A 563098-nucleotide genomic window follows, 5' to 3' on the forward strand; every position below is an offset into this window, starting at 1 on the left:
TTACAGATGTGTAGTACCTGTAAATGCTGTGAGATGAGCAACTCTATCCCTTGGGGTTAGGGTTAGGGTTTGTTGGGGTTATTTACGGCAGAAATAATCCATATAATGCCATTAGGAGAAAAATGTTCAACATAGTTGAATTGGATTTTGAATAATCTAATGGCCTCTTCAAGATCAAATTGTAGTTTTAACCTCAAAGATAAGATTACTGGCTATGGTTAATATTTACAGCTTTGGTAGGCATAAGTGTTCCAATTTTACCCAAATCCACCATTACATGAAAATTTTAACTACTTTAGCCTTTAATATACTACAGTACATTAACAACTATGTGACAGCTGTACCTGCATTAGTATTATCTTTCCTAACAGCCCCAAAACTTTATTAAATATAACTGTGAGATGACACATAATTTCTTATAGGTGCATTTATCGGCCCTAGATTAACTGAATGTATATTTTTGTTCTTAAGAAAATAAGGTGGTGGATGACCATTTCTTAAAGACCAGCATTTCTGGACTGCATGGCTTTAAGTGGTGACTGTGCAGATAGTAGGCCTATAGTCTGTACCTGTGTTTGGTCCAGCCCAGCAGCTCCAACTGACTGTAGGTTCACAGCTGGTTGCTGTTGTTACTGGATTAGACCTGAGTGATGGAGCTAGTGTGGGTGGAGCCTCACATTGCTCCTCACAAGTCCTATCCTGTCTGATGCTAGAACTGCTCATGTGACTTATTCCTTGCATGTAACATCATTCTAGTGCAAATCTGAGTGCCTATGGATGAAACAGTGGTCTTGATCAAGTTGACATTAGCACAGAAGTCATCTAAAGCCATTGTATAACATATTATCTTTTGTTTGACCTCAGCTATGCGTTCAGTGAGCAGTACTCTGCTCTTTCCAGTTCTGCTTCTCATGTGCAAAACTGTCGATCTGCAGACGCACTCCCTCATATTACATTATAGCAGGTTATATTTAACTCTTAACTCTTATTTAACATTCTCTTGAACACAATTAAAGCGTCTTCCAGAGAGTCCAGAATGTTTTTGTACAAGTAAAAAAAATTTTTTTTTACCATGTTCCAAAAAGAACCACTCTAGAATAGACTCACTGCTTGTGTAAATTGATATTTTTGAATATTTTAGTTAAACATAGTTTAAATGACCAGGGTCTCGTTCTTCGTATGTCAATTATTATATCCGTGATCAAATGAAAAAAATGCAAGATCATCTAATCGTGCTAACTATGTTCTGGCTAAATAGGTTCTTTGAAAACACTTGTGGATTTGATTAGTATAGCTGGATTGAGTTGTCTGAGATAATTGTGCATTCATGCGTTGCTTTAAAAGGATATATATATATATATATACTAGAAACCATGATCGGTAGCACTGCAATTGGCTGGTTACTACAATGACCAAAGAGCGAGCACAGTTTTTTACCACTGCAGAGCAAGAATTATTGCTTGATTTGAATAAAGAAAAGAAAAGAACTTCAAATCCTTATTAAAACACCAGGAACCACCTCAAAATCTGCCAAAACAAGGAGAGAGGGCTGGCAAAATGTTGCAGACAAAGTAAATGCATGTGTTCCCCCAATGTTGCATTTTTACTTTTTACAGTATTTTGTATCCTTTTTTTGTTCACTTTAATTTTTGTGTTTTGTTTTTTGACATTTTATTTTCTTAATGTCAGAGCCACTTCAGGACCCACTAGAACTTGAGAAGAAGTAAAAGTGAAATATAAGAACATTCTACAAAATTGTAACTCTTTACTCCTTATACTGTGCTTGAAATACCTTTTAAAATACACTTTATTAAATGGTGTTTTTGTCTGTTTGGAAACAGCAACCAAGGAAAAAAACAGAAAAAAGGGGTGGTGGTCCTGCACCCCCAAATTATACCCTGGCAGAAGAGCTGGTCCTTGGGCTTAATGTTAACCGACCCAGTGTGAAGGCATCCCTGGGGGCAGCTTTTCCACAGCCAGGGAGCAGTAGCAGCAATACCTTCATTACTAGTAAATGAGGTTTAGATTCTGTCCTTTTGTTAGTAGTTCATTACAAAGATGTATTTTTTACTTTTTTGCAGTTGTAGATAATAAACCAAAACTTCTACCGGTTCCCAAGCAAGTGGTGAATGAAGCATGTGTAGTAAGTAAACAATTTTTATTTTACTTTTACATCAAAAGGGGAAAAAGGGCACCTGTGTTTGACACCCATTCTATTGCATGACAGTGAAGAAACCCTCTCAGATGGCTGTCCTTTGGAAGAAGTATATGTAAGTGTTTAAATATCTTAAATTGCATATACTCATGTAACTGTAGTATTTCTCATAGTAAGACTGCAACAACAGTTGCAGTAGTCCCCATCAACAGAGAGGCCTACATCTGCTGCTGTGTCTGCACAGAAAAGTGGTACAGAGGTAAGGAAAATATTAGAAAGATTATTCCTTCCTTTTATTCTTGAGTAAATGTATTAATTTCTCCACAAAATACACAGTATGATGTCTGTTCCCTATATAAAAGGAGTCATCTGACAAAGATTGAATATATGGAACTTAAAACCAAAAAATCGTGCATGGGATTGAAAGGAACAACTTGAGGAAAACAAAATTTAAACTGGAGATAGAGTTTCGCCAGAAATAACTTGTGCTAAATCACTATTGCACACAGACTAATATTGTTGATTATACATAACAATATCTCTAATTGCATTGCCTTTGACTGGGAGTAAAGAGAAATAAAATATATATAGGCCAAAACATGTTTGTATCTTTTCTTTATTCAAAAAAGTCAATCAAAAATGTGTTCCACAATTCTATCCCATGCAGCTTTTCCACTAGTGTGGTCCAAGTGCTGGAGGTCATCATCAGGCTGCACCTCCACCACAGGGATCCTATCTTTTCCGATGGTGGCAATGTTGTGTAGTACAGAACATGCGACAATAATGTCACTGGCCCTGTTAGGTGCAACCTTCAAACTTTTCAGACACTGAAATCTTCCCTTCAGTTGCCCGAAGGTCATTTCAATGTGTGCCCTTGTCCTGGCTAGAGCTGCATTATGACAGGTTTGTGGACCCATTTGTAATATGAATTGTACTAGAGTAATATGCTGGTGTGCAATAATGTTTTAAAATCTTACCATGGCATAAATATGTAATTATGGATTGGCAGTCTACAGTATACATTTGAATCTTAGTATACATTTGAAAAAGAGGGGAAGAATGTTGGATATAGACAAAAGGTGTAGTCAGACAGGTGAAGTTCAGTATACAAGCACACAGGGCAGTGGAGACAACCCAGGAGCAGAGTTGTGAATAAATTAGATATCAAAGCATAGAATTGAACACTTATGCACAGGGCACAGAAATGTTCAAATGAATGGACAAAATCTTCAAAGGAGTGAGGTGAATGGAGTATGGATCAATGAATGGAGTTTGAGTAATGGGAATAAGGAAAAGGTGTGTGAATCAGCAGGAAGGTGAGTGGGACCATGACAAATTGGGAACCGATTCTGGGGGCAGGTGGATCTGGGTGTGACAGAAGGCCAGTTCTATGAGGAACCTATCCTATGAGGAACATTTTAATTCAGAATGGTCTGGGACAACTTGAGGTGGTTCAGTGTAGTTTCTGTAGTGTTTGAAGATTCCTAAAGTTCTTTTGCTTAAATTCAAACATAATTCAGGGTGTATTTTTTAAATTACACTACCTAACAATATTATTGTTGTTATTCCTGGGTAGTAAGTGTTATTTCCTAATCACTTATACCACAAAAGAAAATGGCTATTATTCCCCTCAGACATTGTTTTGTTACCAGGACACTGGTATTGTGAATTGAATATACCTATTTTCAAGGAGAAAATGGGTGAATTTGTATCTTTTCATCCACATAAAGTCAAATTTCAAAAAAAGTTTATGTGAACTGTTATAATAAAAAAAATCACTGGAAAGTTCTAGAAAGTTTTAGATGTCTGGAAGTGTTCTGGAAAATAGACCTGGAATGATCTGGAAAATAGATAAATTTCAAAATATGTTATTTTCCAGAACAATTCAGATATATTTTCCTGAACTTTTCCAGTCTTCTAGACCTTTCCAGTATTATAAATAGTAGTAGTATAAATACAAGGACTTTAAATACAGGGGCCTTAAGCCTTAAGAGCAGAAAAGTACTCCACGGAAGCATCTGCTAAGATCTGTGAGGCCTACAAGGCATATTTTGGCATGCCTTTGAAAAACTATGGTCACCTCATTTCACCTGCAAGCACTGCAAAAAACTCTGTAAGGTAAGACAGACGATTGACAGAGAGCAGTCATCTTCAAAAGTGAGCAGCAAGTCAGAGAGCGAGGAAGACATTGTAGATCCAGATAACATTTTCAGAGGTGAAGCTGAGGAGAGAAACCCATACTACCCCAACCAAGAAGACCTCAATGACTTGGTCAGAGATCCTGGGCTCACCAAGTCCAATGCCGAACATATGATGTCTAGGCTCAACCAGTGGAACTTGTCAGATGAAAGTGTGCAAGTCACAGGTCATAGGAAGCATCATCAAGCTTTTTCCATCTTCTTCACCTGTCAAGATGGGCTCTGCTTCTGCCAGACTGTGGCCAGTCTGTTCGAAGCAATCAGAATTGCCTGTAGCGCGAATGATTGGCGTCTCTTCATTGGCAGCTCATCCAGGAGCTTCAAAGCCCTGCTGCTCCAAAATGGGAACACGTACCCGTCTCTTCCCCAGCTCACTCGGTGTACCTCAAAGAGGATTACAACAGCATCAAGACACCTTGAAGTATGATAAGTACAACTAGGAGGTCATCAGAGACTTTAAAATGGTAGCAATCCTGATAGGTCTCCAAAGAGGTTTTACCAAGTTTCCCTGTTATCTTTGTCTTTGGGACAGCAGGGACACCAAGGCACACTACCAAAGGTGGGACTGGCCTCAATGAAAATAGGTATATATAAAACTTTTAATGGGGTGAATTTGTCTGTTTGTTTTATGTTTTATTAAATCACATTTATGTTGTCATTTGTGGCTGACACAGTCATTCACGACTGAAGTAAACAAAGTTCACTGCAGTCATGCAGACATGTGTCAGGGATTTCCCCATCATGCCGAGCGCTGCGCGCAGAAGAGCTCAACGCACGTAACAGCCCGCAAGGCTACAGCGCTCAGTTTCGTGTTGTCATGTGTTTTGTTTTATTTTGTTTATTTTGTTTATTTTTGTGTGTTTTATTTTGACTCATGTTCAGTCTCCACCTATGTTCCATCATTGGTTGTATCCCTCATGTCTCTTCATTATTCGCACCCGTTTTCAGTTTGCCCTCTAATTAGTTTGTGTATTTAAACCCTCATGCGTCTTTGTTCAAGGGCGAAGTATTGTTCAGTGTCTACCTGCCTGACTTTGCCAAGCCTTCTGTTTCTGTTTCTGTTTCTGAGTGTGATTCATGTTTTGGATTCGTCTGCCTGCCTTTCTAATAAAACTCCTAACTGCACTTGCACCTATCTCATCTCTCACTTCGTGACAACATGATGCTGAAATCAAGTAAACTACAAACTCAGGTAGCTTTGCTGTCTCCTAACAACAAAAAAATAGACAAATATTGATAAATGTTGCAGCCCTGAAGCGGCAGGGTGTGGACAGTTGGGAGATATATATTGTACCAAGGAGCTGTGAATCAATCACTGTGTATCCTTGTTCAACACTTCCATTATGTAGCTCGGAGTAACACAACATAATTAGCAGTAGCTTTATATTTGTGTTTATTCTGGTTACCCATGTTGGTGTAATTACCATATATGCATGTTTGCTGGACACTATAGCAGAACTTATTTGGACATGCTTTAAAAACCACATGGGTGTTGCTGTGCAGTCTTGATTGCTGAGAAGCACATATTGATTAATGCAAAAAAAAAAAACAGTTTTATAAGAAAGAGAGTATAGTTCATTTAAGATGTGCGTGCTGTATGTAAGTCATTTAAAGTAAATGTGTACACATCCTCTATTATTTATGACTTCTGGCTAACACTGATTAGAGGTTTGGTCTTGCTTTAAGTGCCTGATGTGACCAGTAGTGTGTCAGTGTACGTGAGTAGAGTTGTGTGGTACATCACTGGAATAAGGGCACTTGGGGGTTGTGATGGGGCATGAAAAGCAGGTCAGTAGTAGGTAATGTAGCCGGATTAAAGGTGCTAAAGTGAAAGCTGTGTTTGCCCACACTTTATCATAACCTAACACACTTACATTGTGTCAGAACCACAGTTCTAAAACCAGTGAATCAGTGCAAGCCTATGTGTCCTAACTAAAGATTCTTGCAAAGAAATGCAAGTTCAGCACGCTCCAGAATAAACTAATAAGAGGCATAGTTTGCAATATAGACAGTGACACTGTGAGCAAACAGTTACTGCATGAACAAAAACCTTACCCTTGACTCAGCTATCAACATCTACATGCTGCACGAACAATCCAAAAAGAGCACGAATGAGCTAAAAAAAAATAATAAAAAGCTGAAGAACCCCCATTGTACTAATTCCAATGGCCATCCCTCCCCAGAGAGAAGTAAATGCTATGCATACAACGAACACTGCAACACCTGTGGTAAATTAAATCACTTTGCCAGGTGCAGTAGATCTACACCAGCACAACCTTCTGGTGTCAGAATAACTAACAGACCACAAAAGCACCAGAGAGATAGAGTTCATGAGCTAAACACTCAAACAGAATGGACTGCTGATGACACTTTCTATTGTGTCCCAGTTGATCTAGACAATCAAAAGAGTGACGTATTCACAACACTGAAACAGATAAATGGCAAAGGGCAACTAAAGGTAAAAGTGGACACTGGGGCCAAATGCAAAGTGATATCCAAAAACATGCTGCACAACCTACAGTGGATATAAAAAGTCTACACACCCCTGTTAAAATGGCAGGTTTTTGTGACGTAATTAAACCAAGATAAATCATGTCAGTACTTTTTCCACCCTCAATGTTAAATTACAACATATTAAAATTAAGAGAAAAACGATCAGAAATATTTTAGTGAAAAATATAAAAAAAAACTTACAATAACCTGGTTGCATAAGTGTTCACACCCCTAAACTAATACATTGTTGAAGCACCTTTTGATTACATTATACCACACAGTCTTTTTGGCTAAGAGTCTATCAGCGTGGCACATCTTGACTTGGAAATATATTCTCACTCCTTCTTGCAAAAACATTCTAGATCCATCAAATTTTAAGGGCATCTCCTGTGTACAGCCCGCTTAAGGTCACCCCACAGATTTTTAGTTGGATTCAGGTCTGGGCTCTGGCTGGGCTATTCAAAAACACTGATCTTCTTTTGATTAAGCCATTCCTTTGCTGATTTTTATATTAGCTTTGGGTCGTTGTCATGCTAAAAGGGGAAAATCCTTTTTGTCTGCCAGTTTTAAAAATAAAGCATTTCAACCTGCAACTGTGACTGCAGTCGTGGCTGGAACAAACCCACTCTGAAAGCTGCCTACTGTCTGGGTCTGCACCAGTATATTCTCACTGAGCTAGTATGTCTTGATGACCAAGTATCCCTGGATTCACTCTTTGACCTCTCGATTTGTCAAACCATCTGCTACGGAACTGAGGGGAATGAAGAGCTAAGATGAATCCAGTCCAAGTGCCAAGTGCAATCAGAACCAAGTGCACCAGAGCCCATGCAACATGGACAGGCCAAGCTAACCTCTGTGGTATGCCACATCCACATGATAAATTCCACAATATTTCTCCATACCGGTTCAAATAAGGCACTCAGAAAGTATTTCTACTGTTTCAGCCCTAATCAACTCTGGAGCAGCTGGGAATGTCATCAACTGTGCTCACTGTCTCACACATTGACAACTAGCTGCAACTACTACTAGTTGTGAGCACTGAAACCAGCTCCAAGATGAAAATCACACTTGAGTATCAGGAGTTCAAGGAAGTGTTTAGTAAAGCTAAGGCCAGTGGCCTTCCTCCCCATTGTCCATATGACTGTGCCATTGAGCTCATGGCCACACCCCCTGCAACTGAATCTACTCTACCCCTTTCAGCCAGTGAAAGTCAGGCAATGGATAGGTACATTGAGAAAACCCTGAAGCAAGAATACCTTTGTCCCTCAACCTCTCCAGACTCTACAGGCTTCTTCTTTATGGTAGAAAAAAGTGGGTGGTCTCCAACCCTGCATTGACCACCATGGGCTTAAACAAGTCATGGTAAAGTACCGTTACCCGCTACCTCTGGTTCCACTGGCACTGGAACAGCTTTGCAATGCTAAGATTTTCATGAAACTGGACTTACACAGTGTTTGTAACTTGAGGGTGATGAGTGGAAGATGGCCTTCAGCACCACCTCTGGCCACTTCGAATACTGCATTATGCCATATGGGCTCTCTTGTGCTCCATCAGTGTTCTAGTGCCACAACACTATCTGGGACTTACTCGGGAGATTCGGCATTGCTTACATCAACATTTTAATTTATTCCCCATTCAAGGAAGCCCATGGCCTATGTCAGACAGGTTCTAGCATGTCTCTGGGAGAACCAGCTTTTTGTCAAGTTAGAGAAGTATGAATTTCATGTCTTCAGAATTTCATTCCTGTGGTACATAATCAGCCCTGCTAGAGTGCTCAAGGATGAGCGCAAGGTGGCCAGTTCCAACTACCATCAAGGAGCTGCAGCGGTTCCTGGGCCACAGACCAATCAACTCAAGAAAGCATTCACCACAGCCCCCATCTTGAATTCCTGACCCCTCCAAGCAATTCATCATCAAGGTAGATGCCTCTGAAACAGGAATATAGGCTGTGCTGTCACAGAGGTTTAGAGAGAAACCCAAGCTCCATCCAATGACTTTCTTTTCCAGAAAATTGTCTCCAGGAACTATGACCCTTACTAACAGGGAGCTTCTGGTAGTTAAGTTGGCCCTTGAGAAGTGGCATCACTGGCTGGAGGGGGGCTGCACACATTCATAATCTACACAGACCACAAGAAACTGGAATATATAAGGACTGCTCAAAGGCTGAACTCCTGACAAGCAAAGTTCGCACTATTCTTCACTAGGTTTCTGTTCACCCTCTAGTACTGCCTTGGCTCCAAGAATACTTAAGCTAACCTCTTCTTTTCCTTATAGCCTGCTCCTTCTAGGAAGCACAATGAGGAGATTATCTTGCCACACTCCTGTTTAGTAGGTGCTTTAACTTGGGAGGTGGACCAATATATTGACCACAACAAGTACCCTCTCAATATCCAGCAGCCAGAAAATGTGTACAACCATATCTTCAAGACAAGCTCACAATGCAAATGCTGGTGGCAGTATATGCCCTGCATTTTGGACTTGTCTCCCAATTTAAAAAAAAAAAAGCATTTAAACCTGCACCTTCAACCATCTCTGCCACCTATCATGTGCATTATGTATGCATGCAAAATAATCTTCCACAAGCATTATATGGTAACTCTAAGTGTGCATTTGTGTTTTTGTAAGAGTAGAAAAAAGTCTGCTCCTAAACAATCCTGTTCATGTTTTTTTTTTAGTCTTAACATTTATCCATTAAATGGCCTCTGATTCACAGGTTTTAGAATAAACCCCTTCACTGACCATCTTTGGTAGAAGTATAAAAACATATTTTAGAATATTTCATTAAAAACGCTGTAGTAAGTTCTATTCAAAGTAATACAGAATCATATCTGGGTAAACTAGGTAGCAGTTTTAAAAATTTAAAAGATTTAAATTCTGCATTCTCTATTAGGTCAGTTTTAAAATATGGTCATTTTAAAATGGAATCGCTGCAATTTATGTGTTATCTTGTCTTTCCCTCTCAGCCCTATTCATAACTCACTTTTAGTGGAATATAATGGGCAAGGTTGGTGGCTGCAGGTAGTAAACTTGCACACAGAGACTGATTTTCCCAGCATGATATTCTGACACCAGCACAAACAAAACTCTGAGAATAAAAGAGCTTTCCACAGAGATCAATGCTGGTGGAGCAGAGGAGAGATAGGTCTACTTCTTTTCTTCCTTTCCTTTCTGTGCTTGCTTCTGTGCTTGTCTTTAAGGGAGCTACCAAGCCATGCCCGTTGACAAATAGAGAAGGTTGAGAAGTGGCCATTTGGTGCCTGGTATCAGTGCCATCATGGTCTTCAGGCGGGGAGAGACACTTTTGCCAGTGGAGGGAAGCTTCCTCAAGGGGCCCGCAGGGCAAAACGGACCCCCATAAATCAGTCTGTTTGAAAGACCGGACCAGGGAGCTCTACTCACCATCCATCTCAGCCTTAATGTCCCAGAGGAGACAGAGTACAAGAGAATGAGATAGAGAGAGACAGAGAAAGAGCAGCAAAAAGAGCAAAGAGAGAGGCTTGCCTTGAATGAACAGCAAGCATGTTTGATGTGAGCAAACCAGATTGTAGCAGGAGTGTATATGTGTATTAAGAGAGAAAGAAAAAGTGCTATTAGTCAATGTTGCATATGTAATGCTGTACACCTACAAAGCAATGACACATTTATTAACATATAAAATCACTTTACTAATGCAGCCTCATTCATGCTTTTACAGGCTGTACTGTGTTGTGTGTTAAGCTGCAGTATATATTCATACAATTCAGTATGAAAGAAGAGTGATGTAAATATATGATTTATTCCTTATATGTCAGCTGCATTTAATAGGCACTATTGTTGTCTAATGTCTTTATGTAATAAAATACAGGAAATGTGCTTCTGTAATCAGATCTCCTAAAAGAAATGAATTAAAACGATAATCCTCTTATGTGTTATACTTGTGTGTGTGTGTGTGTGCGTTACCTGAGGCCGTGACATGAGGTGTTCAAACAGTAGTGTGGGGGTCTGTAAGCAGTACAGCTAGGGGCTCTGCAAAAAGAGATCCTGCTGTAGGGTCTCAGACAGCAGAGCCACATCTTCAAAGGTCCCAGACACTACCACAGGCAAACACAGCTAGGCTTAACACATCTGATCTTCCTCTGTCTTGTCTATACACATGCACACATGCTATTATAACTGACCTTCTAAATCAAGTGCTTCTCTTCATAACATAGATTCCAGCCTCACACCTTTTCTGACACATCATACACATGACACATTAATGCACTGGTGTTGATTTTTCTTCCTCTAGAGATCAAACTTGCAAATAGAGAAAGAGGCAAAGGGATGGATTTGGAGGCTGAAGAGATAACGACAGAGTGGGAGCAAAAAAACAGGCAAGCAGAAAGAGAGGGATTTCTAGAGGTTGATTTTTCATTCCCCATCACATGCAGTTGTGAATTTTGTATGGTAAAGTCTTCCCTAGAGCTTCAGTGGTGCCAAAAGCAAGCTGATAAATAACAGTCTCCATTCTTCAAATGAATGCTAATTTCATCTCTCTCTCCCTTTCTCTTGCTCTCTTTTTTCTCTCCCTCTCCTCAACTTTGCTCACATATTGATGTGCTCTGAAATCAACTTCAAATGGTGCCAAAGATATCACTGAGAAAGGGATCCCTGAATTCCCCATCTCACACCCCCCATCTTCAGTCATGCTCTGAATGGTGGTTTCATTAGCCAGCTGCTAATTAGCCTCCTTCTACTGATTTGCAAGTCGATGAAGGTGGCTGCAGGACAGCTTTGAGCCCCTTTCCCCCTCTGATCTTAGGGGTCCTCCCTTCCCCTCACCCCTTCACAGAGCACTGCAGCCATTGGACAATTAGTTCTAAAAAATTTACATTCTCCTCTACAGATTCATTATTCATATTGTCTCCATACTTAAATAAATCATAATGTTCTGGAGTGTTCAGCTGACTGTACCCATATCCATCTCCTCCCACCCTGTTGGGCCTGTAGAGAAGTTGTATAAAATGACCTTAGAACACACACAACCCTGTTTCTTTCAGAAACTCCCCAAAATGCTACAGCTTTACAGGAAAACTACAAAATGTCAGTGGCTCAATCCATACAACCTCTAAAAATTTAGATTTAATACTTACAAAACAAATGATTTCGATCAATGAAATATAAATGTTTCATATCTGACAGCTGAAGCTCTTCATCAGGATCACTCTGCATCATTGTTCATGTTCCCTTGTTCCATGATAAAGAGGTCAGCTAATTTTAGCCTTTACCAAAAACACTTCTTTACCAAAGGTCACTAGAGTTAAAGCTATTCCATCAATACAGCCTAAGGCAGAAGCCTGTGTGGTGAGTGGTTTCACATCTCTGGTCTTGATCAAGTATCTCGGCTTCTTTGGGAGCAGCGCTAACTGGACAGACATGCCACAGTCATTTCAATGATTTAGCAGCCTCACTTTGTGCTATTATTAATTTTTATCAAGGGAGACCAGCTCCAGCCAAGGGGCTTGCATGTTTTATAACTACTGGAGGGCGAAGCTAGTGTATTTTCCAACTCAGTACTGAATTTCAGAAGTAGAAGAAGAGACTCTTTTACACATGGAGGTATAAATATAAAAAAAACTAATGTGGCAAGGTTGGACATGTTCCAGCAGAGACAAAAAAAGGAGGTTTGGGGCTGTCACCACTGACAGTGGACTTCAGTTTATGACGCATTGCACTAGAGGTCCATCCATCCATGCATCCATCCATTTTTCATACCACTTATCCTATACAGGGTTGCTGGGGAGCCTGCAGCCTATTCCAGGGAATCTAGACAGGGTGCCAACCCATTGCAGGGCACAATCGCACACATGTTCACACACCACACACAATTTGGAAATGCCAAGCAGCCTTACAGTGCATATCTTTGGACTGGGGAGGGAACCAGAGTACCCAGAGGAAACCCCCCAAACATGGTGAGAACATGCAAACTCTGCACACACAGGGTGGAGGTGGGGTTCAAACCCCCAACCCCGGGGGTGCAAGGCAAACCATGCCCCCCTTGACTAGAGGCTGTAATTTGTAATTCTTGACCTCCAACCAGGAAAAAAAGAAAATGTCCCCTCAACTTGGAATTCCTACTTAGGAACTCAAGATGGTCTCCTCAGCTCTGAGTTCCTCCAAGTTCAGCAAGTGACATCAAATCAACAAGGTTGCATACCAAATCAGCAGTAAATAAAGTAGCATTTCTACCAATTAAATAAGTTATGCTCTATATATAAGTATTTGTTTCAGTCAACATACAGACATATTCACTTTTTAAATCTATAACACTGACTATACAGTTCACTGTTTTGAGCAGGAAAATATACATCACTTATCTCAGTTAGCTAGCCTGCTAGCTAGATGCTAACCAAAAAAAAAACACATGGAGGCATCCATGTTTTTTCTACTTTGTAAGTCGAATTTGCAGAGATTGAAAATGATATTACAATCTGCAAATTACCACATACCAGTTAATTCAAATGCAGCATCATTTGCAGCACCTTCTATATGTTGAATATCAACATTCTGGCACAAGCATACTTTGCAAAGCAACGTATCAAATTTCATTTGAATGTTCTGTATGCACGTTTTGGACCAACATATTGTAGCATGTCCTTTCCGGCACCCTAGTGGTGTAGACCCTAGTATCTACAATCTGACAACTGTGCAAAATTAGCTTTCATATAAAACAAATAGTGACAATATCAACAAAAGCTGCATTTCATCTTTCACCATAATAAATTATCTATACACATATGAAATTTGAGCTTTCTTTGGCTCTCTGTTGTGGAGCACTTAATAACCGAACAGACATGTTGCCTCAGGACTTCTTTACAGCCTGCTGGAGCTCCCGATATAATGTGGCTATTTAAAAGTAGTTGGGAAAAAAATCATGTTCCAATAAGGCTCTTGCAAAAAGGCAATGCTGTTGGATGGTTCTGTTAAAAGGTTCTGTTGTTTTTCTGACCTTTGTAAGTAAGGGATTTTATGTAACTAGTCTGTTACAAATTTTAGTTAATTTAATTTGAGTAAACATAATTTAATTTAAACTTACTATATTACTAATTAAGTTACTATTTTTAACAGGTGGTGGATAAAAGCAATGTGTATATCTTAGTTTATTTAGTTTATTCAGTAAAATTAAACATTTTAAAACCGTGATCTATAGTGGTACATGTGGGTTCTTTAATTTAAATTAATAATCACTGTGCAGTGTAGTGCAGTGCAGTGTTTAAATTTAGTAAAAAAAACAGGAAATTACCCTATTTTGCCCTTAACCATGCTAACCACTACCACTATGCTATCTGAATAATATTCATATGTAATCAATAGTTTTATCTCTTTTTTAGCTGTAGCTGTAGCTCACTTTGTGCCTGAACTGATCTTTCATTCAATATGTAGGTGTGCAATCTGTAATACCACTTTAAATGTAACTAGAATGTACATTTTCTGAAGAAAAGGTGAGTGGTGCTTGCACATGGAAAAATCAACACCGACATGCAGCTGCACGTGCCGCTCAGTAGGGGGAGCTACATGCATGTAAACATTTGTTGAAGCATAGCTAATTTGATTTATATCAGTAGCTGTAATGATGGTATTTAACTCAAGTTTTTAATATAATAGTCTTTATGGCAGTCCATTTGCATGCACTTGACATCATTACTAATTACTAATCATCACTAATTTCATCATCAAAATCATCAACCTGTATGCTAGATCCTTTACCTACTTGTTTCCTCAAACAGATAATTCCTGAAACAATCAAACCTCTTTTAAAGATAATCAATTCTTCCCTTAGCATTGGCTATGTACCTAAATCTTTTAAATTAGCAGTTATCAAGCCCCTGATTAAAAAACCTGACCTCAATCCCTGTCAACTGTCCAACTACAGGCCAATATCAAACCTCCCCTTTATTTCCAAGGTCCTTGAAAAGGTTGTAGCACAGCAGCTATGCTCATACTTACATAGGAATAACATTCATGAAATGTATCAGTCAGGATTTAGGCCTCATCATAGCACAGAGACAGCACTGGTAAAAGTTGTAAATGACTTACTACTGGCCTCTGATCAGGGTTGTGTCTCCTTGCTGGTGCTGCTTGACCTTAGTGCAGCTTTTGATACCATTGATCATGCTATTCTCCTCAATAGACTAGAAAATGTAGTAGGCATTAAGGGAACAGCCCTTTCCTGGCTCAGGTCTTATTTGACTGATCGTTATCAGTTTGTAAACGTAAATGGTGACTTCTCTTCTCATGCTAAGGTAAAGTTTGGTGTTCCGCAAGGCTCTGTTTTAGGCCCACTGCTCTTTTCTTTATATATGCTACCTCTGGGCAAAATTATTCGTAAGCATGGTATTAGCTTCCACTGTTACGCTGATGACACACAGTTGTATGTTTCAGCAAAGCCAGATGACAGACACCAGCTTAATAAAGTTGAGGAATGTGTAAAAGACATTAGAAATTAGATGCTTATTAACTTTCTCTTACTTAATTCTGACAAGACAGAAGTACTTGTACTAGGACCACATGCAGCTAGAAGTAAGCTTTCTGATTACATAATAACTCTGGATGACCTTTCTGTTTCATCATGTGCAGCAGTAAAAGACCTTGGTGTGATTATCGACTCTAGTCTTTCTTTTGAAGCTCATGTAGATAATATAACTAGGATTGCTTTCTTTCATCTCAGAAATATTGCTAAAATAAGAAATATATTGTCACTACACGATGCAGAAAAATTAGTTCATGCTTTTGTTACCTCTAGGTTGGATTATTGTAATGCCTTACTGTCTGGATGTTCCAGTAGATGCATAAACAAGCTCCAGTTAGTCCAGAATGCAGCAGCGAGAGTCCTTACTAGAACCAGAAGATATGACCACATCACCCCTATCTTATCCACACTGCATTGGCTCCCAATCAAATTCCGTATTGATTATAAAATACTACTATTGACCTATAAAGCACTAAATGGTCTCGCGCCACAGTACCTGAGCGAACTTTTGGTCTTTTATGATCCGTCACGCCTACTCAGATCAAAAGATGCAGGCTATTTGTTGGTACCTCGAATAATGCGGGCTACAGCTGGGGGTAGAGCTTTCTCATACAAAGCCCCACAGTTATGGAACAGCCTTCCACTTAGTGTTCGGGGCTCAGACACAGTCTCAGTGTTTAAGTCTAGGCTGAAAACATATTTGTTTAGTCAAGCCTTTTGTGAATAGTTTTCTTAGGTACAGGGGCAGGTCTGGAGGGTTTCACAGGCATAGAGTGTTGTGGTGAAATGGGATGTTTGGAAGCTGTCGCCCCCCCACTCTCACACGTTCACTCAGGTTTGTTGACGGTGGAGTGGCTGGCTGCCTTATGTCCCAGGGTGCCCTCATGTCTGTGTTAGCTTCTGGCTCTCCCTTTCAGTTATGCTGTCATAGCTAGTCTTGCCGGAGTCCCTGCTTGCACTCTGCATGCAAAGTACATCGTGCTTAACCATTAGAGGACAAAAGCTCACCTAACAATCTCTTCCTTTCTCTCCATCTCTCTCTCTCCCTCACTCTCTGTCGAGCTACACATGCTACTTCTGAGATGCCAGTGATGCCAGTGATCCTGACCCCTTCTGCTCCTCCTCGCTGCCTGACCCATCCTGATGCCCTACTTCTGGTTGGAGTTCTCATCGGTTGAGTTCGCTCGCTGCTGCTGGGGGTGGCCCCATATGGACTGCCTGAAGAACTGTTTGGATTGCTGGGGATGGTGCCACCTGGGGGCTGTGGAGATGGCTTGGGGATCACATATGGGGAGCTGTACTGTAATGGCTTGGGACTGCGATTGCTGTAGTGGCTTTGGGGCTGCAGTTGCCACGAGCAGCTTCGTACTCAGGACTCCATCAGTGGACAGTGGATAGATTTTAACCAGCCGGACCTCTTGCAAATACTGTGATGAATTTATTGGTTGCACAATTGCACTATTTGTCCATATAGTACACAATAGAAGGGATTTATTTATAATTGCACTATCCGTTGCACCCAGATGAGGATGGGTTCCCTTTTGAGCCTGGTTCCTCTCAAGGTTTCTTCCTCATATCATCTCGGGGAGTTTTTCCTTGCCACCGTCGCCACTGGCTTGCTCATTAGGGATAAATTCACAGTGATAAATTTAAATATTTACAATATATTTTTGTGAATCCATTTATTTCTGTAAAGCTGCTTTGTGACAATGTCCATTGTTAAAAGCGCTATACAAATAAAATTGAATTGAATTGAATTGAATTAGAATACCAATAATGCAATTATTTTTATTGGGCTGAGCATTCCAATGTATCACATGTCTATGTTGTGGTAGTTTTGTGATTCCACTTATTTCTGGGGTTTACATGGATGTGACGTGCACATGACGTCATTAAAATACCCATAACGCAATTTTCCTCAGGCAGCCAAGTGTTTTGGTCATGCTTCTGATTTCTCAATGACTGTTTATGGGGGAAATTGGATCAGGAATTTCACGACACTTACATGGGAATGGAGAGAAAAGTAATTGCACACACCTCCCGACTGATTTGAGGTATGATCCGTATCTGTGAGTCAAACAGTGCAAGACTAGTTAGGTGCCGAAGATTTCCTATGAAGATAGTAAATCTAAACAGTGTCTCTGTTTGCCTGTTTGCTCCTCTAGACTCATTTTACATTAGTGTGTATTGTGAATCCCAGTGAGAAATTCCATGCAACTTGCACGTTGGATCAATTCTCAAATGGGATTTCCTGATTCTCTGGACCAAGTTGAACACTTGGACACATCATTCATGTTTATGTCACTGACAGTGTGGGAATTAGGGGGGTCCAAAATTTTCCCATTATTGTCTACGAGGCCCCAATAACACCATTTTCCCGGACGTTTCTGAAAATTCCGAAACGCGACGTGTATATGCCAGTTCTACTCCCTAAGACTTATTAGAGGATATGTGATACGAGCATATCAGCTGAATGACATCTGAGCTGTGACACCTGTGTTTTACTCCCCATTCATTCTTTATAGGCCAAAAACCACCATTTTTGGCCATGTGCACGAAAAGTTCATGTGCACATGAGAATGCTGAGAAAAGTACATGTACATGTACATGTACATGTGTCCCAATGGGGGTGCAAGTTTTGAGGTACATTTCTTGACAGTGGGGCAAAAACTGAGGGACTATTTAAGTGCCAAAAAAAGTGTCAGAAACTAGAAGAAGAAGAAAAAGAAGAATTATATTAGTGATGCTTGCATTGCATAGCAAGCACCACTAATAGTAGCTATAGGTCCCAATTTGGTTTTGCACTATTATAGCTATGATCATGCTAATAAGTACTGTACTGAGATAAACAACTACAAAGTCTTCATGTGATAATAAAAGTGACCTAAAATGCTGTTGGCCTAGGCCTCTTCTAAAATGTAACAATGGTGTATTGTAATTATTCTAGAAAATTAATGAGGAATGTTTGTTAATGTGTGTTTTATACTATAAAGAAGAGTTGGTATTCAGCCAACATGTAAAATCTGTGAGTATGAGCATATCCACTAGCACTCTGTAGCACTTGGTGACTGCATCACTACTTACCAAAACATGATTTTGATGATCTAATCACGGATGATTAAGCGTTAAAAGATAACTGTTCACACTCAGTGTTTTGGCTGTAACGCGTTATTAGTTTCTATTTCCCTGTAAAAAGTAATGTAAGGGATTACTCATTATTTAGTAATTTAATTACAGTTACTTTTTAAATAAAATACAATACTTCCTTTAAATATAGAACAATATTAAACAATAAATAAGCAAATAATTATTAACTAACTAAATTTAAAGTACGATGATTGCGCTCCCTTTAAATTTAAGAGAGCGCGCTCTGCGTTCCTGTGAAAGGATGGCAGAAGCAGCGATTGGCTGTCTTGCTAAATGGAAATATAGACAGATATAAATAGAATTTATGACACGTTCAGACAAGAATATAACTTTAAAATGTAAGTTATGTCCTGGTGGAAAAGCTTTCAGACATTCAAGAACCTCTCTGAATAGCACCAGTATCTGATTAAAACACTTGTCACGGCAATATTGCCACATTAAACTTGAGCCGAATTCACCAACAGCGACGGATGAAACTGCTGCTGCAACCTTACCTAAACAGGCGAAGCTTGATTTTAAAAGTGATTGAAGCATATAGTGGAAGAGATGCTACCGCTGCGCACGGTGGAATCGCCGTCTTTTAGGCGCGTACTGAACAAGAAACCTGTGTATGGCAATTTACTGTATGATGTAATTAATAAGTAATTAGTTTGTGTTTTTTTTAGACAGAGTAATTACTACAGTAATTTGATTCCAGTTTTAAAAAGAAACTAGTAATTAGTAATTAATTACTTTTTGGAGTAACTTACCCAACACTGTTCAAACCATTCAGTCATGTTAGTTGTTTTTCTGACCTTTGTAACTAAGGGACTTTATGTTACTATTCTGTTACAAATTTTAGTTAATTTAATTTAAACATACTATATTATTATTTTTTAAGCTAAGAGATCATTCAAGCACGTTTGCCTCTCACCTCCAGGGCTGGGGGGTCGAATCCCGCCTTCACCCTGCAGGCAAGGAGTTTGCATGTGCTCCGCGTGCTTCAGGGGTTTCCTCTGGGTACTCTGCTTTCCTCCCCCAGTCCAAAGACATGCGTTGTAGGCTAATTGGCATTTCCAAATTGTCCGTTGTGTGTGTGTGTGTGTGTGTGTGTGTGATTGTGCCCTGCGATGGGCTGGCCTCCCGTCCAGGTTGCCCCCCTGCTTGTGCCCTGAGTCCCCTGGGAAAAGCTCCAGGCTACCCTGACCCTGTGTAGGATAAGCGGTACAGAAATGGGTGGATGGATAGGTGGATGTTAATTCATGGTTTAATAAACTTTTCTTTATAATCTCTCCTTGTGTTATTGAGGCTTTTACTTACCTTTAATGACGTTGGCACAATTATAGTTTCTTTGTTCACTGACTAAGATTAAGTTAATTTGTTTAAGTAAACATTTTGTTGGACAATCACAGCTTACAACTTATGTGTATATGCTAAATGTGCTTAGGTGCTATTATTGTGATACACATGTGTAAGTGTTACTTAAGTAGCAAATTACTGTATTTATTTACTGTATTAAATACAGGTATTAGTATGCTCAACTGTATATTTAAAATATATATTTGAAGTTCAGAACAGAATAGTACACATGGCCATTACTGAAATAGTAATGTCCATGTGTACTTAAAAGTATATTTGAGTTATATTTAGTTGTTTCTGAATTTATTTTAAGTATGTATTTTAAGTACACAAATGCATTTTTATATAAAATTTAGTGATATTGAAATATAATTTAAAGTGCACATAAGTATATGTTTATCAGTACTGTGTCTACAAATTACACTCTTAAATGTATTTGAATACAACATAGGTTGTTTAAAAAAAAATTTAAATACACTAAATGGAGTATGTGTGTATGTGTTAAAGTATGTATAAATTGTTAACTCTAAAAGCATGTAATTTTCATATCAAGTGTACTTTTTTCCAAACTAAATGTACACTTACATTCGGGTCCATAAGTATTTGGACAGTGACATAATATTTGTAATTTTGCCTGTGTAGACCACAATGGATTTGAAATGATGCAATCAAGATGTGATTGAAGTTTAGACTTTCAGCTTTAATTCAAGGGGTTCAAGAAAAATATAGCATTAACCATTCAGGAATTACGGCCCTTTTTACATAGTTCTTCCACTTTCACAGGCTCAAAAGTAATTGGACAACTGTTCCCTCATTCCAAATGTTGAATTTGCACTTGGTAGCTGTTCATGTGAACTCTCAATACATGGTCCAGAGAGGTGTTTGTGTGGTCCAAAGAAGTGTCTCCTAAATGGTTAATGCAATACATTTTGTTAAATCCCTTGAATTAAGGCTGAAAAACTACACTTCTATCGCTGTCCAAATACTTATGGACCCCACTATAAATACATTTTTCTTTTGCAAGGTACACTTACTATACTATACTACTATTAAATGTTAGTATTCTTAACCAAGGTGCCTTATCACATTAATGGACTGAGTGACTATAGATATAGTGAATGTTAGCTTAATGAAAATTTAAGACTACCTTTGCAATAGGAATAGCATGTGGAGATTCAAACTATCATTTGGGGAAAGAAAAAAAAAACATTAACAGCTAAATGTTTGGCACTTATAGAGATCTGAAGGCATTTGTGAACACTCTCCTGTCAGGATACAGGGGCAATATCAGGTAAAGCAATTAGCCTACTACCAGTGTGTTTATCTTCCACAATGACTGCCAAAAACTGCTCCCCCTTCAGCAGTCAGTTCAAGTTTTGTAAGACATTAGAGATTTTCAGTGGACTCATTTAGAGCAAGAAATAAGCAAATATGAATATGTGCCTTCATTTTTCTATCCAATTAGGATACTGTTTGTGCATTTTTTACATTTTTAAAGTGCTCCATATGCTTACATGTTTCATAACTGCTCTTTAGAGAGGGGCACAAACCCATTTTGGATGATTTGTAGCACAGATTGTCCAAGTCTTTGTGTGGGACAGAAGCACTGACTCAGTGAATCAGAGGTGAGGAGAATGGGGCACCCCACAGTTTTAACAAGTCTGCTGAATCTGTAATGAAAGGAGAAGGGGAGGGTGAAACTGATGAGGAGAGTGAGAAGAATGAAAATGAAAGTCAGGGGGGTAAGGCAGACAGAACAATACACACCATGTCATCTGAATCATTTAAGCCAGACCTAATTAAAGATGAAAACTGCGAGGGAAGCAAGTCATTTTTAAAGGTAACACTAATCAATGAGTGAGCTGACTGTAATCTGTCAGATAGACATGCCTTGGTTTGAGGGTCATTACATCTCTGCTCCCCAGTGTGTTACCACAAAAAGGCACAGAGAAAACAAAGGCTCCTGTGCCATCTGTATAATAGTCTACAACCACTCATTTGTTAGCTCTATTGCAAAGTAGACTATCCATTTTCAAGCTAATAAACATTACCTCTTACCTAAAATTCTTATGTTGGTTCTCTAACATACCTTGATATCACTTGACCACCTTTATAATTCCTTTCTTTATTCTCCTGCAATAGATAGTCATTTGCAGGAGTCTTTGAGAGCTGTCCAAGCCCATACACCATGTTGCCAACTGCTTTGAGATAGAGCTGGGTAGTGGGCTATCAATTCCCAATAAGTTGCACATGTAAAAGAAAGAATTCATAACTCTCAAAGCTGCCGAAAACAGGGATTATCGTCAACACCACTAACCTAGAGTTAGCAGTAGTGCTAACCCTTGCTCAACTGGTAACTAAAAGCCATTCTGCATATAAAAGCCATTCTGTACTGGTCTCGACCTGAAATTAGGGCAGTTTAGGGACCCTTCCATGCCCCACCCAGGGGAGATTGTGATATGTGTGGCAGGGGTCAGGGTGGCAGGACTGGCTTGGCTGACCATGGCTGGTTGCATAAAGCCCCAGTGTTCCCCCTCTGTTCCTGCTTGCCATCTGTCATGATGTTGGCGTGAGCTAGAGTTTCAAGAGCAATGCTGGCTCCACTGGCTGCATGCATGGCAGCTGGAGTCATCACACAGCATGTATCGGCAGGGGAGTACATTGATTTTCTGTCAGCACGTTTTTACATCTTATAACATGGGCCATATTTGCACCTGGCCATGTGGGCCTTTCCGTATTGTGATAATCTATCCATGTATGTTAGCTGAGAAGGATGGAGGAGATTGGTTGTGATTATAGAATCAGTTTTAAGCATGGCATTGCATGGGGAGGAGATTTCAAAGCCCCCGGGGCCTAATTAAAAAGAATTTTAAAAAGGCAGCCACAATGCTGTTATGTTTTGGTTTATATTAACAGCCTCAAACTGCTTTTGGTAATACTTACGAACATATCCAACTATGACCCTTTAATCCTCATTAGAAATACAATGCATATAACAAAAACTCAATGATGATTTTATTTAGTTATACATTTCATTGTACATATACAGTAGTTATACGTTATATAAATTTCAATGTTATACATTTTATTGATTTAGCTATCATTTGAAAATACAGTTCAGCCAATCTGCACTGATGATTTGTTTTTAACAATTTTTTCCCACCTAAAGAAAATACATTTTTAGCAAACAAAAATTACAGGAACTCCAAAAAAAAACTCAAATTGAGAGAGGGAAGTTGACAGAGAGAAATGACTGAGAGAAACCAAGAAAATTAGTTATAGCTTTAGGGTGTGTGATCGTGCAAAGAAATCTACAGCCTAGAACAGAAGTGTATTCCAGTTCCTATTGATCTGGTTCATTTTTCACATTCTGCTGCCCAGGCCTAGAGCCCATGTTATTATCCTGGCTATGGCTGGCATAGGCCAATGAAACATGAATATGAATATAAAATAGAAGACACATAGGGGATATGACTAAGATTCTACCAGAGAGAATAACAAAGATAAAACAGATAAAGATGTGGTTCTTAAGAATTATTTATTTGGAACCATAACTAAACTCTCTAAGCTTAAAATTACTTTCATAAATAGCAGAGAACAAGTAGGAGTCTATACAAGAATCTTTATTTCTCATATTATTATTTAGCTCCATAGTGCAATGTTGCATGGTTTGCTGTAAAAATCCATTTGTCCTTTGTCAGCACAAAACACTTGGATATGAATTTCCCACTCCTGAGTAAGCAGCAAATCTCCAGTGCAGACTCCTGAGATGTGTAAAGAGGTCCTTTCCCCTCTCTTCTTGTTCATCATCACCATAGATTCACCAGCTTTTATTAGTTATTCAAATCTGAGATGTAAAAGGTGTTGATAAAAACAAACAACAACAACAACAACAACAACAACACACTAAGAGTTAGCTGCCTGTCTTGACCAACACAAATATCTGCTCTAATAATGTTGTTGTGCATAAAAAAGGCCAGGACGTGCAACAACATTTCAAGATTAAGATTCATTTCTTGAGGCAGATGTTTTTATCTACAGAGAGAGCCTAGTCCAAGTATATAAGACGTTAAGTTTCCACCAACTTATCAGAAATAAATGCAGGATAGTTGTGGGAAAAACAGAGACAGCTATAACTAAATACAAGGGTTGGTGAAAGTGCAAGTTCTCAGGACTGCTACTAGTACATAAACCTAATATTTAAAATGACAAATCTCTATTCACAATTTAAAATACTTTAATAATTGGTCGGACATTTTTTTTAAAAATTATTTCTGATTCTCTGTGGCTGTACTTTATATTTCTTGCTGGATATTGCCTTATAATATCTTCTTTGACTACATTTTCTGTGTATTTTTTGCTTCCCTGTGTCCTTGTTGCTTGCTGGAGGTTTTGGCTCTATATCCAGTTACCTAAATGTTAGATGGTGAACATGATACTATAAAAGCACAACAAAAATAAGCTTTATGAAACAAGGAAATTCAAAGTGACTGGAAGACAAACCAGACACAAAAGGCACTATTAGTAACTCGAACATGTATGCTACAGAAGTGATGCATGCTCAGCTTTTTGAATGTCATAGTAAACACTATATTTCATTCTGTCAGTATAAACATTAGCTTTGGAGGCTTTGACAAGATTGTAATGAAAATAACAGCAAAAAAGTTTAAGGAGAAATTGCAAGTTATCCATATGCAGAACTGTCTAATTCATTTCATAATGAGACGTTTAAAGGGTCAAATTTGCATTTTAAATTTTAACCAAAAAAATAATAAAATTTATTTCCCTTTTCCTTCATAGTCAGGACAGCATATATACTAATTAACAAAGAAATGTCCTTCCAAAATTAACTAATCAACAAATAAGGTTAATATTTTAAGTCAATTGCCTGTCCAGAGGTGGAGAAGTCATTAAATAAGGTAAATATTTTAAGTCAATTGCCTGTCCAGAGGTGGAGAAGTCATTAATTCAGAGCAAGCAGATTGTGTGTCTATGGTATCAATTTAAATTTTTTAATTAATTGTCTATTACTAGAGGTATTAATTACAGTTGAGGATAAAAGATCACATACACCTAGACTAAATACATTCAAACTCAATTTTCCACACTTCCACACATTTCATGTTACCATACATTTCTTGTTAAGTCAATTAGGGTATCTACTTTGTTTTCAAAATAATAGCTAAGAGACAGATATATTTCAGCTTTTATTTATGATATCAGATTTTTAGTGGATCATTCCTCCTGAGAGAACTGATGTAACTCAGTCAAGTTTGTAAGCCTCCTTGTTTGGACACTCACTTTCACTGTAGTTTCACTTTGTTGTCTTTAAGCCATTTTGTTGCAACTTTGGAAGCATGCTTAGGGTCATTTTCCTGATGGAAGACCCAGTTGCAACCAAGTTTTAACTTTCTGGCTGATGTCCTGAGGTGTTGTTTTAGTATTTCTAGACAATCCTTCTTCCTCATGATGCCATCTGTTTTCTGAAGTGCACCAGTCCCTTTTCCAGCAAAACACCCCCACAAAGTGACACTGCCACCCCCATGCTGTACAGTTGGGATGGCATTCTTCAGAATAAAAGTCTCGCCCTTTTTCTATAGGTCTATATGAATAAAACTTTGCATTTTACATATTAATAGTGCTGTACTCAATGTCCTGGTGATTAACTGCAAAGTTCACTCTGGCTTTTTTTTAAAGCTGGTCGTGGAGTAGGGGCTTCTTGCTTGAACGCCATCAGCCCATGGTGATTCTCTTATTGGTGGATGTACATATTTTGGTACCTGATGCCACCAAATTCTTCACAAGTTTTTTTTATTGTCTTAGGATTCATTTGAATCTTTTGGCCCAAAGTTCATTCATCACTGGGAGTTAAATTGTGCCTCTTTCCTGAACAATATAGTACATGGTCTTGGCTGAGTTACTTGGAATTCCCCACGGTATCAAGGGCAAAAAAGGCACTGGCTCTAAAGGTAGGACCTTTTGCAGTCACCGGTACACTCCCAACTAACTCCGAATTATGACAATTGGGCAATCAGAAACTTCTAAAATTCACTACATCAATTTCTGGAATCTTCCAGTCTGTTTAAAGAGACAATCAACTTGGCATTTGTAAACTTTTGACACACTGAAATTCTGATATAGTGACTTAAAGCTGAAACTAAAACTGTTTATAATCAATTGTTTTTTAAATGGGCTCTGATGTGAACAAAGTAGATGACCTAATTGACTTGCCAAAAGAAATGCAAGTTGAAAATGTGAGTTTATTTGTGAAAATTTGAGTTTAATTGTCTTTAGCCTAGATGTATGTAAACGTTTGGCCTTTCTGGCTATCTAATTTAATATAATTTAATATATACATATATACACATTGCGCGGACAGGATAGCAGCACTGTCAGGTAAGACTTGTGGTAGTGGTCTGTGTGTTTACACCAACAGCTAACAGTGAAGGAATGCTGGAGTGGTCTCGGAGGTATTGTTTGTTGCTGGTGGTTTGTGACTGTAAAGTGCCAGCAACACTATCTGCCCAAAGAGTTTATCATCATGCTCATTGTCGTGCTGTACATTCCAACTGCTGATAATGCAAGGGAAGTGTTAAATGAACTCTATGGAGTTTTCAGTAAGCTATAGACAGCGTGCCCTGATGGATTTTTTCACACAAACCTGAAATGAGTGCTGCCAAAATTACACCAGATATCTCAAACTGTGGACTAAATACTCTAGAAATGTGGTTCTGGTTCAGCACTTCAGGACAGTTTTGAGCACACAGACTGGACATGTTCATCAAGGCGGCTATATACAACCACACCACAGCATAAATGATGTGATTTCCTTCAAGACCATCACCACACAAACCAGAAAGTGAATCCTGTGAATTGTGAATTGTGAATCTGGATCCCTGACATGTGTGGCAGGGAGTATACGAAAGAGTACACATCAGGCCTTGGTGGACTCAGGGTGTAACCAGAGCATTGTCTATGCATGCCTGATTCAGTGCAGGGTATTGTGTAATGCATGATTGGTAAAGGTGTGGTATATGCATGGGGATGTTCCTGAGTATCTGCTGGTACCAGTCATCATTAAATTCTGGGGGCAAAAGCATAGAGGTGGTGGTTAGTCCTTGCCTTACCCATCCACTAATTCTTTGACAAATTTGCCAGCGTTTCAGGCATTACTACAAGAAATATTTGTGAATAGGTTCTAGGAGGCACTCTTCTAAGTTATCTCCCATGTTGGGATCCCAAAAGAGATCCTGACTGACCAGGGCACATCTTTTATGTCACACACTCTTTATGAACTGTATGAATTATTAGGGATTAAATTGATTCGCAACAGTGTTTACTATCCACAAACAGATGGGCTTGTCGGGTAAGTGATAAGTGGCTGGGATAAGTGGCTCAAACCCCTGTTATTTGCAGTACGAGAGGTCCCACAAGCCTCCATGAGGTTCTTGGCATTCGAATTATTGTATGGGCAAAAACCTCATGGCATCTTAGACTTCATTAGGGAAAATTGGGATAAGGAGCCTTCTAACAGCAAAAACAAAATTCAGTAAATACTGGACCTGAAAGGAAAACACACCTTAAATCACCTAACACAGGAGAATTGTATGTCAGCCCAAAGAATGACAGTCTTGACTGTATGACAGGGGTTCTCGGCTATGTGAATTTGCACTGGGAGATGAGGTACTCATTTTACTACCCACATCAAGCACTAAATTACTTGCAGTTGCAAGGGCCCTTCAATGTCAGACAGATCAACTATGAGGTAAGGCAAATGGATAGAGGCAAAAACGGATAGAGACAATGCACTTCAAATATACGTCCTCAATCTCCCAAAACTATGGAAAGAGGTGGTTCCTGCGGCTCTAGCAATGGTTGTTCCCAAGATGGAGAAGCTGGGACTGGAGGTAAATCTAAAAGGTGTGGCCTAATTCACACAGGTCCCCTGTGGAGACCACCTCTAACCATCCTGGAGAGAACCAGTTGCAAGGGGAATTCTCCTATGTGTTTTAGCCTCTAACCAGTCACACGGACCTCATAGACCATCACATTGAGATTTCTCCAAGCATGTTTGGCTGCAGCCACCCCTTTTGTTTACCTGAATACAAAAAAATGGTCTGGGATGAACTCAAGGCTATGCTTAACGTGAGAGTAATTGAGGAGTCCCACAGTGATTGGAGCAGTCCAGTGGTCTTAGTATCCAAGGCTGACAAGTTAGTCTGTTTTTGGGTGGACTTTAGGAAAGTCAATACCATGTCTAAATTTGATGCATATTCAGTGCCATGTATTGATGAACTGCTTGATTGGTTAGGCATTGTTGACTGTTATTCAGCACTGGATTTAACCAAGGATTACTGATAGATTACCTTGACTCCAATATCTCAAGAAAAAACAACCTTTTTAACCTATTTGGGTTACATCAAATTGTCACCATTCCATTTGGTTTGTTTGGAGCTCTAGCAATGTTTCAATGTCTCATGGACAGAATACTCTGCCCACACAGTGCATATGCTGCTGCTTATTTAGATGATGTAATTATTTATAGTAATGATTGGCAGTAGCATTTACAACATCCTTTAGATGGGCAGGACTCACAGCAGTGGAAGTGTGCAATTGGGCAGGTGGAAGTACGGTATCTTGGCTTCCACTTGGGCAATGGGCAGGTGTGTCCCCAAATTGATAAGACAGCAGTAATTGTGGCCTGCCCAAGATCCAAGACCAAAAAGGGGATGAGGCAGTTCCTGGGGCTGGCTGACTATTATCGGAGGTTTGTACCTAATTTTTCAGATGTCAAGTCCAGTGGACTGAGCGGTTTTGTGTGGGGGCCTGCTGTTGCATTCTTCAGACTTTTCTCTCCCAATTGTTCTGCAAAGTGATGTGTTGGACAGAGTGCTGGGGGCCATTTTGTCCCAGGTGGTGGAGAGGGAGGAGCACCTCATGCTGTACATCAAACAGAAGTTCTCATTAAGACAGAGTAAGTACAGGATAATAAAGAAGGAGTGTCTGGTCATCAAGTGGGTGGTCCTCACCCTCTGGTACCACCTACTGGGATACCCCTTTACCCTCTGTTCTGAACACACACTGTTCCAATGGCTCCTACAACTACTTTCCAACCTAATGACAAAGCAGCCCTCTACAGCCCTCTATCAATCTGTCCCGGGCTATCATAGAGGCAAAGCACAACTACATACAAAGAAGCCAAGGCCACTTTCTATACACCAAGGACACAGGGCATATGTTGCAAGGTATTCAGGCCACCACAGACTACAAAGCTATACCACATATCTATGATGGTGAAGCCTCGCTCCCAGATGGACTGAACAATTTCTACTCACGGTTCGAAGCAAAGAACAACATGCCAGCAGGAAAGACCACCCCAACTCCCACTGAACACATGCTTTGTCTGTCTGCAGTAGACATCAGAAAGACTCTGTTCATAGTTAAACCACCGAAAGCTGCTGGTCCTGACAACATACCTGGCAGGGTGCCTAGGGAATGTCCTGATCAGCTTGCAGACATTTTCAGACCACTCCCTGAGACAAGCTGTTGTCCCTGTATGCTTCAAGACATTTTCCCTGTGCCAAAGAAATTGTCTGTGTCTTAAATGAATGACTACTGCCCGTTGCACTCACATTTATGCCTAATCTATTCTATCAAAGCATGTGTTCAGACCTAAAATGGATCATAAGATTTTGCACAAACTCGTGGAGTCCAAGTTGTTGTCAATAATATAGTTTGTAATGAAAATCATTAAATTAGAAAAGAATGCAAAATAGAAGTATTTTTACTAGTGGTCTCAGACATGTCATGAATATCATTATCTCATTACAGTGGCACCTGTCAAGGGGTGGGATATATTAGGCAGCAAGCGAACAGTCACTTCTCAAAGTTGATATGTTGGAAGCAGGAAAAATGAACAAGCATAAGGATCTGAGCAACTTTGACAAGGACCAAATTGTGATGGCTAGATGACTGGGTCAGAGCACCTCCAAAATGGCAGGTCTTGTGGGGTGTTCCCAGGACGCAGTGGTTAGTACCTACCAAGGAAGGACAACTGGTTATCCAGTGACAGGGTCATGGGCACCCAAGGCTCACTGATGCACATGAGGAATGAAGGCTAGCCCGTCTGTACCGATCCCACAGAAGAGCTACTTTAGAACAACTTGCTGAAAAAGTTCATGCTGGCTATGAAAGAAAGGTGTCAGAACACACAGTGCATCACAGCTTGCTACATATGGGGCTGCGTAGCCGCAGACCGGCCAGAGTTCCCATGCTGCCCCCTGTCCACCACCAAAAGTACATACAATGGGCATGTGAGCATCACAAGTGGACCATGGAGCAATAGAAGAAGGTGGCCTGGTCTGACAAATCACGTTTTTTTCTTTTCTTTTTTTTTTTTACTTCATGTGGATGGCCATGCGTGTGTGTCACTTACCTGGGGAAGAGTTGGCAACAGGATGCACTATGGGAAGCAGGCAAGCTGGCAGATATCACTGCACACCTTCAGGCTGTCAAACTGGGAGCCAAAGTTGGGAGAGACAACTCCCTGTGTTTTTACAAAGAAATGGCAATTATATAGAGGATGTTTTGTAAATAAAGTTATATGTTGCTAAAAAGTATTAATTTTCCCTATGTATGTAGATTATATATACTATACTATTTACTATACTATGTGGACCAAATTTGGCAGTATTTGCCAAAATCATGCTCCAGAAATGACAACATCAGGCCAAACCTCACCCAGAACTTAACCTGTACACTCAAAATACAGCTATCTGTACCAAAATTGAGCCAGAATTGAACATTTCAGCCACTAAATAGCCTAAACTGGGCCAGAATCATGCCTTCATTGTACCAGATCTAGTTCCAGTTTTGTTTCTGTCCAACTCAGTTTGATTTAATTCAAATATATTAGAAAAGGTTGTGTCTGCTCAATTATGCTCCTTCTTACAGGAAAACAATATCCTTGAAGAATTTCAGTCAGGTTTCAGGCCCCATCATAGCACAGAAACTGCGCTAGTAAAAATCACAAATGACTTGTTTTTAGCTTAGGACTAAGGCTGCATCTCAATATTAGTCTTACTTTATGGTGCTGCATTCGACACTATAGATCATAACATTCTCGTAGATCGCTTACAAAATCACATAGGTATTCAGGGACAGGCATTAAAATGGTTTAGATCCTACCTGTCTGATCGATACCATTTTGTAGATTTAAATGGAGAACTATCCAGTGTAATGCCAGTGAAATATGGGGTTCCACAACGATCAGTTTTAGGACCTCTGCTGTTCTCAATTTACATGCTTCCCTTGGGTAACATCATTAGAAGACATGGGATTAGTTTCCATTGTTATGCTGATGATACCCAGTTATGCATCTCATCAAAACCAGATGAAATAAATAAATTGTCTAGATTAACTGAGTGTGTTAACGATATAAAAGATTGAATGACTCATAATTTTCTATTACTAAATCCTGATAAGACAGGAATATTACCTATTGGTCCAAAAAACCAGTACACAAAAGCTCTCACAATTCAACTTGAATTTAGAAGGATGTACTATTACTACTAGCTCGACAGTGAAAGACCTGGGCATAATATTAGACAGCAGCTTGTCTTTTGAAAATCATATTTCCAATATTACTAAAACAGCCTTCTTCCACCTTAGAAACATTGCCAAGCTTAGGAACATTTTATCTGTATCTGATGCAGAAAAGCTAGTTCATGCATTCATGACCTCCAGACTGGACTATTGTAATGCATTGCTAGGTGGTTGTCCTGCATCTTCAATAAACGAGCTACAGTTAGTCCAGAATGCAGCCGCCAGAGTTCTTACTAGGTCAAGAAAAGATGATCACATAACCCCAATATTATCATCCCTGCACTGGCTACCTGTTAAGTTTAGAATTGATTATAAACTAGCACTACTTACATACAAGGCTGTAAATGGTTTAGCTCCCATGTATCTAGCCAGTCTTCTAACACGTCACAATCCACTACGCTCCTTAAGATCTCAAAACTCCGGACTTCTGGTAGTTCCCAGAATATCAAAATCTACAAAAGGGGGTAGAGCATTTTCGTATTTAGCTCCTAAACTTTGGAATAGCCTTCCTGACAGTGCTCGGGGCTCAGACACAGTCTCCCAGTTCAAACGTAGATTAAATACATATCTTTAGCCAGGCACACACTTAATACATACCATAACCTTGTACTTCAGTACATCTGATTAATTGCACATTATGTTTTAGTGCTTGCTAATATTATGATCAGCAGCTATGCTAATTCCTTTCCACTTGTTTCCCTTCTTCTACCCATCCCGAGGCACATAGAGATTGTGCCAGCTCCAGTAGACAGAGGCCAACCCTACAAGGATCCTGAGGCATCCAGAGATGGACCAGCTCCAGCTGGTTTCTGCCTCGAGAGGATTTGGGTATTCAAAGCAACGCTGCCAACCCTATGTGGACTTTGAGGAAGACAACAACCTCCAAATTAATATACACATAAAATTCTACATGACTATACATAAATGCAGAAAGGACATTGTTCATATCACACTCTCCAGTGTCACCAAAATGAGGATGGGTTCCCTTTTGAGTCTGGTTCCTCTCAAGGTTTCTTCCTCATATCATCTAAGGGAGTTTTTCCTTGCCACAGTCGCCTCAGTCGCCTCAGCCTTGCTCACTGGGGATAATTTTGTCTAACATCTAGGACTATTAGCATGTTTTTGTTTCTGTTTGCATGTTTTTTTTTGTTTCTTATGTTCTGTAAAGCTGCTTTGAGACAATGCTCATTGTTAAAAGCGCTATACAAATAAAATTGAATTGAATTGAATTGAATTGAATTGAATTGAATTGAATTACATCCAAATTGCTCTCTTAATTACTCTCTTAATGATTTTGGAAGTAGGAAGGGTGTACTTATTTTTTCCCACCTGGTTTCTGAATGTTGGTTTTCTTTTTGGGAAAAAATGTCTACATATTGAAATTTGTTAATTGTTATTTATTTATAGAAGTTGGTGATGACCACACAATTGCTATTAAGGATCTGATAAATAAAAACAGAATTGAAGGAGGGTGTACTTTCGCTTTCCCATGACTGTAAGTGAAATTAAAAGAGGACACTGATCAGGTCAATGATCGTTTCATTTAGAGTTTGAAATTTGAAAAAAAAAAAAAAAAAGACAAAAATAAGACGTAAAGCAACGTGTTCAGTGACTTCACTTTTATAGTCTGTTGGTAAAAGCATATGCATATTTGTAAATGGAATCTACACCAAACAATACATTTTCTAATAATGATTTATTATTCACGTTGAACAGTGTTTGTAGTTTAGCAACTCGCAGCTGAGGCAGGCAGAACGCAAACAAAAGACAGGCGAGATTAGTGTAAAATACACATGCTCTTTACTGACTTGAGAGGAAAATATGACGGAGTGAGGAGGCGTAGGTGAAGAAAGCGTGAGGCTGACAGTCTTCCCTGGGCCGAGGGCTGTGGAGTGGAGAAGGATCGCTGTTGACATGGTGCAGGGTTGCGAGCGGGCGGGAGGGAGGGAGGGAGAGAGAGAGAGAGAGAGTGGTTAAGCACGGTGATATTTAGAGAACTTGCTCACCTTTCTGCGCTCGTAGAGCCTTTTTATATTCTCTCTGCTTCTCCCAGAGGGTGAAGAGCTGCCTCTGTAATCAGTGGCCGCCACTTATTTCCCACTCCGCCTCGCAGCCATGCGCGCTCTTGCTGTTCAATACACCGGTGCTGAAGTGGCTCCGTCCCTTCAGCACCCTGGCGGTAGTCGCGTGAAGAGCGTGTAGAGGTTTATGTGCCAGGGCTGGAGGCTCGCCGCCACAGTAGCATCTAAACAAATAAAATATTTTATCAGGATTACTTCCACTGACTGAAACAAGGAGCAAACAATACAGGAAACCAAAGGAAACATTTTCAAATAAAGGATTAAAAGGAGATAATTGTCATGAAATAATAAATATAAAGGCTACATTAAACATTGGAGCAACTCGATGTGGAAAAAAAAGTGCTCTTTTATTCAGTTCAGTGAGAGTGAGAAAAGTGCAGAAAGTGGGTACATGGAACAGGAGTATCATGGACAGCATAGCATGGAGCTTGGTGAGCAGCACCAATGTGAGTCATTGGGGGTTCTTTCGGCCGTCAGGGCAAAGTCTCTTGAGCACACTTTGTAGCGTTGGCGCATGAGGGAGAACAACCGCATCAGTAATTACAGGAAAATCTAATAGATTCGCCTTACTGTGTCTGCAGCACCCTTTCATACTCCCATGGCTTCTCAAGGATGGTGAAGAGCTGCACTGCCATCAGTGTAGACCAGCCATGTGGAACTGTGCCTCCCCTCCCTGTGGCCATGTGCTCCTGCGCTATCCACAGCAATGGGGTGCTGAAGTGGTGCTGTCCTTTCAGCACCCGGGCGGCAGTCACGTGAAGAGCGTGTAGAGGGTGTAGAGGGTGCAGGCCCACCGTTACAACATATAGAAACATATACCGATATGTATTCCTGTTTTCGAATTGTTTTGCCTGGAGTTTCTTGCCTGCATCGGCGTCTTAACTATACTGTTACTTTCTTTTCTAAATCAATAATTTTGCGCTATCGTTTTCATCTGTTGTATTTTTCATGTTCTCTTCTACCGTATTTTCATTTTTCTTTCCCTCGAAGAGTGCTTTTGTATTTTGTCAAGACAGCGAGAGGAGGCCATCCACACCGGATCCACACCGTCTAAAATAATATCAACAAATCTTCGACTAAGGTGCGTTAAACAACATGTCTAACGTTCAGCTTATTCAGTGTGTTGAGTGCAGGATGTTTATTCACTCTTCCTACGTTGTTACTAATAGCTTTATTTGTGATAAATGCATGTTAGTTAGCTCTCTGACAGAGAAGATTGCAGCATTAGAGGTGCACATCCAGACTCTAGAGAGAGTTAGTGAGAGTGAGAGCAGTGTAGCTTCTGTAGGGGAAAGTCTGGATGCCTTAGGCGGAGTTAGCAATCCCCCAACTCCGGCATTAGAGCCCTCATAGCGGGGCGAATGGGTGACGACTCTGCAGCATAATCGCAAAGCCAAAGCTAACGCTAAGGCTCGCCCACGGGAGCACCACTCCTCTCCGCTTCACGTGTCCAACAGGTTTGCTCTCCTCAGTGAAGCACCAGCTGAGAAACCTGAAAGAGCTCTGGTTATAGGTGACTCTATCTTGCGGAACGTGAAATTAGCTAGGCCTTTAGGGGCACCAGCAGCTTTAGTTAGGTGTATACCGGGAGCCAGGGCGCCGGACATAACAGGTAATCTTAGGGTCTTAGGCAAGCACAGGTTTTCAAAGATAGTTATTCATGTAGGAGCTAATGATATACACCTTCGTCAGTCTGAGGTTACTAAGAGTAACATGGTAGAGGTGTGTAAATTACCAAAGGTGATGTCCAATGCTGTAATATGCTCTGGCACCATCCCAATGCGGCGTGGCGATGTAGCTTACAGCAGGTTATGGTCGCTGAACTGCTGGATGTCCAGGTGGTGCTCCAAAAACAATGTGGGCTTTATAGATAATTGGACTATCTTTGAGGGCAAGGCTGGCCTTTTAGGGCGGGACGGTGTCCATCCCACTCGGGAAGGTGCTGCTCTCATTTCTTGCAGCATAGCACATAGTCTCAGAACAGGCCTAGTTAATCTGTGACAATCCAGGGCCAAGGCCAGGGAGCAGACAAGCAGGCTAAACCGACCTTCTGCTAGCTGCACTGAGTCGTCACTTAGGTTCCACCGTATTGAGACTGTGTCTGTTCCCTGAGCTAAACAAAATTATAGACATACACAGACAGTTTGTTTTAGTAACCTAATTAACATAAAATTAAATCAAACCGAATGCATAGCCAGCACCGTTGATCTGAAGCTAGGACTGTTGAATATTAGATCTCTTGCGTCTAAAGCACTTATTGTTAATGAAACCATTACTGATGTTATTGGAGTTTGATGTGCTGTGTTTAACAGAAACGTGGATTAAACCAAACGACTTTGTAGCATTAAATGAAGCTAGTCCTCCCGGGTACAGTTACATACATCAGCCCCGTCTAACTGGCAAAGGAGGAGGCGTCGCTATAATGATAATCTAGGCATCACGCAAAAACCTAGTCATAAGTTCAACGCATTTGAAGTTCTTTATACTAACATAACATACGTAGCCACTAAAAATAAGTCTACCCAGGTGATTCCAGTAATTATTATTTACAGACCCCCAGGGCCATATTCGGAATTCCTATGTGAATTTGCGGATTTCATCTCTAACCTGGTTGTTTCTTTAGACAAAGCATTAATTGTTGGAGACTTTAATATTCATTTTGATAATCCAGAAGAGAACTTTGTTCCCTCTTTGTTCCCTCTGAGAACAGCAGCTGTGTCCATACTTGATTCAGTAGGGGTTAATCAGAATGTAATATGACCCACTCACAGTGATCATATCTTGATCACACTCTTGATTTAATACTAACATTCGGATTAAATATAGAAAATATAGTATTATTTCCACAGTCTGAAGTTATCTCAGATCATTACCTCATCTCATTTAAAATGTGTCTTAATCATAATATATGCAATAATCAAACTAAATTGGTAGTATTTCAAATAGCATGGAAGGAGAGCCTTTTGAGCTATAAGAAAGCTCTTAGTGCTGCTAGATCAGTGTATCTCTCCACCCTAATTGAAGATAACAGAAATAATCCTAGATTCTTATTTAATACTGTAGCAAAATTAACTAGGAATAAGACCACAATAGAAACACGCACACAATCATTATATAGCAGCGATGACTTCATGAATTTTTTCAATAGTAAAATTTAAAATATCAGGCAAGAAATTCAGACTATTAATTTAAACCGGACAGTTTTATAACTAACCCTGTAGATGATAATATAATAATATCAGATCAACAATTACAATGTTTTACTCCCCTTGAAGAGACTGAACTAATTTCACTAATTTCATCATCAAAATCATCAACCTGTATACTAGATCCTTTACCTACTTGTTTCCTCAAACAGATAATTCCTGAAACAATTAAACCTCTTTTAAAGATAATCAATTCTTCCCTTAGCATTGTCTATGTACCTAAATCTTTTAAATTAGCAGTTATCAAGCCCCTGATTAAAAAACCTGACCTTGACCCCTGTCAGGTGTCTAACTATAGACTAATATCAAACCTCCCCTTTATCTCCAAGGTCCTAGAAAAGGTTGTAGCACAGCAGCTGTGCTCATACTTACATATGAATAACATTCATGAAATGTATCAGTCAGGATTTAGGCCTCATCATAGCACAGAGACAGCACTGGTAAAGGTTGTAAATGACTTACTACTGGCCTCTGATCAGGGTTGTGTCTCCTTGCTTGTGCTGCTTGACCTTATTGCAGCTTTTGATACCATTGATCATGCTATTCTCCTCGATAGACTGGAAAATGTAGTAGGCATTAAGGGAACGGCCCTTTCCTGGCTCAGGTCTTATTTGACTAATCGTTATCAGTTTGTAAACGTAAATGGTGACTTCTCTTCTCATACTAAGATAAAGTTTGGTGTTCCACAAGGCTCTGTTTTAGGCCCATTGCTCTTTTCTTTATATATGCTACCTCTGGGCAAAATTATTCGTAAGCATGGTATTAGCTTCCACTGTTACGCTGATGACACACAGTTGTATGTTTCAGCAAAGCCAGATGACAGACACCAGCTTAATGAAGTTGAGGAATGTGTAAAAGACATTAGAAATTAGATGCTTATTAACTTTCTCTTACTTAATTCTGACAAGACAGAAGTACTTGTACTAGGACCACATGCAGCTAGAAGTAAGCTTTCTGATTACATAATAACTCTGGATGGCCTTTCTGTTTCATCATGTGCAGCAGTAAAAGACCTTGGTGTGATTATTGACTCTAATCTTTCTTTTGAAGCTCATGTATATATCACTAGGATTGCTTTCTTTCATCTCAGAAATGTTGCTAAAATAAGAAATATATTGTCACTACACGATGCAGAAAAATTAGTTTATGCTTTTGTTTCCTCTAGGTTGGATTATTGTAATGCCTTACTGTCTGGATGTTCCAGTAGGAGCATAAACAAGCTCCAATTAGTCCAGAATGCAGCAGTAAGAATCCTTACTAGAATCAGAAGATATGACCACATCACCCCTATCTTATCCATGCTGCATTGGCTCCCAATCAAATTTCGTATTGATTATAAAATACTACTATTGACCTATAAAGCACTAAATGGTCTCGCGCCACAGTACCTGAGTGAACTTTTGATCTTTTATGATCCGCCGCGCCTACTCAGATCAAAAGGTGCAGGCTATTTGTTGGTACCTCGAATAGTGCATGCTACAGCTGGGGGTAGAGCTTTCTCTTACAAAGCCCCACAGTTATGGAACAGCCTTCCACTTAGTGTACATTATCCTTATCCATTAGAGGACAAAAGCTTACCTAACAATCTCTCCCTCTCTCTCCATCTCTCTCTCTCCCCCTCGCTCTCTGTCGAGCTACACATGCTACTTCTGAGATCCCAGTGATCCTGACCCCTACTGCTCCTCCTCCCTGTCTGACCCATCCTGATGCCCCTTCTGCTCCTCTTCGCTGCTTGACTCACCCTGATGCCCTACTTCTGGTTGGAGTTATTGGTTGAGTTTTCTTGCTGCTGCTGGTGGTGGCCCCATATGGACGATCTGAAGAACCATTTGGTTTGCTGGTGATAGTCCCACCTGGGGGATGTGGAGATGGCTTGGGGATCACATATTGGGAGCTGTACTGTAATGGCCTGGGACTGCAATTGCTGTAGTGGCTTTGGGGCTGCGGTTGCCACAAACACCTTCGTACTCAGGACTCCGTCAGTGGACAGTGGATAGATTTTAACCAGCCAGACTTCTTCCAAAAACTGTGATGAATTTATTGGTTGCACAATTGCACTATTTGTCCATATAGTACACAAAAATAGAAGGGATTTATTTATAATTGCACTATCCGTCGCGCCCAGACGAGGATGGGTTCCCTTTTGAGCCTCGTTCCTCTCAAGGTTTCTTCCTCATATCATCTCAGGGAGTTTTTCCTTGCCACTGTCACCTCTGGCTTGCTCATTAGGGATAAATTCACATATTTACAATATATATTTTTTGTGAATCCATTTATTTCTGTAAAGCTGCTTTGTGACAATGTCCATTGTTAAAAGCGCTATACAAATAAAATTTAATTGAATAGAATGTATAAACATACTTAAAACATTGTAGCTTTTTAATAAGAATACAATATACAAATACTAAAACATGGATGTGCATGATTACTTTATCAAAACTCATCTTATTTTTTACTTATTTATGCTAGTTAATTAATCTTATAGGGTAGGGTAGTTTAGCCAAAAACTTGACTTAAATACTGCTAGCTAAAAATAAATCACCTAAGTAATTTCTAATAGCTTCTAGAGTGAGAATTAAAAATATATATGTCGAAATGACAACTCACTCTTTACGCATTACTAGCAGGATCAGATTTTTATTTCAGAGGTGATTGATGAAGTCTTATTTTGTACATACAGTAAAACATGTATTACTGTCAGGAGGTGTAGACGGAGATGGATGCATTTACTAGGAACTGGCAAACAGATCCAATATGTGAGGCAGAAGAGAGATAGCAGATACTCAGAAAAATACAAAAATCTGAAGACCAAGTAGCTTAGGCAAGATCAAAATCAGAATGTCTGAACACAGAATGCTTGGCTTAGTAAGTTTGGGTAGTGTTAACATGATTGTTATTTTGAAATAAGTAATAAGTAAGTAAATTCTATCGACATATAAATTAAAGGCACTTCACCCTACATGTTGCAATACTCAACAAATAAAACACCACCTTTAAACCTCAGAAAAAAATTAGCAGAAAGAATACAGCCAGTTGTCTAATCAGTTTGAAACTATTGTATCCTATTGCAGCACAGGATAAACCAATAAACCTTCATTGTTTTGAAGAACACAAATTATTTTCTTCTTTAGATATTAAATTTTTTAGACTATTATTTAAATGCAAATATTCAAACAGTAAAATGCCCATCCCTAATGTAAAAGCCTAGAACTTCAAAATCATATTATTACATTTCCAAATATGTAACAAGCTCTAAAAGATAACAGATAGCAATATAGTTCAGGCTTACTTCTTTTTGCCAAATCTGGCCAATGAGTATTTGTGTGTTCATTGTGTCCTGTGCTGTTCAGTGCGTATTTTAGTGTTTTGGAAACCTTAGACTTCTGCATTTGCAGGCTGTCTCCTCTTCCTCACACCTCCCAGTCACCAGCCAAATTAACTGAAACCAAGGCTGAGTAACATTCATCTCAGTGGCCTTTGCACAAAAGGAATTTCTTCTTACTGCATTGTGCTCTAAGATCTAGGATCACAGAAGAGTGTGAAGAGATTCATTCATACATTCAGGCAAATTACAGTATTTTACACTCCGTGCTGTGCAGAACTGCACAATCACTGGTGCACCAAGTTTTCTATCTATAAACATTACAAAATATTTATGCTCTATTGGGTAGTTCAGGCCCTGGAAAATTTTGGCTAGTACCCTGTATTTGATCATCTATAATGTTAACATGTTTACACTAATATGAGGGTGAACAGAGACATCCCTGCTTTATATTTACTAATCCACTGTAAGAACACAGAAATGAACAAAGCTATTAGCCTACCTGAGTGCAAACTTGACAGCCTCAGCCTCAGCATTTCGTACAGCTGACCTCTGATACATTAATTATATTCAGCGCAATAAAATAAATAAATCCTCTGCAATGTGAACCTCATCTCTGTTCCCGACCAAACAGATGAGAATCCTTGTCCTTTTCCCCATGTACTTTAACTACTGAAGGAGAGACTATGAGTAATAAAAACAGAAACACAGAAGTAAATGATTAGCTGTATTTAAAGGTGTGAGTACTACTGCAAAGGTGATTTCCGCTCTGTACGGGTTCCTGTACAATATCAGGTGATAAATGTGGCATTTATTTTAAAACTGACTACATTAGTCCATAAGCATGTTAACCAACTCATTAAGTAAAATAAGCAGCATGATTAATATAAAAATTCTCATGAACTAAGAAAACATAAAGATATTTCAGTTATGCTGATTATTTACGCAGCTTACAAACCATAGATGTTAGCTACCCTAGATTATTTTACAAAAACATATCCTGTTAGTTTTGTTACTGAGCTAATGTTGGCTAAATAGGTTTCCGTCAGTACCATATTTCAGTCATAGGCATGAGTGTATTGTAAAATGACAATTTAAAAAATTGGAAATGGGTCACCTAGCTAAGTAGATTAAGGATAGTTGGATGATAGATAACTAGCTGTAGGATAGAAATCAACCTTGTGGACTGATGTCTGTTGGCACCTTTTTCCCCTTTGGGTTAACCAGATTCATGCCAGACTTTAAATGTTCTTTTCAGGATGAATTCAGCATAAACTTGGCCCACATACCACTCAGCAATGCCAGAACTAAAGACTCAGAAGACCCAAATGTAAGCCAGACTCAGCCAGACTTTTAAGCCAGAACATCTAAAAAAGCCCCCCATGTTCTGGAATAAGATTCTTTGGACTGAGGAAACCAAGATTAACTTGTACCAGAATGATGGGAAGAGAAAAGTATGGTGAAAGAAAGGAACAGCTCATGATCCAAAGTATACCACATCATGTGTCAAACATGGTGGAGGCAGTGTTATGGCATGGGCATGTAATGGCTGCCAATGGAACGGGCTCACTGGTGTTTATTGATGATGTGCCAGCTGACAGAAGTAGCAAGATGAATTCTGAGGTGTATAGGGCTATACTCTCTGCTCACATTCAGCCAAATGCTACAAAACTGATAGGATGCCACTTCACAGTGCAAGTGGATAATGACCCTAAACATACTGCGAAAGCAACTCAAGACTTTTCGAAGGCAAAGAAATGGAATATTCTTTAATGGCCATGTCAGTCGTCTGATCTCAACTCAATAGAACATGTTTTCACTTACTGAAGACAAGACTGAAGGCAGAAAGAACCACAAACAAGCAGCAACTGAAGGTGGCTGCAGTGAAGGCCTGGCAAAGCATCTCCAGGGAGGAAACTCAGAATTTGAGTTTTGAGAACATGGGTTGCAGACTTCAGGCAGTCATTGACTGCAAAGGATTTTCATCCAAGTATTAAAATTATGGCTATATTTACAATTATGTCACTTTGTCCAAATACCTTTGAGCCCCTGAAAATAGAGGTACTTTGCTTAAAATGGCTGTAATTCCTAAATGGTAAATGTCATATTTTTGTGGAACCTCTTAAAATAAAGCTGAAAGTCTACTCTTTGATCACATCTTGATTGTTTTATTTCAAATCCATTGTGGTGGTGTATAAAGGCAAAATCACAAAAACTCTGTCATTGTCCAAATACTTCCAGACCTAACTGTATATAAAGATATTACTTTATAATCATAAGATGTACGTGTTGAACTAATTTCATGAAGTTCTGAAATTTCCATTAGCAATTATAGGCTTTTGGGCTTCCTTCATGCCCATATTTTTAAATGACCCTGTTATAGCCATCCAAAGAATAAAATTCAACATTTTTTCATAATTATTGACATAGGAACTCCAGAAAATTGTACTACAGTCAGAGAATTGTAATTGTTGAGGTTGAGTGTAAAACATAGTTCACAAAAGTAGTGTTTTTTTGAAAATGTGATAGCACCTTTTTTTGCACAGACCAGGCCACCAGGGACCTCTGGGGTCAAACAGATCCACTGACTTTTGTTCTGATCTGCCTCTGTGAAGCGTGTCTAATAACTCAAGTCATGATGTCTATGACATATACTAAGTTTCATCGGAACATGCCAAAGCGTTATGGAGATATAGCCTCAGGTCCATTTCAGTGTGCTCATAGCCAAATCCATTTGGGTGTTATTTAAAAACAGTTTGACTAATCAACTTGAATTGCAATTTTTTGTCAGCATGATATGCAGATATTCTGGGTCCATTTTGGTGAAAATCAGACGAACGGTCTAGGAGGAGTTCAGAAAAGAATGTTTTCAAAGCATTTCAAAACAACAAGTTTGGCCGACCATGGCATAACTGGTATCATTGTTCATGGCATGACCCAAGGAATCTATCAAGACTAGTCTCATGACAATAGGCAAAAGTAGTCAAAACATTATTAGCAGTTTTTGAAATTTTTGACCACAAGGAGGTGCTGTCAAGAAACTTTTTGAGTACCTTCAGGGCATGGTGCCGATGACATCAATTTTCACAACAACATGCCAACATGTTCGTAAAATACACTGAAGTTGACCTGTGCCAAATTTGGTGATACTTAGAAAAAAATTGAAGGAGGAGTAGCGAAAAAACAGATGTTAAGAAAATCCAATATAGCAGAAAATCTATTTAGGCAGAAGTTGATGTCTTAGGGTGCACTGAACTCATCTCAACCCAGGGGTGGCTTTTAATGGCTTTTAAATTTTGGACATATGGTTCAAAAGTTATGACCATAAACGTACTTCCAAATTAGTCCAAAATATGACCCGATGGTTGCGCTAAAGTTTTGGCAGCACTTAGCCCAAATTTCACAACTTTTTACCAGATGGTTCCATGAGCTGCCATAGACACCCTAGCCAGAAGAAGAAAAAGAAGAAAAAGAAAAGGTAGAATAACAATAGGATGCCTATGCACCTTCTGGATTGGCCCCATAATAATAATAATAATAATAATAATAATATAGCTGCAAGCATGAAAAACTTGATAGTTGCTGATTAGACCTCTGGGGCCAAGAGTCAAGCAAGTCCACCAAGTTTCATTCTGATCGGCCTTTGTTATCCTTGTCTAACAGCTGCTGAAAATTAATTAAGTGCTAATAATTTTTCATGGTGGAAATGAAACTGGAGGCTGTGATAAACGGTTCAAAGTTATGGCGAAGTGGAGTACTACCATCCCTCAAAGTTTCATGTCTCTAGGCCTTACGGTTTGGTCTGCACGATCAGTTTTAGCTCATAATAATAATAATAATAATAATAATAATAATCCTTACAAAAACAATAGAGTTTCAGTACTTCATGCTTGAACCCCTAATAATAATAAAAATCCTAAGAAAAATAGTAGGGTTTCAGCACTTCACACTTGAACCCCTAATAATTATAAGAAGAACACTAACGATTACAATAAGTGCCTACGCACCTTCGATGCTTGGCCTCTAAATATAATTGCAAGCATCAATTACTGAGCCAAGCACACAAACTGCAAAGAATTTGATTGAATATACCATAGTGGTGATGCTTTTAGGCTAGTGCTTAAAAATCCATCAATAGAATTATTCATAATGGTATAAAATTGCTTTTTATCTCATTTGGCCAATCATCATGAATTCCATAACGTTCTGTCTGCATGGACTGAAGATGATTTGATTTTCATGAAAATCGGACTAGCGGTCCAGGAGGAGTTTTTCAAAATTAAAACGGGTGGAAAATCTAGTTGGGTGGAAATTGAAACCTTGGTATGTATTTGACTTGGCAATGAGCAAGTTATTAGCATAAACATGAGTGCAACTTTGAGTTGTTGGCTGCGCTAGAGGGTTTGAGATAAAGATTCCAAATTGGCTACAAGGTGTATTCAAACTGTCCCCAACAAGTGCAAAATTTCATAACTTTCCCATAAGCGGTTCTATGGGCTGCCATAGACTCCAAGAGAGTAAGAAAAAGAGGAATAATAAGAACACTAATGATTACAACAGATGCCTACGCACCTTTGGTCCTTGACCCCTAATAAGAACGTTAACGATTACTATGTCCTAGAAGTACTGTCAGGGAAGAACATTCAAGCAGCCGGAACAGCCAGAGTTTGCCGCTTTGCAAACCCCCCACTCAAGGCAGACAAGGAGATGTCAAAGAAAGGGCGGGGGAGTCACGATGAAGTGAGAAGCAAGATGGGAAGGTGGTCCTGGTGAAATGGTTCGACAATCGATCTGTTGTGCTGGCCTCCAACTTTGTCGGCGTTGGAGAAGAAGACGAGATTGAGAGGTGGGAGCAGAAAGAGGGGGAGTTTGTTAAGATCAAACATCCAGAGGTAGTAAAATTGTACAATGAGGCCATGGGAGGGGTAGACATATTTGACCAGCTTATCAGCCTCTACAGGGCCACCATACGCTCCCGGAAATGGTCACTGCGCATGATTACTCATGCTTTTGATGTTGCTGTGGTGAACAGCTGGCTTGAGTACCGCCGGGACCAAGAACTCCAGGGCACTCAGCCAAAGCAAGTGATGGATCTTCTTGAATTCAAAATGACAGTGGCAGAAGCGGTTGTTCGCGTGGGGAAGACACAATCACTGAAAAAATGAGGGAGACCCAGCAGCTCCAATACACCCAGTCCTTGCATTAGCCCCACTCCCCAGCCACCAAATGAGCCACCAAAAAGGAGAGCAGCCATGGAAAGACGACCAATTGAGGACGTACAGGCTGACATGCTGGACCACATTCCTAATTATGATACAAAAAAAGAGGCAACAAGGTGCAAACTGGCAGGCTGTTCAGGAAAAACCCATGTCTACTGTGACAAGTGCAAGGTGCACTTCTGCTTTGTGTCGCAGAGAAACTGTTTCAAATATGCCCACAGAAAATGAACCTAAGCGACAGATTTGTGAGGATCTGAAGTTTTTTGTTGACTTGTTAGCTTTGTTGGTTTGTTTAAGCTGTTCAAAACCAGGTGACATGTGATGTCAATAAATGAATGCATGATGTCATATTTTCACAACTGTTCGGACCCGATGTCCATTAAGATGGACAAAAAAAATAACAATTAAAGAGTGTTGATAAAAAAAAAAATATTGATTGATTCTCATTATTGGTTGTATATGGATGGGAAAAAAGTGATTATTATATTTTTCACAACCTGGGAACATAATTCAGGTCTGAAGGGGTTAAGCCACGTTAAGCGTTTTCTTTACGTAAACGTGAAAATATTGTCTTTCCACTTGGACTACGGTGCTGTTGTCTTAGCAGTAGATAGTGTTTATGACAAGAGAAATGTGAGAGAAAAATGGTTTTCCCTGGTCATTGTTTTAGTACATTAGGTCCTTACGGTATAAAATTCAATAATTTTATTTAGATAAAGAATTTGAATTAAGTAGTAAATTAAAAGATTAATTAATATAATGATATATTTTAGAAGAGACAAGTACATAGTATTATGTAAACGTTGTTCAACGCTGAGCGTTTCATAGTATAGTCCAATTGGTGCAATGCAAAATGCGGGTTTGCGTGTCGCGATGCGTGTTAGTCTTACAAGAAGATTGCAGTGATGTCCGAAATTGCTGAGCTGGTGTTTAGTAACAAGCAAAAAAGAGATATGTTGTTGCCTGTTTAAATTGGGATAAGTGTTTTACAGCAAAGTAAAATGTTTTAAAACATACAATCTATGTTTTATTTGTAAATACTATTTGTTGTAAGGTGAACGTGAGAAAGCAAATGTTCGCGAGATTAATGTATGAAGACAGAGTAGCACGTGCGCTGTGAAAAGTGTTTAGACTGTCGTGTTTTAATGTTAGAATGTTATTTTTTAATGTATTGAGATATTAAATTAGTATCGTATGAATGGTGTATTAAGCATTAAGTTAATGTAAAGTCGTGGTGTTGATATTTGGAGTTCTCTGACTGAAAAAAAGATACTCAGACAATATAATGGTTTTATTTGTTGTAATGGTAGTTGTATTGGTTTTAATGCAAACTAATAGTTTTTGTGGTTGTCTACTGGTTATGTTATGTTCTACTGATGGCATGTATGCCACTAATCGAGAGTTTGAAATCTGTTATAGAAGCGAAGTATTGAATTGTAATAGAATATGGTGGAAAATGGGCTACATGATGGTAAATCGCTGATGGTTTGCATTGGTATTCGTTAGGGTTGCAATGGTATATGTATGAACGTACACAGGGCTTTCGGTATGGTACAGGAATGATCAAGTGACCTACATATCATGGTATGTGTGATAGAAGGAAAAAATCATTTTGGAGCAACACCGAAGATGTGTGCGCTACGGGTACTCGCAATTTGTTTCCTTATTTTTATACTGTCTTGCGGTTTATGAGTGCTGCACCGTCCGATAACGTGTCACACAAATAGCGCTATTAACATGGATTGCACGAGACGCAAGAAAGACGGAGGGTTCAGTCGGACACACATAGTATAATGGTACTCTTACTATTATAATAAAGTTTGTGGTATTTAAATTATCGTACACCTCCCTAGAATACTAGATGGTAGAATATCTATCATTCTGTTACCCCCGATAGCAACCGCTAACTGATATTAGACGGCTTATCCGGGTATTGTGAGTCAGCTTGAGGTAGTAGCCTAAAATATTTCAATTTAATAGTACTTACTGTGGCAAGTAGTCGTGTAATAAGTGGGATAACGTGCAATCAACTGGTTGTTATTGTACAATAAACCCCTTTAGGGTGATACACAACCTCTTCATGTCGCGTCCTGACTATGCTGTCAGGGTTTATTTTGTGATAAGAACCGGCTAATTGTACATTATCCTTTACATAGATAATCTTCTGTGACGGGACTGTTTGTTCTAAATATATACTAGAGTATGACAATATAAGATAATAATGAATGTAAGAATTTTTGCTGTTGTTTTCAGAGGAGTTTTGTTTTTGTTGTTGATTGTGAGAATGGAGAAAAAATCGAAATTAGAAGTGAAAAGATACCTCCATGAGGTGTCAGGATTTATGGAGGGAGGAGATTGTTACAAGTACTTCACAGCATTATTACAGGACGCAGAGAGGAGCAGTCGCGTTGTGGTAATCAACGATATGTTTTTCAGACTGCAGAGAAAGACAGTCTAATCTAAGTCTGATGTAGTATAAGGTAAGTCTGATATAGGTAATTGCTAAATGTGTTTATTTTTATTTTTTATTTTTTTGTTGTTAAATATTGGTTGTTGTGTGTCAGGTTCTAGGGTAAAAGTATAAATGGTAAATTATGTGGCTTTGCATTTTTTCTTAAGGAGTCCACTTAAGCTCTGTGATATCGTCTTTTCTCCTTTAAGTCAGAAGAAAGGTGAGATGGACATCGTGATGAATGCACCATCGTCACTGAGATGTGTGCGGCACCTGGAATATGCATTTGCATGAGGTTGTGCATGATGAGACATTGGAGCACATTTTGAATGAACCAAGGGAATATCAACAGGTAGGTTTCAGTGTAATGACATGTTCACATCGACCTGGATGTCTGTCATGAAAATTTGGTGTGAGAAACATTGTACTTTGAATTAACAGCTGTTAATGTGTTTGTTCAGACTGACACAAATATTCACATGTTGTGTGACTGATTTATGTTATGGAGAGGGGTTCCAGTATTTTTTACATTGCACTGCGAAGAAAATTGGTCAACCAATATGATTCGAATTTTTGGTCATGTGGCTGGAGGTGCTGCTGTTAAAAAAGTACCACTCATTCACAAAACTTAAATATTAAATAATTTTTGAAGATATTTGGTTGTCATAGAAAATACACTATATTACCAAAAGTATTCGGTCACCCATCCAAATGATCAGAATCAGGTGTCCTAATCACTTGTCCTGGCCACAGGTGTATAAAATCAAGCACTTACACATGCAGACTGTTTTTACAAACATTTGTGAAAGAATGAGCCACTCTCAGGAGCTCAGTGAATTCCAGCGTGGAACTGTCATAGGATGCCACCTGTGCAACAAATCCAGTCGTGAAATTTCCTCGCTCCTACATATTCCACAGTCAACTGTCAGCTTTATCATAACAAAATGGAAGAGTTTGGGAACAACAGCAACTCAGCCACGAAGTGGTAGGCCACGTAACCTGACGGAGAGGGGTCAGCGGATGCTGAAGCGCATAGTGCAAAGAGGTCGTCGACTTTCTTCACAGTCAATTGCTACAGAGCTCCAAACTTCATGTGACCTTCAGATTAGCCCAAGTACAGTACGCAGAGAGCTTCATGGAATGGGTTTCCATGGCCGAGCAGCTGCATCCAAGCCACACATCACCAAGTGCAATGCAAAGCGTCGGATGCAGTGGTGTAAAGCACGCCGCCACTGGACTCTAGAGCAGTGGAGACGCGTTCTCTGGAGTGATGAATCACGCTTTTCTGTCTGGCAATCTGCTGGACGAGTCTGGGTTTGGAGGTTGCCAGGAGAACGGTACATTTCGGACTGCATTGTGCCGAGTGTGAAATTTGGTGGAGTAGGAATTATGGTGTGGGGTTGTTTTTCAGGAGTTGGGCTTGGCCCCTTAGTTCCAGTGAAAGGAACTTTGAATGCTTCAGGATACCAAAACATTTTGGACAATTCCATGCTCCCAACCTTGTGGGAACAGTTTGGAGCGGGCCCCTTCCTCTTCCAACATGACTGCGCACCAGTGCACAAAGCAAGGTCCATAAAGACATGGATGACAGAGTCTGGTGTGGATGAACTTGACTGGCCTGCACAGAGTCCTGACCTGAACCCGATAGAACACCTTTGGGATGAATTAGAGCGGAGACTGAGAGCCAGGCCTTCTCGACCAACATCAGTGTGTGACCTCACCAATGCGCTTTTGGAAGAATGGTCAAAAATTCCTATAAACACACTCCTCAACCTTGTGGACAGCCTTCCCAGAAGAGTTGAAGCTGTAATAGCTGCAAAAGGTGGACCGACATCATATTGAACCCTATGGGTTAGGAATGGGATGGCACTTAAGTTCATATGTGAGTTAAGGCAGGTGACCGAATACTTTTGGTAATATAGTGTATATCATGCAATATTTTGTTAAATATAGTTTGGGGTTATCATTCATTGATTTTTAGTTTATCATAACATTTTTGTTTTGTTTTGTTTTTGTTTGTTTTTTGTTTGTTTGTTTTGTTTTGTTTTTTTTAAAGGTGAATGTGACTGTGAAAGTGGTGCAGTTGCCCGAAGATAGAGATCGTTTCACCCGCAGTCATCAGAGAATGCGAAGAAGATCCTGTGATGCTGCATACAAAACACGGAGCATCTCAATGACTGTGTGTGTGTGTGTGTGTGTGGTGGGGGGGTGATGTGTTAAAAATTGGAAAGTGGTACCAAATTACTAACACATCTGTCCGCCAGTTTAGTGTTAGCACTTGTTTATCCACAACTGCACAGTCTACTTTAAGCACTTTGCCAGATGTTGCATGTCATGTTGTACCAACAGTGGATAATTATAAGATGAAGGGAGGAGAGGTTGTCACAGATGAAGTCAAAGTAGATTATTGGTGTCCAAAACAACATCTCTTGTCCAGTGTCATTTCAGCCACTTTGAAGATAAGATGTCAGCAATGTGCAGTGTGCTGCTGAACTGCCAAAGTTTCATCTGTATTGCATGCAATGGTGACCATTCAGGACAGCAGTGGTAAAATGAACAATCTTGTGATTGATTATTATGTGAAAGTAGGTGGAGAAATTGCCAAAGGAGCAAATTCTTGTGAAGGAACTGGTGGACATCAGATGGCTAGTTGTACTAGCATTCAACAACCTACAGAAAACTAGGTGATGAGCTAATAAAGGTTTCTGAGTCACCAGAGTATCAGAATTTGAATTTTTCTATTTTACTCACATTTTCTGCTGGTTACTTTTGTGAAAAGTATTTTTTTAAAGGTTTGTTTTTTTTTAAAGGTTTGTTTAAAAAAACAGAAAATTGACCTTTATGCTGATTTTAAAGTGTTTGACTGTTTTCTATGGCATATAAAAGCAGACATTTTGAATATTTTGCATTTGGATACAGGTTTTTTCCATGAAGGTTCCTGGAAGCTGCCTTGAGGTTCAAGTGTGATAATTGAATAGAACATTTTTCTAAATTCCTTGTTATGTATTTTGTTAGAAGATTCATATGGCTTTGGTGAGATTTGCTGTGATTATTTTTTGTCTGATGAGGGAGTATAATTGATTGTGATGGTCAATTTTGAAAAATCATTTTACCCCAGATGTCAGTGTTAACTGTATAAGACTGAAGTATGAAAGATTACTCATGTCATTTATGAACTGTTAACGTTTTTTCACAAGTGAAAGGTTGTCGACATAGTAGTTGACATTGAAAGCTGAGGCTGTTTTTTGCTCTCAGTGTTAGTTGTTTAACGGCTGTAAGACATTCATATTTAAGTGTATTTTGCACAGAGGGTGTAAAATTAAGGTAAATGTGAAATGTTGGATGTTTCAAAATAGTTTTGAAACAGCATGTTTTGTTTATTCAAAATCGTCTAATATGTTTAATATGTACTAATTTTACATAAACATGTTATTTAGCAAAGTGAGCTACTTGGTTTATTTTAATTTATTTATTTATTTATATGTTTTTGCGTTGCTAGGAATACGGATGCAGTAAACTGTAAAGCTCAGAGTACAGTTCAAGTTTTACGCGTACACTAGAGTATGCGTACAGTGCACATGACGTTATTTTCGTCATCAGTACATGGATCGTGCGCAGCCCGAATTTCCTAAACGGACGTAGTCTATACGCGTAGTGTGCGCGTAAAAAGTATTATTAAAATAAAAAAGAAAAGGAAAAAAAAGATTAAGGATATGATCTCTATATATGACTGGATTGCTCACAGAGTTCCAAACTGCCAGCGGAACATGAACTCACCGGAAGTGTTCGAGCGGCCATATTAGTTTTCTGAACCTCCAGAGGGCGTCAGTGACTGTCAGCCGATAATTTGACTTAAAATGGGTTTATTACATCCTTAGTTTGTAATTTAATTGTTATAGTGGACGTCATATTTCGTTGCAGAGAAATATAGAAATCACTATACTGCATTTACATACTGCCGACACTGGTAATTGATGTAACACAAACTGAATTTCTGTATATGTGTAATTATGCATGAAATATTAAATATAAACACATATGTAAGATGTAAAAATAGATAGTACACAATAAATATAATAACAGCCTTATTTTGCAGTACTATATTATATTAAATTTCAAGGTTGTATATGCATCATCTTGTTCGGAGTGACTGTATAAATGTTTGGAAAAACATGTTTCACATCTGCAAATCCATTGGCAACAGCCAGCATTATTTCTTTGAATAAGTTATGATGTGCGTCTATTTATTTTCTGACGTCTATACGCTATAAAGTGCAAAATTTCCTGGGTTTTTCCTAGCATATCAGTTTGTACTGACATTAAATGTTATTTTTATATAATGTTTAATTAAATGGTAATTTCACCAAAGTCGTTATCTTGACTGCTGCCAAGACAAGCTGTTAATTCTTTTACGAAAACATTGCTGAATCATGTACATTACACATGATTTTAATAATGAAAACAATATTATCTGACACAGTTATCACAGTGAATAACTGTAAAAGGCAAATTAAATTGCATGTGCATACTTTACAAAGCATAAATCTGTATTCAAAATGAACAATATGACAATAACAATAATATATATGATTAGGTGCCTCGTGTGTCAGCTTATCTGCAGTAATGAAGATGAACATATTTTGCTTATACTTTTAATAAGCATGAATGTTTAATAAATTACCATTTACATGCTGTACAAGGATACCTCAGCTATAAATACGATGATTGAGTAATGTTTAGTTATTGAAATTATTTTAGATTATTATTATTTTTATTATTAATTCAATATAATGTAGGATATAACAATATGGTGGCGCGGTGGCTTCACAGTTGTGAAGTCATGAGGAATCCAATTGTATATTATAGATCAGTGTGTTGGTCATATTTCAGGGCTCTACAGTGCAACAATTTCAGTCCCATTTGCGACTTAAAATTACTGTGTGCCACTGTGAAAAAAAGCGGTGCGAGTCAGTCGACCGAAACTCATGAATAGTTGTATAATGCAATAATTGTAATTGTAATTGTATAATGCATCTCATAATGCATTTGCACTGTGCAGCATTTACGTTTGCACTGCGATTGACTGCTTTTCATGCCTTCGGTCAACCAAGCAAGCCCGTAAAACTTGTGTGCTACGCAGGTTTGCCACGGTATATGGTAATACCGGTTATACTGGTTATTACGGCGATATCGGTATGAAAAGTTTAAACGTTTATACTGGGGAACATTATGCATGAAACTTACTTGACAGCAATACTTCCTATTACTAAAATCCTAACAAATAGAATAGTATTGAATAAGGTCGCCTAAAGGGCATCTTAAACGGTACACGACGAGGTTTTCTTGTGACCTTGCCGGGTCTCGTGTGCAGATACTTTTCATACACGAGAAGCGCGTTCAACGCGGACGCCCAAGCGGTTGCCGTGGTAACGAATAATAATCCCTGCTTCAAAGCAGTGAAAATATCCTGTATCCGATGTTACTAAATATTGATATTAAAATGAGGAAAATCAGCAACAGTGCCTATTAAATATTTTTCTACAGGTTGTTTTTGACGACGCATAGTTACTCTTCTCTGTGAATGACCCACGTAGACACACCTGCTCAGTTACTCCATTTTTACACACAGGCAATGAACGCACTGCACGTGTCCTGCATTTTTGGTGGAACTAATCCTCTAAGTGTGTAAATTAATAATTTCATTTTCTTTATTTTTTCTGTTTTATTTCAATGTTTAATTAAAATAAGTAAAAAGTAAAAATTCAAAGTTTAGAATCCCACTACTTTACATTATTGTTTAGGCAACTGCGGAGCGAAAATGACCCCATAGCACCACCTAGCGTCCAAGTAGCGCTAATACCGGTGTAAGTAGTTGGAATGCGGATACTGTACCGGTGCACAAATTATGAAATCGTGGGAAATCTATTGAGGACTACATTTCAGACTGAACACTGTGTTTTTGTGTATTTATGTTTACAAGTTTAAACAGGTTTACATGAGCTGCTGTTGTTTTTGGCAGCCTGTCAAATTAACTGATAATATAAAATTTGGTTTATCAGAACTCCCTTGTCATGACTCATACTATGTTCCTGAATTCAGTAATAATTGATAAGCTCCGTTTTCTTATGCCTACTTGTGCACGGTAAATTGTGGCACAATAACAATAACATCTCTATTTAAACAAACCAAAAAAAAAAACAAAAAAAAAAAAACTGGACTTCAACTGTGTTAGTAACAAGTGCTCCTTAAAAATAATATAACCATAGAGCCCTGCATTTACGTCGACATTAGGCATGATGCACACTGTCAAGAACATTATAACTTGTTGGTTATAACAGTGTGCATTAATTCCCAAGATGTCAAGTACATTTTTTTAGGTTGATATCAAAGCTTAAAGGAAATATTTAATATTACATTTTGTACAAAAATTGTATCAATCTTCAATAAAACAAGTAATGTTTTTTTTTATTATTAAACATTGAATATTCTGTACGATTTCTGCTGTCTATATAAGCAGTTTGGTGAGGGTTAGCAGTTAATAAACGCATTCTTTTTTTCCAAAATTATCGAATAAATTGAATCATGTTTCGAATTATGAAAGTATCCAAAATGTGTTGTTCCAGAATTGGAAACACTGGTTTAAAGTAGCAAGTAAATACTTAAAGGTATAAAATACAAAAACATAATAATACCAGTTAATTGTAACAATTACTTGCAGTTTTGAGTGAAGGTATTTGTTGAGAAAAACATTAAATTCATTGGTGATAGTGTGTAGATAATAGTGATGTAGATCAATTCTTATCAATTTGCTTTCACTATATGGTTTATTGTAAAGTGTTTTTACAGAATAACAGTCTGGAAATATGAAAATTTCACTTTGTTGTAAATGCAATCAAGGTTAAATGTGGGTTGTTTTTTTAAATCTTGTCCAGATGCCATGCTAGAAGGGATTTCGACAGACCGAAGGGTCTGAGGGTTGGCCTGAACTCAAAAGAGCACAATGGTCAAATATGTCCAATATATGATGCAGACCTAAGAAATATTGCAAAACCTTTTGATGAGGCAGTGCAACAAGCACTGTATGATTATGATGTATGACCATTTGTGCAAACACCTGTGCACTTATCCAGCAGGGTTCTTGGTGTGCCATTGTTGATTCACATGCAACGAGTACAATTAATGGTGAACAGTACAAATCTGCAACATGCTTTGTTTATTATATATTTTTATTTATTATATAAACATTGAGTCCGTCAACAGATATTTTTTTAACTTTGTTCCATTTGAATTGACTGGTAATCAAGTACTTCTGCTTTGTCCTGAATGTGTAGTTGACCAAAGTAAAGTGGAATATGTTGACATAAAGTCAAAACCAGTAAAATATATACATAATTCTCAGACCATAAATATCTCAGAAAGTGACAAATTATTGTATGAAAATGGTCATCACCTGTTTAACATAATTGTTGAAAATGTACCATGTAACAGTAGTACTAATTTAGAAAATGCTGATGTATATAAGGAACAGGAGATTATTGTAGTCAGTGAATCACATAGTACTTTTCACTTTTGTCCTCTGACTACCCAGGATATGAAAAAAGTTGTGCTTAAAGTTAAACATAGTTCATGTTTCAGCAGACAATTTTAACACAAAAGAAGTATTTGAGATGGTTAAACAATGTCAATATACACCCCTTAGTAAGTGATGGCACCTGCTTTTTTAGGGCATTATCATTAGTGATAAGTGGAAGTAGTGTAATCACAAATGGAAAATTAGATTAGCAGTGGTTAAATATATGGAAGCAAATTCGGACATTTTTCTGTTTAGTCTGAGAGACGTATTCTTCTGTTTACAATTATATCAAGGAGTCAAGCATAAAATATGTTGGAACATGGGCAACAGAATTGTTTGGTATGCCTATATTTAGCTACAGTCAGAACAAGTAGTTCAAATATTGTACATCAAATATTAAGTATCAAGCAATAATCAAGCAATTTATTTGAACCATTGTGATGTGTCATTATGAGGTTGTTAAATGGGTAAAAACAATTCTGGAGTGTGTTTATGCTTGCAAATAATTGAACAATTGTGATATCTTCCTTCTCTCAACACATCATAAATGTGAAAGACAAAGGATCAAATAGAGAATGAATTATTCAAACAGGAAAAATTGGAGTAAAGCATTATCAAGGTGATGAAGGAAAAGTCAAACAAAAGCAGAGGTCAACTCTCTCAGGGGTGTCCTCTCTGTTTTGGGTGAAAGATGCATCACACTAAACTATTTGCATGTATGTAACACTGAATGTGAGGATAGTTGCCATTTTTAACTGGTAATCCAGCTTGTAAATTGTGGATTTGCTATACATGGAAACATGGAAAACACGGAAAATTGCCTGAAAAGAGTATTGCCAAAAATATGCATTTGGTGGACATTCCAAAAGAGCTAAAATGCCTGAACTCATTAGAAGAACATCTTATTGCAAACAATATTCCTTTTATGAAGTTGCTTTGTCTTCCCATGGAAAACAGAAAGGCGGCCATGAACCTGTATTGTGCATTCCTATAAATACCACAGATGTCTCACATATTCTTACATGTAATGAATGTGATGACCACATGATAAGAATAAAACTGAAACAAAAATTATCATATAAATGCCATTGTGAATATAAATATCTCCACACTGATTGTGTCAGAAATCTTATTTGTTGGCACACAATAAGTGGTATAATGATGTGGATTTTAATGAGCAGTGGGTAAACTCTTTGTTTGAACCTAATGATGTAGAGAATGATTATGATGATTATGAAGTGGAGGAACAAGATGTAGCAGATAAGAGTGAAGATGAGAAAGGAACTGAAGATCACCCAGAGGAAGATATAACATATATTAAAGAGCAAAGTGGTCTTTTGTCTGACACATCACTACAACCTGTTGATCTGGGTTTAGAAATAATTGACCCACATTTTCGTGATGTACTAAAATGTAGCCCCAGGTGAAGTTAACAGTCCTGTTAGGTTGTTATCAGATAAAACCAATGAGGCAAAGTGCTTACCTATTTTCTATCCTACTGGTGGCCCAACATTTCACGATGAACAAAGGGGGAAAAAATTACATTGTCATGATACCTGAATGCAAGAATACTAAATGCAGATGGAGGTTTTGCACAGAGCACAGATTTTATTTTTTTAAGCACAGTATATATCAGAGGTTGAACAAATTGTTTGTCAAAATGTCTCAACTGCATTATACAGAGGTTCTGAGAAAAGTTTCTTAACATATGTAACACCAGATATGCTTAACAAACTCTGATTCCCTGCAAAGAATACTGAATTATGATGAAGGATATAAGTTCTTAAGACCAACACAAGGGACACCTCCATACTGGCAGTCTACACAAAAAGATCTGTTTGCCCGGATTAGACAACTAGGCATTCCAATTTTCTTTCTCAATCTTTTAGTTCTGCTGATATGAGACGGCCTGAAATGATGAACACCATTGTTAAACAAGAGGGGAAACAAATAAATGTGGATGAACTTGACCGGTCTGAAAAATGTGGACTCATAAGAGGAAATCCTGTCACTGCAGAAAGGAGGTTTGATCATAGTTGGAATTGTTTTTCTGAAAGATGTAATTATCATCAGCGAAACCTATTGGTAAGATAAAAGACTACTTTTATGTTGAAATTCAACAGCGCAGTTCTCCTAACGTTCACTGTCTGTTTTGGGTGGAAAATGCTCCAATCTCAATGATCATGATGTAGACAATAATCCTGTGGTTGCTGAATTTATTGACACATGCATCACTTGTGAGACACCATCAGAAAATGAACTTTATGAAACAGTGAATAGTGTTCAGAAGCACAGTAAAAGACCGCAAGACAAATACAGTTTGTAGATTTAATTTTTCATGACCACCATCTAGCTGTACCTTTACTACAAGAGGAAGTAATGCAGATGAGTTGAAAATGAATTATGGGGATGCATTAAATTCTGCTGTAAGTTTTGATTGAGCCAACGCCTTCTTTTCATCTATTGGGATTAATCAAGCTATGTTTGAAAACGCATACAACAAAAAGAAAAGTATTATATTGAAAAGAAATCCAAAAGATGTTTGGGTAAACCAGTATAATAGAGATTTACTGTATGCATGGCAAGGGAATGTGGATATTCAATATGTTACAGATGCTTTTTCTGTAGTGGTCTATCTATATATATATATATATATATATATATATATATATATATATATAGTTACATCACAAAAGCAGAGCAAGAAATGGGACTGTTTCAGCATGCACAAAATGAAGCTACGAATGGAAATCTTGACGCTAAAGAATCATTAAAACAGTTGGGAAGTATCTACCTACACAACAGAGAAATTTCAGCTCAAGAGGCAGTGGCAGACAGTCATACATTTGAAGGAATGCTCTTGTAAAGTACAATATATACCAATAGGACAAAATCCTGTAAAAATGAGGTCCAGAAAAATTATCATTCATTGCTGTAGTTATTTTTTAAACCACATTACGATGACAGTCAGCTCAAGCCTAGCAACTATGACACATACGAGTTCTACAACAGTGGTCTCATAAAATGTGGTCGTGAACTGCTAAAAGTGAAATCAAATGGTGATGGCAATAGAAGATTTTTCAAAAAGGAAAGTGATAAAATAGAGCCAGCTAAACAGCTTTTGGAGCAGGATAGTGATTTAGAAGATGCCTGGGCTAATATATGCCCTGAAACAGAAAGAGAGCATCATGAATGTATAGAACTGATGAAAGAAAGTATTGCCTGATGAAGATCAAGAACTTATTCCAGATTTTACAGGAAACCCCAAACTGCTTGTACTATTGAAACAAACCACACTACAATGCTGTTACGAACCCCTATTTTAAATTAGCCAGAAAGGGGAACGCAACACAAAGAAGGACGCGTGAATCCTAGATGTCATGCAAAAGGAAAAACATTTATTTAAAGAACAAACCTAAACATAACACAAAGGAAACACGTATCAAAACAAAAACAAAGAAAAAACAAATGTTCCTAAAAGAACGTTCGAAAAATGAAAACCACAATCAAACCCCGGAACACCTCCAAAATATAAGGACAACGAAGATTAATCAACCAAAATTAAAAAAGAAAAATAAGGATCAAAAAACTTGTTTGCTGGTGGCTCTCCTTCCCCCTGCCATGCTCCACTTCAGCGTCCTTAATAGTTAATCAACACACATACCATGAGACGCAGCTGCACCAAGGGACCTAAACAATCAGACTTAAAGAGAAAGATTAGAAGAGACATGACGTCACATGAAGGAGAATACACACTCCAGGCATAGGCCGTAACAATGCCTAGAGATGTTACATTGCATTTACTAAGGTCAATAAATGAGGAACAATCTGCTGTGTTCTATAAAGACTGGTGTCCACAGAAAGTACTTGGAGAGAACCTTGCTCCATTTCGATTATTTGTTACGGGAAAAAGTCATCCATTTACTAGTAGAGTCCTAATGACATTACTGTGCTTTTAACAGCTTCGGCAAGAGTTGCTGACTATAACATTGGTGCTGCAACTATTCATAATACAATTGGTGCTGCAACTATTCATAATACAAAATACAATTTTCAATTGGTGCAAATGTCACATTGCCATATCAGCCTCTTACTGATCACAAAATAAATTCTTTACATACTGAAATGGGTATTTTGCAAATTTTGATCATTGATGAGGTGTCTGTAGTTGACCATCGTTTACTTTCTCTCTCTCTCTCTTTTGGAAAAATGAGCATGCTCTCTATGCTGATACAAAATGAGTGAAACTATGGGAGAATAACTTTGCACTTGCTGAATTAACTATAGTTGTTAGACAGCAAGATCCAGCTTTTGCTGAAATGTTAAATTGGCTGAGATCACCCTCCTGTTATGTTGCGGGTCAAATTGACCCATTTTAAAGTTAAAAAATCTAAAAATAATAGATAAAGTATTTTTTCAATATGAAACTTCTGCTTAGCTTAATAAAGTGTAAGTGTAATGAAAATGGTTCATTTCACATACTTGCACCCCCCCCTGCTTGTTTATATTACAAAGATACTGTTCGGGTCAATTTCACCCAGGAGTGAAAGTGGAGGCTAAAAGGGGCAGAAGTGTCAAATACTATTTGTTTCTTTGCAACTGTGAGACATTTTTTCACCCCAGTCTCTCTCTCTCACACACATACACACACACACACACTTCCACTATTCTCTTGACCTCATCTGTAAAGTGCGAGAATGCAGGTGTCATTATGACTTTTGACGGGAACCTTTTCTGTTCCCATGGGCAAACATAAAGATTCAAAACATATAAAGATTCTCTGCAAGGGAGTCCTACCAACATTACACTCTGCAGCTACATATGATATACTCTCTCTGTCAGAGCTTTACAAAATGAGCAGCAGAAGTAAACAGATGACAGACCTGGTGGCTCTGAAACTCATCCTTGATCATGAAAGTGAAATAGAGGAGGATGTGTCTGAAGATGAAGACCATCTGAGGTCAATTCTGAATCTGATGATTCTGATTATGAACCAAATGAGGAAACTGCTATTCATGATCCATCCATTCCTCCAAGCAAGACATTCACATCAAAAAATGGTGAAATACAGTGGTCTTCATTCCCAAATGCACATCAGGCAAAATTGTCTGCAGAAAACATAATAAAGACAGTGCCAGGGCCCACTAGGATGGCAGTGACTCGTGTGACAGACATCAAGTCAGCTTTTGAGCTGGTCATGCCCAGCTCAATACAGAAAATCATTCTTGAAATGACTAATTTAGAAGGAAAGCGTGTTTTCAGTGAGAAGTGGAAGGAGCTGGATAATGTGCATTTACATGCATATTTGGGGGTCCTCATCCTGGCTGGGGTCTATAAATCAAAGGATGAATCAACAGCCAGTCTGTGGGATGCAGAAACAGGCAGGGCTATACTTCGTGCCACAATGTCTCTTGAGACTTTTCATATTCTCTCCAGAGTAATCCGATTTGATAATTGAGAGACAAGGGCTGTCAGACGGGAGAGAGACAAGCTGGCAGCGATTAGGACAGTGTGGGACAAGTGGGTAGAGCAACTTCCACTACTCTATAACCCAGGCCCTAATGTCACAGTGGATGAAAGGCTAGTGGCATTCAGAGGTCGCTGCCCATTTAGGCAATATATGCCATCCAAACCAACTAAATACGGCATAAAAATCTGGGCAGCATGTGATGCAAACACCAGGTATGCATTGAACATGCAGGTTTACACTGGAAAGCCGGTTGGAGGAGCCCCAGAGAAGAATCAGGGTATGAGGGTCATGCTTGATATGGCACATGGTCTTAGGGGGCACAACATAACCTGTGACAATTTTTTCACAAGCTACAATTTGGGTCAGGAGCTTCTAAAGAGAAGGTCTGAAAAAACAGGGCTGAACTCCCTGCTGAGCTGCTGGTAACCAAGAACAGAGCCCCTCAGTCTTCCATGTTTGCCTTCACAGACACGACAGCCCTAGTGTCTTACTGCCCCAAAAAGGGGAAAAATGTTGTGCTCACGAGCACTTTGCACAAAAATGCTGAAATCAGCACACGAGAGGACCAGAAACCAAGTATGATTCTAGACTACAACGCCACCAAAGGGGGGTGGATAACTTGGACAAAGTCACAGGTTCCTACAGCACCAAGCGAATGACTGCGCGCTGGCCGCTGGTCATCTTTTTCAACATGATTGATGTATCAGCCTACAACTCATTCGTCATTAGGACGGAGATCTTTCCTGAGTGGAATGTGTCAAAGCTGTACAAGAGGCGCATCTTCCTTGAGGAGCTGGGGAAGGCACTTGTGGTACCACATATACAACGGATGCAGCACATACCAAGGACCCCAGCCACTGCAGCTACAGTGAGGGAGATCCAAGAGAGGACTTCACCTAGTACACCAGTACATGAGGTAAGTAAGTGTGTGTCTGTGTGAGAGTATGTTGTATGTGTCTTGGGATCAGCAAAAAAAACAGTAATCATCGTCCTCTTATTTCTAGGTTGCTGCTGGGGGAAAAGGAAGAGGAAGAGGTTCCAGGTCTGCAAGCCATCCGATGATGTCACAACGAGCATGACCTGTGTGAAAAGTGCAAAATTCATTTGCACAAAGCACACTGTGGTGACATGTCCCTCATGTGCTGTATAGATGCACACACATGCACCTTGTTAATTTCCACCTATTCATTTTAGTGTATTTCTGGTTCTAGTCATTGCATAGTGTTTACTATAACAATGTGATGACATGTCACTTGTGTGCTGTGGAGACTCACAGACACATACATACGTGTTCATATTGCTAATCTTATTTTGTTGTTTTGTTATTTTGTTCATTTCTGGTTCAAAAACAGTGCTTAAATAAAGGTTACTTTCAATACAAATTCTCATGACTCATTCGTCTTGATTTTAAGTCAGCGGGTCAATTTGACCCTGAACAGAAGAGGTGTCTCGTCTTAATTTATCTACATCACTCCATAAAAAGAAAAACTTTCAAAATGTAAAACAAAATTTTAAAAAATCAATGTCATGTAAAACTATTGTATTTTATATGTCGGTCTTTCCAATGTACATTAAAAAAAAGTTTTAACATTCATTTTTTATGAAAAACGAGTGAATTATCCTCATTAAACCATGATCTGTGAGAGGTAAAGAACACCATTGCACTAAATATTGATTGAAATGGTTAGTAATGGAGTTAATAATGAGATATAAATAATGTTGATTGAGAATTTTTGGTTTATGACACCTTTGGATATTTAAACATTTCCCGGGTCAAACTGACCCAGGAACATCATTGTTGTTCATGAGAAACGAACATAACAGGAGGGAGAAAATGAATGTCTTCCCACTACTGATATTGCCATGCTGAAAAAAATGTGCAACGGGAGAATTTTAATTATCTTCACTTATGAAAAATATTGGTGCTGCTGACGTTCTTGTCAACGGAGCTTTTGGTACAGTTGTTCCTGAACAAACATTTAAAAAAAAAAAAAACTAAAAAAATTACAATAAATCTCTGTGGAAGCGGGGGCGTGCTCGAGAGCCACTTTGTGACTGGAGACTGAAGCCGGAGAAAATGAGTGGTGTGGTGATCGGTTGTTGTTCCTTTTATTACCTGTAGGTGGCAATAGTGTGTAACATACAATAGGAGAGTACCTAAGAATGTAAAAGAAGACAGAGGCAGAGTAGAGAACAGTAGAATCAGTTAAAAATAAATAAATAAACAAACAAACAAAGAGGCTGCACGCAAGTTAAGATAATAAACACACTGAAAAGTGATGTAAGTAAACACCACATAGTACCAGGAGTGCTCTGTGCTGCGCTACAGCAGTAAAATGGATACTGTTAAACCACCTGAGTCCTTGAAACTTACCGGGAACGTCGACAGCAGCTGGTGGGCAGCAATTCACGCTATATATGCAAAGCAGTCGGGCTGGATAACAAGGGTCTCAAGCGATAGGAGTATACAATACTTTAACATTCGCAAGAGCAGACGACAGAGAAAAATTTGATGAAGTCATGAAGAAGTTTGATGGAGCACTGCTCACCCAAAAAAATGAAACGTACGAGAGGTATGTGTTCCGCTCTCGCATTCAGTTACAGGGAGAAAGCTTTGACTCTTTCTTAACTGATCTGAAACTAAAGGCAAAAACATGCAACTTCAGAATCTTGAATGATCAGAGATCAAATTGTCTTTGGAATTCATGAAAAGAAAGTAAGAGAAAGACTACTTAGAGAAATGGAGCTGACATTAGACAATGCTCTCAAGATTTACCATGCAAGCGAGCGAGCTTTGCTGCATTCTGAAACTTTCAGTGACAAAGAGGGCACTGCTGCTGCTGGCAGTCCAGTAGTCAGTGCTATCTCTCAGAGGGGGAAAAAAACTAAGTCCAAGATCACAGGTGCATTCATTTGTAAAGTATGTGGTTCAAAGCATCAACCCAAACAATGTCTGGCATATGGGAAGCGATGTGCAAAATCAAAAACAAATGCAAAATGTGCATGCTGTGGAAGAGACAGAATTATCAGAGATAATTTATTTGTGAGCATGATCAGTGGTGATACAGAAAGTGTTCAGCAAATATATGAGACAAAAAAGGAAATTACTCTGATGTGAGCAGTGTGTCCAAGGATAAATGGATCGTGTCGTTGCAAGTCAGTGGAACCATTGTGCCACTGAAACTTGACACAGGAGCTAAGGCCACTCTCATAAACATAAGTGACATAAACGAGATGAAAATCACGCCCCATATTCCAAAAAGTCCAGTGTCGCTTAACGCTTACAATGGATAGGACATAGAGACATAAGGTATGAGGGGCTGTATGTTGAAACTGGAGGAGACAGATTTTTTGTATAGAACTTCTCAGCAGTGCAGTAACAAAACAGCCATCAGTGTACATCAGAATGTGAATGTGAACATGGTTCGTTCTGAAATAAACAAATAAAACGACTCTGAGTATGTTAACATAAAGTAAATAGCATACACTCACATACAGATTAATACACATAGCTCTATTGGAACTGTAAAAAAAAATAATAATAATAATAATGCGCTGGATTTACTTAAAAATATAGTGCATCATTTTTGCAAGCCACTTTTTAAGCATATTCAACATGGAAGTTTAAGCAATATTATCTTTAAAAAAAAAAAAACCTTAGTTGGCAATGCCCAAATTTATGAGTTTCCCCACCAAAGTTTTTACTTAAAATACTGTCATGTCAACAAATACATGTAAGTTTTTTAAACCTAAAAATTTAGGTTTACTCCACTGTGCATTTTAAGCTCATTTAGATAAATTATTTTAAGTGCGATCAACCTCAAAGGTAGGTTTCCTAGGTAATGTTCCTTTACGACTAATTAACTTTAAATTAAAATGACTTGAAAATTAAGACAACTGGTGAATATCAAAGGTTTTTGTTGTTATCCTTTCATCATAAGATCTACACAGAGTTATTCGTGATGAGAAATATATCATAGCATAAGAAAAAAAAAAAGGTTCTGTTCGAATTACTGTGTAGCAATTAACATTAAGCCTCAATTTTATAACGTGTCTGTACCATTTGTTTAAATGTGTTAACAGTTTGGTATTAACGGTATCCGTGGATAAAATGCGTTGAGTTTGTTATATTTATGTTATTTGGGTTGTGTGTGTATTTTGGTATAGATAGATAGATAGATAGATAGATAGATAGATAGATAGATAGATAGACTTTATTGATCCCATGAGGGAAATTCTTGTGTTACAGCAGCATGGTCAGTAGCAAGATACAACACGTACACATACAAAATATAAAATATAATAAGTTAAATTAAATGTAGTAGTGCAAAGTGTAGTATGTGTTTGTATGTTGGAACATGTGTGTTTGTGTGCATGTTGTCTTTTTATGTGTGAGGTGTTTGTGGACTGTGCAGTGTTGTGTGCTATATTCTAGTGTTAAACAGGCATTTGACAAAAACAGTGGCTGGAAATAAATATCACAGCAGCCAAGCCAGCTTCTGAACAGGCAAATGTGTGTGAGAGAGAGATGTTCAATTAACTGTGGAACAATTAACAACATTAAGCATCATCTTGGCTGAAAAGTGTGTGTGTGTGTGTGTGTGTGTGTGATTGCGGCTAGTACGTTGGTGTGTGTGTGCATCACTATGTTTGATGCCTGTGGGTAGAGTGTTGAGTATGTTTTTTATGCATTGGTGCTATATGCGTGTATGCTAGCATATGTGTGTTTTTGTGGGCGTTGTAATGGTCTGTGCTATGGCATTTAGTATGATTTTACAATATCAACATCAGGAAATATGCATCAATGCAATTAACAACAAATAATGGCCAACAAATAAGAATCGTCTGCGCGCTTATGCGCCCCCTCCTCTTCCTGTCCAGTAAATCAGGACGACGCCCGAGGCACAGGATCCAGCGTCAACTTGGGCCGGGGTCCTTGGCGTCTCAAAAATGAGTGGCGTCTGGCTGAGCTGGAGCGCTGCGGAAGCTCAGGCTGTTGAGTAGGCTGAGCGGGAGCGCTGCGGAAGCTCAGGCTGTTGAGTAGGCTGAGCGGGCGCAGGCGCAGGTCTAGCCGGTTGCTGCGTTGGGGCGGGTTTAGGGCGATTGGTGGCACTCGCAGAGCTTGAACGCTTCGGCAAGAAGTGTCGCAGTGCCTAGGACGACTTCTGCGCAGCAGTAATGCACTCAGCAAACCCTTCGACGGCGGGTCCGAACAGCCCCGTGGGAGAAACTGGAGAATCGAGGAAAGGAACTTTGTCCGCCTCTTTAATCACCGTCAGGTTCAGCCACAAGTGGCGCTCCTACACCACTAAACTGGCCATTGAACTCCCGATGGCCTGAGCCGTCGCCTTCGTAGCTCGAAGGGCCATGTCCTTGAAGGCCGCAGGGTCGGGCCCCGACTCGTCCATAAATAGACTGTGGACACTTAAGTAATGTAACTAACCTTTTATTTTCTTTACATAATGTATTTTTTCACAGTAGGTTTTAAAAATATAAACACATTAATCTACAACAATTTAGCCTGCTTTACAATGTAAAGACAAACACTGAAATCATGTTGCCCTTTTACATGTCAAACCTACATAAAACAATCAGACTAACCTATTATCTAGTTACTTGATCATGGCCAAATAATTGATAGTTTCCCTATACTGAGAAGAGAAAGTGAAACTCACTTGATTAAAAGTAATAACTAGTAATGGAAGGACATTTATTAGGCAGTTAAACATTCATGAGCAACAGAATTTTATACAGCACTTTATAAATTGTTCAGTCAAAGGAATTTGTAAAGCAGGCTCCAATTCTGTATAATCTGGAAATGCTTTTTCAGCAGGAACATGTTATGGTTACGACATACCAATGTAGTCAGAGTATCTCAAAAAGTACACATGGAAGTTGAATAAAACTGCATTTTAACATCTGTTGTCATTAGGTATTTATGCATTCACAGTTTTGTGGTATCCATGTGCATTTGGGCAGAAACTGAGGTTCTTCTGACAGACTTTACCCTAGGTTGACTATGTTGGTAGCCCATAACTAGCCCGTAGCTTTACTCTGATAAAGTATTTAGATCTCGATAAGAAAACCTTATACTTTTATAGAGCTTTACATTTTTTTTGAAGGTTCGCTTTACACAACTTAAAAAAATTAATTCATGCGTTATGCAAAAATACAAGTTGCACAAACATTTATTAACTGCCCCAACAACTACCCTTAGACTTCTATTGTAAGTAAGCTTCAAGTAAGCAGGTTTTCTTTTCTCTGTACTAAGAAATGTGTCAAAATTCTTGTTTGGTAGGTAGTGATTATACAGAAAAACAACGAATATTCCTTTAAAACTCACACTCAAAATGTAATGTCATGATGGAAAGAAATATTATTTATCATTATGGTTTAAAATAGGTATTCTTCATTTACTGCAACATGTTCTTGCCAACTTTCATTTTAAGACATTTTATAGACCCTATACTTGCTTAGAAAAGCCTTACACAAAATGACTACACATTAGGTCAGATGTCTGATGTGATCTGGCTAAAAGATAAAAATAAAATAAAAAGATAAAAGCTCTTTAGCTAAATGTGTAGAGAAGGACTCACATTCCTATTCGGCATATACCACTGCTTATGAAAACAGCAGAAGGTACTGAAAAGCAAGTACTAGCCTTCACCCTCTGAAACTGATACCACTGTCATATGGTGGGGAGAAAGCATCTATGCTAAGACTTGCTAATTAAATTGGTAAGAGTGAAACTGTTAAATTGGCTATTGGTCAAATAATATCCAATAATGCACCACTATTGAGATGACACAGGAATTAATGTCAGTCTCTAGTTTTATTTCAGATTTTTGAGTTGGCGGTTGGTGGAGCTTATCTTGCCTTCCATAGAGTCCACTTTAGTTAGCAGAGAGTTCAGTGAGACATCATGATCATCAATCTCTGCTTGTAACCCCAGGCCCAAATTCTTCAGTCGACTCAGACCCTTGGACATCTCATCTTTATAGATATCACACACACACACACACACACACACACAAAACACACACACACACATACACACCATTTGAATGCACAAAATAGATAGCTTTGTTTGTTCATTCCTTATTTTATTTCTTAATTCATTTCTCACCTAAGTTATTGTCCAGATGCTCATGAGCAGCTTTCAAGTGTCTGTTCTTTGAGTATCCATTTTGAGATGATTCATTATCAAATGAAGCACCAAACCCTATTTGGCCAAACATACGACGTGAGCTTCATCTTGAACAAATAATTATGTTTCATTTTTTTTAAATGATTAAATTGTGTCTTTATTGACATACACACTGATGTATATTCACACAGAAAGATAGATATCACAGAATTTCAGTAAAGAATATCACTTGCTAAAAGACCAATTCCAGATATCCAGATAGTTAAGAACAAATAGCTCAAAAGATTAGAAGATTAGAAGAAATCATAGAGCCACCTCACATAAGAAGAAAAGGCGCTTACCAGATGTGTCCAGTTTCCTGAGGTTGGGATGGCTGGCCTCATATTTACCTTCATGCTCCTTGGTTTCTGCCAGTGCATTCTGTAATCTAACCATTAGTCCACAGTTTACAAATGCAAATGACATACAAAGACAAAAAAATCTTTTAGTAAATTAAGTCAGTGATATCTGAGTAGATTACTTGAGCAACAGGACTACTGCTGTTGCTTTTACTGTTTAGTCTTCATAGTGTTCAATATTGACTGTCTCCTAGCATTATATTACAGTGAGCTATACAGTTATAACATTTTCTAACATATATAACTTTGCTTGACCATAACGAACAAATGTATAGACTTTGTACCTGTTGTTGGCCTCATAGACTGGTGGCTGTTCCTTCTGTGGAGGCCTTGGCTCAGAATTTCCTTTGAAGTAGTTAACCAAACCTCCCCATACACTCTTAATAGAGTTTATGTGCTTTTGACTAGTCTTCATGTCCTGTGCCATATTATCAACCATTCTCTCTGTTCTCTTCAAGGCCTCACCCTGACGAATTAACTCCTGTTGAGACAAAAGGACAAATTACACATACATATACACTATATGACCAAAAGTATGTGGAAACCTGTTTAGCACACCCATATTTGGGCATTCCCCATACTGTTGCCACAAAGTTGTAATCACACAATTGTCTAGAATGTCTTTGCATGCTGCAGCTTTAAAATTACCTTTCACTGTAATTAAAGGGCCTACACCTGTTTTTAATCATAACAATGCCTCTGTGCAAAAAGTGACCTCCATAAAGACATGGATTTGCCAAGGTTGATGTAGAAGAACTCGAGTGGCCCGAGCCCTGACCTCAACCCCACTGAACACATTTGGGATGAATTGGAACGCCGACTGCTCACCAGGCCTTCTCGCTTGACATTGGTGCCCTATCTCACTCATGCTCTTGTGGCTGAATGAGCACAAATCCCAAAAGCCATATTCCAAAATCTACACACACACAGTTACACAATGTAAAAAAAATTTGACACAGGTTCCTCATATCGAGGCCACAAGACGAAGTGCCACCCAGGTCAATGTATCTGAAGTAATGAGAAAACTGAAGGGATATCAGGACATCAAACATACTCTCAAAATTAAAAATATCCATACTCCCTTCCACAAATTTGAACACTAATTCAACACAATTTATAAATCAATTCAAGTTCTCATAATAGAATACATACAGTATAAACAAAAACAATGAAGAAAGCACTAGAAGATTTGGGCCTAATGGATGTTTGGAGAGATTTCCCCTTTTAAAAAGGGTGAAATGAGCATGACAACAGAAGAAGAGTTCTAGAGTTCGAGGAAGGGTGTACTCTGATGGCAAGGCAAACATGACAACTATCATATCAAAACCAATAGATGTCACTGATTGCTTTGAGAAAGGATTATGTTTTGTGGGGCATTTTGAGTAGTCTATACTATTAGAATATTCCATAAAATTTGTGGGTTGCTGTCGGTGATAGTATAGTGCTGGAGCAGTATTGTGGTCAATAGGTAAGCTGGAGCAAGCCAGAAAAAGCAATGTTATTCCTCAGTAAAGAAATATTTTACAAAGATATCTACAAAGAAGGTATGTGCATGTAAATGTACATTTTAAATGTTATTGGTGTTAATTAATGCTGTCATGTACATGCATATGCTTTTTTATATTACTGTTGAACAACTGCTCTTCCTTAAGAAAAAAAATTCTCCTTATTGTTTTCACTTTCCTATCTTCCCAGTTACAAGCATTTTAAATTTTCAAAGCCCCATTCACTGCCCATTAAAAAAAAAAAAAAAAAAAAACTGTCACTGTCCAGTTGAAACACACTATTCTTCCCTACATTTTAAACTTATAGACATGATTACACAAAAAAAAAATCTACAAAAGCAGTACAAATGATGTGCAACTAATTGCTCTATAAACTCTACAAAAATAAAAGGAATATGGACCACATATGCCCACAAAAACCACATTACACTGTATAAAGCTTTAGGCCTTTGTCAAAGCTACAACAAAACAGTGGGCTCAATGGAAGAAGACCCAGGAGGACTCTACTGTTGAAAGAAAAACATAAAAATGCCAGACTAGAATTTTATTTTGACAAGTCACAATGCTTCTGGGAGAATGTCCTTTGGACAGATGAGACAAAACTGGAGCTTTCTGGCAAGTCACAACAGCTCTATGTTCACAGACAAAAAATGAAGCTTTCAAAGAAAAGAACACCACACCTACTATGAAACATGGAGGAGGCTTGGTTATGTTTTGGGTCTACTTTGCTGTGTCTGGCACAGGGTGCCTTGAATCTATGCAGGGCACAATGAAATCTCAAGACTATCAAGGTATTCTGGAGCGAAACCTACTCCCCAGTGTCAGAAAGCTCAGTCTCAGTCGCAGGTCATGAGTCCTCCCAACATGATCAAGACCCAAAACCCACAGTAAAAGCATCCAAGAATGGCTAAGAACAAAACAATGGACTATTCTGACGTGGCCTTCTATGAGCCCTGATCTGAATCCTATCGAACATCTATGGAATCTGTGGAGCTGAAACATGCAGTCTGGAGAAGGCACACTTTAAACCTGAGACAGATGGAGCAGTTTGCTCAGGAAGAGTGGGACAAACTACCTATTGACAGGTGCAGAATTCTCACAGAGAGCTACAGAAACTCTAAAAAAAATATTAGGTTAAGGGTCCCATCATTTTTGTCCATGCCATTTTCATTTGTTTTATCGTTTAAAATATTCTGTTGAATCAAAAATCAAAAGCAAAGTCTGATTTTTATTAAATATGGAATAAACAATGATGGATGCCAATTACTTTTGTCAGTTTCAAGTTCTTTCAAAGAAAATTGTGGGTTCTTCTTTTATTTGTGGAAGGGTACCAACAAAATTTTCCACGTCTGTACTTATGTTTGTGTGAAACACTGTGGTATATAAAACCATTTATGTGCATGAATTTATGTGCAACTTGATAGCGTCCCCCAGTGGCCGATTAGTTTCAAATTTCTCACAGACCCATGAAGCCAAAGAGTCAAACAAGTCCACAAAGTTTCGTTCCGATCGGCCTTTGTTAACCTTGTCTAATAGCTGCTGAAAATTAACTGGTCAATGGCATTTAAGTAAATAGCTATTTAAGTAAAAGTGGTTTCGTTCAAAGCAGACAAACAGCCTAGGACTAGTTCGCAAAAGTAGGTTTCGCAAAAAAATCCAACATGGCTGAAATTTTTCATGGCGGAAATGAAATCAAAGATACAGATTTTGTTCGGATTGTCCCAAGGATTCCAATGATATAAGACAATTGTGACAAACAGGTGAAAAGTTATGGCCATTTTTGTAAAACTTTTTGTTTTGATCATCGTAGCACCACCGTGTGGCCGACTGAGGCGAGACTTTGAGCAGGGGTAATCCCAAATGTCTTTGCACAATCCCAGATCCACTCCATTCACAAGAAGTTTGTGACCATATTAAAAAGTCTTTCTAGACAAAATAAATGTATACATATTAATGACCAAAGCAACTTATCCTCCCAACACATCAACACAGCCATATAATCTCCCACACAAGTCTAGCAGTACAACTCGCTATTTACTACCTGACTCCCTACTGACCACTAGTAGATGTAGTAGGCATATTCATTCAGTATTGAATGACAGTTACAAGATTTTAGCTTGACTGGACTTACAGGCCTGAGAAACAGTTATTTGAATCTAATTGAATTAATTAGAAAAATAACTTGACAAAGTTTTCAACTCTGACCAACAAAAAGCAGAACAAATTTTATTTTCCTATGTCAAATGGTTGAGCAGATGCATGCATTATTTTGTTATAGCTCCCCCTATAGGCTAATTTGTATGAAAATTGAGGGGTGGCCAGAAAGTTATGGGTGTCCTGATTATGCATTGTAAAGTTCATAAAAAGAGTATGTAATATAAGGCACGAACAAGACCATGTAAGGATAAGACATGGGGCGTTACTATATTAAAACATGATAATCAATGTAATAGGTCACCCAGTAAGATGATGAATTCTTTGTTCTCTACAACTTACATAATTCATGAATGTAACCATATATATTAATGTTTTTCATTTCAACCCTCGTAGCACTCTGAGGTAAGGTATGGTACGGTAGAGTAAGAGTGTGAGCAATTGCTGACTGAATAAAATATTTTCTTGAGCATATTCAAGTGTTGGCAGTGGTTTCCTCATTTTACAGGTAAATTTCCCACACATATTATTGGCATCCCTGGGTTATTTAATAAACTGACTGTTAAAGGTAGAGTAATTCCTTTTCTGGTAGATGAAGGAGAGAAGAACACATGTTCAGTGTTCAGTGCAGTTCCTAAACTAGGAACTACATCAATGAACTTTACTAAACTAGGAACTACAGTGCAAAAAAAAGTCTACACACCCCTTTTAAAATGGCAGGTTTTTGTGATGTAAAAAAAAAAAAATTAAATCAAGATAAATCATGTCAGAATTTTTTACACCTTCAATGTGAAATCACAGTGTATAAAAATTAAGTGGAAAACAATCAGAAACACTTAGGGGAAAAATAGGAAAAATAAAAAACTTACAATGACCTGGGTACAAAAGTGTGCACACCCTTTTATAATTAGGGATGTGGCTATGTTCAGAATGAACCAATCACATTCAATCTCACGTTCAAAAGTTATTATCATACAGCTGTCATCAGTGAAATTATTCCGATTAACCCCAAATAAAGACAAGCTGTTTCTGTAGGATTTTCCACTGCTGCCACTGCTGGGCCCTTGAGCAAGACCCTTAACCCTCAACTGCTCAGTTGCATAAATGAGGTAAATGTAAGTCGTCCTGGATAAGGGCGTCTGCCAACTGCCATACATGTAAAATATACTTGGATAGTTTTGGCAAAATGTCTTCCATATTAGAATTATTTACCGCTACTAGACAATGAAAGGGCAGTCAAGCAACAAAATTCATGACGATAATGCCAAGACAATTCAGAATTCTTGGCATCTTTCACAAAAATAAGACATATAAAATGAATAACACTTGACAAGACTGAGCTTAAATGTTTGAGGATATATACATTTTCTTTAAAACACAATACTTGCTCAAATATTTAAAAAATGGTTAGGTAAATTTTTTATGCAAAGAACTGGATTCCAAAACTACACCCCAAATTAATACTTGGCAAAGCCTTCCCTGGAGAGAATAACAGCAGTGAGCCTCTTCCTGTTTAACAAGGAGGGAGAACATCTGTAGAGACTCCTGCATGCAGAATATTTCAAGCTGTTATACAGATTGGTTGATGTGGATTACCCACAGTGTTTCAGCAGGATTCAAATCCAAAACTGAAATGGCTGTTGCAAAGCACTTATTTTGAGTTCCCACAAATATTTCTGTGCAACAAGTGCATAAATTAGGCCTAATCTGCACATGCCATTAACACAATCTTAACAATTCCAGTAGCTGATAAATATATCCGTCAACCATACATGCATGAAAAAAAAAAAAAAAATTAACTCCTCAAGTAATATTAGATTACAATTATTTGACAACTTCAAGTTTATGAAACTAAACAAGCCAAAATAAAAATAAAATTAGCTTTCTACCAAGTTACTGTCCTAGCGTGTCTGAAAAACTTTTAAAAAAAAATTTAAATACCATGTTGTTATATAATTTCCCTTATTGTATTTTTTCAGTGTACACACAAGTTCACACAAGTAAATGGACATTTACATTCACTGTTTGGTGTCTTAATAGAAAGAAAAATGTCAGCCATTGTCAATCAGCTACAGAAAACTGGCAGCTAGCACTGACAACTTTCAGTAAGTTGTTTCAATGAAGTCTTCTATCTCACTATTTTCAAGCATTTTTCATTATTCTTAAGTGTCTGTAAAATACACTATATGGCCAAAAGTATGTGGACACCTAACCATTACACCCATATGTGAACGTTCCAAAACCTGGGCATTAACACCAAGTTGGTTTCCCCTTTGCTGTTACAATACCCTCACCTCTTGGAAGGCTTTTGACTAGATTCTGGAACATGGCTATAGGGATTTGCCATTCAGCCACAAGAGCTTTAGTGAGGTCAGGCACTGGTGACAAGTGAGAAGGCCTGGCACACCTTCTGCATTCCAATTCATTCCAAAGGTGTTTAGTTGGTTTGAGGTCAAGGCTTAGGCAGCTCAAATACGTCCACATCAGCTTTGGCAAACCATGTCTTTATGGACCTCATTTTGTGAATAGGGGCACTGTCATAATGAAACAGGTCTGGACCCTTTAGTTTCAGTGAGGGGAAATTGTAATACTATTATGTACAAAAACATTCTATACAATTGTGTGCTTCCAACTTTGTGGCAACCATTTGGGGAAGGGCCACAGGTGTCCAATAGGTGTCCACATACTTTTGGCCATATAGTATACATCTTAATGAATTTTTACTCTAAAAATGATGCATTTATGTTTTTAATAAACTTATGCAAAGTGCCTTTTTCTGCCTTCCCAACATCACATTTTCACTCTAACCACCACCCAGTTATCAACATAATAAAGCAGACCCCCAATATTCAGTAACATAGTAGTTCACTCACAAAGCAGTGCAATGAATTTATACTACAGTTTAGCAGCAGTAGCTAGACAGGTAGTGTTACCAGTAAACCTGCTGATTGTATGCTTAATACAAGGAAAGCACTTCACATATCAACATACACAGTCAGCTTCTATGATATCAGTGTTTTGTAACCTGTTGTTCCAAAATGGGTTATTACCTTCTTTAAATAATATTTAAGAATATCAATAATTTTGACACATTTTTGAGAGAAAAATTAGTGTAAAAGTCCTCACAGTCTTTTAGCCTATTTATGTTAGAGGAAATGTAAGTACATGCAGAAAATTTGAATCACTGTATAAATGTTGATTTTATAACTCATTTTCCTAAAAGGTGTTGTTAATTTTGGAGTTTACTGTAATTGCTTTGTGAGTAATTTGGTCATGTAAAATTCTCTAACCTCTGCTGTCTCTGTTCCGATTTTCTCTGACTCATAGATGAGGCGGAGGGAGCGACTGCTGCTGTCCATGGCAGACTGAGCGGTGCACATCACCTCTTGTTCGAGCTGCCTCTGACGTCGATCTGCTGGATTCATTGTGCTTTCTTCTTCATCACCATCATCGAAATTAAAGCCTCTTCTTGCTGGTGAGGCATGCTCTTCATCATCATGTGCAAATGGGTTGTGGACGTTTGAATACATTGCCACCCTCAAGGCAAGGTTTGGATGATATCGAAGCCTATATCAAAAGGAATGGGAAATGGTAGAATACTCTCAAGTCTTTGCACGTGTAAACAAATACAATGTGTAAATAAGGCAACCAACCAATAACCGGTTATACATACATATATCTCACACACACATACACACACTCCGATCAACCATAACATTAAAACCACTGGCAGGTGAAGAGAATAACATGGATTATCTCATTACAGTGGCACCTGTCATGGGGTGGGATATATTAGGCAGCAAGTGAACAGTCACTTCTCGAATGATGTTTTGGAAGCAGGAAAAATAATCAAGTGTAAGGATCTGAGTGACTCTGACTAGTGCCAAACTGTGATGGCTAGATGACTGGGTCTCCAAAACAGCAGGTCTTGTGGGGTGCTCCCAGTATGCAATTGTTAGTAACTACCAAAAGTAGTCCAAGGAAGGACAAGCAGTGAACAGGGTCATGAGTGCCCAAGGCTCACTGATGAGCGAAGGCTAGCCATTCTGGTCCAATCCCACAGAAGAGCTACTGTAGCACAAATTGCTGGAAAGGTTAATGCTGGCTATGTCAGAACACAGTCCATCACAGCTTGCTGCGTATGGAGCTACATAGACACAGACCGGTCAGAATGCCAATGCTGACTCCTGTCCACCCCCAAAAGCACATACAATGGACATGTGAGCATCAGACCTGGACCATGGAGCAATGGAAGAAGGTGGCCTGGTCTGATGAATCACATTTTCTTTTACATCATGTGGATGGCTGGGTGCGTGTACATCGCTTACCTGGGGAAGAGATGGCACCAGGATGCACTATAGGAAGAAGGCAAATCAGCAGAGGCAATATGATGCTTTGGGCAATGTTCTTCTGGGAAACTTTGGGTCCTGGCATTCTTGTGGATGCTATTTTGACACAAACCACCTACCTAAACATTGTTGCAGACCAAATACACCCCTTCATGGCAACGGTGTATATATATATATATATATATATATATATATATATATATAGCTATGTAAATAAAAATGAATGCCAGGGCCCAAGATTTCCCAGCAGAACACTGCCCAGAGAATCACACTGCTTCTGCTTGCTTGCATTCTGGTGCCATCTTGTCCCCAGGTAAGCAACGCTGACTCACCCAGCCATCCACATGATGTAAAAGAAATCGTGGTTCATCAAACCAGGCCACCTTCTTCCATTGCTCTATGGTTCACTTCTGATGCTCACGTGCCCATTGTAAGTGCTTTCGGCGGTGGACAGGGGTCACCATAGCACCAATGCACTGTGTGTTCTGACACCTTTCTATCATAGCCAGCTTTAACTTTTCAGCAATTTGTGCTACAGTAGCTCTTCTGTGGGATTGGACCAGACGGGCTAGCCTTTGCTCCCAACGCGCATCAGTGAGCCTTGGGCGCCCATGACCCTGTCGCCGATTGTCCTTCCTTGGGTCAACCACTGCACAGCGGGAACACCCCAAAAGACCTTTTTGGAGATCCTCTTATCCAGTCATCACAATTTGGCCCTTGTCAAAGTTGCTTCTAGAACAGACTGTTCACTTGCTGCCTAATAATCAATGTTATTCACTTCACCTGTCAGTGGTTTTAATGTTAGGGTTGATAAATGTATAATTATAATGCATAATTATACCTGTAGCTGCCATTATAATGGCTCCTATAATCAGTCTCTGGGATTTAGCTTTCTTAATGACTTTATTTTCTTTCTCCTCCTGAAAATCCTTTGTCAGTTGGGATGTGTAGTCGAGGTTTTACCATCCAGACCAAATATATGGTTGAGTGTCTCTTCTGAAGTATCCATTTTTTTCGTTTAGTATCTAGTGTTTAGTATCTGGGGAGGGTAACTGATATGCGTGCTACAAGATTAAATATGGCAAGTATCATCTTTTTTTTCCCAACGCGAGGCGATATCTGCATAGAAAATCACAGACGTGTTTCTGGATGGGACGAAAATGATCAGAAGACCGCTGAGTTTGGTGAATAACAGAAGGAAATTCAGAAGGATAGATAAAACCACTTTCATGACCGATCCTAAATAAAATAACAGAGTAACACCTGTAAAATAGTTAATTATCCCTGGATCCCAGGTAAACTTAATTCCGTCCGAACAGGCCTTTTGGAAGTCTTTGGCAATGAAAGAACTACATATCAAGCTGACTTGGCGGACCCCAGTAGTTTCGGTATAATTGGATGTAAATTAATTTGCTTTCACACCTTGTAGTCAGCACGCCTAATAGTTTTTTAGATCACTGACTGAAAACAAACTGAGCCTAAAAATAGTTGCGACATCAGTGTATAATTGCACACGTATATCTTGTTGGGATAACTGAAAGCGGAATTCGACTCCTACTAACGAGGGAAAGGCAGAAAACAACGGCGACAGTCCCTGTCCCTGTCGACAACCTCATGATTTACACCTCACGTAGCGACTTTTCCGTGACATTTTTCCGACACCAGCTTCAAGAAACATACTATTACAGTAATTAAACAAAGAACCTACCCCTTATCGCTGAAGGTAATGGTTTCAGTGCTGCCAGAGTGTCCACAACACTTCCTGTCTCGGCGTTGACGTCAAAAGGCGTGTTCGAAGCAACTACCGCTACATTCTCCCCTCAACCCGGAACTGCTATTCGGGAACTCGGGATTTTTTTTATTTATTAATTTATTTTTTAAATTATTATTTAATACAAACCTTTATGACATATTTCTACAGTCAAATGTACGGTGTTGGCGTTGACACAGTGTTCAAAAGAACAGAGACGAAACAAACAAAAAGGGGGTGGAGTGGCTGGGAAGTGAGGGTCATTCTAGTAACATAAACAAGTGCAAAACTTAGAGAAGTTTCAGGGTGTTTCTGTTCGTCATGTAATGGAGAGACTTTGCAAATAGCCTGAGTTCATTCTTCCATCCGTTGATATGGGGCTTAACCTTCAAACATTTATGAATAAAGTGTTTACCCAATAGAATCAAGTTGTTTATCAAAAAGTCTAGGTTCTCCTTCAGAAATACTCCAACTTTAATCGAGGTCACATTTAAAGGCTGTATTGATATACTTCTAGATTGAAGTTAGCTTTGCAATGCAAGCCAAAATTCCTGTACAAGTTCACATTGGAAGAAAATATGTTCTACAGTTTCAATGTCTCTCTCACAGAATCCACAAGACTTGGTCTCCCACTTAAGTTTTTCATGTAAGAAGTGACTGGATGGATAAATGTCATTCAAAATTTGAAAGGTCACCTCTTTGGCCTTAGGAAGGGTCGGATAGGATAAATATTGCTTCCTTATTTTCTTTGCCTCTTCTTCACTGTATTCTTGAAGAACATATTTTCTTTTCAATTGATTAGGGTAGTATTGTGTGGATAACACATTTGTGTTAAAATGCGAAAACGTCCTTTTCAGTGGTTCTAATATCCTTGCACTCTACTCTATTTATCAGTAAACTTGACACTGCCTTATTTTCCTGTCTTCTCTTCTCTAGATTGCTGAAATACAAGGTGTTCTTTTCTCCTTCCTCTATCTACTTTGCTCTCAATCTCACAAATGCACATTGGGCTCTCTTGTGGTATATAATTTGGATTGTAATATCTCTAGCTTTTCTTTATCTTCACTATTTAATTCTGCTTTACCACAGCCTTTACTAATTTCCTGAAAAAAGTTAGTTTCTTCCTTTCTTTTTTCCTTGGTAATCTCCTTACTGAATTTTATGGAACTCTCTGTAATTCTACATTTTATAAATTCCAATTTATTACAGAAATTGTCTGTGGTCTCAGTATTTTCGATTTCAGTTAATATTTCTTTTATCACTGTACAATATTCCTTAATTTTTAACAGATTGGAGTTGAATTTCCAATAGCCTTTGTTTTTCCTTATTCTATCAATGGAATTTAATTTAATTTCTATTACACCGGGATATGTTAATGGGCTTTGGAGATTAAGATGTCTGAGACAAATTCTCTAATTGAATCAACAGCAAGCCAATAATCAATACTGGATTTGCAGGTCCCATTAGGTTTACAACAGGATTGTTTTATTCCTGGATTTAAACTTCTCCATATATCTACCAGGCAATTTCTATTAATAAATTCCCCAGTTGTATGGTTAAAGTGGTAAGTGTCAAATTTAGTGGGCCATTTATCTTCCCATTCCTCAGGTGTCATATTCCATTCGTCTCCCGTTAGAATAAAGTCTGTAGGATAGAGCATTTTGAGCTCTGATACAGCGTTAGTGATATCTGCATTTGTTTATTTTGGGCATTATGCCCATACACATTAGTTAAAATGAGAAGATAACTTTCAACTTTTAAAACAACTATTAACTAGTGACCTTGCCCATCTACCCTGTATGTAATAATATCACTTGGAAACCTGTTGAAACAAATTGCAACACCATTGGTTAGTCCAAAAGTTTTAAAGTTTCTTGTAATAAACGACATTGTGGTTTTCGCCCTTTGCAAAATAAGAATAATGCCTTTCTTCTGACCAACACAGCAAATGAAATAGAACAGCTGAAGATTTCTGATCATTGGAAATGGATTGAAAAACCAACAAAAGAACTTAGTGCAAAGCTTATTTATGCAATAATTATTTATGCAAGTAGATCAAACCTTTCTCCTGGTTAGCCAATCCGCTGACCCTTTATGTAGCCTAGTGGTCCATGTAGGTTCGTTTTCCATCCCGACAGGCCTGTTCAGTCAGCAGTGATAGTTATTTCCTTGCCTCCCTATCTTCCAGCGGTAGCATCTCGGCAAGGCGGAGGCCTTTCGTTGTGCACACTGGGGAATCCATGCAGCAACGCCATATCTCCTCCTTGACAAGTCTCCAGACAAATAAGACAACTATATGTCTTTCGGCTGATCCTGTGCACAATGTTGATGGCTTCATCAAGCTGTCGCTCTTCCATGTCGGGGGCAATCTTATTAAAGAGTTGTATGATGTCTGCTCTGATATTTTCATCACTTTTCTCTGTTAGATGTTAAAGTTTCAGGCACCATTGCATCTTATATCTTTCCTGCTCCCTGATTTTCTCTTTAAGCTCCTTTTCTTTATACCGGTGTTCATTGTGCTTTTCCAGCTCACAGATTTTTTTCCTTGACTTCGTCAGCAGTAAACTGTACTGCTTTAGTTAGGTTAGCAATCATGCAGCTACTCTGTTTGGCTTGCTCTCTAAGTTGCACCAGTTGTGCAGTTCAGCTCCTGAAGTTTGCAGATGACACCACAGTCATTGGCCTCATCCAGGATGGTGATGAGTCTGCATACAGAAAGGAGGTTGAGCAGCTGGCTGTCTGGTGCAGTCAAAACAACCTGGAGCTGAACACGCTGAGAACAGTGGAGATGATAGTGGACTTCAGGAGGAACCCCCGGCACTGCCCACACTCACCATCCTGGACAGCACTGTCGCCACCTTGGAGTCCTTCAGGTTCCTGGGCTCTACCATCTCACAGGACCTGAAGTGGGAGACCCACATAGACTTCATCTTGAAAAAGGCCCAGCAGATTTTACTTCCTTTGCCAATTGAGGAAGTTCAATGTGCCATAGGAGCTGCTGACCCAGTTCTACCAAATCAGCAGCTACCAAATCAGATATAAGAAGACTTCAACGGACAGTCCGAACTGCTGAGAGGATTTCTGGTGCTCCCCTGCCCACCCTACAGGACCTATACTCATCCAGAGTGAGGAAACGGGCAGGTAAAATCATTTCAGACACCTCACACCCAGGCCACAATTTCTTTTGTCCTCCGGCTGGCGCCTCAGAGCACTGACCACTAGAACAACCAGGCACAAGAACAGCTTTTTCCAACAAGCCATTTCCCTCATGAACAGTTAACTGACTTCTAGGTCCTTCTTAGCATAATACCTCTCTGTAGATAAATTTTTTTGTGCAATATGTAAATTCATTCTTTTACTATATTACCTGTACACATATCCTTAATGCTTCTCCCATTGCCTTCACCTTGCATTATTATTTGTCATTTTTATTATTATATGTCTCGCTGTCGGAGCTTCATACCAAGTCAAATTCCTTGTGTGTGAGCACACTTGGCAATAAAAGCTCTTTCTTTTCTTTCTTCTTTGTTCATTAAAATTCTTTTTTTAATGCTTTAAATGGCTTCCACTATGGTCAGGTTCAAGATCTCACTCTCTTTTGTTGCAATTTTGCTTTTCTTCCCGGCTGGAATCTTACTCAAATTTGTTGGCACAGAGTCTTTTCTTTTGTTAGCTATGCTAACATCCATGGCGTAGTCATGGTCTTCAGTCTGTTCTAGAACCTTAACCTCCTTAAAACTCATCCTAGCCTGGGTCTTTATACTTTCCCCATCTTTAATTTTCAGGCTAGCAGGTTTGATCGTACTTTGTTTTTCTTTTTAAGTAGATTTGGGACAAATATGCTGTTGCCTCTGATGCAAATTGTTGCTTAACACACCATCTTGCCACTCCCAGGAACTCAGGATGGTCTCCTCAACCCCAAGTTGTATCGTCAAATCAGCATCAATTCAAATCACCGTCATTCCGGGCACCAACTTCCCACTTCCGAAGTAGACTTTCAGCATGTGAAATGTCTTTGGAGACCACTGTGAATATGGGCAGCAAGGATGTGATATGATGCACCAAGGCGTTGTGGTTTTTTTTTATCCACACATCATCGATTCCAACACGCTTATTCGTTTCAGCGTTAAAATATACCAACTATTCCTGTATGCAGCAACACCACAATCCAGACAGCTTCTCTTTTGATGTTGATTTTATATTCTTTTGAAGCTGTATAAAATGAGATGGTGCCACACCACTATAATCCTATTTTCTGAAGAGGTCATGCCATGATGTGTCAATCTTCTATTGGTCAGATGTCTTCATGTGATACGAATTTGCAGGTCAGAGTTCACCAAATTTGAACTTTGGAATGCAGCGAAATCCAAAACTTCTTTGCATGAGCTTACGTTTCCGGTCTCCAGCATTTGCATGCGTATGAATAGAAGTCAATGGGAGGCGCACTAGATGAGGGTGACTGGTGAGGAGGTAGTGTTGAGGAGCTGAGGATTAAAGTTTGTTCCTTTGCCTTAAATTGTACTTTTTGATAAAAAATTTGACCAATATTGACATCTAAATGTAAGAGCTCATAACTGATCACCAGAAGTTGCAAAAAGTCGAGAGTCCTAACATTTTCTTCAACTTTGCAACTGGCCGATTTGCAACCTAATGAGCTTCCATAGGGGAGAAACGGAAAGAGAGGGAATATAAGGTCAAAGAAAAGGACCTAACAAAACCGCTAACAAAGAGGAAAGGCAAAGATGACAAAATGATCATTTGCATCACTGACATTCATGCATTGCACTCATATTCAAGATTCGACCCCGAGCACACCTGAGCTGAAGAAAGGTAAACACCAACCGTCCTTATCTGAACTTCAAGAAAACATCGTAGGATGCATAAATGAGAGAGTCAATGGACTAGAGGAATTTTTAAAGGAAAATACAGTGAGCATTGAAGCTTTGAAGAAAACAACAGAATTCCTCTTCAATTAAGTAAAAGATGTCAAAGAAGATGTGAACAATGTAAAGAAGGAAGTGAAGACAGTTCGTGAGCAGTGCACATGGTAAAAAAAAATGTTGGAGATTGAATTTAGGCTCAGTGAGGTAGAACAATACAAAAGAAAATGGAATCTGAGGCTTTATGGATTGGTGAAACAAGCAGGCAAAGACATAAAGGCACAAATGGTGGACATCTGTTGCGCTGTTCTGCCAGATTTTACCAGCAAACTACAACAAGAGATAGACATCATACACCGGCTTGGAAGAAAGTTTGAAGGAAATGCTGTGAAAGCAAGAACCGTTATCATCCAGTTCATGTCTAGATCTACACAAGACTTGCTTTGGAAGGCTGTGAAAACAAGCACCTATCTGAAGACAAGGGAGTTATGATTTGGAGAGGATTTAATGAATATAGACAAGGCCATATGAAAGCAATTATGGCCAAAATTGGAGTACAAGCCTTTGTAGATGGAAAAGAGATAAGAATGGATAATTTGCCTAATGACTGGATCTGATCAATCGTGCATATATTTTGAATAAGAAATGCATACAGTAACACATACAGTTATTACCTGAGGACAGATTATGTTGTGGACAGAAATGTTCTATTAATCTGTTTTGGGAGTATATAATCAAGATGCTCATCTGTTGCTTTGAGTTAAGTATTATTAAAGACAAATTCAGGTAAGAGTTATGTTATTGAGGTGATGGGAACATGTTTTGTTTTTGTTTTGGTAAGGTATTGCTAATATTACACATTGGTATCCTTGTCATTTTGTTCTTTAAATGTCAGTGGAATTCATGATTTGCTTTAAAAGAAAGCAGTTTTTTTATTTTGCAGGAAATTTAAATGTGATTCCTAAGAAACACGTGCCTCTTTGTCAGATTATAATTTTTAGAAGAATCAGTGGGGGGATGTTTTATGGATGTCATATGGGAACATTCGATCAGCAGGTGTTGCAGTCTTAAAAGGTACATTTAAGGGAAAAATAATCCAAACCAAATTACATGACTCAGGTAGATGGATGACATTGGTAATAGAAAATAACACTGAATTTTTTATTTTGGGGAATGTCTATGCAACCAAATTTACTACACAAAATAAAGCTTTATTTTTAAACTTTGGAGACCAGATTAAAAAAATAGTACACAAGATTAACAATGCCAAAGTATTAATTGGAGGGGATTTTAATACAATATGGGATCCTGAAAAGGATTGTTTTCCTAATAAAAAATTATTATAGAATGTTGGAATGAGGCAAATTCAACAAATAATTTCGGTATAAATTGTGAATTAATGAAATACAAAATTAGAAGTTTAGCCATAAAAAAAGGAAACGAAATTGCAAAATATAAAAGAGAAAATGAAGAAAAAATTATCTGTGAAATCATAAATCTCTCTGGAAATTGCAGTTTCCAAGAAGGAAAAAATTAATTATTACAATTACAGTTAGATTTGGATAGAATTTATGAATATAAAGCAAAGGGTGCCTTTATTAGATTAAGGAGGATATGGTTAGAGGAAGGACAGAAAATTACAGAATTACAGGTAGAACTCATATCTATGGTTAAATTGAGTATTAATGGAAAATTCACAGAAAATGCTATGGAAATATATAGATATGTGGCAAAATTGTATGAGAAATTATATTCATGCGATGACAAATTGAGTAATGCGCAGTCATTTTTAGATTCTTTTAAAAAAGATGCTAAAAAGATAAGTGATAAGTCTTCTATGAAAACGTGTGACCAAGAGATATCTTTAAATGAAGTACTTTCTTGTATTATCAAACCTAAAGACAATAAGTAATATAAGTAATAAGTAATGAAGGAATGAGGGTTTAATTAGTGAATTTTATAAATCTTTTCAAAATGAATTGTCACCATTCTTGTTAGCGGTATTTGGAGAGGCTATTCATTGTGGTTATTAACCTAATTCACTGAGACAAAGTTTGATAACCCAAAAAGGACTCGTTACTTTTAAAAATATTGGCACCCAATTACATTAATTAATAATGATGCAAAAATTTAAGCACATGTATTTTCTGAAAGGCTAACGGAGTGTCTTGATTCCATTATTGATGAATGTCAATCAGGATTTATGAAAGGTTGACACATTTGTAACAATATAAGGCTTGTTTTGGATTTAATTGATTACAACGGGTTTATTAAAGATAACAGTTTTATTTTGTCTGTTGATTTCTTTAAAGCATTTGATACTATTGATCATAATTTTATGTTGGAAACCATAAATCTTTTTGGTTTTGGACAGTTTTTTAAATGAGATATTCAAATGCTGTATAAAGACTATAACAGCTCAACAAAGTTGCCATATGGAACAACATCACAGTTTAAGATCAATAGAGTCTGCCCAATCTCACTGTTTCTCTTTTTATTAGTGACACAGACTATGGCCATACATATCAAAAGAGATAGATTTCATGATATTCAACTTTTGGCCGAAGAACTGAAATGCAGAATTAAGAAAGCAATTGACTGGCTTCACAGTTTTTCATCTATATCTGGTTTGTTTTTAAACATTAAAAATGTGTTTTGTTTCCTTTGAAAACATGTATCCTTAATAATTTACATGGGATACCAGTGAAGGAGGTGTAGATTATTTAGGTATCAAGAACTGTAAAGATTAAAAAGAGAAATAATTTAAATTTTATGCCAATTATTGGGAAAATTAAACAAAAATTTAATTAATGATTAACAAGAGATCTATCATTGAATGGTAGAGTATTATTATCCAAAACTGAAGGGTTATCGTGCTTGGTGTATACATCTCTTGCATTACACTTTCCACAATCCATCATAAAACAGACAGCTACTGTTTAACTTCATCTGGAAGAACAGACCGCACTATATTAAAAAGACTATTCTATGCAATCAAATAGAAGAACCTGATTTAAATGTGTGTGATTTCAATACTTTGAACTGTGTATTAAAGAATAAATGTATGGAATGAAATGGAAAGAGGTCTGGAAATACCTAGTAAATACTGTCTCACTAAAAAAGTTAACGAAGTCACTTATAGTCTTTTCATCTCAGAAATATTGCTAAGATAAGAAACATACACATTTAGTATACAGTCAGGTCTGGAGGTATTTAGACACACGTCTCACATTACCTGGTGAGACAAGTAGTCTCAAGCTTTTTTAGAGACATGGAGACTACATGTGTTCTCTGTAATTTAGAGGAAGAATCCATAAAACATTTATTCTTTGAATGTGTGTATACCCAATTTTTTTGGACTGACATTGAGTATGTAATATTTAAACACACAAAAGTAAAGATTCGGTTAACTGGTAAAGATATCTTTTTATTGTTTAAGAACAAGAGCTTGAAACTTCAAATTTGGTGATTAATTTGTTAATTATGTATAGGAAGTACCATATACACAAACAAAAATGGGCAAACGATAAACCTAACATCCTGCAATATAAAACTAAACCGATGCAATATCTTGAGACTCTAAAAGATTAAAAAGCAAAATGATTGTATAGAATACAACCTTTTCTCTTTTTAATTCATTTTATTTATTCCCCTGATTATGTATTTGGTTCATTTTTGTATTTTTCTTTCTTTACTTTCTGTTTATTTCCTTTGGCATTAGGACTGTAACAGTGGGTACATTTTATAAATCCTCTGTATGTATATTTCTTTGTGAGTGTTCTTGCTCTGCAATAAAAAAAAAAATGTAGTGTGACCGCCCCTTAAGTTGAATGCAACAATACATCATTCATCACAGTTAGCTGCCTAGCTTGTTGCTAACAAAATACGAATATGGAGGCACCCATGTTTTTTTCTCCCCCCACTTTGTAGCATGAACGCACTGAGATCAAAATTGTTGCATTCGACTCACCTTGGAGGTGGTAATTCGCTGTTCGGTACTGCGTCATTTTCGACCTTGGCATGTCCAGATGAAGTGGAAAAAATATGGACACTTCCATGTTTGTACTTTTATTAGCAACAATCTAGCTAGCTAACTGTGATGAGTGTATATTTTCCTCCTCAACCAGCAAACTGTATAGTGTATATATATATCCAATCATCCATATACAGAATATGTATGTACAAGCAAATACTTGTATATATACTACATAACTCATTTAAAGGGATGAAGTGCTAATTTTGTTATTGATACTTATTACACATACAAAAGATGAATCTATGTTAATATAGGGGTAAATTACAGCATAAAAAATGGAATCAAAAATGAAAAGAATAAGGGCATATTCACATACATGTAATCAATAAGAGATATACTGTACAATGCTTTGTTTAAATTATATAAATTTAAAGTCTTAATAGCTTTCTTGTTCTCAGTCCATGCAGTGTTTTAAAATAAAGATCCTATAACAAATAAAAAAAGATTCTATAATAAATTCTTCTTACCTCAGTTACATTTATGAATATAGTATTTTTCATATACACTAGGAAGATACTAAATACACTTATCAGCATCACTTCCACAATATTTAAATATAATATCCTTTTACTTACTTTAAAAAAAAGATTATTTAAAAAAAAAAAAAAAATCAATATCTAGCCAAAATATTTTGGTATACATGCAATCATAGAAAAGGCAAGAAACATATTCCAGAATAAATTTACAAAATGTACACACTGAATGTCCATCTTAAACCTTAGAATCACCTGTTTTTTGTGTAAATTAAGTGAATAATTTTTAATGAAACATCTTTAAATTTGTTTATACATCCAAATTCAATAATCCATTGCTGTTTGGCAAGGGGGACAGTGCATTCATGACAAATCTTCCTAAGCCATTTATTCAAGCATTTTATTTCCCTATGTATCAGTTATAAGATTTGTATCAAAATTGTGATAATTATCAAGAGAAACCTGGCCATGTAAAAGCCTTAGAAGACCTAATGGTAAGGTCTTAGTTTTTAATTTATTTAAATCATAAATACATTTGACTAGAAATTCAACACCCCCAATTCTGTTGAAACTTACGTTTGGATTGTGAAACCACAATTTTTTTTATATAATTATGTAGCCACCTCTTTTTAAGAATTGCATTGGACAACCTAAACTTGATCATATCCAGTCCTCCTTCTGTCACTGAGTTATATATTTATTCAAAAAATATTTATTTTATATTTTAAATATTTTAAATATTTATTTTTCTCTTTTTTTGACCATTTAGTGATAGGTTTCTGGACAACTATAAGTTACTTTTTTTTTTTATTTTGTCCTATTAAGGGGTTGAAATTAAATTCTGTAATGACATGTTGATTATTGCTCATTTTGATAACAAAGTACGTTATACTGTCAGGTCCAGAAGTATTTGGACAATGACGCAGTTTTTGTGATTTTGCCTTTATACACCACCACAGTGGATTTGAAATAAAACAATCAACATGTGTAGACTTTCAGCTTTATTTTAAGAGGTTCCACAAAAATATGGCATTTACCATTTAGGAATTACAGCCATTTTCAACAAGTTACCTCCATTTTCAGGGGCTCAAAGATATTTGGACAATTGACTGACAAGAAGTTAATTGACCAGGTGCGGTACATTCCCTCGTTACTTCAAGACAAATGAAGCAGATAAAAGGTCTGGAGTTGATATCAGGTACTGAGTTGGCATTTGCCAGCTATTCGACTGGAGCTACCAATATGAAGTCCAAGGAGATCTTAATGCAAGTGAAGCAGGCCATCATTAGGCTGAAAAAACAACATAAATCTATAAGAGAGATAGCAAAAACCTTAGGTGTGGCCAAATCAACAGTTGGGTACATTCTTAAAAAGAAAGAAAGCACTGGTGAGCTCAACAACATCGAAAGGCTTGGAAGACCACGGAAGACAACTAAAGTGGATGATCGCAGAATCCTTTCCTTGGTGAAGAAAAACCCCTTCACAACATCAACAGAAGTCAAGAATACTCTGGAGAAGGTAGGCGTATCATTCTCAAAATCTACAATCAAGAGACGTCTTCATGAATGTAAATAGTGAGGGTTTACAACAAGGTGCAAACCACTGGTAACATTCAAGAACAGGAAAGCCAGATTAGACTTTGCCAGAAAACATCTAAAAAAGCCTCCCATGTTCTGGAATAAGATTCTTTGGACTGATGAAACCAAGATTAACTTGTACCAGAATGATGGGAAGAGAAAAGTATGATGAAAGAAAGGAACAGCTCATGATCCAAAGTATACTACATCATGTGTCAAACATGGTGGAGGCAGTGTTATGGCATGGGCATGTATGGCTGCCAATGGAACGGGCTCACTGGTGTTTATTGATGATGTGACTGCTGACAGAAGTAGCAAGATGAATTCTGAGGTGTTACAGGGCTATACTCTCTGCTCACATTCAGCCAAATGCTACAAAACTGATAGGATGCCGCTTCACAGTGCAGGTGGATAATGACCCTAAACATACTGCGAAAGCAACTCAAGACTTTTTGAAGGCAAAGAAATGGAATATTCTTTAATGGCCAAGTCAGTCGCCTGATCTCAACCCAACAGAGCATGCTTTTTTCACTTAGTAAAGACAAGACTGAAGGTAGAAAGACCCACAAACAAGCAGCAACTGAAAGGTGGCTGCAGTGAAGGCCTGGCAAAGCATCTCCAGGGAGGAAACTCAGAATTTGAGTTTTGAGAACATGAGTTACTATGTAATCAGAAAGATTACTTCTAGCTGCATGTGGTCCTATTACAAGTACTTCTTTCTTGTCAGAATTAAGTAGAAGGAAGTTACTAAGCATCCAGTGTCTAATGTCCTTTACACACTCCTCAACTTTATTAAGCTGGTGTCTCTCATCTGGTTTTCCTGAAACATCCAACTGTGTGTCATCAGCACGACTATGGAAGCTAATACAATGTTATAAATAATTTTACCCAGAGGTAAAATTGAGAGCAGCACCTTCCCGAGCAGGATGGATACCGTCCAACCGTAAGATTGTGTCTCCTATAGCCAGAGCTCTTTCAGGTTTCTCAGTGGGTATTTCACTGAGGAGAGCAAACCTGTTAGACATGTGAAGTTGAAAACAGCGGTGCTCCCATGGGCGAGCCTTAGTGTTAGCTTTGGCTGTGATTATGCCGTCAAGATGTTAGCCATTCACCCAATTGTGAATGCAAAGAGAAAAAAGCAGAAGAGAAGAAACAGATCCAAAATCCCAAAATCCCAAATTAATGCTAGGCTAATTCGTTGTATTTAGTCAATTTATCTGCTTTCTTTGTTCTGCTTGTTGATGTAATTGAAATGGAAGAAGTTAGTAACTAAGTAGCTAGTTAGTATCTAGAGTAAGAAATGCTAACACATGTTCTGCTAGCTCATTATTAGTACCTTTGACAACAATAGTCTGTTGAATTTAAAGATAATCACTGCTCAGGTGGTCGAAACGTCAGTCTCCTACAGTTCTTTTCAGAACTACAGTAACTCAGACAATCACAACCAGTGAAGAAATTATTTTTGTTAGTTCCAACCTCGTACATGTCAACCTTCTGTTCATTCTTGCACATAAAATGTAGGAGGAGGTAAGCTGAGTAAATTGTTGCTTGGGGCACCCAGATGTTCAGAAACAGCCATAAGACAGAAGCAGTCTGTCCAATCCAAAAGATTTTTATTTTTTGGACAAGACTACATTTATCCAAGGAGTTAGGAGATGCACAGCAGACTATCGACCAAAATCTGGACTGTATAAGGGCTCAATTAAGCTGTAATGTATGACTTTATATGCACAGACTTGCGTAAACATTATGTTATATTAACATAACTTTGTGTGAGGTGTTTGCTTGTATGATCATTTTTGTAGGGCTGTGCTATTATTTTACTGTATGCTGTAGTCTTCATTAAATGAGAATATGGTTAACACTGCTGTGTGGAATTAGCTTTTTCCATGGATGCTGCTTACAATATACAATTACACTTTTATTTAATTACAATTAAACTTAACTTGCATGAGCAGTAATTATTTCATTCAAAGTAATATCACCATCAGCAATCTTGAGAAAAGGTTTCCATCTGTAATCTTTCGGTCCCCTGGTGACCGTTTAAAAGGGCCACCACACTAATTCCATTAGCGTTTTCCCTGCGAAGTCCTTGCGTAGGTTTCTGCACTTATGAATGGACCACACCAAGTGATCTAGTGCTGAGAATCTCACTTCCCTGGTGCGACTTTGAAGAAGAAGCAGCTACATGGTGTGCACTTACATGACCAGTTCAGTCTCCCCTCACAAACCCCACCATACTACCCCGTCCCCAACCCCCACAAAAAATCATCTTTGCGACCTCTGCACAACATCTCTGTTGTGATCTGGAAGACATCTTGTTTAGGGAGTTTGCTAATTTTCAATACATCTCTAATATGTCTCCCATGGATCGCTCAGCAATGTTTAGCAGATACACTCACGATGTCCATGTCCATGTAAATCTGAACTTTTTAAGATGTTTATAAGATGTTCATACTTCCGAGCTATGTCTGATTTACATAAGCCAGACATCAACATTTTATTTAATTATTCTCCTCTCCTATCATCCTAAAATATTGCTATTGCTTGTAACATAACTACACTAACAAATAAATATGAATATATTTGTAGACAAATCACTTGAAGGCTCATAATATAAAAAATATTAGTTATAATATAATATAATATAATATAATAGATACCGATCAGCCATAACATTAATACCACCTGTTTAATATTGTGTAGGCGCCCCTTGTGCCACTAAAACAGTTCTGACCCACTAAGGCATGAACTCCACAAGACCTCTGAAGGTGTTCTGTGGTAGAGATCTGGGGAATTTGTAGGCCAAGTCAACACCTTGAACCCTTTGTCATGTTCCTCATACCATTCCTGAACAATTTTTGCAGTGTGGCAGGGTGCATTATCCTGCTGAAAGAGGACACTGCCATTAGGGAACACCATTGCCATGAGGGGGTGTACTTGGTCTGCAACAATGTTTAGTTAGGTGGTACATGTCAAAGTAACATCCACAAGAATGCAAGGACCCAGGGTTTCCCAGAAGAACATTGCCCAGAGCATCAAACTTCCTCCTCCGGCTTGCCTTCTTCCCATAGTGCATCCTGGTGCCATTTTTTCCCTACGTAAGCAGCCCACATGCACCATCTATTGATCCATAGTCTAGTTTTGATGCTCACGTGCCCATTGTAGGCACTTTTGGCGGTGGACAGGGGTTGGCATGGGCACTCTGAAAGGTCTGTGTCTATGTAGCCCCATACGCAGTGAGCTGCGATGAACTGTGTGTACTGACACCTTTCTACCATAGCCAGCAGTTTTTCAGCAGTTTGTGCTAGAGTAGCTCTTCTGTGGGATTGGACCAGACGGGCTAGCCTTCACTCCCCACCCGCATCAGTGAGCCTTGGGCGCCCATGACCCTGTTCACCGGTTGTCCTCCCTTGCACCACTTTTGGTAAGTACTACCCACTGCATATCGGGAACACCCCACAAGACCTGCTGCTTTGGAGATGCTCTCACCCAGTCACCTAGCCATCACAACTTGGCCTTTATTAAAGTCGCTCAGATCCTTACACTTGCCCATTTTTCCTGCTTCCAATGCATCACCTTCAACAACTGACAGTTCACATGCTGCCTAAAATATATCCTTTAAAGGTGCCATTGTAACGAGATAATCAATGTTATTCACAGTGGTTTTATTGTTATGGCTGATCGGTATGTTTTTTATATATATATTTATATATTATGTGAATATATTTATATTTATACTTATATTAATGTATATTTAGATTATAAAATGTCTTTTAACTCCCCTGTTAAAATGGCAGGTTTTTGTGATGTAAAAAAATTAAACCAACATTAATCATGTCAGAACATTTTCCAGCCACCTTTTTGAGTAAGTTCTGACATGATTTATCTTGGTTTCTTTTTTTTATATTACAAAAATAATTTTAACAGACTTTTTATATCCACTGTTTGTGTGTGTGTTTGAGTGATGTCAAATCATCATGGCTGTGTACACTGAGAACATTAAGTACCCCTTCTCTACCTTTAAATTAGTTTATAGCAATATTGGCTTCAAATCAGTTAATATACAGACACAGTACTTAAATCTATAACACCGGCTATATTAATTGCTGTTTTGATAAGGTAATCATCAATGTTAGAGTTATCACCTACGTTAGCCGGCTACCTTATTGCTAAGCTACTTGATATTGTCTGCTGGCTACCTTGTTGCTAAGCTACTTGCTATTGTCCACTGTTGTTGCTATACTGCAATTTCAGTCTGAAACGTTGCATCAATGTTTGAAGTTCACTATAGTAGAACAGTACCTATGTCCACTCAGGCCTCTAACTGTAAAAGTGCGGTATGCTCTTTACGTACTCTGACAGCACAAACAAAAGAAACACTTTCATAGAGGCGTCCGTGTTTTTTTTTTTCCACGTCGCACAATGAGCGTCCTGAGGTGGGAAATGATGTTATTACAGCTTGCAAATTACCACTTACATGGCACCTCAAACACAGTGTTAGGTTCCCTATATGTATGTGTGTAGCAGGCTGGAGATCCTGTACAGAGAGAAGCCAATCAAGTGTGCTCATTAAAATATTAGGCCATGTTCTGATAGTTTTTGGCTTGAGCTGTTCAGTGAGTTCAAAATAAACATTTTTTTCATTTTATACTGTGTGAAAAAGCAGGCCAAAAGTTGCAAAACACTGCCCTATTTAAATACTGATAAGTAACTCAGAATATATGGATAACAAATTATATTAAATAATACACCAATGTTAACATCAGACAACTTAAAATAATAATCTGCAATGATTTTGATTCAGTTGCTTCTTTGTTCCATTAAACCTTGCAGAAGCCTACAGAGCAAATCATTTGTACATCTGAACTTAGTGTTTCACTTGCTCTCTCCACATCTTAGCTCTTAACGTGCTCAAAGTAACTAAATAGCTCAGTTCAGAAGTATGTAATAAGTTAGAATGTTGTTGTACAGTTTGCTGTTCAGCCACAAACAGTAGGCATGCAGAGCAATAATGCCGGTAAATGATGATTCAAGTTACTTTCTCTCAGCTCCTGCAACACTAACATAGGAATGACTAACATAGGAGCCTATAAGCCTTTATAAACCGTCTTTACACATGATGTTTTGCTTGTGCTGTAACAACTGTAGTACAATAAAATAAACTGTTAATATATTAGGTATATTTATTGTAGAGTTAGCTACCCAAAATACAACACAAATAGCAGATGTTTCTGATCTCACATTGATCAGTGATGGTGCATGATGGTGCATGATGGTCTCACCTCCACACATGCAACCCTCCAGCCCTTAAAGAGACAGAGAGAGAGAGAGAGAGAGAGAGAGACTGATTGATTACTGGGCAAACGCTAATGTTACGAAAACACTGTTATTGACAAATTAGCAAAATTAACTAGTTAGCAATGCGATATTAGTTAGCTAACACTACCTTGCTAAGATACCGACTAGCTAATATTTGTGTAACTTATAAAATATTATCTCAATATTAATATGATCTATTAATATGATCTACCGCACGGCTGCCCCTGTCGCTTTAAATCGTTGCCATGGAGAAGCATTTGGTTGGTCTCTGCGTCATCAAGCTGCGTGTGTGTGCTGCCGAGCCTAAGAACGGTTGACTAAAAGGTAAAATGTTTTTATTAATTATGAAGATATTCTTTGATTGCTTGGTCCTATACTTTTAAACGAACGAGTGTTTATGGTAAACCTGTACTGCAAAAACTACCGCATTGAAGCCCATAACAACACGATTTCAAGCGTTCAAAACACTTTGTGATACTAAAGATATCATTAAATAATCATTTATCAATGGCAGATTTAGAATTATAATATAACTAAATGCTACAAAAGTCCTGTTTTCTGTCTGATCGGAACTGCGTGGTCACCCGTGGCAACGTAAACAATTCATCGCACTGTTCATGCTAGAAAAGCGTGAAGCAATGATAGGGTGGCGCTTCCACAGCACTTAGGCATGAGTCATGAACGTTGCGTGGTGTGTTGATGTATTTTGTACATATTTCTTGTAAACATTTCTTTTAAACACCAAATTTTTAAAGACCAAAATGTCTTTGAGGCCCTCTAGTGGCTGGCTGCAGTACAATTTTAACCTCACCCATTCCCATGTTAGTGAATGGAACACAAGGAAACTTACATTTTAAGTTACATCTCCACAAATTAGAAGCTTCTGTTTGGCCAACTGTCATAACTAGGAGTTAATGGGAGCTGTTGTTAAAGATGTGGTCCTATTAACCCCTAGTTATGACAATGACACAAAACAACGTTCTGTTGTTGTAAAAGGGCCTACTTTTAGAGTGCCTTTTTCCCTTAATACCATGGGAAAATCCAAGCAACTCATCTAAGACCTCAGAAAAAAATTGTGGACCTCCACAAGTCCGGTTCCTGCTTAGGAGCAATTTCCAAACAATGGAAGGTACCATGAGCATCTGTACAAACAATTGCATGCAAATATAAAAATTCCAAGGATGAACGAACTTTGGTCCAAAAGGTTCAGTTGAACCCCAAGACAACAACAACGTAACTGGTGAAGGAGTTGGAGGCATTAGGTACATTAGGCTAATGTACATTAGGTACAGGTATATGTTCATCCACTATTAAGACAGTCCATAAAAATCCAAACTTTAGTTTGCATGTGATCACCAGCCTTTTGTAGGAGTGTTCTCTGGTCAGATGAAACAGAAATGTAACTGTTTACCCATAATGAACAGCCCTAAGTATGCAGGAAAAAGGGAGAGGCTTTTAATCCGAAGAACATAATCCCAACTGTGAAGCATGAGGATGGCAGTATCATGTTGTGGGGGTGTTTTGCTGGAACACGGACTGGTGCTCTTCAAAAAATATATGGCATCAGGCGGAAGGAGGATTATTTAGAACAGGCATCAATAAATGGTGGACCATGGTTCGGACCTTGACCAAGTGACAGTTTTAATAGGACCATGACACATTTCTGATAAATTCACAAGAATGAATAATTATATTCATGAAGCATCAAAACCATGGGCGCAGAACAATCATTTGTGTCTGCTTCACTCAACTGAGTCAATCAGTCAGTGTTTACAGTACTAAATGTGGACTGTAAATAACTTGGATTATACTGGATCTATTAAGAGAATACATATGTACTAAAATCATTTCCAGCATCACATAGCAACAAATATGGACAAAAGGTGTTTTCACATTAAATCCCCCTCCTTCACGAAGAATGATTTCGCACTATGTCATGGTGTAACGTCACAATGTGCATGGAAGACAGACGAAAACATACGAAAAATACAGAGGTGGCTGGGAAGCATGACAGCATAGCTTTCTCCAAAATAAGAAAAGTGGATGCAGAAAATCAAAGATGAATGTTCATTCTTCCTGCAGCAAGTACTGAACCATTTTGTCTCATGTTATGAAACCATGGCAGTAATAAAAAGCGGCAATGTGAAATGCCATTATGAGACACAGCACAGATCTTTTGATCAAACCACAGTAGTCTGAGGTAAGGACACGCAAAACAACCAAACTGAGAACCCAGTATGACAGGTCCACCAGAGTCCTCTCCCATTCCTTTATGGCCCAGCAACACACAAATGAAAGTTCAGGTGTCACGAATATCCAACATAAAAAGCTGTATACTGATGGGACAGTTGTGAAAGAGTGCTTGAATGCTGTTTAGACTGAGTAACGGCAGAGTGTTGGAATGCTTTTGTTCCATTTGATCCAGGAAATAACATCAAAAGACACCACAGTTTTCAAGATGAGAGCAAAATGGATATTGTTGATTTTTTGGTAGACATCCTGTCACACCTAAATTAACTCAATTTAAAGTTGCTAGGCAAGAACAGTTCAGTTTGTGGACGTGTTCTAGGAAGATATTTAAAGAGAGTGTCTGCATTTCCCAAAAGTACAGGAACGATTCAGGTTAAGAGAGATGTAGCTCCTTATGTTGTCTTCTGATTGAGAACTTCAGTAGTGAAAACTTCATGGTTTGACAGCATCAATATTGGACTGCATTTCCTCCTGCACATCCTGAATCCATTTCTCATCAGAGATGTCATAGAATTTGCAAAAGAGGGGACACAGACTTTCAAATGGGATAATGCTGGCTCTCTAAGGATAGAACTGATTGATCTGCAAGCAAATGTTGCACTAAAGGAGCATTTTGCAGTAATCAACCCTGCTACTTTCTGGCTGTGCATGAGACGTTTTTCCCTGGTCTAAGCAAATTCAAACTCTACGCATTGACCACATTTGGACCCACTTACAGCTGTCCGCTTTCTCAACAATGAATATTATTAAAACTAAATATCATTCCAGACTACCATTGAGAACATACATATGTGCATGAGAATGGCACTCCACTGAAACTGACAAACAAAACCCGATTGCCACAGAAAAATTGTAGACTGAACTGAGAAAGCATGTTTGAGCAAGGAGGCCCACAAACCTGACTGAGTTACAGCAAATAAAGTACACACTTTAAATGACTTAACAACGAAAATGTATGGTAACATGAAATGTGTGGAGTTGTGAAAAATTGAGTTTGAATGTTTTTAGCCTAGGTGTATGTAAACTTTTGGCCTCAACTGTAACTTGGTGGCTAATCACAAGGAGTGCACAAAATGAACCACTTCCAAAAGTCAAAGGCTTGCTTGTCTGCAGATACTGGTGGATGTTGAAACTGAAGAATTAATTGCAGCAAGACTCAACTCCAAACCCAGTTTATTGTTAGAAATCCAGCTAACATAGTAGGCTAGTTATGAGCAATGTCTCAACATGCTAGCAGTGATTAGCCAAAGGACCGCTGGTTGGCTAGGTGGCAAGCCATAGGAATATACAGACCTGCCAAACTTTACACATTTTGCATTTTAATATCAGAGTATGCTATTATAAGTTATCACTCAAAAATACAGCAAAAAGTCTTCATTTTCCTTAGTAAAAATGTCAAATGAGCCAATCAACACATGGAAAGATTGACAGCTGCGTACATTTTTTGAACTCTCCAATATTAACTGATACCACTGGAAGTCCAGATCCATTTCCAGCACCTCACATTAGTAATGTTTTTCCCAATGCTCTCATCTCAATTTGATTTTACCAATTTTGAAGGCTGCTGAGTCCGTGCCCTCACTTTCTTTAAATGGTGTATTTTTCGAGGTCATTAATGTGAAATTAATGCATGTTTGATATTAGCTATCATTAGCTAACATTAGACAAGTGTGTAGTTAACATCAAATAACTAATTTAGCGCAGTGTGTCTGGCTAATGTAGCAAGCTTAAAAGCAGACAGGAGTGGTATATTGAGGGAGACCATTTTAGGTAGGCTTAGCCACAGACCCATAGTCAGGAAACGCCGATGGCTTTGGGACTGAGCTGAAGTGCTATGGGAGGCCCCATTCACTGGGGATACAGGGGAATGGAAGGAAAGCTAATTTCAACCCCTGTATGCATTTTACCAGAGTCCAGCCAAGTCTGCAAGCAAAGTGGTGGACAGCATTACATTACTGCATAAACACCCACCATCCACCTGAGTTTTCATGATGGCTGCTGCCAAAGAATTCTGACTGCACAGATGGTAATATTATTGTGCCACTTCCCTGCACTCCTTAAACCTGAAATGGTGGTTCTGGTCAATTAAACTATTTACCTCAATTTTTAAAAAATCATAAATTGTGAGCAAGGATAAATCAATATCACTCTAGCCTAGTGTTGAGGGAAGACTAAAGGGTGAGTGTCATACTGAGCAACAGAACTGATCATAACTCACAGACAGTGAAGGAGTGATAGATAACAAGGCTAGCAAAATAATGAAGGAACGTAACTCAAGTTAGTAGCCACAGTATTTTGAATGGCCCCAAAAAGTGCAAAATACACCCACTACAGCCTGAAGAGATTAAATGAGATGATAGGAGTCTATCACTTGCTTTGGAGGACTGGGTACCTGTAGGACCTTTAGCACAAGCTATGCATAAGTTATAAGTTATAAGTTATGCATAAGTTATAAGTTATGCATGTTGCTCCAAAGTGCACATCAAGCCTGACATATGTAAGTGTAGAAGAAGAAAAGGAACAATGACCATATGACAATTTGACATGATATAACATTTGTGTGAAAGTCTCTATGTGTACCCACATGCACAAGAATGTAATCAGGTGATTCCCAATGCCCCTGGTGGTTATCCAGTGTTTGTAGAACCACAGTTACATACATAAGTGTTTGTAACACCTGCCAAAATTATGTAACCTGTCTGTCTTCTTTTCACTGTTCTTTATGAAAAAGCATTAATGTTTATGAGCTGTCACCCACTGCCAAATAGTTTCCAATGTGCTTTCATATCCTTTTTCAGTGCAGTCATGTCTGAAGGACTATCTATGATCTCTGGTCCCATTCCACCAGATCCAACACTTTTCCCTGAGTGCTACATACGACCTACCTCTGGTAGGGGCTTGCAAATGATTGTATTAACATAACCAATGTAAATCTTGATAAGCTATGTAGTCCTTCATGCTGTTGTAAAATTGAATTATTAATATGCTTCACTTCTTTATTCTCTTCCTCTCTTCCTTTATCTCCTATGATTTCCTTATGAAGCTCGGGGTCACCTGGAAGGAAATTCTAAAGTTAAATGTTCAACCTTGCTGAATGGACCCTTAGCTCCAGATCCTGCATTGTACCCTGAGTGTTATAGTGCCCATGCTCCTCGTCCTCCTTGTGTTGGCCCTAACGCAATACATATTCTTGAAAGAAACCTGAAAGGAGAGGTGGGAGCCATCCTTAAACTACAGGGTATCTTACTGAACCCCACCCCCATTCAACAAAGTAAGATTATAGTTAAATATTAAATGATAATTCACATCATTTCAAATCCTGCTGCACCTTGACATTCCTAACCCTAACCCTCTTTGATGGGTTAGTCCTATTTTAGCTCAACAAATTATTAATTGCTCCTGCATCTTTAACTTGTCCTGTTGTTCCTTTACTCTTACCATCCTCTCATTCTCAGAACCTGCAGTTCGTGATTACAACAAAGAGAATGTGCGCAGACTGAGGGAGATCCAGAAACAGTTCCATGAACAAAAGGCACAGAAAGAGCGTGCAAAACCGGTGCCTGTTAAAGCCCTGCAGACCTCTCACAAATACAAGCACGTCCCCTCTAGGGTCATGGCCCATTTACAAGTAAATGTGTTAGGCCTTTTGTCTTCATATCTACACTAAAGCTCTTCATCTGCTTCGAAATATTGACAACAAGTGTCTGCACTGGTTTGACTATAAATAGAAAATGTAAAATATTTATGTAATTTTTTTCTAAATACAAATTTATAGAGAAGATAATTTGGACCAAAAAAGGACATCAGGTTTCCAACACAGATTTTTCGACTCAATCTACATGCAACATATTTATTATTGGTGACTCAGACTAAGAAATATATCACATTTGGCTATTAGTCCAAGATGATGACAAAACTATGTTTATTTATATGTGTCAACTCTCCTGCCTATTTTTAGGAGAAAAACCAACCAAAGAAGCCAGAGTGCCAGAACTTTCTGAAGGCTCACTCTCTCTGTGGTTCTGGTGGTCAGCCTCAGTCTCGTCAGTCTCTTTCTGGAGTGAGCCCAAACTCTCACATAGAAGACTCAGATTCTGAGGCACGACAATCCCACATCAATCATCGTAACTACAATTAATGCAATTACATACAGCGTATGACATAATTATAGATAACCTTTATGAAAATGGGCAAAAATTAATATATAAAATGAATAACACAGGCTATGAGATTAATGTTGATTTCATCTCACCACAAAACGATTCCATTTGTCATGTGCACTATGGCACTACTGGTAGCTGTAAGGTTAATTGTAATTCCAACACAAATCTGCATCTGTCTACCTACTTCACACTGCAATAAATGATAGCGAGGGAAAATATCATAAATATGGGCAAATCTAATATTTCTTATGAGATTATAATAAACCAAATATATGATGATAAAACCTATTTCTAGGCATTTTTTCAGTCATTTCAGGCAATGCCATAGACACAGTATAATATTCACTGCTGACCAGGTGAAGAAAGAGCTGGGGAAACTCAGACTGGGCAAAGCTGGAGGACCAGATGGCATTGAAAATAAGGTTCTGAAGCTGTGTGTGAGCAACTGAGTGGAATTCTATAGTGCATCTCCAAACTGAGCTGCAGTTTGGAAAGGGTTCCTGTCATATGGAAAATGTCACGTGAGGTCCAAGTGCCCAAGAAGGGGCAATCAAAAGTCACAAATGACATTCAATTGGTGGCCTTAAAATCACACATAATAAAGACCTTCGAGAGACTGATATTAGCTCATCTTCAACCACTCATCAGAGTTGCACAAGACCCACTGCAGTTTGCCTACCAGGATGGTATTGATCTGGATGATACCATTATCTGACTGCTGAACAGGGCATGCTCCTATCTGGACACATCAGACAGCACTATGAGGATCAAGTTCTTTGAATTCTCCAGTGTTTTCAACACCATACAATCTTAGCTGTTGGGGGAGAAACTCTAGCTGATGCAGATGGATGAATACATGAGCTTATGGATAATGCACTACCTAACTGGCAGACCACAGTTTGTACGACTCCATGGCAGTGTGTCAGATATGGCTATGTGCTGCACTGGGGCCCCTCAAGAGACCATATTGGTTCCCTTCCTGTTCAGTCTTCAGACTTCTGATTTTATGTACAACCCATAGTCATGTCATCTGCAGAAGTTCTCTGATGACACAGCCATCGTGGGGGTGCATCAAAGGCAGGCGGGAGGTTGAGTACAAGGTCTTGGTGGAGACCTTTGCTGAATGGTGCAATGTTAACTGCAGCTAAACATTAGCAAGACGAAAGAGATGCTGGTGGACTTCAGGAGGTCCAGGGCCCACCTATCACCTGTCACCATTGACAGAAAGCATATTGTGGTAGTGAGCACCTATAAGTACCGGGGCATTCATTTGGATGACAGACTATCAATATAGACACTGTGTACAAAAAAGGCCAAAGTCGGCTCTACTTACTGAGGATGTTGTAGTCCTTCGATGTATGCACATCACTCCTGTGGGTGTTCTACCAGTCAGATGTAGCAGTGCACTTTTCTATGCTGCTGTGTTCTAGGGAAATGACATCAGTGCAAAGGCTGCAAAAAACTAAACAAACTGATTAGGAAGGCCGGCTCTGTTATAGGAGTCCTGTTGGAGCCACTGGAGGCAGTTTGTGAACAAAGGACACTCAGCAAACTGATTATGGACAATAACACTCATCCCCTGCATCACACTCTGGATAAAAAGAGAAGCACCTTCAGTTACAGACTGATATACCTGCACTGTACTAAGGAGCATCATGATAAATCATTACTATCCACAGCAGTTAGACTGTATAATGAGACACCTTATTGTCAGACAGAACCAGGACGAGAGCCTACTATTATTATTATTAGTAGTAGTAGTAGTAGTAGTAGTACTAGTACTAGTAGTAGTAATAGAACTACCTCATGGCGTATTTTAACTGGCACCTTTACACTTTCATGCACATTTGCACAGCAAATAAATGCACTGTTTACAGAATTTGTTTACATATTTTTTTGTATAGAGATAAACTCCCTCTCCTTAATTTTGATTGTATATTTTTGCACTGTGCTTCTTTACTGCATTTGTTAATCTGTAAATGTTTGTCATTATCACTACTGTAATGCTGCAATTTCCCTCGAGATCCATAAAGTATCTATCTATCTATCTATCTATCTATCTATCTTATATTTGATTTATAATAATCTCATAACAATAAATATTACATAACTTTGCCCATATTCAAGATATTTTCACTTGCTAAGATTTTTTTTGCTGTGCAGTTCCTTCCTTTTAATGACTGTGTATGTACATTATCCATACAACCTTCTGAACACTGAACAAACTTTGACACAACCAACATGGTTGGCTCTATATCGAAAAAATGTATGTAATGCAGTGGGAATTAATGCTGCATTCAATTTGAGACTCATCCATTGAGTTGCACAGACTAATAATTCCAGTCATTCCTTGAAATGTATTTAACTAAATTCAGCAGTTGTTTAGGTTTGTGAATGTTCTTTGAACTCGATAAAAAATATAAAAGTATTGTTTACTCTTCTGGTCTTTGCAGCAATAATAGTAAATTTTGGTGAAGGATTCCTTTCAGAACAGGTTAAAAACCCTATTAATGTGTCATGATATTGTGATCTGTGCTTGTGTAGGTCCAAGTGAGAAGACACAAGGTCAACTTTGTGTTGCATAATGCTCATGCTGCAGGAAAAACCACACTGAGGTCTCAGTCTCTACAGAACCAGTGTGACAAGCCACTAAGTGCATTAAAGGGCTGTGTGCCAAAGTAGTGAGTGATTATGTGAATCTTTCACACATAGTAACACAAAAATGCCTTTAGATTAAGATGACTTTTTTTTCTATTTCATAACACCATATTTGATCTACATCTACATACATGTTATTAAATATTTTCTCTATCAGTGCCAGTAATTGGTTATTGTACACTTGGGTCTCTCTTCAACCATTTAAGTTTGGAGGAAAGAAAGAAGCAGTGGCACCGAGAGGCAGAGGAAAGGAAACAGAACATACCTGATCCTTCCATACCTGCTGGACACACTCAGATGTCAGATAGAGAGAGACAGGAAACTTTCCAGTCCCTCAAAGAAAGTATGGCTTCTTTTATCCACCATTTTTGAAGTGTATTTCCAAATACTTTGAAGAGTTTTAAAAGATAATGGAAATCTCTCTCTTTTTTCTGTGTTTCCATCTCACTCTCTCTCTCTCTCTCTCTCTCAAAATTTGTCCATGTAACTTGTGTAGCCCACAGGTCTCTAGTGAGTGAGCTGCTCTGTCTACCAGTTAGGGCTGATACACTAAGTGTGCGTTCTCGACGTGAAGAGCTTGACCGCCGTCTCTCTGAAATCGAGGAGGCCATCAAGATATTCTCCCGCAATAAAGTCTATATCAGAAATGACTCCCGACCATGACTCCTGTGACCATGCCAAACCTTTGTTATTTGTCCATCTTGAGCATAGCCTACTTCATGCTGCCAATTTTGTCTTGTCTAATTTATACCAGTTTGCCAGGGCATCCCAGCTAGGATGTATTCCTCAGCACACTTCTAAAAAGAAAATCACGCCCACAGAAAGACATTATGATCTTGGCAACAGGGAGCTGCTAGCAATAAAACTGGCACAGAAAAGAGTGACGATGTTGACTGAAGGGAAATGAACACCCTCTTCACACCTTGTTTGAACCTTGTATAGGTGACATTACTAGGACAACTTTTTTTCATTTCAGAAACATTACTAAATAAAGAAATATAATATTGGTACACAATGTGGAAAAACTAGTTAATGCTTTTGTTACCTCTAAGGTGGTCCCGATTTTTCCACACTCCAAGTAAAATTTGGAATTGATTTCAAAATTCTAATGATATATAATCTATAAAGCACTAATGATCTACTCCCACAGTACTTCAGAGAATTATGATCTATCACACTTGATTCAACTGCAGGTTTTTTAGTAATATCTAGAATAATGAAAAGTGCAATAGGGGGCAGAGCTTTTTCCATCACAGAAAGTTTTGATAAACTGGGATGTTTTGATGTTGTCAGCCCACTCTCTGTTTGTTGACAGTGTAGTAATGGGGCACTTTATCTCTCAGGGTGCCCTTGTGCCTGTGTTACCTACTGACTTTCCCTTTTAGTTATGTGTCAGACCTTGACCTGCCAGAGTCCCTACTTACTAAAGAATAAGAGCATACCTAATAAGCATACCTCTTCTACAGGTATATACTGTTGTTATGTGTCAGTGTGCTTGCATTTGTGTGCTCCCTCTCTGCTCCTTTTTCCACTGTTTGTTTGGTGTATAGCTGGATCCCTGTGGCAATCACCATTAACTGGTTGACAAAACTTGACCAATGGGAAGGCAAGAACTCAACCAAAAGAGTTGGAGCTATCGGTTTAAAAGCAGCACATTGACAAATACAGCCTAGTGTGGTCCATTTTTTGTTATGTTCATTCCTTTGGCTCCATACATGTTCTCTCTCCTAAGTGAGACTAGTTTCCCTGTTGTCCTGGTTTCATGATTGTCCTGTTCTTACTGTCTGTAAATGCCAGTCCTGCTGTTGTGTGTTGGAAATAAAAGCTATAACCATACCACCAACCTCCTGTCCTACTCCTGTCCACTATCACTATCATCCAATCAACCTGCAATCTTAAATTGTTGTTGTTCTTGCAATCGCCCTAGGCCTTTGCCTTCTGTGGGAATGTAACAAGTGGGGGCTTGTCCGGGATGTAATGATGTAATAACTGTAATGATTTATAATCTATCATTACAGTTACCATTACCACTATCCTATGTTGCCAAGAAGAGGGTGGGTTCCCTTTTGAGTTGAGTTTCTTCCTGATTTTTCCTTGCTACTGTCAAAGTACATTTGTTGCTTTTCAATGTTGAACAAGTGCGGTACAAAAGCTCATAAAAGCAATCAATTTGGCTATAGGCTCACTGCACAAACTCATCTGAATTCCTCTTATTTACCTCTTATTTACTTACTAATTTATGCAGTTATCTAATCAGCCAATCATGTGGCAGAAGCACAATGCAACAGGAATAGCTTCAGTATTATAAATCTGAAATGTGTCAGATGACTGAAGTAATCGATTTGGGTGGAACTATCGGATGCCACATCTACAAAGAAAATATTCTCTGCTTTTTCTTATTAACTGCTATGGTTGAGTGAATAAATGCAGATTTTCTGAGTACTTGTAATTACAAAACATATCTACTCTCTGTCATGTACATGGTGCCAACCCATCGCAGGGCATAATCGCGCACACACACACTCACACTACGGACAATTTGGAAATGCCAATCAGCCTACAATGCATGTCTTTGGACTGGGGAGAACATGCAATTGGGAATTGAACCCCTAACCCTGGAGGTGTGAGGCAACAGTGCTAAACACTAAGCCACCATCCTCCCCACAAATCACTATAAATCACTTCGGGTTATATGTTCATTAATACTGCTGTGAGAGAACACTTAATTTTGGGGCTATACAAGAATTACATCACAAAAAATTAATGTTTAATTACATTTTGCATATAGTCACCATTTAAATAAACATAAATAAAAAAGTCAACAGACCTATGAATGCAACAAACAACCAAGAAAAAGAAACCTTTCTGCTAACAAAAAATATTACTTTATGACAAGGCTGCTAATAACACTTAATTTATCTTTGTTTTAACTAGACTGAAATGTATTTAAAGAAGCACCCAACCATTACATTGCAAAGCATATTCTCAAATGACTCTTCTGCATCTGTGCAGCTGGACCAAGATCATATGTCTCCACGACCTTAACATTTTCAATTCAATTCAATCTTATTTGTACAGCGCATTTAACAATGGACATTGCCACAAAGCAGCTTTACAGAAATAAATAGATTCAAATTAAATTAAACCAAAATAAACTGTAAATATGTGAATTTAACATTTTCCTCACTGTATTGATTAGGCTGATCAGAATCGCCTGCTTTTAAGAAGAAATTTTTAAGGGTCAACTGTTTTGCCATTGTCTATTTAACTGCGCAATTGTACAGTGACTATTTGCAGATAGGTCTTAGCATCAGCCTCCTTGAGTTCCAAAAGGAAGAGGAAATTTGAACTTTGGAAAGTACAGGGTGTCCCAAAAGTCTCCATACATAAGGGAAATTAACACTTTTTAGCAATATGTAACTTTATTTACAAAACATCCTCTACATGATTTCTTTGTAAACACACCCTGTAGTAGCTGACTGGGTAAGAGAAAATTCCAGTTTTGGACTTGAATATCGTGTACAGTGCCACTACAGTCCGTCAACCCTTTACAATTTTCTGTATTTCTGCCTAAATTTGACCGGAAATGTGATCAGGTCTTCATCTAAGTCCTAAAACTAGACAAAGAGAACCCAATTAAATAAATGATCCTAAAACATTATAGTTTTTACATTTATTTATTGATCAAAATTATCCAACATCAAATAACTTTTTATAGAAAAAAAGACTAGAAAAAGTATGTGAACCACTAGGATTATGAGAAAATTTGAAAGGGCAATTAAAGTCATATGTTTCAAGCAAGTGGTTAGCAGACAGGCGTGAGTTTATCAGGCCTTCCCATGTTTCAAGAACATAAACTTGGGTCTTCATTATCAAAGGGGGTTCAAATGCCAACATTCTCAATCTGCCACTGCTGGGCCTTTGAGCAAGGCTCTTAAACCTACCTGCTCCAAGGGCACTGTATCATGGCTGACCCTGCACTCTGACCCCAACTCCTAAGAAGCTGGGATATGAAAAGAATTTTGCTGTACTGTAATGTATATGTGACAAATAAAGACTTTCTCTTCTATATGTTATTCACTAATCAGTACAACAGCGTGAGTGTGACATTGCTTTTATACAACAATTCTATAAACAATTAATTAATATTATTAATACTTATTAATAGAAATTAATACTGAGTGATATTTCAGACACAGTATGGACAAATATTTTGTTTATTTTTGATCAGTCAACAAAAATAGTCCTCAAAGGAGCCACAGCTGGATAGAGCGTTGGGTGTTGTCATGCAACACACAGACTGACAGCCCACAGAAAAATTTTATGTAGCAAAAACAGACAAGCAGAGTGATACAAACAGTAACATGTACCAGTGCTGTTGTACTCAATACTCTTGCAATGCCTCTTGTGCAAACCAATTAGTGGACTGGAACTGTTGTATAATAACACAATATTGTTACACCCCAGTACCGACTACACAGGACTAAATAAGACTACAAAGACATACAGTGGGGCAAAAAAGTATTTAGTCAGCCACCAATTGTGCAAGTTCTCCCACTTAAAAAGATGAGAGAGGCCTGTAATTTTCATCATAGGTACACTTCAACTATGAGAGACAGAATGGGGGGAAAGAATCCAGGAAATCACATTGTAGGATTTTTAATGAATTAATTGGTAAATTCCTTAGTAAAATAAGTATTTGTTCACCTACAAACAAGCAAGATTTCTGGCTCTCACAGACCTGTAACTTCTTCTTTAAGAGGCTCCTCTGTCCTCCACTCGTTACCTGTTTTAATGGCACCTGTTTGAACTCATTATCAGTATAAAAGACACCTGTCCACAACCTCAAACAGTCACACTCCAAACTCCACTATGGCCAAGACCAAAAAGCTGTCAAAGGACACCAGAAACAAAATTGTAGACCTGCACCAGGCTGGGAAGACTGAATCTGCAATAGGTAAGCAGCTTGGTGTGAAGAAATCAACTGTGGGAGCAATTATTAGAAAATGGAAGACCACTGATAATCTCCCTCGATCTGGGGCTCCACGCAAGATCTCACCCCGTGGGGTCAAAATGATCACAAGAACGGTGAGCAAAAATCCCAGAACCACACGGGAGGACCTAGTGAATGACCTGCAGAGAGCTGGGACCAAAGTAACAAAGGCTACCATCAGTAACATACTACACCGCCAGGGACTCAAATCCTGCAGTGCCAGACGTGTCCCCCTGCTTAAGCCAGTACATATCCAGGCCCGTCTGAAGTTTGCTAGAGAGCATTTGGATGATCCAGAAGAGGATTGGGAGAATGTCATATGGTCAGATGAAACCAAAATAGAACTTTTTCATAAAAACTCAACTTGTCGTGTTTGGAGGAGAAAGAATGCTGAGTTGCATCCAAAGAACACCATACATACTGTGAAGCATGGGGGTGGAAACATCATGCTTTGGGGCTGTTTTTCTGCAAAGGGGCCAGGACGACTGATCCGTGTAAAGGAAAGAATGAATGGGGCCATGTATCGTGAGATTTTGAGTGAAAACCTCCTTCCATCAGCAAGGGCATTGAAGATGAGACGTGGTTGGATCTTTCAGCATGACAATTATTCCAAACACACCACCCGGGCAACGAAGGAGTGGCTTTGTAAGAAGCATTTCAAGGTCCTGGAGTGGCCTAGCCAGTCTCCAGATCTCAACCCAATAGAAAATCTTTGGAGGGAGCTGAAAGTCCGCGTTGCCCAGCGACAGCCCCAAAACATCACTGCTCTAGTGGAGATCTGCATGGAGGAATGGGCCAAAATACCAGCAACAGTGTGTGAAAACCTTGTGAAGACTTACAGAAAACGTTTGACCTCTGTCATTGCCAACAAAGGGTATATAACAAAGTATTGAGATGAACTTTTGTTATTGATCAAATACTTATTTTCCACCATAATTTGTAAATAAATTCTTTAAAAATTCTACAATGTGATTTCCTGGATTCTTTCCCCCATTCTGTCTCTCATAGCTGAAGTGTACCTATGATGAAAATTACAGGCCTCTCTCATCTTTTTAAGTGGGAGAACTTGCACAATTGGTGGCTGACTAAATACTTTTTTGCCCCACTGTACACAGGACTACATAAAGTGCACATGTGCAAACGTGTGCAACAGTGCAAGACAGTACAATTACTATTTAAAACTGCTGCATAATGTTGCATTTTATACCTATGTGTGTAATTAATTGTGTGGTCTTTTGCTCACGAATCCCAACGAGGTCACCGTTTCATGCCACGTCATCACGTGCCGACGTGGTTGTTTGCAGAAGTGAATATAAGCCAGAAAAGAGACAATGGAGGAAAGCATGCTCAGCTGTTTACAACAAAATTACCATCACGCTTACCCATGATCACTGCTGAGGAACACTGGTGGGACTATTTTTCCTTTTTTCCTTTTTTGGATGATGGAGGCATTCGCCAGTGGGATTATTTGGCCCAGGGGGTTCAGAGGATCGTTCACCATGACAGAGACACTGGTGAGGATGATCCTTTGAGACAGTAATCATTTGTATATACTTTTACAACAGGACTTTTACACAGCGAGAAAGACTGTGGGTGCATGGGATTATTGTAAATACTTGGTTGCTATCTTTTGCATAATACAATACAAACTAATGAAATTATTTGGTGTTTGTTTGTAATTGCTCTTCAACCGCACACTGCTAGAGTCCGGACTAATTGTAACCAGTGCCTCTCAGGGGCAAGTTGTTACAGAGTGGTGGCCTGGGTAGGGAATTTTTTAGTGTGTGTTGTTATAAAGAAAAAAATGGAGTTCACAACTAAGCACAATGTAAACAGTAACACTGTTGACAGGAGTGCCAAGGGTAATACCTTGGATCCTGCAGTGGATTTTACGGTAGGCCCGTGTGTAACTAGGCGCAGTCCCACCGCTGAAATGACATCAGTGCTTAGTTCACTGTATATCTCTGATGATGATGAAGAATCTGATGTGAATGTCCTATTACTGATGTATGTACAATGGAAACACTTCAGACAGAGTTTAAACATGTAAAAGGTGATTTATTTGCCTTAAAAACACACGTTGAAACTCTGGAGGTGGGTCAGAGACATTCAGTTGACAGCACTCTTAATAGGGAGGCCGCTTTAAGGGATGCAATGGGGCTAGCTTGTAGATGCTGAAGGATTCTTTCCAGCAATCCTTGTAAAAACTCGAGAGGGAGGTTTTAGATTGTTTCTTCAGGAGGAATGCTAAGTGGGAGAGTCAGATTAAGAAGGTTAGGCAAACCAGTACCCCTACATTTTCTAGATTACATGCTCATTCCCCAGCTACACCTCATATTCCCATTATACACCATCAATATCCCACAATGATAACTCTCATGCATGTGTTCGACCTCCTACAACTCTGAGCAGTACATACACAGAAAGCCAAACCATATATACCCAGCCACCCACCACCTTACCCTCTCATGTCTTGTCTGGTGCTTCCTCATTCTGTGGGAGACCTGCCATATGCCTAGACTTCCCCTCCTTCAGCGACTCCACTGAAACCTCTGATGTCCTCAGCTTTCTGGAACAGTGTGAGAACTTCCTCTGCTTGAAATGGAAGGCAGATATCATGGAAGAGGAATTGGTAGGCTGCATCCTTAGTAACTGGCTGCCTAAGAGGGCCAGTGATGACAGTGGAATAGCTGGTCAAGATGGGCTCCAGGGTAGAAAAGAGCTGTATTGGAGCAAAGGACTTTTGGTAAAAGGTTGGTATGCAGAACTCCAAAGAAAAGAGTAGCAAGAAACCACCTGGAAGTTGAGGTCCCAGAGATATTGCCGGGGTGTCCTTCACACAGCCATATGACTCCAGTCTCATTACACCCTCCCTACTCAAGGTACCGCTGATGGTTGGTGGGAAGGAAGTAAAAGCGATCCCGCATACAGGCAGCAGTTATACCCTGATGCAGCAGAGTCTGTGGAGACAACTGGAAGAAGATATGTCCAGCATTAACATACACCTCCAGCAAAAATTCATTATGGCAGATGCGAAAGTGCATCGCTCCAGAGCTAAGAGACCTATCCCATATGAATTGGACACTTCCACTTGGACATTAGACACCTACAGTCAGGCCCGGAAGTATTTGGACAATGACGCAGTTTTTGTGATTTTGCCTTTATACACCACCACAGTGGATTTGAAATAAAATAATCAAGATGTGATCGAAGTGTTGACTTTCAGCTTTAAGAGGTTCCACAAAAATATGGCATTTACCATTTAGGAATTACAGCCATTTTAAGCAAAGTACTTCCATTTTCAGGGGCTCAAAGATATTTGGACAATTGACTGACAAGAAGTTAATTGACCAGGTGCGGTACATTCCCTCGTTACTTCAAGACAAATGAAGCAGATAAAAGGTCTGGAGTTGATATCAGGTACTGAGTTGGCATTTGCCAGCTATTCGACTGGAGCTACCAATATGAAGTCCAAGGAGATCTTAATGCAAGTGAAGCAGGCCATCATTAGGCTGAAAAAACAACATAAATCTATAAGAGAGATAGCAAAAACCTTAGGTGTGGCCAAATCAACAGTTGGGTACATTCTTAAAAAGAAAGAAAGCACTGGTGAGCTCAACAACATCGAAAGGCTTGGAATACCACAGAAGACAACTAAAGTGGATGATCGCAGAATCCTTTCCTTGGTGAAAAAAAAACCCTTCACAACATCAACAGAAGTCAAGAATACTCTGGAGAAGGTAGGGGTATCATTCTCAAAATCTACAATCAAGAGACGCCTTCATGAATGTAAATACAGAGAGTTTACAACAAGGTGCAAACCACTGGTAACATTCAAGAACAGGAAAGCCAGATTAGACTTTGCCAGAAAACTTCTAAAATAGCCTCCCATGTTCTGGAATAAGATTCTTTGGACTGATGAAACCAAGATTAACTTGTACCAGAATGATGGAAAGAGAAAAGTATGGTGAAAGAAAGGAACAGCTCATGATTCAGAGTATACCACATCATGTGTCAAACATGGTGTAGGAGGTGTTATGTCATGGGCATGTAATGGCTGCCAATGGAACAGGCTCACTGATTTTTTATTGATGATGTGACTGCTGACAGAAGTAGCAAGATGAATTCTGAGGTGTATAGGGCTATACTCTCTGCTCACATTCAGCCAAATGCTACAAAACTGATAGGAAGCCACTTCACGGTGCACGTGGATAATGACCCTAAACATACTGCGAAAGCAACTCAAGACTTTTTGAAGGCAAAGAAATGGAATATTCTTTAATGGCGAAGTCAGTCGCCTGATCTCAACCCAATAGAGCATGCTTTTCAATTACTGAAGACAAGACTGAAGGCAGAAAGACCCACAAACAAGCAGCAACTGAAAGGTGGCTGCAATGAAGGCCTGGCAAAGCATCTCCAAGGAGGAAACTCAGAATTTGAGTTTTGAGAATATGGGCTCCAGACTTCAGGCAGTCATTGACTGCAAAGGATTTTCATCCAAGTATTAAAATTATGGTTATATTTACAATTATGTCACTTTGTCCAAATACCTTTGAGCCCCTGAAAATGGAGGTACTTTGCTCAGAATGGCTGTAATTCCTAAATGGTAAATGCCATATTTTTGTGGAACCTCTTAAAATAAAGCTGAATCACATGTTGATTGTTTTATTTCAAATCCATTGTGGTGGAGTATAAAGGCAAAATCACAAAAACTCTGTCATTGTCCAAACACTTCCGGACCTAACTGTATATATGTATATGTGTGTGTATATACAGTCAGGTCCATAAATATTGGGACAGTGACACAGTTTTGGTAATTTTGCCTCTGTACACCACCACAGTGGATTCGAAATGAAGCAGTCAAGATGTGACTGAAGCGTAGACTTTCAGCTTTAATTCAAGGGGTTTAACAAAAATATTGCATTAACCGTTTAGGAATTACAGCCATTTTTTACAGAGTTACTCCATTTTCACAGGCTCAAAAGTAATGGGACAATTGCCTGATAAGCAGTTTCATGGCCAGCTGTGGCCTGTTTCCTCCTTATATCATGATAAATTAAGGAGATAAAAGGTCTGGAGCTGATTCCAAGTGTTGAATTTGCATTTGGTAGCTGTTCATGGGAACTCTCAATATGCCGTCCAAAGAGGTGTTGATGCAAGTGAAGGAGGCCATCATTAGGCTGAAAAACCAAAACAGACCCATCAGAGAGATAGCAGAAACTTTAGGAGGGCCAAATCAACAATTTGGTACATTCTTAAAAAGAAGGAATGCACTGGCAAGCTCAGCAACACCAAAAGGCCTGGGAGACCACAGAAAACAACTAAAGTGGATGATTGCAGAATTCTTTTCTTATTGAAGAACAACCCCTTCACAACATCTAGCCAAGTCAGGAACACTCTGGAGGAGGTAGGCCTATCATTGTCAAAGTCTACAATCAAGAGCCACCTTCATGAATGTAAATACAGACGGTTTACCTCAAGATGCAAACCACCGGTAACACTCAAGAACACAAAGGCCAGATTAGACTTTGCTAAAAAAAACTCTAAAAAAAGGCTGACCAGTTCTGATGCAAGATTAACTTGTACCAGAATGATGGGAAAACAAAAGTATTGAGAAGGAAAGGAAGGGCTCATGATCCAAAGCATACCACATCATCCGTCAAACATGTGGAGGCAGTGTTATGGCATGGGCATGTTTGGCTGCCAATGGAACTGGGTCACTGGGGTTTATTGATAATGTGACTGTTGATAGAAGTAGCAGGATGAATTCTGAAGTGTACAGAGCTATACTTTCTGCTCAGATTCAGTCAAATGCTGCAAAACTGATAGGACAGCGCTTCACAGTACAGATGGATAACAACCCAAAACATACTGTGAAAGCAGACCAAGAGCTTGGAAATTAAATGTTCTTAAATGGCCGAGTCAGTCACCTGACCTCAACCCAACTGAGCTGCTTTTCACTTACTGAAGACAAATATGAAGGCAGAATGACCCACAAACAAGCAGCAACTGAAGATGGCTGCAGTAAAGACCTGGAAAATCATCTCAAGGGAGGAAACTCAGCATTTGGTGATGTCCATGGGGTCCAGACTTCAGGTAGTCATTGACTGCAAAGGATTTACCTCCAAGTAATAAAAATAATCGTAATATTTATGATTATATTAGTTTGTCCCATTACTTTTGAGCCTGTGAAAATGGAGGAACTCTGTAAAAAAAATGGCTGTAATTCCTAAACGGTTAATGCAGTATTTTTGTTAAACCCCTTGAATTAAAGCTGAAAGTCTACGCTTCAGTCACATCTTGACTGCTTCATTTCAAATCCACTGTGGTGGTGTACAGAGGCAAAATTACCAAAACTGTGTCACTGTCCCAATATTTATGGACCTGACTGTATATGTAATTCATCTTCTAAGAGTTGCTCTGACTGCTCATTCAGATAAGCTCTGCTCAGTGTGTCTGCAATCTGTAATTCCTTACCAGGCTTGTAGTTGACATGCAAATCATAAGGGTGCAATTTCATTAATATTCTTTGGAGTCTTGGAGGTGCCTTGTGTAGTGTCTTCTTGAACACTGTCTCAAGACGTTTGTGATCTGTCTCCACTTACACTGCCTTACCGTAGATGTACTGGTGGAATTTTTCACATTCACACACTATTGCTAAGCACTCTTTCTCTATCTGTGCATATCTCTTCTAACAATCAGTAAGAGCTCTTGAGCCATATGCCACTGGCTGACCCTCTTGCATTACAACTGCTCCCAAGCCTTGGGAACTTGCATCCACGTTACTTCTTTTCTAACATCATAGTGTTTGAGTACTGGGTCATTACTTACAAGTTGCTTCAGTTTTTCAAAGCTCTGCTGTTGTTTTGACTCCCAGTGCCATGCAACTTCACTTTCCAAAAGCTTCCTTAGAGGCGCACTAGCATCAAAGAGGTTTGGGACAAACTTTGCCAAATACTGAACCAAGCCAAGAAATCTCATCAGTGCCACTTTGTCTTCTGGCGCAGGGATATTCAATATCACTAGTACCTTTTCTTTTCCAACATAGCGAATTTCTGTCAGTCTGATTTTGCATTTTTCTTTGTTCAATTTCAGATTGATCTTCTGACTTGGGCTAACAGGAATCTCAGTCTCTTATCATGTTGTTCCACGTTTTCACCTCAGACCAAGATGTCATCTACTATGTTCACAACTCCTTCCAAGCCTTCCAGTCTTTGGGCAATACACTTTTGGAAAACTTCTGGAGCTGAGAAGACACAAAAATGAAGTCGATACCTTCAGAATGGGGTATTAAATGTGCATAGCCTGGAGCTCTCTTCATCTAACTGCACTTGCCAGAACCTATGATTGGCATCTAAAACTGAAAAGACATTAGCATTTGGCATTTCTACCCCAGTCTCTTCCACTGTACGTAATGGGTAGTGTTCTCTCTTGATTGCCCCGATAAGATCTTTTAAGTCGATGCAGATTCAGATTTTGTTAGGTTTTACCACTATGACCATACTATTTACCCATTCCGTAGTGTCTGACTCCTTCACTATGACTCCAAGGTCTTCCATTCTTTTCAGTTAAGTTTTGACCCATTCTTTCAATATCACAGGCACTTTCCTTGGTGAGTTAATGACTGGAACAACATCTGGATTGAGCTGTATATGGTGTTATCCTGGTACACAACCTAGTCCAGTAAACACATCTTTGTTTTCACTTATTATATCAGTGTTTCCATTGTTCTCCACTTTGTACACTCGTTTTATCAGACGTAACTTCGAGCATGCTTCTCTGCCTAGAATTGCTTGTGAGTCTTACTCTATGATCTGAAATTTTATTCTCTCATGCAATGCTTTCATGTGGCTTTGTTTTGCTTTGTTAGCACGACAGATATCTACAGCTTTTGCCAAGGTTAAATTGGGTTCTCTAAGTAGCCTAGCTCTGATGTTGTCACAGTTCACACCACATACAATGCGATCTTTGATTAGCTCCTCCGTTAACTGCGCAAACTCACACTCTTTGGCTTTATTTTTTGGGTCAGTCACATATGCATCAATCTTTTCGTTCTGTCCCTGTGTTCTTGTGAAAAACATGTGCCTCAAATACATAATGTTCTTACGTGGTTCACAGTGACGTCTAAACTTTTCCTTGAGCACATCCAATGTATCCTCACCATCACCAAAGTCCATGGTATTAAATACCTTTATAGCTTCTTCGCCAGCTACATGAAAGAAAATTGCTCTCTTTATCTTCTTACTTTTCTGGGCAATGCCAGTTGCCGTGAGACAGAGCTCAAACTTTTGAATCCATGTTCTCCAGTTTTCCACTAGATTTCCTTCAAAGCACAAACTGTTCGGAGGCCTTAGCTGCTCCATTTTTGTTTACTTCTGACACCATGTAATGTCTCTGTGAACTCTGTCATATATTGGTAATAGATGAGACACAGACTACAGGCTGAACTACTCCATAACCATGTCTTTACTCTCTTTTTGGTCTTTTCTGCCTTCAGGTTAATGCAGGAACACGGGAAATAAGAAGTATTACATACACATTCTAGCATATCTCACAGTTTATAGGTTTTTAAGGAATAGCTTGTAAAAGAACAAATTTACTTCCAGAAAAAAAAACAACAACAAAAACGCGGAAATAAACTAAAACAGCGACAGGATCATTGACTCAGGAGATGAACTCGAGACCCAAATCAGTTAACTGTATGTCAGTAATAACAAACAATGCACTTCGGATATTCTGACAGCTTCATACGAACTAACTTCAGAATCATAGCACAAAATAGGGAACATATACCACCTTTTCTGTTGAAAAACTGGGTGACTAGCAGTCTTCTCCGTCTTGCTCTCTCCTCTTTTTCCCATTTTTGTTTCCTCTTTTGATATCCCGATTTTGGCTGCGCCATCTCTTGCCATCTCCGTGCGCGTATCGAGTCACAACCGTGAAGTGCTGCGTTTCGGAATAAACCACACACACACACACACATACACTCTGCAGTCCGAGGGCAGTCACTATAGCGTGCTCCTTAATAGCTTACTTATACGGAGAGACCATTTAAATACCAAACGGGGAAAGTATGGAGGTCCCCTAGGCCCCCTTTCTGACCAGAGCCGTTAGAATGAGTGGCGCCCTTACTGTACGCAGAACACGCATACTGCCTACTCTACCGTCACCCATATTTCAATTTTATAACGTCATTTCTAAATCATGAAAGGCGATGTGTGTAATTTTCTGGATGACAAAATACACTGGAAAAAATGACACATAAAATACACTAAATAAAAATACATCGAAAAAAATTACAGACCGGATAAAATGCGGGGAAACCTATCAAATTCTGGCTGAACCAATGGCGTGAGTTTGGGGTGGGACAATCTGTTTGCTTAATCAATTAAAGACGAAGACGGGGCGGTATGAGTTTTAGACAAACCTGTTAGGAAACAATAATTATTTTTGAAAAATGTGATTGACGAGACCCTTGTCATGTTTGTCTTTTCCGCGATTTAAGGAGTTTTCGTGACAGTCTCTCATGCCTGTCTCCACTGCTTCTGCAGAGCGCACGTTCAGCTGTTTAAGACGTTTAAAAACACACTCAAGAAACAGCATGACGGAGACCCGGCTCGCAGGAACATTCACAGAGACTCTGACATAAACACAGGGCGAGTACTGAATGAATCTGACGCATCAGGGTCCAGGAGGTTGAACTTTTCCTTGTAAGGTAGATGTTAGTTTTTTCACGCTACCAAAAAATGTAAGACGCATTGTTGGTATCGTAATGAAGATATAATTGACTAAGATCTTGTACATGACAAATGCTGGTATAAACGAATTGTGCCAGTTAAAGAGGTTTTAATGCAGTTTTTTTTTTTTTTTTTTTTTTACAAATTTTAATTAAAATTTAATTAAAGTATTTGGTTTAAATGTAAAAAAAAAGTGGGGGCGTTTCTTCCGAGGAGGCAAGGGAGGCAGTGTCTCCTCAAAAAATTGGATGAGAAAATAATCGATATTGCAACTCGACGCAAATATTACTAAAAATGACATTAAAAGTATAATGTAAAAAGTCACTCGTTTTTATAAAGTAACACTGTCCAACAGCGACACCCGCAGGTAAAGTTACAGCGGAGGCTTGCCTCCCCTCAGCCCATTGACTATAACAGAGACGCCATAACGTGGCGTGGGTTTAGTTGGGGTAATTGAGAATGAATGGGGGAAAGTCACGTGAGAGGAGGCAACGCCTCCATCGCGCTATAATTGGATATGATAAAGTTATGATTGGATGTGATAGGTTATGATTGGATATGATCGGTTATGATTGGATGTGATAGGTTCGTTCGATAAATCCCGCCTCTTGTTTTCGTGCGAGCTCTCGGCCTGAATGGACAAAATGATAGCGTTACTGACTAATTATAAAGTAAGTAAACAACTCACCCTCTTAGATATCACTGCTTTGTGTCACGTCAAAAATGAAAACTTGAAGTGGCCTGAAAACGTGATGACTGTTAGTTTTTAGTGAGCATTCAGTTTGATGAAATGAAAGATATCTTCGTGTCTTACAGTTTGTGTTTACAGAGCTTTTATGACGATGACCTGAAAATAAGTTGACTTAAAAAGAATAGCTGAACATCAGTTCACAAATAAAAAAATATTAGTAACCCTTTACAATAAGGTGTCATTTGTTAACATCAGTTAATGTGTTAACTAACATGAACAAACAATGAACATTTATTACAGTATTTATTAATCTTTGTTAACGTTAGTTAATAAAAATACAGCTGTTCATTGTTAGTTCATGTTAGTTCACAGTGCATTAACTAATGTTAACAAACACGTTTGATTTTAATAATGCATTAGTAAATATATATATATATATATATATATATATATATATATATATATATATATATATATATATATATATATATATATATATATATACTGCCTCCTCATTTTAAAACACCACCGCACACCACTATATATATATATAGTATATATATATAGTGGTGTGCGGTGGTGTTTTAAATTTTTATGCATTTTTACATTTATTCCAAAATAATAACTAAAGTAACAATTATTGTTAACAATTATTGTTACTATATATATATATATATATATATATAAAACATAAAAAAGAGAGGACAAATATAATTATATTTTGTATTTTATTATTATTTTTTCTATTTAATATTTTAAATACTAATTATACATTTCATAGTATTTTATGCATTTTTACATTTATTCCAAAATAATAACTAAAGTAACAATTATTGCAGTAACAATTTGAACAATATTTTATATATAATATATATATTAATTGGAGAATACTATGCCGGAAGATTTTAGCGGAAATACGTAAGCAGTAAGCCGGGCATAGAGTCCATTGCATCTTATACTATGCAGTCGAGTCATCGACGGCATTAGTGACGTCTTATTGTCGCGACGAGCTGTGAGAAATCGCTTTGTTTTCAGGCTTTAAGCCTCGTCTGACTCATTTGTCTGACATTGATTAAATAAAAACACTCCTAAGTGATTCGTTACTGAACGTCAAGAACAGCGATGAGTAAACGGAAAGCGCCGCAAGAAACTTTAAATGAGGGAATCACGGACTTTCTTGTTGGTAAGCGTAGGGTTGCCTTGACAGTCCAAACAGCTAGTACAGATAGCTGGGTAATTAGCTGAACAGTATTGTGTGAATGTGGGTAGCCAGCTGTCTGCGCCGGTTGGCTAATGTTGTTTCCCGCTGCGGTCTGTGCATTTTAATGACACTGCTGACTTGTATTAAATGTATCGAATACATTTAGCTTTAATCCATCTTTAAACAGTTGCACCTTTATCTGGTTGGGTAGCTGCATTTTAGTTAGCTGGCGTGGGTAACGATAAAGGTGAGGTGTTTTGATAGGGCTATCCCAGACTTCTAAATTTCACAAGCTTTCGCTTTTTAATCGGTTACTCATTCATTCCAGCGCAAGGGATAAAATCAGCTACAGGTCGAGTACTTCAGTTAATCTTTAAATCAAAGATCAGAATGGTTGTTGGTGCCAGAAGGGCTGGTTTGAGTATTTCAGAAACTGCTGATCTCCTGGGATTTTCAAGCACAAGGGTCTCTACAGTTTACAGAGAATGGTGCGAAAAGCAAGCAAACAAACAAACATGCAGTGAGAGGCAGTTCCTCGGGTGGAAACCCCGAGGTTGATGAGAGGTAAGAGGAAAATGACCATACCAGTTTTGAGCTGACAGGAAGGCTACCTTGAAGCAGACCCTTGAGGCAGATGGGCTACAACAACAGAATCAGGTTCACAATCAGGTTCCACTGCTGTCAGCCAGGAACAGGGATCTGAGGCTATATTAGGCACAGTCTATTCATAGAAACTGGGCAATTGATGAAAACAGTGAAAAACGTTGCCTGCTAATATGGATCACTACATGCTTTTTAGCAAGAGGGTAACTGTAAAAGAGAGCCATATGGCAGCTGACAAAATACTTTTTGAATAATGTGATAATTGTGAATTTTTCAATTTATTTATGAATATGTTAATCCCATATTTATTATATCTTTATGAAAACAAAATGGTACCAAAGAAAATGTCATAACCAGAGAATAGTCTTTAGAATAGCCATCTAGTACTTCTTACTCTGTTCACACTGAAATGTACTGCAGTGGCCATTTCATATTTGGTTTCATGAATATATGATTTTTAGACTTTGTGTGCTAAAACAAGTAGGTTTTTTAAATAACTTAATAAAAATGAATTAATTTCCTATTTTAGCTAAGGAAAAAAAACAGTGTTTCCTTGTTTTTCCATTTTCATTTCAGAATGAAAACCAATGAATACAGACTGGCTATACTAAGTGTTAAGGAGCAGTGCTTTTACAAGCAGAATGATGCTAGTTGTAAAAGCATGTTAATAAAAAGCATGCATAGTTAATGTAATGACCAAAGCATATGGTAAATGTAATTTGTGTGTTTGTGTGTAAGAGAAAATGAAAATGTTTTTCTTTAATGTTGCTCCTCTTTGCCCTAATCTACATTTCTGAACTGCCACTTTTTCTTCTCTTTTGTTTTAGAACTGGCCAATTATGAAAAAAATGTAAACAGGGCCATCCATAAGTACAATGCATACAGGTAAATCAACATTAGTCACTTATTCAGACAAAATTATTATTTGCTGCATTTTCAGTGTTAGCTAGTTTTGGCTAAACTATTTGTATATCGGATTAGGTTACTGGTAAAAGTACTTGAATGGTGATACTTGAATAAATTGCAGATGTGACCTACACTGTGTTCATGCATTCTTTTCAGAAAAGCTGCTTCTGTGATTGCTAAGTACCCACATAAAATCAAAAGTGGCACTGAAGCCAAGAAACTGGTAAGTAAGCAGTGTTTCCTTATTATTTATTATTTAATATGGTCTGTTGATATTTGTTGAAATTAAAAATAAGGGCATTGTCACCTGTAGAATTGTAACCTGTAAAAAAAATTCTCTTATGCCTTTAGGATGGAGTTGGTGCAAAGATTGCTGAGAAAATTGATGAGTATTTAACCACAGGGAAACTCCGCAAACTGGAAAAGGTCTTATTTATTTGGCAGACAGGTTTATCCAAATAGGACTGAGCAGTTGAGCGTTAATGGCCTTGTGCATGGGTCTGAACATTAAAGTAATGCTTACGCTCTTGTAAGGACCACTTGTATTTATCATTCTTGTCATATACACATACATCTTTATAGCTGGCATATATTTGCCTCAAATGAGCAGAGAGGTAGGGAAAAAAAAAAAAACTGCAAGTGTTGTCTTACTGGTGTCTTATTTTATCACTTGTAGATTCGCAATGATGACACCAGCTCCTCTATCAACTTTTTAACTAGAGTGACTGGAATAGGGTAGGTTCATTTTGGTTTACATAACAACTATTTTTGTATAATCTACCAGTTATACTAATTCTCTTTCATCCATTCTCTGTTTAGCCCGGCTGCTGCAAGGAAGTTCTATGATGAAGGTGTCAGGACCCTAGATGGTTTGTCTTCTGTATTTTCTCTACATTCATTTCTGTTGAATTGTTTACCTCCGTGGCCACAGCCCTGCTTTTTCATTGGCCTGCTTTTCAGATCTGAAGAAGATTGAACATAAGCTGAATCATCATCAACAGATTGGCCTAAAGTAAGTGTGTAATCTGTCAGATTAAGCCAGTGATATAGATTGATGATTTTTGTATATATATTTATATATTAGTGATAGCTAAGTGAATTATTTTCATTGGTGGTATTTTATTTATGTACTTTTTATAAAGATATTTTGAAGAATTTGAGAAGAGAATTCCCCGCTCAGAGATGGAGAAAATGGAGGTAGTTTATGTTAATAAAGTCTCATCAGTTCAGCATTTTGAAATCTAAATAAATTACCATATTATTGTATCTGGATGTTTTTTTCCAGGCTTTGATATTACATGAGTTGGAGCAGCTTGACCCACAGTACATTGGCACCATCTGTGGCAGCTACAGGCGAGGTTAACTACTCTGTAGTTACAAATCATTCTGTAGCCATTACTATACTTTTTAATTGCTAGTTCACAGCTCTTCTACAATATAAAGAACAATCTCTTCTCCACACACTGTGTATGAGGATAAACACATTGAATATAATCTCTATGGCATCTTCAGGAGCAGAGTCGAGTGGAGATATTGATATACTGCTGACTCACCCAGACTTTACCTCCCAATCCCAAAAACAAGTAAGTTCTCAATTATACACGAGCCATTTTTCTACAGAGCTGCCAAACTTCTGAATAGGAACTCTACATTGGAGTACGCTGCTACGAGTTATCACTCATAAATACACGGTAAAACCCGGTGTGTAAGGGTGCAGAGGAAGACTCAGGAGGCAGGCGGCATTTTAGTAGATCTCTGGGCTTGTCAGCTATACCACAAAGAAACACACATAAGTATACTGGTGGTAATGAGACGCACGTGAGAATCATCACGCATTACCCACCGATTCAACCCACCTCCTCTCTGTCTGCAGCTGATGCTTGACCACGCCCCCGCTGCCACATACCCAAGAATAGCAGTCTTCTTTTTTTTCTTTCTGTGAATGTGGAATGATTGACAATTATACAGGTGTTTTGATCTCTCCAATATTAACGGACATCCTCAAAGCCCTGCCCCCTTTCCCCATCTTATTAGTCTTGTCTCCTGTCTCTCGATTTTCCTGCTTGAAAGATGCTTTCTGTCAAGGTAAATGGAGAATGTTTTGAGTTCATTTACGTGAAAAAAAATCTATCAATGTATATATGGCTAACAAGAGGGTAAAATCAATGTTGCAAATAATTTTAATGCTAATGATAGAAAGTTATTAAAAATATAGTTTGCTGTCCTGCATCGGTCAGACATTTAAACGGCATCGTCAAGCCTGTTGAGGTAGAAAGTGGAGTGTGCGTATATAAAGGGTCTACACAGAATCTACACAAAACAGCCCATAATATTGAAGTGGGAGGGGTCACAACTTGTACATTTTTTAATTTGTAAACCATATTGATTTTTCTCCCACTTCAATATTAGCCCCATTAGGGCTATTTTGTGTAAATTTATGACATACACTGTAATAAAGTTCACTCTTGATAACTTGGTTAAAAGTGTGATCACTGTGGGGCATCGATTAGAATGCATTAGAAAAATGGTTCCCATTTTACTTCTTTATTTCAGAATTCGTCTTAACATGTGGATCAAGGTGTGGTTACTATAGAAAGAAAAATAACAATATTGAAATCTCAGCTGTAATTATACAAAGAACATTAAGCAGTAATATGCTTTTGCTGCAATTATAACAGGCACAATTATGCTCCTTAACAGATAAATAAGTGCAAATAATTACAGAGGTTCCAATAATAATTCTAAACCAGAATGCCTGATAACAGCAACTAACATCAATATCTATAAACATATACAACAATATAACAATATATATTATTGGTGTAATATCACTTCAGATAATGTTCACATCAAACATCAGAATGGGATCTCATTCACTTTAACCATGGCATGGTTGTTGGTGCCAGATGGGTTGGATTGAGTATTTCAGAAACTGCTAATCACCTGGGATTTTCATAACAATCTCTAGCGTTTACACAGAATTTAGAGAAAAACAAAAAACATCCTCGTGCAGAGGGTCTTCAGGCTGAAACACCTTGTTGATGAGAGAGATCAGAGAAGAATGACTGGTCTGGCTGACCCGAAGTCAGTAGTAACTCAAATTAGCACTCTTTACAACTGTGGTGAGCAGAAAAGCATCTCAGAATGCACAACACATCAAACTTTGAGCTGAATGGGCTACAACAGCAGAAGACCACATCAGGTTCCACTCCTGTCACCCAAGAACAAGACGGGCACAGACACACTGAAACTGGACAATTGAACACTGGAAAAAGACCAGGTGATTTTTTTTTTTTTTTTTTTTTTGCCCCTAATCTTCAGCTGTTCAGTTTGGGTGAGCCTGTGCCCAAGATAGCCTTGAACCTGGCCATTTCCTCTGACCTCTCATCTTATATTTTGCACCATTCTTTGTAAACTGTAGAGACTGTTGTGTGTGAAAATCCCAGGAAATCAGCCGTTTCTGAAATACTCAAACCAGTCCATCTAGTACTTACAGCCATGCCACAGTTAAAGTGACAGATCGCTCTTTTTCCCCATTCTGATGTTTGATGCCACATGATTGGCTGATTGGATAACTACATAAAGTAGCAGGTGTTCCTATTAAAGTGGACAGTGAGTGTATTATCCTAGCTAATTCCATTTCAGTTCTGGGTTGTAATACTACAAAATGTGGAAAAAATTGAGGGGTTAGGGGTGGAGTGCCTTGTTTTTCACCTTTCACCTTCTTATTCTCTTTTTTTCTAGCCCAGGCTGCTCCGTGCAGTGGTGGAGCACCTTGAGTCTATTGGCTTTGTCACTGATACATTGTCCAAAGGAGAAACAAAGTTCATGGTGAGAGCAGTTCCTATTCTCTTTCTCTCATTGTCTCTCTCTTTTTCACTCTAATAGAACTCTATGCTTGTCTTACTTCAGGGTGTATGCCAGCTGCAAAGAGGAGTTGAGGAAGAGAAGGATCATGATCATCGCCGTATTGATATCAGGTGTATAATAATCACTAAGAGGCCATTTTGTGCTCATTATACTTCTGCTGAATAGGCTGTGCCAAGAACCTTTCCTATTTTTCAAAACATATAATTATGCTTTGAAAAATAGGAGAAGTTCTTGACACAACCTATTCAGCTGAAGTATAATGATTAATTAAACATAAAATACAACCCCTGGCAAAAATTATGGAATCACCACACTTATAGGATGTTCACCCAGCTTTTTTACTTTACAGCAAACAAACAAATCACAGATATGACACAAAAAAAGGTTTTGTTCAATAGCTTAACATTCTGGCTTGTGAAATATACATAAAAAAAATTCAAGGACATTTTTTTTATTAATGGCATATCTTTTTCCAAATCAAGTAGAGGAAAAAAATTATGGAATCACTCAATGTTGAGGAAAAAATTATGGAATCAATTTTTAACTTCCATTTCTAAAACAAATACTGGGACAAGTCTAAAAATGCTAATAAGTCAGCAGTTAAAAGGGAGTGCTTACACACTTTAATGGGCTGTTGGACTTGGCTAATTGAAAGGAAACATGGCTCCAATGAGAGAGTTGTCAGTTGAAACAATGGAAAGGATTATAAAACTCCTTCAACAAGGAATTTCAACATGGAGTGTGGCCAAAGAGGTTGGTTGCTCCCAGTCAGCTGTGTCTAAAATTTGTTGCAAGTATAAACTTAATGGGAAGGTTATGAAAGGTAGATATACAGGCAGACTAAGGAAGATGTCAAAGCATCAGGATAGAAAACTCAAAGCACTATGCCCTGAAAACAGAAAATGCACAACAAAACAAATGAAAAACAAATGGGCGGAAACAGGAGTCAATGTTTGTGACAGAACTGTTAGAAACCGGCTGAATGAAATGAGATTTATATATAGAAAAGCCAAAAGAAAACCAGCACTAAAACAGAAGAAAACAAGGTTACAGTGGGCTAAGGAGAAGCAATCATGGAGTGTGGATGATTGGATGAAAGTGAAATTCAGTGATGAATCATGAATCTGCATTGGCCAAGGAGATGATGCTGGAACTTTTGTCTGGTGCCGTTCTAACAAAACATAAAGATGACTGCCTGAATCAATCAAATTTCCCAACTCATTTATGATATTGGGTTGCATGTCAGGTAAAGGACCAGGGGAGATGGCAGTCATTACCTCAGCAGTCAATGCACAGTTATACAGTGAAATTTTGGACATTTTCTCATTCCATCCATAGAAAATAGGTTTGGTGATGATGAAATAATTTTTCAGGATGACAATGCATCTTGCCACAGAGCAAACAGTTTTAAAGCTTTTTTTCAGGAAAGGCATATCAACTCAATGACATGGCCAGCAAACAGTCCGGATCTCAATCCAATTGAAAATTTATGGTGGAAAGTAAAAAAACTGGTCCATGTTAAGGCTCCACCCTGCAAAGCTGATCTGTCAACTGCTATTAGAGAAAGTTGGAACCAGATTGATGGGGAATATTGTTTTTCATTAGTGAGGTCTATGCCTCAAAGAATAAAAGCCAGAGGAGGAGCAACAAAGTATTAATTGTGGGTTTTTTTTGTTGATGATTCCATAATTTTTTCCTCAACATTGAGTGATTCCATACTTTTGTCCTCTACTTGATTTGGAAAAAGACATGCCATTAATAAAAAAAATGTCAGTAATTTTTTTATGTATGTTCCACAAAGCCAGAATGTTAAGCTATTAAACAAAATCTTTTTGTGTCATATCTGTGATTTGTTTGCTATAAAGTAAAAAAGCTGGGTAAACATCCTCTATGTGTGGTGATTCCATAATTTTTGCCAGGGGTTGTATTATTCAGTTAAGCCATATTTTTGGTGTTGGGAATCACAACCCAGTGGTGGAAATCACAATCCACATTATCAAAGTTATTATATTTAGGGGTCTAAGCATCAAAGTCAGCTCAGACCTAATATGTTCTATTGGTGGAAAGCTCAGGAATAGAAAGCTCTATGGCTTCAAAAAATATTACTTGGAAAAATTTAAATAATATTCAAGAAATAAAGCTGTGGTTGAAAGGTTTTGTGCTTTCACCTGGTACTCAGTAACTGATGTAGCCACAGTGATGTACACAAAGTTGTTTTATTCTTATCACTTCAGTAATACTGTATATCATATTAACTAGTGTGTCACTATACCACTGGTGACTTTATTTATTATTTAGGTATACTACTTTGTGTGCATTGTGCAGTCGTGAGATTAATGTGTGCAGTGGAGCACAACCCACATTATAAAATGATCCTCTCCAAGAAGCTTGTAATAGCATTTTTTCTACCAGAGAATTTTTTTTTTACATTTTGTATTATTGTATTGTATTAAAATATAAAATTTTTTACATCCTGTACCTTTAAAATAAAACAATTTTTAGCTGTATAAGAAATTGCAGTAGGAAATTGAAATACATTTGAATGTCCTGTTTTGCACAGTACTTGCTTTGTTTCTTTTTTGCTGCTGTGTTGCAAGAGTAAATAGTATAATTGTTTAAAGATGTATCCCTTTTTATGGATGATATAAAAAGTCATATTAGTGAACTCAGACTTTTTAAATTTTAATGTGAATACACTGAATATTCTCATTATCCTATCATTATCTTGTCTTATATCTACAGGCTCATTCCTAAGGATCAATATTACTGTGGTGTGCTCTACTTCACTGGGAGTGATATATTCAATAAGAATATGAGAACCCATGCTCTTGAAAAAGGCTTCACCCTTAATGAGTACACTATTCGTCCACTAGGAGTCACTGGTGAGAAAATATAAATAAGGAAAGAAATAATTCTTGTTTTGAGATTGAGATTGCAAATGACTGTGTTCACATGGCAGGTTTTGCTTTTTGCTGCCTTTTTTTTTATCTGTTTTGATGCTTTTGACAGATATTGGATAAACAGTGACAGATATTGGATAAACAGGCAATTATGTTGAAATGACAGCAAATTTGCAAATATATTTTTACCCCATGCTGTGTTTTAGGTGTGCCTGGAGAGCCCTTGTTGGTGGACAGTGAGAAGGACATATTTGACTACATCCACATGAAATACAGAGAGCCAAAAGAACGCAGCGAATAAAATAAAAAAAAAAAAGAAAGGTTTTGTTAGCAAACTTGTTGATGCCTCAGTAAAATTGCCTTCAAGTGACATAGTACAAGAAAGTGTCGTGTGTGTGTAAAGTAGCAAGAATATTATGTAGTGGGTAGGATAGGTTTTTGTGTTTTTAATGTGTTTTTAGTGTGTGTGTGTGTTTTCTTTTTTTTTTCTTTTTTTTTTTTTTTTTTATAAAGTTTAACCATATCAGCAATAAGTTGGTATAATTTAAATTCTTTTATTTTTTTTTTGTCATTTGTTCAATATTTTGTTTAGGAAAGTGCTTTTTGAAACTATTGTTATTTTAACAATTGCCATTCTTTATTAAGGTGCTTTAATGAGGAGGACAAGTACATTTCCAACAAACTGTTACTGATAGACACATCAACTTATGTGTCAAAGTCTACTCATGTATTATTGCAGCTGGTTTTAGTATTCATTAATGTTTATCTTGACTATTTAGTGTTCATGTGATTGGATTGTTGGTTTTTGCAACATTTGATTTGATTATTAAACACCACAACCATAATGGATGCTTTGCTTAAAGCTTGTTGAAAACAGTGCTGTGGAAATAGTTTCAGTTAGTATTTTACACCTGACACTTATTGAAGTACAGTGCTTGTGCTGCTATTCTACAATGGATATAAAAAGTATACACAGCCCTTTTAAAATTGAAGGTTTTTGTTATGTAAAAAATTAAACCAGGATAAGTCATCCACCTTTAATGTGATCTAGCAACCAACAAAATAAATTTTTTTAATTTAACAAAAATAAATTGAAACATTTTAGTGGGAAAAAAAAGAAAAAACAACTTTAAAATTTTGTTAAATCGCTTTTTGTTTGTAATACAACATTGAGTGTTTTGGGTAAGAGTCTACCAACCACATCTAGATTTGGCCTTTTTTTTCCCCACTCGTCCTTGCAAAAATGCTCTAGATCTATCAAAGTGAGAGGAGATCTCCTCTGGACAGCTGTCTTCAAGTCATTCCACAGGTTTTTGATAGGATTTAGATCTGTGCCATTTCAAAATGTTGATCTTCTGAAGCCATACCTTTGTTGACTTGGATTTATCCTTTGGGTGGTTATTGTGCTGGAAGGTGATATATTGCTTCATCTTCAGCTGTCTAACAGAGATGTGCAGGTTTTGTGCATAAATAGATTGATAGATGGAATCATGGATAGCTCCAAATATCTTGACTAGGGCCGCAGCCCCATAGCGTGATGCTGCCACCACCATGCTTCCATAAATATCCAAGATGTGAAGAATATGAGAGATTGTCACATGCAAGGAGTGACCAATCCTGGCCAGATATTCCATTAATGTTGCCGTAGGTCTCGTGGCAGCCTCCCTGATAAGTTTTCCTCATGTTCCATGGTATATCTAATGTTTTGGAAATTCTTTGGTACTTTTGTCTGAGCAATACTTTTTGAACTGAGATCCTGTACATGCTTTGTTTCTTTGATGTCCAGAAAATCCTACAGTAGCAGCTGATCTTTATTTGGGGTTAATCAGGATCATTACATTGATGACAAGTGTATGATAATTACTTTGAACATGAGTTTAAATGTGATTGGTTAGTTCTGTGCACCGTCATGCACACTTAGCAACCAGGTTATTGTAAGTTTTTTATTTTTCATTTTTTGCCTAAAATAATTCTGTTTGTTTTTCACTTGAATTTTGTTGGTTGCTATATTACATTAAAGGTGGGAAAAGATCTGACACGCTTTATCTTGGTTACAGTTTTAGGTCACAAAAACCTGCAATTTTAACAGGAGTAGACTTTTTATGTCCACTGTATCTTTGCGTGCTCCATAGTGTACATAGGACCAAGTCTGTGTAACTTGTTTGAAACGTATGAAAAGTTTTGAAAAGTTTTATCCTTTTTGCAGTCTTCAAATGTAAAACCCAGGGCTCAAACCAAAGCTGTGTCCAAAATCGCATACTGTGACAGTACCTTTTGCATTTGATTCAGTACCTACTGCTTGGCTGTTGATACAGTATGTACTGACCAGTATATGTGTTGAGTATGAATACAATCCGGACATACTACTTGTGCCATGTTGGCATTGTCATGTGACATATGGCATCATAGTAACTGTAAAAACTCAAAGAGCCCACCAGATTAGAGCAACTGTTTTTTCTTGTTCAACAAATTAACAGTTTACTCAGGTGTTGTTAAACAAATATGGTTTATCCACAAGGAACAAAGAACAATATTTTATACCTATAGCACTTGCACTTAAAAAGAGCCGACGCGCTGCCTTCCGCCATAGCACAGTGTCCATTGTTTCCATACTGCAGAATCTCGGTCATCAGTTTAGTTTTGTTCAAGTCACTGGCATCTTCATCAACTGTTGTTTTACTAAATAACACTACAGATTTGACACTGTACCTCCCCTGAATGTGGAATGAAATTTTGTCATTGTTCTGAAAGTTGTTGTTGTAATCCTTTCTACAACCTGTGTAAGAAAAAAGATGACATCTTCCAACACAAGTCTTTATTACAGTAAAAAGCAGTGACAAAGCATGAAAAAGCACTCTGGGATCAGCAGAGTCAGACTGAACCCTGAAAATCCACAAAACCCCACAATATATAGCACTGAAATTGTTGCTTCCCATGCAAATGATGCCAGGTGGCCCCACTCCTGCTGTTCTTGGAGGTGATGCCAAGATATCTTAAGGTCAAGTCAGAATGTTGCCTCCTTAAAGTAAATGAGTTATTTTTTGTCTCCTTTTGGCTGTAATGGTTCCTGAACTCTCATGCCCAGACTTTCCAGCATTGCTGACTATTTATCTCACACCCCATCTATGGCTGCCTCCCTGGGAAGGGCCCTTTCTTATTATAAGTATGCAATTGAATGCAAGCATTAAGACAATGACCTTTTGGGGCCACCATTGTAATATCTTACACCTGCAATATATCATATTAGTGAGGAAAGGTGCAGTTTTGATCTAATATACACTATATGGCCAAAAGCTTGTGGGCACCTAACTATCACACCTATATGTGGGCTTTGACCAAACTGTTGTCACAAAGTTGGAAGCACACAATTTTATAGGATGTCCTAGCCCAAACATCTTCCAGCATGACAATGCCCCTGTGCACAAAGCAAGGTTTATGAAGACATGGTCTGCCAAGGTTGTAGTGGAAGAACTTGAGTGTCCTGCACAGAGCCATGACTTCAAAACCACAGAAAACCTTTGGGATGAACTGGAATGCCGACTGTGCCCCAGGCCTCCTCACCTGACATCAGTGCCTGACCTCACTAATGCTCTTGAGGTTGAATGGGCAAATCCACACAGCAACATTCCAAAATCTAGTGGAAAGCCTTCCAAGAAGAGTGGAGGTTATTATAATAGCAAAGGTGGACTACATCTGGAATGGGATGTTCAAAAACAAACTTGTGCACGAACTTTTGGCCACACAGTGTTAAGAAACTGAAACTGCACAGAAAGTGCAACTGGTATAGATTTGGTTAAAAACACCTATTTTAGCAGATTTCATAATTCATCTGCTAATAATTCATTTTAGCAGATGTCATAAATCATAATATCTGCTATATTTATTGAAATCTGCAATAAATATTTTTTGTATTTGTCCATTACAGGATTGACATATCATGTAGTTGATTCACAGCTGTCTTGTAGTTACAAAATAAAACATGTTTTAGCTTGACATGAATGTTTCTTGGGAAAAAAAGTTATGAGATCCCAAAAGCACCCCATACTGCTATTGATCCAAATGTATTTATATATGTGTGGCTGTTTTAAAGTTAATTTAATTATATAATAATATTATGAAAAATAATACTTTTTTTCACTATTGATTGCTAACTCTGAAGGCTTAAAGCAATCGCCTGTGATGCACATGCTAAGGTCTGTACTTTAGTTACTGTAAATAGCTGTGTGCATTCTAATTCATTTAATTTCCAGACTAGTCAATGAGTAGCTTGTTGATAATTCTCTGTAAAATGATGACCTATGTTGGTGTATTATGTTACCACGATATTTAACAGTTCAGATTCTTGAGAAATACAATAATATAAAAATTCTTTTATATGAAGAATCCTGCTGAATAAAAGACTCTTTTATGGCTACAGAAGATGAAATGCAGACCAATGTTAATACAGCCCTAAAATTGTTGATACTCTGCCATTGCTTCCATCAAATGAAATCGACAATTTTAGGGATGAGTAGCAAATGGAAGCAGATGCCTGTTCAATGGAGTATTGTCAGGTTAGTGACGTGTAAGAGGTCCTGGCCAGAGACAAATTAATGCAGAGTGACTTTGGCAGGGCCAAACCAAAAATTATCTATTCAACCAATACCCTCAGTATCCCAGTAACCCCAGTGTAAACCCGGTTAAATATTTAAATATGTAACTGATTTAATGGTCTCCAAACACACTTTTGTATTCTGTTAAAAGAACTCAGTTCAATTCAATTCAATTTTATTTGTATAGCGCTTTTAACAATGGACATTGTCACAAAGCAGCTTTACAGAAATAAATGGATTCACAAAAATATATTGTAAATATTTGAATTTATCACTGTGAATTTATCCCTAATGAGCAAGCCAGTGGCGACGGTGGCAAGGAAAAACTCCCCGAGATGATATGAGGAAGAAACCTTGAGAGGAACCAGGCTCAAAAAGGGAACCCATCCTCATCTGGGTGCAACGGATAGTGCGATTGTAAATAAATCCCTTCTATTGTGTACTATATGGACAAATAGTGCAACTGTGTATATTCTTTTCTTTTCCTGCTTGGTTGCGGCATGTCAACACAACTTGCAGTCTGTAAAATTTAGGATCTGTTCATACATGAGTTTAATTCCTAATACAAGCTGTATTCATCATACCTAATTGCCTGTCTCAGATGAATTCAAAATTAAAATTTAATCAAATTTTTATGTCATGTAATATTTGGCTTTTGGTATTATCTATAATTAATGGTATTAAAATTGGTCTGCATTTCATTTTCTGTAGCTATAAAAGAGTCTTTTATTCAGCAGTATTCTCCATATAAATAAATCTTTATATTATTGTATTTCTCAAGCATTTGAATTGTTATATACCATGGTAACATATTACACCAAAATAGGTCATCATTTCACACAGAATTGTCTACTGACTACTCATTGACCAATCTAGAAACTAAAAACATAATTCTTAATAGAATGACCACAGCAAATTACAGTAATTAAAGTACAGACCTTACAAAGTAAGCATGTGCATCACAGACTTTAAGACTACATGGGAAGTGCGGCCTCACCTAAAATTTGTCTTCATTATTCATCAATCTTGGTGAAACTCAATATTTTACTAATTAAAATATCAAATATCTCACTGCAATATCAGATTATTTATTCCTTTTGTTCATTCAAGTTTTTTTTTTTTTTTGGTGGACAATGTAACCTGTGTGAAAATGTCCACAGAAGCCGTAGATGCATCCCCAATAGAACTCCACTGATGCACAGCTTCAATTCGATCCTATGACAGATTCAAGTATACTTTGTTTTAATGGAGCAAAAAGTTCAGGCTTTTACAACATCATTTTGGGTCCCATCTGGATGTTGTGCTTTACTGGGAGTCAATGGGTGCATCATGGGTGGTTTTCGCATAGAAAAAAAATACATTTATTGGAGAGTGCTCTCTTTGTAAATGAATTTTTCACATGGCTTCTCTATATGGTGATTGTGAGACCTCTCAAAGAGACTGGACATTGTTACAATGTATATTTCATCTTCTGTGTGAGTTATTTCCCATATAATATTGATGATTGAAAATAATTATGTTTTTTCTTTATAGTTCTTCTTACGTTTTGATATTGTTAATTTTAGTCTTATTAAGTTCCAGAAAGTGGTGAGAGTTGCAAGGAATAAATATTTCTCCGATATCATTACAAAAAAATGGTCATAAACCAAGGTTTCCTTTTTTCAACCATCAATCCTTCTGCTTTTGCCTTCTCAGATCTGTCTTCAGTAACGTGAAATCTTTCTTAAAATTTTTGTTACAAAAACTGCAAATGCTACATTGCACACTGTATTGCCTAATCAGATTGCTATTGATTTACCTATGTGTGAAGCTGTTTGGAGGGAGTTTGAGCCTATCTCTCTCTTCTAACTTTATATTATTGGTCATCTAAAGCCTACTACTTCCCCTCAATATATCTTTCCCATCTACTTTCTTAAACAGATTGTAGATACTGTTGGACGTAGCATTCTTTCTATTATAAACAAATACCTTACTACAGGAACTATACCTGACCACTTGAAACATGCTATAGTTGTGCCCTATCTCAAAAAATGAAATCGTGACCCCGCTGTCTTAGCTAATTTTAGACTTATATTGAATCTGCCTTTCATCGCAAAACTTTTGGACAAAACTGTTTTTTATGCAACTGCAAGAATTTTCCAGCACTAACTCTATTTTGAAACATTTCAGTCCAGTTTTAAAGTCTGTCATAGTATGGAAAGTGCCCCGCTCAGAGTCCTAAATGAGACCTACTTATCTGTTGAGTCTGGTAACTCTGTGATTCTTATTATTTAGACCTTACTTCAGTGTTTGATATGGTTAATCATTCCATTCTCATTACTCGTTTGGAGCATTGTGTGGGAATGTGGGGAAATGTTCTTAAATGGTTTAAATCTTATTTGACTAATAGAAGCTTTTCAATTAGCAGTGCGAATTTTACCTCTTCCTCAGCGCATCTCACCTATAGAGTGCTGCAGGCTTCCATTTTTGCCCCAGTTTTATTTTCCCTTTATATGCTCCCAACAGGTGCCATCTTTAAGAGACACAGGGTGTCATTTCACCGTTATGCTGAGGATAAATCCACTTGCCACTGAAACTTGGAGACTCAAATGCTCTTGAACCACTTTTGACTTGCCTAAAATAATTAACATCATGGCTGTCTTCGAATTTCCAACATTTAAATGAGAGTAAGACTGAGATTACTATTTTTAACCCAACACTTAACTTGGATCAATTTGCATTTTATATAAAACCAAACATAAAAAATTTGGCCTTTGTATTGGATAGTGATCTCAAACTTGACAAGCAGATTAATGCAGTTTTTAGATCAAGCTTTTTCCAACTTCTGCTTTTAGCTAAGGTCAAGTCCTTTCTAACTTTTAAAGCTCTTCAAAAACTGACTCATGCTTTTATCTCTTCTCTTCTGGATTATTGCAACTCTTTCTATATTGGAATTAATCAGACATCTATGGCCCAACTACAATTATTCCAGAATGCTGCTGCCAGACTCTTAACGGGGACACGGAGCCATGAGCACATTACCCCTATTCTTGCTTCACAACAACAATCTCTGAACAATTTAGCTCCATCATACCGTACGGCGCTTCTATTTGCTCACAATCCCTCTAGAACTCTTCCCTGATCTAGATTGAAGCTTAAAGGTGATCAGAGAGGTGCTTTCACCGTAGCAGGCCCTAAGCTTTGAAATAGCCTACCTCTACGCTTTAGAACTGCTCCTACCCTAACTATTTTCAAATCCAAGTTAAAAAACGTACTTCTTTTCCTTGGCATTTGACCAGTCATTTTATATTTGCGATATGATTGTTGTATATATATTTTTTATATTCTGGTTTTTTGTATTTATTGTTGTAAAGCACTTTGGTCCACCTATGTTGTTTTTAATGGTGCTAAATAAATACATTTGACATTGACATTTGACATTATTAGAATAGTATGGAATTTAATTTTCAGACATACTGGAGCATGTTAAACATTTCTCAAGACTCATGTGTTCATGAAAACCTCCTCACTGTGCACAGGAATGTGTTTACCAGGGCCTAGGCAACAGTTTTAGCTTTGTTATGACTTTGGGGTAGCTAATCCTAGGTAAGATGTTTTGGGAAGGGTTTTTTGGTATGTAGGCAGTTGAGGACTGAACCTTCAAGGAACAACACCTGTGTATGTACATGAAGCTTCAATAAAACTATTCCTCTTCTCCAAGTTTGTGCCTGTAAAAATACATTCATAATGACAACAAATACTAACTTACAGCTCATCCAATACAAAATCATTCATAGAATACATTATCACTCAATATAAAAAATACAAAATGGGATTAGTCGATACAGACATCTGCTCACAGTGTACCATGGGCATCACAAATAATTATTTATATGCAATTTGGGCGTGTTGACCAGTTCAAAAATTTTGGTTGTCAGTCATACAAAAACTTTGGGCTATCATGAGCTGTGAAATCCCCCCATCTCACTGTCTCCTTGGAGACCTCACACTGATCAACATACCAGCCAAATAAGGATAGTTTGCTGATTTCTTTAGCCATCGCCAAGAAAGGAATTCTTCAAAACTGGAAGTCTTAGAGCTTACTCAATTTAAATCAGTGGAATAATCTATTAATAGAGTATATATCAATGGCAAAAATCACAGCTCTCCATAAAAGCTCCATGCTGCCCCATGAAAACTGGAAATCATTCCCAAACAATTTCAAACTTAAAATAAATACAGATTGATGCCACGTACATCCCTATTTATTTAATTTAATTTAATTTTTTCTTTCCAAATAATAGGATATTATATTGCTTCATTATTTTTCTTATTTGTTCATGTGTTCACCTCCTTAATTATTATTGATGTTATCAATATTACTATTATTGTTACAGAGGCTGCTGCTGCTGTGCCTATCATGGTTATTAACATTGTTATTATGATATTTAGTTATTATTATAAGCCTATGACTCTAATTTCATTTTTTTTTCTTTTTAAATATGCAAGTTGACGCCTTGATGCCTTAAGGCTCATTAAGCAAATCTTTTGGCCTAGCATTGTATCTCTGGTGGGCTGCAGTGGGCTGCAGTGGGCTGCAGTGGGTGGTGCTCTGCCTGGGATCTGGCAACTGGTGGGGGTGAGGATGATGGGCATGCTCTAGGCCTGGCAGCATCTTTTTGTGACCTGTTCCTCATGGGGCCTGTCTTGCTGAGGCCATGGGGAGATGTGCGGCAGTCCATCAGAATTTTTTTTTTTCCCTCCCCATTCAATTGTAATAGCTATGGCTATTTTTACTGCCCCTTTTTCATGCAGATATCCTTATACTTGCCCTCACTTACATACATACATACACACACACACACACACACACACACACACACACACTCCCTGAACCATTAACTACAATTATTAAATGCATACAAACTACACATTAACACTTTTTAACAACTACAATCATAACGAAATTATTGTCTCATCTTTTGTCTTTTCTATACTCTGTCACTTGCTGATTCTCCATCTCCCTCAGTGTAACATGAGTATTAAAAAAAGTGACATTGCAAAAGACATAATTTGGATTATGTATGTAAATGAGTAGTGAGATACTGCTCAGAAGGAAGTCAGAAGAGCTCTAAGTCAGAAGGCGGCCTTGAAAGTGAATTCTTGCAGAAACATAAAAAGTGTGTCGACATGCTTATGTCTACATTTATGTCTATGTTTCTGTACTATTTTATTTTACTATTTTCAACTGTGTGTGAATGAAGACGTCTGAAGTGTGTGAGTTAGCCTTGTGAACTAGTGTGAATTGACTATCCCATTTCTACCCCTTAGCCCTTCCCCTTTCCCCTGTCTTGATTCTCTTTTGGTTGGAGGGGTAGGGGTAAGGGGAAGGGCCAGATAGCCCTTCAAAAGAAGATTTTTCGGGACCACACTTCAGACGAAGGGGTATGAATTATCTCAGCGTAAACTGGCTACAGCGGCAACATGGCTGCCCGAGCGAACAAAAAGACCCACAAATGTAAGCATTATTGATGTTAATAAAGATTTTTATTAACATAAATCATTTGTTTTATGTTACATTCAATCGTGTGTTCATATTTACGGTGATGTTATTCAAAGAAATGTTTGCAAAAAAGTTTGCTAACGTCATATCATTACAGACTTCACGATAGTGCCACAAAATATTTTCATGTCTGATCAGGGCTGTAACCACCAAAGACATTGAGGGGGGCTAGTCCCCCAATAATTAGAAATCGCTAAACTTTTTACTCAAATATTGCCAATTCGAGAGAGAGAATTAGGACCTAGATGACGTATGATGACGTGTAACGTTATAGTAGTGGAGTCCCAATTCTTAGGGGAATATTTTCATATTTTATAATATTTTATAAAATTTTATAAGGTAGAACACAATTCATAGCTTTACATACCATTTAATTTTTGTGATGATTGGCAAATGCCTGTCATATGTCTGTTGAAATCTGATTGGCTGAGAGCAGCCATATGTTTTTCAATTACCAAGTCTTCCTTAAAACCCCACTTACAGCCTAGCTCAAAGAATCAGCATGCAAAATTTTGAAAATTGAAAGATCACCTCAAAATCATCCAAGGCACAAAGGCACTAGTGATCTAAGTAAGTGATCATGATTTTTAGCCATCTTAATTAAGATCCAACCCTGAATGGATGGATTGGAATGTGGCAGGCATATTGCTTAATTTTAAGTTTGAACCAAGGAATCTACAGAACCAAGAATTTTACCTTATTGTACAGGAGTTATGGGCTAAAATGTAAAAGCTTGTACTATAGTGCCATCATCAAACCTAACTGGGTTCCTGCACTTGCTTGATTAGGGGGGGCATACTGCACCTTTCCTCCAAATTTGGTGCTCTGACTCAAATTTGGTGGACTCCTTCATAAAAATCCTAACAAAAACAGTAGAGTTCTAACAGCTTTGGTGATTGGACCCCTAATAAAAATCCTAACTATACAATAGAGTTACAAACATCTAAGAAGAATCACTAGATCACTAGAGAAGTCATTTGATTATTTCTTTTGCCAGTTTATTTAAGTAATTGCAGTAAATGCAAGCAAGTCATTACAGTTACTAAAAATTAAACTTTATAATAACTATTATGTGTACTCAACTTCTACACTGTTAAAGTAAAGGTAAATAGGGGTAAATTATAATGCATATATCTACAGTATATATGTTTATGGGTGGAATATTGAGAGTGAGTGATCCTAACTAATTATGTCAGAGTATGGATATTGTATACATGTCTGCGTGTATTTTGGTGTGTTACAGGTGTACAGGATGTGTGAGGTAGGTGGTGTGTTTAGCCTGACTCCTGCTGTCAATCAGCAGAAGGGGGTTATCCTTGTGATGAGAAATTATCTCCTGCAGACTGCTAAAAAGCTGAGAGACAGACAGATAGACAAACATGACAAACAGAATTTTGTTTAATATACTGTACTTTTCATAATTCGTATTAACTAGAAAGACAGAATGACACAAGTCAATTAAATTCAAACAAATACTATTGTAAAAGAGAACATTGTAAAAGAGAACAGTGAAAGGTAATAAAATACATTATAGGAAACACAACAAAGTATTTAAGCTTTACCTCCTCACATTTCTTCCCCTCTTTGCCCAGGGCATAGCTGCACGAGTCCTTGAGAAAGCGCACAGGAATGTTGTAGACTTTCTGATTAAAAAGCACGACTAGAGTAAAAGGTTGTCGTGCGTTCTGAGCCGTGCTGCACCTAACCATGAAGGAGCCATCCTGGGCCAGACAAAAATTATACAAAACATATTCACAAAATGTTTAATCATAATGAGAACTCTTACTCAGTGAGCACAGAATATACAAAGAATTTAGATCTTAAAAGTTATGAAACATTTTGTAGTCCTGATATTTTTTAAAATAAGTTGTACATTAACACATTGCTTTTAAATATGTTGAAAATATACACTTTCTGGCCGCTTTACCAGGAACACCTGTACCCCTGCTCATTAATGCCTTTATCCAATCAGCCAATCATTTGACAGGAATGCAATGCATAAAATCACACAGATACATGTGTCTGGCACCAAAAACTATGTCATGGTTAAAGGGGTACAAGTGTTTCGATTAAAGTGGCCAGAGTGTGTGTTCGGCGTTGGGTGGTTGGGGTTCCAGTAAGGAAGTGAAGCACATCTAAAACCTACTACACACTTGCACCAACTTATATTTTTTAAATGCGAAAGACCACTGAGCCAGTAGCAACAGCTCCCAAGCAAATCAGTGGTCATTGTAATATACACTATGAGGCCAAAATTTTTTGTAGACCCCTGGCCATCACACTTGGCCATATAGTGTATTTATTTTAATTCCATTTACTTGCTACTTTGTGGAAAATTACATAAACAACTCCTCATAACCAGCAACAGTGAAGTTATGTAGTAGCGCAGTAGTTTTCTCTATTTATATTTTCATGTTGCCTAGTCTTTAATTTTGCCGTCATTGTATGTGTGAAAATGAGGTTCTACTTCTTGCTCCTAATATCCAGAGGAAGTTTATTAACACCTGGATGCCTTCCTGCGTGTATTTGCGCACATGTGCAATGGCTATCTGTCCCTTTTATTCTTCTTACATCATACATGTCAGACCTTGGAGCTATCTGTTTAACAGCTTGTGACTTCAGTCAGAACTCCAAGTAATACCTGTCCTCCAAAGCTGGCAACTGACTCCTGTCAATCAGACCAGTAGATTCTTATGTCTTATGTTATGTTCTTAAGTGGCATGGGTATAATTATTTTTAATTCTGCCATCAGACCAGCCTTGGACCTGGCCAAGTTTCAATTTCAAGTGTTCCATGAAATTAGTTTTATCTGGAAAGAGACACAATTGTCAACGCAGACCCCATGATCAGACATGCTTCAATTTAGCTCTACTTCATATACTTCTTAGTTCAAAAGAACTAAAGTTTCTTGCTCCCCAAGACTCAGACAAGGGATCTCCTCTTCATGTCAGAGTACCTTAAGACCTCTCTATATGGACCCGTAGGGGATGCTGTTTCAGAATGTGCACCATGATAGACAGCTTTTTGTGCTAGCAGTCACCGCAGCAAAAGGATGGGAGCTCACCCTGCATGCACTGGTGAAACCCAGGATTCCAACCTATGGTTATATATCTCAATTTTGTGTACCTGGTGATTGACCTAACAGTGCTCTAAGAATATTAAACTGCAGAACATTTTATCTTTTGTCAGTAACATGCCTCATGGCATGTGCCAATCAAATGCCATTCTCTACGGAGTTTTTCATCCTAATGGGCACTACTGAGAGACATGCCACTCCAGGAGGTCTGCACTGCAGCCACCTGAATGTCACCCTTTACCTCTCAGGTCAGCATCACCCCTCCCAGTGTTGTGAGGGTGGTGGTCATATCTGAACACACCTCCAGTCAGTTCAAGAGTGAATCGGTTCCTTGTGATATTGTGGTATTGGTTATCCAGGTGTTAAAACACTGCCTCTGACAGTTAGGAGGGGTGAAATAGAAAGCTACTTACAGTAAGTAAGGAACTACGGTACTGTGAACGATAGAAACAGGGAGCACATACACACAGCACTCATTTACATACACCAAGTAAAACTTAAAACCAGCTGTGACATCAAACATCTCTTATCTCAGCCCTTACTGTCATTACACCTCCTATTTCTTGTTCACTTGCACGTTACATAAGCACTTTGCATATCTTAACTGGTGATAACTGACAGGGTTCCCTGTTCCATGATCCACTGCTGACCACTTCATATTACACTTCATATTAATTCACCCAAAAAAGCTTCTTCCTGTCTATCATCATGTGAGGCCTCTAAAACTGAGTGGACCAACACTGACACGTTTTTACTTCTAAAGAAAAATCTAAAGGAAAAGCTATTCCATATTAACCATATTAATTCATATTAACATATGCTGAATGTTCATTCATTCTTTACCTGTTTAACTTATTATTCATTGCTGAATTAAAAATACTAAATTCCATGCACTTTTTACTTAGCCCACTCTGGTAAACTTGAGTGGGGGAGTAAGTAAGTAAGTAAGTAAGTAAGTAAATAAATAAATAAATGTGCATGGAAATTACAAGTCAAAATGTTCCTTTTGTTTTAAAAAATTATTGGCAGCTTTATGCGTTGTCATAATCATGTTTAAATATCTAATATCAGATCAAACAATCTGGCACTCTATTTCGAAACCTGCCTCACTAGTTAGTGGACAAAAATGTATATATATATATATTGAAAATGAAAATGAAGAGGTGGCACTATCAGTCTGGTGCAGGGAAGAGGAAAAAGAGGAAATAAGATGAGGAAAGAAAGGAGCAAGATAAGGGTAAGTGTTGAATTTTGACAAGATATAGATCTGTTGAAATGCCGGTTGCATTGTATCTTGTCGATTTAACTCAGCATTTCGCGCTGCGCGAGCACTGTGATTTGAAGACGCTGTGCCAATGTAACAGCAGAGTCACCTTTTAAAAATGCTTCTTAATTTTGGACAGACAGTGGCTCTGTGTGAGTGGTGTAATGCTTGGATGAGGAGCTCTTTTTGGGGAAGGCGGGGAGCTGATGGGAGGAGGAAGGGAGAAAGTATAAGGTGTTTAATTGCACTAACTGTACTGTGCCTGGCTGCATCTCTATATATTGTAATAAAATACATAATACTTTATTAATCTTTGTTAATGTTAGATAATAAAAATACAGTTCTTGATCAAATTTGATGTTGGCTTGACAGAGCCCACTAAACACACCAAAAGAGTCAAACAATATTACAGTGTTTTGTCGTCATTGAAACTTTAAAAACTTAAAATGTTTAACAGTTAAGCATGTCAAGGCTCAATGTTTCTAGTATGTAAAGGGTAACATAGTAAAAATGCTGAAACAAGTTTAAAAGTTAGGAATGGTAAAACACTGCTATGATATTCCACGTGGTTGCTAGGTGGTTGATAGGCTAACTCAGTTGGTAGCAAGGGCATTGCTAGGTCATTGATACGCTAACCATTTTGGTTGGTAGAGTGTTCCTAAGTGGTTGCTATGCTATCCCAGCTGGTTGCTATGGTGTTGCTAGGTGGCTGTTATGGGGTCCCAGGTGGTTGATATGGTGTTACAAGGAGGCTTCAGTATGATCCCAGTTGGTTGCAAGGTTGTAGCTAGTCAGTTGCTAAGGAAACTCAGCTGGTTGCTAGTTGATGGTTATGGGGTCCCAGCTGGCTGCTGTGGTGTTACTAGGTGGTTTCAATTTGATCCCAGTTGGTTGCAAGGCTGTACCTAGTCAGTTGCAAAGGAAACACAGCTGGTTTCTAGGATTTTGCTAGGTGGCTGTTATGGGGTCCCATGTGTAATTGCTAATAAGGCTAATAAGTAAAATAGTTTGTTATTGTTGAAGAAAAGGTCAATTTAAAAAAAAAAAAAGTTTAAGAATATAAAGCAAACAAAAAATACATAATATATACTGAAGGTCTTTGTAGTGATCATGAGTATGTTTGTGAATAAATTTCTGTGGGTGAATGTACAGAGTATACTATATGGGGGATTGATAGGCAGTTGGTAGAATGTGAATGGTAATCTATTGGAGGAACGAGAGATAAATAAATGACAAATTGTAGAGTGCAGGTCAGAATGACTTTGAATCAGTGCCTAGTGGCCTTTGGACAGTACAAGTGAAACGTTTTTTTGTGGTCAAAACAGCAGTACATTACATTTGTATTGTTGCAAAGGAATTTGGAGTAAATGGCAAAATGGAGGGATGAAAAATAAAAAAACAGAGGAGTGTGGGACACTGTGGCTATGAATAATTGGTTGGCAGCCCGCCTTGAGGTAGTATACAGAATACCGTTTCTGTCAGTCAAACAAAAATACATGGGTGCTGTAAAAATGAATGGGAATACATGTGAAAATAGAGGGATTGAATACAAAGAGAGGGTTGATCAGTGTTATCAGTCTGGAATTCAAAAAGATAATATAAATTAGCAGTCAAAGGTCAATTATATTTGGGGGGATATTTATTTTGGGGTCTTGTGGCAGTTAGCACGTATAGTGGTAGCAGCATTGGCTAAAAGTTTATAATATGTAAAGGGTAAAATGTTAAAAATGTCAATACATGTTTACAAGGTTATAGTTTTAAAATGCTAAAAAGCTGCTATGCTAACCCAGTTGGTTGCTAGGGTGTATCTACTTGGTTGCTCTGAACAGTTGAGCATGTAAAGGTTAAAAGGCTAAAGGCTATGTTAAAGTACTAAATGTTAAAACATTGAGTTTATGTATTTTGGGTTTTATGGCAATTAGCAGGCATAGTGGTATTTTGATGTATTTTGATTTTTCAACTTTGATGTTGGCTTGAAAGAGCTTGGTAAACAAGCTAAAAGATTCAAATCATATTACAGTGTTTTGTTTTCATTGATTTTAAAATGTTAACAGGTTTAACAGCTAAGCATGTAAAGATTAAAAGGCTAAATGTTTTTAATATGTAAAGAGTAAAATGTTAAATACACTGAAACATTTTTAAAGGGTGTAAATGCTAAAATGCTACTATGATATTCCAGGTGGTTGCTAAAGCATTGCTAGGTGGTTGTTACACTAACCCACTTGATTGTTATGAACAGTTAAGCATGTAAAGGTTAAAAGGCTATAGGCTATGTTAAAGCATTAAAATGTTCCTAGCAAAGAGACCTTTGATGAACATAATTATCAAATTTTGTGATGATAGCTCAATGTTACTTGTGTGAAATGCCTGCTGGAAACTGATTGCCTGAAGGCAGCCATGTTTTTGAAGTAATTCAGTCATGATTAATCTAGTTACAAATGATGCAACACACCAAATTTCAGCTCAGTTGGGCTTTTGGTTCCTTATCTGAACTTAGCTCTGCCCCCTATCAATGACCATACCTCAGGATTTGCCCATAGCATCAGAACATTACACTGAACTTGTCTTTCAAGTTTGGTTCAAATTCATATGGCCAATCATGAATTACAGCTATTTGATTAAACCATCTCTGCCTCCATTTAAGTGATGTGTGGAGGCCATATTGTTTAATAATCTCAACATGTTTTTGACAATTATTGAGGTTCACAAGTAGTTTGCCATCAGTCTTGGGAAGACTGGCAAAAAAATCCTAGGACTAGTTCACAAAAATAGGTTTCGCATATTACACAAATTATCACAAATTTGAGTGGGGCAGTTTTATGTGATTTCAGCAAAAAAAAATCAAGCTAGAAAGAACTGTACACCTTATGTTCCATCGCAAGAGATATGCTTGGTTTTGTGTGCACAAACACAAATAGTGCCCCCAGTGGCCAATCTGAATGAGATGTTGTTTGTAGGGCTCGATGTTCATGAGACATGGACCAAAAGGTAAAAGCTTACATTACAGAACCACCATTAGGCCAATTGGGCCCATCTTGCTTGCCTGAGTAGAGCCAGAATTCCTGCCACTATCTTAAGCTGTGAATCTTGCCACCTAAACTCAGGCCCCTCACGCTGCTGTCCTCATTCACCAAGGTTCTGCCACATCACTGAGCTCAACCACCTCCACAGCCTGCCTCTATCCTTGAGTCTTCTGCTGAACTCAACACCACTGCTCTTCTCCCCCTCAAGGCTCTTCTGTCTTTCTCTCTCTCTCTCTCCTCTTCTCCCCCTCAAGGCTCTTCTGTCTGTCTCTCTCTCTCTCTCCTCCTGCACACACACCAGCCCACCTCCCTTTTCCACTTTAATTAAAATAAACACAACTCCTGGGGTTTTGAACTGTCAAAAATGTCTGCGTGTCTGCATTCTGCCCCACTCTGGCACAAGATTCCACACTAAGATATCATTGCAATGGTAAAGTGCATGTTAATATGTGGTATCACTGTGTAAAGGCTGGTTACCTTATTAACTTTCAGTAAGGTGTCCTCTGCAGTTTTGCGTCCACATATCCCAGCAAACCACTCTCTGTCCTGCAGCCCCATCTCCTGGGAAATACACATTACGTTATAATGACATCCTTCAGTAAAGTTGGCAGAAATGATTGAAAAATTAAACATTGCACACACTGCACAAAAAATAGTGGAGAAATGGGAACTGCGGTTGATGACATATTCTTCCTTGGCACTAAAGTTTGGGAAATTGGTTAGGGCCAATCAGGTGTAAAATAAAATCCAGGTGTAAATCAGTGCCTTGCTCACTTGCTTGGAGCTGTATTGGAAATGTTGCCAGGTGTGTGATTTTCCTGCAGAATTGAGCTACATGAACTGTCAGCGTGTTTTTTTTTTATTATTTTATTTTATTCATTCAGGTGGTAATTATAATTGGACAGTTATTTAAAATGCTGTTTATTTGCTTTGCTCTCCTGTACTGCAGTCACTTCATCTACGCAGGGATTTTGAGAAAATGGGTCCCTGGACCCGGAACCAAAAAAGGCCCATCCCCAGTGTAGAAGGGCAAGATGTTAAAAGAGACTGAATTTTAAATGCACAACTCCCTGTATGAAACAAAGTAGAGGTTTAAGTTTGCACCCTTAACCTGGTAAACAGTATAAACAAATAAAATAAAATAAAATATATTAATTAAATCACGTGTCAGACTCAAGTTCTGCAAGCCAAATATGGCCCACTGTCTAAATTTATTTGGTGTGAACTTGAAAAAAATAAGGTTGAAGCAGCCCACAGTGTGTACTACTCTACATTTTCACACTATCTACAATTCTCACTGCAGTGTAGTGCGCTCTCATCAGTGTTGAAACACTGCTGAAAATCAATGCCTGTCTGTTGCATTTGATGTAAGTTGCACTCAAATCCAAAACAATTTGGAAACATGTTGGATGCAAGGAGTGGCATAAACAGGAATTACTTTCAGTGCGATGAGGACAAATGCAAAATTAAATCATGATTGTGTGATCATTTTAAGGTACAATCTACCATCAAACAATCTTGCCATATTAATAATGTTGCCATAAATTACCTTTATGACAGTTCCACTGAAATTAAAGGTAAATTAAAATACTGTTAATAATAGGGGAACATCATGGCTTTTCTTATAAATCCTGATCTACATTCTTTTCCTACTGCAGTAAACTTCTAGCAGGCTACTTAATCAGCTCTCCCCTTGATATCTCTATGCGTACAGTGGAGTATTCTGTCTTTCAGACAGAAATGAAAGCCAGAGGGAAAAACTCATTATCTCAATTGGTCAATCCTGTTTCTTACTGTAGCACCTGGTAGTCATTAAAAAAGAAATGCATTCATTAAAAAAATTAACTAAATAAATAAATAAATACAAGCAAACAAATAAATAAATGAACACATGGGTTTGAGATCAAAAGATGAATATGAGATGATAGATCAGAAATTCAGCTTCCATTTCCTGATATTTACATAGATGTGTTAAACAACTTAGAACATGGCACCTTTGGTGGCAGACCACCCAATATTTAGGTGGGCAAAATTATTGGTATAGATTGTCTTAAAGTAAATTAAAGTAAATAAAATCTCATATTTGGTTGAATATGCCTTGCTTGCAATAACTGTATCATGCTGGTGACCTACTGATATCATCAAACTATTGCATTCTTTTCCAGGCTTGTACTGCAGCTTCTTTCAGTTGTTATTTGTTTTGGGGGGTTTCTCCCTTCAGTCTCCTCTTCTGGAGGTGAGTTGCATGCTCAGTTGGGTTAAGGTCTGGTGATTGACTTAGGCAGTCTAAAACATTCCACTTTTTCCCTTGATGAAGTCCTTCGTTGTGTAGGCAGTGTGTTTTGGGTCATTGTCTTGCTGCATGATGAAGTTCCTACCAATTAGATTGGATGCATTTCTCTGTAAATTGGCAGACAGTATGTTTCTGTAGACTTCTGAATTGATTCTGCTGCTGCCATGACACCACGTTATCCATGCTTGACCAGTGAGCTCGTATGTTTTGTTTCATGAGCAGATCCTTTCTTTCTCCACACTTTGGCCTTCCCATCAATTTGGTAAAGGTTAATCTTGGTTCCAGAACTTTTGTACTCTGTATTTCAGAACTCTGTATTTCTTTGTGAATTCAAATCTTGATTTCTAATTCTTAGTGCTGTTGAGTGGTTTGCATCTTGTGGTATGACCTCTATTTCCGCTCTTGAAGTCTTCTTTTTACGGTGGATTGTGATACCTTCACCCCTGCCCTCTGGAGGTTGTTGGTGATGTTACTGACTGTTGTTTTTGTTTTTTGTTTTTTTCACAGCTTTTTTGTCTTTTGTTAGTACACTAGTGGTTTCTTTCAATTTCAAGACATTCCAAATTGTTGTATTGGCTATACCCAATGCTTGTGCAATGGCTCTGATTGATTTCTCCCTCTTTTTTCTGCTTCAAAATGGCTTGCTTTCCTCCCATAGACAGATCGCTGGTCTTTGTATTGTTTTATCCTATTTAACAACAAATGCAGTCTACACATGTGAAACCCAGGGCTCAAACCAAGAGTAGTTATGCAGAACTATTAATTGTTTAAACAATCAATCTAACAGGGCACACGTGGGCAACAAGAAACACCTGTCAGTCATATGTTCCAATATTTTTGATCTCTTGAAAAATGGGTGGGATCAAATAAATGATGTCATGCTCCAAGTTGTTTAACACAACTAGATGTAAATATCAAGAAATGAAAGCTGAAATTCTGATTTATCATCTCATTCATCTTCTGATCTCAAACCCAAATGTCTTCCATGTATAGCAAAAACAAAATTGGCCTTGCCATTCCAATACTTTTGGAGGGGACTGTACATACAGTACAATCATTGGGTGGGACCACAAAGCTCAAATCTACCCTACCCAGCATCACGTGTGCTTGTCTTTTTTTCATGCAAGATTATTTTCACTTTTAATGGTAAGCGAAACAACCATTTTTAAATTCGTTGAACAGCCAGACCTCCTTCAGTTTATTAAGCCTGCTAAACTTTACCAGAACTGCATTCATGACAGATCAAAATGCAAACTGCATGTGTGCACGAAAACAAGCTGTTTTAAATGCGACATCACCGATGATTCAGAAGTACCACAACAGAGCAATCTATGTGAGGACAAAGCATGTAAATGTTGCATCACCATTCATCAATTCAAACAGACTCACTACAATCTGAAACAACTCCAAGTATATAACCTCTCACTCTTTTATCTCTTTCTTATCTGTAATCTATCTATATCTATATCCATCTGTATCTATATGCGATCTCACTCTTCTACTAACGTTCTCTCAGCCAGTGATCTCTGTTTATCCAAGGAAGAATAAGCGTCAAACTCCGGAGTGGTATTCCCCTTAATGTTAGTGCACTTTGAATTTATTTTGTTATTGGAACATTCATTAAAATTCATATCGGTGACATACCAATGTGCCATATTTACATATCCCTGCTATTTTTCTCCCTATTGTTCTGCTGTTTTACATATCAGGAGCCACAGCTATGTATCTCACGTGGTAATTCATTTTCATAAGCTCAGCACAAATGCACACACGGACACGCGAAGGCAGAGCACACATCCACACACAGACACTCTCTCTCTCTCTCTCTCTGTTTTACACACACACTCCCCTTTCTCTCTGACACAAATGACTTCTTTTGATCCTCTCCCTCTACTTAGGATTTCTTAGTTAAGAAGTTTAATTGGTGTTACTTTTCTCTGCATTTCAATAAATCCCATGATCCCATTCATGCTTTGCAATCTCTTTGAAGACCATAGCTTACCCAGTCAGATGAAACCAAGATGTTAAGATTCTACAGAAACAGCTGATCTATATTTGGGGTTAATCCAAATCACTTAATTGATGACAGGTGTAGGATAATTACTTTTGAACATGAGATTGAATGTGATTGGGTAATTCTGAGCAGAATCATGTGCCCCATTATAAAAGAGTGTACACATTTTTGCAACAAGGTTGTTTTTTTATTTTTCCCCCCAACATATTTCTATGTGTTTTTCAGTTGAATTTTGTTGGTTGCTATATCACATTAAATGTGATAAAAGATATGATTTATCTTGGTTTCTTTTTTTAGATCACAAAAATCTGCAATTTTAACTGGGGTGTTTTATACCCCACTTTTTAATCTCTCAGGAAAGCCTTCCATGAGCATTGGTCAGAAGGCCTCCTTCTCCAACTTGACAGCTTCCCTCACCACTGATGTCCACTAGTGTGTCCTAGGGTTATAGCACTGTCAGGCACCAACAGCCTTCTAGAAGACTCTCCTAGTAAATCTGGTCAGTGCCTTCTGTGACAAGTGATCAGTTGACAGCTCTTGCCATCTCTTTATCTGAGAGAACAAAACATATGGCCTCTGTTGATCTGATGATAAGTCTGATGATCTGATAAAAAGAAAATAGCTCAATCGACCCCTGCAATATCAGAGTCTGTGCGTGATACTTTATTTGGATGATTGTCTATCCTAATAGACAATCCTAATAGGTAATGAGCTAAACAAATGTCCTGATTTTACAAGTTGAAGCAATAGGACTAAAGACAATGCAGGTTTTCATAAGGTCATAAAGCTGTGATTTATTTATTAATGCTATTATTTGCAAAACTGAGTGTGTTGCACCACAGACCATTTTGATATAGGCTGAATGGCATCTGTCAGCCATATCACAAAGGCAGCTATAGGTAGTAGTGTGGGAAACCTGAGTGATGCAATGAGATACGAAAGCAAAAAGAAAGTTGGAAAAATGAGTCTTACCATCCACATATTAACATGGGCAAAAATGAAAGCAGTGTGGTTAGTGCTGCAACATTTTCAAGAACCCCTGAAAGTGCAAATTTACATCACTTTCATGATGCGTAAGTGCGCATGTACAGCAGCTATGTTACGTACATCTGGAGGATTAAAAGCAGTGTACACTAGATGGCACATCTGAGCCAAAAGATTTCTGTCCATTAGGATGGCAGTCCATGAAGCGAGCTAACACAATAAGTCAGGCTTGTTTTCATTTTCGGTCCTGGAAATGAAGGTAATCGTAAGCCCTGCTGACTTATAATGACAACATATGCTTTTGGTCAAACCCGGTCGATTTCGAGTTGTGAAGCTTAGCTTAGCTTGATGAATTCTACTGGCCAAGGCTTGTGCTTTCCTAGTCCCTTTGGGCAGAAACAATACTCAGGAACAATTGTTCCACCGTTATGCACTCCGAAAAAAGTGAATATACTGTATGGTCTGTCACATTTAAGAGAAAATATATAGTTAACATATATATGTATATATATTTAGTTTCTCATCAAAATGTGATTTCTTTGCTTATAGTAAATTTAATTTAAACAAATATCTAATCTACTAGTCAGAATTATGTAGATGTAAAATCAATTGGCATACTCTTAACATGATTGAAACGACTAATGTTAAATTAATTTGTAGTGTAACCACCGCACAGCTCCAAGGTTCTGGGTGTGTGTGTAGTGGTTCATTTTATTCCAGAGCTTTGAAAATACATGATCAAATTATGTTCCACACCTGGATTTTGCTAACCAGTGTTCTGTGTTTCAGTGAGCAGCGGCAAGGATAAAGAGGGGAGAGATGAGAGCCACAGGAGAGAGAGCTGACTGTGCCCCACATCACACTGTCTAAGATGGGACCCTCGGGAAATTTTAATCCAGGTGGCTCACCAGAATCTGATGGTGGGCCATTTAGGTCAGGACAAAACACTAAACCATCTCATGGCCTGCTTCTATTGGCCTGGCATTCACGGCAATGTTCAGAGGTGGTGTGCAGCATGTCACAAATGTCAGCTGGTGAATCTGCCAGCCACCCCAAAACAGCCATTTTGCCCCTTCCATTAATCGAGGTCCCCATCGAAATAATTGGTATGGACCTCACCGGGCCATTGGAAGGACTGCACAAGGGCAACGTTTTTTTGTTGGTCCTGGTGGATTATGCAATGCGATACCCCAAAGCCATGCCTCTTTGCAAGATCTCAGCACGCAGTGGAGGCACTCTTAGAAATTATCTCCTGGGTTTGGATCCCGAAAGAGATCTTGACTGATCAAGGCACCACATTTATGTCATGCACCCTTCACAAACTATATGAACTCGTAGGAAGTAAATCAATTCTCATCAGCATTTACCATCCTCAGGTGGCCTGATCAAGCAGTTTAATGAAACTCTTAAAATATGATTTAGAGGTTCGTTCAGGAGGGCGCTTGGAATTGGGGTGAGTGGCTCAAACCCCTAATAGTCACAGTGCGAGAGGTCTCCCTGTTTGAATTACTATATGGGCACAAGCCTTGCGGTGTCTTAGAAGTCATCAGACAAAATTAGGAGGAGAGAACTTTGCAGAGCAAAAGTAAAATTCAGTATGTTCTTGACCTGAGAGCAAAACTCCACACATTAAGGCAATTATCATGGGAGAATTTTCTATAGGCGCAACATCAATCCCTGCTGTATAATAGGGGCACTCTGATATGTAAGTTTTCAATTGGAGATAAAGTGCTCATATTATTACCCACATCAAGCTCCAAATTACTCGCCAAGTGACAAGGGCTCTTTGAGGTCACATGGCGAGGCTGGGATGTTGACTATGAGGTGAAGCGGACAGATAGAGGCGGGGCACAGCAGATATACCATTTCAATCTCCTTAAACCATGGAGAGCGGTGGTCCCCGTGCCTTTGGTGATGGTCATTCCAGAAAGGGAGGAGCTAGGACTGGAGCTGGATCTAAAAACAGCGGCTAAATTCACCCTAGGCCCTTATGGAGACCACCTCTCACTGTCCCAAATCACGGAGGTTGCCAAGTTTCAGACGGAATTTTCCAGCGTGTTTTCACCTCTACCCGGTCACCCTAATCTCAAAGAACACCACATTGAGATGCCTCCAGGGGTCATGGTACGCAGCCGCCCTAAGTGGTGTGGGAGGCGTTCATGGCCATGGGGGTAATTGAGGAGTCCCACAGTGATTGAACCAGTCCAGGTAGACGGCAGACGGTTCGATCCGGTTCTGTGTGGACTTTAGTCAATGTGGTGTCTAAATTTGATGTGTATCCAATGCCCTGCATTGACAAACTGCTCATGTTTGTCAACAGTTAGGTGCGGCTCACTTTTTTTATCACACTTTTATCACACTGGATTTGACAAAGGAATATTGCCAGATCCCCTTGACTCCCATATCATGTGAGAAAATGGCCTTTTCCACTCCATCCACATGCTGCCATTGATAGCTGGATGACATTATTATTTATAGTAATGAAGGACTCACAGCAAACCCAAAGAAGTGTGTGATTGGACGGGTGGAAGTACGGTATCTGGGCTGCCACTTGGGCCATGGGCAGGTATGGAGGCAGGGGCGCAGCCACTTGGGCCGTGGTATGGAGGCAGGGGCGTGGTCAAGCGCCGGTTTGTGAATGGAGGGCGGAGCCGTAAAAGGTGAGCGATAAAAATCTACACCAAATGGGATTCTTCTAACAAGTGTTCTGTGTTTCAGTGAGCGGTGAGTGTGTGTCTGGATAATTTGTTCTGCAAAATAAAATCGCTGAAAAGCGAAGAACATCATAAACAAAAATAAAGAGCCCCTTTTGAGTTGTCCCAAGCCTGCTTCCCGTCGCCTCATTTCCGAACCAACCTGTAAGAGTGTCACAATCCTGTTTAAATTGTCTTTTATATTATTTCTATGTTTGTTTTAATTATATGTTCTTACACATTATTCTGTTGTATATTTTCTGCACTGCTGCTTTTAGACCATTGTTAATTGTCAAGGTATTACTTTTATTTGCAATAATGGTTTTATACTCGTCGTATAATTTAATTATAAGTCTATGCTCAGCTAGAGAGAAAAGTGTCTCTCTCATTCGCTGCCATATCGCTACATCTTCACTCAAATGCTAGGGCTGCTTGTACATCGTGTATACATGCAGGAGCCTCAATTGGCTAATTCCAGCCTGAATGAGTGGAAATAAGTTGCAACTGAACTTCATTGATGGAACGCACTGAGCCTGCATTGACTAAATATGTTAAATCAAGCGGGGCTATTTCAAATAAGCCCCATTTTTATTAGCTCGCTTCATGGAATGCTCCCCCACCCAAACCCACAGTTTCCAAATCGAACTGTAATGTTTAGCATGTTCAGTGTCACATGGTGCTATAATGCCTCCACAATTTATGCTGGTAATGCACCACACAGATGCATAACATTAATTTCTAAGGACTTGCACAAGCACCGCGTCAAATGACTGCAGGATATGTGTGTACATGATATCTTGTGAATGCGTACACACAGTTAACAGCAACTATAAATCAGCCTTAAGGTGGCCACTCAATGCTTACATCAACCACCAAGGGGACACAAAATCTCAGGCGATGTTCATTTCTCCCCTGTCACAGCTTCACTATGATGTGAAACACTAGGCATATAGTGCAAAAAATACCATAGCAAGTAATAAAGCTTATGATAAAACAAATATATAAGATAATAATATAAGATTGTTAAGCCTATTTCTAGACATTTTTTACTAATTACAATACTGATAATTTTGCTTCTTTCTAGAAATAAATGCTTGGAATAAGCAAATTTTATTAAATTAAAATCTGCCAATAAAAAAAGACTATTTAAGCTTGAAATTGTCAACATCAGCATCACACTACAGTTCCTATGATGCAACCTACAAACGTGGCTGCGGTGCATGTACAAACATGACCAGGACAGCGCTCCACAGAACACACCCTCACTACCACATTAAATGTCACCAGACTTCTAATCACATACCTGTACGAAATCAACTCCACACCTATAAAACACTGGTTTTTGCCTTGTCTAGCTTGTCTGCTGATCGCCTGACCTTTCTTGACTGTTTTTTTTTTTTTTTTTTTTTAAACTTTGCTCTTGTCTCTTGATTTGGAACTGTTGCCTGTCTTTTTAATAAAGCCTGTATCTGCAACTGCATCTGTCTCTGCTGCCTTACAGTATACATCGCCATCCTCATGGGTGCAGCAGGTATTTTTGACTAGCAACAAGCACTAGCTGTTCAAGGCCAGCTAGTAGGGGAGCAGCAACAGCAGCAAGCCATGCTAGATGCTAAGCTCATGCAGCCAACCAACATGCTGACACCTTAACTAGCTGCATTGGCAGCACCATCTCATCACACTCCCTCACTCATCTCATGCCCAGAGAAATATGACAGGGACCCAGCCTACGGAAGAGTTTCATGCTACAATGCTCCCTCTACTTTTCTGGTCAGGAAGGAACATCCAAGTATCAAAAAAATCCATCAATTCCTCAACCTCCTCACAGACAAAGCATTAACCTGAGCTACAGTGGTCTAGTCTATCATATGACCACTTCATTGAGCTCTTTCAATGCTCTTCATTGAGCTCATTCTCCACAGGACAAAGACATTGGGGAACAACCGCTTTCTATCAAGCAGGGCAAGTGACGCTGCTGAGTTTGCGAAAAAGAGGTCAGAATACTCACTGCTGGCATTGGATGGAACAAGCCGGCAGCCAAAGCAGCCTACCAAAAAGGCTTGAAGCAGAGCTCACGTGTCATGATGACCAAGTATCTCTGGACTCACTCATTAACCTCTCCATTCGCCTAGACCAATGCTTGCGAAACCAAAATGGAAAAAGTACTGGGTGGGCTCCAGTCCAAGACTCAAGCTCCATGGAACCGATGCAAATAGGCCAAGCCAAGCTCACCACTGTGGAACTTGTAAAAGGGAGAGACTCTTCTGCACTTAAGCAAGGCTAAATTTGTCCATCTCCTGCATCTGGGGGATTCTTTTTTGTGGAGAAAAAGAGGAGTGGACTTCATTCCTGCACTGACTGTAATCTGTTTGTCTTTGACAGTCAGGTATCGTTACCCTCTGCTACTGGTTCCATCAACTTTGGAACAACCCCTAAATGCCCATATTTTCACAAAGCTTGACTTGTGCAGTGCATATAACCTAATATGAATCAAAGAAGGAGATAAGTGGAACATGGCTTTAAGCACCACCTCTGGCCACATCAAGTATTACATAATGCCACATGGGCTCCCTTCTGTGCCCTCTGTGTTCCAATATCTGATCAAAAATATCCACAAGAACATGCTTGGAAAATTTGTTATCGCTTACATTGACAATATTTTGATCTATTCCCCTTCCACAGAAAGCCATGTTGATCATGTCAATAGGTTATAACCAGCCTTTTCCAAAAATTCTATATCAAGGGAGAGAAGTGTGAATTAAATGTATCTAAGGTGTCATTCCTGGGTGTGGCACTGGGGCATGGTCGAGCGTCAGCTGTGGACGGAGAGGAGGCGGGTCAAACCGGCAGGTAAAGCGTGATGATTCTCACTTGGGTTTTGTTACTGCCAGTCTACTTATTTGTGTCTCATTGTGCTTTTGGTGACTCCCTTAACCGGCAAAAGAGAGAGTGTGATATGTATGGAGTATGGAGTAACAGTGTGATGTGTGCCACAGTAACTGAGCGAGCCTTTGGTCTTGTATGATCCACCATGACTACTTAGATCAAAAGGTGCAGGCTATTTGTTGGTACTTCGAATAGTGCGGGCTACAGCTGGGGGTAGAGCTTTCTCTTACAAAGCCCCACAGTTATGGAACAGCCTTAGTGTTCAGGGCTCAGACACAGTCTCAGTGTTTAAGTCTAGGCTGAAAACATATTTGTTTAGTCAAGCCTTTTGTGAATAGCTTTTTCTCCAGGTCTGGAGGGTTCACAGGCATAGAGTGTTGTGGTGAACTGGGATGTTTGGATGCATTCACTCAGGTTTGTCAACGGTGGAGTGGCTGGCTGTGAGTGTAATTCTGACCCTCAACAAAACATTAGCCTATTGGTGATAAGAACTGTAAGTAATTCCTATCATAAATAGTGTACAGTAACAAAATATTTAGTCATTCTTAATAGAAAGCAGGATCGTAGCCTCTGAATGATTCCTGACCTCAGTAGAAAGCACAATAAGCATTTTGAGTTATTCTTAACCACAAAGGACAGGATCAGCATGTAACTGATTCTCTTGTTCAATAAAAACAGTATCAGCATTTTACTGATTCTCATCTTCAGTAGGGAGCAATATCAACACTATGTAATCCTCAATTAAGTGTAGTATCAGTACTATTTATGAGTGCTGTCTATTATTGTCTGCCAAGGTGCATCATCAGGACGTGTTATACACCCCAATAACCACTGATCAATGGCCTCCACTAGTTCCAAAAGAAATAGCCCTGGCAGGGCCACCTAGGTCACTTGAGATGACAAGAACAGTTAGGGGATAAGTAAGATATAGGGACTTTTTTAATAGGCTACCCTATGGGGTCACGGTTCAGAGGTAATGACTTTGCTAGTAGTGCTTGGCAGGTTCTAAATACTGCAGAGTATACTATTGACATTAAATGAGTGGAAGTTGCTACCCATGCATAGAGGATTTTTACCTGTTCTCCAGGATGCGTCACTGGTGCTGTGAGAGAGAGTAGGAGTGAATGGTGAGTGAGACAGGCTAAAAAGCAAATGTATTAGGAAAGCAGAGATGAAGAAAGAGGGAAATAGATGAACTACAGAAGAGGAAATATAATCTCACCACTACTGTCTACTGCAGGAGAAGTGGGTGAGCTAAAAAAAAGATAGATTGTTGTGAGTCAATTTGTGTGCATATATGTTTATATGTCAGAGATGTGGTGTTAAATGTAACAAACAAAACATCCAGCTGTGTATTAATTTCCTTAGTTTTGGCTATATAAATAATACCTGGAGAATAACTGCTCTGTTGGAAGTAAATTCTCTGTTATAAGTAAAGTCTCATGGATATTTAACTTTTCTGTAAAAACAGTGTTCTGAGCTTCTAGCTGCTGTATATTCCTGTGTGCTACTGTGTGTGCGTGTGCATGTGCATTTTTACCTGGGCTTGGCATCTTTTATGGCCTCAATGGCAAGAGGAGGTCTGACGTTTTGGATTGGTGATGGTACATGGGCAGGAATAGTGTGGATCTTCACATCTGGCAGTGATACTATTTTGACATGGAGAGAAATCCACCATTTTTACTATTGCATAGGTAAAGGTGCATCATTACCTTGGCAAGCTATAATGATTTTAAGGTAGGTTGGCTGTGTTTAGAGTTCACCTGACATACCAAGCCTTGTTTAGCGTGAATGCTATATCTGGTTTCTGATCTTGTTCTGGTTTTCTGCTTTTTGGATTCTGGTTTTTGCCATGTCTAGTCTGTCTGCTGATTGCCTGACCTTTTTGCCTGACTTTGACTTTGCTGTTGTCTCATGATTTGGAACTGTTTGCCTGCCTTTTTAATAAAGCCTGTATCTGCAACTGCATCCATCTCTACAACCAAACAGAAATTAGTAAAAAAATATATAGAAATAGGTTTACTAATCTTATAATCTTTATCATAATTAAGGTAGATTGGTCTTGCTTGGTCCCTTGTCTTTAATTAACCTGCCCTTATCAATCCCTGGTAACATTAGGTGCATGTAGGTGTGTGTGTGTGTTTGGGTGGGTGTGCATAAGCTGTCTCAGGTATAAATATACGTGTTGAGTAGATATAAATAAATTGCTCCCCTGAAGAGAGTATTCTGTTTACCTGCTCGAAGCCACTGCCGTTAAGATTTCCAGCAGGGTCCAGAGTTTGTACTTTGTCCAGCCCCAACATTAGAAGTTTGTTTTATATTATAGATGAACCACATTCAGGACCATGGTACATAACTATATAACATGTGAGAAGGCCACCATATAAGTCACCCTTACCCTCATCACAATAGCATATCCTAACACAAGTGACTCCAAAGCCATCTCCCCAAACAAAACAAGCCACATGCCCCAAGGCAGAGTGAAACAACTACTGTTGGGCAGTTCACATTCACTCATCCTGGCTGGGAGTTCATTTGTGGTGAATGAATGGAGCAACAAATGTTGTACTTAAAAGTTACTGCCACAAGAAGCCCACCCTCCAGCCTCATATGAACTCCACCACATTCCTACTCCCTGCATCTCCCTGAAAATGCATATTTGGGCTGTCATCATCTGGAGCTGAATCTAATATTGTGTCTCAAGTGTCTGTGTTCAGGTTAGTCTACTAACCGCAACCACACTGGTGGATAAAATGAACACAGTCTTTTTGGGAGCACTGGCTGTACAATTGGATTAACTTTGATATTCATCCACTGTGTTTATTTGTGTGTGCACTCAGATTACCCTCATGTGTCCAGTGATGCAGAAGCACTTTAGAGCAACTATTGGCAATGACAAAGCTAGCAAAAAGCCTTAAGAGTGGAGAGAGTATACAGCAAGCTCCCAGCAGAGCTTACCATGACAGATCCTGCATCAAACATGCCATCCAGATGAGTAGATTGCCACTCAAGTAGTAGCTTCATAGGAAGAGTCTATGCCCACAGACTTTGCTCCTCTGCCTTCACAGGAAGGAAATCCTGGCTGGCAAGTTATAGGCTACATGGAGGTAACCCAGAGTTAGCCCTAAGGGAAGGAACTCCAATGCAGCAATGTCCTACTTGGTTCCTGTGGCCCCACAAAAATCCAAAGAAGAGGAAGTACAGAAAATGCTATCCATGAAAGCATTTGAAAAGTAGGAGGCTGTTTTTAAGCTGAATTTATCACCCTCTTCATGCCATGGGTAGAAAAACTCATCAAGCATGTAAGACGTTTACCTCTCCACCCTGAGCACATCAAATTAGTATGTTCTCTTTCAAGATGACAATCCCCCCATCCACAGGGCATGGGGGCTGACTGAATGTTTTGATTTGAATGAAAATGATGTAAATCATATGCTATGACCTTTTCAGTCATCAGATTTCAACCCAGTTAAACGTCTATATAATCAATTTCTTCATAGCAAAGGAAGTTCACTATATTATTCTTGGTTTGGATTATCAGTGGATCAGGTGTGTATATGACAACTTGAGGTTGCACAAATCATAAAATGGATAAAATATACAAGCAATTAAAAAAACACTAAGCACAATCTGGGCTATAAAGAAAGTTTTAAAAGGAAGGAGTAGTTTGAATTTGGAAGAGGACATATGAACATATCTTACCCTACACAGTGGAGAGGATGGTAATGGAGGCAGAAAAAACTCAAATATCACAGTTTGAGATCAATGTTTTTCCCTGACCAGGACGACCAATATCTTTGTGTGAGACTGTATCTCAAACTCTCAGGCATAACAAAGACATTTCTCTCTTTTCTGGATAAGAGAGTTTTTTTCTGTGGCAGGTAGACAGGTTTTGAATCATTTCTACTTCCTAAATACAAAGGCATAATTTTGTTTGTTTATGTGGATGGCTGACTGTCACCCGCCATATGTGGGTCCTCCCCAAACAGTTTCCACAAAGTTGAAAGCACACAATTGTCTACAATTGTCCCTTTTACTGGAACTAAGGGGCCCAAACCTTACACTGTCCCTGTGCACAAAGGTCGGTGTGAAAGAACTCGGGTGGCCTACACAGAACCCTGATCTCAACACTTCTGGGAGAAATTGGAACACTGACTGCATGCCAGGCCTTCTTGTCTGACCTCACTAATGCTCTTGTGGCTGAATGGGCACAAATCCCCACAGCCACGTTCCAAAATCTTGTGGAAAGCCTTCCCAGAAGAGTTGATGTTATTATAACAGCAAAGGGGGACTAAATTTATAATGAGATGTTTAACAAGCACATATGGTTGTTATTGGTCAGGTGTTCACATATTTATGGCCATATAGTGTACCAGATTCAATGTGTCATAAATGTGTTATCAATGTGTCTAAAAAGCACAGTTAATTCAATGTTTGTACATTTTAGATTGCCCCAAATAGAATGAATAGATACTCACATGCTGTGTGAGCTAGTGGCATTACATCACTATTGTAGCCTATTGTAATATTATTGTATTGCATTGTAGAATTTACACCGGACACATTATGTAAACACTGTGACTGTGTTGCAGGAGTGATTGTGCTGCAACCATACATTCTATCCACACTGCACACACTAGTGGTATGACAGTAGTGCATGCAGTGTGGGTTGTGATATTAAAAGCTCTATTTAAAAACGTAAAATAAAGTCTTGCAAGCACAAAAATTTTAAGACAGAGACTGACTGACCTGCTTTCACTGAGTCGCTGGTGATGAGAGAGTTCTAAGGAAAACCACAAGAAATACTCTTTTTAATATGCAGATGTGTGCAAGTGCATATGCATGTGGCTGGCTGTAGACAAACATTAGGATGTAACCAAATACAAAAACAATATTTGTACAAAATATGAACATCGGGCTGTCCATTTTCCCATTTTGCATGTCGAACATGCCGAGGTTGAAAATGAAGTAATTCCGACTGGCGAATTACAGCTTAGGATGTAATGCAGCATTATATTTTACATAAACTTGTTCATCTGATTATTCAAACCTGTACCAATTGCATATCCCTGAAGTGATATTTGAACCTTTCTTTGCTATGAACTTAGTCCTCTGTGAAGTGTAGCCTGTTTATTTTGCCGTTTTTTTGTTTGTTTGTTTGTTTGTTTTTTAAGTCTACTTCTGGTTTAAGTCATAATACGAAAACAGATACAGATAATGGCACTGCATTACAACCCTAATGTACATGCACATGCTTATTTGTTTGTAGACTATACTTACGGATTTGGCTCTAGGGACAGGTGGTTTCATACTGGAAGGACAACAGAAAAAGCAATAAACAAACTAGCATAATATGGAGCCATTAAATGTAAGAAAAAGTCTTATTTTTCCAAATTACACTTGAGGACATTTAGCCCTCACAGGGGTAGCAGTACCAGTGAACATAGCAACACAGAAATGTACACTTACACAGGTAGAGGAAGATCTCTCGCTATTGTTTTGGGTGGAAGCATGCGAACACCACCACGGGGTACAGGGGGGCATGCTGAACAACAATCAAATAAGTAATCAAGTAAACAAAAGCTGTACTTGGTTGATTGCATAAATTAACTGTTACTGTCAGATCAGATAATAATTGACTCTAGAATTACTGGAACACTTTGGGCAAAAATAAATGTATTAAATCCACATTACACAAAATGATTTAAAGTCTCCATTTGAACAATTTGAGAAACTACTAACCTTTCCTCCAACAAAATTTTTTTATTAAAATATATATTGAAAATTATATTTTAAAGCATGTTCCCTTGAAAAGGTAGTTGTTGCCCTGCTTTAAATATAACAGAGGAAAATGGTTAATGACCTGTATAAGTTACAAACAAATGAATATTTACCAGTACCTACAAAAAGCATAATTGGAAATACAACTGCAATCATGTTTTGACCATGCTTGGCACAAAATGGAATATAAAGAAAAGTACCCATTGAAAAAATAGTGGTGGATTATTTGTGTTTTTAGGCTGCTTTGGGGCTGATTTGCAACTAGTGGTTCAGGGGCTCTTAGGAAACCGATGACCTCAAGAATTCAGAATATTTTTAGCCTATAACTTGGTTGCCTCTGCCAGGAGGTTAATACTTGGTCATGTATGGATCTTTCAACACTACAATAACCCCAAAGAGAGCCGGGAGTATTCCCGGTGGGTCATGAGTTGGCGGCACAATAAATTTAATGTTAACATTTTAACTTAGATCTACTTGTCGCAGCGCATACACCAATGCATACGCACACCCACATACTGGTAGCCTATCAATCACGCCCCTGCAGGAGATGATGTAACAATGAGATCTCCATACAGGAGATGATGTAACAATGAGAGCGGCCCTTCAAGACCCTACTTGGTCGACTGATTCCAGGCTGGTCAAATGAAAACGTACAGGTTTACAGTTAGACCAAAGAGCCCTCTTCTGGTCTTTAATCAATATGGAAACCAAAAAAGAAAAGGGGAGTAGAAAAGGCCAGATTAATGAGAAAGGCATTAGAGGAGGACATAAGTAAATGAGCCAAATTTACAGACTTGATTGCAACAGCAACAAGCCCAGATGATAGCGATACAGCTGCAGAGACAGCTATCTGTGGTGCACACAGTGTAGCATTGCATAATACATGCTGCTCTAGCAATGACTGTTGTGAGGTCTCAGTGCAATCTGAGTGCAAATAATATAAATGCAAATTACCTACAGAGAAAAAGTAACAGTGGATACTGCTTTAAATCATGAGATGCTTATAGCTTGACAAGTTAGGTAGCCCATCTTTCCAACATCTTCAAGCAATTGTCAGTTTAGTGTTTAGTCATTTCAATGTCAAGGAATTTTCAAAGCATTGCTCAGATATTTATGAATGATTTGGTAGTTTCAAAATTATGTGGCCATCTAAGTGTGAAAGATATTTGATATTTTTGTAGTCTCTGAGAAGCCCTATTCATATTTGCATTATTAATGGGTACTGTGTATGTTTATCAATAGAGTAGTAAATATCCAACATTTCAGCTGAAAGGAAACAGGGTGAAAATAAAGCAAGAGTGCCTGTTTAAGCATAAAAATTAAAGTCAGAATTGTCTTAGTCAAAATATTATTTTGATCATGTGGTCATTTGAAATTAGCAAATTTATAAATTTATATTTATTTTAGGCCTGTTAATTTTTTTGTTTGCATATATTTATTTCATTTGTGTTGTAGTTGGTGCCTACTGTCCAATATCTTTGAAAATAAATAGTCAGAAGAGTTTAAACTGTGGATTTGTCATTGTGGACATCCCAAGTGAGTGTGTGGGCCACTTATATGACATTCCTGGGCTGGCCCTTCCTACGAATATAAAGGACCTTGACATGTTTTACATGGCGGAGTCCATTATCCCTCTACTTGTTTTCTCCATCCTTGTTAGATATTACAGGAAGTAATGTCCAAAACCTTTTATGCTTGAAAAAACATGGTTAACATATTTAGATTTGCTCAGTTTTTTGAAGGTTTCCAACAATTCTGCAGTTGACCATATATAGATCAGATCACAGTTAAAGGTGTAGCAGGTTTTTTAAATTCATACACATTACTATTATACCTGTTGGGGATTTCTGCCAAAGTAATGTAACTTTGGTGCATTTCACTTTCTGAATTTATGTAGCTTCTTGATTTAAATAAGAGCTGTTTATGACCAAAAACAAAACACATACTGTATAAAATTAATATTGTCTCGGTACCATGTACACTCACCATCCACTTAATTAGGCACACCTGCACACTCATGCAGTTATCTAATCAACCAATCATGTGGCAGCAGCAGAAAAAAATCATGCGGTTAAAGGTCAAGAGCTTCAGTTAAAGTTCACATCAAACATCAGAATGAAGAAAAAGTCTGATCTCTGTGACTTTAACTGTGGCATGGATGTTGGTACCAAATGGGCTGGTTTGGGCATTTCATAAACTGCTAATCTCCTGGGAATTTCACACACAACAGTCTCTAGAGTTTACACAGAATTTAGTGAAAAACAAAAAAAAATCCTGTGTGTGGAGGGTCTGCAGGCTGAAACACCTTGTTGATGAGAGAGATCAGAGGAGAATGACCAAACTGGTCTGAGCTGCCAGGAAGTCTATAGCAACTCAAATAAGCACTCCTTACAATCATGGTGAGCAGAAAAGCATCTCAGAACAGCTTAAGGTGGATGGGCTACAACAGCAAAAGACCACATCAGGTTCCACTCCTGTCAGCCAAGAACAAGAATCTGAGGGTATCATGGGCACAGACTCACCAAAACTAGATAGTTAAAGACTGGAAGAAGACCAGGTGGTTTTTTTTCTTTTTTTCTTAGTTTTGGAATGGCAAGGCCAGTTCTTTTGTTTTGCTATATGCTGAAGAGATTTGGGTTTTAGATTTTTTAAAAAATGAAAATGAGACTATACATCAGATCATATAGATCATTTCAGCTTTCATTTCCTGATATTTATATCTAGATGTGTTAAACAACTTGGAATATGGCACCTTTTGTTTGAACCCACCCATTTTTCAAGTAATCAAAAAATACTGAAACATGTGTCTGACAGGTGTTTCTTAATGCCCAGGTGTGCCCTGTTAAAGTGACTGGTTAAAGAATTAATAGCACTGAATGTCTAGCCTTGGTTTGAGCCCCAGATTTATATTTATGGCATTTGGCAGACACCCTTATCCAGAGCCACTTATAGAAGTGCTTTGAAGTCTCTATTAATAAATACATCCTGATACTGGTTCACTAGGCCATGGACTAAGAATACTACTAAGTCTAAAAACTCTGCTGGGGAGGTAATATAGTAAGAAAAGCATGCAGACAACCCTTTTTTTATTAAAGTGTTAATTTAAGTGCTTCAGGAAGAGGTGGGTCTTCAGATGTCATTTGAAGACTGCCAGTGACTCAGCTGTTCAGACATCTAGGGGAAGTTCATTCCACCAACTAGGTGCCAGAACAGAGAAGAGTCTTAATGCATGCCTTACTTGTACCCTGAAAGATGGTGGGACCAGTCGAGCAGTGCTGGAGGATTGGAGGGAGCATGGTGCAGAGCGGGGAGCAAGTGCTTCATTGTAGGTGGGTACTGTTCAGTTTTTGGCTTTGTAGGCAAGCATCAGGAAGCCAGTGGAGGGAATATAGCAATGGGGTGGTGTGGGAGAACTTAGGAAGGTTGAAAACAAGTGCAGCTGCATTCTGGATCAGTTGCAGAGGTCGAATGGAACTCAGAGGCAGCCCTGCTAGGATGGAGTTGCAAAAGTCCCGTCTCGAAATGACAAGGGACTGAACAAGTACCTGAGTGACCTGTGTGAATAGACGCATCCTTCTGATGTTGTAAAGGAGAAATCGGCATAAGCATGTCAGATTAACCATGAACCTTGCATGAACCTTGAACCTTGAGATTAGCAATGTGAAAGGGAAAAGACAGTTGATTGTCCATGGTTACCACAAGGTTGTGTGCAGTGACCAAAAGTGAGATCTGAGAGTTGTCCAGGGAGATCACAAGATCCTGACATGGGGATGAGTCACCTGAGATGAACAGCAGTTCAGTTTTGCTGGGATTAAATTTCATCTGATGAACTGCCATCCATGATGAGATGTCTGCCAGACATGCTGAGATCTGAGCAGAAACATGAGTGTCTGAATGATAGAAGGACAGGATGAGTTGAGCATCATCCGCATAGCAGTGGTATGAAAACCCATGTGAGAAAGTGACCTCACCAAGAAATTGAGTAGAGAGGGCGAATAGAAGATTACCAAGTACTAAGACTAGTGTGGAACAGTGTGGAGATTCTGTGTGGAGCAGACATGGTTCCCCTCCATGTCACCTGATATGACCGACCCTCCAGGCAGGAAGCAAACCATGCTGTGCCACAATTTCCAAGAATCATGAGGATGGAAAAAGAGCATTGTGGTTGACCGTGTGAAACGCTGCTGAAAGGTCAAGGAGGATGAGGACTGATGACAGTTTGGCTGATCTGGCATGGAGCTTCTCAGTGACAGCCCAAGGGCAGTTTCAGTAGAATGAAGACTGTGAAGGCTGGTTTTGTTGGTGAAAATGATAAACCAACATGAAAACCAGAGCACTGTCTATGGGAGAAAAGTAAGCCAAAAAAGAGGAGAAATCAGAGCCATTGCACAAGAATTGGGCATAGTCAATGCAACAATATGGAATGTCCTGCAAAAGACAAACACTGCTGTACGGACATCAACATCAACAGTTTGGCCAAGGAAAACAACAGCAGGTGATGATAGAAACATTGTGAGAGCTGTGAAGAAAAACCAAAAACAACAGTGAGTGACATCAACAACAACCTCCACAAAGCAGAGGTGAAGATATCATAATCCACCATTCAAAGAAGACTTCGAGAGCAAAAATATAGTGGCCATACCACAAGATGTGAACCACTCATCAGCAGTAAGATTCAGATGACCAGATTAGAATTCAACAAAAGTTCTCGAATTTGAATGACTTGGATACTTTTGCATTCAAGTATTAAAAATAATCTTATATTTATAATTATTTACTTATGACTCATAAGAAAATAGAAAAAAGTCTGAAATAAAGCACTCCATGTACATGATGCACTGATTTTTTTTTTGGGGGGGGTATTAACTCTTGTTATTAAATCTTACCCACTACACCTTTAATGTGGTCAGTAATATCCAATAAAGCTTAAGCTGAATTAGAGTAAATTAGGTTTTAGAATGACCTGTTGTAGGTTCCACATATATATCATGTACAGGTTCTCTTTCACTCTGAAACAAATCAAACACAGTATTAATACAAAACATTACACTCACTTTTTACATTAAGCTCACTAAAATTCTTATTGTGCTCTCTGAAGAAATATAGTAGTAATTGCATCCAATTACTGACGTGATTTTTTTGGCAAGAATATTTCCTTATTCTTTAAATTCTTTAAATATTCATCATATATATTACCTGTCCTTCATTTGGATCCAGGTAAACATCTGAAAGGTTAAATTTTGATTACTCATAACATACAGCCTTTAATTTTTATGCCACCATAAAAATGTATTTGAAAGAAAGACCTTCTTCTAGGTTTGGAGCAGGTATTGCAGGAGGGCTCTTCCTAGGGGCCAACTTCTTCCCAGCCCAATCTTTATGGGAGACTTCAGGACCTTCAATAAATTAAAAAAAAAGACAGGAATAAATAAGTTAAACAAGTTTTGTGTACTGTATGGCCTTTAACTGAGAAGGCTGCAAATCTTCTGCTTTGTCATTGTCAATTCTAGGCCCTATCTCACTCATTCTCTCATTTTCATAACGGCATTATCCTGTTCAGGGATGTGGTGGATCAGGAAACCATTCCAGGAACACTGGGCGTGAGGCGGAAACATGGGATTCCACTCTGTCACAAGGCACCATACACATACTTTCACACACTCATTCACAACTAGGGGCAATTTATCTTAGCCAATCCACCTGTCATGTTTTTGAGAGGTGGGGGAAACCAGAGAACCTGGAGGAAACCCACATGCACAGAAACTCTGCACAGAGCTCAGGACCCAGTGAGACGGCAACGCTGTACCACTTCGCCACTTGTATAAACCCTATCTCCTTTCAGATTTTTTTAGTCAATCTTTCTCTAACTCAATTAATGTTCCTATACATAATTTCATATAATCCTTATAGTATTATAATTTATATAATTTCTATATTACCCTATTGCCTATTAATCTCTTTCTCTGAGAATGATAGTTAACAAAAGCAGCAGTAAACAATCCACAAACAATTGTCATACTCCAGCCCTTCATTTTGCAATTGCTTGTTCTGAACCAAACCAAAATGTCTAGCACAAATCTTTGCTTACTAGCTTGCCAGGCAGTGATGCATGATTCATTCTCTCTCTCTCGCTCTGCTAGCTGCTGGTAGATGTTTCCTGATGTTTAAATGGATTTGGCTATGCTTCACTCATTGACTGTCTCAACCACGTATAGAACAAATCTCTGCGTTTTGAATATACCTGAGGCAGTGAAGAGGGCAAAGACCCAAAACAGTTCATAGCAGGCATTTTAATAGAAGGTATGGGAAGCAACACATTTAAGGGTAAACTACTCACTAGCTCTAAAGCCTAAACAGGGTTGGCCCCCTGAAATGGTTTATTGTGTGCTCCCACAGGTATAAGGAACAGGAACAAGTACTGTGCTGGGCAACATGATGTGGTCTATCAAGGTAGCAGTCTGAGAGTATACACTGATTTGAGTGTGGTACTCAAGAGAAAAGGAGCCTTGTGCAAGGGGATTAAACACACTCTGTATCAGGCTGCTGTATGTTTCCAGTTGCTATACCTAACCAGACTCCAAATATACTTTAATAATGAGGCTTTCATCTTTGATGATGACTTTTGACCTTAAAGTCTTAAATGCAGAAATTGTATTTTTACAAGAAACACATTTACATAACTCCAACCATTTAAGACTTATGAAACAAATCAGCCAAATCTATCACTTTAAATTAAATGAGAAACACAGGGCACTGTCATTCTGATTCACAAAAAAATGCAGTTCTCTACTCAGAGAATTATACCCAATCCCTATTTATTATCATTTCCAGCTTCCTTTTCCAAATTCCAGTACTGTTCATCAATGTCTATGCTCCCATTTGGGATGACATTAATTTTGCATACAAGATAATATTCTCTCATACCAGATACTAATTCACATCATTTGATTTTTGGGGGAGAACTGAACTACGTGATGAACTCTGAGCTAGATAATTTAAACCCTAAGACTTCAGCATCTTCTAAATTCACCCAGACCTAACTGTTTTTTTTTTCACAAATCACAAATCAGTGCATTGATCTATGGCAATTTCTGTTTCTTGATAAGAAAGCTCACACATACACCACCTTATTCAAGGATAGATTATTTTTTTGTGGATAAAACGCTCCTCCCTTCCTATAAGGTAGTGAAATATTTGACTATAGATCATGCATCCGTATCTCTTGACCTAGCACTCTCTCCTCAAGACAACAACGCTGTGGATTGCATTCATGAGTTGCGAATGTAGTTTGGACAGTCAGGTAAACTGAAGGATACACTGAAGGGCATTGCAAAGTATGAGGAGGGGTCATTTCAAGCCATCAGACCTCCTTGTCCCATTCTGCCTAGATTTTTATATTTGTTTCAAGTTCTTCCATTTTTGCATAGATTTTTCTTTAATTTACTCAATAATTTGGTTATGTGTTTTGTTTGGAAGGGAAACCCCCCCCCTGGAATTCATAGAAACCTTCTTTATAGACAATGAGGTGAAGGTGGTTTTGCACTCCCTAATTTTATGTTTGTTTGTTTTTTTTTTTACTGGGCAGCTAATGTACAAAGATATACTTTGGTTCCAATCATCAGGTCTTAGCTGGTGCTTCATGGAAGCAGGCTCTTGTCTTTTATCTTCACTCCCTGCTTTGAGCACTACTGAGTTGCTCCTACCCATTTCACAGTATACATCTTGCCCTGTTGTCTCCTTCACCTTTCAGATGTGGTGTCACTTTCAACATCACTTTTGTTTCACAAAATGTCCTAAGCTGGGGCCCAATTTGCAAATCATCTATTTCCCCCTTCCAAATTGGAAGGAGGGAAACAGCCTTTCAGCTTCCACCTTTATGAATTGGTATAAAAATGGCATTTCCAAAATTCAGCAAATTATACATTTGTTTCCTTTTCTGCTCTCTCCACCAATTCAATTTATAATTGTCCATAGGATACATTATAGTAAGGCCAAACTATGGCCAAAAATTTAGTGGATAAGCTTTGTGATCAGTGATGCCTTGCTGAGGCGCATCTGGCTTATATGTTGAAATGTCCAACCTTGTTAGTGTTTTGGTCTGAAGTTGATAAATTTCTTTCTGAGGCATTTAACTTGAAGATAGTGTTAACCCATGAGTTTACTATATTTGGAGTACTAGGCATGGATGCTCTAATACCAAAAAGAATCAAAGAAGCTCTAGTTTTCACTTTCCTCCTCACCTGTAGAAGAGTATTGTTAAAATGGAAATCTGCCCAAAGTATGGGCCTCAAGGTAGCTTGGGGATCCTTTTTTTAATTGGAAAAGATTAAATTCTCTACTAGATGTTCTCTCCGGAAATTTTATACAATGTTTGACCCCATGATCTCGCATTTTGAGAGGCTAAACTGCCTCTCTTCCTCTCTTCAAGTTTAATTGAATTCTTTCTAATGAAAACCACTGATTCATAATATTGAACTATATTAGGTTGAAAACCACACACCTCTATTTATTTATCTCGAATTATCCTCCTTGAAATTCAAACTAGTTTTTTTTTTCCCCAAGTGTTCAAAGATTCATATTTTAAATAAAATATGCAAAGAAAAAAAGCAAAAAGTAAAAATATTCACTTATGTGAAGCGGTGTCATATTTACTGAACCACTGATTTATTTTTTTTTTCTGAGTGTATGCATCCTCTTTCAGCTCGCTTTGACACAAACACGCACATGCTCAGAGAGAGAGAGCGAGTATAACAACCTCAAAGAGGCATGCGGTGTGCCGTGCCACTTTACAATTCGCTCATTCCCCCACACTCACATTGCAGACACCCATGACAGTATAATAACTATAAACACATGACAGGTAAAAGACAAATGACCACGATTGTATGCAATTAAATTTGTGCCAGAAGTGTTGAACTTTTCAAGAAACGAAAAAAACTCGGGCAGCGCATTCATACAGCATTATTAGCGAAAAGGAAGCTTAGAAAACTGCTAACAAAGAATCCTGTTTATTTGAAGACCATGTTAAATTTTTGCTACTTAGTTCATTGTTTTCAGTTTTAGAGTGTTTTTTTTTTTCTTTCTCATTGTAGCTATATTTTTGTTTCTTTAAAAGTTATGTTCAATACTTAAATGGCACAAATTTAATTCCATACAATTACCTTCGCAGCGTGAGATCGTGAGAGAGACATGCACGCTAGCATGGGGGGTGCGGGTGTCCGCGCTTATACAGAAACATGATTCTTAACTGATTGATGAAGCTTAATTAAAAAATTTTTAAAAAAACTCCAGCGCAGGAGTTCTCTGTATCGAACACATATACGTATTGGACAAGTTAGAATGACTGAACGATCCCCCAAACAATCATGGTCACCATGGTCAAAGAACATTAAGTCTGTAGGCACCGCGGTTAAACCAGCCGCTCTTCCTGAAACCGCGGTTCAGAAAGAGCTGCACGTAAATTTTAGGGGTACGGCTTTTAGACACTTGGCAGTAATAACGCCGGAAACGGAAAGTGAGCGTCCGCACACTCCCGCACACCCAAAGCAACTTGATTTCTTCTTCTTCCTCCTCTTTTTCTTTTCTTCTTCTTTTTTTTTATTGCAAAATTAAAAAATTACAATAGCTAAGAAGTAACAGGGGGCATGTAGTTTAAAACCCTTTTAAAGACACCGTACAACAGACTTAAGAATGTTAAATGTTTTAGAAGCCTTTGAGTTCAAAGGTTTAGACACATTCTTAAAAGAAGTAAAAATAGACTTTAAATCAGATGAAAACATTGTAAAGTTAGGTTTACAATGAATGGTTCTGGCTTTATGAAGGTGAAATTTACCCAGAAGACAAAGCAATAATACAGTATGTTCAAGATTACTGTCTTTAGAATGAAAATCTGACAAAAAAAAAAAAAATTTTGTTATTCATTTTGTTACAGCAGAAAGAAATTAACACAGTAACTTCTGACCAAAAAAACTTGGAGAATGGGCAATGACAAAACAGATGTCGAATAGATTCTTCATCAGTATTACAAAATGAGCACAATGAAGATATATTCTCAGAAAACCTGCTTAAGAATAAATTACAAGTGTAGTATCTATGAACAGTTTTGAAATGGAGTTGTTTAACTTTACTTGGAATAAAAAGTCTGTGAGGAAAGGGCCATAAGTTTTTCAAATCAGAGTCCGGATAACAGATCCTCCATTTAGATTGTTCTTTAGAGGGGCATCCTGGAGTTGAAGAGAGAGCATTTCTGATAAAGAAGTTATTGCATTTTTTATCTAATACATAAACTCCATTGAATGCAAGTGTAGGAAAATGGTTGTTTACACAGCCATAACATAAATGCACTTTAAACAAAGTTTTTAAACTGACAGGGATACTTTTAATCACCTTATTAAACTCCCTTAGTGAAATTGCTGCACCTTTTAAAGACACAAAATCAGGAAAGGAAAGAAGGTCCCAGTGAGCGTTGAATAAATCAGAAACAAAAAAAAATATTTTGATTCACCCATTCAATGAAAAAAATTGATTTGTTACCAGACAATATATTTTCATTGTTCCAAATAATACATACGTGTGTGGGGAGAAATTATGTTTAAAAGCAATCTTCCAGGATTCTAGGGCTTGCTTATGAAAATTTGAGAGTTTGATAGGTAACTTACTACACTTAAAGTTACAGGACAATAAAAAAATGTAAGGCCACCACAACATTTGAAGATTAGGTTAGGGATCCAAAACCAGGGTAACTCATTATATAAACAATTCTTAATCCAGTTAATTTTGAAAGTCTGGTTAATGGTTTTAAAATCTAACATGTTAAGACCACCCTCCTTATAATTTCTAATCATAGATTTCCTTTGAACACATTCTGTCTTATTTTTCCAAATAAAGCGGAATAGCAAAGAGTTAATAGATTTGATAGTTTTTTGATCAACTTAAAGGGAAAAAGCAGGATAAACTAGGCATGATATGCCCTCAGCCTTAGTCAACAGGACTCTCCCATAAATTGTCAAGTCTCGCTGCAGCCAGCAACATAAAAGTTTTTTAATATTATCTAGCCTTGGCTGAAAATTTTGATGGAGACGGTCTGAATCTGATCTGCAGATATCAACCCCTAGATATTTTACATGACATTTAACTTGAATCATGTACATATAAAATTTCACTTTTGTTGGAATTTACTACTAATCCTGAAGCTTTGGAGAAAAGATTAAATTCATTTAAGGCAACAGAAACTTGTGAATCATTTTTAAGAAAAAGACAACTATCATCAGCTAACTGATTAATGATCAATGTATTCCCTCCAATATTTATACCCTCAATATTGGAGTGCTTTATATGCAAACTTTATAGCTCGGCGGCCAATAGAAAAAGAAAAGGAGAGATGGGGCATCCCTGGCGAATACCTCGGCCCACAGAAAATTGGGGGGAGGTGCCGGAAGCTAAGGAAACACAACTGTTAACATCGTTATATAGAGTTCGAATCGCGTTACTAAAGGATCTACCAAAACCAAACTTAGAAAGGGCTTCAAAAATAAAGAAATGCTCAGCTGTATCGAAAGCTTTATAAAAATTGATAAACAAAATTAATACCTCTTTATTTATGAATTCTGAATAATCTAAGATATCTATAATTAATCTAATATTGATAGAAATATGTCTACCTTTTAGAAATCCAGATTGAATGTTAGAAATGATGTTTGCTAAGCAAGGTTTGATCTTGTCAGCATATACAGAAGTTAATATTTTATAAATATTCAAAAGGGTGATCGGGCGCCAATTATCCTAAAGACTGGAATCCTTATTAGGCTTAGGAATAAGACAAATGAGACCTTGTTCCATTGATTCTGCCAATTCACCATTGTTTAAACACTCAACAAGGGCTTTGTAAAGAAGAAACTTAATGTAGTCCCAAAAGACTTCAAAATTCAAATGGTAAGCCATCCGGCCCTGGAGATTTATTGTTTGGCATTCTTTTTACTACATTAAAAAGACCCTCTATATTAAAGGGTTCCTCACAAAGTTCTCTATTTTGGTCATTAATTTTAGGAATCACAGAATCAATCTCATGAAAAATCCTCCTCTTTTTCATATGAAGTTTTGTGGCACTTGGCAAACCAGCTTCCGGTGTATTACCGCCATCGACTGGACTGGAGTGTGGAGCATCAATAAGCAGTAGGAAAAAAATTCTTTTCAATTATTTTATTTTAAATTCTTATTTTAAATTTTAGCCCAGAATGTCCTATTCGGATGCGAGTAATAATTGAATCTTCCTTCCTGTTATTATATACTTTCCTCCCTCTGTTTACTTGCTGCTGAATGTTATACAATTATCTGCTCTTAGTTTCTCTATTCCATACTTCTTGCCATTCATTATTAACAAATTCTTTAATTTTCCCTTTAATCTCTTCCTTGCTGAGTGCCATGTATGGCATGTAAATCACTGGATTCGTCAATGTAATTGTGCCAGGAGGCACATTTTTAATGCATTATAAAATTGACACTTCAAATTGGTAGATGATCAAACTACTTATATCAGTTCAGAGTGAGCTCCTCTATGTTCACAATAAAGATTAATTACTTTTATTCTAGAAACTTAGATATTTTAACAAGTTTAAAAGATCAATTAATCGAACTGAGCCAAGACAAGTTTAATTTACTACAGAATGCTCATTTCAAATTGATAGACCATCATACCAAAACATCTTGTTTAAAATCTTTATTGCATCAGCAGTGAAAATTTAATAGGTTATTATAAACAGTAAAAATGTTGCTAAATTGCATATGAAATTTAGGCTATTTTGATGCATAATAAAACATTCAAATTGATAAAACTTATTTCAGTTCATAGTGACTTACGCTATGCTCAGAATAAAGATTATTTAATTTTACTGTAGAATTTTAAAGTAATTGCTCTTCAAGTTCACAAGATCTGTCAGTGTAATAGAACAGGTAGTCTATTGTCACGTATTTCCCCCTCATGCTGAGCGCTATGAGCAGAGGTGCTCAGCGCTCATAAGCAGTCTGCAGCACTCCGACACACTTCTCCGAACTGTCATGTTTGTTTATGTTGCCATATGTGTTTTCGTTTTGGTTCATGTCTTATCTCCACCCATGTCCCGTCATTGGCTGTCTCCCTCATGTGTCTCTATTACTCACTCATTGTATATTTAAACCCTTGTTTTTCTGTGTTCAGTGCGAAGTATTGTTCAATGTTTACCTGCCTGTCATTTCTGAGCCTTTGTTCTGTGTTCAGGGCCCTGCTGCGCCCTGCTCCTGCCCAAGGCCAACGGTGTGGCCTCCATCACCATGCTCATGCCCGAGGCCAATGGCGCCGCCTCCTATATCCACCCCGGCCAGAACACCATGGCTCTGCCACCTGATTCCAACGAGGATGTCACCAAAACACCACCTGCTTCTTGCCAGTATGCCCCTTGTCTACTCCCCAGCTCGTCTCAGAGAAATCAACATGCTGGACAAGGCCTGTCTCAGGTCCGGGGGTATTGCTTAGTTATTTTTCCCAGAGGTGCAGGACTGCTGGTGGAGCGTTTGAAGGCACTGAAGGAGCAAAGCCCTCGAGGAGGGAATCTGTCATGTATTTCCCCCTCGCTCAGCGCACATAAGCAGCCCACAGCGCTCTGGCACCCTTCTCCGAACTGTCATGTACATTTATGTTGCCACGTATATTTTTTTCTCTATATTTTTTTCTCTATCTGTTGGACAGATTTCAGCAGGGACATGTTCTTCTTGCTCTTTTTCTTGCCTTAGAGTCTACAGATGTCTTGGAGACTCTAAATGTTTCCCTTCAGAGCAGAACACAGACTATATGCTTTCTGCTGTTGCCTGTGTGGAAGACACTTTCTCAGAAAAAAAAAACACCAAAGCATCATATATGTGTGAAACACTTGGTCTAACTTCCATTGTATGTCCACATGTCCAGAGGCCACCTTAGTGTTTTACAGACCCTGCTCCTGTGGATATACATGAATCCTCCTCTGAGTATTACAGAACAGAAGTCTGTGATGTTGTGGATCTGCAGTTTAGACAAGGTTTCAAGCAGGAACGGTCCTCTTGACTGGAGAGGTACATGATGTTGTGCAACAGTACCCAGAACTCAAACTAGAATGCCTGAAGATACAACTAGCTATGTTCAGAACCAATTATAATTTCCAGTCAAGCAGTTACGTTGTTTGTATTCTTCGAGGAATGTGTTCAGAGGACTGTGGCCTGTCTGATCATGTTCAAACACTTGTCAGATTGCTTCTTGTTGTTCCTCTGTCATCACCTGAAGCTTTCAATGAAAGAGGTTTCAATGAAAGAGGTTTCAATGGTCTCAGAAGGTTGAAAACATGGCTCCATAGTACTCTGTCACAAACGCATCTTAATAGTGTAGCAATGATTCATGTACAAAAGGAAAAGCTGGACAAGTTGGACAGTAAAATGGTTGCTAAATAATTTGTTTCTTGTAAAGATAAAGGAAAGAGTACTTTGGTTAAATAGTGGGTATGGCCAGGAGTAATTTGGACAACATAGTTCAATGTTATTGTCAATACATATGAGCAAGGATTTTTTTTTTTTGTTTGTTTGTTTATTTTTTTCTGCTGTAAAGTCAGCCAACTTCCATTGGCTACTGAAAAAGTCCAACTAGCTTTAAACTGTGGCCTCACTACATTTAATATGATCTTGTATGTAATTGATATTTTCTGATATATTGTCAGAAATTATCATTTTTCAACTTCTTTTTTTGTAAAAATACCTGCTTGAAATGCATGCTTGAAAATTAATCATAAAATTTTTATTTTTGATATTTAGTGTATAAAATGTGTCTTTATTTACACATGCAAAAAGGTTGAAGTTTCTGTCTATGTTCCTAGTCAGGTGTGACACTTCATTATATGTTTTGAATGTGATATTATTTAGTACTATACTATACTACATACTATTGTGATGAAGTGTAGGCAATTTTTTTTTTCTAGGGAAATTACTTACCACTTATCCTCAGTAAACCCCCCTCCCACACACACACACACACACACACACACACACACACACACACACACTTTTAAAATGATTATGACACGCCTGCATGCACGCTTCTGAGAGGTGGAGGCGTTTGATGTCAAGGGATGCAAGATGGCACAAAACATTCCAGACTCAATTGCCTTTGCCTACTTCTGAGTAGCCCGAATGTTAAACTTGAATTAGTTTGTCTTGTATTTTGCAGCCTGACTTTTAATGGTTGGATTTGAGCACTGAAATTAACAACCTCAATACAGGATTTTGAATATCTGAAAACTGCATTATTTAAACTGAATTTGTGAACTCTGAATAAAAACCTTTAATATAGATACTTGATTTTTTTTAAAAACCTGAATTTTAAAAAGTTAGTCTCTGAACATGAAGAAAAGGTTCATTTCAAGGAGGTTAATTGAAAATAAATTAATAAATACAAATATGTTGGTTTTCAACCTAATATATTTCAATATTATGAATTCAATGGTCTTTCATTTTCATTATTAAAATTTCAATGGCTTTTAAAATTCTAATTTTTTTAAGCAAATCTTTGCCACTTTTTTGCTTTAATAATGAATGAGCATTCACCTGTGTGTGATTAACAGTGCTATATTTCTATCGTGTGTGTTGCAGGTAAAGTCTGAAAAAAAAAAAGAATGAGAGAGTTGGTGCAGAGTTTCTGAGAGCATTTTCTGACACATACAGCTGTGTGTGTTTGAGTGGGCCATGCCATGCAGCCAGGCTTATGTCGGTAGACCTGCTTCCATTGGTCCAGAACATAGGTGTTTCTTGAGGTTTGCCTATATTTACATTTATGGCATTTTGGCCCAGCAGTGGCAGATTGGTGGTGCTGGGATTTGAACTCTCAACCTTCCAAGCAGAAGTCCAACATGTTAACCACTGAGCTACAACTTCCCTATATGGGACAGGTGTACCAGTTCAAAGTTCCAACCTTTGGGCTGTCTCCAGCCTGTGGGTGTTCTCAACATGCATGCAGGCTGCCTGCTTGTTACCTCCAATGGAAGAAGGGTCCGGGTTCTTACATACCGAATGACTGGCTTCTCTGTGCCTCCACCAGAGGAACAGGCCTTCCTCATGAATGGTGTACTTTTAGGGGCAGTTCCCTGCAGGAGAGAGACAATCACCATGGATGCCTCCTTCACTGGGAGGGGAGCAGTGTAGTGCAACAGAGGCAAAGGAGGCACATGGGACCACAATGTGAAGTAGGAATCAACCTACTACAACAGAGAGCAGTCTTGATAGCCCTCAGGTTTTTCCTACCACTGCTGAGACACCACCACATCCTAATCTGTTAAACAACATGGTGATGGTCAGGTACTGTATATAAACCACCAGAGCACCACAAAGTTCAGAAACGACCTCCACCTCACAAGGGAACTTCTCAAATGGGCTCACCCACGGCTAACTTCACTGAGGGTGATTCACCTTCCCATTCAGCACAATGGAGTGGTAGGCATGCTATCCAGACAATGCACACATTCAGGAGAGTGGCGCTTGCACCCAGAGATGGTGCAGCAGAACTGGGAAAAGGGCTTTTTGTAGGCACCGTTTCTGTTAGGTGGGAGTATTTCAAAAGCGGTATGCACCCTGGCTGGACCCAGTGTGCTGGAGACAGATGATCCCTTAAGTCCTTTCTCTACAAGCCCAATCAAGAGGTTGATCTGAAAGGGGTATCATTGAAGACTGCCTTCCTTCTGGCAATCAGTAAGAAGGGTAGGAGAGTCGCATGCCTAATAAGCATGACAGCTATTCACTCATCAGACCAGCTAATCATTGGTCATGGTGTGATGTCATGGGGTTCTCCCCTGTCTAAGCAAAGACTGGCTACCTGGGCATCAACATACGCTTTTTTTTTTTTCCAGAGTTTACCACACCAGCTATGACTGCATATTTCATGATATATAGTGTAGAAGTTTACACATACACATACACAAAAGTGTGTACACATGAAACCGACTGTTATTTCCACATTGTTTGCACATCATACTTGGGGGTCCCCTAAGGGTTAAACTCTAGAATTGATCTTGCACATAGTACCACTAATAAAGCAGAGAGCAATAAATGAACTATTACTTAGACTCCCTATATTTCAATAGTATTTTATTCAGCTGAAAGAATGAGACCTTTGGCTCATCGGAGTTATTGACAGAATGTTTGGTATGAACTGAATATTTATTGAAAGAGTATGCACCTGTGTGTGTGTAAGTCTCCCCTCAACGCCAGAAGCAGCATCACACTACAATCCCCAAATGCATCGCGGCCTACAAAGCCGGAGACTGTAAACCACAACTCCCAACCTGCTTTGCGGCTAACAGAAATGACCACCACAGTCTACAACACCCAACACACACAAACACTGTCACGTTCTCAGTCGCCATCATACTAATCACACACACCTGGGCTTAATCATAAACGATCCTATATAAACTCACACAAATCTACAGTTCTTTACAAAGTATCCATGCAGTGTGTTTTTTTTGCCTGATGTTACCAAGCTTTATGTCCCATGTGTTTTTGGTATCCTGGTAAGTGAGCTGATTTCTGGTTTCCTGGTTTTTGATTCTCGTGCCTTGCCTGATTCTGTCTGTTTTTACATCGCCTGAATCTTGTTGGTTTTGTGACTACAACCTTGCTGTACATTTTGGATTTGTTTGCCAGGTCTTAAATAAAGCATTCTTCCTGCAATTGCCATGCAGTAGTGGGCTACTTTTATAACCACTAGCTATTCTGATTACATCACCTTACAGTTCCCTGATTTATCACAAAAAAAACATCCACAAATGGTAAACAGCTACTTGTGAAAAGTAAGTCTTGTCATTTGAAGGTTAAAATAAGTGCTCACATTTTCTGTTGTTGGAATCAACGTAGAACTCCTCTTGATCAGGTAGCGGCTTAGGGGATTTCTAGAAAAGAGAAAGCTTTCCTGTCACTTTTAGGTGTTATAACCTTGGCTTTCCTATGCATATAACACTCTTTTATAGAAGCAGGTGCATTTTTGTTTCTTAGACAATATAACACTATTGTCTACTGCAGAACAGGTACATTTTTCTTAATATTTAACAATTACCATTTTAGGTGTGATCTTGGCTGGTCGTGGTGGTGGCGCTGCCTGTCTTTGGGGATTTATGGGGTATGGAGGCCTCTCAGGGTAGCCTACACATATAAAACAATGAGATAAAAAATAATGCTTTTAATACATTCATACATTTTTTTTGTACATTTACTAAACAGCCACTAAGAAAATTCTGGGAGGATGTGCTTTAAAAAAACTGAAAAACTGAACTTCAGAAAATCTGTGTAATGCAATTAAATAGAGTTAGCAAGAAGTACCAAGGTATACATTCTCTTCTACATGCCGATGCTGAACTTTGATGGTAGGACGCTCACAAGGAGGAGCTTCATACGTATCACCATCTTCCTCATCCTACAGAAACACCCACAGAAACAAACAGAAAACTTGATTGTTGGCAGACAATTTATTCTAAGGTTTTTCATAGTTGCAGCCATAGACACCATCTAGTATATTAAAAAAACACCCTCTATAGTATTCATGTATTAGGCACATAAGGCAAATATGTTCCATCATATATATTTTTGAGCCATTAAAAAGCTGTTTTTGAACCATTTCAATTAATGAACTTGCTAACCACAGAGCTTAACTACATACTTTTTATTATTATTATTATTATTATTATTATTATTATTATTAGGGATTAAGGGTAAAGTTTTTCTGCCATTTTGAGTTTTTTGAGAAACTTTTAAAAGTTTTCACAGCCCACAAATTCTGTTCAATCTTTACCAAATTTGGCTGAGATGATCTTGAGACTAATCTCCACAAAAGTTATAAGAAGGGTTTTTTTAATATTCAAAAGCATTCGCCTGTAACATGCAAATGTAATTGTCAGCAATGACATTGGCTTGATGGATCGACATAAAACTTGAAAATATTTACTTGGAGGGCACCCCAGGGGCCCCAAAACTTTTAGCACTGGGGGTCACTAAAACATGAAAACCTATGTTTTTGCTATTTACTCTCGAACCATTTGGAATAAGTTGTCATCTGATTTCTGACATGATGTCCAGTCTTGGTCACTGCAAACATTTTCCATCCACCATTTGTAAATTTCTGCCATTACACAAAACAGGAAGTTTAGCTATATCTCAGCAATGCTCTTACATTTTCACACCAAACTTGGCAGACACCTCAAGAATGATGTCTCGAAAGACCCTGTCAAATTTTCTCTCATTTGACCACTAGCTGGCACTATAATAAGGAAAACTTTTTCCCATTACTTTTGAAGTGTTTGGTTTAGCATTTTGATTCTTGTTTTCCCTGATTCCTTGGACATTTCTAAGGTCAGTTGATTTAAAAATTTCCATAGCCACCTTTGTATTTTATGAACAATTTGGAATTTATCGAAAATTATACACAGCTTTCAGTTTTTGCTAAGGAAGTGAGGTCATATTTTGAAAACACACGTGTGAATTCACAAAACTATGTAAAAAAGATGACATTTACTCATCAAACCACATCCAATATTATATCATACATGCTTGTAGACCCATGACAAGTTGAAAAATGCAATGTTGAGGCCTACCATGTGTGCACAGCATACAAAGACTTTCCTGGTAGAATATTTAAAAAAACAAAGGACATCGGGCTCTGAACAATATTTTAACAGATGTCTCACCTCATTTGGACTTTAGAAGAAATTGTGCAATTTTATTATATATATATATATATATATATATTTTTTTTTTTTTTATTTATATTTTATTGTATATTTAAAGACATGTATTGCTTTTGAAATCTGTCCTGTATTATTTCAGACATTGACGAAATAGGTGGTGCTATATAGTGCTTGACCCCTCAGTAGCTGCTTGCAGTCTTATTTATTATTATTCTATGCTGTAAGTCTAAGGCAGGCCCTAGGACTGTATGGTACAAAGTTGCGAAATTTGGCACACTGTGCCAATAGTTATTTCACCAATTTTGGGCTCCGCTCCGCAATGCCTGTAATGTCACTATTGGGTCAAAACTCAAGGTACATTTTTGCATATAACTTTTGAACTGTTTGACAGCCAAACAGGATGTGAGGCCATATGTAGAAAACGGCTTGATGGATCAACATGAAACTTGAGAATACTTATTGGGACAACACCCCCAGGGGGCAGAAAATTTTTCAAATGTCATTTGAGCATGAGGGGGTGCTAAAACATGAAAAGATATGTTTTTTCTATTTTTAAGAGACATTGGATGAACATACTTATGAAGAATTGTAATCATAGTTCAGTGCTAGCTGTGTAAATGTCTGCTGAAATGTGATTGGCTGAAGGCAGCTATGTTTTTGAAGTAATTATGTGATGAAAAATCCAGTTATAGATTAGCAAAACAATGCAGCACACCAAATTTCAGCTTAAATAGACTTAATTTAAGAAACAGTTATTTGAACTCCAGCCCCTTTCAGTGACCATGCTCCAACCTTTGCAGACATCCTCAGAACATTGTACTGAACACGTCAGTCAAGTTTTGTTCAAGTCCCTATTGCCAATCATGAATTATAACATCTTCAATGCTTGGAGCCCTAACGTCTGATTGGAAGGCCGTGAGTTCAAATCCCAACCCTGCCAAACTGCCACTACTGGGCCATTGAGCAAAGTCTTTAACCCTCAACTGCTCAGCTGTATAAATGAGATAACTGTAAGTCACTCAAGATAAAGGCAATCTGCCAAATGCAGTAAATGTAAATGTACCAAATTTCAGCTTGACTGGACTTACAGTTCCTGAAAAACACTCTTTTTGGCCACATCCTTAACTGTGTAAATGATGCCAAAATCTTGTCCTGTGTATGCCTTTCAACTTTGGTGCAAATGCATGCAAGCCTTCATGGATTACAGGGGTTTGCATAAATTAGGCTCCACCTCCTTTTAATTGAGTGACATATGGTGGTCATGCTGTTTATAAATGTCAACATGTTTATGTTAATTATTGAGAGTGACAATCTCCTGAGTATTTTTTTTTTACATACCATTCAAGTTTTGTGAAAATAGCTCAGTGGCTACCTTGTCACATGTCTGCTGAAATTTGATTGGCCAAAGGCAGCCATGTTTTTGAAGTAATGAAATGATGATTAAAAATCCAGTTAAAGATTAGCAGAGTGATGCACCACATTGAATTTCAGTTCAAAAGCATTTTTGGTTCCTGAGAAAAAGTTATTTGAACCTAACTCTGGCCCTTTCAATGACCACACCACTTCTTTGCATTGTACTGAACATGTATTTCAACTTTGGTTCAAATCTATATAACCAATCATAAATTTCAACTGTTTGAGCAAACCAGCTCTGCCTCCTTAAAATTGACTGATGTACGGTGGCCAAATTCTTTATGCATGTCAAGATTATTAATATTTTTGAAAATTAGTCATACTCTAGTAGATTGATTCCACAATTGTGAAGATAGGCCAAAAATCCTAGGACTAGTTCGCAAAAGTAGGTTTTGCATATATTACGCAAATTATCACAAATTTAAGTGGGCAGAGCTAAATGGTCCAAAAGGCTGATTGGCTAATGGTGGCCATGTTTTTTAGGTGATTAAGTCATTGTCAAAATTCTACTTACAGATTAGCACATAGATGCACCATACCAAATTTCAGCTTAATTGGTTCCTGAGGAACAGCTATCTGACCTTAGCCCCACCGGCTTTACATAACCCCAAACTATGCAGACATTCTTAGAACCTTGTATTGAACTTGTCTGTCAGGTTCAGTCTAAATCCATATGACCAATCATGAATTACAGATATCTGAGTAAACCAGCTCCACCTCCTTAAAACTGATTGACATATGTGGGTCCTTGCCAATGTACATAGAACAATAAAGAGACCATACATGAAAATACTTGTGAAGTTTTGTGACAATAGCTCAATGCTAGTTGTGTGAAATGCCTGAAAGCTGACTGGCTGAAGGCAGCTATGTTTTTTAAGTAATTAAATGGTGATTAAAAATCCAGTTACAGATTAGTAAATTGATGTAGCCCCCCAAATTTAAGCATGATCTGACTTTCAGTTTCTGAGAAGAGCTATTTCAGCTTAGCCTTTCGGTGGTTATGCTCTAATCTTTGTATATTACCTCAGAATTCTTTGCCATATATGCATTTCAAGTTTTGTGTAATTCAATGGTTTGAGTAAACCAGCTCAACCCTACTTGGGATGATTGGCATGTGGCAGATGTATCTTTTACAAATTTCAACAAGCCAGGGAATCAGGATGATCAGGATCATGATGATAGGTCAGTGTTAACCCTGTCAAATACCTGCTGAAAGCAGACTAATTGGCTGATGGTGGCCATGTTTTTAATTAGGTCATCATCAAAATTTCAATTACAAATTATTACAATGATGCAACATTGTACAACCAAATTTCAGCTCGATCGGACTCACAGTTCTTGAGAAACAGTTATTTGACCTTAGCTCTGCTCTTTATGCATGACCACACCCCAGTTTTTCAAGTTTGGTTCATATCCATATGATCAATTATGAATTTCAGCTATTTGAGTAATCCATCTCCGCCTCCTTAAAATTGATTGACGTATATTGTTTACATATGTCAACATGTTTTTGATAATTATTGAGATTCACACTCTGCTGAGTAGTTTGACTCCTATGACTAGTTCAAAAAAGTTTTGCATATTATGTAAATTATCACAAATTAAAGTTGGCAGAGCTAAAGGGTTCAATTCAGAGCTAAAGAGGGGGCAGTTTCACAGAGTTTGTGCAAACAAATTAAGCTGAAGAAGAATTTTGACTGTACTTTTCACTTATTTTCCAAGAGATATGCTTGCTTTTGTGTGCACAAACATGAATAGCAGCCCCCAGTGGCCAGTTTATGTGAGATTACATCACATAGTAGTGCGACCCGACCCAAATCTAACATTCAGCTTTCACGACATCGATATCTCAATGTTTACCCTTGTCAAATGCTGCCTGAATCCTGATTGGCCGATGGCAGTCATGTTTTTTAAGTAATTAGATCATCATCCAAAATCCATCATCAGCCAAATGTCAGCGCAACTGGACTTGCAGTTCCTGAGAAACTGTTATTTGACCTTAACTCCACCCCTTTGCATGACCATGCCCCACTCTTTGCACATGACCTCAGAATCTTGTCCTGTATATGGCTTTCAAGTTTTATGCAAATCCACTTAAGGACTCATGAGTTACAGCTGTTTGAGTAAATTAGGCTCTGCCCCATCAGAATTGATTGATGTATGATGGCTATACTGTTTAGAAATGTCAACATGTTTTTGGCCAGCAGCCAGTTTCAATGAGAATGCATCACCTAGCGGTGGGTTCATACCTAAATCTTCCATTCAAGTCTCATGATGATAGCTGTTAACCTGGTCAAATGCCTGCTGGAATTGGCTGATTGATTGGCTGAAGGCAGCCATGTTTTTTAAGTAATTAGGTCAACATCAAAAATCCACTTACAGATTAGCACATAGATGCACACTACCAAATTTCAGCTTGATCGGAGTCACGACTGCTGAGAAATTGTTATCTAACCTTAGCTTTGTATAACTGCATCCCAAACTTTGCATATGACTTCAGAATATTCCTAATTATTCAGAATATTGATAATTATTGAGGGTCACACTCTGCTGAGTAGTTCGACTCCAAGATAGTACAAAAATCCTAGGACAAGTTCTCAAAAGTAGGTTTTGAATATTATGCAAATTAGCTAAAAATCTAAATAGGCATAAATGGTTCTTAAGGCTTTTTTGTTTGGGAGATCCCAAGGAATAAGAAGCAAAAAGAATTTTCACTTTTGGACTTATGGTATTTGAGATATGAGCCAAATATGAGCCATTAGGCTGATCAGGCTCATTTCTCTTGCTTGAGTAGCAGGAGTGAGTACTACCTACTGACCAAGTTTCATGTCTGTAGGACCTGTGGCTTGGTCTGCCTGATCAGTTTTATCAGAGAAGAAGAAGAAGAAGAACAACAACAACAACAACAACAACAAGAAAAATCCAAACAAAAACAATAGGGTTCCAAGCATGCAATTGGCCCCCTAATAAGAGGAAGAAAAAGAAGAAGAACAAGAAGAAGAACAAGCACAAGAAAACATACAATTACAGAAGGGTGCCTTTGCACTTTCGGTGCTTGGCCCCCTAAATAACATAACTAAATGACTTGCCTTGGGCCAACAAATGAATGCAAAAAGCCTTTGTTTTTGCAAACACTATACTTACTAATTCATCCTCGGACCAACCACATCCTGCATTGATATCTAAAAAAAAAAAAAAAGTGAGTACCAACAACATGGTAATAGAGATGGACATGTGCATCATTGTGTTATTTACCCTCTAACATATATTTATAATCCTAGAAATCCTGGAATAATTATGCATACTTTGAAAAATCTGTTCTCAGTGATACTACCGCAATTATATGAACAGTCCTATATGTGTACACAGCAAATCAATTTAATTTCAGTGTAAAACAGTAAAATATACAGATGTTTTTAATCAGAGTTCTATTTCACCCCTTCTAACCACCAGAGACAGTGTTTGTTACCAGGATGTGCTCTGGTGTGCACGCCATACTTAGACCTTCAACAAAGTCATGAAGTGATAGTGATGATGTATTTGCTATAAATACTTTTACACCATTTCATGTTCAACCTTATTCTCTACTCACTGAGCCCATGTCAGACTATATGTTGATATTGAAGACACCCTTTTTTGCTGGCAATCACTTCAGTAAAATGGTGGGAGTACTGCATGCCTTAGCAATAAGTTTGAGCTGCATGCACTGTTGACCAGAAGATTCCAGAGTGAGCTTGTGGCCAAACCCTGGGTTCCAGCCTAAGGTTATTTCACCCAAATTTTTGAACCAGGTGATTGACCTTGCAGCATTCTATGAAGATCAATGTCCTCTCCACTGACTAAGCAGAGGTTGGCCCACTGGGTGATAGAGGTCATCACCACGGCCTAGTAACAGGCTGGACACTCAGCCCCTACTGTGACATGTCATTACATGGGTAATAGTGAGAGGAATACCACTCCAGGACATCTGTGCTGCAGCTACCTCTCTAGATTCAAGGTCAACATCACTCTTCCAATCATCTCTGAACACCTTCCCAGTAGGCCCCTGGTGTTTAGAAGGGGGATATAGAATGCTAGTTACAGATGTATAGTGCCAAAAAAATATTTGCCCCCCCTCCTGATTTACTTTATTTATTATGGGGTTTCATATCCTCATACAAAATGTAGTATAATACAATAAGAACATGAGGAAACACCATCATCATTTCATTTATTGAAGGAAAAAGGTTATGCAACACTTAGATTTCAGGAAAGAAATGACATGGTGTGAAGGCATTTAGAGCAAATACTAGATCACTGTCACTTTGTGACTTTGTTGAAGATCTCAGCATGGTGTGGATGCGGGTGAAAGCATATTCAGGTGTTAAACACTAACTCTGGTGGTTATCCATTGTTCAAAGAACCACAGTTACATCCATAACAACCAAAATGTATACAGTAGTACTTGCTTTGATGTTTTACAAATTCCTATCCATTCCTTTGAATTGGACCAACTACAGTACACCTCACACATTGACTGTCAAATATGTTAATAACGACAAATAACCATGACTTTAATCATTGAGTTATTAATTTATCATAAAATAATTAGAGTATAAATGCACTGTACCTATTCTTTTGGGTGGAGCAGGAGGTCCACAGTGTCTGCACAAGAGATATTTAAGAATAGCATAACTCTCAAAAACATGATATAGAATATGAATAGTAGAATATGATCAAATAGTAGCTGAAGGAAGCATGTAATTTTCAAATACTTACAGGTTTTTCAGCTTTTCAAAGAAACTCTGAAAAAAAGGATATGTGCATAATTTGTGAATACAATTTGAAAAAGGTTATATGTGCATAATATGTGAACGCTGCTGAATTCTCAAATCTGATTGGTCAGAAGGTTTTAATTTTTTATAATAGTGGTGCTGGCTGCAAGGCAAATCCCAGGTTTATATTAATGCGCTCGTTCAGGTCCACAAATATTTGAACATTGACAAAGTTATTGTTATTTTAGCTGTCTAGCACAAATATATTGGAGTTGAAATGAAATAATATGGCCAATATAATTATATAAGCTCAAAGGGCAAGACTTACAGATTTAATTTAAGAGTATTTACAAATTGGGTGAATGGTGTAGGAATTACAAGAATTACAATTTTTATATGTGTTCCCCCCCCCCTTTTTAAGGAACCAAAGGTAATTGGACAATTGGTTGCTCAGCTGTTCCATGGCCAGGTGTATGTTATTTCCTCATTATTTCACTTACAAGTAAAGAGATATACTGCAAAAACTGACATCTTAGCAAGAAAAAAATATCTTGAATATAATCAAATTTATCTAGTATAAGATTATAAGATTATTAAATCTTTTGAGACATTTTTACTCATTGTAAGCTTTAAATTTTCTTATTTTATTGGCAGATAATTTTGCATCTTTCTAGAAATAAATGCTTAAGATGAGCAAAATTATCTGCCAATAGAATAAGACTATTTCATTTTTTAAATTAGTAAAAAAAAAAAGGAAAAAAGAAATACGTTTAATAATCTTGTATTTGGTTTATGGTAATCTTATAATAGGAAATACTAGATAAATTTGACTATATTCAAGATATTTTCACTTGCTGTCATATTTTTTGTAGTGTAAATGGTCTGGAGTTGACTTCAAGTGTTGCATTTGCATTTGGAATCGCTGGAATTGCTGTTAACTATTAAAATGTAGTCAAAAAAGCTGTCACTGCTAGTGAGCAAGCAATCATTAGGATGAAAAATCAAAGCAAACCTATAAGAGAAACAGTGAAAACATTAAGTGTGACCAATTCAACTATTTGGTACATTCTTGAAAAGAAAGTATGCACTGATTAGCTCAGGAACACCAAAAGGCCATGCAAAACAGCTGTTGTGAATGACAGAAGAATTTCTTCCCTGATGAAGATTACAAACAGCTTCAAGCAGCAAGGCATATCTGTGTCAAAGTCAACAATCAAGAGAATGGTTCATACATGGTTATATACAAATAGCAAAACACCCCAAGAACAAGCAAGAACTGAGAAAGTAGCAATAAAGGCATGGCAGAGCATCACCATGGAAGAAACCCAGCATTTGGAGATTTCTATGGGGGCCAGACTTCAGGGTCTCATTGACAGCAAAGCATTTGCAACCAAGTATTAAAAATGATCATTTAATTTAAGATTGTTAGTTTGTCCAATTACTTTTGGCCCCTTAAAAAGGAGGAACCACAAATAAAAAGAGTTTTTATTCCTCCACTGCTGTCAGGAAGGCTTCTTTCTTTGGCATGCTTTTTTATATCTTGGTGGAGACTAAGTGTCTCCACAAGAATACAAATATCTCACAGTTTTGACCTTGGGGACATTTGACTGGTCCCCATTAGGACAGCATTAGTTTACATACTATATTTCCATGTTCTGTGAACTCTGGAGAACCACCACAGATGGTGTTTTTACACCTGGATACCATCATGTATACATGCACACATACGTATGTCGAGACCTTTGACGCAAAGTCACATGGTGACCAGACAACACTATAAAATGTGATCATTATTGGCTGAATGGCCTCCATTCCCTTTGAAACATTCTCACCAATTCTGTCTTAGGGTCCAATTGACCAGTAACACTAGTGTTTACTGGACATTCATAGAACATAGTTACATAACCTAAATTTCTCTTTCATTCCTCCTAACTGTTAGGGGTGGTGATTTAACACAAGGAACTGATTCACCCTCAAACTGATGGAAAGGCTTTGGACATGATCACTGCACTCACTCTACTGGGGACAACATTGATCTAATAAGATCTGGAGATGTGCATAGCAATGCCCAAGAAGCTGCTATAAGCTTAAAAGGTCCCAGTATAGAAGGCCCCTGTTCTAGCACTCCTCAAGTGTTATGACATAGCCACCATGCTGACTACTGTATCAAGATACCAAATCCATGGGTGCAGAGAACCTGGCTGGGGCTGCTGCACTATTCCAGTCATAGAAAATAAAGGGGTTCCCCAGTAGGCAGTATCAGTTGCTGTACTTGCTCTCCCTCATAGAGAGCTTCCAGCTGATGTACAGCACAGGGCACTCCTCCCCCTCAACCACCTGGGACAAAAGATCAGTCAGTGGACTGGTGACATCTGAAAAATCAGGTACAAACCTCTGATAGTAGCCAGCCAGCCTGCCTCACCCCCTTTTCGGTCTTGGGTCTTGGGCAGGCCACAATCGCTGCAGTCTTATCAATTTTGGGACGCACCTGCCCATGGCCCAAGTGAAAGTCCAGATACCATACTTCCACCCATCCAATTACACATTTCTTTGGATTTCCTGTGAGTCCCACCCATCTCAAGGATCTCAGGACAGCTCTCAGCTCACTGCCAATCATTACTATAAATGATCATCTAAATAACCTGTGTGAGCTGAGTATTCTACCCATGAGATGAAACGTCCAAACGGAGTGGAAAGGGCAGTTGTTTCTCGGGATATTGGAGTGTCAAATAAAAGCAAACTGTGGCATTGGATGTGCATCAAATTTAGAGACCGTGTTGACTTTTCTAAACTCCACACAAAAACGTACCAACTTCTTAGCCTTGGGCACTGTAGAACATAAGTGTTCTGTTGCTTTAAATTCTCGGTTCCTAAGCTTGCCTCTATGCATGTTCGGGTGTTATCGTAGAGAAGTTTTCGTGTATGTCGACGAACTCCTGCATCTCATGTAAAGATACACTTGTTAACTGTTCCCTTGTCTCACGGCTCGTCATCTAACATGGTGTCAGAAGTGGTCTGCACAGAATCGTGACGACGGTGAAAAGATAAAGAAAAATCTCGATCAAGCATCCACACAGTAAGCTGGCAGAGATTGTCGCATGATAGATTATGGCTGAAGGCTTCCACAGACCCGATCGGCTTGTCTTTGATGGCAATATCGCCGAAAATTGGCGTGTTTTTGAACAGGAATTCGATATATTCATTGCTGCGGCACACTCGGAGAAAGAGCCTTGCACAAAAGCATTCATACTGCTTAACCTGACCAGCTTGGAAGCCATTGAAAGCGAACGAACGTTCGTGTTTGCACCTGCAGTGTATACGGCTCAGGGAGAAGACCGATGAATAATTACCCCGGCTGAATCACGCGAAGACCAGGATTGTTTAAAATGCAAATTCCGCGAACTTTGTAGTCCACAAACAAATATAACGATGGAGAGACACAAATTTAATTCAAGAAACCAAAAGCCAGGTGAGACAATTGAGGCATATGTGAGTGACTTAAGAAACAGAGCACAGAGTTGCAGGTTTGGAGATTTACAAGAGGAATTGATTAGGGATCGACTTGTGTGTGGGATACTTAATGATGGAATGAGAACGCTCCTGTTGCGTGACAATGAGTTGACATTAGCAAAGGCTATTGAAATATGTCAGATACATGAACTAACAGATCAGCACACCAAAACACTAGCTGGACCAAAACACAACTTGGCAAATGTGGACAGTGTTCAACAAATGGTAAAAAGGAAGCCGTTTCGTACTCCCAAACCCAGGCTAGACAAGTTTGCCCCACAGCAAATTCATAATTGCAGCAATTGTGGAAGCAACCACGAAGCCAAACGGGAAAGATGTCTTGCATATGGCCAGCAATGTCACAGGTACAACAGATGGAAACACTTCCAAAAATGCTGCAAATCGACTAAAGTTCATCGCACAAGAAATCTAAAAAAGACTGTGAATCAAATTGATGTTGCCAATGTCATAGCAGTGAAGACTCATTCTTTATAGATGGAGTTGCTTTGAACCATCAAAATGTTATCAAACTTGACTCAAAACAGCCAGAGAAAACTGCCATATCTTGCACAGTTCAGATCAACGGGAAAACAACTGAACTAAAGATTGACACAGGAGCCTCATGCAACATCATGTCCTTGCAGACATTTGCACAAGTAAAGCAAGACGAGAATCTTCAGGTGTCAAGCCACGAAAAGCTTGTTGCTTATGGTGGAAAGGAGAGGATCCACTGTGTTACCTTGCCATCTGAATGGTCATATCTACACTGTACAGTTCTATGTGGTCCAAAGGGATGTACAGCCATTGCTTGGGCTCTCGGACTGTCTTCGGATGGGCCTCATTTCTCTCAATAAAGCAGTACACCAGGTCAGTCTAAAAGAAACATTAAGTTTTGCTCAACAGATCAACACACAATATGCAGATCTTTTCCAAGATGAAATAGGGAGACTTCCCGTGACATACTGAATTGCTTTAAACCCCAATAATTCTTACAGTTCTCGAAGGGTGCGTTACATAAAAGATGTGCCCATATCAGTCAGGATTTCTTTCAGGAGATAACACAGAAGAGTGCCTCTGCACTGAGATGTCACAAAGAGCCACTGCTTACATGTATTGCACTGCGTACTCCACCAAAACTAGCACAAAGTGATGCCCTTGTCCATTCTAATGGCCCGACAAGGTCCATGCCAATTCTTTTGAATGGGGAACTCAACCAGTGGTCCCTTTTGGGTTGGCTGGCAGATTCACTGGCTGACATTCCTGACACGCCGTACACCACCTGTGAACATCACCATGAATAGAAACGTCTCCCTTTTCTTCCCGTCATTTCCCATTTCTCGTAATAATGCCTGAAACCATGGCCAATTTGTCCTAAGAATTAGTGGATGGATGAGGGGGGGGAATAACCACTTTTGCCCCAGAATTTAATAATGAATGGAACCAGTGGATACTCATGAACATCCCTGTACACACACCTCATCTTCAACACTCATGCATTTCCCAGTGCCCGATACTGAATCAGGCTTTGATGGACGCTGGTCTGGTTACATGCCTTGTATGCTCACTGACATGCAGTACATTCCTGATTGATTGGGGGAGGCCTGCGGGAGATATGGGGATATGAGAGCCGCCTGCTGCAGCCTATGATCCTCTGCTAGCTGGATGGTTTCCTACAGGGACACTGATCAACAGCACTGGAACCACTCTGCTGTTCCTTCTGGAAGCTGCGTGATGAAGCACCCTGCGCCTCAGCCAGCATCCAACAGGAATCTTTAAGCTGCTGCGTGAAGATGAATGGATGGCAGACCTCCACAAGTTTCAGGTCCCGGAAGCATCATCGATGTTCCTCCAGGGACCTGCTGATCCATAACAGCACCGCCTTCCTCATGGTCTGGTACACCAGCTGTGCCTGAGCCAGCAGCTGCTGGGTGGCAAGCTGGGCTTCCTCCAACAGCAAGGGAAGGAGGCGTAGGGCCCACTGATCCTTGGGCTATCCCCATGCAGCTGAGGCTCAGAGATCTCTGTGAAGACCTCCAGATTATCCATGGCTGACATCTTTGTGAGCGTCACAGCCAGGTTGGAGCAGCCGCAAATCGAGGTCCTGACATAAGTAACTTCGCCAAGATTACACACAAATGAGAATCCTCATGCGTTACCTGCCGGTCTGACCCGCCTCCCCTCCGTTCACAGCTGACACAAGACCACGCCCCCTGCTGCCACATACAGGTAAGCCATTAGCTAGTTAACTTTTGATGTTTTTACAGGATGAAACTTTTTTTAAACTTAAGATGTCATTAAGATGTACAGTTGTGATTGCTTGTTGTGTTAAATACTATATATTTAAGCGCTGCTACAGCCTATACGTAGAAATCAGAATGTGTAAGGGGCATTTTTCCTAGCTAGCTAATTATGTAGGTAGAAACTTATTAATTAAAATGAGCTAGATGTTTAGCTAACAAATTTAGCAACCTACAGAAACCCCAACAGCATTTGGCTAAGTTAGATAACCAGCTAAGTTACATTTCTTTATATACTGCTGATAGTCACAGTGGTGTTCACATCAGGATAGTTTACTTAACTAGTTAACATAATTGCATTCCAAGATATAGAATATTTTTGACATCTGAAAAAGTAATTACTCTTACTCTTACCTGAGTAATTTTTCTTGATCAATACATTTACTTTTACTCAAGTGAATTATTACTACAATAGTAGTACTGTAATTCAGATCAGTGTGTTTTTTACTCTTTCCAATACTGAAAGACACATCTAAGGTGATATTGGTGTATCTGTCTGTTGATTATACAGAAAGCCAATTCACTGATGTATTTCTTAAAAGGCTTTTTTTCCCTCTGTGGGAAACTTAATTTCCTCCAAATAACCTTGTGACACTGACTTTATTTTTCACACAGGTTTGTTCTCACATCTCCACTTCCTGGTACAAGGGGTTAGAAAATATACAAATAAGGAGGAAGCAGGAAGAACAGAAAGGATAGTTGGCAATGGAACATCTGACTATGTATTATTAACTCAATGGTAGGTGATCTAACTTCATAGTATAGAAGGCCTTAGCCAGTGTGCCAACAGTGCTTTCACATTATCCCAAATATAAACTTATATACCCAACACACGATGTAAATGAAATCTTTTTGCACCCTAAGTACCCTGGACAAATAACATCAACCAATTCTATTATATCTTTCTGCAATGGTTCCTGAAAGCCAACATTTATGGACAATATTCATGTTAGTCAGCCCATGTTAAAGAAGAAGTTATTTTGAAGAATGTTCTACTCTTTAGAGAACCAATACTGTGATATAATGTAAAAGCAAATTAAGGATCTAAAATGTATAGAAGACATAAATTACAAACAAAGTTTGTCATTGTGATAATTGATGTTAATGATACCAAATTTTAAAAGAAAAGCATTTTTGCTCATTCCTGATTTATCATATAAAGTGGCAATAAGCACACTTGGTTTTGCGTTATATATTGACATTACTTCATTAATACAGAGACCACTTTATTCAACTTTCTGTTTTGGACAGACACAAAGCACCAAAAAATAGCAGTGGCACAAATAATTTGAGTGAGTTTAGTGATTTTGCATACATTTCTCAACAAAATGTAACATATAACTAACATTTATGGAGAATATTCATGATACGCACATAATATTTTAAAATGGCATATTACAATTTAAAAAATAAATCTTTGAGAAAGCTCATTGACACGGCTTCAGTGCAATATGATATGCTGTAAGCTACCTAAATGTGTAATTGTTGACTGTTCAACGGCATAGCCATACAAATTTCCATGGTACTGAAGTTTAAGGTGCAGAATTCCCAAAGATCCTACCATAAACCTATACATAAATCTCTATGATCACAAAATTATTAAACTTGGTTATTTTTACACTTAATTTTACTCAGTGCTGTTGAATTCTCTAATCAGAAGGTGCTGATTAATTTTGTATATTAGCGTGGCCCTGACAATAGTTCCGAAAGTAACATAAGTGATAGGTTTTAAATTAAAGTGCTTATTTTAATACATTATCTTTCTTATAGTAACAGCTCAGTCATCTACTATGGCTGATGTTCTACATAAACTAAGGCTACTAATAAACAGATTTAATCTCAGTAACATGACAAGCTGCATTTTTTTACCTAAAAAGAAAGAAAAAAGAAAGACTGGTGTATTTTTGGAATTGCTGTTTATAGCTCCTATAACGTAAGTTACAGCAGAAACTTCTTTTCTCAGACATTCTACAACATTAAATGTAACTGTATATGGTTAAAAAGCACAATGTTTCATTCATTAATAAACTAATAGAAATTGCTATCAATGCCAAATCGCTGTTATAAGCAGGATAACACACCTCAGGCTGTGCTGTTATAGGAAAATAATCCTATATTTTTATAAGATCTTAAATTTCATATTTATATTTTCCAATAACAACTCGGCCCATCTTACTGTTATTCCTTTCTTAAGAGATGTATTCAAACGCATAACTGCAACAGTTTGAATTCATTTTTAACAAATCATTTATGTAATCATACCCGTATACCCATATAGGCTACAGTTATTTTTTCATCTTACAACTCAAAACAATTGTACATTACCATGTTCATGGTGCTTTCCCCCTTCCACTCATAAGGAACTTGTGTTGTGCAGCTTGGATGCATACACATAAATATGACTGTGTAATGGGAATGTACTCTGTCTGCCTAGGCTATTTGCATATACCTGCTCCATGGGTGTCATTTGCGTGCCACTCGTTGCTTATCAACTAAAATGATCTGAAAAAGCATTTTGTTTCACGTTGTAACCTTAGTGTAGGCTCAGGCTCATTATCAGGATAATGTATCAAGCCCCAAGCAGTCATTAGCCAAATTAATAATAGATTATAATTAGTGATTATAAAATTATAGTGTTTAGGTCCAAGTACATTTTAATAGTTTGTTTCTTTCATTAAATCAGTATATAGCTGGAACAAGAAAATTGATTCTTTTTTTGTTTGTAAAATTATTTACAAATTAAAAACATAAAAGTTGTGATTGCACAAGTATTCACCCTGTTACTAAACCCCTAAATTATTTCTTTTGAGATGTGGTTTTCATCTTGCTAAAATTAACGGAATTTAATATGTATATATATATATATATATATATATATATATATATATATATATATATATATATATATATATATATATTATTTGTCATGGTATGTAGTATTCTGTTGCATGGGATTGTATCACTTACTCTTAACAAACATGTCTAATTTATATTGATTTAACAAAACTTGTTACTTTCAGTGTAACAATGTTCTTGATTTTGTACTCATTAAACAAAATATAATGTGCCCACAAACAGCAAAGTTTAAGCATTAAGAGACTTTATGTTTCATTTATTATGACTACGTTCATTACTCTCTAGTATAAATGCTAAGAGTTTGTATGAGATATGTATAAACTTATATGTCTGGTCATTGCAGGCTAGACCACCACTTAGTACCATTTAGCTACTGACAGGATGCCAAACCATAAGATTCTTCTAGAATTACACCATTTGTTACTTTAGCCAAATAGCACTCCCTGTCTTTTAGCGGTAATCCATGTTAAAGTAGGTAGCATTTAGCTAATATTAATCCAATTCCTAAATAAAATTTTTGTTAAATTCTTCAGTCAGATTATAACCAAGTAGCTCAGTTGCTAGGCAAATCATGTCTATTTCCAAACAGAGGTTATTCCACGAAGTGATCTAACTTGGTAAGCCAGGTTTATTTCAAAAAGCCTGGCTAATTTCTATCATTTTTGGTTCCACAAATGAAGCTAATTCTAAGCCCTGCTAAGTTACTATGGCTTTCGGACAAATCTGCTCCATGTCTGTTTAATTATAGGAGTTTTACAATAATATTGTATTAACTGTTTAGGAATTGCAGCCATTTTTTACATAGTACCTCCATTTTCACAGGATCAAAAGTACTTAGTAGTTTCATGGTCAGATAAGGCCTGTTTCCTCATTATTTCATGACAATTTAAGGAGATAGAATGTCTGGAGTTAATTCCAAGTGTTGAATTTGCATTTAGATGCTGTTCATGGGAATTTTCAATATAGAGTCCAAAGAGGTGTCGATGCAAATGAAGGAGGCCATCATTAGACTGAAAAAAACAGACCTATCAGAGAGATAGCAGAAACTTTAAGAGTGGCCAAATCAACAATTTCAACGACACATTCTTAAAAAAAAAAAAAAAAAAAAAAAAAAAAAAAGGGAATGCACTGGCAAGCTCAGCAACACCAAAAGGCCTGGAAGACCACAGAAGACAACAGAAGTGAATGATTGCAGAATTCATTCCTTGGTGAAGAAAAACCCCTTCACAACCTCTAGCCAAGTCAAGAACACTCTCGAGGAGGTAAGCGTATCATTATCAAAGTCTGCAATCAAGAAACGCCTTCATAAATGTAAATACAAGTGGTTTACCTCAAGATGCAAACTACTGGTAACACTCAAGAACAGAAAGGCCAGAAAGGCTAGACTTTGCTAGAAAACATCTAAAAAAAAAAAAGTCTGCCAAGTTCTTGAACAAGATTCTTTGCACAGATGAAACCAAGATTAACTTCTACCAGAATGATGGGAAAAGAAGAGCATGGAGAAAGAAAGGAAGGGCTCATGATCCAAAGCATACCACATCATCTGGAAACATGGTGGAGTCAGTGTTATAGCATGGGCATATATGGCTGACAATGGAACTGGGTCATTGGTGATTAATGATGATGTGACTGCTGGCAGAAGTAGCAGGATGAATTCTGAAGCATATAGAGCTATAATTTCTGCTCAGATTCAGTCAAATGCTGCAAAACTGATAGGACAGAGCTTCACAGTACAGATGGATAATGAACTAAAACATACCATGAAAGCAACCCAAGAACTTCTTAACCAAAGAAATGGAATGCTCTTAAATGGCCGAGTCAGTCACCTGACTTCAACCCGAAGCTTTCACTTTCTGAAGCCAGAAGTGAAAGCAGAAAGACCCACAAACAAGCAGCAACTGAAAGTGGCTGCAGTAAAGGCCTGGCAGAGCATCTCAAGGGAGGAAACTCATCTTTTAGTGAAGTCCATGGTTTCCAGACTTCAGGCAGTCAATCAGTACAAAGGATTTTCATGCAAGTATTAATAATAATCCTTCAATTTATAATTATATTAGTTTACATTACCTGTATTTTACTGGCAAATTAAGATCCTACCAGACAGTGTCTGGTAAAAATATTAACTTAAAGGACCTACAAATTTTAAAGTAAATAAAGTACATATAATTTTTAAAGTAAGTAAAGATCTTTTCTACACATCCTTTTATTCAGTAATTCATGTCTCTTTAAAGAATATAGATGATATGCAAAAGAAAAAAATGTTTGGTGCTTCCCTAAATACATTTCAAACTAGTTAAAACAAAGATAAATAAAATGTTATTAGTAGCCATGTCATAAATTGATATTTTTCATTAGCGGAAAGTTTTCTTGTTCTCGACTATTTGTTGCATTCATTTGTTGCATTCATTTGTTGCATTAAATGTTGACTGCAAGAATTTCAGCTTTCATTTCCTGATATCTACATCTAGATGTGTTAAACAACTTAGAACATGGCACACCAAAAAAATACCAGTGTGAAATCTACTCAAGAAAATTGTGGTAATTTCCACACAAAAAATTTTAGTAAATTTAACTAAGCTTATTTTTCAAGATTCAAGATTTTTATTTGTAACATACACAGTTATATACAGCATATAACTTGGAGTGAAATGATAACCTGGCCTACTCCTCGTACTCGACTGTGCATTTAAATAACTAAATTTAAAATAAGAAATGAATACGAAAAAAGAAACTATAAGAAATAATTAAAAAATAAGAACTGTTTGTACGGGATTGTGCAAAAATAGTAATGTTAAAAATATGCCGTTTTGTTAAGTGTAGTAACAATACAAAGTGCAGTGTGTGGAGTGACAGTGGAGTACAAGTGATAAGAGAGTCTTTACGGAGTCCGGATCTATATGGTGGATGATGGTACCCGAAGCTACTAACTCTCTCCACAGGAGTCCCGCCAATCTTGAGTTTCATGTTGAAGAGTCTGACGGCCTATGAGAATAAGCTCTTCCTGAGCCTCTAAGTTTTGGCCATCAGACTACAGAAGCACTTGCCTGACTGCAGCAGGCTGACAGACAGTTACTGAGGTAGGTGGAGTCTCTGAAGATTTTAGCAGTTATTGTACTGAATCACCTGGTGTATCTGTCGTGCAGAAAGGGGAGAGCAGACCTGGAGATGCGTTCAGTTAGCGCGCCACTATCTGCAGGGCTTTGCGGTCCTGGGTTGAACAGTTTCCTTACTATGCTGAGATGCACTGAGACAGTAAGCTTTATATAGCCCCAGTGTAGAACATTTTCAGGATCACTAGGGAGACCCTGAATTTCTTTAACAGTCTCAGATGGTACAACCGTTGTCTGGCTTTGTTCACCTGAGCTTGGATGTGATGAGTCCTGGACAGGTCCTCAGAGATGTGTACTCCAAGGCATCTGAAGCTGCTCACTCTGCAGCCACTGCTGCCTCTTCCTGAAGTCCACAACCAGCTCCTTGGTTTTGCTGACGTTCAGTGAGAGACAGTTAGCCTGGCACCGAGCTATTAGTTTCTCCACCTCATCAAAATAGATGGACTTGTTGTGGTTGTTGATGAGGCCCATAAAAACTGTCATCAGCAAGCTTGATGATAGAAGTTGAGCTGTGAGAGGACACACAGTCATGTGTGTGGAGCAGGGGGCTCAGGACACAACCTTGTGGGGCTCCAGTGCTCAGGGTGATGGTCTTAAACTGGTAAATTCTTGCTACCTGGGGTCTGCCTGTGTGGAAGTCTAGGACCCAGTCACAGAGGGGCCATTAAGTCTGAGGTCCTTGAGTTTTCAGGCCAACTTGTGTACGACTATGGTGTTGAAGGCTGAGCTGTAGTCTATAAACAGCAGCCTCACATAGTTCCCTTTGTTGCTGTTGGTGTGGGTGAGGGTGGTGTGTGAGAGATGGCATTCTCTGTAGACCTATTGGGGCCTATTCAATTTTGCATTCCCAGTCACCAGAATACTGATCACACACACATTGATTTAATTACTACTCACCTATATAAGCACCCTACATATACTCACTCTTTGTGAATTATCTGCTCAGCTCTGTATTTTTGCATCGGATGTACCAAGCCTTTTTATCAGTGTTCTCGTTCATGGTTTTATAATCTGGTCTGTTTTCCTGTTTTCTGTGATTTTTTTTGTTTTTTGATCCTAGCCTGAGATTAAGCCAAGCGTTCTGCCGCCTGACAGTTGATTAGTGAAGAATGATTGGAATGGAGAAAATGAATCTTCAATTGAATATAGTGAACAGACATTGTAAAGATAAGGACTGGGATTTGGATAATAGCAGGTATTAAGTATGTGACAACACTAGCAGAGTGTCAGTAGAGTAACAGAAGATTATTATTATTTCATATTGTTGTCACTAAACTTATTAACCTGATACGACTGACAAAAGTTATTAAGAAACTGGGAAATATTGCTGTATCTGTGGTGGGGCCACGTGGTGCTGCCTACCTGGGCTGTGAAGCATAAAAATGAGAATCATAAGCTGTCAGGTATAAAAACTTTACATATACTAATAACCCCTATTATTCTACAGAGGCCCATGAAAGTGCAGCCATTAAGTTTCTGTTGTTTAAGGCCTAATATAATCTCCTGACATTTTTCCATCACTTGCATAAAGTTAATATGAGGGCTATAGGTCTGTAGTTTTCTGCTATTGAAGCATTTTGACCTTCTAACAATATTTTATCAAGTTTGTTGCTTACTATTAGCATTGTTATAACTGTGTATGTTACGTCTTCCATTCCAGATGGAGTCTGTTTACTGAATCCATTTTTAACTATATTTACGTGAAGATTATTCTTATCCATCCAAACAGCCTGTCTTGGACCTGATTACAGTTGGGTACAACAAACAATCTGTCTAAGCATGCTCATGTCACTGACAGTAATATATGTCTTTTATAAAATGTGTATAAAGTATGAGGAAATATAGAAATAAATAAAGGCACAATGTTACAAACACAGCACAGATTAACAATACTGTGTTTGTACAGTTTAGTAGTTAATGTCATGTGCTGTTATATACAGATATTTTTCCAGCGTGATTAGGATTGGTTGTGATTAGATGTGGTCTTGAGTGATGAATCCTGTCTTTGTTTTCATTCACTTAATAACTTGAGAAATTAATAGCACAAATGACAAATTTGGCACAAATTTTGGTGCAGTTTGGATGGTGATATGCTGTTGAGTGATGTCATCAGCCATAAAAGTGTGTTTCTCAAAAACATTTCTGACATTACTGATTCAGTCTTAAAATATTACAAATATATTAAAGTAATACATAAAATATATATATATATATATATATATATATATATATATATATATATATATATATGAAAACCTTGACCTTTGGGAATAAACAGTATTTTAATGTCATCAAAGTGTAAAGTTTTTTAGACTTTAATGTCATCACACAACTGAAAAAATAGGAAGGAAGACTAACATGCATTGTGAATGGAGAAGATGGGCTAAACACGGGTCATCAGTGAATAATTGATGGAGCGAGTCTACAAGTGTAACTGTCTTACAAACTCAGCCTTGTGCCTAAGACAGGACACAGCTTTTCTAATATTGATATGTTCACATACTGATACTCATACTGTATATAATATGTACTACTTTAATAAATAAGTTTAATAAATATATTTATATTGAATATTAATATTTATTATATTGAAAGATGAATGTGTGCATAATGTACTATATCTTGACTGGTAGTGACAACCTTAAGAAGGACCTTATGCACCTATTTATATTTATTTCTCAATTTAGTATAAAGTGGCTAACTGAATATATGTATTTGTTAAAGGTTATATGAAATGGTTAACCACACACAAAATCAACTGGTGCAGGATCAGAGTTTTGAGAAAAGCAACAAAAAAAGATGTACAAGTCAATAACTACTTTGTAACTTTATGTCCATATTTTTAATTCATATTAGAACACTTATTAAAAAAAAAACATAGAATGCATTTGCTTCATTTAAATGGAATGGAACAGCATTTCCCTGTGGCTCTTCAGTACCAACAATTAGGTCATCTCTTCCTTGGGTTGAGCGTTCTGCATCACTCACATATAACCTATCCTTAATAACTGAAAAATGCAGGTGGGATAGAGAAAAATTAGGCTAAATTTGCTGACCATCTAAATGTGCTGACTAGCCACAGCTGCACATATTTTACACAGTGCCTTGCTACTGCAGGACTAATCCACATACATTTCTTGTACCACTGCCTGAAACCTTGGCCAATTTGTCCCAAGATTTGGTGGATGGGTGAAGTGAAGACTTACCACTACCTCTACTCTATGCTTTTGCCCCCGGAATTTAATAATAACTGGTACCAGCAGATAGTCGTGAACAACCCCATGCACACACCTCACTTTCAAAAATCATGCATTTCCCAATGCCTCACACTGAATCAGGCATTGATGCATGGTGGTCTGGTTACACTCCGAGTCCACCAAGGCCTGATGTGTACTCCCTTGTACAGTCAAGGTACTGTTGCTAATGGTGGTTCTACGTTACTGAATTATAGGGTGTACTTATTTTTTCCCTTCTGGTTTCCGAATGTTGGTTTACTTTTGAGGAAAAAATGACTACATATTGAAATCTGTTGTGTATTTTTTTGTCACCTAAGGTTATTTGTTTGTTTACAGATGCTGGTGAGGAAATAACAATTGTTGTTTAGGCCCAGATGAATAAAAACATAGAATTGAATGTGGCTGTACTTTCTTTTTGCCATAACTGTATATTCACTGACACATGGTATGTTCCTACTCGACTGGGGGAGGGCTGTGGTGCATCACGGATCTGGAACTGTGTTCCATGAGGAACCACCAAAACTGTGCCAACCGTTTGTGCTCGGTTTGGCGTTTGAAATATTAAACATTAATTTCTTGGCTTTATGACGTCACTCTCCACCCTGTGTCTCTCAAATCTCGCCAAAGTGGCGCCGTTCATATGCGCTCGGTTTATGCCTGTTTGTGCCGTTAAAACATGGGCCCATGAGGGAATGATGGTCCTGGAAATGCCCACCTTCCCCACTGCACCAGCAAACCTGCCCAGGCTTTGCCCCAGTCCTGGTGGGCATGGAAGATTCTACCTGTGTGGAGAGAGAGGGAGCTGGGGGAGACATTAGAGAGGATGGTGAGAAATGAAAGGGAAATCAGGGAGACAACTGGGTCTGAGGTGTTGGTTTTGGTGCACTGGCACCTCAGTCCTGGGGAGCTGGAGCTGTAAGGGGAGAAAGGGAGGAAGAGGCAGAGAGAGAGAGAAAGAAGAGCAACCTGCCTCCACGGATGCTGCCATGTGATCCTCAGTAGCTGGATGGATATGTTGAGAGATGACTTTCAGTGACGCTGGACCCACTCTGCTGTTCCTGCTGGACGTCACAAGATGAACTGCTCCAGCACCACTAGTTTGTGGATTCCTTCAGTGTCCCACTCCTCAGCCAGCATCCACAGCAGAAGTCCTTTAGCTGCTATGCGAAGATGAAAGGGCAACCAACCTCTCTTCCTCAGGCCAGCCCCATGCAGCTGCCGCATGCTCTAAGAGGTCCATGAAGGCCTACAGATCGCTTGTGGAGGACATCATAATGAGCGTCATGGCCAGGCTTGCGTGAGTGGCCACTGATGGAGCTGCAGCTGGTTGTGGGGCTGGTTGCAGCAGCATCTGGAGCACCCTTCTGCTACTTTTTTTGTATATTTTTCGTCTATTTTCAAAATATTATGTAAAATTGGAAGATTAATGCTTTGATTAATGTATATGATCTAATGCTGTTTTAACAATTAATACTATTTCTTGTCAAACAGAAAGTTAGCAAAGACACTGTATAGTATGGTCAAAACGTTATGCTGTAATGTGTTACTGTCAAAGCATCAAACATGTCAAAGCATCAAACATACTGCACATTTTGTAATGTTTTCCATCTAACTCTACTTAGGAATAAACTATAAACTGATTGCTTTAAACAAATATTTTAATAAATCAGCATTTTTTTCACGTGGGCTTAAATCATATTGTTTTTGTTTGGATTTGTCTTATTATTAAGGGTCTGAGCACACTGCTTGTAGGATTTTTTTCTTCTTCTTCTTCTTCTTCTTCTTATTATTATTATTAGGGGTCCAAGCATAAAGTGCTGGAACCCTATTGTTTTTAATGCAGATTATTATTATTATTATTATTATTATTATTATTATTATCCGCCACTAAAATTAATTGTGCAGCCAAAATGATAAAGCATATTGAGATCAAACTTTGAAGGTAGGTGCAGTATCTCAACCATTATTCTGAAAAATTAAGTAATTGCGTTACACCTCTTGCTATAGCACAAACCTTTACTTGTTTTTTTTTTTTTGCTAATTTGCATAATATGCAAAACCTACTTTTAACATCTCCTCTTAGGAATTTTGGACTGTCTTCTCTAATTCGATGCCAAACTACTCAGTGGAGTCTGCTTTTCTAAAGTTCTTAAAAGTATAAAATTTTAAAAACTATGGCCTTCACATGCCAATCAAGTCATGTGAGACAGAGCCTAATTTACTCAAACAGCTGTAACACTAATTTGTAATGACTGTGTGGATTCGCACTAAACTTGAAAAAGTGATATACAGGACAAGCTTCTGGGATGATATGCCAAGTTTGGGGCGTGATCTTACACAGGGGGTGGAGCTAAGGTGAGAGAGCTGTTTTTCAAGAACCATAAGTTCGATTTGGTATGCTGCAGCTACAGTATGTGCTAAGCTGTTAATGAACTTTTGCTGATGACTTCATTACTTTAAAAACCTGGCCACCATTGGCTAATCAGATGTCAGCAGGCATTTGACAGGGTTCTCATTGAGCTATAATCACAAAACTGAAATGGTACGTTTGGGTAAGGATCCACTACAGTCTGATGCAATTTCACTGAAATTGGCCACTGTGGGGTGCTATTCATGTTTTTGCCCCCCAAAACAAGGATTTCACTTAAATAAGGCATACAGTTAAATGTCTTATTGATCTTGATTCTTTTACAGAAACCCTACAAAACTGTTTTTGGATCATATAGCCATGCCAACTCAAATTAATGATAATTTGCGTAATATGCAAAACCTCCTTTTGCTAACTAGTTCTAGGCATTCTACACAGTGGAGTCTGTTTTTCAAAATTTATTCATCATTTTGAGATGTGTAAAAAATATGGCTGCCTTTACTCAATTGGTTGTAACTCGTGATAAGATAAATGTCTTTGCACAAACCATAGAAGTTGTGTTAAGGACAAGATTGAGAGGAAGTCTGCAAGGTTTGGGGCATGGTCATCATTAGGGGGCTGGCTTAATTTCTAATAACAGTTTCTCAAGGTCAGTAAATTGAATTTGCAAATTCAAAGATACATATATTCGGTAAATTAGAATGTGCAATCTAATATCTTTCAAGTCCCGATTCATTGTATCATGGCCTAAAAATCTGCCTTCACAGCATTTAGTCCTGCCCACTCACATCAAAGATAATTTACATAATATGCAAAACCTACTTTTGCAAAATATTTTTAGAATTCTGGGCCTACCTACACAAATTTGGTGTCAAAATACTCATGGCAGACTGAAACCTAATATTTTTCTAAGACGTATTAAAATTTCTAAGCAATATGGCTGTCACATCCCAATCAATCCTAGAGGGGTGGAACTTCATTTACTCAGAAAGCTGTAATTCAGGACTGCTTTGATACATCTGAATGAAAGTTTAAGGGCATGTTTACCACAAAGTTGTGAGAATATCAGCCAAGATTGGTGCATGCTCACCCATAGGTGCCTGAGTTAAGTTGCACTGATGATGCACTGATTACAGCCATAATGTTTTTTTTTTTTGGTTGTTTTTTTTTTGCCAATTTATGTAATATACAAGGGATAATTTGCAAGCTAGTCCTAGGATTTTGGCCTATCTTCACAAAATTTACATCGAACTACCCAGGAGAGTGTGAGCCTCAATAATTATCAAAAACATATTTGTAAATAATATGGCCGCAACACACCAATCAATTCTAAGGAGGCATAGCCTAATTTACTCAAACAGCTCTAATTTATTTTAGCTTGTATCAATTTGGATGAGACTTGAAAGGCATAGACAGGAAAAGATTCTGAATATGAATAAGTAAATGCATGTCATACACAGGGGGCAAAGCTAAGCTCAGATTCTCAGGAACTATAAGTCCGATTGAGCTGTAATTTGGTAGGCTGCATCAATTTGCTCTTCTGTAAATGGCTTTTTTGATGATGACCCGACTGCTTGAAGAACATCACCATCAACATCGGCTAAACAGTTTTCATTTGATTGGCTTACCAGTGACATATCGTTATGAAATTTGTTCATCTCTTACTTATTTATTGTTTTTTATAAATTGGCATACACTGGGCACTTTGGTGAGCTAATTGCAAAGTTTGCTTGTAACCCACAGATCGCCACTTGCAGCACTATTTATTATTCTTGTTAAGGGCCCCAACTCTATTGTTTTTGTTATGATTTTTCTCCTTCTTCTTCTTCTACTCATTATTATTATTATTAGGGGTCCAAGCAAATTATTATTATTATTATTAATATTATTAGTAGGAGTCCAGGAATATAGTGCTGGAACCCTATTGTAATTAACAAGATTTTTTCTTCTTTTTCCTTCTTCCTCTCCTTCATTTTCCATAAGATGAATGATGCAGACCAAACTTGGTCATTAGGTAGTACTCCCTCCCGGTACTCAGGCAAGAAAGATGGGCACTATCGGCCTAATGGTGCTGCTGCAGTGCAGAGTTATATATTTTGGTCCATATCTCATGAACCATGAGACCGACAATCAAAATTCTTTTTCCCCACTGATTCCATTGGTGCTCCTAAACAAAATAGCCTCAAGAATCATTTAGCTCTGTTGCCTAGATTTTTTTTTTTTTTTGCTAATTTGCATAATATGCAAAATCTACTTTTGCAAACTTGTCCTAGGATCTTTGGCCTATCTTCACAAACTTCTCAGCAAAGTGTGACCTTCAATAATTATCAGAAACAAACTTCTGCAAAGTCTGGGGTATGGTCATGCATAAGGAGTGGAGCTAAGGTGTAGTGAAGTATTAAGTATTATGTAATTTGGGAATTAGGTCTAGGTTAACAGCGAGTTTTCCACTCAGAGTTCAGCAGAGTAGAGGTAGTTGTCCTAGCCAGATTCTGCTTGTGCACGTGTTTGACTTCTGAAAAATAAAGAGACATTATTTGCAGTCCCTGCCTCCGTATTCTACTGCTTTACAGGATATTACATAAGGTCAGATAACTGTTTCTCAAGAATGTCCGATCTAATTTGCAAGTGGACGTTTGACGATGACACGGTTACTTAAAAAACATGGCCACCATTGGCCAATCAACTTTCAGTAGGCATTTGGCAGGGTAAACACTGAGCTACTGTCACGAAACATGAAAGTATAGTCCCTCTAAGGACCCCCTAATGATTGATACAGTCTCACTCAATCTGGCCTCTGGGTGGCACTAGTCATGTGTTTTGTAAAATAAGGGATACAGCGAAATCTGCTTTGTCTCCTTACACCCTAAAAATGTGGCTTTTGCACCATTTAGCTCTGTCCACTCACAGTTTTGATAATTTGCTTAATATGCAAAATCTACTTTTGAGAACATGTCCTAGGATTTTTGTCCTACCTTCACAATTTTGGTGTCAAACTACTCAGTAGAGTGTCATCCTCAATAATTATCAAAAACACATTGACATTTATAAACAGTATGGCCACCATGTCAAACAGTTATTATAAGGTGGAAACTAATTTACTTAAAACAGCTATAAGCAGGGATATCATTGAAGTATTCCTACCAAATTTGGTTGTTAGGTCCCATATCCCACCCCCTACTCAGGCAAATGAAATGACCCATACCCTCCAGAAGTGGACGCAATAATAAATGAATTTACCTTTTGGTTTACATTGGTACAACTGTAGGAAATAGAGTAAAACTTGATATATCAGCAGAATCCTTCTGCATCTTTTAACCACATAGTTTAATTACCTTTGGCTGATATCCTTTCTGCTATTTTTATTTTTCAGAAAAACATTTTTCAAAGTACTCCTAGGCCATCCATTTGGTCAGCATAAAATATGAAATGTAACAAGTAGAGAGTTTGCTTACAAAAACATATCAAACTAATTTTGAGTGGTCAAATCTTTTGGCTGCTACAGGTCAATGAATTTTAGGCCATTGCATGAATGTACTAAAAGAGCCAGGCTTCTGAATTGCAAGGTCAAATTTCTATTAACTTTCAATAGGACACACTCTAGCCACCCCTCAAATTTCATAACAATGGGCCCATCGGGGGTGCTATAACTAAAAATGCATATATCTCCTCAATTGTTTGACATACGAAGATGAAATTTGCTCTGTGTGACACTTGTCCTGGTCAGGACAGGAATGATGACATGGGAGGCAGACTTTCAACAACTCAAAAGTGGCTTTATTCTTTGTCATTTACTTTCTCTTTTTAGTGCTTTTTTTTATTAGAGTCCTGCCCATCTCAGCGATCTCAGAACAGCCCTCAGGTACTGCATGTGCCACTGCGAATCACTACTGTAGATAATAATGTCATCTAAATAGGTAGCGGTAGGATTCTGTCCATGAGTCGCTGGAACATCGGGGGGCCCAGAACAACCCAAAAGGACAGGTCACCAATTGGTGTAACCCAAACAAAGTGGAAAGGCTTTTTTCTCATGAGATATTGGAGTCAAGGGGATCTGCCAATATCCCTTTGTCAAATCTAGTGTTGAATAAAAGCGAGCCTAACCGATCGAGAAGCTCGTCAATGCGAGGCATTGGGTATGCATCAAATTTAGACACCGCATTGACTTTTCTAAAGTCTACACAAAACCTGACCGACCCATCCATTTTGGGAACCAAAACTACCGGGCTGGACCAGTCACTGTGGGACTCCTCGATTACTCCCATATCGAGCATGGCCTTGAACTCATCCCGAACTACCTGTTTTTTATGCTCAGGCAGACGATAGGGGCGGCTGCCTACCACCACCCCTGGGAGTGTCTCTATGTGCTGCTCTATGAGATTAGTGTGACCGAGTAGAGGTGAGAACACGTCGGAAATTTCCACCTGCAACTTGGCAACGTCCATGATTTGGGATGGAGAGAGGTGGTCTCCATAAGGAATCGGGGTGCACTGAGCCGTTTTTAGATTCACCTCCGGTCCTAGCTCTTCCCTCTCTGGAACAACTGTCGCCAAAGCCACGGGAACTGCCTCCCTTCATGGTTTGAGGAGGTTAAGGTGGTAAACCTGATGCTGCCCCGCGCCTCTATGCATTTGCCTTACAGCATAGTCGACATCCCCAGCTCGCTGTGTGACCTCAAAGGGTCCTTGCCAGTTGGCAAGTAATTTAGAGCTCAATGTGGGTAGTAAAATGAGCACTTTATCTCCCAGTGTGAACTCACGTAGCTGAGTACCCCTGTTATACAGCTGGGACTGACATTCTTGCACCTGACTGCTGTGTTATTTGACTTAAGGTGTGGTGTTTTGCTCTCAGGTCAAGAATGTACTGAATTTCATTTTTACTGTTAGAAGGTCCCTCCTCCCAATTTTCCCAAATGCTGCGAGGCTTCTGCCCATACAATAATTTGAGCGGGGAAAACCCCTTGGAGGACCTTCGTACTGCAAATAACAGGGGCTCAAGCCATTTATCCCAATTTCATGCATCATCATGCATGAACTTACAAATCATGTTTTTAAGCATCTGATTAAACCATTCGGCCAGCCCATCTGTCTGTGAATGGTAAATGCTAGTGCGAATCGGTTTAATCCCCAAAAATTCCTAAAGCTTGTGTTGTATTCGTGACATGGAAGACATGCCCTGGTCAGTCAGGATCTCTTTTGAGATCCTGACCCAGGAGATAGTGTGGAAGAGTGCCTCTGCAACACTGAGTGTGGAGATGTCGCACAGAGGCACTGTTTCGGGGTATCACGTTGCGTAGTCCACTAGAACTATCCCAAAGTCATGCCCTCGTGCAGTCCGATCCAATGGCCCGATGAGGTCCATGCCAATTCTTTCGAAGGGGAACAGTGGGAGCGGGGACAAATGCGCCCTCGGGGTGGCCTGCAGATTTACCAGCTGAGATTACTGACATTCTGCATACCTCCTGCGAACATTGCCGTGAATGCCCGACCAACAGAAGCGGGCCAGGAGGCGGTTCAGTGTATTATCCTGTCCTAACTACCCCGTCATTGGATTATGGTGAGCTGCCTGGAATGACCCTTCCCAACGGCTTTTCGGAACCAACAATTGGGTCGTTTCTTCCTGCGTTTTAGTGTCCTGCATCACTTAATATAACCTATCCTTAATAATCGAGAAACAGGGGTGGGAGAGAGCAAAATTAGGTTCTATTGGCTGACCATCGATTACTCTCACTTGGTCGAAGGCGTGCCTAAGGGTCTCATCACATGACTGCTCCAAGGGGAAATCCCCGACGGAGATCCCTGCTCTCGATGTCTCCCTGACATGGAGCTAATGTCGACGGCCCCGGCACAGCCTCCCCAGCCAAAGCTGCGCACATTCCACACTGTTTTTCACTACTGCAGGACCCATCCACAAACTTTTCTCTCACTAATGCTCGAAACTCCAGCCAATTTGTCCCTAGAATTAGTGGATGGGTGAGGTGAGGACTAACCGCAGCCTCCACTTTATATTTTTGCCCCCGAAAATGATGACAGGCATCAGTGTATATTCGTGAACATCCCTGTGCACACACCTCACCTTCACCACACGTGCATTCTCCAATGCCTCACCTTTAACCAGGCCTTGGTGAATTGAGGTCTGGTTACAGCCTGAATCCACCAAGGTGTGGTATGTACCCCCTTCGACACTCAGCGGTATGCGGTACATCCTAGTTCGATTGGAACAGGCTGTGGATCCGGACAACTCCCCACCTCCATCATGTGACATTGGCCCTGGAAATGCCCGGGTTTCCCACAACGATAGCAGACCGGCCCAGGCCTTACTCCCACACCTGTGGCTCCAGAGTCACCAACCTGAGTGGTCCTCAGCCAGCTGGACCGTCTCATCCAGCGACGCCTGTCGGTGGCACTAGACCCATTCCGCCGTCCCCTCTGGTAGACGGGCAATGAACTGAACAATGTCGATGACTCCTTCTGCACCACGCTCCTCTGCCAGCAGCCATGGTCAGGCAGAGTGCTAGAGCTCTTGGACGAATGCAAATGGGCAGCCGCTCTCGCTGTAGCACAGGTCCAGATACTCCAGCAGATTCACCACCAGAAGCTGTTGGGCCATGAGCTAGGGTTCCCTGGAGAGTGTTGGCAGCACGCGGCCCGCCCATCGACATCGGGCCAGCCCCATGCTGTGGCTGTGCACTTGAACAACCCAAGGAAGGCTTCTGGTTCATTCTGTGGTCCCTTCTTGGCCAGTGTGATGTGGGCCGGGCTGGAGGTGGTAGCTGGGGCCACTGCTGGAGCACCAGCTGGCTTTAGATTTTTTTCAAAATATTCTAATCGAGATTGTATATGTTTTTATATATGCATATTTAATTTTTAATTAAAACATCCATAAATGCTAATTTAAAGTTTAAACCAATACGAAGGAAAAAAAAAAACCAGCCTTCTTAACTTGATAAACACCTCCTACAGCCTGTGGTACTCCCAAACACTACGTTGTTGTGGGGCAACATTATTACCCACTGCACTATACTTATAGTCATACATGAATTTAAATCACACTCACGCTACATAATTTAAACTAGTAGATCAGAAGATTAGTAGACTAAATTAAATTTAGTTTAAGCAATGAAATCACATTTCGAAGAGAAACTTAATATTTTATGTAAACTATACATAATTTTTCTCTTAATTTTGACTGAGCATAGTCTTTTTTTTCAGTGTACTTATGAGATAACAGGACTCTTTTTCGTTTGCTTAAAAGCACTGGTGCTTCAAACTTCAGAAAGTTACCCAACTTAAAATATGAAATACTATTGAACCAATCCAAAAGTAAAACTTTAACACAAATTGCAAAATTGCTGAATCTAGATACCTGTATTTAGCTTTATAAATAACTTTATGTCTCAGTCTGTGTAGTCTACTCCTATGGTTGTCGCAGCTAACCTAGCTAGCTAGAAATTACCATAGCTATCATAAACCAGCATGACTCTAAAGCTTTAGCTAGCTAGGTAACAACAGCTAGTGTAAACATAATGCCACACAAAGTCTAAGTTAATATGAATGATTCTATACAATGCTCTGAAACATCAAAACTGCTTGCATTTAGACAAATGTCTTTATATAAGCGTGTTTCATATTATTACTCTGTCCTAACTAGCTAGCTAGTAACCACAGTCCCCATAACACAAAACAGCATGGTTCTTAAACTGTGGCTAGCATTATTACAGCAAACGTAAACTAGGTTGGCTAAAGTTACCTATGTTACTACTTAGCTAGCTAAGATGTCATGTAGCATGTAAGGGACATGATCTAAAACACAAAGGTTACCTAGATAGGTGTCAAAATCTCTCTACAGTCTTCAAATGTTGGATGTAAAAAATTGCAGAGCCAGATAATGGAACACGAAAGAAGTGTAGCCGCAATGCTCAAATTCAATATGTGCAGACCAATCAGAAAACGTCTCCAGGTTACGTATGTAACCATGGTTCCCCGAGGGAACGAGACGCTGCATCACGAAACGCTATGGGAACGCCCCTGCGTGACCGCACTCTGAATCACGTGTCTAATCCGTCCAATGGATGGGCGAGACTTCACGGGCGGGGTGACGTAGCGACCCAGAAGCATAAAAGCCCGAGCGGCGAGCCCCATGTTAGCTTACTGGAAAATGAAGCAAGCGCCACAGGGACGCCGGAAGTGTGGCACCGAGATGCAGGGTCTCGTTCCCTCGGGGAACCATGGTTACATACGTAACCTGGAGACGTTCCCCTTCAGGAACTCGAGCTGTGTCACGAAACGCTATGGGAACGAATATAGCCACGCCGCCAGACTTACAAGTCCCTGCCTCCAGGAGGAGGCAAGCCTAAGGCACAAGGACAGAGGAGCCGGGAGTGGCTCGCGTATCCAGGTCATAAAACCTGGCAAAGATCAGGGGCGTGGACCATCCCGCCGCATTGCAGATGTCCTGTAAAGACACACCTGCCAGAAAGGCCTTAGAGGCTGCCACCGCTCGAGTAGAGTGAGCCTTGACCCCCAGGGGACTGGGGAGACCAGAGGACTCGAAAGCCAGAGAAATGGATTCTACAATCCACTGGCTGAGGGTCTGCTTAGAAGCAGGAAAACCCCTCTTAGGGGGACCAAAGCACACAAGCAATTGGCCCGCCTTTCTCCACAGGGCAGTTCTGTGGACGTACTGGACACGTACAATTGAGCTTCCGATGGTCGGGCTCCCTGAAGGGAGGAGGACAGAAAGCCTGCAGCACGACCGGCCGTGGTGACGAGGAGGGGACTTTCGGTACGTACCCCGCTCGGGGGTACGAGAACTTTTTGGCCAACCCAGGCGCAAAGTCTAAATAGGAAGGGGCCACAGAGAGGGCCTGAAGATCCCCCACTCTCCTAAGAGAGGAAATTGCCAAGAGAAAGGCAGTTTTCAACGTCAGAAGACGGTCTGAAATCTCCTCAATGGGCTCAAAGGGCCCGGCCAGAACGGGGCTACTAACAGTAGGCGAATTCCGTCCCGGCGCACTCTCTCCAGAACTCCCGGGAGCAGAGCGACCAGAAGAAAGGCGTACAGACGCAGCCTCGGCCACGGCTGTACCATGGCATCCAGTCCAAGAGGAGCTGGATGAGTCAGAGAGAACCAAAGGGGACAGTGCGACGTCTCCTGCGTCGCAAACAGATCCACCTGGGCTCTGCCAAACATACGCCATATGAGCTCGACCACCTCGTGGTGGAGTCTCCATTCCCCAGGCACCGGCCCCTGCCTCGACAGGAGTCCGCTCCCACGTTGAGATAACCAGGGATGTAGGCTGCTCTCAATGAGAGGAGCTTCCCTTGGGACCACACAAGGATCTGGCGCGCCAGCCTGTAAAGGGGGCATAATGTTGATGTAAGAGACCACCGTCGTGTTGTGAGTGCGCACCAACACGTGGTGGCCTCTTAGGTCTGGGAGAAAGTGTTTCAGAGCCAGAAATATGGCCAGCATCTCCAGGCAGTTGATGTGCCAAGTGAGATGGTGGCCGCTCCACAGATCACGGGCAGGACGGCCACTCATGACCGCTCCCCATTCGGTGAGGGACGCATCCGTCGCTAGCACTACGCGACCGCTGTGAGGACCGACTCGATCCGAGCAGGAGACAAACGTGCCTGCATCGTGGTCGAATCCCACACTACGCCTAGATAAGCGGTTCTCTGAGCTGGAGAAAGCACGCTTTTCTTGGCGTTTAGTCTTAACCCCAGTTCCTTCATATGGGCAAGAACGACATCTCGATGCCGAGCCGCCATCTGCTCTGAATGAGCTAAAATCAACCAGTCGTCGATGTAATTCAGCATGCGGATGCCCTGTAGTCGCATAGGAGCCAAGGCAGCATCCACGCACTTTGTGAAGGTGCGGGGTGAGAGTGCTAGGCCGAAGGGAAGAACCCGATACTGGTAAGCTTCGCCCCCGAAAGCGAACCTCAGGAACTTCCTGTGTGGGGGAAGGATGGAGATGTGGAAATACGCATCTTTTAGGTCGATCGTGACAAACCAGTCCTAGGACCTGATCTGAGACACGACCTGAGTGACCGTAAGCATCCTGAACTTCAGTCGTGCGACTGAGAGGTTCAATTGCCGCAAGTCCAAAATGAGACGCAGCCCTCCCCCCTTCTTGGGAACAATGAAGTACCGGCTGTAGAACCCAGACTCTCTGTCTTGAGGAGGGACCACCTCGATGGCCTCCTTCCTCAGGAGAGTGTGTACTTCCTGCTCCAATACCAGAGCCTGCTCGGGACCCACTACAGTGGGAAGAACCCCAGAAAAACGAGGCGGAGGCGAGCCGAACTGAATTCGGTAGCCTCTTTCTACAGTACGCAGGACCCAATGAGACACATTCGGCAGAAGTTTCCACGCTGCCAGAAAGCTCACTAAGGGAATCAGTCTCTCGAGACTGACCTCTGGTGCAATAGAAGCGGTTAGCTAGGTGCCCTGAGGCAGCGAACCGACAGGGGGTAAATGAACTAACCGCTGCGAAGGCCTCAGAAGAGGCCGCGAGCCTCCCAGACCCGCTACGTTGCCGGCCGAGAACTGGGAGAGGCGCTCGCCGGGGACCGCTGCGCCCTGAAGCACCATAGGTGGCAGGGTTGGCAGATCGACCTCCTGAGGGCACTGGGGGGACCCGGGCACCGTGAGATGAGGTGTACGCCGCGTACAGCGTCGCCAAACAGGCCCGAGGGAGTAAGCGGGGCGTCCATGAGCACGACCCTGTCCTTCTCTTTCATATCGGACAGGGACAGCCAGAGATGCCTCTCCGTCGCCACCAGGATTGCCATAGACCGACCGATAGCACGGGCGGTCTCCTTGGTAGCGCGGAGGGACAGATCAGCAGCCCGCCTGAGCTCCGCTACCTGCTCAGATGTCATCTTCCCGTGCTCATCCAGCTCTTTAAGCAGGTCGGCCTGGTACGCCTGTAACACCGCCATGGTGTGCAGACACGCACCAGCCTGACCTGCTGCCGTGTACGCCTTGCCTACCAGCGCTGAGGTGGTCTGCAGTGGCTTGGTAGGCAACGCCGGAGCCTTCAGGGACGATGCAGCAGCAGGGGACAGATAGCTGGCTAGCGTCTGTTCAACCCTGGGCATCGCCCTGTAACCGGAGTAGTCCAGCCCCACCACATTAGCATAATGGGAGGAAGTGGGACTGAACAACCAGGCTGAAAAGGGCCTATTCCAGGACCTCCACACCTCAGTGTGGAGGTCTGGAAAAAAGGGCAGGCTCCGGGGCGGAGGTGGCGGCCTACTGCGCAAAAAGCGCTCATCTAGCTTGGAGTACTGAGGCTCAGGCCGTGTCTCAGCGGGCCAGTCAATGCTCAGCTTAGCGACTGCCCGCGTAACCACCTCGAGCAGCTCCTCGTATTGAGGAGACTGCGGCTCTGGGTCGACGCTCTCCACATCGACCTCCTCGGAGGACGATAGGCGGAGCGCCGAGTCTGCTCCCCGGGGGGAAGAAACCGCAGAGCGTGCTTCCGAACCCAGGGAGGGGAAAGTGGACCTGGAGGGTGAGGAAGGAGAAAGGGACGGGCCCGTCTCCATTCCCTCCGCCAGGTCCATCTGCGAGCCCCACGAGCGCAACCGCCGCTCTGCCTCGGCAGAAGCGGGGCCGGCACCGCGAGGCGCGCTAGTGAGGGCTCCCTCCTCAAAGAGAGCCCAACGGGAGCGGAGAGTACGCAGCGGTAAACGCTCACAATGTGCGCAGCCGGCTCCCTCGAGAGCCGACTGAGTGTGCTCCGCTCCCAAACAGGCAACGCACAGACTGTGTGTATCCCCGCCCGTAATATATCGCGGACAGGGAGGAACACACAGCCTGAAGCACTGCCCGCTCTCGCCCTTAGATTTGTCTTTGGCTTTTGGCATGCCGCCGACAAAACACAAAATAGACAGACAATAGACAAACAATAGACATAGAGCGCTTGCTGAAAACAGGAAGCTAACGCAGGGCTTGCCGCTCGGGCTTTTATGCTTCCGGGTCGCCACGTCACCCTGCCCGTGACGTCTCGCCCATCCATTGGACGAATTAGACACGTGATTCAGAGCGCGGTCACGCGGGGGCGTTCCCATAGCGTTTCGTGACGCAGCTCGAGTTCCTGAAGGGGAACAGCATTTTTTTATATATATATATATATATATATATATATATATATATATATATATACATACATAAACAAGAAACTAAAGTGATTTATTGAATGAAAGCACAGAAACGCAGAAACGTTTGAACAACCAATTTAGAAAATGGGCACCAGCAAAGTCTTAAAAGTTTTTATGTGCTAGTGTTTAATGTTTAAAGTTAGCTATCATTTGTAAAATGAATGACATCAGAAAATAACCCCATTCAAAACACACCCATTGCGACATATCAGAAAACTAAAATTGAATTTTTAGGTTATACAGATGTCTTATGTGAATCATAAGTACTGTAGAAAAGCAAATGAACTTAAATTTCTGAATCTGATAACAGCAATTGGCAGGGTTTTTTATTTTTCATTTACCCTTAATTGCTGTAGTTCTACAGGTCAGACATTTTCTGTAGTTCTACATGTATTTTCCAATTAAAAAAAAAAAAAAAAAAAAAAAAATCATGTAAGATGTACAGCATTTTGACTGTGAAAGCACTTTTTTTTTTTTTTAATAATTTTGTAGCTAAATAAACATGACCACTACCACGATCTTACTGGTGAAACTAATGTTAGGTTTAAGTGTAATTAAGTAATTAGGCATATTAGTAATTTACTATGATTTGTGATGGTTTAATTTTTTCATCTTTTTTTTTTTTTTTTTTGTATCTCAGGAACAGACAGAATCTACTAAAAAGGGCGACAGAGGCGAACACAGAGGCGACCAAATGAGACGGTCTAACCTGCCCGAAGACGCGGAAGTAGATCGAGGATCCTAAAAAGATGTTGCCAAAATAAATACATGCGCGTGCGCGCCGCACACACCGAGCACTACGCTCTTCCGTTTAATAAAGGTATTTTAATTAACATCACCTTGTCTGTCTTTTTAAAATTAATTTAAATAATCTCAGAACTGTTACCAAAAAAGTATTGTACACAAGACATGAAAAATTATAGAACACTTCAAAAAAAAAAAAAAAAAACGACCAATAGGATAAAATATCACTGGAAGAAACAAAAAGACATTAGCTGCCATTGTGAACATGACTACAGCAGACAGGACATTCTAAAACGCCTAACGTGGCTTAATGTACTAAAACAACGACCAGGGAAAACCATTTTTCTCTCACATTTCTCTTGTCATAAACACTATCTACTGCTAAGACAACAGCATCGTAATACAAGGTGAAAGACAATATTTTCACGTTAAGCTCCCCCATAGAAAACCGTGATAAAGAAATGTACAAGCAAGCAGATGAACCCAGAATCTGAACGCAACGCGCTCAATTGCACATTAAACGCTTTCTTTATAACGATGTTTTATGGGAGAAAAACACTTAACGTCAAACTTTGCGCGTTGCGTTCATCTGGGCTCATCTGCTTAGTATGTTTTATTAATAAGGTGTATATTGAATTTGGTCTTTTAATAGCACTGTCTTAATCCATAAAGCCACATTAAGCGTTTTCTTTATAACGGTTTTCTATGGGAAAACGCTTAACGTGAAAATATTGTCTATGTTAAGCGTTTTTCACATTAAGCGTTTGCAGACAGTAGGATTTAAGTGGTAATTTTGCATGTTAACTGTTCAGTACAGTTGTAGTTTGTACAGTAGTTGTTACAAAAAAGAAAACAAACAAAAAAGACATTTTCTCACATGCCGTCCATTTCTTTCCCGACCAAAACCAACTGAACACACACACACACACACACACACTACGTCGTAAACTTCCGTGGAGGACTAGATGGTAACTTTAACATGGAACGCTGACCAATCCAAAAGCGCGTCTGCGGAACGGCGCATGCGCAGTGTGCGTTCTCCCTGCTCCTCTGGTTTCTCCTTCAGTGTGTCCTCTCACCACCGTCCAGAAGGGAAGCGCGAAGTAGGAGCGGTACAACGGAATATACGGTGAGCTATCTCGCCTTTGCATGCATGTCACTTGGGACATTTGTTTGTGTTAATATGTGTGTGTTAATAGCCCAATGCTTCTCTCAAGATTTGTGATTAAGTGTACAGGTGCAGAATGTAAATCAGTGCAGGCTGTGTTGCAGGCAGGCAGTGCAGGCTGTGTTGGGTGCTGATAGCGAAGGCCGCACCTTTCCCATAACATTTCAAGCTGTGCGTACTTGAAATCTTTCGCTGCAGTCGAGCTGTCTGTTGGTACAGTAAGGTGATTTACACAAAGCACAGTTAAGACAATTCATCACCGTGGGCTGGACTTTATTATTTAAGTGCATTTTGCCTCTGAGACATGATTAGAAGCGTATATTGTGTGCTTAATGTCAAGGCCTGGAAGAGCTGTTGTGCACACTGCAGTCGGGAATTTCTGCACCTCTGCACCAGCGGTTAACGGAGTCCCTCGCTTTCTGATGTGTGCATTACTGAGCATATAAACACAGCGTATCTTGAGAACTGAAGTTAGGCTTGTGTTATGTAACTATATTAGTAAGAATGGAGTAACTGCACATCCAATGCAATTTGTTTATACATTCTTAATTTCTTTGTGTCCATTACTACTCCTGTGTATCGTTCACCTATTCTACAATTCTGTACTTTTACCAGTAGATGGCATGCGAGTGTTCTAATTAGTAGTTAAACTTGGGTAGCAGAAAAATCATAGCTGCCATTCACTTCCATTGTGCGGTTTTAAAGGCTTTTTTTGGGGGGGGGGGAGGGGGGGGTTGAAATGGGAGTTGCCATCTTGTAAATCTGGAGCCAGCGTCTGCGCAGTAGGGGGAAGAAAAATATAATATGTGTGGGCGAGAGGTGGACCCACTGTCCATGCGGCCGTGTCTGCAGCGCATAAGGAAAAATATAGGGGGATATCAGGGTCAACTGAACTTGTAAAACTTGCCATCTGTACCTTACAGTAAGAGGAGAGTGGGTGGGGATAAAAACTGTACTGCAGCCAGCCACTAGAGGGTCTCAGAGACATTTTGGCTTCACTTTTGAATCCCTGTAATGACGTCCACGCGTATATTCAGTCATTGGATTTGCAACACTACTTCCAAGTATTGCCCAGCAATGCTGTTTTTCATAGCTGGCAGAACGGCAACGTTGCATTTAGTCAGTGAATAACAATTATTCTAGCACTAATGGTGATTTTCTTGTAGAATCTATGTAAAAAGTCTATTCCTGATACTATTATGATCACATTGTGTCATCCAGAGCAAGTATGGCAAGGGAGCGTCAGTGGCCTTTAAGTTTCCTTGGTATGAGTGTGCCTTCAGAACTAGCTAGCTAGGTTAGCAGTGTCAGGGAAAGTAACCTTTACTGTGAGATATGAGCACATATGATTTATTTGGCAGTTAGGCAGTGATGTTACATTATACCATTCCTTGTGTAACAGAGTTATGAATATACAGTTGAGGTCAAATGTTTATATAGATCTAGGCTAAAGACATTGAAACTTATTTCCACAACTCCACACATTTCATGTTACTATATGCTTCCTGTGTTAAGTCAACTAGGGTATTTATTTTCCTAAGAGGCAATTTCAAAATAACAGTTAAGAGTTACTTAAACTTTTATTAATCATATCAGCTTTTCAGTGGGTGATATGTTTGTTAGTATGTGGGGGCATTGCCATGTAATTGCTCGACTTGACTCAAGCACTTGGGATAGCCTCCCACAAGCTTCTCACAATACTTTGCCAGAATTTTCGCCCATTCCTCCTGACAGAACTGGTGTAACTCAGTCAGGTTTTTTGGCCTCCTGAGATTTAGTTTTTCAGTTCAGTTCACAAATGCTCTGTGGGGAGTCAGGTCAGGGCTTTGTGATGGCCACTCATATACATTCACTTTGTTGCCTTTAAGCCATTTTGTTACAATTTTGGGCCCAGTTATGACCACATTTAAATTTTTTGACCTAAGTCTTGATCTGTATTCAGCATTTCTAGATAATCCTCTTTCTTCATGAAAGAAAATTATCTATTTCTATTTTCTGAAGTGCACCAGTCCCTTTTCCAGGAAAAGACCCCCACAGCATGATGCAGTCAACTCCTTGCTTCACAGGTTGGATCATGTTTGTAGGAGTAAAAGCCTCACCTTTTTTCCTCCATACATATTGCCGATCATTATGGTCAAACAGTTACATTTTTGTTTTGTGTGACCAGACAGCACTCCTCCAAAAGGCTAGGTCTTTGTCCTGCTAACCACCTGCAAACTTTACTCTAGCTTTTTTATGCCGGTCTTGGAGTAGGGGCTACTACCTTGCATGACAGACTTTCAGGATGTGGCAGTGTAGTGGATGTATATAATTTGGTACTTGATGCTTCCAACACCAGTTCCTTTGTTGTTGTGCAAGTCAGTTGAACCTTTTAGGCTAAAGTTCATTCATCCCTGCGAGTTAATTTGTGCCTCCTTCATGGACGATGAAGTGTCTATGTGGTACAGATGTTCGTGGTACCTTCAGTTGTTTGGACATTGCTCCTTGGGATGAACCAGACTTTTGGGGGTCCACAAGGTTAGCTGAGTTGCTTGGATTCTCCTATGGCATCAAGGGCAAAATATCACTGATTCTAAAAATAGGACCTTAAACACAGCTACATGTGCCCTCCCAGTTAAATTCTAATTATGACAATTGGCCAATCAGAGGCTTCTAAAAGTGATTATGTAAATTTATGGAATCTTCCAGACTTTAAAGAGACAGTCAACTTCGTGTACATTTTTGACCCCCTGGAATTCTGATATAATAAATTAAAGATGAAATAAATCTGTCGCTAATCATTGGTTTTACATTACCTTTGCTGTGAACAACATACTGTAGATGCCCTAATTGACTTGCCAAAAGAAATGAATGGAGACATGAAATGTGTGGAGTTTTGAAAAAAATAATATAGTTTATCTTTACCCTAGGCATATGTAAACTTTGGCTCAAATAAACTTTTTTTCAGATGTTTGTATAATTACACATAATGTCACGTGTCAATGTGAGCCTGATGAGTTGCTGCATATGCCATCTTATTGTGATGCCTGATTCTCCTCCTGCTCCTTTATATCCTCCCCCCGACCCCCAAATGTACATAAGTACACTTGTAGGTTGAATATTATATTCAATTCAATTGAATTCTGCTAGAGCTGGTAGCAGGCAGGCATTTAGGCATGTTCAGCATCAAAAACATGCCTAGGTAATTAAATTTTTATACCAGAGTAATCAAATTTTACATGTTCATATCTTCTTGTCAGATCCAGTCTGCTACTTAATTTAGCAAATTCACTCAAAACTTAATGTGAATGTCCCTATTTTTTCATAAAACTTCCACTGACTTCATGCCATTCATTAATTCTGATTTGGCCCCATGCAGCTTATAACTCGTACCTTGAAATAGGCTTATACATTTTTTCCCTGCTGATGATAAATGATTTATTCATCCAGTACTGTTAGCCTAAAAAAGACAAGAAAACGAGCATTTCAATGTCAGCAAAGTAGGGGAGGGCATAATTATATTACCAGCTCTGCAGTCGGAAACTGCAGCAATTGCAAAAATTCAGGTGGATGTGGGGTTTCGAAGTGACTCTGTGATGCAGTAGTGTTCAGTAAACAGTTTAGATATTGATATGTTTGATATAATCTTTTTACAACTTCATTGCCTAATGTACACATGGCTGACATTTTCGAAGTTGATCTGCTGCTCAGTGTCACCGTTAAAGTAAGAAGTAGTGGATTTAATCATTTTCTAATTGCTATTTATATTATTTAAGTGTTCGACACTTGATTTGACACTTTCTTGTAGGTCTGGTAATATAATGTAATTGGCGATAAAACGTCCCTGGAAAGCATAGTGTAGGTCCATGCATCCACAGATAGGGGTCGCACCTTTATTATAGGTACATTTACAGCAACCAGAACTACGTAAGACGAGTATACATCACCCCTGCGAAAAATCAAAAGGACTTCACCAGCCTTTGTTGACACTCTCTGGGCCCAGCAGGCAATTTTAATGGTAAGTGAAACCACTGCTTTCAACCACTGCTCCTTGAGTTATAAAGCCGACTGAACTTGATCAGGAAGTGAATCCACGGAAGGATCAACCTGCAAAATGCATGTGAAGACAAACTAAAACATGCTGCATCACCATTCATCAGCACCTAACACTGCACTAGGACAACTCCTTCAAAGGCCGCAATCAGCGTTCATTCACACAGATGCTTCAACAGCTCGAGTTGCATTCTTCTCATGCTCATGACGAACTAAAAACAACTCCTAGACTGTACATCTGTACTGTACATTTTAGGATAGTGTTCACTATAATTTCTTTCACAGTTTTATTGTGGTGAATCTGCAAACTGTTTGTTAAAATCAGTAGTCTTTTAAACAATGGGAATCGTGCGATACGAATCTCCTTCCTTCTCTCTTTGATCTCTCTCTCTCTTATCTTTGCATTTGAGCTCACTCTGTGCTTACTAACATGGTCACGCAGTCAGTGAACTCCGTTTATGTCAAGTAAAAATAAGATCCAGATTCTGTAGCGTTATTACCATTAGTGCACTTTGGAACTTACTTTGTCATCGGAAATATTTTTATAGTTTCTATCACTGGCCATCCACCATGTGCATGTTTTTTAAAGTCCCTGCCATATTTCTATTCCCTGTTGTTGTCCTTGTTTCATATACCAGGAAGCGTGGCCATGTATCTCACATGGTTCATGTTTATAAGCAGAGTACGAATGCACACACAGACGCTTAAGCTCTAGAGCAGAGTGCATATCCACACACACACACACACAGACACACGCTCTCTCTTTCCCTTATGCACATACATGCACATATTCCTTTGTCTGTCTCTATTTAGAATTAGGTTCATGGTTAATAGTTAATTGGTGTTTATTGTTTTCTGTTTCAATAATTGCTATATTATTGAACATCTCATTGCCTTGTTGTGGCTATTACTTTGATACTGCGAGAAGCCAAACTATTCAGAACTAGGCCTTCAGAAACCAAGTCATTGATTTTTATTGTTCTCAACTAAAACTGAGGTTTTAATAATTTTGACTTTTATTTAACGGTTTGTAATTTTTAATTTTGAATTAAAATTCTAAACATGAAAAGGGGATATTCTATGAGACTGATTAACTAAGGAGACTGATTTAATGAGGCTGATCATTTCATGAGACTGAATAATTAAATTTACAGTGAAGCACTACACTCACTGAGCACTTTATTGCACACACCATTCTGAGTAAACTCTAGAGACTTTTGTGTGAGAAAATCCCAGGACAGTTATGGAAGTTATAGAAATACTCAAATCAACCAAACTCAGCCTAGAGATGACAAAAGAATGAACTAGTTTTTCTGCATCTTGTAGTGATATATTTTTTTTTATCTTGGCATTATTTCTGAGATGGAAGAAGATTATCCTAGTAATATTATCTACATGAGCTTCAAATGAGAGACTGGAGTCAATAATCACACCAAGGCCTTTTACTCTTTCACATGATACAACTGAAAGGCCATCCAGAGCTACTCTATAATCACAAAGCTTGCTTATAGCTTATTGCCTGAGGTCCTAGTTGAAATACTTCTGTCCTTTTAGCATTAAATAGGAGGAAGTTATTCAACATATGTCTAATATCCTTTACACAATCCTCAACTTTATTAAGCTGGTGTCTTGTCATCTGGCTTTGCTGAAAAATATAGCTGTGTGTCATCAGTATAGCAGTGGAAACTAATACCATGTTTATGAATAATTGTACCTAGGGGTAGCATAGAGAGAGCCATTGGCTTATAGTTAGACAGCAGACAAAGGTCAAGGTCAGGTTTTTTTTTTAAATTAAGGGTTTGTTAACTGCTACTTTAAAGGATTTAGGTACATAACCAATGTTTGAGGAAATGTATAGGTAGGGGCCCTAGTACACAAGTTGATGATTTTGAAAAGGAAATTAGCAAAGTTACTTTAGTCTGCCGGATGGGAGCAAAAGATTCTAATTGCTCTGTTGACGTGGTTAAATTGTTTTCTGCATAGTTATCAAATTGTCTCACTTTAAATTAGTATTCAATTTTTGCCTGATATTTTCAATTTTGTCAACTTTGTTAACTTATTTATCTTTCTATTAAATAAGAATCTAGGATTATTTTTGTTATCTTGTATTAGAATGGAGAGATATGCTGATCTAGCAGCACTAAGAGCCTTTCTGTAGCTAAGAAGGCTCTCTTTCCATACAATTTTGAATACTACCAATGTAGTTTGGTGCCATTTATGTTCCAAGTTTTGAGTGTGATCATTATACCAGTGTGCTACTCTTTTCTCTGTAATTATTTTTCTTATAGGTTACATTATTTAAAGTGTAGTGGAAAATTGACTCTAAGCATTCAGTCGCCTGATCGGGTTCTGTGGCGTCAGACGGTGAACCAATCCCTGGAAGATTTTCAATAAAACTATGTATAGTAGTTGACGTGATTGTATGCATAACATAGTAGTGAAGTGCCTATATTATGATTAAAACACATTTTAAATGAGATGAGGTAATGATATGCGATTGCTTCAGTCTGGAGAACTGTGACTGTATTTTCTATATTTAATCCAAATATCAGTATTAAATCAAGAGTGTGTTTGCCAAATTGAGTGGGTCCTATTATGTTCTGATTAACCCCTACTGAGTCTAGAATGGACACAAACGCTCAGAGTATCTTAGAGATTATCAAATTGAATATAAAAGTCTTCACCCATTTGCTTTGTCTATAGATACAACTAGGTTTGAGATGAAATCAGCAAATTGATATAGAAATTCAGAATACGGCCCACACCCCTAGGGGGCCTTTAATTTTCGAGAGCTCACACTAAATATGTTAAACAAAGTACGTCTGAGTTCATTTTAAATCCACCTCTGTCCAGTTGAATGCTTGCACAATAAATATCTCTGACATTAGGAGGTCTCATAGCTAAAATGGCATATTAAATCAGTCTTGTTGTCATGAAGACCAAGGAACTACTCATGAAGCTTTGAGATGAAGATGTTAGGATGAAAAAAGATTAAAGAGAAGGTTATTAAACTTCTGCAAAGTTCTGAAACTTATTAGGCGCACTGTGAAATTCATTATAACAAAATGTGGAAAAAACATGGCACAACCCAAACACTACCAAGATCAGGCTAATTTGAAGGGGTTACAGAGCTCCCTGACTGAAATAGGAGAACCTTTGCACACATCAACAATATCATCAGCTAGGCCTGTGGCGATAATTATTGCCCATTGTGTTTATATGTGTGTTTGTTTACATAAGGATGAATGTCACCAACATTTTAGCCATTCACGCTGCTTCTGTTCTCTCGTCTGCACTAGGGCTGTCAAATTAAAATTTAAGCTTTGAAAATTTTTTAATTTAAGATAAAAATGCACATTCGAATACAAAAACTGTGTATGCGACTTTAAGATGTGTAGCAAGCACTAGCACTGATATTAATTAAAGCATACTGTTGAAATAATGACACAAAAGATATTAACAATGCGCTAACTATGTTTTCTGAAGAAGAAAAATCTAGAGGATAGTTTCAAAATGTGTTTCAAATAACCCAGTCATAATCAATAATGTTTTGGATTGACCAGCTTAAGCTGCGTGAGCTGAAGTTGAACAGTGTATGAACCGCGATAAACTGAAGCGCTTTACTAGTAGGGTAATTAACTCACCTAAATGCATCATATACTCATAAGAGATTAATCAGACATATAAACTTAAGCGTAATATTACAACTTGCTTCTGCACAAGATGATGCAAATTCAACAAAGTGAACTTGAACTCAAGTAACGCACTAGGTAGAATGGTAAATCATGCTGTGAATACGCTCTTTCTGTAACAGCACAACAAAACACAGACAATAAATAACTACAGCATAAAGAAAGTTTCCAAACAAGTGCTTTGTGTTATGTCCAGAGACACTCTAAAAGGAAGAGTCCTAAACTGACTTTGTCAAACACATTATTTTGTTCTGCTAGTGTGTTAATTGTTACTTATAGCTAATATGTTGTTGCTTTTCACTTTTTGTTAACAAAGGACCTAACCATTGAGAAACTGGATTGGCAATATATTGCCTGTTAAGGAATGAAAGACTCTATACTTCTGTGCGAAATGTTTAATATTTAGTGTAATTTTTTTAATGGGGCCCAAAAGTCCATTTTATTTTTTGTTTTGGTTGTGTGGGTTTTATTTATTTATTTATTTATTCAGGATATACATTTTTTTTTTTTGACATTCCAATTCCAATGTCTGAATATTCTTAAGAATTAAAAAGTTCAGTGCTCTTTGAAAGGGTGTACTTGCATTATTATGCTATTATATTATTGTTATATTGTTATATTGTTATATATGGAATAAAATGGTCTTAAAGTGGCAGTATCATTTATCGCAATTATTTCTGGGATGATATATCATCCAACTAAAGTAGTTATCGTGACAGGCCTATCATCAGCTCTTCACTGATCTGGCCTCTGTGGGAGGGTGGCCAGAAGGAAGGAAAATCTGAGAACTTTTGGAAAACAATTTTGTGGTCTGAAGAGATAAAGTTGAGCCATTTGGTCTAAAGGCAAAGCATAATGTTTGACGCAAACCAATACAACCCAATACACAGATAACACCGTTCCTGTGAACAGCCATGGTGGTAGTATCATGCTCTAGGGTTGCTTTTCAGCAAGAGGAACTGGCAAGCTTGTTGCCATCACAGGCAATATGAATGGATCCAAATATAAGCAAAATGTTGAGGTGAACATATGAGAGAGCTGGACATGGCTGTAGAAGATCCTTAACCCATCAGCAGGACCGGTATCTGCTCTTTTGTGTAAGGAGGAACAGGATAAGCACTGCCAGAGCCCTACAAAATGACCTCCAGCAGGCCACTGGTGTGAATGCCTCTGACCAAACTATTAGAAACAGACTTCATGAGGGTGGCCTGAGGGCCCGACGTCCACTCCCTGTGCTCACTGCCCGGCACTGTGGAGCTCGATTGGGATTTGCCATTGAACACCAGAATTGGCAAGTCCGCCACTGGCGCCCTGTGCTTTTCACAGATTAGAGCAGGTTCACCCTGAGCACATGTGACAGACGTGAAAGGGTCTGGAGAAGCCGTGGAGAACGTTATGCTGCCTGTAACATCATTCAGCATGACCGGTTTGGTGGTGGGTCAGTGATGGTCTGGGGAGGCATATCCTTGGAGGGACGCACAGACCTCTACAGGCTAGACAGTGGCACCCTGACTGGGTATCGGGATGAAATCCTTGGACCCATTTTCAGACCCTACGCTGGTGCAGTGGGTCCTGGGTTCCTCCTAGTGCACAACAATGCCCGGCCTCATGTGGCGAGAGTATGCAGGCAGTTCCTGGAGGATGAAGGAATTGATACCATTGAATGGCCCCATGCTCACCTGACCTAAATCCAATAGAACACCTCTGGGATATTATGTTTCGGTCCACAAAGCACAAGGAAAAAACTATAAAGGAATGGCTTGAAATCCAAAACAACTCAAATCTGGAACTGCTGCAGAAGGACTGTTCACACTGAGGGTGGTGAATACTTATCAGTTAAGGTGTTTTTAGACTTTTTTATTTTGAAATAATTATGAAGACATCTAAATACTTTATTGTTTCTGTAAAGAATCACTTTAAAAGGAACAGAAAAACTCCAATTCTGATGTGCTTAAATCTGATGTTGCAATGCAGCAAAAAAGGGGAAATAATCATTGGGAGTGAATACTTTCTGGAGACACTGTAAATCTAATGCATTAGTACTTCCTGTTAATCATAACACAGTAGATTTGACAAACCTTGCCTTGGGAAATACTTCCTGTGTTTGCAGTTATGTAATAGGTAAGTTAAGGTGTGTGTTAATGCTTGAGTGGTATGGGTATGGACCAAATAAGTGTCCTTTCTTTTTTTTCCTCTCTCTCTAGCTGGCATGGCAGTCCCCCCTGCATACTCTGACCTCGGGAAAGCCGCCAAAGATATATTTAGCAAAGGCTATGGTAATTGCAATTACACAAGCATGCACACATTTCACTGTAATGGTCCTAGACTGTAATCTCTGGAATCGCTGTGTACGTGAACTTTGTTCCCAGCCATACTCTTCCATTCATGTCTTTTTTGTTTGTTTGTTTGTTTGTTTGTTTTAATTCTTCAGGCTTTGGAACAGTTAAACTGGACCTCAAGACCAAGTCCCAGAGTGGAGTTGTGAGTTTCACTTCTGCCATCTTTCATTTTTATGTTATTTCTTTTTTGCACTGTTTTCATGCAATTCAGGAAAAGAGCAAGTACCTGCTACTTGTTCTACAAAATATTTTTATTACCCAAAACAAGACATGTTTTCTGTTCTAATCTAATGCATTTCCAGACATATAATCAATTAGTTTAGTGACTCATAGACTTTGGTCTGAAATGAATGTAAAAGAGAATGTGATTATCCTAGCTTGTTTCCCACTGCTGTATATTAGTGTTTTTATATATGATTATTCTATTTCCAGTCTTTTTCTTGTCTGTGTAAGTTAAGGTCATATTAAATCTAAGAAGGAGTGTTCAGTGTAATGCTGTCTCTCTTTGTGCTGCAAAGCTTTTAGGAATGTCAGTCCAGATTGTTTGTCTTCATGTGCATAGCTATGCTTCACCTGTATTCTAACTTTTAATATCTAATCTGCTTTTGTCCTGCTTGCTTTTTGGACATCACTGTCAGATGGTAAGACTGTGTTTACTCACTGGTACTATTGGGTTTATGTGACAGTACGTACATTCACCAACCACTTTATTAGGAACACCTGTACCCCTTTATCATTCATGCAATTATCCAATCAGCAAGTCATGTAGAAGCAGCGCAATGCACTTCACAATGTAGATACAGGTCAGGAGCTATAGTTAATGTACACATCAACATCAGAATGTGTAAAAATGTGATCTCAACCAGATTTAACTAATAGAAATGTAATTAATATAATTGTGGCGGCGGGGGATGGTCAAGTGCCAGTTTGTGAATGGAAGGTGGCGTCGTTAACATGAGTGGTAATGATGAGCCTGCACCTATGGATGATTGACTAACGAGGGCTCTGTGTTTGAGTGAGCGGCAGCGAGGAGATAAAGGAGAGAGACGAGAGCCACAAGAGAGAGAGCTGTGCTGAGCTGAACTGTGTCTGTTGATGTTGGTGTGTCTCGGGGTGAGACCGTAGGACAGAAAGCGCTGAAAATACACCAACAATGATGATATAAGCCCCTTTGAGTTGTCCCAAGCCTACCTCCCACGTCCTCATTCACACACAAACACGAGAGTGCCACACTGGAGCTGAAACCTGGGAGCACAAGAAACTGGGAGGTAGGCTTGGGGCAAAGCAAAAGGGCATTTATTGTTGCTTTTCTTCCCGGGCACACTTTTCAGCGCTTTCTATTCTACAGTCTCACCCCGAGACACACCAACATAAACACACACAATACAGTACGGTATAGTTCAGCTTAGCTCAGCTCTCTAATATGCGGCACTCATCTTTCTCCTTCATCTCTTCACCGCCACTCGCTAGAACACAGAGTTAGTGAATCATCGACGGGGCAGACTCATCCTTACCACTCACACTCCCGACTCCACCCTCCCTTCACAAACCGGCACTTGACTACGCCCTGCTGCTACAATAATATTTACAAAACGGACAATCCATGGACAAAAAAACATCAAACTGTTCCTTTTCAGACACAACAGCAAGGCTGGGTTTTCAAAAGTAGCTAGATTCCACCTGATAACTGTCAGCTTGGCATCACTGGTCCCACAATGTTGTCCAGGATGCATTTTAATGTTGTCATATGCGTCTCTGACCACCTCCGAAAGTGGTTTGAAGGATCAGATCACGGTTGAAGACCAGGTGATCTTCATTTGTCTTCAACTGTCCAGTTTTGATGAGGCTGTGCCCATGATAGCCTCAGATTCCTGTTTTTGGTTGGCAGAAGTGGAATCCAGTTTGGTCTTTTGCTGTTGTAGCCCATCCACCTCAAGGTTCAATGTTTTGTGCAAGCTGATGCTTTTCTGCTCACCATGGTTGTAAATAGTGAGTATTTGCGTTACTATATCTTTCCTGGCAGCTCCGACCATTCTGGCCATTTTCAGCAAAAACAGTCAGTGTTTTTTGTTTTTTGCACCATTCTGTGTAAACTCTAGAGACTGTTGTGTGTGAAAATCTTAAATCAGCAGTTTCTGAAATAATCAAACCAGCCCTTCTGGTGCCAACATCCATGCCACAATCAAAGTCCCAGAGATCACACTTTTTCCCCATTCTGATGTTTGATGTAAATATTACCTGAAGGTCATGACTTGTATCTGCATGATTTTTTACATCGAGCTGCTGCCACATGATTGGCTGCTTAGATAACTGCATGAATGTGCAGTTATACAGCTGTTCCTAATAAAGTGGACGTTGAGTGTATATGGTTTTCATTGTTTTCACCTGAACACTACAATACCCAGGATGCAATACACCAATACATAATTTGAGCATTGAGAATCCCTACTATGATCCAGACCTTTGAGTGAGACACGTGACATCTCCTGAACACAGCGGTATAGTATTGTCAACATAGCGGGACTTTAGTGATTCTTAAATGCAAGCCAGAATTTGTTTTCTAAAACATCAGGTTGTGCATACTGTCGACCCGAACACGTTTCCAAGTCAACAGAAGTTTTTACAGGAAATTTGGAGGGATAATTCTATTCCAAGTTGCTCCATCTTTGCAGTGCCCATTTCATCTCAGCTAAGTAGCTAACTGTGAGTAAAATTGGCATGATAACTAAGGACTTAACATGCTTAGCATGCTAGTTAACCACCATGCCTTATATATAATTCTTTAACAAATCTGTATGTATTGATGTATCTCTGCATCAGTTGCGTTCTTACTGAGGAGTTGCCTGTAATGGACATTTCAATATTTAAATTTGTTCAGCTTACTAAATAGTTTATTGCATCTGTTTGGGCAGCACCTCAGCTTTCAGTGAAACGACGTCACTGATGTTATAATTGTAAAACAAAATGTAACGTGCCCACCAACAAAATTGTAAGCATCACGAGACTTGTATGCTTACATTAATTTCTCTCTAGCGTAAATGCTCAGAATTTCTATGAGATACACCGATTAGCCATAACATTAAAACCACTGACAGCTGCAGTGAATAACATTGATTATCTCATTACAGTGGCACTTGTCAAGGAGTGGGATGTATTAGGCAGCACGTGAACAGTCAGTTCTTGAAGTTGATTTGTTGGAAACATGGGCAAGCATGAGGATCTGAGCGAAGGGCCAAATTGTGATCCTGATATGCAGTGGTTAGTTACTTTCAAAAGTGGTCCAAGGAAGGACAACTGGTGAACTGGCACCCAAGGCTCATTGATGTGTGTGGGGAGCGAAGGCTAGCCCATCTGGTCCAATCGCACAGAAGAGCTACTGTAGCACAAATTGCTGAAAAAGTTAATGCTGGCTATGATAGAAAGGTGTCAGAACACACAGTGCATTGCAGCTGCGTCACTGAGGAGCCATGTGGGTCAGGCGGTATCTGCTGACGCAGGGATCCTTACAGTCTGGAACATGCAGCTGAAGGTACCTTGAAGGGAAAAAGCGAAAGCTTAACCTTAATTGTACCGTTGCCTCTCTCCTTGTCAGGCCAGCGATTCAGGACAGTTGTTTCTGTTAATGTCTTCTACCTCATGGGCCGAAGACTCAGAACATGATGTTTCTGTTAATGTCTCTTTCCTAGTCAGGTTAAAAACTCAGAACAAGGAGGTACCGATCGCGGAGGTACCTTTATCCCTTTCTCATAAGGAGGAGATTGTAATCTGGTTCCTTTCCATTCCAGCAACGTGATTGGCTATTGAGGCCAGAAGTGGCCACAGTGTAGCCTACCCTAGTGTGGAACTCATTTGCATATTGTAAAGTACACAGTTGGAGAAGTGTCTTTAAAGTTTGTCTATGCATTATTTCTTTTCCAAACCTCTTTCAGAATATTATAGGCCTTGGGCCTTGAGTCCAAACATGATAAGAAATGGTTGAACTATCACCTATGCATTCATTTCTGTGTTAGTAGGTCAGCTCATATGAGCTGTTGTCAACAATCATGTTTCAGTAACATAAACTGTTACATGAATGAAGTGGATGCGTCACAGTTTGTCACTTTTAAGGACTCAGAACATATTTATGAATGGATATGGATGGGTCTTTGTGGCCTTTCTTTGTTTTAGCCACTGCTGCTGCATCCAGAGGTCCTAAGGAATTTTTATGGCAGTGCTGGCCTAAACCTTAGGAATGAGTTGGGTGGTTAGTGTCAACCTGTTGTCCAATGAGGAGTCCTTCTTCATGCAGATGTGGGTGATGGGGGTCTCCTTCCCTGCCCTGCATGAGGTGTCTGGCAGTTGTCTTAGCAGCTTATATGATGATGTCAGGCATTTGTTTATGTTCATTCACTAAGATCCAATCACAATATGGCAAACCTTTCTCCACCCTGGCAGATAGAAAGGGGCCTTGTTATAAACTGGGCCCTGGAATGCCATCTTATGTTCACTACACACCATTTGAAAGTGTTGCTTTAGTGGAATAGCGCTGCCTGTCTTTTAGTGTTAATTCGTAATAATAAGTTGATAATGGATTTTAGCTAATATCAGTGCAATTCCTCAGATATATACCAAGTCAGATTATACCCTGTAGCACATTTCCTATGCGAATCACATCTCTTTCTAACCAGGTTAGAAATCTCTTTTTGTTTAGAAACACAAAAGTGGCTTCTACACCACCAACATTTTTTTTTTTTTTTTTTGGATATATAAGAGTGTGCAATGAGCAGTACAAACTGGAGGACTATAAAAGAGATTTGAAAGTGGAGTTACTGGGTCTTCTGCCAGAAAGTTTCTAAAGAAAATGGCAATTCTGTCTGTATTCAATGCAAAATGGACAAGCTCCATACCTGGAACAAAAGGAGCCAGATTGAGGTAGGAGAACTAGTTAATGTCTGCTAGCAAATGCATATCTTCACCTACGTACTAGCAAGATGTAAGTAAGGTAACTAACACAAAGGTAAAAAATCATGTAACATTGCTAGCTAACCCTTTGTGTTGTTGCTAACTTCAGTTATTTGGCTCAGTGTAATTTTGAAGGACCTCCATTTGCTCTCTGCTTACCTCATGTTGCTGTTCTCACTAGCACAGTTCTTCTGTATATTCTGGCTCGAACATGTATGGATCGCCAATTCTTAATTTATTAAGGCAAAACAAAGTCATTGTTTATTAGCAGTAGCCAGCTAGCTATCTCGCTTCCCTGAATATACCATTATCTAGCCCGAATCATATTAAATTAAAAACCTCCGGCTTCACTTGCGCAACATTATTTTTCCTGTACACAGACTCTAGTCTCAAATACATACCCTTTCTGTGTAAATAAACAACAAAAAAAGTGAATAATGTGCTTCCTTTTCATATCTGTATTCGTATTTGTTTAAGACGCATTATCTGTTCAATCTGAATAACATGTTCGTATTCAGGTTACATCTCTAGTGCCTGTACTTGTTTACACAAATGTTATCTCTTACTTGTTCACCTATAGGAGTTCTCAACTGGTGGATACAGTAGTACAGATACAGGAAAAAGTTCTGGTAATCTGGAGACTAAGTACAAAGTGAAGGAGCTAGGCCTGACCTTCAACCAGAAATGGAACACTGACAACACACTGACCACCGAGGTCACCTTGGAAGATCAGGTGAATTCCTCCTACATACAGGTCATTACAGCCCACACATAGCTCTCGAGTAAATGTTTATTACATATGGTACTTTTTTTGCTTGTCTCTGTGAAGCTGGCTAAGGGACTGAAGTTGGCTTTGGACACCTCCTTTGTGCCCAACACTGGGTGAGCTGGCATCTCATTTAACCATGCAATTTATGCTATTTAATACTGAACAACTTAATCTTGTCTAAAGTTAGTATTTTGCACTGAAAGTTAATTTTCTCCCAAATTGATCTCACTTCCTCACCAACACACACTATTCTACTTTCCTATAGGAAAAAGAGTGCTAAACTGAAGACAGGATATAAGCATGACTTTGTAAATGTGGGCTGCGATATTGATTTTGACCTTGCTGGGCCCACAATTCATGCAGCAGCAGTGGTTGGCTATGAGGGCTGGCTAGCTGGCTATCAGATGGCTTTCGACACTGCCAAGTCCAAACTGGCTCAGAATAACTTTGCTCTGGGATACAAAGCTGGTGACTTTCAGCTGCACACCAATGTGTGAGGAAACTGAAACATATTCATTCTAATACCACAATTAAAACATTTCATCTACTGGAACATATTTGTACTTTATAAATTGCCTACATGTACATACAATAAAAAAAAGATATAATCTAACTGTATTGCAGTAATGATGGTACTGAGTTTGGTGGCTCCATCTATCAGAAAGTGAATGACCAATTGGAGACGGCAGTAAATCTGGCCTGGACAGCAGGCAGCAACAACACCCGCTTTGGCATTGCTGCTAAATATCAACTGGACAAGGATGTGTCTATCTCTGTAAGACCTAAAATGCATCTGTTCCCTAAATACAGCAATCATTCTTACTAAATACAGCAGTACAGACCTTTTAGCCCCCACCATAAATCATTTTATATGCTTGTTGAGAAAATGTCTGTTTGCCGTAGATGTTAACTTGATTTAAATGATCCTCTGCAGGTGAAAGTAAACAATGCCAGTCTGGTTGGAGCTGGATACACACAGACTCTGCGGCCAGGTATGCTGTTCTGCAGTGTATGTCTAGGTGAAACCGACCTTTTCTGATGTCTTCACTAAGTTCACTCAGTTCGATACATTCTTTCTATCCCTGTTTCATCACTCTCCCACTAAGGTGTGAAGCTCACTCTCTCAGCCCTGATTGATGCAAAGAACTTAAATGCTGGTGGACACAAGGTGGGCCTGGGCTTTGAGCTGGAGGTATAACGATAAAGAGAGGAACAAGAAGACAAGGGGCATAGATTGAAACTAACAGCTGACAACATGACTGCCAGTGCCACAGGTGCGCCAAAATAAAAAAAAAAATGCTTCACCTCATTCCACTGGTTCTGTGCAAATTTGTTTAGTTTTTAAGGTTTTGCTACTTTGTCAGTATTCATCCTTTAATAAACAGGATTAGCACTCATGTGACCAATGCTGGTCCTGTGTTTCCATCGTGCCATCTCTTCTGTAAACAGGTATCACTCAGTGGACAGACATTGTTTTTAATTTCTTTTCATCCTTCCTTTTCAGAGTAAAGGTCCTAGGAGCAATTTTAAAACTACTTTTTTTTCACTGCACTGGGTTGTAAATCCTTCTGTTTCCCTTTTGAATAGAATTTCAATTTTCTGCAAATTCAAACTGTGATTAGTACTCCAAATTTTACTGGATCAGTCTCAAAATGTGATTTGCTGGTAAAAACTCTTACTGCTGGAAAAGGGATCAAGTAAGTTGTGAATATCATCTCCTCATTGTGTTGTGTGGAAAGTCAACTTATGGAGATGACAACAGATGCCTCTGTCCTTTTTCACTCACATTTATATAAATTACTTTGATTTAATTGCCATCAGACAGATAACTCTGTAATATCTGTATTTTTGTAGGAATTACAGACAAAGGATTCATTTGCTGTCTTTACCTTTTCTCACAGTTGCTTTACTCTGACTGTGCTGTGGTGAATGACTAGACTAAAAAATTAATAAAATTGGAGATTCCAATAAAAAGGTGTGTTGGTTCAAATCTCTGGACTGGTCGTCATCATAGAAAATAATAACCATTATAACCATGACCACAATCATTTGAATTTAACAGTTTAAAATATTAAGTATTAAAAAAATTAAGTATTAAAAAGTATTTTTAAAAATTATGGCCAGATAAAAGGTACCACATTCCCATAACTGATGTGTACAGAATATGCACATAAATCTGATTTTTACATAATAATCATGTGTAATATAAAGTATAGTTACAAAATCTGCTGTTGCCTACACTGAGTACAGTTTTCTACTCCTCACTACACACACATTTATATATACTGCTGGAACTGAAGCTGAAGCTGTATAATATCATGAGAGATCCTGGCTTCCATTCAACCATGTCCATTCCTGCAGCACCTGAAAGAACAAATGAGATGATAAAAATTAATGGACAGTCTGCATTTATTATGGATTATGTCCACAACCATGGAGTTGTGAGTTTACCTGCATGTTTATTTCTGTCTCCTTAATTGTCTCCTGTACCAAACACTGCAATCTGCTCTCAAATGTCTTGCTTTCTTCAATTACTATCATGGATTCTTCCCTATGTGCACACACACAAAAAATATATATATATACAATATATAAATATATCACAGTGTGCACTCAAGCTGGCAGACTCCTCAAGCTTTTTTCACTGTTGGGTTTTTTTTTTTTTTTTTTTTTTTTGTGTGAAATACTTATGATCCATTTTAAATCAAGTCCATTGGTGGTCATCTGAACACATGCTTCAATAGAAGAGATTAGGCATGAAGAAAATCTGACTGTACAAAGCAGTTAACATGGCAAATATCACAAATTTGCTTACATTTAAATAGGGACCTAGAAATGGTGCAGACGCTTGAATATTAAATATTGAACATTTACTTTCTTTGTTTTTAATATATATATATATATATATATATATATATGTAAGTTGAGAGGAATTTAAACTCTTTGTCATGTTCCTCAATCCATTCCTCAAACCTGAACATGTTTCCAAGTCAACAGAAGATGGTTGTTTTTACAGGAAATTTGGAGGGATAATTCTATTCCAAGTTGCTCCATCTTTGCAGTGCCCATTTCATCTCAGCTAAGTAGCTAACTATGAGTAAAACTGGCATGATAACTAAGGACTTAACATGCTTAGCTTGCTAGTTAACCAACATGCCAGATTTATATTGCTTTAACCATTCCATATGTATTGAAGAAGGTGGCCTGGTCTGAGAATCATGTTTTCTTTTACATCATGGGGACAGCCAGGTGCATGTGTATTGCTTACCTGGGGAAGAGATGGCACCAGGATGCACTATGGGAAGAAACCAAGCCAGCAGAGGGAGTGTGATGCTCTGGGCAATGTTCTGCTTGAAAACCTTGGGTCCTGGCATTCATGTGGATATTACTTTGACACATACCACCTACCTAAACATTGGTGCAGACGAAGTACACCCCTTCATGGCAACTATATTCCTTAATGGCAGTGTCCTCTTTCAGCAGGATAAGGTGCCCTGGCACACTGCAAAAATTGTTTAAGAATGATTTAAGGAACATGACAAAGAGTTCAAGGTGTTGAGTTGGCCTCCAAATTCCCTAGATCTCAATTTGATTGAGCATCTGTGGGATGTGCTAGACAAATAAGTCTGAGCCACGAATGCTCCACCTTGCAACTTACAGGACTTTAAAGGATCTGCTTAGGCAGGTGGTTTCTATGTTATGGCTGATTGGAGTTGGACAAGAGCATACCTAATAATCTGCTCTCGCTTTCTCTCTCTCTCTCTCTCTCTCACTCTTTGTTGACTTACTCTTTACTCCTGCTGCCTGATGAGATTACTGCCTAACCCTAACCATTTACTTGGGAATCAGTTGCTGCTGCTGACGATGGCCCTGCATGGATAGCCTTAAGATTGTTGTAGTCACAGCCAGTTGCTTTAAGACTACATGGAAAGCCCAGGCTCCCCTAAAATTTCATTAAAATGCAGCAGTGAAATGTTTACCAATGTGTCTATATTATTCATCACTCTTGGTTCTTAATGTAGTGAAAATAAACTCTTAGTTTAGCAAATAAAAGAATCAAATATCTCATTTCACTATCACACTGTTTGTTCATTTAATGCAAACTGTTTTTGGTGGACAGCACAACTTGTGTGAAAATCTCTTTTGAAGCCAGTAGAGGCACTGCTGATGGAACTTCACTGACATGGCTTCAATGGGATCTTTAAATGCATCAATTTGGGTCCCTCCTGGATGCACAGCTTCACTTGGAGTCAATGAGTGTATGGGTGGGTAGGTTTTGCATAGAAAAAAAAAATCTCTATGTTTATTGAACAGTTTTGTTTGTCCCACCCAGACATGTGGCTTCTCCATATAATGACTGGGAGACCGCTCAAAGGGGCTGAACTTTAATCAACTTGCCAGTCAGTGAAATGGTAATGAACACTGCTGACATCTCAAACTTAAACATATCGGCATCAGTCAGACTCATAAGTGCTCGGACCTGCAGTAGTGGTCAGAAGCCTAATCCATAACAGTTTACCACAACTAGTCTGTGTTATTTTAGTTATTTAATTTAAAGTTGCGTTTGATTATTTGCATTTGTTTCAGAATTTTTTGTTAATTTATCTTAGCTGATTTAAAGTGAAAAAATCTACTGCAATCAAAAAGGCCCTGATTCTCATAATGAACATCCTTTCAACATACACCGTACTGTCTGAATTTATAGCATACAGCTGTTGAAGAGTAATGATTTATACTCCCACTATCTGATGTCTCCCAGAAGAGGATGGCTTTCCTTTTTTGAGTCTAGTTCCTCTCAAGGTTTCTTCCTCATGTTGTCTCAGAAAATTTTTCCTTGCCACTGACACCTCTGGCTTGCTCATTAGAGATTTAAATCTACATCAGATTTCTATAAAGCTGCTTTGTGAAAATGTCCATTGTTAAAAGTATCCACTGAAAAAATAATGAAGTTTTGGAAGAATTAAAATTTTTACAGCATCAATTCTATGGCTAAAACTCAGGAGTAAGATAGTATTCCATCTCTGTATATCAGATTGACTTTTTATTCCAAGGGCCATAACTGATCTCTGCCATACCAGAGATTTCCATTGGTAGCTATAAACCTAAGTATTTCAACAAGTTTTGATTTCATTTCACATGGAATCATTTATCTAATAATTGTTTTGAGATGTACAGTTAAAGATAAAAAAGAAAAAACTTTTGAACATTTAATTTATAACCTTTATAATTTGTCAGCAAAAGTATCTAAATGCTTTTATCAATTCTGGAAATGAATTGGAGGGATGTCCTAAGTGTATTAAAATGTTGTGGCAGCAGGGGCGTGGTCGAGCGTCAGCTGCAGACGGAGAGGAGGCGGGTTGAACCTGCAGGTAGTACATGATGATTCTCACCTGTGTCTTGTTACCGCCAGTCTACTTATTTGTGTTTCTTTGTGCGTTAAGTGACGGTTGTAACCAAAGAGAGAGAATGAGTGATCGAACTGGCAACACACACGCATGCCTGAGGAGCGTGAACGTGAATTTGAACGGAGCGAAAGCCGTGAGTCCGTGACCGTGAGTTTCAGTTGGTTTGTTTCTTTTGATTAAATTTTTGAAACGGCACTGAAAAGCTCGGTGTGAATAAATGCTATCCCGGAGCTCTGCTAGAATTCTGCCTGCCTCCCGAGTCTTCCTCAGCACCCTCAGCACCTGCATACAGCGCAACCTTGAGTTGATTATTATTTATTTCATAGAATTAAGGTTTTAATTTCCAGCTCCTTTAGCTGACTTCCCCTGTGAAACACAGAGAAGCTTGGAAAACTAAACATAGTTTCAAAGTTTCCTTGCTCTTAACACACTTGATCTAACTAAAGGCATTTCTCAGAGCTAGACTTAGGGGAGCCTGTTCTAGTGCACTACATACACAAAACATTTTTTTAAACTTCTCACTTATATTAAGAAAAATGTTTGTTACATTCGACATAAATCTCAAAATATAAAAAAAATTTAGTTTCAGTTTAAGGAAAGCCATATTGGCTTTCAATACACTTGTAGAAAGTATGTTCACACGTCCTGCATTTACAGTCATGCGAATGGATATCTTGCATATTTAAGAGAGAAATAAATAAGAATGATATTGATATTGCGTGATATTTACACTATTCTTCATTAAACCTTTGTAAAACTGAAACATTTAATATGCATTTTTACTACTTAACTCATGAACGTGCATTGCATACTCACGGTTGGTGGAGAATAACAAGGCTGTTTGGATGAGGAGGTCTGTGCTGTAGCAGTGGAGGACCAGAGGAAGTTGGGGTTCGCCCTCCATCAGGACTCCCACTGACAGGACTCCGAACCTTGCTCTGGAAATCCCATATATAATTTAGTGGACCGTAGAAATGTAGATAGTAGATATTCTTAGTGATACGTAGTTAAATGTGGTTGTGCTTGTAGTGTAGGGCTGGTTAAGGGTCTGGGCTAGTGATTGATTATTAAGTTCAAATGCCACAAGTGCAGAGACCCACTATTGTGTGACTGAGCAAGAACATTATATGTCGACTTTTTAGCTGTAAGTTTTGACTGTATCCTCTTTGGATATACAGTAGTGGCCAAAAGGGATATTTGCGCAATATTTGCTTTTAATGACCCTACAGGTTCAATTAAACCATCAAAACGTGAGGAGTATGTTATACTGGGAAGAAGAAAACACTAAAATTGGTTAAGTTGTTTAATTGACAAAATTATTTTGGGGAAAAAAGGAAAACTACAGTGTATCATGGAATATGGGTTTTATTCTAATATGCAAAAATGCACAGAAAAACAAAAAAATCATGGGAAATAAAGCATACATTGACTTGGTCATCCCTTGTTTTTGATTACAGCAGCCACTCTCCTGGGCACTGACTCAATAAGCTTTGTGCTTATTCATAAAAAAATAAAATAATAAATCTTTAATAATATGTTTGAATAAAAGGCAAAGACATCAATTTTAAAATGTATATGCAGGACCTCCAAAACTGCTCACAAACTATTAAAGGTTAAAACACCAAAAACTTCATTTGTGGAATCTTTTCCAAGGTTTGACTTTTACATATATTAATACACTATTGTGTATGAGTGTGTGTAACTCACACAGGCCACTTTAAGCAAGTTCCACAACTCCTTCTGTCTTTTTTCTTGCATACAACGCAGTTCCTGTTCACACTGAGCCATGCTGCTCACCATGCCCTCCACCCGAGGCAGCAACTCCATCACCCTCTGTCGGCACACCACTGTCTTGCTGCAAACAAACAAGGGTGTGAAAGCATGGAATCAAGCTTGAAACCATGGAATCGAAATTGTTAAAGCTAAAAACATACACTGTCATAAGAAAATACAAGCACAGAAATGCAAACAGACCTGAGGTGTGTGTAAAATTCTTTAAGTTTTTTCTCATAGAACTGAATTGCCTGGACCACCAGCTTCACCACCTCCTGACAATCACCTGTACCCCTCTGATCTGAAGGCAGATACAAAAGAATTGAGGCAACAGTAATATCATATTTACTGTATGGCCAAATGTATGTGGACACCTGACCATCACACCCATATATGGGCCTTCTCCAAACTGTTCCCATAAAGTTAGAAGCACAGAATCACCTATAAAGTCTATGTATGCTGTTGCATAAAGATTTACCTTCACTGGAATTAAGGGGCCTAGCCCAAAACTCTTCCAATATGACAATGCCCAGTACACAATACTGGCATGGTTTGCCAAGGCTGGTGGGGAAGAAATTAAGTGATCTGCACAGAGCCCTAAACCCAACTGAACACCTTTGGGATGAGCTGGAACTGCACTCCTCGCTTGACATCAGTGCCCAACCTCACTAATATGCTTGTAACTAAATGGGCAAATCCCCCCAGCCACACGCCAAAATCTAGTGGAAAACCTTCCCTGAAGAGTGGAGGTTAAAGGGAGGCTAAAATTGGAATGGGATGTTCAACAAGCATATAGGGGTATGATTGGTCAGGTGTCCACATACTTTTAGCCATATAGTGTACATATACACAGTAGATATCTGAATCATTTGCAATAATCCTTGTACAATACATCTTCCTTGGTCTGTTTTTCTGAAAATGAGGCAAGTACACAAATAGGCAAGCAAGTACACAAATTTTACTAAGAAATGCATGTTGCACAGAATCACCATGATTCAATATTATGCCTGCAAGAGACCTGTCATTGTAAGTATGCCATTTATGCCTGTATGCTGTCTTACCCCTGGGTTTCTCTCTGAGCTTGCGGAATAAGTCCATTGCCTTCCCCTCACTGAAAAAAACCAAACCAACATGCAAGAGTATTAATGACTAATGTGTGTCAGTGTATACTCACCATCCACTTTAATACGAACACCTGCTCATTTATGCAGCTATCCCATCAGATCACACCATTCTCTGTAAACTCAGGAAATCAGCAGTTTCTGAAATACTCAAACTAGCCCTTCTGGTACTGTGACTTTGATCGTGGCATGGTTGTTGGTAAACAACCATGCCACGATCAAAGTCACAGAGATCACAGTTTTTCCTCATTCTGATGTTTGATTTGAACAATAACTGAAGGTCTTGACCTGTATCTGCATGATTTTATGCATTGTGCTGCTGCCACATGATTGGCTGATTGGATAACTTCATGAATGTGCAGGTGCACAGGTTTTTCTATTAAAGTGGATGGTGAGTGTATGTTGTCTGTGTGCTTGAGCTCACAGAGACTCCAGAGCTTCTCCACTCCTCCAAGGGTGTCTCTGGAGGTCTACTATATCAGTCTGTAATTTCATCATCTCTTCCTCCAACATTGTCACATCATCTGTCTGATACACAGAGAAATGCATACACAGACAATAAGCAAATATCTAGCATAGTTATATCTGCTCCTGTGTAATACTGTAGAATGACAGAAACACTCACCTGGCCATGGCTGAGTGCAGCTTGCTCCATCTCTCGCCAGACACTCAGTAACTTCTCTGAAGCTGTAACAACATGATTGTTTCTGAAGAATCACCAGTGACAGCTATTATGAAACCATTAAGATTGAGCCTTATAGCATGGCATCTCATTGTAGACACATGCATAAAACTATAATGCACACACACAACTATTACACGTACAACACACACAATCATTAAAAGACAGACAGGCAGCATAATTTATAAATTTTTTAAATGAAGTTTTGTTTTTTTTTGTTTTTTTTTATTTATTTATTTTTTATCATGCCATGTCTCTTCTGAATAGCAAGTCTGGTAAACAGCAAGACTAGGCTCATTATTTGCCAGCTCTTTTGTAAAAAACCAAGGTATACAAAACTTATGCTTCTGTCATTTGTCTCTTTGCGTAATTTGTACTTTGATTAGACCATATGCACTTTTACTATTGTCTCCTAGCTTCTTCTCCAATGTCATTTTTAAGTTATCCACCATGGTCATGTGTATTACACGCACTATTTCATGTGTCTTCTCAGTTACAGTTGAGGTGTTTTGGATGTGTCAGTAAACCAGGCTTAAATAAATTTGCTCCAGTGGGGGGGATTTTGACCATGTGTAATCACTTGTTATGACTGTCAATGAGGCTATATGACATCAGCCCAAGCCTATATTTTATATGTGTCTTCTGTGTATATATATTTTTGCCTTTAACCCCTGGTGGTGCTATTGCTTTTGGTATTAATTTTGTTTGACTGAAAAATTGAGCCTTGCTCTTACCAGAACACAACAATTGTGTACGTGTCTGCATATGTGTGTGTTTTACCAATGCCAGTGGCTCTCTGCTCCTGGTATTTGTCCATGTCGATGTGCAGACTGGTAGTGAAGAATTCAAGCGTAGCTTTGAGTCTCTGGTGCACAGAGACCATCTCATTCTTCTGCTTGGACAACAAGCCATTATGCCTCAGCAGGCTCATACTGGGACAGTCAGACAGAATCATTATGTGCATTTGACAATGCAATTCCAGAAAATGCACTGACACCAATACCAGTATTCTACAAAGACAAAACTTTAAAAAAGCATAACATATACACATACATATAATTATCCACTGAGCAAAAGTGGAATATGGCAATTATATCAGTATACTGTAGACTTATTACTTAGACTTAGTACAGTATGCTGTGAAACAATGGTAAGAGCTAGTGACTTTGTAACATGCATGTTTGATCTCTCTTCCATTTGAAGTCATCTTTCTAATGTTTGTAATGTGCAGCTTACATGGCTGCCTTCTGGCCCTGCTGCAACTTCAGCCAGTCCTCCTTCAGTGCTCTTATGGTGTGCCAGGCTTGGCCATATGTGCGTCTTTGAGCACTGTAGGGCAACATGCGCTTTGGTTCTGTCTCTAATTGACAAATATACAAATAAACCCACATTAGGTTTTGCATTTATTGATTTACTTAGAAACCAAAACAAAACAAAAAACTTCTGAAGAAGAAAGAGAGATGGAGTATGTCAGACTGACTCACGAATGAATTGAATGTTTTCAGGGAGAATTCGAGGGATGAACTGAGGTTCATAGCTGCAGCATGAACGGTTGAAAAGAAAGACTAGCGGCATATCAGCCCGACGACCATCAACCAACTAATAAGCACACAACCAGAAATACCACAACTTACATAAAATCCCAGAAACATATGGAGTAACTGATTTCTTAATTTTTTTTTTTTAATTAAGTGTTCTTGGGCCCCTTACTCACAGTGTAATCTATAGCACACTGCATGATCTCATGATGAGGCTCCAGAGCAAGGCCTGCCTCCAACAGCAGCTCCTGACTAGCTGGAGGAATGTGTGTAGCTTGTGCAATTCGTGTCTGCAGGGATGCAACAGTCTCTCCATGCTGCACTGAGTATGTATAAATCTCTGCTGAGGTCATATTCAGCACATGGACTAGCTAGAGATATGTGATGAAAAACAATACAGCTTTTTAGTTGTCACATTAAATGATATTAACTTGCCTACAGATTTGTTGTCTTAGTCATGAACAAGACAAGAAAGAAACACAACCTTCAGATCTAGGATTTGGTCTAATTCCTCAAAGCAGATAGTGGATCCACTCTGTGGGTCTCTCCCTCCTTCCTCAGATTTCTTGCTCTTCTCCTCAGATTCTGTCCCATCCGGACTTTCTTTAGGGATCTGCTTAGTGTCTTTTCCTCTGGATTGAGGAGACCACCTCAGCATTAACTGCAGCCAACGCTCCAGCCTGCCAGCTAACAAACTAAACCACACACCCACCCACCCACCCACACACACACACACACACACACACACACACACACACACACACACACACACACACATAAGCATAATGCATAACAGCTTGTGACAGAAATGTGCAGTTTTACATCAAATCAAATCCGCACATTATGCAATGTGAACAGACAGTGGTAGTTTGGTATATTCTCCTGAAAGATATAAAGTTTGCTGATATCAGTGTCAGTACTGTATACTTTAGTAAAAAGTTAATATTAAAAGTTGGTTGAAAGTAAATCATACACTTAATTTGTTTTGTAAGCATATCAGTGCAACTGCTTTCCTACTCACGTGTTGAGGTTGTGGGGCCGTGGCAGGTGTTTGGAGAAATGCACCTCGCCGGCCAAATCCTCATAGACCACAACATCATCCTCATGCTTCTGCTTCAGCTTGTTGTGCCTAGACAGCAAATGTATGATATCATTTTAGCTAGAATTCTTAATATATACACTCACCATCAACTTTAATAGGAACACCTGTACACCTGCTCCTTTATGCAGTTATCCAATTAGCCAATCATGTGGCAACAAATCATGCAGATACAGGTCAAGAACTTCAGTTAATGTTCACATCAAAAATAAGAATGGGGAAAAAGCGTGATCTCTGTGACTTTAACCATGGCATGGTAGGCTGATGGGCTAGTTTGAGTATTTCAGAAACTGTTGATCTCCTGAGATTTTCACACACAACAGTCTCTAAAGAATGGTGCAAAAACAAAAAAACAATCAGTAAGCAACAGTACTGGGTGGAAACGACTTGTTGATAAGAAAGGACAGAGGAAAATGGCCAGATTGGTTTGAGCTGCCAGGAAGGATATAGTAACTCATATAACTTTACAACTTTACAACTGTGGTGAGCAGAAAAGCATCTCAGCATGCAAAAAAACATCAAACCTTGAGGTGGACGGGATACAATAGCAGAAGACCTTTATAACAGCTTTTAATGTCTTTCATATCTGAACAATGGTCATATACTGCTTTTTTCAAAAAAGGACTAGAGAGTCATAGCAAAACTTTGAATTCTATTTGGCTCTTTTCAAACTATTTTTCTGTCGATTTCATTTATGATTTTGTTTCTTGTCTTACTGCAGGATTCACATATCATTTGTAAATCGGTGGAATACTTTATTTTTTTGTAGATACGTTGTAAAACAGAGGTAAATTTTCTTACTTCTCCACTCAGAAACCAAGAGAGAAGCAAATATTTGTACTTAACTATAGTTAGAAATTCACTATTTAAAATACTGACGCACACTGCAAACATATTGAACTTTGAAAAAATTTTTTGCACATTTTGTAGTGTTACAACTTGTAAATAAAATGGACTTAACTGCATTTATATGCCATGAATATACACAAAATACCCCATTCTATATATGGAGCTCACCCCATACTGTGGGGGTGAAAATCAATATAGTTTGCAAAAATTATTAAATCCATTATTAAGAAACCATGAGGAGGTGGTCCATTAAAATCAGTCACAGAGATGGAGGGAATTAGTCAGAAAAGCAACCAAGAGGCCAAGAGTAACTTTGAGGGAGCTGGAGAGATCCACAGCTTAGACGGGCAACCACAGCATTAACACTCCAGAGAGCAGGCTTTACTGAAGATCGGCAAGAAGATATCCAGTACTGAAAAAAAACCCATACTAACTCCCATGTTTGCCAAAAGGCATACTGGAGACTCAGGTCTGTCTCTGGTCTGAGGCACCTCTAAAAAATTAACTAAGTGCTACATGCAGCAGAAACCAAATGTGATGGTAACATCATGTTGTGAGGTTGATTTCAATCACAAGGAACTGAGAACCTGGTGAGGGCTGAGGTCAAGGCTAGAGCCAAATACAGGGTCATCCTAGAAGCCTGTTCCAGTCTGCAAGAGACGTCATGGGTATTACTTTGGCCAAGTCAAAGCACAGACCTCAATCCATTTGAGATTCTATGGCAAGACTTTACAAATGTTCAACACTGGCCTCTGTTCATGTGTGCATTTTGTTTAATTAACCTTTGTGCCACAATAAAAAAAAAAACTGTAAACCGTAACGTTAGACATATTGTGTAAATCAAACAGTAAAAATTAAGTCCATGTCAGTTCCAGGCTGTAATACTACGTACTACTAATAAAACTAATGTACTGTACCAAAAATACTTATACAATTTAGTTAGCATAATGATATCACATATGTCACAAAATCAGGATTTGCAAAGAATATTATCTTAACCAAAAGAATCGTGAAATGCATATTTCTTGAAATGCAATATCTTGAATTTGCTTCCTTGAGTGTTTTCTGTTTGTCAAACTATTTGAAAAGTAATACCTTTAATTTGATATAAGATCCTAACAGAACAGTTCACAGACCTCTTTAGGCATAAAGCTTAAGCTTTGAGGCAAACTGGAAAAAATTCGTAAAACTAGTTAAAGCATTCTAGAATAATTGTTACCAGGGTACAGGCTGCCAGGTTGGCAGAAAAGGTCTGAAACCAGTGATGCACTCGAACACAAGAGTCCCAAAACTCCAATAATCCACTGTCACTGTGTACTTCTGCTGCTCCAACAACTCAGGTGCCTGAGGAGAAAGTGAAAGAATTTAGAGAATGTTCCACCTATCCAGAGGTCACTGAGTTCCTGCTCACATCCAGACTGCACTACAACCTGAGACCTAGGAGCTCCCTCTCTAGGGGTCTGCAAGGATCCTAATGTTCAATTTCTTATTTTTAAGACCTTCTCAATGACAAATAAAATCTGATTTATGACTGACCAAATTTGCAGTGGTGACATAGCAGACATAAAAATAAAAATAACACACATCAGGTCTATAGAATTCACAGCATTGAAGTATACTCAAAAATATGGAATGCAGTGAACATCAGAGCCCTTGGTCAACACAGGTTTTAACCAGCAAAAGCACTTGCTGTTCTCCAACCACTTTTGTTTAACGTTTTTTACATAACATATAAATATGCCTGTAGCCTAAAATCTAAGACCATGTAAATTTGAATTTAAGAAAATGTAATTTATTATGCCCTTTAATAACCATGAATTTATATTTCATATAAACTCATGATTTCACATGAGACCAGTAATTTAACAGTAATTTTGTGTGATAACTCCCAAATTGTCTACTTCCTTCACAGCAGGAGAGGAATTTCCACACTTGTTTGGTTACTGGGGGCTAAGGCACTGATGCTTGTAAAGCTGCTTTGAGACAATTTCTGTTGTAAAAAGTGCTGTAACAATTTAATTCTATTCTATTCCATTCTATTCTATACTCTGATCAATTCTTAAATTAAAACCAAATGAGAAAGAAAGACACCCACCAGATACTGCAGAGTCCCTACAAATGATGTGCACAGACTGCTCTGGTCTAGCTCTTTAGCATAGCCCAAGTCAATGATCTTATGAATTAACTGAAAGAGAAAAGTTGGGGGTAAGCTGGGAGAAACCTTTAGATGACAAAAATAAATTTAGATGGCATATATTTTTAGGTTAAAAAAATCTTCTAATACTTCAATTCTAACTCAAATACATGCATACACACATGCATACACACACCCATAACTAACCCTTTTCTCTCCCTGTTGGAGCACAATGTTCTCTGGTTTGAGATCTCTGTGAATTATCCTCTTCTTATGAAGGTATGTGAGGGCAGAGGCTGAAAAGAAATACCAAACAGGTCATTTAAAACCAGCCTGCACATGTACTCACCCACCGTTCTAAAACTGTACATTAAACTGGTTTCTTTTTTCCCAGGAAAATTCCATTAAGATAGAAGATTTCATTTTCAAATTTTACCTTTAAATATTAATGGTCATCATGATTATGAAACCTGTGATGTCACTACTTCTGTTATGTGTAACAGGAAGACCAATTAAATGACTTTAAGCTGTATTAAATACCAATCCATAACTCTGACTGACTAACACACAACTTCATTTTTTAACTTGTCAGGTTAGCCGCTCTTATAGCATATTTCCCATAGCATAACTTAAACATAGTTCAATATATTAAACAAAGCAACTTTTGACCTTCTCTGGATAACTTTTATGTAACTTTATCCTTTTATATAACTTTTATGCACCTTGAAATCATACCTTATTACTGGAATATAAAGTTACATTTTACTTCCCAAAACCCCTGAGAATTTGTGAAAATAGTCATGCTTCATTGTGCCTGTCCATATGTGAGGAATCAGAGAGAAAGGAAAGGGTAGCACAAGGTTTAATGATGACATGTAGTCAGTTTCTCAATTGTATTACACATCCTCTGAGTGAGGTCACTGTTTTGTTCTTGGTCCAGCAACGTATGCTGTAATGCATGTGTGTATGCTAGAGAGAAAGAGAGAGAGAGAGCTATAGCAGCTGTATCTTATTTCTGCACACTCTCAACCAGAAGGAAGTGTTACGGGATGATGACTAATCATCCGCAGTGACTAACGTGATGGGTCAATGAGAAATAGAAAAGTGACTGTGTGTGTGCGTGTGTGTGTGCGTGTGTGTGGTGTGAGGATGGGGATGGGGGTTAGTTGGGTGTGTGCGCAGTTGGGAGTGGAGTATACTATGTGTCATATACCTCACCATTAACCTCAATCCTTTAGGAGCTAAATCATTCTTCCTGGATATTGGCAGCGGAACATACAAAAAGATACATGATGTAATGCTAGTTAATTAGTCAACGTAAGTGTAGAGAGACCTACAGTATGCTGGCCATTCTTTTGAAAGAGGGCTAATGTGTTATCTCTCATGAGTCTAACATAGGAAGACAATAAAGACAATGAACTAAAATGGTTAGTACCAGTGACTGCTGGTCATGATATTGAATGGGAAGACTAACAAAAAATTCTACAACCATCCAGTAACTTGCTGCTACTATTACCATTAGAAATTAGCCTTACAAAATGCCATCTCTTTGTGGACTTAAACTATTCTACAGAAACAGATTCGGAGCAGCATTTGTGGGCACACAAAATGTACAATCCCCTCCAAAAGGGATCTCCAAAATATTGGAATGGCAAGGCCAATTCTTTTGTTTTTGCTATACACTGAAGATATTTCAGTTAAAATCAAAAGGTGAATATGAGAAGGTAGATGAGAATTTCAGGTTGTATTTCCTGCTATTTACATCTAGATGTGTTAAACAACTTAGAACATGGCACCTTTTGTTTGAACCCACCCACCCCATCAAATTTCTCCGGAGAGGGCAGGTGGGGTTGAAGTCTGACACTCACCCTACTGCAAACAAAACAAAAACAGAAAGGTTCGTGAAAATGTAAACCAAAGGTGGAACTAAAGGCGTAAACTTAATCAGGAGTTTAAAGTCTTTTGCCAGAAACAAAGACTGAGCACATGAGAGCCACTTTAGTAGCCATGAGTCCAGGTGTAGCTCATTGCTCCTGATTACTTTGGAGCGGTTCTGTGCCTTCCTCTGGTGGCCAAAGACACAGCCCCAGGCTGGGCTGTTATATATACATAATGAATTCTATTTACTCCTAGTTTCTCTTCTAAAGGCAGAAAATTAATTATGCCTGCTATTTCACATGTCTTTTAAATTACTACTAACGATGTGTTATAGATGTGTCAGTGAAGCAGGTTTAAATAAATTAGCTCCAATGGACACTAAGTCTAGAGGGCATTTGACCATGTGTAATCACTTGACCCGACTCTCACTGATAGGCTGCATGAATCTATAGACTGGGCTTGAAAAACACCAGCCTCTACTTTATACTTGTACTGGTGCAATTGTTTTTGGTTCCACAAAACTAAGCAATTTCTTAACAGCAAATAATAACATGGATGGCAAGGGTGGACCCTTATTCTTTTTTTCTTGAAAGCGCAGGAGAACTAAGCTCTACTAGCTTATTTATACTAGCCAGCTCTAGTTATTACAATGTCACTAATCAGCAGTTTCATTATGTGTGTTTTTTTTCTCTTTGTATACCCACATATATCTCGCAGCAGGATCAGAACGGAGCCTTCTCTCATTCCACAGCAGTTTTCCAGTAGGTTGAGATACTATACATGCATAAAAAAGAAGTTACAAAGGCAGAGTCTTAAAGGCATACATATTGCATCACACATTATACATTAATGCACCTTGCGAAGGTCTCCTCCTTGGCAGTACTCCATGGCCAGCAGAGGCAGGTCATTAGTGGCTAATTTCTGCAACTCCTCAGGGACCTCTCTTGCTGCCACCACATTTACATGATCCAACCTGAGAAAGGAGTCAATTAATTGGTAATAGGTTATTCGACCATAACTAATAATAAGATCATAGTAACCTCAGTGGTTCAGATCATCAGTTGCAAAACCATGTATTAATAAACATTAATTACCCAAATTTGGCTGGGCCTGACTTAGATTAATATCCAAAAACAAAAAAGGGACAAATTAAATTAAAGGTTAATAGACACCAAACTGGCCAAAAGAGACCAGCTTTGGGAAAACCTTGCCACACACAGGAATGATGTCTTCCAAATACTTATGTTATCACTGTTATCATAATACCCTACTGTACATGTAAGGCCTAAGTGCATCATAGCCACATGTAAAGCTCCAAAAACTTCCTTTCACATTGTCACTGGCAGTTTCAGCTATTATGTTTAACTGCTTAGCCTTCATGAAGTTTTCAATGTTCTTCCATTGCTGACATTGAAGGTGTTTTATGGGAAAATATTTTTAGGTATTTTTTTTTATAAACAAACATTTTATTAGTTAAAAATACTACTGAAAATTTACTGAAAATTATTTTAGGAAAACCTGGAATGTAAACAACATCAACATTTATTTTTAATGCATTAATTGTTTGCTTTTTCTTCTTGGTATCTTGCATTTTTCTATTCATGTGCGTTTGCTGCGAACAAAAATGTGGGGAAAAAAACTGTGTGTGTGTGTGTGTTTTGAGATGAGTTGCCACTTTGGGTGTGGAAAAATATTTGGATCTAGAGTGTGGATTTATGTGCAGTGGAATAACTTGTGGTTATACTGGTGCTTGTATTTTTGTGTATGTGGGTGTGACTTTGAATCTGTGGTTTTAAAACAATTCTATGGCAAATAGCTATAACAAACTAACATGAAAATGTTATATAATGTTATAATAGGAAGGTACTGGCTACAGCTGGTTAGTGCAACTGCATACGTGTGAGGAAAACCTCAGTAGGATCTGTTTTTTTTTTTAATCTATCTTATAGTTTTTTGCATAACTATAAAATTAAGAAACAAAAATCAAAACATACAATAAAAAGGAACCATATGACACAGGCACTGTATCAAAGATATAGCTTAAATCCTTTCCACTTTGTTTTCTTCCATGATTAGACAGAAAACAAAATAATGAGCCTTATAAAATCCTGAATATGGTGGCTTCCAACATTTACAGCCAGCTTTGTTGGGTGTTTTCAACAGTGGTGGGACCTGTAAATTTGATCCTCTTAATTTTTTCCCTTTCCCTCTGCTCCTAAATCACATATATAGCTGATAAACAACTGAAGTTTTACATGGGTTCACAAAAGTAGAATTCATTATAGTGATATTTATATATGCAAGGTAAATATAGAAACACTTATTGTTTATATGATGGCAAAACAGCCATTGGGAAATCTGTCCATAAAATTGACATCTCAAAGCCAGATTTACTTTACAGGACAATAGGTGCTGATGAAATAATCAGAAGGTTACAAACTCAAGAAAATGTCACTGTTGTAGATTATTAATGAGTGTACTTAAAAGGCTTTCTGCTGTAGTAACAACATTAAAGTCTTAACTGAGAGCATATTCATACTCACAGATACATGAAGACACAAATATTCTCACCGCTTCATAATCTGGATCTCCAAACACCATCTTTCCTTATTCTTAGCACTCAGTTCTTGACGACACTGCTTTATAGCAATCTGATCACCTGTGTCCTGCACAAGCATTCATAAACAAACACACATACACAGAAGCAAAGAGAAACAAAAAAGAGAGAGAAATTTCTTACAAAATATACACCAACCATATAAAAGATTTATAGGTCATGAAACTGTCTAGGGAGAATAATATAAGCACAGTTTAAAAAATAAGTTTTAATTAGTATCACTGTTGTATCTGTTTCTGACAACAGCAACATGATGTTGCCTGAACTCTGAAAAGACATATATGCATTAGTTGCTTGGTATAATTCAGTGTTCAATAAATATAAATTTATTCCAGAATAAGTTTCTCTAAATAACTCTACTAGTGATGTACTGGAATGAGAATTCAAGACCCAAAATCAAAATTCAAAACGCTATATGCCACAACTAAACAACTAAAACTAATGTAGCAGATGTTCTAAATGTGTTAACTGCCCTCTTGCACATACACATTTTCTCATTTCTGTGATTGTTGGTTTAGTAAATATAACATGCACATATGTTAAATATTCATTTTCACTGTCAGATTATGCCATACCACTGTATATGATCATATGAAGTTTGTTAATCCACCAAGATTTGAACTCCTATGCTCTGTGCCAGTTCTTATATACTTTATGTACTTTGTTAGACTGAAAATATTTCAGACTAGATGAGGCCACAGTCAGCTGCAAAAGGCTATGCTGGGAAAAAGCTTGTTTAATTTTCTTTTGCCTTAATAGACCATTTAAACGTTGATATCACTTTCTATGAAATGGAGAGGTGTGTTTTATCCCACATCTCTCCCAAAGGAATTTGTCTCACAGTTTTTTTTTGTTTTGTTTTTTTTTTGACCTTTAAAGCTAAATCAAATTTAAATAAAATACTTTCACTGTGGCACAGTGAATTCAGGTGCGACCAAACTGTAAACCTGAACAAGTCAGTAGAACTCAAAAGAATTAAGGCAAGGTTGCCTTAATATTTTTACATTATAAACTTAAATGTCAGAATTTTCTTCAACTTGCAGTTTTAACTACACACATATATTTTAAGTGGGTACTGCTTAACTTAATCAGTGTATATAACTCAAAATATTTATTTTTATTACTCAATACAATCAAGTAACAATAGGTAAGGGTATTTTACACTAAATATGCAATGTTGCTAAACATTAATCCAATGCAATTAAAATTAAATGTAAAATAATTGCAAATCAAAACCAAAGACTTATAATACTCAAGTGACTACTTACAAATTTTACTGATTAAATTAACCAAGTTTTATTAACTCAAAAGACACATGCCATAGAAAATTAAAACAAATCACTTGCTTCCAATCCATTTGTTACTGTTATTTTAAAAAAATGTTAGAAAATGATCAAAACATATCTCAGTGATATCTCAGAAAAGTGCTTTTTATGACAATTTACCACAATATCAAAATTATCTCATCATATTGCATTATAAATCTGAAACAACTAGGCTTGTGCTACATTAATTTATCCTTGCTCAAAAAACAATTTAAAAAACATAATGATACAATTTAAATATAAAATCAGTTGTCCAATATACTTTAAGCCATGTAAAACATTTTTGGAAATTCAAAAGTGCTGGTTAACTCTGGGATAGCTCAACAGGTTTCAGCAGGGTGGTAGTAAACAGGATCTTTGGTGTTTGATGTCAAAAACAATGGAAAGTAGTGGAGCCAAGGTAGACCAAGGTCTATCTCATTAAATGACTCTGAAATGAGAAAAAGAAAGATAGAACAAAATCAGCTTAGAATGCTACTCTAAAAAGGTGTTTGGACAAACAGAAGACACAGTTCATCTAGACTGATGCTGAGCGCAAATATTTAAGTCTTTTTCATTTCTTCAGGTTTATATATGTACAGTCAGGTCCATAAATATTTGACATTGGCAAAGTTACTGATATTTTAGCTGTCTACCACAGTATATTGGAGTTGAACTGAAATAATGACTTTCAGCTTTAAATTGAGGCTATTTACATCCAAATCAGGTGAATGGTGTAGGAATTACAGCACTTTTTATATTTGGGCCCCTTGCCCCCTTTTTAAGGGACCAAACATAATTGGACAATTAGCTGCTCAGTTGTTCCATGGTGTGTTATTCCCTCTTTATTTCACTTACAAGTAAGATCTAGAGTTGATTTCAAGTGTAGCATTTGCATTTGAAATCTGTTGCTGTTAACTCTTAATTTGAAGTCCAAAGAGCAGTCTCTGCCAGTGAAGAAAGCCATCATTAGGCTGAAGAATTAAAACAAACCCATCAGAGAGATGGCAAACACATTAGGTGTGGCCAAATCAACTATTTGGTACATTCTTAAAAAGAAAGAACACGCTGGTGGCTCAACAACACCAAAAGGCCTGGAAGACTACAGAAAACTGTTCACGGTGTGGGTGTGTTCACTACTGTGTGTGTGCACTTGGATGGGTTAAATGCAGAGCACAAATTCCGAGTATGGGTCACCATACTTGGCCACAAGTCACTAATAAAAGAAAAGAAAAGAAAAGAAAACAACAGTGGTATATGACATGGTGAAGTAAACCCCCTTCGCAATAGTTGGCCAGATTAAAAACACCCTCCAGGAGGTTTGTTTTTGTATCAATGTCAACAATCAAGAGAAGCCTTCACCGGAGTAAATACAGAGGGAGGATTTACCACAAGATGTAAACCATTGGTAAGCCTCAAAAACAGGAAGACCAGATTAGAGCTTGCCAAAAAAAAAAAATCTTTAAAAAGCCTGTACAGTTCAGAAACAATAGGCTATGAAGAGACGAGACAAAATAAACTTGTACTGGAATGATGGGAAGAGAAGAGTATGGAAAAGGGAATGAATTGATTATGATCCGAAGCCTACCACCTTATTTTATGGCGTGGGCGTGTATGGCTGCTAATGGAACTGGTTCCTTTGTATTTATTGATGATGTGATTGCTGACAAAATCATAAGGATGAATTTTGAAGTGTACAGGGCTATATTATCTGTTCAGATTCAGCCAAATGCTTCAAAACTCATTGGATGGTGCTTCACACTGCAAATGGACAATAACCCAAAGCATACTTTGAACCCATTTTTTTTAAAGCAAAGAAGTGCAATGTTTTGCAATAGCAAAGTCAAACACCTGACCTGAATCAAATTAAGCATGCATTTCACTTCCTGAAAGCAAAACCGAGGGCAAAGTGCCCCAAGAACAAGCAGGAACTGAAGACAGCTGCAGCATTACCAGAGAAGAAACCCAGCATCTGGTGATATTTATGGGTTCCAGATTTCAGATATTGACTGCAAAGGATTTGCAACCATGTTTAAAAATGACAAATTAATTTATTATTATGTTAGTTTGTACAATTACATTTGGTCCCTAGGTGGACCACATATAAAAAGTGCTGTAATTCATACACAGTTCACCCGATTTGGATGTAAATACCCTTAAATTAAAGATGAAATTCTGCATTATTTTGTCACTTATTCATTATTTAATTTAAATTACAATATACTGTGGTAGGCAGCTAAAATTACAATAACTTTGTCAATGTTCCAAATAATTATGGACCTGATTGTATAAGACAGACACCTGTCATATAGGAAATTCATTTGCAGGTTGCAGAAATTCATTTATTATTCATTATGCATAATACATACCACTATAATATGCTGCATTTTAACTTCCAGAAGCAAATGGCAAGATTAAAAGCAATTTCTGTCCCTTCTGCTCAATCTACTCGATCTTAACTTTAGGCTATATAAAATAAAATGTGCACATTTAACACTATTTGAATTATGGTTTCGGATTTATTTATTTATTTTCAAATCAAATTTTAGTTAACCATCATCAAATCACATATATTTAGGGTCATTATGTGTTTTAAAACTTCAGTTTACACTAACTGCCTAGGTTAGCTGCCTAGCTAGCTAACCAAATATTACCTCCATCTAGCACTGCAGTTCATGTCAAAAAAGGAAATGAACTTACGCATTTTGGACCAAGTATACAAGTTGAGTGAAATGTCAAAAATAAATTACTTTATTTTAGTTTGCAATAGCTAAGCTATTCAAATGTAACGTTTAATTCCTAAAGGAACTTACCATTTTGACTGCAGTTCTGTTCTTGAGTCTTGGTGGTGAAGTTTAAGTCTTTCTTGGCGCACGCTTTGTGTGTGATCATATCAGCACGGGGCTGATTGACTTCCTTAGAATTTCAATAACCGAATGTTAGACATGCTCTCTGTTTCAATAAATGCAAGAATGGCAAAGACTTACCAAGTAATTCAGTTTCAAGCAGTTCTGTTAGGTTGGCTTTAACCTTTGATTGCAAGCAGGCAAGCTCTTCTTCAAGCATCTTAATGTTACTTTAGGTCGCGTTAGCTTGCTAGATATATTGACAAGTTTAACATAAAGCTTACAAATTCCACACTAATCATAAATTAATAACAAATCATAAATTAAATCTAAATAATGTAACATACATATTACAACTAAATTTACACATACAACTGACACAAAATATATATCAGAAAAAAACAGCAAACCCCAAAACGAACTGCCATCTTTCTTGAAGAAAATCCCCAATGGCTGGCTTGATGTCTATTAATATGATTTCAGAAGTAATGCTGCTTAAACTCGTACAATGCAAGGTAAGGTAAATCTATGAAAAGCTACTTTTACTTAAAACTGCAAACACAACCCACTAACTTTAAAAAAGAAATGGTTGAAGATAATTGACATTCAATTTAGTATAACTTTTGGGTATAAGTTAAGTTTTTTTTTACTCAATCCAATTAATTAATTTCAACATTAGGGTTTACAGTGCAGCTGTGTGAAAAAGCGCTTTCAGAGACATGGCTGCACATCACAATCCAACAGTGGTGGAAAGTGTATGTGGTGTAAAGAGTACAAAACACACTGACTTGAGTAAAAGTATTACTCCTGTAATGATAATGAGCAGAAGTAAAAGTAGTGATCAATAAAATTGTAATAAAATTGTCCTGTGAACAACAGGGCGAGTGCTAGGACAACTCTGACCAAGGGATGAACTCTCTCAGCCCAGGAAACCCCCAATCAAACCCACTGATTTAGGCCATTGACAGGACCAAATGGCTGGCACAAGGGATAACACCCCAGGATGCTCTAGTGCATTAGTAAATCTAATGATCAGGAAGCCGTGGGCTGGGGAAGGAGGGGGGTGAATCACTACAGGGGGCCTCAGGAAAGAGGTAAAGCAGGCTCCTCAAGGAATGAGACATTTTCATCCTTTTTGATCCTCGGAATTCTTGTCAATCAACAGCTTCAGGGAGAGTTCTCGTCAATCAACAACTTCAGGAGACTTTGTCATCCACTGGGAGAGATCCCAGCTTTCAAGACCACGACATGTTCTCTCTCTACTCCACTTGCTCTGAGCCTCAGCCTGTAATGACCAGTTCCTGCACAGTCTCCCAACTCCAGTCATGACAGTGCCAAGAGCCGCCTCCATGGTCATCAAGCGCTCCCCTACAGTCCGTCAACGAGACTCCGCCGGTGCGCTCTTCATTCCATTCACCATCCTGATTCGTCTCCCGAGACCCTACTCAAAAGCCAGCCAGACCACCGATGAATCAACATTGCCTGAAAACCCCTCCAGACAACGACGGAACGAGGGAATCCCCATCTAAAGTGACCAAACGCAAGTACAGTACCTCCAGATTCTAGTCGAAGCTGATGCATTTAATAAAGCCCTTCTAAAATAAAACGAAATTTAAATAGTTGTTGACAGTTCGTTCAGGACACTTTATAAGAATAGCATATAAGATCTTTATAAGATCCCTGTCAGACTTAATAAGATACATTAAGTTCAACTTATTGGTGGACAAATAGTTGGTCAGCTGTTGAAATATTAAGTTCGCAAAATTTCCCCCTTTTAGCTGATCTGCTTGTTTCCCCTACATATTTTGGTGGAGAATGTGGGCAGTTTAATCTAAATTATATGCATGGACCAAATCACCGGTTTGTATCTTTTCTATTATTCCGGATGATAGATCAGAGACAGAAAAGACGAGACTAATGTGTTAATGTGTACATATATAATTTGTGCCGGCTTGTTTGAATGGAGCAAAAGCGAGAAAGCTAAAACTGCGTTAATTAAAAGTCGCCCTTGCCAAAACATCTCCTCACAGTGTGGTAGGGATAGAATTGAGCAGGTTCCTCAGTTTTTTTCCTAAAAGACCTTATGTTGTAGCTAAGTTGATATATTGTGAGTTCCAGTGTTATTCAAATAGCTGTCTGACTCCCTGTACTGACCAAGGAATATCAGTCATTGTTGAACTGCAGTAATTAAAAGTTGCCCTTGCCAGGATGAAGAAATCTCTTCACAGTGTGGTTGGGAGTGTTGCTCAATTTATTCCTAAAAGGCCTTGTGTTATAGCTAAGTTGATGCCATTGTGTGTTCCAAGGCCATTCAAATAGCTATTTTACTCCCCAGGGTTAACCATTAGAGTAGCTTACTAATGATTGCCCTTTTGTGTCTGCTTGCTGAGTAGATTTTGAGAACTACGTCTGGCCCGGAATTTTACGATCACATTAAACTGTTGTTAGTGCAGTGTGCCTGTAATTTAGATAAAGGGTTATCTCATTGTAGTGAATTGAGATTGTTAAGCACCATGCCTTCAAAGGGGCTACAAGTGTGCCAACATTTCATGTAAAGTGCTGAAAATTGTGTGCATGAAGCAGTCTATTACTAAACTGTTGTTTACACTGGTTGCTATAATGATGATCAAGCATGGAAGTCCTAGGAGACTCTTTTGGGGCAACTCTGAACTGCATATGTGCAGCCTACACATGCCATATTGTAAACTAACTCTCCGTTGTAGCTAAGCTAACTCGAAGCAGTAGTATTTACTTTTGGGTTTATGCTAATACCATTAGACTGAAACATTAGGGGTTAGCAATTAGCATCCTGTGGCTTGAGAACCATTGACTATAGCTGGTGTTTTGAGCAATGCTGAAGTGATCAACCCTCATACTTCTTTCTCACTCCCCTGTCTCCCTTACTCTTCTTTCTACTTACTGCTTCCTCTTTACTCCTTTAACCAAATACTGACACATAAGCATTTGTTGTGTTCAAGTTAAATTTAATAAAGAGATTAAAGTTAACTGAAAACACTCCCCTTCCCTATCTAGTTACAGTCACACAAATATTATTTTATTACATCATTGCTAAGGCAAACGATTTTGCAATCATTTCTTCCACTTGTGAGTTCTTGGCAGCCTGGCCCACCTGGCTCTGAGTCACCCACTACACCTGCTGGGAGGTGGAATGCTTGCCACCGCCACCGGTTCAGCATATTGACACCACTTTTAGACATTAGCAGTTGGACACTCCAATTTGCCAGGTCAGCATGCCACCTCTGAGAAGGGGGCTCTGACTGTTCCACTTTGAGTGTGGTCCTTTTGTGCTAAAAGTCTTATAGTGTGGTACATAGTGGGTCTGGGTCCTCACTGGTAGTGTGAACGAAGGATGGCCAGAAGAGGGGTGTTCTTGCTTGGCGAGTTTCCCTTGGATAGGAACCACTCCCAAAGGCCCTGCAATAGGAGACACGGCTATACCTCATTTGTAAGTTGTGAAAGAGACCAGGACTTGTTTCCACTGAGTTTATTTCTTGTATATGATCATGTGTTAACTGTGGAACAGTCTCACACAGCAAGGCTTAGTCCTAGACTCGGGGCAACCTGCCAACTGAGCCAGTCTGATTCCTTTCACCATACTTTTACTAGTTCTGCCTTCTGTGTTCGGCTACCCCATCTTTTCCCCATCTTTTCAACCTATCCAGAAACCAAGCTTGTGGAAACCATCAACAAACTTTTAAAGAAAAGGAAAATTTTCCAAAAGATTTCCACAGAAATTGTGGTAAAAATAACCTTAATCAAACCCCTCTGTATTCACCCTATACTCATTCCACACTCCATTCCCTGCATTCATTTACTTCACCTAAATTTGGCATCCTATATATATATATATATATATATGTGTGTGTGTGTGTGTGTGTGTGTAAACAACCTCACCCCTTTGAATCACTTTCAAAAGCATTCATGATAAGCGGCCCAACAGTGTCACATAACAGGTGTACGGTGTCAATCCCCCAGAATTAAAAGGAAAGTTAGAACTATTGTTATTATTTCTGCATCTTTTCTCCCCAGAGAGATAAGCCTATAATAATAGCATTTCCTAACCTTGAAAAAAAAAACTTTAGTCTTTCATTCTGTCTTATCCTAGTGAACAGGAAGGTTCTTCTTTCATTGAAAAAAGACTCTCTCTCTTCTTTTCCCTTCTCTATTTTATTTTGTTCTGGTAGTTAGTTGTTAACATGTTTGCAGGAGAAGAGACTTTAGCTCACTAAGACCACAAGTCATCACCACACTGCCACTAGAGACTCACAGTCACTGCAGCAACACGTAGCTTAGTCTTTAATATGCTGTCAAGACCCATGTCATTCTCTCCCACATCAGGTTCCCCCAACATGGCCCATAATTGTACAGCCACAGACATCAAGGTACCCAAAGCAATGCACCTGGGATGGCTGATCAGCCACGCATTCCATGACTTCCAACTCACCGTTACACGTCATAGGCCCCACACCAGAACAGCTACTGCCAGAAGGAAGATGACACAGTGTTCACAGCACCCTGCAGAGCCATTACTATCGCTTCCATTCTGGTAGTAACCAAAGAAAACATCTGCAGGATAGACAGTCCCAATAGCAAGTGATGAGCCAGACAGAGCTTTTGATCTCACATGAGGAAACTCTAGGATTGATAGTCAGTTTTATGTCTTACATGGATGCTGACAGCAGCAACCTCAGTGGTAAAACCAGAGGCATAGCAACAGTACAGGCAAGGCAAGCAATTGATTAGGGCCCCAAGTTTTGAGGGGGGTCCCCATAAAGCTAACACTAAGTCCAAGAAAATGTCAAAGTGCAGAACTTCCCCAAAACCTCTGATGGGTAATGTACAATGCTATACCAGGAACTTCCCGAAAGGGGGCCCCATCTTGCTTGCATGTTGGACTTAATTGTCACTCTCTTCAAAATTAAGAGAACTTACCTGTCTGGAAGCCAGAAAACCAGCGGAGGAAAAGAGGAACCAGAACTGTGGTAAGTAGTGAAGATAATTTAATAATGAAATAATTAAGGATGACAAAGGTAGGCTGAGTTATCAATTAATGTAATGCTAGCCCAACATCATTTTGGCAATCTAGCAGTTAGGTAGGAGTTGTTGCTTGATTTGCAACAATTAAATAATTAAATAAAATTAAAGAATTAAATAAAGCCCTCAGAATTATTTGAATATAAAAAAAAATCTAAAAACTGCCTAATTGAAAGTATTCACTCCTCAGTATGAATTGTCCTTTTGCAGCAATTACAGATTTGACTGAAACAAGTTCTGCTCAATTTGATTATATTTGGCTCCATCCATGTTGCCTGTGATAGCAACAAGCTTTCTAGTTACTCCTGCTGAAAAGCAACTCTAAAGCATGATGCTACCACCAACATGCTTGATCACAGGAATGGTGTTACTTGGGTGTTGGGCTGTAACATTCTGCTTTGACTTTAGACCTAGTGGCTCAACTTTAGTCTCATCAGACCACAAAATCATTTTTTTCAAAAGCTGTCAGATTTTCTAATATGGGCTTTCTCAGAAGTTGCTTCCTTATGGCCACTCTCCCATTAAGGCCAGCTCTGTGAAGAGCTGATGATATTGTTGAGCTCTGCACATGTTCTCCTATGAACTCTGCACTCTATTCAGTGTTCTAGCTGGACTCTTGGACACTTCTCTGTCTTGCCCAGGCACTCCATATCAGGCACTTTGACCTGATATTGGTCTGGGTTGTCTGAGATGTTTTTTCCTTTGTTATACTGGATTTCAGTATTCCCCTAAGGATCAAAGCTTTCCCAATGTTTTAATAACCTTCTTCATTTTTTTTCCTCTTAACAACTTCATCTCAAAATTCAAGGGCAATTCCTTGGTCTTCATGGCAATAGGACCAAGAGAGGTAAGCATGCTGGCGTCCTGTGCCCTTGCGAAAAAGGCATTCCAACCGTCCTCTCCCCAGCATTCTACTAACCAACATCAAGTCACTGGATAACAAACTATCTGTACATGAGAATTAAATTTCACCACGACATCAGAGAATGTAATGTACTGTCTTTCACTGAGATGTGGCTCAACACGACAGTTCCTGACTTGGCCGTTACACCACCAGAATTTAAAGTCCACCGCCAGGACTGAACATCAGATTCAGGGAAAATCTGAGGTGGAGGAATATGTTTCTTGTTTCTTGTTCATTGGGGCACTGGCACTGTTTTTTTAGCAAATTACTGTTGTCCAAACCTGAAACTTTTGACCATGAAAGTTCGTCCCTTCTACCTCCCCAGGGAATTCAGCTTGGTCATTCTAACCTGTGTGTACATCCCACCGCAAGTGGAAAAAGGACATGCACTAGACTATCTCTACACAGTAAACAGACTTGAGAATTCACAGCCCGAGGCTGCATTCATTGGCATTGGGGATTTCAACAGGGAAAACATGAAAAAATTCCTAATCAAAATATCTAAATATTACCAACACATTGATTTTCCCACACACAGTGAGCTAACCATTGCTACTCAGCAAAAAACGACTGTTACGAAGCCATCCCTGTCCAGCCATTGGTAAATCAGATCACAATAGCATTCTTCTACTGCCAAAGTACAGACAAAGGCTAAAACAGGAAGCTTCATTTTGCAAAATGGTCCATCAGTGGAAAGGAGGAGTCCATTAGCAAGCTAAAGGACTGCTTTGAAACCACAGACTGGAAGCTGAGGCTGCAGAGAGAGACATCAATCTCTATGCGGATTCTGTCGTCAGCTGCATCAGTAAGTGCACCGATGAGATCATTCCAAAAAACTCTGCTCATGCATTTCCCAAACAAAAACCATACTGAGAGAGCTCTAACCCCAGTGCATGTGGAGTGGCCTGCGTGCCATGACAGAGTACAAAGGGAGCAATAACAGCCACTGTATGATACTACCTCTGGTGCCGCTGCCTAGTCTGTAAGAAGAGGTCGAGCTCATAATGAATATTAAATGGAAATATTGCTACACACGATACGCACAGCAAATTAATCTTGACAGTATTTTGTATCGCAATATTCAAGACAATGATATTCTGTCTCATGCCTAATCCAGAGCCATCTTCTGTATAGATTTTTTGCACGTGTGTCTTACTCACTGCTGCTGTGTGGATGGTTTTACATAGATAAATAAGAATCTAAACAGAGATTTTTATAAAGCTCCTTTGTGGCAATATCTGTTGTTAAAAGCACCATACAAATAAAATAGAATTAAATTGAACTGAACACTGATGTAGCTGATATTGCAAGCATCAAGGAATCTTTTATTTAGCATCAAAGCATTTATTATTTGTCATGGATCTGTCCCCTGCAGCATGTACCCAGCACTCCAACTCTTCTGAGTACTGACACCTGCTGCTGGTTTCTGGACTCAGAGTATATACGTATAAGCCACCTCTTCTCAACCTTTCTTTGTGAGGGCTTACACCTACTCATGTGTTTGTTCCCTTGTCGAGCCCTTGTCTCATCTATTATGTGTTCTCGATATTGCTGTATGATTAGCATTAGCATTTAGCCCAGCTATTAGCTTAGCATTTGAAACATTCTGGTTTTCTCCCTGTTTAGTTTTGTTGTGTCTTCTGTTGTCTATTCCTCAACTGTCTATTCCTAGCCTAGCAGTACCATTCCCTCTTGCCTTGTTTGTCTTCTTTGTCTGGTGTTTGCCTGTTTATTTATTAAAATACTCTGTGCTGGTGGACATAACTGCCTCTGCCTGGGTCATTACATTATTTAGTTTCACTGGTATTATTTACAGCACTCTCACAGCGAAAACCCCAGGTTATAGCCATCCTATACCCTAAATGGACATAATCTATTTTTGGCTCACATTGTGCTATACAAAAGAATTCCAAATTGAAGGGGAAGTGTGACACTGGGTGTGTGTTTCTTAGGACATCCTGTGCCATCTATTTCAGGCTCACACTTTGCTGTATAAATTGTATAAATTGTGTAAATTTTATGTGTTATTGGCAATATGGTCATTATATTATACCACTGGAAGTGCCACTTTGTGCACTTTGTTTCACTTTCACAGTTTTCTTTAGGTTTATTTTGTTTTCTTGAAAGCAGTGGTCAGAACATAGAAGTATGTTTTGGTAATGAGTGTCTAGTAGTATTCATTTAAACACATTTAAGTGGTCCATTAAGTGGGACACTTTTTTACCAATTTGATTTTAGGTGCCTATTGTAACTTTCATCCAATGTTATGTTCTATTTTTTAGAAAATGCCTGAAAACCTCCATTCACTATGAGTTTTTGAACATTAGACAGAAAATTAAGAATATCAATTTAAAGTTATGCAATTTGATACTCAGTTATGCAGAGACCAATATGACCAAATAATTAGTGTGACATTAGAAATTCCTTTACCCCAATCCAAGAGACTGAATTCATTTCACTGATTCATTTCACTGATCTCCTTCTGAAAATCATTAACTTGCATACTATATCGGATATCTACACATTTTCTTAAACAAATACTACCACCAGCAATCGAGCCCCTGTTACAAATAAGAAACTCCTCTCTTTGCATTGGTTATGTAGCTAAATCTTTGAAATCTTGCAGTTATAAAAAAAGAAAAGCCTGACCCTTGACAACTGTCAACCTATAGGCCAATACCAAACCTCCTCTTTATCTCCAAGATTGCTGAAAATGTTGTAGCTTAGCAGATAAGCTCACAGTTACATTAGAATAACATACATGAAATCTTTCAGTCAAGCTTTAGGCCTTATAGTACTGAAACAGAACTGGATTAAGTATTTACTGGTTGCACATTTGCACTATTTGTCCATATAGTACACAATAATAAAAGGGATTTATTTATAATTGCACTATCCGTTGCACCCAGATGAGGATGGTTTCCTTTTGAGTCTGGTTCCTCTCAAGGTTTCTTCCTCATATTGTTTCAGGGAGTTTTTCCTTGCCACCCTTGCCTCTGGCTTACTCATTAGGGATAAATTCACATATTTACAATATATTTTTTGAATCCAATTATTTCTGTAAAGCTGCTTTGTGACAATGTCCATTGTTAAAAGCACTATAAATAAAAAATAAATAAAACTGAATTGAATTGAATTGAAGTAGTAAATGACCTAATACTGGCCTCCAATCAGGGTTGTGTCCATGCATTGCTCTTAATGCAGCTTTTGATACCACAAATCACAATATTCTTCTACATAGACTAGAAAATTTTGTTGTTTGAGTTAAGGGAACAGCTCTTTCCTGACTGACAGTAATCAGTTTGTAAATGTAAATAACTACATAGTATAACATGATATGAGCTCCCACTGCTATGCTGATAACACAGCTGTAGATAATATTAATGGGATGGGTATCTTGCTATGCTTGATTCATTTGAAAGATGCAGGTTATCAATAGCTAGAATAATAAAGACTATGGCATGGGGCAGAGCTTTTTATCTACAAAGCTCCTCAGCTATGGAACAACCTTCCAATTTGTGTTTTTGACTCAGACACACTCTTAATCTTTAATTTAAAAACCTGTTTGTTCAGGCATTTTGTTAAAAAGTTTTTCTCTTAGGTAAAACGGCAGAGCTTCTAATTATAAAGACCTTCCTGTACCTATCCCAGGACTCAATATGCTCATCCTTAACATACTTTCAACACACTTAGTACTGTTTGTCTTTACTCTTCTGCACCTTTATACTGAAATAATTTATAATCCCACTATCCGGTGTCACCCAGAAGAAGATGGGTTCCCTTTTTATGTCTGGCTACTGTCAAGCTTTCTTGGTCATTTTGTCTCAAGGAGGTTTTCCTCGCCACTGTTGCCTCTGGACTGCTCATTAGGGATCTAATATGATTAATGTTGTGATCAGCTCTCAGCAATAAATGGACTCACTTCTTTTGTCTGTTGAGTATTTTGAGCCGTGAAAAGAATTCAAATGCACACCTCTACCTTCTACTGGCAAATAAATAACACAGGGTGTCTTTCTGTGGGTGATCCTCAGCAGTGATTATGTCAGGAGGGAATGTTACTTGTGACACAGATGGTGTGGGGAGTGTGATTACAGGAAAAATTACAGCTGGTATTGCTGTTTAAGTTCTGCAAGTTTTTCAGCAAATCACTGGTTTGAAAATTAATATTTGGTGAAGCCTATCCTGTAGAGAGTAACAGCAATGTGTCTTTACAAACCCAGATATTACTGAGTTGTAAACACCTGCCAGAGGCACATGCACTCACTGCTTTTTGTGTCATGTTGTCAGGAAAGGCCTCTTCTGGACAGCTTTTCCAACAGTGCAGCCTCTAATAGTCAGTTCAGAAACTAAACTAAATTGTCCAGTGCTGAATGTGTGATAGTTTCATTCTTCATTGCGTTCCTCACCAATTCACATGCTTGCATATTATATACCCCAAAGAAACAGAAAAAGGAACACTTTTGTGAGATTCTTTGGACAATGATGATTGGTCAGAGCAAGGGTAAATTTATCTAGTTTTTAAGTGGAACATATGTATCATTGTGTATAATGTTTATTTTATACAACAGCTGGCTATTCTCTTTAAGGGTGAATAATCCTGGAGTTGTATGTTGTCCTGGAGGTAGCTAGGTAGGTAGCCCTAGTGTGCGGTTTTGTGTAAAATTGGCCTGCTATTGGCCTGTGTAAAAGGAAGAGAAACAAAGTGCGCTATACCTTGTTCTGCCAGCGGGTAACATTGCCAAAGCCGCCAGTCCCAAGTCTCTCCTTAAGTTCCCAGGGGCCACAGTTCTGGGGCTGCATAGGAGGGGCACGGCTCATTGTGACCTCGAACTTTCACAACATGCAGAGAAGTGCACACAAATACAACTTTATTTAAAAGCAACAATGCAATAAAAACAATCTGGTCAGTTATTGAAGTGTTAAAGTACTTATGCTGTAAGATACAATACTTCATAAACACTGAAAACACAGACTTAAATCATCAATTAGATATAATAAAGTTTACATTTACATGTAATAAAATGACAGATGCTATACGTAACTTACAATTGAGGATGCATCCAAGAATATAACTCTTTTATTTTCAAAGATTGGAAAGTTAAGTTAACTTAAGATAACGTTCAGATAAAGTTAAGTGAAGTAAATAGATGTTTTAAAACTTAAGTGAAGTAAAAAAAAATTTTGGTCCACTTTACTCATGAAAGGGACGCATGAAAATGAAAATGAGACCAATCAGTAGGACCTCAAATGAGTGTTTTAATAACAACAGAAATAATAACAAAAATAACAGAAATTAGAAAATGGCTTGTTTTTATTTTCATTTATAAGGCAAGAGAAACAAGTATTGAACCGAAATTCTCATTATTTCTTTCTTGGTTACAAAAATGTCACAGATTGATTATTTCTTTGGTACCACTGGGTGGCCTTAAAATGCTAAAGGAATCTCATTGCTTATCTTGTATGATCACTTATTTTTCCCCCAAACCACCACTTTCTTGTATTTGTGGGCTGCTTCTTTTGCAATAAGGTTAGCTTTGCTTGGCAACATCATAGGATGTTTGTATTATATGACAATAAATAATAAAACATTTTTGTTATGATGAAATACCATGTCTTCATGTGCTTATACATAGATAGAAAAATCATGAGAATTGTGTAGAAAGTACATTTTATTACATAATACACATTGTTTCATTCATATTTACTTAAAGATTTTTCACTAGGCTACTTTTAATACATAGCATTAGCACCTGAGCCTCATTTATCAACGATGTATAGAAAATGATCCTCAGTTTTTTTCTTATGCATGAAATTCAGAATTGTCTTTCACACAGTAAAGTTGGGATTGTGCATAGGCAGGTAACACAGGTGTAAATAATTAATTAATGCCAATTAATGCTAATTAATCATAGCCACCATGCAGGTTTGTCACTGATTACTTGAATTTAAACATGCCTAGAATTTTAACTAACTATTTCGATTACGGGCATACACTGCACAATATTGTATTTTATAGTATTTCTAGCTAGAAACCACGCTTGTGCCATAATTGTGAAAAAAGCTTTGTGTGCATGTAAACTGTGTCTTGTATCCAGTGTAAAGGCCACAGTGTAAATTAATATCGGACCATATTTGACAACATGCCGCTACATGCTTGCTAGTGCTGTCTTTTTCATATTCTTTTTCATTACTGTTATTACACAATTGTAACAACGAATTTACTGTGTTGAACTGATTATAAAAATTCTGTTGACCACATAGTGCTCCACTTTTCCTAGACAGAACAGACAGTAACGTAAACATATTGCAGGCCTAAAGAGATAGAAGCTAGCCTATGGCCTAACCTAATAGTGGTTTGGGAACCCCCAGCGGTCTGTGAAGCATATTTTTTAGTTACAGTGGTGGAAATCATAACCCAACATTATCAAAGTTTTTTATTACTGAGTTCCAACAGTTAGTAGTCTGTTTGACAAAAACAAGTCAGCTCTCATGACCTCACATGGAGTACCCTGATATGCAGCTGGGGTTGCAGATAAACACCAAGATAAACTTTCTAAAAGAAAAAATATATATATATACTGTGCAAAAGTCCTAGGCACCCTATTTTTTTAGTATAAACTTTGTTATAGATTTTTAATTTATGAGTTCTACATTATTAAGTCAGTACAAAAACATTTTAGTTTTTCCAAACATTAGTTTTTCAGGGTAATTTAAATATTACAGAAAAATGTTTGTATTTCAGTAAAGAAAGCAGCATATTACATGAGAGACACTTTTCAGACAAAATCATAATGAAGGCTGCTGGGTTTTGCTGCAAAAATAAGAAGCAAGTGTGACAGTCAAAGTCTCCAGAAGAACTGTGGCTGCTTCTGCAAGATGCTCAGTAACACTTACAGCTCATTTCCTTATAAAACTGCACAAATTGTACCTGAGACTACTATTTCTTTTTTTTAAGTAAAGGGTCGTCACACCAAATATTGATTTTATTTCTGTTATTATTATTACTGTTTACTGCTCTTTATAGTAGTTTTTTTAAATGTAGAAACATTTAATTTCCTTATTTTTGAAGGCATCTTTGCTCTACAGCATTTCTTCGCATGTGCCTAAGACTTTTTGAGAGTACTGTATGTGTACACACACTCACCATCCACTTGAATAAGAGCACCGGCTCATATATACAGTTATCCAATCCAGTCAGCCAAACATGTGGCAGCAGCACAATGCATAAAATCACGCAAGAGCTTCAGTTAATGTTCACATCAAACATCAGAATGGGGAAAAACCTGGACTTTTAAACTCCTATTAAAGTGGACGGTGAGTGTAAATGCCAGTTGACAGAGGTTACCCAGGGAATTTACCCAACATCTGAGTGCCATATGTGATGGTACACATAATAAATTAATAAACACATAATAGTAATAATAATAATAATAATAATAATAATAATAATAATAATAATAATAATAATGATAATAATAATCTTTATTTATATGGCTTGTTCATTTTAAACACATTCCATGTTAGGTTTTATATTGTATACATGTTTTAGGCTATATTAGCTTCACTGTAATACACATTCTGTTTGCAGAATAAATATCCTTGGCAGATCAACAAAATGGCGAACTCAGGGGGGACTCTTATTTTAAGCGGTTTGCGGAAAAGATTACCAATAAGCTATTATCAGCATTTTAAACCCACCCAGCAGTGCCAATAATCAACCCGTATGCTGGTTTTGTAACCAAGAAAAAATAAATACATAAATAAATAATTTTTAAAAAATTCGAGAATTGGAGCTGAATATTTATAATATGTCTCATAAATAATAATAATAATAATAATAATAATAATAATAATGAACAAAAAGCCATTTTCTAGTATCTGCTATTTCCTACTTAATCAAAGAAACAAACTCTTAAAATGTTCTTTCGATGTTCTTAGGTTAAAAGAAGTCCCTCTGTCATCACTTTCGTTCTTTGCTACAGCTAGCTAGATTCACTATTGGTACGTTTTTTTTTCTGAACAGATCGAACAGTAGTAAGATATAATTACTGAACAAGCAACTGAATACAGTAATCATGTTCCAGTTTGTAGGACATTTATTTTCGGTGGAACAGCATATGTAACCGACAAATTCTCACCAGCATATTTAAGACACTTATTTAAATAACGACCAAGCAAACAAGTGGATCTTTACCTTCACAACTGAATCGCTTCCCTTCACAAGGTTTTTGCACACGAGTAACAATAAAGGAACCTGTAATTAACACGTTACTCTTTGCGACTTTCTTTTTAATTTTAATTTGTAAGCATTCGTCGTTATACTATACATCGTGTTTCTCTCCACTTCCTGAAACTGAGAAAACTGAAAAGTCACTTCCCGTAAGAAAAGAACGCCTTCTGTAGTTTACCAGGGAGAAAGATCCATCGCCGAGGCTGTTTTAGTGAATATACTATATTTACACTTTTTTTTTTTTATTAAACGTGAACATATAATATCTCAACGCAAAAGCAACAACTAGTGTGAATACATAACCGTATTGTTTTTTTTTTAACTTCGCTATTACATACATAGGCCTAATTGTATATATTTTAATCTTCTTTATCAAATATTGTGACTAAGAACACCACATATGGCCAAATGTACACATATTTGACTTGGCAGAGTCAAATATCCTACAGTATTAACAAGTACGACAGTGGCAAACAGCTGTATATTTGAACTGTAAACAGTTTTTACACTACAGCACATTGCGGCTTTCCCTATACCCTATGTTAATATGTAATTCATTCATCTTCAGTAACTTTATCCTGGTAAGGGAACACTGGGGGGAGGAATGGAAGGGATGCCAGTCCAAACATTCACACGGTCACTTAGTCAAAGTCAACTTTATTGTCAATTCTGCTATATGTACAGGACATACAGAGGATTGAAATTTCGTTTCCCCCAGACCCATGGTGTGAGAAACCAACATAACAAGACAAGTAATTAAAAAAGTAAAATAAAATACAATACAATAAAATAAAATAAAATACAGTATGTACACTATACAATATGTACAGTTAGTGGCAATTTAGCATAGCCAGTCCACCTACAGGCATGCTTTTCAGAAGTGGAAGGAAAGCAGAGATCCGAGAGGAAAGCCATGTGGACATGGGGAGAACGTACCAAACTCCACACAGACAGTAACTCAGGTTACCTGCTGTGCCACTGTACTGCCTTTCCGTGCCCCCAACCCCCAATAGTTATGTACAAATATGAAATAGGCAAAGAGCTTTAAAGTGTGAATTTCTTCTACATATTGAATACTCAAAGCAATTTTTACAATCTCCCTCCCTGCCATCTCTTCCACCCATGCCCATGTGTTCATTTCCTCTGTACTGGTGAGTGTTTCCTGGTGTTACACCCTAGGCGTGGAAAGATATACACACATCTAACACGCAAGTCTCTGATTCAGTGTATTTTCTACGTAATGTTTGCTCACTAATGAAAAATTTCTACAGTATTGTTATAGAACCCTAGGGGTCCATATCTTCCTCAACATTCCAATGAAAATGCCCTGAACTCTGGTTCAAGGTCTATTCTAACAGCCATCCTTAGACTTGTGTAAGCTGAGACTTGCTGCCCAAGCTGTCATAGCTTAAGAGCAACTTCTTTGAAATTTCCAGTTTATAAGTATAGAAAACATTCATAATAGTAAACAGATAGGTATTCGTCTGTAATCAGATATTCATTTATACAACACCAATAAATATTTTTTATTTTCTACTTTACTTTAGTAAATTATTTGGTCACTTAAGTGTGACATATTTGTAACAAATTAGAAAAACAAGCCAGTGATGATGTTCATCAGTTTAGTCATAGCTTGATGACGCAGATGAAGTGCTGTTTCACTTAAATGTCTCCAGCTGCTTCTGCACTGTTTATAGAAGAGTTTTCTGCTAGAGAAAACTGCTGTATCCCGCAGTGTGATAAAGTGCGGAAGGCACTGTGAAAACATAGTATAAAATGTTAACCTGCCTGAGTCACATAACACAGAAGTAGACATTTTGAAAGAGGTCCCTTACTCACAGGCAAAATAATCTAATCAAGCACAGTATGTAGACTTTCCTCAGCAAGGTTGGAAGGTCTACATATGCTTCATATGCAATGCATGGTAAACGTGCAGAAGTGAAGCAGCTGAAATGGGGCAAGTATAAACAGTTTAATTCTTACTGTAAAATCAAACCCTTATGAAGGGAAATGTTCCCTTCAAATATTTTCCAAGCACACAACCAAAGGCATGTTAAGCCAATTTTTAACCAGGAACCACCAGAACCACACCTCTCACAGGGGCCACTGCAACATAACAAACCATGACAGTAGTGTCATTAAAATATTATGAATTATATCTGCAGTCAGTTTTGATTTCTAAATGAAATGAAATTAAAGGAAATATGAAATATTTCATCAACATTAAATATGAAAACATTTAATTCATAAATGTTGTCCTGCACATGCACTATGGTTAACCAGTACTCATACACAAAAAGGGGCACAATAATTTTGGTCATTCCAGGAAACAGTAGGCTAATAACAGTTTAAAACAGTAGGCTTGACAGTTATGATATGTGCTAAATGATATTAAGGAGGTTTGAGAGTATGGCTCAAAGGAGGATAAAAAAACTTCTGAGCCATTTACCTGTAGTGTCACTAAAGTTGGTATAGTGGAATATGATTTACTGAGAACTTTTGAGTTCAGTGATCTGAATAAGGAGTTTGTTTTAAAGAAATGGAACTTTCTAATAGTATCCACACCACACTACACAGACTTAAATTTTATTTTATTTTTTTTTGATAATGAAAACTCAAAAAAAAAAAAAAAAAAAAAAAAAAAACATGACAGTACAGCGGAGCAGTGAACATCTTTTCTCCACTATCTCTACTTTTTTCTTCTATCCCTGATTGCCACTACTGTTAAGATTCCTTGCACAATCATGACCTCATTGTAGATTACAGTTCACAGTGTATAGACAGTGGAAGTGTGGAATTTGAATGCATCTCTGCGGTGTTTACTCTTGTTGCACGTGATGTGTGTCAGAAATGTGTTCTCTGTTAATTAACTTTAAGCAGAACTTACTTCCCCCAGGGTTGTAGCCTACCTAAGAGACTTTACTGACAGGTTTACTACCACACTGTCAATTTCACTTAGTGCCAGGGTGTTGGGGGACCTCATATAATCATCAACCCATGTCACACATTAGCTTAATGTGGCATACAGCTGATGATATCTATTCAATCTCTGTAATTTTCTCTGTCGAAAGCTTCTTAAATACCTCATCTACAAATATATAATAATAATTTAATAATTTCTTAATGAATATTAATGAATTTCTTAATGAATATTAATATTAGACTAATAATAATAACTAATAATAATAGATACCTTCATATACTGCAGTAATAGCTAAGGCTAAAAGTAACCTACCATCTGGGAGGAGCAGACAACAAAAATACACAAAACCTATGTAAAACATCATGCCATGGCATTTAAATCAGTGAGGTAAAAGTATACATAACCAAACTCAACCATTCTTATGGCACCTTTTTGAGTCAGTGCCAAGCCTGGGGGAAAACTGATTCTTGTCCAGACATGGTCCAGTGTTGGCCCATCCAGCACTGATGCAAACCTAGACAGAACTTGTGCAAACCTATTTCAGGCATAGTTCAAACACGGGCTAAAGCCGTTATTAAAGTACCCCAAACCCAGTTCTAGCTTAAACTTGGTGTTACGGTCCAGACGCAACGAGCCTCCAGGGACAATGCTTAGCTCCGCCCAGGACGCAGCATCATTAGCAAAGCCTACTCCTTTTCCCGATCAAGACGTGGACTCGCATAAATACTCGGAGCTTCTTGGTCCACACGGACAGACTGGAAGAAAGACCGGGACTCCCTGTGGATTTACACCGCTTTTTACACTCACATTTAGTGGAAGGACACAAAAGAGACGTTAGAAGGTGAGACATCTCTCTCTCTTTCTCTCTCTCTCTCTTTCTCTCTATCTCTCTGTTTCTCTCTCTCTAATCTCAGGTTTTGTTTACACTACTGCTCTCAGCAACTCAACTAAACCCGGGTGAAATTTTTAGTGATGGCAGATAAAAAGTTTGTAACTGGAGGAGAATTTCTTGGCTATTATGGAAGAGACCTCTTATCGTATATTCTTATCCTCAGCGCTGTTAGAAGGTACTTGGCACAGTATCATCATCATACAATAAAAGAAAAGTTGAGAAATGTATTATGAGCTTGGCCCTCACTAAGAAGATTTGGTATATTCCAGCCTTTGTTGCATTGATCTTATCTGCTTCTCAGTGCTGGCATGCGAGCGCTTCAGCGTGAGTACATCAGCGTGGGAGTGTATAATGAAAGTGTCTTTGGCGTTGGCCCTTACTCAGCACATTTACGGCACGCTGTAACGCAGAGGCTTTGTTTCTAATAGTTTCTCTTTTGTGTTGGGGTATGGGGGTTTTGTTAGAATAAGAAAAGTCAAAATAAGAAAAGTCAGAATAAGAATCACTCCAGTTTTAGTGACCAGGAAAGCCTCATCTCTGTAGATTGTTTAAGTGTACGATTCCCTTATATGGTGAAGTCAGGGTTAAGTTTAGGGTTAGTGTTAGCAGTACATTGATGGCTCAATGTATTCATTAAAGTCAACACAAGCCCTCACCACAATAGAAGTTTACAGACACAGACACACACACACACACACACACACACACACACCATATACTTCTAGAGGAGCAAATTTGTGAGAAGCCAAGACCATTTTAGCAAGATAACAAGCTGACTTACTCTGTTACAGTTTGGCTGTCGCATATGAATTCTCCTTGTAATAAACTTTGTCATGTAAGTTGTTCATCTGCAGAGTTCATCTGGCTGGCAACTATGTATGATACGGTCTACCATAAAAAGAATTATACCAACTGAAAGAGCATATTGTAATTAGTAAAAGCACAAAATATGAAGTTGGTACCTTGAACCAAACTAAGGTAGCTATACTAAACTATACTAAGGTAGCAAATATGCCGTGTGTTACTACTACGAACAGAAACGTTGTTTTAAGGCACAATCACAGGTGATTTTTTTTTTCTTTCCTGATCTTCAACTGTCTAGTTTGTCTGAGCCTATGCCCATGATAGCCTCAGATTTCCTGAGCTCGAACCTGTCTGGCCATTTTTCTCTAACCTCTCTTATCAGCAGGGTGTTTCCACACACCGAACCTTCGCTCACTCAGTGGTTTTTGTTTTTCTGACCATTTTGTGTAAACTTTGTGTTTTTCTGACCATTATGTGTAAACTCAGACTGCTGTGTGTAAAAATCCTAGGAGATCAGCAGTTTCTGAAATACTCAAACCAGCCCTTCTGGTACCAACAACCATGCCACAGTGTGTGTGTGTGTGTGTGTGTGTGTGTGTATATAAAACCAAAAACCTATGAATCCACAAATTCATAATGTTTTTCTTACTATTATTTAGAAGGCAACATGGTTTAGTAGTTACTTGTCTTTGTCAGTGCTGCACACACCTGATTTACATGTAACATGGCTACATATTTTGCATTATGCTCATTATGAGAAATGCTCAATTGTACTGAAGACTGTCAAAAATTGGGTTATGTTTAAAAAAAAAAAAAAAAAAAAATCTCAAAAGGTTAGCTTATTCATAATCAGCTGCACATGTACTGAATAGACCTGCACAATATATCGAAATTTTTGTAATATTGCAATATATTATATATTATTTCTGAAATATTGAAATATAATCACAAGGGCTTGTGATAACTGAATGATTTTAATACTTCAAAAAGTTATGAAAAGTCAGAGTTTTAGGGTGATACAGATAGCATTTTTCTCAAAAAACATGAAACATATGTTGGTTGTGTCATTTTCATTTTTTAAATATATATATATAAATATAATTTAAATTGATTTTATACACTTATAGTGTTATAGTACCGCATATCACATTATTTAACAAGTTATCGCCTTTCGCATTTTTCTTCAATATCATGCAGCCTAGGCTCATTAAGTAAAGTCATTTGAAGTTACAAAAATTTACAGTTCTGAAAGTCAGTCAATATATAATGATAAAATAGGATTCCCATTTGTTTAAAGAGATATGAAAGGTAAAGTCTACAAATATATTCATTTGACCTGGACCTAATTAATTCAAAATTTAATGATGTACAAATTGCCATGACCTTAGCTTCTATCTAGTTTGAATGTGAAACATAAAACATATGTTAAATTTATACAATAGAAATATTTATTTTCTGTAACTTCGCCAAGCAAGGTAGTTACCATCATTCTAGTGACATTGACACTGAAACTCACTGTACTTACCAGAATCTGCAGTTGAACTGACATGCAGCTTTCCCCATTGTGACAGCTAACTGATGTGGTGCTGCTGCGGGTGTTAAGTCGGATTTACTCTGTACAGTTTGGGTGGTCTTAGGGCATTCAGAGTTGAGCTAAGTATGCGAAAGGAGATTTTAATACTGAATTTGTGTATGCCGATATTGAGACCTCATATGCAACTACGGACTTGTTATGCATGTCTCAGTTGTGTGCTATTCTGACCTTGGCCTATTTTTCTTGTGTGATATTGACTTGAGCAAGGAACAGTATTAAGTCCAGCACCACTGTCTGACAGTTTGATGTAACCACAATACGTCAAACATCATAATTAATTAATAATACTGTCCCTTTAAAATCCAAAGGATTTTTTTTTTCACACACTGGACATCAAGAGACACCATCTTAATCAGAGACGTTGCTAATCTCATGGACTGTAGATTGTTGCTAATCTCATGGACTGTATAGATAAAATTATGAACAACACTTACTTAAAATAAGCTATATAACATAAGTATAACAAATGTGATGTCAGCTTATCCTTGTCCAGCCTAGCATGTTTTCTTTACAAGAGAGCACATTGAGTTAACAAAAATATTTGAAGAATGTTTCTTTTACGTGACTATCATCAGAACATCTTCATCATATTATCTGACAGGAAGAGCACACATTATCACACAGTCCATTATGGAATTCTGAAAATATTTTATTGGGATCTCATGCAGTATGACAAGTAATAATTTGTCAACTGTAAAGACACAGTGTAAAAAAAATACTGTAAAGACACAGCGTAAAACAAGCTTTATTACAGAGGTAAAGGGGTGGGGGTGGGGACTGAGTATGAAAAGGAAATGCACATTTTTAATGTTTGAAATTTGCTTAGTCTGGTCACAGAATGAATTTGGGTTGAGGTTATGTCTCCTTTCTTCACAGCAAAGGAAATGCAATAGAAAATATAGCAGCAAGCAGTGATAAAGGTGGCCAAGTACAATCTGGACCCAGCCATTGACCAGAAGCCATTGGGGACTATCAGCACTTGTTCTCAATGAAATATACTAAATTTGAATCCAAAAACACCAAGCCATTGGTGAGATATTGAATGATGTCCTCAATGAAGCAAGGGGCGTCTGGCATGAGTGCTTTTGAAAAGTCTCTGTCTGTGTTCGGCCGTGTAAGCCCAGCCACACACAAGTTTGGGGGAGCCCAGCCTTGAGCTGGTCCAGAAGGGCCTTGATCCAGTTGAGCTGCCTCTGGTTCTCTCGTATTTGCTGTTCTGGACCAACATGCACTGAAGCATGTCTGCTTATAGTGGGTCTCACATGCTGTCAGGGATTGCAGTTGTAGGCGGATGCAAGTGCAGATATGGTTTAATCGGTGTAATACAAAACACACTAGGTACATGAACAAGAACAGCAAGAACTAGGTAAAAGCAGGAACCCAAGAACATGATGTGAGATTGACAAACGCAAGGCAAAGAGTGCTGCCAGAGACAAAACTTAAATACCCGTGCTCATTAGACATAAACATGACTCACTTGCACGTAATCTCGTGAGGTGCAGGGGCAGATGGGTAACGTAGTCCTGACAATGACATTGCGTAGCGGAGTTATTAATGTAAATGTATGTGCAGATTTGGCCTATTGATAGCGTTAGAGGGCTTAAGTGGCCTACACCAAATTGGTGTGAAGGTACCTGAGACTGTCGTCCGTCACTGTGCCAAATTTCGTAAAAAGCATATGAAGCATTCTATGGGTTACCATACACTCCCATGGGGAAGTATACTAATAACTAGAAGGTTAAAGTTCTTGGACGAACTTTAATTTTGGCATGACACAGCATGCTAAACATGCTAAAACAGTTAAATTAGTTAGTTATGGTAGATATGTAATGCCATGTAGTTGCTAGTCTGTTGCTAGATAATTACTGTGGAATTCTAGATGGTTGCCAGGGTGTTGCTAGGTGGTTGCTGTGGTATTACAGTTGAATTCTAGGGCGTTGCTAGGTGGTTGCTAGGGTGTTGCTATGTGGTTGTGTGTTGTGCTGGCAGTGGTATAACCAGAAAATAATTTTGGAGGGATAAGGAACCATGTAAAATAAATTCACAATTGTTTTTTTCATCTGTACTGGTAAGTGTGCCTCGCTGGTGCGTTTCAGGTGGATGTCAGAACGCAGTATGAACAGTGGAGACACTAATTTGTTATTTAGCGTAATCATTTATGGCACAACCTACTGTCAACAATCTTTCCATATTAACAATGTTGCCATGAAATACAATTATAACACTGAAAAAAATTAAAATAACATGTTAATGTTAATGTTTTTTAACATGATAAAAAATTAGACCTTATATTATAAATCCTGATGTACTTATCTTACAATACAGTGCATGATTTGCAGTAGTTCAATTTGTGGTCATTACAAAATAAATGTATTAAAATTTAATATTTTATTTGTGTCAGTATAAGCCTCGTGTCAGTATCGTCTAAGGAAGCCTGTATCGTCACATGTCTCCTATCGTGGCTTTAGTGTATCATGTCATGCCTAGTAGTTACAGTTTATGGTGTGTGTACACATTGCAACCATGTTATAATTACATGCTATACATAGTTATTTTTACACAAACATATATTCATACTTTTTACTGCATTCTTATTATACATAATATAATAACTGTTCGCACATAACCACTTCATGATATATTAACTAATACAAATTAGTCTTTTGTTTCTATTGTTGTTCCAAATGTCTTAACATGACTGTGCTGTGTTGTACAAATAGTACATTTAAAAATGCATATTTAATCAAAGGTTTTAAAAAAGTACTGAATGTTTAACATATTAGTACACATATTTAGTGGTTTGTATTTAATGGCTTGTCATTAATAATACATATTTAATGGTTTGTAAGTGTTTTAGAGTGCTTAGAATGGCATTTAATGGTTTGTAATAGTCATTTAATGTTTATTGCACTTTGTAACTGTAAGGATTCATGTGGATGGTATTAGCGCAGTCACCAAGAGCGATGAGATAACATGATTTTAATATGGGTGTGCGTTTATGTGTATGCGTGTTTAGATTAGATATGTTTAGAGTGACAGGCAAACAGTCTCTTCCTGTTTGGTTTATGTTTGCCTTTATGTATGCTTTAAATACAGCTGTTTTTATTTGCATGCAAGTTGGTTCACTCATATGTAAGTACATGAACATTTGAATGCTGAATGCTTTTTTTTCAGATGAATATAAAGATAGAAGCTCTTTGCTAATGCATGAGAAGGAGCAGACAGAGAATGAGGAGTTTGTGTGTCTATGTATGTATGTTATTGAAATGTCATGCATACCTCTTGTTAGATGCATTGGTACATATCTATGATCTTCACAAGTCTCATGTATAGCCCCCTCCATAAGTTTTGGAATAGCAAGGCCAATTATTTTGTTTTTGCTATACACTTAAGCCATTTGGGCTTGAGATCAAAAGATGAATATGAGACACTAGATCAGAATTTCAGCTTTAATTTCCTGATATTTACATCTAGATATGTTAAACAACTTAGAACACGGCACCTGTTGTTTGAACCCACCCACTTTTCAAGTGATCAAAAATATTGGAACATGACTGACAGGTGTTTCTTGTTGCCGAGGTGAGCCCTGTTAGATTGATTGTTTAAACAATAAATAGCTCTAAATGTCTAATCTTGGTTTGAGCCCTGGGTTTTGACTGTAAAGACTGCATTTGTTCTTGAAAAGGGTAAACCAACATGAAGACTAGAGAGCTGTCTATGGGAGAAGCACAAGCCATACTGAAGCTGAGAAAAGAGGGAAAATTGATCACAGCCATTGTACATACATTAGGTATAGCCAATACAACAATATGGAATGTCCTGAAAAGAAAGAAACCACTGGTGTACTAACAATCAGATATCGAACAGGTTGGGCCAACAGCAGTTGATGACATAAACATTGTGAAAGTTGTGAAGAAAACCCCAGAAACATCAGTGGCATCACCAACAACCTCCACAGATCAGGGATGAAGGTTTCACAATCCACCCTTCGAAGAAGACTTCGGGAGCAGAAATGTAGAGGTCATAACTCAAAATGCAAACTAGTCATTAGCAGTAAGAATCGGAAGGCCAGATTGGACTGAACAAAGAAATACAGAGATGAACCACAAAAGTTCTCTAACCAAGATTAACCTCTACCAAAGTGATGGAAATCGAAGTGTGGAGAAACAAAGGATCTGCTCATGATCCAAAACACATGCACTCATTGGTCAAGCATGGTGGAGGTAGTGTCATGGCTTGGGCTTGCATATCTGCTTCGGGGGCACACTAATCTTTATTGATGATGTAACTCATGATGGTAGCAGCAGAATGAATTTAGAAGTCTACAGAAACATTCTGTCTGAGAAGTGCATCCAATTTAATTGGGAGGAACTTCATCATGCAGCCAGACAATGACCTAAAACACACTGCCAGCACAACAGAGGACTTCACTGGAAAGTTTTAGTCAATCACCAAGATTGAATGGCCAAAAAAATAACCAGACCTTAACCTAATTGAACACGCATTTCATCTCCTGAAGAGGCAACAACAACTGAAAGAAGCTGCAGTATGAGCCTAGAAAAGCATCACAAGAGAAGAATGCAACAGTTTGGTGGTCAGTGGGTCACCAGCTTGATGCAGTTATTGCAAGAAAGGAATATGCAACCAAAAATTAAATGTTATTTACTTTAATACTATCTGTTCCAATATTTTTGCTCACCTAAAAGTTGGGTGGTCTGCCACCAAAGGTACCATGTTCTAAGTTGTTTCACACATCTAGATGTAAATATCAGGAAATGAAAGCTGAAATTCTGATCTATTATCTCATATTCATCTTTTGATCTCAAACTCAAATGTCTTCAACGTATAGCAAAAACAAAATAATTGGCCTTGCTGTTCCAATACTTTTCAGAGGAAACTGCATATGAAGGAAAAAGTGACCCAGTGAACTGCCAACTTTCTTCCCAAGGACAAGATTGGCGTCTGGGACTGTGTACATGATGTGTGCTTGTGGACTAATAATTCCATACTTTAAATGGTGTGTTTTTTTGTATTTCAGTTCATTGAAAGGCCTTTGTGAAATCATGAATACAATTGCAAGATTGTTGCTGCTACTGCTGCCTCTCCACTTTTGCACTTTAGCTGACACGGTAAGTGCATGTGTTGTCCTGTTCAGTATCAGCCAGTTTTCCTCTCCAGTTTAGACTATTAAAGAAAAGAGTAACCATGGTAGCACTTACTTGTTCTCAGGAACTACTTCACAGGGAGAGAAGAGGAACGCGCAACTATAGAGGTGATTCACATTCTGACCTTTCTTTATGTCTGAACCTCTATACCTTTTGCAAAACTTTACATCTACAATATATACTTACACTGTCCTCCACATCAGCATCCTAATCCAGTGTGACTGAGACAATGTTCTTGCTAATGGTCTTATATTGTATATGTCTTGTTCAAATTAGGTCTTTTTAGTGTTGGTAGGCCACTGGAAGAAACACTAATTATGCATGTAACTGTGATTTTATGAACCTCATATAATAGCCAGGGGTAGTAAGAATGACCTGAATACCTTCTTGTACAGTCATAAAATGTAAAGTCATAAAATTCATAAAATGAATTACGATACAATAGAAAACACTGTCATACAAAAAGACAAAAAGACCAACTGATTTTTGTCTAATCTTCAGCTGTACAGTTTAGATGAGCCAGTGCCCATGATAGGTTCAGATTCCTGTTCTTGGCTGATAGGAGTGGTACCCAATGTGGTCTTCTGCTGTTGTAGCCCATCTACCTCAGGGTTTGGTGTTTTGTGCATGCTGAGATGCTTTTCTGCTCACCAATGTTGTAAAGAGTGATTATATGTGTTACTGTATCTTTCCTGGCAGCTTGAACCGATCTGGCCATTTTCCTGACCAAAGTCACAGAGATCACACTTTTTCTTCGTTCTGATGTTTGATGTGTACATTACCTGAAGTTCTTGACCTGTATCTGCATGATTTTTTTGCCTTGCGCTGCTGCCATAGAATTGGCAGATTGGCAGTTATCTAGGAATAGATAACTGCATGAATGTGCAGGTGTACAGGTGTTTCTAATAAAGTGGATGTTGAGTGTTTATGATCAGGGTGGCTGGTATAAATGGGTTAGTAGGGCTAATTAGTATTTGCTGTTAAGTTGAACAAAGCACAAAAGCAATACCAACCGTCCTGCTGAATGATATGAGGAAGTGACTGGGCTGATTTATTTGTAGCACGGACAGCAGATCATGCTGCTATTTAGTGACAGTTGTGCCAGATGATGACACAGAGTGAAATACCTGCTAAATTTCGTAGGCCTATGGGCTGACTTTTTTTCCATGTTGCTGATGCATCCATGTAACGTAATCAGCAGTGATTGAGAATGTGTAATGTTATATACAGTAGTGGGTGTAATGAACTCGAACAAGGTGGATTATTTACTCTATCATCCTTTTTTCCCCAAAATGCCTTTGCAAGAGAAACTAAAAATAAATATACTAAACATGCATTGTCCAATGAAAGTTCAGAGAACAGAACTCTAAGTTTACTGTTTTTCAGTTTAAAGGGTTGCATGTTTTCTGTGTATCATATTGGTTATACTGAGGAACACGGCATGAAGCGAGTACAGAAAAATTTGAACTTACGAATGCAGCTGCATATCTGCCTTTAAAAGTATGTGTGTGTGTGTATGATAGTTTGCCCCATGCCATTCTTATTATGCCATTGATGACACCATGTGACATAATGATACATTGCTCAACCACAATAGTGTCACTGTCAAGCTATTGATAAATATTAAATACTCACCACCAGCCATCACTGGGTATGATGGTGATATTCATTCCTAATATTGCATCATACGTCTTTTTGTAACATGGTTGAAGGTCTTGGAAGGTTAATCTCACTGCGTCTGACAATTATATGGGGTAAAATCGAACTACGTTACTGTACAACACAACTTCTTAGTATAAATAAATAAATAAATAAATAAATAAATACAGTGCTGGTAATCAGTCAGTGAATGTGCTTCAAGCTCTTGTTTTTTTCTTTGTTTGTTCTTCATATTGACCCCACCCCCACCCACATTTTTGCCTTTCTTATTTGTTCTCTCCCATCCAACAGCTGTCATGTTATTTTTGCTTTTGTTTGTTGAGTTTGGTATTATGGTAATTTTGTTTGTTGTGGAAGTCATTGTCATAAATGTAGTTCAGCCACAGTTTTGTCTATGTACCCAGGTTTGTCTTCTCTGTGTGTATGTGTGTGTCGGTGCGTATGTGTGACTATTTATGTGTGTCCCAGACCACTGTGTAGACTCAGCTGCAGTCAGAGAGATAGGAGAAACTTGGCTACGATGGAGAGATCAGAAAGTTGAGTATTGCCGCTGTGCCTCAAGAGCAAGAGCACGCTGTCACTACATACCAATCACTAGTAAGTGAAACACACACACACACTTACTCAAGTATTCTTACGTACACTCAAGCATTACTAACACAGTAAGAAACATCAGTTGAACACATAGTCCACTGAAAAATAATAACAACTAATGCTGGTGATTCATTCAGCTTAGTTATTTTTACTACATGCACATTTTAATTTCACCTCATTTGGCTGACACTTTTATCCCAAGCAACTTACAGTTGAGAGAGGATACAACTGAGCAGTTGTGGGATAAGGGCTTTGCTCAAGATCAACAGTGGCAGCTTGGTGGCACAGGGATTTGAACTTTCTGTGCCATAGTCCAGTGCCTTAACTACTCAGCTACATTTTAGATAGATGTATATATTTTTTTCAGATTGTACCCTGTTAGAAAGTACTATAAAATGAATTAAAATTAAGTCTTAAATACAATAATGAACACTAAATACTTGGAGTCTCAATCCAAACCTTGGTGCTGGAGCAGACTCGGCTGTGTGCCCACCTAGATCAAGGTGGATACATACTCAGCACCGCTCTATGGAGGAGTCCAGGGTTTAAATGAAAATAAACTAAAATAACCAAAAATATGTAGACATAAAACATTTTTATTATGTCTGATTTAAAAGACACCACTAACTACTTCCCATTTTTTCTGTAGAGCTGTGTGTTTACTTGGAATGTCCCTGCTCTCTTTGTTTTTTGTAAACAGCAGCCAGTTAGTTTGTGTACTCTCGTTTTTATTCATTGATGAAAATGTTAGTAGATTTTTGTCATCATAAATTATATTTTATTTAGTTATTGTCTTGTTTTCATCAGTGAAAAAAATGTCATTGTTGAAAATTATTCGTCAGGAAAATTAACACTGGCACAAACCGCGAATTGATTGGTCCACCCACTTCCTGGTGGCTTGGGGTCCACAATGCCAGTGGGTATGCTTAGGTGGCCAGTGCTCCCTACCAAGAGAAGGGTCACTAGGACCCCCATCTGATTTCTCGGCGGTCCCGAGGGAGTATTGGGACCCTTTGGAGATTTTCAGTGAAGAAAAGGCCCAGGTTCTGCCTCCAAATAGGGTGCCATCAACCTCCTCCTGGGGACCTCAGGGGGAGCCTAACCCAACCCTAACCCTGTCTCCTCTTGAATGTCTGGCTCTGGAGGAGTACATTCAAGTTGCCCTAGCCATGGATTTCATATGCCCATCCACGGAAAAGCCCGGGTCATTTTTTTGGACCCGTGAGGCTCAGGAGGCATTCAGTAAGCGCAAGTGGAGGCTTACAAGCTCCCCTGTCCTCCAGTTGCCTGATCTCAAGGAACTGTTCATTGTAGAGGTTGATACCTCCAACATAGCTGTGGGAACAGTTCTCTTGCAGCAATCAGGTCCTTCTCCCAAGTTCCACCAGCATTTTATTCACAAAGTCTTACCTTGTGGGAGTGAAATTAAAATACTGGGGCCGGAGAGGTCCTTGCTGTTAAGCTGACTCTTGAAGAATGGAGGCATTGGCTGGGTGGGCTAAGCACCCGTTCGTGGTCTTGTCCGATCACAAGAAGCTGACCTGTATCCAACAGGTAAAGCATCTCAATCCCTGCCATGTGAGGTGGGCTTTGTTTTTGCCAGGTTTGACTTTGTCCTGACTTGATATTAGACTTTGGCCTGACATATAGTTCAAAGAATAATAAGCTTGATGCTCTCTCGTAAGTGGGCTTCCTCAGGTCCAGATCCAGAGCCAGATCCTATAATCCCAGCCTCTCGAATTGTGGCTCCACTCTTCTGGGCCCTAGAGAAGACCACATCAGAGAAGCCTTACGGAAGTAGCCTGACCAGGGAGGTGGTCTCAGGGCAAGATATATGTCCCCTAGCAGGTCTTGGAGTGAGGGCATGCGTCCCCATTTTCTGGACATACATGAGTGACCAGGACCCTTGAGTTTCTTAGGTGGCAGTTTTGGTCTCCAAGTATGTAGAAGGATGTCTGGGCCTTTATCGCAGTATGCCAGGTGTGTGCCTGCAATGAGGCCCCCTCTGAACTAAACCTGTGGGCCTTCTCCATCCCCTCCCTCTCCCCGACCACCCATGGTCCCATGTGTTCCTGGCCTTCGTTACAGGTCTTCCCACGTCCAGGAGCAATACAGTCATCCTGGTTCTAGGCGACTCTCCAAGGCCTGCAAATTTGTGGCCCTACACAGGCTCACTTCTGCCAGGGAGACAGTGGAACTATTAAGGCAGCATGTTGTACGTGTGCATGGGATGCAAAGTGATCTGGTGTGTGACTGGGGGCCCTAGTTTGCTAGCCATTACTTGAAGGCCTTCTGCCAGCTAATGGGGTCCTCTGTAAGTCTTTCATTTGACTTCCATCCCCAATCAAATGGCCAGACCGAGAGGGTCAACCAAGACCTAGGCCGTACTTTGCCAACAAGCCAATATAACTAGAAAAGTGCATTTCCTGAAGAAAATGAAGGATTGTACAGGTGAAGCAAGTTCTTAATATGCTAATATGTTGCAAATAGGCTGCTAGACTGTTGCTAGGCAGTTGGGACAAAGAAAATAGTTGCTGCTCAGTTCAGGTAATTTAAATAGTCATAGCTTCATTACGAGCATGGTGGTCTTTATTTTTTGGGTTTAGGGCATTAGTCATTCATGATTATATTTATTTTGAGGTTTGGATGTAATGAGTGATTTCTGGGTTTGGAACAATTAGCAGCCAGAGGGCAATTATATTTGGGTTTTTGGCAGGCAGGAAATTATTTATATTTGGGTTTGATATTAGATGTCATGGGGTATTTCTTTTAGGCAGGGGAATATTTATATTCTGGTTTGGGGCAATTAGAGGACACATAGACATTTATTTTTGGGTTTTGGGGCGATCAGCAGTCAGAATGATATTTATATTTCTGTTTGAGGCAATTAGAGGTTGGTAGGGAGGTATTTATTATTTAGTTTTTGTTTCGGGCCATTTAGCATTCAGGGGTATATTTTATTTGAATTTGAGAGTATTTAGAAGTCATGGGGAATTTATGAGTGGAGGGAACTTTAGCAATCACTGATGTATTTATATTTGGGATTTGGGGAAATTGGCAGTTAGGTGGGCATTTATCTTTGGGCTTTGGGGCAATTAGAGGTCAGGGGTATTTATTTTTGAGTTGGGGAAAAAAAATCAGTCAGGAGGTATGTAAATTTCGGTTTGGGAAAATTAGAGATGCTGGGAGTAATATTTTTGGGTTTTGAGGAAATTAACAGGCAGGGTGATACTTTTTTGGGTTTGCAGCATTTAGCAGCACTCAGAGTGTAATTTATATTTATGTTTAGGGAAATTAGAGGTCATAAGAGGTATTTCATTTTTGGGGCTTGGGGCATTAAGCATTAAGGGGTACATTTTTGGGTTTGAGTGTATTCAGTCACAGAGGTATTTATATTTGGGTTATGGTGCAAGTTTGGGTTTGGGGCAATTAGCAGCAATCATAGTGTTATTTATTTTTGGGTTTTGGAGAAATTAACAGAGAAATTAGTCAGGGTAGTAGTTATATCAAGGTTTGGGACAATTAGAGGTCATTGGGGGATATTTATTTTTGGGTTTGGGTATGGTATTTAAGTTTGGGTTTGGAGCAATTAGAGATCATGGAAGTATAATTTTTTGGTTTGGGGGCAATTATAGTTCACAGAGGTATTTATTTTTGGCTTTTGGGGAAATTAACAGTCATGATGTTATTTATTTTTGGGGCAATTAGCAGCAGTCAGGGTGGTTTTTATATTTATATTAGGGCAGTTAGCAGTCAGGGGGCAATTATATTTGGGATTTGAAGCAATTAGAGGTCAGGGGCATTCATTTTTGGTCTTTGGAGCAATTAGCAGCCATAGTTGTATTTATGCATGTGAATGAATAGACAGAGAATTAATTTTGAGGAGAAATGTCTGTCTTTGACAAAGTGCAGCCTGCACACTTGCACCGTGTGTGTTTCAGTCAGTTTGTGTACTTTTAATGAGCGCCTATTACAAAATTCTTACAGTAGGCCGAGTTTTGTCACTGCAGACAAACTCTCAAAACTATTGGGTTTGTTTCTCAAAAATATTCACTAAACTAATGACACAGTTTGGGCAAGGAGACTTTGCTGATGGATATGATGAAAAATTATGTGGATTGTGCAGGAATTGTTTGATTTATGACTTTTAAAAACATGTGAACTTTTAGTAAAAGCCAAAGCTGATGGTGCCAGATTTTGAATGGGAGTGAATGAAGCTTTCGACTTGCCCTAGTGTCAAGCAAACGCTCATAACCTAAAAAAAATTTTTTTTTTAAATGTTTAGATAAGGTTTTTGAAAGGGGCAATGTCTCCCCCACTGTAAAGATTACAGTGAATATAAAAAGTCTACACACCCCTGTTAAAATGGCAGGTTTTTGTGATGTAAAAAAATTAAATAGATCATGTCAGAACTTTTTCCACCCTCAAAGTGAAATTTCACCGTATAAAAATTAAATGAAAAATAATCAGAAACATTTCAGGAAAATATAGGAAAAATAAAAAAGTTACAATAACTTGGTTGCATAAGTGTGCACACCCTTTTATAATTGGGGATGTGGCTGTATTCAGAACCAATCACATTCAAAGCTCATGTTCAAAAGTAATTATCATACACCTGTCAGTGAAATTATTCTGATTAAGCCCTAATAAAGACTAGTTGTTTCTGTAGGAGATTCTTGACATCTTCTTGGTTTTATCTGACTGCTGATGCCATGGTCCACAAAGAGCTTACAGAGCATGTACAATATCTCACTTGTCGAAAGATATAGATCAGGAGAGGGATATAAAAGAATTTCCAAAATATTAGATGTACCGTGGAACACTGTGAAGGCCATCATCAACAAGTGGAGAAAATGGGATACCACAGTGACATTACCAAGAACAAGATTTACAAAAGGGCAAGACAAAAACCTACCAGGAAGGCTGCCAAGAGACCTACCGCAACATTAAAGGAGCTGCAGGAATATCTGACAAGTACTGATTACTCTCTGCATGTGACAACAATCTCTCATATTCTTCACATGTCTAGGCTATGGGGTAGGGTGGCTAGACGGAAGCCCTCTCTGACAAAAAAATATCTGAGCTCAATTAAATCACCCCCAAACCATGTGGCAAAATGTGTTATGGTCTGATGAGACCAATTCCAAAAGGTCTGTTGGGCGCAAAAAAAAAAAAAAAGCAAATCACCAAAGAACGCTATACCCACAGTGAAGCATGGTGGCGGTAGCATCATGCCTTAGGGTGCTTTTCTTCAGCCAGAACTAGAGCATTTACCAAGGTGGAGGGAATCATGAATAGCTACAAATAACAGTCGATTTTAGTGCAAAACATCCAGGTGTCTGGTAGTAAGCTGAAGATGAAAAGGATTGGCTTAACCAAAAGAAGACTGATGTTTTTGAATGGCCTTGCCTGAGTCCAGACCTGAATCCAACTAAAAATCTGTGGGGTGACCTGAAGCGAGCTGTGCACAGGAGATGCCCTTACAACTTGACGGATCTAGAATGGTTTTGCAAGAAAGAGTTGGAATATATTGCCAAGATGGGCGATTCCGATAGACTCTTACCCAAAAAGACTGAGTGGTGTAATAAAATCAGAAGGTGCTTCAACAAATACTAGTTTAGGAGTGTGCACACTTATGCAACTAGGTTATTAAGTTTTTTATTTCTATTTTTTCCCTAAAAAAGTTTCTTATTGTTTTTCACTTTATTTGTATACTTTGCAGTTTCACATTAGAGGTGGGAAAAGATCTGATATGATTTATCTTAGTGTCATTCTTTTACTTCATGAAAACCTGCTATTTTAACAGGGGTGTGTAGACTTTTTATATCCACTGAAAATGGAGTTTCTAGGTGAAAGTATAGGGATTTTAGATGAAAATGTGTTAAAATAGTGAATTCTGACTTTGTGCATATCCATCTAATATATCATGTGTTATAGCTGTTTGAGTAAATTAAACCTTGGAATAACTGATTAGGAGGCAGCGGCCTCATTCTTTACAAATGTCCACAGATTTATAATTATTGATGGACAGATGCTACTGAGTAATTTGACACCACATTTTGGCTGTGGTGATTTGGCAAAAAGGAATATATTGCATATTAATCAAATTATACAAAATTCGAGTGGGCAGGGCTAAATGTTTCAAAAAGAAATCTTTTGTTGCACAAGTGACTGAATCATGAGAAAAAATGTTCTTAAGTGACCAGGCTGTCATTAACAATACACCTACTTAGGATAAAGATTCAGAATACCAGATGCAGTTTCAGTTCAATCAGAATTATGGTTCCTGAGAATACTTTGCCCCGCCCCTACTGATGACCACACCTAAACTGGGCGGACCTTTGTTCTCAAGGGGCCTGTCAAGTTTTGTTCAAGTGCATACAAAGAATCATACTTTACAGCTATTTGAGTGAATTAGACTCTGCCCCATTAGCATTGATTGACAGGTGGTGGCCATATTGTTCATAAATCTCAACATGTTTTTGACAATTATTGAAAGAGAAACTTTGTGAAGATTAGACAAAAGTTCAAGGACTAGTTTCCAAAAATATGTTTTGCATATTATGCAAATTAGCAAAAAAAACCTAAGTACGCGGAGCTAAGTGGTCCAACTTAGGAATCAGATGTTCGCAATGCACAGTCACTTGTAATAAAATGTTATAGAAATCAGATGACAATAGTTTTGACAATCACTAATAATAAAACAATAGAAATCAGATAACAATAGTGTTGCTTCGGAATGCACACTGATAAGAATAAGAAATGAAAATTATGAAGAACAATACGTTATGTAAGCCAACATAATAATAATAAGAAGAAGAAGAATACAGAGAACAGTATGTTGGCTCTGTTGAACCACCATGATAATAATGAAAAGTAATAGAAACCAGACAACAATTGTATTGCATTTCTGGTACTTGGCAAACACCTTTATCCAGAGCTACTTACATTTATCTTATTTATACAACTGAGTTGAGGGTTAAGGGCCTTGCTCAAGGGCCAAGTAGTCGCAGCTTGGCAGTGCTAGGACTTGAACTCACAACCTTCCAATCAAGCCTTTGCTTGGGGGTTCAGCACAACTTAAAGTTTTTACCAAATTTTACAGGTTTTCCATCACTCATCTGCATAATTTCTTTATGGTTATATACTAAGTTATATGATAAACATGTTCTTTCACCATCAGAATGTGCAGTGCTCTCTCTCTCTCTCTCTCATTTAGCTTGTTTTGTATCAAGATGCTACAGTGGTGGCACATGTAAGGAGGCAGTGTTCTTCAATGACTTCATATGCCTGTGTCCACCAGGATTTACTGGAAAACAGTGCGAGATCAGTTGAGTTCAATCTGACACAAGCATTAAATATCCCAAATGGAGCCTGAACATGTGATACTCACGCTGAATTGCATTATCCTTTTTCTTAGATTTGAATGAGAAATGTGTGAGAGGACAAGGCTCTGATTATCGTGGTACTTGGAGCATCTCCAGCTCTAACACTGAGTGTATCAACTGGAACTCAACGTTACTCATAGGAAAAAAATTCACAGCCAGGAAACCAGAAACAAGAATCCTCGGACTGGGCAATCACAACTACTGCAGGTACTCAGACAAAAAAGAATCCAAACAAAGAAAAATTTCCTTTTGCTGATTTTAAAAAAAATTCTGTTTTTTTTTCAGAAATCCAGATGGGGACTCCAGACCATGGTGCTATGTTTATAAAAAGTCTCAGATTGTGTGGGAATTCTGTTCTGTGTCAAACTGTACAAAAGGTGGGACAAAGACACACACACACACACACACACACACACAGTAGATATAAAAAGCCTACATACCCCTATTAAAGCAGGTTTTTGTTGAGTAGAGCCCCAGTCCCAGCTGAAGAGAAGCAGCCTCATAGTATGATGCTGTCAAGTCCATGCTTCACTGTGGGTATGGTGTTCTTTGGATGATAAGCTGCCTTGTTTTTGCAAGGGTTGGGGGTGATTTAGGCAGGGTTGTATTTTTTTTTTTTTTTGTGAGAAAGGGCTTTTGACGTGCCTATCCCTCTTGGTGTCACTGTGGTGTCCCATTTTCTCCACTTGTTGATGATGGCCTTGAAGGTGTTCTATGGTACATGTGATATTTTGGAAATGTTTTGTACCCCTCTCCTTTCAACAGTGAGATCCTGTACATGCTTTGTAAGCTCCTTGTGGACCACGGCTTTAATCTGAATCACTTCAGTGATGATAGGTGTATGATAATTACATTTGAACATGAGTATGAAAGTGACTGGTTAATTCTGAGCACAGTCACATGCACACAAGTGTGCACACTTGTACAACCAACTTATTGTAAGTTTTTTCTTTTTTTTCCCTAAAATGTTCTATTTGTTTGTCACATGAATTTTGTTGTTTGCTATATCACATTAAAGGTGGTTTAATTTGATAGACTTCAAAGCACTATTGTAAGTCGCTCTGGATAAGGGCGTCTGCCAAATGCCATAAATGTAAATAAATGTGGTAACAACATCTGACATTATTTATCTTGGTTTTGTTTATTTTACATGCCAAAAACCTGCAGTTTTAACAGGGGTGTGTAGACTTTTTTTTATACAGTGTGCACACTTTTGGTTTTTTTTCAATATGCCCAATAAATGTCTAAGGAGAATATTTTGTTATGTTGATTGTGCTGTGTCATTAATATGATGGTTGCAAGACCCAAGTAATACACATTAAATAAGAATTAAAGGATGTGTCCCAAGCCCCACTCTATGCAGTAAAATAGCAATGACACCAATGGCGTATTTTAGTATAGTAGTATATGGTTTGGGACACCAAACCTGAGGCTGTAATTATCTGCTACCATTATGTCCTCAGTATAATAGTACTGTTTTGTGAACACAAACTTATGCCTGATCACTGATGCAGTGAACTAGCTTATTAAATTTAGTTAGCTTGGTCAAAGATAAAGCCTTGTTGAAGGGGAAAGTCTTCTTTAATTTATATTGCCTTTGCCTCTGTGTTAAGCTGTACTTGAAATTTGGGGCAGCTTATTGTCCATACCTGACACAGGACATATCTGAATTGGGGTATGATATGTAAGTTTAAAATTTCCTGCCAATTCTGCAGTTCTGACTGTAAGTTACTTTTACAGGATTTCTAGGGCTACTCAGAGCAGCTCAATAATAATTAATTTTTTAGTGTTAGCAAAACTCTTGTACACTATGGCTTTAATAATGAAAGGTATATGAGATTGCAGTTACAATGTGTTTACTAACACCATTAATCAAATGTTTCAGCTCTAAATAACAGTTCATCGTTAATAATCCTACTTAGTATGACTGAAATAAAGGCTCAGGTATTACAGACAAACACTATATAGAGGAGCACACAAAACCAGGGTAAGGATCTGAAAAAAGAGTTTAGTCTAAGAAAAATGTGTATACCAGTGGCAACAGGAACCATAAACATAAGCAATAGCAAGAAATCTGGTGCACCTGCATAACACAGTATTGTTCTTCTGTTAGACCCTCTACTGGAGTGTGTACAGGGATCGGGTCAGTCCTATAGAGGAACTCAGTCAGTCAGTAAAAGCAACTCTAAGTGTCTACCATGGGACTCACCTGCAATCTACAACAAAGTTTACACAGCCTGGAGGCCAGATGCTAGAGAGTTGGGTCTTGGCAGCCACAGCTACTGCAGGTAGGTAAAAATACATGTATACACACACACACACACACACACACACCAGGTTCTATCTTAGAGAAGTGATATCTGAAAAGACTATATTGAAAATGTACTGTGTTTAACACCAGATGGATTTCTGGGGCAAAATGTGTCATGCATGGCAGATACAAATATAAAAACTTTTAAAACATAAATTTGACAAGAGTTTCAGTCCACAAGAGCTCTGGGAGACACATATAAAACATGACCCCTATCGCATTTGCAAGGCACAGTACAAAACAACAGGCAAGCACCAGAAAAGGGCTAGGCAAACAGCAAAAAACACAGAAAAGCAAAACAGGTCATGCACAAATAGCAGCAAACAAATGCAACATTGAGGGCAAACTGTAAGGCTTTGTGTCTATCTAAAGTCCATGTGTTTTTTATAGTGGTTAAACAGGAAATGAGAATAATCGTAAACGAATACGTTCAAAACTCAGGAGAGGGTGCTGGTCTGGAGTGGGAATGTCAGGGTTGGATATTATGGAATCCACAACGACGGGCAGCTCCCAAAGCTGAATTTTCGCTGTGGCGGGGTCTTCTTCTGGGTCTGGGTGCAGGGCGGTCAGGTTGCTCTAGATCAAAGATGTCTCTAGGGGGGACCCAGGAATGTTCATAGCCCTTTCAATCCACCAGGTAAAACATGACATTACTCCACTGCATGGAGTCGACAGTCATAGTGAAGGTGTATGCAGGTGTGCCCACAATCTCCAAAGGGGGAAGTGGTCTAGCTTTGGGTACCTGCCGAGACAGAGGAGACAGACAAAGTTTGAGATAGATATGGAAATTGGGTGAAATATGTAATGTGGGGGAAGCTCTAGCTGGTAAGATACAGGATTTACTTATTTCAGAACCTTAAAGGGGCCTATGAATAGGGGACTTTCTTGAGGGTAGTCTCAGTCAAAGGTCCTGGGTTGATACCCACACCAACTGTCCAGGGATATTCTGCTGCAGATACCACTGCAGGAACCACTGCATTGGACATTCAGAGGCTCCCGAGACCGGAGTAAAAGCGGAGGTTGAAACCCCAGAACACACTGGAACGGTGTGAAGCCAGTGAATAAAAGAGTTTTGTGTGTACTTGGCCCATGGGAGATACCTGCTCCAGTCATGGTGGTTGTTGAAACTGAGAGTGATAGCCTGAGGACAGACTGACATTTATGTTAAGTCTTTTCCCTGCCAGACATGAGATGTGAACTGAACCCCACAATTGCACACTATGTCCTTGGGGAGGCCATACAATGTAAAGACATACTTAAACAAGATTTCTGCTGTTTCTATGGCTGTAGGTAGCTTAGGCAAGGGAATGAAGTGACAGGCTTTGAAAAAATGATGGGGAGAATGGTAGTGTATCCCTGTGAATCAATCCATCTAGGGCTTTGACTGTTAAGGAACTGTGAGGGGAACAAGAGGCACATTTAGCAATTTTACCACGGTCTCATCCATAAAATTTCCTGCTGCTCCAGGGTCTATGAGGGCTGGGAGATTCTGACCACCATGAGATTTTAAGATGTAATGTAATATGTTTGCTTTCTGTCATGGGGGTAAGTTGATGGCTTACCTATTTGGAGTTCTTGGAGTCAAGTGTGAGGTTGCAAATTGCTCTGAAATTGCCATTATTACCACAGTGCAAGCACATCCCAAATTTTCTGTGGCATTCCTTTTCGTCAGGTGGGAGGCCAACTTGAGCAATTTCCATGGACTTTGTGTCAGTGGCGATGGGCAATGAGTATGGGGAGAGGCTAGTGTGGATGGCATGACCTGAGCAGATTATTGGCACGGATAGCCAGTTGAATGAATGGGTTAAGAGAGACCACGATGTCCCAGCATGCCAGTTCCCTCTGTAGCGATTCACTGTGGCCTTGTCTGAAAACAGTGCCAGCTCGTTCCACCCACTCTCCGCTGTGATAGAGCGGAAGTGTAATGCATATTCTCCAACAACATCAAGTATACAGATGATACTACTGTGGTGGGTCACATCAGCAATAATGGTGAGTCACCCTCCAAAGTCTAGCAGCATGGTTCTCCGCCAACAATGCAGAGGCACACAGTCATGGGCTAACAGGGAGTAGAGCAGTGGACTCAGCACACAACCCTGTGGAATGCTAGTGTTCAGGATGAGGGTAGAGGACATATGATAACCAAACCTAACAGACTGAGGTCTATTGGTTAGGAAGTCCAGAATCCAACTGCATATGGAGGTCTGCTCAATGCCCAGGTCATTGAGCTTGGTGATCAGATTGGTGGGGATGACTGTTAAATGCAGAGCTAAAGTCAATGAATGGCATCCTTATGTATGTGCTGTTGTTGTCCAGATGATAGAGGGCTGAATGAAGAGCAGTGGAAATGGCATCCTCTCTTGACTTGTTTGGGCAGTAGGCAAACTGGTGGGAGTCCAGTGTAGGTGGTAGGCCCGCTGTGAAGTGACACAAAACCAGTTGCTCAAAGCACTTCATTACAATGGGTGTGAGTGCAACAGGGCAGAAGTTATTCAAGCACACTGCAGTAGAATGCTTAGGCAACGGTATGAAGGTTGTTGCCCTCAGGCATGTGGGGACAGTTGCCTGGACCAGTGACAGGTTGAAGATGTCAGTAAAGACCTGTGCCAGCTGTCCAGCACATGTCCTCAGCACACGCCCGGGTATGCCAACAGCCTTACATGCATCTACTCTGCTCAGTGCTGAATGCACATCTGTTGTGGAGAGTGACAAGGAATGGTCAGCAGTAGAAGGGTCACCACTTGTAGTGGCTGCCTGCTGCCTTGGTCAAAGCGAGAAAGGAATCAGCTGGGTCAACATCCTCAGAGACAGCACACGCGCTTCTGTCCTTTATTCCCATCCCGACAGTCACGGTAATCAATGACTTTCGGTGAATAACAACGTCACTGGTACTGATGAGTCCCCTCTGTGCAGCACACTTTTATTGGGAATCACAATGTCAATATACTGATGAGTCCTCTTGAAACAGCACCATCTCTTTGAAACGCTCCTTTAACAGGTGGCCAGCGCTCCTAAATTCCCCCCACTATCTAACTAAACCCAAAAAATACAATCTATCTAGCTATCTTTGTTGCCGGACAAACGCTAATGGTCTCGAGCAACACAAAAATGTCCCAGTTCTTCCCCTGAGCACAAAAGCCAGTCACTTTCACTCTAACGCGCTGCTTTCCTCTCACATCGTCTCTTAAATTTCCTTCCCTCCAGGTGAGTTCAATCAATCTCTGCCTTCCATCAGTGGGAAGAGATCGCGCTGTGTAAAAGCTCAAGTAGGCAGGGTCAGAGCCAGGCAAAAGAGAAATCCCCAGCATTCTTTACAAACTGAAATCAGTCAAAAGTCCTTTTTTGTTTTTGCAAGGATTTTGAGTTTGTTGATCTTGTTACAAATTGAGCACACATTAGACAGGAATATTCCTGGGAGCAGAGATCGCAAGTATTTTCTCTTCCTAAATCTGACCAGTGCTCCAGCATGCTTGCCTCTTCACACAGCTTGGAGAGTCATGGGAGTGCACTTCAGGAGCAGCACTAATAAATCCATGGATTGTGTTAAAAACTCCAGGCCCTGGTCGTCTATAAAAGCTCCAGCCAGATGGGTAGTCTCTTGCTTGCTGATAGCTGCGTCCAGGTCTTCCACAGCTAGTTTAGCATTAGCATCTGGAGGAGTGTAAGCTGCAGTCACAACAATGGCTGAAAATTCTCTGGGTAAATAGGAGGGTCTGCACTTAATCATCAAATACTCTAAACTAGCAGAGCAATGACTTTCGGATCCCTGGAGGACTAGTGTTTAGGCCACAATGCTCTCACCACCTCAGCCCGGGTTTGATTTCCATCCAGGGAACTGACCCCAGCCACTGTGGCTGCACACTACAGTGCACTCCCAGTGCCGGTTCCAAGCTCGGATAAAATTGGGGAGTGTTGCGTCAGGAAGGGCATACGGCGTAAACACCATGCCAAATCAAATCTGCGGAGCAGTGATCTGCTGTGGTGACCCCTAATGGGAGCAGCCAAAAGAAGAAAAACAACAAGCAGAGCAATGACTTTCAGTTACAGTAGAGTCTGTGCACCATGATTTGTTAAAATAAACGCACAAACCTTCTCCTTTGTTCTTATAAGAGTCCACTGCCGTTCTGTCTGCCCTGAAGACACTGTGACCCACTGGTTCAATGGTGCTCCTAGGAATGCTGTTGTAAAGCCAAGTTTCTGTAAAAATCATGATGTTGTTTTCCATAATCTGTGTATGCAATGTTATCTGAAGCCACATTTCTTCCATTTTGTTCACCAGAGACTGTACATTTGCAAGAAAGATGTTTGGGAGAGGTCCATGCGGGTTCAGCTTTAGTCTAGCTCCATTGCCGCCTCACTTCCCCCACCTTTGTTTACGGTCTCTAAAACTGATTTTTTTTGATGATTTTTATGATTTTTTTATCTCTTTAGGAACCCAGACAGTGATCTTGGTCCTTGGTGTCATATTTATAAAGGCTCCCAGCTGACTTGGGAACTCTGTGATATCCCCAAATGCTGTAAGTACATATAATTTCCATAATGAAATAAGGTTATGGTCATTGTTCACTCTGCTTCTCAGGACAACAGGCATCAACAATCAGGCATAAACACTTCCTCATACAATGATGAAATACTTAATATTCAGCATTACAATGGCATACAGTGCCATAGAAAACTTGATAAAGTGTTACTGTATCTCATGACTGTTTGAATCATCTGTTAGACCAAATTATTACAAAGAGGTTTTATTTATTACTGTGTTTTTTTAACACAGTGTCACTCTCCTGTGTTATGTGTGTGTTTGTGTTTTTAATTAATGATTCCTTTTTTACACAGCAAGGAAACCATCTACCATCACAACCCTTGGACCAAGAGCCCCTATAACTGCCATCAGAGGAGGTGAGAGAACTCAGGAACAAATTTAGTCTCTGGTGCAAATAGCCCTTGTTTAGCTGTCTCTGAACCTAATTTTTAGAATATTTTTGATTGACACTGACGAACATTGTTCTCTCTCTCAGCCTCCTGTGGTCAGCGTTCTGAAAGGCCCTCTAGTTCTCTCCCAATATACAGAATACTTGGAGGTCAGGTTAGTGACATCAGACAGCAGCCATGGCAAGCAGCCATCACTGTGTACTCGCCACGAACCAGATCACACAACTTTCTTTGTGGGGGAGTCCTGATCGACTCCTGCTGGGTCCTCTCTGCAGCGCACTGCTTCCAGGAGGGGTGAGCATTGTTTTTTATCCAAGTTACCCAGACTTGGCTTTTCTTAGAATTTCAGTGTGCATGTTATTTATTATTTGAATTGGAGTTTTTTTCTAGTATGGAAATCAGCCTGCACTTATTGACAGCACTGCAAAAATGATATATTAGCAAGTGGAAATATCTTGAATATGGGCCAGTTTATCTAATTTTGTATTACGAGATTAATAAAAATAAAAAATAAGATTATTCAGCCTGATTTTAGATGGTTTTACAAATTTCAAGCAAAATATACAAATTTCAAGCTTGACGTTAATAAAAAAAACTAGATAAATGTGACTATATTCAAGATATTTTCACTTGTTACAATGTCATTTTTTATGCAGTGAAAACTGCAAGTGGTGAAATTGCATATGTAGACTATAATGCATTGTATATACAATAGATTTGTCTGTGTTAATACTGGCATCTCTTACGGGTGCATATTTAGATTTACAGAAAATCGCCTGCATGTGATCCTTGGCCGAACCTTCAGGCTCCAAAACTCTAGCAGTGAGCAGATATTTGATGTGGAGAGGTATTGGATCCATGAACAATACAACGACGCCAATTATGATAATGACATAGGTAACTTTGAGCTGTGTAATATCTCTCTCTCTCTCTCTTTCTTTCTCTCTCTCTCTCTCTCCTCTCTCTCTCTCTATATATATATATATATATATATGTATATATATATATATATATATATATATATATATATGTACAGTCAGGTCCGGAAGTATTTGGACAATGATGGAGTTTTTGTGATTTTGCCTTTATACACCACCACAATGGATTTGAAATAAAATAATCAACATGTGATCGAAGTGTAGACTTTAAGCTTAAAGAGGTTCCACAGAAATATGGCATTTACCATTTAGGAATTACAGCCATTTTAAGCAAAGTACTTCCATTTTCAGGGGCTCAAAAGGTATTTGGACAATTGACTGACAAGAAGTTAATTGACCAGGTGCGGTCCATTCCCTTGTAACTTCAAGACAAATGAAGGTCTGGAGTTGATATCAGGTATTGAGTTGGCATTTGGCAGCTGTTCAACTGGAGCTACCAATATGAAGTCCAAGGAGATCTCAATGCAAGTAAAGGAGGCCATCATTAGGCTGAAAAAGCAATATAAATCTATAAGAGAGATAGCAAAAACCTTAGGTGTGGCCAAATCATCAGTTGGGTACATTCTTAAAAAGAAAGAAAGCACTGGTGAGCTCAACAACATCGAAAGGCCTGGAAGACCACAGAAGACAACTAAAGTGGTGGATCGCAGAATCCTTTCCTTGGTGAAGAAAAACTCCTTCACAACATCAACTGAAGTCAAGAATACTCTGGAGAAGGTAAGCGTATCATTGTCAAAATGTACAATCAGGAGACGTCTTCATGAATGTAAATAGAGAGGGTTTACAACAAGGTGCAAACCCCTGGTAACATTCAAGAACAGGAAAGCCAGATTAGACTTTGCCAGAAAACATCTAAAAAAGCCTCCCATGTTCTGCAATAAGATTCTTTGGACTGATGAAACCAAGATTAACTTGGGAAGAGAAAAGTATGGCGAAAGAAAGGAACAGCTCATGATCCAAAGTATACCACATCATGTGTCAAACATGGTGGAGGAAGAGTTATGGCTTGGGCATGTATGGCTGCCAGTGGCTCACTGGTGTTTATTGATGATGTGACTGCTGACAGAAGTAGCAAGATGAATTCTGAGGTGTATAGAGCTATACTCTCTGCTCACATTCAGCCAAATGCTACAAAACTGATAGGAAGCCACTTCGCAGTGCAGGTGGATAATGACCCTAAACATACTGGGAAAGCAACTCAAGACTTTTTGAAGGCAAAGAAATGGAATATTCTTCAATGGCCAAGTCAGTCACCTGATCTCGACCCAATAGAGCATGCTTTTCAATTACTGAAGACAAGACTGAAGGCAGAAAGACCCACAAACAAGCAGCAACTGAAGGTGGCTGCAGTGAAGGCCTGGCAAAGCATCTCCAGGGAGGAAACTCAGAATTTGAGTTTTGAGAACATGGGCTCCAGACTTCAGGCAATCATTGACTGCAAAGGATTTTCATCCAGATATTAAAATTATGGTTATATTTACAATTATGTCACTTTGTCCAAATATATTTGAGCCCCTGAAAATGGAGGTACTTTGTTGAAAATGGCTGTAATTCCTAAATGGTAAATGTCATATTTTTGTGGAGCCTCTTAAAATAAAGCTGAAAGTCTACACTTCGATCACATCTTGATTGTATAAAGGCAAAAATCACAAAAACTCCATCATTGTCGAAATACTTCCGGACCTGAATGTATACATATATATATATGGAATATATTAGGCAGCCAGTGTTCTCAAAGTGGATGTGTTGTAAGCAGGAAAAATGGGCAAGCTTAAGGATCTGAGCAACTTTGACAAATTGTGATGGCTAGACAACTGGGTCAGAGCATCTCCAAAACGGCAGGTCAGGTGGGGTGTTCCCGATATGCAGTGGTTAGTACCTACCAAAAGTAGTCCAAGGAAGGACAACCGGGGAACTGGAGACAGGGTCATGGGCGCCCAAGGTTCATTGATGAGCATAGGGAATGAAGGCTGGCCCGTCTGGTCTGATCCCACAGGAGAGTTACTGTAGCACAAACTGCTGAAAAAGTTAATGCTGGCTATGATAGAAAGGTGTCAGAACACAGTGCATCGCAGCTTGATGCGTATGGAGCTGTGTAGCTGCAGACCGGTCAGAGTGCCCATGCTGACCCCTGTCCACCGCCAAAAGCATTTACAATGGGCACATGAGTATCAGAACTGGACCAGGGAGCAATAGAAGAAGGTGGCCTGGTCTCATGAATCACATTTTCTTTTACATCATGTGGACAGCCAGATGCATGTGCATCGCTTAGAGGCACCGGGATGCACTTTGGGAAGAAGACAAGCCAGCAGATGCAGTGTGAAGCTCTAGTAATGCTCTAATAATAAAATTAAATGATTTTCCATTAAAAAAATACTATAAAGAACAGTAAACCGTTATAAATGAAACAAAGTCAGTATTTGGTATGACAACCCTTTGCTTTAAAAAAATTAGTAGTTTCAGGTACAATTTGTGCAGTTTTATAAGGAAATTAGCTGGCAAGTTTTACTGAGCATCTTGCAGAATCTGCCACAGTTCTTCTGGAGACTTTGACTGATGCACTTGCTTCTTATTTTTGCATGAAAAAACCAGCAGCCTTCATTATGTTTTTTGTCTGAAATGTCTACATAATATGCTGCTGTCTTTACTGACATACAAACATTTTTCTGTAACATTTAATTTTGTGCTGTAAAACTAATGTTTGGAAATCTGAAATGTTTTTGTACTGATTCGATAATGTAGAAGTCATAAAATAAAAATCTATTACAAAGTTTTTTACTAAAAAAAACAGGGTGCCTAAGACTTTAGGCACACCATGTTTTTTAGTAAAAAACCTTGTTTTATATAAATATGGTCACATTTATTCTGACTAAATACTAATTTTCATTTCACTCTTTGTCTAACAGCTCTGTTAAAGCTGAAGAGTTCAGTTGGCATCTGTGCTGTACATTCTCCAGAGGTGCTGCCTATCTGTTTACCAGAACCTGGAATGGTTCTCCCAGATTGGATGGAGTGTGAGATTTCTGGTTATGGCAAAGACGAAGAATGTAAGGTTTAAGCTTTCCCTCTGTAACATGAAGATAAAACAAGATTTTCTTGATCAATGAACTAATGTCTAAAGATGTCATTTCTATTTCTCAGTTTCTCCATTCTATTCTGAGCGAGTAAAACAGGGTCATGTGCGCCTTTGGCCCCAGGAGCAGTGTGTGCCAGAGAAGATCTCTGGGCGTGAAATCACACAGAATATGCTGTGTGCTGGAGACACACGTGGCCTGGACGACGCCTGCAAGGTAATGAACTTGAGCTCATCCCCCACTAAAAGACTGTCCATAATGGTTGTTTTGTTGAAATGCATATATGTACCGCATAAATACTATTGTAAAAAAGAAAAGTCTCTGTCTTGGTTTTCAATCTACTGTAACTCTGGATAGATAAAAAATTTACTTCTCTGTGTCTCTTCTGTTTGGCACGAGTGAAACATGTTGTCATTAGCAGTTCTGTTTAATTTTCTCTCTATTTGTAGGGTGACTCAGGTGGTCCTCTGGTTTGTGAAAAGGACAGCCGGATGACCCTCATAGGTTTGATCAGCTGGGGGGATGGATGTGGAAAGAAAGACATGCCAGGTGTTTACACACGCGTTACAAAGTACACAACCTGGATTTCCAGCAAGATGAGATCAAACTAATGTGAACCCTAACGAAGCCCAAGATCCAGTGGCTAAAAGTGGACTAATTTGAAATTGTCTTAGTTACACTGACATTAGTACTGCTGCACAGACATGTTTCATGTAAAAGCAGGTTCTAAGTGGATTCTCAAAGAGGAGTTGATGAAATGGTTACAAGGGAGAAGGAGGAAAGTCATCAATGATGATAATCCTAGCAAAATGTAGACTCTACTCCAGTTATTTTCCTCATTTATTTCCACAAGACAACCTCAATACACTCAAATGGTGATATTGGTGGAATATGAACACAAATGTACACATGTAATATGTACATATGTGTATAGTATTATGCTGTCAAAAGTCCAGCCAATAAAAATCTACATTTGAAAAATGGAAATGATTAAAATGTTAAAACTATATTCAAGTATCACAATAAATATATTTACAGCCTAATGTGAGTGTAACTTTAGTGCCTAACTGCCAATGTCTTTATCCTGTGAAGACACAACCTCTGTCCATTGTGCAGACTGTAAAACAGAGGCTGTTATTGTGTCATATTTACTTAATATTAGGTAAATATGATAACATTGTTGGGTGAAGAGCACAGGATATAGCACAGAACACACATATTGTACATTGATCTTTAAATATTTCAAATATATTTTCCCATATAACTATCCTTTTATTTGACTTTATATTGTAAAAGAAAATTTAAATTTGTACACAGTTATCGTATAGGCTGCCTAGTAGCTTTCTAGTACATACATCCCCTTCCAGACGTATTTGAACGGCAAGGCCAATTCTTTTGTTTTTGCTATACGCTGAAAACATTTGAGTTTGAGATTAAAAGATGAATGTGAGATGATAGATCAGAATTTCAGCTTTTATTTCCTGATTTTTACATCTAGATGTGTTAAATTTAGAAAATGGCATCTTTGGTGGCAGACCACCCAATTTTCATGTGTGCAGATATTCTTAAAGTAAATTAAAGTAAATAACAATTAACATTTTGTTGCATATCCCTTGCTTGGTATAATTGCCTCAAGCCAGGCAACACACTGATAATACCAAACTGTTACATTCTTCTATGGTGATGCTTTTCCAGGCTTGTACCAGAGCTTCTTTAAGTTGTTTTTGTTTTGGGGCATTTCTTCTTTCAGTCTCCTTTTCAAGAATTGAAATGCATGCTCAGTTGGGTTAAGTTCTGGTGATTGACTTGGCCAGTCTAAATCTTTCCACTTTTTTCCCTGATGAAGTCCTTTGTTTTGTTGGCGGTGTGTTTTGGCTTATTGTCTTGCTGCATGATGAAGTTCCTCCCAATTATATTGCATGCATTTCTCTGAAAATTGGCAGGCAGTGTTTCTGTAGACTTATCAATTCATTCTGCTGCTACATCTTACATAAAAATAAAGGTTAGTGAGCCCGTTCCAGAAGCAGCAATGTAAGCCCAAGCCATGACACTACCTCGATCATGCTTGTCCAAGCTTATATGTTTTGGATCATGAGCAGATCCTTTCTTTCTCCATACTTCGGCCTTGCCATCACTTTGGTAGGGGTTAATCTTGGTTCCAGAACTTTTGTGGCTCATCTATGTATTTCTTTGCTGAATCCTATCTGGCCTTCCGATTCTTACTGGTAATGACTAGTTTGCATTTTGAGGTATGGCCTCTATATTCCAAACTGTGGATTGGGATATCTTCACCCCTGCCCTGTGGAGGTTGTTGGTGATGCCACTGACTCTTGTATTTGGGGTTTTCATCACAGCTCTCACAGTGTTTGTCATCAATGGCTGTTGTTTTTCTTGGCCAACCCGTTTGATATCTGGATGTTAGTACACCAGTGGTTTCTTTCTTTTTCAGGACAATCCAAATTGTTGTATTATCTATGCCCAATGCTTATGTAATGGCTCTAATCCATTTTCCAATCTCTTTTCTCAACTTCAAAATGACTTGGTTTTCCCCCATATACAGCTCTCTGGTTTTGATGTTGGTTGATCCTTTTTAACAACAGATGCAGTCTAGACAGATGAAACCCAGGGCTCGAACCAAGAGTAGACATTCAGAGCTATTAATTGTTTAAACAGTCAATCTAACAGAGCACATCTGGGCAACAAAAAAAACTGTCAGTCACATGTTTATGATCACACAGTCCAATATTTGTGATCACATGAAAAATGGGTGGGTTCAAAAGGTGCCATGTTAGAAGTTGTTTAACACATCTAGATGTAAATTTCAGGAGTGAAAGCTGAAATTCTGATCTACCTTCTCATATTCATCTTTCGATCTCAAACCCAAATGTCTTCAGTGTATAGCAAAAACAATAGAATTAGCCTTGTCATTACAATACTTGGAGGGGACTGTATAAAATTTACTTATACAATATTATTTAAACTGATCTTTTTTTGGATTTCCTTGCAATTAATTTTATTTTCCCTTTTTTAAGTGCTAAGTATCTGCTGGCTCAGAGAAATGCAACAGAAACAAGGGTTTTTGTCAAGTGGGCTGATCCTAGATATTTTAGGTCAGGTCATGCATGTTTATTGTTACTTTGTCCAATCAGATTTTAGTCCACATCATTTGAATATGGTGTTAGTCTTTATATTTCAACAAAGTTATTTTATAAATATTGAATATTGTATTAAGTTCATATTTAATTATTTATCACCAGTAACTTCTGTTTTGTATTCTTTAACAGTAAATATATTTTATGTAATTCCACATTTCTTGTGCATTAGCTTTGCTAGATTTTACCTTTTAAGTAAACTTATTTTATTTTAAATCTGTCTGACTTCTTAAAGTTCATTATACATTCGTTGCAATTTTGTGAATGTTCATTATTTTACCAAGTTCATTATGGAGCTTGTTACCACAACACCGGCTTGCCCCCAGCAAGCATCTTTCTGCACCTTCAAAAAGGCATCTTTCTTGACCTTTTCAAAACTGATTACACAAGAGCCTTCTTTTTAGACTGAGCTTAGTATGCATTAATTGATCCCTGTTCCTGGATCATTTCATGAGATGTTCCATCCTGTTTGTAATAAAAAAAAAGTCAGTAAAAACAAATAAAGCCAAATATAAACAAACAATTATATAAACTACAGTGGATATAAAAAGTCTACACACCCCTGTTAAAATGGCAGGTATTTGTCATGGAAAAAATGAAACCAAGATAAATCACGTCAGAACTTTTTCCACCCTCAGTGTATAATTACAATATATAGAAATTAAGTGAAAACAATCAGAAAAATTTTAGGAAGAAATATAGGTAAAATAAAGTTACAATAACTTGGTCGCATAAGTGGGCACACCCTTTTATATTTGGGGATGTGGCTGTGTTCAGAATGAACCAATCACATTCAATCTCATGTTCAAAAGTAATTTTATGGCTGTCAGTGAAATTATTCTGATTAACCCCATTTAAGATCAGCTGTTTCTGTAGTTTCTGTAGTTTAGTTGAAATCTGGGTTTCATCCGACTGCTGAAGCCTGCTGGTCTGCAATGAGCTTACAAAGCATGCATGGTATCTCACTTGTTGAAAGATATTGATCAGGAGAGAGGTATAAAAGAATTTCCAAAACATTAGATGTACCATGGAACACGGGGAAGGCCATCATCAACAAGTAGAGAAAATGGAGCACCACAGTGACATCACCAAGAACAGAAAGCCCCTCCAAAATTTATAAAAGGACAAGACAAAAACTTACCAGGGAGGCTGTCAAGAGACCTACGGCACCATTAAAGGAGCTGCAGGAATATCTGACAAGTACTGATTATTTCCTGCACATGACAACAATCTCTCATATTCTTCACATGTCTGGGCTATGGGGTAGGGTGGCTAGACGGAAGCCCTTTCTCACAAAAAAAATCCAAGCCCAAATAAATCAACCCAAACCATCTGCTAAAATGTGTTATGGTCTGATGAGACCAATTCCAAAAGCTATAATATTTCCATAAGTCCAAAAGGTATGTTTGGGGCAAAAAAAAAAAAGCACATCACCTAAAGAACACCATACCCATGGTGAAGCATGGTGGTGGCAGCATCATGCTTTAGGGCTGCTTTTCTTCAGCCAGAACTGGAGCTTTTATCAAGGTGGAGGGAACCATGAATAGCTACAAATAACAGTCGATTTTAGTGCAAAACATTCAGGTGTCTGCTAGTAAGATGAAGATGAAAAGGAATTTCACCTTTCAGCACAACAATGACCCAAAGCATACATTCATATCAACAAAGGAATAACTTAACCAAAAGTAGATCAATGTTTTTGAATGATCTAGACAGAGCTCAGACCTGAATTCAAACTAAATCTGTGGAGTGATCCTTAGGCATGATATCTCAAAAACAAGTTGTTTCTGAAAAATGAAAAGGTGCCATGTTCTAAGTTAACACATCTATATGTAAATATCAGGAAAGGAAAGCTGAAATTCTGATCTATTGTCATCTACATATTCATCTTTTGATCTCAAACTCAAATGTCTTTAGTGTATAGCAAAAAAAAAAAAAAAGATTTGGCCTTGCTGTTCCAGTACTTTCAGAGGGAACTGTAAATCCATTCGAAAATCTGTGGGGTGACCTGTAGAGGTCTGTGCATAGGAGATGCCAATTTCACAGAGTAAGATTTCTTTTGCAAGGAAGAATGTCCTGCCATTTTAACAGGGGTGTGTAGACTTTTTATATCTACTGTATATACAGGCAGAGATTTTGAGGTCATCTGCAAAGTTTGGGGCCTGGTTATGTATAAGTGGCAGAGCTAAGTTCAGAACTTTCTCAAGAACCACACATCTGATCAAGGTGAAGCTTGGTATGGTACAATAATCATGACTTTTTGCATGGATTTGCACAAAACTTGAAACCTACCTGTATATATATATGGAATATATATGGAATTGGTCTCATCAGACCATAACACATTTTAGCAGATGGTTTGGGTTGATTTATTTGGGCTTGGATTTTTTTTGTGAGAAAGGGCTTCCGTCTAGCCACCCTACCCCATAGCCCAGACATGTCCTATATATATATAGGACAAGATTCTGAGGTCATTTCTAGTTTGGGGCTAAGGACAGATAAGTGTTTCTCAAGAACTATACGTCCGATCAAGCTGAAACATGGTCTACTACATCTGTATGCTAATCTGCAAGTGGATCTTTGATGATGACCCAAAAAAGCATGTCCACCAGCAGTTACTCAGATTTCAGCAGGCATTTGACAGGATAAACAGTAAGCCATTTTCTTCAAAAAAAATTTTTTTTTTTTTTAAGGATTTTTAAGGGGCGAAGCATGTAGTCCTTGGAACCCTTTTGCATTTGTTAGGATTTTTCTTCTACTTCTTTTTCTTCTTCTTCTTTGCTAAAACTGATCATACAGGTCCTACAGACATGAAACGTTGTCAATACATAGTGAATAAATAAATAAATAAATAAATAGAAACGTCTTTTTTCCTGTGCTTTCTCTCCATGCTCCCTAAAAATTTCCTCCGCCCACTCATAATTTGCTTAATATGCAAAACATACTTTTGAGAACTTGTCTGAGGATTTTTGTCCTAGCTTCACAATTTTGGTGTCAAACTACTCAGCAGAGTGTGAAAGTCAATAAGTATTAAAAACATGTTGACATTTGTAAACAATATGGCTGCCATGTCATTCAATTCTAACAAGGCGGAGCCTAATTTACTTAAACAGCTATAAGACAGGGTTATCATTGAAATTTTGCCACCAAATTTGTTAGTTAGCTCCCATATACCACCCCCTACTTTGGCAAATGAAATGACCCATACCCACCAGAAGGGGTGACTATAATAAATGAATTTACCTGTTTGTTTATATCTTCAAACTATAGGGAATAGAGTAAAAATTGTTATATCAGAAACATTTCTGAGTCTTCTTGCATCTTTTTGCCATGTGCTTTAATTAATATTTGATATAGGAAGATTACATTTGCTCTGAGTATTCTTCGTCAAAATTGAAAACTTTATGTTAAGTTATTTTAATTACTATTTAATATCTAATCCATACATCTGGGGGAGAAATATAGCCTTTGCAAAACTGCATACCCAGAAAAAGGCAGACTTTTGGACACTGGGCTGTGTGTGTTTGTGTGCATACATCACCAGGAAAGGTAAGCTGTTTGTGTTCAGCTGAGATATGTGTTTTAAGGCGGCTGTGTTCCCTTTACGCAGCACTGACTGGACTGACCAACCAGAGCTCGCCATTCCCGATCACCTAACTCAGCGCTACTGTGAGAAGAGTAATAGACTCGAGTGCTAAGTTTATTTAGTTCATTAAGATTATTTAACGGTTGGTGAGTTTACATACCTTCAGTAAGGTATATTGTGCATGCATATTAAATAAGTATGACTGCGCTATTTTCATTGTTGTTTGACTTTAGTTAAGTATGCATTTAATACATAATATGCGTTAAAGTATGCATAATATGGTAATGTTAGGGTGATATATGCGGTTATGCTTCTGGCATTAGTACGGGATGTTACAGTGAATTCTGCCACTACTTTGTATTTAAAGTTTAGTGTTTACATAAAGAATATAAATGAATGTAGTGTCTTTTTATAGCTTGTGATATTGTAGTTTATATTTAATTAATATACAGCTTCACATATTCGTAGCTGGTGCATGCACCCTAGGTCAGTCACACAGTCAGCACGTGAAGACCTCATGTTTGACAATAGTCTGTATCTGCCCACTAGGGATGCAGTGCTTATTATAGAGACCACAGTAGAGTCCATTTAGTTCATTAATTCATATATGCCTGAAATTGGAGCATATAGATGCTCTGGTTGAAGAAAATATGACAAAAAACACACATTATCCAATAGTAAAACAAAAAATATGAGGCCTTTACTCATGTTCTAATGTTACTAGGTTACTTCAAAAAACATGTGGGCCATCAACCAATCACATTGCAGCACACACGTCATAGTTTGTTCATCAATGTTTGCTTTAGGGTTCTATGCAACTTGGTAAGAACTAGCTACCTGTTGTGCGATCTGCACAGTGGTGTTTGGATCCCCCTGTTTGCTGCTATATTTATTATTTTCCTGCCTTAAAACAAATCATGCAGCCTAATCCGTAAAGTGCATCAACACGAAACTTGATGGGTAGATGCAGTATCTCAACCGCTACTCAGCAGAATGAAATTGCTCCTCTTGGTGGTGCCACAGCGCATGTGTTTACTTTTTTGCCTATATCATGAGAACTCGGCCGTAGAGGCAAAATTCTTTTTTCCTCTTATTCTTTGTATTAAGATGAATTGATCAAGACCTCCGCCACTAAATTCCACCATAATAGATGCTGCATAATTTGAAAAACTTTCTTCTGCAAGCTAGTCCTAGGATTTTTGGCTTATCTTCACAAATTTGCTGTCAAGCTGCTCATCTATAAGCATCAATAATGATCAAAAAAATCTTGACATTTATAAACAATATGGCCACCACACGTCAATCAATTCTAATGAGGCGGAGCCTAATTTACAGAAACAGCTGTACCTCATGAGTGGTTACCTAACTTTTCACAAAGCTTAAGCATGTACAGGACAAGATTCTGAGGTTATCTGCAAAGTGGAGCATGCAAAATTGAGTATGTTGCATCTTTGTGGTGATCTGTAAGTGTATTTTTGCTAATAGCCTAATTACATTTAAAAAACATGTCTGCCATCAGCCAATCAGTACTCAGCAGGCATTTGACAGGGTTACAACTGATGGTTCATCATGAGCTGGGTAAATTCAGGTCAGGAGCCACAACTATCTGATACGGTCTCACTCAAAGTGGCCACTGGGGGGCACTATTCATGTTTGTGCATACAAAACCAAGCCTATTTCTTGGAAAATAAAGTGTACTTTTAACTTGTTTGCCCAATCTATAGAAGAAATGCATTTTGAATCATTTAGCTTTGCCCACTCAAATTTGTGATAAGTTGCATAATATGCAAAACTTACTTTGCTAAACCTGTCCTGTCATTAAACTTGGCAGAATATGAAACACAATAATTATAAAAAGAAAAAAAGATGACATTCGTAAACAACATGGCCATTACATGCCAATTCACATTAATTCTTATGAGGTGGGGCCTAATTTATTCAAACGGGTTTAACTCATTAAGGTTGCATGAAACCTGAAAGATATGTACAGTAAACCATATGCAAAGTTTGGGGTGTGTCATACCTAGGAGGTGGGGCTAAGTTCAAATAACTGTTTCTCAGGAACCAAAAGTCCTACTGAGTTGAAATTTGGCAGAGTACATATTCAATTCAATTCAAGTTTATCTGTATAGCAATTTTAACAATGGACATTGTAACAAAGCAGCTTCACAGAAATATATAAATAGACTCTATGCATGGTCTACTGCCTACGTTTTTCCGCTAAAATCTCAGTGGCTGCACGAGCTTCCAGTATAGTATCCTCCAATAGCAAACTGAGGTAGTAGTAGACTCTTTCTGTCATATTTCGATTAACTAGCAATGACAACTAATTATATTATGTGATATATATTATTAACTATAGTAACATAGCATTTTAGTGTATTATATTAAAACATATCTGTAAAACCCCAGTGTGTGAGAGTGTGGAGGAACACTCTGGAGGCAGGTGGAACTTTAGCAGAGCTCTCTGGAGCACTCTGGGGGCAGGCTCCACCAGCCAAGCCACTCTCTGGTTACGGCCGTCCCTGAAAGCACAAAGAGACATAGATATATAGATTCCCGGTAATGAGACACAGATGAGAAACATCACGTGTTACCTGCCGGTTCGACCCGCCTACTCTCCACCCACAGCTGACGCTCGACCACGCCCCCACCGCCACAAAAACACTTTAGTAACCTTTAAATACCTTCAGCGAGAAGGTGCATCATCTCAGTATTGCTGTGTCCTCAAGATTTAATTCTGTGCTTATTTTCCATAATTTCCCTTTGGACGATGAAACACGCAAAAAGTGGATTCACAATATCCGGCATTAGGATTTTAACATCACTCCTAATACAAGAGTCTGCAGTCGTCACTTCATGTGTGATGATTTGAACCATTGACTCCCACAGGAGCAATAAATTCTCCTTCCGTTCTCTAGTTTTGTCTCCCTATTCTCAGACCTTGTGGCTTCTCTGACCTCCTCATGGATCTGAAACAAGTCACCCTCATGCTGCTCTCTCCTGTCACATGATCCTTATCAGAAACTTAAAAAAGGCACAAAATTAGTGACATTTATAGTCCTAAATAATCATACATCTTTTATTAACATAATAACATTAGTGTAACTATACAACAGAATATCCAAAAAAAAGGTAAAAAATTAAATGTATAAGAGTATGAACTGTCACAAACGAAGCTAGCTAGCTTGTTAGCTTGAGAATACTTACCCTCAAAGTTGTCAGTATAACTTGAAACATACAATTTAAAGCCCTTCTCCATCTTGCCCTTCTCCTTTTTATCCAACCATCCTAATCTGGATGACATCAGGTGGATCAGGTAGGCGTAAGTGGGTCTAGTTCTGGTCCTCACATGCCCATTGTAGGCGTTTTTGGCGGTGGACATGGGTCAGCATGGGCACAATTTTCTTGAGAAGTGTGAGGGACCCAGGGTGTGATCTTTATTCTATACTGAAGTAATGGAAAATTGGTAAATGCTGGACCTGTATGGGTTCCTGGAATATCTGTGTTTTTTATTAACTGGTCTTGAGTTTGCCATGACTTATGATTTGATTTTCAGAATTTTTTATTTTAAATGCTGTACCTTTGAGGGGTTCTACACAATCTTTGTCATTGATTTTTGCATTAATAAATATGTACATTTGCATAAAGCAGGCATATCTTGTCCACTCCCATGTTTATAACAGTATAACGACTGAAAAAAAAATCTCGATTTAGATAAATTTTAAACAGATAAACATGTGTGATTAATTTGCAATTAATCACGATTAACTACTGGCAATCACGCAATTAATCACGATAAAAAAATTAATTGATTGACAGCCCTAGAAATAACATTAAATCATTTCCCCACCTCAGGCTGTCTGAAGGGGGAAGAAATGAAAGCATGTTTTTGTCTGCCCTGTCAGAGCACATAAAGCTCATAAAAAGCTACTTTAACCGCAGTTTTACAGTCATATGCCTGAGTGTCTATTGTTACTGTTCTACAATAGTGAACTTCAAATATTCATGCTACATTTTAGATGGAAATTGCAGTACAACAACAGCAGACAATAGCAAGTAGCTTAGCACCAAGCTAATGTTAATGACAACTCTAATGTTTATATTCTCCAAACAGCGATTAGTATGGCCAGTGTTAAAGATTTAACTAAGTACCGTCTGTATATTAACTGATCTAAAGCCAAATACTGCTGTAAACTAATTTAAAAGTAGAGAAGTAGAGTAGAGAAGAAGGCACTTTTCAACTCCCAGGAGTGACGTCAAATCAACATGGCCGCTCATACTGTTCACACAGTCAACTTTGATTTGACGTCACTTAATAAACAGGGAAGGAAAATTTCTGAAATTTCCAGTTGAGGGATGTTTTCTGTGTTTTTTCCTGGTTGTAGACGGGAGTTACAAGTTGCAACTTCACAAAAAATCCCAGATTTTCAGGAACTCTGAGTTAACATGTCTGGGTTATTCACTAAATCAACTTTTTGGAAAACTCCAGGGTACTACCTCCGGATACTAACTACAGGATACTAACTCCGCGTGTAGTGGGATGTAAATAGCCAGTATAAACACTACAGTAAACCCCCTTGGCAGTCTGCATTTCATGACTAACAGTTCTATGTACTTGTATATGGCTGAAATGACAATAAACTCCACTTGAACTTGAACTTGAACTTGAACTTCTACATCGGGTGAACAGTGTTTGCTGACAGACTTTACATCCAAACACATTGCCTAATAAAAGACACAAGACTTTTCATCAGAGCCTGAAAACATAGAACATAGATTTATATTAAATTATCATGAAAATATGCTTTTTTTTTTTTATTTTGTATTTCGAAGTCATTGTTTTCACATGTGGCTTCTATTATGTGAAACGGTTGAGATTAATACAGCCAGCATGTTGCTACAAATGCATTCATGCCACAGTACATCCTCACAACCCCTTCATTAAATATAAATTATTGACTACAATAATATATCAAGCATGGACATACACCCTTATGAAATGACACAACTTTAGATAACCTACCCCCACTCTCAGCGACTATCGGTAAATGACGTGGAAGTTGGCTACTTTTCAGACAAACTCAGCAGATACATATAAATCATTCACTGCTTGCTAGCTAATGTTATATTACATAATGTCTACATTGAAATGTGAAAAACATTAGATATCTAGCTAGCTAAGCGCAAAACATGCATTCACATACCTGTCAACTTAACCGTAAGGGAATAAGGAGATCAGTGATGGAAAACCTGGAGAGTTTGGTAAAAACTAACACTCGCCCTGAATCCCCAATAAAAGGCTCTCCAAACATTTCATTTTGCGCGATTATTGTCACTGTGGTCTTTGTAAACTAGGGATGACTGCATTTCTAAGCTTTCTATAAAGCATCAAACCCTCAAAGCGTGAACTCCTCTGACCCGAAGACACCATCGTGAAGTTGGTGTTATATTGGACATTCGCTGTACTGTACAGATTCATGTGGCGCATTGAGTTTTATGTGGAATCACTCACTTAAAACAAAAATCATTAAAATGTAATGAAAAACTTTTTTTTCTAAATTGTCCTTTTAATGTAGTGCACTTGGTTTTATTTTTTTATTTTAAAAATATAGATTTTCTGTTTTTATCTTATTTATTTTTTGCAAAACATAACTATATGCTATAAAATTAAAAACAAAAAACAAAAACAAGAATAACATTTAGTACTGTCAGGTAATATAATGTAATATGGCAGTTCTAGTGAATTTCACTACAACCTTCACAATGTGGAAATTTCAATTTCTGGATTTTATTACTGTACTTCTTCTGTAAGAGTTTTGTAGAATCCCATTCCACTGGACTGAATCCATACTATATTCTAATACCACAATACGTCAGATATCCTGCAAAGTAAACGACTAAAATCTTGGTAGAATCCTACACAGTTGCCTAGGTCATGATTTTGTGTCATCAGGCAGGCGTGGCCTATTTGAGAATCTGCACAGGTCAACGATCATTCTCAGTTTAGGAAGAAAAGCCATTTGCTGCAGATTTTTGTGATGTAAAAAATGAAACCAAGATAAATCATGTCAGAACTTTTTCCACTCTCTAGGTGAAATTACAACATATAAAAATTTAGTTAAAAACAATCATTTTAGGGAAAAACAGAAAAAATAAAAAAAAGTTATAATAACCTAGTTGCATAAGTGTGCACACCCTTTTATAATAGAGGATGTGGCGGTGTTCAGAATGAACCAATCACATTCAATCTCATGTTCAAAAGTAATTATCACACAACTGTGAATGTCAATAAAATTAACCCCAAATAAAGATCAGCTGTTTTTTCCTGTAGGATTTTCTTGACATCTTCTTGGTTTCATCTGACTGCTGAAGCCATGGTCTTCAAAGAGCTTACAAAGCATGCATGGTATCTCACTCGTTGAAAGGTATCGATCAAGAGAGGAGTATAAAAGAATTTTCAAAATATTAGATGTACCATGGAACACTATAGGCTGTTCAACAACAAGTAGAGAAAATGGAGTACCACAGTTATATCACCAAGAACAGGACAAGACAAAAACTTACCAGGGAGGCTGTCAAGAGACCTACGGCACCATTAAAGGAGCTGCAGGAATATCTGCCAAGTATTGATTACTTCCTGCACATGACAACAATCTCTCGTATTCCTCACATGTCTGGGCTATGGGGTAGGGTGGCTAGACGGAAGCCCTTTCTCACAAAAAACATCCAAACCCAACTAAATCAACCCAAACCATGTGGCAAAATGTGTTATGGTCTGATGAGATCAATTCTAAAATGCATAATAATTCCATAAGTCCAAAAGGTATGTTTGGGGCAAAAAAAAAAAAGCACATCACCTAAAGAACACCATACCCATGGTGAAGCATGGTGGTGGCAGCATCATGCTTTAGGGCTGCTTTTCTTCAGCCAGAACTGGAGCTTTTATCAAGTTAGAGGGAACCATGAATAGCTACAAATAACAGTCGATTTTAGTGCAAAACATTCAGGTGTCTGCTAGTAAGATGAAGATGAAAAGGAATTTCACCTTTCAGCACAACAATGACCCAAAGCATACATTCATATCAACAAAGGAATGGCTTAACCAAGAGAAGTCTAGCCAGAGCCCAGACCTTAATCCAGCTAAAATTCTGTGGGTGACCTGAAGCGGGCTGTGCACAAGAAATGCCCTCACGATTTGATGGAATGTTTTAACAAGAGTGGGAAAATATTGCTAATTCAAGATGTTCCATGCTGATAGACTCTTATCCAAAAAGACTGAGTGGTGTAATAAAATCAAAAGATGCTTCAACAAAGTATTAGTTTAGGGGTGTGCACACTTATGCAACTAGGTTATTGTAAATTTTTTGTTTTTCCTGTTTTTCCCTAACATGTTTCTGATTGTTTTTAACTTAATTTTTATATGTTGTAATTTCACACTGAGGGTGGAAAAAGATCTGACATGATTTATATATTCTTTTTTACTTCACAAAAACCTGCCATTTTAATGGGTGTGTGTAGAATGTTTATATCCATTGTATATCAATATTACCATGAAATGTTTTGTATACTGTGACAGAGGATTTTATCCATATTGTCAAAAGTGACTGTTCTATTTCCTCAGGCCATTTCTCAAGGCCCTTGCACTGTTTTTGAAGAATGTATTTCCATTTGCCAAACAGATTTTATAGTTGATGTTTGGGTAATGTTTTCTGGTTACTTAATAAAAGAGTAAATTGCATTTAAATTATCTGTTAACCAGTTTTTTTTCCCTCAAAATGTGTATAGTTAGCAATTTTGAGTAACTTAATATATTTTTTGTAATCAAAAAAAAAATGAAGGACACTATCATGCAATTTTGAGTTGAAATTAATTACAGTTTTTAATTATAGGGGAGTTTGTACATCTTCATTAAATTTAAAAACTTTAAGTTAACAAAGTGAGCAATTTGGTACTGAGAAATTAAATACTTTACGATAAAGGTAATAAAAATGTTCATCTGTACTTGATTTTAATTTGTACTGTGAACCCAAAATACCTAGTAAAAATGACTTAATCAAGAATGTTACTTTAACTTACAAAATTAAGTTAGTGTCACTTAAAATGACCTACTAAAAGCTATTTAATAAAGAATGTTTATTTAACTTACACAATTGAGTTAGTGTCACTTAAATTTTTCAACATAATCAGTTTCAACAATTTTTTGAGTTAAATTCACTTTTTGGGTTTTACAGTGTACCACAGTACACCTTCAGAGGTCTAGTGGAGTCCATGCCTTGATGGGTCAGAACTGTTTTGATGGCACAACAGGGACCTGCACAATATTAGGCAGGTGGTTTTAATGTTGTGGCAGACTGGTGTATAACACAAGTTAATTTATTGTCCCCTAACCCCCCCCCCTTTTTTTTTAGGTGGTAACCAGTCCCTTTCTTTTTCTTTCTCTGATCAGAGACTCATAAATATTTTTCACTACCCAGGTAGACTGTGTGTATGTGTGCATGTCTGTGGGTGTTTTTTGTGTGTCATCTTGGGCTAAATCATTTATAGTCACTAACTTTTCCCATAAAAAACAACCTGCCTAATTCAGTAACTTGTTAGCAATGCTGTAATCTTAGTCTAAATCACACTAACACAACTTTGACAAAACATTACAGCTTTTAGGCTTTGAAATCTGCACTTGAAATCTACACAATACTCATAGGTAACTATGAAGGAACTAAGCAGAAACGGATGAGTAGCTCTTCATAACACTTGTTTTATTCCTATTAAATACAAAGAACTACTAGTTAATTACTCAGTAAGTATGTTAGCAGGGGTTCATTATTAACTAAGCAGTAATTACTGAGTCTTAAATTTTTCCTGCAGAACTACTAGCTAACTATGATTATTTGATAATAACTACTGATTAATTACTGATCACGTCAACATTAATTCCCAATAGCTAAGCCTTACCTTCCTCTTGGAAATCTACTACATAAAATGCAACCTATTCCAGTACCTCAGTGTCTAAAATGTAAATGTCTATATGAGTTTACATGTGTCTCCGCAGAGGAGCATAGGGTCAATGTGTTGATTTTATTTAGACCGTCAAGGTCTAAAGAACGAAAAGGACATCAATAACCTACAAAGGTACAAGGCTGTAATGTAGCAATGAGTAACAAATATTCTCCATTAACATACTTTCAAAAGTGTTTTAAATAATTTACCTTTCAGTAACAAAACACTAACATCTCAGTAATTAGGAATGAACTATCAGGTGTAATACTTCCAGATCATCATTAAATACTGAAGAACACAGTAATACTTCAGTCATTAGTAGTGCGATTCCATGTGTTTCACTTTACAATACTGTTCCAGATCATTAACTACTGACGAACAATACAGTAACACTTTAGTCATTAGTAATGAGTTTCACTTTATTATTTACATATCCATATAGTTAAAATACATATAAAATATAAAATATAAAATATATTATAGTTAAAATACAAACAACATTGGTAAGTGATTCACAACAACTTTGAGCTGTTATACTGGTACAAAGCAAGGCTGACAAATTAATGTAAAAGTTACATTCTAATTACTTAAGACAATATAATAATAATAATAATAATAATAATAATAATAATAATAATAATAATAATAATAAGGTATTTTTAAACAAAGAAAATCATGAGAAGTCAATGTCTTAATTTTATCATTTACTTTAGCATTTTATATTCACCTCTCTTTTATATTCACTGAACAGTATTGCAAAGGGTTATCAAATCTGAATACTAACACTCTGTTCTTACAAGGCATAGCCGCTTGGAAGCTGTGTAACATAAGCATGCTAAGCACAATGAATAGTGTGAACATTTTAATCACTAGTTACATATTTTATAGTTGTATTTAAACTTTTTTTCTTTTTCAAACAAAAGTGTTTTTTTCCATAAACACCCTCACAATTAATAATTTGAGACATGAGCCCTGGATATTGATTTTTTCTTTCTTTCTTTCTTTCTTTTTTTTAAACCATGTTGTTGTCCTTGTGTATGTCAATGTTTTGCTTGGCTCATCAAAGCTCCATCTACATCCAGGAAAGTTATAAGGCCCGGTTTCTAGATAGTTTCTATATAGTATTCTGCAATACATATTCCTGCCTATAATTAGGATATATCAATCATTAAACACATGGTCTGTTTTGGGAAGATACACATTAAATAAATATGTTGCGAAATACAACAAAGACTGAGTCTCTGTGATTCTCAAAAGTTTTGGGGAAGCTATTGGGGGGAAAATGCTGATTTTTTTTGTGCTTCAATAGGCAAGACAGACAAGACACAGTAATGTAATCAATTGAACAATACAAAGAAAAAATAAGTTCAGCCTGTATACAATACATGTGCAATTTTTTTTCTGTGAATTGTAGCAGGTTTTTCTTCTTTATCCAAAAAATGCACGGGAATACATAGGATACCTATTAGGAATTATATGACTTTTTCAAGTATAATAAAGTGAATTACTGAATATGTCCAATAGTGTGCTACACAACCCAGATATAGTGCTACAGCCAATATGTTAGACTACAGTCAGTGCTTTGGAGCTGTGTGCGTTACAGTCTTACTCTCTGGTACTTTCATACAGCTTAAACAAGAGTACTCATCTAAAAAGAGGTTATACCAGTGAAGAAACTCTTTCCAGAAGCTCTTCTTTCCATAGATCAGCACAAATCCACTGACTGTAGTGTAAAGTGTGGAGAAAAGGATGGATAAGCCCATGGTGTTTTCACTTTTCAAGACTACTGTGGACTGAGTATAAAGATCTACAACCAGAAAGCAAAGGAACACCGCCACCAAGGTCAGGTTCATCCTGATCACCCTCATTTGAGTTCCCAGCTTGGGAGCATGGGTGCCATTGGTGCTTTCCTTCATGTGGCGTAGATGGATAGAAAGGTGATATGAGATGGAGATACTGCATTTGATCATCAGTATACCCGGAACAATGTCCGCACTGACTACAAGATAAATAATATAGCCAAGTCCCACAGCCCCTTCTGGTATGATTGAACCACAGTCAGTGGTTCCAGCACTACTGTTGTGAAATGTCACAATAGTTAAAAGTGGCAGACAATTGCTAAAGCCACATACAAAAATTACAATCACCACAGTGAGAACATGCTTTAGAATAGCCTCCTGAATGCGTGTGTAGCAGTGGATAGGCTTGATCACAAGCTTGGTGCTATAAAAGAAGGTAAGGAAGGCAGTGGTCCACATTATTGAGAACTTCAGGGAGAAAACTAACACCAGTAGAATGGTTTCCACAGTGTCAGACATACAATTTATGTCCACTTGAACCAGCGTCATCCACAAGTAAGAGAGGACTTGATGACCGATACTAGCCATGGATATACCAGTCATTATAGTGTCACCTGGACACAGATGTAGATGGTTCTTTCTGGCATTTCGCTGGTTCACCAGTAAGATATAGATATTGGAAAAGATTGTAAGAATGGCTAGAAAGCCAGTTAAGAGCCAGATTCCAATCTGGTCCACGGTATTCAACATGATTGATGATGTCTGTGTAGGCACCTGTTACATAAGGAAGATATGTTTTTTAAAATTAAAATAAAGTAATCAATGACAAAATACTGTTAAAAACAATTCATACTGAGTACATCTATTCTTATGCAAAATTCCCTTAAGATGAAAAAAGGATTACATTACCTCAGTGGCTTTCTCTATTTTAGTCACTTGTTCCAGTGACTCTTGGATTTTGGAGATAATATATTATTCCAGTTGTTTGGACCTGTAATAACGTTAATCATTCTGAAGCTTTATATGATGTTCTGCAATGTAGGCAGAAATGTAAACTGGTCTTACATTTATACCAAGGCTGAGTAGTCTCCAGTAATTTTAATATTCTGTGGGCAAATGATACATTTGCATGATCGGTCAACTTAACCACCTCCAGATTTTGTGGTGTGGAAATTCACCTGATATTTAAATAACAGGGGGGATCTTCACATAACACAGTCTTTCATTCACGTGTCACAGATAGATGCTTAATACAAGCTTAATTTTAGATATAAGAATGTAAAAAATAATAATAATAAATAAACAAATCATAGGTTTATAGTCGTTTAGAATTAAATTACTAAATTAAATTACTAAATTACTTTGTATAGCTCCTTATTTTCATGCAGTTCAGTTACTCGTATTAGAGACACAACCATTTTGTGTTCATCAGCACAAAGTGCCTTATAAAACATTCTTTCATCTGTGATATGGTTTCTAATATATAAATATTAGTAATTTCAACAACATATGGTATACGTATGGTAAGTCAAGAATTTCACTTTCATACAAAAGCCCTCAATCCTGATTTTGAAATTATTTGGATATACCCAAAATAAGTGCAAGTCAAATTAGAGGTTGTACCACTGCTTTGCTTGCCCTGCATGTTACCTCTCTTAAATAGTCCTGGGTGACTTCATTAGACTGAACATTCAATTAGAATATTGCCATAACCTAAAGAATAATAATATGAATTTTCTCTAAACGACTTATTCTACATTTAAACCTGCATCTTTGTTAATTACATCAATTATATTCCAGTTATATTTATTATATTCTAATTATATTTAAAAACCTATTAATATTTTATTAAATATGAATTAAAATGATTATTAAAACCTCAATTGTATTAGAAATAAGAGAAATAATAATTAATGACTTGGTTTTTGAAGGATTAGTTCTGAATAGTTTGGCTTCTTGTAATATCACAGTAATAATCATGACAAGGCAAACAAAGGTCCAATAAAATAGAATTTATTGAAACACAGAAAATTAATCACCAAACAACTATGTAACTAAAGACTACAAATTCAACATCATAACAGATCAAAGAAAAAAAATGTCTGTGTGTGTGTGTGTGTGTGTGCGTGTGTGTGTGTATAAAATAAGAGGTTGCGTGTGTCTGTATATGTGGATACGCACTCCACCCTAGAGCTCACATGCCTTTGTGAGCACTGGCTTATGAAAATATATTACCAAGTGAGATACGTGGATGCTCCTAGTATGTGAAACTGGAAAAGAATAGAGGAGAAAAACATGTTGAGGACTCCAGAGACTCCCCACGTGGTGGATGGCCAGTGATAGATATAATGGCCACTGTAATGACGCAGAAGTTGGGCTTCCGTGGTCGTGGGCCAGTCTGTCCCTTCTGCCGCAGGGTGGTAACTGAACCCTAAACTTTACCTAATCATTCTAACACACTACTTTGGCCCACCCACTCACTGTCCAACAGGCCTGCAACAACTATTCGACAAAATCTGTAAAATTTGATGATACAAATGGTTTGCAAGTAATTTCATTATCAGTAGCACTGTGTGGCACGTGCCACGTCACTTCAATTAGACTAAAACACATTTGATGGAAATAGTGGCACCCATTACCACACAGTATGACCTCCTCTAAAGTATGGAAATGAAATGGCTCATGGCATAGTTTGTGTTTACACATAAGTAATAGATTGATTTTTCATTTGTTGGAATATGAGAAACAGTGGAAGTGCAATCTACCTGCTAGAATCCCAGAATACTGTCACCTTACATTAGTTTGTGTGTCTCTGTTGGTCAGCATAAGCACTTGATAATATTCTCATGTTGTGACAGATTATCTGATAAATGACAGTAATGTTTTATTACAGTTAGTGACCTGTTACTTAATCAAGCCTATTTAAGAGTTCTGTAGTAATATTAGTTGATTGAAATACTGCAAAGAAATATTTTTTAAATAAATTATTTTTTTGGTATTCAATGTATTTTAAAAATAATTCAACTAATCCATTAATACTGATAATCGATGGGTAAACTGATTATCAAAGTAATCATTAGTTGCAGCCCTACTGTCCCTACTGAACTCTTTCTTCCTCTGGGGGCTGTACACCCAGACTATCTTCCCAGCCTCAAAGTGACTGCCATTTTAGTGCAGTTCCTTTCCTTTTTTCACCCCAGTATGCATGGAAAGGTGTGAAGGGTGCTGATTTCTCTCCCCAGCATCAGCTTGGGAGGGCTGGGGTGCAGGATGTGAACTCCTGCACTGCAGAGTGACAAGCAGATGTGGGTAGATGTGTGTCCCAGCCACGATGGTGCTGTGAGATGAGGACCATGAACTGTTTTGCAAGAACCCGGTTGAATTTTTACACTAAGAAATCACTCTGGGGAGGCAATGGGGTTGTGTGGAGGGTATGAATCCAAGATGGTGCCACCGTATCCTGGCGCCTTCCTGGTTTCTCCGCTTAGACTTTGTTCTTATTTACTTTTTTTTTTTACCTACTTTTAATCTCTCCTTTTGCACACACGACATCTGTACCGATCATCTATGACAGCAGAACACTATAGAACATCGGTGACCACTATGCTCATCTTTCGCAAAGTTTTGAGATACTCCGTGGCACGGAGGGAAACAATGGCCACACAAGAGCTCCCCAGAAGTGACGAAAAAAAGGTACGCTGAGGGAAATGCACTGGGGCTCGCAACAGACTTAGGAACAGACCACCAATGCCCAGCTCACCAATGTCCAGTCTCTTGAGAAAAAGATGGACGATCTCAGAGCCAGGATAAGATTCCAAGGAATGTCTTTCTGAAACATGGCTGACCCCCTCAGTACCAGACCCAGCTGTAACACTGTCCGATAACATCTCCATTCTGTGGATGGACAGAACAGCGAAGGCTGGTAAATCTAGAGGAGGGATATGTTTCATGGTTAACAACAAATGTTGCAACCCCAGGAACATTACCACTCTGTCACGGTTCTGCTTGCCTCACCTGCAACCTCTGTCTAATACGTGCCGTCCATTCTATCCGCCCCGTGAGTTTACATCGGTCATCGCCACTGCTGTATACATGCCTCCTCAGGCGGACACAAGCATGGCTCTGACTAAGCTCAAAGATGTGTTCAGTGTCTATCTAAACAAACATTTGGACACCACCCTCATTGTGGCTGGGGACTTTAATAAAGCCAGCCTCAGGCATGTCATGCCGAACTTTTATCAGCAAGTCTCCTGTCTAACTAGAGGGGCAAACACACAGGACCACTGCTATTTTCAGTTCAGGAATGGCTACAAAGCTAACTTGCTACCAGCTTTCGGTAAATCGGACCATGCCACCATTTAGACTCATATAGGGAGCTCTGGAGAGGAGGGCTATGAAGCGCTGGTCCACCCAATCAGAAGCTGCGCTGCAGGACGCGCTTGACGATGTTGACTGGGACATGTTCCAGTGGACTTCTGCTGTTGTCAATGAGTTTGCGAATGTAGCAGTTAGCCTCGCTAGGATGCTAGTTGAGGAAACAACACACACTGTCACTATAAGGACTTTCTCGAACCACAAGCTGTGGGTGGACAAAACCATCAGCGGTCATGCGTGCATTCACTAAGTGTCCACCACTCAGGGATATGTCCGCCACTCAGATTCCTTAAGACTCCATAAAGAACTCTACTGAAACTCCCACACTGCACTTTGCACTTTGTATTGTTACTACACGTAATATACTTGCATATTTTGTACACAGAACATACTTGCATATTTTGTACATCCATTTTTGCACATTCCTGTGCATATATTTCTATTTCTTTCTTTTTTTTATTAATTTCTGGCTTTTAATTTAGTTGTTTAATGCACAGTCGAAAGAGGAGTAGGCCAGGTTTTCATTTCACTGCAAGTTATATACTGTACGTAACTGTGTATGTGACAAATAAAATCTTGAATCTTGAATCTTGGATGCCCAGACTGTCAAACATAGTGGTAAACACCCATGACTCGAAGTTGCACTCTATTCAATTCAATTTAATTAAATTTTATTTGATTGGCACGTTTAGCAATGGACATTGTCACAAAGCAGCTTTGCAGAAATATATAAATTCAGGATATAAATTTTAAATTTATGAATTTATCCCTAATGAACAAGCCAGAGGCAATGGTGGCAAGGAAAAACTACCTGAGGTGATAAAAGGAAGAATCCTTGAGAGGAACCAGACTCAAAAGGGAACCCATCCTCATCTGTCAATCTAGTGCGATTATAAATAATTCCCTTCTAAACTGTATACTATATGGTCAAAAATAGGTCACTGTGTATAGCCCGAGGTGTACCAAGAGTGGCTAAACATCCCACTAATGAGGGCTGTAGCATAAGCACCTACCGGCGATACTGACGTAGTTTGAATGTCATTGGCTGTCGGACAATGGATGTTTAGAAAGAAGTTCATGCCTGTAGTATTGCGGCTCAAGTAAAAAAGTGTCACAAGTTCAGTCAACTCTGTAGTCTGTCCATTCTTTACACACACAAAATGACATGGTGTCAGAAGTTGTTGCGTTTTGAGCAAATACCTGTCAGCTGTGATAAAGGGTGGAGCTTGCTGCCTGAGTGTAAGACGTAATCATCACCTGAGGTTTGGGGAATGTGAGTTGGCTAGTCAGCGAGTTAGCAAAGCTAACATGTAGTCGTTTACCCAGGCACCACCATTATCATTCATGGGGAATCTGGCCAAAAATTGGCACAAATTTAAGCAACGCTTACTTGTCTATTTTGAAGTGTCAGGTCTCAGTCACAAAACCGTGGCTAGAAAAATAGCTGTGTTTTTGCATTGTGTGGGAGAGGAAGGACTAGAGGTCTACAATACTCTCAGCATTGAGCAGGACAATGTATGGGAAGAAAACCCATATGCCTATCAAATTTGGTGAATATAGGTGAAACTCATACTGAAGAAAAATGGCAAAGCGTCCAATCTTTTGTGAGGCCCTGATGACCTCGATTTCTGATGTGTGTGCCAAGTTTTGGGCATAGCAAGCATCTTAAAATGCCAAAAAGTTAGTAATAATAATAATAATAATAATAATCCTTACAGAAACAATCTGGCCCTTCGAACCCTTGGTGCTTGGGACCTAATCCCTCTATTAAAAAATAAATAAATAAATAAATAAATAAATAAATAAAAACACAAATGGTGACTATCAAGGTTCAAGCACCTTCAGCAAATATATCAAATATATTGCTCACAAAACTTATAAGTATGAAATGTCTAAAATTGTATGAAGTTGATGGATTGTGAAGTAATTTTCTGAACTTATTGTTAATAAAGATGCAAGCAGGCACAAAACTTGGAGAAGAGGAACAGTTTTATTGAAGCTTCATGTACATACATAGGTGTTTTTCCTCCAAGGTTTAGTCCTCAACTAGGTGTTGTCCTTTCAACGTTCAGTCCTCAACTCACTTCCCTACATACAAAAGACTTTCTTAAAACATCTTATCCAGGCTGCTCACCCGAGGTCAGCACACAGATAAAACTATCTCCTAGGCCCTCGAAAACACATTCCTGTTCACAACATATGCTCTATAAGGAGGTTTTCATTAACTCATGACTCTTGAGAAGTGATTAACATGCTCCAGTAAGTCTGAAAATTACATACCATACCACACTGTTAATATGAACAGTAACAAGAGCTGTAAGGAAAAACCATAACTATTCAGAAGAGCTATAATGAAAAACCATAACTATTCTTCAGAAGTGTTGCTGAAAGTCATTTGGCTGAAGGTGAAATTAAAAATCCAGTTATACAGTAGCCATATCCCCAACTGTTCTCCCCTCCTCATACCATTGGCCTGAAGATGCCTTTCAAGTTTCGCGTGGATCCATACAATTAGTTCTCAGTTACAAATGTTTTAGTAAATCAAACTTTGCCCCAATTGGATTGATTAGTGTGTGGAGGCCATGTTGTTTGCGAATCTCGATAAGAAAAAAAATCCTAGGACTAGTTCACAAAAGTACAATAGCATATTATGCAATTAGAATAAATTTGAGTGGTTCTAAATGGTTCCTTGCCTTTTTGTTTGGGAAAACGCAAGGGTTCAGTGGCAAAAAGAATTTTCTTTGCAAGACTAACGGTTCATGAGGTATGGACCACAGTGTAAAACCCTGTGCTACTGAGCTACCAGGCCTGTGTGGGTCCCTTCATGTGCCAGAGTGGTGGCATGCATACTGCACCTTTACTCCAAATTTGGTGTTTCTATGACTTATTATTTTGTCAACATAACATCTTTAGCTACATCCAGCTGCAAATAAAGAAAAACTGAAGATTAGTCCTCCCAACTCTTATGAGAAACACATGTAGCTGAGACATATTTTTATGGGGGAATATGATTTAGTTGCATTGGTACAGGAGTTGGAAGGCTCTAGTCTTCAGTTATTTAGTCAACAGCTGGATGTATTTTTGTCTTCTTACCGATAGGTGGCATCTTCGAGCTAACAAAGCACGCCTTAAAGTTATTGCTTTCTTTTTTTTATGATTTGTACTTTATTGATTTTCTTATTTGCAGACAAAAGCAGTATAAACAATCGTACGTGACATATAAACAACCCACAAAAACATACATAAAACAAAACATTAGTCACTAAATGGTAACAACATAAAAGGTGAGTAAATACAAAAGTACAAAGTAAAAAAAAAATTAAAAAGTTGTTGCTCTTTCTTAAATAAGCCTTTTTCTTCACCCCAGGAAAAGAAGTTTCGCCAAAACCAAAACTAACAAGACGGAGTACATTTTCCGCCAGGTTTACCTCAGGAGACATGTGTATATGTGTTCATACACCATACCTGTCAACATTGGGATTTGAAAATAAGGGAAATCCAACACACACACACACAAACACCCCAAGATTTTTTATTTATTTATTTTTTATTATTGACAATTGGATTTTAACAGTGAAAGAACAAACAACCTGTTGTGAGGGATTTAGAGTATTAACAAGGTAAACATAAAAAAAATTAAACGAACTAAAAAATTAAATGAACTAAAACTAAATGACAATGCATAAATAGAAAAATAGTAATAATAAAAAATAAAATATGTTTCCTTTTCGTTTTGACTCAATTGGGGGGTCCACACACACCAAGATACTTGCACAAAGTTTTCGCCTTTTTTGCAGGTACTCCAGCGCCATCTCTCTCACGTTCCTCCATGCTGTTCTTCTTCTTCGACCGCTATTCTTCTTCTACTTGTTTTATTGGCGGGTGCCGTTTGAGTGAGTTCTGTAGATGTTACAGCTAATGTTCTGTATACTGTCACCTGCTTTACCGGAGGTGAATGTAGCAAACATATCAATTACACCCAGTGGGATTTTTTTATAGAATGATTAAAAATACGGGAGAAATACGGGAAAATATTTAAACGGGATGATAGCGGGATAGAATGGTAAAATACGGGAGAATCCCGGGAAAAACGGGAGGGATGACAGGTATGTCATACACTTGTGTTTGTTCTTGTTAATAGTTATTACATACGTTTTATTTTTTAAATAAACAAGTAAAATAAATATGACAGTAGTGTCTTTATTCTCTTTTTTATTTTTAAATATATTAAATATATTTACTGGATATAATACACATAATAGAGTGGGCGTAATTTTTGTGACGTAAATGACCGCGACAGAGTGCTCTCTGACGCTTGGTATTTACGTCAGCGTTCGAATTCCCTCACTCATTTTCGTTCACTTCTTCCCCATATAGTGGACTCAAATATCACTCGCTATATAGGGAATAGTGAACGAGTGAACGAGTGAGCGAGTGAGTGATTTCGGACACGTCAAGATTCAAGATTCAAGATCTTTACTGTTATATTTACTTTGGTACAATGAAATTCTTATTTTGTTATTTTCCTCACGAGAAAGACAGGGTAGAAGGGCAACAAACAATAAATTACAAAGACAATAAAAATGCAAAAACTATACAATAAGGAACAAGGCAGGAAGAATAATAAAAATAAACAATACATAATAGCAAAAGTCAATTTACAGTCTGAATAAGAGAATGTATGCAATAAGAACAATTAACAATAAAAAGGTTTCACAGTATAATGAAGCAGTGCAAATAAAGATAAAGTGTCAAGTAGTGTAAAGTGTCGGTGCAAAGTGTAGTGTTTAAAATGACAATGCTTATTAACCCAATTAGTATGAGGTGTGTGTATGATAGTCCATTTGGTAAGGTGCAGGGTGCAGTTGAGCAGGGGGCTGATCTTATCCTGATGACCCCGGGGGAAGCTGTAGTGGATGGTGACTGTTGATCAGTCTAAAGGCCTGGGGATATAAACCGTTCCTGAGCCTGGATGTTCTGGCTGCAGTACTCTGGTACCGCTTGCCAGACTCCATGAGGGTGAAGAAATTGTGGGTGGGATGAGTGGAGTCGCTGATGATGTTGCTAGCCCATCTATAGGTTCCATTTGTAAGACCCATGGTCTTTGCTCTCCATACCATTTTAACAGAGAATCAGAATATTAATAAGATAAGAAAAAAGTCCTAACAAAACTAATAGGGTTCCAGCACTATATGCTTGGACCCCTAATAATGGCATTGTGTTACACCCCTAATAGGCTCACATCAGTTTGTGGGCACAAAGGAGGATCACGCCTTGTTAAATATGGCTTACTTATCTCGATCTGTCGACTTAATTGTTCCAACGCGTTAATAATTAACAATAATTATTATTTTTTTAAATAAGGTTGTCAGCAGCGAGGCTCAGAAATCCGCATTTTACGGGACTCTTCACCTCCAATCCACACGGGGGCAATATTTCTCCAGCAGTCCAGGAAGTAGCAGACCCTGCACCCTGCGCGAAAGCCATGTCGTTGTAACCGCGTTGTGCTTGTTTTCAACGTACTTCTGTCTCTTGCAGAAGCTACGGAGCTGAAACACCAACATTTAATAGAATATATTTGGCCAAGAGCTCAAGTCTATCATTCTGTCTGACTCTGACTGGATTATTTACACAGGAATTCCGTGAGAGAAACGCTGCTAGCGAAAACTAGCGGTCTGTCTTTTTGTTAGCTAATAGTTTTGAGAAGTAGCCAGGATTAAATAAAATCATGGCGGATGTTACAGCGCGTAGCTTGCAGTACGAATATAAAGCAGTAAGTATGACATTCATTATGTTGTAGTATTTTTTTGTATGTTTTCAGTATTACTGTATGTGCTTTTATGTATCTTGATATAGTTAGCTAATGTTATTTTTTTGGTGGAATCTGTTAGAAAGTTAATGCGTGTGGTGTTGTAGTTGTTTGCTTGTTAGAGAACACTGTACGGAACAGTTTGCAGTTGTTTGTGTTGCAGTAGTGTTGTTTTTTTGCTCTGTAGAACTCTAACTTAGTGTTGCAAGCGGACCGCTCTCTGATCGACCGCACACGGCGAGATGAACCCACCGGAGAGGTCTTGTCACTGGTCGGAAAATTGGAGGGAACAAAAATGGGCGATAAGAGTCAGAGAACAAAGCCACAGATGTTGGAGGAAAGGAGAGCAAAGTACGTGTTTTTGTTACTACTTTATAAGGTGTTGCTACAGAATTTAACCAGTGTGTTGCTCCCCTAATGTCTCGTGTATCATGCTGTTTGCACTAATGCTTGTCATATGTTTACACCTGAGTCTAGCTAAACTGCACTAGTGCATATGTATGTATGCTGACAACTGTACTGTCTGTGTATTTTGTAGGAGAAGAAAGCGGGATGAGGACAGGCATGACATTAATAAAATGAAAGGCTTCACGCTCCTGTCTGAGGGCATTGATGACATGGTGGGTATTGTTTACAAGCCCAAGACCAAAGAGACCAGAGAAACTTATGAAATCCTCCTGAGCTTCATTCAGGCTGCTCTTGGAGATCAGGTAATAACTGTAGTGATTTACAGGTCACTTACTAGATTGTTCTTTTCTTTACTGAGACAGTTATTCCGCCATGCCCTGTGCGTGGCATCATCAATAGTTCCAATGTGTAGACTGCATTTTTTCCTTACTCAGCCGAGAGACATCCTGTGTGGGGCTGCTGATGAAGTCTTGGCTGTATTAAAGAACGACAAAATGAGAGATAAGGAAAGACGGAGAGAGGTTGAGCAGCTGCTTGGCCCTGCAGATGACACGCGTTACCATGTCCTAGTCAACCTGGGCAAAAAGATCACAGACTATGGAGGAGACAAGGAGCTCCAAAATATGGGTAAAATTGGATTTCTGTCACAGCATGAGAATATTATTAAATGCTTATGTTGTCCAGTTGAAACACCTGAACTAATGCAGTAAAAGTTTATTTATTTATTTATTTATTTTTTAGAACTAGTTCTCCACACTTTTTGGCACCCATGTCTGCATATACTGCATTTGAATGCCTGTTTGTTCAATTCTGGCCTGACAGATTTGAATTAAAAACAAAATAATTATCCGATGGGTGTCTTGCTAGCTGAAACACTCTGATTTTAAATAATTTTGCCTTGTACGTGAGTCGTACATCGTTTTCAGTTTGTGGACTCTAATCCAAAACCAGGGACATTGTGCTTCCACGGTTTCTCACCTTCCCATAAATGAATGAATACAAAGAGAGGTATTACTCATAAAAGCGTACAGTTAATGGAATGAGCCCAAAAGCGTACTGTAGAGGATTTTTTGGGCATGTTCTGTTATTTTAGTGTAGGTGAAGTGACATAGTGGCATCATGTGCCATAACACAATCCAGCTAAGCGATAATGAAATTTGTTGTTTTTATTTTTCAATTAATAAATTGTTTTTATTATCAAGTTAACCTAATTTGTTAATTGTTTGTGGCAGCTTTATTTTGGATTGTGACAGCTGTTATTTTTGCTTTGTCTTTGTTAGGTTGTTTATGTGAAATGTGCTCAGCTGTTGCCTACATGCTTGAAATTACTTTTTGACTTTTAAGTACTGGCCTTTTACGTATCTGAAAAATCCTATCATTCTTCCCTTAATACAGATGACAACATAGATGAAACATACGGCGTAAATGTGCAGTTTGAATCTGACGAGGAGGTGAGTTTGTTTACTCTTTTGATGATGGTATTTTATTTCTGTGACAATATGACATGCTAATGCTGCATGTTTGTTCAGTCCATGAAAACTGTTATAAAGTTTACATACGCCTTGGCTTTCAATCTCAGTTTTCCACAATTCCATACATTGTATGTTACTGTACATTCATTTTGCTATTTCTTTAGGGCTTTTACTTTGCTCCTGTCAGAGGTAATTTTAGGTAATAGAGGTAATTGATTAGAGGCAAATTTATTTCAGCTTTAATTCACTATATTAGAATTCTAGTGGGTCAAATGTTTACATGCACTAAATTGACTGTTTGGAAGAATCCAGAAATTAATATAATGATTTTTTTAGATGCTTAAAAAAAAAACTTCCCACAAGTCTGGTTCCTACTTAGGAATAATTTCCAGACAATTTAAGGTACCATGAGTGTACAAAAATTTGTATGCAAATATAAAAATCTTAGGTCCACTGACACTGCATCGTTCAGGAAAGAGGCACAAATGAACTCCCAGAGCTCCACATCGCCATGGCCCGAAAGGCTGTTGTGCAAGGAAGAAGCCCCTACTCCAAGACCAGCATAAAAAAGCCAGACTGAAGTTTGCAAGTGTTAACCACTTTTTCATGTTCTGTGGTCAGATGAAACAAAACACAACTCTTTGGCTATAATGATCAAGTGCTATGTATGGAGAAAAAAGGCTGAGGCTCTTAATCATAAGAACACCATCCCAACTGTGAAGCTTGGGGTAGCTGCGTCATTTTGTGGAGGTGTTTTGCAGGGAAAGGGACTGGTGCACTTCAGAAAATGTCATCATGAAGACGGAGGATTATGTAGAAATACTGTAGAAATACCACAAGACATCAGCCAGAAAGTTGCAATTTGGTCTTCCAGTATGACAATGATCCATACCTCCAAAGCTGTAATGCTATGGCTTAAAGACAAGCGAAAGTATTGGAGTGGCCATCACAAAGCCCTGACCTGAATCCCTTAGAAAATTTGTGGACTGAACTGAAAAACATTCAAGCAAAGACAAGCAAAGCAAGATTTGAAGCCAGTCAAGGAGCATTAGTGTTCTTATGGGAGCATGAATAGGATATGACCGTTTTACAGATTTTATATGGTTTTCGTGAGTACCAAATTTCTTTTGTAAATGATTTATGAATAAATCTGTTCGCCTCCAGCTTGATAAATGAGGCCAGAAATGTATGCAAACTTTTGCATCACTGAAAGTCTGATATAGTAAATAAAAGCTGAAATAAATGTCTTTATATTATTTAAATATCTCTTACGGGAATAAAGTAGATATCCTAATTGACAGGAAATGTATGGTAATATGAAATGTGTGGAGTTCTGAGAAATTAAGTTTGATTGTCCTTAGCCTAAGTGTATGTGTATGTCTAGGAAGGTGATGAGGACCAGTTTGGAGAAGTACGCGATGAAGGCTCTGACGACAGTGAGGGAGAGGAAGCAGATGTGGGATGTACACTGTCTGCTAATGTAAGTAATCAAGCCATCTATAGTCAGTTTCATTGAAGTAGATTATGTCAGATAGAGGAAAGATTTTTTTTTTGCTCAGAGAGCAAAAGGCTAGTTCTGGTGGGCTGTCACTGAAGTGCTCAACAATTCTTTGAGATTGCAGTGTGAACATTAACTACATTTGCGTGCAGCTTAATAGTCTGACTGGCAGTTCAGCTGAAATAAAACCCTGTTCATACACCTCAGTCAGAATACAGTAAATTGATTGAGGCTCATTTCTGTCTGATTGAACGGGGTGGGTAACTCGTAATAATTTTTTATTTTTTTTTTAAACTAAAGAAGAAATGACATTTAAACCTTTGCATCTAAGTACATTCTCAATTACAGTTAGTATGCTCATTCTGCATGTGTCTTAGAGTAATTACTCTTCATTTACTAGTAGTCACAGTTTTCAAAAACACAATCTCATGTTAGTTCTCTAGGTCAGAGATTAGGAATACTATCAGGAAAATTGTGTGAAAACCAGTCATGTTATATTATTGGCGTTTATTTAAAAAATATATAAAAAAAAATAAAGGAGAGCCAACAAAAACATATAAATTAAGACAAATAAGACTACAGTCACCATCATTCAATTATGCTAAAAGAAATGCTGCTGTATAAATGAAGGATGGGCTGGTCTGTCTGCGCATAGCCATAAACAAATGCCTCAGCCGGTGGAAGAATTGGAAAAGTTTCATTAGGCTGCTTTTTTCTTTTCTTTTCTCCCCTTTTTCTCCCCTTCCCTCACACTCACACACTGTTTTTCACTGTTTCCTGGGCAAAGGGTTAGGGTTCACTGTTTGTATTTATTTATTTATTTATTTATTTATTTTTTTAAAGTGTTCCCTTTTTAGTGCTTGCATGTCCATGTGCATGTTTGTGCTGAGCTTAGGAAAACTACAGTCTTTCTTGCCAAAGTAGCACGAGATCATGTTTTCTGAATGATCACAGTATTACATAGACACACAAGTAATGTTGTGAGGCCAACTACATTGTGTAATGTAAGGAGTTTCTCTATTGTAGTGGAGGTTTTCTTTGTAACATGCTCCAACATTTTTTTCCCCTTCAATCAAATCAAATGCATTTTTAACATGTGTGATGTTTCCTAGCACAACGTAATGAAATTCACTGCCAGCAGTTTTTATGGTTGAATTTTATCAATTTTGTTGTTCTTTTCTCTTATCTATCTAGCTTGGAAGTGCAGGGGATGTGATGACAAATAAAAAGAAAGATCTTCATCCAAGAGATATCGATGCTTTTTGGCTGCAGCGACAGCTCAGTCGTTTCTACGACGATGCTATTGTGTCTCAGAAGAAAGCTGACGAGGTTCTGGAGATTCTCAAGGTGAGAAAACTAATATATATATATATATATATAATCTTTATGTATATGTGTGTGTGTGTACGTACAGTGGATATGAAAAGTCTACACACCCCTGTTAAAATGGCAAGTTTCTGTGATATAAGAAAATGAAACCAAGATAAATCATGTCAGAACCTTTTCCACCCTAAATGTGAAATTACAACATATAAAAATTAAGCGCAAAACAATCAGAAACATTTTAGGGAAAAATAAAAAAACTTACAATAACCTGGTTGCATAAGTGTGCACATTCCTAAACTAATACATTGTTTAAGCACCTTTTCATTATATTACACCACTCAGTCTTTTTGGGTAAGAGTCTAATGTGTGTGTGTATATAGTGTGTGTCTGTGTGTGTATATACATACACACATACATACATGGTGCCTTGCAAAAGTATTCAGATCCCTGACCAATTTTCTCATATTACTGAAGTACAAATGGTACACTGAAATTTCCTTCTGTTTGATATTTTATTTTAAAGCCTTGAAACTCAATCAATTATTATAAGGTGACATTGTATTTATGTTGGGAAATATTTTTAAGGAAAATAAAAAACTGAGATATCTCGCTTGCATAAGTATTCAATCTCTTTGCTGTGGAAGCTCCCAGTTTACACCAGTGAAAGAAATTGCCCTAACGAAGACACAGTTACCTTACCATTGGCCTCCACCTGTGAAGCATTAAAGTTTGTCACATTGTCTGGATTAAAAACCCCATTGTTGAAGGCACATTGGTCATGCTTTGAATCTGAAGGAAGATGAAGGACAAAGAGCATTCTACAGAAGTTAGAGAAAAAGTAATACAAATGCATGGATTAGGGAAAGGGTACAAAATAATATCCAAGTGTTCTGATATCTCAGTGAGCACAGTTGGAATCACTAATCTGGAAGTGGAAGCTGCGTGACATCACCCAGGCACTGCCAAAAAAAAAGACTGCCTCAGAAGGCTGTGCTCAAACAAGGAGGCTTATGAGAGAAGTCACAAAGAGGCTAACAATCACTTTGAAGGAGCTACAGAGTTCAGTGGCTGGGAGTGGAGTAGTGGTGCACCATTCAAACACATGAAGAGCACTGCGTAACACTGGCTTGTATGGGAGAGTGGCAAGAAAGAAGCCGTTACTCAAAAAGTATCCGAAAGCACGTCTGGAGTTTGCCAGAAAGCTTGAGAGTGACTCGGCTGCGATGAGGGGAAAAGGTTTTGTCATCAGATGAGACCAACATAGGGCTTTTTGGCCAAAACTCAAAGTGCTATGTGTGGCGCAAACCTAAAATTTCCCATGCCTCAAGACACACCATCCCTACAATGAAGTATGGCAGTGGCAGCATCATGCTGTGGGGATGCTTCTCATCAGCAACGACAGGGCATATTGACAGAAGAGGAGGAAGAATGGATGGAGCAAAAGGGAGGGGAAATGGGCAAGGGAAATGCTGCAAGAGAACCTGCTTCAGTCTGCTAAAAACCTGAAGCTTGAGGAGGAAATTGACCTTTCAGCAGGACCATGACCCCAAGCACAAGGCCAAAGCAGCGTTGGAGTGGCTCAAGAACAAAAAGGTAAATGTCCTACAGTGGCCCAGTCAAAGTCCTGATCTCAATCTCATTGAGAATCTGTGGCACTATTTGAAAATTGCTGTCCGCAAGCATCACAACCACCCTGAACAACCTGGAGCAAATCTGCCAAGAAGAACTGACCGAAATCATTTCAACACTGTGTGCAAAGCTGGTCCATATGTATTCCAAAAGTCTTAAAGCTGTTATTGCAGAAAAAGGTGACTCTACCAAATATTAATGTGTTGGGGTTGAATACTTATGCAAGTTATTTCAGTTTTCAATTTTTCAAAAAATATTTCCCAACATAATCCAGTGTCGCGTTAAAATAATTGATTTTGGGTTTCGGCATTTTAAAATAAAATATCAAACAATGAAATTTCAGTGAACTATTTATAATTCAATAACGAGAAAATTGGTCAGTGCAAGACAGTGTATATAAAATATATATATATATATATATATATATATATATATATATATATAACATATATAAATTTCTTTAAAAATAAAGAAATCACTTTCTTTATTCTGTTTAGGAGTGTTACTTGATTTTTTTTATTTTTTTGCATAACTCTTAGAATGGATGTTCTGGTCTTAAAATTCATGTTGCAATGTAACTAACCATGACTGCATACTCATGTCTTTTTCTGTTTTCAGACTGCCAGTGATGATAGAGAATGTGAAAATCAGTTGGTACTTTTGCTGGGTTTTAACACCTTTGACTTCATCAAGGTCCTACGCCAGCACAGACGCATGAGTAAGGGCACTGCCACACGTTATTTTAAATTGACCTGTTCTTTTCTCAATGCAGCATTTACCTCACTCTTTCTCTTGCAGTCTTGTACTGCACCATGTTGGCAAGTGCTCAGAGTGACTCAGAGAAGGAGAGGATTATGAGCAAAATGGAAGCGGATCAGGATTTGTCCAAAGTTCTCTACCAGTTGCAGGAGACTGAAAAAGAAGATATCATTCGAGTGAGTACTTTCACTTCTTGTCATTGTCTATCACTATTTAAAGCTGCAAGGTGTAAGATTTTGGAGTTTTACAATTAGAAACCCTTTCTGGCAGGAACACTATATTTTCTCTCTGACTAAATAACTTTTGCCGCACACTGAAGTTTCAGCCTAAGTGTTACTGGACTTGCACACTTGTTAATGCTGTGTAAAAAAAAAATGTTTAGTAGAAGAAAACGTTAAATGACTACTGCATTTTTCCTTGTAGGAGGAGAGATCACGAAGAGAAAGAGTTAGAAAGTCTCGAGTAGACAGTGATCTGGAGTCAATGGACATAGATCATGGACAGGTGGTTTACAACTTTTAAATTTTTTTTTAAAAAAAACAATGTCTGTTTTCTTATGTGCTCTTCATTTATTTATTTTTTCTTTGTCAGCTAAAATGTTTGTTTTAAAGTTGTTTGCTTTGAAGTTGACGTGTTCACTGCTATTCCCTCTTTGCAGACAATGTCAGCTCGGCATCTGCTAGACCTAGAGGACCTTGCCTTTACCCAGGGCAGTCACTTTATGGCCAACAAGCGCTGTCAGCTGCCTGATGGTTCCTTCCGCAAACAGAGGAAAGGTTATGAGGAGGTTCATGTACCTGCACTTAAACCTAAGCCCTTCTCTGAGGATGAGGTGAGTTTATGTTTGTGTTTTTTAATAGATTTAGGTTCACAAATCTTTTGGGTATTTACTTGCTTCTAATGCCATCACAGTTCACTGTGATTTCCTTCCTGGTGCATTTAGGAAATGAGCTATTATATGGAATAACTCTGAAAACAAAATGTGACTGACTTTTGCACATCAATCAAATCACCGTTCAGTACCTATAGTTAATTATTTGATGGCAAACATGATGGAGAAATGTACAGTACACGCAGTACTTGCACTATATGACCAAAGGTTTGTGGACACCTGACCATCACACCCATATCTGAACCTACTCCAAGCTGTTGCTTCAAAGTTGGAAGCACTCAATTGTATAGGATGTCTTTGTATGCTGTAGCATTACACTTTCCCTTGACTGGAACCAAGAGACCTAGACCATACATGTTCCAGCATGACAATGCCCCTGTGCACAAAGCAAAGTCTATAAAGACATGGTCTGCTAAGGTTAGAGTGGAAGAACTAGAGTGACCTGCGCAAAGCCCTGACCTCAACCCCACTGAACACCTCCTCACCCAACATCAGTGCCTGACCTAACTAATGCTCTTGTGTCCCCACAGCCATGCTCTGAAATCTAGTAGAAAGCTTTCCCAAAAGAGTGGTGCTTATATATTATTATATATTATAACAGCAAAGGCGGGACAAAATCTGGAATGGGATGTTCAAAAAGCACATGTGGGTGCGATGGTCAAGTGTCCACAAACTGGCAATACAGTGAAGTTCAATATTACAAATAAAATCTTTACCGACTTCATAATGCTTTTACTGTTTTTGTGACCTTTGTGTGATTTTCCGTTAAATTCTTTTACTCCTCATTATTGTTCATCATTGCTATTGTTCATAAATCACACACAGGTCTTCAACAGTTTAAAAAAAAAAAAAAACGAAACAGTATGAAGTCTGTAAATATTTTAATCATTTGAACTTTAAAATAGTTTATATTTTATTATTTTATCATTTTAATTCTATCTGTGCATGTGAGATATACATCCATTAGACTTTATTTTTATGAACACTTGACACCAGAGTAGCACTCCCTTTTAAATAAAATTGTGCAGCAGTGTGAACTGTGTCTTATATGTGAAACTTGAGATGCTTTACTGCATTGTCCGTGGCAAATTCTGTTACATGCTAGTGTTTAAATTTTTAGTGTCATTGATTTTCAGACTCTTGTGGCTATTGAGAAGATGCCAAAGTACTCCCAGGCAGCGTTTGAGGGTTTCAAAACCTTGAACCGCATCCAAAGTAAGCTGTTCAAGCCCACCATGGAGACGGACGGAAACCTGTTGGTGTGTGCTCCCACTGTAAGTATTCACCCTGTTACTGTGAAATCCCTAAATTTAATGGTAACTGAACAAAACAGGTTTCCAGTGTCAAATTTTCCGCTTGCTGATGAAGTTAAGTTTGTTACTCAATTTTGACCCCAAGTGGAATAACAGACTAGCTCTTTTCACAAATCAATTCAGTGGGCTTCTTGCAGTTTCCTATTTAAAATAATACTTCATACATTTCTGGCGGCGCTGTTTACATTGATCAGTACAGTGAGACAGCAGACATGTCCTTCAGCTTTCTCTGACTATTATTCTTATATTTATGTAAGGAATTTATACAGATTAGGTATACCAGGTTAGATATTTTATACAGATTATAAAATAGGTTTTTTCTTACTGTTTTACCTTCATATAGTTTGGAGCTTTTCTTCAGCTTGCTGGCTGTTCTTATATATTCTTACATGTTTGATGAACGTTTGACAGTCATCTTCAGGAACTTTTTCAGACACCAACTGTTAAATACTACCATTGTGAGTGTAGAGGAAGAACCTGGAAACACAACCGCAGTACAAAGGCACAGAACTCATTACAGTCCATAACACGGATTCTAAAATCATTGGGAGGACCAGGCTACAACATTTATCTGGCTGTATGTTTGACACCCCGATGTTACTAACAGTTACAAACTGAGGAGGGTGAAGGCTAACACATGAAGCAAGTTGGTGCATTTTTTCAAACTGCTTCTGTTGCTATGTCACAATCATCACTTAGTGCCACAGCTTATTTGAGTATTGTTGCTGACCATGTACATCCTTTCATGGCCACAATTTACCCATTTTTCTATTTGCTACTACCAGCATGATAATGCACCATGTCACAAAGCAAATATCTCAAACTGGTGTCATGAACAGGACAGTGAGTTATAAATATAGATTTATAATTGATTTATTTTGATATGTGGCATTTTTTTACAACCAGGGAGCTAATATGTTTGTTTATTTATGTCTTTCTATTGCCTTTTTATGTGACCCATAGGGAGCTGGTAAAACTAATGTTGCGCTGATGGCTATGCTCAGAGAAATTGGCAAGCACATCAACATGGATGGCACCATCAACGTAGACGACTTCAAAATCATCTATATCGCTCCTATGCGTTCATTGGTACAGGAAATGGTTGGCAGCTTTGGAAAGGTAGGACTACCAAATACAACTTAAGCTGTTTTAAAGTTCCTGTAAAATGGCTTCTTAGCTGTGATTTGATTCCTGTTGTCTTGTATTTTGGGGATCTGTAGCACGTGCAAGCAACTTTTCCACTAAACTCTTACCCTGAGCCTACTACTGTAGAGCAAGACCTGCTCTGGGACGTACATGGTTTTAGAGAGCATGATTTTGACTTGGCCTCTCCAAAACATTACTTTTGGTTCTCTTGAGCCATTCAAAGGTGGACTTGCTCTTGTGCTTTGCATGTTTGTCTTGCTGCATAACAGACAGATGACCAGACATTCCCCTTCAAGGTTTTCTGGTAGAGAGCAAGATTATTTATTTATTTATTTATTAAGATTTTTTTATTTTTAACTATGCTCATTATAAAATTTAAATTATACAAACCACACGTACATGTCATTTTTGTTGAAGAGCAGCAGAGATACTTATTAAATTCTTGTATAGCATTTTCTTAACTTAAGCCCCTGTTCATGTATTGCGAGTGCACACACATGGAAGCCTAGCATTGCTTTATCTGTTTGGCAAGCCTAGACAAGACAATTTAAGGTGCATCAGAAAACCATGGTTTGTTTTCCTGCTCCAAATTCGGGACAACGGGGCAGAAAAGGAAACACATTACGAGACAAGACACAGATTGTTTTTGTCAATCTTACAGCTGCAGACACAGCAATTTTACACAGACATTTAAATCATTAATTTGAACTTGATGGCCGTTGCAGTAGTTGGAAACCGTGGGTGACTCCCGATACTATTATCATCTCAAGCCTAATAATAGCACAACCTTGGTGGTTTTGCCATTTATGATTTCTTAATCATAATATACCATCTCACTCCTACATTAAAAAACAGCATTAATGGTATGTATTTGGTATGTAACACACTATTCATCATTGTTTTTGCCATAGCGTTTGGCTAGTTATGGCATCACAGTGTCTGAGTTGACTGGAGATCACCAGCTCTGTAAGGAGGAGATCAATGCTACTCAGATCATTGTGTGCACACCTGAGAAGTGGGATATCATCACGCGCAAGGGAGGGGAACGCACATACACCCAGCTCGTGCGCCTCATCATCATTGTAAGTAGATCATGGAACTTGTACATGCACAGTGAAGGCACACTGGCAGGTTTTTTTTTTTTTTCCTTGAATTGTTTTCTTGTGTCTTTAGGATGAGATCCACTTGCTCCATGATGACCGTGGGCCAGTGCTGGAGTCTCTGATTGCTCGGACTATCCGAAATGTGGAAATGACTCAAGAGGATGTGCGCCTCATTGGCCTCAGTGCCACTCTGCCAAATTATGAGGATGTGGCCACATGCCTTCGTGTAGACCCTGCTAAGGGTCTTTTCTACTTTGACAACAGGTGAGGGTGCGGTGTAATTTCTGAAATGTGGAAGAAAAAAAAAAATAGCCTCCCTACAGTGTATTCACCCAACTTGAACTTTTACACATTTTTGTAGTGCTACAACCTGGATTGAAATGGAATTTGTTTTATGATCTGTTTTGTACAATTTCTAAAATTTAAAGGTGCAAAATATTTGTTTTATTGTGATACAAAGGCTAAACAGAAAAACAAACATTTATTTGGTTGTAGAAGTTTTCACATCCCAAACTTAAAGGGTTAAATTTTCCTTTCACAACGCCAGTTTTTTATTATTCCAAAAGTGTAATGTTTGCAATTGATGTAGGCTACAGTCCCCTCAGAGTATTGGAACAGCAAGGTAAATTCTTTTGTTTTTGCTATACGCTGAAGTTATTTGGGTTTGAGATCAAAAGATGAATGAGACGATAGAGCAGAATTTCAGCTTTCATTTCTTGACATTTACATCTGGATGTGTTACATAACTTAGAACGTTGTACCTTTTTTTATTTTTTAATTTTTTAAATCAACCCATTTTTCGAGTAATCATAAATATTCGAACATGTGACTGACACGTGTATCCTGTTGCCCATGTGTGCTCTGTTAAATTCATTGTTTAAACAATTAATAGCTCTGAATGCCTACTGTTGGAGGGAGCCCTGGGGTTTTGCCCATGAAGACTGTTTTTGTTGGTAAAAAGGATAAACCAACACGAAGCCCAGAAAGCAGTCTATGGGCCATTCTGAAGCTGAGAAAAGAGGGAAAACTGATCAAAGCCATTGCGCAAGCATTGAGCATAGCCAATACAACAACTTGGAACATCCTGAAAAAGAAACAATTGGTGTACTAACAACGAGACATGGAACAGGTCGGCCAGGGAAAACAGCAGTTGATGACAGAAACATTGTGAGGGCTGTGAAGAAAAACTCAGTCAGTGACCTCACCAACAACTTCCACACAGCAGGGGTGAAGGTATCATGATCCACTGTTTGAAGAAGACTTAGAGCAGAAATATGGGAGCCATACCACAAGATGCAAATCACTCGTCAGCAGTAAGAATTGGGAGGACAGCAAAAATCCATGCTAATAGTTTTTCCCAGTTGCGTCCGTTGCGGGAACGGCTGAGAAGGGTCCGCTGTCATGATACAGTACGAGAGCAGCCTCTAGAGGCGAAATAAAAATTATCACTGACACCTCGTGGTGTTTTTGACATACACGCTGCACAGAGCAGGATACTTCAGATTCCGATTTAAAACATCGACAACAAAAACATATTAATAAACGCTGTAAAAACATATTGCATATTGTTAGTTCATGTAAACTAATGCATTATGTGCTCACGTGCTCATGATCCGAAACATACAAGCTCAGCGGTCAAGCATGGTGGAGGTAGTCGTGGGTTGGGCTTGCGCGGCTGCTTCTGGAATGGGCTCTTCATTGGTGTAACTCATAATGGTAGCAGCAGAATGAATTCAGAAGTCTACAGAAACGTTCTGCTGCCAATTTATAGAGAAATGCATCCAATCTAATTGTGGGGCTGGCTACCTTAATTACCAGAGTTTAACCAAATTGAGCATGCATTTCACCTCCTGAAAAGGAGACTGAAGGGAGAAACCCCCCAAAACAAACAACTAAAAGAAGCTGTGGTGCAAAGCATTACAAAAGAAGAATGCAACAGTTTGGTGACATCAGTGGGTTGCTGACTTGATGCAGTTATTGCAAGCTATGGATAGGTAAACCAATTTTAAGTGTTTACTTTAAGACTATTTGTTCCAATACGTTTGCTCACCTAAAAATTGGGTGGTCTGCCACCAATGGTGCTGTGTTCTAAGGGGTTCAACACTGCAGTAGCATGGAGATACAAGTATACTTGGACAACCTGTTAGTCTCTCTTTAATACTTTCCATCTTGCATATGAAACTGGCCTAATATGGCTTGATGAGTTTCAACTTTCACCATGTTTCCTCCATGTGGACTTGGAGTAAGACAAAGGATGCCTTGGACTCTGTCTGCTGCCAACTGTAAAGTGTGGTGTTGAGTCCATAATAATATTTCATGGAAATGGTCAGGTCCATCAATTGCCGTGCATGGTTGTATAACAGCCAAAGTATGTGATGTGGTCTAACAGGACCAGGTGCACCCTACGGGGCAAGCAGTCTGTCCTGATGTTCTTATATTTCACAATGATAATGCCTTCGTACATACAGCTAAAACTGAGTGGTTTGATGAACACCAGGATAAAATCGGTCACCTTCCATTGGCTCTCAGTCACCAGATTCAAACATTTATGATGCTTGGAGTTTGTCTAAAGGCACTCAAGCCATAAGAAACTACATTTTTTATGGTCACATGAAAACATTTTGGCCGGAATATGAAGTGTTACATTTGAAGGAAACCAGACACCTGCTCACCTGGCCAGTTCCATATGTAAAGTGAAGTAAGTGACACTTGAGGATAGAATGAACGATGAAGCGATCAAAGAAGAGATCATTAAGTTTCACATTCCGACACAACAATGACATGAATGTCCCTCTGAGCTGTCTGGAGAGAGCTGAAAATATGCTCCCAGTTCCACTGGACAGAGTGAGTTTTTTCCATAGAGGAATGGGAGGAGATTCCCAAATCCAAAAGTTTGCAGCATCATACCAATGACTTAAGCCTGTAATCAAAAATGTGTTTCAACAAAGTACTGAGTAAAGGGTCAATATTTGTGTAAAAGTGTGTTTTTTTTTTTTTTCTTTTTTCTTTGTCTTTAATCCCCCCACAGTTTCCGTCCTGTGCCACTAGAGCAGACATACGTAGGAATCACAGAGAAGAAGGCGATCAAGCGTTTTCAGATCATGAATGAGATTGTCTATGAGAAGATAATGGAACATGCAGGAAAGAATCAGGTAATCCTAAATCTGTATTACACAGACCTGTTTCAGGAGTAAGTGGTGAAAAGTATTCAGACCCTATTTTTATTTTATTTTTTATGTTGCAGCCTTTTGCAAAAATGCTTTAAATTGTTTTTTCACATCAATCTACACTCTTCAGTGAAAGACTCATGAAAGCATGAAACATGAAATTCCAAGCAGGCTTTCATGTGTCTTGCACTGAGGAGAGGCGTCTGGCCACTCTGCCATAAAACCCAGATCAGTGGAGTATTGCACTGATAGTTGATGGCAAGTTTCTCCTACCTCCACACATGGAGCTCAGCCACCTCCACACATCTCTGGAGCTCAACCAGAGTGACCATCGGGTTCTTGGTCACCTTTCTTACCAAGGCCCTTCTTCCCTGATTGCTCAGTTTGGCCGGGCAACTAGCTCTAGAAACAGCTTCTGGTTGTTCCAAACCTATTCCATTTAAGAATTATGGAGGCCACTGTGCTTGTGGGAACCTTCAATGCATCAGAAATTTTTTTGTAGCTTTCCCCAGATCTGTGCCCTGGCACAAGCCTGTATCTGAGCTCCAGGCAGTTCCTTTGACCCCATGGTTTGGTTTTTGTCTGATATGCATTTTAAGCTGTTAGAGTTTAGCTTGATGCCAGTTTTCAAGTGGTCTTCTGCAACCCCAAGTTCAGGTATGCCCAGTATCTCCTGTGTTACAGTTTGGTAATTTCTGTGCTAAACCTATACAGCACCTGCAGTACGTACTAAACCTATTCAGGGTGTCCTAAAAGTCTCCGTACATAGGGGAATTTAACACTTTTTAGCAAAATGTCTTCCAGAGTTTTTCATACTGAGAATGTAGAGGTGTACCTGGAAAAGATACAGCACAAAGATCATTTAAAGGAATGCATCTGAAGTGCAGTTACGTGCATAACACCAGATGTGTTAACATATATCTTCATCATGAGTGGGAGAGACAACTCTGTGTGTTTCCAAAGAAATGGAGGATGTTTTGTAAATAAAGTTAAATTTTGCTAAAAAGTGTTAATTTCCCCATATGTATGGAGACTTTTGGGACACCTTGTAGTTGAAATCAGGTGTATTTGAGGGTAAAAGCTTGTTTGGCACGCCTGGTCTGTAGATTGTGTTTGAGATCCATTGTTCTCAGAATGGGGTCTAGGGAACCCCAGGGGTCTGTGACGCATAACCAGTCACAGAAATACAATCTGTGTATTATTATTGTTTTAAGCAGGTGAAAGGGTCCAAAAAAGGTTACTTTGTTTAGATCAATTGCATGTTAGTCCAGCTAACCTGAAAATTTTGCTTTCCCATCTCAGGTCTTGGTGTTTGTCCATTCACGGAAGGAGACAGGGAAGACTGCACGAGCAATCAGGGACATGTGTCTGGAGAAAGACACGTTGGGACTTTTCCTCCGAGAAGGTTCTGCGTCCACCGAGGTCCTAAGAACTGAGGCAGAGCAATGCAAGGTCAGCCTTTTCTCTCGCAGTCTACTCATACACTGCATACTTTTATTCCTGAAGTACAACTATTTTAACTGCTCACAGGGTGCATTATAATGAGTACTGTGCAGTGTGAGATTTACAGTCTCCAGAGATAGAACGTGATTGATTCAAACCACACAGTAACAGTACTCATCCCATCATGAGTTTTTGTGGAAAATGACCTCACAAATGTTACTTAATAGTCCAATGGAAATGTACCGTTGTGATCAATCATGCATCTTTGATCTGATCAATTATGTAGAATCTGGAGCTAAAGGACCTGTTGCCATATGGCTTTGCTATCCATCATGCTGGCATGACTAGAGTGGACAGAACATTGGTTGAAGATCTTTTTGCTGATAGACATATACAGGTAAGTGTAGTAGACATTTTCACAGCATTTCTTGGACAGCTTTCACATGTCTGAACATGTTTCAGAACATGTTACAGTGATGTTTCCTCAAACCAGTTAAATTCATTCTGACTGCAGATCCCAAATGAATTGTTTGTACATATCCTAAACAGGGAGTATTTTAGACATTTCTGTTTAAATGTTCACTGTATGTAATGTGTTCCATAGTTATCAGTTAGTGCATGCAGGGAACGGAGTTCACGGTGTATGGCTGAAATATAAAGGGTTATTATCTTAGCTCGCTCCTCTCCTATGACCAAGGACAGAAACAGGTGCAACTGAAGGTTAAATGTTGACTCCAATACATTTGAATTAATTATCTGACTCCAACTTACTGTGTTAATGTAAGTGATTCCAAAGAATAATCTGCTAGTTTTTGCTAGAAGTGTAATATCTCAGTGTTCCGATTGTATTTAATTTAAAATGGCTCCATGCTAAGCTTTCATTATAAAGTGATGTTTGTATGTCTGAGGCTTTTATATAGCCTACTTATTAAACAATTATTCTGTTAGCTCAGAGGTTTCTATTGACGTGCAAGCCTAGGCCTTTCCTCTTTACTTGTCAGAGGAACTTTCATACAGAAGAACTACTGAGCATTGAGAGAGAAAGTAATGAATGTGTTTATTGTACAAAACACAAATAGGCTACACAATATTCAGAAAGAAAAAACAAAAAGAACCTTTGAGTCAATGGACAGAGTCGCTGGCATCAGACGCTTCATGGTAAATGTAGCTCACACCTTTATGGTAAAGCCACCACTATTGTACAAAGCATACCTTTTTATACCCTGAGCCTCTTTGAAGTGCATCATGACCAGTGTACCAAATGGAAAAGATATAATGTGTTTTATGGCAGGGTGGACCCCCAGCTGGGTATCTGACCCTAGGGAACTGTATGTTAATTAAGTTCCTGAGAACGAGGTGCTCGGAGCAAAGGCAAAAGGTCTCCTGTGCAGACCAGGTGGTGCCTATATGTATATGTGTGGGTGTAGGGGTGTGTGTGTGTGTGTGTGTGTGTGTGTGTGTGAGAAGAAAAAACATATTGTAACATATACTGTAAATGTTATTTCCTAAACTTCTATGATATTTACGATGTCACCGTGAAATATGGATTAGATTGATACCAAACATGCTCTGAGGAATATTGTAGTTAAGCGTAGTTTAGATGACCAGGTTTAGGTCACATTGTCACCTTCCTGATCATTTTAACCTTAAACAAATTACTGCCACAATTAATAAATCTACAACGGTCAACATGGAGACTTGTAAAGCTGAATGGAAGGCACCATTCATTTATAATATTTTATATTGTTTATTTTAAGACTTGTGTTAAATAACACAACTGGAAGGATGAGTAATTTGTAATGTCTACACACTGATGAAGTATTAATGCTGATATTGTTGTATAAATATTCCCTGTAAGTTAAATGACTGAACTGAGCTAAATGGGTTTGGTTTTTTTTTTTTTAAGGGATTTAGAGTCAGTGTTACCGTAACAGTGAGGATCACAACAATGGAATGAGTCATGCGTGTTCAGCTCTTTTTACAAACTTTATATGTATGTGCAGATTCTGATAGCGAAAATATCATACACAAAGCTTTATTGTTGTTCTGTTTAACTAATTATTTAAAAAAATTCATTGAAATTAGCCTCAAGTGGTTTATTCTCTTCCGACTGAGGCATATACATGAAGCTGTTGGTTGGATAATTAACCAATTTTTAGGCTACGCGTCAGTGTAGCTAATGACCCAGCATGGAGTACTACTTCTACAAAAATGCCTTCTTATTGCAGGTACTGGTGTCAACTGCTACACTGGCCTGGGGAGTGAATTTGCCAGCACACACTGTCATCATCAAAGGCACACAGGTATACAGCCCAGAAAAAGGCAGGTGGACGGAGCTAGGAGCTCTGGACATTTTGCAGGTAAGTCATTCAGCTGGTCAGTGGGCTAGCTGCACTCATTTCCTACGACATTTCCATTTTGAAATTGTGTGGTTCTCAAGTTTCTAGTACCGCGGTTCACATTTGTCAGTACTGTTTATCTTTTGTAAGTCACAACCATTTAACCTTTTCCACCCATAAGAAGGTCTGTAGCAGACATTTCACACCGGATCAGCTAGCTGAACCAAAACCACCAAAGATCAGAGAAGACTGGCAAAAAGCGCAGTGCCATTTCTCTTTGAACGGAACGGCTGCTGTATTCAAAACACCATGGCCTAGTGTGTGGGAAGGAAAGGCACTGGATTTATAACACCTAACAAGAAACCTTGTACATGATGATGATTACATTAATAAAAATTCTTTCACATGTTAATAACGTAGCTGACATTTGCCACATTAGCAAATGGGTTATCATGGTTAAATAAACACTCAGACTGTTGTGATAAATTGTCAAAGAAAATCAAAATAATAAAGCTGCGAGCAGCACTTTCAGGGGCCAAGCACCCAGAGGTGTTTGTTTTTTCTCATCAGTCTGGGCCTTTTTTCCCCCCACTTTGTGCAGTTTAGACAGGTCTTAATATGATGTGAGCCAAATTGTGTTATTGTAACTTTTGACCAGTAAGTGGCGCTGTCACAGAATTTGTTGTATCATCTCAGGGCATGGTCCTGAAGATGCCTACCAAGATTTGTCATTGTGCAAGGTAGTAGCTGAGATACAGCCTCACTTCCTGTTTGGCGGCGTCGCCGTCAGATTCATTGGCCCTTTATAGGCAAACCATTTGGAGTAATCAAAATTCTTTTGATAACTTTTGTGAGGCTTACTCTGAAGATGAAGTGTGCCAATTTGGTGATGATTGAACAAAATTTCTAGCAGGAGTAGCCAAAAAAAAAAAACACAGATTTTGACAAAATCCAATATGGCAGAAAATCTAATCAGATAGAAATTGACGTCATAGGGTACACTGAACCCGTCTCGGCCCAGGGAATCCAGGGATGCCTTTTAAATTTTGGACACAAGGTTCAAAAGTTATGACCATAAATATAATTCCAAATTAGGCCAAAATTTGACCCGATGGTGGTGCTAGAACGTTGGCAGCGCTTAGCCCAAATTTGGTCAGAATGTTCCTTAGACCCTCTCCAATCAGTATTCACAACTTTTTACAAGACGGTTCTATGGTCTGCCGTAGAAGAAGAAGAGGAAAAGGTAGAATAACAATAGGGTGCCTATGCACCTTCCGTGCTTGGTATAAAACTTGATTACGTGTTAATTACGTGTGCCTAGAAACAAGTATGAGCGGTATCAAGTTTTAACAGAAGACACCCTGTTAGCAACAGTACAGGCTACTTTGCCGTGAACTGTGTGGATTATCGTTAGCTTGGGTGTTTGTTTCTGGTGTTGGGTATTATCTTACCTTCACAGTTGTTTATTTATGATGAAGCATACTGTTTAAAGCCTTTCTCCAGCTTGCTAAGTGTTCTTACATATCCAGTGAGCATCACTGACATTTCAGTACTGTGCAAAAGTCTTAGGCACCCGTTTTTTTGTTTGTTTGTTTTTTTGTTTGTTTGTCTGTTTGTTCATTTTATGTTTTCATATATACATACATACATATATATAGACAAAGCCAACATTCTGTTCTGCTGTTTAAGGTTACTGTTCTGCTTTATAAGCTTATTCTTCTTTTTCTTCTGAGACCCAAAATTTTAAAGAGCTATTCTATAGAGCTTTCAAGCAATATAGACCTTCAGCCTGTTCTGACTTAGTGTTCCATGACTTTTCTAACTGATCTGAATTACGGTTTTCCCATTATGGAAGATCAAAATGCCCAAAATTCAAACTGACGTCCATTAACAAATTCTGACTGTTATAACTCCTTGAGCTTTCAAGCTACTTCTGTCAAACTCAGCACAATCCTTGAGGCTGTTCAGACTGGTCATTTGTTTTTGTTTTTTTTTGTTGTTTTTGTTTTTTTTTGTTTTTTTTTCTCCTCTCTAACTGATCAGACTTACGGTTTTCCCATAGCGGTAATCTCAAATATCCCAAAACCTCTCATACACTTACGTTGATGGTATGTTCAAAACCTGGCTCGGAAAGTTCAAGATTTCAAACTCCAACTGTCAGAACTCACACACACCTGTGTGCATGTGGCCTGAAGCCCCTCATCTCTCTCTCACTCTGTCAGTGTACCTGTAGCAGAGACTCTCACTTCATCTATCTCTCTGTCAATGCCACACACTCTCTGTTTATCTCTATCAATCTACCAGTAGCACATACACCCTCTCTCTCTCTCTCTCTCTCCCTCTCCATATTTCTTTCTATCAGTCTACCTGTATCACTCTCTCTTTTTCTGTCTTTCTACTAACACCACACTCTTTCCATCTGTCTACTTGTCACTCTCTCACTCTATCTGACTTTCCACTTGTATCACTCTATTTGTCATCTATCTTTCTACCAGTAACTGTCTGTCTGTCACCCTTTCCTTCTTTCTGTCTTTCAACTTCAAATTATCTTCACGCTTATGAAACAGTTTCAAACATTAAGGCTGGCTTTGTCAAGCCAACATCAAAGTTTGTCGGGAACCGCAGTTACCACGGTTATATAAAATGCAGAAGTGTTTGTGCAAGTAGCCGGTTACATGTAACTAATTTGGTATGCCCCACACACACTTTGATGGTTGTTTTTCCCTTGTACCATTTTTCTGTGCTTCAGATGCTGGGGCGTGCAGGCCGCCCACAGTACGACTCTAAAGGAGAGGGCATTCTGATCACATCCCATGGAGAGCTGCAGTATTACCTGTCTCTGCTCAACCAGCAGTTGCCTATAGAGAGTCAGATGTTAAGCAAACTCCCCGACATGCTCAATGCTGAAATTGTGTTGGGCAATGTCCAGAATGCTAAGGTAAGGCTTTTACACGCACCATAAATAGTTTTTCATGACAGTTTTTGACAGTTTGGCACATTATTGTAGTGCTAGTGTTCAGACTTCAATGGTATATTGTCACTTGCACTTGTCTGATAATGTAATCACTATTAAGAATAGAGGCAAATGTTTTGTTTATTTGTTATTTAAAACTTTTGTTTTAAATGCTTTTACTGTTTGTGTGTACAGCTTGAGGTTGAAATTAGTAGTTGTTTTTGACTCTTTAACATTACTGTAGTTTATGGGTAATTAGACTTGGGGAGATTGACAGTAGTTTTGGGGATCGCTGATAGCCAATGTGATAGTTGGAATCTATCAGGTTGGACAATTTACATGTCTGTGGTGTCTGCAGCTTAAAGCTCAACAACAAATAAACTGCTGTAGCTCCTTGTCCATGCTGCCAAACAGTTAAAGCCATGAACGCCTTTGTTCACAAAATATGAATGGAGGTTTAAATTAAGAAAAAAAAGTGTTTATCAGGGCTAGTTCACTATTCAAAAATTCAGTATCTCCACTGCTGTTCACCACAGACCACATGCGGTGATAGTTACTGTGATAGACGGAATCTATCAAGCTATCGACAGTTTAAATGTCTGTCAGATAACATGATGTCTGTCTGAAAATGGGGCATAATAGGATGATGGTATATTGCACACGATCTCACCAGCATTGTTGTTAAGAAACAACACCTATAGACTCAACACAAATTTCATATTTAGAATCAACTGTAAACTTGAACTTTTTTTTTAAGCCTTATTATTAACATAATCTAAGGTTAATAATTGTCAGATTAAATTGCATTGCTGTTTAACAGAGAAAAAACATAACTGTCGATGTGGTGAAGTGTTTTATTAGAAGACATTTATTTAACGTTTATAGATTTTTATTTTATTTATTTATTTTTTTAAAAGCATCACAGTGCTTTGTAAAGTTCCCCCGACATGGGAAAAGTCTTCAGGACCGAGGAATTTAAGCTTCCTGGTTTCTTGGTAAAATGACAAGCTTTTTGTCTAATTAACTTCAAGAGAAAATGGAACGAATGTTCATCATTGCTATAATGCAAGTGATAATAGGAACTAACTTGTCTCAAGGGTATTCCACAGCATTAAATGTAATTATAAACCAAAAAAGTGTGATGCATCATTTATTAATAAATTAAAAATTATAATTATTAGAAAATCGCTGCGCTATAAACGGAATAACACAATTCAATCCATACTGCTATATGAAAATAATACACTTCAGCACGATAATGATATAACGACCCAAGCGTGTATTATTTTCATACAGCACAGTCTGAAGTGTGTTCTTTCTTAGATAATCACTCTCTTTCATTCTTATATTCTTTCTGTTTCAGGATGCAGTGAACTGGATGGGTTACACTTATCTGTACGTGCGGATGCTGCGTAACCCAACACTCTATGGGGTTTCCCATGATGCACGCAGCACTGATCCACTGCTGGAGATGCGTAGGATGGACCTCGTGCACACTGCTGCCACTGTACTGGAGAAGAGCAACCTGATCAAATACGATAAGAGGAGCGGGAGCTTCCAGGTGAATAATGGACCCAACTATTGCTACAACATGCTTCATGATGGATATAACCACAACCTTAAGTTGATGTTCATTCAGCCTTTTGTAAGACATTACAAAAGTTTTAAAGCTCTACACTTTATAGGGCTAAACAGTATTAAAGGTCGTTGATCATTTTATTCAGAATACCCCTTTTTGTGCTAAAAATATAAGGCAATATAATGTTAAAAACAGCACTGTTATCACTTTTAATGTCAGTTTTCCTCTTCCCTGTTTTTGATTTTCTATTTCAATTTCATATAATCTTGCTTTACCTTGTTTTAGTTTCCATTTATGTTTTTGGCACTTGTCAGTCTGACTGTAGTGAGAGGACACATAAGATTAAGGACACAAGAAGTAGGGGTGCTGAGGGTGCTGCACCCCATCTTTCAGGATTCCTGCAAGTGCAGCTGCAACTGCTAAAACAATAATATACAGATGAACAAATGAAGAAATAGGCTAAACAAAATTTTAAAATTCAGTGTTTTGAGTAGTTTGAGTTTATATGTCAATAATATTCCTTTTGTACCACAGTGATTTGCCCAAGAATACAAATTTAATTTAATTAAATAATTATATATTTTAGTGGTTTAAATTTTTAACTGTTTATAGTTACATTTAACGTTACAAGATGTCCGGAAAACTAGAGTCTTTTTTTTTTTTTTTTGTCTTATTAAATTCAAGAGAGATAGAAAAAGAGCTTGTGAGGGAATGACTGTATATAGCTGCTATATTGTAAGTGATAACAGGAACTCACCTCTATGTTGGGGAAACTTTCTTTTTAACAGAATGCTGGCACTCCTTCCATAAATTTTAAATAAACATCTAATACAAAGCATCATCATATTAAGGATTATAAGCTTTTTTAGATATGTTTTTAATTGGTTTGTTAGGCGGCATAGATCTGTGAATACTCTGTGAAGTGAGCTGTTCTAGGAATGACAAACTATTAGAATGAGCACACAATTATAAACTTGTATTCAGATCCATGCTGCTGTAGAAAATTAATCAACACCACCTGATTCAAGAAGTCAACCACACTGATGCTGTCCAGTTTACAAATAGACAAAAACAGACAAACGATTGTCGGATTATCATAAAGCTCTGTTAGCTAATTGATCAGGACTATCATTCATCTTGTTGACTGTAGGATACCTAATCTAACCTTTTTTCATAGGTGACAGATCTGGGCCGCATTGCCAGTCACTTCTACATCACGCATGATTCCATAATGACTTACAATCAGCTGCTGAAGCCTACACTCAGTGAAATTGAGCTCTTCAGGGTGTTCTCCCTCTCCTCTGAATTCAGGAACATCACTGTGAGAGAGGTAATTTCATCATTCTACTTCTCTTAGCTAGTAAATATTATTCATTTATTTATTAGTTTGTTTATGCGTTTAAAATAAAAACAGTAACATCTTTAGCTTGGTTTTAAATTATTAGCATTCACTGAATCTGTATTATTTAGCTTGTTAATGGTTTACTGTTAAGAGGATCAACCTCTTTTAATTACACGAAGCAGCAGCCACAAGTTTTAGGGTGGTTTTTTTTTTTTTTTTGTTTGTTTGGTTTTTTTTTTGGTCAGGACGCCCATTTGGATGTCACAGATTTTAAAGTACTGTGGTGTAATACTAAATAGGAGTATACAATTAGTGCAACATGGAAATATTTTTCATAAATTTATTTCATTCATCTCACCCTTAAGTGTTATGAAGTTTCATTAATCGTCAGGAAGATGTACGTTCACCTGATTGCATATTGTGTATTGACCACTTGTGAGAGGAAATCAAATTCATCTGCTCTCATGCACAGGGCAAAATACACCAATCAGCAATAATATTAAAACCACAGACAGGTGATGAGTATAACGTTGATTATCTCATTACAATGTCACCTGTCAAGGGGTGGGATATATTAGGCAGGGAGTGAACAGTCTGTGCAGTCTGTGAACAGTCTGAAGTTGATGTTTTGGAAGCAGGAAAAATGAGCGAGCTTAAGGATCTGAGCAACTTTGGCCAGGGCCAAATGGTGGTGGGTAGACGACTGGGTCAGAACATCTCCAAAACGGCAGGTCGCATGGGGTGTTCCTGCTATGCAATGGTTAGGACCTAGGAAGGACAACCGATGAACAGGGTCATGGGCGCCCAAGGCTCACTGATGCACGTGGGGAGTGAAGGCTAGCCCGTCTGGTCCCACAGAAGAGCTACTGTAGCACAAATTGCTGAAAAAGATGATGCTGGCTATGATAGAAAGGTGTCAGCACGTGCGTGTGTGTTACTTACTTGAGGAAGAGATGGCACCAGGATGCACTATGGGCAGAAGGCAAACCGGCGGAGACAGTGTGATGTTCTGAGTAATGTTCTGCTGGGAAACCTTGGGTCCTGCCATTCATGTAGATGTTACTTTTACATATGCCACCTACCTAAACATTGTTGCAGACCAAGTACATCCCTTCACTGCAACGGTATTCCCTAATGGCGGTGGCCTGCCACACTGCAAAAATGGTTTGAGGAATGGTTTGAGGAACATGACAGAGTTCAAGGTGTTGACTTGGCCTCCAAATTCCCCAGATCTGAATCTGATCAATCATCTGTGGGATGTGCTGGACAGACAAGTCCGATCCATGGAGTCCCCACCTCACAGCTTATAGGATTTAAAGGATCTGCTTATAACGTCTTGGTGCCAGATACCACAGCACACCTTTAGAGGTCTTGTGGAGGCCATGCTTCGATGAGTCAGAGGTCTTTTGGAGTCACAAGGGGGACCTACACAATATTAGGCAGGTGGTTTTAATGTTATGGCTGATCGGTGTATATTGCTTCTATAAGGAATTATTTGGCAAATGGTGTTAGGAAGAAATAAAAACAAACAGCATGATTCCAGGTGGCACATAGTTCATATCAAGCTTGAATTCAACCAATAACCGCACTTGGCCACATGAATAGTAAACGACACCAAGACCTACTGAGCAGTCTTCAGTGGCACTTAATTGTGCAGTATAGATAAGAGTATGTGCTCAATGTCCATGTCTGCTACTGTGGTTGATTAATATATAAGCTCTGTCTAATCATAGATCTGTACATTCTGAGAAAGCCAAATCAAGATAATCTGAATAAAATTATTCATAGATTCTATATAGAAACTTTGTTTGGTTTTTGGTTGACAGGAGGAAAAACTTGAGCTTCAGAAGCTTCTGGAAAGGGTTCCGATTCCAGTGAAAGAGAGTATTGAGGAGCCCAGTGCTAAGGTGTGTGTGAGAGTGAAAAGTTGTTTCATACCCATTTGTAATGTTGGTGCTCGAGATGTATAGATGTGTTGATGTGTTGTCTCTTTGTTAGATAAATGTGCTGCTTCAGGCCTACATCTCCCAGCTCAAACTGGAGGGCTTTGCTCTAATGGCCGACATGGTCTATGTCACCCAGGCAAGTTTACAATGAAAACTTTTCTTGATGTAACAAACCACCCCATATGATTTAATGCTCCTGGACTCCTGATAGCACAGCACAGCACAACACTGCAGTCCATAATTTTATTTTGCTTTGTTTATGTTCAGAGTGCAGGTCGGCTGATGAGGGCCATCTTTGAGATTGTTCTGAGCCGAGGTTGGGCACAGCTCACTGACAAGACTATGAACCTTTGCAAGATGATCGACAAAAGGATGTAAGTCATTAGGAATTACTGTTTCTTACATTTTTATTTAAGAATGTGTTATGAATCCATTTTCTGTGTAGCTTGAGTTTATTACATTATTTCAGTATTGTCATTTCATAGTCATCATTACATGCATGTCTAAATCTGTACGTCTCTGGCTCAGGTGGCAGTCTATGTCTCCTCTGCGACAGTTCCGCAAGCTTCCTGAAGAAGTTATCAAGAAAATTGAGAAAAAAAGCTTTCCCTTTGAACGACTGTATGACCTCAACCACAATGAAGTTGGTTAGTGCTACATACATGGAGGTCTACTTTTAGGCAGATCAAGAACATTTCACTTTTTGCCTTAACCCATGACTTACTTGTATTTAAATCCCCCCCCAGGTGAATTGATTCGTATGCCCAAGATAGGGAAAACCATACATAAGTATGTGCATCAGTTCCCCAAACTGGACCTGGCAGTGCATCTGCAGCCCATCACCCGCTCCACGCTTAAAGTGGAGCTCACAATCACACCAGACTTCCAGTGGGATGAAAAGGTCAGTTGGTCAGCCTGCGTTATGATTATACTCTACATGGTGCATATTATATTAACATCCCCCATCTTGAGTATTTTGATGCTAAATGCTAGTTTGAGAGGTGTTATTTCTTTAAAAATGTTTGTTTTTAGTCAGACTTTAAAATACATTCAATAAAAAATTTATATATACTGTATAAATTATAAGTTAACCAGCCAGGTGTAAACCTCAGGTTTCCACAAAATACAATTTCTGTTCATAAGGCAACAATTCGATATTTGAAAGCACATCACTGAATCCAATTCAATTTCCAGTTTCCAACTGATATATGACCTTATATGTTATATGATCTGATGTGTGACTTCATTCAGAATCTGAGGTAGGTTTACGGTTAGTTCTACAAAAGTAAAGAAGGACTATTTTAAAAGTATCTGAGTAAATCAGCTTGGTAGCATATTAAATTATTTACATATTGTAACACTCAGACCTCACCAAACACACACAGTAGCAAACAGAATTTTGCTATTCTAGCAGATTCAGAAGTCCATTAAAGAGTGTCCCAAAACACGAGGCTTCTCACCTCGACAATGATTTTTGGCTGGTTCAGGATAATCCATACTGATTTCCAATCAAGACGGTTCACTGATTCCAAGGAAACCCACTTCTTTGACGAATAATCCAAATGTTAGCTATTTACAGTCGCAGATTTCTCCCTGGTGGCAAGTACCATGAGCTCAGAATTTTCCTTCCAGGATTCTGTTTAGTGTTGACCAATTAAAAACAAGGGTTCTCTCATCTCACTTGTTGCTTTGTTGCCTACAGATATGCATAGCATACAATTTTGATCATTATGACCATTTTGATCCTAATTGATGACCTAGTGATAATCAGTTTGTTTGCTGCGTCAATTAATTTCAGTCATTGCCTTTTAAACTTAAACGTTGGTCTTAACTGTCAGATTGTTGCACCCCTAGTTAACTTCTGTCTAACACTTTCTCAGATACACGGGTCATCAGAGGCATTTTGGATCTTGGTGGAAGACGTTGACAGTGAAGTGATCCTACACCATGAATATTTCCTGCTCAAGGCCAAGTATGCTCAAGATGAGCATCTGGTCACCTTTTTTGTGCCTGTATTTGAGCCACTGCCTCCACAGTACTTCATCAGAGTCACCTCAGATCGATGGCTATGTAAGTTAGAAAAGTCTTTATTCCTCAATGAGTGAGTGAATGTGAGGACATGTTGATGGTTTACACTTTCTCTCTCTCTCTCTCTCTCTCTCTCTCTCTCTCTCTCTCACCTAGCATGTGAGACCCAGCTGCCAGTATCATTCCGACACCTGCTCTTGCCAGAGAAGTATCCACCTCCAACAGAGCTGCTGGACCTACAACCTCTTCCAGTATCTGCGCTCAGAAATGCTGCCTTTGAGTGCCTCTACCAAAACATGTTTCCTTTCTTCAACCCTATTCAGACCCAAGGTACTCCATCAGTTTTGAAACTGTGCATATGCACGTTTCTACACACACAATATGCTTCAACAAGTTCAAGTGCGTAAATATATGCGCACTGCTGGTCATGTATATGACAGAAAAAAGTATAATTGTGGGTAAACTGACAATAAGTGGGATGGAAACTCCTCATAATCAAACATATCAGCATAATTGAAAGAGTAATTATGGATTTCTGTGTTCACAACAAGGTGCAGATCGGTAACAGAAGAAATGTAAAGTAAAATCATATAAAACAGATCTAATGATTTATTAGAATGATGGCTTGCTTAAAGGTTTGACACACACTGCATTGCGCAGTGTTATTCAAGACTGCTTATCAGTATAGTTTGTTTGTCCAGTGCAGTTTTACTTGTCGTATGTTCTAGGGCTTTAGCCAAACGCACAAGAAAAATTGGACACAGGTTTGGCATTTCCCAACCAATTATGAGTGCAATAATGACACGTCTTGCATGCGTTCATATTGCACACTCTGCAGAACAATACATTTACGAATACAGCCTTGGAAAAGACGACAATAATGAGAGATTTTATTGTCATTGAGCCAGTAAATTGCACGCATGTAGCCATAAAATCTAAATAAATAAATAAATAAATAAATAGACAGGCCGCTCGTGGAAGTTCCAAATAGACCGTTTTTGCTTTTCTCCATGCAGCTGTATCTTGTCATAAAATACTGCTTATGTCACGTGAAGTGTTATCAACATTTAAACGTAAACCCACACTACTCCTCTGAAAAAATAGCTTCCTCTTTATCTTGAATCATGAGAGGCTACAGGGGTTTTAAAAATATGCTCCTAATCATGCTGCTTTTCATGAGACAATACCATGCTAGCTCATACTTCACATCAGCAAGCAGGAACTAGAAGATTCCCTCAAACATTTAATGTCTGGTGTAAAGGAGCACTTAGGCTTCCTGGTAAGTTATGATTGACAGCCAGTGAAAGGTGGACCAAAATGTATGCAAAATGACTTCGAGAGTGTGGAGCATTCATTTCTCTGCTTTCTTACAAATATAATGTTCAAATATCTGCAAGTATTATAAAATAACTTATATACTATAACTATATATGATCACACAGTGTTCATTAAACCAGAGAATTTCTCAGCTGTACATTAGTTTTCATGAAGTTTGGATTTTAACCTATGCCTATGATGTGTAACCGAATATGACTGTATTATTCAGATTGAACCTCCTGTACGAATACAGATATAGGAAGTGTTTGTTTGTTTTTTTTCTTGCCAGAAAGCTGCAGAATGGGTGTGCATCAGGATTGTTTTTGTTGACAAAACAAAAAATGTCACATAAGCACAAGGTTTTTACTTTAATAATCCACTCCGACTCAGAAATCACACAAAAGATTTGAAACTAGGAAACAGTTGCAAAACATAATGTAGAAACGGTAGAAGCATTTTTCTTTTTGTTTTTCCAGTCTTTTCAGGGGAAGCAAATTAACAGTGGTGCATATTTCTGATTTGCAGTACATATCTGCAATACATGGACATTATATGCAGAACCCCGCAACCCTGGGCATGGAACAAATACTGGATCAAAACATTGCCTTACTGAGCTCCAAAACAAAACCATAGTTCTGCCATATTTCAGTACATAGAGAAGAAATATGCTTTCAATTTTGATTTGCTGCTCTGTATAGGTCATGCAACCCCCAGATTGCTTGCTCAGTGACATTAGGTGGAAGATAGAAATCTTGCCAGAAAGTTCCGTAGAGCATATGGTTCAGTATTTGATTAGGTAATTAAGTATAAGTTATTAGTTATAGATTCTGAATGAAAATATCTTCTTTTTCCAGCAGCCACGAGTATAGCTCCAGGTCGTAGTCATAGCATTAACATAAAAAATAAATAAATAAATAAATAAATAACTTCCAGTGTACACCACATTTAAGCCTCCTTCTGGTTTAAAACTGAATATGAAATCAGACATGAATATTTTTAGCACATATGCAAATAATGACATTGCATTACTCCCCTACCCATACCAGAGAGGCGTTGCTGCAGTTAGGTACAGACTGAAATATTGTCAGCAGTTGCTGTTTAGTTTATAGACACACTGTCCAAAATTTTGTAGTGTTTGGACATGGTGCTGCTGTGGTCTGATAATTTTATACACACACACACACACACACACACACACACACACACACACACACAGTCAGGTCCATAGGTATATGGACAGTGACACAATTTTCGTAATTTTGCCTCTGTACACCACCATAATGAATTTGAAATGAAGCATACACACTCTATACATACATCGATCTTTCTATCGATATATATATATATATATATATATATATATATATATATATATATAGTGTGTATGTATAGTGGTATAGTGTGTGTGTGTATGTATATTAAAGTGGATATTGAGGGTACATGGGAATTTGTGCTTTTTTCCCCCCTTCTAGTGTTTAATGCTGTGTACAACAGTGATGATAACGTGTTTGTTGGAGCCCCCACTGGGAGTGGGAAGACCATCTGTGCAGAGTTTGCGATTCTCAGGATGCTGCTGCACAACTCAGAAGGCCGTTGCGTCTACATCACACCCATGGAGTCTCTGGCTGAACAGGTACGCAGACTACATAAACATACAGTTGTTTTCAACTGTTATTACACCCTAGTCCTACTGTTTCCAACTGTTATTACACCCTAGTCCTACTGTTTCCAACTGTTATTACACCCTAGTCCAACTGTTTCCAACTGTTATTACACCCTAGTCCTACTGTTTCCAACTGTTATTACACCCTAGTCCTACTGTTTCCAACTGTTATTACACCCTAGTCCTACTGTTTCCAACTGTTATTACACCCTAGTCCAACTGTTTCCAACTGTTATTACACCCTAGTCCAACTGTTTTCAACTGTTATTACACCCTAGTCCTACTGTTTCCAACTGTTATTACACCCTAGTCCTACTGTTTCCAACTGTTATTACACCCTAGTCCAACTGTTTCCAACTGTTATTACACCCTAGTCTGAGCTATAATCTAGAAGATATAGTAAAGTATTGGCACAATCGAGCAATGTGTTATGTCTAGTGATCAACCAATTAATCAGCCTAGTTGATTAAGCAAGCCAGTATCAAGCATTTTAATGTAATCAGCCTTCAAGCATGGCCAATTAAGAAAAGTGATCAAGCTCCCCGTGTCCATCTCAACAATGGCATACTGCTTTCAAATGCAGTAAAATGCCTTAGAGAAGCATTGGCCTTAGTGTCCCTAGAAAACAAATGGTAAGGTTGAATTCCTAAAAGATTTTCATAGGAGACAAAAACTAGCAGTGTTTGCAATTTTCATAACAATTTTCTCACAATGTAAATATTTAGTCCATGTAAAAACTGTATTTAACTGAAACAGAACTGAATTTAAACTCTAAACTTTAATGTGTATATCATGACTACTTTTGCATGAATTGTTCCAGATTCACTTCGATTGGCTCATTTGCTGGTTTATTGGGGAGAAAAAGACTGCTCTTTTGGCGTATTTGTTGAGTGGTAACTCTACCTTACTCTGACATATTTGCAGAGCTTTTATGCAAAACTGAGCAATGGTTGGCAGGTCTCATAATATAATCTGCAATAAACACTACTGTGGTTTTTTTTTGTTTGTTTATATTGTGGCAATATAACATTGTTTAGGAGCAACATCATGGTTGTATTGGACAAGCCTAATTCCAACAGTTATGATTTGCTGATTTAAGTTAAATGATCTTGCCTTTTGAACCTGGGCGTTGAACGTTTTCGCCGTGTATATAAAGAACAACTTGTTTAGCCTTGATGAGTTTTCCCCTGAAGTCTAAGAACTGATGCTGCGATTTGGATGTCCTAAAACTTACAGTGTAGGGCTCATAATCTTAACTTTCTAATTCTAACATTCTAATTCTGTTCAGTCTTGTGAGTATTGTCTGTTTGTATGTGACAAAGTGCCATTTACATATCATATTTAAAAAAGTAACATGAAATGCATGTCTCTTACGAAGTCATTGGAAATCACATTTTGGTGCTAAAAAAAATTCTTGAAAGTACTTGAGTTTAACCAAGTCAGGTCTTATGAACCATAATGCCTTCAAAAACGAGTTCAAAACCCAAAAACTCCTTCTTAAAGAGAGCATATTGGCTAAACTGTCCACCGATGGCACAAAAAATTGTCAGCAGGCTCTGAATAAGCAGACAAATAGTAACTCCTGGTTTCACCGAAACCAAGGTTTGACTAGCTGGCTGGTTTATTTTCAAACCTCAGGAAAGCCTGAACTTGTTAGGTTTATGAACCTATTATTATCTACTGAGTGACAGCTAGTTAATACTGTGCATACTGACAGACCGCCCAACCAAGGGATGCATGGTTACTAGTCGATCAGCAATTCCACAAAGTAGTCAACTAGTTGTCTTAAAGCAAAAAAATAAAAAAGCAACAGTTTCAGCACACATTTTAGGCTTTTTTATTTATGCAGCAAAGAACACGTCGATCCTCACTTTATCAGTTGTACACAGGCTACAAATTAAACTAGATAGATAAAGTTCATCTGGCAAATTTTGATGTAGACTTGACAAAGCCTGTCTGAAAGTTTGAAACTCTTACTTTGTTAGTTACTGGTAGAAAGATAGATGACAAATAGAGTGATGCAAGTAGACAGTTACTGGTAGAAAGATAGATGACAAATAGAGTGATGCAAGTAGACAGTTACTGGTAGAAAGATAGATGACAAATAGAGTGATGCAAGTAGAAAGTCAGATGCCATGAGAGTGACACAAGTAGATAGATGGACAGTGTGGTTTAATCGAAAGACAGGAGTGAGAGTGATACAGGTAGATTGAGAGAAAGAAATATGGAGAGAGTGAGTGTGTGTGTGCTGCTGGTAGATTGATAGAGAGATGGTTGGAAAGAGTGTGAGGCATTTATAGAGAGATGAAGTGAGAGTCTCTGTTACAGGCACACTGACAGAGTGAGAGGGAGAGAAGAGGGGCTTAAGGCCTTGTGCACACATGTGCATGTGCATTTTGACAGTTTAAATCCTGAACATTCTGTCAGTGTAAGTCTGAGAGTTTTGGGGATTTTTGACCATCGACTGTGGGGGAAAACTGCAAGTCCAATAAGTCAGATAAGCCTGACGTTTGGTGAATGTAGCTTGAAAGGTTTAGGAGTTGTAACAGTCCAAATTTTTCAGTGGAAGTCAATGGGAATTTTGGCCAATTTGAGCTTCCGTAACGGGAAAACCGTAACCAACCATTACACATTTTTGGTCAGAGAGCTGCATACGTTATCACTCAAAAATATGTAAAAAGAGCAGTCTTATTTTCCCCACAATAAATGTCAGATAAGCCAATGAGCATGTGAATCTGTAATGACTGACAGTTGGTGTTAGTTGGTGGTGGTGGTTTGAACTCTGATATTTACTGACACCCCTGGAAGCCTTTCCTCCCATCTCATGTAATTTTTTTGGCTTGGCTCAATTTTCCAGCTTAAATAAGGCTCTGGCACAGCATCCTCTCTTTCTGTCACGATGAATGAGAATGAATGCATGTATTTACAGGGTTTTACGGTAACCTTCAGCTGCTTGGCTATTGAGGTGCTGCTTGTCTGTTTTAGTTAAGATGTAGACACTAGAAATGCACACTTTCTTATTAATTACTGTACATAACACAATTCCTAGAACAGGAAAAATGAAAATAAACTCTTCTACTGCTGGTGTGTAGGTATTTGTGGATTGGCACCAGAAGTTTCAAGGTCTTCTGAATAAGAAGGTAGTCATACTCACTGGAGAGACCAGCACTGACCTCAAGCTACTGGGAAAAGGTGACATCATCATCAGCACCCCAGATAAGTGGGATATTTTGTCCCGCCGATGGAAACAGAGGAAGAATGTCCAGAACGTCAGTCTCTTCATTGTGGATGAGACTCATCTCATTGGTGGAGAAAATGGGGTAAGGCTCAATATGTTAGCATGCCTGGTGTGTGTTTCCTAGGTTTGATGTCTCTGCATCATTCCTGCTATTCAATGATAAATATGAATGCTGTAAAAGTGATGCTTTTAGGAACATCTAGGCTATCTATTCTGGTGTGAAAATATGCATTGTAATTTCACCTTTTTTTTCTCTCTTGTTCTGTGGTTTTAGCCTGTCTTAGAAGTAATCTGCTCAAGAATGAGGTACATCTCCTCTCAGATCGAGCGTCCCATCCGCATCGTGGCGCTAAGCTCATCTCTGTCCAATGCTAAAGATGTGGCCCACTGGTTGGGTTGTAGCACCACAGCAACGTTCAACTTCCACCCAAATGTCAGGCCTGTGCCACTGGAGCTTCACATTCAGGTACAGTCCTCAGGATCAAACGCTGATTTCGATTTAGTTTATATGCCAGTTGAAGGGACAAAAGAAGACATGGATAAGATAATGAAACAGAGTTAAACTAGGGAAAAACTGAAGGGAAAGGTAAAAAGTGTTCCTGAGTCCACTTTATTTATCTTTTCTGCTCACCGTAACGTAAAACAGTGAGGGGGAACAAAGCTTTAGCGCGTTGTACCAACTTCAGCCACATGGGACGGAATTTTCTCTTTAATTTGAATAATGTGTTGTAAAACTTAATATATATGCAATATTCTGTGTAGTGCTCTACACCTATACCTGCTATATGTATACCGATTTGGTGCAATCACATGAAATATAGTGCTACCGCTAGTAATTCCATAACATGAATAAATCACTATTCTTTGTATTGATAGTAATTCAGTATCATTATTTTGAGTAAAGAAAGGCATTATTCTGCTATTACTTGTTTTATACCTTCTCTCACACTACAGATTAGGAGGTGATAGTGCTGGACTTCCTGTGCACCTCACAGCGAAATAAATTTATTTATTTTTTTTTTCCAGCTAAAATGATGAAATTTATGCCAAATGATGCCTAGTGGTATTTCACCTGCTACAATAAACAAAGCAGAAAACATAATGGATATTTTCTCTAATCTCGTCATATCTTCCCCCCAGGGTTTCAACGTGAGTCACACACAAACCCGGCTACTGTCTATGGCTAAACCTGTGTACCACACCATCATGAAGCATTCTCCATCCAAACCATCTTTGGTGTTTGTGCCTTCTCGGAGACAGACTCGCCTCACTGCCATTGACATACTAACTTTCTGTGCTGCTGATGTGGTTCCACAAAGGTGCAGTGGCCTAGCCATCTCTTTGTTCATACATGCCTTCATTTTGATATGTTGTTTGATGCTATGGCTAGTTTTTAATAATAGACCTAGAACATCTGCACTCCTCAGCTCTGATTGATTTTCAGTACTGCTCTGTAGGTTCCTACACTGCTCTGAGAAAGACTTGGCTCCATTCCTGGAGAAGCTGTCTGATGGTGCACTGAAAGAGACCCTCTCTAATGGTGTGGGTTATCTGCATGAAGGGCTCTCAATGACGGAACGCAGGACAGTTGAACAGCTCTTTAACTCTGGTATGAAAAGACTGTTTTCTTCAAAACCATTAAAGGAAATTTGCAATCAGAATCTATAATTCAAGAGCAACACCAATGATTTTCATGACAATGTAACAAAGACATGATTTTATTTTGATCGTTTTTAAACGAACGACTTTAAACAAAAGTACCATTACTAGCATATTTTACAAAAAAAAAAAAAAGTTGCTGTATGTGGGGCAGTTGCTGTTGACAGAGTCCTGCATAGAGAGAGTTGCAATAGTCCAATTTAGATGTAATGAAAGCATGAATAATTATCTCTAAATTTTTAAAACAAAGAAAAGGTTTTAGTTTAGAAATCATCCTAAGCTGGTAGAAGCTGCATTTAACAACAGAGTTTATCTGCTTATCAAAGCTAAGGGTTGAATCAATTATGATACCAAGATTTCTCACACTAAACAGTCTATGAGGGACTTCAGAGACTGACAGTTCCCAATTTTCAAAGGAAGAGTCAAAAACTAGTAATAAGTGGTGTAATAAGTAATAACTAGTGGTGGCTGAACGGCTAAGGCTCTGGGTTACTGATCGGAAGGTCGGGGGTTCAAGCCCCAGCAATGTCAAGCTGCTGCTGATGGGCACATGAGCAAGGCCCTTAACCACATCTGCTCCAGGGGTGCTGTACCATGGCTGACCCTGTGCTCTGACCCCAGCAGCTTCCTAGAAAGGATATGGAAACTGCATTTCATTGGCTCTGTACTCATACGCTGCGCAATGACAAAGTTGAATCTTATTCTTAAATCCTGACTGAAATTTGTCCAGAATATCATTTTCTAGTAAAAAGTTGCGAAAACAGATTAAAATCAAAGTGATCTGTTGTTTCTGCTACCAGAAGCTCATACAGAAATGCAGCGCCCAGTGTGAGTTTGGGGTTATATTAGAAGAATGCGCCGTTAACATGGACTTTCATCTGTCTAAACTGCAACATCTGTGACATTCTAGAGCTTGTTGGAGCAATGCATTCCTCTGGTGTTTCATAAGTGCAGGAGCTGATGTTACTTTAGGAGTTTTTGGTTATGACATGCTGAGACAGTGCTGGTCTATAAAACATAGCATTCTTTTTTGACTGTTTTCTCACCCTTTTTTTTTTTCCTTTTGTATAAAAGGTGCCATTCAAGTTGTGGTGGCCTCCCGTTCTCTTTGCTGGGGAACTAACATCTCTGCCCACTTGGTCGTTGTCATGGACACGCAGTATTACAACGGGAAAATTCATGCGTATGTATTTATGGCAGTTGAATTCTAAAAGATATTTAGTATAAATCTCAACTCTTTATTGCGTATCATTTATGAAATTTATTGTTAGCTGTTTTGTTTTTTTGTTTTGTTTTGTTTTTTTTTTAGTTATGTGGATTACCCAATCTATGATGTCCTTCAAATGGTGGGGAAGGCCAATCGTCCCCTACAGGATGATGAGGGCTGCTGTGTCATTATGTGCCAAAGCTCTAAAAAGGTATAACACAGTTTTCAAGCTATTAACCTTCTTTCCCATTGTTTATTCATAATCTTAACCAGCTTTGCCTTTCTCTCTGTATGTAAGGACTTCTTTAAGAAGTTCCTTTATGAGCCTTTGCCAGTTGAATCTCATCTGGACCACTGTCTTCATGACCACTTCAATGCTGAGATAGTCACCAAGACAGTGGAAAACAAGCAGGATGCTGTGGACTATCTAACCTGGACTTTCCTTTACCGCCGAATGACCCAGAACCCCAACTACTATAATCTTCAGGGTAAGACAGTGCTGTGTGCTCCTAAGAAGTCTAATCAAACATTTACCTATGATACTTTTATCCACATCCTTTATTGATTTTCGGCTGCCCTATACATTGCAGGTATGTCTCATCGGCATCTGTCAGACCACCTGTCGGAATTGGTGGAGAACACACTGCAGGATCTGGAGCAGTCCAAGTGCATCAGCATTGAGGATGAGATGGATGTTGCCCCTCTCAATCTGGGCATGATTGCAGCGTACTACTACATTAACTATACCACCATTGGTGAGTATTAGATGATGCATTGCCAGTGGCCTGCCCACTGTCTTTGCTTATTACCCTTCTCTTTTCTTATGTGTGGATCCTTAATTCCCACCCATCCACACACACACAGACACACACACACACACACACGCACACACACAGATATTTTTGAAAATCTCTCTGCATTTGGCCTCTCATCCACACACACACACACACACACACACACACAAAATAGTGTTTTGGTTCACTGAAGACAAATGACAGGAAAAAAGTTTTTGAAAAAGCTGATGTCACAGTCTGATCCTGTGCAGGGTAATGCATCTAATGTCTGTACATTGCAGATAAATATCTGAGAATCAGAAATGCTTTTAGAAATCATTTTTGTATTTTTGTTTCTTTTCAAAAATATTCTGAAATTTCCATTGTCTCTCCAGAGTTATTCAGCATGTCTCTGAATGCCAAGACTAAAATCCGTGGTCTGATTGAGATCATCTCCAATGCCGCTGAGTACAAGAACATACCAATTAGACACCATGAAGACACCCTGCTCCATCAGGTCACTTATATACACAAATTCAAAAACTTTTTTAGTAGTGGCCATTTGACTTTATTGACTAATATTTTGTATTTTATTCTGTATAGCTGGCCCAGAAGGTGCCTCACAAACTGAACAACCCTAAGTTTAATGATCCCCACGTGAAGACCAACCTGCTCTTACAGGCCCATTTGTCCCGTATGCAGCTGAGTGCTGAGCTTCAGTCTGATACTGAAGAGATCCTCAGCAAGGTGAGCAAAATAGGTACTCAATCCTTACTGTAACAGACTTTTCAGAACTGTTGCAGTTGGACTATTTTACAGTATTTTATAGAAATGAAATTGTGGGATAAGCACAAATGCATTGTGTGTAGGGCTGCAAGTAACATTTATTCTAATCGAAATTTGGTCAGTGTCATGAGGCCAACAGCATAGTGTAATGTTAAGAGTTCCCATACTTTAGAGGCTGTCCAAATTTTCAAACAAGGTATTTTGAAAACGTACATATGAATTCACAAAATCATGTTAAAAAAAATAAATAATTGTGGACCTGCAGCAAGTTGGAAAACCAGTGCAATATTTTGAGGAATATATGCAACTGACTGCTTGGTGCCTACTATATCCCATCCCTTGACAGGTGACATTGTAAGGAGATAATAATATTCACGTCACTTGTCAGTGATTTTAATGTTACGGCTGATTGGACCTGCCTAATATTGTGTAAGTCCCCCTTGTGTAGGTCCAAAATAACTCTGACCTTTCGAGGCATGGACTCCACAAGACCTCTGATGGTGTGCTGTGGTATCTGGCACCATGACTTTAGCGGATTGAGACCTGGACTCTTTGTCGTGTTCCTCAAAACATTCCTGAACAATTTTTGCAGTGTGGCAGGGTGCATCATTCTGCTGAAAGAAGCCGTTGCCATGAAGGGGTGTACTTGGTCTGCAGCACGTGGAACGTGTCAAAGTAACATCCACATGAATGCCAGGACCCAAGGTTTTCCAGCAGAATATTGCCCAGAGTATCACACTGCCTCTGCCGGCTTGCCTTCTTATTATACTGCATCCTGGTGCTCTCTTCCCCAGTTAAGGGATGCCCCTGCAACCGGCCATCCACATGACGTAAAAGAAAACGTGATTCATCAGACCAGGCCACCTTCTTCAATTGCTGGACCACTTTTGGTGGGTACTAATCAAGACCTGCCAGAGTGCCCGTGCTGATCCCTGTCCACCGCCGAAAGCGCCAACGATGGGCACATGAGCATCAGAACTGGACCATGGAGCAGTGGAAGAAGGTGGCCTGGTCTGACGAATCACGTTTTCTTTTACATCATGTGTATGGCTGGTTGCGTATGCATTGCTTACCTGGGGAAGAGATGGTACCAAGATGCACTATGGGAAGAAGGCAAGTCGGCAGAGACAGTGTGATGCTCTGGGCAATGTTCTGCTGGGAAACCTTGGGTCCTGGCATTCATGTGGATGTGACTTTGACACGTACCACCTACCTAAACATTGCTTCAGACCAAGTACACCCCTTCATGACAAGTCCATGCCTTGACGGGATTTTTCTTCTCATAGGAAACTTGAAAGACATATACAGGATAGAGCAGAAGATACAGAGACATACAGGGGTCATATGCAACGTTTGGGTTGTGGTTCTATATATAGGGTGTCACTAAAGTCTGACTGTTTCTCAGGATCCCTAAGTCCGATTGAGGTGAAATTTGGTATGCCGCGTCTAGTGCTAATGCACTACTATCTAATGCTCATTGAAATTGGCCATTGTGGGGTGCTGTTCTTTTTTTTTTTTGCACACAAAAGCAAGTATGTCTCTTTGAAAATGAGGTGTACTGTGAAAATTTGATTGTATTGCTCAATCCATACAAAACTGACTTTTGGAAACTTTAGCTCCACCCACTCAAATGTGACAATTTACATAATATGTGAAACCTACTTTTGCAAACTAGTCCTATGTTTTTGGTTTATCTTTAAAAAAATGGTATCAAACTTCTCAGGAGATTGTGAATCTGAATAATTGTCAAAAACCAATTATTTCTAATGCGGTGGAGCCTAATTTACTCAAACAGCTTTATGGATTGCGTTGATTTGTGCAAAACCTGAAAAGTATATACAGGAAACCATTCTGAGGTTATATCTAAAGTTTGGGGTGTGGTCATACGTAGGGGATGGGGCTGGATTAAATGGCGGTTTCTCAGGAACCATAAGTTTTATTGACCTGATTTGGTAGCGTACATATCTGGGCTTATCTGTAAGACTATTTTACACATACAGCTCTAACTCATGTTTGCTTGCATGGTTTCACACAGAATCTGAAAGGCATATACAGGACTAGTAAGCCATGCAATTCACTCAAATTGGGTGGATGTTTTTTATCACAAAAAAAGTTTCTTCAAATAAGCACAATACTGTTTTTTGGGGGTTTTTTTCCCTCATCATCTTTTGGCTGCACACAGTTTGCCTTTGGGACCGTTTACTACAGCCACTCAAATTTATGGAAATTAAAAATTAATTTAATAATATGCTAAATCTAATTTTGCAAGCTAGTCCTAGGATTCTTTGACCTGTGTTCCCAAAATTGATGTGAGCAGAATACTCAGCAGAATACTCAAGAATTATCAAAAAACATGTTGAGATCTGCAAACAACATGGCCTCCGCATGCCAATCAATCCAAGTGGGGTGGAGCTTGGTTTACTAAAACAACTGTAACTTATGACTGGTTGTATGGATCCACATGAAACTTGAAAGGCACGTTCAGGCCAGTGTTATGAGGTGTGCAAAATGTGGGGTATGGATGTCGAAAGTGAGGCAAAGTTAAGTTCAAATAGCTGTTTCTCAGGAACTGAAAGTCTGATTGAGCTTAAATTTGGTGTTCCCTTGAATTTTTTTTTTTTTTTCTTCTTTTTTTTGGGCAAATCTGTAAAATTGCGTTTCAATTTCTACTTCAAAAATATGGCCGTCTTCAGCCAATTCGTTTTTCGTAGACATTTCATACAATTAATATTGAGCAGTCCTCACAGAACTTGATAAGTGTGTTCATTTATGGACTCTGAACCCTGGCAAGAACTAGCCACTGGGGCAATATTTGCTGAAGGTGCTTGGACCCCAATGATCACCACTTATGACTATGTTTATGCTTATTATTATTCTTTCACCATGTGAGTCTACGGCAGTCCCCACAGCCAAATGGAAAAAGTTGACATTTGGCACGTTTTGACATTTGATTGGATACTGTGCCAATTCTCAGATCACCAATTCCAACAATAAACTTGGTAATTTAGTTAAGCACCTTTTCATGAGGCAGCCCAATTAAATTCGTCATTGCACCACTAGGTGATATTTTAATAATAATAAAAAAAAAATTTTTAAAAAGTAAAAGTGCTAACTCTTCAATTGCTTGACCTAAAAGTTATAATTCCTTTGTTTTGTGAATCCTTGGAGACTGCTGCTTTGAAGTATTGCTGTTGAATTCTGCAATGTAAGATGGCATGCATTATTGGTGAAGTAGCCAAAAGGGATGTGAGGAGATATCTCTGCAGTGCTCCATTATATCGGCACAAAACCAGAAAGCTATGTTTAGAACCTAGAACCATGTCCTGAGGGAGGACAAAATATCTGTTTCGTTTCATCACATGGTAGAGCCATGTAGTGCTTCGCCTATTTATTATTGTTTTGATTAGCTGTTGCAGCCCTAGTTGAGTAACACTATTTATCTGACTTGACAGTAGGTCCATGAAGACACAATTATGGTCATGTTATCAGTAATAAATGTTGTTAATGTCTTAAGATTCCTTAATATAACATCTTTGTGCTCTTTTGGTTTTGCACGTACACTTCTATATAGGCAGTACGTCTCATCCAGGCGTGTGTGGATGTGCTCTCCAGCAATGGCTGGCTGAGTCCGGCACTGGCGGCTATGGAGCTAGCTCAGATGGTGACACAGGCCATGTGGTCTAAGGACTCTTATCTCAAACAGCTGCCACACTTTACAGCAGAGCATATCAAACGCAGTACAGAAAAGGTGAGAAATGGGAAATTTATATTCCATTCCACCCACTCCGGGAAATTTGATTCACTGCATTTTTTTTTTTTTTTCGTGTGTGTGTCTGTGTGTATGTAGGGAGTGGAGAGCATCTTTGACATCATGGAGATGGAGGATGAGGACCGCATTAATCTTCTACAGCTGTCAGATGTTCAGATGGCTGATGTGGCACGTTTCTGTAACCGCTACCCTAACATTGAGCTCTCCTATGAAGTGGCTGACAAAGATGATATCAAGAGGTAAGGGTGGTCCAAATATCATCACTGTTCCTTTGACACGTTCTGCATTGATGAACAAAACATTAAGCTTAAGCTATAGCTCAGTTTTTTTCATGTGGTCTGTTTTAAGGTGTGTGTGCGATCATTATACCAGGGTGCTAGTTTTTGTGTCTACTTGTTTTTCTTTTGAGGTGAGCTACATTATTTAGAGTATAGTGGCACGTTGACTCTAAGTATTCAAAACTTGCCAGTAAAATGGGCTCAAATTTAGTACTCTCACACTCTGGGTGGTCCTCTACTGCACTCTGCTGATGGCATCTGTGAACTATGGACTATTTGCAAATTAGAGCCACCTGAATGTCAGTTGTTAATATCTAGAATATAGCAATATAGCAAAGTGTAACCGTTCGCCATATCACTCGGTGATTGCAAGTTAGAATCCTGATGGTGCCACAGCCATCCATTAGATGACTGATTTCTAAAAGCATTATATTGAAATGTGATGTAATTTAAAAAGCAAAATTATTGTGTATTACTGCGGAATCACTTAAAAATCCACCATCCAGCTGAGTTTTCACAATTGCCACAGCTGATTAACATTATTATACACACCTGTACTCTCCTCAGAACTGAAATGGTAGAATTGCTTGTTCTAATGGTTCTGTATGATTAAATCGCTTATAGCATTATTTTTAAAAAATGGACAATTGCGATCAGGGACAAATCAATATTGCACAAGCCTATAAAAATCTTCACAGATTTTTAATATGCCATAAATTACTTGAAGTTATTCTTTTTTTTTTTTTTTTTTAGATTTAATATGAAAATTAGTACATACTACTTCAGATTTTTAATATGACATAAATGACTATACGGATATGATATTCTGAAGCCTTTTTCTACCTCAGATTACAACGTTGCTTGGCCCTTTGGAACCTTTGCTTTTGAAAATTGAATAGTGTTTGAACTGATTGAATGAAATGACTTGCCTCTTGTAGTTTAATTCCTTAAACTCATCACAAGATGGTGGAGGCATTATATTCTCAGATTATTTGTTTGTCCATCTATCTGTCTGCGATTTTAATTACCAAGATATCTCAAGAAAAAGTGGTTGAATGGAATTTTTATTGTAACCAGCAGATAAACTGATTAGATTTTGGAGTTGATCCAAACAGTCTTGTATAGACTTGTTGGTGATGGAGGTCTCCCTGTTGATGCTGTTGACATCAAATTATACTTGTTTTTTGTTTTGTATTGTTTTGTTTTTTTTGTTTTGTGTTTTTTAAAAAAAAAAAAAAAAAAAAAGCATAAAAGTTATCCCCTGGCAGTTAAGAGGGGTGAAATAGAACACCAGCTGCCTAAGCAACTTTAGTTGTAAGAACCTCCGATAACCAGCACTGGAGCCAGATATTCAGAACCAGTGCCAATAAGCAGGGAGTCGCAGTGATGATGGTGATTATATGAAGGTTCTCTGCATACATGCACACAAGAAGGTAGTGATTCTATCTGTCTCTGGCATGTTCATCAAACCATAAATAGCATTTTAGATACATGTTTCATCAACTAACACTTGTAAGCACTATGCTTAAATCATGTCTTTGAGCAGAAATTCTTTGAACACCCATTTGGAAAGCTAATATAATGTTTTTTTGTTTGTTTGTTTGTTTTTACAGCGGAAGTCCAGTTGTTGTTCAGGTGCAGTTAGAGAGAGAGGAGGAAGTTACAGGACCTGTCATCGCACCACTGTTTCCACAGGTTAGTAAAATACATATTGCATTCATCATTCAGTCAGCAGTTGAGTCTACTAGTTTAGTCTAATCTTGTGTACACTTTTCTACTAGTTTAGTCTAATCTTGTGTACACTTTTCTACTAGTTTAGTCTAATCTTGTGTACACTTTTCTACTAGTTTAGTCTAATCTTGTGTACACTTTTCTACTAGTTTAGTCTAATCTTGTGTACACTTTTCTACTAGTTTAGTCTAATCTTGTGTACACTTTTCTACTAGTTTAGTCTAATCTTGTGTACACTTTTCTACTAGTTTAGTCTAATCTTGTGTACACTTTTCTACTAGTTTAGTCTAATCTTGTGTACACTTTTCTACTAGTTTAGTCTAATCTTGTGTACACTTTTCTACTAGTTTAGTCTAATCTTGTGTACACTTTTCTGGCCACAGCCTTCAGAGTGTTGAAGGTAGCAATCAATTCCATGTACCCGTTTCCAGCAGGAAAACAAACGTTTGAACATGGTCACAGTTTTTGGACTTGACTGGATTTAAAACAGAAAAAAAAGGTTCCACATAGAACGTTATCCAAGAGTACTGTGTGATGCGCACCTCATAGACAATAGCCCTAAGTCAGGAATGAACTAAAGACCCGGGAACTGGGAGGCTACCTGCTGTGCCATTAGAGCTACAGCAATTTATTTCTACAATTACATTTATTATACCCAAAAAAACCTAGTAGATACTGAGGCGTGTGTGTGTGTGGTTTTTTTTGTTTTGTTTTTTGTGCATGTATGGCCCTGTAAAGGTCTAAGAGACATAAAATGAGTTTAGATTATTCTGCTGAGAATGGAAATGTAGACTATTTCTGTTGCTCGTGTATAGATAATACGGGACATGTCATTGTCAACACAGAATGGGTGTGTAGTTATATTCACATGTACCGTTGAGGCCAAAAGCTTATATACACCTAGGCTAGACATTTCACAACTCCACACATTTCATGTTGTAATACATTCCCTGTGGTTATTAGGGTAAAAAGTCAATTAGGGAATCTACTTTATTTCCATAAGAGAAAATAATAGCTAAGAGACAGATTTTTTTCTGCTTTATTTATGCTATCAGATTTTCAGTGGGTCGGAAGTTTATACCTTGTTAGTGTTTGGTGGCATTGCATTGTAATTGGTTAACTTGAATGCCTGGGGTATCCTTCCACAAGCTTCTCACAATGCTTTGCTGGAATTATTGCTCATTCCTCCTGACAGAACCAACACTGACAGCACCTTGTGGGCCACCTTTCATAAATTTTCTTTGAGATTCGGCTCAGGGCTTTGTGATAACCACTCCAATATTTCAATTTTGTTGTCTTTAAGCCATTTTATTACAACTTTGGAGGTATGCTTATAATCATTGTCCCTTTTCCAGCAAAACACCCCTACAACATGATGCTGCCACCCCCCACCTCCACCACCCCCCATGTCACAACTGGGATGGTGTTTTTCAGATTAAAAGCCTCACCCTTTTTCCTCCATACGTAGCCCTGAATATTGGTTATCAGTTAAATTTTGTTTCATCTGAAGAGAGAACTCTCCTCCAAAAGGCAAGGTCTTTGTCCAGGTGATCACCTGCAAACTTCAGTCTGGCTTTTTTATGCCAGTCATGGAGCAGGGGCTTCTTCCTTTCAGGCCATGGTGATGAAACAGCCTTTCAGGCCATGGTGATGAAACAGTCTCTTAATGGTGGATGTACATGCTTTGGTACATGATGCCTCCAAATCCTTCACCAGTTCCTTCTTTGTTGTCTTTAGCCTAGGTGTACGTACTTTTGGCCTCAACTGTAGTTCTAATTGATTTTTTTTTTTTTTTTTTTTTTTTTTTTAATAATTGTGCAGTCCTACATTGTGTTGCCCTTATATTTTTTCCTGAAAAATAACTTTTGTAATATTATCAATGGCCATTTTATGCTTTTTTTTGCAGAAACGTGAAGAGGGCTGGTGGGTTGTGATTGGAGACCCCAAATCTAACAGTCTTATCTCCATCAAGAGGTTGACTCTGCAGCAAAAAGCCAAGGTTTTCTGTTACTACAATACTGTCTATACACTATATTAATAAAGCAGACTAATACTGAAGCATTGTACTGACCATGAGTGTATGTAATTCTCTTGTTTGTCTTCTTTAGGTGAAACTGGACTTTGTGGCCCCAGTTGTTGGAGTCCATAACTATACTCTGTATTTCATGAGTGATGCTTACATGGGTTGTGACCAGGAGTACAAGTTCAGTGTGGATGTGAAGGAGGCAGACAGTGACAAAGACAGCGACTCAGACTGATCTTAGAATAATAAAATGCAACTGTTGTGAATTAGTCTGTTAATGAGGGATCAGTACAAGTTTGTTTGGTTTTTTTTTTTCATATTGTATTTTCTACATTTAATGTGTTTCAAAGTGTATTTCATGAAGGGCATAGCTTTTATATGAGGTTTTCCTATTTTATTCGTAATGTTATTTAGTAGACAGAATGATTGCATTTCAGGTCAACCCGAATTTTTGCAGAATGAACAGTACATGTTGACTCTGTGGTTACGGATTTCATGCTTTATCAGTGTTTGTGTATTCTTGATTGAGCTTGACATCAAAAGGCTTGTAAATGAAAATGTTTCTTAAAGGAAAATAAAATGATTTACATGTTAGCTACAGCCCTTTGCATGTAAGTGGGGAAAATTAAATCTAATAAAAAAAATATCCAAAAAAGCATGTACTATGGCAGTTGGCTTTGGTATGCTGTTGAGTATATGTCTGATGTGGTGTTTTTTCCCCTCAAAGTCACCACAAACTCCACTGATGAGTTTTAAAAATGTTTACTGGTAAATGTTCAAGGTTCTTTCCATGTAATTACAACCAAAAACTATTAAATGATATTACTATATACCAAAAATCTATGCCTAGGTCAGAAAAGCATTAGGGAGTATAAGGATTAAAGGATTAAAATTCAAGATTAGTTTGAACCACAATAAAAATTTCAATTTAACATTCATATGCATTTTATATATATACATACATACATACATACACACACACAGAGAGAGAGAGAGAAGCTTTACAGAAATCTGTATGTAGACTTGGATCCTTAACCAAAAACTTTAATCAAGTTTCTAATTACTAGATTGAATTATGTATGGTGAGTGTGATCAATTCACATAATATTAATATAAACCAATTACATTATGAAATCTCTTGTGGATGTTGGCACTGATGGGATCTATAACTGTAATTAACGCGTTTACAGCTTGTGTGGTAGATGGCACAGCGGTAATGTGGATGTTGCTGAAAGCCAGCGATTTGCCAGCATAAGGCTCTCTCCAAACAATTTGAAATTCACCATTCTACAGTGAGGACTGTTTATAAATAGAGAGCCTTGAAGACCTTTGCCAATCTTCCCAGGAGTGGGAAGTTTAATGCTCAGAGATATAAAGAAAATGCCAAGAGCTACATCATGTGACCTACAGGCCTCTGTAAGCACATTAAATATGTACGTTCATGACAGCACAATCAGAAAAAAAAAACAATGGCATCTGAACAAACCATACAAGTTCTGGAACAATATCCTTTGGACCTACAAGACCAAAGTGGAGATGTTCGGTCATCATGCACAGCGCAGTGTTTGGTGAAAACCAGACAGCGTATCACCACAAACACCCCATCACAGCTGTCAGGCATGGTGGTGGAGGTGAGTGATTTGGGCTTGTTTTGCAGCCACAGGACCTGGAAAACTTGCAGTCATTGAGACAATGATAAACTCCACTTTATACCAGAATATTCTTGAGACAAATGTCAGTGCATCTGTGCAGCAGCTTCAGCTGGGCCAAAACTGGGTCATGCAACAGGACAATGATCCCAAGCACACCAGCATATCAACATCTGAATGGCTAAAGAAGAGAAAAATCAAGGTGCTAGAACGGCCAAGTCAAGGGCTAGAGCTCGACCCCATTGAGGTGCTGTGGCAGGAGCTTAAGAGTGCTGTGCATTAAAAATGCCCTCAAACATTAATGAACTGAAGCAATGTTTTAACGAAGAGTGGAGCAGAATTTCTCCAAAACAATGTGAAAGACTGATAAACTCCTAAAGAAAAATTTTACTTCAAATTATTGTTGGTGAGGACCTGAAAAATAAAAACATAGAATTGAAAGATGGTGTACTTTTTTTTCCCCATGACTGTATATATTTAATATCAGTTTAATATATTTATTAGGGATATCACCGGTCCAAACGCCTCTTTCAGGTTTCAGCCTAAAAGGTTTTGACCCATAAATATTAAATAGGCCTACAATGAAGTGTCAAATCTAGCACTTTATAAAGGTTAATGATGATGATAATTAGAATGTGAATAATATCCTGTTGTGGTTTTGTTTTGTTTTTTTGACTGGTGAAAATGTCAGCCATGTGAACATTAGATGACTGATTTCTAAAAGGATTATTTAATTTTTTTTTTCAAGTATTTACTGCGTATTACAGCAGTCACTTAAAATTCCACCATCCACCTAAGTTTTCACGATTGCCACAGTTTCTGACTGCACAGCTGATAACATTATTACACACTCCAGTAATCTACTTAAAACTGAAATGGTGGAACTGCTCATTTCCTGTCTTTTTAGATTCTGGATGATTAAATTTTTTATAGCGATATTTTAAAATGGAACATTGTGATCAGGGACAAATCAATACTGTACAAGCCTATACTTCATACTACTTCACAGATTTTTTATATGCCATAAATTAATTCAATTTATTCTGGTCCCACTTTCTACATTAAGCTAGATCACTTGACCCTGTAATTTAGGGAATGTGTTTATTAGACAGATAAAGTATGACATGAGACCCTTTCTTCTGAAATTCAAATATGTTTGAACTGATTAAATTAAATGACTACCATCTTCTGCTACCATCTACTTAAGACATACTTTGTTAATTTTTTTTTAGTTTTAATAAGAAAATTAGTACATACTTCACAGAATTTTAATATGCCAACAATGATGCATTTATTCTGAACCCATTTTCTACATCAAGTGAAAAGATCACTTGACCCTTTGAGACCTTCGCTTTTGAAAATCAAATAGTTTTTGAACAGATTAAATTAAATGACTTGCCTTTGTAGTTTATTCCTTAAACTCTGCTGGGCCAGGTATGACACCCCTTTAAGATCTCTGCCACAAGATGTGTCTGTCCATTCTTCCAAGATTTTCATTAGCTGAATGTTTGTAGGAATTATTTGGAATTATCATTGTAACCAGCAGATGAACTGATTTTGTTTCATCTGACCAGAGAACACTCCTCGAAGGCCTTTGGCCTGGTGATCACCTACAGATTTCAGTCTGGCATTTATGCCTGTCTTGGAGTAGGAGCTTCTTCCTTGCGCAACAGCCTTTCTGGCCATACTCAGGAACAATTGATCTGAGTTTTGTTTCCACTCAACGGGATTACGAAAACACAAGGTTTGGCCAACTAAATTAATTCAGATAAACTAAGCTCCAAGATGAAAGTGACATGACGCTGGTTTGTACCAAAACATGTATTGCCACATAAGCTCAGTGGGACTTGTGATTAGCTTCATTTGTAGAACCAAATTTGATGGAAATGAGCTGGGCTTAAATAAATCTGGCTTATCAGGTCACCTCACTATTTGGGATACCCCCGTGTACACCTGCTCATTCATGCAGTTATCCAATCAGCCAACCAAATAACAAATGCACAATGCAAAAAATCATGCAGATACAGGTCAAGATATTCAGTTAATGTTCACATCAAACAACAGAATGGGGGGAAAAATAGAAATGACTTCGGCAGTGGCATAGTTTTCAGTACCAGACAGGCTAGTTTGGGCTGAAAACTGGTCCAAAACTGATCACAAGAAAATAATGGGTAATGTTTTTCCATAGAGGCATGGTCAAGTGCCATTTATGAAAGGAGGGCAGAGTCCAGGAGAAGGAGTGAATAATTCCATGAACGAGGGTACACCTTTGTGTGATTAATGTGGGTCTGTTTATGTGTGTTTTGCAGTGACCGAAGGGACCCCAAGAGCATGTCTATGCCAGGCTGCAGCAGAGTAGAAATGTGAGTGTGTGTATGTTCTCACTTTTACTTTGGTTGGTGAACAAAGTGCTAAGAGGTGCTCCAGTAAAAGGAAAGATGCTCCTCTGGAGTCCTGCTGACCCGCTGCAGGATGGCCCTCTTGACATTGGAAGGTCGAGAAGCTCGTTGTGCAGGGCAAGAAGCGCTCGGTGTTGGGTTTGGTTGAGGATGGCAAAGGACTTTAGGATCTCGCCAAGTAGGGAGGATTCCATGGTGGAGTCTGAGTTTTCCAAAATCCTGGGTTTTGGCACCACTGTAGAACCCGGTGTGTGAGGGTGTGGAGGAAGACTCGGGAGGCAGGCGGTGTTCTTGCAGAGCTCTAGGCTTGCGCTTAGTCACACCGCACTTTTCAGTGCACGTTCAAAAACTCAATCAAAAAAAAACAAAGCAACTGAAAAGCTTCTGTCATGAACTTGTGGCTTTCACTCCAGTCAAGTTCATGCTCCTCAGCTTGGGGGTTTGTGTGTGTCTGTGTGTGTTGCATGCTCTGCCGGTTCGATCACTCACCCTCTCTCTGGTTATGGCCTTCACTGAAAGCACAAAGAAACACAAATAAGTAGACTGGTGCTAACAAGTCACAGGAAGGTATTTCAAAAGCAGGTTGAGTGGGCTTCATCTGACCTCATACACTTCAGTGGAACCAATGTTGTTCACCTTGACTGTTCAAGTGCTTCACTCTATAGCCTGCAAATTCTGGTTAAAAGGACAGGTGCAGTAGTGCTATATTTTGCATTAGATGTAGTATAGTAGTATAATATATTAGTATAGTATGGTATAGTGTAGTATTTATAGTGTGTATATTTTCAGGGCAAGCCAGTCTGCCAGGAAATGCACCACCTGCTATCTCCCACTAGAAAAGTGTCACATCCGTGAAACTTACTCCACTTATCAGCATCAGTCCTATAAATTTTACCCTCAGTAGTGTTTGATGCTGGGACATGCTGGGAGATAAACATTCCTTCATTTGTTTAAAACCAAAATACCTTTTTAACTGGATAAACATTGATGTCATGTTTACATAATGCAAAATAGTACAATAGTGGTTGCTACTGTTGACTCTAACTGTAAAATGTATGGCAGCCTATTAGATACAGTTGTAAAGTAGATAAATACTAATAATTCTAGTAAAGTGATCACTCAGTGTAAGGTCATCTTAATTCAGTTGTGGTGTAGATGTGTTTAATATTTTAGTGAATCTGGATTATTTGTTTTTCACCACTATCAAAGAGGATAACAAAGCAAACTGTGCATCCATTTGCTTGTATTTATATAGACATTACTTGTTTGGATGTATTGGATGTTTTATCACATTTGCCCCTCCAGCAGTAAGCTTAAATGTTTTCTGCAGAAGAGCAATGTACCAATTTCCTCAGTTCTTAAATGAGCATTTGTTTTTTTTATTTGTATGTTTCAGTCTGAGAATCTCATCTTAAACTTATTATAAAACAATTACATTATTGTTATTGTTAATATTGTTGTTACATTTAGACTGTTAGATTTATGAAAATTTGAGGAGTATGAGTAAAGAGATACTTTAAAAAAAATTTAAGCTATAAGTGTTAACACTGCATGAAAATGCTCGAAACCAGTAAAATGCAGTCCTGGTGAACTCCCTCCAAATTTCACATACCTTGGACATACACTATATTACCAAAAGTATTCGGTCACCTGCCTTGACTCACATATGAACTTAAGTGCCATCCTGGCAACCTCCAAACCCAGACTCGTCCATCAGATTGCCAGATGGAAAAGCGCAATTCGTCACTCCAGAGAACGCGTCTCCACTGCTCTAGAGTCCAGTGGCGGCGTGCTTTACACCACTGCATCCGACGCTTTGCATTGCACTTGGTGATGTGTAGCTTGGATGCAGCTGCTCGGCCATGGAAACCCATTCCATGAAGCTCTCTGCGTACTGTACTTGGGCTAATCTGAAGGTCACATGAAGTTTGGAGCTCTGTAGCAATTGACTGTGAAGAAAGTTGACGACCTCTTTGCACTATGCGCTTCAGCATCCGCTGACCCCTCTCCGTCAGTTTACGTGGCCTACCACTTCGTGGCTGAGTTGCTGTTGTTCCCAAACTCTTCCATTTTGTTATGATAAAGCTGACAGTTGACTGTGGAATATTTAGGAGCGAGGAAATTTCACGACTGGATTTGTTGCACAGGTGGCATCCTATGACAGTTCCACGCTGGAATTCACTGAGCTCCTGAGAGCGGCCCATTCTTTCACAAATGTTTGTAAAAACAGTCTGCATGTGTAAGTGCTTGATTTTATACACCTGTGGCCAGGCCAAGTGATTAGGACACCTGATTCTGATCATTTGGATGGGTGACCAAATACTTTTGGTAATATAGTGTATGTGGAAAAAGAACAGATCATGTGACACAGAACAGTATACGTCCTTAAAAAGCCTTGTACTCCACAGCTGAGGACATTTACAAGGAGTTGTAATGTCTGTATGTCAATGATGACTGTCCTACTGTGACTGCCTTTCATATGTTAATTTGCTGGGAGATGGGTGCTTTGTTCTCAGACTGCGAGAGGGAGATGGCTAAAAGTTAGCCCCCTTCTAACTCATTGTAGGCTAAGCAAACAACCTATATAGCAAACAGCCTAAATAATTATATAAAACATAAGTAAAGCAAGCCAGACAATAAATGTTTAATAATATAAAATAAAAATTACACTTTCCCTCCACTTTATTAGGAACACCTGTACACCTGCACATTCATGCGGCATCACAATCATATGGCATCAGTGCAATGCAAAAGCTCATGCAGATTCAGGTCAAGAGCTTCAATTAATGTTCACATCAAACATCAGAATGGGGAAAAAGTGTGATCTCTGTGATTACACTGAAAAAAGGAATATGAGGTCGGTCAGATTTAACAGATCATAAAAATAAGTTTATGTAAACTACGTCATTTAATTGCTTATACTAAATTAATTTAACAAATTTCTAATTACTTGATTGAATTATGTAGAGTGAGTGTGTACGTGTAGTTTGTGCATGTAGAATAGCGCACACTGACGATATGTCTGATTTACGTAGGCCAAACATCACCATTTGATTTAAGTTATGCTGTCAGTTATTTTTAGTTATTCTGTCATAGCTAGTCTTGCCGGAGTCTCTGCTTACACTCTGCACACAATGTACATTTTCTTTAACCAGTACACAACAACCTACTAATCTGTGTTCTCTCTATCTTCCCCTCCCCACTCTCTCTACTAATCTGTGTTCTCTCTATCTTCCCCTCTTCCCCTCCCTATCTCACTCTCTCTCTCTCTCTCTCTGTCTGTCGAGCTACACATGCTAGCCCTGAGATACCAGTGATCAAGATTCAAGATTTTTATTTGTCACATACACAGTTATACACTGCATTTAACTCACAGTGAAATTAATAACTGTGTATTTAAATACTAAATTAAAAATCAGAAATGAATAAGAAATAAGGAAAAAAATAAGATAATAGAAATAAGAAATATATGTACATGAATGTACAAAAAGGGATGTACAAAAAGCAATGAGTGTGCAAAAAATGGATATACAATATATGCATTATGTTACATGTACAAAATATGTGAGTATGTTAAGTGTAGTAACGATAAAGCGCAAAGTGCAGTGTGCGGAGTGTCAATGGCATGCAGAGTATCATAATCTTTATTGACTCTTAAGGGATCTGAGTGGTGGACATATCTGTATTGATGAGTCTGATGGCCCGAAGGAAGAAGCTCCTCATGAGCTTCTCAGTTTTAGCCATCAGACTACAGAAGTCCTTGCCTGACTGCAGCAGGATGAACAGACAGTTACTGGGATGGGTGGAGTACTTGATGATTTTAACAGCTCTTGTACTGCATCTCTTGGAGTAGATGATGTGCAGAGATGGTAGAGCAGACCTGGAGATGCACTCAGCTAAGCGCACCACTCTCTGCAGGGCTTTGCTGTCCTGGGTTGAGCAGTTACCCTACCACGCTGAGATGCACTGAGTCAGTAGAACTTTCTATAGGCCCGGTATAGAATGTTTTCAGGATCCCTGTGGAGGCCCTGAATTTCCTCAGCAGATGGTACAGATCATGACTCCTTCTGCTCTTCGTACCTGCCTGATCCATCCTGATGTTTAGAGTTCTCAGCACTTGAAAATTACTTGCTGCTCCTAAGGATGGCCCCACTTGGAGAGTCTAAAAATCACCATGAGATTACTGTGGATGGTGCCACTTAGAAACCATAAAGATGGCTGTTTTATGTTCTTCCTTGGATAGCGTTAGGACTGCAATTGCTAACAACAATTTGCAATCAAGTCTACATTAAACAGTTAATAACTTCAATTGTATACAATAGACTTTAAGTTAAAACTATAATGAATTCAGAAATTACTCCAACGCTCTTACTTATAAGTTGCTCATAAGTTCCTGTTTACACAATTGCCCTTTCTGACTATATACAGTAGTATACAGTTATAGAAGAGAAATTATTTATAATGGGTGTCACCCAGATGAGGATGTGTTCCCTTTTGAGTCTGTTTCCTCTCAAGGGTTCTTCCTTATGTCCTCACAGGGCGTTTTTCCTTGCCACGTTTGCCTCTGGCTTGCTCATTAGGGATAAACTTATAAATTTAAAATTTGTGACAATGTCCATTGTTGAAGGCTCTATACAAAAAAAATTGAATTTAATTTAAAATTGACTTAATTATTATCCTCTCCTACTGTCCATAAATATTGATATTGTTTGTAATATAATCCTAGCTAACAAAAATATGTTGCAGGGATGTCCCCTGAACCAACACTGCGAACGCCCTGTGGATGTTTTTTGTAGGGTTGCCAAAACGTTAAAGGGACGTTCTCACAGTACATTCGTGGTACATCCAGCAGAACTCTGGGGAACTATTTGGGGATGTTTGATGAACCTCCAGGGGACTATTTAGAGACGTTGGCAGAACATCTCTTAAACGTTGTTTTTATTTGACCATATGACCATATGCCTGCCTAGTCTATTCAATTGTCACAAAGCAGCTTTACAGAAATATATAAATTCAGGATATAAATTTTAAATTTCTGAATTTATCCCTAATGTACAAGCCAGAGGTGACAGTGGCAAGGAAAAACTCCCTGAGATGATATGAGGAAGAAACATTGAGGGGAACCAGACTCAAAAGGGAACCCATCCTCATCTGGGTGACTCTGACTAGTGTGATTATAAATAATTCTCTTCTAAAGTGCATACTATATGGTCATAAAGTGCAATTGTGTAACCACAAGAGTTTATAATAGTTTACACATAAACTATTTTGAAGTTATCAAAATATAAACTATGTTGAAGTTATCAACTGTTCACTGATGGAGACTTGAGTGCAAAACTGTTCATGGGAATCGCAGTCCTAAACTATCAAAACAATTGTAGTCCTAAGCCATTGTAGCAAAACTGTTCAAATCAGCTGAAGTCCAAAGCCATCTTATGGTACCATCCACAGTTATCTCATATAACTTTGAGCTGTCTGTGTGGGGGCATCCTCAGCAGCAGTGAGTGGTTTCCAAGTGATGAGAACGCCAACCAGTAAAGCATCAGGATGGATCAGGCAGGTCCAGAGAGCAGAAGGGGTCAGGATCACTAGCATCTCAGGAGTAGCATGTGTAGCTCAACAGTGTGAGAGAGAGAGGGAGAGAGAGAGAGAGGGAGAGAGAGGAGGGGGGAATGATGTTAGGTATGTGAATTGTCACATAATGGTTAAAGAATATGTACATTGTGAAGAGAGTGCCAGCAGGGACTCCGGCAACACTAGCTATGACAGCATAATTAAAAGGGAGCGCTAGAAGGTACCACAGACATGAGGGCACCCTCCACCGTCAACAAATCTGATTGAATGTGTGAGAGTGGGGGCATGGTGACAGGATCGAAGCATCCCAGTTCACCACAACACTCTATGCCCATGAACCTTCCAGATCTGCTCTTTTACCTAAGAAAAAACCTATTCACAAAAGGCCTGACTAAACAAATATGTTTTCAGCCTAGACCTAAACACTGATACTGTGTCTTAGTGCTGAACACTAATTGGAAGGCTGTTTGGTAACTGTGGGGCTTTGTATGAGAAAGCTCTGCCCCTGCTGTAGCCGTCACTATTAGAGGCACCAGCAAGTAGCCTGCACCTCTTGATCGAAGTAGGCACGGCGGATCATAAAAGACCAAAAGCTCGCTCAGGTACTGCGGCGCGAGACCATTTAGTGCTTTATAGGTCAATAGTAGTATTTTATAATCAGTGAAAAATTTGATTGGGAGCCAGTGCAGTGTGGATAAGATGGTACGATGTGGTCATATCTTCTGGTTCTAGTAAGAACTCTGGCTGCTGCATTCTGGACTAACTGGAGCTTGTTTATGCATCTGCTGGAACATCCAGACAGTAAGGCATTACAATAATCCAAACGAGAGGTAACAAAAGCATGAACTAATTTTTCTGCATTATGTAGTGACAGTATATTTCTTATTTTAGCAACATTTCTGACATGAAAGAAGGCTATCCTAGTAATATTATCTACATGAGCTTCAAAAGAAAGACTGTAGTCAATAATCACACCAAGGCAGCACATGATGAAACAGAAAGACCATCCAGAGTTATTATGTAATCAGAAAGCTTACTTCTAGCTGCATGTGGTCCTTTTACAAGTACTTGTGTCTTGTCAGAATTAAGTAGAAGGAAGTTAATGAGCATACAATGTTTAATGTCCTTTATACATTCCTCAACTTTATTAAGCTGGTGTCTGTCATCTGGCTTTGCTGAAACATACAACTGTGTGTCACGTTATAGCTGTATCATAGTACTAAATTATCAACGTGTGTCAAGTTATTGCTGTATCATAGTACTAAATTATTTGCTACATACGAATAAACGCATGACAAATGAGAGGATAGACACATTATTTATTTTTAAGACCAGCTGTTTAATGTGCGCGCTTTTGGCTCCCGCGAGGCAATTTTTATATGTATCAAATATCATTACATTTGAGTTAAGATTTTGGTCCAAAATGAAATTGATGGAATACAAGCAAAATCCAATAGATGGCGCCGTAGCCATGGAATAGAATGGGATCAGTAATGTCTTCATTCTCATGTAAATATGTATATACACACACACCGATCAGCCATAACATTATGACCACTGACAGGTGAAGTGAATAATATTGATTATCTCATTACAATAGCACCTGTCAAGGGTTGAGATATATTAGGCAGCAAGTGACCAGTCAGTTCTCGAAGTTGATGTGTTGGAAACAGGAAAAATGGGCAAGCGTAAGGATTAGGGAGACTTTGACAAGGGCCAAATTGTGATGGCTATATGACTGGGTCAGAGCATCTTTAAAACGGCAGGTCTTGTGGGGTGTTCCCGGTATGCAGTGGTTAGTACCTACCAAAAGTGGTCCAAGGAAGGACGACCGGTGAACTAGCGACAGGGTCATGGGCGCCCAAGGCTCACTGATGCGTGTGGGGAGAGTATAAACATCTTTTTTGTCAAATAAGTTTTTTATTCAGTCATCGAATAACCTTACAATAATCACAAGTTCCAGTATTAATTTTCTTATATGCACAAAAACTTAAAAAAAAAAAAAAAACACATTAAATGTAACACCCCATTCCCCTGACTGTTAATATAAAATACAGTGACATTCAAAACAACTTTTAGGTTACAATACATTGCATTAAGGAATAGAATTCCTCTTGAGGTAACAGAAGAAAGGGTCCCAAATCTTGTGAAACCCTCCAATGTTACCTTTTAAAAGATATCTGATTCGTTCCAAGTGCAGAGCAGATATCAGTTCCTCAAGCCATAGTTTGGCAGCAGGAGGATTAACCTTTTTCCAGAACAGTAATAACAGTTTCTTGGCTGTTATCAAACAATATGTAAGGAATTTCTGTTGAGCACTGTTCAATGAATATGTATAATTAGAATGTCCTAATATAATGAGCACTGGGTCTGGATCCAAGTTTACATTAAGGACATCTGAAAGCACTTTAAAAACCTCACACCAGAATCCCTGTATTTTATGACAGAATATAAAACTATGAGCTAAATAAGCATCCTCTGATTTGCACTTACCACAAATAGGAGAGACATTGGGGAAAATCCAACGTAATTTCTTTTTAGAGAAGTGTAATCTATGTATGTTGACTGATTGCTTATCAATATCCTCCAAGCCACTCTGCCAAATCTCCTCAGAGATTCCAGTTCCAATCTCTCGCTCCCATTCCTCTCTGATCAACTTTGTAGAGGGGGAAATAGCTGCTAGTAACCTTCCATAAATTAAAGATAGCTGACATTAGTTTCCCCTGAACTTTATGAGACAATCATCAATAACTGAGGGTGGGACCTCGTCTAGGGAAACATGTGTACGCAAGTAATTCCTTATTTGTAAAAATCTGAAAAAAATGTTTTTTGGGAGTTTATATTTCTGTTGTAGTTGCTTAAAGGAAGCTAAAGCCCCATCAAGATAAAGGTCCTTGACTGTGCATATACCCAATTCCATCCATTGATTAAAGGTTGTCTCCAACCTCGAAGGGGGGAATGATGGGTTATTTGCAATTGGAATTAAGAGAGAGAGTGATTTTATCTTAAGTTTCTCTTATCTGTCTCCAAATACGTAACTGACTCTTTATGACAATACTATTAACTGCTGTTTGGTCTAATATCACTGGGGAGTAGCACTGCTCCAAGATCATAAGGATGGCAGTAATCCTGCTCTATCTGAAGCCAGTCTGGGGCAACAGCCGACCGTCCCAACCATAGTGCCATAGTAGCCCAGTAAAAAGGGCCAAACCCCCCTCGTGTTTGGGTTTACAAAGATGAACTTTTTTGATTCTGTGACTCTTATAATTCCTTAGAAAGGGAAGAATAATTGAGTCTTGGTGTTTAAAGAAGGACTTGGGCAATAGTATTGGAATATTATGAAATAAATATAATATTTGAGGAAGAAATATCATTTTTATCGCATTTATTCTGCCAATTAGGGAGGTCGGGAGAGTCCTCCAGTAGTGTATACAGTTTTGTAACTTAGATAATAAGGGGTTGAAATGAGCTTTGAAGAGAAGAGAATATTTATAAGTAACCACAATTCCCAAGTACAGAATTTTTGCCGTGGAAACTTTAAACGGGGAAGAATGTATTACAGACAAATCCTTCAAACCAATGGGCATGAGTTCACTTCTTTCAAAATTAACTTTAAAGCCAGAAAAGTTCCCAAAGGTAGTGATAGTCTTGAGTGTAACAGGAAGGCTTACCTGTGGGTGAGTAATATAAAGCAAAATATTGTCTGCATACAGCGATATTTTATTAATGGTGTTTGAAGAATTGAAGCCATGTATACAAGAGTTAGAGAGATGGTTTCTGCAAGGGGCTCTACAGTTAACGCAAACAAAAGGGGTGAAAGGAACCCTGCCTGGTTCCTCTTTGAAGATAGAAAGAGTCTGAAATTGATGGTCTACTGTATAAAGTTTTAATCCAAGTTATAAACTCATCCCCCATATCAAATTTCTCAAGGACAGCGAACAAGTAACGCCACTCCACTCGGTCCAACGCCTTTTCAGCATTCCAATCTAACTGTCTCGAGTTGCCTTAGGGTGATAAATTATATTAAATAGTCGTCTAATATTATGCATAGTGCTTCTTCCTGGAATGAATCCATTCTGATCTGTGTTAACCAATTTATTAATTAATTTGCCGAGTCTATTAGCAAGTGTTTTGGATAATACTTTTTGATCAACATTAAGAAGGGAGATAAGCCTGTATGCCTCGACTTCTTCAGGATTTTTACCTTTTTTAGGAAATACCGTGATAATAGTCTCAGAAAAAGTCGGTGGTAGTCCAGTTGTTAAGGCTTGCTGAAAAGTTTGGAGTAAGGATGTCCTGGCAGCCCGTCAGAAAAGATGTCATTCTGAATTTTATCATTATTGGGCGATGTCTGTAAGGTCATTTCAGTACATGCGCAAAGTTAACTGAGCTAATAAGCCAAGGCTAATAAGCTAAGGCTAATAAGCTTAGGCTAGTAAGCTAAGGCTAGTAAGCTAAGGCTAATAAGCTAAGAACAAATCATCCGGTAACTTTATGCAACCGACTGGGATGAGTTTGTTTATTTATGAATGTTAAAGAGGCGGACTTTAACTACCGGGCCAACAACACATACACCCACCCACACACACACACACACACACACACATACATACATATATATATATATATATATATATATATATATATATATATATATATATATATATATATATATATATATATATATCTGACTTTATTTTTAAGTAAGTCAGCGCAGGTTGTCACGAGACCCAATTATCTGAACTCTCTTGCTGTGTTGTTACCAGATTAACCCAATAATGAAACAAATAACCCAACTAAAGTACCCAATATGTGTAACCCAGCTATGGGCTTAAATAATTTTATTTTTATAGCATTTTTTACAGTTTATAGTGCCTTGAATAGTATATAGCTTCATATTCCAAGAACTAAATCACAACCATTCTCCTGGGATTCAACCTCCTACTAATCACTTTAGCAACATACACAGATCTAGAAGATAAAATGGATTTATTTATTTAAAAAAAAAAATAGAATTATATTTACCAACATTAATTACATTAATTCAGATAAAAAATATAACTGCATGCAATATGGACTTATTGTACTGTATAAAATATGTACAGATTCATAAAAAAAAAGTGTTATTTCAAAGTTTGGAACATGCTTAATTCTGGAAAAAGACTGAAGAATGAAATGAAAAAAAAATTATAAGACTATTTTCACACTAGCCATTTTTGTGGAGGAAAGAAATTTTTTTTTTTGATGAATTTTAGAGAAGAAAGAAATTTTGCAGATCTTCAAAAGTGCAGTACCACACTTGCACTCTTTTAGAGATTGCCACAATTGTATTCATTTGTGCTAAAAGTGGGATGGTTAAAAGTGCTATTTTGTCCAGCTACCATCTAGTGGTCATTGTTAGTAACCACCAAAAATAAAGTGTAAACCATGTGTTTATGCCACAAGTTTATGCCAGCGGAAGTTATTATTTATTTACCAAAAGGAAGGCAATGAGAACCACATTAGTATTTGTTGTGAATCCTTTTAGCCTGACTTTAGCCTGACTTTAGCTTGGATTATGAATGGAATGTACAGAGAGGGTGGAGCTAGAAAGAAGATATTTTTTTCTCTTTGTTTTAAGTTAGAACGAATGAGAGTAAGTATTGAGAAGAAGCAGGTGATCACATTACACTTTCCCTTTTAGGGTTTGTTTGGATTCTATTTTAGTAAGTAGATATTGTTGTTATTTCTACTAGTGATAAATTATGATTTTTAACTTCTATATCTGTATTTATATTTCTACACAACTTGTGATATTTACCCCTGATGGCGTGTAGGGATTGACATAAGAACAGGTTTTCTCTCTCTCTCTCTCTCTCTCTGTCTCTCTCTCAACTTTCCAGACAATCCAGTAATGTTCAGACTTTTTATGTAAGGTTTGATGAGACTTTATGATTTCTGATTTGGCAAGCATTAGAGCAGTGGTGGGGATGATAACTTAGAATAATGGTGACCACCAATTTACAGCTACCATCTGAAGATCTCTGTGTAATTTGATTCCTAGCTATTGAAGATCCCATTCTGAGAATGAAGTATGACATGTCTTTCTTTTCACCCCTCACCAAAACTGCATTTTCTACTTTATATGGTTCATACCCCACAGTCTGCTTTTATTGAGATGGTAAGGCGTGTCTCACTATTTATCCCACCTGTTTTTCCATGCAGGTTAATATCCCTGACAATGATAAAGCATTGTACTGGATTTAGAGTTTCCTTGGTTGTACTGTATGCTACAGCAGTCTATCTAAATTATGTGGGTGAGTATTCTTCTCTCATTGTGCTTTTCTGTTAAAGAACAACATTGGCAACACTGTACTGGATGTGCTAACCTTTGAATTAAGCATAAACTACATCTGTATTTTATAACTTCTATGAAATAGACTCAGTTTTATACAATGATTTGTGCAGATTATGTCTTTATATTTAAGGAAATTATGTTACACTATACATTGATTTAACATAGCCTTTTCTTTGCAATTTATTTTGCTGTGCTATTTCTCTTTGTGTCTTTTACTGTACGCTTGGGTATGGGAGTAAATATAAGTGGTAAGGAATGTAACATGGCATAACATACTGCAAACAATATTAGTCTTTTTTCTCAACTTTCTTTTTTATTAAGTCAATAAGAAGCAATAATCACTCTCTTTATCATGATACAAGTCCAGTAAATGCAATTGTTTCAGCTGTTTCAAGGCCTTTTAACCTTGTCATATGTGATTCAGTTGAGCTTCTTAACTTACTTAACTTATGCCTCTTCATGTTAGTTCAATGAGTAGATTTAATGAGTTAATGTTAATTGTTAATATTAACGGTCAGTGGAACTATATTAATTGAATACATTCTGTTTGTTTGTTTGCAGCAAAGTAATGTAGGCTACATACACCAGTTCATATCTCCCTAATGTATGCTTTGCACTTTCAGTGGGCATACAGGTGACCTCCACAGGGCCACAGACAATCAAGAAAAGACAGGGAGCAGATATTATTTTGGGCTGTACCTACAGTGAGAGCCCATCTGACACTGGGCAGCTGGATGTTGAGTGGTCCATTGTCAGTCCAGACATGACTCAGAAAGACAAGTTGGTGAGAAATAATTAAATTCAATCAATCAATTTTGTTGAGCAACGGCATCTATAGAACTCTCCCTCTTATTTAGTTCTAGTTTGTACATCTGTAATGAGCACTGTGTGGTGTTTATAAGGTTGGACAACATAAAAGTCTCAAAATGAAGGCTTACCTATGGTCCCCTCTGAAAGTATTGGAACGGCAATGCCAATTCTTTCGTTTTTGATATACACTAAAGGCATTTGGGTTTGAGATAAAAAAAAATTAATATGAGGTCATAGAATGGAATTTCAGGTTTTATTCCCTGATATATACATCCAGATGTGTTTAACAATTTAGAACATGGCACTTTTGGTGGCATACGACACAATTTCTAAGTGAGTAAAAGTATAGGGTCAGATAGTATTAAAGTAAATAAAAGTATTTGGTTGCATATCCCTTGCTTGCAATAACCGCATCAAGCCAGGGACCCACTGAGATCACCAAATTGTTTTTGTCTTGTCTTCTTTTACGTTGCTTTTCCAGGCAGGCACTGTGTCTTCTTTCAGTTGTTTTTTGTTGGTTTCTCCCTTCAGTCTTCTCTTCAGGAGGTGAAATGCATGCTCAATTGGGTTAAGGTCTGGTGATTGAATTGACCAACTGACTTGAGTCTAAAACCTTATACTTTTTTCTCTTTGTTGTGTTGGCAGTGTGTTTTGGGTCATTGTCTTGCTGCATGATGAAGTTCTTCCAATTAGATTGGATGAGTTTCTCTGTAAATTGGCAGGCAGAATGTTTCTGTAGACTTCTGAATTCATTCTGCTGCTACCATCGACAGATACTGTCTTTCTCCATACTTGGCCTTTCCATCACTTTGGTAGAGGTTAATCTTGGTACCAGAATTTGTGCAACTCACCTCTTCTTTGTGAATTCCAATTTGGAATTCCCTTCCGAATCTTAATGCTGATGAGTGGGTTGCTTTTGGTATGGCCTGTATATTTCTGCTGTCTAATTCCGAAGTCCTCTTCAAATGAAGGATTGTGATACCTTCACCCCTGCCCTCTGGAGGTTGTTGGTGATGTTACTGACTGTTGTTTTTGGGTTTTCTTCACAGCTCTCAGAATGTTTCTCTCATCAACTGGTTCTGGTTGTTACTACACTAGTGGTTTCTTTCTTTTTCAGGACATTCCAAATGTTTGTATTGGCTATGCCCAATGCTTGTGCAATGGCTCTGATAGATTTTCTCTCTTTTCTCAGCTTCAAAATGGCTTGCTTTCCTCCCATAGACAGCTCTTTGGTCTTCATGCTGGTTTATCTTTTTTAACAACAAATGCAGTCTTCACAGGCAAACCTGAGGGCTCAAGCCAAGAGCAGACATTCAGAACTATTAATTATTCATACAAACAATCTAACAGGGCTCACCTGGGCAACAAGAAACACTTAGTCACATGGTCCAATATTTTTGAATACCTGATAAATGGGCGGGTTCCAACAAAAGTTGCCATGATCTAAGTTGTTTAGCACATCTAGATCTAGGAAATGAATGCTGAAATTCTGATCTATCATGTGATAATCATCATTTGATCTCAAACCAAAATGTCTTCAGTGTATAGCAAAAACAAAGGAATTGGCCTTGCCATTCCAATACTTTTGGAGGGGACTGTATATGAAAACAGTAGTAGAGCCTCATATGTGAAAATCTTTAAGACTAACATATAAACTTTCATTTTATGAAAAATTACTTACCACTTTTGGTTGATAAAAAGAATCAATCTTTATGTTACTATCATGTTACAGAATATATAAATAAACTAAAAAATGTATAAATAAATGCATTTTAATTAAATTAAATGTATTAACTGTTATCTAGCTTTTTTGTACATTACTATTTCTTGTTTTTTTGTTGTTTTTTTTGTAATTTGGAAAATGCCTTGATTACAGGATTTTCAGGGACCATATTCTTTGTGTTGAGTGAATAAATTGTTTGTTTTTTCAAGATAATGAATCTATGTCTCTGCGTCTTTATCAGATCTTATCTTACTCTGGGGGGAAGGAGTACAACTTTGGTGACCCAGGCCTGATGACTCGACTAAAGTTTCTGGGTGACCCCAGCAAAGGAAATGCCACCATCACCATCTCTTCACTACGTGTCACTGATACAGGCACTTATGAGTGCAAAGTGAAGAAGCCACCCGGAATAGACTCACGGAAGATCACTTTAGTGATACTTGGTAAAGAATGAGGCATGCTTATTTCACAATGGTCTGACATTCTTCCAGTTTCTGTTTTTCCAGTTCTGCTACTCCTCCCTTTCCCAACCCAGTGCCCTTGTTCACATTACTTTCACTGAGATTGTACTAGCGCACTGGGTGGAGGATGTTCTTCTTGTAACAGGTTTTACAAATTCTGTTATTGTTTTCATAATCTATTCACTTAAGATTAGACTAATTATAGCCTTACTGAGCTATCACCATGGACACTGCTATGTGCAAAACTAAGTTTTTATATGTTTACAAAAAAATGTACCCACTTCTTTCATCATTTCACCTAAAATTTTACCCTGTGTTCAGTGCAACCCTCTGTGCCCAAATGTTGGGTTAAAAATGGTGAGGAGGTAGGAGGTACTGTCTCACTGTGGTGCAAATCATCTGAGGGTTCAATTCCTCTAATCTACAAGTGGACAAAAGAGAATGGTGAGGCATTGCCATCCACAGCATTACAGAGTAAGTCATCTCTATGCCATGGACTGTTTTTCTTTTTCCAAGCTGAAACACAAGTAACTTCTCCTTTTCTAATAGCAAGATCATTTGGCTTTTTAAGATAAACATGCTTTCAAGATTAATATATTTAGATTTTGAATTCGATAAGATGTTTGTGTAGTATTAGATTTCTTTTTACCTGCACTGGACTGCTTTTTCTTCAGAGTGAATTCGGTTCAATTCAAGCACCTATGTGATAATTTCATGTACACTGATTATTTCATATAAATTTGGACTATACCTTTGCTTAATTGCATATTGTCATGTTAAGCAATTTTTTCCAATGCCATTACATGTTCAGAAATGTAACAAAAGTCATGCAACAGAAATTTACTTGAATATTTTTGATGAACTACCTTTTTACTCTCATTTATGAATCAAAGACCATTATCTGAATGATTCTTGATTTTGTTGAAGATCCTCAGACTGGAGAGCTGCTGATCTATAACCATTCACAGAGCTACACAGGCAACTATGTGTGTTTGGTCAGCAATGACGTAGGGACGGCGCAGTGCAAATACACATTGAAAGCATATAATCGTAAGTCTGGGTGGGGCAGTAGGTATGTTTGGAATATTGGGTGTGTCGTGTGTCGGTGGTTGTGTGACATAGTAAAAGAATTTGTTGAAGTTATTCCAAAGAGCAACTATTCTACAACATATTGAACCTAATCCAGAATATTTTGTGTGTTATGCACCTTTTAAAAATACTTACATTTGAGTTAATTTGGAAAATATGCTGAATAAATATGTTTGGCTCTTACGAAATGTTCCAAGCCAGCTATGATGTAAAATGATCATTGTACATAGTAAAACAAAATGTTTACATTTTGTTTTTACAGTGAAATGAAAAAGTATTCTTTATTTCCTCTGTTTTTTCCATATTTGTCACACTACATGGATTTATATCCTCATACAAAATGTAATATAGGACAAAAAGAACACAGGGAAACACAAAACACAATTTTAAATGATTTATTTATTGAAGGAAAAATATTATATAACACCTATTTCACCCATGTGAAAAAATAGTTGCCCCCCCAAACTTAACAACTGGTAGTGCCACCTTTAGAAGCAATAGCTGCAACTAAATGCTTCTGATAACTGGAGATCAGTCTGGAGGAAGTTTGGAACACTCTTCTTTGCAGCATCCCTTTAATTCAGCCACAATGTAGGGCTTTCTAGCATGAACTGCCTGTTTAAGGTCCTGCCACAGCATCTTTGTGGGGTTCAATGTTTAGGCCACTCCAAAACCTTAATTTTGTTTCTTTTGAGCCATTCAGAGGCGTACTTTTGCCTGTGCTTCATATTGTTGTCTTGCTGCATAACCCAAGTTTCAGATCACAGAGTGATGATTGAAAATTCTCCTTGTGGATTTTCTGGTAGAGAGCAGAATTCATGGTTCTGTCAGTTATAGCATGTAGCCCATGTCCTGAAGCAGCAAAACAATTCCACACCATTTTGTTCTTATTGTGGAATATGGTGTTAACCTTATGCCAGATGGAATGGGACCCATGTCTTCAAAAAGGTCCACTTTCAACTCATCAGTGCACAGAACATTATCCCAAAAAGCTTTTAACCTTGTCTCTTTCTAATGGAGGAATCATGAACACTGACCTTATTATTGTTCTTCTGGGTTCTTTTGTTTCTTGTTGTACAACTCATTGATGCATTCTTGTAGGAATTTTGGTAGGCCAGTCACTTTTGAGAAGATTCACCACTGTTCCATGTTTTCTCCATTTGGAGGTAATGGCTATCAGTGTGGTTTGCTGGACTCCCAGAGCTTTAGAAATGGCAATGTAACCCTTTCCAGATTTATGTATTTAAAAAATTTCTTTTGATTGCAGTATAGGGTGCTGCTTGTTGAGACCTACTTCACAATGTGGGAAAGAGTCTATTTAAGTGATGTTTAGTTTTACCAGACCTGGCAGTACTCAAGCCTGGTTGTGTCTAATCTAATTGTACCCAATTATCAATTAAATCTGGTTAATTGCTTGATTAAGTAACTAAGTCCGGAGTTACTTTTTCATACAGGGCCAGCTGGTTTTGGCTAACTTTTTTCCTTCAATAAATGAAAACATTTGAAAACTGTATTTTGCGTTTACTCAGGTTGTTTTTGTTAGAAATCAGGAAGGGGCAAATGCTTTTAATGGCACTGTAATTGATCTCAGTGATGTTTTTTAATATAATATTTGTATCTTCCATCACAGCAATCAATAAGGCAGGAGTAATTGCAGGGGCTGTGATAGGTGCATTGCTGCTTTTGCTCCTCCTCCTACTGTTAATCTGGCTTCTTGTATGCTGCTACCAGAAAAAACGCTACGAAAAGGAAACTGCCAATGAGATCAAGTGAGGATTGTTTTTCTCCACATGACATTCAGTGTACTATTTTGTAGTGTATTATTATCTATTTTCCTATAAATGTCAGTTATTCCAAGTTCTAGCCATATTTAAATATCCCCAAAAAGGTAGAGCTTATTTGGCTTCATTACTTTTCTTGCTCCCAAAGTGTCTCATAACTGTCCAGGAATTCATGATGCTACTGTAACAATCTTCTTCTGGACACAAGCTTAAATGACCCACCACCATATGTGTTTATCCTTATATTCAGTCTCAAACATGCCGATGACCACAACCCACAGTTCCAATTATAGTTGTGCTCAGACGGGGCTTCTTTCATGCAACTCTTCAAAACAGATGGAGGTGGCATCTAATAGTTGAATTGACAACCCCAAGAATCGTCTAAATTGTGCAATAACTGGAACCTTGATCATTGGGTTCTTCTTTGCCTCCAGGGAAACAGGAAATTGTCAAACGCAAAAACAGAGTTACTGAGGACCTAGAGCAATTTTGAAAAAAAAAAGAAAAAAATAAATCAAACCATTCTCCATTTACCTTTAAACAAAGTGAGAGCACCACATTAGTGTATCTTTCAAGCACCACAAACATGGGACAGAACATTACTAATGTGATGTGAAAGGCATAGCTATTTTTGTCTCAGTTAAAATTAATTCAGTTATATAAATCCCAGTGGTTTCTATTGCATGAACATGCAGCTGACTTGCAACAACCTGGGAATGCTGGCCATGAGGCCATGCCCATGATTGGGATGCACATACACATTCACACACGGGGCAATTTATCTTAGCCAATCCAACTATTGGCATGTTTTTAGGAGGTGGGAGGAAACCCTGTAAGAAACACACAGACATGGGGAGAACATGCAAAGAAGTTCTACACAGACCCTGGAAGTGTGATGTGTCAGCACTATGCCACTATTTTATTGATTAAAATAAAAGTCATTCTCCACAGCATTAGCAAAATGTTTGAGTCATAATTACCATATGTGGTTAATTGTGGGTGTGTCTACATTTAAAGGAGCATTGACATGCATGCATATGGTGGTTAAGAACAATTGTTATTTATAAAGTTTCATTGCTTTCTCTAACTACACAATAACACAAAAATAATTAACAGACTTCATGATTTTGCAATTAATCATGAGTAATTCTTGCAGGGAGGATGCTGCAGCACCAGAGAGTCGTCCTGGTAGCAGGTACTCTAGTTTCCGCTCCATCGTGGGTTACCACCCCCATCAGGGAGTCACCTACAGCTCAGTTAGGAGCAGTAAACCAAGAAGGGATTCAAACCGCAGAAGCTTCAATACCGACCAGAGTCAAGCACCTTCACAAGGCCCACTAACATACAACAGCAGATATGGGTATCCTGTATGAACACAGTCACCTTGCCAAGAATAGATCACTATGCTGAACAGATGGAATGCCACTTGGATTGAATACTGCTATTACATCAAGGATTTCCATGACATTGCTGGGTTTTCCCACTGTGTATTTCTCTGTGGCATCACCCAAAATGTCTGTCCTTTTGAAGTGATGTTGAAACTGATGTATTAAGTCATTTAATGTATGCAGTCCTGTGCAAAAAAATTGGTCAAGCCCAAAGTGGCAAAACATAAAGCTTTTAATTGTCTTAACAAATCATTGGTTAGGAAATTAGTAGTAAATAAACAAATAGATAAAGTAATTTAGGATGGAGCTTTTCATACTAAGATTTTTGCTTTGACTTCTTTAAATCTTAAAGGCTTGACCAGGCCAAAACATGAACCTAATGGACTTGTTCTCAAGCTACTTCTTGGTGTTCAGTATGGGCAGAACTGTACATTTCAGATGGTCATCCATGCATAATATGGCTTAGAGCCTTCCAGTTCCTTTCTTTCTGGTAACAACATCTGTTGTTTCAAAGCGTTGACCTATTATCTTAGTAGCTGATAGAGAAATAGGGATTTTATCTACCTACCTTTAGGATCTTGTGAATTTCAGAATAACTACAGTTGGCCTGACCAGCTATGTAATTTCTGATAGCAACCTCTGCATGATATTTTCTCACTCCTTTACCAAAATTGCATATATAGATCTCTCCCTGCTCTGTCACTCTTGGTTCTATTTATGATTTCTGACAGCAACCCCTGTATATTTTGCTTTTTTGGAGCAGATTTTCTCACTTCTTTACCGAAATTGTATATTGTAGCTCTCTCCCTACTCTGCCACTCTTGGTTCTATTTATGAACTTGTTATCAGGGCTTTGTGGGCTGCATCGAGTGGGGCAGATATTTTTGGAACATTTTTTTAACATCCAACTAGCAAGTGTTTACCTTACTCAAATTGAATTTTAATGTATCTTATGTTTTTATATGTTCACTACAAGTCAGTGTTTTTCCGGTATGATTATGGCCACATTCCTATAAACACACACTAAACAAATGTAAGGGGTTTAATGGAATAGCATATATGATTAATATTAAAAATCTTATATAAGCTTTACATCTTTGCATTATGTTACAGCATATGAATTTAGTAAACAATGTCTATTTTAACCACGAAAGTTAATTGTTTCTTAATCAGTTTTGTATGATTCTAAAGAAAAACATGTACAATTTCTCCACAATTTCCATAATATATTTATATTTTTTATAGTGCATTTTATGTTATGAATATGTTTTTAGAATGAAGTTTGAATGTCTAATAATTAATTCTTTCATGTTCTCAGGTAAATATTTTGCATTAGAATCTGTACGATTACGGTAATGTTTCTACATGACCTGTTGTGTGTGTGTTTTTTTTTTATTAAATCATACGATTGTGTATAATGCAAAAACATACAACCAAAAAAACTGTGAACACAGCTGGAGTATTCCAGCGTAAAGAGTGCGGTCCCGCAGCGTGTTGGCCGGACCCTGGAGGAGCACCGCTGGCGCTTCGGATCACTGCAGCTCTCTGAGTTCGGCCGCCCCTTCACCTATGCAGAGCAGCTGAGGAACTCCTGTTGCCGGTGGTTGATGGCAGAGGAGGGGATGCAGAACGGACCATCGAGCTGGTGGTATTGGAGCAATTCATCGCTCGGCTCCTGACAGAAATGGCCGAGTGGGTACAGTGCCACCAGCAGGGAAGCCAGGCATTTCAAGGGTCAGCGTTCCTTCATGGAAGCGGGAATATGGACCCAGATCCCTGACGCACCACGGTCCTCCCCTGATTGAGCAGGAACATGTCATGTGTTAGAGTATACAAGGGAGTATACATCAGGCCTTGGTGGACCCTGGGTGGAACCAGTCAATGCGGAGCACAATCAGTGAAGGTGAGGTGTGTGCACGGGAATGTTATTGAATATCTGCTGGTGCCAGTCATCATTAAATTCTGGGTACAAAAGCATAAAGTGGAGGCAGTGGTTAGTCCCCATCCATTAGTCACCCATCCACTAATTCTTGGGACAAATTGGCCAGGGTTTCGGACATTAGTAAGGGGAATGTTTGTGGATGGGTCCTGCAATAATGAGGCATGGTGTGGAATGTGCACAGCGTTGGCTGGGGAGGTGGTGCCGAGGCCGTCGACATCAGCTCCACATCAGGGGGACAGGGAGGGTGGGGAGGTCTCTGCCCTTCCACCCTTGGTAGGGATTCCCCTCAAGGATTTTCCCTTGGAGCAGCTGTGCGACGAGACCCTCGGACATGCCTTTGACCAAGTGAGAGTAATTGATGGTCAGCCAATTCAGACTAATGTTGTGCTATCCCACCCACACTTTTCAATTATTAAGGATAGGTTATATCGAGTAACGCAGGACACTAAAGAAGAGATGACCCACTTGTTGGTCCTAAAAAGCAATAGGGAACTTCTGTTCCACACGGCTCATCATAATCCCATGGCTGGGCATTTGGGCCAGAATAAAACACTTAACCGTCTAATGGCTCATTTTTATTAGCTGGGCATTTGCAGCAATGTTCGCAGATGGTGTGCGGCATGTCAGGAATGTCAGCTGTTGAATCCCACCCCAAAAGTGCCATTGTTCCCATTACCATTAATCGAGGTCCCCTTTGAAAGAATCAGCATGGACCTCGTCAGGCCATTAGAAAGGTGCACGTGAGGATATTGCTTTGTGTTAGTCCTGGTGGATTGTACAATACGATATCCGGAAGCCATGCCTCTGCACAACATCTCAGCATGCAAGAGATCCTGACTAACCAGGGCACTATGTTCATGTCACGGACACTTAGGGAACTGTACAAATTATTGGGGATTAAATTCACACCAGAGTTTACCATCCACAGACAGATGGACTGGACAAATGATTTAATCAACTGCTTAAAAATATGATTTGTAAGTTTCATGATGATGTGCAGAATTGGGCTAAGTGACTTGAACCTCTGCTGTTTGCAGTATGAGAGATCCTGCAAGGCTCCTATGGGTTTTCCCCATTCAAATTATTGTACGCGCACAAGCCTTGAGGCATCTTCGACATCATTAGGGAAAACTAGGAGTATGCACCTAACACAGGAGAGTTTGCACCAGACCCAAGATCGACAGACCTGACTGCATGACAGGGGTACTTGGCTACGGGAATTTGTCCCGGAGATAAAATACTCGTTTTAATACCCACATTGAGCTCTAAATTACTCACAAAGTGGCAAGGACCCTTTGAGGTCACACAGCAAGTCGGAGAAGTTGGCTATGAGGTTAGGCAAATGGATAGAAGCAATGCAAACATACCACCTCAACCTCCTAAAACCATGGCTCTGGCGATGCTGGTTCCTGAGAGGGAGGAGCTGGGACCGGAGGTAAGTCTAAAGTGCAGCCTATTTCATTCCCTTGACTCCAATATCTCGCTAACAAATGGCCTTTTCCACTCCATTTGGTTTACACCAGATTGTCACCCTTCCGTTTGGGTTGTTTGGAGCCCCAGCCACGTTTCAACGTCTCATGGACAGAATCTTCCGCCCGCACAATGCATATGCGGCTATCTACTTAGATGACATAATTATTTATATTAATGATTGGCACTGGCATTTACAACATCTGAGAGCTGTCCTGAGAACCATGAGATGGGCAGGACTCACAGAAAACCCAAAGGATTGTGCAATTGTGCACGAATCTGGGCTTCCACTTGGGCCATGGGCAAGTGCGTCCCCAAATTCATAAGACAGCAGCGATTGCCGTCTGTCAAAGAGAGAGAGAGACAGAGTGCGAGACTGCTTGGCAGAACTTGCGAGACACACACATACACATGCCAAGAAGTGTGAACTTGAACCTGACAGAGCAAAAGTCACGAGTTTTGTGTTGTTTTCTGTTGAACTTTGAAAGTGCACTGAAAAGCGCAGTCTGAAAAAATGTAAGCCCAGAGCTCAGTTAAGATTCCGCCTGCCTCCTGAGTCTTCCTACACACCCTTACACACAGGGGTTCTACAGCCACTTTGTCAGTGTTGCTCCTGTGAGAATAAATAAAGAAAAGGCAAAGTACAAATACTGTTGAAGTATAGTAGTTGTACATTTAATTGAAATGTTTATGCACTCAATAAAACTTGCAGAACACATGGTGCTCTAGATAAGGCATGAACCTCCAAGGATAACAGATATAAATCCACAAATCCTCCAAAATATAGCTACTGAATTCTAAGAGCTTAAAAACATATGGTAGATTGCATATAGAGGTGGGCGATATAATATTGTTCATGATAGTCCCCGTGTCTTATTAAATTTGACAGGCTTTTGGTATATTGTGACGTAAGCAAGTGTATGTGAATTGCGTGCATGATGTGTAACAGTATATATTATATATTTTTTATATATATATTTGAAGGTTTTATATTTTTTATTTTATATTTTTTACTATTACACTGAAAACGTGAAGATTATAATTTAATGTATATTTAATAGAATTTGTACTTAAGATTGGAGGATTGGCTGCAATTAACATTTTAAAACACTTTGAAGTATTTTTTAAATATATATTGTTAGTGAATATTGTTGTCACAAAAAAAATATCCCCAAATATCGTGATATTATTTGAAGGCCATATTGCCCACCCCATTTGCATCCACTTTGCTCTTCTCCATCCCCTGACTTGCCATGATGGTTGCTCACAAGTAACACATCCATGAGAAACACTGCTGTTGGAAGTGTATAAACAAATGATGAGGCAGAGTTTGCAATCTGAGCCACAGCCCAGGCAAGACGATCAGTGAAGATGTTGGATCCAGCATTGTGTATCCAATTGTATCCAGCAAATTGCCACTTGTTTTAAATGTGGAGAATAAGAAAAATTATCTGAACCTACTGAGTAGACAAAGATCATTCATATTAATCACTGCTTTAAATGTACAGCTGTACACCTAGCTAAAATTACTGGTTATTTCTTATGGCCCAACAACAATATTCTCTAGGTGCACATTGTAGGTCTTGACTGAAGCTACTGCTCCACACTATGTAGTAGGCACTTTCTACTCCACTGTAGAAATCAGTACAAAGCAGATGTTACTTGGAGTAGACCATTCTTGGCACAGCAGTGACATTTGTATTGGCAGAAAAAATGCTCACATGCAACCTATTTGCATCAACTTTCTGGTACAATTCAATTCAATTTTATTTGTATAGCACTTTTAACAATGGATGTTGTCATAAGGCAGCTTTACAGAAATAAATACATTCAAGATATAAATTTTAAATGTATGAATTTATTCCTAATGAGCAAGCCAGAGGTGACAGTAGCAAGGAAAAACTCCCTGAGAAGATCTGAAGAAGAAACCAAAGGGTACCCATCCTCATCTGGGTGACAACGGATAGTGAAATTATAAATAAATCCCTTCTATAATTTCTTGAACTTATCCACTGTTCACTGATGGAGACTTGAGTGCAAAACTGTTCGTGGCAATTGCAGTCCTTGCAGCAATTGTAGTCCTAAGCCATCATAGCATAACTGTTCATTTGAATTGTGGTCCAAAGCCATCTTCATGGTTTTTAAGTGGTACCATCCTCAGTAATCTCATTGATCTTCAGGCTGCCCATGTGGGGCCATCCTCAGCAGCAGCGAGTGATTTCCAACTGATGAGAACTCCAACCAGAAGTAGGGCATCAGGAGGGATCAGGCAGGTCCAGAGAACAGAACGGGTCAGGATCACTGGTATCCTGGATTATTAGTTATGTTTTTTGTCCCATAATGGTTAAGGACAATGTACTTTGCATGCAGAGTGCAAGCAGGGACTCCGGCAACACTAGCTATGACAGAATAACTAAAAGGGAGAGCCAGAAGGTAACATAGACATGAGGGCGCCTTGGGACAAAAAGTGGCCAGCCACTCCACCGTCAACAAAGCTGATTGAATGCGTGAGGGTGGGGGGGCAACAGCGTCCATACATCCCAGTTCACTACAACACCCTGTGCCCGTGAGCCCTCCAAATCTGCTCCTTTACCTAAGACAAAACTATTCACAAAAGGCTTGACTAAACAGTTTTCAGCCTAGACTTAAACACTGAGACACAAGCGTACCTTGCATAGCAACATCTCTAACTTTCACTCATATGCTCTATATGTCATGTTCTGGACCAAAGTATTTTAACCAAGCTAACCTCTACACGTTACCATACCATGACTTGCAAGCCTGATTGTGTTTGCAGAGAAGAGGAGAAGTTAGGCTTCTTTTTTCTATGCTCAGTATGTTTAAAAAATAAGTAAAATTATTTATTACATATCGATCTTATTCAAATAGACTAGTGGTAGAGATTAGGTTGGTTAAAATACACTGGTCCAGAACATTCCATACAGAGCATTCAAGTGAATGTTTGATACGGTGCTCTGCACCACATTCTTGTGACAGAACGCTGATATTCAATGTATCAAAGGTGCTCCAGATAAGTTGCATGTGACCTTTTTTCTGTGAAACTGGGATGTCCTATAGTCAGAAACTAACACTGAAAAAAGCTTGAAAGCAACTTAAGTGAGGAAAAGGATGAGCTTTATTCTCTTATTGTACTCCTACAAAGTGGACCTACATAGTAGGTGAATGTAATAAAATTCACTTAATGTACAAAGTGTTTAAAATACCAACACCACCGCTGTACCTTATAAACTCACAACAGTACCACACAGAGTTGTACTAAGAACAGGGGCGCGACTGATCATTTGCTGAGGGGTATGCAAGATCATGGGTGGCGCCCCCCTCTGCCTCCCTTTCCCCAAAAAAGAGGGGTAAATACACTACATGAAATCTGTTTTAGCATGCATTGTTTTTCCATACAATTGTATTAGTGCCAGTAAATAAAAATTATGAAATAATTTTATAAAATTATGAAATATTTACAAAATATTACCAGGCCACACACACACACATTGGTACTCGTCCTCATCATCTTCATGGCTGAGTAAACAAAGCAGATTCACACCATTTATATCTTAAGTCTGCAATACCCTAATCTACGATGTTTCTTGATATTGTCATTGATATAAGACATAAAATCTTGTATGGCGACTTCCTACCTGTTGTCTTCACCCGCTCTGAACTCATTTTCTGTCATTTCTTCGTTGGCCTCTCCATCTTCATGGCTGAGTAAATGTACCATTATGTTATTGTTATACATACTACAATGATAACTTTAAGTATGAAACTACTTCCATAAATATATTATGAAACAGTGGTTAAAAACTACCAAAAATATTTTAAGCGATTTTAAAAACTATTAAAACTAAAGTTAAAGTATTAAAAACTAAAACATATGGTAGATCAGGTCTTTAAGACATTTCTTCTGCTTCTGTTCATAACGGTGCAAATAATATTATACATGAGCACAGTTTGAGTCTCGTAATATCCTGTTCATACATCACCTGTAACAATAGTAACAGTGACTAAAGTAAAATAAAAAATGGCAACATAAACAAAGCCGTAAAATCTTATCGCAATAGTCAAGTGAGCAACACGCAAGTTCACCCGTCAAATTAACCAGCAGCTTTAATATCTGAGTGCAGGGGCGGCGCTGGGGGCGGTGCTGGGGGCGGGGCTAGGGGCGAGGCTAGGGGCGGGCTGAAGCAAGATGCAGCTGCTTCAGATATCTGTAACTTCCTATAGCCTGTAACTTATCGCTGTAACAATTTAGCCATCTGTCAAAATACGTTATTTGTTACTGAGCCGTGGCACTGTGAAGCAACAAATATAGATTTTTAAGCATGATATTAAATTTCTTATTCGTTTTTAAATTATGTGTTTGATTTACATTTTTGATCATTTAACGGTTGCGCAGCGCAGTCTTCCTATAGGGGACACACACACACACACACACGCATTTAGAGCGATTATGACCGGTTTGGTCATAATAAACAAGTTAATAAGAAATAAATATCTCGCTAACGAAAATGGTTCTGAACAAAGCTATGTTGCGCGTCTCTGCAGCAGCACACAGCGGTGAATGAACTTGTGAGTGAATGATTCAGTGACCTATTCATAAAAACACTTTCTTACTTCGTTTCTGAGTGAATTAGCCAATATGACTTTTAAACATATTTTATTTAAAGTGTATACTGACAGGTAATAATGTCTCTGGGCTAAGCCCCGGATATCCACTCACCCTAGAACCGCCCCTGCCTGAGTTATTATAATTTTGATTTATTATATTAAATTCATTTTAAGACATTGTTTTTCTTTTGCTTTTTTACGTTTTCTGTTCTGCGCTCCACTACGCTTCCCTCCTCTCTCCGTTTTGGACATGTGACTGTCTGTAACAGAGCAACGGCTCTTAAAGATGTCGGAGGGTTGGCGGTTGATATCACTTTATTTAATAAAATACATTTTTGCTCTCATGTAAAATGCTAAACAAACATTATTTTTAAACAAACATTACTTTTTAAATTTATTTTAAAGATGATTTTCAGAATTTTTTTGGCACAATGGCGCCCCCCTACGTGTGGCGCCCCTATACACTGCATATACTGCATACCCCATTTTTGCGCCTCTGACTACGAACAAACCACCACCCAAATAATTACAAGTGCTGTCTTACTTCAATCAGGCACTACAAGGAGATTTGATATTAATAGAGGAATACGTCAGGGAGACCCAATTAGTCCGCTTCTTTTCTTACTTTCAGTTGAATTATTAGCAGTGTATATTAAAAAATAATGAAAGTATAAAACCTTTAAGTGTTTTGGGTAGATCCTTGGTAATTACACAACTAGCGGATGATACAACTTTATTTTTAAAAGACTCTGATCAAATACCTAATGCCTTAAAAGCTGTATCCTTTTTTTTCAGATGCTTCTGGATTATATTTAAACTTGAAAAAATGTGAGATCTTGACTATTCATGATAATACACAAAATTAAATTTATAATATTCCAGCCAAAAATGAGATCACATACTTGGGAATAACTGTTACAAAGAAAATAATATTCAAGTTGTTATGCAAAAAAAAAAAAAAAAAAAATATTGAATAGCTGGTTACAAAGAAATATTTCCATTTTTGGAAAAATTTTATTAACAGAGATGGAAGGGATATCAAGATTAATTTACCCAGCATATTCATATAGCCAAGTTTTTGCTACACAGATGTAGATTTGTTAAAGTTTCTCCATGTTTTGAGGCATTTAAAAAAGATTTAAAAATTTTATTTGAATCCTTAAAAAAACTAAAAATGAGGAGTGCCTTAAAGCTCACTAAATTAGTGGCAATATATATGGATTAACCCCCCGGAAGGTAATGTACTCTGTTATAATTTGTTGTTCATGTTTTCCTTTTTTTAAAAAAATTATTTATTTATTTATTTATTTTTTAGTTATGTTATTATTATGCTGTTTACAAAATGCTGCTTGGTCTTATTGTTAATGTGTTTATCAATGATTATAAGTTAATGCCTGTTTGTTATTTGAAACGATTTAATAAAATAAAAAAAATTTTAAAAAAACACCACCCAAATAACATCCGTGGTAGTGCCTTTCCTGCTGCGGCTGCTGACAGAGGAGTTGAGTAATACTGAGCAAGAATCTTCAGAGCAATGTCTTTCTGTGTATTTGGAATTATCTTCCTTTTCTTTGGAATCTGTGAATGATCGAGAAAAAAAAGAGTTGAAGTAACATGGAGTAACACTGATCATCACTTGGTATCGTTCACCATCACCCTCCCTATCCTGTCTAAAACCATCTCTCAATACTTCTCTCCCACTTGTTGAAACTCCCCTTCCTCCATAGCATCTGAAGAGACTTGTGCTAAGAGTGCCTTGTACAAGGAAAAGCTGGAAATTTCTGCACAAGATCCTTAGCCCCACAAAATCTTTTCTTCACTACTCAACCCACCGGCTCCTCCTGCTCCATCCTCCCTGACTGCTGAAGACTTTGCCAATTTTTATGATTAAAAAAAATCTTCCAGACCTTCACTTCTACCCCAACTCCTACACTACACACTCAGGATTCCCCTTCTCCTTCACTGGCATGTTTTTCTAAACTAGCAGCAGAAGAGATCCTGCAAGTCATCTTGTCCTGCAATCCTAACATCTGCCCATTGGATCCAATCCCTTCCACAATGCTCCAGACCATCTCTCAAGACCTTCTCCCCTTCATCACCACTATCATCAATGGCTCCATAACATCTGGTCATGTACCAACTGCATTCAAATAAGCAAGAGTTATTCCCATGCTGAAGAAACCCTTTCCTGATCCCTCTGACATCAGCAACTACCGACCGGTACCATTTCTCTCTTTTCTTTCTAAAATCCTTGAACAAACTGTCTACAATCAACTGTCTCTCTATCTCTAGAACACAGTGAACCACAAGACTCTCTTGTCCACCCTCATTTGTGGCGCAGCATGTCAGTGGTTTGCTTCCTACCTGGAAGGACGGTCATATCAGGTGACATATCAGGTCACAGATCAAGTGACAGATCAAGTGACAGATCAAGTGACAGATCAAGTGGGGGGCAGTCGTGGCCTAATGGATAGAGTCGGACTTGCAACCCGAAGGTGAACCTGAAGGTCGTGGGTTCGAGTCTCAGGTCCAGCAGGGATTGTAGGTGGGGGGAGTGAATGACCAGCGCTCTCTTCCACCCTCAATACCATGACTGAGGTGAGACCCTTGAGCAAGGCACTGAACCCCCAACGGCTCCCTTGGCGCTGCAGCAAAAAAAAAAAAAAAAGGCTGCCCACTGCTCTGGGTGTGTGTTCGCTACTGTGTGTGTGTACTTGGCTGGGTTAAATACAGAGGACAAATTCTGAGTATGGGTCACCATACTTGGCCACAAGTCACTTCATTATTATTATTATTATTATTATTATTATGGAGGGGATCCACATCTGCTCCCTGCAGACTCTCCACTAGTGCCCCACAAGGATCAGTACTTAGTCCTCTTCTGTTCTCCCTCTATATTCGATCTCTTGCGGTCATATCCTCACATAGGTTTTCATACCACTGCTATGTGGATGACACTAAACTCATCCTCTCCTTCCCTCCCTCAGACACTCATTTTTCTCATCAGATCTCAGCATGTCTGGCAGACATCTCATCATGGATGAGAGCTTATCAGCTGAAACGTAATCCCAACAAAACTGAATTGCTGTTCATCTCAGGGGATTCATCCCCATGTCAAGATCTTGCAATTTCCCTTGTCAACTCTCTGATCTCACTTTTGTTTACTGAATGCAACCTTGGGGTAACCATGGACAAACAACTGTCCTTTTCCTCTCACATTGCTAATCTGTCACGCTCATGTCAATTTCTCATTTATAACATCAGAACGATTCGTCCATTTCTATCCACACAGGCCACTCAGGTGCTTGTTCATTCCCTTGTCATTCTGAGACTGGACTACTGCAACTTGCTCCTGGTAGGTCTGCCTTTGAGCTCCATTCGACCTCTGCAACTGATCCAGAATGCAGCTGGGTTTCAATCTTCCTACGTTCTCCCACACCACCCCATTGCTACGCTCCCTCAACTGGCTTCCTGTAGCTGCCCGAATCAGATTTAAAACACTGATGCTTGCCTACAATGCCAAAAATTAACCAGCACCCACTTACCTCAAAGCATTTATCACATTCAGCACCATGCTCCCTCCAATCCTCTAGGACTGCTCGACTGGTCCCACTATCTCTCAGGGTACAAGGGAGGCATGCATCAAGACTCTTAAAAAAACAAAACAAAAAAAAACACTTTGTGTTGTCTGCATGCTTTTTACTATATTACCGCCACAACAGAGTTTTTAGACTGATGGTATTCTTAGTCCAAGACCTAGAGTACCAGTATCAGCATGTATTTATTGATAGACTTCAATTAGATAGAATTTATTGAGCGCACTTCTGTACGTCGCTCTGGATAAGGGCGTCTGCCAAATGCCATAAATGTAAATGTAAAGATACAATGGAAGGTGTCTTAAACTGCCACTTGTTTGATAGTCCCTCTCTCTTTGTCTCTTTCCTGACTGTAGGAAAAGCCAGGGAGAGGCTTTGGCTGTACTTCCTCTGGCTGTACCCAGACTGGGTAAAGTATTTCAATTTGATTCAAGCCCCTGAAATGGTTTGGCCGCTAATGCAAATTGTTCTATGAGCCTCTGTCCCTCTGGAGTTTGACTATGGCCATTCTCTCTTTAAAAAAGACCGTCTTTCTCTATAGACCACCAACTATATACCGATCAGCCACAACAATAAAACCACAGACAGGTGAAGTGAATAACATTGATTATTTCATTACAATGACACCTGTCAAGGGGTGGGATATATTAGGCAGCAAGTGAACAGTCAGTTCTCGAAGTTGATGCATAGGAAGTAAAACAAATGGGCAAGTGTAAGGATCTGAGCGACTTTGACTAGGGCCAAATTGTAATGGCTAGAAGACTGGGTTAGAGCATCTCCAAAATGGCAGGTCTTGTGGGGTGTTCCCAGGAGTAGTAGTTACAGTTACCTCCCACACAGTGGTTAGTACCTACCAAAAGTGGTCCAAGGAAGGACAACTGGTGAACTGGCAACGTGGTCATGGGTGCGCAAGGCTCATTGATGCATGTGGCTAGCCCATCTGGTCCGATCCCAGAGAAGAGCTACTCTAGCACAAATTGCTGAAAAAGTTAATGCTGGCTATGATAGAGGTGTCAGAACACATAGTTCATTACATCTTGCTGCATATGGGGCTACGTAGCCGCAGACCGGTCAGAGTGCCCATGCTGACCCCCGTCCACCTCCAAAAGCACCTACAATGGGCACATGAGCATCAGAACTGGACCATGGAGCAGTGAAAGAAGATGGCCTGGTCTGGACTTAAAGGATCTGCTGCTATCGTCTTGGTGCCAGATACCACAGCACACATTCAGAGGTCTTGTGGAGTCCATCCCTTGATGGGTTAGTGCTGTTTTGGCTGTACTAGGGGGACCTACATAATATTAGGCAGGTGGTTTTAATGTTATGGCTGATCAGTGTATCTCTGATAAGGCTGGAGGTGTGCTCAACAAAATAGCTAACAGCACTCAATGCTGTGTCACAGAAAAGGGTCTGAATACTTATATCAATGTGATATTTCAGTTTTTTCTTTTTAATAAATTTGCAAAGTTATCATAAATCTGGTTTTTGCTTTGTTATTATGGGGTATGGAGTTTATACTGATATGAAAAAAAATAAGCATTTTAGCATAAGGCTGCAACATAACAAAATGTGAAAAAACATGGTGGGGTCTGAATACTTTCTGAATGCACTGTAAAGCCCATGGTATCTAGACCTAAATACTGACACTTACCTCAAGCAAATTTGTAAGATATTTCTTAAATTTCAGTCTGAGCCCAAATATGGAAATTAGACAGATCAGTGTCTTGTCATCTAACAGAAGAAGAGATTCCTGGTCTTTCTTCTCAGCTGTAAAATAAGAGAATAGAAATGGGCATTTCCAGTAACATGTTAGCATCTAACAAATGTAAACCTACAATGCTGATTCAAAAAGGGCACTGACAAGGGCTGACATTAAGGGACACATTGCAAAAGCTATAGAGATTGTGGTGATACAGATGGCCAACTGTCATGAACATTGATAAAACATTTAAACTCCATTTGTCTGTACTACAAGCACAAAAGTCAGAATAAATCCAACATGACAAATAATGAGAAGTAGCTCATATATAACTTGTCAGTGTAGCCTTTTACAAGGAATACATTTTTTAAAAGTCAAAGACAAAGCAGTATGGTGTGACTGAAGAAGGGTGGTGCAGACCTTTATAGGGTCATCAACTATAGGACAAATCTGCATTTGGTCACAAAAAACACAAAAAACTAACATCCAGATGAATAGTGCCAGTAGATATCCATTGGTACAACAGGGTTATCCACCTAAGTATTAGAAAAACACTCCCTTTTTATTTACATCTTATTTACATTTTCACATCTTTTAATTAAAACCTCTTGTTCGGACAAAAACTTTAAAAAGCACAAATTTTAATAGTGCGAAAAAATTTCCAAGGGTTACTTAAATACTGTAATTTGTGTCTCTTTTTTTATTTTATTGTAATCCACGTGGATTTTTAGAAGTGCAGATAAAAATTACATTATAATTACCCACCACAGTGCAGTGGCAGGTGCAGAAAAGTTTAATTTGCCTACATTGTTTTTATATGTCTGCATAACATTTACATTTACTAAAAGTATTATAGAGACACAATGAGATCAAGAATATATTCAGACTAGCAGATAATTTATGTAAGTATACATAACTTCAAATTTTTGAATTAAAGATTCAAGATTACATTGTCAGCTTGGTTTTAACAAAATCATCAGTCTGTCACTTCAGACACAAAATAAAATGAAATATACTTTAATACAATTCTTAGATGTTTAATTCAACAAGACAACACACTGAGTGTAATATTAGAGAGTAAACAAAAATGAAAAGTTCTTTGGTCTTTGAGCTATGCTATCAGGCTTTACCTTTACTTGGTAAGTAACCAAAGTGTTTCACTACCACGGTATAAGTTTCCTAGTAAGCAGACTTGATATGAATACTGTGTCAACATCTTTTTATAAAGGTGTTAATCGCTAAAATCACATTAGTGAAACTAGATAAGTAAAGGTCATCATGACAAAGTTTGATGTTGGCTTGACAATGCCAGTCTGAAAGTTTGAAACTGTTTTATAAGCTTGAAGGTAGAGTGAATTTGAAAGAAGACAGTGTAGTATTTGTAGAAAGACAGAAGGAGTGAGAGAGTGAAACATGTAGATTGATACAAAGAAATATGGAGAGAGAGAGAGAGAGAGAGAGAGAGAGAGAGAGAGAGTGTGTTACTATCCTGGACTTCCTGACTGGGAGACCTCAGTCAGTCCAGATTGGGAACAGCTCCTCCAACACCACCACACTGAACACTGGGGCCCGCAGGGCTGCGTGCTCAGTCCACTGCTGTTCACTCTGCCGACTCACGACTGTGTAGCATTGCACAGCTCGAATCATATGATCAAGTTTGCCGATGACACAACCATGGTGGGTCTCATCAGAAAGAACGACAAGTCAGCATACAGAGAGGGGGTACAGTGGCTAACAGACTGGTGCAGAGCCAACTACCTGTCTCTGAATGTGGACAAAACTAAAGAGATGGTTGTTGACTTCAGGAGAGCATGGAGTGACAATGTTGAACTTCGAAGGCTCCTCTATGGAGATCATCAAGAGCATGAAATTCCTTGGTGTTCACCTGATGGAGTACCTCACCTGGTCCCTCAACACCAGCTCCATAACCAAGAAAGCCCAGCAGCATCTCTACTTTCTGTGAAGACTGAGGAAACCCATCTCCCACCCCCCCATTCTCACCATATTCTACAGAGGGACAGCTGCATCACTGAGCAGCTGCATCACTGCCTGGTTTGGAAATTGCGCTGTCTCGGATTGCAAGACCCTGCAGCGGATAGTGAGGACAGCTGAGAAGAACACCCCTCTCTTCCCTCCATCACAGAGATTTACGCCACACACTGCATCCGCAAAGCCGCCATCATTATGGATGACCACATGCACCCCTCACACAAACTCTTCACCCTCCTGCCATCTGGCAAAAGGTACCAAAGCATTCAGGCCCTCACGGCCAGACTGTAACAGTTTCTTCGCCCAAGCCATCAGACTCCTCAATACTCAGAGACTGGATTGACAACACACACACACACACACACACACACACACACTCAACTGAACACCATCCCACTCCCTTTGCAATTTTTACGCATATCTGTATTTACTACCTGCATTATTTTGCTGCTACTGTATTTATAAAAATATTGTATACAATTCTTGTCATTACTATACTCTCTACCTGGCTGCTACCCCAATAATATATGGTATATCCATATATGGTATAAGCTTATCTGCTGAATACTATGTTATAGTTGTTATGTTTACATTCACAGCAATTTATTATTATTCTTTTTCACTACCTGTCATATCTGACACTTTCACACTAGAACTGTGTACTGGTCGGTGCTGCACTGTCTCTTACTGTGCCTATTGTTCTGTTTTAGTAGTTTTAGCACTGTCTTGTGCTGTGTGCACATATTTGCATATGCACTTTATGTAGTAATGCGTAGTCTCATGTAATTCTCTGTAATTCTCTGTCTAGCAACATGGTCCTGGAGGAATGTTGTTTCGTTTCACTGTGTACTGTACTAGCTGTATATGGTTGAAGTGACAATAAAAACACTTGACTTGACATTCCCTCAATGTAAGTCTATGGGAGTTTTGGGATTTTGATTGTCCGCTATGGGAAAACTGTAAGTCCAATCAGTTAGGAAAAATACAGCATGATCAGTCTGAACAGCCTAAAGGAGTTTGGTGGAAGTAGCTTAATAAGCTCAAGGAGTTATAACAGAAATTTGAATGGACAATCAGAATTCTGGCCACTTTGAGCTTCTGTAATGGGAAAACCATAATTCTGATCAGTTAGAAAAGATATAGCAACTCAAGTCAGAACAGGTTGAAGGTCTGTGGTGAGTTTGGTAGATTTAGCTTGAAAGCTCTGGGAGGAGTAGCATATAGAAATGTACGGTCTCATAATAATAATAATAATAATAATAATAATAATAAAAGGAAAACAACTATAATAGTAAAAAACTTTGTCAAACCAACATAATAATAAGTTTAAATAGGAAAACAGAGCTAATATAACTAGATAGGTAAAGTTTGTCAACAAAATTTGGTTTTGGTTTGACAAAGTCAGTCTGAAATTTTTAAATAGTTATCAGTTTGAAATCTTAAGGTAATGTGCAGTTTTAAGATAGATAGATAGATAGATAGATAGGGTGCCATTAATTGTACAGTGGGATAGAAAGAAAGAAAGAAAGAAAGAAAGAAAGAAAAGGTGCCAATACCTGTAAAGTTGATTAGATAGATAGACAGATAGAAAGGGCGCAAATGTTTGTAGAGTTGATTAGATAGATAGATAGATAGATAGATAGATAGATAGATAGATAGATAAAGAGATAGGATGCCAATAATTGTACAGTTGGATAGATAGATAGATAGATAGATAGATATGTAGGTAGCCAATACTTTTAGAGTTGATTAGATAGATAGTCAGACAGACAGACAGATAGGATGGCAATAATTGTAGACTTGGACAGATAGATAGATAGATAGATAGATAGATACTAGTAAATAGAGAGATGAAGAGAATGGTAGGAAGATAAATGGAGAGACAGACTGATACATGTAGATAGATAGAGTGAGTTTTAGGATTTGAAAGACAGAAGGAGTGAGAGAGTGATACATGCAGACTGACTTGTTATGCCTCTCTGAATCTAAAGGTAACACTTCCATGATTTTACAACAAATTATGAAGAAATTATAAACAAAGAGATCAATTTTTCATATCTAGTGACTAGTAGGTGGTGCTGTTCTAAAACTGCTCATGTCATATTACCTCACATTCATTTTGGCATGATCACCATCATATTCGTTGACATGGTATACATGAACAGTTTGGTCTATCAAAAATCTTTGAATAATTTTTGGTCTTCATTGTCTGCAGATGATCTGAGCAAAATTTAGTGAAGTTCTGACAAACAGTCTAGGAGGAGTTTGCAAAAAATAGGTTTTTCAAAAAAATTCACAATGGCGGAAAATCTTTCTCTGACCAAGGCACATTTGATATCATTCTTTTTGGCATGATCCACGAAATATAACCAGACTGGGTGCATGACAATAGGCTAATCAAATGAAAAGTTATTAGCATTTTTTAGAAATGTTCTTATATTTTTTTCTAACCACAAGGTGGCACTGCCCCCAAACATTTTGAGTACCTTTGGGGCATGGGGCTGATGACACCGAGTTTCATAACAATATTCCAATGCAAATACAATGTAAAATACAGCTTAACACACATATCAAAATGGCTGACACCCAAAACATTAATTGGCCGATATCAAGACTCACAACTGTCCTCAAAGACCCTGATGGGACCTTGGACAAAGCTATTTAGTGCAAGATTTCACGTCAGTTGGACAAAAGGTTCTATATTTAGCCCCAATTTCATGTTTTGTCCTGTTATAGCACCACCACGTGGCCAAACTCTGCCATTTTATGCATGTGATTGAGATTGAGCCCATGCATATGTCTGCCAAGATTGGTGAAACTGTGTGCTTCTGTTCAAGAATTATAGCCATTTCAGTAAAAGAGGCCACGCCCTTTTCGTTGAGCAAAAAACCTAGGACAAGTTCGCAAGAGTTTATTTTTTAAATAATCTCAAATATTTAATGAACAATTTGACTGGAAAGGTTCTTGAGGCAAAGTCTTTCAGAATGAGGAGCTCCATCAAAAGGTATGAGTTACTTGTGTTTGTGTGAAACACTGTGGTATATAAAACCATTTATGTGCATGAAAAATTTAATAGCGCGCCCCCATAGTCGCCGATTAGTTTCAAATTTCTCATACACCTCTGGGGCCATGATTCAAGCGAGTCCACCAAGTGTCATTCTGATCGGCCCTTGTTAACCTTGGCTAATAGCTGCTGAAACTTAATTGGCTGATGTTTGTCGAGATACACGACTGTCCTCCATAAATATTGATTGGACCTTTGACAAAGACAGTGCAGGCAAATTTTCAAGTCAATTGGACCAATGGTTCCGTAGTTAGATACAAATTCATGTTTTTTCCTCTTATAGCACCACAAACTGGTCATGGTCAGTAATTTTTTGCTGTCCTCAGATTGGGGTCATACCCGCATGCATCTGCGGTGCTTGGCCCCCTAATAATACAGGCTAGTTAGCCAGTATTGGATAGCATAATATGTTGGTATGGATATGAACTTGACTCCACTGCTAACTGATAATCCGAGATAATGTAAAACGTGAGAGAAAATGCAATTTAACTAGCTAGAAATTGCTAATAGTTATTCAGCAGCCCAAAATTGGGTAACTTCTTTTATAACTCTAAATATTATGTAAGAATCCAATCTTTTATAAATTTCTTACAAAAATACTGATTTGTCTTTTTCCTTTCGTTTTTTTTTTTCAGACATATTTCCCCTCAATTAACATTAGCTAACCTATTTTTTGTTAGCAGGCTAACATAGCTATTGAGACAAAATACACGGTTAAAAAGGTTATTGACTACATAACGTCTAGTTAATACATAAATATAATTTCCAAAGGTTCAACTGAATCATAAAATAAGCTAAATGTGAACAAAAACTTATTTCTTGTGGTTGCAGTTTCTTTTAGTTGCTGCTCTGCCTCAAGTGCTGTGGAAAGTTCCAGAAATGAAATCTTGACGCAGTGACATGCCTGTTCCCTTTCAGGTCTGTGTCCCTGACAGAGGTTTTTGTCTAATTCCATGTGTAGGTGGCGCTATAGTTCAATAATCTGTAAAAATTGCTCACAACTTTTTTAACCTCTCAACATCAAATCAAAATTATTTTGATTTTCTTGATTCCCTCAAAGATTCAGAGTGTTTTTGATTTAACAAAATTTGGAAGCAACCATTGGGAAACAAACCTGAACATAACTTGTTACTCAGAGTGTTGATATGATGAATGCTTCACCCATAAAGCACAAACGGATTTGACAGCGAGGCTGACAACAGCAAGTGAGGGAATATCTCAGCAATAGTGTGATATTTTCTGACCAAATTTTGTAGATAACTTGAAGGGCTCACCTTAAAGGCTTCCAAAGATCTTTGTCTAAATTCACCTCTGTGTGTCGCTATATTTCACAAATGCATAAAATTGCTAATAACCTTGAAACTGCTCAACATCAAATCAAGATTCTTATTTGTCTTGATTCCCTGGAAGGTGCAAAGTTTTACTGATTTACTGACAAATTTGTGATTTCTCACACAGGAAGTTTGCCAATTTGTATTTTAATAAAAGCTGTTTTTTTGCTTCCTTTCCTCCAAATTTTCTCCCATAACCATGAAATTTGGAAGACTAAATCAGGAGACCAACTCGAACAAAACTTGCTTCTCAAATTTTTGATATGGTGGACGGTTCTTCCATAACGCACAAATGAATTTGATGGCGAAGTCCCCAAACAGGATCTGTGGGCATATCTCAACAACAGTTTGACGGATTTTCACCAAATTTGTAGATGTGTAATGGGCCTTGTCCTAAGGAACTTGAAGAAGTGTTGCCTAAATCCCATCTAGGGGCCTCTCATAATTTTTGAACTTCATCTGCAATCATGATTCTTCTTTCTCTTGATTCCCAGGAAGGTGCATATAACAGATTTGTGATTTGCCAAACTGGATGTGTGCCATTTTTTACATTTAACAAAAGCTGTTTTTTGTTTCTTCTCATGCAAATTTCATCCAATCAGAACAAAATTTGGATCACAGAATCATGAGGTCAAAAATTGTTTACCAGATTTTTGATATGTATGTGACATTTCATCCATAACCTGCAAACATCAAACGTCTTGACATCAAACTTTTCACATAAATTTACAACATAATCTAAAGAAACAAGTCTTCACTTTATTTGCAGTTTGGGAGGTCTACTGAAAACAGGAAGTGAGGCAATATATCAGCAAAGATGGCACCAATATATTACTTTATGGGTCAATAATGAATATCTATAATGAATATCATATTTTTCCTATTATGAGCACATACTATGGCATGCTTAGCCTGTAAGAACACAAACTCTAATTTAAAAACAAATTAACACAGTCTGCCTTTCTACAGATAAGCATTTAATACAACTGCTCAATATTAATCATGAAATAATATCAAACGGCATAGAAATGACAAACCAGAAGTACAGTTCTATCACACTTTATTTTATTAGTACTAGCAGCAGTCACAAGGTTCCATCATTGTGTGTATACCCGTGTAATGTTATTATATTTGCCCTCGGGGGCTTCGTGGTTTGAAACAGGTGGTGTATAGCAGGGACCATGGTGCTGGAAAGGGAAAAGACTACTGTCAGGGCTGATTGCTGCTTTGTAAAGCTCTTCTGATTCCAGCTGAAGCTCTTTTAAAGCTTGTGTCTGGGCCTTTAGAGCCTCTTCAATAGCCGCCATCTCAGCCTGGTGTTGGGAGTTTTTGTATCTGGACCATTCCTTAAGCAGCAGTGCCCTTCGCTCACTCTCTTCAAAAGACAACTTGGGAGGGCCGCGGACTCTGAAAGAACACAATACAGAAATTATTTAATGCAAAAGGTTCAGCTCCACCCAAACTAAGAGTCTCTTTAAAATCTATTCACAAATCTGCTTAGAGGAACTTTACTAAGGAGTTCCCACAGTAAGACTAAGGGCATGGTCAGCCTCATTGCTATGGATGACAGTGTTTCATGAGCAAATACTAGTGGTGAATTGCTGATGTGGTAAACTCTTAAATATAATCTCAATAAACTTGTCACAATCACGTAACAGTCACATGATCATTCTATTTGTTAATCGTCACCAAATGAAAGTGTTAATTACAGTGCTTACACAGTATTGTTATTCCTTATGCATCTTATTACAGTGCCAGCAAAGCAAAGTGTTGTTATTTCTCATACTATTACTAATTAGAACAGTGTTTGCAAAGCGCCATAACACTGGTGTGCTGTCGAGAGCACATTGTCAAGGAAACATCTGAAGTGGTGCGACTGTTTCTCTAGCTAAGCTAACTGTGATAGATGGAGTCAACTAGCATAAGGAGCAATATAAAGGCAGTTTTCTGCTCTAAATGTTCTAAAAGTTCTGCTCTAAAATAATCTTGACAAGCAAACACATTGATACATCATCCACAGAGAAAAGACCCCATGTAGAGGACAGTGAGTCACCATCAGCATCTAATGTTTCACTGGTTGCGGCTAGTGATAGCTCCAGTGTCAGTGCAACTGATGGGGCAGACTCCTTCTCAGCTCCTTCTCAGACAAAAATAATCTTCTGATTTCACACACAGACCAAGCCCTCAAGGTTATGTTCTGCGGTTAATGTCAAGATCAGGTGAAACGCTGGCAAGCAAGAAGCCCTACATAACCGGCAATTAAATTTTTACACAGGATAACATTTATTAGCATTTATAAGCCTGTCAATAACACATAGATGTATTGCATTGAGATGCCGTCTTCTCAAAATATAGCCAAGCTGCACTGGCACCATCACTGCTGCTGTAAAGCAGCAAATAAGCGAGATGAACGAAGACGTTCTTTGAGAGATAAAGATAATCGTGAATAAAGTGTACTGCATTTCGCATGTGTTGTGCTGAAATGATTGGCCAAATAGCCAACGACATGAAAAGAGAACCTGCCACTGCCATCCAATTGTTAATTACTGATCATTACTGTACAAAATATACGGTATAATGCCTTTACTCATCTTATGTTACCAACATGAAAGGCCATTGTAGGTAAATAGCTGCACAAGAAACTGTGTGCATGTTCTGCATCATTGCTGAATATGTGAGCAATTTCAAATGCTGAGCTTTACTTTACTTTACTGGGGCCAAATCCCATCCCCCACATGCCTTAAAATGTTACTTGAATGCTGAACTAACAATAATTTCATTCATCTAACTCTACAAAATAGATTAAATGTGTAATACAAACTATGTTTTCCTAAACAATTGTGCACGTGGAGCCCATAATGGCTTGAACACACATGCTCTGAATGCACATATGCAGATTCTGGTAGTGAAAGTAATTCTACCAGTGTCTAATTACTGGTTAGTCATTTTAATAATCTGTTGAATAGAAATGGCTTTTCTATTCAACAGATTATTAAAATGACTACCCGCCTCCTTCAGTCTTATAGGACTTTCATTCAGCCAATTGGTTTACTCTATTCAAATTGAGGTGTATACATGAACATTTTTTAAAATTCCAATTGAGTCAGATTATTACGGATTAATGACAGATCATTAGACTGCTTGTAAACATAGCTAATAACAGAATGTGAGATTATTTACGTAACCATTTTGGTTTGTTTCAACAAGGCGTATCACCACAAACACCCCATACCAACTGTCAAGCATGGTGGTGGAGAGGTGATGATTTGGGTATGTTTTGCAGGCACAGGAACTGGGAAACTTGCAGTCACTGAGTCAGTCAAACTAAACAATCACTGAGATGACGAATTCCACTTTATACCAGAATATTGTTGAGACAAATATGAGGCCATCAGTCTCATTGGGTCATGCAACAGGACAATGATCCCAAACACACCAGCAAATCAACACCTGAATGGCTAAAGAAGAAGAAAAATCAAGGTCCTGGAACGGCCAAGGGAAAGTCCAGACCTCAACCCCATTGAGATGCTATGACAGGATCTTAAGAGAGCTGTGCATAAACGAATGCCTTCAAACATAAATGAACTGAAGCAATGTTGTAAAGAAGAGTGGGCCAAACTTTCTCCGTCATGATGAGAGACTGATTAACTCCTACAGAAAACTTTACTTGAAGTTATTGTTGCTAAAGGTGGTTCTACATGTTACTGAATTATAGAGAGTACTTATTTTTTTTCCCCACCTTGTTTCTGAATGTTGGTTTACGTTTTGGGGGAAAAAATGACTGCATATTGAAATCTGTTATAGTTTTTTTGTCACATTTTATTATTCAAAGTTGGTGATGACCACACAGTTGTATTTCAGGCCCTGATAAATAAAAACAGTGAACTGAAGGAGGGTGTACTTGCTTTTTTCAATGACCGTGTATACACACACACACATAATTTTATTTTATTTGTGTACTCATCTCCTAGTATAATATTAAAAATCTGTTTATTTAAATACGAACAACAAGAAGTCTAAACCATCTCTGTACTTTCACTAATGGTTAAAGTATTAGCACACTTGTCTGATTTAGCGTAATAATATCAGCTGTGCAGTCGGAAACTGCAGCAATTGTGAAAACTAGACTGGGTGGTGGATTCGGCAGTTAATGAGCAGTTAAAAACCTAACGGTACATTCCAATATAATTTTACAAATCTGTTGTCTAATGTTCACATGGCTGACATTTTGTATTTAATCACTTTCTAATTATCATCACCATTAACATTATTTGTAAAGTGTTTGATTTGACACTATTTAAGGTCTATTTAATCATTTCGAGTCAAAAATCCTTTTTCAGTGGCATTTTTTCAGTTTTCAGAAATTTTTCAGTGGCATCCTTGATAAATGTAGTTAATGGCTGTTAAATATACACTTGTCTAATGTTAGCCAAGTGCACACTGATAGATTTTATTGCACATTAATAAACTCAAACCATTCTCCATTTACCTTGACAGAAGGCGAGGAGCCTGTGCAAGTCAAGAGCATGTGAGATTAGGGGGGTGAGGGAGGGCTTCATGGCAGCATCAGTTATTATCAGAGATTTCAAACCACCTGCACAAATCATTCCACATTCATATGTCTATTGGTTCATCTCCCATTTTACTGGGGAGAAAAAGACTTCTCTTTTGGCATATTTTTGATTGATAACTCTATACTTCTTTAAATACTAGTGTACTACAATGTTACTCTGAGGCAGTGGCAAAGCTACGGGAGGCCTGGGCCATGCAAAAAGCAGTTTTGTAGCTAGGAATTACATTGCCGTCTTGTTTACATTAGTGATGATGCTCAGCAACCGGTGTAAACTTATCTCTCAGATTTGCATTTTTGAGATTTGGATTAATGGTTCAGAATCTCAAAACCAGACCCAGTAATATAAAATTATATGTTTTTTTTTTTTTTTTAAATGCAATCTTATCCCTAGCAAGTTCAAAACAAAGAAAAACATACCCAAAGACACCACAAGAAAAAAATGTATTTAATGTAACTATATAACACAAATGTACGAAATTCATATTCCCATACTTTTGTATTTGAATATGAAAGCCATACTTTCTGGCTTTGTGAATTGCATTTAGAAACAAAAAAAATATATATATTAAGATTCTTCAAATTAAGACTAGCTCTCCAGTTTTAACCCTCTCTCCTAGATTGGTCAGTTAGGAGTTTTTGGATGGAAGAGTGTTTTGTGACTGCAACCCCATAATTCAGCAGCAAGTAAGGTATGGATTTAAATTACCTGATTTCATCAAAGCACTTGGCTGGAGGTATAAAGTCTTCTATAGGAATAAGCTCGGGTGGTATTTTCTCAAGCTTCTTCACCTTTTTCTTCAGACGCTCTTTTACCATAAGCTCACGGCGCGGGTCAACCTTCTTCTTTTTCTTCGGCTCAGCTCTATTCAGGATGAGAACAGAAGCCCAATTGGATTGGCAACTAACAGTGGATTTTAATTTCACACATTCATATGTCTATTGGTTCATCTTCCATTTTACTGGGGAGAAAAAGACTCTTTCAGCATATTTTTGATTGATAACTCTATACTGTATAAATACTAGTGTACCACAATGTTACTCTGAGGCAGTGGCGAAGCTACGGGAGGCCTGGGCCATGCAAAAAGCAGTTTTGTAGCTAGGAACATTGCAGTCTTGTTTACATTAGTGATGACTAAACTTATCTCTGAGATTTGCATTTTTGAGATTTGGATTAATGGTTCAGAATCTCAAAACCAGACCCAGTAATTATATATATATATATATATATATATATATATATATATATATATATATATATATAACTATATATTAAAATGCATTTTTTTAAAAATTATGTATGTATGTTTAAATGCATTTTAATTTCACGACTAATATCACCTCACTGACCTTAGAGGAACTGAAGTCTTCAGTGAAAACACTGAGGCGATCCAGTGGCTGTGTCTGACGGAGTTTACAGGCCTGCATGTGAGGACAGAGCTGGAAATAAAAGTGTACCGGACATCAACAGCTTCAAATAAGGGAACACAATACATACACATTCTCATACACCTGGGCCTATCCGAAAAGCTAACTCATAATACTCACGCCACATACGCATGGCACACGAGACGTTCTTTACAACTATTGCTCCAAATTATACTAAACTAAAACATTTTGTTTGCTATGTAGATTTTACATATACCTCAAGCAATTATTACAGCTTCAGATATTTCCGAAATAATTGTAATTGAGTGTACGGAATACTGTTCTCCTGTCAGCCTACTTGCTAACATGCTAGACACTTAAGAACATATTAATAAATTGTGGAAAAAACATACCCCGTTAATAAAACCGGTCTTGTAAGCATGACCATTTGACAAAAAATCTTTGACATTGCTAATTTTAGAACCGGATAAACTCTGTCAAAAGTAGAACGCCGCCTTCTTCTTCTTCTTCTTCTTCTTCTTCTTCTTCTTTGAGGTTTAACGGCAGCTTGCATCCAAGAGCGTTGCATTACCGCCATCTTCTGGATTATTCTCCTGCGATGTTACTCCAGTTTATTTCCTCCAGCTTGTCAAACCCGTACTAATTAAGAAATTACATATATTTTTCCTGCTTTGTCTTACCACACCACTTTGCAGAATATCTTTTATACCTGCCCCTGCCAAGCCATCTCTTCTTAATTCTTCCATCATATTTCTCCTGCGTTCTTCATATCTTCTGCAACTTAAAAGTACATGTTCTCTGGTTTCTAATGTCTGACAATACTCACAAAAACCTGTAGGATGCTTCCCTATAATGTGTAATGTACTATTTAACTTACTGTGTCCTATTCTTAATCTTGTCATCACTATTTCTTCTCTCCTAGCCCCTCCCCAGTTCCTCACTGTACCAACTTTATTCTGAATGGCATACAAATGTCTTCCTTTAGCTTCCCTGTCCCACTGACATTGCCATTCTCTCACGGCTTCTTTCCAAACTATACTTTTCCCTTCAGATTTTGACATCTTTATATTTACTTCAATATTCTCTTTTTTAATTGCTTGTTTGGCTAATTTATCCACTCTCTCATTGCCCAGAATGCCTATGTGAGCTGGGGTCCAGATCAGTTGAATCTCATTACATTTTTCCTTTACTCTTGTATATGTTGCCAGTATTGCATATAACAGGTCCTGATGGCTATTGGACATACCTGTCCTGAGGCTGTACAGCGCTTACAATGAATCACTTCCAATTAAAACTTTACTTATTTTGTCCTCCTTTTTACTCCATTCTAATGCCATCATGATAGCATATAACTCAACTGTATACACATTCAGATCATTCGTGGTTCGTTTGCTTTCCTCACCTCCTTGATTAGCTATAAAAATTGCTGATCTAGTCCTTCCTGTTTCAGGATCTTTCGATCCATCTGTATAAATCTGAATATAATCTCTGTATTTATCATCCACGTATCTGTAGAATTCAGCTACAAGGTCTGCACTATTGTTTATTGTTTTGATTTGATGTAATTCAAAATCAACTTCCATGGTTTCAATGTTCCATACTGGCAAGTCCGGCCATACAACAGTTGGGCAGAACTCTTTTCCTAGAACGCAGGCTACTCGTTCACTGACATTTTACAGCAAATGATAAGGGTATATGTAGTAAGTTCTTAGAAACGCAGTTTCGATTTTTTTTTAAACTCTACATAAAATAAATGTTAGCATAATATTAGGTTTTATTAAATAGTTATATATTTTTTTGACTCAAGAATTTTTTTTTTCCCAATTCCATCTTTTTAGGCAGATATAGCGAATATCGAGTCTTGAATAGAAACTTGATGAATGTAGGTAAAAGGTCACTGTCTGACGACAAGCTGTTCTCAGGCGCGCAGTAACGAGCGGAGCATATTGACCTTCTTCGATTTTATATAAACTTACAATAATGTCGCTCTTACGAGGTAAACAAATGTTTTTTTTTCCACAAATAAAATGTGTAAGTGGGTTCACATGTTTGCTTTTTATACATAATTGTCAGTTTTGCTATCAGTTAGAAATTGTGACTGTGTTATTGATAACGTTACAGTTGAGACTGCACTTGCAGTCTCTTTATCTTTGTATTGCTTTATTTTGGCGCATTGGTGAAAACAGGTAGCCTACATTGAAGAATGGAAAGTAGAGCAAAGGTGACTGAAAAGCTGGCAACTGATTCTCTGTGTAATAGAAGCTAAATGCATTAATACTATCATTCGCAGTAACAGAATACAAACTAACAAGTTTCTATACAAGTGTGTGTTTAATACTACACACTTCAACACTGGCTAATTTAATAAGACTTGAGTAGCTGAGACATGAATGATGGTTATTTCACAGCTGTGATTTAGAACTGCTGCTGACAGATTACTCATGTGATGTCTTTGGTCTAGGTGTGTTTATTGTTTCGGCTAAGAGGACTCCCTTTGGGACATTTGGTGGTGTTCTTAAAGACCACAGTGCTACAGACTTGGCTGAGCACGCTGCTAAAAGTGCCCTTGCTGCTGCGAATGTAGCTCCAGAACTAATTAACAGTGTCATCATGGGTAATGTCATGCAGGTGAGTTACTGATATCTGTTCAGTCTGAACAGCTGATAGCTCACAAACTTATCCAACATACTTGTTTATGACTGTATGCCACTAGCATACCTGTGTATATGTGTATCTGTGTTTTCTCATTTTCCTACAGAGCTCTGCAGATGCTATCTACATTACACGTCATGTGGGCCTCAGGTGCAGTGTGCCAGTAGCAGTTCCTGCTCTGACCGTGAACCGCCTTTGTGGATCAGGGTTCCAGTCTATCATCAGCGGCGCTCAGGTAAGGGTACACCAAAAGTAATCAACCCAGCATATGCACACTTCAGCTAATTCTAACCTATTCGATTATGTGTACACAGTCAGTATCTGATATTTTGTCATTCTGTTGAATTTCAGAACTGAAGTGAAATTTGCTTGTGGAGAATTTCACTAAATGTCTTGTATGTTTTGTAGGAGATCTGCCTTAAAGAGTCAGAGATTGTACTCTGTGGAGGGTCAGAAAGCATGAGTCAGGCCCCTTACGCGGTGCGCAACATCCGTTTCGGCACCAGGTTTGGCACTGATTTGAAGGTATGTTTACAGACAACAGGTTGCATTTATTTTAAAGAAAAAGGACACATAAATAATTAAATCTCAGCATTTTTGGTGGAAAATAAACGCAAATGTCATAAAAGAGAGTAAAACATTTCTCCTGAGTAGCACAATAGAAAAGCATTCACCCTATTCTTAGTCATCCGTTTAAAACCTGATGATGCCACAGCCATCTGTGGCTCAGAATAAAGAGAGAAAACTGGCCATGCTCTTAAGGGATGGTATTACTCTTTCTTTCCCCTGTCAGTCAGAGAGAAACTACTCAATCTATGAGCTCATGTATGCAGAACAGGGTAGATAGCTGTTTCCTCCAAATGTGTTGCCCCACCCTTTGACACAGCAGTTCAAAAAGATGTGGAGGTTGGCTTCACGTGTCTCGGAGGACGCACTTGTTTGCCTCTCCCTTTCCAGTCGGTAGTTCTTGTGTAAAGCAGAGTTAGCTTGTGGATGGGAATTGGCAAGACCAAATTGAGGAGAAAATGGGGGGAAAATCCAAAAAATAAAGAAAGTGAAACTTTTGCAGAATTAATTATTCCTGTTGTTTTTTTGCTTGCTTTAGCTTGAGGACACACTGTGGGCAGGACTCACAGATCCTCACATAAATACCGCTATGGGCATGACAGCAGAAAATCTGGCAGAAAAATACCAGATTACACGAGAGGATTGTGACCAGTATGCCTACCGGACACAGCAGAAGTGGAAAGCTGGTCAGTATGCACTAATAGCAATTTTCCACCAGGCAGCCTGGAATCATAACTAATTCTCCCCTCGGATTATTCATTTCTTGATCAAATGTGTGTTTGTTTCCCATCATACAATGTTGGCAGTGAAAGTTTCTTTGAGGAGCGTGGGGTGAAAGTGGTCATGATCAGCAAAATACAGCTTTAAACTTACAGTGCTGCTAGTAAGTTTGTGATCCCTCTACAATTTTCTGTATTTCTGCATACATTTGACCTGAAATTTGATCAGATTTTCATCTAAGTCCTAAAACTAGATAAAGAGAACCCAATTAAACAAATGACTCCAAAACATTATAGTTTTTACATTTATTTATTGAGCAAAACTATCCAACATTAAGTATCCTTGTTGGAAAAAGTATGTGAACCTCTATGAGTTATTTTAAAGGGGTAATTGAAGTCAGGTGTTTCAATCAAGGGGATGGTAATCAAGCATGAGTTTAGCAAACCCTCCCAAGTTTCAGGAACGTAAACATGGGTCTTCAATATCAAAGTCTGGTCTTCAGCACACAGGTTTATGGAAGTGTGCAATGCCTCAATCAAATGAGCTTCCTGAGGACCTCAGAAAAAGAGTTATGGCTGGAAAAGTGTACAAAACCATTTCTAAAGAGTTTGGCCTATCCAAACCACTTTCAATCCACTGTGAGGCAGATGATATACAAATGGAAGAAACTCAGCACCACTGTTACCCCTTCCAAGGAGTAACCAGCAAAAATCACTCCAAGGGCGTGGTGAATAATATTATGGGAAATCACAGAGAATCCCATTGTAACATCCAAGGACCTACAGGCCACTCTTCCATTGAGTAATGTCAATGAGTGTCATGTTCATGAGTCCACCATCAGGCAACCACTAAATAAGAGCGGGGTGCAGGGCAGGATATAGCAAGGAGGAAGCCACTACTCTCCAAAAAGAACACTGCTGCCCAACTGAAGTTTGCTCAAGACCCCGTGGATAAGCCAGAGACCTATTGGAAGAATGTTCTGTGGACAGATGAATCCAAAATGGTTTAAATGAAAACCATTTGACATAAAACAGATGAATTGTTTTAAATGAAAAGTGCTATGTTTGGAGAAAACCAAACACTGCATTCCAACATCAGAACCTCATCCCAGCAGTGAAGCATGGGGGTGGCAATATCACGGTTTAGGGCTTCTTTGCTCCCTAGGGTTCAGGATGGCTCACCATTATTGTTGGACCTATGAATTCTGGATTGTATCAGCAAGTTCTAGAGGAGAATGTCACATGAACTGAAGCTTAATCGCAAGTGGTTCATGCAGCAAGATGACAACCCTAAACACACCAGTAAGTCTACAAAGAAATGGTTAAAGCAGAAGAAATTTCACATTTTGGAATGGCCAAGTCAAAGTCCAGAGCTTAGCCCAATATTGTGGAAGGAACTAAACAGAGCAGTTCATGCAAGGAAGCCCACCAACATCACTGAGTTGAAGCCGTTTTCCAAGAAGAAAAGGGCCAAAAATTCTCCAACCCGTTGGGCAGGATTGATCACTAATTACTGTTTGGATGAAGTTATTGCTGCTCTAGGGGGTCACACCAGTTACTGAAAACAAAGGTTCACATACTTTTTCTGACAAATATATTTAATGTTGGATAAATTTGCTCAATAAATAAATGTAAAACAAAAAATTTAGTTATCATTTGTTTAATTGGGATTTCTTTATCTAGTTTCAGGACTTGGATCTGATAACATTTCTGATCAAATTTATGCAGAAATACAGAAAATTATAAAGGGTTCACAGACTTTCTGCGGGCACTGTAGGTGGTGCTGCCACACTCCCTCACAGTGCTAATAGCTGTGTTCTGCATCCAGATCACTCACTACAGCACTATTATGTTATACCCTATAAAGAATATAAACAAAGAGTAGGAAGCCACGACTTGGGACTTGACATAAACTGTAGAACAATCAGAAGCATTTAATTGATCTGTGGCAATTGACTAATATGTTTTGTTTTGGTGTGCTTATACATACTCACCTGCCACATTAATAGGAACACCCATACCCCTGTTCATTCTTATAATTAATCGATCAGCCAAACATGATGCAGCAGCAGCACAATGCATAAGATCAAGCAGATACACATCAAGAGTTTTGACTAAAAATGACTCTGATGTTCACACTCAGTTTCCTTTCAACACACTTAGCACTGCTTGACTCTGTAGTACACAGTTATAGAAGAGAAACGTTTTATAATCGCACTATCTGGTGTCACCCAGACGAGGATGGGTTCCATTTAATCTGGTTCTTCTCAAGGTTTCTTCTCATCATTCTTCTCATTGCTCATTAGGGATACATTTAAATTTTAAAATTTATATCTGGATTTATATATAAATACTATAAATATATAATATATATTTATACTATAAAGCTGCTTTGTGACAATGTCAAGTAAAATTGAATGGAATTGAAGAATGGTGTGTTCAAGGAATCCAGATAGCTAGCTGGCTACTGATTATAAACAAGCACTTTGCTTTGTGAGTAAATTATTGTGATGAAATGAATTTATTAATCAAGCAACAGAAATGACTCAATGAATAAGGAATCCATCTTACTAGTAGTAATAAGGAATCCATCTTACTAGTAGTTACATGGGTGATTACAAGCATTTGCTAACAAAAAAAAAGCAGTAACTGCTTTCAAATTTCTCATTGTCCTCTGTTTTTGAAGTGCTAGCTGCACACTCGTATATATCCATAAGTTTTTGGTGGTGTATAGACCCATTTGGTGTATGTAAACAAAAAGAGACTGGCAACCTGATGCTACTTGGTTGTCCCTCCTGATTGTCTGTAATTACAAAAGTCTTCTGTTAGTTAAATGAACATATTTATGAACACATTCTGACACCCAACAGCACAATGTGACATTCTAGGAAACAAATTCTTTCTTCCTTCTCTGTTTTTGCAAACGTGGCAGGCTCTTCCTGTTTTTAGAGAGTCAGAGTGATGTTCTAGAGTGACTTGTCTCACTCTGGTTCGGAGTTGGTTGATCACACTAGGGATTACCAGTGGATGAATTACGTTTTTGTGTATTGCATACTGGGTATTGTAGTTTCGCCACATTGATGTGTGAAAACAGGAAAACGATACAAAATCATAAATTTTGTTAAAACGCTGACACTAAGTGATACAATACCATGCAACATAATACTACATACCATGACAAATAATATATAAAATTCATGTTTATATAAAATACACACAGGAAGGCTCATTTAAATATACTATCTATTTTACTTAGTAGAAAATCTGGATGGTGTGTCATTTCTCTCCCAGGCCAATCAATACTATTTTCTATCTTTCACATAGGTTCATTCACTTTCATTTCTTTTTTCAATATAAATGATAATGTTCCAAATGATACTGTAGTAGATTTATAAGTAATGGCAGTAATTTGTTTGTGGGCTGGTCATCTTAAAATGATCAGGAATGTGGGTCAGAGGGACCATGTGAATTAAATCTGGTTATTTAGATTATGCTACATGTATTGCAAAGCCCAGTCCTAAAGCTTTAACCACTGCTAAATGCTAATGCTTTATTCACCTGATAACTGATCATCATAAAACCCAGCAAGACAATGTAATATTTACTTACTTCCCTGCATTAAATCTGGTCATTTAAATTAACCAAAATATTCTGCATGGCATATTCGAAAGAAGTCTAATCCTAATTCTATGTAGAACAATGTGGTGATGTCAAAAGTATCAAAATAACTATATTTAAAATATAAAAAATATTTTTAAAAAGATAACATTTTTTGAATATGGATTTATATTCTGTAATGTGTGACACACACACACACACACACACACACACACACTACACTTCATATGCATAATGGGGGCATCTGGTGTGTTGAGTTCCTCAGCACGAGCTGAGCGCTGATTTCCACTTCTGCGTGTGCGTCATGACGTCGTGACGTCGTGCCCCGGCGCTCGCACAGGCTCAAGTATTTACTGTGTACTTGCATGTGATGTGAGCCTTGCTCTAGGAGGCGCTGTTTGTATTTACACCGCGAAGAAAAGCCGAAAACCAAACGCGAGTTTAAATACACAAGTCTATCCCTGATTGATGGATGATTTAGATTTTATTTTTATTGAGCTCCTGTAGTATACATCACCTATACTGTGTTTTTATTAGGAGTCTGTTAGAAAAAAGTGAGCAATCCTGCAGGATTCAACTGACCAATATAAAGCGTCGCATTTTATATAATGTTTTTATATTAACACAATATCGTGATTGTAGTTTTCAGGTAATAAATCCATTATAGAATAATGAGATCATATCACACTATGTGTGAAGCAAACATGAAACTCGCTGGCTGTTCATTTATACTCCCCAGTGCAAGCGTTTAATCGCAGAGGAGAAATGTTATTAGACTCACTGAGAAACTAACAGAGGCAATATGTTAAAACAGAGTTATACAGAGCGTTTTTGTTTCTGTCGTGAGCCGTTTGAAGCTTTCAGAAAGCAGTTTCGGAGAACGAGCTCGTCTACAGAGGACAGAAGACGGAAAGATCTGGATCCCTGAGACGAGGGGAAATGGACTGTTTACACTGTGCTGTTTTAGCTTTTTATTGTTTGCACTTCTTTGAACAGTATAAGTCTGATTTAGATAATACTTATGTAATTTTGATTAAACCCGCCGAAGCAACGTCACAACGTCTCATCAAACCATTTCCGTGTGCGCAGTCCGTGTGCGCAGTCCCACCTCCCAGCCAATCAAGCTGCGTTTGGCCTCACGAGCAGAGACGCGCAGCGCCGCAGAGACGCGCAGCTCGCGCGTGGGAGTATTGCTCGCCCGCATGTCTCTGCGTGCCGCTTTTACCCATAATCCCCCTCTTTGCGTCGCAACACAAATACGCGTTAACGCAGAAGTGTATCTGTAAAGTACTCAGAAGGTCTTATTGAAAGGCAGTGTGTTACATGAATTATCCAGAGATTAAGGAATGTTATGGTATGTTGTTATGATATGTGGCTAGACAACTTCCAAGTTTAAAGTAAATAGAAAAAGTCTTTGCTTGCAAGTTGATCCAACCTTTGAGCTAACGGAATAATTGCTTAATAAATGTACATGAGTCTCTGATGCAGTAATATCACATTTGCAGTAAAAGCTGAAACATATTGCATTGAATGCTGAGATATTACACTTCCAAAAGGTTACTGTTTGAAATCAGTTGCATTAAGTTGCAATGAGTCAGATCAGTCATTTATTATTAAATGATAGTAATTTAAGTAGAAATAAAATTAACAAACATTTAACTTTCGCCTATTTCTGGCGTTGGTTTTAGGAGAGCAGTGGATTACACATTGCAATTTTAAACTTAGTCTTACAGTATCTTACAGTTGATTGTTTTTTCTATTCCCTACCTTTTAGTTTCTGTTATTTTGAATCATTTTAAATCTGGTTGTTTTCTCCTGCAGCTCATGAGGCCAGCTACTACAATGCTGAAATTGCACCTGTTGATGTAAAGGCAAAGAAAGGGAAAGTGGTTATGACCCAAGATGAACATCCTCGTCCACAAACTACGCTGGAGCAGATGGCGAAGCTGCCACCTGTGTTCAAGAAAGGGGGCACAGTCACTGCTGCCAATGCTTCGGTGCAATTCTAATGCATATAATCTGATCTATTCTAATTTCATGAATAATGATTTAATGTTTTTAATGTTTTTTTTTAAGACATGAGATGTATGGTGATTTTTAAAATTAATACAGTTATACAAACACTGCCCTCTGGACGTATTGGCATCCACCATGAAAATGAGCAAAGCATACTATAAAAAGAGTAACACATGCAATAAATGACATTTTGAGCTCAAACAAAAGTAGTAACATAGTTCTAGTTAAATGTTTTTGACGTCCATCCTGGGGACGTCCATCCCGAGTCTCTTTTTGTAATGTATAACAATGTTGTAGACAGTTGTAAAGGGATCTTGGTCCACTCCTCCGCACAGGACATTATAATCTTCTTTATATTATTATTAAGTTTGTGAAGTGTGGAATTTTCTCTTCAATTCAGACCACAGGGTTTCAGTAGGGTTCAAATCTAGAGATGCAATACACTGCAATTTGTCTTTCTTTAACCATTTCTGTGTTAATTTTGAAATATGATGCTAATATGATGCTTCATTCTTAACAAGAGGCTATCTTGAGCCTTTCTCCACACCTGTAGAAATAGTTCTTCTACAGACCACCTTCTCTCCAGTTGTTTTTTTAAACTTTTAAGTTTATAGTTGATGTTTTCTATACCAACTGTGTCTCCCGCAGGGTGTGTCAGATGGAGCTGCTGCTGTGGTGTTAGCTAGTGAGGATGCCCTTAAGGAGCACAAGCTCACTCCATTGGCTAGAATTGTAGCATATCACGTCTCAGGCTGTGACCCTACAATCATGGGCATTGGTGAGTGATGTATTTACATGTCTACACACCTGCAGATAACTGAAAGTTCCTTTCCTCTCTAAAACACCATTTCACATCTCTTTGCTCCAGGTCCAGTACCTGCTATAACAGAGGCTCTGAAGAAAGCAGGGCTTACTTTGAATGACATGGACTTAGTAGAGGTATGTGCACCACTAGGCATGGCAGTAAATGTAATTATGCCTCCCCCCCGCAAAAACATGAACAAATGCTGTAAGTAAGCGAATGTGTTACATTGTCTTGCCGTGTTTTATGATTATCTGTTATCAGGTGAATGAAGCATTCGCTGCCCAGTATTTAGCAGTTGTTAAAGCTTTAGGGCTAGACCCAGAAAAGACTAACGTCAATGGAGGAGCCATTGCAATTGGCCACCCACTAGGAGCCTCTGGGTCCAGAATCACTGCACACTTGGTTCATGAGCTCAGGTACTCTGTACACTTGTGTATAATTGCGCTGGGGTTCCTACAAGAGCAGATACGGTATACTTTAAGTAATATTCTTGTGTTAACTTTCATATTTTGTTCTTTGTTTTCAGGCGGCGAGGTGGCAAGTATGCAGTGGGCTCAGCCTGTATTGGTGGTGGCCAGGGGATTGCAGTAATTCTGGAAAATACCCATTGAGCAAAAAGAGAAACATGCATTGAGCAAAATGGATCCAAAATATGTAATCAGGGACTGAAAAGTCTTTAGATGTTGTAATTACCAATATTCATATATTCATACATTTCTAGCAGATTTTTTGACATATATTAAAGAATGCATTCATAACACTTTACATAATGATAGTCACTGTATTAAGGTGTATTCTTTACCAGAAATGTACAAGTAAATAAACATGTGTCCAGACGTATTTTTCAAAGTTTTTCTAGGAATTCAACAGCAAAGCTTGTACAATATCCTTTGCTGTGCCAGTGTATAGGCTTTATAAGACCTTAAAAGTACTTCAGAAGTATTAAGAACATTGTGCTTTTAATGTAATTGGACTAATTTATAGTAACGTAGGGAGTAATGAGGAGTAAAGTGCCTGTTTTTCATTTTTGACTATTAACAGTGCATGCACTGAATGCCTTTTTAACTCACTCGCTTCAATCTGATATAGTTGTAACATAATCACTCCAGTGTGAGGCACATGCTGTACCTCATAGACCGAGACTCTGGAAAACCTGTGATGCCTTCTGGATTCATGATAATAAAAGTTTAATATCTAAGTATTTAAAGAGCCTTGTCAATGCACAAATAAAGAAAAAAATGAGTATCCACTGTACATTCTTCTTGTTTAATTTTCTGCTTTCACCCTATGACACAAAGTTATGTTCAATATATCCTTGACTGCAAAATTGTGCATCCTCCATAGTTTTGGAATAGAAAAACAGAAAAAAGTATATTTTAAAATTTAGGATGAACTTATTTAAAAATAAAAATCTGATTTGCTATGAACTGGCAAAACAGACTGGGCTGGTCAAACAGATAGACCATCATTACCAGCTGGCAAATGCTGATAGAAATGAAACAGTTTCTGAGTTTCTGCTAATAATATTATATATTGTACAAGTTATTTTTCAGAAAAGAAAAAAAAACAATAAGCTTAGAATAATCTAAGCAATCTCAAACAGTGACTGATCAGTTTAGTCAGTAATAAGGTAAATACCTTTGGCAGCTGGTAGCAGGACAGTCTGTGCAGGGTTTTTCAGCATGGTTTCTGAATGTTATATTCATTCATTCATTCATTTGTTCATTCAGTCATTCATTTATTTATTTTCAGTAACCAAATGAACAGCTTTTGCATGGTTGTAATATAAAATACATGCCATACACAGGCTTTTCTGAAACATGCCTGCAGATAGATATGACAAAACTTTAATTTATAATTTTTGATTGTTTTCAACCATTATTCTGATATTTTGATTTGTTTTCTGTCATTGCACATTTTATTTTTAAATACACATGAATCGCTTGAAGATAAATTGTAAAATTAATTATTATTCCAGACTATTCCAAAACCATGGAGGAAGCACATCTTTTCACACAAGCATATATTGCATTATATATTGCATTTATTGCATTTATGTGTCAAATGTTGAAAGCAGAAAATAAAATAAGCAGAATGCACAATGGCTATTCGGTTTCTTCTTGATTTGTGCATTAAGACGTAGAAGTATGGATTTATTATTTTTATTATTTTTATTATTATTATTATTATTATTATTATTATTATTATTTTACCAGGGAAGGGAAATTTTCCGCGTGTTGCCGTAACTCCGGTCTATAGATGGCGCTGTGATTCTCATGCACTAAAGACGAGCTTTCAGGACACCACAGAAGCAAACGTAAGGCACTACGTCAGACTATATATGCGTCAAGTGCCCGGATGTAGGCCTTTTTTTCCGAGCTCGAGGTAATTGTGGCTACCATGTCTAAGTTCTCAGAAATTTAATCTGTTGTCATCTTACATAAATGCATCAGTGTATTAGATCCGAAGTTTTATATAAGTGTAATGCGTCACCTATAACACTACAATCTGTGTCGATTTTAAAGAAAAGGATGTTTTTTCGCTGTTATAATGTTTGTGTTTTAATGATGGGCCCGAAACCCGAGCTGAACGTCGCCTTGCTCTGAGCTGTAACATTAACACGTTTTCGATTCTTTCAGAACTGTTGCTATAATCATGAAAACTTCTAATGTGTTTGCGTTTGTGTGTATTGTGTTTCTCAGTTTCTTATGTTAATAGTCTTCTGTAAGGTGGAGGTTTTCGGTGAGAAGCGCTTAGCTCGTTAGCATTGCTAACGCCAGTCACGTTTGTTCGCCAGGGAGCGAGCGTTCCTTATTAAACTGATTTTCACTTGGATTGTTTAGTTGTGTGTATAGATTTTAGGCAGGGCGGGGATTAATAGCTGGGCTCTGAGCAGTTTGTTAGTGTGTCGTAATTTCTGTAATTTGTATAAAGTTTGCTGTACTAGCGAAAGGAGACACGTTAATCAGCAGCAGTGAGCCCAGAGCTTCAGGCTGTACACTCATGTTTCCTCAGTGTGTTGTCAGAGTCGAGATGCTTCTGTATGGCTTGTCTCTGCTGTCGCTCTGAAGTGTCTTAATTACTTGGTATGTCATGACCACACAAACAGACCTTTAATTTGAGAATGTTTTAATGTTTCAGATGGCTGAGGGTGATAAAAAGCGCGTTGCCCGCAAGCGGCACTGCAGCCGCAACCCTGTCCTGGCCAGGGGCATTGGCCGCTACTCCCGCTCGGCCATGTTCGCCCGGCGCGCCATGTACAAGAGGAAGACCAAGGCACCTGAATCCAAGGTGAGTGCACAGCACTGAATCTGGCAACTGGCATGGATTGGAAATGACAAAATATAAATGGAGTGGAAAAGTTTGGAGTGAAATGTGATGCATGTTAAAACACAGATTGAGAAGAAGCTGAAGGAGAAGCCCCCTACCACTGTGGTGAAAACTGTTGGTGGAGACAAGAATGGAGGTACCCGTGTCATCCGACTGCGCAAGATGGTGAGTTTCCCCCCTTTTCTTTCTTTCTTTAAAGCAGTGCTGTTTCTTTCTTTACTAAGTGATAGTCTAAGATGGAAATGTTCTTCTGACAAGTATTGATTGAAGTTCCCCTGAAATCAAGGAACAAACAAAAATCATTAATGTTATGGACAATGGTATAATGTTCCATCTGAAAAGAAAAGGATTATTTTGGAGATATTTTCATTTTAAGTTTATAGTTGATCATTTCTGGAAAAGCAGTAAAATATTTAGAAGGCTCATAACTAGGCACAAACTGATCATCTAGCTAAATGCTATATATCTCCTGCCACCAGAGGCAGGTCTGGTAGCTTGTGAGCTGTAGACATTGTCTGTGTTTTGGCCAAGTCTCCTTGCGCAGTTTCTGGTGCATCAACTGGTTTAAGGGAAACAATCGGTTGGAGTGTGTTTTGTAGAGGGGTGAATTTGTATGAGGTTATGGTTATGGTGGGTGTTTCTAAGGTGTTTCACTTGGGGCTTTAAGATTGAAATATTATTTCCTCAGATTGAATGAGAATGTGGTTGTCCATACACAATTGGAGCCTCTCCATCAGTAAAAGTAAATGGTTTTCTGTAATCTTTTGTTCTTCCTATTTATCTAGTTTATTAAGCTATTGGTGGGTTTGTTTAGATTTGGTGATATGGCTCATCTTAAATGTTATTGGCTGTTCTATGTCTGTCTAGCAGTTCAATACTTCACTCTTTCTGCCTGTTTCAGAAGGAAACACATGGACTCAAATCAAAACTAATAAGAGATTTAAAGCAAGCTTGATTTCAGTTTCATTGTATTTTATTTCTTTCCCTTCATTTTTTTTCAGCCACGTTACTACCCAACAGAGGATGTACCCCGGAAGCTGCGCAGTCATGGCATCAAGCCCTTCAGCCAGCACAGGAGGAAACTGCGCTCTTCCATCACGCCTGGAACTGTACTCATCATGCTCACCGGGCGCCACCGTGGCAAGGTAGTTATTATACTTACTGTGAATACGCTGTTCACCATGAGACAATCCACATGTCCCTTTTCGTGCTTAGACACAAGGAAGATGAGTGCAATCTAGTTGCAAAAAACTGTGTAGTCAGTATGCTGTGAGTATTAGCTGTCTTTTTTGTGGTCTTATTTTAAAGGTTGGTAAAAGATAAAGAAAGCTAGGTGTGCTGGCTATAATATGAAAATTGAAAAATGGCATAACCAAGTCTTTTAAGACCCCTCAATAAATAAATGACTAGACAGATTGGCTGATCCTATAACGACTGTACTGCACATCAGGGCTGTCACTGTTGGTTATTACTAACTACATGTGTATCTTTGTTGCAATGCTTTGGGAGAAAGTTGATTGGTTGGCGGGGGGGGTGTTTGCGTATACGAAAACGGTTTGATGAAACATTGACATTTTTTGCTCTTGTTTAATCAAATTTGGATTATAATGTGGTTTAAATCAGAGTGAGACCGTTCAAAATACTTATGAAGTGTACAAAAAAAAAATACTTTTAACACAAGTATAAATAACATTTTCCATTGTCGCATCCTGATTTTTCAGTCTTGTATAGAGACTATTTGAAAGTGTAGTCTGTTAAAATTTTAAAACAGCTTGTGACAGGATCTGATGGTAAACGCTCTGTAAAATCCTCAGTTTGAACATATTCATGCATAGTTTCAGACCAGTGATATTTGCCAAATATTTGATTATGTGGACTTTTCATAGAGGTGTGTGTTTTTTTTTTTTTTTCTTCTTTTTTTAAATTTTTATATAAACATAACATTCGAGCCGCTTACAGGTGGCTCATTACAATAGCATCTGTCAAGGTGTATGTGTGTGTATATAAAGGCAGCAGTTAGTTCTTGAAGTTGATGTGTTGGAAGCAAGAAAAATGGGCCAGCGTAAGGATCTGAGTGACAAGGGCCAAATTGTGATGGCTAGACGACTGGGTCAGTGCATCTTCAAAACGGCAAGTCTTGTGGGGTGTTCCTTGTATGCAGTGGTTAGTACCTACCAAAAGTGGTCCAAAGAAGGACAAATCGGTGATCAGTTTATGTGCTGGTCATTAAGACAGTCATTTGTTTGAATATGATGGTATGGTACAAGTGTATAAAGCTCTGCTTGTTAACGCAGCCATGTTGGCATCTTGCAGCTGCAGTCCTCCCACACTAAAATGATGAACCTTCCACACTTCCCACAAGCACAAATTTCACTCCTGTCTTTCTTTTGAAACAAACGAATTGTAGCTTGTAAATAAGAATGACTATTGGTTTGACTTTAGTAGCCATATATTTAGTCCTGTCCCCCCAGTCTAACTTACAGGCACTTGTATCATCCATCATCAGGGACCAAGCGGTGGGAACAGTGATATAGCAGTTATTTGTCATTGACTTAGTGGAAGTGTTTGAAAAATGCACTTTTCAGTTTTCACTTTTCAGATTCTTTTGGGCTGAATTCTGGAATAACAAGTACAGTACATTGCTGTTTGACTAAAATCTTGCCTCTTTCCTACTTCCAGCGTGTGGTCTTTCTCAAGCAGCTGTCTAGTGGCCTTCTCCTTGTCACAGGTATGTTTTTATTTACTGGCTGTGCAGCCAAGAAGAGGCTTAAAACGGCCAAGCTTACTGCAGAAAATTGGCTTAGTCCAAGTTTTTGTGCTCTTGTTGTTGGTCACTGGCTCCAAGCTGACTTTATGGTTCTTCTATAGGTCCTTTAGCCTTGAACAGAGTTCCTCTGCGTCGGGCCCATCAGAAGTTCTGTATTGCCACTTCCACCAAGCTGGACATCTCAAGCGTGAAGCTTCCCAAGAACCTGAATGATGCTTACTTCAAGAAGAAGAAGCTCAGGAAGCCCAAACACCAAGAAGGGGAGATCTTTGACACTGAAAAAGAGGTACCAAATCAGTTTTCATACACTATATGGCCAAAAGTATGTGGACATCCAGCAGTCACACCCATATTTCCCCAATTCAAAACCATGGGCATTAACATGGAGTTGGTCCCCCCCTTTGCTTTCATAACACCTTCCACTCTTCTGGGAAGGCTTTCCAAGATGTTGGAATGGCTGTAGGGATTTGTGCTCATTTAGCCCCAAGAGCATTAGTGAGGACGGGCACTGGTAAGTGAGAGAGCCTGGTGCTTGGTCTGTGTCTGAAGCCAAAGGTGATGAGGGGGTTGAGGTCAGGGTTCAGGCCACTTGGGTTGTTCCACACCAACTCTGGCAAAGCATGTCTTTATGGACCTTGCTTTGTGCATGGGGGTATTGTCATGATGAGAGAGGTTTGCACACAAGGTGCACAGGACTAAAATGTGTTGAACGAGAAGAAATGGGAAGTGTTGCCCTCCTGTATGCCAGCACTCAGAGTTTAGAGTAGCTGTTACAAACCTGAGTTTATATTATCACTGCATACTTGCAAACAGTAGCCTGGGAGGTTGATTTCTAATTGTATGTAGATGCCTGTAAATGTATCTGCGTGAAGACTTGAGGGCTTTAGGGGTAAGTGGAACTTGCAGAGCTTCACAGAGAAGCTGACATGCACAACTGCCATATCTCCACTCTTGTTTTGCTGGGCCCACAGTCATGCAACTTCGAATGAAAAATAATGAAAATCCTGGCCACATAAATGTGTGCATAAGAAAAGCAATACCACTTCAGATGAAAGAAATGAATGAAAAATGCTCACCCTTTCAGAAAGACTTTTCAGATTTTCTGAAATAATGGATGAATATTTTCATATTCACAAAAATATGGGGAAAATGTGAAAATATTTAAATGTGTTTAAAATCCTTGTTATTTTCACATAAGGTCTCATTTGTGCTTTATGCTGTACTAAGCGTTGTAAACACTTAAATTTTCAATCGCACCATATTTTTCTCTTTACATTAATACTCTTTGCTTTTTCACTAGTAAATGGGACTTCAGTTTGTTTTCATGTGGCATTGCCCACATGTTCAGTTTACATGCAAGTTTGCTGCACATGCAGAAGTGTAAGTCAGTCTTGTACAGTGGTTATTGCTTTTATGTTTAGAAAATGGTTCCTTCTGCATTAAGTCAGCATTAAAGGCTGATATTTTTTAAAATTAAATTGGGATAGCAAATTAGTCTCTACATTTTAATTGAAATTAGAGGTGTGATGACAAGTTTAAGAATATGGTATAAGCTTTTATACCACAGCATTGGTAAATTCTTGGGGGCGTTGGGGTTAGGTAGGGGTTTACACTGGTTGCGTGTGACAAACGTAACATGTGACCTCAGCATCTCATCTCTTCTAAACTTGGATAAATGGCTTGCCTTCAGTGTAATTGCAATCTTCTGCAAATCTGACAAGTATAGTTCCTGGGTATTTTTTTTGCTTTGTTTAAAATGTACGTTATTTCTTAAAATAAATCTGCCTCAATTAAATTACTCATCATTTTCTGTGTGAGATTAAGCCAAATAAGCTTAATTAAGTGACAATTCTGTAGCTGACTAAATGTAAAATTCTGAATTTTTTTTCTTTTTTTTTTTTTATTTAGCTAGCTTGCTAGGTTTTGTATTTTTTTTATTTATTTATTTTTTTTTCTACCTCCTGAAATTTCAGCTGTTGTCTTTGCTTATTTACTGCAGAAATACCAGCTGACGGAGCAGCGGAAAGAAGACCAGAAAGCTGTTGACTCTCAGCTGTTGCCTCTCATTAAGAAAGTTCCTCAGCTGAAAGGGTACCTGCGCTCCCAATTTTTCCTCTCCAATGGGGTGTATCCCCACAAACTGGTTTTCTAAATAAATAAAACCTGGTTATTCCACCCACTACCTGGAATGTGTGTTGTTAAACTGTCATTGTGTTTTAGATAAGTGATAATTTTATATTTCATTGCTGAAGCATCTGTATTGCTGTTTGTTTTTGTCTAACATGACTCAAAGGTTGTTGATAACTAGCTCATGAATTTATTTATAACCTATATGGCTAAAAGTATGTGGACACTCCACCCCCTGCTGTTACAAAAACCTCCACTCTTCTGGGAATGCTTTCCACTAGATTTTGGAACGTAGCTCTGGTGATTTGTGCTCAATCAACTGCAAGTGCATTAGTGATATTGGGCACTGATGTCAGGTGAGAAGGCCTGGTATGCAGTTAGTGTTAAAATTTATAAAAGACCTGGCCTTGTGCACAGCGGCATTGTCATGAAACGGGTTTGGGCCCTTACTTGCAGTGAAGGTAAATCTTAATGCTACAGCATACAGAGATGGTGTTTACAACGTTGTGGGGAAGAGCCATATATGGGTGCGATGGTCAGGTGTCTGTGTACTTGCATTTATGTTTAATGGCATTTGGCAGATGCCCTTATCCAGAGTGACTTACAGAAGTTTTCTATCAAGGAACAGAAGGTCTCTATCAATAAATACATAAAAATTTATAAGTGGTTCATCAGGTCAGGAACCACGAGTACAGGCTAAAAACCCTGTTGGAGGTAGGTGTGTTTATATTTAAAAAAAAAAAAAAAAAAAAGGTTGGTTGTGCTTCAGTTTAGACTTTAAAGCTCAAAAAGCCTTCAATCATACAGTATATCCCAACTGAAACCACTCTAGTCTCACTATCTCCCAGTTAAACCTGCTAACTGGGATAAACATTTAATTAAGGTCTGCCCCTTACATCAAGTCAGCCAAGCAGAAAGTTGTACAGTAATCATTTAATTTGAATAGTTTGCAGTTATTGCTTAACATCTTAAACCTTACATCTTTACTCTGTACTTTAACAGAAGTTAATGAACAAGGTTCAAGTGTGATTTTAAGCCAAAGTTGAGTGACAATCTATAGGGACAAGTCCTACTAAAATTCTAGGGAAACTGTTGGGTTGTTTGTGTGAAGCCAAAATTTCTAGGAAAGACACTGGCATATTTTGAGATGATTATTTTAAATCACTGAGGTGAAAGCAGGAGGAAAAGCTTCAAGTTGATTAAAATGACTGAACACAACAGTGCAGTACAGACCTAAATCTAACTCCATATTAGCAAAACGAGGAAGCTGTATTAATGTTTTGGAGACATACTGGAGGTTAATGCAATAAACTTGTGTCTTCACCAGTGCCTTGAGGCTAGCCACAACATACCAGACCACTTCCAGATTCCATTTAGACATTGACTTTTATATAGAATTTCAGGCTTAACCTTTCATTGTCCAAAAAGAAAAAATAAATTACTCCTTACATCCATCCAGTGGGTCAAAACATTTTGTTTTAATTAAAAAAAAAAAAACACTGAAATGACACGTGTTCAACCTGTGTATAGAAAACAAAATAAATACATGTTCCTTACTTATCTTTTTCCTTGTACATAGCCATTTTCTTAAAACAAAAAGAGGAACAAAAGAAGCAGCCAAAAGAAGGCAGGTCCCAGAACAGGAATGCTCAGCCTTTCTGAAGTCAGTCAGTAATAAATGGTCAGGTGATGAGGTCAGGCTCAGTCTCAGCCAGACTTGAACAGCAGAATGGCCACTTGGCCCAGGTAGAAATAGATGAAGTGCTTGGTCTCATGGGTCACGTAGCTGCCGAAGTTCCTTCCCACAATGCAGTGCCAGGTGGGGTTGTATTTTTTGTCAAACTCCTTGAGCAACAGATAAAGAGAATTCATCATGTAAGCTGACTGTACTCTGGTATCAAAAAGTGCTTAAGCTCTCACCAACCGGTATTTTGGACAGGCACATTTTCTGCTCAGTATTCTCCCAGTTAAAAACACTTTCATTTAGAGCTGCTGCAGCTTGGTGTGACATCCAGATCCGAGACTTACCTTTTTGATGTAGGCAGCAATGTCCTTCTCAATGTTGTACTTCTCTAGAGCCTGTGTAGCACACTCAACAGCATCCTGCTGCATCTCCTCGGACATGTCCGCATTTTTTATTACTGCCTTTCTGTCAGACATGACTGCTCTGCAATCACAAAGATGTATGATTTTAGATGTACAAGATCATTTTGTTGCCCAAGAATAGACCCAAACTCCTCTGGTCCCTCTTTTTTTGCTTCATGGTAATCATTTAGGAGAATTAGAGTATAGTCTGAGAACCTTAATCATTATGTAATGATTTGTACAGAATAGCTATCACACGCCCGAGTCTTTTTATCCTCACACAGGGGCATCTTGTCACTGAAGGCGCATATAGTGCCGTTTCAATGCACTACGCAACTTTCACAGTGTACCATATATTACAGGTAATTTACACATTACTATTAACGCTGCCATTTTTGTACAGTTTAGTAGTGAAAAGGACCAGCAGAGCTACACGACACTGCAGGCACTGGCCACCGTGCAAAAGCAGGTTACATAATATCAACACCAAATACTGGGTAGCCTTTCTTCCATCATTTTCTTGCGTAACAACCTCATCAACCTACATTTCAGTCGGGCGTTGCTATGGTGAATACTCCCATTATCCTCATACAGCAGGGTATCAACACACTAGGATCGTAATTTGAATTATAGCTGGAAAACATAGTTGAGTAACTTATAATGTAAGCTAAATCTAAATGGAAGCGCCTAACTCACTAGCTAGCATTTTGCTAATTACTTTAAGTGACCGGTTATCTGTCTTATCTTAAGACACAGTCTGCAATTATAGCTAGCTAGTATCCCTGGTAGCATTACTCTTTTAAACACTGTGATGTTTAAAGAAGACAATTATAAGATGCCTAGTTAACTAAACAGATAACCTACATTAACTCGTTTTGGTTAGCTAACGTGAGTTATTTCACATAGGCGTAAAGCAAAGCAAAACAGTCTTTCTTGCGAATCTGAAGTGGATCTAAACCAAGTTATGAAAAATACTTCTCTAAATTAACACAAGACAACTGCGAAACGAAAATAACAATAACAATTTGAAGTATCTATTTACCTGATATTGCTGAGTCTGCTCAACGAGAATAAGAAAACAGTCTGACCGTTTATGAAGAACTGCTGCTATTATGTCATTCACTGAAAGTGAGGTGGGTGTGTAGCTGACTCGTTGTACTCTTCTTCTGTGTTGTTGGCTGACGCTTACCGGTACCATTCACCTATTGGTCGGCTCGTAGTGCATTCTCTCTGGTATTTACTCCAGCATTTTATTTCAAACCATCATGCTTTGCGGCTTAGACGCATTGTTTGTCTCCATACCAACGAAGGTGGGAGTGCGCACGCGCCAAACCTAAAGAAGAGAAAACCCAGGGTATTATGTTGCGTTCGTCTACAGGTTGTAATTTGTAATTCCCAACCTCCGAGCAGGCAAAGCCAAATTCTGCAGTCTTCTTGCCTTGTAAGTGGTAATTCGCAGGTCGGAATTAAGTCATTTTCGAGCTCGGCGAATTCGACACACGAAGTGGAGGACGCAGCCATGTTCTGCTGCGTTGGCAGCGATGCTGCAACTTGTAATTCCCGCATACAACCTGCACAAGCCACCGAAAAAGCCCCCTCAACTTGCAATTCCAACTCGTCTTCTCAACTACAAGTTAAAGTCTTGTATTGATAAGGAACAGCTTCCGCCCAGCATGACGCAAGGTGTTATCACCTTGGTACCAAAACCAAATAAAGGCAGGGATAGCTTAGAGAATTGGCGTCCAATAACGCTGCTAAAGAACGATTTTAAAATTGTGGTCCTTGCTAATAGACCTAAAGATGTAGTGGATATTATTATTGACGCATCACAGTCTGGTTTTATGAAAAGTCGTCACATTGCAAACAACATTGGGTTAGTACTAGATTTATTGGATTATAATGACCTTATTAGTGATGAGAGTATCATTCTGTTTCTTGATTTCTAGTAACTTTATGATTCATTGGAACACGATTTTATTTTGAAAGCCCTTGTCAAATTTGGTTTTGGAAATTATTTCTGCAAAATTATTAGAACCTTATATAATAATTGTGTAAAATTGAAATTTGGCACATCTAGATTTAAGGTGTCACGGGGTATTCGACAAGGTTGCCCAATCTCCCATTATTTATTTTAATAGCTTCTCAACTCTTAGCTCTATATATCTCTAATAGTCCGTTAGATGTCAGTTGCTGTCAGAAGTATTGCCATTACTCAGCTTCCAGATGACAATACCCTTTTGCTATAAATAAATAAATAAATGCTTCACAAGTGAGTCTTGCTATTGAATCAATCACAGTTTATTTCTATGGATTTTGGTCTTTGTTTAAATTTTTAAAAGTGTGAGTTTTTGTCCGTCGTGCTCACTCTATGGTTTGTAGTATCCCAGTGAAGGACCAGGTAACATATCTAGGAATAGTTATTACTAAAAACCAAAGTACAAGGTGTCTATTAAATTTTAACATCCTAATTGAAAAAACTCAAAAGAAACATGATAGGTAAAGTTTGTCATGACAAAGCCAGTCTGAAAGTTTAAAATAGTTATCAGTTTGAAATCTGAAGGTGATATGCAGTTTTAAGATAGATAGATAGATAGATAGAGTGTTACTGGTAGAAAGATTGATGACAATAATAATACAGTTTGAAATGTGGAGACTGTGATATTTAAGAAAGAAAGAAAGAAAGAAAGAAGGAAAAAGAGAAAATGGAGTGATATATGGAGAGAGTGAAATATGGAAAGGAAAAACAGATGAAGATAAAGACATTTATAAATAAAAAGAAGAGTTAATGGTAGAAAGATAGATGGAGTGAAAGAGTGTTAATTGTGGAATGACAGATGAAGAGAGTGATTCAGATAGAAAGATAGATGGTGTGATATATATATATATATATATATATATATATATATATATATATATATATATGTATATATATATATATATATATATATATATATATATATATATATATATATATATATATATAAATGTGTGTGAGTGTGTGTATATATAAAATATTGATTAAATCTGGGTACCAGAAACATCATGAAAAGAACATGAGGGAGGCCAGGAGAACTGCTGGATCCCAGAAGTCTATCAAGACCTTCTTTAACAAGACAGGTTAGTGCACTGTAGAGATGTCAATGTGATGGGATGCCGTGCCTTGATCATTTCGCTGCCCGATTTACTTAAAATATAAGTATTAGAAAACAGTTAGATTTAGAAAGCAATCCTGCAAGTTTTCTGCACCTTTCAATAATCAAAATAATGAGAACCCAGAGGAAACCCACACGAACATGGGAAGAACATGCAAAATTATGCACAGCTAGTAGCAAGCTCAGCATCAAACTGAAGACCCTGAAGCTGTGAGGCAGCAACGCTACCTGCTGCAGCACCATACAGCACCTAAATAATTCCCTGGCCAAAAATAAATGTGGTAAGTTTAAAAGTCCTTTTCCTTATTCTTTAAGACAGGTTTTTCGAAACTTTTCTTTTTGGGCCAGATGGAGAAAAAAATGCAGTCACAGGCCACATGCTCTCTAATACATTTTTATCACCACTAATACTGCATTTTTGTTCACCTCACTAGGTGAGTTTTAAGCACTTACTGTAAGCTGAATAGTTGACAGGGTTGTGTAAATAAAGATTTTACTCACAAATTAATAAATCTAATGGGACCAGTAATGTTCAAGATTTCAAGATTTTTATTTGTCACATACATAGTTATATACAATATATAACTTGCAGTGAAATGAGAACTTGGCCTACTCCTCTTTAGACTGTGCATTAAAAAAAATCAGAAATGATAGGATAATAAGAATAAGAAATATGAAGTATATGTACAGGAATGTGCAAAAAGGGGTGTACAGAGTGTAGTAACAATACAAAACGCAAAGCGCAGTGTGCGGAGTGTCAGTGGAGTGCGGCGCGACTGGAGAGTCTTTATGGAGTCCTAAGTGATCTGTATGGTAGACATGTCTGTGTTGAGAGTCTGATGGCCTGAAGAAAGACGCTCCTCCTGAGCCTCTCAGTTTTAGCCAACAGACAATGGATGTGCTTGACTGAATGCAGTAGACTGAACAGTAGGTTACCGGGGTGGCTGGAGTCCCTGATGATTTTAACAGCTCTTGTACTGCATCTCTTGGTGTAGATGATGTGCGGTGATGGGAGAGCAGACCTGGAGATGAGCTCAGCTAAGCGCACCACTCTCTGCAGGGCTTTGCAGTCCAGGGTTGAGCAGTTCCCCTACCATGCTGAGATGCACTGAGTCAGTAAACTTTCTGTAGCCCCAGTATAGAATGTTTTGAGGATTGCTGGGGAGGCCCTGAATTTCCTCAGCAGTCTCAGATGGTACAACCATTGTCTGGCTTTGTTCACCTGTGGTCCTCAAAGATGTGTACTCCAAGGTACCTGAAGCTGCTCACTCTCTCCATGGGGGTCCCGCTAATCTCCTCGTTCCTGGGAGTGAAGAATTACTGTCAAGTCAGGTGTAAGTCTTGTTGTGGAGATTCAAAGCATGTCGCAAAGGTGACTGACAGTTATCTTGGACCTCAGTCAGCTCTTGTTTGCTGACAAACTAAACAAACTTCCCTCTGAATTCAGTGAAAAATATTAATTTTGCTAATGTGCCTGAGATCTTTTGCATTCGCTTTCTATTTCTTCTTTGGTGCTGCCAGTAGCTTGGCAACATTAATGTAGCCATTATTTTCAAATTTGATCTTGTACTCAACTTTTAAAAAAGTCTTTTATGGTGGAGCTACCGGGGTCAGAAGAGGTATTTCTGAGGTATGGCCCTCTATTAAAGGTCCAGATCTTTAACCAGTGTATAATCTGGAGGTGGAGGCTCACCACCAGTTTTTTTTTCCCCTTCTTTCTCCTATTAGTTGTAAGAAATATCACCAGAGCAGTTTGTCATAGGCACAGCAATCAAAGAAGAGAGTATAAGGACATCAACTTTTAAATGACTCACTAGTTTGTATATTTTTATATATATATATTTATATATATATATATATATATACACATATATATATATATATATATTTTTTTTTTTTTCTGCTGCCAAGACCATGTAATGCAGTTGGGATTGCAGCTGCAATTACTAATGACAATTTACTGCTAGTTATTAGGGGTTCAAGCATGAAGTGCTGAAACCCTATTGTTTTTGTAAGAATTATTATTATTATTATCATTATTATTATTAATATCAAGTTTTTCATGCACATAAATGGTTTTATATACTGCAGCGTTTCACACAAAAACAAGTAACTCATACCGTTTGATGGAGCTCCTCCATCTGAAAGAACCTTTGGAGTCAGTCAAATTGTTAATTAAATATTTGCGATTACTTAAAACTCATACTTTTGTGAACTAGTCGTAGGTTTTTTGATCAACCAAAATATAACAAGTGCAGGACAGTTGTTTGGACTCCTTAGATCAATAATTTTCAAACAAAGTTGAACTTTTAATTCATCACCATGATGGCAGGCAAAAACGTTTTTACTGAAGTGGCTGTAACTCTTGAACAGAATGAGATATTTTCACCAAACTTTGCACACTTATGTACGGACTCAGTCTGAGGTCACCTGCCCAAAATGGCAGAGCTTGGCCACGTGGTGGTGCTATAACAGGACAAAACATGAAATTGGTGCTAAATATGGAACCACTGGTCCAATCGACTTGAAATCTTGCTTGAAGTGTCGTTGTCCATGGGTCCCATCAGTGTCTGTGAGGACATCTGAAAAACGAAAAAACATGAAAAATCTTGAATCTTGAAATACATGGCCACCAGGGGGCAATCAATCTTCAGCAGCTATTAGACAAGGTTAATGAAGGCAGATAAGAACAAAACTTGGTGTGCCTGTTGACTCCCTGCCCCAGACGTCTGTGCAAAATTTGAAAAAAAAAAATTGGCCATAGGGAAATTCAATTCAATTCAATTCAATTTTATTTGTATAGCGCTTTTAACAATGGACATTGTCACAAAGCAGCTTTACAGAAATAAATGGATTCACAAAAATATATTGTAAATATTTAAATTTATCACTGTGAATTTATCCCTAATGAGCAAGCCAGTGGCGACGGTGGCAAGGAAAAACTCCCCGAGATGATATGAGGAAGAAACCTTGAGAGGAACCAGGCTCAAAAGGGAACCCATCCTCATCTGGGTGCAACGTATAGTGCAATTATAAATAAATCCCTTCTATTGTGTACTATATGGACAAATAGTGCAATTGTGCAACCAATAAATTCATCACAGTATTTGCAAGAGGTCCGGCTGGTTAAAATCTATCCACTGTCCACTGATGGAGTCCTGAGTACGAAGCTGCTCGTGGCAACTGCAGCCCCAAAGCCACTACAGCAATCGCAGTCCCAAGCCATTACAGTACAGCTCCCCATATGTGATCCCCAAGCCATCTCCACAGCCCCAGGTGGCGCCATCCCCAGCAATCCAAACAGTTCTTCAGGCAGTCCATATGGGGCCACCCCCAGCAGCAGCGAGCGAACTCAACCGATGAGAACTCCAACCAGAAGTAGGGCATCAGGATGGGTCAGGCAGCGAGGAGGAGCAGAAGGGGTCAGGATCACTGGCATCTCTGGCATCTCAGAAGTAGCATGTGTAGCTCAACAGAGAGTGAGGGAGAGAGAGAGATGGAGAGAAAGGAAGAGATTGTTAGGTGAAATGCTTTCACGTTGTGCGTGTGTAAATTATAGTATATTATGAGCACAAGGTATTCATATCATATGTTAGATCTCCTCATTCTGAACAACTTTGCCTCATGAAGCAGTGGTGTCAATCAAATTGTTCATTAAATGTTTGAGATTATTTAAAAAAAAAAAAAAAACACTTTTGTGAACTAGCCCTAGGTTTTTTACTCAACCACAACAAAACCAGTGTGGTACAACTGTCTGGACTCTCTAGGTCAATAAATAATCAAAAAAGAATGTTGAACTTTTTTTTATTTAGTTAGTCATAACAGGGTTATTTACTTATTTTTGTGGCTTAGTGTACCCAAAGGTCAATAACTCCTACAGGAAAACTCAACACTGCATGAAATAAAGTAAGCACATGCAGCATAATGTGCTTCTTATATAAAGCATGCATAATTTAATGAAGATCGGACAATAGCGCTACAACAGTTTATATGTTTAGAAATGCTACTTCTTTATGGTAAATTACCATATAATTCTTAAAATGATCTTGCTTTTTCCTCTGATTTAGGTGCTTATAGCGTTGCACAATAGTAAGTAATATCTATTTATGTCCTTAAAGGTCCTAAAGTGCTTGAACCTCGATAACTGCTGCTTGCAGGTATAGTTTTATTTGCAATTACAGTTACTTAGAGTGTCACTGGAATTAAAATAAGTTTATAAGTTATCTGTTGTAAGCTATTTTTTCAGCTATTTTTTCACGCGCCTTTTCAGCAGCCACACTATTGCGTTTGGCCGTTTTTAAAGAAATACATTATAATTGCTCTTCGGCTGTAAAATTTCCTTAAACAGTTCCATCTGCAGCTCTTCCAACAAGCATTTGAGCCAGTGTGAGATCCGCCCTGGATAAAGTGAACGCTGATATGACCGGCTCAGTTTTATGGAAGGCCATGCAGTTCAGAAATACGCGATTTTTAACACGTGAACAACATGTTAAAGACGCGTGATCTCAGACGTCAATTTCACATACTTTTGAGCCACTTGGCCACTTGTCCAGTTTGAACGGGTGAGTGTCATAAGTTCCCATTGGCTGCTGAGCACTAGGGTTAAACCATTTCTGTAAGCGTAGGGGTTGTCTACCGCTCACAGACTCTGCGCTAGCATGAATTATTAATCAGGCGCCCTCTACTGGCCAGTGAAGTCATTGTTCTTTGTAATGGCAGTTCAGTGCTCCGTGGTAGAATTACACTGTTAACATTCAAACCGTTCAGTGCTACAGAGATACACAAGAGGAAGAATTCGAGGGATTTTCTGAGGAGTGAGGGGACTAAAATATTTTCATTAATTCATTTAGGCTTGGCGTTTATAATCAATAATGTTTACAATGAATGCCATTATAATTTACAGTTTATTTTATATATTTCTTTCTTGTTCTCTTCTGAATACCGTTAAATTTAAAGGATTTGCTGAGGAGCGAGGGGACTAAAATACACTGATGTTTATAATGTTTATACGTTTAAAGTGTTTATAATGTTTGTAAACTTGTAAACCTTCCATTTTATTACCGTCCGATGTAACAACAAAATGCGACTTATGCATCGATGCGACTTATCTATGTTTTTTTCTCTCTCTCTCTCGCAATTTTGAACCGGTGCGACTTACATGCAAGTGTGACCTTTTTTTCCGGACAATACGGTAATAAAATCAGTGCAGATGAGAATGTGTGTACAGGTATCGATTGTTTCACTCACTGAAGTGCCATGAATCAAAAGGTGAACATAACCTTCTTGTAGCTTTCACAGCACTCAGAATTAGTTGTTCCAGACAGAACAATGTATTAATAAAATGGTCTTTGAACATATTATATATTATATCATAATGTGGGACATTTATTGCACTTCAGACTTGTGGAATATATTGCGATATGAAGCCAGTGCATTCAATCCACACCCAGTACCACTCCAAAATCCCAAGGATTTGTCCTAATCAAACCAAAACAGAAAAATGCAGATATCACACTCATGAAAGAAATGGTATCAGTATTCTTAGTGCCAAGTTGTCTGAGTCAATCTGAATTTCCTAATGTGGGACACTGAAATGTCTGTGGTAAAAGGCCTGAATCACCTTAATTCATAAAAACCTCTCAGGTCAGTAACACTCAAGGCTAAATGTGCAATCCCATGTTCAATAATTTTACCACTTACAGTGTTATTGCTGCTACAACACCTAGGCTTATAGCCAGGTGTGGATGTTACATGGAGAATCGAACAACATCAAGCAAACAATAGACTATAATAGTTTTGATGCATTTATTAGAAAGACATGAAGTAGCCTATATTATCATATCTGTCATGCAGAGAAAGCAGAATTAAATGCACAGCTAAACATTCATGAACCTGCTGTGAATTGCAAAGTTAAAATGTTAAATGTTAAACTAAACAGGGAACACATACAACCGTAACAGGCATATTTGAAGACAACACCTCAAACCTTGAGGCAACACATAAAACCTGCACCTACGTAAAACCATTGCTTACCACACACTGCATTATGGATAATTATTAATTATCCTGTAATGCATAGGCGTAAAAACAACACCCTGAGGGAATTAGCTCATTACATTTCTGGAAACAAGCAGTCCTTGCATGTCAAGGAGTCATCGTCGTTCTATAACCCTATTATCTTCTGCTTTCTTGGAACCACTGGACACAGACTGTACATGAAAGCCACTCCTCTGTGGACCTGGGATCCTTTCTGTGCCCATAATGAATGCTGGTGGATTGCAAAAGCTTCTGGGTCCACTTGTCTAGTTTTCCTCTCCTTAGTTTTTTTTATTTTCCCCTTGTTCTTTCCCCATTCCTCTTTGATGTAAGAAAAATGGTCATTGCTGGTCAAATTATAGGAAGGAGTTTTGACCCTCTTGTGGCTGCTGGTTGTGCGTTCTCTTACTGGAAGTTTGAGCAGAGATCGGAAGGAAACTTCTGGCTGTGTCACCACTTCAGCGTTCTCTGCCAGAGGTGGTGGGGTTACCATGGTGGACAGATGGTGGTGGGGTGGAGACCACTGAGGAGCAGAAATTGTTGGCTGAACAGCATGCAATAAATAACAAATATAGAGTATATTTACACCATATTATATTTTTTGATGAACAAACATATCATAAACACATCCTTATAAAAACTAGCAGGATTGTTTCATTCAAAAGAAATTTATACCTTTAACATTAATTTTGTCTAAACACTGTCACTGATGTTTGGGTGGTCTTCACAGGGGACGCTTGCTGTTTGAAGATTGTCCACCCTACTCTAGGCTTGGACATTTGAGAAGTCATGTGATTTTGATCACATCATATCACAGCTTGTGATAACCCATAGTTTTATTGACTTTCATTTGTTTGAGGAAGACAATGCAAATAAAGCTTAGGTGCCCCACATTAGGCAGGGTCTCACAGCAATTCACCTTATATATTATATTATATACAAACAATAGTAAATAAAGACTACTATCATCATTATTATTATTACCCCCTCTCTTTCTTTTCTGCTCTCCAAGTAGCAGCTACTCCACAGTCCCAGACCAGACTTTAGCATTTTTGTTTTCTTGCTTTTTTCTCTGTATTACAAAGGAGAAAAGGAAAATCAGGTCATTCATAAATAAAACGAAAAAGTGCTTGGCGTCTCTACATGTTAGACACACCTGTGTCAATTACTAAACTGTCATTATAAAGAACAATTTCATCAATGGCCTGTAGAGGGCGCCTGTCTAATACATGATGGATCACAGTGACCTTTCGAAAAGCTCTTGTGTGTGCGTATGTTTTTGCGTGTTTGAAGTAAATTAATTGCGTTATAAGTTATAAATTGCTTCAGACTATATGATCAAGATGATTAAAAAAGCGGCGACTTATATACCGGAAAATACGGTAATCAAAGCATGTCCATAACAACCATAAATTGCTACAGTTATAATGATGCAAACTTTAATTCTCTACAAAATGTAATTGAAATTTGATTATGAAGTGGAGCATACTGTTGCAGGCAGCATGTTTCATCAGCTGTCACTGCTCTTTTGAGCATAACAGCCAGTTTATTTTAATGGAATAATTTACTGTTGTGTTAGTGTTCTAGGCCAGATCTGAACATTTATGAATGACTTCATGGAGGCAGAGGGTGTAGTGGATGAGGGTGGCCCTACACGAGAGTTTTTCTGACTGCTCTCAAGGACAGCACCCTATTTACAGGGCCACAGAACAGTAAGAACCTGTCCCTGGATGGCCATGGTTAGTATCCACACATGGCACTTGTCCAACTCACTCATTTTAACATATTGAAATTGTAACCACCAAATGCCTTATTCTGCAGAAATCTGTTCTGTTTTTCAACATTTCAATTTTTGCAGCATTATACAGGAGGTCTGTACAGAACATATGGAGTACTGATAGCTGTGGCACTGGTGCATGGAGGAGTGTTACATTTTTTTGAGAGGCTCTACCAAAACCTGTGCTCAACAACTACATCACCAACTCTCAGAAGTAGCAGATCTGGATTTGCAGTGGAAACACAAAGGCGTATCAGTTTTGTCGATCAGTTCCTTATTTCATTTCTTAATTTTTTTCAAGCAAATGGTGAAAGTATCACAAAGGCCTGCTTCTACTAATAAACTGTGCATAATGTCAAAGATCATTGAGGCAGGTGGTATTACAGCAGCTAGAGCTGCCATTGAGGAAGCTGCAGTGAGCCGGTCCTTGTTGGGGTCCCTGAGGCACATCACCATAGAGGAATGGGACCAGTTGGTTCAGGCTGCCAAGTTTATACATGGAAGGAAGGACAAAAGAAGCCTTACAACAGTGAGTATTTGTTAATAGTCCCACAGTTCATCTGTAATGGTCACTACAAATTGTAAATTGGATTTTAACTTGTTTGATTTTAAAGCCTTAATTTTGTTCATGACAGTGCTACAGCAGTTGGACCAATTTTTTTTCTGAGGAAAATGCTTGAGTGAGCTGGAGAATCTGTACTTCTTGCTGAAAAACAAACGTACCTGGTGCCACACACTTATCTAAAATAGTGCACTTTCTCTGTCTGAAAATATTTGGGGCCAGGGGTTGTCTGTTCAATGTGTTGGGCCTGTCTGCATTAAAGGATTGCTTAACTGGGTACTGATGGCCAATTAAGTGTGGCACTCCTGACTCACTTAATCTATGGCAATTCCTTGGTTCTCATCACTTGGGTGTGATAACATGCTTTTCTGTGAATATGCTTCCTTATACATAACTTTTTATTCTCCCTTGCAGAATAGCATACAGTCAGGATATACCAGACTCAGAGATAACAGTAAGAACCAAACACAAATTTATTAGAGGATTTGGCAGAACAACAGGCATGCAAAGACAGGGTAAACACAAATATAAGTACTGCAGGCTGGTGGAAAACACAGATAGAGTCACTAAGCAAATGAATGAGAGAAAGGAGCACACACTTCAGGTGTCTTGAAGGAGAATCACTGGAGAAAAAATAAGGAGCCATAGGGAACTACCAGTGTCCACATGTACTCACAGATAAGAGGTCTATTCCTAGTTGAGGCCAGACAAAGAGTGAATGTAAGGTGTGTGCTTATATAGTGCTAATGAGTGTGGTGACTGGGGACAGGTGGTGCTGGTTAGTACTCTGGGGAGAGAGTGCGCTGACTGTTGGTGACCTGTGACACATACACCATTTAAGTTACCCCCCCACCCCCACCCTCACCCCCACCCCCACCCTCACCCCCCACCCTCACAACTTCAAGGAGGTGTTCAGAACATCTACCTGTTCCAAGCGGAGCTGTCCGCTCCTGGAAGCAACCAGGGTGACTGGAGAGACTTTCTTCTAGATATTGAAGATAAATAAATGAATCACTCTGTAACAGTTGCGCAGAGTATTTTGAGATTTCATTTGAGCTACCCTGACTTTTGCTGACACAATCCTGCATATTATCACAAATGTTAATGATTTTACAGATGGTGTGTTTGAGATCACACGAACAACTTATGGTGTTTGTCTCTGGAACTGACCGAGGATCAGCACTTGGATTTTCCCCTCAGCCAACGCTGAATTTCATTCATGAGCCATTTCATAATGGCTGTTTGAACTTCCTCACCCAAATGCAATTAAAAAATGAACTGAAAATGATTGAAACCTGTTGCATATTTCTTTCTTTCTCATATTATTTGATGTCTGTGCTATTATAAGTAACCAATTCACCAGTATAATAGGACATTAAGAAATGTTGTACATGGTTGAGTAGTTTTCAAGGTTTAGCTGGTGGTTCAGACCGATAACACACAATGTGAAATGACATCCTTTATCACATTTTGATATCTTAATAATTCAAAGCTGTATTGAATAATCACACAAGATGAATAAGCAACGGAATTTGAGGAATGCTGTTTGAAAGTAAGCAGCTGCACAGATCAGAGTATTAAAACTTGGGTTTTTAGGGAAACGTGCACCACTGTTCCTAAAATGTTCATTAAAATGTCCTTTTCAGCAGCGAGATTTGTGCCGCTCTGTGGTGCATCTCGGTGGAATGAGTCTTGCACTGAATACACACACCAAAATGTGGAGCAAAAAGAGGCAATTTTATCTTGACGAAAATAATTTAAGTCATAAAACTGCAATCCAAATATTTTATTTTTATAGGCTACAAAAAAGGAAGAAAAGGACAGAAATAAAACGATCCTTAGCATGTTATATAGTGGTAGCGTAGAGTCTGTGAGCGGTAGGCAACCCCTACGCTTACAGAAATGGTTTAACCCTAGTGCTCAGCAGCCAATGGGAACTTATGACACTCACCCGTTCAAACTGGACAAGTGGCTCAGAAGTATGTGAAATTGACGTATGAGATCACACGTTGTTTGCACGTTGTCTACGTCTGAAAAAATCAGCACATTAAGAACACATAAACAACATGTTGACAACGTGCAAACGTGTTAAAAATCGCGTATTTCTGAACTGCATGGCCTTCCATATTGTATAAGCCGTGACGTTGTTGACGCATGCGTGGCGGATTGAAACGAGCCGTAAAACGTAAACGCAGCTTGTGTGTGATCATGACGCGACAGGCATTATTGTGATTTAGCTTTACTGCTTAGCGAAGGGTGCAGGAACAGTTTTACGCTTCACCCGCGTCAGTACAGATGGAGAAGTACTCGGGATTGTATAAGGAGCCGACCGATGCCACGAAACAGCAGGAGAGACACTATTATCTCCTGTCCGAGCTTCAGATACTGGTCAAAGACTTGCCAAGGTAGCTGCCTAATTAGCTAGTTAGATGGTTAGCGTTATACAAATGTGATCGTAACAAAGCAGTTGCTTCTGATTATGCTGATTTAAGAGGAATACGAACGCAAAGCATGAAATATATTGACGGACCTGTATTAGGTTTGTATGATTTTGAACTTGTGTGAACTTTACACTCTCTTGAAAGCTGGTTTCAGCAGCGCTTGTCGTACACAACGCTGAGTGATTTGGCCCAAGCTCTCATAGATGGCACTGTGTATGAGATTGTCCAGGGTCTACTGGACATCCAGCACCTGACTGAGAAAAACCTCTACAACCAAAGGCAGAAATTACATAATGAGCACAGAGGTGTGTTGGGGTGTATAATGATTTGTGACCCATATATGATTTTTTGCCTTATTAAAATCCCATTGTTTGACTTAAGGATGTGCTCTGTCTCAAGTTCTCAAGCATGAGTTGATACGGAAACAAAAAGTGGCTCTGCAGAACTGCAAATCACATAACCTCACTGTACTAAAAGCAAGCCAGCGTGCAGAAACAGAGGCAAGTTAAAGAAAAAAAGTCTTTTTATTTTTTTTTCAAAGAGGATTTAAAAAAACAAAAAATACAAAGCAGGCTTTTCTAAGTTGCAAAATGTGTTGCTTTTTACGGTTAGCTACCATTGTCACTGTAAGCAAAACATGTATGCACAAGTACATACTGCTCTGTCCTTCTCTCTTGATGTTCCAGGGTCTGGAGCAGCGTGTGAAAGATGAGCAAAGAATGATGGATGAGAAGATTGTGGCAGAGATGGATCAGAAGGTCCTGGACCAACAGAACACACTTGAGAAAGCTGGAGTTCCTGGGTTCTACATCACCACCATCCCACAGGTGCACATAACATGTTCGTGTCCTGGGTTGTCTTTTACCTTTATCTTTTTCTTGATAAGTAATTTTTTCTTAATGTTTTCTTCTGTCTGCATCTTTGACAGGAAGTGACAATGCAGATGAACTTACTGGAGTTGATCTTGAAGTTACAACAAAAAGAGTCTCAGTCTGGATCACTGCTTTGAAAGACATAAACCCTATTTTGTTCATATTTAGGTTGTCCATTGCTGTCTGCATATTAGGCTGCCTGTTGTTGTCAGTATGTGGAATGAACTGGCAGGAGTTATCCCCAAGTTTGATCATGAAAGTTGTACTGGGTCTATGGGGACACAGAGTACTTGGTAAGAAATGTTAGCTGCCCTGCTGCCTTGAAAAATATTAATTTTCAGTTTACTCATGCAACATTTTCTAATCCCATCTCCAATCAAATGATAATTGGGGGTGTTTACCCAGGCAGTATCTGATGCATCATTGCCTAGTCATTGTTCACCAGAAGCTCTTGACTATTATAGTCTATAGTACCACCATATTAAAGCAATAAATATCAGTGAGACTTTTCACTGTCAAGAATGCATGTCAGCATGCTCACAAATGTGGGAAAATAAAACAAAAAAAATCATGGAGCTGAGCATCTCTATGAAGAGTACTGTTTTTTTTAATGCCATGGTATAAGTAGCAACAAGCTCTCCTATTCATAATCTACATAATCACTTGTACAAAATCGATAATGTAGCCAAACAGAATGGGTACAGAACTTAAAGGATGCGCATAACAAAAGTACTACAGAGAATTATTCATTCAATTCAATTCAATTCATTTTTATTTGTATAGCGCTTTTTTACAAAGGTCATTGTCTCAAAGCAGCTTTACACAAACAAAAGTAAAGTGAAGTGTGTGTGTGTGACGTCTCTGATGAGCAAGCAGGGCGACGGTGGCAAGGAAAAACTCCCTGAGATGGTGATAGGAAGAAACCTTGAGAGGAACCAGACTCAACAGAGAACCCATCCTCATATGGGTTTACACTGTAGTGTGCGTGTGTGTGAGCACAATGTGTGTTGGTGTAGTCCATGGAAAACAGCTGAAGCGTTTTCGTGGCAGTATGAAGCATTGCCGGTGGACAGGTCCAGAGTGAAGGGGGGGAGGTCTGGATTACCAGCAGCTCAGAAGTGATGCTCATCTGGTCCAGAGCGTAGGGGGGTCTGGATCACCGGCAGCTCAGGAGTGTAGCTCGGCAGAAAGAGAAGGAAAGTGGTTAGGTACACTCACAGTCACCGTGTGGAGATAAAACTCAACATCCACGAGTCCCCCAGATCTACTCCTTTGTCTAAAACACTAGTCGCTAAATGCTAGGTTAAATAAATAAGTCTTCAACCTCGACTTAAACACTGAGACCGTGTCTGCTTCACTGCTTCATCACTGCTTAGAAGGCTTGTGCAATGTAACAGTTTTATTGTCCATAAACATTACATTGCCACAATATCCAAATATCCATTGCCAAAATATAGTGATATTTATTATATAACCTTTATTTAACCAGGTAAGTCAATTGAGAACCAGTTCTCATTTACAATGATGACCTGGCCAAGAGGCAGCATAAAAAGCAGGTGCAACAATAAAGACATTATACAATTACAAATAACACACTTGACATAAAAACAAACAAATAACTAAAAACAAGTACAATGACCTTGTACTATTGACTGAATTAAATTTTTAAAGGAAGTAAGTGAAATGAATGAACTAAGCTTTAAGGTCTGCTGCAGATGATTCCAGTCATCCATTCAAACTAAATGAAGACTAGAGAAAGCATGTTGGATGCGAGTAAAACTGGCCTGCAATAAAAATAGTGCAGTAGTCAGGGAAGAATTAAATGTATAAATGATAATGCCGTCAGCGTATAAATGTACATGAGAATCACCTGCATCAAGAATAATGTCATTAACATAAATATTAAAAAGTATAGGCCCCAATATGCTTTCTTGTGGGACCCCTTTGAGTAGGGGCAAAGGATCTGACAGAAGCCCCTCCACCCTCACTGATTGTAAACGACCAGAACAATAACACTTAAACCAGGCCACACAGCTCTCAGAGAGTCCTATTCCTCTTAGCCTATCCAGCAATATTTCATGGTCCACAGAATGCAGCTACACAGTACTCCTTGTCAATGGCACATATAATGTCATTGAGAACTTTAAGTGGAGCAGTAATACAGCTATGCCCTGATCTGAAGCCAGACTGAACCTGATTATGAACATTAGTCTCCAAATGGTGCATAAGCTGCTTGTTGACCAATTTCTGTAATATTTTAGAGAGACAGGGCAAAATGGAAATGGGTCTATAACGATTTAAATCTGAGTTATCACCCCCTTTAAAAAGTGGGGTTACAGCAGCAGATTTCCAGTCCCTCGGGAAGACACCAGTTTGGAGAGAAAGATTAAAAATGCAAGTGATGGGAGCTGCGATAATATAAGCTGCTTTCTTTAAAAATAATGGGTCTAATTCATCCAATCCAGCATATTTACAAGTATCCAGGTTGAGAAATTCCTCAAGTACCTCGGTCTCCTATATTGACTGAATAGAGAAGGAGGGGGGACCTGAGGCAGGTGAATGAATAACAGATGCCAGGTTGACAGGAGAATAACTAGATGTACCAGAACTATTCTCGTAGGCACAACCAGCATTGACAAAATGTTTATTGAATTGATCAACCATTTTGGATTTATCTGTGATAACAACACCATCATATTTAATTACAGTAGGCAACCTCGAAGAAATGTTTTGATTTTCCATTTTTTTGATGGTATTCCAAAATTTTCGGGGATCAAGACCATTAACAGTTAAATGATGTTTAAAATAACTCAATTTTGCCTGTCTAATAGACTGGGTACATTTATTTCTTATAGCCCTATATGAATGCCAGTCAGATATATTATTAGAGATGATTAAAGATGTCTTTGCTCTACGCCATAAAGTATATTTTTGGCGAATAAGCTCAGACAAATTTGGACTGAACCAAGGGCTAAGATGTTTTTTTACTCTAATCTTTTTAAGAGGGGCATGTTTGTTCAAAACAGTTCTGAACAAGAATTTAAAATATGCCCAAGCCTCTTCGACTTCAGGAATAAGCCCAATTCTGTACCAGTCCATATCAGCCAAGTCATACAAGAAAGCCTGTTCATTTAAATTTTTCAAAAAACATTTGAAAACGAGCACAGGAGGGTTTCTTAAGGTGGTGTCCTTGCGAACACAGACTATATTACAGTGATCACTAAAGCTTTGACAGAACACTCCAGATGTATACCTCTCTGGCCTATTAGTGAGGATAATATCAATTAATGTACCAGATTCAGGAGCCTGCACAATCTGGGACAAGTTTAAAGCATCCAGTTGCACTTGTAAGGATGATGGAGGCTCAAACATATCCCAATTCATATCCCCTAACAAAATACACCCAGAGGAGATGTAAGGAGCAATTGTTTCACTTAAAACAGTCAATGCACATGCAGGAGCAGAGGGCGGTCTATAACAACCAGTGATAAAAAAGTTTTTGGATAAAGTGATTTTTAAAAGTATTAACTCAAATTGTTTAGCAACAGATTTTGAGGTAATTACAGAGCACTGTAAATTATCCTTACAAAAGACAACAACCCCCCACCTTTAGAAATTCTATCTTGACGAAAAATATTGTAACCAGGAATGGAGACAGCAAAATTGGGAATAGATTTCTTAAGCCATGATTCAGAGATGAAAAAATATCAGGATTTGCAGTGTGAACATATGCGGTGAGCTCAGCAACTTTAGGGAGAAGACTACGTATGTTCAAATGCATTAGACCAAGACCTTTACGATTACAAAAACAGTCAAAAGTCAACGAATGTATAGATTTGTTTACCAAATTATCAGAAAATGAACAATCAAGTGGTCCGGGATTTGAGTGGATATTCTCTGACATCAACAACAAAAGAATAATAAGACATCTCTGTCTGAACAATTTGATGGTAAAGTCCTTATTAACAGTCTTACTAGGATGAGGAGGCACGGAAAAATTGTCCTGTAGGGCCATGATGCTGATTATACGAACCAAAAAAACTGAGCTGGCAATGACTGGAGATGATAAAGGCAATGCCTTGCCCTATGGTGAGCAGCTAGTTGAACATGTGCTTCTGTCTGATATAGATGGAATAGACAGAACTGCAACTGGGGCTTTACAGTTATTGAAAACGTCAATCCAGTCCGAGTTTACAAACCGCAGATTTAAAGACAGTGAGTCGTCCGTCAGAAACAGCTCCGGATCCGTGACATGTAGTCCAATCCGAGTTAGCAATCCACCGAGTCAGCTGAGAGATAACGTTGAATTACAGCGCATGTAAACAAAAAGCCAATGCTATCAGGCAGCGTATCTTCATCCAAACAGCACTTGCAGCAGAAAATATTGTCTTTGGAAATGGCTCTGTAGACCATTCCGTATTCACTGATGCTGTGTTAAAAGACCTGCCAACTTTTACATGTTTTCCATACAAGCTGCAGAATTTAACACCAAAGTTGAGTTATACCTCAAAAATATGCCAAAAGAGCAGTTATATTTTAAAACAGGAGCAAATTGAAAATCAAATAAAAAATCAATCAATCAAATTAAAAATCAGTTAACTATATTTATTAGAGTAAATATGGTCAAAAACAGCACTTTGGCAACAATATTTATCTAAAACGGTTAAATAGGCCATGTGTCAAATGTAATACTTTACAAATAATGTAAATGGTGCTAATTAGAAAATGATTAACAATTTTTTTTTAACTGGCACTCTCCTGCATTTGAATTTTGAGTTCAGTCACTTTGAAGAGCAGCAGAACAGGGAAAACGTTAGCATATGGACATTAGACAACCGATATTAATATTATATGCAAGAAGTTAATTGACCAGTTGTGGTCCATTCCCACGTAACTTCAAGACAAATGAAGCAGATAAAAGGTCTGGAGTTGATATCAGGTATTGAGTTGGCATTTGGCAGCTGTTCGACTGGAGCTACCAATATGAAGTCCAAGGAGATCTCAATGCAAGTAAAGGAGGCCATCATTAGGCTGAAAAACAACATAAATCTATAAAAGAGATAGCAAAAACCTTAGGTGTGGCCAAATCAACAGTTGGGTACATTCTTAAAAAGAAAGAAAGCACTGGTGAGCTCAACAACATCGAAAGGCCTGGAAGACCACAGAAGACAACTAAAGTGGATGATCGCAGAATCCTTTCCTTGGTGAAGAAAAACCCCTTCACGACATCAACAGAAATCAAGAATATTCTAGAGAAGGTAGGCGTATCATTGTCAAAATGTACAATCAAGAGACATCTTCATGAATGTAAATACAGAGGGTTTACAACAAGGTGCAAACCACTGGTAACATTCAAGAACAGGAAAGACAGATTAGACTTTGCCAGAAAACATCTAAAAAAGCCTCCCATATTCTGGAATAAGATTCTTTGGACTGATGAAACCAAGATTAACTTGTACCAGAATGATGGCGAAAGAAAGGAACAGATCATGATTCAAAGTATACCAAATCATGTGTCAGATATGGTCGAGGAAGTGTTATGGCATGGGCATGTATGGCTGCCAATGGAACGGGCTCACTGGTGTTTATTGATGATGTGACTGCTGACAGAAGTAGCAAGATGAATTCTGAGGTGTACAGGGCGATACTCTCTGCTCACATTCAGCCAAGTGCTACAAAACTGATACGATGCCGGTTCACGGTGCAGGTGGATAATGACCCTAAACATACTGCGAAAGCAACTCAAGACTTTTTGAAGGCAGAGAAATGGAAGATTCTTTAATGGCCAAGTCAGTCGCCTGATCTCAACCCAATAGAGCATGCTTTTCAGAAAGACCCACAAACAAGCAGCAACTGAAGGTGGCTGCAGTGAAGGCCTGGCAAAGCATCTCCAGGGAGGAAACTCAGAATTTGAGTTTTGAGAACATGGGCTCCAGACTTCAGGCAATCATTGACTGCAAAGGAGTTTCATCCAAGTATTAAAATTATGGTTATAATTACAAGTCACTTTGTCCAAATACCTTTGAGCCTCTGAAAATGGAGGTACTTTGTTGAAAATGGCTGTAATTCCTAAATGGTAAATGCCATATTTTTGTGGAACCACTTAAAATAAAGCTGAAAGTCTACACTTTGATCACATCTTGATTGTTTTACTTCAAATCCACTGTGGTGGTGTATAAAGGCAAAATCAAAAAACACTGTCACTGTCCAAATATTTCTGGACCTGACTGTATATTATATATATGCTATATATATTGAATATTTCCTGCACAAAATTAAATTTACACAATTTTGTTTCCTGCACAAAATTAAATTTTTAAAATGTTTGTATGTCAGTAAAGAAAGCAGCGTATTATGTAAGAGACCACTTTTTAGAATGAAGGCTGCTGGGTTTTGCATGCAAAAATGAGAAGTAAGTGGGACAGTCAGAGTCTCCAGAAGAATTGTAGCTGGTTCTGCAAGATGCTCAGTAAAACTTACCAGCTAATTTCCTTATAAAACTGCACAAATTGTACCTGATACTAATAAATTTTTTAAGCAAAGGGTCATCATACCTAATATTGACTTTGTTTCATTTATTACAAACATTGTTGCAGACCAAGTACACCCCTTCATGGCAACAGTATTCCCTAATGGCAGTGGCCTCTTTCAGCAGGATAATGTACCTGCCACACTGCAAAAATAGTTCAGGAATGGTTTGAGGAACATGACAAAAGTTCAAGGTGTTGACTTGGCTTCCAAATTCTCCAGATCTCAATCTGATCCCCCCTATTAATAATAATAATAATAATAATAATAATAATAATAATAATAATACCCAGATAGCCACTCTGGGCCAAAGTTGTTTTTAGCCATGAAGTGGTAGGCTCTGTCACACAGAGAGGTCGGCACAGAGCTGGCAAGGAGTTGTACTAGTGAAACACAGCATCTCTTTAAAGCTGCTGATCGACGTAAGACTGACTCTAGTATGTTCTACATGATTGCCCTGGTAACCTAATTATTACAATGTAAATGATCTTCAAGACAACACATAATACCTTCAGTTCTAAATGAATAACATTTTATTCCATTCCGGATGACTGTATGCCTCACCTAGTGGGCAAATCTTTAAGCATATTACTAATAGATCAGAACAAAAATAATGTTTTTGTTGCTTACACCAACCATAAACATCTCAGTATATTTCTCTGGTGGTCATACATATAGGACATATGGACAAAACAGTGTTACTGGTCTAACCAACAGAGATGAACTGGCAACAATAGACCTACAGTTATAGCTAGTGAACCAAGAGTAACTGTTTTTATCTCAGTTATGCTTGAGGGGCTAGACTAATACCCACTAATTAATTTGTTTCCTTTTACTTTCTGATTAATAGCAAAACACCATGAATCAATCACTTACACACTTGCATCACAATACTGTTTGAAAAAAATATTAGGATTTCACCACAGCTTGTGTGGAGGCATCATGTTAAAATAAGTAAAAACAGAAAAGGTTTTCTTATATCTCCTTCTAAACATAGCTTTGCATCCATAGTACTATGACCTGTACGGAAGCCACTTTGTTGAGGAGAAATAAGCCTTTTACTTTCAAGTACATAATTTAATCTATATATAATAATACATTTCATAAGTTTGCATAAATTGGATGTCAGAGCAGCAGGCCTGTAGTTATCAGCATTAGACATGTCTTTACCCAGTTTTCCTATAGGCACAATCACTCTATGTTTCTATGAAGGAGGCAGTCTCTCTGCATTTTATATCTCATTAAAAAGACATAGTATAATCTTCAATTACTTTTCTGATAGATGTTTAATCACGGAATAACAAATGTCATCTATTCCTGAAGATGTTTTTTTACTCCCCCTAGAGCTCTCTTTAATTCATACATTGAGAATTCTGCATCAAGGGTGTCACCAGAAGGCTTTCTTTTGACCATAATTTCTGGGTTCTCTCTCTATATTATTATTACTATGAACTTTATAAGTTCTATAACAACATTTCAGCTAACATTTCTGCTTTTTCTGATTTGAAACAGCCACTATTTCTCCATTATTTAAGACTGGTGAACTATTGCTTTTGTGAATTCCCCCCATCTTCCTGATCATACCCCACATCTCACTAATATCTACATCTCTACCTATAGAGTTACAATATTCCCTCCAATAATTCCTTTTAACAGTTCAGATTACTCTTCTTACTTCTGCCTGTGCTTTCTTATATATAATAATATCATCAAACGACTATGACCTCTTAATCTTCTTGAATGCTTTATTCCTATATTGTATTGCGTTACTGCATTCTTCTGTCTACCAAGGTACTGCTTTCTTACTTTTTTCCCTTTCTGTTTTCCAGTTCTCTCCTCTGCAGATCTATTCAATATTTCACGTTATTATTAAATTCTTCTATATCCTGTATATTTTCAAATACAGCCAAATCTTGCAACCTCATTTAATTCTTTAAATCCCTCCCAGTTTGTTGTTTTAAACCTCCACATAGGAATCTTTTCCTCTACTGTTTCTGTGAAATTCATACCCGTTTTGCAGAAAATAGGTAAAAGATCACTACCTAATATAGTTTCATCACAAACATCCCACACACATTTCCTTGCTAAACTTTCTGAAACTAATGTTAAGTCTATTGCAGAACATCTACTGTGTACATCAATTCTTGTTCCACTACCATCATTTATGCATACTAATCCTCTCTAGTCTAGCATTTCTTCTACAGCATTACCATTGTGATCTGTGCTACTACTTCCCCATAAAGTGCTATTCGCATCGAAATCCCCATACTTTGTGACTGCCAATTACCATTATGTTTTCTACAATCTCTCTACTAAGTCTATCGCATGGGTTATAAAAATTTATCACTCAAATTCTCTGCTCTCCAGCAAATATCTCAACTATCACTGATTCATATTCTTCATTAATATCTGCCACTCTATTCTTTTTTAATAAAAGTTGCCACAAAACCCCCATTACCAAGCTTTCTATCTCTGCGTATTACTGTATATCCTCGTAAGACAAATTTTAATTGTAGTTTTAGCCAAGATTCTTGAATACACATCATATGTGGTTTCTCTTCTTGATCATCAATAAATGTTTTAAATTCTTGCCTGTTCACAATTAGGCACCTTGCGTTCACTGTAATAACTTCAGTATGATTATTTATTTCTAGATGGCATTTAGGTACTGCTTATTTGACCTTGAGTTTTCTACTTATTTGTTCAAGGGTGACACCTTCAAAGTTCAAATATTTTTCTGCTGCTTTGATTATAATTTTGATCCTTTCCGTTCTGCTTTCTGATTGTGCTGAACAGTTTACTACCTCTGCCATGAATCATATAAACTCCACTTTTTTGACAACTAAGGAATCTTCATTTACTCTGCAATGTGCTGGAAATTTTTTCTACCTGTATTGGATATATATTTGTCTCATCTCTGTAGACACTTTTTTTTTTTTTCTTAACATTTTGCACTTTCACTGCATTTTTATGGGCTATGCATCCCCCATTCCCAGCACTGTGTTCAACTGCAGCACTTTGGCTTCGTTTCATGCTTACACATTCCGTATTCATGGTTGCCACCACACCTAGCACATCACTGTTTACCCTTACGAAATGCAGCTACTTGCCTGTATTTTTGGCATTTAAAGCATAAGTGGTGGAAATACGTAAGGTCTAACTGCATAACTAACTGTATCCACTATGCACCCTGTCAGGCATTCTGTTTTCATCAAATTGTAACATGACTGATCCACCTTTTCACTGCCTCTAACACATTTTAATAATTTTGCTTCAGTCAGCTTTCCTTCTAAAAAAGAGCTCTTAATTTTATCAGGCAGTATATCTGTTGGGACTTCAGTAATTATTCCCTTTGTCCAGGTCTTTCTAGTTGGTTTTATGCAAGATACTGACTGACCAAGCATGGAATTTAATTCCAACACTACCTTCTGTTGTTAAAAAAAAAAAAAAAAAAAAAAGATTTCCATCTCTCAATGTCTTGGCACTGTCAAATTCCCCTAAACTTTCTTCAGCTCTTTAGTTAGCTTACTGGGGTTTATCGCTGTTATTGATTGGGAAAACAGTACTTTCAACAGTATTACGATTATCCTTTTCAGCAACTGTACTCGATCCTTGACTACAAGTTTTCTTCCTTTTTCGGTTCACAACTGTACACCATCCTTTCCCTGTCATTTCCATGCCAAATATTTCATCCTCCATCTCCAGATCAGTCACTTTCTTCCATCGACACTCCAGTCACAATCCACTGTTGGAAAATATTGACTTAAAAGATTTTGTCACAAGTTATGGACCAAATAATATATTTACTTTTATTTTTCTTTAAAATACTGCTTTTATTAATTTTTTTACATCATAAAACATCAAAATATTCAGAACCTTTGTTGGAGATTATAGGTATCATAAGAGTTACAGTTATAGGAATACTCCTATGACAAGATGAGTTATTTTGTAATGGGTATGACTGTTTTTGAACTGTATTATTTTAATTGCAGGTTTTCTCGGGGCCCCAGTTGAAGACATCAAGAACGTACAGATGTTGGCCTTAATCTGCCAGCCTGGACAGACATCTATTCCAGTCCTATCTACACCACACCAGACTTCTCTCTACCTTGTATGGATGGCTGACTACCACAAAGTTCTCTTCAGAATTGGATGTATGGAAACATAGCAAAAGGACATAAGCAACTGAATATTGCAAGAGCAAAGAACTTACCTTACTTCAGAAATAAATGTTAATCGCAAAGGAAAACAATTTATCTACTATATTTACTATCTACTACTTGTGGAACACAAAAGGAGACAGAGTATTCAGTCTAACTCACCATTTATTTATTTTATAGAAAAAAGATGCAGTGATAGTGACTGGTGATGAGGTGATCAGTCTCTTAACATTCTGCCTTACCTCCTCCTTTTCGATCTCCTTTTGTCCTTCAAGCCGTCAGACTCCTCAACACTCAGAGCCTGGACTGACTACACACACACACACACACTCAACTGAACATCACCCCATTCTCTCTGCAATTTTTGCACATCTCTGTATTCAATTTCTGCTGCTACAATATATATAATAAACTGTATATACTCTTTATACATTCTACCTGGCTGCCACTCCTTATGTTTACATTTGCAGCAACTTATATGGTTACTCTTTTACACTACTGTCATCTGATTGACTTTCTACTGGAACTGTGTACTAGTCAGTGCTGCACTGTAACTTACTGTGCCCATTGTCTTGTTTTGGTGGTTTTGTACTGTCTTGTGCTGTCTGCACATGTTTGCACTGTGCACTTCATTTAAATATGTGTAGCCTCCTGTAGTTCTGTGTTTGTTTTATGTAGCACCTTGGACCTGGAGGAACGTTGTTTCATTTCACTGTGTACTAACTAGCTGGATACGGTTGAAATGACAATAAAGCCACTTGACTTGTGTCCCACTCAAGTTCCATTTTGGGGTAAATGATCTTTTTTAATTTGTATCGTTGAGACTAGTTCTACTAGCTATTTATTTATTTATTTTATAAATCAATTGAATGCATGAGTGTGAAGGCATTTTTCTATATATGGCTATTTAGTCTTAAGTTTTATATCCTGCAGAAAGTTTATTCTAAAGATGTATTTGTGTATGTATATTTTGTATAAATAAAAGTGAGTAACTGAATGTGATGTGTGTTTAATAAATGATTATATATATATATATAGGCTGATTTAGGTATTTATTTAAGTATTTGAGATTTTAAAAACATCATATAGACAATGTGTTGGTTGTGTAACGTCGTTTCACACGACTGAAATCAACATCATTTCAACGTACGGTAAGCAAACCAATGGCATCGCTTTTACGTTTGTTTTCAGCGGCGTGTTCGACGTTGATTCAGCATGACTTCGATGAGCACAAAGATGCTGGATCAACGTCAGCGGTCAGCGCTGGTTCAGAGCCACGAGAGAGATCGATTCTGCGCTGACTGTTTACTCGTGCATTTCGACATCATGAGAAAAATAAGTTGTGATCGCGAGAAAACAACTTTTGTTAAAATAAGTTCACAAGAAAAAAAAAAAACCCTATGATTCTGTACATAGGGCTACACTGTCTGCATTTAATTTTCCCTTTGTCATAGCATATGTTTGTAGAAATTGGTTTGATTTAATTTCGATTATTTGCTTTACTAGAAGATCTTGTCGGCCACGGACTGTATTTTTTATTTATTTTTTTTAATCATCCCCAAAATGCCACCAGCCTTCCACATCATCAACCTTTTTCCGAAACTAGCACAGAATTGTGTAAACCTGGCAACCCTACCGGTGCTGGGTTTTCCCATGACACACTCCGAGAGTGCGGGGTCAATTTGCATATGAACGAAATATTTATATTTACGTTTATATTTACCATTTACTTTTAATATATACAGTGAAACTTAAAACTATTATTTGACGTAAGTCGCTATCTAAATTCATCAGATTGGTCTCAAATGTCTCAAAAAAAAAAAAAATAAAAAATCAGAGTATTCATCTTTTTACCTTTTTACTTATTTCACTGTTACCAGGCGCTGAAAACTAAAAGTCAATTCCACGTATCAAAAAATGATTTGCTCCACACGTGTGTGGCAAACAAAATTAATTTTGCATTTTTGAGTTTTGCAGATTTGCAGGCGAGACATAGTTGGTGTAGTCTTGTATGATTTAGTTAAGATATAGACACTGTACTAGGGATGTAAAGATACACTTCTATCATGATTCAATTCAGTTCATGATACTGAGTTCACGATTCAGTATTCTCCGAATATTTGGAACAAAATTTGAATGAAGAAAAATTATGACTGAAAAGACTATTTCTGAATTACAAACAATGCAAAACAATGTACAAAACAATGTCTGTAGAAAACTAAAATTAAAAAAAAAAAAAAAAGGCTAGGAACAGAAATTTAATATTGTAAACAAAATGTTCTACAGATTCACCATATATAAAAATAAATAAATAAATAAATTTATGAATTCTCAAAAAAGTTTGATTGAATAAAGTCTGTAGCTCTGTAGTAGCACCGTTTGTGTCATTTTACCCAGAAACAGAGCTCCAAAGTGAGCTAAAATGCCCGACTGCCTGCGTCAGCCTCTTTCTTGGACACAGTTGATCACAGAGGCATGGGGCTGGTGTCATGAAACCCACTGAAGAGTACATTTTAATGGTTATAATGTGGTTGTGTAATGTGTAATGTGTGTCGGTCAATGCGATCCAGAACTATCAGGCTATGGGTCACTGCACAAGTGCAGATGATTCCTGTCTCTGTAAGAACCAGTAAAAAAATTGTATAGAACACCTTCACCTTGTGTTAGTTTGGGTAACTCATTTGGTTGATGTAAGCATGTAATAATATTCTCATACTGTGGTATTATCTGACAAAATCAGTAATTTTGTACTGCAGTTCGTAGTGTGTTATTTAATATTATACAAAGAAATATTTTAATTAAATATTTTTGGTATGTATGTTTTTTTTTTAAAACCCTAACCCTAACCCAATCGATTAATTGAGTATCAAATAATTGCTAGATGCAGCCCTTCTGCAGACTACACCTTTAAGAGAGCTGTGATGGCTACTTGCGTGTGAGAGAGAAAGAGCTCAAAAAGTAATTTTTGATTTTTTAGGGCTTATAGGGTCCAGGAAGCTACAGAGGAAGGAGAGATAGAGCGGAAGTTTCAGCAAGTGGGAAAGCAGTATTGATAGCTGATGTTAGGCAGGATAGGAAGGGTGATGGTGAAGGATCCATTTTATTTCTTTTAGTTTATTTATCAAGTTTTAAATGCAGGTAATTGTGTCCTTCTGTCTTGATCGTCAACACAACCTATTCGCATATCCCATTTCACTCAAAAATTAATGGGGCACCCCACATGATGTATGAGGTAATTTACATTGAGCATTTATGGATATTTCTGTGTGGTAATTGGGCAGGAGTAGAGCACTTTTTACCTGTGCATATGTTCAAGAAGACTGTGATTTATAAAGCAGAACTTTTTAAAACTTTCACTCTGGTATCCATGCAAAGTTTTATAAATGAGGCCCCTGGGTCCCAGGCATAGCCCACTAAATACTAAATCTTATTTTAAACCTCAGTTAGTATGTATGTGTGCAGTATTTGTGGATTAGATATCACTGAATTATTTTAATGTGAGAATGTTCAAAAAATAATGAAAAAACAATAATTTTGGGGGAAAAAGTACTTACTGTAATATACAGAGATAAATGTATTAAAATGTATTAAAGGCAGTTTAATCTGTTTCAGAAGTACTGCAGACAAGACAAGTCTCTGACACAGTATAATGAAACAAGGCCACCAAGGGCCTATGTGGGCCCCATATGTGTAGACTTTCTGGGTTGCCCTCTTGTAGTCCACATATACACTCTTTATTATCCTCTTAATATCCACTCTTTATTTACCATCCTCTTTTTTGGTACACCTGCTCATTTATGCAGGTATCCAATCAGCCAATCACGTGGCAGCAGCACAATGCATAAAATCACGCAGATACTGGTTCAGTTAATGTTCACATCAAACATCAGGATGGTGTAAAGGTGTGATTTCTGTGACTTTAACCATGGCATGGTTGTTGTTTGACAGATGGGCTGGTTTGAGTATTTCAGAAACTGATGATGGGATTTTCACGCACAACAGTCTCTAGAGTTTACATAGAATGGTGCGAAAAACAGAGAACATTGTGTGAGCAACAGTTTTGTCCTGGTATACTATTGTTTTAGGCAGTGTTGCATGTTGTCTTGGATAAACCTTTGCTGCCATCGTGTGGCCAAATTTAGGACCTACCTGTTCCCTGAAGAATTTTTCTGGTATGTTTGCTAGGGGCATTTTATGGTGATGAAGGCCGTAATCTACTACCAAGATTACTAAGGGGCAAAACAGCAATTATTCTGGTGATAGATAAATTCTAAAGTACATTTTGCAAACCATTAAGCATATTTGTCGTTGCAGAGATGCAACTCACGTGTAGCTAGTTTTATGTGATGTAACTATTCTAATAGGAATGCAGTAAGTGCACATCCAATTCGTTTATACATTCTTATTTATGTGTGTAAATTACTACTCTTCTTTGGATATATGCTACATTGCCAAAAGTATGTGGACACCTGACCAATTACACCCATATGTGCTTATTGAACATCCCATTATAGATTTAATACCCTTTGCTGTTTAATAACCTCCACTCTTCTGGGAAGGCTTTCAACTAGATTTTGTAGCATGGCTGTGGGTTTTTGTGCCCATTCAGCCACAAGTGCATTATTGATGTCAGGCACTGATGTTGAGTGAGAAGACCTGGCAGGTGGTCAGTGTTCATTTATCCCAAAAGTGTTCAGTGGGGTTGAGGTAAGGGCTCTGTGCAGGAGTTCTTCCACACCAACCTTGGCAACCCATGTCTTTATGGAGCTCTCTTTGTGTAAAAGGATATTGTCATGTTGGAACAGGTTTGGGTTAGGCCCCTTCGCTCCAGTAAAGGAGAAATCTTAATACAACAACATAGACAAAGACATTCTAGACAATGTGTACTTCATACTCTGTGGAAACAGTTTGGGGAAGGCCCACATATGGGTGTTATGGTCTGGTGTCCAAATAATTTTGGCCATATAGTGTATTTCACCTGTTCTACAATTTTACACATTGACTTGTAGATGGCGAGCGAGTGTTCTGAATAGGAGTTTTATTTTTAGCAGCAGACAGATATTCCTGTGTTAACTTTTATTTCAACTATGGAACCCCAGCCTCCCAAACAAATGTTTTAGCCTAAACAAATAGAATAAATCCACTAATAGGCTCCACTTACTTTACTTACCTGAAGGGCATAATGATGAACCAAATAATGAGCCCTTTCTTCAGTTGCTTTCAGATGCATCTCTTTAACATATCACATGCTACACAGAAAACTTAATTAATTGTACCAGTATGTAAAGCTAATTATTGCATTGCATCCAAAACAATACATTACTTGCCATCCACGAACACCAAGTGATTAACAGTCACACCTCTTTTAAGTCTGTTGAGAGCAACAAAGTCCAAATTCTATATTTGTTTGTTGTAATCATATATACAGTGTGTATATATACACACACACGCACATACGCACACACACACACACACACACACACACACATATATATGTATATATATATGTGTGTGTATGTGAGTGTGTGTGTGTGTGTGCATGTGTGTGTTTGTGTTGTGCAGCAGGAGCACACATGTAACTAGATGCACAGAGTATTTGTCTGTTTACCAAAAGGAAAGGCCTAGTGCTTTAAAGTTAGGGGAACTTACAGGGCGCTACAAGTACAGGCAGGTTGGCAGAATGACTACAGTTCAGGTAGATGAAAAATGCAGTCAAGCAAGATTTTAGATTAGCCCCAAAGCAAGGGTTGTCACCAGCTGCTGACTCTTAAAAAGGAAATAAAGGCAGAACAGGACTTGTTTGTGGATTCCAGTAGGAGCCAGGGAAAACAGTCTTGAATTTCTAAGCTAAGGTAAAGCATAGGTCTTCAATGCTTCTGTCTTTTGCCATGTATACACAGGATATTCAAAACATACACAAGATGAATTAAACAGTATTCTACATGTTTACAGTTTTACTATTAATTCCATATTGGAGAAGTTAAGGACACTAGAGGGGTGACAAATAGAATGTAGTTCACAGCTTCTTACTAGACTCCTCCCTTAAGGAATCTGTGGAAGTAGCATCTTGGAAACAGAAGCACACAAAGAACCAAGGAGCAGGGGAAAGGAGGTTGGACTTGATACAGCCAATGAAAACTCTGGAAGACAACACAGAGCAGAAGCCACAATCCTTATACAGAGTGCAGTGAAGATCCTTACTGATCCTAACCTTTACTATTACTTACGGTGTCAGTAATCGTAGAGCTCAGGTGGAGTTCCTTTGCCAGCCATTGCCAAGGGCCCTGAACAACTAGAAACCAAGGATCTGGAGCCATGGCTGTCACAAATTTCCATTACATCACCCGGATGAGCAGTGGTTTCAAAGTTTACATCCTAGAGGGTAATTATCATTTTGTGCCACATGGTCTACTTAATGTCTTAACTTTACCAGTCTTCTGCTAGCACCAAAGATTTCTTCATTATGTTAATGAGGTCCTGACACAATGCAAAACTGAAATTACTAGGAAAATGTGGAGATTTATCCACAGGAATTTTCATGTAATTTTAAATTTGTTTTAAATTGAATGAATTCATGTAAACTAACTAAATATTGATGTGATAACTATACAAATTGGTGAGATAAGCAAGATCTTTTAATTTGTATGTAACTTTATCTCACACTGTTGAGATGAGTGAATGTATATGACAGATGTTAATGCTGTTAAGAGGCAGATAGTCAGTGTTACCTTTGGAAGGTCTGTTTTTTTGTCTAAGCATTGAAGGAAAATAATCCTCCCTCAGGCACTAGAAAACCACTGTGTTGGAAGGTGTGGTTTTTACCCACTCCTCTGTCCTCTTACAGATCATGTCAGTCTATCACACTCCACAACATATGGACTATGCTTTACATGTATACCTATGTGTGAGGGTACTGGTCATGTGCACTTTGTCAAGATTTCCACCCAAAACACCCACTTGGACATTTAGAGTGTTTGATATTTAAAATGATAAAGCTGTTTTTCACTCACTTGTACATATCATGAGGCACTTTTCTATACTATTGACCCTACACATACCAATGTCAAATACCATGTTAACACATAGTTAGAATGTGATAGTCTTTGTTTATTTCAGTTTGGAGCAGTGTGTCCTGTAATTATCATGATGCTGATTGAACATAGGAACACAGAAGTAGCACTCTATGGCAAGTCTTATCTCACAATTCTCCTGTCTCTTGCCAAAAGGGAAATATCTCTAGTGGATAAAGTAGTTTCAGTTTGTTTCCAGACAGTTATGATTGTTTTCATGTCTCACATGATGCACTTTACATTTATATGGCACTTACCGTTAGTAGTGAGTCAGATCAGGTTCCAGAGTAATACTCATAGATCCAGTCAATCTTGTTCTGCAGCTTAACAGAGTTTACATTATTATGATGGCACAGCAATGTTTTCCCACAATTAGGTTATTGGTCATGATAAATTGCAAAGACTAAAATTAAGCTGGTTGTTAGTGTATCAGCCACTTCTTTTTCATTGTTCGGCCCTGGATATGTAATGATGACAGGAAGACCCATCTATATTATTCTTTAACCTACATACCAATTTACATTGTTTTGATTTTGTTTTCCATAGCTTAATAAAAAAGTATATGTGTAATATAAGCTGTATTTCTTTTATCTCATAGGTCAGCCACACCTGAGGAGTGAGGACCGGTTCCGTCACATAACCAGTGACAGAATCAGAGTGACTGCTGCTCACCCATTCAAACATAAGCACAGTTCAGAACAAGGACGGACACTGGAGGAGAGGTACAACACCAAACATCTACTGTTCTTATAGTAGCTGTCCACAGGTTATCCAAAGACTCTCATGGTGGCTAATAATAATGACTTGGTTTCAGAAGAGAGAGGGCTCTTAGCAAGAGCCTGGTCAATGCTGACAGGACATCATCACGGTTCAACGTGCCTGAGAGTCCTACATCCACCTGGAGCCCCACAGCAAGTCCAGCTCACCTTTTCTCTAGTGCAGTTATGGATGAGCCACTTGCCCTTGTCAAGAAAATTCACCAGGAGACAGAGGAGACAGAAGACAAAAACAAAAAAACTGCAGTCCGACACATACAGGTAATTGTTCCAAAAAGCTGTATTGTATTAATCACAAATTTTAAATGAAAATGATACATATAGTACATAGTGAACTAACATAGTAGCATTTTGCCAACATAATGAAACATTCCAGTAGACACACAAGCAGCCCAGATTAGGTACAGTTTAATTTTCTGTTATTAATTTAATCAGATTAATGTTCTCATATATTCTGACTAACACTATAACACAGCAAAATCCTATGCATTAGACATTAGATATTAGACAATTGTACTATGGATATGACCATTAAGGATTCTCAAATCATATCAAAGTAAACAATTAACCATACATGCTGCAAAATATTTTATAAAACATTGTAAAACATTACCAAAGAGTATGGTAGAAAATGAATTTTAAAAAAAATTCTGAAAGAAGACTTTATAACATTCTGGGGCATTTCAGGAACATAAAAGCCTTGCTTTGTCCTTTCACCCACACTCAACCAAAAACTTCACATGGAGTAATCCAATAACCACTAGATTAATTTCTACCCTGCCCAGTTTATGGCAGAGTGCATTAAATAAGCACATAATATACCTTTCCAATTCTCAGGATCTCTCCAAAAGCCACTTAAGTTTACTTATCTCCACTGTCTATGAGAATTCAAGATAGGTATCAAGCAAGACTGCTTATGGGGGCTCAGACAGGCCTTTGCTTGTTCAAGATATGTAATCCAGCCTGATTCAGAATGAAATGTAAGCAATGGGTGGAGGAATGTTGTCAACAAGTCCCAACAGACCACTGCTGTTATTGATCTGTTGGTGGCATTGTGGATAAAGGAACACTGAAAGCTTCAGCTAGCCTTTCTTCTTGAAAGAATATGCCCAATAAATAATAAATAAATAGTTGTTAATGTAGTTCTATTATAGAGTTAATAAATGGACTTCTTCATTGTAACGACCCATATACTTGCAGGTTCGTCCCTCAGTGATCACATGTGTCTCATCAACAAAGTCAGTCTGTATGCCTGAAGATGGTTGCAAGCACTCCACTGGTATGTTATATAAGAATCCATCAGTCTATAATGGCTGATTTCCCCTTTACAACATTCTTTTCATTCACAGCCCTTTAAGAGAAACAAATTCATTCACTCAACACACTACAATAACATTTTTAATGTAGTTTTAAACTATGTGGCCAAAAGCTTTTGGACACCTGACCATCACACCCATATGGGCCTTCCCCAACTGTTGCCACAAAGTTGGAAGCACACAATTGTATAGGATGTCTTTGTATACTATAGCATTACAATTTCCTTCACTGGAACAAACATGTTTCAGGATGACAATGTCCCAATGCACAAAGTGAGGTGCATGAAGACATGGTTTGCCAAGGTTGCTGTGGAAGAACTCATGTGACTTGCACAGAGCCCTGACCTCAACCCCACTGAAAACCTTTGGGATTAATTGGAAACCGGACTGTGCCCTAGGCCTTCTCACCCGACGTCAGTGCCTGACCTTACTAATGCTCTTGTAGCTGAAAGGGCAAGAGCATTAGTATGGGCCACAGCCACACTCCAAAATTTATTGGAAAGCCTTCAGAGAAGAGTATATATTATTTTAACTGCATTATTTTTGGACTAAATCTGGAATGGGATGTTCAGAAAGCACATATAAATGTGATGGTCAGATGTCTACAAACTTTTGGCCATATAGTGTATATGCTATTCTAAATCTCATTTTCTGTTGGTTCTCATAGTTATAACACAGCACAGTTATGATAACGTGGAGGAACATTTCCAGCGGAGCCTTGGGGTGAACTATCAGAAAGGTTCCTCTAAGCAAATCTCCATCAGCGTGTCTGTGGATGACCACTTTGCCAAGGCCCTTGGAGAGAAGTGGCTACAGCTCAAAGCATCTTCTTCCGCTTGCAGTTCATCTTCCTCACAGTCAGCATCTTCTTCATGTCTACCCAGTAATCCCACCTTCATCCACTCACCTGGTTATGGCCAGAGCCCTAAAAGAGCTCGCAAAGATTCTGTCAGCCCAACTACAGCCACATCCAGCATGTGGTCAGGGAAATGAAACTGGAGGAAAAAACGTTTTCTAAATGCATAATGGACTTGTGAGGCTTTCGCATAGAACCACATTATGTGTGATCACTGCAGCTGAATAAAATGCCAAAAGCATGCAGTTAAACAACAGAGTGATGGGATAGTGATGCAATATTGAGCATCACTAGTAAGGATTCAGGTATCTCTGGGATTTTCTTTGGAGGATCTGATCGCTATATGTTCTAACTTCATGTATGGAAATACATGGTGTCTGTGTATTGCTGGTTCAGTTATAATCAGTTAGTAATTTTTTTTCATTACTTTTTGTAGTCCTTGATTGCACTGATAATAAATAATATTATTAAATTGGGGAGTTTGCCAACACTCTAATGTTATATATGTCTGTAGGTCCCATAGTCAAATAATGGTACCATGCAAAAAGAAAAAAAACAAACATTTGTGACTATACTGTTACAATGCTGTAGTAGTAAGAAAAGGGTTAGCATCAATAGCTAATATTTGTATATTGCTTATTGTTCTGTGGACCAGATTAAAAATTTTAAAAAAGGGGCATTTAAAACCCGCTACACAAACAAACTTTAAAAATTTTCAGAATAAAATGCCACAGAGGTTAATTTGTATTTTAATGTAACTTTTTAATGTTTTTAAATTAATGTAAGAATTAATGTGTTTTTGTGGGTTTTCTCCAGGTTCCCACCTCCTGAAAACATGCCAGTAGGTGGGTTGGTAACTCTCAATTGCCCCTAGGTGTGAATGAGTGTATGAGTGTTTGTGATGGACAGGAGTCCCAGCCAGGGTGTATACCTGCCTTATGCTCATTGTCTGGATCCATCACAACCCTTGTATCCAAAACTTGCTCTTACTTCTTTGGTGTCTCGTATAGATGTTTAAAAGAAAAAAAAAACATATTCTCAAAAAGACAAGTTCTCACCTGTAAAATTGTCATTCAGAACAAAAGTCTGCACTATAATTCTTTTCATTTATTAATTCATTCATCTTTGATTGGGTAATACCAGGAGCATGTGGTATTACAAAATTCCATTTACTCATGAACTATAGCTTTTGATATCATGCAGACCTTTATGAGTGACTCCATGTACACCTTTGAACACAGTTGAAAGGGCAACCAAATTATTGTTCTGATCCACACATACCGACGCAAACACACAAAACAGATTTTTAGAGAGAACTTGTCAACTGATTTGATTTGAACAAATATTTGGATACAGTAGAAACACAGTTTAAAGGCTTTTTTTCAGTTTGAAGAAAGCTTTTTATTATTCGTCACATATACATTATAGCACAGTGAAATTCTTTTCTTCACATATCCAGAGCACAGGGTCAGCCATGATACAGTGCCCCTGGAGCAGAGAGGGTTAAGGGCCTTACTCAAGGGCACAATAGTGGCAGCTTGGCAGTGCTGGCGCTTGAATGCCTGACCTTCTGAGCAGTAACCACTGAGCCACCACTGCCCCTATATAACAGTATTGTTTAGACTCAGCGTATCTTGTTAAAGGGAAACCAGTTTTTGTCACTTGGAGCATTTTTTACTCATCATAAGAATTCTCATGTGGCTTAGCACTGGACATGTTGTTGGGTGTCCTCATGGCATGTGGACACTCTAGGGCAGAAGTATTCCTCATGAGGAAAAAGTTTCAATATGTCTGTTGTTAGAGCTGTTGTAATGATGATCACAGGTAAATAAAATCTGATATAATTTTTGTCAATTCTTATGCACAACATACATTTAATTTATCGGAAACATAAGAAAGACTGTTTACTTGGTTATGATAATATATCAGCTTAATATATCCTACCCAATATCCAAATTACAGCAATTTTTATATTTGGTATTTAATTTCAACTGTTATATACTGTGATAGCTAATATAACAATAACTTTATCAATGTACAAATATTTATGGACCTGACTGTGCATATATATATATATATATATATATATATATATATATATATATATATATATATATATATATATATACACAGTGCCTTGTAAAAGTCCCCCCCCCCTTACCTTTTTCCTATTGTGTTGCATTACAACCTGGAATTTAAATGGATTGATTTTCAAATGATTTACATTTGATTTACACAACATGCTTACAATTTCTGAGATGCAAAATATTTTTTATTGTGAAGCAAACAAAAAATAAGACCAAAAAAAAACGAAAAATTGGGTGTGCATAACTATTCACCCCCTCAAAGTTAATACTTTGTAGAGCCACCTTTTGCAGCAATTACAGCTGCAAGTCTCTTTGGGTATGTCTGTATGAGCTTAGCACATCTAGCCACTGGGATTTTTGCCCATTCTTCCAGGCAAAACTGCTCCAACTCCTTTAAGTTGGATGGGTTCTGCTGGTGTACAGCAGTTTTTAAGTCAGACCACAGATTCTCTATTGGATTAAGATCTGGGCTTTGACTGGGCCATCCCAACACATTTAAATGTTTCTCCCTAAACCAATTGAGTGTTGCTTTAGCAGTGTGTTTAGGGTCATTGTCCTGCTGGAAGGTGAACCTCCTTCCCAGTCTCATCTCTTGGGCAGACTGAAACAGGTTTTATTCAAGAATTGCTCTGTATTTAGCACCATCCATCATGCCTTCAATTCTGACCAGTTTCCCAGTACCTGCTGAGGAAAAACACCCCACAGCATGATACTGCCACCACCATGCTTCACTGTGGGGATGGTGTTCTGGGGCTGATGAGAGGTGTTGGGTTTGCGCCAGACATAGCGTCTTCTTTTATGGCCAAAAAGTTCAATTTTAGTCTCATCTGACCACAGTACCTTCTTCCAGACATTTGGGGAGTCTCCCACGTTTCTTTTGGCAAACTCAAGACGTTCTTTCTTGTTTTTTTCTTTAAGCAAGGGCTTTCTTCTGGCCACTCTTCCATAAAGCCCAGTTCTGTATGGCTAATAGTGGTCCTATGGACAGACACTCCAGTCTTTGCTGTGAAGCTCTCCAGCTCCTTCAGGGTTATTGTTGGTCTTTTGGATGCTTCTCGAATTAATGCCCTCCTTGCTCAGTCTGTGAGTTTTGGTGGGCGGCCCTCTCTTGGCAAGTTTACTGTGGTGCCATATTCCTTCCACTTTGCTATGGTGGATTTAATGGTGCTTCATGGGATATTCAAAGTTTTGGATATTTTTTTGTAACCCAACCCTGATTTATACTTCTCCAAATTTTTGGCCCTGACCAGTTTGGAGAGCTCCTTGGTCTTTATCATGCTGCTTGCTTGATGCTGCCTTTTGCTCAGTGGTGTTGCAGACTCTGGGGCTTTTCAGAGCAGGTATATATGTAAGCTGAGATGATGTGACACTTAGACTGCAGACAGGTGGACATAATTTAACTAATTATGTGACTTCTTGAGTTAACTGGTAGCACCGGAACTTATTTAGGAGCTTCATAGCAAAAGGGGTGAATACAAATGCACACACCAATTTTTAGTTTTTTATTTTTAAAATTTTTTTAAATGAGTTTTTTATTTCATTTCACTTCATCAACTTGGAGTATTTTGCGTAGATACTCTACATAAAAGCCAAATGAAAATCCTTTAAATTCCAGGTTGTAATGCAACAAAATAGGAAAAAGGTAAAGTGGGGTGAATACTTTTGCAAGGCACTGTATATATATATATATATATATATATATATACAATGGATTTGAAATGAAGCAATCAAGATGTGATTGAAGTGCAGACTTTCAGCTTTATTTCAAGGGGTTTTATAAAAATATTGTATTAACCATTTAGGAATTACAGCCATTTTTTTACAGAATCCCTCCATTTTCACTGATTCAGTGTCATGGCCAGGTGTGCCCTGTTTCCTTGTTATTTCAGGACAAATTAAGGAGATAAAAGGTCAGGAGTTGATTCCAAGCATTGAATTTGCATTTGGTAGCTGTTCATGGAAACTCTCAATATGCTGTCCAAAGAGGTGTTGATGCAAGTGAAGGAGGGCTTCATTAGTCTGAAAAAAAAACAGACCTATCAGAGAGATAGCAGAATCTTTAGGAGTGATCAAATCAACAATTTGGTACATTCTTAAAAAGAAGGAATGCACTGGCGAGCTCAGCAACACCAAAAGGCCTGGGAGACCGTGGATGACAACTAAAGTGATTGGTCGCAGAATTCTTTCCTTGTTGAAGAAAAAAACATTCACAACATCTAGCCAAGTCAAGAAAACTCTTGAAGATGTAGGCATATCATGGTCAAAGTCTACAATCAAGAGACACCTTCATGAATGTAAATACAGACATTTACCTCAAGATGCAAACCACTGGCAACACTCAAGAACAGAATGGCTGGATGAGATTTTACTAAAAAACCTCTCAAAAAAGCCTGATCAGTTCTGATGCAACATTAACTTATACCAGGATGATGGGAAGAGAAGAGTATGGAGAAGGAAAGTAAGGGCTCATGAGCCAAAGCATACCACATCATCCGTCAAACATGGTGGAGTAGCTGCCAATGATGATATGACTGCTGATAGAAGTAGCAGGATGAATTCTGAGGTGTATAGGGCTATACTTTCTGCTCATATTCAGTCAAATGCTGCAAAAACAATAGGACAGTGCTTCATAGTATAGATGGATAATGGCATACTGCAAAAGCAACACAACAGCTTCTTAAAGCAAAGAAATTAAATGTTCTTAAATGTTTGATGACCTTTTCATTTACTGAATACAAAACTGATGGCAGAAAGACCCACAAACAAGCAGCAGATGAAGGTAGCTGCAGTAAAGGCCTGGCAAAGCATCTCAAGGGAGGAAACTCAGCATTTGATGATGTCCTTGGGTTCCAGACTTCAGGAAGTCATTGATTGCAAGGGATTAAAGTAATGAAAATAATCCTAATATTTATGATTGTTAGTTTGTCCAATTACTTTTGAGCCTGTAAAAATGGAGGGACTATGTAAAAATGGCTGAAATTCTTAAATGGTTAATACAATATTTTTGTTAAACCCTTTGAATTAAAGCTGAAAGTCTGCACATCTTGAGTGCTTCATTTCAAATCCATTGTGGTGGTGTACAGTGGCAAAATGACAAATGATAAATTTGGAAAGAACCTTGCCTCCAGACTTGGTTTGGTGGATCAACTTGTTCACCACTATTAGACTGGATGTATGCCCAGTCATAATTCTAGCATCTTAGCATTTTTTTTTCTGAGATTGTGGAGGTTAATATGTATAGACCCAGATATAAAGTTAGTAGTCTAAGAAATGTCCAAAAAAGTGCAATATTTAAGTATGGCCCAGTGCTGCTTTTTTAATGTGGATCAGTGACGACTAAAAAACTCATCTCATGTTCTGGTAAACGGTAGAGGCACCATTATTCAAACTGTGGCTCACAGAATTAACCAATATAGTACATCTTGAAAAAATTAGATACATATTAAAGGATAGGTTAAAGGAATTTGGAAGAATTTGGGTCCCTATTTCTTCATATTTTGACAAATAGTCCATTCACTCTTGACGGTGCTTCCTCTTCAGTCTGGTAGACCTGCTCAGGATGGGTTGAGATAGGATGACGTGGGGGCATTGGGGGGTGTTTTTTAAAATTCAACTGTTGGTTTATTGATATATGTGTAATATCCTGTATAAAATAATAAAGATACACTTGGGGAAAATAATTATTTTGATTGGCGAAACTGATTGGCTGCTACAGGTTAATGAATTGTATGTACTAAAAGAGCCATATCTTCTGAATGCAAACTCCCATTTCTATGAACTTTACAAATTATAGTCACTAGAATACTCTGTGTCTCTGTATCTCTGTATCCCTAAATTTAATCACAATTGGTCTATAGGGGCGCTATAACCAAAAAATGCACATATCTCCTCATATAGGAAGATGTATTTTGCTATGTTTTTTCTTGGACAAACCTGAGAACTTATTGTCCAGCATGTATTTATTTTCCTGCTTTATTATTTCTTGTAAATAATATACTGATAAAAAAATTCTTTTTCCACCAATCTCTTCCACCAAACTCTTTTTCCACATGCACAAAAACATCACGTTACGAAACTTGCCTGCCCACAGTTCAAACAAATGCAAACCATGCAATAAAAACTTTTATCATAACATAAAAGGCATGTTAAAAGGCTGTTATGAATAGCGTATAGTATGATGGTCTAAATTTCCAACATTTTGCTTCCATGTTGGAAGTTCCCTTCCTCAAGAATAACTAATAACTAATAACTAATAACTAAACAATTTTCCTCTAGCCCTTACTTAATATCTAATATTATTTCCAGTTTTGTATTCAAAGTTGGTGATCTCCAGATTTTTAGTATCAGGTAGGGGCCACAGACTGGGTAACCACATATACATTTGGGTTGGCAAGTCACATGGTAACGCAGTATGTAATGGTATTTTCAAAATGTGGAAATTCTCTGTAGTTTCTGTAGTCTAAAGAATTTATAGAATTTATACGAGTCTCTCTATATGCGTTTTTAAGCTGATCAATCCCTGGCTTGGAACGAGTAAAAACTGGCTCATAGTTACCCAATTATGATAAAATTTTAAATGTGTATTTTCACGAATAACATCTTTTCTGTTAGTGGCCATTAATTGCTGTTAAGATGTGGTGTTATTCTTTATAGAGCACTTGGTAATATTAGGTTTACTACACTCTGTGGAAAAAAACACCACATATAACACATAGTTACATTTATTATTAAATGTGTGATGTTTGTAAACACACTGCAGACTCGTGCTCCACACAGTCTCTGTGCAGTCTAGTAGAGAATTACATTGTGAGAACAAATTGCAGCAAAAAGTATATTTATTTAATATACTAAGATATTAAGATATATTAAGATATTTCTATGCCAATAATAATAACAACCAACAACAACAATAATAATAATAATAATAATAATAATAATAATAATAATAATAATACACAAGCCAACTAATCAGTTGGGTCATTTTTAACTCAATAGGCTAGGCAGAGAAACATACCCAATGCAATGAGTTAAAAATAACCAAACATTTGGAAGGTGCTACATCAACCCTTAGCTGGGATGATAATTGGATTGGTTTTAACCTAACATTTTTTAGAGTGTAGCTACATTACTATTTAGCTAGCTAGCTGATGAAGCTAAGCATTGTTGGAAGGTAGCATTTGCTGGGATAACACATTTTCAATTACACTGCTTACCTTGTCAGCTACTATCTGAGACAGTTAATGCTAGCTAGTTAGGTGCAGCGGTTCAGGTAGATGATAGTGTGTTACCATTAACATTGGACCAACAATGTAACTTTTTTATGGAAGTGTACCTACTAACTTTCATGGACTGCTTCTTTCAGATGGTAGACAAAAGTAATCAGTTGCTGTTTTAGACTGTTGTGTCTTAATGTTAAGTCAACATTAAACCAAAATATATTTATGTATTGTTTATGCAGTGTACATGTATTGATTTATATTAAAGAGGAAAATATATGTCCATATTATTATACTGAAATGTATTGTATTGTATTGTATTTGGCCATATGGACAGTGAAATGAAAGTGATTTATTCAGCTCTTTGTGTCTGCTGATATTCCAGTCCAGAATTTTTGCTTGAAATTAAGGGGCTTTAATGAACAATTTACAAAGCATATTCAATGATGTTAGTGTCTTGCTTCTTGCACAAAGTTTGGAAGTAGTAAAATATAAAATATGGAAGTAGTAAGTATAAAGAGTATGGCCCCTATGTGGCCCTGATTTTGAAAAATCCTAGATCTGCCCTTGGCCTTTTTGACACTTTTTTTTTTTTTGAAACTTTGTGAGGATGGGACAAAAATCATAGGACTAGTTTCCAAAAGTACAGTTTGCATATGATGCAAATTAGCAAAAGTTGTCTAAATGGGCAGAGCTAAGTGGTCCAAATTGAAATGTGGTTCATAATTAGCCAAGAAATCAGCAAAACATAATTTTGTTTTTAGGCCTTACGGTTCTCAAGATATGAGCTAAAACATATGCTGTACTGTAGAGCGACCATTAGGTAGATCATCTCTCATGCCTGAATAGATGGAGGCAGTAATACAGAATGGACAAGTTTCATGTCTGTAGCTTACTTTTTTGGTGTTGGGGCAATTGGCAGTCAGGGGAATTTATGTTTGGGTATGGGGCAAACAGATTTCACTGGTATATTTATTTTTTGGACTTGGGTAAATTAGCAGGCAGGAAGTTATTTATATTTGGGTTTGGGGCAATTAGAGGTCACTTTCACAAATGCTCGAAACCCTGGCCAATTTGTCCCCAGGATTAGTGGGTGGGTGAGGTGAGGACTAACCGTAGCCTCCACTATGTGTTTGCATCCCCAGAATTTAATGATGATGGGCACCAACGGATATTCGTGAACATCCCCGCTCACACATCTCACCTTCACCAAATGTGAAGCGCCCCCACCTCCATCATGTGGCACTGGTCTTGGAAGTGCCTGGGCTCCCTGCAATGCCAGCACGCTGGCACAGTCTTCACTCCCAAACCTGCAGCCCCGGATCCACCCACCTGAGTGGAAGACTAAACAGACAGAGTGGGACAGGATGGGAAGGGATAGGTGCGGGGAACTGGTTTCGGGGGGTTGGCCCCCATTTCCGTTGTGCAGGGACGCAGAAAGGAGGAGAACGAGGGGAGGGATGAGAATGAGAGTGAGAGAGAGAGAGAGAGAGAGAGAGAGAGAGGAGGGGGGTTCACCTGCCCCTGGATATGCCGCCAGGTGATCCTCTGCCAGCTGGACTGCCTCTTTGAGCGATGCCAGTCAGTGGCACTGGACCCACTTGGGGAGTCGGGCGATGAACTGCTCCTGTAACATGAGGTCGATCACTTCTGTGGCGCTGCGTCCCTTAGCCAGCAACCATCTTCTGCAGGTGTCCCTGAGCGTCTGGGCGAAAGTAAATGGGCAGCCAAGCTCCCAGAGGATCAGCGAGCTAAAGCGCTGATGGTGCTGTTCAGGGGTATGGCAAAATCTACCATTTCAGATCTGGGTACTCCAGCATGTTGGTGACTGGCAGCTGCTGGGCCGTGAGTTGGGCTTCTCTGGTCAGGAGTGGCAACAGGCGGGCTGCCCACTGAGGTTTGAATACTTCTGGTAGTATCTGAAATGTTTAGGGAAGGGATCTAGCACACAAGTTGATGATTTTGATGAAGAAATTAATGAAAATAGTTCGGGCTCTTGAAGGGAAGCAAAGCATTTTAATCGCTGATTTGATGTAGTTATTTTGTATTCGACATGTTAGTTATTAAATTGTCAGACTTTAATATTCTGAATTTTTTTGGATAATATTTTCAATTTTGTCATTGAAAAAATTCATAAAGTCATTGCTGTTAATGACTGATGGTGTGCATGCTTCTGTTATGATCTTATTCCTAGTTAACTTTGCTGCAGTATTAAATAAGAATCTAGGATTATTTTTGTTATTTTCTATTAGGGTGGGGCGATATGCTGATCTAGTAAATGCCTTTCTATAGCTAAGAAGACTCTCCTTCCATGCTGTTTGGAATACTACCAATTTAGTTTGACGTTATTTACATTCTAATTTTCGAGTGGTCTGTTTTCAGGTACACATGTGATAATTATATCAGGGTGCTAGTTTTTTCTCTCTGATTATTTTTCTTTTAAGTGGAGCTACATTATCTAGCATATATTATGCCTAAGACACATGATCTGTGATCTTCAGACTGTGGAAGTATGACTATGTTTTCTATATTTAATCCGAATGTTAGTATTAAATCAAGAGAGTGTCCACTGTTGTGGATGGGTCCTATTTTCCCCTGCTGTAGAATGGACATAAACGTTAGTATCACGTTAGTATTAAACGTTAAACGTTAGTATATTTTTTTTTTTTTACATCATATGGATGACTGGGTACATATGCGTCGCTCACCTGGGGAAGAGATGGCACCAGGATGCACTATGGGAAGAAGGCAAGTCAGCAGAGGGAGTGTGATGCTCTGGGCGATGTTCTGCTGGGAAACCTTGGGTCCTGGAATTCATGTGGATGTTACTTTGACACGTACTACCTACCTAAACATTGTTGCAGACCAAGTACACCCCTTCATGGCAACGGTATTCCCTAATGGCAGTGGCCTCTTTCAGCAGGATAATGCAACCCATCTATCCACCCCATGTATGTACAGAATAGTTTTTAATCTACCTTGTTCTTGTGTGCATACTCTTTCTGTACTGTACCCCTGCTGTTCTTGTGTGCATACTCTTTCTGTACTGTACCCCTGCTGTTCTTGTGTGCATACTCTTTCTGTACTGTACCCCTGCTGTTCTTGTGTGCATACTCTTTCTGTACTGTACCCCTGCTGTTCTTGTGTGCATACTCTTTCTGTACTGTACCCCTGCTGTTGCTAAATACAATTTCCCCACTGCGGGACAAATAAAGGAATATCTTACTCTTACTTTTATCACATTGCAAAAATTGTTCAGGAATGGTTTAAGGTTTTGACTTGGCCTCCAAATTCCCCAGATCTCAATCCGATCGAGCATCTTGGGATTTGCTGGACAAATAAGTCTGATCCATTGAGACCCCACCTCGCAACTTACAGGATTTAAAGGATCTGCTGCTAACTTAGTGCCAGATACCATGGCACACTTTCAGAGGTCTTATGGAGTCCATGCCTCGACGGGTCAGAGCTGTTTTGGCGGCACAAGGGGGACCTACACAATATTAGGCAGGTACTTTTAATGTTATGGATGATCGGTGTATATTATGTTAGTATAAAGAATTTCAAATGCATCAAATTTATGTACAGGTTTTTGTCTGACACCTAGAATATCATTATAAATAATGGGGATGCCTCCTCCTCTTCCAGGTATAACTGTATCCAGGTGGAGTAGCTTCAATTAATGCTACATACTCATTTGGTTTAAGCAGTCCTTCCAAGCAGTCCTTTTTTGTACTTTTAATGGGTGTATATTACAAAATTAGAACAACAGGCTGAGTTTTGTCACCTCAAGCAAATGCGTATAACTCAGAAAATATTTACTTAACTAATGACATAGTTTCTGTCAGGACACTGTGCTGATCAATTTGAAACAAAAATGTGTAGATTGAGTGTGAATTGTTTGATTTATGGCTGATTAAAAAACTGAACATTTAATAAAACTCAAAGCTGATGGCATTTTGAATGGGAGTGAATGGGACTCTTGACTTGCCCTAGTGTCAAACAAATGCTCATAACGAAGTATATTTTGACACGATTACATATTTAGAGGTTTTTGAAAGGGGGAGTAGCTCAACAGTTTAAAGCTTGAATTGAAAGTATAAGAATTTTAGATGAAAATGTTTTATTGAAACAGTAACTTTAGAAAATTTACATTCAAAGCTTGAGTGGTGATGACATCACCCACTCTGGAGGATGGATTGAAAGAGAAGCATGAGTGTGATCTTTCAATCCATCTTTCAAAGCTTAATGCCCCAAACTCCAACAATTAATACCCTTATGACCTTTAATTGCCCCACAAGTAAATATACATAAATACTACCCTGACTGCTGCTAACCCAAAAATAAATATCATAACTGTTAATTGCCCCAAAAGCCAAATATAAATATTTCTGTAAAGTTTAATTGCCCCAAACCTGGAAATAAGTATCACCCTGCCTGTTAATTGCCCCAAAACCCAAAAATAAATATCCCCCAACCTTTAATTTTCCAAAAGCCCAGAGATAAATTCCCCCGAACTGCTAATTTCCCAAACTCCCAAAATATAAATACCCCAATGACTGCTAAATGCCCCAACACCCATACTATACTATAGTAGACTGCTAAATACACCCAAAACCAAAAATAAATATCCCCATGAACACTAAATCACCCAGAAAAAAATATCCCCCAATGACTTCTAATTTCCCCAAACTAAATATAAATACTACCACCATCACTGCTGATTGCCCCAGACTGCTAACTGCCCCAAACCCAGAAATGACTGCTAAATATACCCAAAACCCAAAATAAAGTGACATGATGCCAAGTATGGTGACCCATACTTGGAATTTGTGCTCTGCATTTAACCCATCCAAGTGCACACATGCAGTAGTGAACACACACCCTTGAGCAAGGCACCGAACCCCCAACTGCTCCCTGGGCGCCACAGCAAAAAAGGCTGCCCACTGCTCCGGGTGTGTGTTCGTTCGTGTGTGTCCGGGTGTGTGCCCGGGTTTGGGGCAGTTAGCAGTCAGGGGACAAATATATTTGCTTTGGGGCAATTAGAGGTCGAGGCATATTTTGGGTTTTGTGGCAATTAGCAGGCATGGTGATATAAATAGACAGAGGATTACTTTTGAGGAGAAAGGCCTGTCTCTGTCAAAGTGCAGGCCTCCACACCTCTGCTGTGTGTGTGTGTGTGTGTGTGTGTGAACCTGGCCCTTGACATTCTGGAACTCTTAACTGACAAACAGTCAGTTTGTGTATTATTATGGGCTGCCTATTACGAAATCCAAACTGCCGGAACTGTCAAAACTCAGAAACTATTTACCATGCACGTAAGGACCCTTTGCTGATCGAGCTGATGCAAAAAAATGTGTAGACTGAGCAGGAATTGTTTGATTTATGGCTGTTTAAAAACACGTGAACATTTAATAATAGCCAAAGCTGATGGTGCCAGATTTTTCATTGAAATGAATGGAGTATTTTGTGGTCCCTGATGCCAAACAAATGCTCATAACTCAAAAATACAGAGTGTCCCAAAAGTCTACATACATAGGGAACCTGAATAGCTTGAATGGAGTTTTTAGGGGATAGTATAAGGATTTTAGACGAAAATGTTAAAAGGGTGAATTCTGACTATTTGAACACAACACTAGAGTGGTGATGACATCATCCAATCTACCTTTCCCTATTAAAATCAATGGGGAAAGAAAAAAGATGGCTAGAAGAGAAGGATGAGTGTGATGTGTCTGTAATTTGACATGACAGGTCCTGGTGTACCGAGGTTTGACCCTGTGAATTATGATGGTGGTAGCTTGAGACTTGAACGAATTGGAGCAGTTTTTAAAAAAAACCCATTCAAGTGAATGGGGAAAAAAGGGATAAAAAAACAGTGTAGCAGCAGTAGTGTAGCAGTAGAATGAATGGATATTTCCAAAACCTGAGCAAAACCATGAACACACTTCTCCGGATCAGACCAGACGTTAGAGTTGGTTTGGTGTTGATATCGCAAAAGCTGAAACTTGGTATACTGCATCTCTATGCTAATCTGGAACTGGATCTTTGTTGATGACCTAGTTACTAAAAACATGGCTGCCATCTGTCAATCAGCTTTCAGCAGGCATCTGAGGTAAATGGAGAGCTATTGTCACAAAACTTGAAAACATGGACCCTCTAAGAGCAATGTTCATGGTTTCACGCTTAAAAATAAGCAAATCTTTGGTAAAATAAGGGGTACAATGAAACTTCCTTTTCCCATGCTTTGTTTCCTTACCCTCTGTCCAATCAAATTTTTAATAATTTAGAATCTTTTCAAGAATGATTTTAGCCCTCTCTTCTCTTGAGCACAGCAGGACTTTAAGAGATGGTCATTACTCCCCTTATCTCTAGCGGCTCGAATAAATTCAGTTAAAATGAATATCTTGCCTAAATTTTCCTTCTTATTTCAATGCCTTCTGATCTTTATCCCCAAATCATTTTTCCAAAACTTGACAGGATTAGTTAAGACAACTGTCAAAATTTGGAACCAACTGAAATGCCACTTTAGACTGCAAACCTTCTCCCTACAGGCTCCTATATCTAAAAACCACGCTTTCTATCTCTCTTTAGCAGATTCTTCTGTATGGTCAAACCTAGGCATTAAACCGTTCAATGATTTATATGTTGAGGGTACCTTTGCATCCTTTCAACAGATTTTAGCTAAATTTAACATCCCACAAAGTCTTTTTTTTTCTTTTTTTGCAGGTTTGTGGTTTTGTTCGGAGCAAAAGCTCCCAATTTCCCTTTCAACCTGTCAGCCCCCCTTTTTATTATCACCACCTATGGCAAAAGGTATCATTTCATGCAGATATGAACAGCAGTCAAAACATTATGGGAGCAGGATACAGGCAAAGAAATTAATGATGACCTATGGGATGATATTGTTCTCCAGGTCCATTCTTTATCTATATGCACTAAGCATGGTCTAATCCAATGTAAAATTGTACATTGTACTCACTGGACAAAACTCAGACTCTCTCAAATCAATCCTGATATTAATCCTGTTTGTGACAGGTGTTGACTAGCTCCTGCCTCTTTAATTCATATGTTTTGGTCCTGCCCATATCTTCAGATTTATTGGCATACTTAGTCAAATTCTCAGAAGTACTTCAGGTACCTTTAGATCCATTTCCAGATGACTGATTTTACTTCTTTGGAAGTCATTATCTCCTCCATCCCATGAAGCCTGGATCAGAGATGTTCTTCATTTTAGTAAACTAGGAAAAATTAAACACACACTGCGTGGGTCACGGTTACATTTTTTCAAATATGGAAACCTCTTTTTCATCATATAAAAATGTTACAGTTTCAGAATGTACCTCAATGTAGCTGGTCGCTGATTATTATTATTATTATTATTATTATTATTATTATTTATTTCCATTTAATCTTGGTCCTTTGATTATTTAATACCAACCTGTAGCATTAATAGTATTTATTTTGTTATAGATGATGGAGACTGTATGTTTTGTGTTTTTTGTTTGTAAGTTTTTGTGTAATTGCAAATTCTGTTACAAATATAATGTTTATGTGACATTATTCTCTGTGTGTATGTTCAAAAAGTGTTGAAATAATTCAACAAGCTTATGTTTACAATTTGAAAAAAAAAACAATAAAAATAGTTTGCAAAAAATAATAATAATAATAATTTGCTTAATATGCAAAACCTAATTCTAAGAACTTGTAGGATTTTTGTCCTATTTTCGCAGTTTTGGTGTCAAACTATTCAGCAGAGTGTGAAGTTTTTTTTATCAAAAAAATCTTGACATTTGTAAACAATATGGCCACCACTTGTCAATCAATTATAATGAGACGGAGCCTAATGTACCTAAGTAGCTGTAACTCCTGAGTGGTTAGGTGCATTTGCACAAAACCTGAAAAGCATTTACAGGACAAGATTCTAAGGTCATGTGCAATGTTTGGGTGGTCATCCAAAGGGGGTGGAGCTAAGGTCAGATATTTCTCAGGAAACGTAAGTCTGATTGAGCTGAAATTTGGTATGATGTATCTGTATGTTATTGTGTAAGTGGCTTTTTGATAATGACTCAATTGTTTGAAAAACGTGGTTGTCATCAGCCAATCAGGTTTCAGCAGGAATTTGACAGGGCTACCATTGAGCTATAGTCACAAAAGGTGAACGGTAGGTTAGAGTAGGGATCCATTACTATCTGATGCAGTCTCACTCAAATTGGCCACTTGGGGGGTGCTGTTCATGTTTGTGCACACAAAAACAAGCAAGTCTCTTGGAAAAGGTATACAGTGAAAAAAACCTTTTTTTACCTTGATGTGTTTGCTCACACACTAAAAAAATGCCTTACCCTTTACTTCTGTCCACTGAAATTTGTGATAATCTGCACAATATGCATAACTTAATTTTGTGAGATAGTCCTAGGATTTTTGACACATCTTCACAAACCTGGTGACAAACTTTTCAGGAGAGTGTGAACCTCAATAATTATCAAAAAATGTTGACATTTGTAAACAATATAGCCACCACATATCAATCAATTCTAACAAAGCGGGGCATAATTTGATCAACGAACTGTAACCATGAATTCTTGTGTGCATCTAGATGAAATCTGAAATGGATATACAGGACAGGTTATTCACAGGGGTGGAGCTAAGGTCAGATCACTGTTTCTCAGGAACCATAAGTCCGACTGAGCTGAAATTTTGCATGGTCCATCATTATTCTAATCTGTAATTGGAATTTTGATGACCTAATTACCCACTACTATCTGATGCAGCCTCAATCAAACTGGCCACTAGGATTTTTGTCAGATTGTCACATCTCACACAACTAGCACTGAACTGTCATCACTGTCACATCTCACACAACTAGCATTGAACTGTCATCACAAAACTTTATAAATATGTTCATGTATGGTCTCTGTATTGTTCTATGTACATTGGTAAGGACTGGTCACTGGGGGCGATGTCTGCAATGACTGCTTGGACCCAGCAGATTGCCACTTGCAGCTATATTTACTATTATTATTCTGATTCTTAACTAGAACGTGATGGGCACCCCAAACCATAAGTCATAGAAACACCAAACTTTGCAGAATTCCCAGTGCTACTCAGGGAAGTAAAAGGACCAGCATTGGCCTAATGGTGGCACTATAGCTCAAGTATTTATGTATTGCCCTATATCTTGAGAACTGTAAGTCAAACAAACAAAACTGATTTTTCCTCTTATTCCTTTTTGCTAATTTGCATAATATACAAAACCTACTTTTTTGACTGATCTTCACTGCTATATGTTGCAGTCTCATTGAAATTGGCCACTAGGGAGTGCTATTCATGCTGCACACAAAAGCAAACATAATGAGAGATCATGGTGTTTTTATTGTTTGGGTTTTGAGGCAATTAACAGGCAGGATGATACTTATTTTTGGGTTTGGGGAAATTACAGTTCACAGAGGTATTTGTTTTTGGCTTTTGAGGCAATTACCAGTCAGTGTTATTTATTTTTGTAAATGTGACAATTAGCAGCAGTCAGGGTGATATTTATATTAAGATTTGGGGAAATTAGAAGTCAGGGGGATATTTATTTTTGGGTTCTGTGGCAATTAGTAGGCATAGTGGTATTTAATGGATGTAAGTGAATAGACAAAGCATTAATTTTGAGGACAAAAGTTTGTCTGTGTCAAAGTGCACCCTGCACACCTGTGTGTGTGTGTGTGTGTGTGTGTGTGTGTGAGAGAGAGAGAGAGAGAGAGAGAGAGACTGGCTCTTTGTGACATTCCGGAACTCTTGACTGAGTCAGTTTGTGTATTATTTATGGATGTCTTTTAGAAAATTCAAACAGCAGGCTGAGTTTTGTCACTTCAAACAAATGCTCAAAACTCGGAAAATATTCACCAAATCTCTTAGCTAATGATATGGTTAGTCTAAGAAGACTTTGCTGCTTGAACATTTAGTAATGAACATTTAGTAAAAGCCAATGCTGGTGGTGCCAGATTTTGAATGGGACTGAATGGGACCTTGACACTCATGACTCATGACTCAAAAAATATGTTTTGAAACGATTTGATATTTAGAGGATTTATAAAGGGGGGCTAGCTGTGAAGATTTTAAAGTATGAATAGAGTTTTTAGGTGAAAGTTTTTAGATGGAATTTAAATGAAAATGTGTTGAAACAGTGAATTCTGATTAATTTCACTCAAAGCTAGAGTGGTAATGACATCACCCACTTTAGCTTTCCTTCATTACAATGAATGAAGGAAGAAAGAATCTGCAGAAAGTGTGATCTGCCTGTAATTTGGCATGAAAGGTCCTGGTCTACCCAGCTTTGACCATCTGGATTTTGGTGGTTGTAGCTTGAGAACTGAATGAACAAGAGCACTTTTTAAAAAAAAAATCCCATTCAAGTGAGTTGGGGGGGGGGGGGGGGGGGGTGTATGCACAGAAAATCATTTGGAATAATAATAATAATAATAATAATAATAATCAGAGAACAATTAGTGTATTGCTTCCACAGTTAGTGTGTAGGATGCCTAAAAATATTCTGTGTTTTGCCCCCTAATAATAATATACAGTGAATTTACTGATGAATGTCTTTGTCTTATAAACACTTCACACAGGTTACTTTAAACTAGGAAATTCTGTTTCATGACAGAAACTACATTTATGTTGAATTCTTTAACAAACTATACTGAAAACAGTGGTCTTTAATTAATTAAAATATATTGACATGTATATTGCAATGAAAGACACAGACTGACAGAAAGGATACTTCAACGGTTTTATTAGACAAAACATACAACTCTAAACAGCAGAAAGGGAAACACTGTAACTAAACCAAGGTGGAAGCTTAGACCACTATTAAACAGAACCAGGAAGTAACCAAAACACAGTGAACTTGAAAGAGAGCTACCAACAGAAACTACAAAAAACAGGATATGCTGAAAAGAGCTTAGCTGAGCAAAAGACAGCTAGACATACAAAAACAGCAAGTGATACAGGCAAAAGCATACATGGAAACCATGGCAGAGTAAGAACACATAGGAAAGTTGCAATGCTGTGCAGGAAACTGATGAAATGGGGGGTCTTTTATGTAACCGGTGATGAGGCAGAAACGATGTTCAGGTGTTAACACTCTGGCGAGGCTGGGTGCTGGGTTCGCACTGCTGAGGGTGTGGTGGTGTAAGCTGTGGAACTGGCTGGACTGGGCATGTTACATACATATTTTCAACAAGGTCTTTATTTAAAGTTATTAACCAAAAGTCACACAAGCATAAAACTACACAGTTTCAGTGTAAGACTACACTGAAACTACCCCAGCAAACAAGCCCCTTTGGAGCCTGTGTGGGTCCACTGCGGGCAGAAAATTGAACCCGCAGTGGGCATCCCACTCAAGCGTGAAATGCAGGGCACGTGTGGGATCCACAAAATGGGGCCCAGGTGGGGCCCCAGTGGGACAGCCCAAAGTGTGGGCTGAGTGTGGGTGGCTCACACTAAATAGAGTGGGCCCCCAGTGGGACCCATTGTCGGCCCACAACATACCCACAGACCCTAAAGCCTGTGTGGGGCCATTGTGGACCTGTGTGGACAGCCACTTGGGCATACTGTGGGCCCACTGAAGGATTGGGCATAATATGGGCATATTGTGGGCACAGATCTGGGGCATGCTGTGGGCACATGCATCTGTGAGGATGCTCTGTGGGTCCTAAGCAAATAACAAAATTAGTTTGGTCCTGCTTTGTACTTGCAGTATACCACAACGTTACTATTAATGCATATGCAGAATAATTGCACTTGTTGAAAGTAGCAGTAATAAAGCAAGACTCAGTCTTTAAGTTTAGGCTGAAAACATATTTGTTTAGTCAAGCCTTTTGTGAATATTTTTTTCTTAGGTAAAGGAGCAGGTCTGGAGGGTTCACAGGCATAAAGTGTTGTGGTGAACTGGGATGTTTGGATGCTGTCACCATGCCCCCACTCTCACGTGTTCACTCAGGTTTGTTGACGGTGGAGTGGCTGGCCGCTTTATGTCCCAGGGTGCCCTCATTTCTGTGTTACCTTCAGACTCTCCCTTTTAGTTATGCCGTCATAGCTAGTCTTGCCGGAGTCCCTGCTTGCACTCTGCACGCAAAGTACATTGTTCTTAACCATTACTGGACAAAAGCTTACCTAACAATCTCTCCCTCTTTCTCCCTCTCTCTATCTCTCTCTCACACACACTGTTGAGCTACACATGCTACTCCTGAGATACCAGTAATCCTGACCCCTTCTCCTCTCCGGACCTGCCTGATCCACCCTGATGCCCTACTTCTGGTTGGAGTTCTCATCAGTTGAGGTCACTTGCTGGCCCCACAGGGACAGCCTGAAGATCACTGGAATTGCTTGAGATGGTGCCACTTGAGGGCAGTGGAGATGGCTTGGGGATCTCATATGGGGAGTTGTACTGTGATGGCTTGGGACTGTGATTGCTGTGGTGGCTTTGGGGCTATAGTTGCCATGAGCAGCTTTGTACTCAGGACTCATCAGTGGACTCATCAGTGGACAGTGGATAGGTTTAACAAACCGGCCTTCATGTGAAAACTGTGATGAATTTACTGGTTGCACAATTGCACTATTTGTCCATGTAGTACACAGTTATTGAAGGGAATTATTTATAATTGCACTATCCATCAGCACCCAGATGAGGATGGGTTCCCTTTTGAATCTGGTTCCTCTCAAGGTTTCTTCCTCATATCGTCTCAGGGAGTTTTCCACCATCGCCTCTGGCTTGCTCATTAGGGATTACAATTTATTTTGGTTTAATTTAGTTTGAATCTATTTATTTCTGTAAAGCTGCGTTGTGACGTTTGTAATGTCCATTGTTAAAAATCGCTATACAAATAAAACTGAATTGAATTGAATTAACTAAAACTAAAAGAAAAAAATGAAGAAAATATAGAAAATTGAGTAATCTGCATGTGGATTGAATACTGAATGCTGAATATAGAACTACAGAGGCCCTAAAGTGCAAAACACTTTAACAAATCAAAAATGCAACAGCAAAACCAAAAACACAACAACATTAGCTCAAAACGGAAAGGGTAGGTCCTTACTGAAAATCTCATGCTCGTTTCTAATTGGACACAGGGTATGACTATCAAAGTGAAAGGCATACTTTTTCAGTCTGCTGTTATCTTAGCCTAGCGAAAAGGGTTGAATGATTTAAGTTCTTTTCTTCTATTTCACAAATTGAAATGTTTTGCCCTTACTGTGGCAAAAACTTTGAAGCCCTTCCAAGCTTCACTGCGGTTAAGCCAGCCGTTCTTCCTAAAACCACGGTTAATCTAGCCGCACGTACAATTTATAGGCGCAGCTATTAGAGACTTAGCGGTAATAGCGCCGAATTCGGAAAACGAGCGTCCGCGAGCTCCTACACAACCAAAGCAACTTAACTTTCTACACAGCGACCATTTTATTTTAAATCAGTAACAAAACAAACACACAACAATTCACAGTATGAGTATACAGGCTGAAAGTTCACATTTAAAAATGGGCAATCTGATCAAGTTTAAAGAGACGCTATAAAGCATTTAGCCAAATAAAATAACTTTAAAAACCATCATTTAAGAACCTTTATTTTCTATTATTATTATTATCATTATAAATCAAAGCACTAGATCTGTCAATATAATTGTGCCCGGAAGCTATTTTAATTCATTATCAAAGGGACATTTCAAATTGGTAGACGATCGAACCCACTTACATCAGTTCACAGTGACCTACCCTATGCTCACAATAAAGATCATTTAATTCTACTGGAGAATTTAAAAGTAATTGCTCTTTAAATTCACAAGATCTTATAAAGGTTATAATGGATTACAGTTTTTCCCAATTGTTTGCACACGTTTGCTGAATCTCTGGCCCATTGTCCCAAAACGCTATACACAGAATACAAATCCCTAGCAAAAGCAAACACTGCATTCAAAACTGTTTTAACACAACACTTGTTTCTTTGCACCAAAATGACACACACACGTGTCACTTGAATAGATCTGTCTACCAATCAACAACACACTGATGTGCTCGACACAAAACACTACTATGAATATCCCATCAGTAGCTTCATGCCTTTTGCATTGTCAGTGTTACACTGTAGCCCGTTGTAAAAGATTGTTACAGTAATGTATACCTACTCAGATATACATAAATAAACACACAAATGCAATACAGTAACAAAAACATTGTCATTTACAGTATTTCTAAAATGCAGTATTTTTGAACACTGCGTTTTGTATGTAACACTTTCCATACCCAACAGGAGAAAACCAGGAAAAACAATCAGTAAGATAAAGGGTTTTCTGTACAAAAATAAAAAATGAAAGTGGCTCATTCTTTCAAAACTCTAAACACAAAAAGTCAAAAACACATGCAAAATTTAAGAAAAAAGAAATTAGGTTGCATCCTGCCTCCTGTTTTGGTCTGGCCACAGCACCTCATCTACACCACAAGCAATGTTCTCCCTGGTTAAATAGCAGGGAAAGAATCTTCTGGAGTGAAGGATCCAACTGCCTAAAGCCCCCACTTCAACTTCACCACATGCATCCTCCATTGCCTGGAGAAGAGGCACGTGTATGAGGGAATGGCAGTCATACACCTTCCATCGCCATGCCAAAAAAAAAAAAAATCTTCAATTGGGTTTAGGATTGGGGAATATGGTGAGAGGTATAGAACAATAAATTGTGACTGGTCAATGAACAAGTTGCAGACCAGAGCAGCCCGGTGGAAACTCATGTTGTCCCAGATGAAAACATACCTGGGCTGCTCTGGTCCACCCCTCTGCTCAGCTAGAATGAGGATTCCATGTAGTGTGTTCAGGAATGTGATGAGAAGGGCGGTGCTGTAGGGACCAAGGTTGACATGGTAACGGGGGACGCCTTGCTGGCTACCAGCTGTGCACATGGTGATATTCTCTCCACACTGTCCAGAAACATTCACAATGGCATGGTGGCCAATAATGGTACCCTGTAGACCTGTTTCATCCAGATTTGGTTGTGCTATAATACACGGTTTAATGCAGACAAGCCTACTTGGTGAATGTTATTGAATATTGTATTATCTGCAATTATGTGGGTCTGGATTTCTCATAATCTAATGGTATTGTTTGCCACCACCATGTTGACAATAGCGGTCTCCAGATCTGGTGTGGACAGCTGGTGGACCATGGCCTGGCCGTCTCTCTGTTCTACAGAAGAGCCTCAAATATGATTTGATTGGTTACAGTAAGCTAAAATAATCTATTTTCTTTCAATATGAAATGACATTACTGTAACATTGCCCAACAATCACTGAGTAACATAGGCCTACTGATATGTCGGACTGCAGTATACTACAGTATACATACATAAAGAGCATAGTTTAGATGGTAGGTAACTTACCGGTTCTCATTTCTGAATGTAGGGATGAGATTGGGCTGAACTGTGGAGTGGCTCAGGTTGGGCTGAACTTTGGTTGGGCCATTCAGGGTGTAATAGAATAAGTGCTTCTGTGAATATGTGAAGGGGTGTATCCCCATCAGACATCTCACTCATGCTACTTAGACAACTACTACAACTATCTCCACCTCGACACAACATTCACAATAGTACAACATTGATGCAATAGTAATAATAATAATCCAATAATATAATATAATTTTGAATGCAGGACTTTAACTTGTTACTTGTTTTTATAATGTTGTAATATTATTTTTACTTAAGTAAAGAATCTGAGTACTTCTTCCACCTGTGTTAATTTTAAATAATCAATGCCAGAACAAAGAAACTCACTGCCTTATATGATTATACATACATTTTACCTCTTTCCTTTGCTGCTGGCTCTAGTGCTTTGACACAATATACCTTCTTAACTTCAAGCCCTTAATTTCAAACACTTTCTGGAATTGAAGTAAACTTTTACAATCACAACTTAAATATTTTTTCATAATTTATTTTTTTCATTAAGAATAGAGTACATATTTATATATATACACACAAAATAAAATATAATACAGAACAAAACAGAACCCTCTGCACTGGGAAATATCTGGAAAGAAGCAAATGAAAATAACACCAGGGTGAATGCCCCTACACTTTCATAAACCCACAGTCATCAAAACATGCAAAGAGTAGCTATCTAATTGTTGATCCAAAAACCTGTGATTTAGATTATATTCATTCCAATTGCAGTATAAAAATAGCAGCATACCATCAGGTCCTGCTGGGCCAGAAGAAATGCTTGGTGACTGTGGTTCTGGTTCTGAAGATGGTGTATCATGATCCCCTTCAATAACACTCTGGCTGTCTTCATCTGAACCTGTGCTATCCAAGTTTGCAGCTGAAACACAAATAAATGTTACAAAAATCCATGCATATTTTCAGCATATAGCATGTTTCAGGAATGAATACTGACAGCGATTGGCGGATGCAGTAAGCGAAATTCCAGTGTCATAAACAAGGAAAAAGGAAAAAGTTGCTGAATTAATACATGAAAATAACCAGCTAAATGCTCACATCAAATATATATTTTAGCAAATATATAAATATATTGGATTTTACATAAATGTCTAGAAGAAAACATATTTGACAGCTCAGAATAGATTTTTTTATTTCAGCATAGTGTGAAATCAATGCTTTATTTTCATTTTATTATTTTTGTTTATTCTAAAATGACATCACAAATCAATCACTGTCAGTATTCAGTTATGAAAAATGTCATCATTGCACTGCTACTATCAGTCTAGAGAGGGTGACAAATATATTGCCATGTTTGCTGAATTTTAAAACTACTGCAGAGTTTCTGTGTGTATGACGAATGCGGCAGCCAAGACAAGACGACCAAGATGCAGTTACCTCTCTTCTACCAGTGAGCAACACACTACAGAATAATATAAATGGGTGTAGAGCTGCCTCAACCAATGAATGTGCAAGTAACATGAATACATTAATTCATTACCAAGCACAAGGGAGAGAGCAAAGTGCTACACTATCCCTCTCTCAGCAGCCCATTATTACAGCTAACAGAATTAACTATTTAGGAAAGTCCAACATCTTTAGTGTTACTGAAACTAACTGGCATAAACTCTGTAGTGTCTATTAAAACAAAACTTTAAACTTAAACCTCTCTTTTAAAAATCTACAGATAACCTACACAGTCCATGTTTTTTAACTTCTAACTGTTGTATCTTGCAGGTTTGTGAATTTCCTGCCCACTTATTGTTGTCTCTATATTAGGTTCCACTCCTTCAGCATTGCAGTCTTTGTTTTTCATGGGCTGAAGCATTTCCGCTTGTCCTTTGGATCATGCATCAGTTAGTTTCTTTGTGCCTTGTCTTTGCTTTTCAGGTTGCATTGTGAGTTGTTCCTGCTTAGGAGTGTCTGGGATTTTGTCAGTACTGACAGGGGACTGTTCAGTGTGGTGGTGAGACTCAAAGCATGTGCTGCTTTAATGGTAGGAACTGCACTGCACTGTAGAATTTGTTTCCTCTGGCACTGGATTCATGCAGGTATTACTTCACTATCATAAGGTTTGAGAGCTGGACACTGGAAGTGGTCCTAAGATACCCAGATGTAGTCGATCCAGAGGTGCTCCAGATTGGTCAGTGTGCAGTTTAACCCGTTTAGCAGGGCCTGCAACTTTGCGCTCATTACAGTGCTGGCATCTCTGTATGAACAAGTGGACATCTCCTCCCCTACTATACCTGATGGACCCATTCCAGGGTCTTCCCCTCCCCTAATTGACCAGACTGAGGAGGATTGTGGCATGTTTGCAAGATTTCTGTTTGCAGAGAGGCAGGAACCAGCAGGAGAAAGAATGGATTTAGTTTCCCAGGTCTCTCCCAATGGTAATAGAGCTCCCCTTTCCATAGTTCTACTTGGGACCAACACAACCAGGATTTTTCATACTGCTAGGCTTTCTAGTGCTACTTTGTATAAGGGGGCCAAATTCTCTCTGCAAAATGGATAGGATAGGGTCAGCTCTCTGCTCCTGTGCCAGCTGCTCATAGGTGAGGGGCTGTAGTCACTTTACAGATGGAGTGCCTGGTAGCTTGTAGTAGCCGTTTCCTCTGCACATTTCTCCAAAAGTTCAGGGCTCCTTAGTGCCAAGGAAACAACATTGTCTACATCATCTTTGAACCTTTCCCACAATTTTTGGTGTCTTTGACAGTGCTTACAGTCTGTACAAGGTAAATTACTCAACTCTGCCAACAGTTACACTCGCCCCAACTTCCACCATCTCATGTTGACACTGCATCTGCATTAGAGTGACATTTACCTGCCCTGTGTTTAATGTCAAAGTCATATTGACTTAGACTACAAGCCAACTGTTGGTCAAAATGTTTAAATTGAAACACCCACATGAGGCTTTTGTGGTCAGTATGCAGCACAAACCTTTGACCAAGTAGGTAATGGCAAAACTGCTGAGTGTAATGGACAATGGCCAGTAACTCCCATCTAGTAACACAATATCTCTTCTGTGCTGGAGTAAGGTGGGTACTAGCATATGTGATCACTTTCTCTTCCCCCCACTGGAGTTGTGACAACACCAGATATCCAGATATATCAGCAGTGTTTCCCATTGGAGTCCTATAGCACTAGCTCCATGGCTCTCGGAAATGTATGTGGTGCACTGTATAGCCCAAAGGGCATATGGGCGTGTTCATAGAAGCCATATCGGGTAATGACTGCCATCTTCTCACAATCTTTGTCATTAACAGTGATCTGCCAGTATCCAGATTGATGGTCAAGGGTTGAGAAAACTGCTGACTCCTCCAAGCACGTCAAAACACTCTTCTATCTTGGGAAAGGGAAACGCGTCCTTTACTGTCACACTGGTAAGTTGATGATAGTCAACACACCAGCAGCCCCTCTGTCCTTCTTACGGACCAGGACTACTGGTGATGCCCATTCTGAGGATGATGGTAGGACAACGCCTTCCTCTACTATAGTCTGAAGGTGCTTCTCTTCACCCTGGAACCCACAATGTTGTTATTCATACAGGCTGCTGCACTGGCCTAGATGTTCCAGTATTGATTTTATGAGTAACAGCAGACAAGTAGCCTAATTTAGTGTCACTTGTTGCTGCTTATATCTCAGCAGGAGCATGATGAGTCTCTGTTGCTGTGCTTCACTGAGTTTCACTGGAAGCAGCAAACAGTACTTGAAGGTGTTCTGGCAAGTCTGTTGCAACCTCGACTCTTCTCACTTCTGGATGCTGTACTTTTAAAGACTGTGTTTGCTGGCTACAAGGTGGCTGTTCCCATAAGGGGAATCATCTGTATATATTTCCACCAGAAGACCAAGGCAAGCTTTCTTAGGCAGGGTAGCCTTATCCTTTGATAAATTCTCACTTGACTTGCTTCTCTGTGGTTATTGCTACAGATGTGGCCAATCATCAATCGGTATCATGCAGGATCACGCTCATGCTGCGGGCACAGGAAAAACAAGACCAGTAAGGGGCAGTCATGTTTCATTTGAACAAACATGGCTTGCTATTAGATATAGTAGTTCTGCCAGGACATATACTGTATAAAGCGTATACTCTTTTTCCAATCCAACGGTGCTGTTTCTTGTACTGAAGTTCGTGATCTACCTGGGTCTGTGAACCTCTCTCAGAACCGTTTTGTAACAAGCAGCTGTGTATTGAGCTACAGTATGTTGTTCCATGTGCAACCTGGTGTGAAAAAATTAATTTAAATTCTAAGAAGCCTGCCTGCAGGGTGCCGCATGATCACGTGTGATGAATCGTGTGAAACCACGTGGAAAAAATGTGCCTTCTTAAAGGCCACATCTGTATTCTGCCTGAAGCAATGGCTTTGGAGATGCTAGAGGGCTCCAGAACAGCACAGATCCCTGGCCTTGGCTCATCAGCTTCACCCCATACAAGGCATTCACATTCAGGAGGCAATCTCTAGAAGCACTTGAGCTATGTGTTAGTCTGGTCCATCTCCCCCAGCTATCTCGGCAGGCAACAGCTCGTGTTCAACAAAAGCCTTCCCGCTAGCATGGATCATTACATTAGCAGCTCTTAGTAAATGAAGGCCAAAAAGGACATTGTCATGGATAGGGTCCAAATACTCTTCTCATGTAAAGCTTCTAGTGCCCAACTGAAAGGCAACCTTCAGCCCCCTCACTTCAGTCATTTTCTTTCCTGACTCAGCATTCCTGAGGCAAATCCTCTCCAATGGAGTCTGTTCATTTGGAAGAAACTGCTGGTACAGGCTCTCTGAGATAACGGTTGCTTTGGCACCAGCCACCGACCACCACTTGAACTGAGATGCTGTTGACTCTCAAAGCTAGCAGCAGACTGGGTCCTAGATGTCGTGCAGCCAACTTGTGGGGCAGGGGATTGATTTTCTTGGTTGATACACCTTCCTATGGAGGTAGCTTCTAGCGCTACTCATCTAAGTCTACTCCAGGATATGCAAGTGTCACCAGCTGCCTAATTATTGTCAAAAAAAATTCTAAAACTATTTTGATTGGCCAAACCATTTTCTACGAACTTTACAAGACAGTCAGTAGGACACTCTCTGGCCACACTTAAAATTTTCTTCAAACTAAAAAATGCACATTTGACAGAAATTTTCTATGCTTTTTCCTGGTGATTTTTCTAATTAATAAATCATATATCACACAAATTAATAAATACGTGGTTGGCATGTTTGCCTTTTTACCTCCAGAGTTGGGGGTTCAATTCCCATCTCTGCCCTGTGTGCGTGGAGTTTGCATGTTGTCCCCATCCTCTGGGTACTCTGGTTTCCTCTCCCAGTCCAAAGACATGTGTTGTAGGCTAATTGGCATTTTTAAGTTGTCTGTAGTGTATGAATATATGTGTGTGTGTATGTGTGTGTGTATGTGTGTGTATATATATATATATATATATATATATATATATATATATATATATATATATATACTTGCATTGAGATCTCCTTGGACTTCATATTGGTAGCTCCAGTCAAACTGCTGCCAAATGCCAACTCAATACCTCCCAAACGGAAATGTGATATATGTACACATATGAAATATACATATATTAAATATATGCACATAGAAAGTGAAAACATATATGTACATATATATCTGCCCATATATAAAACCTATTAGAAAATGGAACAATCTCATATATTGACATATAAAACTAGCCCATATAAATATATATGTTTATGTATGTATAATACATTAGGGACATATATATGTCACATATATAATTATCAATATATATGACATATATTTCTTTCTTAAATGTTTAATATACAAATTACACATATATGCATAGCATATTGCTTACATACATGTTACATATATATGTCCCTAATGTATGTTTTTATATAGTCTTAGTATATATTTTACATTTAAAATGAAATATATATACAAAATATATTTTTGATAAATGTAAATGGAATATATAAATGTCATATATAAAAACACTGTGTGCACATATATTTGGAATGTATGTTATGTTCTTATATTAGGTATATGAATTGCAAAATATTTTGCATGAATGTATGGTGTAAACTAAACAAATGTAATAAACATGCTTTCATAAATTTCTTACATATTTTTAAATATAGGTTATGGACAGGTACTTACACACTTGCAATGCAATGCACATGGCATGCCTAAGCCCTATACGGTAAACGGTGCAGTTAGCAAAAAAGAAGTAATACAGTAAAACAGTTAAAACATTAAAACTTTATTAAAACTGTTTTAATTTAAAGAGAAAAACTGTTAAGCTGGGCAAAATTAGAAAACTACCAAACACACAACTATTGAACTGATTATGTTTAGTTAAAACTGAACATTTTAGTTTTAAAACATTTATTTAAGGACATTCAAATTATAATCACCTAAAACACACTAAATTAACACAGGACGTACTTCGTTAGGTAGATAAACTGAATGTTTCTGAAATTTAGGCATTATTCAGAACCAGGTGTAAAGTGTCATCACACTGATACACCAAGATGAAACTGATAAATTCTGATGGTTTTATTGTCACATTTGGTTTAACACAACTGTAAAAAAAAAAAAAATGAGCCCAATTAACCAAGTGATGTACATACTAATTATTGCATCAATTTTTGTTCTGTCCAAGGCCACTTTTGTTTCCCCAGGGCTTGCATTTTTGGACTTGCCACCTAAGAAAGAGCAACATAATGGACATTAGAACAAAATCAGAATTAACTCCACTCATATCTAACTACTCAAACATAAATTAAAATTTTCAACCTAATTCTTGGACAGCCTGCTTCAGTAAAATCAGTATAGTGTAAATAGTCAAACTCAAATTATTTATAAAGCATCATATTTCAATGTAAATGAGTGTACATATATCTGTAAATATGCCAGAATTACTATACTAGGGTAGTTTTATTTTTTGATTTTCACCCCTTATCCAAAGACTTATCCTATACAGACACATACACACAATAACCTAGGGGTGGGCGATATACCAGTAGAAACGATTAACCAGTAGAAATTTGTCAACCGGTAGAGATTTTGGACTATCGTCTCTATCGCGGTTATGCGCTCACTTCACGCTGATGTGCGCGTGGTCAAATTAACGTTTGCACACATTTTTAAGCACTGCAGTTTAAACACAAGTGATTTTAATCCATTGAAACACAAACGCATGTGTAACAGTATACTGGATCCGGACTTCGCTCTTAAAGGGGAAGTTACCTAATATTGCTATTGTCTTGTCATTCAGGTTAATCAAACAGCAGTGAGAGAAAATCACTTTTGTTTTTTGTACCTTTAATAAGAAGAAATTCATATATATATATATATATATATATATATATATATATATATATATATATATATATATATATATATATATAATGTGTGTGTGTGTGTGTGATATTGACACTGGTGATAAGAATTATGAAAAATCTATGGTATCAAAGATTTTAATATCTAAAAAACATATTAAAAGACTAAACTATATCATGATATATATAATTATCATAATATAAAATTACTCATATCATGATATAAGATTTTGGTCATATCGCCCACCCCTAGATTGCTCTTTAGAAGTGTCTCAATATCAAATACTCCAAGGAGAAGCATCCGTGCCATGGTAGTGGGGCTGTTTGCATGGCTAGCTGACCAGAACACATTTTTTTGTCACACAAACTCCTGAGCCTGGGTGAATTTCAAGCTGTGGGGAGAGAACAAGCATGCATTATTATTAAAGTGATATTAATAAATAAAACATTGCTTTAACAAAAAGTTTTTAGGGGGCCTGATACAATATAGTGTTGCATTACATACTTTCTATACTATTACTAATACTACTTCTACTACTATTACTAAATAATAATAATAATAATAATAATGTTTTATTTATATAGTTCCTTTCAAGGACCTAAGGACATTTTATAAAGCAAGATATCAAGACATCACAGATCATACAGAAATGACAATTAACATATGACAAATAATAACCAATAAACAAACAAAGGTTGAAGCATAAAGGGGGAAATGTTTACAAAACAAAATGAAGGTGCGTTTTAAGTTGTGTCTCTGAGCTCAATGCACACTGTGCGATTTTGGCCAAGATTTGGCTGTCTCAGACAAATTTCGAAAATCCTAAACAATTTCTGAAATCCTAGGCCAAATTCTGTAGTCTTTTAAGCGCTAGTTTGACAGGTTCGCCAACTTATTATCATGAATAAGTGGACAATTTAATTCAAACGGTTACAGTTATATAATGTAGTATGTAGTTTACATTTTTACAACCACATGGTCTATGGTGAAAATACATGAACTGCAGTTAAGAAAAGTTAAAACAATTGTACTTGGTTAACTTTGTGTCAAATAAACAGTTTCTTCTAAAAGGAATTTCAATGCTGTCTCAAAATATTATTTTCTTGTTTTCTTTCCTTGAGTTTTCAACCTAACCAGTCACGACAGCGTTGTGCAATGTCAAAGAATTTTATTTTAGAAATGGTCTCTATTTGTCTGAGATGTTGCACCAGAAAGCCTTGTGTAGCTATGAAAATGCTGTGGTATGGATCAGAAGTTTCCTTTAGATGTTAAGAATCAAATATAGATCATTAAAACATGAAAACATAGCCAGATTAGAATGTTTCAAGGATTAATATATTAAATATGGCTGGGTATTGACGCAAATTTCACAATTCAATTTGATTTCCGATTCGATTCAATAGTGATTATTTTGGATATATATAAGGTATATGGCAAATTTTCTCAAGGAAAAAACTCTCTCAACTACTACTGTAAAATATAGTCAGTTGGTACTACATTATTGTAACATTAAAGCTAAAAATTTACTGATTTGTATACAAACACTTAATTTATACACAAGGAGGTTTTTATAATATTAAAGTTACAATACTATCTTTACATAAGTATGTTTTTTTGAAATGTAAACCTTTATAAAAACATTTATTTAAACATACATTAAATGTTGAAGAACAAGAAACATTACAATAAATGTGTGATATGTTGCATATATTTAACAAAATGCTCCTCTCCAGAGTTCTTTTTTCTAGCTGATTAACGAGTTTATGGTCATTAAATATGGTTTTAATAAGGGAAATGTGACGTTATATGACATCTTGTTGAAGCTGTTGTTGGCGTCTTTGAAGCATGGTTAAAGAACTGATTGAGCAATTACATGAGCCAGGATTCATTTCAGTAAATTGTCCTGTATTTATTTATATACCTTCTGGTATTCAATTCATGTTTATTTCACACTTTTGCCCGTAACTGGTATTGAAGATAGAGGAAGAGATGATCTGTTCACGTTCTATGTTAAAATAGAGACATCGATATTTGAAAATATATATTTTACCCAGCCCTAATATTAAACACTGATTGTGTATTCTGAATAAGGTTTAAATATTTAACTTTTGGTTCACATGTATGGTGAACAGATCCTTGGAGACCTTGCTGATACAGCTGTTACTACAGTAGTGGTTAGGCAAACAGCATACTCACAGTTTCCTGTATGGTGGAAGGTGATGCCAGTTGTTTCTGTGGGCTCTGCTCCTTCCCTTCAAGCCATTCCCCCAGCTTGCACATTATACTGAGGAGTTTTGGCATTTCTAGGGAGCAAAACAGTTCAAAAATTGAGATTTTAAATAAGGGCAAACTTATAAATATATATATAAATAAATATTTGGAATTATTTTAATAAACACTTACGACTGACAACATTTGTTTTTAGATTCTCTAATTCCATTTTGAGGGCTTCATTTTCTGCCTTTAATTGTGCTATGATGTCTGGCAAAGGAGGATCAGAAGAAGGTGAGGTAGGTGGAGGTGAAGTAGACGATGATGAGGCAGGTGAAGATGGAGCTGATGGTGGTGTAGGTGGACAGTTAGGCAGCGGTGGTGAGGCAGAAGATGGTGAGGTAGGTGAAGGTGGAACAACTGAAGTTGTAGCTGAAGGGAATCGAGGTCCATGGGGTAATTTTATTTTCTCCAAAAGCTCCCTGTCCAAATTTCCATCACTAGTTTGCCTCTTTATAAAACATGACAAAAAATATTAGGACATAAGGAAAAACATTAAAAACAAAAAGCTGAAAAAAAAAAATAAAATGATAATATGACACTATCTCTGAATTTATCTGCCTCCATTCCCAATAACTACATGGTTATTCTTGGCTGCTCTTCACAACCAAGAACAAGAATAGGAACCTCTACAGAATAAGATGCCTAATTGGGCCTCTTTTCCAAATTAGAGTACGTACTACAATTCGGGCAATTTCAAGCTGTCTAATTATTCACCTTTATTTGAGGAATAAAATGAGCAGACCAAAACAGCTTCAGCCATATTTGTTGAATGATGAGATTTCTTTAACAGAAAATGAAGATCAGCTAACCCAAAACAGTAAGCTCAGAAATAATAGCAGAGTGGATAATAGCTGATGGCATTAAAACAGGTAAACAGATATGTAGACTTGTACATAAGCTTTATGTACCATAAGTAAAAACAGGCAGAGCAACATAAACAACTCTGACAGACTGCTTGTACTTGGCTGTGAAAAATGACTAATCCTGTCAAGATCTAGGGAAAATTGTAGATTATTAGGTACTCCTAACTTTTTAAGTATTTAATTTCTAAATTTAGCAATTCATTTGCAAAGTTATATGTAATAATGATTTTTTTAATGTTATCTTTAAGCAACAACTTTATAGTGGGCAGCCAATTTTTTACATTTGCAATGCAGATGCTAGTTTTGGGTCTCAGTAAAAAAAAATAAAATAAAATGTTGTAACCTTTTTGGGGCTAGATGGTCCATCATTGCTGGTCTCCTCTTCAACAAACTTAGGGTTTGGCCTGCATTTTCTTTTGCTCAGAAGTTTTGGACTGGACTGACGTTGTGTCCTCATTAGTTTTTCTAGGGTGCACTGTTTCTCTGTGGGGAAAAAAGGGGAAATACAAATTGTAGAATCTAAAACAAAAGATACAACTAAGGCTATGACAATGACAACAACATAGGCTGACCATATTTTTTAAACCCTTATTGTAGTGGACAGTCATGCACATGTAAGTGCTTATGCACCCACAGTAAGTATGTCATGATGGCGGACAGTGTTCAAAATATTAGCACACGCACTGGCAGGGAAAGAATATCGCGCAAAATATTCTTACTTTACTTGAGTATTATTGTATTAGTTCTAGACCACGACATTTATAGGCAAATATTGTATTTTTTTCCTCCACTTCGTGTGTCTAACAGCTAAAAGCTTACTTTTTTTAAGATATTATTCTCACATAAACATTTAGCTAAAGATCTTAGAATGATGCACTGCAGTGTAATAATCTACTCGTAGTTAGCTCTTAAACATGATCATGAAAATGAGAACATGAAAATGCAACGCGCACAATAATGCAGTAATAATAGTAATATTAAAAATGTAACAGTTAAACACGGTGAATATCTGCACAATTCCCCGATCTGTACTAGCTTCAATCTGATCAGTAGCTTGGTATATAAATGGCTCATGCGGTCCAGCAATTATTTAAAATTTATTCTCCATGCAATATCATTGTGTGAATTATAATAAAAGTTCAGAAATTACCTGCAATTTTATGCACCGTTGCCTCGTACAAAGGCCATCCGCCTTTAGGTTTTTTCTTCAGTCCTCCTCTCCACTTAATTAAATATACGGATGTGTCATCCAGTCCGTCTAAGAAATCATTATTATCGAAGTTTTTTATGTGTGACGTTGGAACAATGCTCCAACTTTCATTATCCGTTTCTTCTTTCCACTCGACAAGGGCGAACATGTTCATCATCCGTTGGTCTCTCTCCTGAATGCGCGTAATTTGGCGGTCTTTTGATTACGTTTGAATTTTGGCGCGAATAATAAAGACGCCTATTAGGCAATGACGCAACACTAGGTACTGAGGGTGGAACGTATGATAAATGCACGGCCTGAAATGCAGACTGAATGTGTTTCTATCATTCTGTATTTTTGTTTGTTTGTTTGTTTTTTAATCTAAACACTTTATTCAATAATCAGTAAGCATTAAGCATAATGTGTTTATTATGTAAGTCTCGGTTTAGGTCACAGCAATGTAAAAAAAATTAATAATAATAATAATTTGAACCCTACAGTACGTGTATGTGTGTACATGTGTGTGAGGGAAGCTGGATTGATAGAAGTAGCTATGGCTTCTGTAGCCTGTCCACAGCTCTGGGAAAAAAGTTGTTCCGTAACCTATTATTCGGTGTTCCTGGGGTCTACCTGAGGGGAGTGTTCTCAGTCTACCTGAGTGGAGGCTGACAGAAAGGGGTTTCCAGGATGAGAGTGATCCTGCTGAATGTTTGTGGCCTGTGTGAGAAGACGGTCATAATAGATGTCACGCAGATTTGAGAGGGGTGCCAACAATACTTTCATCTTCACAATCCTCTACATATACAGTTTTGTCTGCAGCAGGTAGGATATTAGAATATTACTACATAGTTGAAAGATAATTTCCACTTTTAAATGCGTAAAGTGTCTTAAAAGCAATATATAATAAAGATACATAAGGATACATAAAACCCTTTTTTTTTTTTTTTTTTTTGCTATTTGAGTATTTTTTTTTTTTATTTGAGAAAAAAAAACTCAAATAGCAAGTACATCCCCAAAAACAAACAATGCAATATAATGTTGTCCACTGATAAGGTTTTCTTTGAGATTAATACATTTCATTTCCCCCCCAAATTAAAAGGAAGTTCATTGTTGCATACAGTATATAACAATACAATGCTTTTTCTAATAAATGTAACTGCAACACAATGCTCTTTTTGTACTTCAGTTATGCTAAGTATTTCCACATGCTGTACGTAGGCTAAATAATTGTATTATTGTATTGTCTTATATTATTTGACGGTATAAGAACAAATCTAAAAAATAGTAGCTAGTCCAAACTGGATGGGCGTAATTTAAAGCCCCCCATGAACATCTATCTTGACCCATTTGTGAAGGAGTGCACTGATCTACATGAGCGTGGCTTTGATTGGGTTACATCTGATGATGTACATGGTACCAGCAAAGTATATGCTTTAATACTTGTAAGTGATTCTGTTGCCCGTCCACTCCTACAGAACTTTAAGCAGTTCAGTGGGGAGTTTGGATGTTCTTTTTGTCTTCAGAAAGGAACATTTGTTGAACATGGTCAGGGAAAGGCCAGGGTTCACCCATTTGAGGAAAATGTGGAACTTAGATGTCAAAGTCAGACTTTGCTTTTAAATTATATGTCAGATCCCTAGATTTTAATTTTTAAAATTTTTTTTTGTATTTGGAGACATAGATTAACTGTATATTATTCTGTATGTACCTGCATATGTAGTGTATGTATTAATACGTATGTATGTATTTTCTTACATATAGAAATTGATACTGATGATATGAAAAAAATAAAATTTAAGTTTGCAAATAGAATTTGTGTAGTATTTTTTTGTTTTTATAAGCCAGTTAAGATAAGGTAAAATAAATCATGTAAAAAAAAAATACAATATAAAAAGAAATCATTTTTATTAAAAATTGTGCTAATTCTAAAATGGGATTGAAGTGAAATGTGGATTGTGTAGACTTCTTAAAAGTTCAAGCTGTTCAAATAAGGAAAACAAAGAATTAATGAGGAAAACATAGGCATGTAAAATGTTTGTATGTATGTTGTTTGAATAAAATGACATATATAAATTAAACATATATTGGTGACATATATGGTCATAACGTACAATATTATATAAACAATAATCATATACATAGTATTAATATATGTCAATATACTCATTTAATATGGACAATTTATATATGTTATAAACTTATATCAACATATATCCAGAGATATGTATATATGTGATAGCATTATACTGTCTTATATTTAGCATATATGACAGCGTCACTTGCGATATAGGGACATATATGTCATATATTACATTTCCGTATGGGCTGATATCAACTCCAGACCTTTTATCTGCTTCATTTGTTTTGAAGTAACGAGGGAATGGACCGCACCTGGTCAATTAACTTCTTGTCAGTCAATTGTCCAAATACCTTTGAGCCCCTGAAAATGGAAGTACTTTGCTTAAAATGGCTGTAATTCCTAAATGGTAAATGGCATATTTTTGTGGAGCCTCTTAAAATAAAGCTGATTACATCTTGATTGTTTTATTTCAAATCCATTGTGGTGGTGTATCAAGGCAAAATCACAAAAACTCTGTCATTGTCCAAATACTTCCGAACCTGACTGTACACACACACACACACACACACACACACATATATATATATATATATATATAGGCTGATCAATTAAAAAAAAAAAAAAAAAAGTTTATAAATGAATATCCTTATTATAGGCCCTCAAAAGCTCAAACTTGGACTGGACAGAATTAGAGTTTGAAAACCCTGGCTTATATGGATCCTTATACATTCTGTATAAAAGCCATGCTTCATTTTCTAATATTACGAATATTAAAGGCCAGGGAATAACTGCACACAAAACGTCTTTATCAAAGGTTCTGAGGATGTCTCCAAAGGTTGGAGTTAAGTCCACTAGCTGTTTCTCAAGCACCAAAAATACAACTGAGCTGAAATTTGGTTTGTTGCATCTGCTAATCTGTAACTGGATTTTTTAAATCATTGTTAAATTATTTTAAAAACATGGCCACCTGGCAGCCATTTAACACAACTAGCATTGAGCTATCATCAAAAACTCAATAATTATGTTCCTCTATTGTCTCTTCGTTGTTCTATGCATCTTGAGAGGACCTGGCCACTATAACACAAATAACCAATGTAACAGTCACACATAAAACGGTTTCAAAACTCTGACATTAGCTACGTTTACATGGACACTAATAATCCGATCGTAATTTGACTAGAAGCACAATCAGATCTAAAGTCGCATGTAAACACGTCAATCGGAATGAATTGGCCAAAAACGATTAAAATTTCATTCGGATCGTAAGGGGTGGTTTAAACCTTTTCTAATCCGATGGAGAGGACATGTAAACACTTCATCGGGTTGAAAATGAAACCAGATAGTTCTGCGCATGTGCAATGACATACAAATCACATAATGACGTATGACGCACGGCTGTCAGCGGTATTGGGGCTCTGACCGTAGCCTCACCAGGTGCCATGTTCCCCTCTACCATTGAGCATAGTGTCATAAATGACTGTCGTGTCATCCTAAAGTTCTACTTCCACTCCTCGTCTATGAAGTGGTGCAAGACGACGTTGTCCCACCAGTCCTTGCTTCGGAGCCTCATCCACAGACGCCTTGTTCTGGGCTCGGGAAGGGGCGTTTTAATTGCTTGATAAATACACGCAGTACCGCACAAAACATCACGCGCTCGCGTCTTCTAATTAGCAGCTGAAATAGGCAAATGTTAAGTCTGCTTTTTAAAACGAAAAAAAGAAGCAATGGCAAGAGAGTGGCTGCTAGTATCTGCATGTTGGAATAGCGGGAAACGTGTATTCGTGCACTGTGCGCATGTCAGAAGATTCTGTCATGTAAAAGTGCATATCAACCCGATTACTTTATTCAGCGTTCTTGTAAACACTGCGATCAGATTAATCAATGTGATTGATTTCATTCCGATTGAAACAAAAAGTGTCCATGTAAACGTGACTAGTGATTTCTGAGACATTTTATATAATTGATGTCTGACACTAAATGTATCATTTGATATATTGATTTTTTTGCCACATAATGCTGCAAAACAGCAAGAACAGTTATTCTTTTGCAATTACAAACTAAAAAAAGTTTAATAGTTGTTTATGAATTATATACAGGTTTATATTAAATCACAGACAGTTTTCTCCCATGTGCCTAATCATGCACATCAATCACACTATTTATGACAAAGATTATAAAGCTTTTACATAAAAATGCAGCATGGTTCCAAGTCAAACTTGTTAGATATAATGCATCATTTTACAATACAATGAAAAATCTTTTAATACTACACCCACCCTCATTAACCCACAGCAAACCATGCCAGCAAAATGCATAATGGAGCTACTAGTTTTTCAAGAAAGATGAAAAGTTTTTGGAACCAAAAGATTGTGACAAAAACCCATTAAAAATATATATATATATTTTTAATGAACATTCAAGTATGCTGCAAATGAAGGTCTTTGTTGTAGGTGGCATTTGCTAATCACACATAAGCTAAATGAGAAAGAGCAAGTTAGAAGGAAAAGTTATTTAAAAAAAAAAAACAACATACTGGTAGGACAATAAAAGAACAGAAGGCATTACAGTTTATTTTAGTTCTTTCTTAAAATAATTATTAGACTAAATGAGAATTTGTATGAGATCTGTTCCACTTAAATGAAAGTTCCTGTGTCAACAAGAAACAAAAAGTAAATGGGTCCATTTAACTGTAATTTTAAGTTTTTCCAATTTTCAACCATTATGTACCATTTGTAAGCCAAACGCCAATTACAGATTTTTTTCTATGTACAGCTATGTAAATGTGAAAAACAAAAAACAAAACAACCCCCCTAAAAAAAAAAAAAAAAACACTAGACAAGATTATAGGTAATTGCTTTAGGTATCAATGTATCAATCATAAGCTCTACTGGCAGCATATACTTGGTTGTTATATTCAGCATAGAATTTATCCCACTCTAAGAAATGGGTGAAAACATACACCAATACCAAAACTAAATTACTAAAATTGAATTAAAATTAAAATAGTAAATCAAACCAGAAATTTGATTAGCAAATACAGAGTTATACACAGCACAAATTTATCTGCTCACACAAGGAAATCGTGTTTTTTCTGTTCTCAGTATATTTTATATCATTTGAGCAATATTCCTCCACAGTGCCTGTTCCATTACTCTCATCCAATGGCCAATTTGAAAAATATCATTATATATAAAACAAAGAATAAATATACTTTTAGTTACATAAATATGCATGCCCTTACTTGTCATGGAAGAGAAATGATAAATGAACATGAACACCAGCATACATAATTTTAACCAACTGCCTTTTTAAAAAGCGTGATGCAAGTAACAATCACAAAAACTGCAACAGGGTGATATGCTAGTGATATTTATGAGTCTGTGTTATGATGGAGGGTTTTAAATGATAAATGGTTGCAAAATGTACAGGAGAATGCATGGTTCTTAATTCGTCTCTTAAGCTTGCCTTCACTAATATAATTACACAATCAAAAAGGCTGGTCCCTTCTTTAATTCACTGAGATATTTAAATATTCATGTTAAATATTGATCATTAAAAAAAAAAAAAAAAAACCATAGTAAGTCCCACCACCTCACTCAAAATAAGGGATATAGTCCAAAATTAGTTTAAGGTCAATGTATGGTACCCTTCCTCCTCTACAGTTAAATCTAGCTACATCACCTCACATAATTGTACTTAGTTTACTTTTATTTTTTAATATAATGGCACTTTTTCCTTTCTTTTTTTTTTTCTTTTTCTTTTTATTATTTTTTTTTTTTATACACATTCAATGCCTCTGTGGCTCTAAATACAGTTAAATGACCTAGACAAAGTGAAGCAGTGCCTTGTTGAGTAGGTTTAGTGAAAGACAGTGTAGTTGGTTGTGAAGTCTCATCTTTTTCTCCTTCTCCTTCAACAGTTGCCCATACAGGTGGCTGTTCTGCTTCACTTGCGCTCGTCGATGGTTTTAATAAATTCAACAGCGGCTGTGAACTGCATCCACCAATAGCACTCCTCTCCACTCAGCTGACTGGCATAGAAATTACAGATGTACTGAATGGTGGACAGAAGGCAGGGTGGGTTTGCCTGGAGAGGAAGTGTGAGTAAGAGACAGATGTTCATACTGGAGAACCCATGTATGCATGCATACATACTTCTAACCAGACTCATCCTGAAGGTACCAAAATAGTGGAAATACACTGAATACACAGCTACAGAAAAAAAAAATGATTTTCTTTTGTTAAATATCTAGTCCAAGTGGTCAAACGTACACTCCTTTAAACATGTACTGATTTAAACAGCTTTAGTTATACCTGAAAGGTAATTAATGCTTTAAAATGGGTTCCTGGCAGAGTTAAGCTCTATTTAAGACGTTGGCAAAGAATACAGGAAACACTGGGAAGCAGCTGCTGGAGTGGCTGTGTTCGTCTATAATTTACAATGTACATGAACAAATTTAATGTTACAAACTTTTGATACCTCTAAGGATGTATTAGGTATCGAATGACACACAACAGATTCAAAGCCCCAATTGCTGTGCTATATTTCAGAATAACACACTTCAAATCATGCTGTTACATGATTTATTAAATAATCCACACCAGGTTGGTGTCATATGGTTCCATACAAACACAAAAGTGGATTCTTTTCAAATAACAGCATGGTCTCAAGTGTGTTCTTTCCCATGTTCTTCGATGTAGTCCTTTCAGAAATCAAGTCAAAGTTACAAAGTGCATAGTGTGTATATACAGAGTTATATGGTAACCATCAAGATCGTCTGTTTTAATTAAGATGTAAACACTGTATATATTCACTAAACCCTGTATATATTCACATTCCGGTTTATATTCAGACAGGCCTGACTGCCCGTTTGACTGTGGCTGCGCTCAGTGGTGCAGAGAGCAATCAGCATTTTTAATAATGTAGTAATTATCATTATCACTACAATTATTTGGAAAGTATTAGGTGACACTTCTTTGTAGGCCTATTTAATCATTTTCACATTTCCTCTTTTGGCCAAAAAAAGTGACGTTTTGGACCATGTTCGGATGAAGCTTTTGGTGGCATCCCGAATAAAATAAATGAAAATTAAAAAAAATAAGTAAACTGATGTTAACTATATACTTGTCTAAGGTTAATCAAACATACATTTACATTTTATTTCACATTTATGAAATGGAAAATGAAAAATGTTCCATTTACTGTGACAGAAAGCAAGGACACTATGTTACATCTTTCAAGGAGGAAAATCGAGACTAGATGGTTTGGAAAGGGATTGAAGTCTCTGGGGGTCAGTTAATACTAGAGAGTTCAAAAGACCTACACAACTGTCAATCATTCCAGCTTCATATGTTGATTGGCTCTCAGCTTTTTAAAAAAAAAAAAATTTTTTTTTGAGTGATAAGTGGTAGCAACATACTCCGCTGTTAAAAAGTGGAGCTCTCATGCAAAATGCATAAAGGTCGGAAAGTCTGTGACAGTGTTTTAAAATCTGTTGTGTATGTGTGGGCTTTTTTCATTCATTTTCTTTTACGCAGTACCTCCTTCTAAAGAGCAAGACATGATGGCCACTGTATGTAGGGCAGGGTGATAAAGACCCTAAGCATATATAGAGTAACAGATGCCTCCTATAAAAGTCAATTATGTTGGTAAAGCTGGTCAAATATCTGTACTGTACTCATCAATCAGGACATTTTTCTTCATTCATGTATTGAATTTTGCAAGCCTTTAACTCAGCTCACCTTTATAAGAACAAATACAAGCACAGGGACAAAGTCATCAGCTCCAGGTACAGCATCCTCATTGGCCAAGCTGAGCAGATTCATGATGGTGGAGCACATGCGCAGGATGCACTGCACTTTGTCCCGCGGCGTCTTGTATGCACTGATCGTCCTGATCTCTGCCTGTGCAGAAGGCCATGGAGCCTCTTTCAGATACACCTATAGGCACACAGAGCACAACTCTTATGTTGGAAGGGACATGTTTTTGAAGTGTTTTACATATGCTGCTATGCTCCTATTAAATTATCAACAATTGCTTGATTTTTGAGTTCTTGGTTTGAGAGAAATTAGTTTTGCCTCATGCTAGTTTTATTAATTTCTTTTACTGAGTTTATACATTAAACCTGCAGCATATGAGCTAAAAATAAAAAAAGAAATCTGTTTAGTCAGGTCAGAGTTTCAGTAACTGTGCCAGCATGCAGTTCCTGATTGCACAGCTGATAATATTATGCCCTCACATACTTTCCTTAAACCTGACGTGGTGGACATGCTTGTCAAATATGTTGCATGAATTTGAGTCCTACTTGCCACCTTCCAGCTAGGTTAAAAATCTACCCTCATCAGCACTGTACTCAGTAGCATAGCACTGTATGGAGCCCTCTAATTCTCAGTATCTCACAGCCTGTTAAAAAACACTATTCACCATTACCACACATACATTAACAGACATAAAAATACTATGCTGAAGTGTAGAGGAAATGCTGAATATGCTAACTAGATGTTCACTCGGGGTTCCTTAGACACAAGTGCCTGAGTGCACATGAGAGAAGTCATTTTACTTTCTAGGTGAGCTGAAGTAAGCAAGTGGCTAATTTTGATTGGTAGTTAGGATGACCTGATGTCACCTATACTCAGTAGGGTATAGTAGGTAGTTTGTATCTAGAATAGTGAATAAAATGTTTGTATGACAACTCAATGGGATGAAAGTGAACATTTCAAATGAATAATTGGTTCATTGCCAATGAAGCAATTAGCAAAGCTATTTGAATCAATTAGCCTGTAAGCTGTAAAAATAATTTTTTCAAACAAATAGCATTGACAAATTCTACACTGTTTCATTTTCAAATGAGACACAATATATATTTTTAATACATGCTGTGTGAGAAGTCATCAAGTCTCCGTTCTGCTTTTCAAAGTCGATCCCAAAAAGAGTCAATTTACTGATTCCAGGGATTGCAAATTAAGAGAACCCCAAAGCTTTGGAGTCAATTTCAGTGGAGAAAATGATTCATCTTGCACATATATGTCAAGCAAAATTAATTTAGCATCAAAGTGTTTCAGTTATCAAGTCAGCCAGTGGGTATTTATTTTGCATTTTACTGGTTGGAACTGCACAATGCTTGAAATGCAAAAGAAGTGTGTGGAAGCAGTAAAAATAAATGTACAGAATACCATCACCTTGTGTTAATCTGGGTGTCTCATTTGGTTGACATACAGCGCCACTAGAAACTTCGCGAACCCTTTACAATTTTCTGAAATTCTCCATAAATTTGACCTGAAATGTGATCAGATCTTCATCTAAGTCCTAAAACTAGATAAAGAGAACTCAATTAAACAAACGAAGCAAAAAGTTTATAGTTTTTACATTTACATACTGAGCAAAATTATTCAAAATTAAATCTCTTTGATGGAAAGAGTATGTGAACCTTTGCTTTCAGTAGCTGGCGTGACCCACTTGAACATCAATAACTTCAACTAAACGTTTTTGGTAACTGGTGATCAATCCTGCACAACAGGTTGGAGGATTACAAAACTACTTCGACTCAGGGGCTTCCTTGCATGAACTGCTCTGCTTAGGTTCTTCCAAAATATCGGCTTAAGGTCTGGACTTTGACTTGGCCATTCCAAAATGTAAAATTTCTTCTGCTTTAACCATTTCTTTGTAGACTTGTGTGCTTTGGGTTGTTGTCTGCTACATGAACCACTTACATTTAAGCTTTAGTTCATGGACAGATACCCTGACATTCTCCAGTTGAATTTGCTGGTAAAATCCAGAATTCACAGGTCCATCAATAATGGTGAGCCATCCTGGACCCGAGGGAGCAAAGCAGCCCTAAACCGTGATACTACCATCCCCATGCTTCACAGTTGGGATGAAGTTCTGATGTTGAATGCACTGTTTGGTTTTTTTCATTTAAACTAGAAAGTTCTATTTTGGATTCATCTGTCCACAGAACATTCTTCCAATAGGCTTCTCCACATGGTCTTCAGCAAACTTCAGACAGGCAGCAGTGTTCTTTTTGGAGAGTAGTGGCTTCTTCCTTGCTATCCTGCCATGCATATCATTCTTGTTCAGTGTTTGCCTGATAGTGGACTCATGAACATTGACATTAATTACCCAATGCAAGAGTGGCCTGTAGGTCCTTAGATGTTACCCTGGGATTCTTTGTGACTCCCCGTAATATTATTCACTGCCCCCTTGGAGTTATTTCTGCTGGATGACCACTCTTTGGGAAAGTAACAGTGGTACAGTTTCCACCATTTGTATATCATTTTCCTCACAGTGGATTAATGGAGGCCAAGCTCTTTATCACCATTTGCTAATTTTTTTTGCATCATTTGTTTAATTGTGTTCTCTTTATTTAATTTTAGGACGTATGTGAAGATCTGATTACATTTTAGATTTATGCAGAAATACAGAAAATTGTAAAGGGTTCACAAACCTTCTAGGGGCACTGTAAGCACTTGATAATATTCTCATGCTGTGACAGATTATCTGATAAATGTCAGTAATCCTGTATTGTAGTTAGTGAACTGTTATTTAATTCTGTAGTAGTATTAGTTGAATTAAATGATGCAAAGAAAGATTATTGGTAGTTAATATATTTTTAAAATATTCCAACTAGCCAATTATTAAAAAAGATCAAAATAATTGCTAGTTGCAACCCTAATCACAATATTATTATATTTCAGATAATCAGCATTACTGACTATTTCAATACTATTACATAGTATATCAGTACAACATTGATGAGTTTTGTGCTCTTTGGAGCAACCCAATGCAGTTACCTCTGGGATTTGGAGGGCCTTGTGGTTGGCAGTCACTACTTTGGACAGACGATTAATATGCTCCTGCAGAACCCTGGAAATAAGAGGTGTCATACAAACAAAAGATGGAACAATCTCTAATCATTCTGTAAATTATCTCTCTTGACAGAGAGATATCTGTAGTGTTCTCTCACTGGTCTCGCAGAATGTCTCCATCCTGGTTTGGGTAGAAAGCCAGTTTGAAGATGCGATTCATGACACTGCGCTCAATAGCCATCTGGGCATCCTGTAGCTGTTCCTCACTGGCATATTGCCAGATGACATCATGCGCCATCGCACCATAGAGGTAACGCAGGAAATCCTCCACTGCTGCAGTTTTATCATCAGCTGCTGTGAAGCTCTGAAATGCTGTGGCAGAGAATATTAGCTGCTGAGATGATTTAAGGATCTTAATTATGATAATAATAAAACAACAGTAATTAACTTGAGCAAGTTGGACAAATACATATTATCTGCCTTTATGCATTAATCTTTGATGAACAAATACTTAAATAAAAGACATGCACACATACATACACACCTCTGATAAAGTCCTGCATCCTGGACTCCATACGTTCTAGAAGCAGTCGGACACAGACAGTAGTAAAATAGCGGTTGGCCACTTCTTTATCTCTAAGAACTCTCTGCAACAGCTTCTCTAGATGAGCCTGAGAAGTCTGCAGTCCCTGCCGGCACCGTGTCAAATACGCTATGTATGGAGCCCGCTTTCTACCAGACACACATCACATTACATTACATTTCTCATGTCAGCCAAACAACAGCACACTGACAAAAAAATCTAATTGCCTACAAGCTTAATTAGAATCTCATTGCCCACATAATTAAGAACACCTGTACACTTGCACATTCATGCAATTATCCAATCAGCCAATCATGATGCAGCAGCACAATGAATAAACTTATGCAGATACCGTAAAAGAGCTTCAGATAATGTTCGTGTCAAAAGAAATGATGCAAAAAAACAAAACACTTCTGCGGTTCTTTAGGTGGAAATGCCTTGTTGATGAGAGAGGTCAGAAGAGAATGGCCAGACTGCTGCAAGCTGACGGGAAAGCTACAATAATTCAAATAATCACTCTTGGTGATTGTGGTGAGCAGAAAAACATTTCAGAACATAACACATTGAACATCAAAGGGCTACAACAGCAGAAGATCAGAACGGTCCCAGTCCTGTCAGCCAAGAACAGGAACCTGAGGCTACAGTGGGCACAGCCTCACCAAAACTGGACAGTTGGGGACTGGAAAAAGACCTGCATCTACATGATTTTATTATGCTGCTGCCACATGAGTGAATAATTTCATGAATGAGCAGGTGTACGTGTTCTTAATAAAGTTGACGGTGGGTGTATATCTAATTATGGTAATCTTCAGTGACTGAAGATTGCCGGAAGGTTTGGTTGTTTGTGTACCTGTAGTCCTCAGCAATTGCTGTGAGCAGCTTTCTGCAGGTGCGTGGGTCGAGGCGACTGACACAACGCATGGTCTCCTGGATCTGAGCCATCTGGTTTTTATCCTGCAAGTTAATAGCCTCTGCTAGCTGCACTTTCAGAAAGCACACAATCTCATTGTCTATGCAGAGACAGAAAGACAGAAATAAGACTGAGACCAGACACGAGGAAAAAATATGACATTTGAACTTCAGGGTTACACATATTTGCAATTAAAAATTCAAGAAGAGTCAAGGTTAGTTTTAGATCAAAGAAATAATAAGAAGGAGGGAGGGGAAGGGCAGAGAAGGGAAGGGAGGGAGGGGGTAAGTAAGAGAAAATTAAAGACAACTGTAGCAGAATGAGGATTAACAGCACAGGGCCAGCATTGTAAGCACTGTAACTTTTATTATGGTCTTCACCTTGAAGGAAGAGTGAATGTGATGTAAAGATAGCACAAAAATGCAACATGATGTAAGCATGGATTTATAGTTGCTTATGTTTCTTGCTTGAGTTCTTCATTAACTATTCCAAAGCTTACTACTTTCAAATACTGCATGACTTGTTTAAAAAAAAGTGTGTGTTTTATGTACCCTCAGGATCTGCATGGTCAGGGAGGCCATTCCGTGTTACAGTGGGCATAATAGGAAAAACAACAGAATCTGCAGAGCACAGAGCCAGACGTAATTTCTTCTTAGCATCACTGAAAGACAGAAAAAAATATACAAGCGGAGTTACCCACTAGATCAAACCAAGAGTCTACCACCATCATCTTGAAGCAGCTAAGCTTTCTACAGATGTGTTCAATTTTTAAGGAATGCAAATCTAAAAGGAAGAAAGTACAGTCAGGCCCATAAATATTGGGACATTGACAAAATGATTTTATATCATTTTGTACATTGGTGTTGAATTTGAATAATGAATATTAAACTTTCAGCTTTAATTTGAGGGTATTTACATCCAAATTGGGTGAATAGTGTAGGAATCCCCCCCCATCTATTAAGGGACCAAAAGTAATTGGAGAAACTAACATTCATAAATTAAAATGTCACTTTTAATACTTCCTTGCCTTCCAATCCTTTGTAGTGAATGACTGCCTGAAATCTGAAACCCACAGACCTCACCAGATGCCGGTTTTCTTTCCTGGTGATGCTCTGTTAGACTTTTACTGCAGCTGTCTTCGGTTCCTACTTGTCTTTGGGGTGTTTTGCCTTTGCCTTCAAGTAAGTAAAATGCATGCTCATTTGGATGCAGGTCAGGTGACTGGCACCATCCAAATGAGTTCTGAAGCATTTAGCTGAAACTGAGCAGATAATATATGTAAGCCCTATACACTTCAGAATTCATTCTGCTGCTTTTGTCAGCTGTAACATTAATAAATCCAAGGGAACCAGTTCCCATGCATGCATGCATACTTCCCCCATACTTTACAGATGAGGTGCTATGCTTCACGAGTAGTTCCTCCCCTTCTCCATATGTTTCTCTTCCCATCATTCTGGTACAACTGAATCTTTGTTTCATCTATCCACCGGATGTTGTTCCAGAACTGTACAGGCTTTTTAAAGATGTTTTTTGGCAAAATCATCATGTGGTAAACCCTCTGTATTTACTCTGGTGAAGGCTTCTCTTGATTGTTCACTTTGACACAGATACACCTACCTCCTAGAGGGTGTTCTTGATCTGACCAACTGTTATGAAGGGGTTTTTCATCACCAGGCAAAGAATTCTTCTGTTGTCCACCACAGAAGTTTTCCATGGTTTTCCAGGCCTACTGGTGCTCCTGTGCTCTAATGATTTTGCTATCTCTATGATGGGTTTATTTTGATTTTTCAGCCTCATGTCTTGCTTCACTGGCAGGAATAACATACGCGGGTATGGAACAGCTGAGCAGCCAATTGTTCAATTAGTTTTGGTCCCGTTAAAGGGAAGGGCACATAAGTGATGTAATTCGCCAGATTTGGATGTACATACCCTCAAATTAAAGTTCAAAGTCTGCACTCTGAGCTCATATTTTATTTAAACTCCTAAAATAATACCTTTGCCAATGTCCAAATATTTATGGACCTGACTGTTTGTGTATGCATGTTTGGGAGACCTAAAGGAAAACTTGCTGTCCTGGGGCTGTGCTGTCTGGCTTGCAGAGTCCATCAGGTCATCCGTAGAGATGTTCTGCAGGCCCTCATTTCTATGGGATTTATGTTCACTTTCACCCTCTTTACACATTTCTATACAACAATGGCACAAACAGGAAATGCTTAAGGATTATTTTAAAAGTGCACACTCTTGACAAGCAAACACTTATAAAATTACAGTAATATTAATATCGCAGTGCATGTAAATTTCAAACTTAAACCTGTACTGGATCAGTGGAAAGTGACTTAGGCATACTTGCAGTTTATTGTGCATGTGTAACAAAATCACTGCGTCATTACTTGACAATCAACTGACATAAAGAGAAACGAATGAATTCAATGAGTACTTTAAGAAGATTAAATTACCTGTTACATCATAGGTGGTCGGTGTTGCTCCCTCACTCGGGCTGGTTCTCTTAATGTTCCTGTATTTGTCCAATATGTCTTCTACTGCCTGAGCCTGACAGCTCTGCCCCAATAATGAAGGCTCATCTAACATACCCAAAACACACACAACAGTACCCCTGAATATATAATTTTCAACTGTTGGAGGCAATCTATCTAGAATAATATGCTGCTTATTATGTTTTCAGTTGGCCAAGAAAATAGCCAAGGACCTCTAGTCCCAACCCTGAAGAGAAACAACGCAACGCAGTCTCGGCTATGAGGCCATTACAGACAAAATTCAAACTTTGTCTCTCTCACAGACACTCACGATCAGTATTACTATCAGTGAGACTTTGTGTTTGTGTGTGTGTGAGACTTTGATAGAATGTAAGACAGATTTTGGAAAAAATCTTTGAAGATGGTGAGGACCACACAATTGTAATTTAGGACCTGATAAATAAAAGCATACACTCATCATCCACTTTACATACATACATACACTCACCATCAGTAGCAGCACAATGCATAAAATCATGCAGATAAATCATGCAGAGCTTCAGTTAATGTTCGCATCAAACAACAGAAAGGGGGAAAGAAAAACGTGATCTCTGTGACTTTAACCATGGCATAGTTGGTGCCAGATGGGCTGGTTTGAGTATTTCAGAAACTGCTGATCTCCTGGGATTTTCACACACAACAGTCTCTAGAGTTTACAGAATGGTGCAAAAAACAAACTAACAAAAAAACATCCTGTGTGTGGAGCGTCTGCAGGCTAAAATGCCTTGTTGATGAGTGATCAGAGGAGAAAGATCAGACTGGTCTGAGCTGACAGATAGGTGTTCCTATTAAAGTGATTATATATATATATATATATATATATATATATATATATATATATATATTCTGCATCCTTCTGACTGCCAGTAAATTGACTTTTCAGCTTTAAAAAAAAAAGCACACAGTCCTAATGGAAGTGCATTAAGTGCATTAGTTAGAGTCTGGTATGTTTTGTTAACAGTAAAGTTGGATTTTTTTTTGTGTGTGGGTGATATGTGAGAGACAGATGGAAGTAGGAAGTAGGTAAAGAGATGAAGGGAGACTGGAAAAAACAAACAAACAAACAAAAACAACAGGGGCAAACCTTGAGGGACCTTCTCTGCTCCCAGGTCGTCTTTCTCGTGCTTGTCCCGCTTTCGGAATGCTGCGATTGGTGCTGTAGAACAAAAACAGTCACCACAAGGAGCATTAAACTACATTAATGGTAACAAATAAACAGTATTCTATGGAAATGCATTTGTGTGATTTATTCTGACTACTTAAGAAGTGAAAATGCAGTTAACAAAAAAAAACAAAAAAAAAAACAAACAAAACAAAAAAAAACAAACCATAAAAAAGAAGCTGCCACATGATAGTTACTACAAAAAGGCTGAAATATAATGATTATATCGTCTCTACACAATATTACACTGCCACGATATCCAGTGACATTTACTCCAACTATATTGTATTACCAGACCTGCCAACCTTTACATGTTTTGCGTAGGAGTGCTACAATTTAACATCAGAGTATGCTAGTTATCATTTGCCTAAAGAGCAGTCTTTTTCTCCCCAATATGACAGGAGATGAGCCAAACAACACATGAATCTGGAATGATTTGCACAGGTGTTTTGAGCTCTCTAATATTAAAGGACCCCGACCAGAAGACCCACACCCATCACCCAATGCCAATACACTTTGAACTTGCCCAGCATTCTCACTTTGTCACATTAAATTTAGAATGTTCATTAATATGAAATAAGATCTACCAGTGTATGTTCGGCTTAACATTAAACAAGTACACAGTCCCCTCCAAAAGTACTGGAACACTAAGGCCAAACAAAAAGGTGCTATGTTCCAAGTTGTTTCAAACATATAGATGTAAATATCAGGAAATCACAGCTGAAGTTTTCTATCTCTTTAACTATTCTCTCTCTCAGCAGAGAAAGTACAGATGCTGCTGCTGATGTATTGGTGCCAGAGACCACAGTACACCTTCAGAGGTCTTGTGGAGTCCATTCCTTGATGGGTCAGAGCTGTTTTGGCGGCACAAGGGGGACCTGCACAATATTACGCAGGTGGTTTTAATGTTATGGCTGATCGGTGTATATTTATTAGGGATGCCACTGAAACATTTAAAAAAAATGGAACTTTCAGTGTTCAGCTAAAAGAGAAAAAAGGAACATTTGACCTAAAACGGTTAATTATGCTTAACAACAAAGTGTCCAATCAAACACTCCAAATAATGTTAATGATGATGACAGAAAGTGATTAAATACGCTTTCCTTTCACTGTGAGCAGCAGATAAACAATCAAAATGTCAGTCATGTGGACATTAGACAATGGATTTATTTATTTAATTATGTTATTATTATTTTACTGTTTACTGCACATTACTGCAGAATCACCAGAAATGCACCATTTAGCCTATCGGTACAGGATGACGTAGCAGGGAAAAATCGATATCATACAAGCCTAGCTACAAACATCTAGCCTCCAGCTGAAAGAACATATTGCTTATATCCAACTTGTACTTTGAAGAATAACTTTGTACATGGCATTTTGCATTGAAATTAACTGTCAAAATTTCAGCACAAATCAAAATATGAATGATAATGTAACTGGATGGACTGAGGCATACCACAGCTCTAGTGTTTCACAGCAGGACGGATTCAAGTCTACAGGAAGGAGAATGCAACAACTATACATGAAGGACCTGTGGCATACAACACTGACTCATGTATGAGAGTTACCTGGCATTTCACTCTCTGCAGTCCAATAGAGCACTGTGTGAAGAACAAACAGCACAGATACAATCGGGCTTCACAGACAAGTAGGTTCACAGACAATCTTCGCCTTAAATATATTTTGCCTCAGCCATCACTAATCACTAATTAGAATAAACCATAAAACTAAATCTTTTTAGGTGAGCAGTCTAGTTTTACTTGGGAGTACAGTATGTCTCTGCAGATGTCCCTGATACCTTAACTGACATTAATGCAGTTACAGACCATTTTAGGTATATTAGGTTGTTTTCAAATGCAAACACACACACACACACACACTATATGGCCAAAAGTTTGTGGACACTTGACCATCACATTCATATGTGCTTTTTTGAACATCCCATTTCAGATTTAGTCCCCCTTTGCTGTTATTATAACCTCCACTCTTCTGAGAAGGCTTTCCACTAGATTTTGGAGCATGGCTGTGGTGATTTGTCTATTCAGCCACAAAAGCATTAGTGAGGCCAGGCACTGATGTCAGGCAAGAAGGCCTGGGGCACTGTCAATTCATCCCAAAGGTGTTCAGTGGGTTTGAGGTAAGGGCTCTGTGCAGGCCACTCCTCCACACCAACCTTGGCAAGTGTTGTGCTAGAACATGTTTGGATCTCTTAGTTCAGGTGAAGGTAAAATTGTGAATTGTAAAATGCTACAACATACAGAGACATCCTATATAATTGTGTGCTTCCAACTTTGTGGCAACAGTTTGGGGAAGACCCACATATGGGTGTTATGGTCAGGTGTCTACAAACTTTTGGCCATAGTGTATATATATGTATGTATGTGTGTGTGCTATTTGTATTTCAGTCTTTATGAAAGCATGTCATGGCCATGCGTCAACTTGTCATCTAAGGACAGATGTGCTGTGCCACAAAATTAGCGACTTATTACCTTTAGGAATGGCAGGAACAAACCGTTTCTTCCACCAGGGTCTGTTCCTGTCTGATTTCTCATCATCACTGTCCTTCTTGTCATCAATCTAGACAGACACACACACACACACACACACACACACACACACACACACACACACACACACACAGACACACATCTAGTCAGTGCATGATAATAAATGTAAGGTTTTAGCTAATTATAGTTAGTTTTGATAAAATAATCTATTAAGGGAGATAAATCATCCAATATAAGACTGAAAATAGAACAATTTTAGTTCTGAAGCACAAACAGACCTGTGGGAACAAATAAATTTAATACTTTCATAAGTTTGTCTGGTAGTAGTCTGGTGCATTCAGAACAATGTTGAAATAGCATGACCTGCACACCTCCACTTTGAGTGAATCTTTGCTTGGGGACGTTGTGGATCCAGTAGCGAAAGCAACTGCTTGGTCCTGATCCTCAACCATGGTCCTGCGGTTTATGCCTGGATCACTGTTGGGTCTGCGCCCTGCACAGACTATGTCCGTGCTGCGGCTCCTGACCAGACGCTCAGGGTATGAATGCCTCTGCTTGGGGTGCTCCGGATCGTGGATGGAGAAGAGAGATGCCCTGGGTTCAGAAGGTCCTGTGGCACAAGCCTCTGGGATCGGTGGGTCTGGGGGAGGATGAGGGGGTCTGGTGTAGTGCGCCTTGGGCCGAACTATGGTGCCAGTACCTGAGCCAGTAAGTGAGTGAAAAAAGCCAACACATACACAAGACATGCATAGAGAATCAAGAAAAACGTTGCCAATAACAAGCCCAGTTTTTCTTCGTTTAATAATATTTAATAGCCAACGAATAATTTTATTTTGGCTCATGAATGTTGGCATTTAAAACTAAACTGATAGTCATAAGGATTTAAAGTACCCTTGAAATCAAAAAAACTTTTTTTCCCCATTTGTAAACCCTCTACATAGTATTCTCTATCTAAGGTCAAGTTTGTTTTAGTGTAACAAATAACAAATTCATGTCATCATCAATCGTAGCACACACGTGTTGATTTTAACCTGCATTAAACCAGCCACAGAGAAAACCAGAGTGCGTGTATATGCTACAGATTTGCTGTAAATTCTGGATAGTTTAGAAAAAATCGAGCCATTTCATTATTACTTTTTCCATAAGTTCACGTGGGCCAAATGAAACAAGGCTGGGGCCAGATTTGGTCTGCGGGCCTTGTGTTTCACATGTGCCATAATGCTTCCATCTGATTGGCTTACATTTTTGGTCTATTAAGCAAGCATGCTTTGAGACAACACTTGTAGGTTTCCATTCACAAACATCATGCTCTGTATGCTATTACCTCTGGTACTGCCACCTAGTGTGTAAAAAAGAAGAACTCATAATGAATATTAAAAGGAAATATCGTAATACACCTCAGAGAAGCAAAATTTGCCTTGCTACTATTTTGTATCACAATATTCAGGACAGCAAAATTCTGTCTCATGCCTAACACTCACTCACTCACTCACTCACTCACTCACTCACTCACTCACTCACTCACTCACTCACTCACTCACTCACTCACTCACTCACTCACTCACTCACTCACTCACTCACTCACTCACTCACTCACTCACTCGGTGCATAAAAACAATCAAGCACAATCTCAATAAAGAACCACTGACAGTAGAATACTGTCATACTGAAGAAGAGCTCAGTAAATGTGGCACTGTCATAAGATGCCGCCTTAGCCACAAGTCACTTTGTGAAATTTCTGCCCTGCTAGATCTGTAAGTGCTAGTATTGTGAAATGGAAGTATCTAGGTACAATAACAGCTCAGCCATGAAGTGGTAGACCATGGTGTATTAAGATAGGTGTAAAAATCACCTATCTACTGTTGCATCACACAATAGAGTTCGAGACTCTGTAATATCCAAATATTAATGCCCATGGTTTTGGAATGGGATGTCCAACAATCATAGGTGTGATGGTCAGATGCCCACATACTTTTGGCCATAAATTGTGTGTGTATATGTGTATACACACACACACACACACACACACACACACACACACACACACACAAACACACACTCACTCTCTCTCTCTCTCTCTCTCTCTCTCTCTCACTGGCCAATTTATTGGGAACAGTACGCCTGCACAAATTATCAGATCATATGTCAGCAGCACAATGCATAAAATCATGGTCAAGGGCTTCAGTTAATGTTAAAAAAAAAATACTAAATAGAAAAAGAAGCATTTAGATGCCTTGTAACTAGTTGACTGACTGGTGCATCAATTTTTTTTGTTAAAAATATGTAGAACACGATTAAAATTTTTTTAAGTAATGGCCTCAGCGTAAGTGTATTATGTAGCTGAGAAATCCCATTTGGAAAACAGTGTTACGAACTGTAGGGCTTGTCTGTGTTTACACGGGCCTCTTTTTATAGATACTCACAATGTCCCTTCTGTCTGCCCTATCTCAGTCTGTTTGGAAAGAAAAAACATGTCTGAAACCATTATCATAAATCAGTAGAAGCCAAATTTCACGTTTATAGTGTCAAAACTTGGCTTTTGAACTGATGAATGGTCCACTGCACTTGAAAGTGACGTCAGGACAGTCCTTGTTGATGCTAGCCATAGTTGAACCCTATGAGCCACAATAGGTTGTGGGGCAGAGCTTTGTGTACATGGATGTGAATGGGGGCAGGCTAAATAAAATCATTTTAATGCTGTTGAACTCCACCTACTTAATTGCTCGAGACCATATCTTGACTAATGCACCTTTAAGTGCATATTAGATAGAGCTTAATGTAAGTGCATATTATTCTTGAGCATAATTATGAGGGAGTGAGAGAAAAGATTTTTATTGGGTTCTTAGCATTAAGCACAAGGTCATGGCAATAACTTCTAACAGCACACTGACATGCAACTGTAATATTCCCTACAACAGGGCAGGCTGGCGGTTTACATTACCTTCTCCAGAGGAGAGCGGATCAAACATGGACAGCAGAGTGTCAGCTTGAGCAGGCACACAGGACAAACCATGTGCTCCTGTAGACATGCAGGAATGACGGAGCCAGGAGAGGGAGAAAAATGGTTAACCCCACACCAGTAAAGCCTTTAACAGCATATCATGTGGTGTCCCAGCACACAAGATTTCATTGAAACAAATTAAATTACAGCTCACTTAGGGATACTTTTATTTAGATTTTTTAATTTAGATTTTTATTTATTTAGATTTTATTTTATTTTATCTTTCCTGTTAAACCAGTTATGTCTATTTGGGTATGTGTACCGTGTACAGAATCCTCTCCATCTGGGCTTGTGACAGAGTCTTTGCCTCCAAAATCTGAGCTACATTCTGAGCGCAGGTCTTCGATCTTGTTGGGGATGTCTTCAGATGTTGCACTAATACCTACAAAAAACGACAATACATTAGTTTCCGCAACATTCATACTTAAACATTCATAGTAAAATGCACTGCCATCAAGCTACAAAACAGACCCTATATTCCTGGACTTTGTGGTCCATTGCAGTCATTGCAGAAATTCTTATTAGTAATAATTAGGAAGTTGTTAGCTTTTCAAACTGTACAAACTCCTACGAACGTGAGATGGGTGGGACAGGAGGGGCTTCCAGTGGGTGAGTTTATATTGGAGAGTTCACACATATGCAACTGTAAATTATTCCATATTCATGTCAGGTGGCTCATCTGCTGTTTTAATGTGGGACGAAAAAATACTGTTCATTTTTGCATATGTCTGAGTTATAACCTGTAGCAAGTATGCCAATGTGCAAAATGTATAAAAGTTGGCATGTCTGTATAATGGTGCTCATGTTTAGCAGCTAACTTCTCCTTGGGACATCTCTGTCATGAGGAGAAGTGTAAATACATCAACATTCAAGGGTAAAGGTTAAAGAAACTTCCTAAAATTCTGCATAAGAATCCAAAAATGGCAAAAAAAAAATAAATAAATAAAAAAAAATTTAAAAAAAGGAACGAGAGAAGAAACTCTGATGTGACATCACGGTAACAGAGACCTTATAGGTAACATTATACTCTCTTTCTCTCTTTTTCCAACTTAAAATGACCAGAATAGATAAGCTTATATTTATTTCTGAAACAGCACTGTAGATTCTTCTTATGAAAGAAAATGTATAATATACAATAAGCCATTTTATATACATACATTTTGAAAGTTTTATGTCTAGTAAACAGTACATTTGCAATTAATCCATTAAATTAAGCATTCACTAGCAAGCCACTTATTGTGAAAGACTACAGTTTAGGTCAAGTCTGATTAGTCATATGTTTATGAAAGGTATTTTTAAATTTTTGTATTTGTAGAAACTTAAACTTTGGAATGAGCATAGATGTTCTAAAGTTACTGGGTGAGTGCAATGTTGAGGGTAGTGAAGTTTAGTAGCAGTGATTTTGACAGCAGGCCAGCAAAACAGGAAGATGAAACCTGAATTGTGATGTTTTTAAGATAGCTTAATGTTGTATGATTTTGAAAAATTATATAGATTTCTTTATGGGTACCTGAGATGATGCTTAATCCTGGGGTGCTTGGTCGGGAGCTGACCTCTCTGACTTCAGTATCATCTGAAGTGCTGCCCACCCCTGAGCAGCTTTCTAACTCCTGCAAGCGGTCCTCTTGCTTTAAATCTGCAGTTTCTACACACACACACACACACACACACACACACACACACACACACACACACACACACACAGTAATGGTTTATTAAACTTCCTCAGGTACTGCAAGTGTATTACACATACACTCACCGTCCACTTTATTAAGAACACCTGGACATTCATGCAGATATATAATCAGCCAATCATGTGGCAGGAGTGCAATGCAAAAAACCAAAACAAAACAAACAAACAAAAAAAAAAAACATGCAGATATAGGTCAAGAACATCGGGTAATGTTCAGATCAAACATCAGAATGAAGAAAAAGTGTGATCTCTGTGTCTTTGATCATGGCATGAATATTGGTACCAGATGTGCTCGTTTGAGTATTTCAGAAACTGTTGATCTCTTGGGATTTTCACACATAGCAGGCTCTAGAGTTTACACAGAATTGTGCAAAAAACAAAAAAGCATTGAGTGACAAACAGTTCTGTGGGTGGAAGCGCTTTGTTGATAGGTGAGGTCATAAGAAAAAGGCCAGATTGGTTCAAGATACCAGGAAGGATATATTAACTCATATAAGCACTCTAATAACTGTGGTGAGCAGAAAAGCATCTCAACAAGAACAAAACATTGAACCTTGCAATGGATAGGCTACAACAGCTGAAGACCACATTGGATTCCACTCCTGTCAGCCAAGAATATGAATCTGAGGCTCTCAGACACAGGCTCACCCAAACTGAACAGCTGAAGACTTGAAAAATACCATTTTTTTTTTTTTTTTTTTTTGCCCTAATCTTCAACTGTCCAGTTTCACTGAATCTGTGCCCAAGATAGCCTCAGATTGTTGTTCTTGGCTGACGGGAGTGGAACCTTACGTGGTGACAAGGTGACCAAGCAAGACTTCTTAAAGTGTTGCTTCAAGTTCCATTAACTCACCATGCTTATGAGAACTTCTGCCAGGATAAAGTTATCGATTTTGAAATGTGGAATGCACCTGACACATTCCAGCATCTGTTTAATAGGTACTGGGGGAAGTTACAGGCTGTGAGGCTTACCATGACAATGTGGTAATATACAGCTCTTGGTCACAACATCTAGAGCTACAGTTGTAAAAATGCTGCTACAGTTGTTGCTTCCTTCTTAGTCATAAGGTCCATTCTGTTTGGACTAAAACATGTCAAATGGCTTTTGAAAATTTAAAGGTCTTATGGAGTACTGCTCTGATTCTAGCAGCTTCCAACTTTAGTAGGTTTTTTAAATTAGCTATTGATATTAGTGTTGATGTTGGTGCTGGTGCTGTTCTCCAGGATGACTCCCTAGGCCAGGGTTCCCCAATAGGCGGCCCACAAGAGTCAAACGTTTCGCACACGCCACGTTGTTATGTACATCAACTTAACTTTCAAACTGTGTGAAATCTGCTAGGGACTGCTGAAGTTTCACATACGTGACCTTACCTACATCAAACACTTGATCTTACCTACACATGTAGACCATTCCTTGTCCCACAGTATATAGATGATTTATATGGTTGATCAACCATTGGTTAGTTAGCCACTTGCTACGTTTTTACCAGTCAGTTTGCTTGTGTCACACTACTACAGTCCTTCTTCACTCAGGTGAACACTGGAAGTCAGAACAGCACACGCAATTCTGAAAGTAAGCAAACTACAGAAAAAACTTGCCCAGTGCCTGGCTGAATAAGGGACATTGTGTTGTTGAGAGTGTGCAACTTTGCATGATGAACTTTTGTCATTTTTCGGCAGCCTGCAGAGCCAAAACGCGCATGCATTTCAGGCATTTCTGGACAATCTCAGGGAGATGGAATATGTGCATTTTTGTGTGATATGTCTCACCTAAATCAACTTAATTTGTAATTGCAAGGTATGAACCACACTGTTGTGGACCTGTATGAAGCTGTCGAAGCTTTATGCTTAAGAAAGTTACACTTTCCATGTCTGCAGCAGTATTGCGAGAGAATCAAAATGCGAGAGGACCTGCTGATGTATGAATTTATTACAAGACTGACAGAGAATTTTAACAAGTCATTTGAGAGCTCCAAACTCTCAGGTGAAATCCTTCTGCTCCTAAGACGGCCAGTAGACTGCAGAGGCCAAAAGGCTAGTTCCATCCATAGATGAGGCATATATTCAGCTGGAGATCTTGGAAATGTCAAAATCAGATTTGCTCAAAGAACTAATATTAAAAATATATATATATATATATATATATATATATATATATATATATATATATATATATATATATCAGGGTGTTTGTCCCTTTGCTTTGCATTGTTGAAATATTTTGGCCCTTGGGGGAAACTAACTGGGGAACCCTGCCCTAGGCATACATCATCCTGTGTATTATTTCTCTAAAAAAGCTTGAAAAACACCAGAAACACTACTCAACAGTTGAGAACGAGGCTTTAGCTCTTATTTTAGAGCTAATACACTTTGACGTATGTTTCCTCCTCTTTATCTCTACTTGCAGACCAAAATCCTTTGGTTTCTCTCCACAACAAAAAGAACAGAACCCAGCAGTTAATGTGATGGAGTTTGTTTTTAGAGGGTGATTACTTAAAGTTGTGCTACAGTCGTGTGAAAAAGAAAGTACACCCACTTTCAATTTTGTGTTTTTATTTATCAGGGCCTAAATACAGGTCCCTGTAAGCACATTACATGTTTATGAAAAAGAAAAAGACTGAACAAGTATGGCTTTCACAAAAGGGTGGCTAAGAAAAAGCCCTTCTCTCCAAAAAGAATATGGCAGCACAACTTCAGCTTGCAAAACTGCATCTGAAGAAACCACAAAGGTTATGGAACAATATCCTTTAGACTGATGAGTCCAAGGTGGAGATGTTTGGTCATCATACACAGTGCCATGTTCAGCAAAATTCAAACACAGCCTATCGCCACAAACACCTCATACCAACTGTCAATCATGGTGGTGGAGGAGTGATGATCGGGCTTATTTAGCAGCCACAGGGCCTGGGAAACTTGCAGTTAGTTTGACAAGGATGAACTTACCAGAATATTGATGATGTGAGGCCATCTGTGCAGCAGCTTAAGCTGTGCTGAAATTGGGTCATGATACCAGACAACAATCCCAAGCAATAGAATTGAAGGAGGGTGTACATTTTTTTCCCATGACTATATATTCGTGGATGGGACAATTAGTTGGCAGATGCCCTTCCCAGGTCTTAAGTGTCTTCTACATATGAAAGCTTTGTCATGGGATTCTGTAGGTTCTCCACACTAGTTAATGCTGCACTACAACAACCATTTTATGGGTGGGGGTGTTATGTCTGGTATTCCTCTCTGGCCTGCATTTCCTAATTTGTTACTTTTAACAAAATCAATGTTTTAACCACAGGTAGAGTCTCCTAACACTTCCTGATTCTGGCAGTTGAAGTCAATCAAGTTGTCAGTCAAGTTGAGGTTTACATTAGTCATCTTATGTGTAAATTTACATGAGTATAATATGAATTTTTTTCTGAAATTATAGGATTTTCATGAATACCAAATTTCTTATGTAAACGCATCCTGTGAATGATTTATGAATAAATCCATTTGTATCCTGCTTGATAAATGAGGTCCATTAATTTTCACTACTTAATTTTTACCCCAGATTCACACCAGAGGCATAACAAACATTGCATCAAGGGTCATGTCAAGTGTCATGACATTAGGTGCGTTATTTTGCAAGCTACTGTTTGTTTATAGTAAATGTTTTTGCCAAACTGTCATGAGGGCACTAATACAACAAACTAGATGTAAAACATCCAAAAACCAAGAAGAAAAGCTCACACTGCTCTGTTCATTTTGTTTGTAGCAATTTGCTATCTTAGGACAGTGAATAACTGGGATGTATGTATTGTTTTTTGTTTTCTATGTTGGTGGAAAATGAGTGTCATAGTGTATAAACACTGGTGTGAATGGGCATTTATTCCTATACCTAAGGCATACACAATTGGTTTCTCTCTCACGTGCACTCACTCACTCACTGTTTGTGTAGCCATAGTTATAATGCTCTTCTGACAAAGTTTCTGATGTAGCACATCATCTGTTTTTGTTATGAGTTGTGCTGCTCTCATCTCAAATAGCATCTGGCTAGTGTCATTATTTGCTCTTGACATGATTAAGAGCAAACTAACAGCAACAGTTTTGTGCTGTACTTTAGTTTGCATAGTTTCATCAGTGTTTCCACATACCTACTTGTTTCTAATTCTTAAAAGATTGTTTTTCATGCAAGACAATTAGTCTGTCTAGTAAAATGTGTTGAATGAACATACATATCATGTTTTGTCAAAGACAGTAGGCAGTAGGGTTATTTTTTCCTCTCTCTGGTCATTGGACAAGAGAAAAAAAATGCTTGCTCTCTCTCAAAAACACCAGTCTATACAATAGAGTGTATATCTTTATCTGTATTTCTATAAAGAATAATGTGGAGTCATGTATGGCCATAGTGAGTGACATAAATATGTCCAAAGCTGCAGAGTCTGATATTAAAGGCTAAAATGGTACCAATAAATAATGATTGGAGGCATTCACCAGGTGGAAGAAAATTGTAAATCTGACTATCACATTTTGGGGCTTATCTTAAAACATTACTTTAAATCATGCACTCTCCTCCTCTGAATGCTCACCTGAGTCACTGGGCAGGACTTCCACACTCCAGGCTTCACTTGTGGTCTCAGACATTGTTGAACCGCAGGGGTCCAAAAGAATAGGGCCAGGTGTGGGGAAGCATAGCAGACTCCCCAGCATGTTTTCCACCATAGCCCCTGAACAGAAAGAGTGCAGCGACACAGGTCAGTGTGTGTATATATAGAATATAGGGCTGCAACAACTAATCAACCAAACTGATATAATCTAATAATATTTGCCAACAAATTTTTCTTGATTTCTTTTATTGACAACAAGATTTTATTGATTAGATAGACTTTACATTACATCAGTGGTCACCAACACTCTTCCTTCCTGCAGGTATCATCTCCAACCAAAATCTAACACACCTGTTTTAGCTGATCAAGAACTTCTTAAGGCAATGATTAGGTGGTCAACTGGGCATGATTATGGTTGGAACAGGGGTGGTGACCACTGCTCTACACTATACCTCATAACATAACTTGTGTTTTCAAGTTAGTAATATTATGATTTTTAATCACTCATTTGTTGGACTGTGAGAAACAGTGAAAGCTTGAAGTCCCTGACACAATCATGCTTATTAACCATTGTACATTGAGTTGTCCTACCTTATGCATATTTGTCAATCTTTCCTGCACTATCAGAAAACATTATCTCTTGCAACTTCAGCCAAGAGATGTAGTTTATATGACAACCTGATGGTTTGAAAAGGACTGAACAAATTCTCAAATGAATGATTAGTCAACGAGACAAACGTTCTCACTTTAAAACACAACTCGTGTCATGAAGCATGTGCATTCAGCAGTGTTGCGAGTAGTGAGGATATTTGAATCAATTAGTATTTGATAAACTAGTTTTTGATCCAGTAGCGGTGCTAAACTGTACATTGTTTAATTTTTATAGCGTACACAATATGTTAGTGTACACTATATGGTATAAAGTTTGTGGACACCTGACCATCACACCCATATGTGGGTCTTTGACTGCTGCAACAAAGTCGAAAGCACACAACTGAAGGATATCACTGTATGCTGTAACATTACAATTTCCTTTGACCTGAACTAGACCAAACTTGTTCCAGCATGACAATGCCCCTGTGCACAAAGTGAGGTTCATAATGACAAGGTTGCCAAGGTTAGTGTGGAAGAATTTGAGTGGCCTGCACAGAGCCCTGACCTTAACCCCACTGAACACTTTCGGGATGGAAAGTGGAAATCCTTCCCAGAATAGTGAAGGTTTCCAAATTTGGAATGAGATGCTTTAAAAAAATAAAAATAAATAAAAAAATCCCGAACAGAGTCGATAAAAAGATTCCAGGCATCGAAAACTAAGAGTCAACACCTTAAGCTTTTGAGTTCATTTTACACAATGAAAATGATTCGACTTGCATGCACATATGGCATGCAAAATTTATTTAGCAATGGAGAGTTTCAATTAGCAAAGACCAGAGGATAATTATTTGCCTTTATGTTTAATTTGTTTGCTTGGAATTGAACAAATCAAAGTTTGTAATTCAGCTAAGACATATAGCTGCAAAAAAAAAAATGTGCAGAACCAGTTAAAAAAATAATAATTTACAGAATATCGTCACCTTGCTTTAGTTTGGGTCTCTCATGTGGTTGAAATAAGCACTTGATTATGCTAATGCTGTGTCACATTATCTGTGTCAATAATGCTGTACTGCAGTTAGTCGCCTGTTATATAATTAAGCCTTGTTAAGAGTTCTGTACTAGTATTAGCTGACCGAAATGCTGCAGAAACAATGTTTTAAATATGATTTTGCTATTTAATATATTTTAAAAACAAACTCTGCATGATGTAAAGTGGAATTATTCCAATGTTCCTATTTGAGCATCATCCTGTGTTATTTTACCTCTTCATTAGATCAACAAGGTTTGACATTTCCTTCACATATATGCATCATTTACAACTTCAGATCATGCTGACCAAAGTGCAAATACATAGAAATACAAATAGACATAATACATAGAAAATGTGAATCTTAAGATATTTGTATATACTGGTTTTGAATTCAACTATCTGAATTTAAGGTCTTGAAAATTTAGGTTAAAAATTCAGGTAATAAAAATTCTTGTTTATTTCAAGTTGTCAAAAATTCAGGTTAATAAAAATTCAGATAGTAAATAAAAATCAGGTTTTAAAAAAAAAAAAAAAAAAATTTAAACCAGTTGAAAATTCAAGCATTCCACATTTCAAGGAGTGAAATATTCGAGCAATGCAGAAAAATACACTCAAGTTACTCAGAAAGAGCACACAAGCCAGGCTCGAAATGAACGCAGTCTTGGCCAATCACAACACACCTCAGAGCTAGTGGAAGTGGGGCTTCATTAGTCACATTTTATGGTGATGCATGGTGCCATGGAGGATAAGAGTGGCACAAGCTTGTGCTACCTTTTCATGATAGGAAATCATCAATACCAGTGATACTTCTTTAATTAGTTGTCATTGTAAGAGATAAGCAACTGCTTAATTTCTAATGGATTTAATTTTCATCAGTGAATCCAGCCATGTTTTAGCATATGACCAATATCTAGCCACTTGCAGTTAGAAACCCATGAGAGCAGCTCTCTCTTTTTCTTTCTTTCTTTTTTTTTTTTTTAAACAAATATTTAAATTCAGTTATGGTCCATAAGAGGATTTTAATTTAGAACACAGAATTAAAATTTGTTCGATAAACTAGATTAGAACCTTAATCAGGCTGGTCCCAGTCTGCGAGCCTTATGTCCGACACCATTTCTCAAGCTTTTATGCATGCAAGATTAAACAGAATTAATACTTCATTATCTTGGATGAGGTTTAATAAACAGTTCAATAACCACTAAAACTGCATCAGATTGGATGGCTAGCATCTGTGAACTGCCATTTTTCCTACCATTTTCCTCTCTTTATCTCTGCATCTATCCTTCTGCCTTCACATTCTTTCTCTTCTTTCCCCCCATCTCTTTTTCCATTTTCCTTTTTGTCCTCCTTTCATTTCTTTCTGTATTTCATTTTTCCATCACCCTCAGCTCCTTCTAAGCACTGTATATTTACTTTGTTAAGATAAGGGAACATTTATAGCTTAGGTGATATTAGAATAATTCATGGCACACGCTCGAGAACATAACTGTACCTTTTAATGTGGAATGGAAAATTTGAATAAGAAACTGGTGAATAAGCAGCAAATCCTTGTGAAATAAAATAATTAAAAGCTGAAAGTAATCCTCAAGACAGTTATGTAGTTATTTAAATTGGAATTCAATTATGTATTCAAATAGAAAGTGGAGGGGCAAAGTTACATGTTTGCAAGTGCTCCATGTTCATCATTGCTCAGGCGCCTATGAGTCCCAGAAATATAAAGTGCACAGTTTATATGCATTTGCACATGCATCTGATATATTCAGGTTTAACTTCAGGGGTGATTGATATGTTTTCTGCTTGCCGAATTTATTCCCAAGACAGAGTAATTAATAGAACGCCTTACCTGATATTTCCTGAAGTCTGTCTTCATCTATATTAGGATCAAAATCACTACCAAGGACGTCAGTGCTCCAGGTTTCACTGACAGTCTCAGAGATATCCCGATCATCTGTCAGACCCATCATGTCCCGAATCTCAAACTTTCGAAGTTTATCATCCAGATTATCCTGCGTGGTGGCTAAAGGCAAAAATCAACATTATAAATTAATACATAATACATAAATGACTAACAGAATAAATACACTGTACAAAACATTAGGAATGAGCAAGACAAAAACACCAGCCATATCAATGACCATAACCAGGGACAATGACCCTAGACGTTGTTCCACATGACACCACTCACGCATCCGACTCGTGGGAAGTTGTTAGAAGAAGTGTAAACTCCCAGGAGATTACTAAAGTACTAAATAGTACATAACAAACATACACTCACCATCCTAAATATATATGCACTAAATATTACATTATCAGTGATCATGAGATGACTGTACCAGTGAGAGCTCTGCATAATCTTTGCAGTTTTGTTACACGTAAACAAATGCCCTGAGCCTCGCCATAAGCATTTTGATGTACATTTATCTGGACATATTGTGCAGATAATAAATAAACTTGACAATTACTAAACAAGTGAACAGTGTTTGTGAACAGAACTTTATTAGGAACACTTGTTTATCTCTTTCATGCAGTCAGCAGCAGTTTCTGAGATACTCAGACCAGCCCCTCCGACACCAACAATCACGTCATGGTCAAAGTCACTGAGATCACATGTTTTCTCCATTCGGATGTTTGATATGAATATCAGTTGAAGCTCTTGATCTGGATCTGCACAATTTTACGCTGCCACACTGGCTGACTAGCTGAATGGATAACTGTATTAAGGAGCAGGTGTACAGATGTAAGAATTATGAGTGTTATTCCTATTTCATCACCAATAAGGCACATTGTTGCAATTGTAATTCGCTCTTGATTCTATGAGGAACTAAGTAAGGGACTTATGTGGACATTCACATAATTAAATTTTTTTAATGTTATTTAACAAAAACAAACATATTACTGTCACTATGGTGAAACTTTCTGTAAGGAGAACAATTATAATTTATGGAAGAAGACTTCACATCAGTGCTTGGTAAAGGTGTTCCTTGAGGTAAAGGAACATGGCAAGTCACATTTTTGTTTTTTTAATTTTCAAGTCAAGTGGCTTTATTGTCATTTCAACCATATACAGCTAGTTAGTACACAGTGAAATGAAACAACGTTCCTCCAGGTCCAAGGTGCTACATAAAACAAACACAGACTACATATATTTACATAAAGTGCACAATGCAAACATATGCAGACAGCACAAGACAGTACAAAACTACCAAAACAACAAAACACAGAGAGAGAGAGAGAGAGAGAGAGAGAGAGAGAGAGAGAGAGAGAGAGAGAGAGTCTGGTGAGGGAATGGCTGTTTATAGCTGTTACACCGTAAGTGATCACACAAACTAACTAGTTTCATGGATGTTCCACAACAGTAAGGACAAGTATAACCAAATAAAAAAGTTTGAAGTGTTGCTTACTAATAAATAAATAAAAAAATTATTAACAAACTGCTAGAGTATATGAGGAATAAAACACTGATTAAAAATTAATCAACTTTGTGGAGCAAAATGGAACACATTTTATGCACCATTAAGTATGTGACTGCCTAAAAAAAACAAAAAAAACCTATTGGATGTCATTCTGGCTGAATTCTTGAAAACAATTCAAAAAGGCAAAAATGATGAAAATCATGTTTTGACCAAAACTGAGTTTTTCTGCCAATAAACTTTGGCAGATCATATCAAAATAGAGAAGGACACTTACTCTTACTCTTTCTGGCCCTACCCCTTACCAATGGAGGAATCCCAGGAAGACAAACTCGACTTCCAGGGAATCAACAGAATCATGATTTAAAGGTGCAATATTTGATTTTTTTTTATTTCTTACTTGTACAAATAAATTGAAATTTATGTAGAACATGATAAACAAAAATAGTTGTGGCCTTTGCAAAAGTGCAAAAAATCACACACACACACAAAAAAAACTGTTTTGAAAATGGACTTCCGGTCCTGAAAGCTTGTTTGCGTTTGGATGCACCTATTTTTAGTCATTTTATAGACACTGTATGGGACACCACAGGCCCTCTGGAGGAGGAGCTTTATGAACAGGGTAGGAATCATTCAAATTTCGACCCACCTAACTATGAATAAATTACACTCTATGCCCTCACTTCCCATTTGGCAACTTCGTTGTCAATTGCACATTATGGACGAACTGTCCTGCATACCAAACCTGCAGGAAACAAATTTTGTTCAGACTCATGATGCTGTGAGCTAAATTTCGTTATGACAGGACAAATTGTATAGGAGAAGGAGCAAAAAACAATCTTTTTTTTTTTTTTTTTTTTAAATAAATAAATAAATAAAACATGGTATCCGTTGAACTCAACATAACCCAAAGCATCAGAAGAAAGTGTACAAAGTGTTCTATTGGCTGCCATATACTTCTATATCAATGTAGCAGTAGTAGAAGAAGGAGGCATACAATTAAAGTAGGTGCCTCCATACTTCTGGTGCTTGGCCCCTACTGAGAAATTTAGTCAAATTTAGGCTCCGTAATAATGATAATAAAACACACAGTTACAATTGGACGCATGCACACCTTCAGTGCTTGGCCCCTATAGACAAATTTAGTCAAAGACTACCTAAATGAATTTATCAGAAATTTTGGTGCAAGTGACTTTTACCTCAGATGATTAAACAGAGACTAATGTGGATGACGCTGGTAAATTTATAATTCATTTCACATTATAAACATTTGTCAGTAATGCTGCTTTTCAATATGTAGATTAAGATAAAAATGTAGAGGTAGATGGCACATCTTTTAATGAAATTGACATGAAATCTTTCATTTTAATTTTCTCCCTTTTCACTTTTAAACAGATTTTAAAACACACTATATGGCCAAAAATATGTGGACACCAGTCCATCATACCCATATGTGCTTGTTGAACATCCCATTCCAAAATATTTCAGTTTGGAAAGCTTGCAGTTTTCAAAACTACAGTCGGGTCCATAAGCATTTGGACAGTGATACAATTTTCATAATTTTGCCTCTGTACACCACCACACTGGATGTGAAATGAAGTAATCAAGATGTGATTGAAGTGTAGACCTTCAGCTTTAATTCAAGGGGTTTAATAAAAAATATTTTTGCATAAATGCTTAAATGTAATTGGACAAAGTAACAATTATAAATATAAGGAATATTTTTAATACTTTGCAGCCAATGACTGCCTGAACTCTCTGGAACCCATGGACATCATGAAATGCTGCGTTTCCTCCCTTGAGATGCTTTGCCAGGCCTTTAATTGGTGCTTTGCAGCCGCCTTCAATTGCTGCTTGTTTGTGGTTCTTTCTGCCTTCAGTTTTGTCTTCAGTAAATGAAAAGCATGCTCAATTGGGTTGAGGTCAGGTGACTGACTCAGCCATTTAAAAACATTCCATTTCTTTGCCTTAAGAAGCTCTTGGGTTGCTTTTGAGGTTTGTTTTGGGTCACTATCCATCTGTATTGTGAAGCACCTTCCTATCAGTTTTGCAGCATTTGACTGAATCTGAGCGGAAAGTATAGTTCTATACACTTCAGAATTCATCCTGCTACTTCTATTAACAATCACATCAATAAATACCAGTGATCCAGTTCCTATGGCACTGCCTCCACCATGTTTGACAGATGATGGGGTATGCTTCGGATCATGAGCCCTTCCTTTCCTTCTCCATATCTTTCTCTTCCCATCATTCTAGTACAAGTTAATCTTGGTTTTATCTGTCCAAAGAATCTTGTTCCAGAACTGGCCAGGCTTTTTTTTTTTTTTTTAGATGTTTTCTAGCAAAGTCTAATCTGGCCTTTCTGTTCTTGAGTGTTACCTGTGGTTTGCATCTTGAGGTAAACCCTCTGTATTTACATTCATGAAGGCGTCTCTTGATTGCAGACTTTGACAAAGATACGCCTACCTCCTTGAGAGTTTTCTTGACTTGCCTTGTTGTGAAGGGTTTATTCTTCATCAAGGAAAGGATTCTGTGATCATCCACTGTAGCTGTCTTCTGTGTTTTGGTGTTGCTGAGCCCACCAGTACTTTCCTTGTTTTTAAAAATGTATGAAATTGTTGATTTGGACAGTCATAAAGTTTCTGCTATCTCTCTGAATGGTCTGTTTTGTTTTTTTCAGCCTAATGATGTCCTCCTTCACTTGCACCAAACCTCTTTGGACTGAATATTGAGAGTTCAAATGAACAGCTACCAAATGCAACTTCAACACTTGGAATCAACTCCAGACCTTTTATCTCCTTAATCTGTCATGAAATAAGGAGGAAACAGGCCACACCTGGCCATGAAACTGCTTATCAGTCAATTGTCCAATTACTTTTGAGCCTGTGAAAATGGAGGGACTATGTAAAAAAAATTCCTAAACGATTAATGCAATATTTTTATTAAACCCCTTGAATTAAAGCTGAAATTCTACACTTCAATCACATCTTGATTGCTTCATTTCAAATTTATTCTGGTGGTGTACAGAGGCAAAATGACAAAAATTGGGTCACAGTTCAAATACTCATGGACCTGACTGAATATACAGTAGAAAACACTAGATTTTGACCATGTGAAGGGTATTTCCCCAGGCCACCATGCCTTTCGGATATTTTTATTAAAATGCACTTTGCTTCCAAAGCTGATAAAGGACTTTTGTACAAAACATCCTGTTTCTGGATCCCACAGATCCAGTCGTGTTTAAAGTAATCAAGAAGAAAGACTGAGTAAAGCACATTAGCCCAAACCTTGTTCATGTTCCAGCAGCTGCAGAGCTTCAACACCATTACTGGCGGATGGCCCTGGGCCTAAGTCCGACACAGATTCCGCTTCCATGTCCAGAGATGAGACAGAGTTGGAGCGGTTAGATGGCCCTATAGAGACAAGAGCATTTTTACCCTTAAAACCTCTCACAAGCACCTTTTTTTGTGGTTAGGACCAACTGATCTTAAATCAGCCTTCAGTGAATTATGCTGATTTTCATCGTAAAAAAATAATGGAGATCAAAACACTGAAGCAAATGCTGACATGACTTTTCTATATGTGGGTGTAACTAAATAGTGAGAGACCAACATCTCCTGGTAATTGTGGGAATACATACCCTCAGAGACTCCTTCCAGATTGTCACTGCATAGAGAGAAGCGGAGGGTTTTGTCAGGTTTGCCATGCAGTTTAGCCTCATCAGCTGGGGCATCTCCTTGAGCTTCATCAGAAAGTTGCAAGTTCAGCACCTACACCAAAAAAGACAAAATAATATTTATTTACTAGATCCACAATATTTATCTGCTGCAATTTTCTAAACTTGTAACTGGGATTTCTGTATGAAATGATTCTGTATAAAAATTTCAATAGGGCAAAAAAAATTCTTTAAATGCATTCTATATTGAAATGAATAAGTCTGCTGGATTGATATGTTTTTTAAACACCTGTTGCCATTTTAGGCCCTTGGTGAAAGAGCTATTTAAGGAAAATCTGGGGTCTCAATTATCAACCGTGTTTACACAATTTTGTGTGTAAACCATGCATAGGCACGTTTCTATCCATAGGATACAATTTATCAAATTCTTGTGTGAGGATGTGTGTATATTGTACATACACTCTTGACTGTGCCTATGCAGGAACCCCTAGTGGCAGAAATCTAAACTGATCATGAGGAGCTCTCATCCAATTTAGTGTCAATCATATCAGCATAATTAACAGAGTAATTACTGATTTTGGTGCTCACAACAAGGTGAAGACAGGTGACACAGATGAAATGTGCCTTTTATATTACTTTACTTACAGTACAGATATAGTTTATCTTTAGTCTAGGGTGTGGAAGAGGAGGTGGGGTCATGTGTACTCCTTTGTGTGATTACTGTCACACCTTTTTATACGCTTTTGTACAAATTCTGAGCAGAAAGAAACAACTCTGTCAAGACCTCAGAAAAAAAAACTGTGAACCTCCACAAATGTGGTTCCTGCTTAGAAGCAATTTCCAAACAAATGGTACTATAAGCATCTGTACAAACAGTTCTATACAAATACAAAAAAATCTTGGGACCCCTCAGACACGGCATCGTTCAGGAAGGAGGCATAAATTAACTCTCAGGGATGAAAAAACTTTGGGCCAAAAGGTTCAACTGACCCACAAGACAACAAAGGAACTGGTGAAGGATTTGGAAGCACGAGATACCAAAGTATGTACATCCACCATAGAAAGCACCCTACATCACCATGGAATGAAAGAATGATGTGCAAGAAAGAAGCCCCTACTCCAAGACCAGCATAAAAAGCCTTTTAGAGGAGTGCACACTGGTCAAATGTAACAAAAACTGCACTGTTTAGCCATAATGATCAGCACTAATTATGGAAGAAAAAGGATGAAAAAGGCTAGAAAAGGGACTGGTGCACTTCAGGAAACAAATGGCATCATGAGGAAGGTGGATTATCTAGAAATACTGTAGCAAAACCTCATGTCATCAGCCATAAAGTCAAAACTTAGTCACAACTGGGTATTCCAGCAGAACAATGATCCTATGCATACCTTCAGTTGCTTAGGATTAAAGTTGTAACAAAATAGCTTAAAGACAACACAGTGAAAGTATTGCACTGACCATCACAAAGCCCTGACCTGACTCCCATAGAAAATTTGTGGACTGAATTGAAAAAGCTTTTCTTACTGAGTTATACCAGTTCTGTCTTTAGGAATGGGCAAAGTATTGTGAAAACCTGGAATTAAAAGGTTAAGAGATTAAAAGGCCTAGCAACCAATTACTAACAGTGTATGTAAATGTTTGACCCACTAAAATTCTGATATAGTAAATAAAAGCCGAAATAAATCTTAGCTATTTTTTCAATTTCTTATGGAATTAAAGTAGATACACTATTTGACAACACAGGAAATGTATGGTAACGCTGTGAAAAATAGATTTTAAATGTCCTTAGCTTAGGTGTTTGTAAAGGCTTTTGGCCTCAATTGTACATGCATTCATATCACACAGGCTGCAATATATTACTTTCCAAATATGGCAGTGGAGAAGACAACACTGAAAAATCACAGCATTACACAGGACTGTAACAATTTGGCTCACATTTATGATTTAAAAACTATTCTGTATGAGGATAAATATCAATTCACACACACTCCTGCGATCGCGTTACCAAGGACGTGCTGGCAAAGAAGCGATTGAGGTAGTACGGTTGTGTAGCTAAGCTAACTATGACGGATGATGTTAGCTAGAATAAGAAACACCAAAAAGCTATTTTCCAGTTCTAAACGTTACCTTGACAAGAAAACAACCTGGCACGACATCCACTAAGGAAGACCATGTTAAGAAGAAAAGTCACCCACAGCATCTGATGCTTCTACGGTTAAGTGGTAGCTCCAGTGGTAGAATATCCTCCTCAGCCGACAGAAAAAGCTACCAATTTAACCCTTAGGAGTCTGAGGCATTGTTGGATCCTGGAGATGTTCTGACATTTGTTCTTATTTCAGTTACTTATAACATATTAATGGCAAAACTTCCATTACACTATATTCAACACAATTTCTGATACAATAATGTGAGCAACAGGTAAGTACATGTTTGTATTTTTGAGAAAATCAAGTTTAAACTTGGTTAGTTTATATAAAAAAAAAAAAAAAAAAAAAAAAAAATTTTAAGGACACTGAGAAAGGGCCATAAAACACATACTGAACATATTTTCCCAAGACTTTTGAGTACTGGATTATGTAGACCAGAGTCTTTGTTACAACATGTTATGAAAACCATTGTGTTCATTCATTCACATAAAACAATGCATTGATTTAACTTTTGTGTGACACTTTTTGTTTTAGAAAATCTGTATGCGAGAGAGTGTCAATGGCCATGAATACTGATGTCTTTCACACCTGGGGAGATAATGACCCACCCCCTAATGAGTGTATCAAGGTGAAATGCCACTGTGGAAACTAAAAGAAAGAATCTGAGGAGACTAAAAGAAAGAATGTTTTTGTTTGTAGTTTATTTACAACATAGTGCACAATATAATCAAAATATAAAAATTGAGGGTCAAAGGCACATTTTTGAGCACACAGTCACACACCTTTGTGGAAACAGTTCCTGGTTAACACACTCTCTCTCTCTTCCTCTCTCTCTATATATATAAAATAAACATGTGATTATCATGGTTGTCATTTATCATTGGGTGTGTCTACATCAGTGCTAATGAGCTGAGACAGAAAACTATACCCATCATTAGTTTCATGCACATTATATAATCAGAGAATATTTGTTTTGGATTTGAATCGGTTCATTTAAAAGTAGACATTTCAAGGTTTCTATAGACATATTTCTCATGTCTGTGTGACAATTATACGCCGAGTTTCGGTTCATTTTTGTGACGCGCTTCAGATAGAAGTTCATGGAGATGGATGCTGTGGAAAGTACATCCTGTTTGTTTTCTGTATTTTACAAAAGCACAATATTTTGTTTTTATTATGAGTGGACACAAATAAAAGTAGACACTTTTGAATGATTTTTTTCTGTATGACCATAAATGACAGTATTTTAATTTGTTGCTGTTGCTATAAGAAAAAAAAATCCAAGTCATCCCATCTGCATCTCCATCAACTTGTAAGGGTTAACACACAATAGGTTATAGTTTTGCCTTGGCTTTTTATGATAAAGCCAACAAGTTTACGTATGGTAGGTATGGTCAGGTGAAACACTGGCAAGCATTATGGCCTCACAGAATAAAAGATAGAGAGTGCACTCTTGTGCAGTTGTTTATAATGCGATTGTATCCAAAACAGGATACAATAACCTATGCCAGTACGCACAGAAGTCAGTTGGCAGTGTACTCACTATGTAAAAATTGTATTTACACATTTTTTTTAAGCTCTAGGTGACTAGATAAGTTGTAAGAGCTTCAAACTAGAACTAGTAGTGGTAGCTACTACTGAGTACTGGTCCACAAGCATTTGTTTACAATGAGGGTGAGGCAAGAGGGCAAGTGCAGGAAAGTGCACAGATGCTGGCCACAGCAGCCAGGCTCCAGTAGTCCAGATCCCCAGAAACCAATTGAAACATTCGGCTTGTTCAGTGTGTTAAGTACAGGATGTTTAGTCGTTCTTCCACCATCATTAGAAGTAGCTTTATTTGTGACAAGTGTATATAAGTTAGATGGAGAAGAATGCAGCATTATAGGTGTGCAACCAGATGCTACAGAGGATTAGCAAGAGTAAGATCACCATAGTTTTGGTAGGAGAACATCTGGATGCTTTAGGCAGAGTTAGCAAACCCCCAACTCTGGCATTAAGGCCCCTCATAGCAAGGCAAATGGGCGGCAAAACTCGGTGGCATAATCACAAAGCCGAAGCTAATGTTAAGGGTCACCCGCAGGAACATCACTCCTCTCGGCTTTACATGTCAAGCAGGTTTGCTCTCCTCAGTGAACCAGAAGCCTGTTGAAAAAGCTCTGGTTAAAGGGGATTCTATTTTACAGTGCGTGAAATTAGCTAGGCCTTTAGGGGCACCAGCAGGACTAGTTAGGTGTATATCAGGAGCCAGGGCACCAGACGTAGCAGGTAATCTTAGGATCTTAGGGGAGTATAGGTTTTCAAAGGTAGTTTTTCCACGTAGGAGCTAATGATATACACCTTTGTCAGTCATCATTGTAGAGGTATGTAAATTAGCAAAGGCAATGTAATATGCTCTGTCCCCATCCCAATGTGGAGTGGTGATGTAGCTTACAGCAGGTTATGGTCGCTAAACTGCTGTATGTCCAGGTGGTGCTCTGAAAACAATGTGGGCTTTAGTGATAAGTCCAGTAGTTTTGAGGGCAAGGCTGGCCCGTTAGGGTGGGACGGTATACATCCCACTCAAGAAGGTGCTCTCATTTCTTGCATAGCCCATAGTCTTAGAACAAGCCTAATTAATCGGTGACAATCCAGAGCCATGGAGCAGACAAGTAGGCTAAATTGATTGTGTGCTAGCTGCCATGCGTCATCAGTCAGGTAGCCTAATTAACATAAAATTAGATCATACCAAATGCACAACCAGCACCTTTGAAATGAAGCTTGGACTGTTAAATATTAGATAACTAATAATGAAACTATTACTGATCAGGAACTTAATGTACTGTGTTTAAACTGAATGTGTATGTGGCATTAAATTAAGCTAGTCCACACGGATACAGTTATATACATCACCCACCATTCCATTTGAAATTCTTTATAATAACATGGTAATCTGGTTGTTTCTGTAGACAAAGCATTAACTGTCGGAGACTTTAATATTCATTTTGATAATCCACAAGACCCTCTGAGAACAGAGTTTGTGTCCATTCTAGATTCAGTAAGGGGTTAGGTAGTACGTAAAATGATCCACTCACAACAGTGGATATACTCTTTATTTAATACTAATACACAGATTAAATACAGAAAATAACCAAGAGCAGATATTCAGATCTATTAATTGTTTTAACAATCAATCTAACACCTATCAGTCACAGGTTCTAATATTTTTTGATCACTTGACAAGTGGGTGGGTTCAAACAAAATGTGCCATGTTCTAAATTGTTTAACATCTAGATATAAGTATAAATAAAGCTGAAAATTTGATCTGTTGTCTCATATTCGTCTTTTGATCTCAAACCCAAATCTCTTCAGTGTACAGCCCAAAAAAAAAAAAAAAAAAAAAAAAAAATTGGCCTTGTCATTCCAATAATTTTGGAGGAGATTGTAAGTCAGCACAGTTTATGGCCACAGTTGCAAGAGATACCCAAAAGGGGCACTCATACAGATGGTGACTTTTCACCTTGTGTCACTTAAAAGACTCTACTCTGGTCGCTAGTGGATGTTCCTATCTTTAGTTTACTGATACTGGTTTCACTGCAAGAGTGAAAGAGTAAAAGAAAACTACATCAGTATCCCCTGAAGGAAATATGCAGTGCTTACTAGGAGCTGAGAGAAATAGAAAAAATGAAATACAGAAAGGAACAAGAGAAGGATGGAAAAAGAGAAAGGGAAAGGAGAGAAAGAATGTGAGAAAGGCAGAAAGATAGCCGCAGAGATAAAGAGGGAGGATGGTACAAAAAATATAGCAAAGAAAGAAAGATAAGTCGAACTTGACGTCAACAGCATTGATGGGGATACTTCCACCAACAAGTAGTCTAGTCCTTATTGTTACTAATTTGTTTGCCAGAACTACACTTAAAACATACATCAAACATGAAGGAAACTGTTGAAGAAAAACTATTTCAGACATTTGAGCATGCTGCGACCTTGACACTCTTTGGATCAATTCCAAAATCAAATCAGTTCATCTGTTTTTTTTTTACAATGAAGCTGCCATATAAATCCTACAAACATTCAACCACTTGTTCTTGAGATATCTTGAATCTTAAATCTCAGACAGACACATGGATAGGCCGATAGCGAAAATCATAGCCAAAACTGGCTTTGAGCTCCGGAACATGGATGCATAAATAACATCTTTGTATGACAAACAGAAAGGAAGCTATTGAAGAAAATCTATTTCAGACATTTGATCTTGCTGTTACCTTGATCCTGTTTGGATTGATTCCAAAATCTACTCAATTCATCTGCTGGTTACAATGATAATCCCATATAAATCCTACAAACATTCAGCCAGAGACTCTTGGACAAATGGATGGGCAACCCAAAAAAACATAATGTCTCCCCCACTCAGAGAGCATGAAAAAAAATGAAAGAAAACAAAGAAAGAATATTTTAGAGGTCGGCTTGGGGAAGCACTGATCGTTGTAAAGTAAAATATGTACATTTACTTTCAAACAAACATTAAACTAAATGCAACATTTAAGTAAATTAGCAATTAATAGGGCATACTTTAGACAGAGTTCATTTGTTACCTCATTTTCAGGCATCATTCCAGGCATAGTCTGAGAGGAAGTTCCCAATGAGATGACAAGCACCTCCTCAGGCATGACTTCCTGCTGTGGGTCCTGGTAGCTAGGGTCCGCCTCACTGTCCTGAGCGATGTTGGAGCGGGAGCGGCTACGGGTTGCTGCTGACAAATGGGCATATCAGTGGATCTTTAGTGTAGCATTAGAGAGGGTAGATAATTAAACTAACATCAAACCACATTTAATGAGGCATAATAAAAGTACAAAGAGGTGATCCAAAATTAACCTGAAAGCTAATAACAGATTAATTTTTAAAGTTATCTAACTGCCTACTAAGAAGTATGCGAGCAGTCACATACAATTATTTGTTCAATGTTTATTCAGTGTGGCTCACATATAACAGGTTTCAGTGTAATATGAATAAGGATCAAGGCCCTATGTAATCTTACTAAAACCTGTATGTGGGTCCTGGCATTAATATTACTGTGACACCCTGGTAATGAGGGGAA

At 38.3% G+C, this 563098-nt stretch overlaps 18 protein-coding genes, 4 long non-coding RNA genes and 1 pseudogene across 35 annotated transcripts in view; 13 read left to right on the forward strand and 10 right to left on the reverse strand.

Moving 5' to 3' along the window:
* The first annotated feature begins 44948 nt into the window (after positions 1 to 44948).
* On the forward strand, positions 44949 to 61833 carry LOC113533448 (piggyBac transposable element-derived protein 4-like; annotated as a pseudogene).
* Positions 61834 to 66176: 4343 nt separating this feature from the next.
* Positions 66177 to 78163, reverse strand: snap29 (synaptosome associated protein 29). 2 transcript variants are annotated; one of them, XM_026925743.3, is made up of 6 exons: positions 78008 to 78163; positions 75241 to 75517; positions 68576 to 68772; positions 68235 to 68320; positions 67873 to 67968; positions 66177 to 67739 (listed from the first exon to the last, which is right to left on the reverse strand). In XM_026925743.3, exons 2-6 carry the CDS (start codon positions 75478 to 75480, stop codon positions 67579 to 67581), a joined length of 780 nt encoding a protein of 259 aa, XP_026781544.1. In that variant the 5' UTR covers positions 75481 to 75517; positions 78008 to 78163; the 3' UTR covers positions 66177 to 67578. The 2 variants fall into 2 exon arrangements, with proteins under 2 accessions (XP_026781544.1, XP_034162645.1); XM_034306754.2 differs by lacking the exon at positions 78008 to 78163 and adding an exon at positions 77141 to 77952.
* Positions 78164 to 94357: 16194 nt separating this feature from the next.
* enkd1 (enkurin domain containing 1) lies at positions 94358 to 105244 on the forward strand. Of its 2 annotated transcripts, XM_026925790.3 has the most exons (9): positions 94358 to 94661; positions 98498 to 98613; positions 99386 to 99477; positions 99631 to 99858; positions 100043 to 100215; positions 100546 to 100686; positions 103295 to 103431; positions 103615 to 103751; positions 103905 to 105244. In XM_026925790.3, the coding sequence occupies exons 3-9, from the start codon at positions 99393 to 99395 to the stop codon at positions 104069 to 104071; spliced, it is 1068 nt and encodes a 355-aa protein (XP_026781591.3). In that variant the 5' UTR covers positions 94358 to 94661; positions 98498 to 98613; positions 99386 to 99392; the 3' UTR covers positions 104072 to 105244. The 2 variants fall into 2 exon arrangements, with proteins under 2 accessions (XP_026781591.3, XP_026781590.3); XM_026925789.3 differs by lacking the exon at positions 98498 to 98613 and having other exon boundaries at positions 94359 to 94661.
* Positions 105245 to 107609: 2365 nt separating this feature from the next.
* On the reverse strand, positions 107610 to 117847 carry LOC113533575 (uncharacterized). 2 transcript variants are annotated; one of them, XR_008302164.1, is made up of 4 exons: positions 117198 to 117847; positions 115233 to 115647; positions 110864 to 111373; positions 107610 to 110648 (listed from the first exon to the last, which is right to left on the reverse strand). It is a non-coding gene; the product is annotated as an uncharacterized LOC113533575 (long non-coding RNA). The 2 variants fall into 2 exon arrangements; XR_003403427.3 differs by lacking the exon at positions 115233 to 115647 and having other exon boundaries at positions 117198 to 117817.
* Positions 117848 to 119789: 1942 nt separating this feature from the next.
* On the forward strand, positions 119790 to 131059 carry polb (polymerase (DNA directed), beta). The gene is made up of 14 exons (XM_026925792.3): positions 119790 to 120012; positions 121461 to 121518; positions 121696 to 121762; positions 121891 to 121965; positions 122216 to 122274; positions 122359 to 122408; positions 122500 to 122551; positions 122682 to 122736; positions 122825 to 122897; positions 123052 to 123122; positions 125284 to 125370; positions 125452 to 125519; positions 128152 to 128291; positions 128516 to 131059. Exons 1-14 carry the CDS (start codon positions 119952 to 119954, stop codon positions 128608 to 128610), a joined length of 1011 nt encoding a protein of 336 aa, XP_026781593.1. The 5' UTR covers positions 119790 to 119951; the 3' UTR covers positions 128611 to 131059.
* A 7393-nt stretch (positions 131060 to 138452) lies between these two features.
* On the reverse strand, positions 138453 to 196535 carry si:dkeyp-117b11.1 (B-cell linker protein). Its single transcript, XM_026925787.3, has 19 exons — positions 196478 to 196535; positions 188350 to 188375; positions 188201 to 188235; positions 186736 to 186773; positions 180818 to 180911; positions 180555 to 180640; positions 180330 to 180390; positions 167764 to 167853; positions 167654 to 167682; positions 167421 to 167466; positions 162146 to 162221; positions 161957 to 161987; positions 161426 to 161459; positions 158217 to 158325; positions 157899 to 157930; positions 157753 to 157778; positions 146284 to 146367; positions 140006 to 140164; positions 138453 to 139797 (listed from the first exon to the last, which is right to left on the reverse strand). Exons 1-19 carry the CDS (start codon positions 196484 to 196486, stop codon positions 139681 to 139683), a joined length of 1182 nt encoding a protein of 393 aa, XP_026781588.2. The 5' UTR covers positions 196487 to 196535; the 3' UTR covers positions 138453 to 139680.
* A 23081-nt stretch (positions 196536 to 219616) lies between these two features.
* Positions 219617 to 237566, forward strand: vdac3 (voltage-dependent anion channel 3). 2 transcript variants are annotated; one of them, XR_008302138.1, is made up of 10 exons: positions 219617 to 219764; positions 229732 to 229803; positions 229959 to 230008; positions 235388 to 235540; positions 235637 to 235689; positions 235842 to 236069; positions 236201 to 236351; positions 236511 to 236568; positions 236683 to 236850; positions 237081 to 237566. XR_008302138.1 is itself a non-coding variant. In XM_026925795.3 (9 exons), exons 2-9 carry the CDS (start codon positions 229737 to 229739, stop codon positions 236772 to 236774), a joined length of 852 nt encoding a protein of 283 aa, XP_026781596.3. In that variant the 5' UTR covers positions 219617 to 219764; positions 229732 to 229736; the 3' UTR covers positions 236775 to 236978. The 2 variants fall into 2 exon arrangements, 1 of the variants encoding a protein (XP_026781596.3); XM_026925795.3 differs by lacking the exon at positions 237081 to 237566 and having other exon boundaries at positions 236683 to 236978.
* On the reverse strand, positions 237452 to 273168 carry ikbkb (inhibitor of nuclear factor kappa B kinase subunit beta). 2 transcript variants are annotated; one of them, XM_026925785.3, is made up of 22 exons: positions 272976 to 273165; positions 269495 to 269611; positions 254627 to 254721; positions 252911 to 253028; positions 252760 to 252829; positions 250385 to 250473; positions 250139 to 250228; positions 249263 to 249387; positions 247117 to 247224; positions 246580 to 246790; positions 246272 to 246466; positions 246042 to 246156; positions 245794 to 245917; positions 245338 to 245489; positions 244501 to 244562; positions 244300 to 244403; positions 243816 to 243865; positions 242956 to 243055; positions 242689 to 242836; positions 241798 to 241919; positions 238028 to 238127; positions 237452 to 237940 (listed from the first exon to the last, which is right to left on the reverse strand). In XM_026925785.3, the coding sequence occupies exons 2-22, from the start codon at positions 269597 to 269599 to the stop codon at positions 237893 to 237895; spliced, it is 2331 nt and encodes a 776-aa protein (XP_026781586.1). In that variant the 5' UTR covers positions 269600 to 269611; positions 272976 to 273165; the 3' UTR covers positions 237452 to 237892. The 2 variants fall into 2 exon arrangements, with proteins under 2 accessions (XP_026781586.1, XP_053091859.1); XM_053235884.1 differs by lacking the exons at positions 237452 to 237940; positions 238028 to 238127 and adding an exon at positions 238474 to 239078 and having other exon boundaries at positions 272976 to 273168.
* A 3434-nt stretch (positions 273169 to 276602) lies between these two features.
* On the forward strand, positions 276603 to 311443 carry plat (plasminogen activator, tissue). The gene is made up of 15 exons (XM_026925786.3): positions 276603 to 276775; positions 284263 to 284353; positions 284454 to 284496; positions 286517 to 286645; positions 293862 to 293972; positions 294063 to 294237; positions 294316 to 294407; positions 296144 to 296318; positions 300773 to 300858; positions 301178 to 301240; positions 301360 to 301567; positions 302034 to 302170; positions 305118 to 305258; positions 305353 to 305501; positions 305735 to 311443. Exons 2-15 carry the CDS (start codon positions 284288 to 284290, stop codon positions 305894 to 305896), a joined length of 1737 nt encoding a protein of 578 aa, XP_026781587.1. The 5' UTR covers positions 276603 to 276775; positions 284263 to 284287; the 3' UTR covers positions 305897 to 311443.
* A 9763-nt stretch (positions 311444 to 321206) lies between these two features.
* LOC113533608 (uncharacterized) lies at positions 321207 to 323852 on the reverse strand. Its single transcript, XM_034306865.2, has 2 exons — positions 323729 to 323852; positions 321207 to 323593 (listed from the first exon to the last, which is right to left on the reverse strand). Exon 2 carries the CDS (start codon positions 323567 to 323569, stop codon positions 322595 to 322597), a length of 975 nt encoding a protein of 324 aa, XP_034162756.1. The 5' UTR covers positions 323570 to 323593; positions 323729 to 323852; the 3' UTR covers positions 321207 to 322594.
* An 8784-nt stretch (positions 323853 to 332636) lies between these two features.
* Positions 332637 to 380447, forward strand: snrnp200 (small nuclear ribonucleoprotein 200 (U5)). Its single transcript, XM_026925247.3, has 45 exons — positions 332637 to 332966; positions 333190 to 333353; positions 333541 to 333712; positions 333845 to 334037; positions 334806 to 334861; positions 336267 to 336362; positions 337575 to 337727; positions 339954 to 340053; positions 340134 to 340270; positions 340518 to 340598; positions 340753 to 340926; positions 342123 to 342260; positions 343263 to 343418; positions 344357 to 344527; positions 344619 to 344812; positions 347577 to 347700; positions 349018 to 349167; positions 349445 to 349555; positions 351387 to 351518; positions 354247 to 354435; positions 355814 to 356011; positions 357207 to 357359; positions 359198 to 359278; positions 359370 to 359453; positions 359585 to 359691; positions 359846 to 359964; positions 360064 to 360218; positions 361198 to 361387; positions 361502 to 361675; positions 364135 to 364295; positions 367418 to 367645; positions 367838 to 368029; positions 368704 to 368882; positions 369021 to 369172; positions 370297 to 370405; positions 370532 to 370640; positions 370728 to 370917; positions 371020 to 371184; positions 371598 to 371719; positions 371806 to 371949; positions 375560 to 375736; positions 375836 to 375996; positions 377649 to 377730; positions 379673 to 379765; positions 379875 to 380447. Exons 1-45 carry the CDS (start codon positions 332922 to 332924, stop codon positions 380022 to 380024), a joined length of 6411 nt encoding a protein of 2136 aa, XP_026781048.2. The 5' UTR covers positions 332637 to 332921; the 3' UTR covers positions 380025 to 380447.
* Positions 380448 to 395027: 14580 nt separating this feature from the next.
* Positions 395028 to 404216, forward strand: vsig8b (V-set and immunoglobulin domain containing 8b). Of its 3 annotated transcripts, none has more exons than XM_026925165.3 (8): positions 395028 to 395046; positions 395616 to 395707; positions 396372 to 396532; positions 398523 to 398724; positions 399064 to 399216; positions 399670 to 399792; positions 401462 to 401600; positions 402769 to 404216. In XM_026925165.3, the coding sequence occupies exons 2-8, from the start codon at positions 395632 to 395634 to the stop codon at positions 402983 to 402985; spliced, it is 1071 nt and encodes a 356-aa protein (XP_026780966.1). In that variant the 5' UTR covers positions 395028 to 395046; positions 395616 to 395631; the 3' UTR covers positions 402986 to 404216. The 3 variants fall into 3 exon arrangements, with proteins under 3 accessions (XP_026780966.1, XP_026780965.1, XP_026780964.1); XM_026925164.3 differs by having other exon boundaries at positions 395031 to 395116; XM_026925163.3 differs by lacking the exon at positions 395028 to 395046 and adding an exon at positions 395170 to 395482.
* A 1827-nt stretch (positions 404217 to 406043) lies between these two features.
* Positions 406044 to 410517, reverse strand: LOC113533613 (uncharacterized). Its single transcript, XR_003403434.3, has 3 exons — positions 410414 to 410517; positions 410069 to 410134; positions 406044 to 409949 (listed from the first exon to the last, which is right to left on the reverse strand). It is a non-coding gene; the product is annotated as an uncharacterized LOC113533613 (long non-coding RNA).
* A 13243-nt stretch (positions 410518 to 423760) lies between these two features.
* On the reverse strand, positions 423761 to 429225 carry mrpl40 (mitochondrial ribosomal protein L40). Of its 2 annotated transcripts, none has more exons than XM_026925387.3 (4): positions 429069 to 429225; positions 428638 to 428727; positions 427997 to 428152; positions 423761 to 424124 (listed from the first exon to the last, which is right to left on the reverse strand). In XM_026925387.3, the coding sequence occupies exons 1-4, from the start codon at positions 429122 to 429124 to the stop codon at positions 423815 to 423817; spliced, it is 612 nt and encodes a 203-aa protein (XP_026781188.3). In that variant the 5' UTR covers positions 429125 to 429225; the 3' UTR covers positions 423761 to 423814. The 2 variants fall into 2 exon arrangements, with proteins under 2 accessions (XP_026781188.3, XP_026781189.3); XM_026925388.3 differs by having other exon boundaries at positions 428638 to 428709; positions 429069 to 429222.
* Positions 429226 to 430522: 1297 nt separating this feature from the next.
* On the forward strand, positions 430523 to 440307 carry acaa2 (acetyl-CoA acyltransferase 2). Its single transcript, XM_026925385.3, has 10 exons — positions 430523 to 430672; positions 431138 to 431304; positions 431435 to 431563; positions 431737 to 431853; positions 432434 to 432581; positions 438054 to 438229; positions 438897 to 439026; positions 439117 to 439187; positions 439315 to 439469; positions 439580 to 440307. Exons 1-10 carry the CDS (start codon positions 430657 to 430659, stop codon positions 439662 to 439664), a joined length of 1194 nt encoding a protein of 397 aa, XP_026781186.1. The 5' UTR covers positions 430523 to 430656; the 3' UTR covers positions 439665 to 440307.
* Positions 440308 to 442169: 1862 nt separating this feature from the next.
* Positions 442170 to 447332, forward strand: rpl6 (ribosomal protein L6). The gene is made up of 6 exons (XM_026925657.3): positions 442170 to 442344; positions 442450 to 442548; positions 443385 to 443528; positions 445063 to 445111; positions 445252 to 445436; positions 447150 to 447332. Exons 1-6 carry the CDS (start codon positions 442186 to 442188, stop codon positions 447300 to 447302), a joined length of 789 nt encoding a protein of 262 aa, XP_026781458.2. The 5' UTR covers positions 442170 to 442185; the 3' UTR covers positions 447303 to 447332.
* Positions 447333 to 448195: 863 nt separating this feature from the next.
* On the reverse strand, positions 448196 to 450564 carry dynll1 (dynein, light chain, LC8-type 1). The gene is made up of 3 exons (XM_026924974.3): positions 450405 to 450564; positions 449306 to 449444; positions 448196 to 449122 (listed from the first exon to the last, which is right to left on the reverse strand). The coding sequence occupies exons 2-3, from the start codon at positions 449435 to 449437 to the stop codon at positions 448985 to 448987; spliced, it is 270 nt and encodes an 89-aa protein (XP_026780775.1). The 5' UTR covers positions 449438 to 449444; positions 450405 to 450564; the 3' UTR covers positions 448196 to 448984.
* A 9202-nt stretch (positions 450565 to 459766) lies between these two features.
* On the forward strand, positions 459767 to 461609 carry LOC113533180 (uncharacterized). The gene is made up of 3 exons (XR_008302173.1): positions 459767 to 460856; positions 460963 to 461007; positions 461304 to 461609. It is a non-coding gene; the product is annotated as an uncharacterized LOC113533180 (long non-coding RNA).
* A 164-nt stretch (positions 461610 to 461773) lies between these two features.
* Positions 461774 to 462183, forward strand: LOC113533181 (uncharacterized). The gene is made up of 2 exons (XR_003403401.2): positions 461774 to 461854; positions 462006 to 462183. It is a non-coding gene; the product is annotated as an uncharacterized LOC113533181 (long non-coding RNA).
* A 682-nt stretch (positions 462184 to 462865) lies between these two features.
* dgcr6 (DiGeorge syndrome critical region gene 6) lies at positions 462866 to 464791 on the forward strand. Of its 2 annotated transcripts, none has more exons than XM_053236525.1 (5): positions 462866 to 463294; positions 463475 to 463635; positions 463712 to 463830; positions 464017 to 464157; positions 464259 to 464791. In XM_053236525.1, the coding sequence occupies exons 1-5, from the start codon at positions 463185 to 463187 to the stop codon at positions 464337 to 464339; spliced, it is 612 nt and encodes a 203-aa protein (XP_053092500.1). In that variant the 5' UTR covers positions 462866 to 463184; the 3' UTR covers positions 464340 to 464791. The 2 variants fall into 2 exon arrangements, with proteins under 2 accessions (XP_053092500.1, XP_026780913.1); XM_026925112.3 differs by having other exon boundaries at positions 462872 to 463294; positions 463730 to 463830.
* A 15941-nt stretch (positions 464792 to 480732) lies between these two features.
* Positions 480733 to 486762, forward strand: vgll4l (vestigial like 4 like). The gene is made up of 5 exons (XM_026925166.3): positions 480733 to 481272; positions 482559 to 482682; positions 482775 to 482997; positions 483937 to 484015; positions 484720 to 486762. The coding sequence occupies exons 1-5, from the start codon at positions 481206 to 481208 to the stop codon at positions 485043 to 485045; spliced, it is 819 nt and encodes a 272-aa protein (XP_026780967.1). The 5' UTR covers positions 480733 to 481205; the 3' UTR covers positions 485046 to 486762.
* Positions 486763 to 515075: 28313 nt separating this feature from the next.
* LOC128318713 (microtubule-associated protein tau-like) lies at positions 515076 to 520092 on the reverse strand. The gene is made up of 5 exons (XM_053236298.1): positions 519271 to 520092; positions 518464 to 518603; positions 517387 to 517705; positions 517180 to 517286; positions 515076 to 515374 (listed from the first exon to the last, which is right to left on the reverse strand). The coding sequence occupies exons 1-5, from the start codon at positions 519485 to 519487 to the stop codon at positions 515315 to 515317; spliced, it is 843 nt and encodes a 280-aa protein (XP_053092273.1). The 5' UTR covers positions 519488 to 520092; the 3' UTR covers positions 515076 to 515314.
* A 3680-nt stretch (positions 520093 to 523772) lies between these two features.
* The window catches only part of gapvd1 (GTPase activating protein and VPS9 domains 1), a 73231-nt gene continuing 33905 nt past the window's right edge, over positions 523773 to 563098 (reverse strand). Inside the window, exons 8-28 of one of the 5 annotated variants that reach the window (XM_026925071.3) lie at positions 562596 to 562750; positions 555841 to 555970; positions 555488 to 555613; positions 550634 to 550807; positions 547149 to 547286; positions 542404 to 542538; positions 541156 to 541275; positions 540834 to 540911; positions 538264 to 538592; positions 537875 to 537962; positions 536954 to 536986; positions 535305 to 535376; positions 534143 to 534268; positions 533740 to 533869; positions 532238 to 532347; positions 531627 to 531786; positions 530738 to 530925; positions 530352 to 530565; positions 530179 to 530251; positions 527131 to 527328; positions 523773 to 525475 (exon numbers count right to left, since the gene is read on the reverse strand). In XM_026925071.3, the coding sequence (XP_026780872.1) occupies positions 525335 to 525475; positions 527131 to 527328; positions 530179 to 530251; positions 530352 to 530565; positions 530738 to 530925; positions 531627 to 531786; positions 532238 to 532347; positions 533740 to 533869; positions 534143 to 534268; positions 535305 to 535376; positions 536954 to 536986; positions 537875 to 537962; positions 538264 to 538592; positions 540834 to 540911; positions 541156 to 541275; positions 542404 to 542538; positions 547149 to 547286; positions 550634 to 550807; positions 555488 to 555613; positions 555841 to 555970; positions 562596 to 562750 (2918 nt within the window). In that variant the 3' untranslated portion in view covers positions 523773 to 525334. The other 4 variants (XM_026925070.3, XM_026925073.3, XM_026925072.3 and 1 more) reach the window with 4 other exon arrangements.

This window comes from Pangasianodon hypophthalmus, chromosome 8 (assembly GCF_027358585.1).
Source record: "Pangasianodon hypophthalmus isolate fPanHyp1 chromosome 8, fPanHyp1.pri, whole genome shotgun sequence".
NCBI classification, from domain to species: Eukaryota; Metazoa; Chordata; class Actinopteri; order Siluriformes; family Pangasiidae; genus Pangasianodon; species Pangasianodon hypophthalmus.

What these genes read in the sequence shown, in the direction of transcription:
- LOC128318713 (XM_053236298.1), bottom strand. Translation starts at nt 519,487, where the DNA reads ATGATGAACATGTTCGCCCTTGTCGAGTGGAAAGAAGAAACGGATAAT. An exon ending in GACCATCTAGCCCCAAAAAG is followed by an intron (nt 517,706 to 518,463) that starts GTTACAACATTT and finishes TGTTTTATAAAG; the next exon opens with AGGCAAACTAGTGATGGAAA. An exon ending in AAAAACAAATGTTGTCAGTC is followed by an intron (nt 517,287 to 517,386) that starts GTAAGTGTTTAT and finishes TTTGCTCCCTAG; the next exon opens with AAATGCCAAAACTCCTCAGT.
- ikbkb (XM_026925785.3), bottom strand. Translation starts at nt 269,599, where the DNA reads ATGAGCCGTGCCCCTCCTATGCAGCCCCAGAACTGTGGCCCCTGGGAA. An exon ending in AGTGTGCTATAGATTACACT is followed by an intron (nt 246,157 to 246,271) that starts GTGAGTAAGGGG and finishes TGTGCTTATTAG; the next exon opens with TTGGTTGATGGTCGTCGGGC. An exon ending in AGACAGAAATAAACATGCAG is followed by an intron (nt 237,941 to 238,027) that starts GTAAACTCACAA and finishes TTGTTCTTTCAG; the next exon opens with GTGCTGCAGGAATGGACATG.
- dgcr6 (XM_053236525.1), top strand. Translation starts at nt 463,185, where the DNA reads ATGGAGAAGTACTCGGGATTGTATAAGGAGCCGACCGATGCCACGAAA. An exon ending in CTGGTCAAAGACTTGCCAAG is followed by an intron (nt 463,295 to 463,474) that starts GTAGCTGCCTAA and finishes CTCTCTTGAAAG; the next exon opens with CTGGTTTCAGCAGCGCTTGT. An exon ending in ACATCACCACCATCCCACAG is followed by an intron (nt 464,158 to 464,258) that starts GTGCACATAACA and finishes CATCTTTGACAG; the next exon opens with GAAGTGACAATGCAGATGAA.
- enkd1 (XM_026925790.3), top strand. Translation starts at nt 99,393, where the DNA reads ATGTCTGAAGGACTATCTATGATCTCTGGTCCCATTCCACCAGATCCA. An exon ending in CCCCACCCCCATTCAACAAA is followed by an intron (nt 99,859 to 100,042) that starts GTAAGATTATAG and finishes TCTCATTCTCAG; the next exon opens with AACCTGCAGTTCGTGATTAC. An exon ending in TAGAAGACTCAGATTCTGAG is followed by an intron (nt 100,687 to 103,294) that starts GCACGACAATCC and finishes GTGCTTGTGTAG; the next exon opens with GTCCAAGTGAGAAGACACAA.
- si:dkeyp-117b11.1 (XM_026925787.3), bottom strand. An exon ending in TTTGAAAAGCTGAAAAACCT is followed by an intron (nt 188,236 to 188,349) that starts GTAAGTATTTGA and finishes TCTCTTGTGCAG; the next exon opens with ACACTGTGGACCTCCTGCTC. An exon ending in TGCTCCAAACCTAGAAGAAG is followed by an intron (nt 167,683 to 167,763) that starts GTCTTTCTTTCA and finishes TTAACCTTTCAG; the next exon opens with ATGTTTACCTGGATCCAAAT.
- dynll1 (XM_026924974.3), bottom strand. Translation starts at nt 449,437, where the DNA reads ATGTCTGACAGAAAGGCAGTAATAAAAAATGCGGACATGTCCGAGGAG. An exon ending in TTGCTGCCTACATCAAAAAG is followed by an intron (nt 449,123 to 449,305) that starts GTAAGTCTCGGA and finishes CTGTTGCTCAAG; the next exon opens with GAGTTTGACAAAAAATACAA.
- vsig8b (XM_026925163.3), top strand. An exon ending in GCCATCCACAGCATTACAGA is followed by an intron (nt 399,217 to 399,669) that starts GTAAGTCATCTC and finishes ATTTTGTTGAAG; the next exon opens with ATCCTCAGACTGGAGAGCTG. An exon ending in CACATTGAAAGCATATAATC is followed by an intron (nt 399,793 to 401,461) that starts GTAAGTCTGGGT and finishes CTTCCATCACAG; the next exon opens with CAATCAATAAGGCAGGAGTA.
- snap29 (XM_026925743.3), bottom strand. Translation starts at nt 75,480, where the DNA reads ATGTATTCAAACGTCCACAACCCATTTGCACATGATGATGAAGAGCAT. An exon ending in TCGGAACAGAGACAGCAGAG is followed by an intron (nt 68,773 to 75,240) that starts GTTAGAGAATTT and finishes TTGTCTCAACAG; the next exon opens with GAGTTAATTCGTCAGGGTGA. An exon ending in CAGGAAACTGGACACATCTG is followed by an intron (nt 67,969 to 68,234) that starts GTAAGCGCCTTT and finishes TTGGCCAAATAG; the next exon opens with GGTTTGGTGCTTCATTTGAT.
- snrnp200 (XM_026925247.3), top strand. Translation starts at nt 332,922, where the DNA reads ATGGCGGATGTTACAGCGCGTAGCTTGCAGTACGAATATAAAGCA. An exon ending in AGAGGAGCGGGAGCTTCCAG is followed by an intron (nt 356,012 to 357,206) that starts GTGAATAATGGA and finishes CTTTTTTCATAG; the next exon opens with GTGACAGATCTGGGCCGCAT. An exon ending in AAGATGATCGACAAAAGGAT is followed by an intron (nt 359,692 to 359,845) that starts GTAAGTCATTAG and finishes TCTCTGGCTCAG; the next exon opens with GTGGCAGTCTATGTCTCCTC.
- plat (XM_026925786.3), top strand. Translation starts at nt 284,288, where the DNA reads ATGAATACAATTGCAAGATTGTTGCTGCTACTGCTGCCTCTCCACTTT. An exon ending in TGGAAAACAGTGCGAGATCA is followed by an intron (nt 293,973 to 294,062) that starts GTTGAGTTCAAT and finishes CCTTTTTCTTAG; the next exon opens with ATTTGAATGAGAAATGTGTG. An exon ending in CTGTGATATCCCCAAATGCT is followed by an intron (nt 300,859 to 301,177) that starts GTAAGTACATAT and finishes TTTTTTACACAG; the next exon opens with CAAGGAAACCATCTACCATC.
- vdac3 (XM_026925795.3), top strand. Translation starts at nt 229,737, where the DNA reads ATGGCAGTCCCCCCTGCATACTCTGACCTCGGGAAAGCCGCCAAAGAT. An exon ending in TCCTTTGTGCCCAACACTGG is followed by an intron (nt 235,690 to 235,841) that starts GTGAGCTGGCAT and finishes ACTTTCCTATAG; the next exon opens with GAAAAAGAGTGCTAAACTGA. An exon ending in TTTCAGCTGCACACCAATGT is followed by an intron (nt 236,070 to 236,200) that starts GTGAGGAAACTG and finishes ACTGTATTGCAG; the next exon opens with TAATGATGGTACTGAGTTTG.
- vgll4l (XM_026925166.3), top strand. Translation starts at nt 481,206, where the DNA reads ATGGCTGTCACAAATTTCCATTACATCACCCGGATGAGCAGTGGTTTC. An exon ending in CAAAGTTTACATCCTAGAGG is followed by an intron (nt 481,273 to 482,558) that starts GTAATTATCATT and finishes TTTATCTCATAG; the next exon opens with GTCAGCCACACCTGAGGAGT. An exon ending in GGACGGACACTGGAGGAGAG is followed by an intron (nt 482,683 to 482,774) that starts GTACAACACCAA and finishes ACTTGGTTTCAG; the next exon opens with AAGAGAGAGGGCTCTTAGCA.
- mrpl40 (XM_026925387.3), bottom strand. Translation starts at nt 429,124, where the DNA reads ATGTCAAAGATTTTTTGTCAAATGGTCATGCTTACAAGACCGGTTTTA. An exon ending in AGACCGGTTTTATTAACGGG is followed by an intron (nt 428,728 to 429,068) that starts GTATGTTTTTTC and finishes TTTTATTTCCAG; the next exon opens with CTCTGTCCTCACATGCAGGC. An exon ending in AAGACTTCAGTTCCTCTAAG is followed by an intron (nt 428,153 to 428,637) that starts GTCAGTGAGGTG and finishes CATCCTGAATAG; the next exon opens with AGCTGAGCCGAAGAAAAAGA.
- acaa2 (XM_026925385.3), top strand. An exon ending in CTATCATCAGCGGCGCTCAG is followed by an intron (nt 431,564 to 431,736) that starts GTAAGGGTACAC and finishes TATGTTTTGTAG; the next exon opens with GAGATCTGCCTTAAAGAGTC. An exon ending in GGTTTGGCACTGATTTGAAG is followed by an intron (nt 431,854 to 432,433) that starts GTATGTTTACAG and finishes TGCTTGCTTTAG; the next exon opens with CTTGAGGACACACTGTGGGC.
- polb (XM_026925792.3), top strand. Translation starts at nt 119,952, where the DNA reads ATGAGTAAACGGAAAGCGCCGCAAGAAACTTTAAATGAGGGAATCACG. An exon ending in ACTAGAGTGACTGGAATAGG is followed by an intron (nt 122,275 to 122,358) that starts GTAGGTTCATTT and finishes TTCTCTGTTTAG; the next exon opens with CCCGGCTGCTGCAAGGAAGT. An exon ending in CATCGCCGTATTGATATCAG is followed by an intron (nt 125,520 to 128,151) that starts GTGTATAATAAT and finishes TTATATCTACAG; the next exon opens with GCTCATTCCTAAGGATCAAT.
- LOC113533608 (XM_034306865.2), bottom strand. Translation starts at nt 323,569, where the DNA reads ATGTTGAATACCGTGGACCAGATTGGAATCTGGCTCTTAACTGGCTTT.
- rpl6 (XM_026925657.3), top strand. Translation starts at nt 442,186, where the DNA reads ATGTTTCAGATGGCTGAGGGTGATAAAAAGCGCGTTGCCCGCAAGCGG. An exon ending in TGGCCTTCTCCTTGTCACAG is followed by an intron (nt 445,112 to 445,251) that starts GTATGTTTTTAT and finishes GTTCTTCTATAG; the next exon opens with GTCCTTTAGCCTTGAACAGA. An exon ending in TCTTTGACACTGAAAAAGAG is followed by an intron (nt 445,437 to 447,149) that starts GTACCAAATCAG and finishes TATTTACTGCAG; the next exon opens with AAATACCAGCTGACGGAGCA.